At 52.3% G+C, this 567,501-nt stretch overlaps 6 protein-coding genes and 1 long non-coding RNA gene across 18 annotated transcripts; 3 read left to right on the top strand and 4 right to left on the bottom strand.

Moving 5' to 3' along the window:
• Positions 1-19,305: 19,305 nt before the first annotated feature.
• On the bottom strand, positions 19,306-65,350 carry LOC129479187 (uncharacterized). Its single transcript, XR_008656603.2, has 3 exons — positions 64,928-65,350; positions 20,120-20,331; positions 19,306-19,860 (listed from the first exon to the last, which is right to left on the bottom strand). It is a non-coding gene; the product is annotated as an uncharacterized lncRNA (long non-coding RNA).
• CD81 (CD81 molecule) lies at positions 64,655-84,704 on the top strand. Of its 4 annotated transcripts, none has more exons than XM_063645226.1 (8): positions 64,655-64,957; positions 77,847-77,961; positions 81,350-81,447; positions 82,234-82,308; positions 82,716-82,820; positions 83,170-83,271; positions 83,942-84,025; positions 84,114-84,704. In XM_063645226.1, the coding sequence occupies exons 1-8, from the start codon at positions 64,892-64,894 to the stop codon at positions 84,174-84,176; spliced, it is 708 nt and encodes a 235-aa protein (XP_063501296.1). In that variant the 5' UTR covers positions 64,655-64,891; the 3' UTR covers positions 84,177-84,704. The 4 variants fall into 4 exon arrangements, with proteins under 4 accessions (XP_063501296.1, XP_055127838.1, XP_063501274.1 ...); XM_055271863.2 differs by having other exon boundaries at positions 83,939-84,025; XM_063645204.1 differs by having other exon boundaries at positions 82,111-82,308; positions 83,939-84,025.
• A 2,982-nt stretch (positions 84,705-87,686) lies between these two features.
• Positions 87,687-91,129, top strand: TSSC4 (tumor suppressing subtransferable candidate 4). 4 transcript variants are annotated; one of them, XM_055271856.2, is made up of 4 exons: positions 87,749-88,082; positions 89,559-89,715; positions 89,876-89,917; positions 90,110-91,129. In XM_055271856.2, the coding sequence occupies exons 3-4, from the start codon at positions 89,899-89,901 to the stop codon at positions 90,883-90,885; spliced, it is 795 nt and encodes a 264-aa protein (XP_055127831.1). In that variant the 5' UTR covers positions 87,749-88,082; positions 89,559-89,715; positions 89,876-89,898; the 3' UTR covers positions 90,886-91,129. The 4 variants fall into 4 exon arrangements, with proteins under 4 accessions (XP_055127823.1, XP_055127831.1, XP_055127805.1 ...); XM_055271848.2 differs by having other exon boundaries at positions 87,687-88,082; positions 89,876-91,129; XM_055271840.2 differs by having other exon boundaries at positions 87,838-89,412; positions 89,876-91,129.
• A 678-nt stretch (positions 91,130-91,807) lies between these two features.
• TRPM5 (transient receptor potential cation channel subfamily M member 5) lies at positions 91,808-110,531 on the bottom strand. Its single transcript, XM_055271817.2, has 24 exons — positions 110,415-110,531; positions 109,540-109,720; positions 108,548-108,714; positions 107,743-107,926; positions 106,021-106,085; positions 105,671-105,862; positions 105,231-105,333; positions 103,401-103,519; positions 102,615-102,965; positions 102,402-102,542; positions 102,210-102,333; positions 101,541-101,686; positions 100,807-100,919; positions 100,461-100,553; positions 100,081-100,339; positions 99,402-99,520; positions 98,902-99,034; positions 98,624-98,798; positions 95,061-95,214; positions 94,420-94,601; positions 93,932-94,064; positions 93,288-93,360; positions 92,802-92,868; positions 91,808-92,301 (listed from the first exon to the last, which is right to left on the bottom strand). The coding sequence occupies exons 1-24, from the start codon at positions 110,529-110,531 to the stop codon at positions 92,195-92,197; spliced, it is 3,498 nt and encodes a 1,165-aa protein (XP_055127792.1). The 3' UTR covers positions 91,808-92,194.
• Positions 110,532-133,985: 23,454 nt separating this feature from the next.
• Positions 133,986-538,379, top strand: KCNQ1 (potassium voltage-gated channel subfamily Q member 1). Of its 4 annotated transcripts, XM_055271764.2 has the most exons (16): positions 133,986-134,487; positions 216,293-216,383; positions 258,649-258,775; positions 259,345-259,423; positions 260,035-260,131; positions 260,868-261,008; positions 271,410-271,520; positions 273,035-273,130; positions 275,352-275,474; positions 276,500-276,641; positions 348,942-349,062; positions 457,765-457,840; positions 465,179-465,273; positions 466,203-466,249; positions 467,206-467,267; positions 537,138-538,379. In XM_055271764.2, exons 1-16 carry the CDS (start codon positions 134,102-134,104, stop codon positions 537,372-537,374), a joined length of 2,031 nt encoding a protein of 676 aa, XP_055127739.2. In that variant the 5' UTR covers positions 133,986-134,101; the 3' UTR covers positions 537,375-538,379. The 4 variants fall into 4 exon arrangements, with proteins under 4 accessions (XP_055127739.2, XP_055127744.2, XP_055127754.2 ...); XM_055271769.2 differs by lacking the exon at positions 273,035-273,130; XM_055271779.2 differs by lacking the exon at positions 260,868-261,008 and having other exon boundaries at positions 133,987-134,487.
• On the bottom strand, positions 268,346-390,500 carry LOC129479150 (collagen alpha-2(IV) chain-like). 3 transcript variants are annotated; one of them, XR_010119964.1, is made up of 3 exons: positions 386,671-390,500; positions 280,107-280,215; positions 268,346-271,593 (listed from the first exon to the last, which is right to left on the bottom strand). XR_010119964.1 is itself a non-coding variant. In XM_063635955.1 (2 exons), exon 1 carries the CDS (start codon positions 387,858-387,860, stop codon positions 386,688-386,690), a length of 1,173 nt encoding a protein of 390 aa, XP_063492025.1. In that variant the 5' UTR covers positions 387,861-390,500; the 3' UTR covers positions 342,714-351,359; positions 386,671-386,687. The 3 variants fall into 3 exon arrangements, 2 of the variants coding, with proteins under 2 accessions (XP_063492025.1, XP_055127769.1); XM_063635955.1 differs by lacking the exons at positions 268,346-271,593; positions 280,107-280,215 and adding an exon at positions 342,714-351,359; XM_055271794.2 differs by lacking the exons at positions 268,346-271,593; positions 280,107-280,215 and adding an exon at positions 376,093-377,518.
• Positions 408,132-410,021, bottom strand: LOC129479151 (uncharacterized). The gene is made up of 5 exons (XM_063615307.1): positions 410,016-410,021; positions 409,580-409,746; positions 408,873-409,078; positions 408,523-408,622; positions 408,132-408,381 (listed from the first exon to the last, which is right to left on the bottom strand). The coding sequence occupies exons 1-5, from the start codon at positions 410,019-410,021 to the stop codon at positions 408,132-408,134; spliced, it is 729 nt and encodes a 242-aa protein (XP_063471377.1).
• Positions 538,380-567,501: the final 29,122 nt, after the last annotated feature.

Raw genomic sequence — 567,501 nt, 5'->3', positions numbered from 1 at the left:
ATTGTTAATTTCTTAATTTGTGTCTAATTTATAAATTAGACCTTATAGGTATGTATGAATAGGAAAAAAACACAGTATGCATAGGGTTCAGCACTATCTGAGTTCCAGGCATCCACTGGGGTCTTGGAACACAGCCCCCATGAGTAATGAGTCCTGCAGTGCTCACCAGCTGTGCCTGTGTGCTCTGGTATGTATCCTTGCTCACAAATCTAAACATTCTGCCAATCTGGTAGGTGTTAAATGGTATCGCATTATAGTTTTAATTTCTATTTCCCTATTTACTAGCCAGGTTTTCATATTTATTGGCCATTTCTGTTTCCCATTATGATGTGAAATGCCTGTTCACATCTTTTTCCCATTGTCTGATTGGATCTAGGCCTTTTCCTTGCTGGTTTATGGGGGTCTTTCTATGTATTACTGGGTGGAATTCATTTGTTGCTTATATGGAGGATGAATATTGTCTCCCAATTTGTGATTTGACTTTGACTTTCTTTATGGTGACCTCTGGTGAACAAATGTTCTTAATTTGTTTTTTACCTTTTAATGAAAATCTTAATACAGAAAAAATGCAGAAAGAATAATACGATGAACATGCAAATACCCACCATGATAGCTAATTTTATGAGTCAACTTGACTGGGCCACAGTGCCTGGCTGTTTGGTCAAACACCAGTCTGGGTATTGCTGTGAAGGTATTTTTAATATATGATTAACATTTAAATTAGTAAACTTTGAGTAAAGCAGGTTACCCTCCATGAGGTGAGTGGGCCTCATCTAATCAGGCCTTAAGGAAAAAGACCGAGGCTTCCTGGAGAAGAAACAATTTAGCCTTGCGACTGAAACATACAAACTTTACCTGAGTTTCCAGCCTATTGGCCCACCCTACAAAATTCAGACCAGCTAGCCCCACAATCACACGGTCTAGCGCCTTAAAATAAGTCTCTGTGTATGCGTATATATGGATATATATGTAATGCAGGTACTACGTTTGTATATTATATTAGTTGTGTTCCTCTGGAAAACCCTAATACAGCCAGCACCTAGATTAAAACAACGTAAGCATTTTGCCTTGTTTGCTTTGTCTCTCTCTCTGCATATATATATACATATATATACACACATATATATACGTATATGTATATACGTATATATACATATATACGTGTATATATACATACACACACACACACACACACATATGTAATTAATGGAAATTACAAACACATGGCCGTGGCGCCTCAAGCACAAATAAATAGTTCAGAAAATTCAGCATTCATTTCCAAAAATGGAGGATATTTTCCAATGAAAGTACAATCCCACTATCACATCTAGCTAAGTTAAACAATCATTTCCTAATAGCATTGAAAACATAATCCATATTCAATTTTTATCAAGTCCCCCAAAACACATTTGTTGCTGGTTTGTTCAAGCCAAGATGGAATCAATTCCCATGCTTTGGGAATGTCTCTGTAGTCCATTTTCTTCCCTATCCCCTGCCCATAATCTTTTCCCCAAGCCACTAACTTGCTTCAGGATCCTAGATCAGCGGCCAGAAGGTCCCAGGCTCTAGGTCCCATTTCCCAAAGATGTCATTCTACCTGCTCCACTCTCCCCTGCAAATTCCTGTAACTAAAGCTCAGAGCTGAGGGCTTGACCATATGGGAGAATCCTCAGGGGATGCTGTTAGACTGTGTGCTCCTTACAGCCCACATTAGAGATAAATGATGTCTGCTTGTCCCTCATCAGTGAGGCAAAGGCCACCAGGGGACAGCCAGTTATTTCCATTTGCTATAGTTTGAATGTTTGTGACCCCTCAAAATTCATGTTGAAACTTAATCCCCAATGCAACAGTATTAGAATGTGGGGCCTTTGGGAAGTCATGAGGGCTCCACCCTTGAGAATTGGATTAACACCTTATGAGAGAGGCTTCACACAGCATTCACCCTTTTCCCCTTTCATCTCTTCTGCCATGTGAGGACACAGTCTTTGTCCCCTCCAGAAGGTGTAGCAACAAGGTGCTATCTTGGAAACAGAGTGAGAAGCCCTCGCCAACACTGAGTCCTGGTGCCTTGAACTTGGACTTCCCAGCCTCCAGAGCTGTGAGAAAATAAACTTCTGTTGTTTGTAGATTACCCAGTCTGTGGTGTTTTGTTACAGCAGCACAAACAGATTAAGACACGGTTGTAAAGTGATATCTTGTCTTTGCAACTAGCAACCAATCTGTGAGTGTTATGATGTAATTCAGGTCCCCAGCAAACATCTTGTTTTCTAGCTGGAGCATCTATTGATAGTCCTTGCCTGAATCACCGATCCCACTAGATGTTGCAAAGTGACAAATTTCTGATCATGCAGCATCTAAAATAGTCCCAGGATCCCGTCCTGATAATGATACCCATGTGCCACTCCTCCTGTAGAGCATGGGCCGGATCTAGCCATTTGCTCCTAACAAATAGATTAAGGTCAAAGTCATGGGAAGTCACTTCCTCCCTTCTTTATTTAGGCTACAAAAGGACTCTGCTACAGTCGGGATATTTGACCCTCCAAATCTCATGTTGAAATTTGATCCCCAGTGTTGAAGGTGGGGGCTAATGGGAGGTGTTTGCGTCACAGGGGTGGATCCCTCATAAATGCTGTGGTGTTGTCCTCACAGTAATGAGTTCTTGCTCTATTAGTTCCCATGAGAGCTGGTTGTTTAAAAGAGCCTGGTGGTTGGGCACAGTGGCTCACACCTATAATCCCAAAGCTTTGAGAGGCTGAGACCAGAGAGTTGCTTGAGGCCAGGAATTCAAGACTAGTCTGGGCAACATAGCGAGACCTCATGTCTACAACAACAACAACAAAATTAGCCAGGCATGGTGGTGTATGCCTGTAGTCCAGCTATTTGGGAGGCTGAGGTGGGAGGACCACTTGATACCTGGAGTTTGAGGCTGCAGTGAGCTTTGATTGTGTCACTACACTCCAGCCTGGGTGATAGAGTGAGACTCTGTCCCTAAACAAATAACACTACATTCCAGCCTGGGTAATGGAGTGAGACTCTGTCCCTAAAAAAATAACACTACACTCCAGCATGGGTAATGGAGTGAGACTCTGTCCCTAAAAAAATAACAGTACACTCCAGCCTGGGTGATAGAGTGAGACTCTGCCCCTAAAAAATAAATAAATATTTTAAAAGACCCTGGTACCTCCCCACCACCTTGCCATGTGTTCTCTACACACACTGACTCACCTTCCACCATGAGTGGAAGCAGCCTGGGCCCTCACCAGCAGCAGATGCTGGGGCCATGCTTCTTGTATAGCCTGCAGAACTGTGAGTCAAGAAATCTCTTTTCTTTATGAATCGCCCAGCCTCAGGTATTCGTTTATGGCAACACAGATGAACACAGACAGACTCTAACTCCCATCTTCTCATCCTCTCTCTGTCTACTGGAAGCCAGCTGCCATTTTGAGAGCAGTCCTATGGAGAGGCCCATATGCCCAAGAGCCAGCAAGGAACCAAGGCGCTTCATATACCAGCCCGCAAAGAACTGAATCCTGCCCACAGCCACTAAGTGAGCTTGAAGCTGGGTCCTCTCCTAGTTGAGCCTTCAGATGAGGCCAAAGCTCCAATCACTAGGGCAACCTTGAGAGAGGACCCAAGCCAGAGGACTCTCTGAGCCATGCTCAGATTTCTGCCCTACAGAAACTGTGAAACAGTAAATGCTGCTTGGTTTGCTATTATTGTTGTTTGTGTGTTTCAAGGAAGTGCTGTTTATTTCCGGCACTATATACATCACATTTTAAGAAAATTCCCCAAGACAAACATACTTTTAAAAGCTACAGTTTTTATCAACATGACATATCAACTTAAAAAAAAAAAAAAGCAGTTTTGGGCTGGGCGTGGTGGCTCACCCCTGTAATCCCAGCACTTTGGGAGGCCAAGGTGGGAGGATCACGAGGTCAGGAGATCGAGACCATCTTAGCTAACACGGTGAAACCCCGTCTCTACTGAAAATACAAAAAATTAGCTGGGCGCAATGGCGGGCACCTATAGTCCCAGCTACTCGGGAGGCTGAGGCAGGAGAATGGTGTGAACCCAGGAGGCGGAGCTTGCAGTGAGCCGAGATTGGGCCACTGCACTCCAGTCTGGGCAACAGAGTGAGACTCCGTCTCGGAAAAAAAAAAAAAAAAATTTGGTACTAAATCTTAACGATGATGAGAATGCTATTTATAACATCTCCAAATATAATCATATGCCAAGACTAAAAAATGTTAAAAAAAAAAAAGAAATGTGTATTTATTTACAACTTGACCCTCAAAAATAGTTAAGTGATTAAGACACACCAACAGATAAATGGGCAGAGACGTATACCCAAGAATTCACTGAGGAAATACAAATGGCTACCAACCTGAAAATGTGTTTAACCTAACTACAACTAAGAAAAATGCAAAGGTAAAATGAACTTGCTGCTTTAACCTTCTAAATTTGAGGCTAATTTGGTGCACAGCCATGAATAACTAATACATCGATTTTTGCCGCTTCTTCCGTGTTCCTTAGCTGGTCCTTCCTTGGGAAGACAAGTTCTCTCCTTCGTCAACTGGGACTAATTAGGAACCACTGAGAAATTCTTAATTTTATTTCTTAAGTCAGTCTTCCCCACTTATATTTATGTAGCAATGTTTTCATCTCATTGAAGCTTTCAAATTTGATGACCTTACGTTTTTTAACACTCTATTTTGAGACAATTATGGACAAACAAGAAGTTGCAAAGAAGTGCACTGAAGGCACCACGTAGCCTCCACTCCAACATTGACAACGCACACAATTGTACAATGATATCAATGCCAGGAGCCAACACTGATCCAATCCACAGAGCTGACTCAGATTTCGCCATTTTACACATGAGCATGGCACGAAGGCATCACCCCACACATGATTTGCTAATTAAAAATGGGTAAATGTACGTTACAATGGGAGGATAGGGCAGTTAATACCTTAACACAGTTAGTATTACCATGTGTGGAACAACCTGTCATTAAGTGTCATATATGCCTCCTAATTTGATATAGGATGAATACACTATATCACCTATGAATTCTTCCTGCCAAAAATGTTTAATCTGAATCTAATCCCATCTCTAGACCCAACTGCCAGTTTACAGGAACTACAGGGAATGGAGGAACAAAATAAACACCACCACGGGAAACAGTCAGACAAAATTCAGGATGTGGGACAATGTACAGAACAAGTGGCCTGAATTAAAAGAGATGAAGGAGTCTATAACTAAACATGTGAACTTTGATTAGATGCTGTTTGAACAAAATTACAAAAAAAATTTTTAGGGATAAATATGGAAATTGGAATGTGGACTAAATATTAGATTTCACCAGCTATGTACACACTCCTGTGTGTGTGTTTCTATGTGATCACATCACGTGATTCGTGTAGCACATATATATCTTCATGTAATCACCACTACCATAAAAAATGAGAGCTTCGGCATCACCATGGGCTCCCTCCTGTGACCATTTAGAGCCACGCCCACCTGGCACCCCAGCAACCCACAACCCTGGCAACCCCTAGGCTGCTTGCTGTGCCTACACTTGGGTCATCTCAAGAATGCTGTATAATGACCATCATATAGCAAATGACCTTTTCAGCTTACTTACCTTTTGTCACTCAGCACAATTCCTTTGAGGTCTGCCCACACTGGAGCAGGTATCAATAGCTCATTCTTAGGGGCCAGTGCAGTGGCTCGTGCCTATAATCCTAGCACTTTGGGAGGCCAAGGCAGGAGGATCACTGGAGCCCAGGTGTTCAAGACCAGCCTGGGTAACAAAGCAAGACCCAGCCTTTCTTTAAAACAAAACAAAAAGGCCGGGAGAGGTGGTTCACACCTGTAATCCCAGCACTTTGGGAGGCCGAGGCAGGCGGATCATGAGGTCTAGAGATTGAGACCATCCTGGCCAACATGGTGAAAACCCATCTCTACTAAAAATACAAAAATTAGCTGGGTGTGGTGGTGCACTCCTGTAGTCCCAGCTACTCAGGAGGCTGAGGCAGAAGAATTGCTTGAACCCGGGATGCAGAGGTTGCAGTGAGTTGAAATCGCGCCACTGCGCTCCAGCCTGGCGACAGCAAGACTCCATCTCAGTAAGTAAGTAAGTAAGTAAATAAATAAATAAATAAATAAAGTTCATTATTTTTTAGAGCTGAGTAGTAGTCCATGGTTGGACCACAGTGTGTTTAACCGTTTGCTTTTTAAGGGACACTTATTACCATTTTGGGGCTATTATAAATAAAGCTGCTATGAATAGCCAAGCACAGTTTTTTTTCATGGACATAAATTTTTATTTCTTTTGGGCAAATGCCCAAGAGTGCAATTGCTGGGCCGTGTGGCAGTAGCATGTTGAGATTTATAACCAGCCACTGGCTTTATGTAATATTCTCTCACTGGCGTTTTAACCGCCCACTGGATCCACACTTAGGCCCCTTTCCCTTTCCTAACATTGTTTCTGTTTTGTCATGATCTGAGTTGCGAGGCTTTGCTAATTTCATTAATGTTTTCAAGGAAGCTTTTGGCTCTTGGACCTCTCTATAACACGCACCCCCCCCCCCCATTTGGTCAATTCCTGCTCTTATCTTTATTATTTCCTTCCTCCTGCATTATTGGGATGATTCCGTTGTATCTAATCTAACATTTTCACTAGGATGCTCAGCCCATTCACTTCCAGCCTCCATCTAATACAGGTACCGAGTCCACACGTTTCCTCCCAACTTCACTGCATCCCACAAGTTTTTAGTGCAGCTTTTTCAATATCATTCACCTCTAAGTATTTTTAAATTTTCATCACAGTTTCTTCTTTGGCCTATTAGTTGTTTATTCTATTTTTGAAACAGGGTCTCACTCTGTCGCCCAGGCTGGAGTGCAGTGGTGCGATCAAGGCTCACTGCATCCTTGACTTCCTGGGCTCAAGCGATCCTCCCACCTCAGCCTCCCAAGTACCTGGGACCACAGGTGCACATTACAACATCTGGCTAATCTTTCGTATTTTTTTGTAGAGACAGGGCTTTCTTGTGTTGCCCAGGCTGGTCTCAAACACCTGGGTTCAAACGATCCTCCTGCCTTGGCCTCCCAAAGTGCTGAGATTACAGGCATGAGCCACCACACCTGGCCCCTTAGTTGTTTAGAATAAATGTTCCAAACCACCTTGTTATCATGGGCCTCTGGCTTACTCAGGTGGGATGAGACACTGGCCTGAACGATTCTGAGCTGTGACGTTTGTTGAAACCCTGGAGGCCCAGTGTTGAGGAGAGGCCTTGAGGGGCGCCGGGTGGAGGGCTCCTGTGCCCAGGTTCCACTCTCACCAGGGAGCCTGGCCCAGCTCTCTGTCCTTGGCCTGAACTGACCACATGACAATGGCAGCCCCCTCCTCCTCACACACCCTGCTGCTGGGGTCAGCTTAGGGCACTCACCCTAGCAGGCCTGGGCCCAGCCCTGAGCACTGGAGCCAGGACCTGGTGCTATGTAAAGAGGCACACTCCTGCCCGCTGTCCTTATCTGGCCCTGACACTGCCCTTCCAGGCCTGGCTGGGGTGGCCACAGGCTTCCCAGGGCATCCTCACAGCTCCTCCCCCACGCTCCCCACAGGAGGGTCCAGCAAAGTCCCCAGAGGCCACAGCTAGCCCCAGCCTAGGGATTCGGCGCCCGTCCTCCTGTGGCCACGGGGTTGCGTGCGCTAGCCGCTCGAGGCGTCTGCTCTGAGCGAGCCCCGCCTGGATGGGCGTGCGGGCTCTGAGGAAGCCTGACACCCTCCTTCCTCTGCTGGGGTCACTTCGTCATTATTTCCTGAACTGCAGGTCAACATCGCACATTTCACAGTGTTTCAAATGTAAGAAGCACCTGTGCAGGCCCAGCCGTCCCTGCCACCAGCCTCATCTGCTCTGAGCTTCTGCATCCTGGTCTTGAGCTCCGGGAGGTCCCAGTCCCAGCAGATGTGGTGCAGCCACCGAGCTGAGTGCAAGCCCAGGCTTCTCCCAGGGTTGACTTGCTCTACCCAGTGCCCCAGTGAAGTCTGGTCTAGCCTCTCATATAGGAAAACTGAGGCACAGCCGTCAGGAGGAAAGAGGGCTGGCCGTATGGGCTTCTCACTGTGATGTAGGCAGCAGTGGGCGCCTGGCCAAAGGCAGACGCTCCCACGCAGGGCTCTTTGCACCATCCTGTGCCCACAGACCCCGGCTCTCCTCCCAACCTCCCACAGAGCATGTCTGGCTGTCTCTCCAGACCATGCGAGGGTGACCCATGAGGACAAGCCACCCGTTAGGTCTCAGACCTGTCCAGGGGGTTCCAGCTTCTCAGGCACAGAAGCACTGAGGTGGGCATGAGCCATTTCAGTCTCCCAGCCACAGGGAACAGGGGACAATCATAGCAAGTGGGCCTCCTGGGCCCTGCGTCCCTGCTGCGCCTCAGAAGGTAGAAGCCAGGCAGCACCCCCTGCACAGCAGGCCTGAGTGTCTGGAGACAAGGCCTCGGCACAGTGGGGACTCTCAGCCCCCTCTGCCCAGCATAGCTGGCTCATTAGAAAGAGAGCCCAGGAAGTGCCAGCCGCCACCCCACCTGCCTCAGCCCCAGAGCTAGAGGCTCCAGCAAGGCTCCTCAGTGTCCTGGCCTGGGGGGTCTCCTCAGAGCCCCCTGCATGGGTGGGTCTTACCAGCTTTCCCACTGAAGGACTGGGCCAGATCCCACACGTGCCACAGCCAGGAGTACCAGCTTGAGGGGCCATAGTCAGCCCCTCACCTGTCTGCTCAATCGTGTCCTCATCTGCCCAACAGACAAAAATCCACAAAGCCTGGCTGGGCACAGAGGGTAGGGAGAGCAGCTCTGAGCCAGCAACACAGGCTGGCCGGGGAGGAAGAGGAAGGCCGGGCAATATAGTGCCCAGAGGAGGGAAGGAAGGGCAGGAGTGGGAGCCATGGGGTGCTGGAGGGGCGCCCAGGTGCAATTCCAATCTGAGACCCAAAAAGCAAGGAGGAAGAGTATGTGTGGGCATGTGTGTGTGCCCGGGAGTGTGCATGCATATGTGTGTGTGTCCAGGAGTGTGTGTGCATGCCTGTGTTTGCCCAGGAGTATGTGTACATGCGGCTGTTTGCCTGGGAGTGTGTGTGCATGTGTGTGCCCGGGAGTGTGTGCATGCATGTGTGTGCATATATGTGTGTGCACACACGTGTGTTGGGCAAGAGGGAACCTTCTAAGCAGAGGAGACTGAATGCCCAGTATCCTACAGGTGCGGGTCACAGTGTGGGGAGCAACAAAGCCTGCAGGTGCAGGTTGCTGCTGTCACCCAGCTCAGGGATGCAGACCCCAGGACCAGAGGCCAGGGATCAGGCTGGGGCTTGCTGTGAGGGGATGGGGCCTGCTGTGAAGGGACAGGGCCTACTGTGAGGGAACAGGGCTGCTGTGAGGGGACGGGGCCTGCTGTGAGGGGACAGGGCTACTATGAGGGGACAGGGCCTGCAGTGAGGGGACAGGGCCTGCTGTGAGGGGACAGGGCTGCTGTGAGGGGACAGGGCCTGCTGTGAGGGGACAGGGCCACTATGAGGGGACAGAGCCTGCAGTGAGGGGACACGGCCTGATGTGAAGGGACAGGGCCGCTGTGAGGGGACAGGGCCTGCTGTGAGGGGACGGGGCCTGCTGTGAGGGGACGGGGCCTGCTGTGAGGGGACGGTCTGCAGTGAGGGGGTAGGGCCTGCAGTGAGGGGACAGGGCCACTGTGAGGGAACGGGGCCTGCAGCGAGGGGACAGGGCCACTGTGAGGGGACAGTGCCAGATGGTGCAAGGCAGTAGATGGCCCACCTCCTCTTCCCAGGTGTGCTCCTGTATGGCTGACCCAGGCAGGCAAGCGACACACAGCACATCTGGGCCCAGCCTGTCCCCAGCCCTCCTTTCCCTCACCACCGTGACCTCAGAGGCCACTTTTCCCCTCTAGCACAGCTCAAGGTGGAGGACAGCACCCAGCCCACACCAGACTGTGACACAAGGGGCCTAGCGTTGTGTGATGCTTCATCTATATGTCAACATGACAGAGCAACTGGGTGCCCTGACTAAACATTGTTTCTGGGTGGGCCAGTGAAGTGTTTCCCAATGAGACTATCACCTGAGACCGCAGGCCCCGTACAGAAGACCCCCTCCCAGTGTGGGGGCCTCATCCAGGGCACTCAGGACCTGAAGAGAACAAAAGGCAGGGAAGGGAGGAGTTCACTCCCCTTTCTGGCTTCACTATTGAGCTGGGACATGGGTCTTCTCCTGCCCTTGGCATGAAATTTACACAATCAGTGCTCCTGGTTTTCAGCCCTTCAAACTCAGGCTGAACGATACACCACTGGCTACCCTGGATCTCAGGCTGTAGAGGGCAGATTGTGGGACTCTTCGGCCTCCATGACACAGGAGACAAGTCTTCATTTTATACACACACACACACACACACATAAATACAGTGTGTAATACATATAAAAAATCTAAGTTAATTGGCTGTTTATGTTATCAGGAAGACTTCCAGTCAACAGTAGACTATTAGTAAAGTTTTGGGGGAGTCAAAAGTTATACGTATACTTTCAACTGTGCAGGGGGTCAGCACCCCTAATCTGGAGAACCCAGACTAGTACAGATTTTTGTGCCAAGGGTGGTTCTTGTCAAGTGCGTCTGTGTGAAGAAACCACCAAACAGGCTTTGTGTGAGTAATAAAGCTTTTAATTCATCTGGGTGCAGGTGGGCTGAGTCCAAAAAGAGAGTCAGTGAAGGGAGATGGGGAAGGGGTTGCTTTATAGAAATTGGGTAGGTAATGGAAAATTACAGTAAAAGGTGGTTATCTATTGTTAGCGGAGGAGGGGATCACAAGGTACATTGTGGGGCGATCATAAGATTTATTGTCCAGAAGAAGAATGCCACAAAGTTGATTGATCAGCTAAGGTAGGGCAGGGACAAGTCACAATGGTAAAATGTTGTAATTTTGGTTAATCAGTTAAGGCAGGAACTGGCTGTTTTACTGCTTTGTGGTTTTTTGGCTGCTCCAGACTTCTTGGCTCCTGCAGGCCACCTGGGTGTGTATGTGCAGATCACAGAGGTTATAATGGCTGAGCTTTGGCTCAGAGGCCTGACAGTTCTGGCAAAACAGAAAGTTAAGGATGAGTTTTCTGAGTTGGTTTCAGGGGTTCTCAAATTAGTGCTCCTAGTCTATTAGATTTTGAAAAGGCATGGATGACTCTATTTCAAGTAGTAAACAGTGCTGATAGACCATGACGTAAGCTGCATACATAAATACACAAAATATTTGCATTGGATACTTTCAATCAGCCACTTTTAAAAAGCAAGGAGCTAAGTAATCCTGTATATAATACTTTGAAATGATTTTTGAAAATTAAAGAATATAATGTTGTTAGTTCATTTCTCTTAATGTCACTGGACAGAAGTGGTTCAAGAAAAGAATGAGTTCAAGGGTTAAAATTCGCAACCCAAGCACCACACAGATGACCTAAGAGCTTCTGAGCATGTTCTGAGGGACAGCCTTATCTCCTGCAGCCAAGGCTGAGGTTGCTGAAAATCAAACACAGAACCTCATCCTATAACTGAGTGAATTACAACATAAGCTGAATTCACAGCCTCACAGTGTGCCTACAGTTAAAGTGAAGACATTGGCTGGGAAACAATGGGATCCTGTGTGTTGGGCTGGGGGTACGTGGAGAGACCCTAATGGAGCCGGAGACACTGAGCCCCTAAATTCTGATGAGTCTTCTTTGTCAATGAAAGTGGCCTCCCCACCTCCAGTGTACTGGCCTTTCCACCCGCATCTGAGGGTATTAACCTGCATTGCCTGAGAAAACAGTCACAGCCTTAATCACAGGGTGATTACCTCTAAGGTAATCACCAAGTGAGACAGTGCTAATTCCCTGCCCCTTCCCTTTGCTTCGAGACCTGTAACTAGACTCATGGCCCAGCAGACATCTGAAGGTGAGACACACAGTGTAACCTAGCAGGTGGTGAGCCATACTCCAGAGGAACTACTTGAGTTCTCTATACAGACAGACATCTGGGGACATGAATGGGAATGGATACTGAGGGTGTGGGACAATGGGATAAGAACATAAAGGTGGAGCAGGCTGAATGTATTGACATGGGCCACCAAGCAGAGAGTCTGAATTTAAGGCTGTGGCTGGGGGAGTTAGATAGAGCTCTTTCCAACAGCGTGTTTGGTTGGTTGGTTGAAACACAAACCAAAAGGTGGCCAACAGTGGGCGAACTGGACATGCCATGGTTGAACATACAGGAGGAGATTCAAAAGCTTAGGGAGATTGGAATGCTACAGTGGATTTGTCATATAAGACCTACACACTCACTCTGGGAGGGTCCAGAAGGCAGACCTTTCATCAAAACTGTGAGAAACAGATTTGTAAAGGGAGCCCTGGCATTCCTGAAGAGGGCTACAATTGCTCTTCTCTGAAGGTCAGATCTTACCGTGGAAATAGTAGCCATTTAATTAGAAAACTTAAATGCATGGGAAGAATTGATCCCGGAGTAGCAGGACCAAGTGATGGCATTCAGCCATCAAAGGCAAGGTGGGCGTAGTTTCTGTAATGGACAGCAGAGGCAAAGCAACAATCAGAAAGATCTGATCTGTGCAGACCTATGGCAGTGGCTACTTAATCATTGTATTCCTGAAAGCTGTAAATCAAAAATAAAATTTGAAGCCCCCAAACCAACTGAATGGAGCCCTGTCTCGGCCAAGGAGATTTCCAAAGTAAACCTGAAAAATCTAGTTCAGGCCGTGATGGGAAGGGTGGTCAGGCATGCCTTGTTATACCTCCTCCCTTTGGAATTCAGGCACAAACGAGCTGCATTAACATTAAAGCAGAGACCTTCAGTCTGACAAACAGACTTTGTAGCAATAAGATAGTGAATTCCAGCCTGACTCTAGTATAGCATCACGTGACAGATAAAGAAGGAAATCAAAATATCTTACTCCAAAATATGTTTTTTGCCATATTTTGAGATGGCCCTGCAACACTGTCTTTCATGGCAGTGGCGGGGCGTTGGGGGCGGGGGCGGGTATTTGCATTTTTAAGGAGTCTCTATTAACATAATTAGATCTTTCCCCTTCCAGGCTCTCCCAGTTCTGAAGAGGGTAACTGAGAGTCTAGCACCTTTTAAAGGTCAAATTGGAAACATTCACCATGTGTTGTCTCTAAGGGCAGCCACTATGAGACTTCATCTACATAATAAGAACCTTGGTCTCCACAACCCCTTGTCTTAACCCAAACACTCCTTTCTACTGATTCCAGGTCTTTAGATAATAACTTCTTTCAACCAATTGTCAATCAGAAAATCTTTGAATCTACCTATGACCTGGAAGCCCACACTCCCCACTTTGACTTGTCCAGACTTTCCAGAACGAACCAGTAGAAACCTCACTTGCACTGATTGATGTCTCCCTAAAATCTAAAATGTTTAAAACCAAGGTGCACCCCAATCACGATGGATACATGTTCTCAGGACTGCTTGAGACTGTGCCTTCTGGTTCAAAATCAACCTCTAAATATTTTACAGAGTTGGGCTTTTATTTTTTTTGTCAACAAAGTGAAATAGACAGGAAGCCTACTAAATTCTTATTGGATCTGTACAAGCAGAAAACTTCCAGGTTCAATGAACAAAAGTCTAGCCCTGAATCGTAAAATCACAGAGTCAACAGTCCTTTAATCAATTCACAGACTTGAGCCAGTTTACAGACCCAGACTCCTTAAATCAAGAGAAGGCTGGGTCTTCTCCAGGAAGGACCTTGGTCCACTACCAAAAATTTATACTGATACTCTTTCTCCCAACCTTCTCATAGTTTCCCAGGGTAACTACCCACTGGGGAAAATGAAATAATCAGATTGATTGAGGACTACTGGACACTGGCTCTGAACTGACACTGATTCTAGAAGATTGGAAATGTCACTGTGGCCCTGCAGTCAGAGAAGGGGCTTGTGGGGGATGAGGTGGTCGGTGGAGTTTTAGGTCAGGTTCATCTCACTGTTGGCTCAGTGGATTCCCAAACCCACTATTGGTTATTTTGCAGGTTACAGAATGCATAATTGGAATAGACATACTGTCATCTGTCAATGATGGGTACATTCTGAGAAATGCATCATTAGGAGATTTCGTCATTAGGTGATTTCATCATTGTGCGAACATCATAGGATGTACTTATACATGCCTAGATGACAGAGACTAATGCCCACCTAGGCTGTGGGGTATAGCCCATTGACTGTAGGCTAAAAACCTGCACAGTCTGTTACTGTACTGAATACCATAGGCCACTCTAACACATTGCTAAGTAATTACGTATCTAAACATAGAAAAGCTACAGTAAAAATACAGTAGAAAGGATAAAAAATGGCACATCTGCATAGGGCACTTACCATGAATGGAGCTTGCAGGGCTGAAAGTTGCTCTGGGTGAGTCAAGGAGTGAGTGGTGAGTGACTGTGAAGGCCTAGGATGCTACGGTGCACTACTGTGGACTTTATAAATACTGTATACTTAGGCTACACTAAATGTATTCAAGTAATTCTTTTTTCAATACTAAATTAACCTTAGCTTACTGTAACTTTTTCACTTTATAAAGTTTTAACTTTTTAAAATTTTTTACTCTTTTGTAATAACGTATAGCTTAAAACACAAACACATTGTACAGGTGTACAAAAATGTTTTCTTTCTTTATATTCATACTCTGTAATTTTTTTCTACTTAATAAATTTTTTTTTTTTTTTACTTTTTAAACTTTTTTGTTAAAAACTAAGACACAAACACACACATTAGCCTCAGCCTACAAGGGTCAGAATCATCAGTTTCACTGTCTTTCACTGTCACATCTTGACCAGTTTTGTGACTGGAAGGTCTTCATGGGCAGTGACATGCATGCAACTGTCGTCTCCTGTGATAGCAATGCCTTCTTCTGGATACCTCCTGAAGAAACTGCCTGAGGTTGTTTTACATTTAACTTGTTTTATATATAAGTAGAAGGAGTACACTCTAAATAAAAAGTATAGTAAATATATAAACGACTAACATAGTTGTTTGTTATCATTGTCAAGTACTGTGCGCTGTGCAGAAATGTATGTGTTAGATTTTTATATGACTGGTAGCACAGCAGGTTTACTTACACCAGCATCGCCACAAAACACAGGAGTAATTGATACAGTTTGGCTGTTCCCCCACCCACATCTCATCTTGAATTGCAGTTCCCATAATCCCCATGTGTTCTGAAAGGGACCCAGTGGGAGGCAATTGAATCATGGAGGTGGTTACCCCCATACCGTTCTCATGATAGTGAGTGAGTTCTCACAAGATCTGATGGTTTTATAAGGAGTTTTTCCTCCTTTCATTTGGCAGTTCTCCTTGCTGCTGCCATGTGAAGAAAGACCTGTTTGCTCCCCCTTCCACCATGATTGTTAAGTGTCCTGAGGCCTCCCCAGCCATGCTTAACTGTGAGTCAATTAAACCTCTTTCCTTTATAAATTACCCAAGCTCGAGTATGTCTTTATTAGCAATGTGAGAATGGACTAATACAAAATGCATTGTGCTACAACATCATTAGGTGATAGGAATTTTTCAGCTCCATTATAATCTTATGGGACCACTATCATACATGTACCCATTCTTGACCAAAGCATCCTCATGCTGTGCACAACTATACTCAGCCACCGGCTGAGTCCCCACATTGGTTTCCTGACGTATGAGGTGAGGGCTACTATTGTGGGCCAAGTGGAAGCCATTAGAGCTGCCTCTACCTAGAAAAATAGTCAAAAGCGATACAATAATAGTCAGTCAAAAGCTGCATTTCCAGAGGAATTTCAGAGGTTAGTGCCACCATCAAATACCTGAAAGATGCAGGGGCAGTGATCCCCACCACAGCCCCATTCCACTCACCTATTTGGCGAGTAGGGAAGACAGGTGGGTCCTGGAGAATGACAAGGGATTGTCCTAAGCTTGACTCCAATTGCAGCTGCTGGGCCAGACTTGGTTCCATTGCTTGAGCAAATTAGCCCACCTCCTGCTACCTGGTGTGCAGTTATTGATCTGGCAAATGTGTCCCTCTCCACCCCTGTCCACAAGGCCCAGCAGAAGCCAGGCCAGCAATGCACCCTCACTGTCCCACCTCAGGGGCCTCTCGCCTCTCTAGCCTGTGTCAGAGGTAATTCTCAGGGGTCTGGATCACCCTTCCCTTCCCCAGCATGTCACACTGGCCCATTACACTGATGACATTATGCTAATTGGACATAAGGCACAAGAAGTAGCAATTATGCTATGCTTATTGGTGTCAGAGGGTGGGAAATAAATCCAACTAAAATTCAGAACCTTCTACCTTGGCGAAATGTTTAGGAGTCTAGTGGTGTGGGGCCTGCTCTAAGGTAATACATAGATTGTTGCAACTGAACCCTCTCACAACCAAAAGAGAACACCACCAAGTGAACGTGTTTGATGTGAGGAAGACAGGTTCTTCCTCATTTAGGTGTCTGACTCTGGCCCATTTACTGAGTGATTTCAAAAGCTGCTAGTTTTGAATGTGGCCCAGCAGCAGGTCCAGGCTCTGTGCAAGCTGTTCTGTCACGTGGGCCAATGACCCAGCAGATCCAGTCTGAGGTGTCAGTGGTAGACAGGGACACTGTGTGCAGCCTTTGCCAAGCCCCAGTAGGTGACTCATAGCTCAGGCTCTTAGGATTTTGGAGCAAGGCCCTGTCATCATCCACAGATAACTACTCTCCTTTTGAGAAACAGGTTTTGGACTGCTTATTAGTCTGTTTCACACTGCTATAAAGATACTACCTGAGACTGGGTAATTTATAAAGAAAAGGGGGTTAGTTGACTCACTGTTCTGCACGGCTGGGGAGGCCTCAGGAAACTTACAGTCGTGGCGGAAGGGAAAGCAGACACGTTTTACATGGCGGCCAGTGGGAGAAGAATGAGCAAGACGGGAACTACCAAACACTTACAAAACCACCAGATCTCGTGAGAACTCACTCACTGTCATGAGAACAGCATGGAGGAAACAGCCCGCATGATCCAGTCACCTCCACCAGGTCTCTCCCTTAACACCTGGGGATTACAGTTCACGATGAGATTTGAGTGGGGACACAAAGCCTAACCATATCAGCCTGTGTCTGGGTCTTCATAGAAACTAAACACTTGACCAAGGGCCACCAAGTTACCACATGGCCTGAGCTGCCCATCATGATCTGGGAATTATCTGACCCATGTTGCTATAAAGTTGGGCGTGCACAGCAGCGCTCCATTTGAATGAAAGTGATCTATGTGTGATCGGGCTCAAGCAGGTCCTGAAGGCACAAGTAAGTTACGTGAAGAAGTGGCCCAAATGCCTGTGGCCCCCACTCCTGCTCCAGGTACCTTCTCTCTCCCCACCTACATTTTGCTGCATGGGGAGTTTCCTCTCATCAGTTGACACAGGAAGAGAAGACTCAGGCCGTACTTACAGGTGGTCTGCTTGATATGCAGGTGCTATCGGAAAATGGACAGCTGCAGCCGTACAGCCCCTGAGGCACAGGCGAAGGATGGAAAATTCCATTCCAAACACGAGAAATGGGAAGAAAAAGACTAACTGAGCACGACCAAATCCAAAACCCAACAGGACAAAATTAAATCTTAAAGCTTAAGATTAATTTCCTTTGACTCTTTGTCCTACCTTCTGGACACACCGGGGCAAGGCTCCTGGTGGCCACACTCCTACAGCTTTGTGTGCCTGTGGCTTTCCCAGGCTGGTGGTGCATGCTGGTGGCTCTATAGGTCTGGAGTGGCCTCTGCTCCCTTGGCACCACTAGGCATTGTCCTATGGGGACTCTCCATGGCCCAAACCTATAGCAGTTCTCTGCCTGGGCCCCAGGCTCTCCATGACACCCAGTGGAATCCAGGAGCAGGCACTTTTCCTCCACAGTGTGTGCATTCCGCGCATCTGCAGAGCTGGCACCATGCTGACACCATCGAGATTTACTGCCTGCGCCTTCTGGGCTGGCAGCCCAAGGAACACCTGGACCCACATGAGCCTCCATGGGGGTGGGCCAGGAGTGATGCGCTAGCTTGCAGGGAGGAACAGAGATTGAGGCAAGGCTGGGCAGCACACCTCAAGGTCTTATGGAGGCCCTGTGCTCTTCTTTTGAAGCCATTCTGCCCTCAAGGCCCCAGCACCCTGAGCCTGTGATGGGCATGACAGTCTGGAAGGTCTCAGAAATGCCTTAGGGGGTCATTCTCCCATTGTCTTGATGAGCAGCTTCTGGCCTCCTACCCATACTAATCTCCTTATCCAAATTTGCTTGGCCAAACCCTTGCTATTCACTCCTGAGCATGTTTTCTTATTCTTGACGTGGGCAGGCTAAGAGTTTTCCAAGTCTTTAAGTTCTGTTTCCTTTCTATTATCAATTCTTTAACTCATTTCTCTTTTCTCGCCTTTTGCTATAAGCAGTCAACAGAAGTCATGCAGCACCCGGAGTGCTTTGCTTAGAGAGTTCTTCCAAAAAATATTCTAGTTCATCGCTTTTAAATTCTGCTTCCCACAAAGCATGGACACAATTCAGCCAAGTTCTTTGCCACTTTGTAAAAGGGACAGCCCTCCCCCAGTTTCTAATAAGATAGTTCTCATGTCTGTCTAAGACCTCACGAGAATGGCTTTGATTGCGTGGATCTCCACCAGCATTCTGATCACGACCACTGAGATCATCGCTACCAGCCCAGAGGTTCTCTCTACAGCCCTGCCCTCCTCGGCCTGCACTGGAGTCACCTTAGCACCACCTCCGTTCACAGAAATGTGCGTTTTTCCAGCGTGCACTTCAAAACGTTTCCAGCCTCTCCCGTGACCCGCTTCCAGCTCGGCCACCACTTTCCCAGGTGTTTGTTACAGCAACAGCCCCACTTCCTGGTACCGATGTCGGTCTTAGCCTGTTTGTGTTGCTCTAACAAAACACCATAGAATAGGTCATTTATATGTCGTAGAAATCGATGGCTCACAGTTCCGGAGGCTGGGAATCCTGCGCTGCAGGTGGTGTCTCGAGAGGACCTTCTTGCCGCGTCCTCACATGGCAGAAAGTAAAAGCGCACACAGGCACCAAGCTCATTCCTCACCCTTTTATAAGGCACTGATCCCACCCATGAGGTCAGATCCCCCACAGCCTCATGGCTTTCAAAGGCCCCACCTCTTACTACCGTCGCATTGGGGACTTTTCAACATGAATTTTGGAGGGACACAAATATTCAGACCACAGTAAGCCATGACTAATGCACACAGAAAACTGAAGTTTCAGGATGCATTTGCTCTCATTCCTCTCCATCAACTCAATGGCAGCTGTCAGAAGGCTCTCAGGCTTGAATGGGTCTTAATCCCATCTTTGTCTTCTGTTGATCGGTCCAACTCAGGCATTTTATTGGGCCTTTGTCTCCCAAAGCTTGTTAAAATCCTAACGCTTGGAGCAGTTGGCTTTTCTGCCCTTGCAGTGCTCTGAATTTATGGCTCCATCTCTCTGTTCACTTTCATCTCTGCTTGTAAGCTGGGCCTTCTTTCTCAAGCTGGTCTCTGTCTCGTGTTACTGGACCTAACACAAAACTCACAATGTGGTGTTTTTCCACTTCGCCCCTTGGGCTCCTGGCTGAGCCTTCTTGTATTCAGCCTGCCAGGTCACCAGGAGTGATTTTAGCAAGTTTGCTGCTCCAACACCACCAGGTCCCCACCACTCGGGCCCCCAATGCCTGCTCTCTTGGCAGCAGCTGGGTTTGGGGGTTCTGATTGCTACCACAATACAGCCTGGCCTGTCCTGACTAATACAGAAGCAGGCTCTGTGAAGGAGGGCGCTGCCATAAGGAGAAATGCAACTTAACACGTATCTACACAGTCTCTGTGGGGCATAACAGTCAGATTTTCCCGCTCATGTGTCTGGGCTCTGCTTGACTGATCTTGGCTGGGCGCATTCCCGTGACAGCAAGTCGTGACTGGCCTTGGACACAGAAAAGGGTGAGAGACCAGGGTCACAGATACAATCTAATGTAGGGGGACAGATAACTCAATGTTTAAATTCATAGGGTGCTGGACCAAGAGAGGGCATATCCAAACATGATGTGCTCATCCGTCGGAGATGCTGGATCTGGAGACGGTGTAGTGACTGGGTGGGCTTTGGCAGGTCAACAGAGGGGTGGATGGCAGAAGAGACGATATCATGTGTTCACCACACCATTTCTTCCTTCTAGGCAAATGGAAAGACTGCATTTCCCAGTCACCCCTATGGTTAGTGTGGTTGCATGGGGGTCATGTAACCGAGTTCTGACCTATGGGATATGGGAAGAAGCAATGTAAGCTACTTCCCAATGGCCCTTCCCTTTCCAAGGTGACCTTACAGGACACATGTTCCCAAAGTCAACTCAAAGATGAAGAAGAGTCACCTGACCACCATATGCAAGTAAAAAATAAACCTGAGACCTCAGGGGGTATTTGTTAACTGCAGCATAGCCTACTTTCAAAGCATGGTTCCTGGACCAGCTGCATCACCCGGGAATGCAGTAGAAATGCAGATTCTCAGGCCTTGCCCAGGCCTCCCAAATCAAGGATGCTGGAGTGGAGCCTAGCAATCCACGTCTAAAAAGCTCTCCAGGGCAATCCGAAGGCTGTTCCTGGCCAGGTGCGGTGGCTCATGCCTATAATCCCAGCACTTTGGGATTACTCGAGAGGACCTTCTTGCCGTGTCCTCACATGGCAGAAAGTGAAAGGGCACACAGGGGGATCAAGGCAGGCGGATCACTTGAGGTCAGGAGTTCGAGACCAGCCTGGCCAACGTGATGAAACCCCATCTCTACTAAAAATACAAAAATTAGCCAGGTGTGGTGGTGTGTGCCTGTAGTCCCAGCTACTCAGGAGGCCGAGGCAGGAGAATCACTTGAACCCAGGAGGTGGAGGTTGCAGTGAGCCGAGATTGCACCAGTACACTCCCGCCTGGGCAACAGAGCAAGACTCCGTCTCAAAATAAATAAATAAATAAAGGCTGTTCCAACCATACAGGAGTTCAGGACACTGGCAAGGGTGTGATTAAAGTGAAGGACCAGGTGTTCCCAGCTGTGCAGGCAAAGAAGTGCAGCGAGGAAGGCATGCAGTACAGCTGCGTAGAGCACTCCCAGCAAAGCAGGTGGGCAAAGCAAACACAGAGGGCCTGGAGGTGTGGAAGGGGTGCAAGGTTTGGACTTTAAATCTCAGAGAGGAAGCAATCCAAAATTAAAGAGATCCCAGGGGTCGTGATGGGCACAGAGGGGCAGATGAAGTTCGCTGGACAGGGGAGGTCAGGGGCCTGGGGGCCGTGGTGTGGGGTTGCTTGTCCCAGCTGGGATGGACACAGGAATTGGGCTGGAGAAGATGTGCAAGAGGTGGTCTTGTCCAAACCCTGCACATCCAGCTCCAAGCATGTAGGTAAATTCCACTGGAATCAACTCCCAACATCAGACTCTGGAACAATTTCAAGGACGCTGAGTAATAGTCAGGGTTCTCCAGAGAAACCGAGCCAGTAAGATGTGTACATACACACAGACAGAGATTATTGTAAGGACTTGGCTCACACAGTTACAGAGGCTGAGCAGTCCCAAGATCTGTAGTTGGGAACCTGGAGACCCAGGAGGGCCAATGGTGTAAGCTGCAGTCTGAAAGGCGGCAGGCTCAAGACCCAAGAAGAGCCAATGTTTCAGTTTGAGTCTGAAGGCAGGAAAAAACCAATGTCCCAGCTCACCCGGGTAAGAGGACTTCCCTCCTACTTGTCAAGTGCGTCTGTGTGAACAGACCACCAAACAGGCTTTGTGTGAGCAATAAAGCTTTTTAATCACCTGGGTGCAGGCAGACTGGGTCCAAAAAAGGAGTCAGCAAAGGGAGATAGGGGTGGGGCAGTTTTATAGGATTTGGGTAGGTAGTGGAAAATTACAGTTAAAGGGGGTTTTTCTTTTGTGGGCAGGGGTGGGGGGGTTACAAGGTGCTTGGTGGGGAGCTTCTGATACTCATTGGCCAGGAGAAGGAATTTCACAAGGTCAATTGATTAGTTAGGGTAGGGCAGGAACAAATCACCATGGTGGAATGTCATCAGTTAAGGCAGCAACTGTCTATTTTCACTTCTTTTGTGGTTCTTCAGTTGCTTCAGGCCATCTGGATGTATACATGCAGGCTTGGGCTCAGAGGCCTGTCACCACTCAGCCTTTTTGTTCTATGCAGGCCTTCATTGGGTGGGATGAGGCCCTGTAGAAAGTAAAAAGTTTCTGCTTCAAAGTTCCCCTTCTTGTTAAAGAATAAATAATAAGTGTTAGAAATAACAGTTTCTTTTAAAGACTAACTTTCTTCAAGCCTCCTTGTTTTGTGCTAATAACTTTTTGTTAAGCTCTATTCTGTGTCACTGTTGGACATGCTCACCGACATGTTCCAGCTCACAGCCTATGCCCCTTCCTTAATTGGAAATGTGATTGCTTCCTGAAACCTTTTGTAAGCAACTACTTTGTTCTTCCTTGCACTTACCTACTTAGGAAAGTTGCAAATCGAGTTATCAGTTTAAGATTGTGAGGTCCCGCTCCAGCCAATGGATGCAGGACACGGCAGTAAGGACAACCCAAAGGCGTAAGGGATAAATGCATCTGCTTTTCCTTTGTTCAGGTGTGCTCTCACCATTGTTCCATCTGCAACTGAGCACCATTTCTGCAAAAAGTAAAGACGGCCTTGCTGAGAGATCTTTTGTCTCTGTGCTGACTTTTCTTCGTGGCACCGATTATCTATTTCTAACAATTTTGGTGGCAATTGTATGGGGATACATTTTCCTCCAGGGGCGTCTCTAGTCCTCTCTCATGAGGGGGTGCTCCGCCGCCTCTTGCAGTGGCCTCAGGGGTAAGGGACTGAGACCCACCTGGTGTGATGAATAAACCCGGACTCTCAGCAATGTAGAAAGAAACTGGCCAACAACCTGGGGTAAGGATCCTCATATATCGAGGTGACGCCTCTGTGCACCGACCAACAAAGGAGAAGCCGTGGGAGCCGGTAAAGTACTTCTTGGTGGTCAGATTCTGGAGGGCTGAATGTGTGTGTGCACGTGAATGATCACAGACAACCCTGCTTGCGGTGTTGTTTGTTTGGATGGTGACAAATCCTACTGCTGGACGGAGTGAATGGGTCCTCTCTGTGCTTCCATAGCAACCTCAGACGGCTTAGGACAGATCCTGCCATGGGATTTATACTGGCACGCCAACTCTAAGAGGGGCCTAGTTCTCCCTTGGGGGAGTGGCCAGAGAGGACAACACAAGTGGGAAGTATGCAAGGGATCTTCAGAGGGGGAAAGGGAGGAAACAGGTCAACTTTCCACAGCAGGCAAGGCAAGACACACCCTGGTTTGAGGGGGCCTTCTGAAAATTTCAGAGGGGTTGAACCTCACACAAACTTCCGGTAGTAAGAAAAATATTCAGAATTCTCCTTTCCCTTCTTCTCGGGGGAAGAAAGAGGCTAAGCTCCACTCCCGCTGGTCCCTCCCCTAGGGGAAGGGGAAGGAGAAGGGAGAACAGCAGCATAAGCGACTGGCAGAGGCAGGGAAAGACCGGCAGAGAGGAAAGAGAAACCGGGAGAGGAAGTCAGAGAGAGAGAGACAAAGAGGGAGTCAAAGAGAGAGAGAAAGAGAGAGACAGAGAGTCAGAGAGACAGAGACAAAGAGGGAGTCAGAGAGAGAAAGAGAGAGAGAGAGAGTCAGAGAGAGAGAAAGAGAAGTAGTAAAGAGAAAACAGTGTACCCTATTCCTTTAAAAGCCAGGGTAAATTTAAAACCTGTAATTGATCATTGAAGGTCTTCTCCGTGACCCTAGAACACTCCAATACTGCCTGTAAAGAAGCAAGTGTCACACCAGTGAGTGCAAGACCTTTATTAATCAGTGAGTCCAAACTACCCACCCTGTTGTTACAGTAATAGATGTAAAAGATGCCTTCTGGGCTTGTCCCTTTGCAAAGGACAGCCGGGACCTATTTGCCTTTGAGTGAGAAGACCCTCACTCCAGTGGAAAACACTCCGATAGGCAGTGTTACCTCAAGGGTTTACAGAGTCTCTGAATTTATTTAGTCAAATATTCAAACAAGTCATTTAATTAGCAAAGGTAAACGGAAAATTGAGCTTGAATGGATTGAAGGCATCACATTCTTCCCTCTGCTGGAGACTAAATAAGAGCTTAGAAAATTTTGGGATTAGTTGGATGGATACCGTCATCTATGGGTAGACTCATGCCCTAAAAACAAAACCGTTACACAAAAAGCTCACACGAGACGGAGACCCCCTCATGTGGCAATTACCAGAAATCCAACAGGTGGAAAGGTTAAAACATCTATTAGTAACTGCCCCTGTCTTAGCTTTACCCTCCTTAAGCAGCCATTCCACCTTGTTGTCGGTGTAAACAAGGGCGTAGCCCAAAAGCACTGAGGCTACTGACAACCTGTAGCCTTCCTAATCAAAAATCCTTAACCCAGTAACCAGCGGATGGCCCAAATGCATTCAATCTGTAGCAGCAACTTCTTTGCTGACAGAAGAAAGTAGAAAAATAACTTTGAGAAGAAACCTCATTGTGAGCCCACCTCACCAGGTCAGAACTATCCTAAGTCAAAAAAAAAAAAGAAAAGAAGAGCAAAAAGGTAGCTTACTAGCTCAAAAAATTTAAAATATGAAGCTATTCTGTTAGAAAAAGATGATTTAACATTAACCACTGATAATTCCCTTAACCCAGCAGGTTTTCTAACAGGGGATCTAAATCTTAATTAATTACCATACAAAGGTCTGACCAGGCCTAGAAGGAACTCCCTTCAGGACAGGACAATAAATGGTTCCTCCCGGGTGAATGAGGGAAAAAGCCACAATGGGTATTCATTAAGTAATAGGGAAATAGAAGTAGAGTTAGGAAAATTGCCTATTAGTTGGGGAGTTGTTTGCACTCAGCCAAGCCTTAAAATACTGACAGAATCAGGAAGGAGTCATTGTGAAAAGTAAAGTAGAGGTTCCTCCTCAAAGACTTTCTTCCCCATCTAACCAGGAATAAATAGTAACTTCTCTTAGAAGCAAAATGTCTTCAAAGACCAGTGCTAACATTCTTAAATATCTGCTAGACGTAATAAAGAAATCCATGTACTTTATGTCGTTAGCTCCCACAATTTAGCCTAAATATTTGCCCTGGCATGCTTATACTGGTCCAGGCAAGCATTAGGTCCTAGCCTCTTCCTCTTCCTTGTTTGTGTCTCACATGTCCATGTGAAAAGACCACCAAACAGGATTTATGTGAGTAACAAGGCTGTTTATTTCACCTGGGTGCAGGCGGGCTAAGTCGGAAAAGAGAGTCAGCAAAGGGTGGTGGATTATCATTAGTTCTTACAGGTTTTGGGATAGGCGGTGGAGTTAGGAGCAATGTTTTGCTAGCAGTGGGTGGATCTCACAGAGTACATTCTCAAGGGTGGGGAGAATTACAAAGAACCTTCTTAAGGGTTGGGGAGATTACAAAGTACATTGATCAGTTAGGGTGGGGCAGAAACATCACAATGGTGGAATGTCATCAGTTAAGGCTATTTGCACTTCTTTTGTGGATCTTCAGTTGCTTCAGGCCATCTGGATGTATACGTGCAGGTCACAGGGGATATGGTGGCTTAGCTTGGGCTCAGAGGCCTGATGATATGAAGGTGTTTTTACCTTTCTCAGCATTCCACGAGTTACATCTTCCTTTGTTCTCCTCTGCCTTTGCCTCTTTTAAAAAGGTCTAAGTTGCTAGCCAATCGGGACAAATACAGAATGTCAGGCCTCTGAGCCCAAGCCAAGCCATCGCATCCCCTGTGACTTGCCTGTATACGCCCAGATGGCCTGAAGCAACTGAAGAATCACAAAAGAAGTGAAAATGCCCTGCCCCACCTTAACTGATGACATTCCACCACAAAAGAAGTGTAAATGGCCAGTCCTTGCCTTAAGTGATGACATTACCTTGTGAAAGTCCTTCTCCTGGCTCATCCTGGCTCAGAAAGCTCCCCCACTGAGCACCTTGCGATCCCCACTCTGCTCGCCAGAGAACAACTCCCCTTTGACTGTAATTTTCCTTTATCTACCCAAATCCTATAAAACGGCCCCATCCTTATCTCCCTTCGCTGACTCTCTTTTCGGACTCAGCCCGCCTGCACCCAGGTGAAATAAACAGCCATGTTGCTCACACAAAGCCCGTTTGGTGGTCTCTTCACACGGACGCACATGAAACAGAATGTGAGGTCCCGTTCCAGCCAATGGAAACCAGACACAGCACTAGGGTGGACGCATCAGGATATAAATGACCCTGTCTCCTTTGTTCGGTGTACTCTCGTGGCAAAACCGCTGGTGAGTGTTCGAAACTATAAAAATGGGCTTGCTGAGGAAATTAAATTGATGTTCAAGTGCCATTTCTTTATGGCACTGGGGAACAAGCATTTCAAACATCATTTATACCAATTCTAAGTTAAATTTGGACTAAATGGGGTCTTATTAATACCAAAGGATAATTGAAATCCCAAACTTACAAGGTTTTCAACAAAAGTAAAGTTTGCTAAAAGTTAACAGTATAACATGTATTATCCTAACTTATAATGTTGTGGCCTTAGGCTGTCTAGTCCACAGATATAAGGAAGTTTGCTTTGGAAAACAATGGTTATCATCTTTGAGAGAAAAAAAAAATTTGTTTTGAAGGTTTAAGCAAGTTTTGAAATGTTAATTGTAAAGCAAACATATTGGCTAAAGTTAAAGGGGTATCTTCCAGTTTGTCTGTGAACTAGACATTAAAATAAAAGCACAATGGGTTTTTCTGAAAGCACTAACCTGCTCTTTAACAAAAATTATAAAAGGTTAAAGAGAGTCTGGAAATCTTATCTTGTGGTCAGACCTTAAAATTGGATGCATATGTCTACAAGGTTTTATTAAAACGAAGTTTAACATGAATAACACACTAATATAAAGGTGAAATTTAGCTGATCTGGTATAAAATTATACAGGAAGCATTGTCAAATATAAAATGGTGTTTCACTTTCTTTAGTCCAAAAACTAATAAACATAGGACATTTCTCAGCAAGAAGGCACTAAGGACTATAAAGTCCACTGCTGATGTCCCCACATTTAAAACAAAAGATCGATTTCTTAGAAATTATATACTTGGTTTATCCTCCACCCTTAAAACAAAAGGTCTTTTAGCACAGGCGCCACCCTGAGAGTTTCCAGTACGTCAGCACCAGACTGGGGATCATGTTCTCATCAAAGCATGGAAAGGAGGGAAATTTGAGCCAGCCTGGGAAGGACCCTACCTTGTGCTGCTGACCACCGAGACTGCTATTCGTACAAGGGAAAGGGATGGACACGTCCCACCAGAGTCAAGCGAGCACCATTATCATCAGGATCGTGGGCTGTTGTTCCTGGATCAAGCCCTACCAAATGAAAGCTAAGGAAAGCTTAGTCTATCTTTCCTTTCCTTTCCTAACCCAGTGCCTATATCCATGACTATTCCCACCAGGAGCAACTCCAACCCCACTTTAGAGCGTTTCTATGGTTTAGGAGCAGCAGTCACTGGAAAGGGTCCTACAGGCTTCAAGATGCGCTTTGTTCTCCCTCCTCCACCCCCTACCACTGCCCCTCTCCCAAACCTACAACATCAAACTATGCCTTGCCTTGTGCCAAATGACAAAAGCAAGGTCTCAGCCATAGAAATAGGAGAACTAAGGCAAACCCTAGCCATTGAAACAGGGTATAAAGACATAAATGCCTGGTTAAAATGGATTAAATATTCCGTTCGCGCTTGAAGCAAAAGCGACCGTTAAGCTTGTGGGCACAGTAGGCCAGAGGCCCAGGATGCCCCCTTTCCACTGGGACGGTCCTCAAATCAAGCAGACATGGAGTGCGTGATAGCTCTTTTTGAAGATTCCACCGCCTGGAATAACAAATTGTGCCAAGCTCTTTCTCCGCTATTTCCCGAAGTTCAACGCCCTGCGGGTCAGCCCCCGAGGGCCATCCAGCCTTCATCTTCCAAAACCAATTTTACCTCGCGTCTCCAACAACGAGGGGAAAAACTTGGCGTTCCTTGGAGGCTTAACAGGTTGCAGTGAAGTCAGGCACCTCCAAAAGCTGACCCATCCGTCTGCCCTTATTCGTCCCTGAGCGGATGTATGGTTGTATCATGGAGGACCTTTACGGGACACTCTGCCAAATAATTAGAGCAGTATTGATGCTGTAGTTCAATTGGCTATCCCTTTTACTCTGGCATTTCATCAACCAGAAAAAGAAAAAAAAAAAAGTAGCCTCAATTCTTACCTCTTTAACAACGCTAATAAGTATACTCCTTCTTCTTAGGTGTTATATTGTACCACACATCCAGGAGTTAACCAAAACAACTGAGCCAAGACATGTTAAGCAAGTTTGAAGAGGAAATACAGTAAAAGAGGAGGGACTTGTAGAAAGTAAAAAGTTTCTGCTTCAAAGTTCCCCTTCTTGTTAAAGAATAAATAATAAGTGTTAGAAATAATAGATTCTTTTAAAGACTAACTTTCTTCAAGCCTCCTTGCTTTGTGCTAATAGCTCTTTATTAAGCTCTATCCTGTGTAGCTGTTGGACATGCTCACAGACACATTCCAGCTCACAGCCTATGCCCCTTCCTTAATTGGAAATGTGATTGCTTCCTGAAACCTTTTGTAAGCAACTTCTTTGTTCTTCCTTGCACTTACCTATTTAGGAAAGTTTCAAATCGGGTATCAGTTTAAGATGGTGAGGTCCCGCTCCAGCCAATGGATGCAGGACACAGCAGTAAGGACAACCCAAATGTGTAAGGGATAAATACGTCTGCTTTTCCTTTGTTCAGGTGTGCTCTCACCATTGTTCCATCTGCGATTGAGCACCCTTTCTGCAGAAAGTAAAGATGGCCTTGCTGAGAGATCTTTTGTCACTGTGCTGACTCTGCTTTGCAGCACTGATTATCTATTTCTAACAATTTTGGTATTTCTAACAGGCCCACACACACTGTGTGGGCCAAGCTGCTTCACTCAGTCCATTGATCAAATGCTCATCTCATCCTCACAGACATACCCAGAATACTACTTGACCAAATATCTGGACACCCCATGGCCCAGTCAAGTTGACAGACCAAATGAACCATCACAGACAGCTTCTGTCCTTGGAACGGGGTGGGATTCCACAGACTCGTTCCCTTCACAGTGGAGATGCTCAGTCAGCAAGCTACCAGAAGTTCAGAGCTGGGGAAGATATAAAGAAGACTGGGCATAGAAGCTGCAGGAACTAGTCAGGAACTGGGAGTACCTAGGAGTCAGCTCCTGAGTGAACGATCATGGTGAAATAGAAAGTTAGAGAAGGAAGAGTGTGTCAATATCAGGGCACTGTCTTATATAGTACAGGACTTAACCCTCTCCTAAGGTTCCTGGGAGACAATGCCAAATCATCACTTGAGTGGTGCTTAGAAGCTTCGGGGTGAAAGAGCCAACCCTAAGTACATTTGTCTGCTGGGGCTGCCATCACAAAACACCGCAGACAGGGTGGCTTACACAACAGACTCATTGTCTCACAATCCTGGAGGCTGGAGTCCAAGATCAAGGTTTTGCAAGGCTAGCTCCTCCTGAGGCCTCTCTTCTTGGCTTGTAGATGACTGGGGCCTTCTCTCTGTGTCCTCACAAGGTCTTCCCTCAGTACACGTCCGTGTCCTCACCTCCTCTTATAAGACTCCAGTCCTATGAGATTAGGACCCACTGTCATGAACTCATTTACTGTTAATTACCTTTGTTTTATGTTTTTTGTTTTTTTGAGACAGGGTCAGTCTCTGTCACCCAGGCTGGAGTGCAGTGGTGCGATCATAGCTCACTGCAGCCTCAAACTCCTGGGCTCAAGGGATCCTCCCACCTCAGTCTCCCAAGTAGCTGGGACTACAGATGCATACCACTGTGCCTGGGTGTATTAGTCTGTTATTGCACGGCTATAAAGAAACACCTGAGACTGGGTAATTTATAAGGAAAGGAGGTTTAATTGGTTCACGGTTCATAGCTGCTTCTGGGGAGGCCTCAGGAAAGTTTCAGTCATGGTGGAAGGTGAAGGGGAAGCAGACACGTCTTACACGGCCAGAGAGTTCCTCCTACACTCCTGACACTCTCTCCTGCCACCTTGTGAAGAAGGTACCTGCTTCCTCTTCTGCCATGACTGTGAGTTTCCTGAGGCCTCCCCAGCCATGTGGGACTGTGAGTCAATTAAACCTCCTTTGTTTACAAATTGCCCAGTCTCCGGTAGTATCCTTATAACAGTGTGAGAATGAGCTAATACACACAGGAAGCAGCAATGCCATCAGAGAGCCAGGGGCCTTGACTGGCAGAGCTAGCGGGACCATCACCAAAACATGGCATTCCTTGGGCAAGGCAGGTGGGCAGCCAGCAATGTATTGCTTAATCTACATGATCAAAAGACATCAGGATGGTTGTTCAGGAGGCTGAGAACAGCCATCCTATTATGGCTGAGTTGTGTCCCCTCAAAATTTATATACTGAAGTCTTAACCCCCAGGACCTCAGTGTGTAACTGTATTTGGAGAAAGGGCCTTTAAAGAGGTAGTTAAATTAAAATGAAGACATTAGGGTGGGCCTTAATCCAATCTGACTGGTGTCCTTGTAAGAAGAGGAGATGAGGACACATGCAGAGGCATGACCACATGAGGACACAGGGAGAAGGTGGCCATCTGCAAATCAAGGAGTGAGGCCTCGGGAGGAACCAGCACTGCCAACACCTTGATCTCGGACTTCCAGTCTCCAGAATCATGAGATGATGAAAGTCTGTTGTTTAAGCTGCCCAGTCTGTGATATTGTTTTGCAACCCTAATAGATGAATACATACTCCAATGAAAAAGCATGATCTGTTGCCCAGTTTCTGCACCTGAGACAGTTTTCAAACCCAAACCCCACTGATTGACAGAGGGATTGGGTCCCAGGAGGATGGACCCTGCAGTACCATAGCAGGTGGATGTGGTGATGGCTCCCCCACTCCTTCCCCATCCCCCCACTAAAGGTGTATTTCAGTAACTGTGCACTAGGAAAAGGGCAATGCCCAGGGCTGGGGGACTCCGGGACCAAGTTGACACTGACAGCTGGAGTCAAGGTACCATCATGGGCCCACTAGAGGAGGGAGTATGGAGGCCAGCAAAGTGCAATCTTGGTCCACCTCTGACTCACACTGAGTCATCCCTCTGCATCCCCAGAATGCTGCATATTCCCCCAGGCCCTAAATGTACACTCAGACAATCTTGGTAGTTGGCAGAATCCTCACGTAGGCTCATTGTCCTGTAGGGTAAAAACTATCATAGTGTTACCAAGTAGAAACCTCTGAAACTGCCCATCACCTTAGCCAAGGCAATACACCAAAAAGAAAATCTCATTGGTGGGGAATGGCAGAGATGTGGGCCCCTTTGGAAGACTTGAAAGTTGCAGGTGAGGCGATTCCCATCATCTCCCCCATTTCCCGGAGGATGCTAACAGACTACTGTCAACTTGTGATGGGAAATTTTATGTGTCCACTTCACTGGGCCATGGTGCCCAGATGTTTGGTTAAACATTATTCTGGGTGTGTCTGCAAGGTGTTTCTGGATATGCTTAGCATTTGAATCTGTGGACTGAGAAAAGCAGGTCACTCTCTCTGGTGAAGGTGGGCCTCATCCAATCAGTTGAAGGTCTGACTAAAACAAAAAGATTAAGCAAGAGAAAATTCGCTCTCCCTGCCTGTCTTAGTCTGTTTATGTTGCTATAAAGGAATATTGGAGACTGGGTAATTGATAAAGAAAAAAGGTTTATTTGGCTCATGGTTCTGAAGGCTGTACAAGAAACATGATATCTGCATCTGCTGCTGGTGAGGGCCTCAGGCTGCTTCCACTCATGGCAGAAGATGAAGGGGAGACAGTGTGTGCAGAGATCACATGTTGAGAGGAAACAAGGGAACAGGGGACTGCCAGGCTGTTTTCAACAACCAGCTCTCAGGGTAACTCAGAGTGAGAACTCACTCACTACCATGAGGATGGCACCAAGCCTTCCATGAGGGATCTGCCATCACAACCCAAACACCCCCATTAGACACCACCTCCAGCACTGAGGACCAAATTTCAAAATGATTGATATCCCAGCTCAAAGAGCTGCTTGTCTTTGAGCTGGGATATCAGTCTTCTGCCTTCACACTCAGACTGGAACTTACACCATCAGCTCTCCTGGGTCTCCAGCTTGCAGATGGCAGATGGGGATAGTTTCCAACCTCCATAATCACAGGAGCCAATTCCCCCTAATAAGCCCCTGTGTATATGTACAGCTAATCCCAAACTCCACTGAGCAGTAGCCCAATGATTGTTGCTGTGCCAGCTGTGCTATATTTGCTGGAGCAGAGGGATATGGAATGGGGTACATGTTAAGCAGCCATTAGTGAGTGGATGAGTTCTATGCCATCCCTATTTAAAAAGAGCCCTGGACACCTTTTGGGGGACATCATCATTCTGTCCACCACTCCAGGAGAGGAGGCACATGAATGAACCCACAGGTGTGGCCATGAGAGGTGAAGAGCTTGGTATCATGTGTTCATTCCCAACAGAAAGCATCCACGAGGGAGCCACTAAGCAACCAGTTAGACAGAATGGCCGCAGCCCTTAACTTCAGCCAGCCTCTGTCCCCAGCCACCTGTCCCCGGCCACCTGAGTGCTGGCCCCCTGGGTGCATGCATGGAGTAGCTTTGGTGGTAGAAAGGGAGGCTGACCATGGAACCAGCAGCACAGCTCCACCTACCAAGGCTGATCTAGCCACTGATGCCACAAATGCCCAACCTGTCTGCAACATGGGCTGCTGAGGAGCCCCCACTAGGCACTATCTATACAGACAGCTGACAAGGCAACAGAAGCATCCATCCCACTGGGGGCAGCAATTCAACTCCACTAGAATTGACACATAACCCAGGCTGACCCCCAGGCCTTATTAAGTGTTGATCCACCAAACAGGGCCTGCATAGCAGTGCCTTGGACCAAGGGACCCACTTTACAACAAAGGGAGGAGGTGCAGCCATGGCACATGGCACGTGGCACATGGCACATGGCCACGGCATCTGCTGGTCCTATCACAGCCCACACCACTCAGACGCAGCCAGCACCACAGAGCAGGGGAGCAGCCTTTTCAGAGCTCCATGAAGGCCCCAGCAGGGGGTGATACTGTTCAAGGATGGGGTGTCACACTGTGGAACTCAGTAATCACTCCAACTCAACAGCCGCCATGGAGTGCTATGTCCCCAAAAGGCCTGGGAACCAAGGGGCAGAAGCAGCAGTGGCTCCCGTACCACCACTGCCAGCGACCTGTTGGGGGTTTGGTGTTTGTTGTTTCCTCCACTCTAGGCTGCCAGTCAGGGGTCGTGGCTTCCACAGGGGACGACTCCACCAGTGGACAGATAGGAGACCCACTGAACTTTAGGCTACAGCTGATGCCTTGTCACTTTGGATTATTTGTCCCTGGAGACCAAGTCATGACAAGGAGCCCCCAAACAGGTAGGGAGGTGGGCTGTGGCCATTAGGAGGGAGTAGAGCTGCTACTCCATGAGAGGGAGCATGGAAGGATAAATTTGGTGCCTGGTGATCCAAGTGGTGGGACTTGGGGGACTCGGTGTTCCCGCAACTGTTTTATTGATGAGTGGACAACTACAGCAGCCATGGCCTGAGCAGGGATGGTGACCAGGGCCTCAGACCCCTCACTGAGGAGGGTCCCAGTTGGTCCACTGGGTAGGCCACAGAGACCAGCAGAGGTGCCCACTGACAGGGAAGGAACCAAGCATGAGTCAAGGAAGAACGAGGGTCATGTCAGCTGTGGCCAAGACCGGCTGTGGGGCACGGGCTGTAGTTGGCTGTTTCTCTAAACTTCTAAACCCAGGTATTAGTCAGCATTCTCCAGAGAACCAGAACCACAGGACATATACATACAGACATATGAGAGGATTTATGAGGGGAATCAGCTCACATGATTATGCAGGCTGAGAAGTCTCACGACAGGCTGTCTGCAAGCTGGAGACCTAGAGAAGCTGGTGCGGGGCTCATTCCAAGTCCAAAGGCCTCAGAAGCAGGAGAGCAGATTGTGTAACTCTCAGTCCAAGGCCAAAGGCCTGAAAACTGGTGGTGGTGGAGTGGCTGCTGGTGTAAGTCCCAGAGTGCAATGGCTGGAGAACCCAGAGTTCCGATGTCCACAGTCAGGAGAAGATGGGTTTCCTAGCACTGGAGAGAAGGAGGATTCATCATTCCCTGCCTTTTTTCTCTCTCTAGGCCCTCAACCTATTGGATGGTACCCACCTACATCAGGTGAGTGTAGATCTTCCTTATTCAGTCCATGGATTCAAATAACAATCTCTTTCAAATCTACCCTCACAGATACCCAGAAATAATGCTTTGCAAGATGTGATGGTTAATTTTGGGTGTCAACTTGACTAGATTAAGTGATACCCAGGTATCTGGAAAAGCATTATTTCTGGGTGTGTCTGTAATATAGTTGGATGTCACCCACTACTCCCTACCCAAATCTCATGTTGAATTGTAATCCTTCATGCTGGAGGTGGGGCCTGGTGGGAGGTGACTGCATCACGAGGTGGATCCCTCATGGCTTGGTGCTGTCCTCATGGCAATCATAAGATCAGGTTGTTTGAAAGTGTGTGGCACCTCCCCCCACCTCTCTCTTGCTCATACTTCTGCTGTGTGATGTGCCTATTCCCCCTTTGCCTTCCAGCATGATTGGAAGTTTCCTGAGGCGTCCCCAGAAGCAGATGCCACTATGCTTCCTGTACAGCATGCAGAACTGTGAGCCAATTAAACCTCTTATAAATTATCCAGTCTCTGCTCAGGTCTTTCTTTTCTTTCTTTTCTTTTCTTTTCTTTTCTTTTCTTTTCTTTTCTTTCTTCTCTTCTCTTCTCTTTTCTTTCTTTTTTCTTTTCCCTTTCTTTCTCTGTCTTTCTTTCTTTCTTTCTTTCTTTCTTTCTTTCTTTCTTTCTTTCTCTCTCTCTCTTTCTTTCTTTCTTTCTCTTTCTTTCTGTCTTTCTTTCTACCTTTCTTTCTTTCAGACAGATTTCACTCAGTCTCCTAGAGTGCAGTGGTGCAATCTCAGCTCACTGCAACCTCCATCTCCCAGATTCAAGCCATTTTTGTGCTTCAGCCTCTCGAGTAGCTGGGATTACAGGCATGCACCACTGCACCCAGCTAATTTTGTATTTTTAGTAGACACAGGGTTTCTCCATGTTGGCCAGGCTGGTCTCAAACTCCTGACCTCAGGTGATCCACCTGCCTTGGCCCCTCAAAGTGCTGGGATTATAGGTGTGAGCCACCATGCCTGGCCTCAGGTATTTCTTTACAGGAGTGCAAGAATGGCCTAATACAGAAACTTGGTACCAGGGAGAAAGACATTTCTATCAAGATATCTGAAAATGTGGAAGCAACTTTGCAACTGGGTTACAGGCAGAAGTTGGAAGATCTTGAAAGGCTCACAAGAAGAGAGGAAGATAAAGGAAAGTTTGGAACCTCTTAGAGACTGGTTAAATGGCTGTGACCAAAATGCTAATAGTGATATGGACAGTGAAGGACAGGCTGATGAGGTCTCAGATGGAAATGAGAAACTTATTTGGGACTACAGCAAAAGTCACATGTGTTATGCCTTAGCAAAGAGCTTGGCTGCATTCTGTTCATGCCTTAGGGATCTGTGGAAGTTTGAGCTTGAGAGTGATGACTCAAGGTATCTGGTGGAAGATATTTCTAGGCAGGAAAGCATTCAAGATGTGGCCTGGCTCTTTCTAACAACCTACACACAGATGCGGGAGCAAAGAAATGAACTAAAGTTGGAATTTACATTTAAAAGGAAAGCAGAGTGTAAACATTTAAAAAAATTTGCAGCCTGGCCACGTGATAGAGAAAGAAACAGCTTTTTCAGGAAATAAATTCAAGCACACTCTGGAGCTACCACTTACTAGAGAAATTTGCACAACTGAAATAGAGCCAAGTGCTAATATCCAAAGACAATGGGGAAAAGGCCTCAAAGGCATTTCAGAGACTTCCAAAGAAGCCCCTCCCATCACAAGCTCAGAGGCCTAGGAGGAAAGAATGGTTTCATGGACCAAACCCAGGGCCCAGTGCCCTGCACAGCCTTGGGACACTGTTCCCCACATCTCAGCCACTCTGGGTTCAGCCTCAGCTAAAAGGGGTCCAGGTACAACTTGGGCTGCCATTACAGCTCCAGACAGTGCAAGCCATAAGCCTTGGCAGCTTCTGTGTAGTGTTAAACCTGCAGCCACACAGAATGTAAAAGTGAAGGAGGCTTGGGAGCCTCTACCTAGATTTCAGAGAATGTATGGAAAAGCCTGGGTGCCCAGGTGGAAGCCTGCTACAGGGGCAGTTACCTCATAGAGAACCTCTACTAAGGCAGTGCAGGGGGGAAATGCGGGGCTGAAGGCCCCACACAGAGTCTCCACTGGGGCACTTCCTAGTGGATCCATGGGAAGGGGGCCACTGTCCTCCAGGCCCCAGGATGGTAGATCCACTGGGAGCTTGCACTCTGCACATAGAAAAGCAGCAGGCACTCAACAACCTGTGAGAGCAGCCACAAGAGCTGCACCCTGCAGAGATACAGGGGCAGAGCTGCCCAAGGCCTGGGGGGGCACACCCCTTGCACCGGCATGCCCTGGAAATGGGGCACAGAGTCAAAGGAGCCTGCCTTAGAGCTTTAAGATTTAATGACTGCCCTGCTGGGTTTTGGACTTGCATGCAGCCTGCAGTCCCTTTCTTTTGGCCAATTTCTCCCTTTTGGAACATGAATGTTTACCCAATGCGCATACTCCCAATGTATCTTGGAAGTAAATAACTTTTTTTTATTTTACAGGCTTGTAGATGGAAGGGACTTGCCTTGACTCAGTTGAGACGTTGAACTTTTGAGTTAATGCTGAAATGAGTGAAGACTTTGGAGGACTATTAGGAAAGTATGTTTGTATTTGGCAACGTGAGAAGGATATGAGATTTGGGGGTCCAGGGCTAAATGATATAGTTTGGATGTCCTCTCCAAACTTCATGTTGAATTATAATCTCTAATATTGGAAGTGGAGCCTGGTAGGAGGTGATTGGATCACAGGGGCAGATCCCACATGGCTTGGTGATGTCCTTGAGATGGTAAGTCACAAGATCTGGTCATTTAAAAGTGTGTGGCACCTCCCCCTACCTCTCTCTTCCTCATGCTTTTGCCATGTGACATGCCTGCTCCCCCTTTGCCTTTTGCCATGATTGGAAGATTCCTGAGGCCTCCCCAGAAGCAGATGCTGCTATGCTTCCTATAAAGCCTGCAGAAACATAAGCCAATTACATCTCTTTTCTTATAAATTACCCAGTTGCAGATTTTTCCTAATAGCAGTGCAGTAACAGCCTAATACAGTCTGTGAAGGTGTTCTCAGAAGACATCGGCACTTGAATCAGTGGACTGAGTGTCTTAGTCCATTTGTGCTGCTATAAGAAAATACCTGAAACTGAGTACTTTATAAAGAAGAGAAACTTATTTTTCTCACAGTTCTGGAGGCTGAGAAGTTCAAGATCAAGGTGCCAGCAAGTATGTTGTCTGGTGAGGGACCCTATCTCTGCATCCAAGATGGTGTGTTGTGGCGGCCTCCTCCAGAGGGGATGAATGCTGGGGTCCTCACATGGAGGATAGTGGAAGAGCAATACAGGGTGAACTGTCCTTGAAGCCTTTTTGACAGGGTATTAATTCATTCATGAGGACAGAGCCTGCATAACTTAATCACTTCCCAAAAGCCCTACTTTTTTTTTTTTTTTTTTTTTTTGAGACGGAGTCTCGCTCTGTCGCCCAGGCTAGAGTGCAGTGGCGCGATCTCGGCTCACTGCAAGCTCCGCCTCCCGGGTTCACGCCATTCTCCTGCCTCAGCCTCTCCGAGTAGCTGGGACTACAGGCGCCCGCCACCGCGCCCGGCTAATTTTTTGTATTTTTAGTAGAGACGGGGTTTCACCGTGGTCTCGATCTCCTGACCTCGTGATCCGCCCGCCTCGGCCTCCCAAAGCAAAAGCCCTACTTTTAATACCACCACAATGGGATTATGTTTCAAATGAATTTCTAGGGGATATGTTCAAATCATAGCATTCTACTCCTAGTCCTCCCAAATTTATGACCTTATCACATTAAAAATACATACATTCCAGGCCGGGCGCGGTGGCTCACGCCTGTAATCCCAGCACTTTGGGAGGCCGAGATGGGCGGATCACAAGGTCAGGAGATCGAGACCATCCTGGCTAACACGGTGAAACCTCGTCTCTACCAAAAATACAAAAAAATTAGCCGGGCATGGTGGCGACTGCCTGTAGTCCCAGCTACTCGGGAGGCTGAGACAGGAGAATGGTGTGAACCCGGGAGGCAGAGCTTGCAGTGAGCCAAGGTCACGCCACTGCACTCCAGCCTGGGTGACAGAGCAAGACTCTGTCTCAAAAAAAAAAAAAAAAAAAAAAAAATACATACATTCCATCCCAGTAACTCCAGAAGTCTTAACTCATTCCAGCATCAGCTTTAAAATCAAAGTCCAAAGTCTTATCTAAACATCATCTACATCAGATATGAGTGAGACTCTAGGTAATATTCATCTTGAAGCAAATTGCTCTCCAGCCATAAACCTATGAAATCAAACAAGTTACATGCTTCCAAAATATCATGGTAGGACAGACAGGGGATAGATATTTCCATTCCAAAATGGAGCACTAGGAAAGAAAAAAGGGATAATAGATCCCACGTAAATCCAAGATCCAACAAGGCAAGCAAAATCAAATCTTGAAACCTGAGAACAATCTCCTTCGACTCCCTGTCACGCCTTCCAGACACCTTAGGGTGGGAGTTGGGCCCCCAAGTCTCCAGGTGGTCCTGCCCCCATGGCTTTGCTGGCTGTGGCTCCCAAGCATTGCAGTCCCATGCCTTTGGCTGTCCCAGGCTGGAGTTGCACAGCAGCGTTTGTACCGGCCTGTGGTTGAGGGGGCCCTGACCCCATGGCTCTACTAGGCCATGCCTCCACAGCACGTGCTCTGTGTGCCTGCAGAAGATGCTGCCAAGGCATATTGCCTGTGCCTCTGGAGGGGCAGCCTGAGCCACACCTGGGCCCATGTGAGCCATAGCTGAGGCAGCTGAGGAGTGCTACACTGGAATGCAGGGAGCAGAGACTTGAGGCAGTACTGGGCATGAAGGCCCAAGGTCCTATATGTACCCAGGGACCCTCCAGAGCCCTGGGTTCCTCCCTTGACTCCCTCCTGCCCTCAAAGCCCTAGAACTCTGAGGCTGTGACCGCCATGGCAGCCTGGAAGATCTTTAAGATGCCATCAGGGCCTTTCTTCCATTGTCTTTTTTCTTTTTTTTTTTTGAGACAGAGTCTTGCTCTGTCGCCCAGGCTGGAGTGCAGTGGCACCATCTCGGCTCACTGCAAGCTCCGCCTCCCGGGTTCACGCCATTCTCCTGCCTCAGCCTCTCCGAGTAGCTGGGACTACAGGCGCCCGCCACCACGCCCGGCTAATTTTTTTTTTTTTTGTATTTTTAGTAGAGACGGAGTTTCACCGTGGTCTCGATCTCCTGACCTCGTGATCCGCCCGCCTCAGCCTCCCAAAGTGCTGGGATTACAAGCGTGAGCCACCGCGCCCCGCCTCTTCCATTGTCTTAACGAATAGCACCTGACTTCCCTCTAGCCCCACGAATCTTATCACGTGGTCCCTGGGCCACACCCTTTGTTTTCTCTCCTAAACACGTGGCCAAGCTGAGCCTCTTCCAAACCTTTAAGTTCTGCTTCTCTTTTGATTATAGATTCTGTCTTGAACTCATTTCTGTCTTCTTGCCTTTTACTATACGCAGTTGAGAGAAGCCACGGAGCCCCCTTAGCGTTTTGCTTAGAGATTTCTTCCTCGGAATATTCTAGTTCATCACTGTTAAATTCTGCCTCCCACAAAGCCCTCAGGCACAGGCACAATTCAGCCCAGTTCCTTACCACTTTGTAACAGGAACCGTCTTTCCTCCAGATTCCAATAAGATATTCCTTACTGTTATCTAAAACTTCATCTTTACTATTCATATTTCTACCAGCATTGGGATCATGATTACTTAAACATTTCTTTCTTTTTCTTTTTTTTTAGATGGAGTCTCGTTCTGTCACCCAGGCTGGAGTGCAGCGGCAGGATCTCAGCTAACTGCAAGGCCCGCCTTCCAGGTTCATGCCATTCTCCTGCCTCAGCCTCTGCGAGTAGCTGGGACTACAGGCACCCGCCACCATGCCCAGCTAATTTTTTGTACTTTTAGTAGAGACGGGGTTTCACCGTGTTAGCCAGGATGGTCTCAATCTCCTGACCTTGTGATCCGCCCACCTCGGCCTTCCAAAGTGCTGGGATTACAGGCGTGAGCCACCACGCCCGGCCCACTTAAACATTCCTGAGAAGACTGAAGCTCTCTCTACAGACCTCTTCTTCTAAACCTGCACCAGAATTGCCTTTAATACTCTGTTCATAGCCATTTAGGTTTTTTCTACCATGCACTCTGAAACACTTCCAGCCTCTACCAGCAGTTTGAAATCTGCTTCCACATTTTCAGGTATTTATAACAGCAACACCCCACCTATGGGTAGCAAATTATGTCTCTGTCCCTTTGTGCAGCCATAACAAAATATCCGTAACTTAGTCATTTCTATAACAAATTTATTATGTCACAGTACGGGAGGCTGGAAAAAATGCAAGATCAGGACACTGGCTGTTTTGGTGTCTGGTGAGGGTCCCAGTCTCTTCTTCAAGATGAAGACGTGTTGCTGCCTCTCCTGAAGAGGACAAATGCTGTGTCATCACACGGTGGACGGTGGAAGAGCAATACAAGGTGAACTGTCTCTGAAGCCTTTTTTATAAGAGCATTGGTCCATTCATGAGGACTGAGCCCTCATGACTTAATCACTTCTCAAAAAATCCTACCACTTAATACCACCACAGTGCGGATTAAGTTTAAATATAATGTTTGGAGGCCAGGCACAGTGGCTCATGCCTGTAATCCCAGCACTTTGGGAGGGTGAGGCGGGCAGATCACTTGAGGTCATCAGTTCAAGACCAGCCTGGCCAACATGGAGAAACTCTGTCTCTACAAAATACAAAAATTAGCTAGGCGTGGTGGTGCGTGCACACCTATGGTCCCAGCTACTCAGGAGGCTGAGGCATGGCTTAAAGCCAGGAGGCGGAGCTTGCAGTGAGCCGAGATTGCATCACTGCACTCCAGCCTGGGGGACAGAGTGAGACTCTGTCCCAAAAAAAAAAAAAAAAAAACTTGGAGAAGGCAAATTCACACCATGACAGTAGAGAAGGTCCATCCTCACCCAACCTGAGTGGGCACTGTCCAATCAGCAGGGGGCCCAGATAAGGAAAAAAGGAAAAAAAACTCTCCCTCTCTCTCTGCCTCTCCCCACACTCCCTTCTGGAGCTTGGACCCCATCTTCTCTTGCCCTTGGATATCAGAACTCCAGATTCTTCAGCCTTCGCACTCTGAGACTTGTACCAGTGGCCTCCAGGTCCTCAGGCCTTCAGCTCCAGACTGAGAGTTACCCGACTGGCTTTCCGGATTCTGAGGCCTTCACACTTAGATTGCACCACATAAATGGCTTCCCTGATTCCCAGCTTGCAGATGGCCTACTGTGGGAATTTTCAGCCTCCGTAATCATGTGAACCAGTTCCCATAACAAATCCCTTCTCATGTATCTATGTATCTATATCTGTATCAATCCTATTACTTTTTTTTTTTTTTTTTTGAGACAGAGTCTTGCTCTGTCACCCAGGCTGGAGTGCAGTGGCGTGTTCTCAGCTCAATGCAACCTCCGCCTCCCAGGTTCAGGCGATTCTCCTGCCTCAGCCTCCCGAGTAGCTGGGACTACAGGCACCCGCCACCATACCCAGCTAATTTTTGTATTTTTAGTAGAGACGGGATTTCACCATGTTGGCCAGGATAGTCTCGATCTCTTGACCTCGTGATCCACCAGCCTCCCAAAGTGCTGGGATTACAGGCATGAGCCACCACACCTGGCCTCGATCCTATTTCTATCCTTTTGGTTCTGTTTACCTGAAGAACCCTAACATAGGTTTTGGTATCAGGAGTGATTCTAGAGAAACAGAATCATAAGAATGAGTTTTCTGAATGTGTGTTTTTGGAATTGGTTTTCTAATATGACTTGACTTAAAAGTGCAAAGAACTCTACTTCCAATAGTACACAGAACACTGATGGTCCATGGTGTGAACAGTTTATGAAAATATGCAAATTTCTGCATTGTATTCTCCTAGTAAACCACCTATAAGAGGCAAGGAGCTTAGTGACTCTGTATATGATATTTTCGAACGTTTGTGGAAAACCAAGGAATACAGTGACGTAGGCTGGTTACCAGTTGGTTGCTGGACAAAGTGACGAAATCACAGGATGTGCTCAGTGATTCAAATTCCCAGTTCCAGCTCTGTATAAATAACCTATGAGTGGCTGAGTGAACCCTGAAGGAGAATCTCCTTTCCTGTAGCCCTGGGGCCAAGACTGCTGAAAAGCAAACACAAGTCCTCATCATGAAACTGGATGAATTACAAAGCAAGTTGAACTCTCAGCCTTGCAGGGTATCCACTGTTACAGTGAGGGCATTGACTGGGAAACAGAGGATCCTGTAAATTGGGATGGAGACGTATGGAAGGACCCTGATGAAGCTGGGCACAGTGAGCCTCTAAGTTAGGATGAGTCGTTTTGTCAGCAGAAGCAGCCTCCCTGCACCCAGTGGCAGTGCTACACTCACCCCCAGTGCTACACCCCTCCCCCAGTGGTACTGGCCTTTCTACCTCCTCTGAGGCATTAATCTGTGTTGCCTCAGGAAAGGGTAAGGACTTCCCCTAAGGCAGTTGCTGATTCTCCTCAGGAGCCTCCCCAACCCCTCCCTTTGCTTTAAGACCTATAACAAGACTCACAGCCCAGCAGGCCCCTGAAGGTGAGGCCCACAGTGTGACACAGGAGGCGGCGAGCCACACCCCGGAAGAGCCACTTGACCTGTCTGATTTACATAGACAGACACCCGGGGGCAAGAGTGGGCATGGACACTGGGTGTGGGCACTGGGGGGGGAACATGGAGGTGGAGGGGCCGGGTGTGCAGACACATCCACCAAGCACAGGCTGCATTCCAGGCTGCAGCTAGGGGACTTGGAAAAGCTCTAACTGGCTAGTTGGTTGAAACATGGATCAAAGGATGCCTGCAGTGAGCAAGCTGGAGGTACCCAAGCTCCCTTGGCTTAACATAGAGGAAGGGGTTCAAAGGCTCAGGGAGATGGGAATGTGACAATGAAAACCTCCTCACCCACCCTGGGAGGGCCCAGAATGCAGACCTTTCACAACAGGGATCCCCAACTCCCTGGCCCATGGACTTGTACTGGTCCATGTCCTGTTAGGAACTGAGCCACACAGCAGGGGGTGAGTGGTGGGTGAGTGAGTGAAATCTGTATTTATAGCCACTCCCCATCACTCAGATTACCACCTGAGCTCCGCCTCCTGTCAGATCAGCAGCAGCATTAGATTCTCATAGGAGTGCAAACCCTACTGTGAACTGCACATAGGAGGGATCTAGGTTGCATGCTCCTTATGAGAATCTAATGCCTGATGATCTGTCACTGTCTCCCATCCTTCCCAGATGGAACTGTCTAGTTGCAGGAAATCAAGCTCAGGCCTCCCACTGATTCTATATGTTGGCGAGTTGTGTAATTATTTCCTTACATATTACCATGTAATAATAATACAGATAAAGTGCACAATAAATGTAATGTTTTTGAATCATCCCAAAACCACCCTCCAACTCTGGGTCTGTGGAAAAATATTCTGCCATGAAACTAGTCCCTCATGCCAAAAAGGTTGAGGGCTGCTGTTTCACAACACCGAGAAATAGATTCGTGAGGCAGCCCAGTCTCCTTGAAGAGCTCTGAGATTGTTCTTCTCTGTAGGCCATACTTACTGTGGGAACTGCAGTCAATCAACTGAGAAACTTACATGCAATGGGAATAATTGGATCCTGGGTTAGCAGGGGCCAAGTGGGGCACTCAAGCACCAAAGGCAAAGTGGGCATGGTTACCATGATGGACAGCAGAGGCAAAGTAGCAGTCAGACCTGAGTCACAGGTCCGAGCCATGTAGACCTATGGTGCTGGCTGGTTACCATGTTGTTCCTAGCAGTGAAACAGACAGGAAGCTTGCTCAGTTCCTACTGGATACAAGCAGAAAACTTACAGATCAAGTGGACAAAACTCTAAGTCTAATCGTAAAAACAGAGAATCATGGCCTCAGTCATTCACAGACTTGAGCTAGTCTATGAACCCAGAAAGAGTGAAAGAAAGGCTGAGTACCCCTGAGGAAGGACCCCAGGACTGCCAAAAATGTATATATACTGTTAATTCTTTCCCTGGTCTTCTCCAAAGGGATCTATGGCCTTCTATCTGGGTAACTGTGTATGGAAAAAAGAAAATAATGTGACATTTCGGGACAATTGGACACTGGCTCTGTCCTGACATTGATTCTAGGAGACGCTGGAAGGACACTGTGGCCCTCCAGTTAGGGAGGGGCTTAGGGAGCCAGGTGATCAATGGAGTTTTAGCTCAGGTCTGACTCTGTGGGTCCAATGGGTCCCCAGCCTATCCTGTGGTCATCTTCCCAGGACCAGATGCGTAAGTGGAACAGACACACTCAGCAGCCAGCAGAGTCCCCACATGCGTCCCCTGACCTGGGGGGTGGGGGCTGCTATGGTGGGAAAGGCCAAGTGGAAGCCATTAGAGAGGCCTCTACCTAGAACCGTCAGTCAAAAGCCATCCCACATCCCTGGAGGGACTGTAGACATCAGTGCGACCACCAAGGACTTGAGAGGTGCAGGGGCGGTGATCCCCACCACAGCCCATTCCACCTGCCAGTTCAGCCCACAGGGGAGACAGGTGGATCCTGGAGAATGACAGGGGACTGTCCTAAGTTTGACTGCAGCTGCAGCTGCTGGGCCAGACGTGGTTCCATCGCTTGAGCAAATTAGCACATCTCCTGCTCCCTGGTGCGCAGCTATTGATCCAGCAAATGCGTTCTCCTCCACCCCCGTCCACAAGGCCCAGCAGAAACCAGGTCAGCAATGCACACTTGCCACCCCACCTCAGGAGCCTCTCACCTCTCCAGCCTGTGTCAGAGGTAAGTCTCAGGAGTCTCGATCACCTGTCCCTTCCCCAGGATGTCACCCTGGCCCATTACACTGGTGACATCACGCTGACGGGACGTAAGGCACAAGAAGTAGCCTCCATCCTAGACTTGTTGGTGTCAGAGGGTAGGGAATAAACCCAGCTGAAATTCAGAGCCCTCTACCTCAGAGAACTTTCCAGTGGTGTGGGGCCTGTTCTAAGGTGAAGGACAGGTTGCTGCAGCTGAACCCTCCTACAACCAAAAGAGAAGAGCAGCACTAAGTGGGCCTGTTTGATGTGGGGTTGACACGTTTTTTCTCTTTTAGGTGTCCAACTCTGTCCACTTACTGAGTGATTTGAAAAGCTGCTAGTTTTAAGCATGGCCCAGAGCAAGAGAAGTCTGTGTAGTAGGTCCAGGCTCTGTGCATGGCGCTCTGTCACGTAGGCCACATGACCAGCAGATCCACTGGTGCCTGGGGTGTCAGTGGCAGACAGAGACCCTGTGTGGAGTCTTTGCCAGGCCCCTGTAGGTGAATCACGGCTCAGGCCTTTAGGATTTTGGAGCAAGGTCCTGTCATCATCCACAGATAACCCACTCTCCTTCTGAGAAACAGCTCTTGCCCTGCTTCTGGGCCTCTGTAGAAATTAAACTCTTGGCAGTGTGAATCTATAATCCCAGCACTTTGGGAGGCTGAGGCGGGTGGGTCACCTGAGGTCAGGAGTTCAAGACCAGCCTGGCCAACATCGTGAAACCCTGTCTCTACTAAAAATACAAAATTAGCCAGGCGTGGTGGCGAATGCCTGTAATCCCAGCTACTTGGGAGGCGGAGGCACGAGAATCGGTTGAACCCAGGAGGCAGAGGTTGCAGTGAGCCAAAATGGCGCCGCTGCACTCCAGCCTGGGCGACAGAGGGAGACTCTGTCTCATAAAAAAAAAAAGAAAGAAAGAAAGAAAGAAAGAAAAAAAGAAAAGGAAACTAGACAAGTGCCACCAAGTTACCACATGACTTGAACTGCTCATCATGATCTGGGGACTATCCGGCCCACGTAGCCATAAAGTCGTGAGCACAGCAGTGCTGCCCCAGCCAGTGGAAGCGGGGGATAGGTGATCAGGCCCAAGCAGGTCCTGAAGGCACAAGGAAGTTACATGAAGTAGGGGCCCAAAGCCTGTGGCCCCACTGCTGCTCCCCTGCCTTCTCCCTGCCCGTCTGCACCTGTGGCTGCATGGGAAGTTCCCTCTCATTGGTTGACAGAGGAAGAGAAGACTCAGGCCAGACTTACAAATGGTTCTGCTCAGCATGCAGACACTACCGGAAAGTGGACAGCTGCAGCCCTGTAGCCCCTGGGGGACATCCCTCAAACAGTGGTGAAGAGGAATCTTCCCCGTGGGTAGAACTTCCAGCATGCACCTGTGTGTGCTCCGCTTAGAAGGAGCAGATGTGTGATGATATTTGATTCATGGCTGTTGCCAGTGATTTAGGTGGATGGAGGTGCTTGAAAGGAACATGATTGGAAAATTGGCGACAAAGAAATGTGTGGAAGAGATGTATAGATAGCCCTCTCTGAACACGCAAATGACATCCAGATATTTGTGTCCATGTGAATCCTCACCAAAGGGTGACCTCAGCAGAGGACTTCAGTAATCAGGTGGACAGGATGACCTGCTCTATGGACACCAGTTAGCCTTTTCCCAGCCATCCCTCTCATCACCCATTGAGCTCCTGAGCAAAGTGGCTGTGGTGGCAGGGATGGAGGTTGTGCATGGGCTCAGCAACATGGACTTCCACTCACCAAGGCCAAGCCACACACCAGCACTGTGTGCCCAATGTGCCAGCAGCAGAGACCAACACTCAGCCTGATAGTCTCCATTCCCGAGTGATCAGCCCAGTGCCTGGGGGCAGGTGGGTGACATTGGAGGCTCCCATCATGGGAGGGGCGCTGAGGCTCCATTCCCCAGAGTGATCAGCCCGGTGCCTGGGGGCAGGTGGGTGACACTGAATGGCTGCCATCATGGGAGGGGCGCTGGTTTGTTCTTACTGGGATAGGCGCCTGCCATGGATATGGATTTGTCTTCCCTGCACACGATGCTTCTGTCGTCACTACCATCTGTTGGCTCAGAACTACTCATCCACTGCCGTGCTGTCCACACAGCATTGCTTTGACCAAGGAACTCACTTTGCAGCCAAAGAAGTGTGGCAGTGGGCTCATGCTCGTGGTAGTCACGGGTCTTACCGTGTTCTCCATCATCCTGAAGCAGCTGGCGTGATAGAACGGTGGAATGGGCTTTTGTAGACACAGCTCCAGCACCAGCTGGGTGGCGATGCCTTGCAGGGCTGGGGCAAGGTGCTGCTCCAGGAGGCTGTCTGTGCTCTGAATCAATGTCCAGTATGTGGAGCTGTCTCTCCCACAGTCAGGATTCACAGGTCCAGGAACCAAGGGGCAGAAGTGGGAGTGGCACCACCCACCATCACCCGCAGTGACCCACAAGCAGTGTTTTTGTTTCCTGTTCCCATGACTTTACGCTCTGCTGGCCTAGGGGCCTTGGTTCCAAGGTGAGGAATGCTGCCACCAGGAGACACAACAATGACTCTATTGAACTGGAAGTTAAGGTGCCACCTGGGCACTTGGGGCTCCTCAAGCCTCAGAGTCAACAGGCTGATGAGGGAGTTTGGATTCTGGCTGGGGATTAATCCAGAGGACCCAGGGGACATGGGACTGCACTCCATACTGGAGGTGCAGAAGACCATGCGGAATGCAGGAGGCCCCTTAGGACTTCTCTTAGTTTAACCACACCCTGTGGTTAAGATCCCTGGGGTCGGGCACGGTGGCTCACACCTGTAATTCCAGCACTTTGGGAGGCCGAGGCGGGCAGATCACGAGGTCAGGAGATCGAGACCATCCCGGCTAACATGGTGAAACCCTGTCTCTACTAAAAATACCAAAAAAATTAGCTGGGCATGGTGGCAGGTGCCTGTAGTCCCAGCTACTCAGGAGGCTGAGGCAGGAGAATGGCATGAACCTGGGAGGTGGAGGTTGCAGTGAGCCGAGATCGCGCCAGTGCACTCCAGCCTGGGCGACAGAGCAAGACTCCGTCTCAAAAAAAAAAAAAAAAAAAAAAAAAAATCCCTGGGAAACCACAGCAACGCAAGTTTCCCTAGGAAAATACAGCAAGGCCCAGACCCTTAAGCACTGAGGCCTTGGGTCACCTGGCCACGTACAGAACCCTACCAGCTGAGGTGCTTGCTGAGGGCAAAGGGACTACAGAATGGGCAGTGGTTATAAACACCAGGTACTCCTGTAGCTTGGCCAGTAGCAGAAATGAGGACTGTAACTGTCATGAGTGTTTCCTCTCTATTTTGTTAAGAAAGCATTTGTGCATATGTGTACATATATTAAGCAAATATCTGTTTTCTTTCCTCTCTTACTCCTTTATCATGTAACATAAGATCTACTGACTTTGTCTCCGTATCAAGATATCGTGAATTTTACGTGACAGTATTGAGGCCGTGGGATATTGGGAGAGTCAACATCACTCGAGGACTTCACCTCCTCTTCCAGGGAAGGAGTCAGTGCGTGTCTGGTTGTATGCAGGATAGTTGTCACGTGTTAGTTGGAACCATGACCTTGCTGCTGTCTATTTGGAGATGAAGTATGGTTTAAGGAGGTGTGTATGGGTTCCAAGCTGACAAGGAGTGAATTTGTGATGGTTTGTTTCAGCTGTCAACTTGACTGGATGAAGGGGTATCCAGAGAGCATGAAAGCATTATCTCTGGGTGTGCCTGTGACAGCATTTCCAGGAGAGACTAGGGATTGAATCCGTGGGCTGATGTGGGAGGGCACCATCCAATCCACTGAGGGCCCAGGCAGAATGGAAAGATGAATTCGTGCTCTCTTGCTCTCTCTTGCCCTGCCAGAGCTGGGACACCCACCTCCTACTGCCCTTAGACATCAGAACTCCTGGTTCTCTGACCTTTGGACCCTGGGACTTATACCAGTGGCCCCTCTGACTGCGAGTTACACTTTTGGCCTCCCTGGTTCTCAGATCTTCAGGCTTGAACTAAGTCACACTACCAGTCCCCTGGGTCTCCAGCTTGCACAGACAGGGCAAATCATGGGACATCTCAGTCTCCATACTCATGTGAGCCGATTCCCATAATAAACCCCCTTTCTCCCATCCATCCATCCCTCCCTCCATCCATCCATCCATCCATCCATCCATCCATCCATCCATCCCTCCATCCATCCATCCATCCATCCATCCAGCTATCTATCTAGCTACCCAGCTAGCTATCTATATCTCTACTTATCTCTATCTATGTCTACCTATATCTATATCTCTGTCTACATCTCTATATCTATCTGATCTATCTCTATCTCTATGGTAATCTCAATCTATCTGTCTGTCTGTCTGTCTCTATCTGTCTGCCTGCCTGTCTGTCTGCCTATCTGTCTGTCTGCCTGCCTGTCTATCTGTCTGTCTGCCTGTCTGCCTATCTGTCTGTCTGTCTGTCTGCCTGCCTGTCTGTCTGTCTTCGTCTCTATGGATCTGTACTTATTTATCTATCTCATTCCGTGTATCTGTCTCTACATCTATACATCTACATCATGGAGGACTATGGCAGATGCTCACCGCTGTGCACTGCACCATCCCTCTCAGTGGGACCATAGCACTGGTCCAGCCAGCTGCCCACAGCTCTCAGCTTGCTCCTCCCAAGGAAATGCCCTCAGCCAAAGGCAGTTGCCTCACCCATGGCTTCTCCCTGCCCTGGAAGCCACCTCTACCCAATGAATGGTCGATGGAGGAAGCAACAGGTCAGGTCCTTCACCTCAATTCACGGCCTCTCTAAAGGGCCCCTTCAGCTCCAAAAGCACCCAAGGCATCATCAGAAACCTTCTTTGCGAGTGGAGCACAGCTCAGCTGCCCCCACCTGCTCCTTCCCTCTCTCACAGCCTTTGTCCCCAAGAGCACTTGACACTTTACCCTTGACCTGCATGTCTCTATCTGGCAGTGTCTCTTGGGGAACTGAACCTCAGACAGTTTGCAAACAACAAATTCTAAAGGTCGTGCCTGGGCCTGGAGCTCTGCTGACATGGAAGCCATGCCCACCTGGGACCTGAGGGTGTTTCTTGTCTCGCAGGCCTGATATTGAGTGGTGTGCACCTGCACACCCACATGGTTGTTAAATCACAGAACGGCTTCCATGCTGGTTGAACAGCCCCTACCTTGAGCCTCCAGGTGTCCCCCAGAGGCCACCCCAGTCCCTTCCCCAAGGATCCAAGCAGGGCATGACAGAGAGCTTCTGGAACGTCACTCGATGCTGTGGCCAGCCCCATTCTGATGGATCTGCACCATTCCAGGCTGCTTGTTAAACATGACTAAAGTCACCTGCAGTCATCTGCTAGGACTGCCACAGCAAAGCGCCAGAGTCTGGCAGCTTTCACAGAGACATTTATCTCCCTAGCCCTGGGGGCCCCAAGTCCAGGCTCAAGTTGTTGTTGGGGCTGGTTTCTTCGGGGGCTGTGAGGGGACCTCTGCCCAGTCCCTCCAGCCTCTGCCCAGTCCCTTTGGCCTCTGGGACTCCCAGGCAGCCTCGTGTTTCTTGGCTCGTGAAGCATCACTCTAATCTCTGCCTTCACCTTCACACAGCATCCTTCCTGTGTGTGCGTCTGCATCCAACTTCCCCTGTTCCTAAGGTCACCGGTCAGATCTGAGAAGGATCCTAATGGCCATATCTTAGTTACATCTGCAGTGACCCTATTTCCAAGTAAGGTCACATATGAGGCACTGAAGGTCGGGACTGCAACATGCTTGTCCTCCTATTATGGAATCAGACCAGCAGGTGCGTCACATTCTGCCAGAGGGAGAGTGGGCAGACACCCGAGGGGCTGGATGTATACAGCTCTAGGAAGAACTGCAGTTGCAGCTCCTTGGACAGGCATGGGCACTCACAGCCTCCCATGACAGCCCTGGTTGGGGGCTCCATCCACAGCCCCTGGTGGGATGGGGCAAGGCCTTTCCTTCTGACCCACAGGACCTTGGACTCCTGGGCCACTGCAGAGGGACTCAGGGTCAGACCAGCAGCCTTTGACATGGCCAAGAGTGAAAGTGATGGGGACCCATGAACCATCAGAGTTCTGTCTCCAGAGCCTGCACAGGGAGTGTTGGGACAAGAAGCAAAGGAATTGGGAGCATATCAAGGCAGGCACCAGATTTGGAAGAACGCCCCGGGGGAAGTGCTCCCCGGCGAGTGGGGCAGAGGGCAGTCTCCTCCTGGGCTTCCCTGGGTCCCAGCCCGGCCCGGCTGGGCGTCCCACTGTCTTTGGTGTGGTGTGCTCCCTGCCTGGGGCCCTGTGATGGGAGTCCTGCTTCTCTAAACAGCGAGGCCCTCACAGAACCCCCCAGCACGTCCGAAGCACCTGGAGGAGAAAAGATTTATTTCCTCATTCGTCGCTAGGTTCATGGTTGAGGCTCTCACAACAAAAGACAGATTAACAAGAGAAAAGCTGACACATTTATTCAATGTAAGTTTCATCTCGTATAGGTGCCTTCAGAAACGAGGAGCCAGCACTTTGGGAGGCCAAGGCGGACAGACCATTTGAGGTCAGGAGTTCGAGACCAGCCTGGCCAACATGGTGAAACCCCATCTCTACTAAAAATACAAAATTAGCCAGGCGTGGTGGCACGTGCCTGCAGTCCCAGCTACTGGGGAGGCTGAGGCAGGAGACTCGCTTGAACCCGGGAGGTGGAGGTTGCAGTGAGCCGAGATCGCGCCATTACACTTCAGCCTGGGTGACAGTGAAACTCTGTGTCAAAAAGAGAAGAAAAAAGAAATGAGGACCCAAGGGAAGCGGGAAACCGTGTATTTTTATGTGGAGTTTGATGGAGAGCCATGCAGAAGTGTGACTGGATTGGAGAAAGTGGGTGTACTTGTCCGTTCTTGCACTGTATAAAGAATACTTGAGACTGGGTAATTCATAAAGGAGGTTTAATTGGCTTACAGTTCCCCAGGCTGTACAGAAAGCATGGTGCTGGCTGGCATCCACATGGCTTCTGGGGGCGGGCTCAGGAAACTTACAATCATGGCGGAAGGCAAAGGAGGAGCTGGCACTTCACGTGGCCGGAGCAGGAGGAAGCCCAGAGGAAGAGAGGGGAGGTGCCATATGCCTTTAAACAAGCAGGTCTCATGAGAACTCACTATCACGAGAACAGCACTGGAGGGAAATCCACCCCCATGATCCAATCACCTCCCAGCAGGCCCCACTTCCAGCATTGGGGATTACAATTCAACATGAGATTTGGGCAGGTACCCAGATCCAAACCATATCAGGGTGTGGCCTAATGGTGATACACTGGGGAGACTTGGCAAGGCCTGTGGTCTTAGTCCATCATGTGCTGTTAGAACAGAAAACCACAGACTGGGTAACTTATTGGCCCCTGGTCCTAGAGGCTGGGAGGTCCAAGATCGACAGGCCACCTCTGGCAAGGGCCTTTGTGCTGCCTCATCCCACGACAGAAGGGCAAAGAGAGGGAGAGACAGACAGCCAGAGAGAAGGGGACCAAACTCCTCCTGTCAGAGCCCGCTCCCACAACAATGATGTGAGTCCATCATGGGCACAGAGATGGGGGACACATTCAGACCACAGCAGCCCCCTCAACCCGCACACACTGCACATTGAGGGGAGGGCTGGGGGACTGGAAGGAAACATCAGAGTCTGGAGAAGAACACCAGCTCACCAGGGCTATGCTCTCACCCGGCACCCAGCACCGAGGAGCTCATGGGAAACAAGAAGGGTCTCTCGGTGCACGAGTGCTGGGCACACATAGTCCACAGTGCATCCTGCGCTGATGGTCTGGACCCTGGTCCTGTGCAGCCCTTGGGAGGGGCTCCAGGCTGAGATCAGCCACGTCTCGGGGAGGAGACAGTATTCCCAGTCTCACCTTGTCCCATGGACTCTGACAGGGGTTGAAGAAGCAAAGAGGCTCCCAGGACTGGGGAGGGGGAGTCTGGCCAGTGATCTAGGAGCATCAAGGCGCCTGCTCCCTCTCGGCATGGCCCGGTCCTGTAGGTGGTCAATTATGCAATGTCACTGCCTTCCTACCCCACAAGGAGGGCGGGTGGACTCAGAGGCCAGGCCCAGGCTTCCTTCTTGGCTTAGGCAAGGAACATAGGGGGCTTCGAGCTTTGCTTATTCATTTAACAAATGAACCCCTAGTCTGTGCCAGGCCTCCATTTAAATGGTCCCTGGGATACAGCAGGGTCCAGAATGGGCCCAGACTCTGCCCCCATGGCTGACCTTCTGGAGAGGCTGAGAAGCGAGGGGTGCCCTCCAGGCATGGCAGATGGGGCAGGCTCTGCATTCAGGGGCTCCAGCCGCTTTCCCACCACTCACCCACTCTACCCGAGCCCTTCTGGGTCAGCTGGGATCCTGGCTCTGCCCGCCTGGGGTGCAAGACGCCAAGTTCCTTCCTGGACAGTGAAAGAACCACGCCAAAAAGAAATGAAAGGAAGGCAGACGGCGAGATGAGGGAGAGGGTGGGCACCCAGCCAGGGACTGCAGAGACGAGGAGGAGGCACAGAGACCCACTGTCCCCAGCCACTGCCAGTGAGGCTGGCCCAGGGCCAGGGGCTCAGCGTCCCTGGCATGCATGTGGCCCCCAGTGCCCCCACGTCCAATAGGAGTGGGGTGGCCCCCTCTTCTGCCACAACCCCGTCCCACCTCCCATTCCATTCACTGGTCTCATTTTTAAGTTTTTCTCTCCCAGTTATTCAGGATTGATTTGGAGAGCAGAGCGATGGCTGCAGGTGGCTCTTCATTTTCCTTCACCTAAGAACCAAACCATTATCCACCCCAAGCTTCTCTCTCCAGCCTGCCCCCCACATGAGCGCGACCTCTCTCCTCTTCCACGGCGGTGCTGTTCCCACTGGAGGCCCGGGCTTGGCCATCCGTTCATTCTTGGAGTCCTCAAGAGATTGTCAGCTCTGCAGTGGGGAGCAGCTGCTGTCAAAGACCCTGGAACTTCCTCCCTGCTGTGTCCACCAACCCCCACTGCCCACTGGGCACTCCCAACCTGAAACAAGCTTGCTTGCTGCAAAAGCCTCACCTCTGACCCAACTTCCCACTCCCAGGACACCCAACCTAGCCTTCCCTCTGGATACCCCTGTGGCCTCCCCTCTGCTGATGGGGGTCCCCTCTCCAGCTGTGGGCTCCCCTCTGCTGATGAGGTCCCCTCTCCAGGTGGAGCTTCCCTCGGCATATGGGGTCCCTTCTCCAGCTGGGGCTCCCTTCACTGATGGGGTCCCCTCTCCAGCTGGGGCTCCCCTCTGCTGACAGGGTCCCCTCTCCAGGTGGGGCTCCCCTCTGCTGATAGGGTCCCCTCTCCGGGGGGGCTCCCCTCTGCTGACAGGGTCCCATCTCCAGTGGGACTCCCCTCTGCTGACAGGGTTCCCTCTCCAGGTGGGGCTCCCCTCTGCTGACAGGGTCCCCTCTCCGGGGGGCTCCTCTCTGATGACAGGGTCCCCTCTCCAGGTGGGGCTCCTCTCCGCTCATAGGGTCCCTCTCCAGGGGGGCTCCCCTCTGCTGACAGGATCCTCTGATGGGGTCCCTACTCCAGGGGGGCTGCCTTCCACAGATGAACTCCCCTCCCTGAGCTGGGTGACCCCTCCGCCCTATATGTGTCTGCAGGTTGGGGCCAGGCAGGGCTGGCCAGCATCTGACAACCTCCCCTTTCTGTTCTTGGGCACTGCCCACTTATTCAGGTCTCAGCCAGGCAGCCCCCAATGGGAATCTTCAGAGTCCCCTTCAGCAACACAGCTTCCTCTCTGTGGCCCAGCTCATGCTGAAATAAACAAGGCAATGTCATTAATGGCTGCTATCAGCTTGTATGGGGAACCAGTGGCCCCAGAAGCCTCTGGGGAGGCCCAGGCTGTGAGGATCAGGGGTCAGGAAAAGCCCCTAGAATGGGAGGAAAAGGCCTCAGGGGTCCCTCCTCACAGGGGGTGGTGACAACACGGTGGGGGACGGAGGGGTCAGGGCTGGGTTCAGGACCTGACCAGGTCCTGACCTGGTGACCCTGGCCAGAAAAGGCCAGGCCTGTTGGGCACCAGCACGAAGGGAACGGAGCCAGTGTGGAAAAGCAGGCCTGGGTCCTCTTCTGCGCTCCCAGCCCCTTTAAACCGCACGCAGCTTGTAGGAAGGGGATCAGAGGCCCCTGGGCTTCCCATGACTGTGCTGCACCTGGGGATATGAAGCCTAGGGTGGCTCAGCCAGCTCTGGTCACGGCTGACAGACACCCCAACAGCCTCACCCACCCCTCCTCAGGGAACAGGGTCTTAACAAGCTGCTTCCCCCATCCCAGTGTTAAACAAAAACTCATGGGTTTAGACAAGAATGAAGGTGACTCCCCCACCACCCATCCCACCTCCAGCAGGCAGCCACCCCCAAAATTACTGATTTATGAATAAATCAATGTCAGGTGCCAGCCAGCCCCACCTGTCTCCAACCTTCAGACACAGACAGGGGTCACTCGGTCCAGGGAGAGGAGCCCCTCAGTGGCAGGGAGCCACCCTGGAGAGGGGACCCCGTCAGCGGAGGGGAGCCCCAGCTGGAGACAGTAAATAGGCAGACTATTCACTGTCTTCCCCCTCAAGCCAGGCCCACAGAGTCATGGAATCCAGCCACCAGCCCTCCTGGGCCCACCCAGGAGGCCCCAACCCCACTCCAGCCAGCAGGACCATCTAGGCCATCTCCCCTGGGCACCTGGGCAGGGCCTCCCCCTGCTCAGCTTAGCCTGGATTTCCAGATTCCGCTGGCTGCCAGGGATCCTGAGGAGGAGATGGTGTCAGAGCCTCACCAGCCCTTCTCATACCCAGGAGTCCTCATGATGATAACAGTGTGTGCGCCAGGCTGTGCAGGTGCTGGCCGGGATCCTCTGAGGGGACGAGATCTCCATGGTAGGGCACCACTCTGATGTCCATCCTGGGCTTCCGTGGCCCTGCCTGGCCACTGCCCACTGCTCTTGGTCAAGATCATGGACCCTCAGAGGCCAACCAGGCCTCAGCCTGTGCCTACAGCATCCTCTCTACCTGCTGGGCTCCTGAATTGCTCCTTCCTCCTGTCTCCCACCCAGAGCAACAATGAAGGGGAGGCCCCCAGAGCCCTGCAGCTCCCGGAGAGACTCCCGTCCCCACCCCACATGCCATCACCACAAACTGCTGGAGAGTTTAGCGGATGCCACGACTTGGAGTCTCCAAAGAGACCCCCGGGACATCTCATCGAGCCCCCCGGCACTGCACACTCAGGCTTCCCATCCCTGGCCCACCCCACAGGGTGTTCCCAGTCCCGCATCTCACCCCAAATCCATGCATGCATGAGCCTGAAAGCACCCCACGCCCTCTGGTGCTCAGTCCTCCCCTCCTCCCTGGGGTCCCCTCCCCTCCCTGCCCCCCAAGCCTTGCATCCCCCTGCAAACCTCACGAGGGGGACTATTTACTGTCCTGAAAGCAGAGAGAGGGCCCTTTTCTTGGGACCTCTTGGCCATCTCTGCCTCCACTCCCAGCTGCTGTCAGCTCTGGCCTGGCCCCTGCAGGAAGCAATCACTGGTCTCCCTGCTTCCCATCTAGCCCCAAGGTCTGTTCTTGCCCTTCGACCAGAGAGGTTTAAAAGCACAACTTGGGCCCTGGGTGCCCTGCCCCCCAGGGCTCCACACCTCTGAGCACCCTCGCGGTAACACGGAGGCTCCCAGCCCTGCCTCACCCCAGGGTCCCCTCCAACACTCTCTGGCTTTGGGCCTTTGCTATTCCCGGGGCCTGGAAGGGCCCCCTCATCCCCCAAGTGTCAGGCAAAGGTCTCAGAGCAGTGTCCCTGCCCGGCGTGCTTGGTCCTGACTGCTAGGCCCCAAATCATTCCTTTTCCCATTACCTCTTGTTTCTCTGTAGCTGGGGTCACTACCCCAAATTCTTGAATTGACTGATGTGTCCACCTATGTAATGTTTTCCGCCTCTAGACTGGGAGCCCTATAAGGGCAGGGCCCTCTGGGCAAGAATAGTGCCAGCCAGGAGCCCCTGGAGAAGATAGCTACACATGTGCCCCAGGCCCCAGATGGCACTCAGCCCTGCCTGTCAATGCTGGACATAGGGCAGTTTTTATCCCTGCTTTCTACACAAGGAGGAAAGACTAACCATGCCAGCGGGCAGCGGCCGGATCACCTATGTCAGTAGAACTCTGACCCCTGAGAAGCCTGGAAGCCAAACCACACCTCTGTAGCAATCACCCCAGAGGTTCAGGCCATGGCTAACGGCTGCCAGGTTCCCTATTTTTGCCCGCAACTCAAGACCAACTGGAGGAAGGCAAATATGTCCCTGACGAAGGGTGGCCGCCTCCAGCCTCCCCAGACCACTGCCTCCAGCAACACACATCTGAAGCCTTCTCTGTTGGTTGGTTTTATTGGTATTTTGGAAGGTTGTTTGTTTTTTGTTTTGAGATGGAGTCTCACTCTGTGGCCCAGGCTGGAGTGCAGTGGTGTGATCTCGGCTTACTGCAAGCTCTGCCTCCCAGGTTCACGCCATTCTCCTGCCTCAGCCTCCCGAGTAGCTGGGACTGCAGGCACCCACCACCACGCCGGGCTAATTTTTTTATATTTTTAGTAGAGACGGGGTTTCATGGTGTTGGCCATGATGGTCTCGATCTCCTGACCTCATAATCTGCCCATCTCGGCCTCCCAAAGTGTTGGGATTACAGGCGTGAGCCACTGCACCTGGCCTTTGGAAGGTCTTTTATACCTTTATTGAGATAAAATTCATATAACATAAAACTTAGCATAAACTGTAGACTTAGTGTGGTGTGACTTTAGAGTAGTCACAGAATTGTGCAACCATCACCACTGCCTACTTTTAGAACATTTTCAACATCCCAAAGACAGAACCCCATAGGCACCTGTTAGCAGCCACTCCCCATTGAGTCCACAGAGCCCCAGGCAGCCACTCACCAATCTACTTTACATCTCTATTAATTTGCCCATTCTAAGCACTTGAAAAAAATGGAATCACAATGGTCTTTTGGGTTTGGCTTCTTTCCCTCAGCATCATACCCTCAAAGTTCATCCATGTTGTAGCTTGTATCGGTACTTCGTTCATTTTTATGGCTGAATAATATTCCACTGTATGGATAGACCAATATTTTGTTTATTTATTTATTCGTTGATGAACATTTGAATTGTTCCCACTTTTTAGCTATTAAAACTAGTGCTGGCTGCGTGCAGTGGCTCATGCCTGTAATCCTAGCACTTTGGGAGGATGAGGCAGGTGGATCACTTGAGGCCAAGGGTTTGAGACCAGCCTGGCCAACATGGTGAAACCCCCATCTCTACTAAAAATACAACAATTAGCCAGGCATAGTGGTACGTGCCTGTAATCTCAGCTACTCGGGAGGCTGAGGCAGGAGAATCTCTTGAATCCGGGGGGCAGAGGTTGCAGTGAGCCAAGATCACGGCACTGCACTCCAGCCTGGGCAACAGAGCAAGCCTCTGTCTCAAAAAACAAAACAAAACAAAACCAGTACTGCTATGAACATCATGTGCATATTGTTATACAGACATATACTTTCATTTCTCTTGGAGATATATATATATACACATACATATATACACGTATATCTAGGAGTGGAATTGCTGATTTTTATGGCGACTCTATGTTTAGCATTTTGAGAAACGGCCAGTCTGTTTTCCAAAGTGGCTGCACTATTTTGCATTCCCACCAGCAATGAAGGAGGGTTCCAATTGCTCCATACCTCTGCCAACACTTGTTATTGTCTATCTCTTTTATTTATAGCCATCTTGATGGGTGCATCATGGTATCTCGCTGTGTTTTGATTTGCATTTCCCCAATGACTAATGATGGGGACATCTTTTCATGGGCTTATCGGTCATATGTACATCTTCTTTGGAGCAAGGTCTATTCTAATCTTTTGCCCACCATTAAAGGTAGGTGGTTTGTCTTTTTGTTGATAAGTTAAGAGTTCTTTACATGTTTAGATACTAGTCCCTTATCAAATAGATGATTCACAAATGTTTTATCTCATTTCGTGGGTTGTCTTTCCCCTTCCTTGATGGTGTCCTTTGATGCACCAAAGTTTTTAGCTTTGGCCAAGTCCAGCTTATCTATTTTTTCTTTTGTTGCCTGTGCTTTTGGTAGTGTATATTAAAAACCATTGTTTAACACAAGGTCACCAAGATTTATTCCTATGTTCTTTCCTAAGGATTTTATTTTTTCTTTTCTTTTCTTTTCTTTTTTTTTTGAGACAAAATCTCTCTCTGTCGCCAAAGCTGGAGTGCAATGGCACAATCTCGGCTCACTGTAATCTCTGCCTCCTGGGTTCAAGCGATTCTTCTGCCTCAGCCTCCCGAGTAGCTGGGATTACAGGCACCCACCACCATGCCCGGCTAATTTTTCTGTTTTCAGTAGAGATGTGGTTTCACCATGTTGGCCAGGCTGGACTCAAACTCCTGATCCCAGGTGATCCACTCGCCTCAGCCTTCCAAAGTGCTGGGATTACAGGTGTGAGCCACTGCGCCTGGCCTTCCTAAGGATTTCATAATTTTAGTGCTTACATTTAGGTCTACAATCCATTTTGAGTTAATTTTTGTGCACAGCATGAGGTTAGGGGTCCAACTTCATTCTTTTGCACATGGATATCTAGTTGTCCCAGCACCATTTTCTGAAAAGACTATTCCTTCCCCCATTGAACTGTCTTGGTACCCTTGTCAAAAATCAACTGATGGCTGGTGTGAAGGTAGTGAGTTATCTCAATTGATTGTTCACAGTCAGTTACAGATGGAACACCTCGTTCTACTCTTTCCCCCCTTCTCACTGCTGCACTTAAAAAAATCAATTGACCATAAATGCAAGGATTTGTTTTTGGAGTCTCAACTGTACTGCATTGATCTGTATGTCTATCCTTATGCCAGTACCACACTGTCTTGATTACTGTAGCTTTGCAGTAAGTTTGAATCAGGAAATGTGAGCCCTCCAATTTTGCTCTTCTCTTTCTAGATTGTTTTGGCTATTCTGAAACCCTTGTATTTCCTTACGAATTTGAGGATCACCTTGTAAAAAGACAGATGGGATTTTGATAGACATTGTGAAGCTATAGATGAATTCGGGAGTTTTGCCATCTTAACAATATTATGTCTCCTGATCCATGACTGCAGGATATCTTTCCATTTAATTCGATATTCTTGGATTCCTTTCAAAAATATTTTGTATTTTTCAGTACACAAGTTTTACGCATCTTTTGCTATATTTATTTCTAGGTATGTTCTTTTTGCTGATATTATAAATGAGATTGTCTTCTTAATTTCATTTTTGTATTGTTCATTGCTAGTGTATAGAAATAAAATCGATTTTTGTATATTGATCTTGTATCCTGCCACATTGCTATGCATGTTTATTAGTTTTAAGGGTTTTAGTGGATTTTCTATATATAATGCCACATATCAGCAAATAGAAAGTTTAATGTTAGTCCTTTTGAGCTGCCACAACAGACTACCATAAACTGAGTGGCTTATAAACAACACAAATGTATTTCCCACAGTTCTAGAGACTGGGATGTCCAAGATCAAGGCACCAGTAGGTTTGGTGTCTGGTCAGGGCCTACTTCTGGGTTCATAGATGGCTGTCTTCTCACTGTGTCCCCCCCATAGTGAAAGGACGGGGCCCAGGGTGTTTCTAAGGCTTCTTTTATAAGGACACTAATCCAATTTAGGAAGGCTCTGCCCTTATAACCTAATCTCCCAAAGGCCTCACTTCCAAATTCCATCACCTGGGGAGTAAGAATTTCCACACTGGGGGGACACAGATATTCAGACATAGCATTTTACTTCTTCCTTTCTAATATGGGTGCCCTTGACATCTTTTTCTTACCTAATTGCCCTGCCAGAGCCTTCTGGAGAGTGTTGAATGGAAGTGGGGAGCGTTCACCCCAACTTACTCCTGATTGTAGGGGAAGAGCAATCCGGTTTTCACCACTGAGCACCACGTTATCTGGGGTATTTTTGTCAGCGCTCTTTATCAGGTGGAGGCAGGTCCCTTTTATTTCTAGTGAGTTCAGTGCTTTTTTATCAGGGAAGAGTGTGAGCTTTTGTTTGAGTGCCTTCCCTGCATCTGTTGAGATGATCTTATGGTTTCTGTCCCTTATTCTATTGATATGGCATATTTATTACCTTGGTTGCTTTTTGGATGTTGATAACATCCAAACTCTTCTGCCACCCCTTTTAATAGAAAGCTGTACAACTTGCCAACTTGCCTGTGCGTGTCTGCCCAACACGAGTGCCAGTGGCCGACTCCCTGCTAGAGTGAGCACTGCATAGACAGCCTCTGCTTGTCCTCATTTGAGTGGTCTTCATGTATTCCATGAGAAATCAAGGCACAGGGGTCTCATGAATGGCTCCGCCAACTGAAGGTGTGCTCCATCCGGGCTGTGAGTCACCCCACGCCAGGCAGAAAGGTCTGTCAAACATGGCTTCAAGGAGCCAGGGACCTGGTGCCTCCCACAGGCCAGGCCCTGCCCCCAAGTACAATGGGAATATCTGTGCATGCCACCGGTCCCAAAATGCTGGGAGATGACACTTCTGCAGATGGGGAAACTGAGGGACCAGCCCGAAGTCACGGGGAGGGGAAGACTCCTACGCAAACCCAGCCAGGCTGCAAACGCCTGCCCTTCCTCAATGTGCCTCCGGCTGTGCCCACATTGCTCCAGCAGCTCTGCCTTCCCCAGGCACAAGCCTTCTCAGGGCAGGGGAGGCCCAGGGAGCCGCGCTCCCATCCCAGGCCAGGCTGCTGAGCAAGCCCCTCCCCTTTCTCCCCCTCATCCTCTGACAGAGTCCACCTGGATATTTGTCCTGGAGCCAGGATGGAAGCTCCACCAGGCCCAGCCAACAACAGGAATCCTTTCAGACGCACTCCTGGGTGCCTACTGTGCCAGTATCACACAGACACTAGCTATGTCCTTGTCAACCATGGGATCCCCAAGGTCCCCATGAGGTCACACCAGTGGGCCACTGGGAAGGGCACTTCAGATGTGGAGCTCCCATGGGCCAGGCCCTGGGAAGTGGTCCTCCTACCCCCTCATAGCCAGTCTTCCCTGCGAGCCTGCAAGTACCTGTGAACGTGAGTTCCACTCTGGAGCTGAGATGGGCTGCTGCCCCCGCAATCAGAAGTCAGGCCCATGAAGCCCTCCGTCACCCCACTGCAGTCAGAATAAAATGCAGCCTCCCTCTGGCCTCCAGGTCCCAAGGCCGGCCCCCCTGCCTCCCAGGCTCGCACCTGCCCCTAACCTGTGTCCAGCCCCTTTCCCCTGGCTCTGTCCCCCGCTTCCCTTTTGTTCCTCCAACCTCATCCATCTGCCTGGAGTGCTCCTCCCCGGCTCTGTCTAGCTGGCTCCTTCTCAGGCATCAGGGCCTGGATCCATTGTGGCTCTTTCAAGCCTCTGCACTTGGAGTGCCTCAGCCCCGTGGTTGAGGAGTGCCCCAACCCCGTGACCCTCTAGCAAGCATCCTAGGAATTCCGTCCCTCCCCAGCACTGATATGACCATCGTGCTGTGACACCTGTCATCTCTGCCAGAGCCGCAGATCCTCAAGGGGAGGGGTCTGCTGCCTGGCTCCCACAGCCAGGGCCTGGAACAGTGCCTGGCACACAGAAGGCACCCACTAAATATTTGATGTCTGGCTGAAGAGAACAGGCAGGCTGGCTGCTGGTGGGGCATGGCCTGCTTCTGAGGCTGGTGGTCAAGGACACAGTGTGCACGGATCTGCCCCCTCCTCCCACTTCCTGAGAGTGGAGTCAGTGTCTCCCTCCACCCACCGCCCCCTGCTGAGGACACAGCCCACACCTTTAATGGGAAATGTCCCCATCACTGGGGACAGCAGGGAGCTGAGGGGAGAGCAGGTGTCCAGGACATCCAGAGAAATGTTGCCTCACACTGGAACCCTTTTCTATTCCTTCTAAACAAAAAGAATCCTCGAAGACTCTCAAGTGACCACATAGTGTCTTTTCTTATAATGTCACTTTGACAGGCACAAAACGTAAAACCAGGCATAAACTACTAGTGCTTGTAGTTCCTACACAGGCATGAAGCCAAAACCAGTTTACAAATTAACCACCAAGAAAACTGGTAGAGCACAGATGATGACAAGAGAGCTGTTCTGTCCAATGTGAGCGCTACTGGCCACCCAGTGCCACGTGAATTTAAATTACAATGAAACACAATGAAAAATTCGGTTCCTTGTGGCCACATTTCCAGTACCCAGTAGTCATCTGTGCCAGGGGTTATCCAGGTACAGAACATTCCCATCGTTGCAGAAGGTTCTATCAGCTAGCACTGGGTTGGACCACATTTGCTAAGAGGAGCTGGCTAGAGGATGGTTCTCCGGACCTGGTCCCACGTGGTTCCCAGGTAAGCCCCCGCCCATGATGCAGCCCCGTTGTCCATCAATTTTCTTGGAGAGGGCATGGGAAACCTTCATCAGTGTGTCATCTCCTGCAAAGGCCTTCGCTCCTTCCTCTAGGGAGAAAGCACCCTTCACTCTCTGAATCATTAGCCCAAAGCAGTAAGTGCAGCAGACCTGGCCCCACACCTTCAGGAAGAGCCACAGCGTGAGGCTGGCATCCCTGGGGCACGACACAACCAGGATGTAGACGAAATAGATGCAATATCCGGAGGTTCTCCTGTAGGTGTCTGGCCTCCTGGACACTTCACACTGGTCTGGGAGCTGCCCTCTCAGGCCCCAGTGACCTTTTCAGATGCAGACTCCTGCAGCATGGATCAGCAATTCTCCCCTTCCGTGGGACAGGGATTAGTTGCCTGTACTAGGACCTTGAGGCCAACACTGACTAGGGGGCCTCATGCCTGCCCAGGTTCCAGCCCCGGAGAGCAATGTGAGCAAAGCTTGCTGTCTTTGCAAAGCCAACCACTGTGGCATCACCTCCTTCAGGGAGCCCTCCCGGATTGTCCAAGGTGCTCACCTCCTTTGAGGAACCCTCCCAGATTGTTCAAGGTGCTTGAGGGAGGGAAGAATGGGTTGTTCTCCCGGCACCGGGGCTGCACTCCTGGGCAGACGCTGCATGCCTGTCCTCAGGCGCGGCCCTGCTGCCACCCCCTCGGGGGCTCGGAGCGCGACAGCAGCATGGGGACGCCTCCTGCGCCCAGCACGGTGCACCTGGGCCCTGAGGTCCTGGCCGAAACGCGCCAAGTTGCGGGTAGGTGCAGCGACCCCATACCCCTCGGCTGCGCGCCCTGGCGGCAGGAGGCGGGGCCGGGGGCGGGGCATGAGATGGCCGGGGCGGGGCCGAGGCGCCCTATAAGTAGTGCTGAGCGGGGCGCGCGCCCGGCTAGAGAGCGAGCGCGCAGCGGCGGCGGCAGCGGCGGCGACAGCGGCGACCCCACCGCGCATCCAGCCAGGCCTCCGGCGCCCCGCGCCCCACGCGCCCCCGCGCCCCATTCTTCGCGCCCCCGCCCCTCGGCCCGCCAGGCCCCCTTGCCGGCCGCCCGCCAGGCCCCGCGCCGGCCCGCCCGCCGCCCAGGACCGGCCCGCGCCCCGCAGGCCGCCCGCCGCCCGCGCCGCCATGGGAGTGGAGGGCTGCACCAAGTGCATCAAGTACCTGCTCTTCGTCTTCAATTTCGTCTTCTGGGTAAGGGCTGGGCTGGGCCGGGGGCCGGGGCGGGAGGGGGCGGGCACACACCCCACGTCGGGCAGGTCCCGCGGCAGCATGCTAGGCCCCGCGGGCGCAGCGCGGGCCGCGAAGTTGTGGGGCCACCTGTGGGCTCCAGGAGCGGGGTTGGGGGTCGCCCGGGGCCGCCGCGTCCCCCGACATTGGGGCTGAGGGCTGCGAGCCGAGTTTTGGGGCCTCTGTGCGCGGGGGCCCAGCTCTGCGGCCGGGCCAGGGCTTCTGGGGGCCGCCGGGCAGTTCCCGCTAAGTGGTGGTGATGGGTGCGGTGGGCGCGGGTCGGGACCCGAGTACCCGGCAGCCCCTCAGCTGAGGAGGGGCCTTCGCGGGTCCCTGGCCGCGGATTCCGGACTGCTGCTTCGCGGGGACGAAGGGGGGGCTCGCGGGCGGGACTCCTGGCGCCCCGCCCCCATGAGCTCATCAAGAGCCGCCGCCCCTGGATGGTGGGGCGGGGGCGCACACTTTGCCCGAGGTTGGGGGCGATCCGCCTCACTCTTTCCCCAGCCCAGCTCACTCTCCAATCTGCTGTCACCACCCGGGACCTTCTTGGGGGTCGCGCCTAAAAGGAGCGCAGACTCCCGCCGGGATGGCTCAAAAGCTGGGGTGCGCGCACCCTGGCCGTCCCTGCCTGGGGGCCGATCTCCCTCTCCTCACCCAGACACGTTCCAGCCGAGGCCTCCTCCCAGAAGGGCTCTGGAGGCCTTGCAGGAGTGGGGACCCCGCGGTTCTGAGTTGGCACAAGGAAGAGATTGGCACCAGGGGCCTGGAGTGGATGGCAGGGTCTGGGAGTGGGGCCGCTGCTTTGCAAGAGGGGCCCCCACGCTGGGCATCTTTGGGTGCCAACGTGGGTGAAGGAGGGTCTTTTGCTGAGAATGGCTTCCTCCTGACCGCAGTCTTTGCTGCTGGGAAGTGACTGATGGGCTTTCGCCTTTTGTTTCCATTTCCTGTCGGTGTTAGAATTGGGGAGGGGGTGGAAATCCCTTCTTGGCCTGGAAGGACTGGAGTGGGTGTCCATGGCCGCGGCCTCCCCGTGGCCACGCTCCTGGGCATAGACTGCAAGCCCCTCCCCGTGCCCCCCAGGCTGTCACCTCCTTCTCGTGGAAGACTCGGCTGATGTCCCAGTGGACCGAGTGTTTCTCAAGTTGAGGCAGGGAGGGCAAACTTTTAAAATGGGCCCCGGAGCCAGTGTGTGGGACCAGAGACATCTGTTTCCCATCTGGACGGCTGAGGATCCCAGTGCGGATCTGGGGCAGGGAGATTATTTGGAGGGGGAAGGACGGAGGCTGAACTGAACTCTCAGCTGGGAGAGGAGTGGGGCAGTCACATCCCACCTTCCCCAAGCCAGGCCGTTCTGCACAGCCTGCTTGGGACACTGGTGGGAGTCACTGTGGCCTTCGGCACTGCCCTGGCAGTGGGGGCAGCGAGGCCATCTGGGAGGGGCTTGCCTTCCCCAGGCACGGCCCTGGGACCTCAGCCGTTGCTTAGTGGTGGCCTGCTTCAGCCCAGGCATGTGGGAGAGGCACGAGACACAGGATGTCCCTCTGCCGGCCCCTGGAGCCTCATCCCTTGACGAGGCAAGTGTGGACCTGGGGGCAGGGGCTGAGGGATAGTGTAGACCTGGAGGCAGGGGCTGAGGGAGAGTGTGGGCCTGGAGGCAGGGGCTGAGGGAGAGTGTAGACCTGGGGCAGGGGCTGAGGGAGAGTGTGGGCCTGGGGGTAGGGGCTGAGGGAGAGTGTGGACCTGAGGTATAGGGGCTGAGGGAGAGTGTGGGCCTGGGGGAAGGGGCTGAGGGAGAGTGTAGACCTGGGGGCAGGGGCTGAGGGAGAGTGTGGACCTGAGGTGTAGGGGCTGAGGGAGAGTGTGGGCCTGGGGGCAGGGGCTGAAGGGGAGTCGGGGAAGGGGACTTCTCCGGAGGTGGATTTTTGCTCTCTAGACGGTGCATCAGCACTGGGTGAGTCCCTCCTGCCTGCCCAGGCTGAGAGGTCTCCCTGGCAGCCCCCCGGGAGTGTCGCCAGGGTGGGCCTGGAAGTTTCCCAGGCAGCTGGGGTGGAGACCTGACGCATCCCAGGGGTGCTTGTTATTAAGGCTCAAGGAAATGTCTCCGAGGCCTTGCCGCTTCTCTCCCCAGGGCCCACTTCCTGCAAAGCATTGAGAACTGAGTCCGTCCACAGTCACTGTGGACCCACCCATCCACTGGGGCTCAGTGGTAGCCAGGAATGCCAGGCTGGGTGAGGTGGGGTTGGTGGGCACCACCCTGGTGGACCCGCCTCCACCCTGGTGTCGCAGGGTGTGTGGCTGAGAGCACAGTGCCATGGGCTCGGGCCTCCCTTGGTGGAGTCCCCACCACACTGCTCTGGTCCTGGGCCTCGGCCTCCCCCGTCTGCAGTGGGGGCCCTCAGTGAGCCTACCTCCTGGTGGTGGTGGTGGATTCGCTGACATGCCTGAGTGTTGACAGGGGGCTTGGTGCAGGAAGGGCTCAGGGCGTGGGTGTTGGCCAGGGGTCCAAAGGGACCTCTGCCTCAGAGAGCCCAGCCCAGACAGGCAGGATGTGCAGTGGGGAAGGGGCTGCAGGAACCCTGCAGGGTCCAGAGGGACACAGTGCAGTCCTGTGGGCTCAGGGGAGGCTGGTGGGGAGGAGGTTGACAATGAGTGTCTGGATGGGGCACTTGTTAAAAGTCCCATTTTAGAGAGGAAAAAGGCCTTGCCTGTGGGAGAAGGCAGCTGGGGTAGCCTGACCTCTTTCCCAGGAAGGAGCCCACACACACACGCACAGGCACTCACACACACGAATGTGCACACACGCACACTCCCACCTGCACACACACACTCACACTCTTGCTGTCTCCCTTCCCAAGCCAAGGTGCGAGGGGGAAGGTCCGGGCAGCGTGCACCTGCGCCCTGACCGCTTTGGGGGCCAGTGAGAACTGGGCTCCCTGGGTGCGGGGCTGGCCCAAGCAGGGAGGACATTGCAGACGCCCTGGCCAAGCAGCATGGAAGTCCTGTCCCTTGGGTGGGTCTCGGAGCCTCCATCAGAGGCGGCTGGCACCTGAGACCCACCTGCTGCCAGGAGCAGGGCAGGAGAGCCTGTGTCCCGGGGCAGGTGACTGGCCTGTGGGAGCCTTGCCTTCCTCATCTGTGAAATGGATATAAGAGTCTTCTCGGGGGCTGGCCAGGGAGCCCAGGAGAGGTGTCACCAATCCCCGCAGGGAGAAGAGCGGTGTCCCCCACCTGGGACTGGCTGCTCCCCCAAGCTAATGCAGCTGGTAGCCACCTCCCAGTGGCAGGGCAGCCAAACCCGGCTGGGAAAGAGACTGATTAGAAGCCTCACTAACGGGTATTTCTCGCTTCCAGACAGCACATGACTGTTTGTCCCTTGGCAGGTCTGTTGCCATCCTTCCGGGAGAGGGGCTGCAACCCTGGCAGGCGCTGTGGGGGAGGGGGCTAGGACATCCTGTGCCTGGTTTCACCAAGTGGGTATGTGGACTTTCCCTGGCTCCCCCAGGCTGTCTGGTTGCACAGCTTTGGGGAAACGGCCACTGGGCCAAGCGGGCCGAGAAGAGGAAGCCTGTGGTTTGTCTCTGCTACAGACTGGCCCCAGTGAGGCTGTCCAGCAGTGCAGGGCACAGTGCAAAAGCGAGGAGGTGTGGGCCTACTTCCCTGGTTGCCCCTCTGGCTGGCTGTGGCTCTGCTGGGTGCTGACAAGTCACCCGCCCTCCCTGCGGTCACCAGGGTGCATGCCCGAAAGCCCTCCATTCATTCCTGGGTTTGAGGGTCCTTCTCCTGCACCCACCCCAGCGCCCAGTTCAGCTCAACTTTCAGAAATCTGGTTCACCCCCAATCCCTATCTCATAACTGCTTCCAAGCCCAGACAGGGAGACAGACCCCAAACGATCCCTACTCCTATTTCTGCACCTGAAATCGCACCATGGGAAGACCTTTGCTCATAGAGTCAATAAGGCTTAGAGTCCAGGCACCTGTGCGAGGGAGCAAGTTGTTACCCTTGTACCCACCGCGGTTTTAGACAGGACCCTGGGGTTGGGGTGGGGCTGGGGCTTGGGAGGAGCCAGGTGCCCTGCCCCTTGTTTGGGCCCCGTGTCCCTGTGATCCAGGCTGGGCGCGCTGTGGTTGCTGGGTGATCTTCCAGCCCTGCAGGTGTTTGCCTTGTTCCCAGCACCCCTCTGGGCAAGAAGAACCAGGCTCACCCAGAAATGGGCTTCGGTGATCTCCACTTCCAAGTTGTCCCCACCTGCCTGGTAGGACCCAGTGGTACCTGGTATGCTGGGCAGCCTTCCAGGAACCTCTGGACTTACTCAGTGTCCCCCAGCCCTACACACACATTCTTCGTGTTTCTGGGCCCAAACTAAGCCCCCCAACTTGGGCTGCAGAGCAGGTGCTGAATCATGAGAGACCCTTGAGGGTCTTCCAGGTAGGCCCCCCATGCTGGAGGAGTCCCCTCAGGCAGGGGGCCATGCCCAAGGGTGTGGAAGGTCAGCTGGCAGCCGGATCTCACTTTTGGGGCCGTAGGCATCCTGCACTGGCCACCAATGCCATGGCCGTGGGATGGCCAGGATAAGGCATCTGCCGCCACGCCCCCGACCCCCGCACGAGGTCTTTGAGGGCTGCAGGCTCAAGGAGTTGTGGTAGGGCTGGGGGACCCGGGGCACAGAGCTCGTAAGCGCCTCTCTCCGGGATGTGGGTGCGCCAGCAGGGGAGCTTTGAGAGTCCAGGTGTGAGATTCCAAATGCCAGGGGCCTGAGAGGAGGGAGCAGCCAGCTTGGCCAGAGCCTGGTGGCTCACACCCCCACCCCACCTTGCCCTTCTCTCTGGAGATGTGCTCTCCCACTACATTTGGAAAGTTACTGCTTCCCTCTTCCTCAGCCCCTCGGGCTCCCAGTTATGGAAGTGGCGTGATTCAGGGAAGGTAAAGGATAGGAGGGAGAGGGCTGGGTGATGGGGGACCCCGCAGGGCGCCCTGTGCTGTGTTACATGTTGGTGCAGGATCAGGGCAGGCGGGCAGCCTGGGGTCCTCACTTCTCTCCCCAGCCAGGCCAGGCCCCTCACAGCCCTGCCAGGAGCATGATATCCGCTGCAGTGCAGAACTAATCTCAAAGCTCAACCTCAGGTAACAGCGTAGGTAAAACAGATGATAGGGCATGAGACTCACCCCAGGACAGGCGAAGGACCCAGGCTGATGGGGGCCCAGAACAGTCCTGATCCTGGAGCTCCTTCCTGAATGGGACCCCAGGGGTTTCCGAGGGGCTTAGAGTAGGGCTAGGGACTTCCTGACTTCCCTGCCTCAGGAACAGCTGGCCCTGGAAGGGGCTTGGTCCTTGGGGCACCTGTGCCCACCACCCCTGATGCCTGGGAGACACCAGCATGCTCTGAGCATGTGCCCGTCCTCCTGGTCCCAAGGGAAGTGACTCCTCACATCCCCCAGCTGGCGGGGCCAGAGGGCCAGCATCCTCGCCTGACACCTATTTTTAGATGCTGAGACTGGCGGCTTCCTCGGGGCCAGGGGCCAGGGGCCCTGTGAGTGGAGCTTCCGCTTCCTGGCCTAGGAGAGAATTCCTGCTCCTCTTCCCTCCATGCTACCTTCCCGTCCCTGGAGGCCACAACGGGGTCAGAGGGGCAGCTGCTAATCACCTGGGAGGGCCTGAGAGGGCCCCACGTCACCCAGGGAGGAGTCTGGCCCTGTCCCCAACCTCCACACCCAGGTCTGGCACTGCCCCTTCTTGGTGGGCAGAGAGTGAGGGGTTGGCCTGCGGGGACCCAGGCTGGAGGGGCCGTTTGCCTCCGGCCCCCAGCGTCCCTTCCTGGAAGCACCTTGGTGAGCTTCTCCCCTCCTTCACCCAGTATCTCCAGGGGGACTTCCTCCTTTCCTTCCTGCCTCAGGGCCTCACTGTCCTCCTGGGGAGGGTGTCTCAGGCCCCAGCACCTCCCAGTGGCTGAGCTGAATGGGCACTTCCCGGTGTGTTTCCCACATGTGCAGTCCCCAGGTGTCGGTGAGCAGGCACAGAGCCCGCAGTGTGGCCCTGCCTGATGGCTCCTCTCCCCAAGAGCATCAAGGAGGGCCTGGGCTAGAGACGCACAGACGCCCGGCCTCTATGTAAAGGCGAGTGAGCTGATGTACCATTGTCCTCGTCCCCCACCGGGGCACCTGGGCAGGACTTGGGATGACCACTTGGCCTGTCTGGGTGGGGGTAAGGTATGAGTGGGGCGACCAGATCCCTGCCCCTTCCTGCAGCTGTGGGGGTGTGAGTGCTGGCCTGGAGAGCTCCCACCCGAAGCTCTGGCTCCCAGCTGTCCGGGGCCTGCGGGGGCAGTGGGCAGCTGGCATGGGTAGGGGAGCTGCCCTAGGCCTGCCCGGGCAGTGCCTGCTGCCTTTTGCTCCCTTTCAGCTGCTTCTTGGAAACAGTGGACAGGCTGGGCAGGAACCCAGTGTGCTTGGCAGCCCCCCTTTTAAAGTCGATTCTGTTATTAATTCCCAGGAAGGAGAAAGAAATAAACAAACAATCCTTCATAGAGTACAAACGCTGCTTTTAGTAGCCTTGCAAGGAGCCCTCCAGGAACCCCACAGGTTACCTGGGCTCCATCCTGAGAGCCACCCTCCATCCCCAATCCCCAGCAGAGCATCTTGTGGGGTGGGGCGTCTCGGGAGGCGGGGCGTCTTGTGGGGTGGGGTGTCTTGTGGGGTGGGGTGTCTTGGGAGGCGGAGCGTCTCGGGAGGCGGGGCGTCTCGGGAGGTGGGGCATCTCTGGGGCCAGGCCACTTGGGAGGCGGGGCATCCTGGGGGTGGGGCATCTCAGAGGGCACCTCAGAGGCTGGAGTATCTTAAGAGGTGGGAGCAGGTGGCAGAGAGGTTTCCCACAGGCGAGTTTTGAGCAGGGAGGTGCCTGTATGGATGGCTCTGTGGGGAAAGGGATGACAGGAGTTCCAGATTCCAGCACTTATGAAACCTAACAGTGATGGAGAGCCAGGTGCTGCCGTGCAGGCTAAGTTGTGTGGATGTCAGCTTCTGCACTTTTATTTCCTTGTTTGTAGACAAGGCAGAGAGAGGCTGAGATGGGCCTTGGTGAAGGCACTCAGCAGGCAGGGCCTTGGGCTGCCCTCCACCTCATCACCATGAAAGTGGGACTCTCTTTTAACTGACACCAGGCTCCATAGTTACTCCAGTCCTAACTTTGATTGATCCTAAAAGTGCACTTCTAAGGACGCGGCTTTGGTGTTTCCCATGCCACTGCTTGCCCCTGGGAAGCGTTGGCTCTGCCTCGAAAGAAGTTAGCACCAAGATGGCAGCCTCGGGTCTTTGGGGCCCAGAAGAAACACTGGTCCCCGGGAGTTCAGTCATCAGGGACTTAGGATGTGGGGGCTTTTCAAACAGCCTTATTTAGACGTGATTGACACACAGTAAATGCAGATGTTTAAAGGGTACAACTTGGTAAGTTTTGACAAATTTATACCCCCATGAAACCATCACCAACTTCCCAGGTGCCCCTGGGGCCCTTGGGATCTCTGCTTCCTGCCCCTCCTCCCCGTCCCAGGGCAACCATGGTCCGTCACTGTGGGTGCGCACAGCATACATTTCTTCAACAAGTGGACTCAGAAGGCACTTGCGCATCGTTGCTGTTCTGCCCCTTTGGTTCAGCATGATTACCCAGAGGCACACCTGCGCTGTGGCGTGCCTGTCATCTGTGCACCCGCGCTGTGGCGTGCCCGTTGTCTGTGCACTTGTGCTGTGGCATGCCCGTCTGTGTACCCATGCTGTGGTGTGCCCACTGTGTGGCATGCCTGTTGTCTGTGCACCCGTGCTGTGGCGTGCCCGTTGTCTGTGTGGCATGCCTGTCGTCTGTGCACCCATGCTGTGGCATGCCCGTCGTCTGTGCACCCGTGCTTTGGTGTGCCCTTCGTCTGTTCCTTTTATTGCCGGGCAGGGTTGAACCCACATGTGCACGCCAGCGACGGACCCCAGGTTCACCCGTTCACCGGTCAGCGGGTATATGGGTTGTTTCAGTTTGGGGCATTTACAAGAAACGTTGCGAGAACATTTGTGTACAAGTCTTGTGTGAACCTGAGTTCATTTCTCTTGGGTAAATACCTGGGCGTGGAGCAGCTGGGTCATGTGGTGAATGTGGGTTTCACTACTTAAGCAGCAGTTTTACATAACTGCCAACTGTTATTCAAGGTGACTGGACCGTTTTACAGCCCCCGTTGTGTGCGTCCCAGTCGCCTCCCCCAGCAGCACGTGGTGTGGTTGGTCTTTTTCGTGGCAGCCAATCCACTGGGTGCGCTCGGGATGTGGCTGCGGCTTGACCTGGGTTTCCTGGTCCCTGGCGAGGTGGAGCATCTCTTCGTGTGCTTATTTGCTGTGTGTGGATCTTCTGTGGGGAAGGGTCTGTTCCTGTCTTTTGCCCATCTTTTAAAGATTGGGTTGCCAATTTTCTTGCTGTTGAGTTTGGAAAGCTCTGCATACGTTTGGGGCTCTGCCCCATGTCTTTGGGAGAGCAGGTGTCTTTCACGTTCCTGACTCTGGGGAACCTCTAGCCCTGCCACATGGGGTTTGTTATGGCGCAGGGGCACCTCTGCCTTTCCCACCACGAGGCGTAGGCCTTTGGTGCTGCCATTGCCCTCCCTCGTAGGTGGCCCTAGGGGAGCCCCTCTGCTTCCGTTTCCTCATCCAGAAACGGGGGGGTGACCATCACCACCATTGTTGTCACCTAGCTCTAGCTCAAGGTCCCTGCTGAAGGTCGGAGAGCTCGGCATGGCCCCCTGTTTGTCCATGCTAGGGCTGGGAAGACCAAGGCCCAGGTGAGGCCTCTGCCCAGTGTCTGGCACTCCTTTCTGCCCTATTTTTCCACCCAGAGTGGCTCCTGTTTCTGGTAGCCTCGGGGACAGTTGAGGTGGAAGGGCTGGCGTCACCCCCATTTCCGGCCGTCCCTCCCACCCCCTCCTGGCCCAGCTGTTCTGCCCTATTAAAAGTCACATGGGCGCTCGGGTCTTTCCAGGTGTTGGCCCAGGCTCTTTCAGGCCCTGCAGGCCAGGACCAGCCTTCCCTGCAACCCTCAGCGGAGGCCTGGGGCCAGGGCTTGTCTGGGGGCAGCCTCCTCACATGCCCTGGAGTCTGAACAGAAGCCCTTCCCAGAGCACAGCAAGAAGCTGCAGGGTGGCCTGAAGTCCCACCATTAGCAGGTTTGGGGTTTAGGCTAAGCTTTGCCGTCACTACCTTTCTGTTAGGACGGTGTGCCCATCAGATATGATCATCCCCTCAGCGCCCAGGCTAGAGGAGGGGTGGTCCCTGCCCAGCCAGGGAGGGCTGGGGGCGGAGGGGCCTCTACAGAGCAGCTTCCAAGCCAGGCACAGTTCCACAATCAGCTGTTTTACAGAGGGGGACACTGAGGAACGGGGAGCCCGGGGACCTTCCAGCGGCCCCACAGCTCCTGTGGCTGAGTCAGAGTTTATCACCAGGTCTCTGTGGGGATGAGGCTCCCCCATCCACCTGCCCCACTCTGTCCTGGAACAGCTCTCAAAACGGTCTCTGGACCACAGTTTCAAAACAAAATAAGCAATGTTTTCAAAGGCCCTGGAGGAAGCCAGAGTTACCACGGCAACTCTCGGCCTCGCCACCTCCTCCCACCAGGCTGCAGTTGGAGCCAGCTCAGGAGGGCAGCAGGGTGAGGACAGCCAGGCTCTCTGGGGCCACCCCCAAGCCCCCACTCTTCCTGCCTCTCCTGCACTGTCCATGGCCCTCCCTGTGCTCCCACGGGTATAACAGGCACAGAAGAACCAGGAGCTCTCTGCTCCTGCAGGATTCTGGAAGCCAGGGGCCCCTGGCCTCCCTGGGGCCTTGTCATGTGAGGGGCACACGTGGGGTCCCAGCTGCCAGATGGCGTCCAGTGCTGCCCGCAGGTGTACATCAGGCCCTTGGTGATTCTAATGCACCTTCCACTCGGCACGGAAGAGCTTCAGTCTGGGGCCTGGGCAGGGGAAGTAGGCTGCCATCCTCTCTAAACCAGAGTGTGAAAATTGAGTTGAAACTCCCATAGGAGGGCAGGAGGCACAGCTCCTCCTCCTGAGAAATCACAGCCTAGGTTGTTGTGTCGGGTGCGTGGAGAAGGTGCTCTGGCAGTCCCGCTACAGGGGGACCATCAACAACTCCTTTGGGGTGAGAGCCCCATGGCTGCTGGCACCAGCAGTCCCTGTGAGGCTTATTTTATTTTTGAGACAGGGTCTTGCTCTGTCACAGAGGCTGAAGTGCAGTGGCACAATCATAACTCACTGCAGCCTTAACCACCTGAGCTCAAGCGATCCTCCCGCCTCAGCCTCCAAAGCTGCTGGGATTACAGGTGCTCGCCACCACGCCTAGCCCCCTCTGGCCTTATCGTTTGCCAGGCCCAGCCCAGGTCCCGGGGGAGGGGAGACAAGAGTGTGAGGGAAAGGGGGAAGAGGTATAGAGCCCCCAGCTCCTCCACCCACCCCAACCCTCTCTGAGGCCCTAGACCCTAGACTGGCCTGACTGGGGAGTCCTCAGGGCTTTTCTTGGGTGCGGGCCGTGGTGCTGGGGCCTGAAGCTCACACTCTGCTGAGCACAGCCCCCTGCCCACCCCCGACCCTGGGGCCCTGCTTCCCTGGCCAGGGCCATTGGAGCAAGAGTGGGGCTGTCCCGGTGGTGTTCTTGGGTCCAGCCCTCAGTTTCTTTTCTGCAATTGACCGGCAGCCCTGCATCTGTGGTGGGGTCGGCGCCTGGTGCTGGTGAAGCAAGGCCTCAGCTGCTGGGACACGACCTGCCTGGCACGCAGCTGGTGGCAGAGGCAAGCATTCCTCCGACTCAGCTCTGGGAGCAGCTGCCTTCTGGGCTGGCATTCTCCGCCTGGGAGGTTATGCCCCCGTCGCCCCGGGTGCCTCCTCACCTGGCTGATTTCATCTCCTGTCCCCCTGCCTCCTCCTCCAGGAAGCCCCCAGGGCCTGGCCCTCCGTGAGAGTGGCATGGAGGAGGAAGGCAGACTCGCCCAGGCCCATGGGAGCCGGATGGTGGCCGTACTTGTGGGGCCCTGACCTGCACGCCCTGGCCTGGGTGATCCCTGCCTGAGGGCTGCGCACGGCTCGTCCGCCAGACCAGGTTTTAGCGGATTCTCGTACTGTTCTCCTGGGGCAGCAAGGGGCAAAGCCTGACCCACCCAGACTGTCTAGCAACAAGGGCCTCCTGCTGTGGACCAGGGACCCTGAAACTGACCGATTGTGTCCTAGGGATGCAGTGTCCCCAGGCTGCTGGAGGGCTGTGGGGCCGTGTTTCATGCATGAGGCAGGAAGAAACCCCCCAGGAGGGTTCTGAAGGGGACTCAGTCCCCACCCCGTCTAGCAGGGAGAAGCATCTGCAAGAGGCGGAGGGGTCCTGGAGTGGAGGAGGGTAGGGGCAGCAGGACTCGGGGTCATTGGTCATTTATGGGGATCACATGGCTGCAGTGTGCCCTGCCTGGTGCTAGGCACCAGGGACAGCAGAGGACAAGCCTGCGTCCTCTCCCACCACCAGAGGGCTGGGCACTGCCCCTAGGGAGAGAGGGGGCCTTGGTGCGTGCAGAGGGGGGCCTGGGGCACGTGCCTGGCCTGGTCGGATGATCAGAGTGGGCTGGGCTGGGCCTGGTCTGGGGCCCAGTCTCAAGGGCAGACCCCACCTGGCTAGAGTTGGTTGTGTGCGCACAGGATGACCTGGCATTGAGGGCCTCTCCTCTCTGTGAGCCCCATCCCCGCCTGCCAGACTCCCAGCACAGCCCCCTTCCTGCCCCAGCTGCTGAGCGGCAGCGCTGGGCCGGCTTCTGCGTGCCCTTCCCCCAGCCCATCTTGGAAACCACACAGCGTCCTTCCTCCCGTTTCCCTTCCTAGGGCTGACATCCCACAGCAGGGATGTATCCCACAAACCCCACAGGCCCTGGTGCCTACAGCTTGGCCCGGTAACATCAAATCCTACCCCCTCCTCCTGGCAGCAAAGATGGGGTGCCCCCACCCCAGAGTTCTCAGCACCCCCAGACAGAGGCAGTCCCCCAGCGAGCTCAGAACTCTTGGGGCGCTGCCACACCCTTGCAGGAGGGGGCGGTGTTCCTGGGATGCTCAGGTCCTGGTATCGCCTCTGGCCAGATATGGAAGGTGAAACTACAGGGCATCCAATTCACCTTGAACTTCAGATAAACACCAGATTTTTTTTTTTTTTTTTTTGAGACGGAGTCTCGCTCTGTCACCCAGGCTGGAGTGCAGTGGCGCGATCTCGGCTCACTGCAAGCTCCGCCTCCCGGGTTCACGGCATTCTCCTGCCTCAGCCTCTCCGAGTAGCTGGGACTACAGGCGCCCGCCACCTCGCCCGGCTAATTTTTTGTATTTTTAGTAGAGACGGGGTTTCACCGTGGTCTCGATCTCCTGACCTCATGATCCGCCCGCCTCGGCCTCCCAAAGTGCTGGGATTACAAGCATGAGCCACCGCGCCCAGCCCCAGATTATTTTTTTGTATGTCCCATGCAATATCTGGGACACACTTATCTTAAAGTATTCCGTTTTCATCTGAGAGACAGATTTAACCGGCATCCCGTGTCTTCCTGGCAGTCCTGCCCTGGAGTGGCACTCCACAGGCGCAGGGCAGGGCCAGGCTCCAAGTAGATGGTGGCCAAAGCACCCGCCCCATGCTCCTGACTCCCGGGGCTCTTCAGGGCATTGCAAAAACCAGGGCAGCAGAGCTGACACCTGGTTCCTGCTCGCGAGCCAGCGGGTGGCTCAGCGAGGCAGGAGGCTGCTCAGGCCATGCGTGTGGGGCGGGCACACTCCCTGCTGCAGTGCTCTTGGAACATGTGACAGTGTTCCTGCTCTTTCCCAGCTGGCTGGAGGCGTGATCCTGGGTGTGGCCCTGTGGCTCCGCCATGACCCGCAGACCACCAACCTCCTGTATCTGGAGCTGGGAGACAAGCCCGCGCCCAACACCTTCTATGTAGGTGAGTGCACATGTGGCCGCAGACATATTCAGGGAGGGCTTCCAGGAGGGGGCAGGTCCTAGCCTTTTGGGTGGGGACATGGAGGTTGAAAGATAGTTGGGCATGGCATGTCTGAGCAGGGAGGTGGCCCTGGAAAGGGCTCTGGGCACGAGGGTTGAGATGGAGGTGGGCCTGTGGCCTGCTGGCTCCTCTGGTCTGAGCCAGGGCAGGGGGTGGCAGCTAGGCCTGGACAGGGACTGTGTGGAGACCTTGCTTATTTTAAGTGTGGGGTTATTTCGGGGGAGGCTCCCTGGGAAGGGTGGGGCTGGATGCCTGGGCCGCACTGAGCAGCTGAGGCAGCTGGGGCTGTGGAGCCTGGGAGGGAGGGATGGAGCTCAAGGGATGGAACCCAGTGAGGGGTGGAGATGGGGCAGGGGAGGGGTGGAGATGCCCCAGAGGCTGGTGTGACTCAGCTGCCCCTGCAGGCAGCTGCACCTTGCTGCCTTATTAGGCTGCATGTGGGGGACTGGGCTGCCCTCCCCGCCCCCAGGAGCAGGAGGGATGGAGGAGGAGGAGGGGAGGGGCAAGGCCAGGAGGAGGAGTGCTGTCTCACTGTGCAGAGCAGCGCCCTTCCTCCTGGTGCCCCTGGCAGGGCTGGTGCTGGTGGGGCTCTGGGAGCATTTGTTGAGATGCTTCTGTCCTTTAAAGGAGGCCCCTGGGATGGCCCTGTTGCCCTCACAGGCTGAGGGGTGGGTGAGGTGGGCAGCCTGTGTGTCCCCAGTCTTCAGGGCTTCCCTCAGCCGGCAGGTGCCCCCAGGCCTGGAGCTGCAGGGCCAGGCCCCCCACCAGTTACAGAGGCTGCTTGGCTTGGTTGCTGAACCAGGGCCCCAGGAGGCCCAAAATGGACCCACACCTTCACCGTCCTGCCTCTTTGTCCAGTCACCCCAGGGCCAGGTGAGGGCCCTGGCCACACGGCGTGCCCGTTCCTTCTTCCCCATGCCCCGCTCATGGGTCAGATGGCCAGTGCTGGGGTCCAGACTGTGTCAACAGGAATAGTCCCTGTCCTCCCCAGAGACAGGAGCCTGTGGCCCACAGAGGGTTTCTGGGCCCAGCCGATCCTGGAGAGGGTCCCATGGCCCTGCCCATAGGTTCCTGGCCTCTGTCGGGGCCCTGGTGCCCTCACAGGTGTGTGTCAGGAGGACGGGAAAGGCTGCTTGTCCCAGGGGCTCGTGTGGAGACCACCCCCTGCACGCAGCTGGGGCGCTCCTGCCTGTGTCCTCAGAAGCACTTGGTTTAGCTTTGCCCATGTGCCTGGGCTGTGGGCGGCAGAGCCCGGCCAGCATCCTCTTATCTATGAGGGTGCATCTCTACTGGAGGCCCCTCCCGGGCCTCTTGCTCCCCACTCCCCAGATCATTAGGATATTTGGGGTCCAGAAGGGTCTCCCAGCCATCCTGGGCCTTGTCCTCCAGGGCCACCAGTCCAGCCAGTGACAACCACAGCATCCCCGGCCTGGTACGAGGCTGCCCCAGCACGTTCCTCATACTCCTGTCCAGGGACAGGAGGGGCTGCCCCTGCCACCAAGTCCCCTTCTCCAGGACCTGGGGCCTGTGGGTGTGAGGCAGGTGTTCTTGGGAGGGGTCACTCTCCAGGCACCCGGCGGCCAAGCCTTGTGGCTGGAGCAGCTCCTGCTGCTGGGTCGGCGTCGGGCCCCGTGTGGCCGGAGAGGAGCTGAAGAGTCACTTGGCTTCGGACTGGGGCAAGGACAGGGGACACCTCAGAGAGGTATGCCAGGCCTCCTTCCTGCGCCCCACTCTCAGCAGAAGCAGAGGTCACAGGCTGTGCTGAGGCCCCATGGGGCAGTGGTGCTGCCCCCACGATGCCAGGGCGAAGCTGGCATTGGAAGCAGGTGTCTGACCTGCATGGTGTCACCGTGGTCACATCAGAGCTCCAGCCCCAGAGCCCATTCCAGAATCGGCCTTCTGGTGCCTCTTGCTGTCCCCGATGTGGGCCGGGCTTTGCCAAGGGCTTTTTTTTCCAGCGCTGGGAACAGGGTGGATTTGCTGGGCTCACTCCCCTCAGAGACGCTATGGGTGCGGTGGGTTAGGCCTGAGGGCGTTAGAGAGGACCCTGGGGTGGGGCTGGGGCCTGGCAGGGGGTCTGGCAGCCCTGGGCCTTCTACCTCCTGTCAGGACCAAAAAAGGCAATGCGTCCTTCCTGACCTGCACCCCTGAGTGAATCCAACCTTGCAACCCAGGAGTCTCAGGGCCTGAGGGGAGGGGGACCTGGCTCCTGGGCGCCGTGCCCGTAAGGAGGTGGCCACCTGTGGGGCATTCCTGGCAGAGGCTTCATCTGGCCAGGTAGGAGGCTGGGTGGCTGAGCCCCAGATCTGGGCATGTTCTCTGCCTGGCGGTGGGTCCTGCCCCAGGCACCTTCTCCCCTGGACTGGCTGGGCAGGGACAATGGGCCTGGCTGTGAGGAGGGGGCCTGGGCTGCCTTCCGCATTGCCGCAGTGACGGGAGATGGCCCCCGCCTGCTGAGGGATAGGGGAGTGGGCAGGCACTGAGAGACATGATAGCTGTCCCGAGGGTACAGGGCCCTGTCTGGGTGGCCGGGCCCATGTCTTGGGCCCACGGTGTGCCCTCCACCCTTGTATGGCGCCTTCTCCCTCCCCAGGTGCGTGCTGCCCAGCCAAGGGGTGTGGGGGAGTTCGGGAGGGCTGGCCTACACGTCCTGGTCCAGCTGTCCCAGGTGGGGTGCTGGGCTTCAGCCCTCAGCCCAGGGCCTAGGAAGCCAACTTGGTCCTCCCACACAGCAGCCAGGTTCAAATGCAGGTCCCGTAACGGAAGTGCTGTTGTGCAGCCAACACTGGGGACAGGAGCCAGCAGGGCCCCCCACCCTCTTCTCGCACCACACTGGGGAGGCAGCATTGGTTCCGGTTCCGGTTCTTGGGCTGCCCCCTAAACCCCGGCCTACAGGGGGCCCACCCTGTGCCTTCTGATGCCACTCCCACCCCACGCCAAGTCCCAGAGGCTTTGGGAGCGCGTGAAGGCGGTGGGTGGCGGGTGGCAGGTGCAGGCGGTGGGTGGTGGGTGTGGCAGGTGGCAGGCCACACCGCAGGTGTCATCCCTGCGAAGCACCTGTCGCCAACACTCAGAGCACTTATGAGGTGCGCAGTCCCCATGTGGCCTCCTTAGTCTCCGTCCTGTGTCATGGAAGAGGTAACTGAGGCACAGAAAACTCACCGGGCTAGGCTGGGATGTGAGGTCCCTTGCTGCTCATCCCTGGCAGTCAGCAACCCTACATCTTCCCAGCTGGGTGGCCCATGGTGGGGTCGGCACCCAGGACCCTCCTGGGTCTTGGGCTGTGACGAGTGTGCAGGCACCCACCTGGTGTCTCTCTCCCCCCAAGGCATCTACATCCTCATTGCTGTGGGCGCTGTGATGATGTTCGTTGGCTTCCTGGGCTGCTACGGGGCCATCCAGGAATCCCAATGCCTGCTGGGGACGGTAAGGCAGGGAGGCGGGCCTGCACCTGGGCCGAGGAGGGGCTGGGGGCTGCGTCTGGCCCTGAGGAGGGGGCAGAGCTGGTGCTCAGGACGGAACCTAGAGTTCTGGGGGAGGTGGCTCCTGTGCCCTGGTTTTCCCGTTTGGTTGTTTGGTTTTTAAATTAAATCCCACCGTGCTTGATCTCCATCGTGGCCAGTTCCTACATCACCGCTTTTCTTTGTCAAAAAATAGCCACAGATATAACAGGGAGCAAGCCTTAGCCCTGAGGCCAGCCTCGGCGTCCCGGGCACAGCACCCCCAGTGGGAAGCCCAGGCCTGGCTGTGCCATCCAGGGCCTGGCCAGTCCAGGAAGAGGGAGCCTGTGCCCGTGTCTCCAGTGGGGGAAACTGAGGCATAGCCCATGGCTCCCCCTACCCGTGGGGAGCAGGAACAAGGGGGTGGGGAAGATCAGTCGGGTCACACTGCTGCACATGCCTCCCTGGGAGCTGCAGACATCCTGGACTCACTAGCCTGTGATCCCAAACCTCGCGCCCCGCCCCATCCACCCCGTCCTGTGGAGCCTGGTGCTGCGTGGGGACATCGTGGGCTTTGACGGCTCCTTCCTGGGCTGAGTTTTAGGCTCTGTGCCCCAGGGTTTCACACAAGCCGCTCACTCCCGGTCAGGTCGTGGGCTGGTGGCTCCCACTAGCCCCTCACACACACACCTGCTGGGCGCCTGGGTGTGTGTCCTTGGGCCCCGCCTACAGCCTGCCCTCTTTCCTCCCTCTGGCCACTGCCCGGCTCCAGTTCTTCACCTGCCTGGTCATCCTGTTTGCCTGTGAGGTGGCCGCCGGCATCTGGGGCTTTGTCAACAAGGACCAGGTGAGCCTGGGTGCGCGGGGACAGGGTGGGGTGGGTGATGGGGGCACCCACCTCTCCTGTTTCGGGTGGGGCAGGTGAGGGGCACTCTCCTCTCCTGTCACGGGTGGGGGTGGGGCTGACCCATGGCTTGTGGGAGCTCTTTGGGCTCCTCCTGGGTCCCACTTGCTAGAAAGATCTCCAGGGGCTTTATGGAGGAGGCAGCATTGGGGCTGAGCACAAGGTCAGCCTCCCGTGTCCCAGCACTCCCGGGGCAGCTGAGAGTGCAGAGTCCTTGTCCTCTGGGGTCTGGCCTCGAAGCCACCCTGCCCAGGGAGAGCCTGGGAAAAGTGCATCCACCTGGGGTGGGACGGGGTGGGGGTAAGGAGGGGGAGGTTCCCCCTGTGCATGTGACCGCACCCCTCCCCCAGATCGCCAAGGATGTGAAGCAGTTCTATGACCAGGCCCTACAGCAGGCTGTGGTGGATGACGACGCTAACAACGCCAAGGCCGTGGTGAAGACCTTCCACGAGACGGTGCGGCCCCCAGGGGCGAGGGCGGGGAGCAGGGCCCTGGGAACCCGGCTGGGGTGTGTCTTGTCCTGGATGAATCCTGCCTCCGCCCAGACCTCAGGAGCAGGAGGCACCCTTGGGACCTCCAGGACCCCTGGGCTCAACTGGTCCTCGGGTGGGAACCTAGTGGGCCAGGCTGGCCCAAGGTGCGGAAAGCTCTGAGCAGTGCAGCTGAGGAGGAAGAAGGCTGGCTCCTGGATGCGTTCTGCAGTGGGGAGCGCCGCGTACCCCTGGCCACCTCCCCGTGGGTTCCCTAGAGCCACCGTCCCCCTGGGCATATCCAGGGCTGACCTTGCACCCCTGCCGTCTGCAGCTCGACTGCTGTGGCTCCAGCACGCTGACTGCTCTGACCACCTCAGTGCTCAAGAACAACTTGTGTCCCTCGGGCAGCAACATCATCAGCAACCTCTTCAAGGTGCACGAGGCCGGCGGGGCCGCGCCTGATCCTCCGCATGTCCCGCCCCTGGGTGGGGTCCTGGGGGTGGGCAGATCACACGGCAACCCCACAGGGAGCGACCACACTGGGTGGCATGGCCCCTGTCAGGGCTGCTCTGCTGGGAGGGTCAGGGTGGGACGGCATCTGGCCCACAAGGAAGGCAGGCACCCTGTACTGCGCATTCCGGGTGAAGAAGGTGGAGCCTCTCGGGGGTGGGAACTCACCTGCACCGCCAGCTCCACGTGTGCACTCATGGATGTGGACGCCCCTGACAGCCTGCAGCTGGCAGGGCCTGCAGGCCGTATAGCGCCCTGTGGAAGTCTCCTGCTGAGACCTCAGTGAAAGTCGTTGCTGGGTGCACATCAGTGATGCTTTAGGGGTCTAGTGACACCAATGACCGTGATCTCAGTGGAAAAGGGCACAGCGTGTCCCAGGCATTTCGCCTTTATGTTAAAATGGGTGGAAGATAGAAACCCGCAGAGGCCAGGCCACTGCACCCACCTGTTCCGAGGTGGGTGGGGGGTGGGGGGCTGTTCCCAGGATTCCCCCCTGCACTTTCTGTGGTGACCACGGATTACTGCGTGACAACGGGGAGCCGGGAGCCGAGGCCCGGTCCCTGACCACGCGCACCTGGCCACCCCTGCAGGAGGACTGCCACCGGAAGATCGACGACCTCTTCTCCGGGAAGCTGTACCTCATCGGCATTGCTGCCATCGTGGTCGCCGTGATCATGGTGAGCGGGCGGGGGCGGAGGGCCTGTGCTCTGGGCTGCCGCTTCCGCGGGGCCTCGTGCTGACTGCGCCCCCACCACCCTCCCGCAGATCTTCGAGATGATCCTCAGCATGGTGCTGTGCTGTGGCATCCGGAACAGCTCCGTGTACTGAGGCCCCGCAGCTCTGGCCGCAGGGACCTCTGCAGTGCCCCCCAAGTGACCCGGACACTTCCGAGGGGGCCGTCACCGCCTGTGTATATAACGTCTCCGGTATTACTCTGCTACAAGTAGCCTTTTTAGTTTTGAGGTTTTTTGTTCTGAACTTTCCTGTTACCTTTTCAGGGCTGACGTCACATGTAGGTGGCGTGTGTGAGTGGAGACGGGCCTGGGCCTTAGGGACTGGAGGGCAGGGGTCCTTCTGGCCCTGGGGTCCCAGGGTGCTCTGCCTGCTCAGCCAGGCCTCTCCTGGGAGCCACTCGCCCAGAGACTCAGCTTGGCCAACCTGGGGGGCTGTGTCCACCCAGCCCGCCCGTCCTGTGGGCTGTACAGCTCACCTTGTTCCCTCCTGCCCCGGTTCGAGAGCCGAGTCTATGGGCACTCTCTGCCTTCGTGCACCTGTCCTATCTAACACGTCACCTTCAACTGTAATCACAACATCCTGAATCCGTCATTTAATAAAGAAGGAACATCAGGCATGCTACCAGGCCTGTGCAGCCCCTCAGTGCCAGTGGCGTCTGAAACCTAGGGGTTGGCCAGAGGGCAGCGGAGTCCAGCACGGGTGGGGCTTGGCTCTGTGGACTCTGTGGGGTCCAGGGTGAGGGGGGGTGGGTTGGGATCCCTGGTGTTCACAAAAGGAGTCACTCTGTAAAATTGGGGAGTTATTTATTCTGAGCCAAATATGAGCACCGGTGGCCTGTGACACAGCCCCAGGAGTTCCTGAGAACTTGTGCCCAAGTGGTCCGGCTACTTGATTGTATACATTTTAGGGACATAAGACATCGATCAATACATCTAAGATGTACGTTGGTTTAGTCGGAAAGGTGGGACGATTTGAAGGGGAGGGACTTTCAGGTCATAGGCGGATTAAAAGATGTTCTGATTAACGGTTGGTTGAGTTTATCTAAAGACCCGAAATCAATAGAATGGACTGTCTGGTTAAGAGAAGGAGTTGTGGAAACCAAGATTATTATGCAGATGAAGCCGCCAGATTGTAAACCTTTCTTATCAGACTTAAAAAGGTACCAGAATCTTAGTTAATTCTCTCCTGCATCAGGAAATAGACCTGGAAAGGGAGGGGGATTCTCTATAGAATGTGGATTTTCCCAGGAGACAGCTTTGCAGAGCCATTTCAAAATACATCCGAGAAATATATTTTGGGGTAAAATACTTCAGTTTCTTTCAGGGCCTGCTGTCACATTGGTATCTTATTACTACAGAGTCTGTTTTGTGAGTCTTAAGGTCTCTTTATTTTTAGACAGTTTCGCTCTTGTCGCCCAGGCTGGAGTGCAATGGTGTGATCTCAGCTCACTGCAGCCTCCACCTCCCGGGTTCAAGCGATTCTCCTGCCTCAGCCTCCCGAGTAGCTAGGACCACAGGCATGCAACACAACACCACACCCAGCTAATTTTGTATTTTTAGTAGAGACAGGGTTTGGCCATGTTGGCCAGGCTAGTCTCGAACTCCTGACCTCACGTGATACACCAAGTTTTGGGATTACAGGCATGAGCCACCGCACCGCCCTAAGGTCTCTGTTTTAATGTGACTGCTGGTCAGCTGTGCCTATGAAGCACGTTCAGCCACCCACAGTCATCATGGCCTGAACTAGCTTTTCAGTACTTTAGAACGAGTTTGGCCAAGAGGTGTCCATTCAGTTGGTTGGGGTTGTTTAGAACTTTACTTTGGGTTTAAACCGGGGAGCAACTCCAGGTAGCAAGGTCCCTTTTTGGGAGCGTTCTCTGTGTTCTCTTTTGGGAGAGGCCCTGTGTGGCCTGCAGCCACTCCCACCCTGCCCCTCGGGCACACAAGGGGCACACAGTGTAAGCAGGTGGGCAGGAGGGGTCGGGCAGCCAGGGAGTGCAGTATGAGATGGACTTGGGGTAGGGGCTGGGTGCGCTGCAGGACTCCTCTTCCTCCTGAGGGATGGTAAAGGATGGACACACTGCCCCCTCCCGAGCATTTGAGGGTCCCTGCCCTGCCCATCTATTACCTGTAAATGTTCCTTTGAGGAGCTGGTGGCTCAAGTCTGAGCCACATCTCAAAGGGGCTGGAGGGGAAGAAAGACCTTATGCTACCAGGGAACCCGCCCAGCCCACCAGGGAGCGGTGGTTGGGGGCGGACAGTCTCGGGCTAAGCAGCCCCTGCACTCCCCCGTCCTTTTCCCTTTGTCTGAGCTCCTCCAGCCAATGGGCTTGGTCTAGACTCTCCTATCTTCCCCCACATCGTGGGGTGGGGCTTGCTCTGTGTCAGGCTGCTTTTCCCTAGTTGTGGGGAGGGGGGTGCTGGCACATTTCACCGTCCCCTGGAGGAAATGAGTGCCTGGGAATTCATGTCTAAGGCTCCCAGCAGCCTCTTTGCAGGCCAATTTGAAAACTGTCCCCAGCCCTGCATTTTAGGGGGTTACAGAGTCTCTCAGCAGCTCCCTTGCTGCTCCCAACTTCGAAGCCTGCACTGGTTGGGATAACGGGATGGTCCAAGGAGCCCCCTCTCCACTTTCCGCTGTGTTCCCTGTGGGGAAGGAAGAGCAATTTAAGGAATCCCAAAGGTGCACAGCAGACCGGGGGCCGAGGAGTGGGTCCTGCTTCCCCTCCTTTTCTCTAGGCTGAGCCACAGCAGGTCCTTGAATCCTATTTCCCAGCGGATGCCAGGACAGCAGGCCCCGGGGGAGTTCTCTCTCGAGCCTTTCAGAGGGACCAGAGGTCTAGCAGCCAGGGGGGACTCAGATTCCCTGAGTGTGTGGGGCATGAACTCTCCCAGCTGAGAAGGGGCACAAGGTGCCAACCACCTAGGGTCCAGTGGCCAAGGAAGACGCGGCTTGTCGAAGGGAGAGTGGGTCCTCGTTCTCCCTTTCAGGGCGGGCAGCTGACCTGCCCCCTGCCATGGACAGGCGAGGCCAGGCTGCTGGCTCCCAAGCATGGCGGAGCCCAAACCTTCCCTGCTGCCGCCCACCCAGCCGCGGCCGACTTGGAAGCTTGAGGAGCGTTCAGCGTCCTCCATCCTACCCGGGAGGACCGGGGACCTGGAAGGGCCTGGCCCTGGGGGGCCCTGCAGCGCCCTCGGGGGACGTCTCAGTGCCTCCTGGAGCCCGGACCAATGCACCAGAGCTGAGGGCCCAGGGGTGTGAGGGTGGCCAAGCAGTAGCCCCGAGGACGACGCCCCACAAGTTTGCGGCCAGGGCCCAGCAGACCCCTAGGGCTGGGAAAGCGTCGGCCCAGCCAGCGGGTCCAGCAGGGCCACCTCCTTCACCCGTGGCCCAGCGGTCACGACCCCGCGTCCTCATCTCGGGCTGGGATCGCCTCTGCGTCTGGCCTGAGCGGGACCGTGGGATGCTGGGGAGCCCCGCCTCGGTGCCCTGACGAAACCCAGGAGTAGCGACAGCTACCGCTTCCGGTCAGGACCGGAAGTGCCGGGAACGCCATTCGTCCTCCGTACGAGATGACGCACTTCCTGACTGAGGCGGCAGCTTCCGGCAGGTGGCGCTGAGACCACGGGAAGCCGGCCTGGCTGTCGGTTAGCCCTCGAGCATTCTGGGAATTGCAGGCCTGGCCCCTCCTCTTCCTGTTCTTCTTGGTCAATTCCGGTCTTGTTTCTCCAACAAATGCCGCCGTTTCCGGGGCTGCTTCCGAGCCGGACCCAAGGGCCGGGGAGTGGAGAGGAGTAGAGGGGCGAGCGCATGCGCACAGTCTACACGTCCCGACAGTCGTCGGGAGCTGCGGCCCAGTGCCTTGTAGGAGTTGTAGTTCTGCAGGCGCGGAGGCCGTGGTGCTCGGCCGGCAAAGCACTCGGTTTCCCAAAGGGCTGAGCGCGCCGCACGAAGGTGCGGCGCCGACGAAAATGGAGACTGCCGAGCAGCGTTGAGCCGGTAGGTTTGTGGTGAGGGAGAACGGGCCGCGCGGGCCGGCCAAGCCTCCGGGAGGTCACTGAGCGCAGCTTTAATACCTGAGCTCGGAGGCCCCGCTGTGCTCGCCGACCCCCGTACCTCGCGGCCGGGCCCTTGGGACCCACAGCATCCTTGTGAGGCCCGGACGCGGGCCTGTCCAGCCCGACTTCGCACCGAGAGCCAACTTGGCACCGAGAGTTCGTTTGTTCTCTGGCGGGGAGGTCTTGCTGGCACATATAGTGGAGAAAGGCCGGGCTCTGCGTTCATGTGGAGAAAGAGACGGCTTCCTTCAGCCTCCGGCCGTGAAGGAGTCAACTCTGCCTTCCACTCATTGCCGGATTTCGCCGAGAACCCCGAGAAACGGACTACTGGAGTCCCTATCTTGCAGCCCGATCGCCGCTCCCCCTCGGAGTGCCTCGCTGACCAGGCTGCTTCTGGCCGCGGCGGCGTTCCGCTGCAGAGGACGGGAGTGCGAATCTGGGAAGCAGGGTTCTGGTTGCAACTCCAGCTTCGTCTGCAACATACTGTGTGACTTGGGCAAATTATTTCCCCCGCCCCGTTCCTGCCAGCTTTAAAGCGGTCATCAGTGGGGGGTGCTGGGTATCCCCTTTCACTGGGGTGGCTTCTTCACTGAGGAGAGTCACGCCTCAGAGGAATTGAAGGCCTGCCTGTGTTTGACCTGGTGGGGGGGCACTAAGAGCCCCTAATAGTATCCCTGACCCCATCCTTGTTGGGTGCACAAGACACAGGTCACCCTGGGCGGGCAAGGAGTGTTGGTAGCAAGAGAGGAGTCAGTGGATGGATGGCCGAGGACAGTGCAGAAAGGTGTGGCTGGGCCGTCTTTTTTGCCCGGAAATGCAAGCTCTGAGGCACCCAGGCACTCCGCCACTAAATGGGTGCAGGAGGCAGCACTTGTCTGCTCAGCTGGAAAGGCAGGGTATGTGCTGAGTGTTACAGGAGGAAGGCTACTGGAGGTCGCTCCAGGAGCTGCGGGGATTTACCTCTGCCTAGCAGGGCTGCTCAAGGTGATGGTCGACACCCCCCTTTCCTGAGAGCTTGACCCTCAGATGCCATGGCCTTGGCTGCAGTTTCTTTGGGAGCTCCCGGGGATCTTCCAGCAAATAGGAGCAAACCTTTTCCCCGTGGGTCAGGAAGGTGCACGCTCTTTGTGGAATACCGACTGCTCACACCGCACAGCAAGTGGCCTCCGGCCTGATCTCAGCCCTGGGTTCAAGCCCTGGGTGGCTGCTTACTACCAGAATCGCTTAGTAGCTCCAAGCCTGTCTGCAGAGGGTTGGCACGATTAAATGAGGTAACGAGTCAAAAGTCCCTACCCTGGGTCCTAGCCTGTCAGGGGCTCCAAAAACCCAGGCTCAGGTCGGTCCTGCCCGGCACCTGTTTCACACATGTGCGCTCCGGTCTGAGGTTGGTCCTTTCCCCCATCCCACCCACCTGCAGTTGAGCAGCTGAACTGAGGCAATGCCCGGGCACTCCGAGGCCTGAGACGACCACGCCTGTGTCGCTGAGGACCTTCATCAGGGCTCCGTCCACTTGGCCCACTTGGCTGTCCAGTCACACTCCAGTGTCAACCACTGGCACCCAGCAGCCAAGAGAGGTGAGAGGAGGGCTTGGAGGGGGAGGCGGACCCCACTCTGTGGGGGACAGTTCTGTCAGTTGACCCTCCACTTGTCCAGGGGCAGTGGATCTGCAGGGGGGAACTCATTCTCAATACTGTTCCTCCCGAGAAACAAACTTCCTGGGCTGTTTTGGTTTAGGTGTGGCGTGGCCCTGGGGACGCATGGCTGAGGCAGGGACAGGTGAGCCGTCCCCCAGCGTGGAGGGCGAGCACCGGACGGAGTATGACACGCTGCCTTCCGACACAGTCTCCCTCAGTGACTCGGATTCTGACCTCAGCTTGCCCGGTGGTGCTGAAGTGGAAGCACTGTCCCCGATGGGGCTGCCTGAGGAGGAGGATTCAGGTCCTGATGAGCCGCCCTCACCCCCGTCAGGCCTCCTCCCAGCCACAGTGCAGCCATTCCATCTGAGAGGCATGAGCTCCACCTTCTCCCAGCGCAGCCGTGACATCTTTGACTGCCTGGAGGGGGCGGCCAGACGGGCTCCATCCTCTGTGGCCCACACCAGCATGAGTGACAATGGAGGCTTCAAGCGGCCCCTGGCGCCCTCGGGCCGGTCTCCAGTGGAAGGCCTGGGCAGGGCCCATCGAAGCCCTGCCTCCCCAAGGGTGCCTCCGGTCCCCGACTACGTGGCACACCCCGAGCGCTGGACCAAGTACAGCCTGGAAGATGTGACTGAGGTCAGCGAGCAGAGCAATCAGGCTGCCGCCCTGGCCTTCCTGGGCTCCCAGAGCCTGGCTGCCCCCACTGACTGCGTGTCCTTCAACCAGGACCCCTCCAGCTGTGGGGAGGGGAGGGTCATCTTCACCAAACCAGTCCGAGGGGTCGAAGCCAGACACGGGAGGAAGAGAGTCCTGGGGAAGGTGGGAGAGCCGGGTAGGGGTGGCCTTGGGAATCCTGCCACAGACAGGGACGAGAGCTCTGTGGAGCTGGCCCATCTGGCCGGGCCCGGGAGCCCAGAGGCTGAGGAGTGGGGCAGCCCCCATGGGGGCCTGCAGGAGGTGGAGGCACTGCCAGGTCCTGTCCACAGTGGGTCTGTGCCAGGTCTCCCGCCGGTGGAGACTGTTGGCTTCCATGGCAGCAGGAAGCGGAGTCGAGACCACTTCCGGAACAAGGGCAGCAGCCCCAAGGACCCAGGTGCTGAGGTGTGAGAGGGAGATGGCCCAGCCTGACCACTGCCATCCCAGTGGGGCTGGTTAAGGGACAGCCTGGCCACTGCCTAGCTGGAATGGGAGGAAGCCTGCAGGCTGCCTGTAGGTGGCACCGGCGGCCCTGGCTGCAGCTCTTGGCAGCGTCCTCCCCAGCAGAGACCTTGCTGAAGCTCCTGGGGTGTGGGGTGTGGGCTGGAAGCACTGTCTCCCTGGTAGGGACAATAAAGGTTTTGGGTCTTTCTGAGACTTTGTGTATATCTGGACCCTGCTTACCCAAAGGGCTCAGTCGGCAGCAAGAGCTCCCCACACCTGACCCTCGGTGCCAGACCACTCGAGGGTGGCTGACACCTGCATCCCTCACCAAGCACATCACCCAGGTGACAGCAAGAGTTGGAAACCCCAGGCCTCCTCTAGGGCTTGTGGCTCAGTGGCAGGTGTCCAGCGAGTGCCCTCAATGGGCCTGAGTGGGTACAGAATCTGCCCTCCCCCAACCCAAAAGCCCACATGATGCCATCAGCCCCAGGCCTAGTGCAGACCACGGCTTGGGAAGCAAAAGGGAGATGACAAAATGGGTGTGGACAGAGGAGGCTGGGGTGAGTGGGCAGTTGGGGGGCCTGGGAAGGTGTTTGACTGAGCCTGGGGTCCAGTTTTATCTGGGCCAGGTGGGGTACAGCGTTTTCCAGGCTCCACTGAAGATAAAGCAGCCACTGGCGTCAGCAGGGGCTGTGTCCTGGGGCCATAAACACCAGTGTGTGCTGTACTAGCCACTGGGTGTCAGGGGGACAGCTGACAAATGCGGTGGATGCCCGGCCCTGTCTTCCAGGAGCCAGTCACCTGAGCCCCAAAGGACCTTTTGGGTCTTAAGTGACAGAAATTCTAACCACCAGCGTTTCAAAAAAAGATGAGTTTCTTGTCAGGCAACACAAGTCAGGGCAGGGGTGGGTGCGGACCCCAGAGCAGCTGACCAGTCTGGATGGGGGTGCTCCCCCGTCACGCCACAGGGCCAGCTTTTCCACAGTGCAGGCTGGTCAGTTTCCAGGTAGGGACACGGCAGGGCGTGTTTTCTGCCCGGGGAGTTGTGCCTGTCAGGGGAGACAGCCCCATGACACTGCTGTGCCTCCGGGGAGGCCAGGAGGGACAAGGAACGGTTCCTTTGGGTGAGGGTCTGTGGTGAGGCACCAGGAGGGCCATTGTCCGCTGGGGGGGCTGCTGCCCCCTGGGGGTTCTGCTGGAGGTCGGCAAAGGTCAGTGCACAAGGCCCAGGGTGGCCAGCTGAGGAGAGGGCCCCACAGGTGGCAGGCCAAGCAGCTCAGGTGTCCGAGGGAGGCTGGCCAGCCCCGGGTTGTTCCCGGCCATCTAAACCCCCTCTGTGGTCAGCAGCCACCAGCTGGCTTCCCTCGCCACAGTGCTGAGAGCCTGCTGGGAAGGAAGGCCCCCCCTGAGCGGTGGGAGCCAGCAAGGCAGGCCCGGGAACGGGGGAGGTAGCTGGCTCAGAGGCAAGGGCCAGGACGCCGTGGCTCTCAGAGTGAGTCCCCACAGGCCAGCCTGGGGAAGATGGGGAGCCCAGAGACAACCAGGCCTCCTCCGCCTGCACTCCTGGGCCCAGGATAGCAGCCCCCACGAGGCTGAGGGGCCCTTTTGCCTGGTGAGCAGGACAGCCCAATAGGGCCGATGCCAGGCAGAGCCTCAGAGTCTGAGTGAACCACATTCGGCCCTGGCCAAGGCAGGGGGCACCATCAGAGAGCACCCACACCGCCCTGAAGAACCATGTCCAGCCAAGGCCTCCTGAGACTCCCAGGCCAAGCAGGGAAGGCAGAGCACACAGCACAGCCTACGGCCCCCCAGCTGCTCTCACCAGCCGCTGCAGAGTGGGTGCCCATGCCCACCCTCATCCCATGCTCCCCAAACAGGCTTACTCCAGGGGCCACCACCCTGGGCCAGCATGTCAGCCACGGAGGACACGAGCACCGAGCAATAGTTGATCTGGAGGAGGGAAACACGTCCGGGAAGCTCTAGGGCTCTCTCAGGACAGCAGGGGACAGGCAGCCTCCCCATCTCCCCTCCTGCCAGGGCCCCCACTGCCCTGTGACTCCTCCCTCTGGGAGCTGCTACTCAAAGGCAGGGGTGAGGCTCCCGTGAGGCGTGTAGAGTGAAAGGCGAGGGGTCTTCAATGTGAGACCCCTCATTTAAGGCTGTGGCCTCTCAAGTGGCAGGGTGGGAGCAGGCACAGGCGGGGACGGCCCCTCTTCCCCAGGACCCTCCTCTGCCCACTGGGGTGCTCCTGTCCTGGCTCTGGTCTGCCTCATCTCTGTGAATGACCAGGCAGGGCTGTGGACACGTCCCAGTAGCCCCACGCAGCCACCCGCCTCCCCTCAGGGAGAGGAGCTCCGGGGCTCTCTTGCCTGTGACTCCAGACACTTGATGCGCTTTTCTTGCTCTCTCAGCCCCCCGAGGTACTTGGCAACGAAGTCCACTCTGCGGCAGGAGAAGGCGGGCAGGCTGTGGATGGCCACCCAGCGCTCTGCGTGTGGGGAGCCTCCCCATCCCCCCAGGCCTCCCTGTGTGCCCGAGTCTGGGGTGCCCTGTCCCTTTCCCTTCCCCCCTCATACCCAGATTTGGTGGCACCAGGACCCCTCAAAGTGCACCTGGTGCAGGTACAGAGCACTCTATGCCTTCCCGGTGGGGCCGGGGTGCCATCCCTGCCTGGGCACACCCCCCAGCAAAAACGGTGCAGGGCAGGCAGTCGGGAACAGGCCCCTGGAGCCAGGGCTGGAGGGAAGCCAGGGGTGGGCAGTCCCACTCCTGAGACCACAGCAGGGAGGGCGCCACAGTCATTGTGCACGCTCCCTTTTTGCCTGGCCGGCTGTCCCAGCAGGGTCCTGCACAGGTCAGGCTGGAAAGCCAGGCCCCTGGGCTCGGCCAGAGCCCTGCCACTACCCCTTCAGTATCAGTTCCCCAGCTCAGATCCTCTGTCACTGGCGCCAAGGGCACATCCCCGCTTAAAGACAGCCCGACACCCACCAGTGATCAGGACAGGCCCCCGCACCTGTGGGCGGTTTTCCGCAGCACCTCCCCCTCGCTGTCCCTCCTCTGCTTCTCCATCTTGCTCAGGAAGTTCTCCTTCTGGACTGTCTCCCAGGTGACGACTTTCTGGTCCAGGGTGTCTGGCAGGTCTCTCTCTGGGAAAGCCGGGCGGCAGCCAGCATTACTAGAGCATGTGGGCCTCAGTGGCAGAGCCCAGGCCTGGTCCCGGGGCGAGGTAGGCCAGGCGGAAGGAGTGAGTGGGGCCCAGCCAGGGGATGGAGGGCAAGAACAGCCCTGTGCAGGGACGGCCAAGCTGCAGGGGGACGGGCTCAGCTGTGTCAGCCTCACAGAGCCCAGCTGAGGACCCATGGGGCCGAGGAGGGGCCCAGGTCTCTCCAGACCCGCCTCCGGCGCACAGCCCCACCCTGGGACCCGCCACCTAGGCCTCACCCAGGTGTTCCCGCTTGTGCTCCGCCTCACCCAGGTGCTCCCGCTTGTGCTCCGCCTCACCCAGGTGCTCCCGCTTGTGCTCGGCCTCCTTCTTGAAGACCCTGCGGAGCGCCAGGCTCAGGTGGCTGAGCAGGATGAAGGGCGGGGCCAGGGCGGGGCGCTCGTGGTACTCCACAATCAGGTTGTAGCGCTGGAACTTCCAGAACATGTCTGCGTTGCCCTGCACCACCTGGAACGTGTAGCTGCAGGGGCACAGCCGAGCCGTCACCTACCGGCTCCCCACGCCCACTTGGGGGACACATCCCCCCTGCACCCTGATTGCTGCTGGGGAGCCCTTTTTGAAACCGAGGCCCAGCACTGCTTCTGCGTTGCCTCTGGGGTGTGTCACGAGGGGTCCACTCTCCTTGGGTCTTCCCTTGTCCACTCTGCTCTCCTGGACAAGCCCAGAGTTCTCACCACAGCACAGGTCCCCCAAAGACCCAGGCCCTGCTTCCTGGGACTGGGAGGGCGGCCCACAGAGTTCCCGGTCTTGGGCAGGCAAAGCCCCGCAGTCCAGGCTGTGCCGCCTCCTATCTGCCCTGAGGCACCAAGCCCCACCCTCCACGGTGCACCAGGTGGGCTGCAAAGGAGGCGGTGTTAGGGAATGACCCTCTGCTCCCTCCGCTCCAGGGCTCTCTCCTCCAGGGGTTGGGTGGAGTCACCTGAACATGGCGATGAGCAGGTTCATGAGCAGCACGTTGGTGACCAACAGGAAGGTAACCAGCAGGAGGATGACCAGCCAGTTGGCATAGAGGCTGGGGCAGGACGGCGAGTCCTCCAGCAGCAGTGGGTGGGTGGAGCAGTTCACACGGGCTTCTGGAAGGCAAAGGTGCTGTGGGGACCAGACTGGGGGCGGCCTCAGGCAAATGCCCCAAGATAGTTTAGTCCTGGTGTTGAACCCAGGGGACAGGGGTGCTGGTTGGGTGACCCACTGTCCCAGTTCACCCAGGACGGCCTGGGTTTTAGCAGCAAAACCCCCATCACAGCAAACCAGAACCAGACGGGTGGTGAGCCCCACCCTGGGCCCCCTCTGCCATGTCTGCTGAGCTTCCACCAGGGTCTGGAGTCAGCCAAGGCCACAGGCCCTGTAGGTAGAGCCAAGACCCCTGGAGGGATGGAAGGTGGGGGACAGAGGGGTCACGGCACACAGGTTTCTGCTGGTTGTTGCATGTGTTAAAACCTCCACCCCTCCTCCAAAAAAAGCCTCTGCTGTTGAAGGTTTGGGGAGAGCTGCTGAGGAAAGGGATATGGGGTCCTTACAGCAGGACTTCTCAGAGCCTTTACAGCACTAACACCTGTGATTATATTCCAATCTGGGGAGTAATTCTGCCACCTTTCCAAAATGTATTGAGCCAGCAGACTCAGGACAGGGCTTCCTGCAAGCCCTCAGGCACCGATCCCGCACTGGGTCACTCAAGTCAAGAACATTCTTCAGGCAGTGCAGTCTGGGAGCTTGCAGGCTGAGCTCCCTCAGCCCTGGGCAGGGACACCCTGGAAGGGCGGCAGATCTCACTCCAGTCCCTTAAAACCAGACCCTCACACCTGCTTCTCCCTTGCAGGGCTCAACCCTGGACCCCCACCCCACCCCAGCCTGCAGGGCAGGAGGAGGGAGGAGGGAGCCGCAGTGGGCGTCAGGGTGATCAGGGTCCCAGCCAGAGGCCAGAGTGTGCCCCGGCCGTCCAGGACCACATATCCGCTCCATATCCTAATGGGAGCTCCTCTCTGTCCTCCCTCCCCAGCCTGCACGCTGGCGTGTGTCTGTGTGAGCCTGTACATGTGTTCGGATGTGCCTGGCACACATGCTCATGTGTGTCTGCGTGTGAGCACACTGGCACACACACGGGCACATTCAAGTGTATCTCAGTGCCTGCCAGCTCCAGGTTGCCCTGTGGTGGGTTCTGGGGGGTCTCCCTGTTCCCAGGTTCCTGCCTCTGTGACTGGGTCCTGAGCTGGAGGGTCCGTTCTCCCTCCCAGGGTGAATTCCTGCCTTGTTTTTCCTGAGTGAGTTATTGTGATGCATTGGCCCATGTGTGAGTTATTGAGTGTTTGTGTGTGCACTGGCAGTCAGTGAACACCAGCCCTCCCCACGCTCCCACCCCAGGCCTGCCCCTCCTCTGTCCGCCCTGGCCACCTCCAGCCCATGAATCTGTTCCTGGGCAGACTGATGACCCCTCTCCTCCCTGCACTCTGGAGGAGCGGGCCAGGGCCAGCCTGGAGAGCCTGTTTGTGAAGCCGTAAATCTGTCTGATAAAAGCAGCTCTGAGGAATGAGACCCCCACACCCTCCCCGACTCTGTGATTTGGGAAGGCGTCACCAGGCCGGGCTGGAAATTAAATTGTCCCTAGGGCCTGGAGCCCCGGAGAACAAGCTCATCACCACAGCTCAACCTCAGCTCCGGCTTGGCACGAGTGCAGAGTGAGGCAGGGGGCTGTTCTGGACTCTGAGGAGACCTGCAGGCTGTACAGGAACTGTCTGAGCCTCAGTCTCCCTCTCAGCCCAGCCTGTGTTAGTGAATAACTCTCTGCCCAGCAGCATAAGGGGCTCACAGTGAGTGGCTGGGGTTCAACCTGAAGGGCCCAGACACTTGCTTGGCAGCTGAACGAAGCCCAAGGAATTGCAGCTCAGAGAGGAGAAATGACAAATCTGAGACTGTCAGTGGGCGGCCGGGGCTGGCCCTGGTGCAGGCGTTCCAGCACGGGGCTCTGAGATCCCTGCAGCACCACAGACCTCCCTGAAGCAGCACTTGGAGCAGGGATCCCTTGGAGTCTGTTTCCCTGCCTTCTCCCATCGAGAAGGAGGCTACGGCCAGGCCTGTCTCCTCATACAAATGGCTGGGACTGGCCCACCAGAGATGCAGCCACTCAAGAAAGAGGGGACACCCAACCCTGCCCTGGCTGGAGGCACCCGTCTAGAGCTCCTCCTGCCCCAAGGGGCCCTGCGGATGGGGCAGTGTTGGAGGCCATATGGTGAGGGTGAGGTGGGGTCGCAGGCAGGCAGGGTCTGGTTAAACTAATGGCCTGGAAAATGAATGCCTGTGATGAGCAAACACCAAAATGTCAGGAGGGGCTGCGGGGGCTAAGAAAACAGCCCAAGGAAATGAGCTGCGCTGGGAGAGGCGATTTCCATCACGGCGTTGCCCCCGCCTGTCCCCAGAGGCCTGTGTTTGCTCTGGTCTGGCCGTCATCCCATCAACAAATATTTATCTCGGGTCCTGAGTGCCACTCCACAGAGGTCGGGGTCAGGGCTGGGCAGCACGTTGTGCCATGACTGCCCCGTGCCGGGCAGCCCCAGCCACCTGACACCACCTGAGCAATGTTTCCCTGCACCTTTTCTGCCGGATCTCCAAGCCTGTGGCACCCTTCGAGGGCCCCAGAGGCTGGCTGCTGGTCCACCTTCCCAGAGGGGTGTGTCCCCTCCCAGGTCGGGGCTCCTCACTGAGTCCCAGCCATCCCAGGGGCCTGCACAGGTCCCTGCCCCACCCCAGAGCTCCCCACCAACCCATCACTACAGAGGCCCCCATGGCCATGCGGCTCTGACCCCCGCCCCCTCCCCACTGCACTGGCTTATGAAAAAATTTCCAGAGCCTCCACCAGCCCCAGCCGGCTACAGGGGTCGGCCTGGGGACACCAACAGGCATGGATAGGCCACACACACACGTTGCGGTGGGTCCCCAGGAGCAGCCAGGGTGCCTTTAGGAGCGGCCTCATGGCGGAGGGGCCTTGCCAGCAGGATGGCGTAGGGGCTCTGGTGGGTGCCCTAGGCCAAGCAGGGCCCTGTGGGAGGGCAGAGGCCAGGGGCTGTGAGGAGAGTCGGAGGGCCCAGACCCCGGACAATGGCTGGGAAAGCCTTTGGGCCCACTCTGTGCCCTTCGTGCCTGCCTATCCCTTCCCCCCGCGATAGACCACCCCCAGAGCAAGACTTGCTGCTTGGCCTCCCCAAGCAGGAGGCAGCCCTGGCTGCCTTGGGGTCTCCTTGTGTCTCCTTCCCAGCCCAAGGCCCCAGGTCGGGGCTCCGTGACTGGAGCTGCCTCTGCCTCGGGAACCAGACCTGGCCCTTTGGGGTGTGGGGGGCCTGGGGACCAGGCCTCAGCCACTTTTCCCATCTCTGCTCCAGGCTGGGGTCTCCATGGCCCCAACAGACCCGTCTGGAGAGCCTCGTGCCCAGGGCTTGTGCACACAGGCCTCCACTTTCTCCCCGCCCCTGCCCCTGCTGGCTGTGTGCAAACCATCAATCTCATCCAGTGGGATCTGCCCAAAGATCTGCAGGTAAGGCCGGTAGAGCACCCGGCGGAAGATCCACTCCAGGCGGCCGTCATGGGGATGCAGCAGCGCCTGGGTGGTGACGCCGTAGGCCACGAGCCACACGCTCAGAAAGAAGAGGAAGAAGAAGACATCCTTCATCTCCACGGAGCAGGGGCAGAGAGAGGGGTGTCAGTGGCCAGCCGGGTGGGGCCCGGGCAGGGGGCTCGCTGTCCCTCCAGGGCCAGGGCCCCTGGGGGCTCACCATGCGCTCTACCACGATGATCTTGGGGCCCAGCTGCTTGTGTATGGCAAAGATGTGGATCAGCCGCAGCGTGAACACCATGAAGTCCATGGCAAGGACTGTGCGGCCAGCCTCAAACGCCGAGGGCAGCATCCTGGAGGACGGGAGGCTGATGGGGCTGCAGGGCCCAGAGAGGGGCAGAGGCTTCCCCAGGGGCACACAGCATGCCGGCTGCGGGCAGGGCCAGGGCCAGGCCAGGACTCCTGAGGCCCTGAGTGGCTTCATCTTTTGTTTATTTATTTTTAAGAGACAGGGTCTTGCTCTGTCACTCAGGCCGGAGTGCAGTGGCGTGATCACGGATCGCTGCTGCCTCAACTTCCCTGGCTCAAGTGACCCGCCCACCTCAGCCTTCTGAGTAGCTGGGACCACAGGTGCCACCGCCACACCCAACCTGAGTGGCTTCATCTGGAAGCCTGCCCACAAGCCGCCCTGAGGCCACACGGCCTCTGGGCCCCACAGACCTGCAAGTGACACCCACGATGAACAGGAAGATAGCCACCATGTCACACTTGTTCCAGTTGTCCCCCACATACAGTGTGAACTTCTTCACCAGGTGTGTGTCCTCGTCTGTGAAGAAGCCCTGGGAGGGAGGCAGGCAGTCCACTGATAGCTGTCCAGCCCCCCTCGCTGGGGACAGCCCTATCTGGACAAGCTCAGATCTGTAAGGATCAGGGTTCAGTGTGCCATGGGGATCAGGGTTCCATCTATGACCAGGGCCCAGGCTACCAGTGGGATTAGGGGTCCACTGAAGCTATCTGGGGACAGAAGCTGAGGTCAGTCTCCACTTGGGGCCAGGGCCTCTTTGTGCCCAGGGTCTAGGGATCAGTTTATGCAGTGTCTGGACTCAGTCTGTGATACAGGTCAGGGTTCGGACTCTGACGAGGGAGACCATGGTCATGCTCAGTCTGAAGCAGGGATCAAGGCTCAGTCTGAAGGAGGGATCAAGGCTCAGTCTAGAGCAGGGTTCAGGGCTTGGTCTTTGACCAGGATCATGGCCACTGGTGACTGGGAAGATGGGAGGCCCCTATGCTATTCTTGTTCTACAGTTGGGGAGCCCTATCCCGAGAGGGCAGGACCCAGCTTAGGTTGCCCAACCTGAAGCTGCAGAGTGGAGGGGACCCAGGCTGTGTGGCCACTGACCTGCCGGATTTCCTCCAGCACCAGCGTAAAGACCCAGAAATAGAGGGTGACCTCGGGCCCTGAGGGGCCTTGAGGGGGCGGCTTGAAGTCCACCAGCAGGACATAGGTGAACAGGAAGAGGAAGGCAAAGTACATGACCACGTTCCCCAGGAACACAGTCACAGGAGCGCCCCAGAACTTCCGCCAGCGTGTGAGCAGGAAGACAGCACGTGGGCCTCGGTCACCCTGAGCCCTCGGCACCTCCACCAGCTCCTCCACCCTGTGCCACAGAGAAGGCCGCAGTGCTGAGGCTGGCTCCCAGCCGGGTGCCCCACCAGAGTCCAGACTCCCAGCCACCACCCACCAGTCCCCTCCGCCCTGCCCAGCCCTCTGCCTCGCACCGGCTGTGCAGGCCATACAGCGGGCTCTTCTCCGTGTCCAGGCTGTCCAGCTCCTGCAGGTCCTCCAGGCCTGTCCTCAGGGGAGCTTCCTCACTGCGAGCACAGGAGAGCTCAGGGCCTGCAGGAAGGGCTCCCAGAGGCACCTGCCTGGGTCCAGGCACTTGACAATCAAAGCGCCCACTGGGATGCCGGGGCTGTGGGGAGTGGGACCCACAGGGAGGCTGGACTTGGGGGCTACAGAGTCAGGCTGCCACCAGCACCGGCGAGGCCCAGGCCCTCCCTGTGGCTCCGGCACATGCACTGCTGCCTGACCCGGTCAGGCAAGCAGCCCACAGGCCTGACCCACCTGAAGGTGATGAGGTTGGTATAGACAAGGGCGGGGCAGAGGAAGGCTCCTAGCAGCCGCAGGATGGGGGTCCCCGCGGCCATGTCCCCCCACCAGATCCTGGTCAGGAAAGCCTGAGGTGAAGGCAAAACTGTTGGCTCCAACTCTGCACCTTTGCCGAGGCTGCGCCCTGCCCCAGGAATGCCCTTCCCCCAGGTGCCTGGCCCACGTGAGCTGAAGGGGCACCCAGCCCAGCCCTCCCTCCTGGAGCCCCCGTCCTGGTGGGGGACATGCTCCTCGCGGCATTCATTGCAGGGGTGTGGGGTCCGACCCTCCCTCCTGGAGCCCCCGTCCTGGTGGCGGACGCACCGCTCGGGGCGTTCATCACAGCGGTGTAGGGTCTGACCCTCCCTCCTGGAGCCCCCATCCTGGTGGGGATGTGCTCCTTGGGCCACTCATCCCAGGGGTGTGGGTTGAGCTGTTGTGCCCTTCACTAGGGAAAAGCTTGGGTTTGGGGGTTGGGGAGGACTAAGAGGAAGAAGTGCCACTTCCACTGAGCCCAGAGGCAGGAGGAGCGTGCCTGGTGGAGGAAGCCAGGTGGGTGCCTTCCGGGAATAGAAGCCCCAACCCGCCCCCTCCGTGCTGAGGACGGGAGTGACAGGGCAGCTGCAGGCTGGGAAGTCAACTCAAGCTGGGCCCAGCTCGCCCGCCCGCCCCACCCCCGGCAGCTCTCCTCGAGGACAGCTGGCACTCACCTGAACGCCGTCGTGGGCAAAGAAGGCCTTGGCGTCAGCCTCGGTGGCCAGGTGCAGGCAGGTGGTCTTGCTCCAGCAGCGGTTCCGGCGCACCAGCAGGGCGAAGGCGCGGTCCTCACTGTTGCTGTAGCACTCAGAGAAGAGGTCTGCCCCCGGAGGCCCCAGCCGCTAGGACGAGACGCCGATGCCCGGCCTGGCCCGGCCCCCGACGCCCCTCCTCCATCCCCTGCCCAGACCTGGGCTCTGAGGCTGCACCCTGCGTTCACCACGCAGGGCCCAGCCAGGCCTTCTGCCCCCGCCTGGCCTGCTTCGGGCCCTTCCTGAACCTCCGTCCTTCTCCGGCTCTTTCCCTCCCCCAGCAGGATGAGGGGAGCCTCCGCCACACTAAACGTCCCTCATCCCGCGGCAGGGCCCAGTGTATGCCCGGGGTGTGAGGCTGTATCTTCCTCACCACGTGCACAGTGGTCCCACACTCAGGGTCTGGGGCCGCCTCCACCCCAGGCAGAGCAGAGGCAGAGCCGTCCGTCCTCTCCTACAGAGGAGGCCCCTGAGGGCACCTGGAGCCCCACGGCGGTAACAGGCAGCCCTGGCGAGGCCCAGGACCCTTCGTCTGACCCCTCTATCACATCCTCCCCTGCCTCGCGGGCCTGGCCCCAGCCGGTCACTCACCAAGGGCCAGCTGCTCGTATTTCGCCTCGCGCATGGCTCGGGCCGCCTCGGCCTCCGTCTCCAGGTGCGACATCTCTTTGAGGATTTTGCAGGCGGCCAGAGCGGCTGCCACACCTTCCTGGCCCTAGAAGACCTGGTCTCAGGAGGCCGCCCCTCCCCTGCCCCTGCAGTGGGCCCGCGGCCTCGGCTCACCATGGCCCAGAAGTAGGTGGCCATCTCGTGGTGGTTCTGCAGCACGGCCCACAGGAACAGGTCCCGCCAGGGGTTCTCGCTCTTCTGGTCCAGGTCCAGCAGCCACTTCTGGCCTGTGGGCCGCTTGGCCGGGCCCTTCTCCTGGAGGACACGGGGGTTGGCCTCCTGCTGCGGCCCCAGCCTCACCCTCCATCCCCACGGAGCCCCGCTCACCGCCTTCCTGCGACCCCCGGGCCGGCCGTCCTGGTAGAAGCCTCGGCAGGCGTCCTGCAGGAAGTCCTTGAGTACGCGGGAGACCTCGTGCAGGGAGAAGGCCGGTGGCCCTGCGGGTGGCTCACGGGCCTGCTGAGTGCCCAGGCCGGCCAGCGTCAGCCGGGCCTCCTCCTGCTTCCGCTGCAGCAGGTCGAAGAGCAGGCTCTTGGGCGACACAGAGCGGTAGAGCTGCTGCAGCCGCCCATACGTCAGGAAGTCGGCCACGTCTGCGCCGTTGTCCACAAAGAGGCGCACAAACTCGGGCTTGTTGCTGACCAGGGCATCCACCATCACCTCCTCCAGGTCACAGGACTTGGCGGCCACGGGCACCCGAGGGAAGCGGGACAAGAGAGTGGGCAAGAGACAGGAGGAGGGAGGCCCAAGGAAGGAGAGAGCAGGGAGCATGGAGATCCATCCCCAGGGCCAGGTCATGCAGACCCTCTCACTCTCCTGCACCCCAGCCTGCCCCCTGAATTGGGGCAGGCACAGAGGGGCAAGTCGTGAGCAAATGCTGAGGGTGTCACAACCCCCTTGGGCTTTGGGGACAGCTGGCACTCAGCCAGCTCTGCCTGGGCCAGTGAGCGAGGCAGAAGCCCAGGCGGAACCATGGCCTGGTCTTGCCCCGGACCTTGGGACAGCTGAGCAGAACGGGCTCAGCCAAGCAGCCCGCAGGGTGCAGGAGCAGGCAGCGTGGGCAGCTCGGGCAGTGCCGGGATGGGGAGGCAGGTAGGCAGGGCTGGGAGGCACCTTCCACTCCACGTCCCCATTGAAGATCTCACTCTTGGCGATGTCCACGCGGTCCCAGGCCACGGCCAGCTTGAGCTCATCCAGATAGTCCTGAGGCTCCTGGCTGTGGCTCTTGCAGGCTGTGGGCAGAGCAGGCAGGCACTGGTGAGCGTGGAGCTGAGGGCCTGACAGAGCCGGGGCACAGTGTCCCCGAAGGTGGGCTGCCTAGAGATGCAGAAACAGGAACTTCACGCTGGGACTTGAGGGGGCACATGCGCCACCTCCGAGCACCAGCAGGAGGCACGAGACTTTGTGCAAACCGCAGGAGAAGGCGTGCTGCCCTGGTCTGCATCGGGACGGTCCATCTGCTCCCATGTGAGGCAACTTTCTTGGCCGCAATGGGGGTACCCCAGCTAACACCTGGGCCTTGAGGCCACTTCCTGGCACTGAAAGTCCAGGACACCCTTCCTGGATGTTGTCGGGGGAGCACGCTGGGCCACATTTCCTCCACTGGCAAGGGCATTTGGCCATGACTTGGTGAGGTCGCTAGGGTCACTCGAGGGAGGCCTGCAGCCCTGGGCTGGGTGCGCCTGCTGGAAACCGCTGTCCTCACCAGACTAGCGCGTGAGGCTTGCCAGCCTCAGCCTCCACAACCGTGGACCCCGTAAGACTGTGGTGCCTCTCTCAGGCCACTGGGACCAAACTGAGACTCATGAGAAGGGGAGGGGGAGTTCCTAAACAGGGGGGTTTTTTGACCTTCTTGTCCTGGTGAGGTTTCTAAACCCAGAGCCACCCGCAGTCCAGACACCCTTCCCAGAGCGGCCCCTCACTCAAGGTGTCCCCAGCCCCTGCTCAGCAGCGCCCCTCTCTGCTGGGGCTGTGTCTGCCTGCCAGCATCCAGCCCTTCAGCACACGTTCGTCTCCAACAAAAAGCACATCAAATGCTAATCAAAATTTTCCATCAGTGGATGAAAAGATGCATCAACCATGGTCTGTCCACAGGCTGGAACCTGACTCCGCCTTACAAAAGGAATGAAGCATGGAATGGCATACACTGCAACACGAATAAACCGTCGAACCCTCCCGCTGCATGCAGGGAGCCATGGACACGAAATGCCCATCCGCAAATCTATAGAGACAGGAAGCAGATCGATGGTTCCCAGGGGCTAGGGGAAAATGGGGAGTGAGTGCCAAGGGGTATGGGCTCTTTCTGGGGCGATGAAGTCTTCTGGAATTAGATAAAAGTGATGGTCGCCCCACCTCATGAATATACTAAAAAACCACGGAATTGGCCAGTGCAGTGGCTCACGCCTGTAACCTCAGCACTTTGGGAGGCCGAGGCGGGCGGATCACGAGGTCAGAAGTTTGAGACCAGCCTGGCCAACATAGTGAAACCCCATCTCTACCAAAAATACGAAAACAAAATTAGCTGGGCATGGTGGCGGGCACCTGTAATCCCAGCTACTTGGAAGGCTGAGGCAGGAGAATTGCTTCAACTCGGGAGGTGGAGGTTGCGGTGAGCCAAGATCGCAGCATTGCACTCCAGCCCAGGTGACAGTTCGAGACTCCGTCTCAAAAAACCAAAAACCAAAACAAACAAAAAACAACCTCCCCCGCCAAAAAAAAATACCACTGAATTGAGAGCTTTAAGTATAGTTTTAAGTTGTGGTAACAAACACATGTCATAAAACTTGCCAAATACAGAGAGCTTCATGAATCACATGTCATCTTTCCTGGGAAGGGGTAGGCGGGTGAGCGTCACAAACGTTGGCCAGGCTGTCAAGCCCCAAAGCGGCTCAGAGCATGAAGCCGCTCGATGGCGCCTGCTGTACCCACCCTGCCCGCCCTCACCTTTCACCAGCGCCTTTAGGATGACCGTGTCCAGCTCCTCGGAGCCCTCCTGCTCGAAGTCATACACGGTGAGCAGGTGCTCGTGTGAGGTGATGTTCTGCAGCTGGGCACCAGAACAGAGCCCCCATGGGGCCGCCTCAGCCACGACGGGGGCAGGGGCAGGCCATGGTCGACACCAGTGGAGGCACAGGCAGTGTCCCCAGGTGAGCCTTGCAACTTGCATGCCCACCGCCCACCGGGCCTGGCCCAGGACCACCCGCAGACCAAGGGGCTGCCTGGGTCTCTCTGCTTCCTCTGGGCCTGAAGCGAGAGTGGGTGGGGGGCCAGGCAGCCTGAGGTGGGAGGAATGGGCTGGAGGCTGCATTGCAGGAGCTCTCCCAGAGGACCAGCCCCACCCCCGGAGGAGGAGTCGGGAGGACAGGAGAGGGGGCAGCACATACCAGCTTGGTCCAGCGCACGATGTCCTCCCAAGAGAAATGCTCGCTGGGGAACTTCTCCTTAAACTGCTTCTCAGCCACCTTGGGCACCAGGAGGTGGGGCTGGTTCACTAGGGCAGCGAGCACATCGGCGATGCCCCCCGAGCCTGCCAGGATCAGCCACGGGGCAGCCTGCTCCACGGCCCTGGAGATCCTCTGAGATGGGAAGGGAGGGGAGAGCGGACCCCAGATCAGCTGGATGCAGGTGTCAGGGGTGCCCCCATCCCTTCCAGCCCTGACCCAGGGGTGCCCGGAACCCACCACACCCCTCCACAAGGCTTCAGCCAGCCAGGGGGCCTCAGCCAGGCCCCTACCTCCAAGGTGCTGGGGTCACCATTGACCAGCAAGCAGAGGACAGGGATCTCGATGCTGCCAGTGCCTGTGGACAGGGCACCCATGAGGCCTGAGGACCCTCTGCCTGGGGTGACCACCCAGATCTCAGGCTCTCAGGCCACCACATTTTCTGGCCAAAAGCTGGCTCTTCCAAATAAAGTGTGGGCTTCGTCTGGGCCACGTGGCACAGGCTGCTTATTACAGCCCCTGCCATATGGGGGCCGAGGGCTCCAATTCTAACCCGCACTGCCCAGCACGCGCACTTTGTGGCAACAGCTGGCATATGGCTGTTAAAATACAAAGTGACATGGAGGAAACGGAGCGTCCAGCCCCGCAGGTGCACTGCCGCACTGCACGTGCTCACACTGAGCATGGCAGAGGCAGCATCTCGACCACCGAGGGAGCTCTGCTGGGCGGGCTGCTCCTGACCGCTCAGCAAACCGAAGAGGTACAGGAGGGAGTCTTCAGGCTTCTCCCCCAAACAGAAGCTGGAAATGAGACTTCTATATGTGAAGCCCCCAGAGAGGCCTGGACCTGCCTGCGTCTTCTGTGAGGCAGTGAACTGCCTGGAGGCGCCTTAGAATCACCCACAGGGAACTGGGCTCCCAGGCGGGCCCCTGACTTTGAAAGGTGCCTCCTGATTGAATCTGGAGGATAAATCAGGCCTGGCCAAACGGTGCCCGGGTCAGCGGGGCTTCCGCAGAGCAGAGCCGGACCCTCTGACTATGTCCCCAGACTTTGACAGGACTTTGTGTTCTCAATTCTAAAGAGTGCTCAGTTGACCGGGCACAGTGGCTCACTCCTGTAATCCCAGCACTTTGGGAGGCCAAAGCAGGTGGATCACCTGAGGTCAAGAGTTCAAGACCAGCCTGGCCAACACGGTGCAACCCTGTCTCTACTGAAAAAAAAAAAAAAAAGCCAGGCGTGGTGGCACATGCCTATAATCCCAGCTACCCGGGAGGCTGAGGCAGAATTGCTGGAACCCGGGGAGGTGGAGGCTGTAGTGAGCTAAGATTGCACCCCTGCACTCCAGCCTGGGGGACAGAGTGAGATTCTGCCTCAAAAAAAAAAAAAGGGGGCTCAGTTGGCCTTGCCAAGAAATTACATTTTTGTTTCTAAATATTGTATATTGTTCATAGATGTTATAAATAATTTTATGCTTGCTAAATATTGTATATTGTTCATAGATATTATAAATAATTATATGCTTGTTTACAAATATTATTTACACACTAGCATTTTTTTAGTAAGTCCAGCTTTTGAACGTGCGACTGGCCAGGGGTGCCCATTTCTTGGGTAACGCTGCCCTCTGGCGGCAGCATACCTCATGCCTGGCGGCGGGAAGTAGCCCTCTTTGAACTCACAGATCTCCTTTTGCCTCTTGGAGCCCCAGAGCCTCTGACCATGGCAAGGCCCAGTGAAAACAGAACTGCACCTGCTCTGGTGAGAATGTCACTGTCCAGTCAGAGCCACTCTGTCCAGCTGTGCCTCCTCCACGGCTCTGCCCAGACAGCTCCTCCTCCCAGGCCCCCACGGCCCAGGTCTCGGTGCTCAGGCATGCCAGGTGCGTTCTGCCTGGGAAGCCCTCCCCCTTCTCCCTGGTGGTCACCCCCACCCTCCCACAGGCGGGTCCCTGGATCCCCACTGGGTCCCAAGGCAGTTGCCCACCAACAGCTTCCCTGGGTGGCTGGGGCGGGCCTCACCCCCGTAGCCCGTCCTCTGCTGCGAGATGTGCTTCTCCAGCCTCAGCCGCAGCTCCGTCAGCCCATCGCCCTTCCCCGGGGGGCCTGGCTCCACGAGGATGAAGTGGGAGAGGTTGCTGTCCAGTGAACACAGGGGACCCTGGCTGCCGCCGTCATCCTCAGGGTAGTGGACAGGAAAACCCTCCTGTGCCCATTCAGGGAGACGAGGCTGAGCCCTCGGGAGGCAGCTTGGGCTGGGTCCCGCTGCGGGATCCTCCCTGCCAGGCCGTGCACACCACGCTATGGGTCTCTGCACAACGCTTCTGCCTGAGCCTTGGTTTCCCCACCCTTCAGACAAAAGGAGGGACGAACAGCTGGGGTCCGGGGACCCTCCTTCGACAGTCAGGGGCAGGGGCGGTGGGGAGCGGATTCTTTTAGACAGAACCATGGAGACAGCCGGGGCTACCGGAAGCACCTCCTTCCCGACTCTAGGGCTGGCGTCCAAACATCCACCAGGGGCTGCCTGGGCCTCCCTCGGCAGTGCCTTAGACAGACCCCAGCATGGGGGACGGAAGCTGCTTGCTCAGGCTTGGAAAGGGCTTGGGGCCTGGGCCTGTGTGGTACAGGAGGAGGTGAGGGCCCGCGCCACAGTCTACACTGGCCGTTCCCTATGCGGTACTGCCACCTGCCGGCCGTGTGCTGGCTCTGCCCGCTCCCTGCTCTTCCTCCAGCCCGAGTCCTGTCCTCCCAGAGCTCTGCCCGCTGCCCAAACCCTTCTGAGCTCCTGCCTCCAGGCCCCCAGCGGTCATGGGAGTTGGACGTGCACCTGGGCCTCCTCCAGAATGCGGCGGTGCAGGACGCGGCCCAACGAGGCCATGCCGACAGCAACCACACGGACCTTGGTGGACGTGCTGGCCAGCGAGTGGTCGCGCACAGCCTGCCCGACATGCCTGGCCAGGCCCACGCGGAGGGCACTGGTCAGGATCCAGGCTCCTGTGGGGACGGAGGAGGGGCTCATTGTGCCGCACGTCCCAGGTCTTCTCTAGCTGGCCCCACGCCCTAACCCCTAGGCCCAATCAGCAGCCAGTTACCTGGGAGCCAGGGGTGGGTGCTGGGAATGCCTCAAGGCGGGGTGGGGAAACTGAGGCCCAGAGACGGCAAGGCACCCACCCAAGGCTGCTCAGCCGCGGAACTGGCTGGGCCCAGAACCTGTGAAGTGGCACCCCCACCCCGCCTGGAGCGCACAAAGTGGGGCCCAGTCCCCCCACCGGGCTCCCTCCGAGACAAATCCGACACAACTCTGTCCAGCTGCCTCTGCTGGGCCAGAATCCCAGGATGTTTTCCCAAATGACAAAGCCCTCGGCCCGTGTCTGGCTGGAAGGTCTCTTTGGGTTTGCCACAATCATTTCTTTAGTGAGGGATCCTGAAACCTCAAGTCCTTTTCTCCTGGGCGTTGTATAGGCCAAGCTGCCTCAAAAAAGAGCCCAGCCGTTGGACTCTGGACCCTACAGCTGGCGGCCCCACTGCATCCCCAGGGGGTCCCACCTTGTATACACCCGGTGCTTTGGTCCCAGGTGAGTGGGAGCAGGGACATCTCATGGCAGCCCGTGGGCCCTGCCAGTGGAGGGGGCAGCTCTAAGGAAGGGCCAGACCCAGCTGGGGGAGGTCCTGGTCCAGTACCTAGGCACTGCTGCACCTGTGGGTACTGCAGAGGACCGGCTGAGAGTTTTGGGAAATGTCCTCGCGATGGCCTGGAGAGTCAGGGTGTCGGGCTGCCGTGTGGGGTGGGAGCGCTGCCCGTGCCGGGTGGGGGCTCACCTGTGCTCTGAGCCGCCTTCACCAGCCCCTTGCGCAGCACATCCCGCAGCCAGGACTTCATGGCGAAAGGCTGCTCCTCTCCCACCAGGGACACCACCAGGTTGGGGGCCGGCAGGTGCCACTCAGCAAGCAGCAGGTCAAAGAGCACAGACGGGGCCACTCCGCTCGGCACCCGTACAAACTGCAAGGTGGGTCTGCAGCTCAGGGCTTTCGGGGCACGGGGCATGGGAGCTGCTGGGCATTGGGGGGGCTGAACACAAGGGGGCACTGGGGAGGTGCTGAGCATGGGGGGACACTGGGCACTGGGAGGTGCTGAGCATGGGGGGCTGGACATGGGGGACACTGGGCACTGGGAGGTGCTGGGCATCAAGGGGGCTGGACATGTGGGGACACTGGGCACTGGGAGGTGCTGGGCATCAAGGGGGCTGGACACAGGGGGTACCAGGGAGGTGCTGAGCATTGGGGGCAGGTAGCAGGAGGAGAGTGGCCCCCAACACCCCTTTTGGGACAGGGCCAGTCCTCCATTGACCTGCTGTGTGACCTGGACAGTCCTGACCCCTTTCTGGGCTGGCATCCCCCTCAGTGAGCCGAGGGCGCTGGACAGAGGTGGGGCCCTGGATGCACTTGACCTTGCACCTCCAAATCTCTTGGGGGGACTTCAGGGGTCCCGGTTATTGCAGGGAGGTAGGAGGCCGGCCAGAGCCACTCCTTCCAGCTCTGGAACTCTGCCTGTCTGGGGGCTCTGAAAATGGCCCCAGGGGAGCAGATCCCAGCGGTGAGGAGGACCCTGGCACTCAGCTTCCAGGGAAGGAAATGGGGGCTCATGGGTTCCAGGTCAAGGCGGACATCACCCGAGGCCTGGGGGCTGCTCCTACCTTGCCTCGCTTCTTCCCAGACCCTCCAAAGTCGACCTCGCCCCTGTGCAAGCCCAGCTCCCGCCTGGCTTCAGCATCCCCGGGGCTTCCGGGACGGGGGCCTTGGACATCCTGCATGGTGGTCTCTAGAGCTGCAGGGATACCCTGGCCCTTGAGGGCTGAGAAGGCCCATCCCCACCTCCCACCCCTCAAGGGGCTGGCTCTGCCTACCCCTGGGAAGCCCCTCTCCAGCCAACATGCACGAGGAGACCTGGGGACTGCCCCCAGGCATCTCTGCCCCAGGGACCTTCTCTCCAGCCGGGCCCTGCCCAGCGACCCCCTGCAGCTCCAACTCTCGCTGTAGCACCGCCTCAACCAAGCTCCTTCCTAGGTGAGGATAGGATGTGTGCGGCTCTGCCACCGGCGCCTGGTTCCGCTACTCACCCCACTCTGGGCACCTCAGGTCGGCCACACCTGCAGACACTTCTCCAGAGGCCTTTTGTGGGGATGACCTGGAAACTCTGAAAGACTCAGCAGAGGCCGTGCAGCCCCCTGGCCACACAGCCCACCTGCTCCCAGGACAGGGATGCAGAGACCCTGGGTGCACCTGGGCAGAGGTGAAAAGGTGAGACAGGTGCCCTCAGCTCAGGTGCAGGAGGCGGTGTGGACGAGGGACCCCCGTCCTTGCCCAGGAGGCCCAGGACACACAGAGAGGGGAGGCCTTGCCCTGGCACACACAGCATCAGTGGCAGAGCTCTTCCCATGGCGCTCCCGCATCAGCAAGCGGGGGTAGAAGAGGCCGCGTGCGCCTCAGCCCTATTCCCTCAATCCTCATGGGGCTCAAGTCTCTCAGATGCCCGGTGAGGTCAGACATCTCAGGCCCTCTCTATGTGGCCGGGATCCAAGGATCGGCACTGGCCCCTCAGCGCCCTGGCTCCGCCCCTGCCCACAGCCTCATCTGTCAGCCGCCCAGCCCCAGCCTGGCTGACCTTGGCCTGGCTTGGCCCCACCTCCCTCCGATTGCTCCTCTGAAAACTCAATATTGGAAGCTGGTGCCTGAGGACAAGCCCTGGCAGGCCGAGGGCACCTGCTCCTCTGTCTGCCCTCCTGGAACCACGTGCCGGGTCACAGGCCACTGGGCAGAGGTCTCCCTGGGCCCCCAGCCACCCTACCCTGTCTGACCTGGGGCTACCTGGCAGCTCCTGATCCCACAGAGGTGTCCCTTGGTTCTCCTGTGCCCACCCTGTACCCAGGCACTCTGGGCCATGTCCACCACAGAAAGCCCTTTGTGAGAAGACAATGAAAACCTTCATTTCCTAGAGAGGGACCCACCTGTGACCCCAGGAGGGGATACAGGAGTTGGGGGAACCTTCAGCCATGAGAGGGAGTGTCTCCCGGGACCCCTGGGGCTGGCTTCAGGCAGAAGCTAAGGCCAAGGCCCTTCCCATTAGGCCTCTGGAGCCAGCACAGTTACTGCATCCCCAAACAGATATGTCCAAGTCCCAAACCCCAGGACCTGGTAATGTGACCTTTGGAAACAGGCCCTTTGCAGATGTATTAAGATGTAAGTAAAGATAAGGCCATGCTGGACAGGGGAAACCCTGATTCCCAGGTTCTGATAAAGGGGACATTTGGACGTAGAGACAGACGCACAGGGAAAAACACCCTTTAAGACACAGGGGAGAGGTGAAGGGAGTGGTTGGGTGATGTGGCCACAAGACAAGGGACACCTGGAGCCCCAAAGCTGGAAGAGGCAGGAAGGATCCCCCTCGAGGGCTTGGCCTTGCCTTTGACTTAGGACTCGGCACTGGTGGCCTCCAGAGCCGTGAGAGAATCAGTTGCCATTGTTTTAAGATGCTCAGCCCAGGCTGGTTGTCATGGTTGCCCAGGGCCCCCCTGCGAGGCCCAAGTCAACTCCAGCATGACTTCCGGTGACTGCCAGCCCCAGGCAGGACCCACCCATGGGCCTCAGCCCCCTCCTCTGCCCAGGCCTGTGGAGGCGCCCTGATGCTCTCAGCACCACGTGGGCCTCAGCCGTCCCTTTGGGGTGATGCAAATCCTCCCGAACTTCTGCCTCCAGAGCAGGAACCAGCCCGCGGACCGCAGAGAGGCAGGATTTGAATACGGCCTCCCGCGCTGGTGGAGACGCTTGGCGGTTTTCAGTGTTGGGAGCTGGTGTCTGTGGCCAGGCCCCAGGTGGGGGCTGGAGGCTGGGACAAGGCTTGGCATTGCTGTTGTGTCCCAGGGCTGCCGAAACAAAGGGCCACACTCTCGGGGGCTCAAAAAAACAAATGGATGATCTCATAGTTCTAGAGGCCAGACGTCCCAAATCCAGGCATCGGCAGGGCCGTGCTCCCTCTGAAAGCTCTTGGGATGGGGCCTTCCCACCCCTTCCAGGTTCCCGAGGCACCAGGTGTTCCTGGCTGTGGCCGCGTGGCTCCAGCCTCTGCCTTGGTTGGCGCGTCGTCTACCTCGCCTGTCTGTCTCCTCTGCAATCATTGATTGCCCAGGCCCACCCTGCCCCAGTGTGGCTTCATCTTCATGGCGTGTCATCTGCAAGGACCCCACTTCCAAACGAGGTCACATTCTAAGGTTCCCAGTGGACAGTATCCAACCATTAGTGGTGCCCCATCTGGGAGGACACCACTTAACGCAGAAGAGGCAGTGAGGTGGGATGCGTGCTTGCAGTCCTGGGTGGGAGTCCTCACCCTGGGCAGGGATCCTCAGGCCGGCCTTCACTCCCATCAGGCCCTGCCACACCTGGCCACCCGCTGGGGTCAATCCTGGCTACATGTGGACATGTGCCCTGCAGCTGGGGATGCATGGCCAGATGTGTCCCCAGCACAGGGTGTAGGGGGGTTGGGGTTTGGCCATGACCCTCAGCCTGGGGGACGGGACTGGGCTGGGCAACACTATTATCCTCACCTTCCCCATGACTCTTATGCCATAGATGGGGGACTCCTTCTTCTCCTCCCTTCATCCCTGGTGGGGAAGCTAATGGGGGCCTGGGCCTTGGGAGGGGTCCTACAGGGCTCCCTGGCCCTTGAATTCCTTTCCAGGGAGCTTCAGCTTTGCCTCTTGGAACTTCTGGGACAGGACACCCAGGAGCGCCCTTTAGCCTGGAGCTCGGCTGTGCCTCCCCGACTCTGTGCAAGCCCCTGGGACGACCAGCAGCCATTAGAGGCGGAAGCAGCCACAACCAAAGCTCTGGCCCTTCCCAGGGCCCACAGCACCTCCTTCCTCCCAAGGATGGGTCAGAGCTGGGCGCCCAGCAGCTGAGGTCAGGGAAGCTGAGCAGCAGTGTGGGGCAGCCTCACCCTCCCGGTGGCTACAACCACCCCTTGCCCCACGCCCAGGCTCGGCGCCCTCCGCCCCTGCTGGCCAGCCCAGGGACTAAGGAAGCATTTGGGCAGGTGCTGGGCACCAGGCAAATGGGCCCAGAAGGAGGCGACGCAAACAGCTGGGATTTGCATGAGCAGGTGCCCGGGTCTTCTGTGCCCCTCCCTGTGCGCCCCAGGGTGGGGCAGGGAGCTGGGGACAGCCAGGGGCCTTCGTGACCCCTGGCCAGAAGCCCACCCCAGAACTCCTAAGAGGCAAAACTGAGGCAGTGCCCCAGGCAGTGAAGGCGCTGGGGTTCTCAGGGCAGCGGGGCACCCGTAGCCGCAGCCATCCCAGAGACAGCCAGAACCAAATGTGGCTTCCCTGGCTTCCCAGGACCAGCGCAGGGCAGATCTGGATGACCAGGCCCTGGGGTCCCAGCCCCGCTAATCCTCAGCAGGCTGTGTGACTTTGGGCAGGTCCCTCAGCCTCCCTGGGCCTGCCTCATTTGTGAGATTTGGGGGAATGGCCGGTCACAATGGGAGGGTGCCAGAAAGGTCCCTGCGTGCAGCAGGCGTGAAGTCAGCTGTGTGTCCCTGTGTCCTCCCTATGCGGATGCCCCATCTCCCTGGGCTGCAGTGGAGGACATGACTCAGGGAAGTGGTGGCAAGAGGACACAGTAGTGCCCTGGTGACCCCAGACCCCTCCCACTGCCCCACTCCCTTCGCCCTCTGCTTCTGAGACGCATCTGCCTTTGCAGGCTGCTGGCCAGACACTGTCCCTGAAGTCTCAGATCCAGAGCCCGTGGGGCTGGCCCTCCTGCCCAGACCCTCTGCCAGCACTGGGCTGCCCCTTCCAGAATGCCCCACCTCACCCCAGTGGGGCCGGCCCTCCACAGCCCAGGGAAGTGGGGATCCTCCCTGCTAAAGATAAGGAAACTGAGGCAAGAGGCAAGGGTGTGGCCAAAGCCGCACTGTCCTGGTCCCCACTCCTCTCGTGCCCAATTGCCCTTCCTACCTGGGAGGAGGGGGTACAATCCTGCTCCTTCTCCCCACCTGGGCTGGCAGCGGTGTGAGGGTCCCTACCTGCCTGCCTTCTCCTCAGCACACTGACACACGGCTGCTGGCCAAGGCGCGGATGGAGCCGTCTGCCTACCTTGCAGGGTGTGCCCGTGGGCCCAGCTCTCAAGCCTCTCCGCCTCCTCTTCCCCGCCCACAACTCCTGGCACCTGGGCAGCCAATGCCGGCCCCAGGGAGCTGGCCGTGAACCAACACAGGGCACCACCTCACCTGCTCTGCACGGCCAAGCCCACAGGCCTGCTGTCGCCAAAGCCACCCAGACACCAAGGGCTGGCCTTACTCAGGTGTGATTGGCACCAAGGCCCTGGGGGCATGTCCAATTTGACTGGGAGAGGAGACCCTGTGTGGATGTGGCTTCTAGGCCACTTACATTGCTGTCATTGCCTCCCTTGGCACTGTCTGGCGGGGTGGCCCAGGACCGAATGCAGCTGAAATCCATCCTGAAATGTGATGGGACAGGGCTTTTCACCTCAGTTTCCACAGTAAGTAGGAACAGGAGCTGCCTCAAGAGCATACGTCTCATGCTAGGGTGCTGGGCCCAGCTGTCCCGTGGAGGACAGGGAGCCAGAGGGACTGTCTCCTCCCTGCTGTGGCCCTGCAAGGCCACGGGCCATCAGCCCCCATGGTGTCTCATCTGTGCTGGAGAGGCTGCACAGCCGTGGGCCAGCTGTGAGTGATGTCCATTCACTGGTCAGCACCGGGGATGCTCTGTGAGGACTGTCCCTGCATCCGGAGTCAGGACAGGGTGCCAGGGGGACAGAGAGTGCCTCTGGAGTCCTGCAGTCCTGGAATTGGCTCCTGCATTGCTGTTGAGCTACTTAGCCACTCTGGGCATCAGTACCTTGGAGTGTCAAACAGGGACTCTAATAGCCTGGCTTCTGGGAGGTTGCAGGTAACACATGAGGAGAACAGAGCCTGGGGTATACCTTTGTGTGCTCCTTCCCAAAAGAGACTCCAAGGACCCCCTGTTCGGGGCCCCTCAAACCATAAACTCCAGGAATGGTGGGACTTGCTCTCTGGGACCCTGGTGGCCTCTCTAGTCTGTCCTGTCAGCCACTAGAGGGCGCTAAAGGACCACGGGGAGAGTTTGAGGCAGTGGTGGTAACGGGTGAAGGTGATGGTGGTGGTGGTGATGACGGTGGCAGTAGTCATGGTGGTGGTGGTGATGATATTGATGGTCATGATGGTGGTGGTGACAATGATCATGGGGACAGTGCTGATGGCGGTGTTTGTGATGATGGTGGCGGTGGTTGTGATGGTGGGGGTGATTGTGGTTGTGGTGATGATGGTGGTGTTACTGATGAGTGTGCTGGTGATGGTGGTGGTGATGATGGTGGTGGTGGGCATGAGGGTAGTGGGGACGGTGATGGCATTACTGTTGATGAGGGTGGCGATGATAGTGATGGTGATGGTGGTGGGAATGATGACGAAGATGATGATGATAGTGGTGCAAATGGCGGTGGTGGTAGTGACTGTGGTGTTGTTGATGGTATTAGTGCTGATAAAGGTGGTGATGATGATGGTGGTGGTGGGTGACGAAGGTGGTGGTGATGGTGGTGGACATTTTGGCAGTGGTGATGGTGCTGGTGGTGGTTATAATAGTTGTGATGGTGGTGGTGGTGATGATAGTGATGGTCATGATGGTGGTGGTGATAATGATTGTGGTGGTGGTCCTGATGATGGTGTTTGTGATGCTCGTGGAGGTGGTGGTAAAGATGGTGCTGGTGATGATGGTCATGGAGGTGATTATGGTGATGGTGAAATGGTGGTGGTGGAGTTGGTGGTGGTGAACATGGTGGTGGTGGTGATAATTATCATGGTGGTGGTGATGGTGGTGTCTGGGATGATGGCGGAGGTGGTAGTGGTGGTGGTGATGATAGTGTGGGAGTGACAATGGCATTCATGTTGGTTGTGATGGTGGCAGTGATTGTGGTGATAATGACAAGGATTATGATGATGGTGGTGGTGATGGTGGACATAATAGTGATGGTGGTAGTTGTGATGGTGGTGGTAGTTGTGATGGTGGTGGTTTTGGTGATGGTGGTGGTGATGATAATGCTAGTGGTGGTGATGATGGTGATGGTGATGGTGGTGTTACTGATAAGTGTGGTGGTGATGATGGTGATGATTGTGGTGGTGGTGATGATGGTGATGACAATGATTATGGTGATGATAGTGATGGTGGTGGTGGAGGATATAGTGGTGGGGGTGATAATGATGGTGGTCGTGATGATGGTGCTCATGGTGGTGGTAATGCTGCTGGTGGTTGTGGTGATTATGATGGTGGTGATTGTATTGGTGGTGATTATGGTTGTGGTGATGATGGTGGTGGCAATGGTTGGAGTGATGGTGGTGTTTGACAGTGGTGATGGTTGTGATGGTTGTGTTCATGTTGGTAATGGTGATAATGGCAGTGGTTATGATTGTGATGTTCATGATAATGATGGCAGTGGTGATAATGGTGGTGGTGGTGACAATGGTGGTGATAGTGGTGATACTGGTGATGATGGTGGAGGTGGTGGTGATGATCATAGTGGCGATGATTCTGGTGATGGTGATGGTGGTGGTGATGGTGCTGGAGGTGGCAATTACAGTTGTGATGATGGTGGTGGTGGTGGTAATGATGATGGTGGTGATGATGGTGGTAGTGGAGGTGATGGCAGTGGTAGTTGTGGTGAAGGTGGTGTTGATGGTGATGATGGTGATAAAGATGGTGTTGATGATGATTGTGGTGGTGGTGATGATGGTGGTGGTGGTGATGGTGGTGATGCTAGTGATGGTGCTGATGATGGTGGTGATGATAATGGCACTGATGGTGATGATAGAAGTGGTAATTGTGGTGATGATAATCATGGTGGTAGTGGTGATGGTGGTGATGATTATGGTGGTGGTGATGATGATTGTAGGGATGGTGATGAGGGTGGTGGAGGGGGTGATGATGATGTTGGTAATGATGGTAGTGTTAGTGTTGTGATGATGGTGGTGATCATGCTGGTGGTGGTAATGGTGGTGGTAATGATGGCGGTGGTGGTTTTGGTGGTGGTGATAGTAGTGATTATCATGGTGGTGGTGGTGATGATGATGGTGATGATGATTCTGATGGTGGTAGTGATGGTGGTGCTAGTGGTGGCAATGATGGTGGTGGAGTTGATGACAATGGTGTTGATGATTATAGTGATGGTGCTTATGGTGATGGTGGTGATAATGATGATGGTGGTATAATGGCAGTGGTGATGGTAATGGTAATGATTATGGTGGCAATGATGTGGCGGTGGTGATAATCATAGTGGTGGTGGTGACAGTGATGTTTGTGATGAGAGTGGAAAGGGTGGTGATTGTGGTGGTGATAATGGTGATGTAGTGATGGTGGTTGTGATGGTGGTGTCGGCAGTGGTAGTGATGGTTATGGTTGTGATGATAGCAGTGGTGATAGTGATGATATTCTTGTTGGTGATGATAAAGGTGATGGGGTTTATGGTGGTAGTGGTGATAGTGGTGATGATAGTGGTGGTGGTGATGGTTGTGGTGGTGATGATGGTGCTGCTGGAGGTGATGACAGTGATGATGATTGTGGTGGGGATAATGGTGGTGATAGTGGTGGTTATTGTAGTGGTAGTGTTGATCATGGTGGTGGTAGTGATGGTGGTCATGATGTTGGTGGTGTTGGTATTGGTGCTGGTGATGGTGATGGTGGTGGTAATAATCATGGTGATGATGATAGTAGTCATGGTGGTAGTGATAATGGTGACAGTGGAGGTGATGGTGGTAGTGATAATGATTGTGGTGGTGATGATGGTGGTGGTGGTGATAGTGTTGGTACTGGTGGCGATGGTGATGTTAGTGGTGGTGATGATGGTTGTGGTGGTGGTGATGATAGTGGAGGTGGTACTAATGATGATAGTGGTGGTAGCTGGTAGTGGTGGTAGTGGTGGTGATGGTGATGATTATTGTGATGGTGATGGGGGTAGTGGTGGTTATGGTGGTGTTGGTTGCTATGGTGGTAGTGATGATCATGGTGGTGGTGACTATAGTCACTGGTGATGCTGGTGTTCATGGTGATGGTGATGATGATAGTGGTGGTGGTTGTGGCAGTGCTGCTGCTGATGGTGGTGGCGATGATGAGGGTGATGATGACAATGAGTATGATGATGGTGGTGGTGATGATTGTGGTTGTGGTGTGTTGATGGTGGCATTTATTGTGGTGGTGATGATGATATTGTTAATGATTGTGGTGGTGGTGATGATGTTGTTGGTGATGGTGATGGTGTTGATGCTGGTGATGGTGGTGATGGAGATAATGATGGTAATGATTGTACTGGTGGTGTTGGTGACGGTGTGGTATGATGGTGGTGCTGATGGTCATGATGGTGGTGGGGGTGATAATGATCCTGGTAGTGGCGATGGTGGTGTTTTTGATAATGTGATAATGTTGGAGATGGTGGTGATGGTGGTAGTGTCGATGGTGGTGATTGTGGTGGTGATAATGGTGGTCATGGTGATGGTGATATCAGTGTGAGTGATATAGTGGTGGGGATGATTAAGATGTTGGTGACGGTGGTGGTGGTGGCAGTGATAGTTAGGATGATGGTGATGATGATGATGGCATGGGTGCTTGATACGGTTTGGCTCTGTGTCCCCATCCAAATCTCACCTCGAATTGTAATCACCATAATCCCCATGTGTCAAAGGCGGGACCAGGTGGAGGTAATCGGATAATGGGGGTGGTTTCCTCCATGCTGTTCTCATGATAGTGAGTGAGTTCTCATGAGATCTGATGGTTTTATAAGCATCTGGCATTTCCCCTCACTCCATCCTGCTGCCCTGTGAAGAAGGTGCCTCTAAGTCTATGGGGTTGGGGGGCACAGTCCTTCCTCTATCCTGGTCCTTCCCTCCACCTCTGTCTCCTGGACACCCAAAAAAACTGCAGAAGTTCTTCCCCAGCCACCCCTGGTTCAGTACCAGGTCATCTTCCTCCCTGCCTACAACCTTCCATGGCTCCCTATTACCCTGACAATAAAACCCAAAGAAGACTTGGAGCCTTGGCTTCTGGTGCCCTGCCAGGAGCACTCTTCCTTGGAACTCCTGCTGGTTCCCTCTTGCCACTCAGACACTGGCAGAACCTGGAGTGGGTGCTGGCTTGCACTCACTCCATCCTGCTGCCCTGTGAAGAAGGTGACTTGCTTCTCCTTCATCTCCGTCATGATTGTAAGTTTGCTGAGGCCTCCCCAGCCATACTGAACTATGAGTCAATTAAACCTCTTCCCTCTGTAAATTACTCAGTCTCAGGCAGTTCTAATACAGTGATGATGATGGTGATGGTAGTGGTGGTGGTGGTGGTGGATGGTTGTGGTAATTACAGTGGTAGTGGTGATGGTGGTAGTAATGATGATGATAGTGGTGGTGGTGATGTTGGTGGCAGTGATGAGGGTGGTGGCAGTGATGGTGATGGTGTTGATGATGGTAGTGGTGGTGGAGGTGGTAGTGATAATAGTAGTCATGCTTATGGTAGTGATGACCATGATGATGCTGGTCGTGGTAATAGTGGTTGTGGTAGCAGGCCATGTTGTAACGCTAGCAGCTTTGCTCTGGGTAGGAAGGCTCCAGGTACTCCCAAAGTAGGCACCTATGGGCTGCTCTGTAAATGTCCCTTTGTCTCCTAGCATGGCTGAAACTCTCATCCTGAGAGGAGAAGCAGATATCAGGTTCCTCAGTAAATGCAGGTTGGTGTTGAGCTCAGAAACCCAGAACTTGGCTCTGGGCAAATGGTACTTAGACTAGGGATCCCACAAGCCCTCAGGCCTGAGACCCTAAAATCCTAGTTCTGAGTGCGAGGGGCCTATCTTGGGGGCCCTGGGCAAGGCAGAGGGTCCACTAGACCCTGAAAGTTCAGCCTGAGCTCACATCCACTCCTCTAGCCTCGGTCGCTGCCCTACAGCAGGTTCTGCTAGTGTCTGTGGTATGTGAAGAATGATGAGGCTCCCCCAGACCCTCTAAGCCTATGGGGTTGGGGGGCACAGTCCTTCCTCTATCCTGCTCCTGCCCTCCACCTCCATCTCCTGGACACCCAAAGGACTGCAGAAGTTCTTCCCCAGCCACCCCTGGTTCAGTACCAGGTCATGTTCCTCCCTGCCTACAACCTTCCATGGCTCCCTATTACCCTGACAATAAAACTCAAAGAAGCCTTGGAGCCTTGGCTTCTGGTGTCCTGCCAGGAGCACTCTTCCTTGGAACTCCTGCTGGCTCCCTCTTCCCACTCAGATCTCAGCTCTCATGTCCTTCCTCAGAGACCCCCTCACCCTAGACCACATCAGCGCAGGGTGCCTCCCTCGGTCTCTTCCCCTGTGATCTGGTGTTAGTTTTCAGTATGCCTCACCCTCTGAAAGGTCTTTCATTTACTTTTTTGCTTGTCCGTGTCCCCTGCATGAGACTATGGCCTGGGCATTCCCTGCCACCTCCCTGGGGCCCAGAACACACAGGTACAGACCACATGTTCTGAAGTCAATGAATGAATGAGTGAATCAATGGGTGAGTGTCCAGGTGTGTCTCTGTGTGAGCACTGCCATCATGGCAGAGACGGAGGTGTCTAGGGGAGGCTGCATTTTTGAAAGGAGCAACTTCCTGGCCCACACTCATGCCCTGGGTGGAGGGGCAAACACTGGGCCGGGGCTCCACTGTCTGCCTGCTCTAGCCATGGGCACTGCTGCCAGGGGAGGAGGTGCCCAGGTGCTCACCTGCGTCTATGCATGCTGTCATGAGGGCCATCCCAGCTGCCAACAGAGCAGGCTTTGCCCGCCCTCTGCAGCGGCTTTGCCTTCAGCGGCCTCTGTCTCCTTTGCTACAGTTGGCCCCGGGCAGGCTTTACGTTGGAACTTCCTTTGGAGGAGAGGCCCTCCAACAGGGCCCAGCCCCTGCCCCCCATGGGGCCTCTATCCCTGGGACAGCAGATCCCCTTTGGATCCCTAGCAACCCCCCCGGCTGACTGCAAAGGCTCAGCTCTCTCCTGCCAAGCCCTGCCATGCGAGGCTGGGCCCACGGGCTCAGAAGCTGACCCCAGTGTCCAGGAGAGCGTGAGCCGTCCCTGACTGGGGTCCTCGGGCCTCCACTGAGAGAGGAGGAGCTGCAGGCTGGCTCCCCACCTGCATCACAGGCAGCCTCCACCCCAGGCACATCCTTGGGTGCCATGTGGCATTTTATTTACAGAAAGATTTGCAACCCACTTCTTCTTTGTCTTAGAGGAGAGAAACCACCACCCAGAGTAGGGCCCGCTGGCCCACGGTCCCCATGCCAGTGTGGTGGGCCCCCCCGACCCAGCGTCTCCCTCTGAACCACACACAGTCTAGCCCCAGATGGGAGGGAAGCAGCCCAGAGCTCACAGTGTGTGAGTGTATATGTGTGTGTAGGTGCTCAGACAGGAAAGCTGATGGTTGGGGCATCAGGTCTGACCCCTTGGGGGGCAGCCCGAAGCCATGCCATGGGGCAGCAGGGCCATGGGCAAGCTCTGCCAGTGGTACCTGTGTCCAAGCCAGTGGTGCCTGTGTCCAAGGCCTCTGGGCAGATCCTGAGTGCCCAGCAGTGGACACCGGGAGTCCGGGGACCAGTGGAGCCGCACGTCCATCCCCGCTCCACTAAGTTCCCTGGCCCAGGCAGCGCCTGCAGCTTGCCACCGCTGTCTTGGCACCATCCTTGCAGCATCACCTTTTGCCTGTCCTTCTACTCTGGGAGGGCAACCTTGACCCCATCACAAGATGTGAACAGAGGTAGAGGCTGTAGGGGCCAGCGAGGCCGAATGACCTGCCCATAGCAATGCCGCCATGAGGCAAGGCCCACGCCCTCTCCCCTGCTGTCCTGTCCTGGAGCTTCCGCAGCTGCAGGAAGACGTCCCCCTACCCCGCTCCCCGCAGAGGGTGCTTGGTGGTCAGACGGCAGATCCGCAAAGGAAGGTGTACTCTTCTCAGTGTGCGCAAGGGCTGCCTGGCCAACTCCACCAGCGAGAGCAGACGCCACTGTGGAGAGGCCGAGAGCTGCCCGGGCCCAGTGGCTGGGGTAGGGGGCTCCATGCACTGTCCATGAGAGCATATCCATCTGGCGTGTGTGCACCTGTGTGAGTGTGCTGTGTGTGGAGTGGGCACTGGGCCAGTGGTCAAGGCTGCAGTAGGACTTTCAGTGATTCCAGATCCTGTCTGGAAATGGGGATCATGAGAATTCCCTCCACTGAAGGGTGCATGAGGCCTGAGCCAGTGAATGTCCTGAGGACCAGCAGGGCTGGGGCCTGGACAGGGCCTGGGTAAGTGCAAGAAGCAAGGACCAGCACGTGCCTGTGTGTGTCACTGTGTGTGAGTGCACATAGTGTGGACACCGTGGGCATTTCTGTGTGGATGTGTGTGTGTGTGTGTAGCTGCACTGTGTGTGTGGACACCAGGTGTGCCTGTGCGTGTGTCTGTGTGACACTGTATATGAGTGTATGTAGACACTGTGTGTGGCTGTGTGTGGATGCAGTGTGTGAGTGTATATGTGTGTGTAGGTGCACTGTGTCTGTATGGATCTGTGTGGATGCTGTGTGTGAGCGTATGTAGACACTGTGTGTGGCTGTGTGTGTGGAGGCTGTGTGTGTAGGTGTACCATGTGTCTGTGTGGACGGTGTGTGTGTGTAGGTGCACCATGTGTGTCTGTGTGGACACTGTGAGTGCATGTGTGTGCGTGGACACTGTGTGTTTGGCTGTGTGTGCGTCTGTGTGAACGCTGTGTGACTGCATGTGTGTGGCTGCACTGTGTGTGTGTGGACACTGTGTGTGTGTCTATGTGGACACTGTATGAGTGCAAGTGTGTGTAGGTGGACTGTGTGTGTGGACACTGCATGTGTGTCTGTGTGGAAACTGTGTGAGTGCATGTGTGTGTAGCTGCACGTGTGTGTGTCTGTGTGGACACTGTGTGTCTGTGTGGACACTGTGTGTGAGTGTCTGTGGTGTGCAGGTGCTGGGAGGCAGGCTCTGCAGGTGCAGCTGGAGCTTCAAAGTGTGAGCACTGGGCCAGGAGGACCACAGCCTGGCTGATCCAGGGGAGAGAAGTCGTTTCTGAGGTTCTGGAAATGACAGCCATCGGTAAGCACCACACAGCCACTCATCCATGAACTCAACCATCTGATCACCCATCAGTTCATGCAGTCATTGGATACAGATTTTTGCTTTTCATTTATCTACTTATTTTTGTAGAGATGAGGCTTCACTATGCTGCCCAGACTGGTCTCAAACACTTGGACTCGAGCAATCCTCCCACCTCGGCCTCCCAAAGCACTGGATTACAGGCATGAGCCACCACAGCCGGCCTGGGGAGAGATTTATCGAGCAACTTCTATGTGCCAGGCACTGTGTCAGGGGCAGATACAGACAACAAACAAGGGAATACATGAGAAAGAAGGAAAATCAATCAATGATTAAAATGGCTATGGAGCAAAATAAAGCAGGGGAGGCCCAGTGGCTGCAAGATTTTATTTTTAAATGGGCTGGTCGAGGAAGAATTCATGGAGAAGGTGCCATTTGTGCAAATAACTGGAGGAAGGGCGGCCCATCTGCTGGTCTATCCACCCACTCACTCACCCACCCACTCATGCACACATCCACCAGCACACATGCACCTCCTCACCCATCACCACCCACCCAGCCATCCAGCCTTCCACCGGCCTGTCCACCTGTCATTCACCCATGCACCCATGGCAATCCATCCCTCTGCCCATCTGTCCATTCGTCTGTCCATCCATCCACCCATCTGTCCGTCCATCCATCCATCTGTCCGTCCATCCATCCATCCATCCACCCACCCACCAATCTATCCATGCATCCATCTGTCTGTTCATCCATCTGTCCATGTGCATCTGTCCATCTGTCCATCTATCCATCCATCCATCCATTCACCCACCAATCTGTGTATCCATGTGTCAATCTGTCCATCTGTCCACCCACCCACCCATCCATCCATCTGTCAATCTCTCCATCTGTCTGTCCATCACTTCACCCACCTGTTTACTCCTCTCTCCAGTCACCCACTCACCACTTACTAACTTCTCCACAGTGCCAGGATGGCGAGTCAGTCTCTGGTCTCAGGATGCCCACACGCTGGGGAACAGGCAGCAGGTAGCCATGGGGGATTGGCCAGAGCACCCCAAGAGTGTGGGCAGTTCTCGTGGTTTCTCTCCAGCCAGCGTACCTCACAGAAGAGTTCACCATCCTTGAGGCCAGGAGCCTCACCTTCCGCTCCCCTGGCCTCCCCCACACCATAACCCAGCAAGGCTGGGAATTCAGTAGGTGCCCAATAAATCCTGGCAGGCTGGCTGAGTCATCCCACCTCCTCCTCCCCTACTCATCACCCATTCAGCTCCTGGCCCCACTGCCCAAACCCTGCCAGCCTTTGGGCGACCTGCTCAGCCGCCACCTCAAGTCCACTCTCAGCTCGGGGCTAGCTCTGGGCTCTGGCCCATGATGGGCCATGGTGGGCTTCAGAGGGTGAGCCCCCCCACACCATTGTACCAGTCTGGCAGCATCTACAAGACGGATGAGTGCCCTGGTCAGGAGTGGCCCACCATGGCCTGGAAGGATGTAGGGACAGGCTGCCCACCCCTGTTTGCCCTCCTTCTCTGAGTGGCTAGGACAGCCACCACCACTCTCCAGGGAGGGGAGGGGCTGGCCTCTCATGCATCTCGGACAGGACTGCCTGGGCCCAGGGAAGGGCTATGTGTGGAGGTGGCAGGCTGCTTCCCTGGGCAGGGGCCCCGCCAGGGCTGGAGAGGCCTCAGACCTTTGGATTGTGGGGCTGGTCCCCAGCACTCCCACTGGGGGTGGGAAGCTTGGCAGTCAGTGATGCGAGGGTCAGAGGAGGGGCCCGTACTGCTGGCTGAAGCCAACCTCCCACACAAGGTGATGCGGACAACTCCAAGAATCGATGCTGTGCCAGGAGCAATCTCTGGAAGTGATTTCCGCCAGATGGGCTGGGCCCAGGTGGGAATCTGGGAGCTTCCCCAGAACAGGGAGCATGAGACCAGCTCAGAGAGTCTGCAGTGACATCAGATGACCTAACCTCAGATCAAAGCAAACACAGCTGGAAGCACCCCGCTTGCCCACCTGGGCACTGGGCCGAGACCCTGGGTCCTGGGCTGGGAGGAGTGAGTGTGGGTGTGTGACCTGCAGGGAGGGCCCGGCCACCAGCCATGGGCCCACCGGGTGTAGCTCCCCACCTCTCTACTCTGCCCCACTGCTTGCTGTCCTGGGTGTACCTTTCCCAGCCTGCTGGATCCTGCTGCTTTAAGGCTGCCTTTCTTAGGAGAAGGGATGGGGGATCCCCAGGTCCTTCATGGTGACAAAAAGGCTCATTCATTCACACATGCACACCTACACATACTTGCACACGTGCGGGCAGACACACATACAGCCTCAGTCTTCCCTGGCTGGCTCCCAGCTTGGCATCTTGGAAGAGGAGGAGTGGGGTACACCCAAGCTGTGAATTGGGGGATAGGCCATGGCATACCATCTTCTACATTTCCTGATATCACAAGTGAGAAAATTGCCTTGGTGGGGAGCCCTGGCTTCAGTGTGCATGTGGACCTGCTCCTGGGTTGGGGGGGTGCCTTTCCCTATGAAGGTGTGTCTGTCTGTCCTGCACCATTGTGGGATTCACGAAGGCAAAGCCTCTTGTGCAGTGTGTGGGGCACAGTCAATGCCGGTATTCACTGTAGAGTGACCATCCGACATAGCCTGCAATCAGGAAGGACCAGGTCAAGGCAGAACTGTAGGACCCTGGGCTAGTTCTGGCTCTGTCCTACTGTGGTGCCCAAACTTGGGGACCCTCAGGGTCTCCTGCACAGGAGAGAGGGGAGTACACTAAGATGCAGATTCCTGGGGCCGACCCAGCCCCACTGCACTGGGTCTGCATTGGAGGCTGTTTACAGAGCCCCCAGGCAACTGCCCTGGGGTCCCCTCCCAGACCTGCTGGTAGGGGCAGGTCTGAGCTGACCAGTCTTTATGAGCATGCGGGGGCAGGTAGTTAGGGAATAGGTGAGGCAACGATGAACCAGGAACCGCCTGTGGGGCTAGGATCAAGAACAGGGGCTTGCTGATGAAAGTAAATATAAAAATCCTCAACAAGTACTAGCAAACCAAATCCAGAAACATCAAAAAATTAATTCACCACAATCAAGTAGACTTCATTCCTGGGATGCAAGGTTGGTTAAATGTATGCAAATCAGTAAATGTGGTTTGTTACATAAACAGAACAAAAAACCATATGGTCCTCTCAATAGATTCAGAAAAAGTCTTTGAAAAAATCTAAACATCCCTTCATGATAAAAACCTGCAACAAACTAGCCATCAAAGGAACATACCTCAAAATAATAAGAGCCATCTATGACAAACCCACAGTCAACATCATATTGAATGGGCAAAAGCTGGAAGCATTCCCCTTAAGAACAGGAATAAGACAAGTATGTCCACTCTCACCACACAAAAAATTACCTAGGAATACATCTAACCCAGGAGATGACGCATCTCCACAAGAAGAAACACTCCTGAAAGAAACTGGCTGGATGCAGTGGCTCACACCTGTAATCCTAGCATTTTGGGAGGCTGAGGCAAGCAGATCACTTGAATCCAGGAGTTCGAGACCAGCCTGGCCAACATGGCGAAAACCTCAACTCTGCAAAAAAATACAAAAATTAGCCAGGCATGGTGGCATATGACTGTAGTCCTAGCTACTGGGGCGGTTAAGGCAGGAGGATCACCTGAGCCTGGGAGGTTGAGGCTGCAGTGAACCATGATTGTGCCACTGCACTCCAGCCTGGGTGACAGAGTGAGACCCTGTCTTAAAAAAAAATTATAGATGACACAAATGGAAACACATTCCATGCTCATGGATAGGAAGAATCAGCATCATTAAGATGGTCACATTGTCCAAAGCAATCTACAGATTAAGCGCTATTCCTATTAAACTACCAACATCATTTTTCCCAGAATTAGAAAAACTACTCTAAAATTCATATGGAACCAAAAAAGAGCCAGAAGAGCCAAGGCAATCCTAAGCAAAAAGAACAAAGCCAGAGGCATCACGTTACCTGAATTCAAACTAATGTTCAAGGCTACTATAACCAAACCAGCATAGTACTGGCACAAAAATAGACACGTAGACCAATGGAAAAGAATAGAGAGCCCAGAAATGAAGCCACACACCTACAGTAATCTGATCTTCAACAAAGTCAACAAAAATAGGAAATGGGGAAAAGACTCCATATTCAATAAATGGTGCTGAGATAGCTGGCTTGCTGTATGCAGAAGAATGAAGCTGGACCCCTAATTTTCACCATATGCACAAGTGACACAAGATGGATTAAAGATTTAAATATCAAGACCTCAAACTATAAGACTACTAAGAGAAAACATCAGAAATACCATTCTGGACATCAGCACTGGGAAAGAATTTATGATTAATTTCTCAAAAGCCATTGCCACAAAAATATAAATGGACAAGTGGGATCTAATTAAGCTAAAGAGCTTCTGCACAGCAAAAGAAACTATCAACAGAGTAAACAGACAACCTACAGAATGGGAGAAAATATTTGCATCTATGCATCTGACAAAGGTCTAATATCCAGAATCTACAAGGAACTCAAACAATTCAACAAGAAAAAAATAACCCCATAAAAATTGCTCAAAGGAGACGAACAGATGCTTCTCAAAGGAAGACATCCATGTGGCCAACAAACATATAAAGAAAAGCTCAACATCACTAATCATTAGAGAAATGCAAATCAAAACCATAGTGAGATACCATCTCACACCAGTCAGAGTGGCCTTTGTTAAAATGTCAAAAAACAATACATGCTGGCAAGAGTGAGCAGAACAGGGAACGCTCATACACTGTGGGTGGGAATGTAAATTAGTCCAGCCACTGTGGAAAGCAGTTTGAAGATCTCCCAAAGAACTCAAAACAGAACTTCCATTTGACCCAGCAGTTCCATTAATTACTGGATACATATACAAAAGAAAAATCATTCTACCAAAAAGACACCTGCACTTCCATGTTAATCGCAGCACTATTCACAATAGCAAAGACCTAGAATTAACCCAAGGTGCCCATCAGTGGTAGACTGGGTAAAGCAAATGTGGTATATACACACCATGGAATGCTATGCAGCCATAAAAAAGAATAAAACCATGTCATTTGCAGCAACATGGGTCCAGCTGGACACCATTATCCTAAGCAAATTAACTCAGGAACAGAAAACCAAATACCACACGTTCTCACTTATAAGTGGGAAAGTGGGAACTAAACGATGGGTGCACATGGACATAGAGATGACAACAATAGACACTGGGGACTAGTAGATGGTGGGCGAGCAAGGGTTGAAAAACTATTGGCTACTATTGTCACTATCTGGGTGATGGGATCATCCATATCCCAAACCTCGGCATCATGCAATATACCTATGTAACAAACCTGCACACATACCCTCTGAATCCAAAAAAGAACAACAGGGCCTTAAATGGGGCGATGCCTTACAGATGTGGGGCATTATATCCATAGGAGATGTTCGCCAGGCAGAAGGATCCTCTGGAGAGACACATCAGCTTGAGGAATACAGGGTGGTGGCTCTGTCCAGCCACCCTGCCCCATCTCCTACCCTCCCATCCATTCTGCATTGAGTGCCTACTGCATGCAGAGTCCTCCAACAGCAAATACCTCCCAGATTTGCTGAAGGGCCTGCTCCAGGGTCTCTGTGGAGACGCCCCTGGGACCCTTGCTGACCACCCTCCACAGTCTGCACCCCCATCCTGTGCCTCCTTCGTTTTCTTTGTCTCACCACTAGCTGGTGGTCTTGCACACAGCGCTGTGACCTGCGCCTAGAACAGTGCCTGGCACTCAGCCTGTGCTCTGCGAGGATCTGGGGGAATGAACGAATGATTGAATGAATGAATAGGTAGGAAGATGACCTGAAGGAGGATGTTGGCCAGGAAGCATTTGGTGGCCTGGCTGTTCTAGCAGCCCAGCCATGGCCCACAGATGCTGATCTCACAGCAGCCACACACCCTTCCCTTGGTCAGCCTCAGCTTCCCCCTTCCTCCTGCATTCTTGGTGACCTCTGAGGCTCCTCCCACTGTGGGCCTCTGACCCTGCCGGAGGAACATGAGGTGAGCCTGGTGAGCTGGGGGATGTCGGCAAACAGCCCTGGAAGGTTGGTGTGAGGTAGATTGAGTGCCGTGTTTCCAGAAGGTTCTGAGGCTCTGGGACAGCCTCAGGGCCTGAGAGGCTGGGAGAGGGTTTCCTCCCTGTTCGTGCTGGCTGATAGGTCTGTCAGCCTTTGCATCCAGGACAACCAGGACTGGACATGTGCACCCACCGGAATGATAGAGGAGGGGCTTTCCTCAGTGGAGGGTGTGTCCTGGAGAGAGCAGGTGGCAGCTGGGAGGCTGGGACCCTGCGGTCCTTCTCCCTCAGCTGATGGGAGCCCTCCTCACCTCCTTGCTCACACAGAGAGTGGCCACTGGGCTCGGTTAGGCCCCACTTGTATTGCCTGTCCTACCAGGCCATCCACCCTTACTCCCCCACCCTCAGCCCTTGGCCTCACTTCAGCCCACACCCAGCCCCGCCCAGCCCCACCTTACCTCACCTGCACACCTGGCCTTACTCCCTCCTCTCAGTTCCCCACCCATCCCCCCTCAGGTCCTTGGAGCTTGCAGGGAGCTTGAAGACAATCCCTTGTCCAGCCTCTCTCCTGCCTCAGTGTCCCCAAGCCAATGGGACCCCATACCCCCAGAGCAGCAGGCTGTGGCACAGCTCAGGACCCAGGAGACAGCCCTGGGGGCCTCCAAGAAGCCTCCCTAGCGAGTTATTAGAATTTTTTTTTGTTTTAGATGGAGTTTCGCTCTTGTCACCCAGGCTGGAGTGCAGTGGTGCGATCTCAGCTCACTGCAGCCTCTGCCTCCCAGGTCCAAGTGATTCTCCTGCCTTAGCCTCCCGAGTAGCTGGTGTGCCACCACACCCGGCTAATTTTGTATTTTCAATAGAGACGGGGTTTCACCATGTTGACCAGGCTGGTCTCAAACTCCTGACCTCAAGCGATCAGCCTGCCTCGGCCTCCCAAAGTGCTGGGATTACAGGCATGAGCCACTGCATCCGGCCTAGAATTTTTAAAATATGGAGGCTTGACCTGCTTGACCACCCTGCCTTTTCACTCGTCTTCAGAATAATGAGCAAAGCAACCTGCAGAAGACCAAATAGGATTTTTCAGTATTATTATGAATGCATGGGCTTTTCAGCTACTTGATGTGTTTTAATCCATGACTCTTTTTGATGCTCAAATTGTCCCATTGTTGATCAGCCCCTTCTCAAACTTGACAATGAACAGTAGTAGGATATACCTTTTTCCTAAGATAAAATAGCTGAGGGGTCTATGCTAATATAGTCCATTCAATTTAAGGACTGGTTTGTGCTTCGATTTTTTAAATCTATATCTCTTTTATATTGAAAATCTTGATTCCAAAGGAATTTAGCATCATTCTTTGGTACACACACACATACACACACACACACACAGAGTTCTTTGGGATCCTTTGGTTCTTTGAGTATTAGTGATCATATTGATCATGGCACTCCATCGTGTGGCTGTACCATAGCACAGCTGAAGCAATTGAAGAACATTGTGATTGTCTCTAGACTTTTGCTAATATAAAAAATGCTGCGTTGACTATCATTATGTATATGTACTTTTCTATTTTTCCTACATATATTTGGGTTATTTCCTAGAAGTGGTGTTTCTGCGTCAAATGATACATTTAGTAATATCACTAGGTCTCTTTTCTACCAGTGATGAGGAGTGCACCTGTGCCTGCTGCCTCTCCCACAGAGTTGCCATCAAAGACCTAGATTTTTGCCAATCTGATAAGCAAGCAGTGGTATCAGAGTGTACTTTTAATTTGCATTTTTCTTGCTATAAATGACGAACATTTTTTCATAAGTGCAAAGGTCATGAACCCCATTTCCTATGAACTCATGTCTTCTGCTCCCTTTTCCATAGGACTGTCTGGCAGGTTCCTCATCTCAGTTTTGGATGTTCTTTATGTATCAGTGATATTAATCCTTTGTGATCGAAAATGCAAATACTTTTCCCATTTGGTTATTTGTCTCCTTTACTTTGCTAATGGTGCTTCTATTTTGATTTTTCTTATTTTATCTATTGCTTTTGGATTTCAAGTCATAGTTGGAAATGTTTTCCCGATTCACAGGTTCTTGAGGAATTGACCTGTACATTCTTGTAGAATTTGCATGGTTTCATCTCACCCTTTACACTTAAGCCTCTGATTCATTTGAGATTTATTCCTGTGTGTGGTGAGATGGACCCAAGGTATCCTTTTTCTTTATGACTGTCCAGTTGTCCAAACGCTGCTTATTCAAAGCTCACCTTCCTCCTGCTGAGGTGAGAGGGGAAGGCAGAGACTCCATGCAGGTGTGTGTACGTTCACCCGGAAAGTAACTGCTGAATGCGTGGTGTGTGCTCTGCAGAGCTGACTGACCGCCCCCATCTTCGGGCCCGCTGCCCTTTTGTACCTTGACTGATGTGCTTCCCAGGAAGGTACCCTCTCCTCAGCCTCCCTTGTGTTATCACAGTGCCCAGCACAAGCTGGGACCCACTCCATCCACTCTTGCTGCAAATACAGACTGTGCACTCCTGTGTGGGCACCACACTAGGGTGGGGAGTCAGGCGTCAAGGGCCTGGGCTGGACTCCGTCCACGATAAAAGGGCACACTTTTGGCAGGTGGGTGGTAGATACATCAAATTGGCCCAGGCTGCTCAGCGACGACCTGGAAGTGTCGCATGAGTTATGGGTCTCCTGGCGGGACGGAGAGTCACCGCTGAGCTCAACCTTCAGTCCCTGCCTCGGGGCTGTGTGCAATATCCTGAAAAAAGCCAGTCTTTTCTGTTGGCTGCCCTCCACCCTCCCCCAAGCCTGAGATGTGCTGAGACCCAAATGCCAGTAGCGGGCGGGAGGCAGTGCAGAGACCTGTGAAAATCTTCCGATGTGACCAACCCACTCCCACCCAGGGGAATCCACGGGGCGCAGCGGCAGCGCGTTTCCGACGGTGGGGAGGACAAGGCGCCCATTCTCCAAGTCCCTAGGGTGGCGCAAGCGCCTCTCCCTTTACCTGCCCAGGCAGCCCCGCCCACTATGCCCGGCAGTCAAACCAGGTCCAGACCCCGGCTGTGCCGCCCCCACCCCCCAGCAGCCCTGCTGGCTCCCCACCCGCACAGCTCCCAATGGGGGGTACCTGACAGTGGTGGTCCCATCTCACCTTCCCGGTCCAAGGGCCCTAGTGGAAAGCGACCCGAGCGTATTCCTCGCCCGTAGCTCGCGCGCCTGGGCACCCGGGGGCGCTCACAGTGATCGCGGGGCCAGCACACCCTCACCCAGGACATCCCTTTCCTCCCACCACCCCCAACTCTGGAGTGGCTCAGAGGAAGGGAAAGTAGATGCCCGCACCCTACCCTGCCCCTCCTGCCCGGGCTGTGCAGTTCTCTGTCGTGGTATCGGCCGGGCCTTACCCCTTCCTCCCCGGCGCAGCTGGGGTCCTCCTCCGGGCCAGGCAGAGCAGGCGGGCATCAGAAGTGGGGGCCAAGCAGGTGGGTGAGGGCAGGGCAGGGGCAAGCAGGGGAGACGCAGACGGGGCGGGGCTAAGCAGGTGGGTGCGGGCGGGGCCAAGCAGGTGGGCGGAGAGGGGGCGGGGCCAAGCGCGGGGTGGGGGTAGATGCAGACTGGGGCGGGGCCAAACAGGCGGGCGGGAAGGGTCCGAACTAAGCTGGGTAAATGCACACAGGGACGGGGCCAAACAGGTGGGCGAGGAGGGGGCGGGGCCAAGCGGGGTAGAAGACACAAGCGGGGCTAAGCAGGTGGGCTCGGGCGGGGGCGGGGGCGCGGGCGGAGGCGCAGGCGGGGGCGGGGGCGTGGACAGGCCAAGCCAGGGGGTGAGGCGGAGGCAGGGCCAAGCCGGTCCGTGAGGGAGAGGGCGGGCCAAGCCGGTGGGCGCGGGCAGGGACGCCCTTGCGCGCCGGACAGGCGGGGGCGGGGCGTGCAGGCAGGGGCGGGGCACGCCGTCCCATGGGACCGGCCCTCGTCCACTGCCCCCTCCGGCCCCGCCCCGAGCGCCCGGGCTGGGCCGGCAGCGGCCCCCCGCGGCGGGGCTGGCAGCAGTGGCTGCCCGCACTGTGCCCGGGCGCTCGCCTTCGCTGCAGCTCCCGGTGCCGCCGCCCGGGCCGGCGCCCCGCGGGCCCTCCTCGTTATGGCCGCGGCCTCCTCCCCGCCCAGGGCCGAGAGGAAGCGCTGGGGTTGGGGCCGCCTGCCAGGCGCCCGGCGGGGCAGCGCGGGCCTGGCCAAGAAGTGCCCCTTCTCGCTGGAGCTGGCGGAGGGCGGCCCCGCGGGCGGCGCGCTCTACGCGCCCATCGCGCCCGGCGCCCCAGGTCCCGCGCCCCCTGCGTCCCTGGCCGCGCCCGCCGCGCCCCCAGTTGCCTCCGACCTTGGCCCGCGGCCGCCGGTGAGCCTAGACCCGCGCGTCTCCATCTACAGCACGCGCCGCCCGCTGTTGGCGCGCACCCACGTCCAGGGCCGCGTCTACAACTTCCTCGAGCGTCCCACCGGCTGGAAATGCTTCGTCTACCACTTCGCCGTGTGAGTATCGCCACCGGCGACGGCCGGTACGAAGGTGCTTCCTGAGAGCTGGTGTGGGGGAGCTCTGTCCCAGCGCCACCTGCCCCGTCGGAGCTGCGACCCCGGAGCAGAGGAGGGAAGGAAGTGGGGAAACGCAGAAACACAAACTCTGCACTCTCCCTTGAAGTTCAGAGGCGCTGCTGTGTCTGGGGGTGCGCATCTTCTCGCAGGCCCGGCGTGGGGAGGGAGCCGGCTGGGAAGGGGACCACCTGGAGCCCAGAATTTGGCTCCACACCTCCGGGAGGGTAGTCCAGGTGTGAGTCCTTCTGGGAAGAGAAGCGTGCTGGGGAGCGCACCCTTGGGTGCAGTAAGATAACTCCTCAAGGTCGGCGAGACTCGAGGCTCAGGAGCCCCCAAGAGAGAAGGCCCCTGAAGTCTGGTGCCGCATCTCAGACCCCCTGAGGCCCAGGTGGACTCTGGGGCAGGGGGCTGTCCAGGATAGGAAGGTGACCGTGGCGGTGCTCCCTGAGGGCTCAGCATGCCACGGGGCGTCCCCACAGGCCCCACATTAACTGAACCAAGCTCATGAAAACCTGGCTTGATGCAGAGTGGAGAAGCACGTTTGCAGCTCTCACTAAGAGGCAGCTGTGCTCCCGGAGAAAGCAGCGCTGGTAGCAGAGGCACCTGGCCCCCCCCCCCCCGCCACCGGTTACCAGGTGGTTCCAATTCCCGGTACCGAGTGCCTGGGCAGGGCTGGGCACTGGATTTCTCAGGGACGGGCCTGGGAAGTCACCTCCGGGAAGGTCCAGGCTGCTCTCCTACATGCCTGCCTGGGGCCTTCCCCCGCTGCCCCAGTGGCCCTACTTCCTGGCTGCCCAGCCAGCGGCCTTTTGGTGTGGTGCCAGCCTCTGGCCTGGGAGCCTCTACCCAGCCATCCCATGGCTGATGGCCGTGGGGCTCACCTGAGGGCTGAAGGGTGGTCTCCCTGAGCGTCCTCAGGTGGAAGCATCTCCTCTGCCTCGGGCAGGCTCAGTAGAGAACTGGCTGGAGGGCATCCAGAGGCCTGTCCATGCCTGCTGGCAGCTGCCACCAGGGCCTCAGGGCGGGTGACAGCAGGAGCCAGGCCACAACTGGCTTCAAGCATCGTCTCAGGTGAGGGGGTAGGGTAGGGGTCGCAGGGCTACTGCCTTCCTTGCTGGAAGGTGGCCTTCCATGTCGGGAAGGGGAAGTCTCACCCACCTTTGTCCTCAAAGATGTGGTTGGGGTGTGGCCTTGGAGACTTTTCCCCACCCCAGCTCCCAAGCCCCTGTCTCCTGACATGTTGGCGGGTGCCTGAGCCACAGCCGTTGCTGGTCTGTGAGAGGAGCTGGCTCTGCTCGTGGCTGCAGCAACGGGGGCTTGGCTTGGGGTTTGGGAGATATTTGTGTGCAGTGACCCCAGGGGAACCCACCCAAGTCCAATGCCACTGTGCAAATGTCCAGCAGATGCCAGGTTCACAGGTGCTGTGTGCTGGTGGCCACGTGCCTCCCGGACCCCAGACTCTCTGAGATGTCCAGGGGTGGGAAGACCCCCTCAGCCAGAGGCCAAGGCAAAGTACCCGCAGACCCCCTCGATTCTCGCTTGTGTTCAGGTTTGTGGACACGTGCCTCCGGGCTCACTGCAGCCACCCATGTGGAGGAAGAAGAGGAAGAGGGCTCGCTGCGCCCCAGAGGAAGTCTCTGCTTGCACTTGTGTTTTCTTCCTGATTTGGATTGTTTAGGTCTCGGAAGTTTGCTCAGCAGAGTCTACCTTCGCCCAGCCTCCGCAGAGCTGGCAAGGCAGGGGTGGCTTCTGGGGACAGGGGCAGGATGGCTTCTGTGAGGGGGTGGCCAGGAAAGGGATGCTTCTGTGAAGTGGCCAGACCTGGGGCTGGTCCTTTCCAGCTCTGGGCCCTGTCCCTGTAAGATGTGTGCCTGGCCCTGGGAAGTTGTCATGAACAGCCCCCGACCCAGGTACCTCCACGTGGGGTGGGACTGGAGGTGGACCCTGACTGGGCAGGACATGTGCCTTGGTGGGGGCCTGGGAGATGCGCTCCCACCCTCAGTGCCCTAGGAGGTTGGCAGGACCAGTCTCTCGAGGGGAGACCTGGTCATAGAGCCAGGATGGCAGAGTAGCTGGAGGCCACCTGCAGCCTCACCAAATCAGGTCTACCCTGTGCCAGTCCAGCCCTTGTGTTGCTGTAAGAAGTCTTGGCAATGGTGGCAGAGACAGGGCCCTGTCCTTAGGTGGATTGTGAAATGAGAAATATTGTGGTTTCTGGCCTGAAGACAAGCCTGGCCTTGAAGAGCCAGGGCCCAGGCGTGTGTGCAGGGGGGTTGAGGCAGGAGCCAGTGTTCCGCTGACCCTACAGGGCTAGGGCGAACTCTCCTGTGTGTGGCTGGGGAAGCCAGCCAGGATATCCTGTCCCCTCCTCGGGGAACCCCCCCACCCCAGGAGAGCAGCTCTTCCTGTGTTCCTTCTTGCCTCCCTGGGCTGGCTGGGGTGGACACGGCACCTGGGCCACAACCCTTGCCCGCTTAGGCTTCCTGCCCCCAACACCCCCAGTTATCTGTGGTTGCTTGCGCCCCCAGTGGGGGCAGCTCCCATCTTCGCTGTATGGGGTCCATACAGCCCTGCTGCACCCAGAGGTCCTAGCTCCCTTGCTGTGAGCCTTGGCCAGGGGTGTGGACATCCAGCTGGCATCTACTCTGGTTGCTGAGATGCATGGAGATCCTGGTTGTGGCCAAGGAGAGGGATTTGAGGGGGGACCTGTAGTGCATGGAGACTGCCCCTGTAGGCTCTCAAACCTAGGTCTGGCTCAGCAGCCCCTGTTCCCTGCTCCTACAGCCTTGGCTTTCCCTGTTTCCCAAGAACTTTCCAGGGGTGTTGGCAGAACCGTCACAGATGCATGTTAACCAACAATGGAGCCAGAAGCAGGTCCCGGAGGTGGATTGGGCTGATCTGGTTGCCTCCCCAAAAGACAAGGCCACACAGAGCCAGCTCTCAGGGTGCAGCACCCAACTTTGTGAACTCCAGTGCCCTCCTATCTCCAGGCTTTGGCATTGGAGTCCAAAGCAGCTGCTGGGCAGTTGTTCTGCAGCTGGGCAGGGAGGCCAGAGGCCAAGGCAGGTGGTGGGGCTGGGCAGAGAGGAGGACGGGGCTCTCTGGGCCATCAGGTCTCTTTCTCTCCATCTTCTTTAAGATCCCTCCACCCACTCCTCAGCCCTAGATTCCCAGGAAAACTGGGAATTCCTTTTGGGGCTTTTCCCAGTGCCGCCTTCTGTGGGGCATGAGCCCTTGGTCTCATCCCCTGGCTGTCTGGGGTCCCCCCACCTCCATTGCAGACCCAGCCCAGTGTTTCTAGATCCACTCTTGCCAACATGTTGAGTGTCTAACTGTGGCTTCATACTAGTTGGGGGGAACACAGGCATCCCTTACCCCTGGCCGTCAGCTGGGGAGGGGGTAGTCTAGGTGGCAAAAGAGTCTGGAGCCTGGGAGAAAGGGCCTCCCCAGCCTGTGTGGGGACAGGGGGTCAGGAGGGTGGTAGGGACTTGGGTCCTTGCAGGTGGCCTGGGCAGTGCCTGGTGGGTATGGATCAGGTGGCAGGGCTTTGTGTCTGGGCGTGGCCCCGTGGCTGGGCTGCCTTGGCCAGGGTCTTGGGCCTTTTGAGTCTGCGTCTCGTTCTCTGCGGCAGGCTCCTGGTGCTGGCACCTTCCGCGCAGGGTGCCTTGGTTGGAGGGAACATTCACCTGTGCCTGGCACTGAAGCCACAGCTCCCTGTGGGCATGGTGCTTGCAGCTTGAGCCTACAACCCTGGGGTGCTGGAGGCAGGAGGGTCCCTTTTCGCTTGGCAGTTTCGAGGTACTGGAACCTTTGCACATAATGTGCGGGCTGTGTTGTGTCGCAGGGCTGGGTCTGAGGGAGGAGCTTTGCGGGGACACTCCTGGGTGCCGATGGGACGAACTTCCACTGGGCGTGAGGGCCTGGGATGCAGTTGGGCCGGCCAGTATGAGGTCAGGTGGTTGGAGCCAGGGAGCTGGCTTGTCAGCTGCTGCTATGAGTTCTGCCACGTGCTGTCCTGGCATGTGGCACGTCTTGCAGAGGACAGGAAGGGTGAACAGCTCCAAACCCACCCTATGTGTGCTCCAGAGCTGGAAACAGGCTGTGCGGAGCTGAGTGCCTTTGGGGGCAGCTGAGGTGGGCAGGAGCACCGTGCCCACCGAGGGTGTCAGAGTGACAGGGGTTGGCAGGCAACTCCACCCAGGTGGCTGATGCCCCCGTTTTTAAAGGCGTTGGGTGCTGAGAATTCCCCTCCTGCTGCCAGGCTGGTTTCAAGTCTGCTCCATCTGCGCTCGACGTCCTTGCCAGTGTGATCCAGAGCTGCCCAGACGAGCAAGTGTCCTTGAGTCCCAGGGATGCTGTTAACAGGGCAGTGGGTCCAGGGAGCTGGTCCTGACACAGGGGTCCTGATGCAGTGGGTCCAGGGAGCTCATGCCTTCCAGTGATGGGAATGCCGCCGGTCCCTGTAGCCAAGGTGCAGATGCACGCGTCCTGGTCCAGAGCCCCTGCTCGGCCCTGGGCAGGGCCACCAGTTCCCTGCATTTCACCCGCCTTGTCTCAGAGGTGGATGAGCCCTCCCTAGTCCTGACATTCCAAACTGGCTTTTGGCCCCTGCGATATCTCGCTGCGATTCAAGACTCTGTCCACAGGCAAGAACAACAAGGCTGGGACAATCTCATCTCAGGCACCTGTGGGAGGAGACAGCTCCCAAGGGCGGTGATGCCAGGAGAACATTCCAGGCCCAGGAGGAGCTGAGAGAGAGCAAATGCCCAAGGCAAGATGCCTGGGTGTGGCCAGTGCCGGGATAGCATGGTGTCGGCCTGGGGAGATGCTGCAGAGAAGCTTCCAAAAGCCCAACATCTGCTGCTGGAGGGGAGAATGATGCAATGAATATCACCATCCTGGGCCACTTTGACCCAGACCCCAAGGATTCGGTTACAGAGGGGAGGGCGGCAGGGTCTGGCTTCACTCTCGGGAGGTGCCTTGGGGCTGGCCAGTATAGGATTGCTGTCACCATGGGTCACTCCAGCCCCTGGACGCTCCTAAACCATGCTCTGCTTGCATCTGGGGTCCCTGTGGGCACGTCGGTGAGACCGTTCTGGCCTCCACACCCCTTCCTGGTGGGTAGCTGTCTCTCTCCAGCAGCTCCTCCGAGCACAATGAGAAACCCCAGACCTCATGGATGCAAAATTATCGTGGTTGACAAAGGGGGGCGGCTGGTGTCTCTGGTACGGGCTGGGTGACCACAGGGATGGCCGCGTGACCCTAGTCCAGGGGGCCGTTTTTACACGAGGCATCTGACCATGTGATGGGATGTGGCTGCCCGGCCCAGCCCTCTTCTGGGAGCCCCACGTGGGTGGGTGCTGGCTGGGGAGGGGCTTCTCTCTGGGGAGCAGGCCCCGGCTGGAGGTGGGGAAGATCCATGATGGGACCCAGGTGTCTTCCCACTTCTCGACCATCTCCTGGGAAGTTCTAATGTTTGGTTCAGGGTGTAGGGTCCATCTGAGCAGGCATGGTGCTTCCAGAAGGATCCAGGTTAAGGGTGGTGTGTCCAAGGAGGTGCCTGAGCCCTTCCGCAGAAACACCGTTCCCCATAGAGCAGCAGTCCCCAACCTTTTTAGTACCAGAGACCTGTTTTACGGAAGAAAGATTTTTCCACTGGGGCGGTGGTGATCTTGGGATGAAACTCTTCCATCTCAGATCATCAGGTATTAGACTCTCATAAGAAGCGTGCAACCTAGATCCCTTGTATGCGCAGTTCACAATAGGATTTGTGCTCCTGCGAGAATCTAATGCCACCGCTGATCCAACAGGAGGTAGAGCTCAGGTTGTCATTTGCATTCACCTGACGCTCACTCACTGCTGTGCGGCCTGTTCCCTAACAGGCCACGGACCCGGGGTTGGGGAACCCTGTCTTAGAGGATTGAGGCTCAGGGCCATGGGATCGGCACTGTCGTTGCCCTTGGGGGGCTCTGAGCACCGGAAGGACCCGGCCGTGGTCCCAGGCACTGTGTGGGATGGACCAGCAGAAAGGCTCCCAGGAGGGTCGTGGCTTCCTCGTTGGCACGGGACTCTCAGGATGAGCTGCCTGGAGTCTGTTGGCATCTGCCTGTCCGCCTCCGGCAGGATCTTCTCCTGATTGAAGAGCTGGGCTGGGGAGCTGACCCCAGGACAGGCCCCTGCCCACTCTGGGACCTGGGGCCTGGGCTCTGCTCCCCATTTCGCTCATCCACTCACAGATGGGGACATTTGGATCGCCTTACAGATGAGACAACTAGGCCTGGCCACTTTGCTCATGCCACACCCAGAAAGCCCTCAGGACGCCCAGAAGCCCTCAGGATGCTGTGGTCTCCAGTGAGGTGATACACTATTCCTGGCCTCAGGCCCAGTTTGTATCCACGGGCACCCCCACTCCCACCTAGCACTTGCCACCAGGAAGCACCTTGAGGACTGTCCCCTTTGAGAGATGGCTCTCAAAGCCTTGCTCTGTGCCTGCGTCCCGGCAGCGGGTGAGCTACGGCCACCCTCACCCAGAGGGTGCAGGTTCCCTGGGGGCGGGGCCTCTTGGCTTCCTCTCCATATCTGCTAAGGTGCACGCCTTTCTATGCTGCCTTCCCAAATCACACTCTGGGGTGCACTGAAAGAGTGCTCTGAGTAGCTTTCCCCAGCTCCTGGCTGAACTTGCTCCAGGCAGAGACTTGAAGAGATGCAGAAAGCAGGAACCACAGGCAGAGCAGCTGGACAGGGACCCCCACCCCTGCACTCCCTTCAGCCCTGGAACGCTCCTCTGCCTGGAGACAGCCCAGCTGTACTGGGACCCCTCACCCCACCCTGGGGCCAGGGGCTGTCTCCTCGACTTCCACACAGAGCAGCCCGGGCAGCTCAGAGGAGGGAGCAGAAGGAGCTCTGACTGAGAAGGGTAGACCCCTCCCAGAGGCATCCCCACCCTGCCCCAAAGAGGGGAGCAGCTGGAGATGGGGGGCGGGAACCTCCTCTGGCTATATCTGAGCAGCCCCAGGAACCATGCGCTTCAAGCATTTGATCTTGGCGGGCCCTGGGCTTGGCATTCTATTCCATGACGTCTCCAGCTGTTCTCTTGTGAAGAGTCACGTCTGTGCTCTTGGCTAGGATGGCTCCAATATTATAAAACATACAGCTTTGCTAATTAAAACAGCATGACACTGCCTTATAGGCAGGCAGATCACCAATGGAACAGCTTTTTAAAAACCGCATGTAACTCCATTGTATATGAAGTTTCATAAAAGAGGCAGCGTCTCCATCCAGTGGGGAACAGATGGGTGGCTTCATGCGTGCTGTGGGGTGGGTGGGTGGCCACGTGCAAAGTGATCAGACTGCACCCACTTGTCACGTCACACACCAGGATAGACTCCCAGTGGGTCAGAAAACCACTTGGGTACCAAAAGAAAGCACCTGGAATTCTTTAACTTGGGAGTAAAGAAACTTTTCTATGACTTGAAAGCTAGACACGTGGAGGAGGAGATTTATGTGTTTGACCACATAAGAAAGAAGCAACCTTGGCTGGGCACGGTGGCTCATGCCTGTAATCCCAGCACTTTGGGAGGCCAAGGTGGGTGGATCAACTTAGGTTGGGAGTTCGAGACCCACCTGACCAACGTGGTGAAACCCCATCTCTACTAAAAATACAGAATTAGCTGGGCGTGGTGGCGCATGCCTGTAATCCCAGCTACTTGGGAGGCTGAGGCAGGAGAATCGCTTGAACCTGGGAGGTGGAGGTTGCAGTGAGCTGAGATCGCGCCGTTGCACTCCAGACTGGGCAATAAGAGTGAAACTCCATCTCAGAAAAAAAAAAAAAAAAAGCAAACTTAACGGGAAACAGCCAATGCCAGGCTGGGGGAAGATGTGATGTTTCACGAAAGGTTAATCTTTTTACTATAGAAGGAGTTTCTGAAAACAGAAGAAAGCCCACAGCCAGCAGGAGATGTGAACACAACTCACAGGACAGTGACCCACAGGGGGCCCTTGAACATGTGGCAAGGTGCCACCTTCACTCCTGGCGAGAGGGGTGCCGAGGAAAATGTCACTGAGTTCCTGTCTGGCTGGCAGAAATCCTTTGGCATTTGCTGGTGGGCATGCAAGAGGGTAGACTGTGAGGAGGGGATTTGGCAACATCTAGCAAAACCATCTGCACTGACCTGTGACCCAGCAACCCCCTCCCCGGAACCTACCTGAAGGCACTGGCAAAGGCAGGAAAAGCTGCGTGTGCAGGGCTGCTTGTGAAAGTACCGCTTGGAAAACTGCAAATGCCCATTGTAGGAGACTGGTTGAATCAGAGATTTGTGGAATATTATGCAGCTGTAAAAAAGGAATGCATAGATCTCTTATTATGGAGTGATTATCAGGACTTATTTAATAATTTTTTTAGACAGGGTCTTGCTGTGTTGGCCAGGGTGGCCTTGAACTCTTGGCCTCAAGCAGTCCTTGCACCTCAACCTCCCAAAGTGCTGAGATTACAGGTATGAGCCACCACACCCGGTGTATCAGGATACTTTTTAAGTGAAAAAGCACAGTGAATAAAAATATAGCAGAAGATGAAAATTTATCTTCATCTGATAAAGGGGAGGATGCAAGTCTGGATGTATATTAAAAACAAAAGCAATGGAAGCCTCCAAATCTTAAAAGTTTACCTCAAAAGGGGTGGGGGAGGTGGCATATGGAATCAAGATGTCTCTGAATGTACCTTGTTTTATAGATTTCACTTTGGAGCCATGTAAATAAATAGCTTGCATAATTTTTAAAAAGCTGTTCGTAATTGCTTGGTGAAAAATCCCTAAATAAATCTTAACCAGAAAAAGCAGTCCCTCAAAATTGAAATGAAACAAATGAGCCTAAAAATGTGTGCTGAATTAGTGGCTTAATCACCCAGAAGGACTGATTTCAGGTGACGTATTTCTAGCGGGTTACTGCTGAAGACAAATAGAGCTGCATGCTGTGACCACATAATTGTTGTGATACTATTTGATATATTATTCTAAGAATGCTGCATGGGAATTGCAGGTTAAGGTAAGTAATTGTGTTGGTATCACCAAGAATGGAGGTTGTACAAAATATGATTCACATATAAACAGAATTAAAAACAAAAACCGTATAATCATCTCAATAGATGTAGAAAAACACTTTTGATAAAATTCATCATCCCTTCGTTTAAAAACACTCAACAAAAATAGGCATCAAAGGAACGTATCTCAAAATAAGAGCCATTTATGACAAACCCATGGTAAATGTGGTACTGAATGGGTAAAAGCGAGACACATTCCCCTTAAGAACAAGACGAGGATGCCCATTATCACCACTCCTATTCAAAATAATACTGGAGGTCCTAGCCAGAAAAATCAGGCAAGAGAAAGAAATAAAAGGGGATCCAAACAGGAAAAGAAGAACTCAAACCATCTCCCTTCACTGATGATGATAAGATTCTATACCTAGAAAACCCTAAAGAGTCTGCCAAAAGCCTCCTGGAACTGTAAGTGAAGTCTCAGGATACAAAATCCATGTACAAAAATCAGCAGCATTTTTTTTTTTTTTTTTTTTTGAGACGGAGTCTCGCTCTGTCACCCAGGCTGGAGTGCAGTGATGAGATCTTGGCTCACTGCAAGCTCTGCCTCCCGGGTTCACACCGTTCTCCTGCCTCAGCCTCCCGAGTAGCTGGGACAACAAGCGTCCGCCACCACACCCAGCTAATTTTTTGTATTTTTTAGTAGACACGGGGTTTCACCATGTTAGCCAGGATGGTCTATGATCTCCTGACCTCGTGATCTGCCCACCTTGGCCTCCCAAAGCACTGGGATTACAGGCGTGAGCCACCGTGCCCGGCCAATCAGCAGCATTCTTATACACCAATGATGTTCAAACTCAGAGCCAAATCAAGAATGCAATTCCATTTATAATAGACACAAAAAGAATAAAATACCCAGGAATACATCTAACCAAGGAGTTGAAAGATCTCTACACAAGAGTTACAAAACACTGCTGAAAGAAATCATAGATGACAGAAATGGAAAAAAACATTCCATGCTGATGGGTTGGAAGAATCAATATTGTTAAAATGGCCATATGGCCCAAAGCAATCTACAGATTCGATGCTATTCCTATCAAACTACCAATGTCACTTTTCATAGAATTAGAAAAAACTATTCTAACATTCATGTAGAACCAAAAAAGAGCCCAAATAGCAAAAAAGAAACTAAGCCAGAGGCATCACATTACCTGACTTCAAACTATACTTCAAGGCTACAGTAACCAAAACAGCATGTTATTGGTACAAAAACAGACACACAGACCAATGGAACAGAATAGAGAACTCAGAAATAAAGCCACACACCTGCAGCCATCTGATCTTCAATAAAATCAACGAAAATATGCCATGGGGAAAAGGCTTCATATTCAATAAATGCTGCAGGGATAATTGGCTCCCCATATGCAGAGGAATGAAGTTGGACTCCTATCTATCACCATATACAAAAATTAAAGACAGATTAGATGTGGCCAGGCACGGTGGCTCATGCCTGTAATCCTAGCACTTTGGGAGGCCAAGGTGGGTGGATCACGGGGTCAGGAGTTTGAGACCAGCTTGGCCAAGATGGTGAAACCCCGTCTCTACTAAAAATACAAAAATTAGCTGGGTGTGGTGGTATGCACCTGTAGTCCCAGCTACTCGGGAGGCTGAGGCAGGAGATCGCACCACTGCACTCCAGCCTGTGTGACAAGAGCGAAACTCTATCTCAAAAACAAAAAATTTTTTAAAAAAGATTAGATGTAAACATTAGACTACAAACTGAAAAAATCCTGGAAGAAAATACCCTTCTCAGTATTGGCCTTGGCAAATATATAGCTAAGTCCTCAAAAGCAATTGCAACAAAACTAAAAATTCACAAGTGGGACCTAATTAAAGAGCTTCTGCACAGCAAGAGAGACTGCCAAGGGAATAAACAGATAACCTACAGAATGGGAGAAAATACTAGCAAACTTTGAACTGACAAAGGCCTAATATCCAGAGTCTACAAAGTATTAACAAATCAACAAGCAAAAAAACAACCCCATTAAAAAGTCGGCAAAAGATATGGTAGTCACTTCTTAAAAAGAAGACATACAAGCAGTCAAACACATGAAAAAATGCTCATCACTGATCATCAGAGAAATGCAAATCAAAGTCACAATGAGATACCATCTCATGCCAGTCAGAATGGCTTTTGTTTAAAAAGTCTCAAAACAACAGATGCTGGAGAGGCAGCAGAGAAAGGGGAACACTTACACCCTGTTGATGCGAATGTAAATGAGTCCAGCCACCGTGGAAGGCAGTTTGGAGATTTCCCAAAGAACCAAGAGTTGAACTACCATTCGATCCAGCAGTCCCATGTGCTGAGTGTATACCCAAAGAAAAATTAGTCGTTCTACCAAAAAGACATATGCACTTATACAGTCATGGCAGAAAGACATAGAATCAACCCTGGTGCCTGTTAATGGTAGATCGAATAAAGAAAATGTGGTATATATACACCATGGAATACTATGCAGACATGAAAATCATGTCCTTTGCAGCAACATGGGTGCAGCTGGAGGTCGTTATCCTAAGTGAATTAATGCAGAAACTGAAAACCAAATATTGCGTGGTCTCACTGATTATAAGTGAGGGCTAAACATCAAATACATATGGACATAAAGATGAGAACAAGAGACACTGGGGAATACAAGAGTGGGGAGGGAGGAAGGGGAGCAAGGGCTGAAAAGTTACCTGTGGGTGCTGTGCTCACTACATGGGAGACCAGATCGTTTGTACTCCAAACCTCAGCATCATGCAATATACCTTTGTAACAAACCTGCGCTGTACCTCCTGAACCTATTTAAAAAGTTGAAAAAAATGGAAACTTTTGGCATGGGAGAAAAAAAAAAAACAGATGTAAGTTAGAAGAGGTTAAGCAAAAATCCTCCATCCCTGCATTTGAATGAGGACTATCAGTATGCATCCATAATGACATTTACTTAAATATTTCTGTTTACTGGAAATGCCCAGGATCAAGGACCACTCAGTAGCTAAGAGCATCTCTAGACCCCAGACTGTGGCCTCTAGGTACCATTTCCCCCTGAAAGAAACCAGGGCCCCTGGCGGATTCCAGGTCTGTGGCGGGAGATATGCAAGCTAAGCCTGGAGTATTCATCACAGCAGAAGGCAGGGAAGTTATCAAAGGCCCCCTAGGGCCATGTCAGTGGAACTTGAAGGTGTCCTTGCCTTCCCCCTTCTCCCCAAGCTGAAGATGCAGTGGGTAAGCCTCATTGAAAATAACAGAGGAAGTGGATGAGCTGCATTGATGGGGTTCAGATCCCAAGTTCATCCTGATACTGAGGGGCAAAACCAGTGGACTTTGATTTGCATTTCTCTGATGATCTGTGGAGGTCAATAGGGAGGCCACTCATGATGTTGAATCCTGGCAAGCAAACGGAGAGAATCTGACATATGTCCCTGCCGTGATTAACCTGTGAACTGTAACTCGGGGAAACCCAGTAGCTGATGGGGTTGCGTCCTTCTTCAGGACTCCCGCAGATGCTTGAGGCAGCAGTGCTGCTAAAGTCCTGCCAGGCTCCAGCTCCTGGTGAGGTCAGGGATTCCGCATGGAGCGTCACAGCTGCCAACCTCTCCAAAGCAGTAAAGCCCTTTGGACAGTGCACAGAAAGTGCTCCCATCCACAATGCTTCCTTGCCTGGATGGATGGGTGGATGGATGGATGGATGGATGGATGGATAGATCGATCTCACCAAGCCTTGTGCTGTAAGTACAAGTTTACTGGAAATACTCAGGCCAGAGGAACATGCTACAGGAGGCCAATTGCAAAATCCCAGTGATGGGGGACACTGTATAGGACACATGACCTGATTTCCTCAGTAAGTCAATGACCAAGAAATAACGGAGAGGAGGAGGAAAGAATCACCTAGCCACCAATTGTGACATATGGCCTTAGTTAGGTCCTCACTAAATAAATGATGACAAATATTGTATTAAATTACTTCTGGTTTGCAGCATGTTCCATGTGTGCCCATGCCCCACCTGCCACGGTGCATTTCTGATCCACGTGCCCAGCTGGGAGGCTTTGGGGCTGTTGAGATGCTTTTGTGAATGGCTTCCTCCCTTCCCGGGCACAGGGGCTTTATGGGGCTCTGGAGCAGACAGACCAGAGTTTGCACCCAGCTCCCAGCTGGCCATGTTACCTCAACTGCAAAACGAGAGGTAGACCTCCCTGGGACGCGGTGGTGGGGACACTGTGGTCTGTCTCCTCTGGGCGCCCCGTGGCGCCCAGTGGTGTGAGGTTAGGATGTGGGGCGTGGTGTCCAGGGACTGTGTGGCCTGCCTGGAGCTGGGCAGAGACAAAGCATGCATGTGACACTCCCTGACTTCAGGCCATAACAAGGGCAGGGGTGGGGGGCAATCAGGGTTCCTAGAGGAGACCCCCATATAGTTCCTCACTGCAGGGCTTGGAGGGAGCAGGTGAAGGCTTACCTGTCTCAGGTAATGAGGAGCTGTGGGAGTCTGAGACAGCTCTGGTTCCTTTAAGAGTATGTAGGGTTCACTGCCAGTCTGTAGCTCCCTCTGTGGGGGGCAGGCTGTGGCACTGTGGTGACTGGCAGTGCTGACTTCCTCTAAGCCAACCAGGCAGGGACAAGTCAGCTTGTTGTTCAGTCCACGGTGGAGGGCGGCCCTGGGGGTGAACGGCTGACTGTGAGGGCGTGGTCCCTCCCCCCAGACCACCCTGGAGGCCCCCTCAGCCCTCCTGCCTACAAAGCGTTCCCCCTTTGTGGCAAGAGGCCTGGGTCTCAGAGGTAGATGATTGGAGTCTGTGAAATCAGGGCAGGGGTTCCCTTCTGCTTAAAACCCACTCTCCTTCCCATGCAGCACAGGTGGCCAAAACCTGCGGCTGGCTCAGAGGACTGGTTTAGTAAGAATTTTTTTTTTTTTAATGTGATTACCTGCTAGCCAGAAAAGGTGTGTGGTTTCGCAGTCTTTCAGACAAACTGAATTTAATAGTAGCTGACGTGAACCACTGTTTCTCCTCTAGGCTCCAGAGCCCCACCCCAGTGCAGATGTGGAAGCTCAGTTCCTCCAAAACTCGGACAGGCCTTGGTGTCCTGACTTGCCACCCCCAGGGGGCCCCTCACTCCAGTCCTTGCTTGCAGTGCCCATGGGCAGCAGAGGTCTCCGGAGACACAACAGGGCCCAGACCCCTACCAGCCTGTGGCCCAGCTGGGGGCAGGACTCCAGGGCAGGGTGAGTCCCTGAGTGACCTGATTCTCTGTGGGCAGGCCGGGCAGGGTGGCTGCAGGGCAGTGGAGCCTTTGCTGCTGGCCTGCATTTCTCTGGCTGGACAGATACTGTGCCCATATCCCTGGTCTTTCAAGGGGCTCTGTGGCTGGTGGAGGGCAGCAATGCCCCAAGGGAGGAGCAGGTGCCCAAGCCCCCAGATGGCCCTACCGGTACAGGTACTTGTTTACCCTGTGGCATCAGTCCTGCTTCCCAGCTCAAGGCCCTGGTCTCCACAGGCCTCCTCCTTTCCTCCCTCCCTCCCTTCCTCCCTCCTTCCCTTTTTTCCTGTGGCTTCGAGGCCCACAGGAGAAAGGCTCCAGTCTGTGTCCATGTGTTTTGGAGGCCTCTTAGGTACAGGGACTGTCAGCCCACTTGTAAGTGGACCTTGGACCACAAGTTTGCATGGGCCCCTTTGCCAAAGCCCTGTGCCCACTGCTGGGGAACGCTGGGGACTCTGCTCTGGTGGGGTGGTGGGACTGGGTGGGAGCAACCCCCCATCCGGGTGGCTGTGGCCAAGGCCCTTATGAGAGGGTGGTAGGTGTGTCTCCACAGTGGGGGACCAGATCTCTCTCTGGCCCCAAAGACCGCTTCAAGCCTTTGGAGGAGCACTTTGCCCCAGGCCGGGGTGTGACTGCTTCTGGTTTAGGGTTGCTGCCTGTGCAGGTGGCCCTCTTGTCGGTCTTGTCTGCTGCATGGGGGTGTGGCCGCCTGTGGAGGGCCGCTGTCCTGGGTGGTGCTGCTGCAGGACCTGGGTTTCCGGGGGTCTCCGGGAGTTGGATGGGCCTCACTCTCCTGGCCTCCACTGGGTCCAGGAGTGGTGATCTGTGAGCCAGTGGCCGTGGCTAGGGGCAGCCTGGGATGGGTGAGAGGCCCTGGGCAGCCACCTTGGGTTTCTGAGTTCGTCCTCATATGTCTCTGGTCCTGGCGATGGAACTCGGTGTCCGACCTGGTGACGGGTCAGGTGTGATCAGGTGTGCGGGGCTCGGTCTGCATGTGCAGGGCTGTTTGAAGGCCTGCGGGGCCATCTGATGCCCCCCATTTCTTCAGCCTCAGAGAGGATGGCTTCTCAGGCCGCCTCACAGCAGATTTGCAGTCTGGTTGCTGTCGTTCCTGAAATAGCCTCCGAAGCTCTGTCTGGGAAGGGAACCTTGAGTGTGGAGGAGATAAGGCTGTTGACTGGGTGAGCCAGCCGGGGCGGGGGTGGCCCCTCTTCCCTTCCTCCCCTCCAGCTTCCATGGCCTGGGGCTGTGAGAGGCCCCGGAAGGCACTGTCTTTGCGCCTGCACATGTGTGTGTCTGGAGTGCAGGATGGCGCTGGTGTCGGGCCTGGATTTACTCAGCCCAGATCATGGCTGCTTTTGTTTACGTGGCCCCTGCTCTCACCCACAACTCCAGGCTTCTGGCTCTTGGGAATTTGAGGCCTGTGGCTGCTGTGGACCCTGGGAAAGAGCCTGTGCTGCCTGAGCCAGTGCGGGGCCTGGCATGGAGTAGGTACCCCAGGGGTGGACAGATAGGTAGAGGGAGGGATGGGCAGGTGGATGGGGGGATGAATTGTGGTCAGTTATGGGTGGCAGGTAGATGGGTGGACAGCTGGATAGATGAAGTAGTGGGTGGGTGGAGAGAGAAAGGGGTGGGTGGATGGAGGGATGGGCAGGGAGAGAAATGGATGCAGCATGCTGGTTCCAGCACCCACTGGGTGCAGCTGTCTGCCATCTGCTGTCCTGGGGGAAAGTCTGGAGAGGGCCTCTCGGTGAGTGTGGACTCAGCCAGTCTAGCCTCAATACAGCTGGGATGCATTGCTGCTCCTTCCGCCATCCCAGCAGCTGTCCAGCGATGAGACCCAGCCCCAGTGTGTCTTTCTGGGATTCACAAGAATCCTTCCCTGGGCTGAGGGGGCGTTGCTCTTGGTGTATCTCACGGAGAGCCCCAGGGAGCCTGGCTGGAGCCTTCTGGTGGTTTGGGTTCTAGATCAGTGGGTGCTGGGTGGGTCTTCATGGCTGTTCTTGGGGCTGGCAGGCCTGCAAGGTAGACAGGCCTCTGGACTTGAGTGTGGCTGTGGACGAGGGCAGCGTGGCCATCAGAGGCGATGTCTAGGGCTGCCCCCTCTGACTTGCCTCCTCCTCCTCCTGACTTGCCTCCTCTCTCTGACGGGCCTGCTCCTGAGCTTGACACCTGCCTGGGGGCTCCCAGCGAAGGCCACTGGTTTCTAGAAAGCACCATCTTTTCCTGGCATGACGGGAACCACCTGTGATGTTGCCACCACCTCGCTGTAGGGTGGCAGCTGTCATGATCCCACCATGTGCCCCCCCCGTAAGGCCCCCACCTGTTACTGAGTGGCAGGGACATGCTCCCACACCCCCATGCGCCATCCTGCAAGTGCTTTCTGCTGACCTCTGTGTGCCCTGGGGCCTGCTCTCCTGGTAGGGGGTGACCCTGCCTGTGACTTAGACAGCTTAGAGGGCCAGGACTGAGGGGAGGGGGCGGTGGGGTGAAGGGGAGGGTGGGCGCTGCTGGCAAGAACCACAGGCAAAGAGGGTGCTGGGGGCAGGGAAGGCCTGGAGGTTTGAGGAGCAGAAAGGAGACCCTCGATCCTCCCTGGGCTGGTGAGTCAGGGCCCAGCCCAGAGTGACAGGGACCGAACCTGAGTCCATGTGCCCTGCCCAGCCTGGAGTTCAGGTTTCTTCCCCATTAGCCAAGCAGACAGGGAGGGTCTTGGGGGAGGGCTGTGGGCCCTTGGGTGGAGGAGTCTTGGGTGAGGCCCCTGAGCTGGTAGGTGGGGCAGCGGTGGCAGGGGGCCCAGGGAAGTGGGGCTAGTCGGGGGTCCTCAGGGGTCCTTCAGGGATATACCTGCTGTCAGGGTGTGGGGAGTGGGAAGTGGGGGACGGGGTGGATTCCAGGATTCCGGGTTGTGCTTGGTCAGAGTGGGGAACCGGATGCTCCGTCCCTGGCTCAGCCTCTCCCGGCTGTGACCTTGGGGGACTATTGACTTTACTGTGTGCCTGGTGAGCCTAATCCCTACCTTCCAGTGGGTATAACAGAAGGCAGGAATGCAGAAGGCCTTTCAGAAGTTCTCGCTGGCCTGCAAGGTAGAGGCTGTTTTCTGCTAAGGATAAATTTGCTCCCTCTATCCCCCAGATCAGCGGCTGCTTAAGGAGCCTGGTGCAGCTCCACAGAGGTGCGGCACCCACAGGGCAAGTGGTGGAATGTTCTGGTTGTCCTTAGTGCAGGTGGCGGGCGGGGCTGGGGGGCTCTGTAGCCTTCCTGGCTTCGGTCTCCTGGGCAGGCTCCACCTCCCTCTTATCGTGGCCCCTTTGGCAGGCTGCCTGCCACCTCAAAGTCACGCCGCCCTGGGCATCCTGCCTCTTCCGGGGACTGGGGCTGGGGCTGGGGCAGCTGTGTTTATGGGTGTACTCCCCATGCTGGGCACTGCGCTGAGCTCAACACACAGGGACTCAGGGAGGTCTGTGGGTGCCTAGGCCAAGATGTGAACCCTGAGTTTGTGCAACTCGAGTTTCAGAGCGGTGGCCTCTGCTCCTCACAAGACATTGCCCTGGGAGGGGGTCAGCCCTGAAGCTGGATGGCCCGGCCCCTGGCTACCACGTGGCGGCTCCCTGTAGGTGCTCGTGTAGATGCCCCTGTGGGGGGACTTGCTTGGCTGATGGATCAGAGGGAAAGTTCTCCCCAGGGTGTGAGGCAGCACTGAGGGCTCCGTGCCCAGCAGGCTCACTGCTGGGAGTTGGGTCTGGTTTGATAACTGTGGACTGGGGTGACAGGCCCTGACTCTGCAAAGCAGGACTGTGGAAAATGGACACTGATGCTGCCAGGTGGATTCAGGCAGGGCCGGGAGGTTTGCAGGACCCATGGGACAATTAGAACGACTGGGCCTGACTGGCACAGGGATGTGGAATATGTTGCTTACCATCAGCAGATACAAGCTGTATGCAGTGGGCTGAAGGCACTCCCTGGGCCAGAACACATGGATGTCCAGGTGTGGAATGACCCGGACAGCAGATACCAAGCCTTCGTCGTGGTCACCCCTGGGTGTGGGCTGTGGGTTTTAATCTTTTCATTTTTGTTCATCTGAATTTTCTAATTAAAAATCTATTGCTTTTTTAAAATAATAAAAGATCATTTTGGCCGGGCGCGGTGGCTCACGCTTGTAATCCCAGCACTTTGGGAGGCCGAGGCAGGCGGATCACGAGGTCAGGAGATCGAGACCACGGTGCAACCCCGTCTCTACTAAAAAATACAAAAAATTAGCCGGGCGCGGTGACGGGCGCCTGTAGTCCCAGCTACTCGGAGGCTGAGGCAGGAGAATGGCGTGAACCCGGGAGGCGGAGCTTGCAGTGAGCCGAGATTGCGCCACTGCACTCCAGCCCGGGCGACAGAGCGAGACTCTGTCTCAAAAAAAAAAAAAAAAAAAAAAAAAAAAAAGATCATTTAAATTAAAATATATAAGTGAGGAGAGGCCAGTAAGAGGGTTCTGGAGTCCCTGGAGTGTCTTCTGGCATCGCATGGATGAGAACTCTGATTGAATTGAGTGTGATTTGACCTAGGAGGGTGCCGGGGTGGGGGCAGGTGCACTGTGGTCCTGGGTCCACATGGTGCTAGGGTCCCATGGGCTCCTGGCCCGTGGCTGCTGCCCCCATATTGGGCCCTGCAGCAGGCATGAGTCCCATGTCCTGTCCTTGGGGAGGCCTGGGGGACAGGAATTGGGGGGGTGGGCAGTGCCTCTGTGTGGCAGATTCCAGCTTCTCTCAGGGGCCAGGATTACACGGTCCGTGTTGGACTCTGGGATGCTGGTGGGAAGAACAGTCTGGGCGAGGAGGAAAGGGTGGCTCTGCTGACCTCTCCTAGGTGGGCTGGGGCTGAGGCAGATCCCACCCGTGGGGCGCTTCCCAGAGATTGAAGGAGCCGGAGTCCACAGGGCGCTTCTCTTCTCTTTTCCTGTATGTTAAGGTAGTTCAAAGGCCTCTTGCCCGAGGAAGTAAGACAGCAGTCTCTGGGGTCCTGGGCACCAACTCTGGGCACTGATGGGCTGGTCCAGTGCAGGGATCTGCCCCGGCCACCCCTGTGGGTGCAGGCCATGGGCTCTTGTTTCCTTTCCCCCATCTGTAAAATGGGTAACGGCAGCTCCTCCAGGGGCTGTAGCCACATGCTTAGACCACGCCTAGAAAAGGCAGACCCTCCACAGCTCCTAACCTCTCATGGGCCACAGGCCCCTTCCCAGAAGTGTTTTTATTTTTTATTTTTTGAAGCAGGGTCTCACTCTGTCGCCTAGGTTAGAGTGCAGTGGCGCAGTCATAACTCACTGCAGCACGACCTCCTGGGCTCAAGCTGGCACTGTGACCCCTTGTCCAAGGCCTCCCAGGCTGGCCTCCAGTCCAGGTGTGAGGTGTGAGGCCCTGAGGCCCTGGTTGCAGCTGGAAGCTCTTGGGCAGTGCACTGTCCCTACAGCGGACTGCCTCCATCCAGCCAGGTGGCCTCAGATGATCCTCCAAGGCCCAGCCAGCCGGGATCTGAGTCAGGAGGAACCATGGCCCCTACCAGGGCCGAGACTCCTCTGAGCTCATCACTTGTCTTGGTTGGGTGGAGGCCTGAGAGGGTGGACACTTGCCCAAGGTCACACAGCTTGTGCGTAGCAGAGCTCTCTGTCCGGCCCCTGCCCGGTGCCGGCCCCTCTCACACCTTGCTCACACTAGGTGCCTTGTACCAGTGCCTGCTTGGGGGTGGAATCGGAGAGGGGAGGGGTGGGCGCGGAGCTCTGCCTCCCACCAGCGTGCTTCCCGGAGCTTCCTGGGAGAAGGTTTACGGAGGAGTGGCCTTGTCTGGTGTCCCTCTGGGTAGAGCCTGTGTTCTGGGCAGGCTGGGAACAATGAATGGTACAGATCCACGGCTCCCCTTGGGCCTCAGTGGGTACCAGCCATGCCTCCTAGAAGGTCATTTGGAGCCTGGCTGGCAGGCAGGAGCTGAATGCTGCCAGGTGGGTCTGGATGTGGATGGTTCCTGGCTGCACCTGCTAGGCTCATGACCTGACCTGTTCTTTCCTGGGGGAGCTTGGTGACGGCTCAGGTCGACTCCCAGGGGCCCGCCCTTCAGGGCCTGCATGAGTGTTCTTGGGCTGGCTGTGGGGGCATTGCTTCTTCCTGTCCTAGCCGGGACCTGCCCATCCACCCAGGGGGCTCAGGGACGTTTTTGAGTTTTCCTGAGGCTCTGCCTAGGGAGTGTCGCTGGGGAAGCTGGAACAGCGACCTTCATTGTTGGGAGAGGAGATGCAGGCAGGCTGTGGCCTAGCTGCCCCATTTCGTAGCTGGGGAAACTGAGGCCCAGAGTGGAGAAGTGATCTCCAAAAGGGAGGTGACACTTGGCTGAGCCCCGCCTGATGGGTGCTTGCTTGGGGGAGAAGTCCTGGGGTTTGTCCCCTACTTTGCAGGAGGAGGAGGGCTCCCAGAAGAGAGTGAGTTTTGGGGGAACACAGTGCTGGGGGTCCCTTCCTGGGCCTGGGGCTGTGGTTCTTAGAGGGGCAAGGGGCTGGCCCCGTTGCTGGCCATGGCAGCCACAGCTTTCTGACCCTTGCTGGCCTGTCGTGGAGTGGGGTTCAAGATGCTATCACAGACATCTGCCCAGCCTCCGGGGGCTTCTGTGTGGTGCCAGCCTTGCCTGGGGCACAGCCCTCAGCAGGCCAGAAGTCCCCCAGAGAGCTTACTGCCAGGCTGCTGCCTGGGGCCAGGCTACAGATATGCTGGCCAGCCTTGTCCCGGGGGCCTCCTGCCAGGTGGGCAGAGGGAGAGGGCCTTCCTGTCCTCATGAGAACAGGGCTGAGCTCCATGTCTGGCAGTTCCTTAGCCTCCCTTGGCCTCAGTCATCCTATCTGGAAACAGGGATCATAATAGTTTTAGTTTATAGAGAGCCAGGGCCCAGCCTCTGCCCTCTTCCTCTGTGGTCTCCTTTGCCCGCTCCCAGAACACCTGGCTCCTGCTCTGAAGGCCAGCCCTGGGTTGCAGCAGTGAGCATGACCTGGCCACGGTCTAGGGGCTTTGGGGTGGGTTTGTGGGCAGCTGGGCTGCAGGGGTCTGTGGGAGCCCGAGGGCGTGCCTTCCAGGGGAAGCCCGACAGATGGGGGCACTCCAGGCAGGGGCAGGAAGTGACCTGGAGGTCGGAGGAGCAAGCTGTGGCTGGAGAGCCGGGCAGGGTTGGTCAGCAGGTCCGAGGGCCTGGGCTTCCCTGGGGCGACGGCCAGAGTGCCTCTGCAGGGGTGGAAGTGGGCTGTGAGGGGGTCTGGGTTTATCTCCCCATTGCACAGGGTTCCATGGGGTGGGCTCAGCCATGGGTGCCCTTCGTGGCACCTTGGTGTCCGGCAGGGAGGCAGGGGCCCAGGAGGAGGGCAGGACTGGCTTCGACGGTGTCAGCCTCTACCCTTTTGGTCCTCACGGAGGAGGCTGCTCCCTCTTCCCTGGAGCAGCCAGGGATGGTGTGGGGGCCTGGTCCCCTGGCTCGATATAGGCTTCCGCAGAGGATGTGGTGTGGCCGGGGACTCAGCTGAGAAGCCACCAGGAGACAGATACAGCCTCAGGAAGTGGTTTTGTATCTCTGCTGAGAACCACAATCCGAGTCACATGGGACCATTGAGATCACGTCAGGGTGCAGGCAGGGGAAGGCTGGGAGCTGGGGTTTGGCAAAGGTGTTGGGGTGCTCTTGTGCTGGAAAGGCTGCTGTCCATCGGGCCTAGCCCAGGTGAGGTGAGAGACACCTGCCCCCCACATCAATGCCTGGGCACATGGGCCCAGTGCACACAGCCAGCAGGCGTGCGTCTTGCAATGGGGGCTGCGGGGACCCCTTTGCTCCCCTGATCTCTCCCCTGCAGACCCAGGCCAGGTGGATTCAAGGTGTGGGGCAGGGTAGGGGCCAGGCACTGCCAGATGGCATGGGCCACCCGCACTGGGGCTGCTGTGACCTCTGAGTCCAGTCACTGCCTTCCACCTGGTTAGGGGCAGGGCAGGGAGGCTGCTGGGCTGGCCCAGCGTGGGGACCTGCCCAGTGGCCCTGTGGGTACAGGCCATGTGCCTCTGCGTTTCCTTTACCCCATCTGTAAAACAGGGATAACAGCAGCTCCTTAACGGGCTGTTAGCCACGTGCTTAGACTGCGCCTGGAAAATGCACTGTCTCTCCTGGGCTCCTAACCTTTCACAGGCCATAGGCCCATTCCCAGAAGTTTATTTTTTATTTTTCGAGACAGGGTCTCCCTCTGTCACTTAGGCTAGAGTGCAGTGGTGTGATCTTGGTTCGCTGCAGCCTCAACCTCCCTGGCTCAAGAGATCCACCCGCCTCAGCCTCCTGAGTAGCTGGGACTACAGGCGCCCACCACCACGCCCAGCTAATTTTTGTATTTTTTGTAGAGGCGGGGTCTCACTATATTGCCCAGGCTGGTCTCACGCTCCTGAGCTCAAGCTATCTGCCTGCCTCAGCCTCCCAAAGTGCTGGGATTACAGGCATGCACTTTTTTTTTCTAAGTAGCTTTACGGAGGCGTGCTTGGCATACAGTAAACTGCCCCAGTTTAAAGCAGACAGTTCCATGAGTCCTGACATTTGGAGACCCTGTGAAGGCAGCATCAGCAGGGTGGGCACACCCATCACCCTCACAGCATCCCCCCGTCCCCACGACCAGGCCACCGCTGCCCTACCATCAGGCACGATGGATGGGCTTGTGCCTTGTGGAATTTTATTTGGTTGGACTCTCGCAGCCAGTGCTGGTTTCGTCTGGCTTCTTTTATTCAGAGTCATGATTTTGAGCTGTGTGTCTGCTGTGTGTGTCAGCTTGTTGTTTGGGTAGAGCCTACTTTACCGATCCATGCACCTGTTGATGGACATGTGGGCTGTATCCCGTTTTGGGCTCTCACAAATGATGCTGCTGCCAGGAATAGTTGGAGTCTCTGTGCGAGCAAATGCTTTTGCTTCTCTTGTGCAAGCAAGTGGTTTAACTGCTCCACAGCCAGCTAGGAAGTGGAACGGCTGTGTCATGGGGTGGGTGTGGGCTTAACTTTCTAGGACACTGACAAACCGTTTTCTAAAGCAGCAATCCCCTTTTGCAGTCCAGCAGCCCCATGCGACAGCTCTGGTTCTTCTGTCTCCTTGTCAACACTTGGTGTGGTCGGTCTTTAATTTTAGCCAATCTAACGGGTGTGTCAGGGCCCTCCCTGGCATTCCTGGTGACTCACTGTGTGGGGTCATCTTTTCGGCTGCTTAGTTGTTGTCCACATATCTTCTTTGGTAAGTGTCTGTCAAATTGTCTGTTAAGAAAACTTGGGTGGTTTTTCATTGAATTCAAGAGTTTTTTTTTTTTTTTTTTTTTTTTTGAGAGGGAGTCTCGCTCTCGCTCCCTCACCCAGGCTGGAGTGCGGTGACGCAATCTTGGCTCACTGCAACCTCTACCTCCTGGGTTCAAGCGATTCTCCTGCCTCAGCCTCCCAAGTAGTTGGGAGTACAGATGCCCACCACCATGCCTGGCTAATATTTGTATTTTTAGTAGAGACAGGGTTTCACCATGTTGACCAGGCTGGTCTCTAACTCCTGACCTCGTGATCCACTCGCCTCGGCCTCCCAAAGTGCTGGGATTACAGGCGTGAGCCACCGCGCCTGGCCAAGATGTTACATGTTTCTATATTCTGGACCAAGTCCTCTATCAGATACCTGCTCTGTGAAGGCTTCCCTCGTCCCTTGCTAGTCCTTACGTTCTTTTAAAGTTTTTTTTTTTTTTTTTGAGATGGAGTCTTGCTCTGTCACCCGGGCTGGAGTGCAGTGGCGCGATCTCAGCTCACTGCAAGCTCCGCCTTCCGGGTTCACTCCATTCTCCTGCCTCAGCCTCCCGAGTAGCTGGGACTATAGGTGCCCGCCACCGCGTCCAGCTGATTCTTTGTATTTTTACTAGAGATGGGGTTTCACTGTGGTCTCCATCTCCTGACCTCGTGATCCGCCCACCTCAGCCTCCCAAAGTGCTGGGATTATAGGCATGAGCCACCGCGCCCGGCCCTTTTAAACAACTTTTTTTAGAGCCGCGGTCTCACTCTGTCGCCCAGGTTGAAGTGCATAGTGCTATGACAGCTCACTGCAGCTCCAACTCCTTGGCTCAAGCCATCCTCCCATCTCAGCCTCCTAAGTAGCTGGGACCACAGGCGCAGGCCACCATGCCCGGGTGATTTTTAAATTTTTTGTAGAGCTGGGGTCTCGCTATGTTGCTGACAATCAAAATGAGTACTTGAAGCATACTCCTCAAATCATTGAGGTTTATTGAGCCAGCTTGAGGGCACGCCCAGGAAAAACTCGAGTCACAGAAGCATCTGTGGCTGCTTTTTCCAAAGAGGTGCTTAGGAGGTTTCATTCGTATTTATCTGCTTTCTTGAAAAGGGGAGGGTCATCCAGTGAGACCAATGATTATATACTTGCGAGACGTTAGTTAGAGCCCAGTAAATCGACATTTTACAGAAGACGCACTTTGGAGGAAAGAGGGAGCGTGGAAGCGTACACCCCAGGGAGGCAGGACAACATTTCGTTATCTCATCTCATCTTTGTTCTGTGCCTGGGAAGGAAGACAAGCGGTCGTCTTATGAAAAGGCTGGTTCCTGTTCAGCCCTTTGGGAAGAAAACCCAATGACAGTTATCGAGGGAGGGGGTGTAATGATACGTATCCAACCGCACATCCATCATGGCCCTGAACTCAGCCTCCAGGGTTTCTCAGGGGTTCCCTCGGCCAAGTGGGGATCCATTCAGTTAGGTGTGGGGGTGCTTAGAATTTTAATTTCTCATTGCCCAGACTGGTCTCAAAACCCTGGTCTCGATCAATCCTCCCACCTTGGCCTCCCATTCTCTTAATAGTGCCCTTTTAGAGAGCAAACGTTCTGACTTTGATGAAGTCCAGTTTATCAATTTGTTCCCTTATGGATTGTGATTTTGGTGCTCTATCTCAGAAATCTTTGCCTAAACCAAGGGCACAGATTTTCTGTTTTCTTGTAGAAATTTTGTAGCGTCAGGTTTCACACTGAGGTGGATATTCCTTTTGAGTTAACGTCTGACCAGCTGGGAGGTGTCGGTGGAGGCTCCCTTTCTGCCCGTGGGTTCCAGCACATTTGCTGGGATGGCCCTCCTCCCTCCACAGCAGAGTTCTACCCGCCCTCACCACCCTGTATCAACTCATCTCATCGAAATCTCCCAACGGCTGGGGAACAAGGGCTGACTCGGCTGCAATCATCCTGCAGCCAGACTCAGGGACCTAGGACTCTGAACCTCCAACTGGTGTGGCTTCAGGGTCCCCAACCTTTCAGACCCCACCTCTGTGTTGCTCTGCAAGTGGGGATCAGCAGGGCTGTACCCCAAATGCTGCTTGCTTCTCCCGCCCTCCTCCCTCTCCCCATCTGCTCTTGGTTGCACCCCCAATCCTGACCCAGGTGTTGTCCGCACTGGTCAGCAACGCCACAGCCTCTGACACTCCAGGGCACTAAAGTGTCAAGAGACCCAGGGGACCTGCGAGATCCATCTCACCCCACACACCACCGGGTCCCCAGGACTTGGAGGACGCTGATGGCCCAGCTCTGGGTCCTCAGCATGGCAATATTACAGCCTCACAGGCACATGTGTATGAGTGTGTGTGCGTACATGTGTAAGGGTGCGTGTGCACCTGTGTGTTTGGATGTGTGCACATATGCATGGATGTGTGTATGGGTGTGTGCATGGGTGTGCACGTGTGTATGGGCGTGTGTGTACTTGTGTATGGGTGTGTGCATGTGATTGGGTGTGTGCATGTGTATATAGGTGTGTGTGCACGTGTATGGGTGCATGTGCACCTATGTGTAGGTGTGTGTGTTTATATATGGGTGCATGTGCACCTATGTGTGTATAGGTGTATGTATTTATGTATGGGTGTGTGTGCACCTGTGTGTGTATAGGCGTGTATGTGTGCACGTGTGTAGGTGTGTGTGTTCAGTATATATGGGTGTGTGCACCTATGTGTATAAGTGTGTGTGCACATGTGTATAGGTGTGTGTGTTTATGTATGGGTGTGTGTGCACCTTTGTGTATATACATGTGTACGTGCATGTCTGTATAGGTGTGTGTATGTGTTTATGGGTGTGTGTGTGCACCTATGTATATATAGGTGTGTGTGCACCTGTGTGTGTATAGGTGTGTGTGTTTATGGGTGTTTGTGCACCTATGTGTGTATAGGTGTGTGTGTGTATGTGCATGTCTGGGTGTGTGTGTTCATGTCTGTATGGGTGTGTGTGCACCTATGTCTGTATGGGTGTGTGTGTGTATGTGCATGTCTGTGTGTGTGTGTGTGTCTGTGTGTCTGTATGGGTGTGTGTGTGTATGCATGTGTGCATGTCCCTCACAGGGCAGAGCTGGAAAGAACTGGAGAGGCTAAGGCTGGTCCCCTCATCTCAGGGTGAAGCACCTCTACCCAGAGAAGGAGGGTTGTGGCCTGGGCTACTTTGTGGGCTGGAGTCCTGGTCTCTGTCACTGACAAAAGCAAGGCAGAGCGGCTGGGAGGGGTGTCATGCGGGGCTTTCTGAGTCACTGGCTGCGTGAGATGTGAGTGGGAGGTCTGTGGGATAGGGAGCTAGCCAGGGACTTGAGCTCCCTGCCTGCTATGACCTCAGTCAGCCCCTGCCCCTTGTCAGGCTCCTTCCCTGTCTGGGGGTATCCAGTAGAGCTGTCCAGCCCTGCCACCCCAGCTTGTCTGAGGAACAGGTGTAACCATGCTGTGGGTGGAGCCAGATGTGATTCTGTCCTCAGGGGCATGGGGGTGACTCCATGGCTCTGAGCCAAGTCGCAGCTCTGGGGCCCTTCCTGATACTCCAGGGCCCACCATCACCCCAGCACCGAGATGGGCATGAGCAGAGGGACTCATTGGTGATGGGGTGGGCGTGGCTGGGAGAAGCCTGCACATGAAGGCCTCTGTCTTTGGAGGAGACTGTCCCATGTCCCCCCAGATCATGCCCCTGAGTGGGGAGCACCTGGGCAGAGTGGAGCACAGGGTCCCACCCATCTCAAGTCCATGGGATTAACTCCCCTGTACTGGAAGCTGCAGGAGCTGCTGCCTGTGGCTGAGGAGAGGCCAGGACAGGCCAAGGAGAGCAGGCGAGAGACGGGGGGCTGGCAGGGAGGGGGCTCCATTAATTCTGATGTCATTTATTGCCGTTCCTATATTTGTATAATAAATGGAAGAAAATAGTGGTTGGGAGCTTGCTGGGGACTCAGGGAGGGTTGGGGACCTCCAGGGCTTGCATTCCACCTGGGGCCCATGGTGCAGTGAGTCCTGCCTGGAGTCCCGTCCAGCAGGAGGCAGGAGAGCTGGTTTTTGGAGATGTGAGGGGCGGGGCCCTCCCAGGGGAGCGCGGTAGGGAAGGAAAGGGTCTGTGCTGGGAAATTCGAGGGGCAAGGCTGTTTCCCATCCCGGTCTGTCGTTGAGTCCCCTGCCGTGGGACAGCGCTCAGCATGGCAAAGACGCTCAGCTGTGTCACGTGTCTTGTAGAGTGAGGGTGTGCGGCCGGCATCATTCCCAGGGAGCTCTGGAGGGATTGGGCCTCAGTTGGCCTGGCCTGGGGCTGCCAGCCGAGAGCCTTCCTCCATCCCACTGAGAGCCAGGGCAGGTCCTGGAGATGGCGGTCTGCAGGTTGAAGCCCCTGACAGCTGGGGGAGGCACTTCTCTGCACAGGTAGGGCCATGGGGCCTGCTGGCCAGGGTGGCCGTTGCTCAGTGGCACCAGCTGGGCAGATAGCTGCATGCACTCACCATTCACCCTCCACAGATGGGAGCCTGGGAGAGACTTGCCTCCCGGAACGGACGTCCTCCTTCACCAAACCCGTAAAATAGGCCTGATGCCAGGAACGGGGCACTGCAGGGCCCTTGGGAGAGAGGTAAGCGGACAGCCGGGCCAACCTGCTGCCTGGGGAAGGCCTGTGGCTGGCCCCAGCCTCCTACCGCTGGCCCAGTGGTCTCTCCACACATCACCCAGTGTGGAGTGGTTTTTTGTCCTTCCTTCGAAACAGGCTTTCCTCACTGAGGGCTCACCGTGGGGCTGTGCTGGGGACACCTGATGTGTCCAGGGTCCGTCAAGAAGGGATGGGGGTAGTCAGGGTCTCAGGGACCACTCTGCTGTCCTCGAGTCTCCTGGTGGTGACCAGTGGTGACTCTTGTGGCGCCCGGGCCACAGCTGCTTTGTTCACCTCCTAGGAGGGAAGAGGGCAAGGGTTAGCCTAGGGCAGACGCCAGGGCAGTGAGGCTCATGTGGGTCTCTTTGCCTGATGTGCCGGCGCCCAGGCTGCAGTGGGCACCCGAGCCCTGTGGGAAGCCTCCTGGGTCTGCAGCTGAGCAAAACAGCAGCCGCCAGATCATGGGCCCTAAGTGGCTGCAGATAGCAGGCACCATTAAATGCAGAGGCCATCTGAGGCTGCAGGCTCAGCACAGGTGGCTTTGGTGCCCTTAGGGAGGGGCAGCGGTGGAGCCCAGGTCTCTGAAACATTAATGACTTCATGCGTCAGCTGGAGGCTCTTTCACCGCCCAGACAAAAGGCCCTTGCGTCAGAGTGTTCCATGTGGGGCGGGAGCTTGGGCTGAGAGCTTGGGCCCCTGCTCCCAGAGAGGCCCAGAGCTGGGGTGGCCATACCTGCTGGAAATGCTGCTGGTGGGACTAGGTTAAGGAGAGAACGAGGGTGTCCATGGCCAGGCAGATTATTGCAGATTGTGACGGTGTGGTGGTCCTCACGGCGGGGGACTTGCCTATGGGAACCTTATCACAGCCCCACATCGGCCCCTTTTACAGATGGGAAAACTGAGGCATGGGGTGCACAGCTAGTGAGGATCAGAGCCAGGTGGGAACCCAGGCGTTGACTTCAGAGCTGACCTTTGTGCATTTGTGCATTGTTTGTGTTGTGATAAAATACACATAATGTAAAATTGACCTTTTTAACCCATGTTTCATGGTCTTTGGTTTACTCACAATGCTAGGCGTCCGCCACTTCTTTCTTCTAATTCCTGAACGTTTCCATCATCCCCAAAAGGAAATTAGCAGTCACCCCATTCCCCCTGCCCCAGCTCCTGACAACCACAAGCCCACTTTCTGCCCCTGGACTTACCTATTCTGGATGTTTCATGTGCCTGAAATGGCAAACGTGACCCTGTGTGTCTGGTTTCCTTCACCGAGCGTCCTGTCTTCACTGTCCTCTGTGTTATAACACACAAGGGAATTCCCTTCCTTTCTGAGCCGAGTAGTGGTCTGTGGTGTGGATGGACTATGTACGGCTGTTTCTGCCTTTGGCTGTTGTGGCTAGAGGCTCCTTCCTGAAAGCCTGATACTTAGAATGGATTTAAAAACAAATTCAAATATGTGTTGCTTATGAAAATCACAAAATTAAGTATGATGCCATCAAAATGAAAAAATGGCTAAAGATTTTCAAGCACACACACCTAAAGATAGCAGAAGTTTCATTCAGCCTTAATCTCAAAGAATTAGGGCAAGGAGGGTGATTCTAAATGGCTGGAGACATAGTCAGCTGTGAAGCTGTAATTTTCATGAAGACAGTGACATGGTTTGGCTGTGTCCCTGCCCGGATCTCATCTTGAATTCCCGTGTGTTGTGGGAGGTACCTGGTGGGGGGTAATGGAATCATGGGGATGAGTCTTTCCTGTGCTGTTCTCTTAATAGTGAATACGTCTCATAAGATCTGATGGTTTTAAAAAGAGGCATTCCCCTACGCAAGCCCCTTATGTTTTGCCTGCCACCATCCACGTAAGATGGGACTTGGTCTTCCTTGCCTTCCGCCATGATTGTGAGGCTTCCCCAGCCACATGGAACTGTAAGTCCAATTAAACCTCTTTCTTTTGTACATTTGCTCAGTCTCGGGTATGTCTTTATCAGCAGTGTGAAAACGGACTAATACAGACAATAAATGAAAAACTATTTAAAATGCAAAGGAAAATATAAACTTAAATCACCTCTTCGAGTCTCTGGTAGATCAAGAAAACAAAAATAATCTGAATCATTAATATAGTTAAATCAATAGATATATCTAACTTTGTAACTTAAAAGCAACAGATGTAACTTTTACAGTGTTCCTGGAACACCCACAAACATTGATCATATACTAGACTGCAAAAACTTCAAGACATTCTAAAATTAAGAACCTATGCTGGATATCTCTGATTTCAACATATGTTTAAAACTTATGTTATTAATTACAAGGTTAATTAATGAAAGTCTAAAGAAGAAAAATCTACTTAGAAGTAAAAACATCAGCAATATTACTGTGTAATAGATGTGAACATTAAAGGGGCATATACGCATATCTGTACACTGAGGCAAATTTATAGCTACAGGCATTTTCCTTTTTTGAAAAAAGTAAATATGTAAGTTAAAAAGTTCACAGTAAGAAAAGTGAATATAAATAAGAGATAAGAATAGAAAATAATAGGAAACAGGAAAACAGACTTGAGGGTTCTTTTTGGGCGGTGATTCTTGGTTCTTTGAGGAAAACGATATATATCTTATAATTTCAATCATGGAAAAACCCCAAGTATATAACTAAATTTAGACATGAGTAGGCTCTTCGGCAATTGATTTAGAAAATTTTGTTTGTGTTTTTGAGACAGAGTCTTACTCAATCACCCAGGCTGGAGTGCAGTGGCACCATCTTGGCTTACTGCAACGTCTACCTCCCGGGTTCAAGCGCTTCTCCCCCGTCAGCCTCCCAAGTAGCTAGGTTAACAGGCATGCACCTCCACCCCTGGCTAAATTTTTGTATTTTTAATAGAGACAAGGGTTTCATTATGTTGGCCAGGCTGGTCTGGAACTCCTGACCACAAGTGATCCACCCACCTCAGCCTCCCAAAGTGCTGGGATTATAGGTATGAGCCACTGCAGCCAGCCCAGTTTTTAATGTGACAGTACTTTGTAAAATTGTACTCCAATGAATTTGAAAAATGCTGTGAGATGGCTTATTCTTTGGGAAAAGATGTTAAGTCAAAATTAGGAAGAAGTGGAGACAATCTCAGTATGTGTGAGATGAATCTGAACCCTCATCAGAATGTCCACAGCTGACGGTGAACGCATTGGCAGGTGAGATATGTGGAGACATGGCACGTGGTGAAAATGCTTGGCAAAGTGTTCAAGGCAGGATGGAGATACTGTATGGGCATTCACTGGACAGTGTTTTCATCCTGTGTGTTTGAACAATTTTTAATGTGGGATCAAAGATGGGGAATGCTCTTTACAAAGTCATCAAAAAGTTTTTTTTCTGGAAAAGCCTCTAGCCCACGGTGACCTAGGTTCTTCCCACCATTGAAGTAGGATGCCGTCTGCTACTGAGAGATCCTGTCATGTTAGTGGCTCAATGGGCAGGGTGCCTAGGTTAGCTGTGAACAAAGTGATCTCTCTGCTGCCCCACTAGCAGAGAGGAAAGAAAACTACAGACCAGTGATATGTACACAGAGAGCAATGAAAATCCTCATTATGATGGCAGACTAAACCCATAATGTGTTAAAAATGACCACACATGTAGGCCAGGCACAGTAGCTCATACCTGTAATCCCAGCACTCTGGGAGGCTAAGGTGGGAGGATTGCCTGAGCTCAGGAGACCAGCCTGGGTGACATAGTGAGACACCATCTCTTTTTAATTAAAAAAAAAAAAAGACCACACATGCACACACAACAGTGGTAATGAATTATAATTCATGAAAAAAGAATCTATGCATCCACAGGGACACACCCATGTGTATAAACACGTAAATAAGTGGAAGAAAGGAAGCCATTTCTCACGTTAGAATCAATGGGGCTGGAAGGCCATCAAGGAAACCCCGTGGCAAGGGCAGGGGTTCAAAGAGCTTGTGGTTGTAGTCTCAGTGTCTCCCACCACCACTTACTAGTTACAAAGGAAAAAGAGTCACTTTCCAGGGGCAAAGCTGGTGACACCACCCAAGCCAAGTGATCCAAGTTAACATCACCAGGAATGGGACAGGCCAGCTTCACCACCCTCCGGATGGACAGCCTTGGTAGCAGAACTCCTGCCAAAGACACAGCTGTCCAGGGTCGAGTCATCTGGAGACATAGGGCAAACCCACATGGAGGGAGACACACACAGTGGCCTGAATACTTTGAAAATGCCAGGGCCAAAAAACGTAAAAGGCTAAATAAAGTACTGTTCAGGGTGAAGGGGAAGGAAGAAATGTGATCCCTAAGTGGGAGTCTGTGATTCCACTATGTTATGTATTAGTCCATTTTCACATTACTGATAAAGACATACCTGAGACTGGATAATTTATAAAGGGAAGAGGTTTAGTTGACTCACAGTTCCACATGGCTGGGGAGGCCTCACAATCATGGCAGAAGATGAAGAGCAAAGGGACATCTTACATGATGACAGGCAAAGAGATAATGAAAACTGAGCACAAAGGGTTTCCCCTGATAAAACCATCAGATCTCGTGAGGCTTATTCATTGCCATGAGAACAGTATGGGGGAAACCGCCCCCATGATTCAATTATCTCCCACCAGGTCCCTCCCATGACACATGGGAATTATGGGAGCTACAATTCAAGATGAGATTTGGGTGGGGACACAGCCAAACCATATCATTCTGCCCCTGGCCCATCCCTAATCTCATGTCCTCACATTTCAAAACCAATCATGCCTTCCCAACGGTGCCCCAAAGTCTTAACTCATTTCAGCATTAACTCAAAAACCTGCAGTCCAAAGTCTCATCTGAGACAAGGTAAGTCCCTTCCACCTATGAGCCTGTAAAATCAAAAGCAAGTTAGTTAATTCCTAGACACAATTAGGGTACAGGCCTTGGATAAATACACCTATTTGAAATGGGAGAAATTGGCCAAAACGAAGGGTCTAAAGGCCCCATGCGAGTTGGAAATCCAGTGGGGCAGTTAATCTTAATGCTCCAAAATGATCTCCATTGACTCCATGTCTCACATCCAGGTCATGCTGATGCAAGAGGTGGGTTCCCACAGTCTTGAGCAGCTCTGCCCTCTGGCTTTGCAGGGTACAGCCTCCCTCCTGGCTGCTTTCACAGGCTGGCATTGAGTGTCTGCAGCTTTTCCAGGCACATGGTGCAAGCTGTTGATGGATCTATCATTCTGGGATCTGGAAGACAGTGGCCGTCTTCTCACAGCTCCACTAGGCAGTGCCCCAGTGGGGACTTTGCATGGGGGCTCCAACCCCACTTTTCCCTTCCTCACTGCCCTAGCAGAGGTTCTCCATGAGGACCCCACCCCTGCAGCAAACTTCTGCCTGGACATCCAGGCATTTCCATACATCTCTGAAATCTAGGCAGAGCTTTCCAAACCTCAATTCTTGACTTCTATGCACCCACAGGCTCAACACCACATGGAAGCTACCAAGACTTGGGGCTTGCACCCTTTGAAGCCACAGCCCAAGCTGTACCTTGACACCTTTTAGCTATGGCTAGAGCGGCTGGGACACAGGGCACCAAGTCCCTAGGCTGCACACAGCAGGGAGGCCCTGGGCCCAATCCAGGAAACCATTTTCGCCTCCTAGGCCTCTGGGCCTGGGATGGGAGGGGCTGCTGCTAAGGTCTCTGACATGCCCTGGAGACATTTTCCCCATTGTCTTAGTGACTAACATTTGGCTTCTTGTTACTTATGCAAATTTCTGCAGGCTGCTTGACTTTCTCCTCAGAAAATGGGTTTTTATTTTCTATCACATTGTCAGACTGCAAATTTTCTGAACTTTTATCTCTGTTTCCCTTTTAAAACTGAATGCTTTTAACAACACCCAAGTCACCTCTTGAAAGCTTTGCAGCTTAGAAATTTCTTCCACCAAATACCCTAAATCATCTCCCTCAAGTTCAAGGTTCCGCAAATCTCTAGGGCAGCAGCAAAATGCTGCCAGTCTCTTTGCTGAAACATAGCAAGAGTCATCTTTAATCCAGTTCCCAAAAAGTTTCTCATCTCCATCTGAGACCACCTCAGCCTGGATGTCATTGTCCATATCATTATCAGCATTTTGGTCAAGCCATTCAACAACTTTCTAGGAAGTTCCAAACTCTCCCACATTTTCTTATCTTCTTCTGAGCCCTCCAAACTGTCCAACCTCTGCCTTTTACCCAGTTCCAAATTTGCTTCCACATTTTTGGGTATCTTTACAGCCGCACCCCACTCCCAGTACCAATTTACTGTATTAGTCCATTTTCATGCTGCTGATAAAGACATACCTGAGACTGAGTTATTTATAAAGGGAAGAGGTTTAATTGACTCACAGTTCCACATAGCTGGGGAGGTCTCACAATCATGGCAGAAGATGAAGAAAGAGCAAAGGCACATCTTACATGGCAGCTGGCAAAGAGAGAATGAAAACCGAGTGCAAGGGGTTCCCCCTTATAAAACCCTCAGATCTCATGAGACTTAATTCACTACCATGAGAACAGTATGGGAGAAACTGCCCCCATGGTTCAATTATCTCCCACTGGGTCCCTCCCACAACACATGGGAATTATGGGAGCTACAGTTCAAGATGAGATTTGGGTGGGGACACAGCCAAACCATATCAGAGTTGAATCCTGGCTGGGAAGAGATGGCTGCAATAGCCAGCGTCAGGGCAGCTGATGATGTGAGAGTGTGAGGTAGAGAACTGTAGTGTGCAATAGAGACCTGTAGTGTGCGTGTCAGTGTTCTTTCCTGATTTTGACAACAGTACAGCATGGTTACAAAAGAGAACACCCTTATTCCTAAGAAATCCATGAGGAGGCATTTAGCAGAAAACAGGCATGGTGTCTCCAAGGGCTCAGAAAGATTCAACTGAAAAAGGGAAGGCTGGAGAGGGACGGGATGGAGCAGGATGGGGGCAGTGTAGAAACCACAGGCAAGTCTAGGCAGAGTATGTTTGGGAGTTCCTTCTGCTATTCTTGCAACTTCTCTGTAAGTTTGAAATGAAATCATATAAATCGAAAGTTAGAAGAGAATTACCACATCACGTTGGATTTCACTCATAGCCACAAGAACGGGTGGTGGTCTCTTCTGCGGTGAACTGATGTGACGTGTGATGTCACTAGTTCTCATCCAAAGCAGGTGACAATTCCAGTTACTGCTTGGACGGTTAGGGTTATCTCCTCACCAGACATAAGAAAATGTTTTTAGTAGATCAGTTTTTCTGATTGTAAAGTTCAGAAATGTTAATCAGAGAACATGCAGAAATTTTAAAGAAGTAAAATGACTCATCGTACCAAAAGCCAGAGATGCCAGCTTTTAGTTTCCTGCTAGTCTTTTTTTCTCGGCATGTGTGTGTGTGTGCATGCGTGCATGCTCATGTTTCTTCTTGATCATTGTGTGTGTGTTAAAGGCGTGTACACACACAGTGCAGTCAGGTGAGTTGCGGGTCTACAGCTAGGCTGCTCCCCTGAGGCTGTGTGGCCATCAGCCAGGCGTCCCCAACCCCCAGGCCCTGAAGCACTACCAGTCCATGGCCTGTTAGGAACCAGGCTGCACAGCAGGAGGTGAGCAGCGGGTAAGCAAGTGAAGCTTCATCTGTATTTACAGTCACTCCCCATCACTCACATTACCGCGTGAGCTCTGCCTCCTGTCAGATCAGTGGCGGCATTAGATTCTCATAGGGGTGTGAGCCCTGTTGCAAACTATGCATGTGAGGGATCTAGGTTGCCTGCTTTTTATAAGAATCTAATGCCTGATGATCTGTCACTGTCTCCCATCACCCCCAGATGTGACTGTCTAGTTGCAGGAAAACAAGCTCAGGGCTCCCACTGATTCTACATTATGGTGAGTTGTATAATTATTTAATTCTATATTACAAGGTAATAATAGTAGAAATAAAGTGCCCAATACTAGTAATGTGCTTGAATCATCCCAGAACCACCCCCACCACTGGTCTGTGGAAAAACTGTTTTCCATGAAACCAGTCCCTGGTCCCAAAAAGGTTGGGGACCACGGCCATCAGCTGTTTGCTTTATGAATTTGTGCCTCAGTTTCTTCATCTCTGAAATGGGAATGATGGGAGCCCTCACTCGTATGGTGGTTTGAGGATTGAATGAACTCACTGTCCAGCACTCTTAGCTTCTTGCCAGCTCAGGAAGTGCTGAGCAGGGTAACCCCTATTACTGCGTGTGTGTGTGTGTGTGTGTGTGTGTGTGTGTGTGTACTTGCCTATGCGTGTCTGTGCAAATACTTGGTAAAATTGGGAGGGTACTAGACAACTCATTTGTATCTTCTTACCTTTTGACACATGGCAGACGTGTCTCACATCTGTTCTTCCTCCCAATTTGACCTTTCAATGGCTGCCTGGCATTTCCCCTGTGTTACTGAACGTAATCAACTCTCTATTGATGGCTGGGTTATTTCCTAATTGACTGCTGTAAATAACATTGTGATGCAAATCCTTGTACACTCATTTTTGCCTGGAACTCAAGATTATTTCCTTGGGTCACATTTGCAGGAGAAGACTGACAGGATCAAAGGGTTCCTGCATTTTTATGGCTCTGACACCTTTGGCCAAATCACCTTCCGGGAGTGTTTTCCTAATTTAGCTTCCTACTGTGCTGCTGGACATCACTGACTCCCCCCGCCACCCCCCACCCCACACCACACCACAAAGCTGGGTATTATCATAAAAACACTGCCATTTTGATGAAGCAAAAATAGAATATCCTTCCTCCTCTTAGTGAGGGGAGTATGTTTATGTTTGTTGGCCTCTTTGTATTTTAGCCACCCATTCACTGGCCCACCTGCCCCTGGTGTACTTGCAGCAGCAAGACTGTCATCTAAGTTGCTGGGGAAACTGGGAGTGAGTGGAGCAGGAGGGTCACCCTCCAGGAAGTGATATGCAAGAGAGTAGAGAGAGCCATGGACTAGCATGGCGTGGTAATGCATGGCGTGTGTCTTTCAGCAGTAAGACCCTGAGAAGGAGCCAGGCAGGGAGGAATGGGAGGGTGAAGGAGTGCCTTTTGTAGAGGGGAGTTGGACACAGATGGGATTTCAGCAGAGACCTGATGGAATTGAGGGAGTGGGCAGTGTGTGCTTCTGCAGGAAGAGCACCCAGACAGAGGGCATGGCACATGCAAAGGTCCTGCGGTGGGAATGTGCTTGGTGCATGTGAGGAACTGTGTGGGGAAGGTGCTGGAGATAGGACGGGAGAGCCATGAGGGTTAAGATCCCGAGAGCAATGTGGAGGGAGTGGGGGCGGAGGGCGGGGGTGTAAGTGATGAGGGACAACATCAGTCCTCTCTTGGCTTCTGTACTTTAAAAAGATCATTTTGTTTTGAAGTAATTTTAGACCTACAGAAAAGTTCCACGACAGTACTGAGAGTTCCTGTGGACTCCTAGTATTAACGTCTTAATAACGGGGTGTATTGACCAAAACCGACACCTGATACGTTACCGTGAACTCAACTGAAGACCTGATTCAAATCCCGCGTTTTTCTAACATCCGGTCTCTGTTCTGTGATCCCCATGTTGCTTTCAGCTGCCAGGTCTCCTTTCTGCAGCCTGTGCCAGCTCCTCAGTCTCTCTTTGTCTTTCATGACCTTGATGTTTTAGATAAGTACTGGGCGGCTGTTTTGTAGAACGTCCCTCAGTTTGGATTCTCTGATATGCTCTCATGATTAGATCAAGATTGTGCATTTTTGGCAAGAACACCGCGGGAGTGTTGTTGGGTCCTGAGGAGTCCCCGTGGCAGGGCTGTGTGAGGTCAGCATGTCTTAGGGCGGGTTCATTTGACCTTGACCACTCAGGTAGGAGTGTGTCAGCCAGGCTTCTCAGCTGTAAATTGACCATTTTCCGCTTCATAATTAGTAAACACCTTGAGGAAGCTACATCGAGACATTGCAACTGCCTTTTTTCTCCTGAGATTTTGCCCCACTGATTTTGGTACCCATCAGCGGGTCTTGCTTGTGACAGGCAAAGTCTGTGGTGCTTGCCAAATGGGGATTTGTTTATTTCCCACTTTCTTTCTATGTTTGTTAATTTGGATTCTTCTCCAGGAAGAGCTGTCCCCTTTGCTCTGGTTATGTATCCAGTGGCTTATGTATATCAGCATGGTTTCATAGATACTTCTTTTGTGTTATGGGCTATAAGCCAATGCCATCATCATTTATTTTCCTCCATTTATTTATTTATTTAGAGACAGAGTTTTACTCTTGCACAGGCTGGAGTGCAGTGGCGTGATCTTGGCTCACTGCAGCCTCTGCCTTCAGGGTTCAAGTGATTCTCCTGCCTCAGCCTCCTGAGTAGCTGGAATTACAGGCGCACACCACCACGCCCAGCTAGTATTTTGTATTTTTAGTGGAGATGGGGTTTCATCATGTTGGCCAGGCTGAGCTTGAACTCCTAACCTCAGGTGATCCACCCGCCTTGGCCTCCCAAAGTGCAGGGATTACAGGCACGAGCCACTGCACCCGGCCTCATTATTTATTTTCATTGCTCAAATTGTGCTGGCTCTTGCCCCAGGAACAGCCTTCCAGCCAGCTTCCAGGCCCCTTTGGTGGGCCCTGTCTTTTCTCGGGCACTGCCTTTCCGGCACCCCAAGACGCTCTGGGCTCAGCTTGTATTTCCTTGCCTCAGTCTTGAAATCACCCACTTCTCCAAGGAGCCGGGGTTCCTTCCATTGGAAAGTGGTCTTTAGAAACCCAGGCCTGGGTGCGTGGTGTGCTCATCGCCACTGTGGAGCTGCTGCTCTGGGCCCACTCAGCCGATGGAGCTGGGGAATATGTGTATGGCACACCCACGTCTATGCTTCTGTGTTCATCTGCAGATATATTCATACATACGTGGGCTCACACTGTCTTCAACTCCAGTTCTGCCCCAGTGGGACCAATTCTGTCTCTCTGCTGTAACATCTTTCTTCAATAGTGAGAAACCTGGCTCTCACACCTTCACCTGCTTGTCTGACCCCAGCTGCAAGGGTACGGGCTCCACACTTGCTGATGCGTGCCCCCAGGAGAAGTGGCCGACCACCCAGAGCCTGGCGTCTGTGCATGGCATCTGTGCATGGCGCATCTTGTCTTCAGCCTCACTGCGTCCCATCAGTGCTTTTCCCCGTGGTGACTTTGAGTATTTCTTTACTTCTCTACTCCCTTCAGGTGATTATGTCATTCATCTGTGATATGTTTAGATTCATCTGTTAGGTTGGTATTCCATTTTGGGCGTCCCCCAATTCTGATTGGTTTTAGTTACTTATGTGGGGGTCTGTGTGAAGGGAATGTAAAGCTGTTATGACTCCTGGAGTCAGAGCTGCACAAAGAGGTGTCCTCAGAGGAGAGCTAGGCGCCCGCCCTGCCAGCCCTTCCCTCCTCCCTCCATCCCCCAACCCCTACCCTGGACAAAACCAGCTTTTCAGCCTTTTATGTCTCTCTTGCAGGCCTCTCGCACAGATGAGAAAATACATGTGTGTTTTCCTGTATCCCCTCTTTCTTACAAAAAAGGGAAGCACACTATCAATACTCTTGTGAATCTTTAATTGTGGTAATATACAAGTAATGCAAAATTTACCATTTTAACTATTTTTAAGCACACAGTTCAGTGGCATTAAATACATTGATTTTGTTATGCAACCATCACCACTATCCATTTCTAGAATTTTCTCATCCTCTCAAACTGAAGCTCCGTCCCCATTAAACACCAACTCCCCCATTCTCTCTTTGCCAGACCCTGGCACCTACCATTTACCTTTTGTCCCTGTGGATCTGACTACTCCGAGAACCTCATATAAGTGGAATCACTGAGTACTCTCTTTGTCTTTTGTGACTGGCTTATTTCACTCGGCATAATGTCCTCAAAGTTCACTCATGCTGTAGCATGTGTCAGAATTTCTTTCCTTTTTCTTTTCAAGACTGAATGATATTCCATTGTATTGATAGACCACATTTTGCTTATCCATTCATCTTTTGATGAACATTTAGGTTGCCACCATGTTTTAGCTATTGCGAATAATGCTGCTATGAATATGGGTGTACAAATATCTTTTCAATGCCCTGCTTTCAATTCTTTTGGGTATATACCCAGAAATGGAATTTCTGGATTATATGGTAATTATATTTTTAATTTTTTGAGGAACCACTATGCTGTTTTCCACAGTAGCTACCACATCCTCACCAACACTTGTAATTTCTGGGGTTTTTTAATAGTAGCCATTCTAGTGGGTGTGAAGTGGTATCTCACTGTAGTTTTGATTTACATTTTCTTTTTTTTTTTGAGACGGAGTCTCGCTCTGTCGCCCAGGCTGGAGTGCAGTGGCGCAATCTCGGCTCACTGCAAGCTCCGCCTCCCGGGTTCACGCCATTCTCCTGCCTCAGCCTCTCCGAGTAGCTGGGACTACAGGCGCCCGCCACCACGCCCGGCTAATTTTTTTTGTATTTTTAGTAGAGACGGGGTTTCAGCGTGGTCTTGATCTCCTGACCTCGTGATCCGCCCGCCTTGGCCTCCCAAAGTGCTGGGATTACAAGCGTGAGCCACCGCGCCCGGCCTGACTTACATTTTCTTATGATTAGTGATGTTGAGTATCTTTTCATGTTCTTATTAGCCATTTGTATATCTTCTTTGGAGAATATCTCCTCAGCTCTTTTGCCCACTTCATTAAATTGAGTGATTTGTTTTTGTTGTTGAGTTTTAGAACTTCTCTATATATTCTGGATATTAATCCCTGATCAGATATAGGATTTGCAAATATTTTCTTTCATTCTGTGGGGTGCCTTTTTACTCTGTTGATAGTGTCTTTATATGTGCAAAAATTTTTAATGTTAACGAAGTCCAAGTTGTCTACTTTTTGTTTTGTTGCCTGTGCCTTTGGTGTTTGTGTTAGTCCATTTAGCATTGCTATAAAGGAATACCTGAGGCTGGTAATTTATAAAGAAAAGAGGTTTAATTGGCTCATGGTTCTGCAGGCTGTACAAGAAACATGGTGCCAGCATCTGCTTCTGGTGAGAGCCTCAGGAAGCTTCCAATCATGGCAGAAGGTGAAGCGGGAGTTGGTGTCTCATATGATGAGACAGAGAACGAGAGGAGGTTCCACTCTCCTTTTAACAACCAGATTTGCATGAACTCGTTACCTAATCATGGGGAATCTGCCCCCATAACCCAAACGGCACCCACCAGGCCCCACCTCCAACACTGGGGATCACATTTCAACATGAGAGTTGGAGAGGACAAATATCTAAACTCTATCAATGTCATATCCAAGAAATCATAGCTAAATCCAATGTCATGAAGCTTTTGCCCTAGGTTTTCTTCTAAGATTTTTATAGTTTTATGTTGCACATTTAGATATTTGATCCATTTTGAGTTAATTTTTGTATATGGTGTGAAGTAAGGGTTCAGCTTTCCTCTTGCATGTGGATTTCCAGTTTTCCCAGCACCATTTGTTGAAAAGACAGTCCTCTTCTCATTGACTAGTCTTGGAACCCTAGTCAAAAATCATTTAACCATTTATGCCGGGGTTTATTTCTGGGATCTCTCATGTTCCATTGGTTTATATGTCTGTCTTCTTGCCTGTGTCACACTGTCTTGATTACTGTAAGTTTATAGTAAAGTTTTGAAATCAGAAAGTGTTAGGCTTCCAGCTTTGCTGGAAAACAATATTGTTTTTGGCTATTTTAAGTTCCTTGAGATGCCATATGAATTTTAAGATGGGTTTTTCTATTTTTGCAAAAAATGTCATTGGGATTTTGAGAGGGATTGCACTGAATCTATAAATCACTTTGGGTAGTGTTGATATATCAACATTGTCTTCTGATCCATGAATATGGGATATGTTTCCATTTATTTGAATCTTTTTAAGTTTCTTTCAGTAATGTTTTGTGGGTTTTGCTGCAGAAGTCTTTTACCTCCTTGGTTAAGTTAATTCCTAAGTATTCTATTTGATGCTATTATAAATTGAATTGTTTTCTTAATTTCATTTTTAGATTGTTCATTGTTAGCATATAGAAATGCAACTGATTTTGAATGTTGAGTTTAGATTCTGTAACTTTGCTGAATTCATTTATTAGCTCTAATAAGTTTTTGTGGAATCTTTAGGGGTTTCTACATATAAAATTATGTTATCTGTGAATAGAAATAGTTTTATGTCTTTTTTTTTCCATTCTGGATGCCTTTTATTTCTTTTAATTTTTTTCTTGCCAAATTGCTCTGGCTAGAATTTTCAGTACAATGTTGAGTAGAAGTTGTGAAAGTGGTCACGCTGGCCTTATTCCTGACCTTAGAGGGAAAAATTTCAGTCTCATCATTATGAGGTTAGCTGTGGATTTTCACATATGGTTTTTATTATGTTAAGGTAGTTTCCTTCTATTCCTAGTTTGTTGAGAGTTTTTAATAAGGATGTTGAATTTTGTCAAATGCTTTTTGTATCAATTGAGATCATGTGATCATGTGAATGTTATTTCTTCATTCTGTTAATATGCTCTTTTACACGGATTTATTTTTGTATGTTGAACCATCCTTGCATTCCAGGAATAAATCTCACATGGTCGTGAAGTGTAATACTTTAAATATATTTCTGAACTCAATTTGCTGTTTTGTTGAGAATTTTGCATCAGTTTTCATAAGGGATATTGGTCTGTAATTTTCTTGTAGTCTTTGTCTGGCTTTAGTATCAGAGTAATGCTCTCCTCATAGAATGAGTTAGAAATGTTTCCCCCCTCTTTAATTTTTTGGGAAAGTTTGAGAAGGATTGGAGATTATTCTTTAAATATTTGGTAGGATTGATTGGGGAAGCCATCAGGTCCAAGCTTTTCTTTGTTTGGAGGTTTTTGATTACTGATTCAATCTCCTCACTAGTTATAGGTCCATGCAGATTTTCTATTTCTTTGTGATTTCGTCTTGGTAGGTTTTGTGTTTCTCAGAATTTGCCCATTTCATCTAGGTTATCCAATTTGTTGATACACAATTGTTCACAATACTCTCTTATAATCCTTTTTATTTCTGTAGAATTGATAGTAATGTCCCTATTTTCACTTCTGATTTCAGTAGTCTTCTCTCTTTTTTACTTAGTCCATCTAGCTAGAGGTTTGTCAATTCTTAAAATCTTTTCAGAGAAGCAACTTTGATTTAATTGATTTTTCTCTATTGTTTTTCTATTCTCTATTTTGTTGATCTCTGCTATGGTATTTCTTATCTTCTTTCTTCTGCTAGCTTTGGGTTTAGTTCTTTTGCTAGTTCCTTAAGTGGTAAAGTTAGGTTATTTACTGGAGATCTTTCTTGTTTATTAATGTAACAATTTATAGGGAGGGGGTGGAGCAAGATGGCCAAATAGAAGCCTCCAATTGCCCTCCCCAACAGGAACACCAAAATTGATAACTATCTACACAAAAAAGCACCTTCATAAGAACCAAAATTCAGATAAGCAATCACAGTACCTACTTTTAACTTTATATTGCTGGAAGAGACACTGAAGAGGGCAAGAGAGACAGTACTGAATCACCGACAGCACTACTCTCCCATCCCCCAGCTATGTGGCATGGAGAGAGAATCTGAGAGCTTGAGGGAGGGAATGTGCAGTGCTTTGAGACTGTCCATTGAGCTCAGTGATTCCCTGTTGCCGCAGAAAGCAGAACCAGGCTAAATTCAGCCCACACCCAGCACAGAGGGAGCATTTAAACCAGCCCTAGCCAGAGGGGAATCACATATCTCGGGGGTCAGAAACTGAGTTCCAGAAAGCCTTGCCACCATGGGCTAAAGTGGTCTGGGGTTCTAAATAAACTTGTAAGGCAGTCTAGGCCACAATAACTGCAATTCCTAGGCAAGTCCTATTGCTGAGATGGGCTCAGAGCCAGTGGATGTGGGGGGCACACAACCTAGTGAGACACCAGCCAGGGTGGCTAACCCCAGGCAGCACAGCTCACAGAAACAAAACTGACTCTTTTCCTCTGCTTAAAGAGAGGAGACGGAGGAGTAAAGAGAACATCGTCTTGCATCTTGGATACCAGCTCAACCACAGTAGGAGAGGACACTGGGCAGAGTCAGTGGGCACCCATTTCAGGCCCTGGCTGTTGGACATTTCCAGACACACCCTGGGCCAGAAGGGAATCCACTGCCTTGGAAGGAAGGACCTAGTCCTGTCAGGATTCATCATCAGCTGACTAAAGAGCCCTTGGACCCTGAACAACCAGCAGTGCCAGTTGGTATCCTGTGGGCCTTGGATGAGATTCTGAAATATACTGGCTTCAGGTACCAGCTTGACCACAGTGGGGTAGAGCACCAAATGGGCTCTTGGGGTCCCTGATTCCAGGCCTTGGCTCTTGGACAGCATTTCTGGACCTGCTCTAGGCCAGAAGGGAGCCCACTGACCTGAAAGGTGAGTCCACAGCCTAGAAGCCTTCACCACAAGCTGACTGAAGAGCCCTCAGGCCTTCAGTGAACAACAATGGTAGCCTGACAGTACTGCCTATGGGCCTGTAGTGGTGGTGGCCACAGGGAGAGGCTCCTTTACCTATGGAAAGGAGAAAGAATTCTGTGAATGACTTTGTCTTGTGCTACTACTGAGTGCCAGCTTAGCCTCTGTAGTATACCACACCAGGTAGGTTTCTGTGGTCTTTGACTATAGTCCCTGGCTCCTGGATGGCATCTCTGGACCCACCTTGGACTTGGGGGAACTCACCACCCTAAAGTGAAGGACAAAAGCCTGGCTGGCTTTACCATTTGCTAACTGTAGAGCCCTGGGGCTTTGAGTGAACATAGGTGGTAGCCAGGTAGTGCTTACAGCGGGCCTTGGGTGAAACCCAGTGCTGTGTTGGCTTCAGATCTGACCAGCACAGTCCCAGTGGTGGTGGCCACAGGTAAGCTTGCGTCACTCCACCCCAAGCTTCAGGTGGCTCAGCACAGAGAGAGACTCCATTTCCTTGGGAGAAAGTAAGAGAAGAAAATAAGAATCTCTGCCTAGTAATGCAGAGAATTCTTCTGGATCTTATCCAAGACCATGAAGGCAGTATTTTAAAAAAATATTTATTTTTAAATAGAGTTTCACTCTTGTTGCCCAGGCTAGAGCACAATGGTGTGATCTCAGCTCACTGCAACCTCTGTCTCCCAGGTTCAAGTGATTCTCCTGCCTGTCTCCCGAGTAGCTAGGATTACAGGCATGTGCCATCATGCCTGGCTAATTTTTTTTTTTTTTTTTTTTTAGTAGAGACAGGGTTTCTCCATGTTGGTCAGGCTGGTCTTGAACTCCCGACCTCAGGTGATCTGCCCGCCTCGGCCTCCCAAAGTGCTGGGATTACAGGCATGAGCCACCGCGCCTGGCCCCAAGGCAGTATTTTTATGAGTCTGCAAGAACCACAGTGTTACTGGGCTTGGGATGCTGCCTAATGCAGATACGGCTTAGATCACAACACCCAAGTCCCTTTGAATACCTGGAAAGCTTCACCAAGAAATATGGGTACAAACAAGCCCAGACTGCAAAGGCTACAATAATACCTAACTCTTTAATGCCTAGACACCAATGAACAAGACCATCTAGGAAAATATGACCTAACCAAACAAACTAAATAAAGCATCAGGGACCAATCCTGAAGAAAAGAGATACGTGACCTTTCAGAGAGAGAATTTAAAATAGCTGTTATGAGAAAACTCAAATTCAAGATAACACAGCGAAGGAATTCAGAATTCTATCAGATAAATTTAATAGAGATTAAAATAAGAATCAAGCAGAAATTCTGGAGTTGAAAAATGCAGCTGACATATTGAAGAATGCATCAGAATCTCTTGATAACAGCATTGATCAAGAAGAAAAAAGAATTAATAAGCTTGAAGACAGGATGTTTGTAAATACACAGAGGAGACAGAATAAGAACGAAGGAAGCATGATCTAGAAAATAGCCTCAAAAGGGCAAATCTAAGATTTATTGGCCTTAAAAAGGAGGTAGAGAAAGAGATGGGGTAGAAAGTTTATTCAAAGGGATACTAATATAGAACTTCCCAAACCTAGAGAAAGATATCAATATTCAAATACACGAAGGTTCTAGAATACCAAGCAGATTTAACCCAAAGAAGACTACTTCAAGATATTTAATAGTCAAAGTCCCAAAGGTCAAGGATAAAGAAAGGATCCTAAAAGCAGCAAGAAAAAAAAAAGACATAATCGAGCTCCATTATATCTGACAGCAGAGTTTTCAATGGAAACTTTATGGGCCAGAAGAGAGTGGCATGATATATTTAAAGTGCTGAAGGAAAAAAAGAAAAAAAGTTTTGCTCTAGAATAGTATATCTGGTGAAAATATCCTTCAAACATGAAGGAGAAATACAGACCTTCCCAGATAAACAAAAGCTGAGGATGTCATCAACACCAGAGCTGTCTTACAAGAAATGCTAAAGGGAATTCTTCAATCTGAAAGAAAAGGGTGTTAATAAGCAATAAGAAATCATGTGAAGGTGCAAAACTCACTGGTAATAAGTACGCAGAAATACAAATAATATTATAACACTGTAATTATGGTGTGTAAACTATTCATATCTTAAGTAGAAGGATGAAAAGAAGAACTGATAAATAATGACTACAGCAACTTTTGCGGTACAAGAGGCAGTACAATAAGATATAGAGACAAAAAAGACTTAAAAAGCAGAGAGACAAAAGTTGAAGTGTAGAGATTTTTTGTTTTACTTCAAGTTCTGGAATACGTGTGCAGAACATGCAGGTTTGTTACATATGTATACAGTGCCATGGTGGTTTGCTGCACCTATCAACCTATCATCTAGGTTTTAAGCCCCACATGCATTAGGTATTTGTCCTAATGCTCTCCCTCCCCTTGGCCCCCATCTCGCCACAGATCCCAGTGTGCCATGTTCCCCTCCCTGTGTCCATGTACTCTCATTGTTCAACTTCCACTTATGAGTGAGAACATATGGTGTTTGGTTTTCTGTTCCTGTGTTAGTTTGCTGAGAATGATGGTTTCCAGCTTCATCCCCACGAAAGACATGAACTCATTCTTTTTTTATGGCTGCATAGTATTCCATGGTGTATATGTGCCACATTTTCTTTATCCAGCCTATCATTTATGGGCATTTGGGTTGGTTCCAAGTCTTTGCTATTGTAAATAGTGGTGCAATAAACATATGTGTGCATGTGTCTTTATAGTAGAATGATTTATAATCCTTTGGGTATATATCCAGTAATGGGATTGCTGGGACAAATGGTATTTCTAGTTCTAGAATCTAGTTCTAGAATCGCCACACTGTCTTCCACAATTGTTGAACGAATTTACACTCCCAGCGACAGTGTAAAAGCATTCCTATTTCTCCATATCCTCTCTAGCATCTGTTGCTTCCTGATTTTTTAATGATCACCATTCTAACTGGCGTAAGATGGTATCTCATTGTGGTTTTGATTTGCATTTCTCTAATGACCAGTAATGATTAGCTTTTTTTTTCATATGTTTCTTGGCCACATAAATGTCTTCTTTTGAGAAGTATCTGTTCATATCCTTCACCCACTTTTTGATGGTTTTTTTTTCTTGTAAATTTAAGTTCCTTGTAGATTTTGGATATTAGACCTTGTCAGATGGATAGATTGCAAATATTTTCTCCCATTCTGTAGGTTGCCTGTTCGCTCTGATGCTAGCTTCTTTTACTGTGCAGAAGCTCTTTAGTTTAATTAGATCCCATTTGTCAATTTTGGCTTTTGTTGCAGTTGCTCTTGGTGTTTTAGTCATGAAGCCTTTGCCCATGCCTATGTCCTGAATGGTACTGCCTAGGTTTTCTTCTAGGGTTTTCATGGTTTGAGGTTTTACATTTAAGTCTTTAATCATCTTGAGTTAATTTTTATATAAGTTGTAAGGAAGGGGTCCAGTTTCTGTTTTCTGCATATGACTAGCCAGTTTTCCCAGCACCATTTATTAAATAGAGAATCCTTTCTGCATTGCTTTTTTGTCAGGTTTGTCAAAGATCAGATGATTGTAGGTGAGTGGTGTTATTTCTGAGGTCTTCGTTCTGTTCCATTGGTTTATATATCTGTCTTGGTACCAGTACCATGCTGTTTTGGTTACTATAGCCTTGTTGTATAGTTTGAAGTCAGGTAGTGTGATGCCTACAGCTTTGTTCTTTTTACTTAGGATTGTCTTGGCTATACAGGCTGTTTTTTTATTCCATATGAAATGTAAAGTAGTTTTTTCTAATTCTGTGAAGAAAGTCAATGATAGCTTGATGGGAATAGCATTGAATCTATAAATTACTTTGGGCAGTATGGCCATTTTCACGACACTGATTATTCCTATCCATGAGCATGGAATTTTTTTCCATTTGTTTGTGTCCTTTCATTTCTTTCAGCAGTGGTTTGTAGTTCTCCTTGAAGAGGTCCTTCACGTCCCTTGTAAGTTGTATTCCTAGGTATTTTCTTCTCTTCGTAGCAATTATGAATGGGGATTCACTCATGATTTGGCTCTCTGCTTGTCTGTTTTTGGTGTATAGGAATGCTTGTGAATTTTGCACATTGATTTTGTATCCCAAGACTTTGCTGAAGTTGGCTATCAGCTTAAGGAGTTTCTGGGCTGAGACAATGGGGTTTTCTAAATATACAATCATGTCATCTGCGAACAGAGACAATTTGACTTCCTCTCTTCCTATTTGAAAACTCTTTATTTTTTCTTTTGCCTTATTGCCCTGGCCAGAACTTCCAATACTATGTTGAATAGGAATGGTGAGAGAGGGCATCCTTGTCTTGTGCTGGTTTTCAAAGTGAATGCTTCCAGCTTTTGCCCATTCAGTATGATATTGGCTGTGGGTTTGTCATAAATAGCTCTTATTATTTTGAGATACGTCCCATCAATACCTACTTTATTGAGAGTTTTTAGCATGAAGGCTGTTGAATTTTATTGAAGGCTTTTTCTGCATCTATTGAGATAATCGTGGTTTTTGTCATTGGTTCTGTTTATGTGACATTTATTGATTTTCATATGTTGAATCAGCCTTGCATCCCAGGGATGAAGCCCACTTGATCATCACGGATAAGCTTTTTGATGTGCTGCTGGATTCGGTTTGCTAGTATTTTATTGAAGATTTTCGCATCAATGTTCATCAGGGATATTGGCCTGAAGTTTTCTTTTTTTGTGTGTCTCTGCCAAATTTTGGTATCAGGATGATGCTGGCCTCATAAAATGAGTTATGGAGGGGTCCCTCTTTTTCTACTGTTTGGAATAGTTTCAGAAGGAATGGTACCAGCTCCTGTTTGTGCCTCTGGTAGAATTTGGGTGTGAATCCATCTGGTCCTGGGCTTTTTTTGGTTGGCAGGTTATTAATTACTGCTTCAATTTCAGAACTTGTTATTGGTCTATTCAGGGATTTGACTTTTTCCTGGTTTAGTCTTGGAGGGTGTGTGTGTCCAGGAATTTATCCATTTTTTCTAGATTTTCTAGTTTATTTGCAGGGAGGTGTTTTTAGTATTCTCTGATGGTAGTTTGTATTTCTGTAGGATCAGTGGTGATATCCCCTTTATCATTTTTTATTGCATCTATTTGATTCTTCTCTCTTTTCTTCTTTATTAGTCTGGCTGGCAGTCTATTTTGTTAATCTTTTCAAAAAACCAGCTCCTGGATTCATTGATTTTTTTTTGAAGGGTTTTTCATGTCTCTATCTCCTTCAGTTCTACTGTGATCTTAGTTATTTCTTGTCTTCTGCTAGCTTTTGAATTTGTTTGCTCTTGCTTCTCTAGTTCTTTTAATTGTGATGTTTGGGTGTCAATTTCAGATCTCTCTAGCTTTCTGATATGGGCATTTAGTGCTATAAATTTCCCTCTAAACACTGCTTTAGCTGTGTCCCAGGAATTCTGGTACGTTGTCTCTTTGTTCTCATTTGTTTCAAAGAATTTCTTTATTTCTGCCTTAATTTTGTTATTTACTCAGTAGTCATTCAGGAGCAGGTTGTTCAATTTCCATGTAGTTGTGCGGTTTTTAGTGAGTTTCTTCATCCTGAGTTCTAATTTGATTGTACTGTGGTCTGAGAGACTGTTTGTTATGATTTCCGTTCTTTGGCATTTGCTGAGGAGAGTTTTACTTCCAATTATGTGGTCAATTTTAGAATAAGTGCTATGTGGTGCTGAGAACAATGTACATTCTCTTGATCTGGGGTGGAAAGTTCTGTAGATGTCTATTAGGTCCACTTGGTCCAGGGCTGAGTTCAAGTCCTGAATATCCTTGTTGATTTTCTGTCTCATTGATCTGTCTAATATTGACAGTGGGGTGTTAAAGTTTCCCACTATTATTGAGTGGGAATGTAAGTCTCTTTGTGGGTCTCTAAGAACTTGTTTTATGAATCTAGGTGCTCCTGTATTGGGTGCATATATTTAGGATAGTTAGCTCTTCTTGTTGCATTGATCCCTTTACCATTATGTAATGCTCTTCTTTGTCTTTTTGATCTTTCTTAGTTTAAAGTCTGTTTTATCAAAGACTAGGATCGCAACCCCTGCTTTTTTTTTTTTTTTTTTGCTTTCCATTGCTTGGTAAATATTCCTCCATCCCTTTATTTTGAGCCTATGTGTGTCTTTGCACAAGAGATGGATCTCCTGAATACAGCACACTGATGGGCCTTAACTCTTTATCCAGTTTGCCAGTCTGTGGCTTTTAACTGGGGCATTTAGCCCATTTACATTTAAGGTTAATATTGTTATGTGTGAATTTGATCCTGTTGTCATGATGCTAGCTGGTTATTTTGCACATTAGTTGATGCAGTTTCTTCATAGTGTCATTGGTCTTTATATTTTGGTGTGTTTTTGCAGTGGCTGATACTGGGTTTTCCTTTCCATATTTAGTGCTTCCTTCAGGAGCTCTTGTAAGGCAGGCCTGGTGGTGTCAAAATCCCTCAGCATTTACTTGTCTGGAAAGGATTTTATTTATCCTTTACTTATGAAGCTTAGTTTGGCTGGATATGAAATTCTGGGTTGAAAATTCTTTAAGTGTGTTGAATATTGGCCCCCACTCTCTTCTGACTTGTAGGGTTTCTGCAGAGAGATCTGCTGTTAGTCTGATGCACTTCCCATTGTAGATAACTTGACCTCTCTCTCTGGCTGCCCTTAACATTTTGTCCTTCATTTCAACCTTGGAGAATCTGACAATTACGTGTCTTGGGGTTGCTCTTCTTTAGGAGTATCTTAGTGTTCTCTGTATTTCCTGAATGTGAATGCTGGCCTGTCTTGCTAGGTTGGGGAAGTTCTCCTGGATAATATACTGAAGTGTGTTTTCCAACTTGGTTCCATTCTCCCTGTCACTTTCAGGTACAGCAATCAATTGTAGGTTTGGTCTTTTCACATAGTCCCATATTTCTTGGAGGTTTTGTTCATTCTTTTTCATCATTTTTTCTCTAATCTTGTCTGCATGCCTTATTTCATTCAGTTGATCTTCAATCTCTGATATCCTTTCTTCCGCTTGATTGATTTGGTTATTGATACTTGTGTACGCATCACGAAGTTCTCATGCTGTGTTTTTCAGCTCCATCAGGTCATTTATGTTCCTCTCTAAACTGGTTATTCTAGTTAGCAGTTCCTGTAACCTTTTATCAAGTTTCTTAGCTTCCTTGCATTGGGTTAGAACATGCTTCTCTAGCTCAGAGGAATTTGTTATTACCCACTTTCTGAAGCCTACTTCTGTCAATTCCTCAATCTCATTCTCCGTCCAGTTTTGTGCCCTTGCTGGAGAGGAGATGCGATCATTTGGAGGAGAAGAGGCATTCTGGTTTTTAGAATCTTCAGTATTTTTGTGCTGGTTTTTCCTCATCTTTGTGGATTTATCTACCTTTGCTCTTTGAGGCTGATGACCTTTGGATGGGGTTTTTGTGGGGGTGTCTTTTTTGTTGATGTTGATGTCATTGCTTTCTGTTTGCTAGCTTTTCTTCTAACAGTCAAGCCCCTCTCCTGCAGGTCTGCTGCAGTTTGCTGGAGGTCCACTCCAGACCCTGTTTGCCTGGGTTATCACCAGTAGAGGCTGCAGAACAGCAAAGATTGCTGCCTACTCTTTCCTCTGGAAGCTTTGTTCCAGAAGGGCATCAGCCTGATGCCAACCAGAGCTCTCCTGTATGAGGGGTCTGTTGACCCCTGTTGGGAGGTCTTGCCTGCTCAGGAGGCACGGGGGTCAGGGACCCACTTGAGGAGGCAGTCTGTCCCTTAGTAGAGCTCATGCGCTATGCTGGGAGAATACCACTTGTCAGGATCAGCTGCTCTTTTCAGAGCCAGCAGGCAGGAAAGTTCAAGTCTGCTGAAGCTGTGCCCACAGCCACCCCTTCTCCCAGGTGCTCTGTCCCAGGGACATGGGAGTTTTATCTATAATCCCCTGACTGAGGCTGCTGCCTTTCTTTCAGAGATGCCCTGCCCAGTGAGGAGGAATCTAGAGAAGCAGTCTGGCCTCAGCTGCTTTGCTGTGCTTTGGTGAATTCTGCCCAGTCCAAGCCTCCCAGCCTCCTTAGCACTATCAGGGGAAAACCGCCTACTAAAGCCTCAGTAATACCAAACGCCCCTCCCACCACCAAACTCGAGCATCCCAGGTCAACTTCAGACTGCTGTGCTGGCAGTGAGAATTTGAAGCCAGTGGTTCTTAGCTTGCTGGGCTCCATGGGAGTGGGACCCACTGAGTGAGACCACTTGGCTCCCTGGCTTCAGCCTCCTTTCCAGGGGAGTAAATGATTCTGTCTTGCTGGGGTTCCAGGCACCACTGGGGTACAGAAAAAACTCCTGCAGCTAGTTCAATGTCTGTCCAAACAGGAACTCAGTTTTGTGCTTGAAACCCAGGGCCCTGGTGGTATAGGCACATGAGGGAATCTCCTGATCTGCAGATTGCCAAAACCATGGCAAAGCATAGTATCCAGGCTGGGTATCACAGTCCCTCACAGCTTCCCTTGGCTGGGGGAGGGAGGTCTCCCGGCTCCTTGCACTTCCCAGGTGAGGCGATGCCCCACCCTGCTTCTGTGTGCCCTCCATGGGCTGCACCCACTGCCTAATCAGTCCCAATGAGATGAACTTGGTACCTCAGTTGGAAACACAGAAATCACCCACCTTCTGCGTTGATCTCACTGGGAGCTGCAGACTGGAGCTGTTCCTATTCTGCCATCTTGCCAGATGTAAAGTGTAGAGTTTTTTATTTTGTTTTTTTGCTTGTTTATGCAATTAGTGTTAAGTCATCATCAGTTTAAAATAATGAGTTATAAGATATTTTCAAGCCTCATGGTAACCTCAAATCTAAAACATATGACAGACACACAAATGAAAAGCAAGAAATTAAAGCATACCACTAGAGAAAATCACCTTCACTAAAAGGAAGACAGGAGGGAAGTAACAAAGGAAGAGAATATCTTAACCAGAAAACAAATAACAAAATGGCAAGAGTGAGTCCTTACTTATTAATAATAACATTAAATGTAAATGGGCTAACCTTGCCAATCAAAAGACAGAGTGGCTGAATAGACCCCTGCCAAAAAAAAAGACCCAATTATCTGTTGCTTACAAGAAACCCATTTCAACCTATAAAAATACACATAGACTGAAAATTAAGGGCTTTAAAAAAGATATTCCATGCTGATAGAAACCAAAAAAGATCAGGAGTAGCTATACTTGTACTAGGCAAAATAGATTTCAAGATAAAAACTATAAGAAGAGATAAATGAGGTCATTACATCATGATAAAGGGATCAATTCAGCAAGATGATATAACAATTTCAAAGAAACATCTTAATCTGCACTGTAGACCAAATAGACCTAATAGATACTTACAGAACATTTCATCCAACAATTCCAAGAGAAGAATACACATTCTCCTCAGCACATAGCTCATTCTCAAGGATAGACCATATGTTAGATCACAAAACAAGTCTTGAAACATTCTAAAAAATTAAAGTACTATCAAGCATCTTCTCTGACCACTATAGAATAAAACTAGAAGTTAATGAGAAATTTTGGAAACCACACACACACACACACACACACACACACACACACACACACACACAGAAATTAAACAATATGCTCCTGAATGACCAGGGGGTCAAGGAAGAAATTAAGAAGGAAATCGAAAATTTTCTTGAAATAAATTACAATGGAAACACAACATACCAAACCTGTGGGATTTGTGTTCTCTTATTTCTTTGAGCAGTGGTTTGTAGTTCTCCTTGAAGATATGAATAGACACTTCTAAAAAAAAATAGACATTTGTGCAGTCAAAAAACATATGAAAAAATGCTCATCATCACTGGTCATTAAAGAAATGCAAATCAAAACCACAATGAGATACCATCTCATGCCAGTTAGAATGGCGATCATTAAAAAGTCAGGAAACAACAGATGCTGGAGAGGATGTAGAGAAATAGGAAGGCTTTTACACTGTTGGTGGGAGTGTAAATTAGTTCAACCATTGTGGAAGACAGTGTGGCGATTCCTCAAGGATCTAGAACTAGAAATAACATTTGACCCAGCGATCCCATTACTGGGTATATACCCAAAGGATTATAAATCATTCTACTATAAAGACACATGCACATGTATGTTTATTGCAGCACTATTCACAATAGCAAAGACTTGGAACCAACCCAAATGCCCATCAGTGATAGGCTGGATAAAGAGAACGTGGCACATATATACCGTGAAGTACTATGCAGCCATAAAAAAAGATGAATTTATGTTCCTTGCAGGGACACGCAGGGACACGGATGAAGCTGGAAACCATCATTCTTGGCAAACTATGACAAGAACAGAAAACCAAACACCACATGTTCTCATTAAGTGGGAGTTGAACAAGGAGAACACATAGACACAGGGAGGGGAACATCACACACTGGGGCCTGTCAGGGGGTAGGGGGCTAGGGGAGGGAGGGCATTAGGAGAAATACCTAATGTAGATGATGGGTTGATGGGTGCAGCAAACCACCATGGCACGTGTATACCTATGTAACAAAACTGCATGTTCTGCACATGTACCCCAGAACTTAAAATAACAAAAATCCTGTGGGATACAGCAAAAGCAGTATTAAGAGGGAAGTTTCTAGTTAAAAGCACCTGTATCAATAAAGAGAAAAACTTCAAGTAAACAACCTAATGATCTTAAAGAACAAGAAAAGCAAGAGTAAGTCAACCTAAAATTAGTAGAAGAAATAAAGCTTAGAGCAGAAATACATGAAATTGAAGTGAAGAAAACAAGACAAAAGATCAACAAAATAAAAAGTTGGTTTTTTTTTTTTGAAAAGATAAAATTGACAAACCTTTAGCCAGACTAAGAAAAGAAGAGGGAAGATCCAAATAGCTAAAGTCAGAGACAAAAAAGGAGACATTACAACTGATACCACATAAATTCAAAGGATAATTAGTGGCTGCTGTGAGCAACTCTATGCCAATAAATTGGAAAATCTAGAAGAAATGGATAAATTCCTAGACATGTACAACCTACTGATATTGAACCAGGAAGAAATGCAAACCTGAACAGACCACTAAGCAGTAATGAGATTGAACCTGTAATTTAAAAATCCTCCAACAAAGAAAACCCTGAGACTTGATGGCTTCACTGCTAAATTCTGCCAAACATTTCGAGAACTAATACCAATCCTTCTGAAACTACTATGAAAAATAGAGGAGGAGGGAATACCTCCAAACTCATCTACAAGGCCAGCATTACCCTGTTACCAAAACCAGACAAAGATACATAAAAAAAAGGAACCACAGGCCAATATCCCTGATAAATATTGAGGCAAAAATCCTCAACAAAATACTAGCAAAGCAAATTCAGCAACACCTTAGAAAAGATCACTCATCATGACCAAGTGGGAGTTATCCCAGGGATGCAAGGATAGTTCAACATATGCAAATCAATTTATGTGATACATCGTATCAACAGAATGAAGGACAAACCCACATGAGCATTTCAATTGATGCTGAAAAAGCACTTGATAAAATTCAACATCCCTTCAACATAAAAACCGTCAAAAACCTAGGTATAGAAGGAACATACCTCAACATAATAAAAGCCATATATGATAGATGCACAGCTAGTAACATACTGAATGGGGAAAAATTGAAGGCCTTTCCTCTAAGACCTGGAACATGACAAAGATGCCCACTTTAATCACTGTTGTTTAACACAGTAGTGGGAGTCCTAGCTAGAGCAATCAGACAAGAGAAAAAAATAAAGGGCATCCAAATTGGAAAGAAAGAAGTCAAATTATCCTTGTTTGCAGATGATATGATCTTATATTTGGAAAAACCTAAAGACCCCACCAAAAAAACTGTTAGAACTGATAAATTCAGGAAAGTTGCAGGATACAAAGTCAACATAACAAAAATCAGTAGCATTTCTATATGCCAACAATGAACAATCTGAAAAATCAAGAAAGTAATCCCGTTTAAAATAGCTACAAATAAAATACCTAGGAATAAACTTAACCAAAGAAGTGAGAGCTCTCTACAATGAAAATTATAATACACTGATGCAAGAAATTGAAGAGGACCCAAAAATGGTAAGAGATTTCATGCTCATGGACTGGAAGAATCAATATTGTTAAAATATCTATATTGTCCAAAGCAATCTACAGATTCAGTGCAACCCCTATCACAATACCAATGACAGTCTTCACAGAAATATCAAAAACAATCCTAAAACTTACATGGAATCACTGAAGTCCCAGAATAGTCAAAGCTATACTGAGCAAAAGAACAAAACTGGAGGGAGCACATTACCTGAGTTCAAATTATACTACAGAGTCATAGTAACCAGAACAGCATATACTGGCATAAAAACAGAAACATAGACCAATGGAACAGAATAGAAAACCCAGCAAACAAATCCATATGTCTACAACGAACTCATTTTTGACAAAGGTGCCAAGAACATGCATTGGGAAATGGACAGTCTCTTCAATAAACAATGCTGGAAAAACTGGATATCCATATGCAGAAGAATGAAACTAGACCTCTGTCTCTTGCCATATAAAAAAACCAAATCAAAGTGGATTCAAGAATTAAATCTAAGACTTCAAATTATGAAACTACTAAAAAGACATGGGATAAACTCTCCAGGACATTGGAGTGGGCAAAGGTTGCTTGAGTAATCCCTACAAGCACAGGCAACCGAAGCAAAAATGGACAAATGGGATCATATCAAGTTAAAAAGCTTCTGCACAGTGAAGGAAACAATGAGACAGCCTGCAGAATGGGAGAAAATATTTGCAAAGTGCCCATCTGACAAGGGACTAATAACCAGAATATATAAGGAGCTCAAACAACCATACAAGAAAAACATCTAATAATCCAATTAAAAGATGGGCAAAAGATCTGACTGGACATTTCTCAAAAGAAAACAAATGACAATAGGTAAATGAAAAGGCACTCAACATCACTGATCATCAGAGCAATGCAAATGAGAACTATAATGAGATATGACCCCACCCTGGTTAATATAGCTTTTATCCAAAAGATAGGCAATAATGGATGCTAGTGAGGATGTGGAGAAAAGGGAACCCTTGTACACTGCTGGTGGGAATGTAAGGTACTACAACCACCGTGGAGGACAGTTTCGAGGCTCCTCAAAACTAAAAATAGAGCTACCTATGATCCAGCAGTCCCACTGCTAGTTATATACCCAGAAAAAAGAAAATCAGTCCGGCAGAGAAGGATCCGCACTCCTGTGTTTATTGCAGCACTATTCACAATAGCCAAGATTTGGGAGCAACCTGAGTGTCTATCTAAACAGATGAATGGATAAAGAAAATGCTGTGTATACACACAATGGTATACTAGTTAGCCATGAAAAAGAATGAGAACATGTCATTTGCAACAACATGGATGGAACTGGAGGTCACTATATTAAGTGAAATAAGCCAGGCATAGAAAGACAAACTTTGCATGTTCTCACTTATTTGTGGGAGATAAAGATTAAAACAATTGAACTCAAGATAGAGTAAAAGGATGGTTACCAGAGGCTGGGAAGGGTAGTGGGGGTTGTGAGGGAAGTAGAAATGGTTAGTGGAAACAAAAAAATAGAAAAACGAATAAAACCTGGTATTTGATAGCACAACAGGGTGACTATAGTCATACATTTAAAAATAGCTAAAAGAGGGCCGAGCACAGTGGCTCACACCTGTAATTTCAGCACTTTGGGAGGTCCAGTCATGTGGATCACTTAAGGCCAGGAGTTTGAGGCCAGCCTGGCCAACATGGTGAAACCCCTTCTCTACAAAAAATAGAAAAATTAGCTGGATATGGCGGCATACACCTGTAATCCCAGCTACTTGGGTGGCTGAGGCATGAGAATCACTTGAACCCAGGAGGCGGAGGTTGCAGTGAGCTGAGATCGCGCCACTGCACTCCAGCCTGGGTAACAGAGTGAGACTCTGTCTCTAAATGAATAAACAAATAAGATGAAAAGAGTATAATGAGGTTGTTTGTAACACAAGGAATAAATGTTTGAGGTAGTGGATACCCCACAAAAATCAAAAAGAAAAAGAGCTTATAGGTATAAATTTTTCTGTTAGCACCGCTTTTGTTGTGTCCCAGCAAGTTTTGGTACATTGCGTTCTCATCTTTATTTGCATTTAAGTATTTTCTAATTTCCCTTCTGATTTTTTTTTTTTTAATTTAAGTTTCAGGATACATGTGCAGGACACGCAGGTTTGTTATGTAGGTAGATGTGTGCCATGGTGGTTTGCTGCACCTGTCAACCCATCACCTAGGTATTAAGCCCTACATGCATTAACTATTTATTCTGATGCTCTCCCTCCCTCTGCCCCCCTTTTTCTTTGATTCATTGGTTAAGAGTATGTTGCTTCATTTCCATACATTTGTTAATTTTTCCATTTTACTTCTATTATTGATTTCTAACCTTATCCCATTATCGTTGGCGAAGATCCTTTGTATGACTGGCATATTTTTGAGTATTTTGAGACTTAATTCGTGGCCTGATCTCTCCTGGGAACATTTCCACGTGCACTTGGGATGAACATGCATGCTGTGGTCATGGGTCCAGTGTTCTCTGTATGTTGGTTAGATCTAGGTGGCTTATTGTGTTAAGTCCTCTATTCTGTAACTTATCTTCTGCCTGGTTGTTCTATTCATTATTGAGAATGTGGTATTGAAGTCTCTCACCATCATTGTAGAACTATTTCTCCCTTCGGTTCTGTAAATTTTTCCTTTGTATCTTTTGATCGTCAGTCATTAGATGCATAAATGTTTATAATGGTTATCTGTAACATCTTCTTGCAGTGTCGAACCTTTAATTGGTATGCAGCATCCTCTTTTGTCTCTTGTAAGCTTTTTAGATTTATTATAAAACCATTTTTGGCTGATGTTAGTGTAGCCACTCTGCTCTTGTGGTTGCTATTTGCACGGAACCTCTTTCTCCACCCTTTCCACCCTTTCACTTTCAATCTTTTTGTGTCTTTGGCTCTAACATGAGTCTCTAGTAGACAGCATGTAGCTGGATCATGTTTATTCTGCCAATGCCAATATTACCTTTTGATATACAGACTTTACATTTTCATAAAATATAATTTGTCCATGTGCTTAGCCCCTAGATCCAGCAATCCCACTGCTAGTTATTTACCCAAAAAGAAAGAAAATCATTCCAGCAGAGACAGATCCACACTCCTATGTTTATTGCAGCACTGTTCACTGGCGCCTGTGCCTTCGATGTCATATTCAAGAAATCATCCTCAAATCCAAAGTCCTTCTATTTGCTCCTACGTCTTTCTATTGTTTTAGGCCTTACATTTAGACCTTTGATTCATTTTGAGTTAATTTTTTATATCCAGCTTTATTCTTTTGCATGTAGATACTCAGTCATCCCACCATCATTTGTCGAAAAGATTATACATGAACTTTTGGAATTTGCTTTTCTCACGTAATAGTATTTCCTAGAGACCACTACATATCAGTTTGTGGGTTCCTTCCATATTCTTTTTTATAGCCACCCCGTATTTTATGGTTGGATGTGCCATGCTTATTCAAACCCTCCCTATTTATGGGCATTTAGGTTGTTCTGATATTGTGCAATGATAAATAATGTTGCAAAGTATAGCCTTATACATATATCTGTTGTATTCTTGAAACAGTGTTGCAAAGAATAACTTTGTAGGTATGGATGGTCCTATTGTTGGAGGTGTTATCTTCAGGGTAGATTCCTAGAAATGGGAGTGTTAGGCTGAAAGGGAAGCCCGTAGTTTTGTTGGATGTGATCAAATTTCCCTGCAGAACAGTTGCACGTTTGCACTCCCCCAGCAATGCATGAGCATACCGTTTTTTTCTACAGTTGCACCAGCAGTGTGCTGTCACACTACTTTTTGCCAGGTGCATAGCTTTGTTTTAATCTGTATTTCTGTAATTACATTGAATTTGAATGTTTTCCTTGTGTCTAAAAGTCATGTGTGCGTGTATTTGTAAATCATCTGTCTTCTCATTTCCAACTTCTTCTATTGGGTTTTTGGTTCTTGGTCTCTCAATTTTTAAGTCATTTATATTGTGGGAACATTTGTCTGGACTAATGTGAATTGTTTTCCCAGTTGGTCACTTGTCTTTGACTTTGCTTATGGTGCTTTTTGCTATGAGAAATTTTGCATGTTCATATCATCAAATTTATCATGCTTCTTTCTACTGCCTCTGGATTAAGGGCCACAGTTGAGAGCCTTTTCCTCCACCGAGGTTAAGGGGAATCCACTGTGTTTTCTTCTAGAAGTTTGGGGTCTTGTCTTCAGCATTTAGCTCCTTGTCCGTTTGGAGTTTGCTCTTGTGCATGATCTAAGGTAATCTTTTCTCAGAGAGTGGCATGAGACCTCTTCCTTAGAAGTTCACCCCACTGGCTGGAGACTTCACGAGGCCCCTCTGGCCTCTAAGTGGAGCATGGAGTGTTGGGTCACCGGGCAGGACACGAGATGGGCAGGAGGCTGTGACTGAGAGGTGGCTGTGGGATGGGACAGCGTGGTTTGCTCTAGAGGGTTTGAAGGAAGGGTGAGAGGTCAGGACCACTGTTGTAGAAAACAGCGTTTGCAGGTAGATAGGGTGGTGGGGGGGAGGAAGAGGCAAGGATGCCTGTAGGACCCCTCACAGCTGGGAGGATGCACTTTCTGTTTCCGACATGGGTCAGGGTTGGGGCGAAGGAGTGCAGCTAGGGTCATGTTGTCCTGGAGGTGTTTATGAGGCAGCCAGGTGAGGCGGGTTGAAGGCAGTAAGACCCGCAGGTGGGAGCTCTGGGGAGAGAGTGAGGGCTGGGCTTACAGGTTAGAGGAGGTGTCAGTGTGTAAATGACATGAGAGCGGGGTCTAGACAGGGCCTCCCGTAGCCTGGGGGGGTGGAAGGGCAGAGGGCGAGGGCCATGTGATGGCAGCTGTGGAGGCTGAGGGCAAGGAAGGCAAGTCCAGGAGCATGGGTGTCCTGCAGCCTCCGTAGGGGTGATGGGAGAAGAACAAAGGACGCTGTGTTGAGTGCTTCTGAGAGGTTTCGGAACTGGTCTTGACTTGGTGACGTGGGGTTGTGAGTTTTATTCCACACACGTATGTGGGAGTCTGGGTCCTGGTGGGTCCCAGCCCCGTACATGGAGGCTGATACCCTGCCCTGAAACCTCTCAGGCACAAACACCCAGCTCGGCCCCACAGAGTTGGCCTGGGCCCCGGCAGGGGTCTGTGCTGCCTTGGACCCACGGCAGTGGAGCTGGGGGTTCCCAGGGATGCTGCTGCTGAAGGTGAGGTTTGCAAACACTAGGCATGCATGTTTGAGGTACCACAACCTCCACCAACTCATGGTGGTCACCAAGGGCCTTTGGGTTCCTGTGGGGACCATACTGGCTTGTCTGACTTGCCGTTACCTGGCAGAGATATGTCTTGGAAAGACTTTAGGCCAGGAGCCCATCATTGTCCTGGAACCTGGGCTTGGCAGGGCAAGCTTTGGGGAGCACTGTCCAGACAGTGCCCTGGACACTGTACCACAGGTCAGGACACAGCTCCCAGGGCCTGGCTGCTCTGCACGGGGAGGTGTGTGGGTCCTGAGTGGAGTGTCCCATCTGTCATGCAGAGAGGGTGATGATATAACCAGCTGGGTGTTCGTGCCTGAGAGGTTTCAGGGCAGGGTCCCAGCCTCCATGTACAGGGCTGGGACCCACCAGGACCCAGACTCCCAGACTAGCAGGTGGGCTTCTCAGAGCACAGAGGGTATGGGTGACCCAGATCTCCTGTTGTTGCTCAGAGACCCCCAGGGAATCCTTGAAGATGGCAGTGACCACCTGGCTTCCTCTATAGAAACTCCCCGAATGGGAGGGATGGGCAAGACTGTTGAACTAAGCTTTTTAGGAAGAATGCCATCAATTCCCCTGCTCTCACACAGGCTTGAGGAGGGCTAAGGAAAGTCACAGTTGAATGGGTGCTTCCTCCACACGCCTGTGTCTAATGCACACAGCCTGGCCCTTGTGGGCACTGGAGGGCACCCTACAGTCACAGAGGCAAACAAAGAATGTAGAGCTCCAGCTGGATGAGGGCCGTGGGGAAGGGGCACAGCCCTGGGCAAGTGTGTGCAGAGTCTGCATGGGATTTGACTGAGCAATCTGGAAGGCTTCCTGGAGGAGGAGGTATTGCTCAGGGTGAAATAGAGGTCTTGAAATTAGTATAAGACATGCCCCATACTGGGGAACTTGGGGCTGTCTGGGGGAAGGACTCTGCTACCAAAAGCACAGAGCACAGGTTGGGAGACAGAGCAACTATCTCAAGGCTTTTATTTGCTGTTTCAAGAAACTGAAAATTTAAGTTTTTAATATCACATAATATTTCATGAAGAGTGGCTTTGGACTTTGGGGTGGGGGCTGGTAGGATCCCAGGGCCCCTTCCCTCAGCATCATCATTGCTTCTCCTCCATGTTCAAGTTCAGCATTTCTGCACCCCTTGCGTGGCAAACCCCATCTTCCTGTCCAAAGCCAGACTTGGCTCCTTTTGCTCCAGTGAGTGGCTGTTGGCTGGGAGGCTGGGTCTGTGCTGTGTGGGGGGTGTTTGGTGTCCTAGGAGGAGTCTCTGTCCTGAGCAGAGGCAGGGGAAGGCAGGGCAGCCTGCTCAGAGGATGTGCCCAGCTATTCTGGGAAGCAGGCAGGAAGTGGCAGCTCCAGGTCCGGGTGTGAGGGCAGTAGTGCAGGCCATGGTCCCAGATGGCCATGGAGGTGTCAGTGTTTCACTCCCAGCACGTCACACCACGTCCCTTTCCTCTGCTTTGTTCCTCCTCAGCTGTGAGCTGTCTGGGTCTGGGCCAGGAGACAGTCCTGGGATAGAGAAAGAAAAGAGGGGCTTCCGGGGGTGGGGAGCGGGGCTGAGCTGCTGCTGGCTGAGCCAAGTGGACTGGGAGGTGTGGACAGGGAACCCTGGCGGGGCCGGCCAATGGTGGCATGATGCAGCCTGGCTTGGGAAATGCCCACGGAGGTGACAAGTGACAGCCAGGAACAGACCCACTGCCAGGGCTGCCTCTCTCTTTAGATATGTCCTGGCATCTGACTTTGGTTTCCTGGTGTTTAAAGGCTAATTGGGATCGGTCGTGGTGCCTCAGGCCTGTCATTCCAGTGCATTGGGAGGCCAAGGTGGGAGGATTGCTTGAGCCCAGGAGTTCGAGACCAGCCTGGGCAACATAGCAAGACCCCATCTCTAAAAAAAAAAATAAAATTAAAATATTAATACTAGCTGGGTGTGCTGGCACATACCCGTGGTCCCAACTACTCGGGAGGCTGAGGTAGGAGCATCACTTGAGCCCAGGAGTTCAAGGTTGCAGCAAGCTATGATCTTGCCACTGCACTCCAGCCTGGGCGACAGAATGAGACCCTGTGTCTTAAAAAAAAAAAAAAAAAAAAAAAAAATTAAATAAATAAATAAAGGTTTATTGGGCATGTTAGTTCACACCTGCAGTCTCAGCATTTGGGGAGGCTGAGGCAAGTAGATTGCTTGAGGCCAGGAGTTTGAGACCAGCCTGACCTGCCTGGGCAACATGGTGAAACCCCATCTCTACTAAAAATACAAAAATTAGCTGGGTGTGGTGGCTCACATCTGTAGTCCCAGCTACTCTGGAGGCTGAGGTGGGAGGATCACTGGAGCCCAGGGGCAGAGGTTGCAGTGAGCTCAGATTGTGCCACTGCACTCCAGTCTGGGTGTCACAGCCAGGGCCTGTCTCAAACGAACAAACAAGGCTAACATGTTGGGCTTTCTCTGCTTCTGGGCAACGTCCGTGAAATTGAAGCCACGCTGGTGGTGTTCCATCTGGTCTCTGAGGCCCAGGCCAGATGCTTCTCTGGTTAGCAGCAGATTCTAGGCCAGAGCCTGCCTCCAGGTCCTGGGAAGGCTGGCATGCTCAGATGTCACTCCCGGGCACGGAGGCACTCCTGGGCATGGCTTTCCTCCAATCGCGGTGTGAGCGAATCTCCCTGCCCGTCACTTTGCTCCGCCCACCCAGACCGGGCCATGCCTCGGGGTTTCTGCACGTGCAGTTTTCTCTGCCTGCAGGGTCTGCCCCTAGCTCTCTACCCGATTCAGATCCCACTCCAACTCCTGGGCCAGCCCTCTTGCCCTGCCTCTCCCCAAGACGTCACCCTTTCTCTTTTCCCCATTGGTGGTGGTTTTATGTGTTCATTTACTGGTTTATTTTCTCTCTCCCTGTGTCTGTCATCTGTCGCTGCACCCCTGGAGCCCAGCATGGTGCCAAGCACACACTATGTGCCTTCTGGGTTGGGGGCAGCAGGGACAAAAGCCAGGCATGGGATGTGGCTCTTGTGGGATGTGGCTTGGGTGTGGCTGTCACTGAAAAGGAGGAGACGTGGGGTGGGGAAGGGGACAGCCCCTACTGTTCCTGGCAGCAGGGCCAGAATTGAGAGCCAGAGGTTGCCACTGGAGGGCTTCCTGGGGAGGCAACTGGCAGCGCCTGATTCCTGTTCTGAATGCCCTCTCCCTCTCCCTCTCCCCCACCGCCATGGAGCCAGAACCACCTCGTCAGGCCCAGGAGCCCTTCAGCGTCAGTCTCTGTGTGGGTGGTAATATGGCTTAACTGAGTCCTGGTCAGTCTGTGACCTGGGAGTCCACCCTCCATGAATGGTGGTTTGTGGCAGGTGACGGGTGAGTGGTCTGCATGCTCCCGGCTGCTGCGCAGAGGTGCCAACCTGCCCCTCCTGCCAGAGCTGGGCTCCTGTTGGGCAGGACTGAGGATACCGAGACAGAAATAAAACTGCTAAATGCATGTGTTGTTGAATAATTCAATGCCCCATGCCAGGCCTGTTGCAAAATTAGCCACTTCCTCCCTCCAGGCCCATGAGGGACTCCTGGATTTGGTGAAAGCCAGGCCTGGTGGAATTGTGGCCCGGAAGGTCCTCTGTGAGCTGGAAACCTCCATGCAGGAGCCCAGGGGAGGGGGTGCTTGGCCACATGTGGGCCTCAATCTGCCCTGTGGAGCCCGGCCTGGCCTGCAGCCCCCTGTGCAGGGAAAAACCCGCGGTTTTCCCTGGTGGAGGGCACAGGTCAGAGCGGGCGTGGACAGGGCATGAGGAAACAGTGCAGAGGAAGCGTGAGCATTTGTCTCAGGCCAGCTGGAGAAAGGAAATGGGGCTGCTTCCTGCAGGGCAGAGACGTCAGGGGCTATGCTGTTGGGCTCGGTGTGGGAGATTTGTGTCTCATCCCAGGGTTAGGTGCCTCCCAAATGCCAGGGCTTCCCATGGGCCGTACACACTCAGTCGAACAAGATTTGCACAAAACCTGGGCCATAAGCTCGCTGAGCACTAGGCCTGCCCAGCTGGTGACAATGAGAACTGCACATGCTCAGCATTCCCTGGACTCAGGGCCCTACAGGTGCTGGAGCCGGGGTGGGAGAGGGCCGCAGGGTGCCCCTGCCTCTGCATCCTCCCCGTCGATGCCTGGGGCCACTGGGATTGGCAGAAAAGTGATGCCCCCGAGATGGGCAGCCAGGAGAACTGTCTGTCCCCCATCCCAATATGCCCACCTACCCCTCTGAATCCATTTCCCCCTCATCCTTGCCCCCACACACCCGGATTTCCAGTGGGACACACGGCCACCTGGAATGACAACCTCTCCCAGTCTTCCCTCAAGACAAGTGTGGCCACGACTGCATGGGGCCAGCGGGGTGTGACCTGAAGTGTCCTGCAGTGGCTTCCGGGGATGCGCAGGCCTGCCCTGAGGCCCTCTGGCCGCCTCTTGCTCTCTGAGCAGGGATGTCCATGCCTTGGGCCTGAGGCTGAGCTGGGCTGGGTCCCTGGGTGCCTGGGGCCACACTCTCTGATCCAGCCTGCTGTTACAGGGGATGCCTCAGGGCCACCACTGGTCATGGAGGCTGGGGGCACCTGCCCACCTGGAGTTCAGGTAAACAACCCCAAAGAGGAGGCACCCCCAGCCATGGGGGTTGGCGTGTCCCGCTCCCCAAGGCGGTCTGTCCCCTTGGCGAGATCCTTGCTGTGTCAGCAGAGGGTTTTCTTGGCCCAGGGTCTTGGAGAGCAGATGATGGGGCTTTAGGAACTCTGGCTCTGGGAAGGCAGTGGGCCCTGGAGCAGGCCCTGGGAGGACGGAGAGTTGGCGGCTCAGGAAGGAGGCTGCTCAAGCCCTGGTCTGTTCACTGGGAAGAGCGGTCCTCCAAGGAGAGAGCTCCCGAGGAGAAAGCCGTGATGCTGTGCTGCACTCTGGGCCACCAGGTCTTGTCTTGGGTGGGGGAATCCTGACCCTGTGTGATGTGGGTGCAGGGACCCCCCCCACCAGGACCTTTGTACTCTCCTGGCCATGTCATTGCACAACTCCAGGGGGCGTCACTCACCTGAGCCCCATTTGCTCTTCTTGGCCGTCCCCTGGTATGGCCATGCAGAGACTATCTCTAAGTGTCAGTTCTGGACTCAGCTGGAAAGGTTCATGACCTCAAGGGACCCATGGGACATGAGGGTGGGGCAGCTGTTTGTCCTGCAGATCAAAGGGGAGTGTCTGGGATGGGATCCACCTGCCCTCCCCTCAGTGCTGGGCAGTCCCTCTGAGCCACAGAGCCTAGGGGGTTTTGGGCCCTCTTCCCCAGGGCATGGCCCAGGCACCTGCTGGCTTGAGGTCCCTGCTGGGCCCAAGGCATCCCTGCCGTGTTCAGGGTTCCACAGACACCAGTCCACCATGCTGGGGCCTCCTGGGAGAGACAGCCACTCGCCTGCTGTCGGGAGCCTCCATCACCAGAGCCTGGGGTTGTCCCAGCCACCCCAGCTGCTGCTTCTCTGCTTCCGCACCGGCCTCTCTCCTGAGTTCCGTCCATTCCTGCAGGTTGGGTTCTCTCTCCTCTGGGATCTGCACATGCTGCCATTCTCTCTGCCTGGACTGGGCCTCCACCTCTGAGAAGCCCTCCCTTATTGCCCCTTCCAATGGGCTGGGAGAGGGAGGAAGGCCAGGTGCAGAAAGAGAATTCACCTGCCTGGCTAAAGCCCCATCTGCCTATTTCAAGGCCTCTGATGCCCCCCGGCCTGCAAGGTGTATGCATGGGGCCTGTCTCATGCTGGCTCACCCAGCTGCTCAGAGAGGCAGGTGGCTCCCGGGCCCCACAGTGACAAGGGGGGACTCTTTGTCTCCGTTCGGGGGGTGTGCAGGTCACTCCTGGTGCCCTGGTCAGCTTCCCCAACCTGAGCTGCCCTCAGCTCCTGGCTTGGCCCTCCACGGAGTGGGTGATGCCCCCCTCCCCTGCCATCATTGTACTTACCTTGCTGGCGGCCATGGAGGCAGTGAGAAGAGCTGAGGCTGCTGGCTGGGGCACATTGCTGTGCAGGACACTGGCCGCCTCCCAGCTTGCTCTTAGCCTGGTCATAAAGCCCGGCAGCATCTTGCCAGGTGCCTGTGGTCCCGGAGCCTGGGGCTGCCCCATCTCTGGAATATTGAAGTGTGGCTGGGGCTGATCTGAGGATGAACGTGGCTCAGGTTGCCGGGTGCCCTTGACGCATTCCCATGTCCCAGTGGGGAAACCAAGGCTCAAGGAGGCCACACAGCAGCTCCGTTTCCAGGGACACCCTGTGTTCTCTGTAGTGGGTAGGAGGTTTCCCTATGCAGGAGACCAAGCTACAGCAAGAAAGACTTGGCCGGGCACGGTGGCTCATGCCTGTAATCCCAGCACTTTGGGAGGGAGGGGAGGCCGAGGGGATCACGAGGTCAGGAGATCAAGACCATCCTGGCTAACACGGTGAAACCCCGTCTCTACTAAAAATACAAAAAATTAGCCGGGCATAGTGGCGGGTGCCTGTAGTCCCAGCTACTTGGGAGGCTGAGGCAGGAGAATGGTGTGAACCCGGGAAGCGGAGCTTGCAGTGAGCCGAGATTGCGCCACTGCACTCCAGCCTGGGCGACAGAGCCAGACTCTGTCTCGAAAAAAAAAAAAAGAAAGACTTGGGCTAGATGTGAGGAGGGACTTTCCCAAGTAGGGATGGACCTCAAGGACCCACGCCCTGAGCCACCAACGGGTCATGTTGACCTGGCAGCTGCAGGGCACCTGAGGCCTTCGCTGTCTTTCTGCACCTTGCCCCCTTCCCAAGTGGAGGTGCTCTGGGAGCTCTGCCGGCTTCCTCAAGTCTTTCTTGTTTTGTTTTATGTTATTTTATTTTAGATTTGAGGAGTACACATACTTGTTTGTTACGTGTGTCATGGGGTTTGTGCTTCTCGTGCGCCCATCAGCCGGATGTTGGACATTATACTCAATAGGTAATTTTTCAACCCTCCCCCTCCCACCCTCTCCACCTCCCCTTTGGAGTCCCAGAGTGACCTTTCTCTGTCTTTCTGTCCAAGCATCCCATCTGTCTAGCTTCCACTCATGAGTGAGAATGTGCCGTGTTTGGTTTTCTGTTTCTGATAGTTCACTTAGGAGCATGGTCTCCAGATCCATCTGTGTTGCTGCAGAGAACGTGATTTCATTCACTTCTCGGAGGCTTTAAAGCCCGCCATGTATGAGGGCGGGCGGGGACCCTGGCCCAGGGGTGGGGAGGCCTGTCCACCCCTCCCACCCGTCCCCGAGGCCCCTGCTGCCCAGCAAGACCACCACCCTCTGCTCCAGGACAGCGCCGCCGCCATTAGTGGGGTGAGGGGACAAGGCTGGTGGGACCAGGCCATGCCCAGGCAGAGCCTTGCCATTTCTGGGGTAGGGGGTGCACAGGTGCATCTGGTCTGCCCAGCCGCCCCCCACCCTGGGCAGGCCTGTCACAGAGACAAGACAAGTGTCCTAGGGCAGATAGGGCCACATCCATGGGGTCACTTCAGTTTGTCCTCCCGGCGCCTTCTAAACATACTTTCTGTGGGCGTCTTATCACAGCCCAGGGAGCCAGGCTTGGTGTGGCCAGCCCTGGGAGCACAGAGCCCCGTCCCCAGCAGCCCTCGGCCCTGGCGGGCTTGTGCCTCTGCCGGGCCACCTGCATCCTCCAGGCCCCAGGAGAAGCTCATGCCTTTCCTGCTTGCGCCCCAGAGCCTGGCCACCCCCATCCTCTGCTGAGGCTCTGGCCACCTCTGTGTGTGCCATGGCTGCAGTGACAGCCCAGACCCCAGGGGCCGGGCATCCCACAGCTCTCCTCTCCCCTGGGCCTATCTGCCCACCCCCAGGCCAGGGCTCCTGCTGGAATCTCCCTCTGGAAGGCCAGGCTGCCCTGATGCCCACCACTCCGGGGTTACTTCTGGGTTGTAGTTTTTGGGGTGCTTCAAGGTGCAGTGGGGGATCTGTGATGCTGTCAGGCAGACCTGGAGTCCAGTTCTCACCAACCACTCGGTGCTGTGTGACTCGAGGCAGGTCCCTTAACCTCTCTGAGCTTCCTCCTCTCCTGTGAACAAAGGATGGGTCAACTTCTCAGGCTTCTCATGAAGTTCAGAGTCGACAGGAGGAAGTGGGCTTTACATGGCTCAATCCCAGCCTCCCCTCATGCCTGGGACCCCTGACCCACTGGGGTTCTTGGGGGCCACTATAGAGCCTGTTTGTAAAGGGGATGTGGCTGCCAGCTCTGGGGGCACACGTTCCTGTTTGAATTCTCAATCTCTGGGCTCAAAATTGGCCCCCAGAAAGCCTTTGAGATGGACAGGGAGCTGAACATTCCCACTTTGGTTGCCCTTGCGTGATGTTTACATGCCACTGTTGGGTACTCCTGATTGTGTAGCGGGTCCCCTGAAACCAACACGCAGGTGCAGACACCCACACGCCATCCTGTCAGAGCCTTGGCTTCTCAGCAGGACTCTGTGCCGGGGTCCTCATGCTACGGCCACCACCTGATTTTGTCAATAAAGTTTTTTTAGGACACAGCCATGCCCGGCCGAATATTGCCACAGAAGCCACCTCCCCCATCACGTCTAGGACATTTCCTCTCTGGCCCAGAGGTATGCCAGGCCTGCATTGGGCTCTTCTGGTGGGAAGGGGCATTGTTCTGACCCCCTCCTGATCTCTCCCCCACCTTGCCCTGATCCCCTAGAGTTTGCCTGGTGTCACCGGGAAGCTTCCCAGCAGCCTGAGGGTCCCCCAGCCCCTGTCCCTCTAGGGCCTCTGAAGGGCTTTGATGTGACACTCAGGATGGCATGGCAGGGCCCTTGAGCACAGCTGTGTTCACCCCCCAGGCTGCTCCTGGAAAGGAGGGATCAGGGCCCAGGCTCCAGGCTCTGCACTGAGGTGTGGTCAAGGGCCCTGGGCATCCGGGTGAGATGGGAATGAGCCCTTGGTAGGTGCCAGGCAGGGCCAGCCCTCACCCCCACTGCAGGACCTGAGCGTCCAGGAGCCCCATGAGCAGCTGGACCCATCAGTCCCCACCCTGCAGGGCTGTTGGAATGCACACCTGTCACCTCTTGGTGCGGAGGCATCCAGGTTCCTGGCGATGGGGATGGGGTGAGATGCACCTGATGGATCTCCAGGTGGGAAGCTCCTGGGACACCCTGGAGGGCTCTGGTGGGAGACGTGGCATTCTCTCTGCACCGAAGGGGGCTCAGGGCTGAGAAGCCCTGGGACAGGTTGGATTTGGGGTGCGTTCCCCAGGGCCCCACGCGTCTTGAGTCCCCGCTGCGTCACTGTCTGGCCTGTGGCGCCTCACCTCTCTGTCTGGCAGGACTCAGGCAGAATGGAAGTAAAGGCAGGACCTTGTCCCAGGACGTCCAGGCATGTGGCGTGGCAGCCAGGTGGGATGGCAGGGTTTCCCCTGGCAGGATCCCCACCTCCTGCACCTGTCCTGACTTGGTCTTCTAGGGGCAGCCCCTAAGACGCTGCTTCTTCAGGGAAAAGGGACCGGTTTGGCCAGTGGGACCATGGCCCTGGGAGCATATGCCTGCCCATCCTGCCCGCTCACACCTGCCTGCTGGGGTGGCCATGCCTGCGCCCGCAGCTCACATCAGAGCCCACCCCAGGAGGCTCCCAGTGACCTGTCAACCTGTGCTGTTGGCATGCAGCCTGGGGGTGAGGGGGTGGCAGAACCCTGCTTCAGTACCATGTCCTGCTCAAAGGCCATTCGGGGGCTAGGCTGAGCCTGTGTTGTGGGGTGGGATAGGAAGGAAAGAACAGAGTCTAAGGAGCCTAACTCACTTCCAGATTCACCCGGAGGCCTGCATGGAGGAGGCAGCACTGAGACTTCATTCACCGAGCTTCAGGGTTTACCCTAAACATTCATTCATACCATCAGTCACTCAGCAAACACTTTACAAATGTGCATCCCAAGCCTGGCACTGGGCCTTTGGACGGAGGGAATGCAGCTGGTGGGCTCCTGCCTGGGGAGCCCCTGCTGTAGTCGGGGAGGCAGTGGTGGCAGTGGCTGCCTGGCGGTCCATGAACTGGTGCAAGCCAGAGCCGGAGGCCTCCTGAGCGCCTGGCAGGGCAGCTCAGGCCAGGGCCAGGGCCTCCCCAGAAGGAGGGTTTGGGGCCCAGGCTTCATGTGGGGGGTCTTGTAACATGGGAGAGGCCTGATAGGACTTGCACTTTCCCAATGGCTCTGGCTGCCGGTAGACGCTGCCTTGGGACAGGAGAGACAGAGGTGGGGAGACCAGGGGAGTGGGCTGCAGTTGGGGTGTAGGCCCGGTGGTCCCGGCAGGGGGAGAAGCCTCTGGGGAGGTGCTGCAGGCACAGGACCTCTGGGGGGGCCCAGCTGAAAGCTGGCAGGGAGGGACATGTTTCTTGGGGTTCCCAGTCCATATCCGTTTTAGAAAAAGTGTCAGCTGAAGCCCCGAGGCTGGGGACAGCCTTGGTCCTGCTGTGGGACACAAGTTTAATCTCCGGATGGCTCCTTGATAGGCGGGCTGGCGGATGTGTCGAACGGGGACAGCACACTTGGGGCTTCAGGAGACAGTGAGGGCAGAAATCTTACCCCCCGGCCACACCAAGTCACCCATTGTTGTGTCCTTTGGGCTGGGATCACATTGCCTTCAAAAACTTTTTAAAGAAATGAGACTCAGCTGCTGCGGAACAAGCCACAGGTAAAGAGTTTAAGACAGTCTGAGGCATGGGGTGGCCACAGGAGCCCTGGGCCAAGGAGGCCCAGTCTGGTGGGGAGGCGTCCATGCATCCGGAGCTGGACCGGGAGGCACAAGCCGTGGGTGTGTGAAGCAGGTGTGGGATCACATCCACGCTCCTTCTGTGGTTTGTGCCCTGTTGTGGCTGCCAGGGGAGAGGCTTCCAAGGCCCTGCCAACCAGCTGGGCAGTGTGGACAATGGCAGACAGGGTGCTGTGTGGAGGCCTGAGGGGCAATGGTTGGGGGGCAGCTGTTGCCGTTCTGGTGAGAAGTGGTGGTCCCTGAGGGGCTGGGGTGCTAGGGAGCCTCATGGACCTACTCCTGATGTGGCAGCTGCCTGCTGCAGATGGGCCAGCCATGTCCCGCCTGTGCCGGGAGTCACCACCCCCAGCTCCCCTCTCTCCAACATGACAGGTTTTGGGTGATGCCCTGTGGGCTGAGGGGTGAGAGAGACGTCCCTGTGCTGACACCAGTGTGCATGGACGTGACCCTCTTTTTAAAAGAATTTTTGCAGGTGCAATTCCATTAAGGATCTGGAGGTGAGAGGATGGAAAGGGAACTCTGAGCTTTGAGTACATTTTGAATTATGTTTTAAAAAGTAAGACATCAGGCCGGGCATGCTGGCTCATGCCTGTAATCCCAGCACTTTGGGAGGCCAAGGTGGGAGGATCGCTTGAGCCCAGGAAATTGAGGCTGCAGGGAGCCAGGATCATACCACTGTCCTCCAGCCTGGGCGACAGAACAAGACCCTGTCTCAAAAACAAAACAAAAACAACAACAACAACAACTAATATAACTAATATTTGTTTTTGACCAATACCTAATTCTGCTGTTTAAGAATTCAAAATCTACCAATAATGATCATAAGTAATGTATTAAATACTTATCATAAGTCATAGAACAGCAGGTGGTGGCCCCTAGACATTGGTTTTCATCCCTGGAAGCTGCAAATGTGACCTGACATAGAAAACACCCCTTTGCAGCTGAGGCTGAGGGTCCGGAGAGGCATGATTGCATTACCCAGGGAGCCCAGGTCCAGTGACACGTGTCCTCCTAAAAGACAGGACAGATTCAACAAAGGAGGATCCGGCCACGTGCTGCATGGGAGTGATGCCGCCACACACCCAGGATGTGGAAGCCCGCAGAGGCTGGAAGGCTGAAAAGGGCCCTGTCGCCCCCACCCCTACCCAGGATGACGCATGGCCTGATGTGGCATTCCTGCCCCAGGACCATGGCACTGAGTGGTGGCGCTGGGGCCCCTGGAGTTGGCCAGTCTGGGCGCATCCCATGCTGTGTCCGAGCCTCGGTGTCCCCAGCGGTTGGTAGTGCCTCCTGGACCCCAATCCAGGGGTCTTCCGGGGGGCAGCCTGGGACCAGATGTGCCTCACCAGGGCTTCTGTCTCCTCACCAGGACTTCCATGATGTGGCACCTTGCACGTGGGGTTCAGAGGGGGAACCTGTGCCCAGTGTCCAGCCCAGCATGGGGGGCTCAGTGTGGGCTAGGGCTCACCCCTTTGGGGAGGGGTCAGGAGATGCCTGGCCCAGGCTCCACCCATGCAGAATCAGGAAGCAGGTGAACCTGTGGGGACCTTGGTGACCTCCCAACCCTGCTGAGGCTGCCCGCTGACAGCCACTGGTGAGGGGGGTGACCAGCTGGTAGCTTTTTCTGAGGTGCAGATTCAGCCCTGGGGAACAGCCCTGCCAGGCCGTGAGACCTCTGCCCCGGGCGTCCACATCTCAAGGCTCTGAGCTCAGCAGCCCTGGAGCCGGCAGCCACATCAGGGATGGAGGGAGACCTGCTGGTGGCCAGTGAGCGAGCAGGGGAAGCCTGTCCTCTCCAGCCCCCAGTGTTTCCTTCCTGGGGGGTGTGGGTTTTGGAGGCATTTGGAGTCTCCCAGGATGACTTTTTTTTTTAAGCCCCTAGATGTGGTTTGGGGTTTAAGCATCAATATTTAATCTCTTGAAGTTACACATTCAAGGCCCTATCCTGCCTTCGGCTTTAGGTATGCTTAACAAACCCATTGTCTGCTTATCAGCCTGGTGAGGTCCCGTCCCCAGTAGGGGTCTTTGAACATTGCTCGATCTCATTCACTAGCCACGGGAAACATTTTGAATCCTCTGATGCTTGCTCTGTGAATGTTGTTTACTGTTTCCTTTAAAAAATGTTTTTTTTATTGTGATAAAATACACATAACATAAAATTTACCGTCTTAACTCTTTGTAAGGTCACAGCTCAGTGGCAATAGGTACATTTACATGGTTTGCAACCATCACCACCATCTACCCCAAAACTTCTCTCCCAAACTGAAACTCTGCACCCACGAAACTCCACTCCCTCTCCCCGGCCCCGCCGTCCTGCTCTCCGCGACCATGGATCCGTCCTCCCCGTGTCCACAGATCCCCTCTCCCCCGGCCCCGCTGTCCGCCTCCCTGCGATGGTGGATTTGGCTGCTCCGGGTGCCTCCCGAGTGGAGCCCTGTGGCCTTTGCGCTTCTGTGACTGGCACTCTGTGTGGTCCAGTGTCCTCAAGGCGCCTCTGTGCTCATGTCCTTCCATGCGTGATGCTTTCAGACTGACAAAACTCTTCAAGTATTAACGTAATTTTTAATGTTTACAGATTCAAGAAATTAAGCATACGGTCACGAGAGTGCAAAGTTCCGTGAAACGCTCCAGTGGTTACACGCCCCGGGGTTTCAGCTTCGACCCTGGGTGAGCTCCATGGTGTAGTGGCTTCGAGCTGGAGTTCTAAGGGCACCCCTTGAGCGCCCACGTGTCTTTGCACGTGAAGTAGGTGGCTCTCTTTAAGGTTTCTCAACTTTATTGGGAAACATCTCAGGGTTATAAAACGTCCGCCATGGGCTAAAGAGGCTGTTACTCACTGTATGTGGGGCCTGTCCTTGAGTGGGCACGGAAGGCCAGAGTCCCGACACAGGCCCCGCCTGGACTGGATTTGCTTGGTGGGTCACCTGGATCAACCAGGCCCATTTAGGAGCACTGCTCGGGGCGCTAGTGTGCGCGGCAGGGCAGGTCATGGAGTCTCCAGCCTTCAACTCGCTTTAGCCCCAGGCCATCTGAGCCATGGAGTCCACCCAGGCCCGCTGCCTGCACCCCGGGGGAGCCCTCCTGCAGCATCTCGGGCTATGACCCTGGCAGGGCTCCCGCATTCTCCCGTGTTCCTGGGCACTCGGGGCTGAGATGTTGAAATGATGTCGGATAATTCACCGGGTGCCTTCAGGGCTGGTGCTCGCCATCACTGCTTCTGAGGCAGATTTGCTTCAAGGGGAACAAGTAGGGGCTTGTTTCCTGGGCTTGGTGGGCTCCCTGCTCGTGCAGCACCCCCCGCATGACCACCCCCTCCTGGGAGCTCAGGTGGGACAGCATTCAGGAGACCACATGACCTGGGGGAGTCGGTGCCTTCTCTCACCCACCCCTTCGCTAGCCTGCCCTGCATCTCACTCCGTGTCCAGAACACGCATGGGATTCGTCCTCTCCCAGGGCCTCAGTTTCCCGGCTCTGCAGAGTGGGGGGCTGTGACTGCCTGGCCTTGGAGCTGAGGCAGAGGGGGTGGCAAGTGGCCCTGCAGAGGCAGGAGCGGACACAGGCACCCCAGGCCCTGAGTGCCTCAAGGGCAGGGACCCCAGCTCGGCACCTGTGAGGTTCCCAGCTCCTCCCGAGACAAGAATAGATAAAGTGGTAAATCAGATAAAACTCTCTTTATCTGGAGTGGATAAAAGTAAGCTTTGTCATATAATTCCTTCTGAGGCTAGCATGGTATATCAAAATATCGGAATAATCATTTAGCCTTCAGAAAATGGTAAGGCTGACAGCCAGCCTGGCCCATGGGCACCTGTCCCCACCATCTGCCTGGCCTGCGGGGGAACGTTCCCCAGCCCCTGCTGGCTCCCAACCCCTGGGCCTGGAGCCCTGTCTTCTGCCTCAGCCATGATTCCACTGCACAGGACTTTCCCAGGCACCTCTGCCCAGGCGGTTGGGGTGGACGCCCACTTGGGTGCACACTCTGTGGGGGCTGGTCCAGGACCACCCACACACAGTCTTCCCTGGTCGGATCCTGTATTCTCCTGCAAGGCCCAGTCAAGAATCTTCCCGCTGCAGTAACTCAATACATCTGAGCCCACTGTGTCTCCTGAGCACAGGGCATGGGCAGGAGAGGCCCCTGCAGCTGGAATCCGTGCCGTGAAGCCCAGGCGCGTGGCGTTTGCAGCCATTCACCAAGTTTCCAAGCCCTCACTCGCGGCCTGTGAGTACCCACCCTGCACATGGTGCTAACCAGCATCCATCACTGCTTTCTTTTTAAATTAAATTAAATTTTTTTTTTTTTTGAGACGGAGTCTTGCTCTGTCACCCAGGCTGGAGTGCAGTGGTGCGATCTCAGCTCACTGCAACCTCCACCTCCCTGGTTCAAGCAATCTGCCTGCCTCAGTCTCCTGAATAGCTGGGATTACAGGTGCACACCACCACCCACGCCCAGCTAATTTTTTCGTATTTTTAGTAGAGACGGGGTTTCACCACGTTGGCCAGACTGGTCTCGAGCTCCTGTCCTCAGGCAATCCTCCCTCCTCGGCCTCCCAAAGTGCTGGGATTGCAGGCGTGAGCCGCCGCGCCCGGCCCCACCACTGCTTTCTATGCTGTGGCCGAGGTCACCAACTGCCACTGTGATGGACGGCTGTCACCCAAACAGCACAAGAATCAAAAAGCCGTGATGGCAGATGCAGAAGGCAGCGTCACCTGTGGTCTTTTAGAAGAGCGGCCGTGAAGTGGGGTTATCTCAGCTTCCACGTCGCAGGTACCCATCACGGTGCCCCTGTGAAGGGCAGAAAAGCTGCAGGCAATTCTGTTCGGTCGCCTCTGCCTTGGAGGAAGTTTACAGTTTGTTTGTTTTTTTCTTGAAAGTTTAAAGCTTTCAACCTGGGCCTGGCGGCTGCAGGGTCAGCAGATCTGGTCCTGCCTATGGCCCCCTTCCCTCCTCAGGCCTCCATTTGCACATCTGAGAGTGGGGGGAGTGCAGCACCTTCCGTGCAGGTCACTGAGAGGCTGGGGCAGTGGCATGGATTCAGGTGCATGACTTGTAGACATGGCTGTCGCTTGGCTGAACGGTGGCCCATGAGGTGTCTGTGTCCTTGTCCTGTGAACAAGTTAGGTTGTGTGGCCAAAGGGGCTTTGCAGGGTGACTGAGGGATGGCTCATAGGAGGGGAGGTTGTCCTGGGTTACCCAGGTGAGCCCTTACTGTGATTGTGAAGGTTCTAAGAGAAGCAGGAGGATCTGAGTTGGAGAAGGAGACGGGAGGATGGAAGCCAAGCTCGGCGACGGGAAAGCTGCTGTGCCGCCCTCACTGCAGCCCTATCCCTGCTCACATGCACCGAGACCAGAGCCTGGCAAGTTGTCTCATACCGAGGGTCAAAGGGGGTCTAGGACCCAGCCTCCAGGGACCCCAGCTGTGCTGGGTCGGGGAACCAGGCTGCAGTTCTGTGTCTCCTCCTCAGTTTACCCCAATTGTGACTTCAGAAGCCCTTGGAGCCTCAGTTTCCCTACCTGTAGCACGTGTTTGATGATAGTGTGGCAGTGATGTCGCAGCCTGGCAGGGTCTCGTGGGGGTCTGTGTTACTGTCTGCAAAGCACTGGCTGGGCCGGTGGTCAGTGAGCAGGGGCGTGGGTACCGGGCAGTGGCCTGCAGCCCCAGGGGCACTTCCTGTTGCTGGGCAGACAGCAACTTAGTGGATCCTCCCCAGGGCCCCTGGTGGGTGGTGGGTTTTGCCACATCTTTGCAGGAGATGGCACTGGGAGCTTCTGGCTTATCCAAGGCCTCAGGGTGAAGTTGACGCTCGCTCCTGACTCCCTGCTGGACGTCAGGTGACACTTCCCTCCACAGCCTGGGAAGAAGCACCTGTGGGCCACTTCTTTGTGTTGATGAGGAAACTGAGGCAGGGGAGCTGCCTGGGTCACCAGTGGGCACTGCATCTCCATGTGCAGATGGTGCCCTGGCCCTCTCTGCACCCTGTGGGCCTGGGGAGCAGGCAGGTGGCATCTTCTGCTCCAGGCAACCCTGCTCTGCTTCCTCATGGCTGAGGCAGGCTGTGTCTAATCTCACTTCCCTGCTCACTGCAAATCAAAACAAACAGACATCCAGGAGGATTAAGTGTAGCAGTCATGGCAGAGGGAGCCCTGGTGGGGTGGAGAGAGCCAACAGTTGCACCAGCAAGGGGCAGAGACCCAGCCCAGCCTTGGGGGCTGCAGGGTGTGGGGCCAGGGCCTGTGGCTTGGCACAAAGGTTCTTCTAAGAACCTGGAGGGAACCCTGCTCCGGCAGTGGGCAGCATGCTCTGTGCAAGGTGGGCCAGTGTGAGCCCATTCCCAGTGCCCAGAATGGTGCCCAGTGCAGATGGGCACTCACCCTTCCAACCAACCTTTGCTTGTGTCCCCGTGAGATCCACAGATTCACCCTGTGGAGGGCTCCCCACAGGGTTGGCCCGGAGGCTCCAGTTGTGTCTGTTGAACAAATTATGCTGCATCCACCCCGTGTTAGCACTGTGCGGATTATGGTCCCAGAGACAGATGAGAGCAGGGGTGGTCAGTGTAGGAGCACCCGGAGGGAGCTTGGCAGGGCCTGGACATCCTGTCCAAGCTGGCCAGGAAGAGTCCTCAGAGCCAAAGCAGTGTGGAGGGTGGCGGTGCAGAGAGGGTCCCTGGCTGGAAGCACTGCATTTGCAAATGCCAGGCAGCTTATGCAGCCAGAGCTTCGGGCAGGTGGGAATCAGGGGTACTGAGGCCCAAGGAAGGGCAGGGCTGCATGCCAGCCTTCCAGGTGCTCCTGGGAACCACATGGCTGATCAGACTTGTGCTTTGGGTCGAACGTCCCAGTGGGGGAGTAACCTCAGGGAGCAGAGGAAGGGATATGGTGGTGGGGATGAAGCAGCAGCATTGGGGCTTAGAGATTAAATGAAGGAAGTCCCATGAGGCTGATCAGCTACTGTGCACCAGGCTACGTCCTGGGCGTGAACTGCAGCCCACAGCCCCACTCTTGGGGTGCTCATGGTCTAGGGGGTGGACAACAGACTCTGGTCCCAGCGGTGATACTTGAGTATAAAGGACACAGTTGGGGTGTTGTGGGGGCCAGGGTCAGACATCAGAGCTGGCCTCTGCCTATGAGACAGGGCCCGCCAGCAGGACCCTGAAGCTGGGCTTTTAGGCTGGGCAGCAGCAGGTACACGGGCCCTGAGGTGGGCCGGGCCAGGCACAGTCAGGACTGGCAACAAGGGCCAGGAGGAGCTGGGGTGGTCTGGGGCCATCGTGGTATAATACTGGGGCACAACATGGAGGGTTCACTGACTGGCTGGGTGTGTGGGCTGGGGGTGCCAAGGGTGGAGGTGGGCACCGTGGTCAGGGGGAGATGAGGATGGATGGGCAGGGTGCAGACAGGGGCTGGCTGGGGTCGGCTCTGCAGGTAGAGCTGACCAGTGTGGCAGGGATGGGGTGTCGGTGAGGCAGGTGGCTGAGGAAATGGTAGCTGCAGGTTTTGGCCCCAGTCCCAGCAGTGGGACTACGGCTGTGGGGAGGGAGGAACCCAGGGAGGGGGCCTGAGCAGGGTCGTTAGCTGAGTGAGTCCTCAAGGGCCTTTGGGTAGGGCTGCCAGAGGCCAGGAAAGGATTACCCTGTCCACAGGAGCTTGGGGAAGGGGGTGGGGGGCCAGAGCCCCACCTTCCCCAGAAACCTCCATGCAGCGGGAGGTTGAGCCGAGGCAGGCCGTGCTGGGAGGTAGCCTGTGTGTTGGGGGCTCCGGGGGCCTGGGGAGGGTGGGCTGGGCTGTACACATCTGGACAGGTGGAAGAGGATGGGTCCTGGGTGGGGCTGACTTCAGGAGGCTGGGTGAGAGGCAATGCAGGGGGCCTTCTGGCTGTCCTGGGGTGGGTTAGAAGCCACTCAGGATGGCAGGATCTCAGGGAGTGGAGGGGGCCTGGGGCATCCTGTTGCCGGGCAGAGGATCTATGCTGGGGCCCCCAGGGTCTGTGTGTGGCTTTCTCTGTTTGTGTCTCCCCCTGGGGGCCATGTGGCCACTTCCTGGCTCTCCGGTCGCTGAGGATCCATGGGGGTCCTTGGAGTCTCCGGAGCCTGAGGGAATCTCCCCAGAGGCGGGAGGAAGGCCGGGCGGGCCCTGGAGGGTACATTTGCAGTGGCAGCAGCTCCTTATCTTTATGGTTCCGGGGATCAGAGAAGGCGGCCCGTCTTTTCCCTGCGTGCCCACAGGCACAGAATGTTGGCCCCAGGGTGGGGCTCTGTGCACCTTCTCTTTCATGAGTTCTGTGGCTCGGCCTCCGGGCCTTGGGGAGGAGGAAGTGAAACTGGAGGAGAGCGGCCCACAGCCTGCAGCCTGGAGGCTCCTCTGGGAAGCAGACGCTTGGTGCAGGTGTCAGGACCCCCACCTGGCGGGCTGGCTTCCATGCTGTGACCACCAACACCCCTGCCCTGGGCCCTGAACTCCTGGACAGGGGGCCGCTGACTGCTCTCTGGAAGTGATTGGTAAAATCAGCTTTGCAGAGACACAATTACACGCCGCAGTTCACTTATGGAAAGTGGGCCCCTTGTGGCTCTAGGACATTCAGAGTTGTGTAGCCATCACCACTATCCGCAGCCAGAATGTGTAATTACCCCAAAAGAAAACCCCATGGCCATAGCAGTCCCGCCCTGGAGCAGCCACCAGCCTGCTTTCTGTTTCTGGGGCTCTGGCTGTCCAGGGCGTAGCCACACTGCAGGTGGTCAGCAGGTGGTCACCTGTCTGTGTCTGGCCTTGGTGCCATGTTTCTAGGACCCATCCACATGGCGGCATGTGTTGGTGCTTCGTCCCTTCCCGCGGCGGGACGGCATCCCTTGTGCGGACCTACCTCGAGTGTGTGCTCACCAGCTAATGGACGACTGGGTTTTCGAAGCACTGTCTGTTCCTACCTGGGGCGGGGCTGAGGCCAGGGGCCCCTCCACTCCCCGGGTGCATCTGTGGGATGCGCGGAGGCCGTGATGCTGACTGCCGTGTCCCTGTCTTGCAGCTTCCTCATCGTCCTGGTCTGCCTCATCTTCAGTGTGCTGTCCACCATTGAGCAGTATGCCGCCCTGGCCACGGGGACTCTCTTCTGGATGGTACGTAGCGTCTGAGGGCGTGGCTGGATGTCATGGCTGCCCTGGAAGCTGGCATCTCCCTGGCGCTGGGCCCCATAAGGTGGGGTAGAGCCGCTCCCGGCCCCTTGCCCACACATTGGCCCTGCCCTGATACAGGGGGCACCTCCCCAGCCCCCACACTTGCCAAGTGACTCAGGATGTATGTGCCACAGGCGAGGGGGACCAAGGACTGAGAGGAGCCTGGAGCTGGTGGTCTGAAAGGGCTTCCTGGAGGAGGGGCTTCCAAGCTGGGCTGGAAGGAAGGAAGGAGGAGGTAGGGTAGAACTGGCATTGTGGCCAGCAAAGGCCTGCCTGAGCCTTCGTGCACAGTGTCCCTGGGGTCTGGGTGACTCTGCTCCTGGGTTATGGCTGGCACATGGGCCCTGCTGGTGTCCCAGCAGCAACCCCCACCCCAGGCACCTGGATGGTCCCTTCCATCGGCCTGAGTGGTGTCTGTGCCATTTCTGCCGGGCAGGTGCTGAGAGCAGGGCAGGGCAGGCTCATAGCCTGGTGGGAAACCCCAAAGTTCATCTGGCTGTGAGGCTGCCCGGAAGGCGGGGTGCAGGGGGCCAGCTGTGTCTGGGGCCCACGGGGTCCCCACGGAAGCCGCCTGAATGTGGGCCATGGGCAGCAGGACTCCGGCAGGACTGGGTCCAGCACCTCTCCGTGGCTGGGCTTTTGTGTTTTCCTGTCTTGTCGTGGAATATTTCCAGTATCTGCAAAGGAAGAGAGAGTCACGACTCAACTCCCGGCATGCACGGGCAGATCTGGGCTGGTTTCATGCTGCTTTTTGGCGCCGTGTCTTCCTGGCCAGGGGAGCCTGTCCCTCCGGGCTCCAGAGTCCTCTCACGATGGCCTCAGCAGTGGTGTCAGTCTCATTTCTAGGGAGTCCGTTTTACCTTTCCTTTGTTGCTTCTGGACCTTGAGCCATAGCTGAAAGAATTCACCTGTGGTTTCCTCCAGCCCTGACCAGGTTAACTGTGTGTGCTCCATGGTGGCTGGGAGTTTCCTGGTTAAGTGGTGTGAGGCACAGGCCTGCTGTCACTCTTCCTTCGTCTTCCCAGTTCTCCCAGCGCCATGTTTTCCATAGTCCATCTGTCCTGCCTGACTGAAGGGGCCGTCTTCTCTGTAAACCAGACGTCCAGAGGCAGTAGGAAGGGTCTGCTTTGGGGTTTTTCTATTCTGTCCCACTGGTCTGCTGGACTTTTCCTTTACCAGGGCCCTACCGACTTGGTGGTCCCGGTACTAAAGTCAATTTCATGATGCCACTTTGTGCCTCGGCAGGGCTTTCTTTTTCAGGGGTTTGCTGGTGGTGCTTGCAGCCTTGCTTTTCCCAGTGAACGTTGCCATCACCTTATCCAGCCCCGGGAAGAAACTCGAAGGCAGTGGGTGAATGAACTGGGGGAGACTGACACCTCGGTGGCCTCCAGGAGCGTGGTGTGTGTGTGTTTATGGGCAGCATTTTATGGTTTCGTTATGCAGATTTCAGGCAGTTTTTAAGTCTATTCCTGATAATAATAATATTGATGAGAATAAGGTGTTATTGTTGCCATCACATAGGGAGTTTCGTCTGTCATGTTTTCCAGGCACTTTTCTGGCACCTGCGAAAGCTGTTAATTTCTGCTACAGCCTGTGGCCCCGCTACTTCTCATGATGTGGTCGTAGAAGTTTTTCCCTCTGTCCTTTGCATCTTTTGCCTTTCCAGATAAGGGATGCCTGCCAGGAGGGCAGATTGCTGCTTGGGTCTGTCCAGAGCTGGGGGTGGTGCCTGCGGCCAGCTGGACCCTCCTGGCTTCCGTGGGCAGGCTGGCTGCTGGGCGGGGGGTGTGCACCTCCCGTGCTCAGGAAGGGCCCTTCAGGTCCGATGCCTGGCGTGGTTTTACGGTGACCGTGTGGATTCTGGTCAGGGGTCTTTCCTGCTTCTGTGAGGTGCTCCTGTCAGTGAAGGGCCCGCCTTGCCTTCCTGGAACAAACCCCCTTGGTCCTGGCATGTGAGTTTCATGTCCTATCACATTGTACTCTCATACTTTGTTCAGACTTTTGCACTGCCCCTGTGAAGTGGGGTGTGTGTGTCGTCTTGTGGTGCCATCTTGGTTGGGGCAAGGCCGTCCTTCCCCCACACGGCGATGTCCAATAGCCTTGGCAGCATGGGCCTTATGTTTTATGGGGTCCCCAAGGTACCTGTCCAGGATCCCCAAGTCCTCCTCACCCACCACAGACCTGGCTCTCAGGTGAGCACCCAGCCAAGTCTCTGGCCATGTCTAGCAGGAGGATGTTCTGCCCTGGCCAACTGACAGGGTTGGCTCAACTGCAGGAGTGGGCACGGCATGTCCTTTGCTGGTTCTGCCATGGGGGCTGGGTCTGTGGGGGATCCCTGACCTGGTAGTTGTCCCTGGAGGGCCTGGGGCCAAGGATGCCAGTGCTTCCCAGGCTGTGAGAGCCGCGCTGCCAAACATTCCCCTGGAGGGTCTCCGTGTGAAGCCCTTTGTACCTCTGCAGGTGTGTGTACATGTGTGTATGTGAGTGCCCATATGCACAGGAATGTGTACACGTGTGGCTGTGTGTACACACGTGTGTGTTTATGGGTGAGCTGTGTTCTTAAGTGTGCATCTGTATCTGAGTATTATGTAAGTGTGCATGCACATGAGCACGTGAGGACTTTCATGCATGTTTGGCTCTGTTTCAATGTGTGTACATGTGCGCATGTGTATCTGAGCATGTACATGTGTGAATGTGGCCACATATAGGCACATTGTACTGTGTGCCTGTGAGCATGTATTGTATGTTTATGCATGGCTGTGTTGTGTGTATTTATGTATAGATATGTGTGGCTGTGTGTGTACCTATGTGTATGTATGTGTGTTCATGCCTGTGTTGTGTGTGAGACGTGAGATCCTGCCTGTCCTGTCCCTCACGTACTAACTTGGATCTGGGTGGTTAGCCCCTTGCCCCCCAGGTGGCCTGGGACTTGCTTGATTTTAAATGGAGCCCCGGTGCTAACGTGAGCCCACCCAGGTGCCCCTGCCCAGCCAGGACTGTCTGTCAGCACCACAGCGTCCAAGTTCAGGTCCTGACTTCCTAGGTGGTTATCTCCCAGGCAGCTGGGAGGGCGAAGCCTAGAGAAGCCTGCACCCAGGCCCGACCTGTAGGGACCTTCAGACGTGCCTTGGGCTCCACATGCCCGTCTGCAGTTCAAGAATTAGACGTGCCCTGGGTTCCACCTGTCCATCTACAGCTCAAGAATTAGACGTGCCCTGGGCTCAACATGTCCGTCTGCAGCTCTAGAATCACCAGAGCAACCCAGGGCCCCCGTGCAGCATCTAAACCAGGCAGGGGACAGGGGCATGGAGCAGACCAGGTAGGGTTGCTCCCTAGGATGCAGCCCTGCCCAGGCAGGAGGGCAGACCCTAGATTTCAAGGCACAGTGCTGAGCTGTGCCCCCAGGGAAGCCTCCAAGATGGTCCTCATCCCGGCAGCCCTGCCCACTGTCCGCGCATCCCTGGGGTCTGTGCGCCACCTGGTGGCTATTTGCTGAACTGTGGCCACAAACCCCAGGTCAGCAGGAACCAGGCCTTTCACTGCCCTGCAGCTCCCTCTCCTCTGGGATGGCATGGCAGAGAAGCAGCCCACAGCCCCAAGCAGAGAGCCCCCTTTCTGCTGTAGTCCCCCTTGCAGTCCCCTCTGCCTTTTCCACTGCTTGGAAGGCAGAGACCCTGGCCGCCTCCCTTGTCCCTTCTTCTGTCATGCCAGCTGCCTTCCTGCCACACCTGCGTCTCACCAGGCAACCCTGCAAACAGCAGCTGGGGAGGACTTTCTAAGACAAAAACCGGATCATCCCAGAAGTTCCCTGTGACGTTTAGGCTACATTCCCCAAGGTGCCACGTTCAGGCCCGTCACCCATAACACTCCCCACTCTACCTCCCCCAGCCTGGGCTCACTCACTCCAGGCCAAGCCTTGGACATTCCTGGCTGCCCCAGGGCCTTTGCATGCCCTCTGCCCTGGACCTGGCTGTCGTTGGGAGTGTCAGCACTCAGCCTTTTGTCAGGTTTCAGGCCTCTGCTTGGCACTATCTTGCACACCATCCCCGCCGACCTGCCCTGTTCTGGGGTTGGTGCGGCTCTGGGAGGCTCACAAGCATCTGTCTGCCTCAGGCCATTCCACACTCCCTGAGGGTGGGACCCCATGGCTGCGCTAACCCCACAGGCTCCGCATGGTGCTTCCTGGCCGTGCATGTCCCTCCCTGCATGTCCCTCCCTGCATCAAGTCCATAGGCCAGAGTTGCCCGACGAGGACGCCCCAGCTTGGTATGTGCTCCCGGCTTCAGCTGCCCCTGCATGATGGAGACACCTTCCCACTCGCCTTGCCACACTTCCCAGCAGTCTCTCGAAGCACTGGCCACGTGGAGACAAATCCTTCAAGGGGATTTGAGGGTCCAGCTGTCAGTCATGGCCATGGTGAGGGCACGTTGGGGACACAGCAGAGACTGAGGCAGCCGTGGGCCCGGCCTTGAGAGGCGGATGTACAGACACATCAAAGGCAGGGCCGAGACTGAGGCGTGGGCTCTGGGTGGGGAGACAGTGACCACTTGCTTGGAGGAGGGGGTGCTCAGGTGGGAGGGGCACAGTGAGAAGGAGGTAAGCTGGTGCTGGCAGGGCAGGCAGGGACCCCTCCCAGGGCTCACAGCTTCCAGAGGACAGCAGGCGCAGGGCTGTGGGGATCAGAGCACAGGCAGAAGTCGGGGACTTCCTGGGGAAGGGCCTGACAGCAGGTTCCCGAGGCTTCAGGCCTTGGAGGAGTGAGGAGGGCTGTTGGGTTGACTCCAGCAGAGGAAGGCTGTGCAGGGTTGCAGGAAGGACGGTTGGGGGCGCTGGGGGGAGGTACGAGAAGCAAAGGTGTTTGCAGCCCTTGGGGCCAGGCGGCGGGAACGCCTGCAGACGCCAGAGGGCGCTCGTATTACATGCAACTCAGGAGCTGCTGGCACCCACCAAGGAGTGCTGAGCGCGGGGAGCCCAAACCACAGCCTTGGGGAACCCAGGAGGGGCCGGACGAGTGCAGGACCCGCATGAAGGATTCCGAGAGCACGATGTTTAAATGTTGGGGAAAAAGTTGATCAAAGCGGTGTGTTCCCAGGGAGCCCCTGTTTTCTCGTTTCTTTTCGTACGCCCAGCTTTGCAGTGCCAGAAAGCTGTTATCTCAGCACTGCTAAGGAAACCCCAGCGCGGCCTCGGAGGGATTAGGCATTCTGCTGAACCAGGGATATGCGGTGGGCCTGAAAAAGCCATTTCGGGAGGAATCTGGTCTCGGCTGGGGTCCGGCCGGCACCGTGAACAGCACGTGAACACCACGTCGGAAATCTGCTGGGGCAGGGAGATTTCCTCAAGGCCTCCCAGGGAGGAAAGCCACTTCCTGGGCTGCAAAGAGGGCCCCAACCTGGTTTCTGAATTCAGAGGGGGCTGTGTGTGCACGTGTGTACGTACATGCATGTGCACGTCTGTGTGCCCATGTCTGTGGAAGTGGCACACGTGTGCATGTGTGCACTCAGTGTACGTGTGTGTGCCTGTAGGTAGCTCCCTGCGCACATGCGTACACATATGCCTGGTGTGTGTGTGCACTCGTGTGTCTGACGTGTGTGTGCTTTGTGTGTTCTTGCCTGGGAAGGAGTTCCCGGTTTGGGTGGCTCTCCTGTTTCTTGCCGAGGCCGGCTGCTGCCAGAAACTGGCCCCCTGCTCTCTGCAATGAGACCCTGCCCTGGCCCAGGTGAGGGCCTGGCTTTTGTCTCCAGGATCATAGCTTTTGTCAAACCCCACACAAAGAGAGAGGCACTCAAAAGCACAACACAAACACGGCTAGTCCGCGCCTTTGGTGGTGAACATACCAGGGAATTGTCCTGCAATGCCTGTGGTTAAAAAACCCCGTGAGCTGCGGCCCCGGAGGCCTAGGGGATGAGGTCATCGCTGCGGCTTCCTCCCCTCTGCTGAGGCTCCCTCCGCCCCGCCCGGTGGCCCACCCCTCCCGCCAGCTGAAGCCTCCACTGCCTGGGTTTCTGCTGCCCCTTCAGCACAGAGCGAGGCCTCAGTTTCCCTCCCAGCTCAGAGCAAGGCCTCAGTTTCCCTCCCAGCAGCAAAGTGAGACCCTGTAGAGTCTCTGGGCCTCCGTGACGGCCCTGGGCGGCGCCCTCTCTGTGGAACAAGGTCGGGTCCTGTCCTCAGCGCCCTGGCCTCCGCTTGCTCAGGGCGCCCGCAGCCCGCAGGTCCTCACCTGGTGTTTTCCACCTGGGACCCGCAGCTGCTCTGATGAGGAGCCTGCTCTGCGCGCGGCCTCGGGCGGTTTCCCGCAGCACCGTTTCTGCCGCTGCCGGGAAAAGACGCAGAGGCAAAGGCACCTTTGCCCGGGTTGGGGAACCAGTGGGTGACTCAGGATTTTCCTCAACCCACCCCGAGGTCTGATTCCCTCTGCAGCTGCCGCCCGCTAAGGGTTCTCTTCCTCCCTGCCTGCCTCGCCCTGCCTGGTGAGCTCCTATGGGTCTGACGAAGCCCCATCCTGCACACTTGCTTCAGGGGCGACTCCCCACTAGACTGGCTGCCGGAGGACGGCGGTCCCCACTCCCTCCTCAGGGCTGCAGGGTGTTCTGAGAAGAGTCGTGTCCCTCTGTGGGGCTGTGGGCTCACTTGTCTTTTTGTCCCTGTCACTCGGGAGCTACCCAGCCAAGACCGATCCCCACCACCCAGGGCACTCTGAGGCTTCAGAACGCAGTCATCGTCTCCCTGGCAGGGTTGTTTCCACCTGCATTTGTTCAGCCAGCAAATCTTTATTAAGCACCTACTGTGTGCCAGGAGCTATGTGCAAGCAGACCATGGGCTCATGAAAGGCAGAGCTGGACTGAGATTCTGCACCGCTGAGATCCTCACTGTAGGGCCCTGTGTATGTGCGGGCCGGAGCCCTGGTTCTTGTCTGCACTGAGCCCCTGGAGCTAGGCCCAGAGGACTTGACAGATGTGGGCCCTCCGTCTGCACAGCCCCCCAGGGCACGGGGCGGCCTGCAGCTCTGCCCAGCCAGACTTGAGGTCACTGCCCTGTGAGCCTGTAGGAGAAACTTCTCACTCATCTGTCCTGAGACCCTGCCTGGAGCCCACCCCAGGGAGGCAGAGGCTCTCGGGGCCTGTTCAGGGTGAAAGGACGCTAGACAGTGGCCTGCAGGCTTTGGGCGGATAAGGGTAGCGAAGGTGAAAGTGGACCAGGGGCAGGTGGAGCAGGGTAGGCCCAAGTGTCTGTCTGGGGCAGTTGGGGACACCCAGGTGGGCTGAGCTTCAGCTGCCACCCAGCTTCAGCTGCAAGGCTCCTCCCGGGTCAGGGTCGACCCCTGATGTCCCGGCAAGAGTTCCAAGAACAAAGGCTCAGAATCCACCAAGCGGAACTTGAAGCCACGGCCCTGTGGGGACAGGAGAAGTGACGTGGCCGGCTCCCAGAGTCCAGTGTTGATCACTGAGGACCACCGGATACAAGTCCCTCCTGCCTTCCCCTTTAGTGACACTGAAGCTGTTGAAATCCCCATCCACCAGGAGCTCCTGGTCCTGGGGAGCCCTGTGCAACCCACTCACTGCCTTTCAGAGCCCTGTGGCGTCTCTCTCATGTGCTGGCTGTAGAGCTTCCTAAAAGCATCTCTGTCACCGACTCTGCACCTGAGAGAGGGCGGTCAGGTGACTGGTACCTCCTGAAGACCCGGGACCAGCCCCCCTGCCTCTGGGAATCCATCAAAATGCTCCTTTCTGAGGCCGCTTTGCTGGGCATAGGATCAGCCTTGTTCTGGGAGCTGTTTAGGAGAGGAACCCTGGCGTTGCTTCTCCCCAGAGGTAGCCTGTGCTTGTGATGGGCGCCCTGCCTCGAGTGTTCTGCTTTGGGGTGTGGGATGCACAGCTGGGGGGCAGGGGCGCTGATGAAGCCACGGTCTCAGAGCCTGAGGCCCACGGGGCATGGCATGAAGACCCGGTGGTTCTGCTTCCCCGGGACAGCCTTGGTCCAGCCTCACTGGCCACATGCTCTGCCTAGCACACCCGCTGCTGTCCCCAGCCACCCAGCCCCATGCACAGGCCAGGGGCTGCTGAAGGAAGGCTGGCCCGCTCCCTGCCTGTGACAGGAGCTCAGGCTGAGGGCAGGGCAGCAGGGGTGCTCAGCTGGGCCGTGTTAAGGGATTCTAGAAATTTCCTGCTGTGCCAGGCTGCAGCAGACTCCGGCCCCACCAGGCTTCCTGTACGTGGTGATAAACATACCATCCACACTGCCTGCGGCTCTTACAGGAGTCTCTCATGCACCATTGCTCAACCCCCGAGAGTTATGGAAGGAAGGGAGGCTGGGGTGGGTGCCCCGAGTGCCTTGTTAGAGTGGGGGCTGGTGCTGCCTTGCCCCATGGGGTGGCTAGCAGGGCTCAGCAGTTGCCTGGCCTGCGGAGGCAGAGGACCTGGGGAGACATGCTGCGGCCTCCCAGCGAGACGCTGAGGGTTGGGAGGGTAAAATGTGATTCTGAGGCCACCCGCTACAGCCTCTTGGGACCTCCCTCTCAGGCGGGTCTGGAAACCAACAGAGCTGGTTTGGGCCACAGCAGTGGCTTCCCAGGCTGTGCTTCAAAACCGGACACAGGGCGTGGCTCTCCCTCCCAGCCTCCAGCCTGCCAGAGGGACCGCTGGGCCTATCTCCAGCCACATGGGTCGCGAGAGTCGACCCGGGCTGCGTGATGGGGGACCCAGGCTGGGCGGCTTAAACCGTGGAGGTCGCCCTCTCACAGCTCTGGACGATGGAGGGCTGAGACCCAGGTGTGGGCAGGGCTGGTTCTTCTGAGGCCTCTCCCAGCTTCTGAGGGTGGCTAGCAACTGTCTTCTAGATGTAGTACCCCAATCCCCCCCAGTCCTTCCCTTTACCTCACAGGGCATCCTCCCTGCGTGTGAGTCTGGAGCCAAAGTTCTCCTCTATGTAAGGACACCAGTTTTACTGGATTGGAGGCTACCCTATTCCACTATGACCCCCTCCTAACTAATCATATCTGCAGGGACCCCATTTCCAAACAAGGTCTTACTCTGAGTACTGGGGATTAGGGCTTCATCATATGAATTTGAGGGCAACCCAGGAGTCCAAACCATGGCCCACAGGGTGGCTCCCTGTGTGTGTAAATAAAGCTTTATTAGCACACAGTGCCACATACTTGAGGGCCTAATGCCTCTGGCTGCTTTGTGCCATGGCAGATTTGAGTCCTGCCATGGAGACCATGCAGCCCACAGGACCTAAGATCCCTACTATCTGACCTTCCAGGAAAGGTTTGCCACGCTATTTATTTGGCAGGATACTTTTGGAAAGAGCAGTTGCTAGGGGCATTTAAACTTGCATTCGAATTAGTAACAATTTTATTTTCTGGGAAAATAGAAGTGGGAGAGCGTGTGCCCGGTGCCAGCCCACCGTGCCCCATGTTTGTACAGTGCCCAGGTTGGCGCAGGGCCTTTTGGTTCCACAGTCTGGGTCTTTCTTCCTGGGTGTCTGAATTTTGATTTAATCTCAGGCTTGTCAGGACGAGCAGCTCCCAGGCACCCTCTGCCAGGTCAGCAGTGGCTTTCATCTTCTGCCATTTGCTCTGCACGTTTCTCTCTATATGCAAAAACCTATATGGGTTTTGTGGGGTTTTTTGTTGTTGGTTTTTTATTTTTATTTTTATTTTTTTGAGAGAGAGGGTCTTGCTGCGTTGCCCAGGTTGGAGAGTAGCGGCATACTCACAGCTCACTGCAGCCTCAGCCTCCCGCGCTCAAGTGTTCCCACTTCAGCCTCCTGAGCAGCTGGGACTGTGGGTGCGTGCCACCATGCCCAGCTAATTTTTGTATTTTTTGTAGAGATGAGGTTTTGCCATGTTACCTAGGCTCGTCTTGAACTCCTGATCTCAAACAATCCTCCCGCCTCAGCCAACCCAAAGTGCTGAGATTATAGGCGTGAGCCACTGCACCCAGCCTGCTTTGTTTTTATCCTGAGTCATTTGAGAGTAAGTTGGAGGCAGTGTGACCCTTTCTCCCTATAAAGCCCGTGTATATCCTCTGGAATGAGGACCTTCAACTTAGCCAGGGTGTCCGACTCTCAGGACACCGCTGTTCATTTCACAGCCTGTGTTCAAGTCTTGTCACTGGTCCCAGTGAGTGTGGCTGTTTTTTTCTCACTGCACATGGCTGTCACGTGGTTTCGGCTTCTTTGACCTAGAGCAGCCCTGCCTGGCCTTCCCTTCATGGTATCTCTTGGGCAGGGAAGGGTGGTGGACATGGAGGCTTGGGGACAGTCCCCTGGCCCCAGGGATGTTGTGTGGACGAGTTGGAGGGCTCACAGGCCCCTCTGTGGGGCCCAGGGCAGAGGCAGCAGGCAGGCCGTCTCCACCACGATGGACATCATTTATGCCCCAGCCAGGTCCCCAGTCCCAGGACCGCGGTTGACAGGGTTTGGATTGGCTGCGTTCCTGTCTGAAGGCAGCTGCTTGGGAGGAGGACAGCTGACATTCCTTCATGCAAAATCTGCTTGCGGGAGAGTCGTGAAAGTGGGAATCCTGGGCTGGAACTGGAACGTTCCCCGAGTACACAGGAATTCTGGGCTGGAACTGGAACCTTCCCTGAGTATACGGGGCCTTGTGTGTGGAGGGGCCCTATGGTGAATCGTTTTCTGTAACAAAGGCTTCCTCTGTGCAGCCCACACACGGGCCTCACGTTATCTTTTGCAGGCCAGAATTGTCATATATATCAAGTTTGTTCAGAACAAGATGGGGTGGGGTGGGGGGTGGTGAGGGGCCTGGGGCAGGAGGTAGAGGAAACTGCAAGATTTTTTAAACCTTCTCAAAAAACACGTAAGCCGATTCGGTCCAAGTGATTTGTGAGAATGGGGTTGACACTCCTGGGCCGGAACCTGGGAACCGCTAGTCAGCGTCTTTCCTCCAGGGAGGCTGTGCAGAGGGAAGGCAGGGAGCCCCACCCTGGGTTTGAGGAACCTGGGGCTTCAAGGGAGGCACTCTCAGCCCATGGTGCTCCGGCCAGGGTGGGGCAGCCGAGGCATGAGTGGACGATGTCCCGTTGGCAGCCCATGGTGTCTCTGGGGGGCAAGGTGCCTGTTCCCCATCGCTCCTCCATCAGAACACCTCCTCCAGATCTCCGCCAGGTGCGCCCCCTGGAGGAAAAGAGGATGGGGGCCTGACTTGTGCCTGGTGGCAAGTCCTCTTGGGCCCCAGAAAGACCCCATAATGGCCAGGTAGAAGCTCCTACCGGCCGCTGCCTGGAGAGTCTGGGGCCCTGTCAGCCCATTCCATTGTCTTCCCCGTTTTCCAGCCACAGGAGTGCAATCTTCCCAGAGCATCGAGTGGCTAGAGGAACGGGCTTATGCTAGGCAGGTGCTGGCATCTTAGACAATACCTGACATCTTTGCGGGAGCTCTGGTGAGAGGCCCCACAAGCGTGTGACCCTGTGCGGACTCCACCGCGGCAGCCTGGGAGCCAAGCCGATGGCTGTGCCGGACGTAGGGAGCATCCCTCGTACCGCCTTCCTGGAAGCCCCTGGGAAAGGCTGGCAGGAAGGAAAGCGGGGCTAGGATGGGCCCATCTCCCTCTGGGGCAAGAGGAACCAGGAAGCCAAACCCAGCCAGATGCCTGCCCAGCAGCCAGCACTCCCTACCACCCCCCCAGTGCCTGGCCTGTGTGGCGCGCGTGGTCTCCAGGTCTCTCTCCCCAGTGCCAGGTGTCTCGGTGGTCTCTCTAACTCCCCCTACCACACTCGCTTCTCTTTCTTCTCTTTTTAGAAATTGTGATGATTCAGCTCCAGGTTGGTAATGAGAGAGCCCGCGGCCTGGGTTCAGGTACAGGCAGAATTGGGGCTGAGCAGGGCACCTGCGGGCTCTGCCAGGGCTGGGGCTCAGCCCGGGCAGGGGCTCTGTGTCGGAAGGAAGGGCCTTACTGGAGTGGGAGCCCCCAGCCCCTGGAAAGGGTAGGGGGACCCTCAAGCACCCAGGCTGTTGGAGGCCTCCCCCCAACGCCCCAACGCCGCCATGGTGCTCTACTCTCTGCAGCCCTGGGTCTGGTTGGAAGTTGCATCCCTGGTGAAGGGCGGCCGTGGCTTTCCAGCTCTCCCAGGCCAGTTCCCGTGTTTTCTCTCCCGCCTTCCCCATAGTCCAGGACAAAAGTCAGACCTTGGTGGGGGGCGCGCCTGCTGCAGGAGCCCCCAGGCTTCTCCATTCGGGTTTAGTGGGATTAGAGTGTGCGGCCGTGGGGACAGGTGTTTCCTTTATGTTCTGCCTGAGGGCTGGAAAGAGCCTCATCAGTGAGTGCCACGTTCGGTGGGGGTCTCTGGTGTAGGGGAGCTGGCGGGCTGGGTTGGGTTAGGGCCTTGTTTTCACATCTGACCCTGGCCAGCTGGAGAGCCTCGCTTGAAGCGCAGTGCAGCAGCTGACACAACACAACAGGACGGGCTGAGCAGGCTGGGTGCAGGCAGGCGTGGGGGAGCTGGCACTGGCACTGCATGTGGGGCTCCTAGGGGGCTGCCAGGGAAGTCATTGGAGGATAATAGGATCCACCCTGTGGGGCCCACTGGCCGTGGGGTACTGCACAGTGGGGTCCACCCGCTGTGCCCCTGGACGAGGAGGTAGCCGGAGGTCTCCTCTGATGCTGGGCAGCAGCCTGGGGAGGGGGCTGGGCAGGTGCCAGGGGAACCCCCTAGGGCATTACATTCAGATGAGTTCTAATTATGTTCTTGGCTTCCCAGGTCACACAGAGTGAAAACCAGAGGCCCTGGCCGTGCACCATTGAAATGTGTCATCATGTGACTTTGCAGGTGGGGGGACAGGGCTCGGTGTGGCCTCACGGGGTCAGGAGCTGCAGCTCGAGCACCTCAGATCCCAGCCCCTTGTTCAGGGCCAGGCCTAGACAGCTCTTCCCACGAGATTTTCTTTCTCCCGGGTATAAAACTGTAGCCGACGGGATGCCTGGTGGGATGACTGGGGTACCTGGGGCCAGGGGCTGCCAGCAGCCTCCTCAGTAGCTTGTGGGAGATACTCTCAGCCCCAAGGTCAGCTCCAGCTGGCCTCAGGAGGAGTGGATGTTCCCTTCAGGTGTCTTTAGGACCCTGGCAATTGGGGACAATAGTCTCCTCCCCAAATATGCAGTCTTGACTCCTGGTCACTTGGGAAGGTGCCTTCTGGACCTCTGGGCCTCACAGCTTTGTGCCTTCTAGGGTGGCAACGGGAGGCAGAGAGCACAGCCTGGGGACTTGCTGTGAGGGGACTGCATTTAGATTTTTAGGTGAAGCCAATCCCTGTTGGGCTGAGAAAAGTCCTGGGCGGCTGTGAGCTGGTGGTGAGTTTTCCAGACTTGGTCATGGTCAAGGTAGTTGAAGTCGGGGGTTGGAAAACACACTCGTGTCCAGCCTAGATGCCTTATGGAGAAGAGGATGCACGGGCACACATGCACAGACATATGTGCACGGATGGGCGTGTGGACACATGCACACATAGGTACCCATGTGGACACACTCACGTGCGTGTGCACGTTCAGGCTCAGATACGTGCCTGCATGCACACATGCACACGTGCACACCCAGCCCTGGACCTCGGGCGGGCAGGGAAAGAGACCCCCTTGGGGCCACGTTCCATTTGCACATTTAGTCCAGAAACTGTCAGCATGGGAAGCCTGGATGAGAACAAAATGTCAAGTGTGTGCCGAGAGGCGCAGGCCAGCTCCTTTTCCTGGCGGGGCGATGATCTGGTCAGTTTCTGAGCACCATGTGCTGAGAATAATTTGTGCATTCAGAGCAGCATTTGGTGGGGAACCTGGGGGAAGGGCGAGCGTCTTTATTTCATTTTAGCTTTCTTTAGCGGGGCCTGTGTCTCTTCTCATTGACCATTTTTTGAAACTGGCTGGGGAGGGTCGGGGATGGCTGCTGTCCTCGGGGGAGGGACTGAGCTGGGCCCTGTTCGTTGGTCAGTTCTCAGTGTTGCCTACCCAGCCAGGTCCCTGGACCTGGTGGTGGCTGTGAAAGCCTGGGATTGAGGACAAAGCCATGGGGACGCCGTTTTCGGGATGCTTGTGAGCAGGGCTTTGTCCCCACCGTTAGGATACTCTGAACCTTCCCAGAAAGCCCCCTTCTGCTCAAGTTCGCTTCATCTCAGGCTCAGGTGTTTTGGGTTTTTTTTTTTTTAAATGAGGACATCTGTTAGACCACTGAGGAGTTCTAGAACCCTGGGAAAACCCCCTCTCATCCCAGGAGTTTGTAAGAATTTGTAGTTTCTCCCCAGAGTTCATGGAGCCCCTGTTAGAGGTGCTGAGGCCTGGGTCCTGTGGCCGGTCCTTGCATAGACATCAGTTAAGGGGGTTTGGGGGCCAGTCGGCAGCCTCTGGAGGCCTCTGCACCCCTCCTGTGAAAGGCTGGCGCAGAGCTGCAGCGTGGGGTCCCCTGGCTTGGGGTGGGCCTCAGAGGCTGTCGCCGTGCCTGCTGTGGCCCTCCATGGTCCTGGAGCCTGGGATTGCAGAAAGACTCCCAGACCTTGCTGGAGAAACTCCAGGATATGAGGGGATCCAGACTCCTGAGACTTCCCAATGGGTCTACACACATCACCAATCCTCTCTGCACCTCAGTTTCCTCATGTGTGAAATTCAGGTCATACCAGGACCGCAGTTCCCGGGGCTGTGCCGAGGGTGTGGGGACATCCGGCATGAAGGTTCTCAGTCCAGAGCCAATGGCTAAGAGGGCAAAAGGGTGTTGGTGGACGATGCCTCCTCCCCTGGCGGGGGCAGGGAAAGAGGTGCTGGGGAAGCAGGTGTAAAGGGCCCCGTGCCCACCAAAGTCACGCGAATTGCGAAGGAGGCGCCTCAGCCAGGAACCGCCATAATCTCAGTTTTGTTTATTCTGCTCACTCAAACAAAAAAATCAGCCTTGTTGAGGTCTAATTGGCGTAGAGTAGACGGCCTTGTTTAAAATGTACGATCTGACAAATCTGGACATGGGTGTGCGCCACGGGACCATCACCACAATTGAGACAGCAGGCACATCCGTCACCCCCAGAAGGCTTCTCGCTCCCGTCGCTGGGCCCTTCTCCGCTGCTCCTGGCTCCGGAGGGGACCCCTGGTCTGTCTTGTCAGTGTAGACGCTTGACGTTTTCTGGGGCTTGCTGTCAGTGGAATTATACGGTGTGTGGTTTTTATTGTCTGGCTCCACATTTGAGAGTTGTCCAGGCTGTGGCACATAATAATTCATCCCTTTTTCATTGCTGAGCCGTATCCCATTGTATGGACGCATTGTAGTCTGTTTATCCACTCGTGTGCTGGTGGACTCTGTATAAAAGTGTTTGTAGGGACTTATATTTCCTTTCTTCATGGATAAATACCTAGGTATAGAATGGCTGGATAATGTGGTGGGTGTATATTTTTAACTAAGAAACCGACTAACTCACCAACATTTGACATGGTCCGTCATTTTCATGTTATCCAGTCTAAGAGGTGTGCGTGGCATCCTGCTGTGGTTTTAACTTTCATTTCCTAAGGACCAGTGATGTTGAATATCTTTTCACGTGTTTCATTGGCATCCAGGGAACATCTTTGGTGACATATCTTTTTAAATGTTTCACCCACTGTAAAATTGGGCTGTTTGTCATCTGAGTTGTAAAAGTTCTTTGTATATTCTGGTTACATAGATATTTGTTTTACACATGTATTCTCTAGGTGGTGGCTTTCCTTTTCATTTATTTAATAGTATCTTTTTTTTTTTTTTTGAGACTGGGTCATGCACTGTGCTCAGGCTGGAGTGCAGTGGCATAAACGTAGCTCACTGCAACCTCAAATTCCTGGGCTCCAAGGATCCTCCCACCTCAGCCTCCCAAGTAGCTGGGACTGTAGGCATGTGCCATCACAGATGCTAACTTTTTAAAGTTCTTGTACAGACAGGGTCTCACTTTGTTGCCTAGGCTGGTCTCAAACTCCTGGCCTCAAGTGATCCCCCTGCCTTGGCCTCCCAAAGTGCTGGAATTACAGGTGTGAGCCACTGCTCCAGGCCCAATGGTATCTTTTAAAGGCCAAACATTTTCAATTTTATGAAGTCAAATGTAGCTTTTTCCTTTTAAATATTTTTCATGCTTTTCACATTATATTTAGGAAATGCTTACCAAACACACAGTTACTAAGATTTTCTGCTAGTAGTTTTATAATTTTTGTGCTTATATTTAGGTCTAGGATGCATTTTGAGTTAATTTTTCTCTACCATGTAACACATAGGTGGAGATTCATGTGTTTTTTCTTACGGATGACTGACTGGTCCAGTGTCATTTGTTGAAAAGAGTATCCTTTACCCAGTGAATCATCTTGACGCCTTTTAAGAGGTTCAGTTTATCATAAAAGTGTCTCTTTCTGGACACTCTACTGTGATCCGTTGATCTGTCCTTTTGCCAGTCACACACTGGGATTGTTACAGCCCTATAATATGGCTTAAAATAAGTTAGGGTAATTTAGCCAGCTTTGTTTTGCTATTTCAAGTTGCGTTGGTTGTTCTGGGTCCTTTGCATTTACATATAAATTTTGGAAGCTGCTTACCAATTTTTACAAAGAAGCCTGGTAGAATTTTGTTTGGGATTGCATTCAACCTAAAGATCAACATGGGGAGATTGACGTCTTACCAATATTGAATCCTCTGATCAATAAGTTTATCTATCTCATATATATATATGGTTATATATCTAATATGTATATGGTTATATATCTCTTATACATATAAGGGTTATATATCTCATATATATACATATGAGGTTATATACCACTTATTTAGATTTTTAACTTCTGTCAGAGATGTTTCATAGTTTTTAGTGTATAGGTCTTGTACATCTTTTGTGAGATACCTAAGTATTTCATATTTTTTATGCTATTGTCAATGATATTTCTTCTAATCTAGAACTGAAATTCATTTTGGCAAATTTATCTTGAATCTTGCAACCTTTCTAAACTCACTTATTTGTTCTAGTGGCTTTTGAAAAAATGAATTCCATTGATTTCCTTTTATTAATGATGTTTTCTGAAAATAAAGACTGTTTTACCTCTTTTTTTTCAAATGTGGATGCCTATTTGTTTCTTTTTCTTGCCTGATTGCACTGGGTAGCTCATCCACTGCAATGTCCAATACAAGTGAACATTGCTGTGTCCCCAGCCTTAGAAGAAACACATTGTTGTTCACCGTCAAGTGTGATGTTGGCTCTGGGTTTCCATAGATGTCTTTACCAGGTTAAGGAAACATCCCCTCTAATACTATTGCTGAGAGCTTTTAATATGAATGGGTGTTAAATTTTGTCAAATGCTGTTTGATACATCTTTTGATATGATCATGTGGTTTTTCTACTTCAGTCTCTTAATATGATAATTATACTGATTCATTTTCTTTTTTTTTTTTTTAAGACGGAGTCTCGCTCTGTCGCGCAGGCTGGAGTGCAGTGGCGCAATCTCGGCTCACTGCAAGCTCCGCCTCCCAGGTTCACACCATTCTCCTGCCTCAGCCTCTCCGAGTAGCTGGGACTACAGGTGCCCGCCACCACGCCCGGCTAATTTTTTTTTTTTTTTGTATTTTTAGTAGAGACGGGGTTTCACCGTGGTCTCAATCTCCTGACCTCGTGATCCGCCCGCCTCGGCCTCCCAAAGTGCTGGGATTACAAGCGTGAGCCACCGCGCCCGGCCTATACTGATTCATTTTCACAGGTTCTGTATTCCTGGATAAACCACACTTGGTCATGTTCTAGTATTCTTTTTGTGTATCATTGGACTTGACTTGTTAAAATTTTGCCAACAACATTTACATCTAAGTTCACGAGGGATATTGTCTATATATTTTCTTGTAACATCTTTGGCTTTGGTATTAGAGTAATGCTGGCATGAGGAGTGAGTTGGAAGTGTTCTCTCTCCCTTTTAGAGGTGGAGTTTGTGTAGAATTGGTCTTATTTCTTCCCTCTGTGTTTGGTGGACTCTGTCAGGAAAGTTGTTTAGGTAGGCCTGGACTTTGCTTGATGAGCAGATTGTTAACTAGATTTTAAATTGACTTAATAGTTTTATTCAGGTGATTGATAATAGTTATTGTCAGGTGATTGATAATTATATTCAGGTGATTGGTAATAGTTATATTCAGGTGATTGATAATAATTATATTGAGGTGATAGTTATATTCAGGTGATTGATAATTATATTCAGGTGATGGTAATAGCTATGTCAGGTGATTGATAATTATATTCAGATGATTGATAATAGTTATTCAGGTGATTGATAATTATATTGAGGTGATTGATAGGTGATTGATAATTATATTCAGGTGATTGGTAATTATATTCAGGTGATTGATAATAGTTATATTCAGGTGATTGATAACTATATTGAGGTGATAGGCGGTTGATAATTATAGTCAGGTGATTGGTAATTATATTCAGGTGATTGATAATTATATTCAGGTGATTGATAATAGTTATATTCAGGTGATTGCTCCTTGAGTGGGCTTTGGTATTTTGTGTGTTTGAAAGTATATGTTCATTTCACCTAGGTGTTAATTGTATTGGCATAAAGTTTTTCAGAATATCCTGTTATTATCCTTTAAACAGCTATAGAATTTGTAGCAATGTCTCCTCTCTCATTCCTGATACTAGTAATTTGTGCGGCTTTCTTTGTTAGTGTAATCAGTCAGCTAAAATTTTAGCAAATTTATGGATCTCAAAGAATCAGCTTTTAGTTTCATTAATTTTTTTCTTTTTGGTTATTTTATTCTGCTTACTTAGTTTTAATTTGTTCTTTTTTTTCTAGTTTAAGGTGGAACCTGAGGTCATTGAATAAAAATTTTTTTTTCCTTTCTAATACAGGCACTTGGTGGTATAAACATCCACAAATTTTGTGGGGTTTTTTTTTATCCCATTTAAAATATTTTCTAATTTCCTCTTTAATTTCTTCTTTGGTGTATGCATTATTTAAAAGTGTATTCAAAACATTTAGGGATTTTCAAGATACCTTTCTGTTACTGACATCTACTTTAATTCATTTATGGCTATAGAAATACTTAATATAATTTGGTCTCTTAAAATATATTAAGACTTGATTTATGGCCCAGAATATGATTTATCTTGGTAAATACTCCATTGTGTGCTTGGAAAGAGTGTGTACTGCTGTTATTGGGAGGACTGTTCTGTAAATGTGAATGAGACTAATGTGGTTGATGATGGCATTGTCCAAGTCTACATCAGTAATGATACATCCTTACTGATTTTGTATCTACTTGTTCTATTAATTAATTCTTGGGAGAAGGATGTTAGAACCTCCAGCTATATTTGTGGATTTCTCTCTTTATTCTTCAGTTCTTTATTCTTTAGTTTATTAGTTTTTTTGTTTAATGTATTTTTTTGCTTTTGTCATTTAAAAAATATTTACATTATTTTTCATTTTTGTGGATACACAGTAGTTGTACATATTTATGGAGTACATATGATATTTCAGTACAAGTATACCACGTGTTCAATGTGTTTTGAAGCTTTGTTCTTGGGTGCATTAGCATTTAGGATTGTTATGTCCTCTTGAGTAATCAACACATTTGTCATTATGAGACTGCCTCTTTATCCCTGGTCACTTTCTTTGCTCTGAAATCTGCTTTGTCTGAGATTAATATGGCTATTCTGGCTTTTTCTTTTTATCATTGTTAGCATGGTATATATTTTATTCATTTACTTTTAAATCATTTGTGTCTTTAGACTCAAAACATGTTTTTCATATGAAGCATATAGTTGAGTCTTATTTTGTGAGTCAAACTATTTTTCTCCTGATAAGTAAAGCTAATTTGCATTTATTCACATGACCGGCATTCTTGGTCTCAACTCTGTCATTGTCTTTTATAATTGCATGTATTTTGTTACGGTTGCTGTAGTAGTTTTCTTTACAATATGTATATTATTTTCTTTTAAAAACATTTGGGTAATTAGGAGGTTGTATTATTTATTTATTTATTTTTGAGAAACAGTTTCACTCTGTCGCCCAGGCTAGAGTGCAGTGGCACGATCTCAGCTCACGGAAATCCCCATCTCCCAGGGTTTAAGCGATTTTCGTGCCTCAGACTCCCAAGTAGCTGGGATTATAGGTGGGCGCCACCACACCTGGCTAATTTTTTTGTATTATTAGTAGAGATGGTGTTTCACCATTTTGGCCAGGCTGGTCTTGAACTCCTGACCTCAAGTCATCTGCCCGCCTCAGCCTCTCAAAGTGCTGGGATCACAGGCGTGAGCCACCGTGCCCGGCCTGTATTTTTGTCCTAATAGTTACCTTTATACTTATGCCTTTTAAAATTTATTTAGTCCCTGGTTTCTCATTTAACCCTTTACTGTCTGCCTTACTGTTTTCATCAATCTGCCTTAACTTCCACTTAGTACCTATACCACAAACAATAAGCTGACTCCATTTCCATCTTTTATAAGTTCAGACTCCCAAAACCTTGGGTGGACTACTGACTACTTCGAGGGCAAGAAATGGTAAGTGACGTGGAAGGGGAGGAGCGGCAGTTCTCAGTGGAGTGGCTGGGCTGTGAGTCTCTGTATGGAGGTGAAGGTCTAGATGTTGGGGTTTCAGGGGCAAGTATTCCTGGCAGAGAGCATGGCACACACCAAGACCCGGACGGGGCGTGTGCCTGGAGCAGGTGGAGGGAGCCGTGAGGAGCCTGTAGCATTCAGAGACGGGGAGCAGGGAGCGGTGGGGGATGAGGTCAGGGAGGTGGCAGGACCTGGCGTGTGAGGGCTTGGGGTGACTCTGGGGACTTAGGGTTTCGCTCTGCACAACAGGAGCCTGGGGCCTGGCATGGTGTGACTCAGACTTAATGCTGCCCCTCTGACTGGCAGAGGCCAGGCCCAGGATAAGGTGGCGGCAGGCAGGCCATTAAACAGTGGCAGCTCAGACCTGAGGTCCCAGGGTCACGCGTGTTTGTCCTGATTGCACGTGTCGTGTGAGCACAGAAACGTAGGTGGAAAGATGGTGGCTTCATCCAGGGAGGTAGATTGGGAATGTCTTTTGCTGCTTCCCTCGGATTTTGTTTCTCAAAGTCTGAATCAAGCGTGGCAGAAGAAAATACAGCAGAACATGGGGTGGGAATATCCACACGTATAATCAGTCAGGTTAGTTGCTGTATTCTGACATATTGAAAGACTTAATAGCGAACAAAGAAAAATTCCGGTATACCTATAATTTTTCCATAGCAGTTTATATTCCCTTTCTCAGCCTTATAAGTGTAGGTGGAGCGTCCTGAGCTCTGGGAGTCGGGGGACACGTTTACATGTCTGCAAACCGCTAAATTCTGCTAAGACATCTCAGGAGTTCGCCAAGCCCTTAGTGAAAAGTTTCTTAAGGCGGTTTTGTGGGTGCGTGTGGGGCTGTTGGATACAATGACCCACTTCAAGGTGACATCTTCTTCTTGCATCTCAGATAGCACCATGTTTGTGTGTTTGCGCATGTGCACACATGGTGTTGGGCTCTGGTGGTGGCCAGGGAGTGCTTAGGCTGTGCACAAATGCCCATGCACGTACACACACAGACACACAGCCTGACTTGGCCCAGGTGGGTGGGTGTCTGAGGAGAAGTTCGCCATTGTCGACCTTGGGGTAAAGTGAGGACCTGTCTGGCGGGAATAAAGGGGTCTTACTGTCCCCCAACTACCACCACCCCAGCCCTTCTGAGCCCTGTGACTGAAAAATCCTCACTTTGGAGGATGTTTGGTGACAGGTGCTAGGACCCGGACAGGACCTGGTTTCTTCATCCCAGGGGCTGTCTCCAGGGTGGGTTCTAGAGTACGTCCAGCTTCCACACAAGGGAGAGTGGCTGGGTGGAGAGGGGGCAGGCTGAGGTCTGAGAAGCCAGGCTAGGGGGTTGTGGAGCAAATGACGGTGACTCAGCCCTGTGGCTTTAGGTCCCCAGCATGTGCTAGTGGCCATCAGCAGGCTACAGCATCCAGCCAGTGCCACCAGGAGCCCACTGGTGCCACGATGCTGGGATGGGGCTATGGAGAAGGAAGACATGGGGGCCAGGCTGCGGGAGAAACCTGGGACGACCCTCCCTGGCCATCCTCGCCATCCTCTCTCTCCACACCTCTGACCTTTGCCTGCTTTGGGGGCAGTTTGGGGCCTCAGATTTTCTACCTCAAAGAGATGGAACCCAGAAGACATGGGGCCCTCGAGGAGGGTCCCCCGGGGGCTGCGAAAGCTGAGGGAGTGGAGTGTCACCGGGTGTCCCGGCCTGGACAGGTCCTGTTGTGGAGCTTTGTGACCTGCTCATAGCACAGCTGGGACACTTCCAGTGACTGCTCCACATGGCCCCGGGGTAGGGGGGTGGGGGGGCTTCCTTCTCCCAAGCACCTGGGGTGGGAACAAGAAGCGTTTTGGGTTCCTTCCCCATGGCTGGCCCTGGGTGGCAGAGAGACCCCTGGGCAGGACACCCCTCCCTGGCTTTTCCTTCTGCACCACTCAATCTGGGGGCTCCGGCTCCTTGCCCACCGCCCCCGCCACCCAGCGTGAGCCATGTAGAGGAGCAGGAAGGGGAACCAGCTCCACCTCCAGTAGACCCAGAGACGGGGAGGCCAGGGTGCAGGGGACTGTTTGGGCCTCGAGAGAGACGGACCCCAGAACTGGACCCCAATGTGCAGGTCTGGGTGTGGATGTACCTGTATGTCTTTGGGGAGCTCAGATGAGGGGTGCTCAGAGTTGTCTGTAGAGAACAAGAGCCTCCAAGCCCCGGCCTGGATGGACATCCCGCAGGCAGTGCACGTCCCTCCCCCGCCTCTCTTTGCTGTTGCTGGGACTGGGCTGTGTGCCTGGAGTTTGAACCTTTCTGATCACGGGGTGAGGGGGTCTTTGCAGATGCAGAGCTGTGGCACAGCGCCTGGATTTCCAACACACTGCAGCATCTGCATCCTCGCCATCACCCCTCACACCCCCTCCCAGGGTCCCTCTGGGGGTTGAATGAAAAGGCATAGGTAGAAGGTGGGAGAAGCCCACGTTCTGGGAGCATCGTGGCGGCCCAGACACCTATGTTCCTCCCTGGGCAGATCCACGCCCAGGCCCCGGAGCTGGAAAGCAGTCAAGGGCACTGCCCGCCCTGGGAGCTGATGCCTGACATGCATCCTCACCGAGGCCAGAGTGCCAGGCAGGGTAGGAGAACAAATGCCAACATGTGAGCCGAGTGACCGGAAGAGGGGGCGCTTCCCTAAGCAGGTGAATGAAGGGTGCTGGAGTGGCGAGTTGAGGGCCAACAGAGATGGTGTCCTGGGTGATGTAGGGTCAGGGGCTTCTGGAAGGAGCCTCACAGGGAGGGCAGGGCAGCACCAGGCTCAGCCCAGGACAAGAGCGCAAATAGGGCTGGAGTCCCAAGTACATGGCATGGACAGGAGCCAGGCTTCACCTAGCATGTGGCTCCCCGGGGCCCCAGATGGCAGGCGAGGGGTTCCTGGGGAGGCTGCCAAGTGAGGGGGGCACAGACAGAGACAGGGTCCCCGTGTTCCATCCACGGGGTACAGCAGCTCCCAGGGCAGACTCTGGTGGTAGCAGGAGGCAGGGGAGGCTGTGCTGAGCTCAGTGGGCTTGGTGGGGTCATAGCTGCCTCTTCCCTCTAAATAGATTAACTAAAAAATATTGTTGATTGACTCATGCATTTCTTAGGTTTTCTTATTTTCTAATTTCTTCTTCTTTTAAATTTTGGTTTGTCAAGGTTTAAATTACATACAGGAAAACTCTCCTCCTCTGTAGATGTCCAGTTTGATGAGTTCTGGCAAACATTTATGGTTCTGTAACCACCCCCAGTGTCAAGATCCAAGATGTTCCCATCACCCGAAAGCTCCCTGGTACCCCTTGGCGGCCAGCCCCTCCCCGCACCTGGGAACTGTGGACGTGTTTCCTGTCCCCATGGTTTTGCCTTTTCCAGAACGTCATGTGAATGGAATCTTGCAGCGTGTAGCCTCTGCGCCTGGCTTCTGTCACTTAGCATAATTCATTTGAGGTCCATCCGTGTCATGGTCTCTGCATTCAGCAGTTTGTCTCCTTTTATTTGGAAAGGATAAAATGTACCACAGTTTGTTTATCCATTCACAGGCTGATGGACATTTGAGCTGTCTCCAGTTTTCAGCTGTTATGATTAAAGCTGCCATGAATATTGCGTGCAGGTTTTTGAGTAATCATGTGTCTTCATTTCTCTGGGGTAAATCCCTGGAAGTGGGATTGTGGGATCATGTGTTAGATGCATGTTTTCCTTTCGAAGAAACTGCCAAACCATTTTGCAAAATGGTAGGCCCGTTTTTCACTCTTACCATCAATGTATGAGCATTCTGGCTCCTACGGATTCTCACCAGCACTTAGTATTGTCTGCTTTTTAAGCTTTGCCCATCCTAAAGGTTGGAGCCATATTCCATCGTGGTCTTCATTTGCATCTTCATTTGCATTTCCCTAGTGACGAATGGTGTTGGGCGTATTTGCCATTCATCTGTCTCCTTGGATGGAGTGTCTGTTCAGTTTGTTGCTGATTTTAACAATTAGATTGTCTTCTTAGAATAATGTGAGTTGTAAGAGTTGTGTCTATGTTCTGGATATGAGTCCATCACCAGATCTGTTTTACAAATATTTTCTCCCAGTCGTGGCTTTGTCTTTGCATTTTCTTAACAGGATCTTTCAAAGGAGCAGCAGTTTTTAATTTTGATGAAGTTCAATTCATCTGGGTTCTTTTTTTTTTCTTTACGGTTCATGTTCTTTGTGTTCTGTCTAAGAAATATTCGCCTAATCCAAGGTTACAAAGTTTTTTCTCCTGTTTTCTGTAGAAATTTTATAGTTTCACATTTCTTGTTTAGATCTGTGATTCATTTCGAGTTTAATTTTATATGTGGTGACAGGTACGGATGGAGGTTAAATCTTTTTGCATATGGTTATCCAGGTGTCCCCGAGACTTTTTTCCCGTTGAATTACTTTGGCACCTTTGATGAAAATCAGTTGGCCGTGTGTGTGGGTTCGATTTCTGGACTTTGTCATCTGTTCTGCCAGGAAAGCACTGTCTTGATTACTGTGACTTTTACACTAAGCCTTGAAATCAGGTCCTGTTAATCCTCCAATTTTGTTCATTTTCAAGAGTGTGCTGCTCTGCCAGCTCCTTCACATTCTCGTGAATATCTTAGAATCAGCTCGTCAATTTCTACCAAAAAAAAAATTGGCTAGAATTTTGATTGGCATTGCACTGGATATGTAAATAAATTTGGGTCTCATATACATCTTAATAATACCGAGTTTTCTGATCCACGGACGCAGTCTCGCTCCCCAGTGCCTCATGCACGTCTTAATAATACCGAGTTTTCTGATCCACAGACGCGGTCTCGCTCCTCAGTGCCTCATGCACGTCTTAGTAATACCGAGTTTTCTGATCCACGAACGCGGTCTCGCTCCCCAGTGCCTCGTGCACGTCTTAATAATACCGAGTTTTCTGATCCACGAACACGGTCTCACTCCCCATTGCTTCATATACATCTTAGTAATACCGAGTTTTCTGATCCACGAACACGGTCTCACTCCCCAGTGTCTTAGATATTTTTCAACACCACTCATCAGGATTGTGTAATTTTTAGTGGTGTGAAACTTGCTAGATTTGTTCCTAAGTATTTTATGTTTTTGAAGCTACTGAAATGATATTGTTTTCTCAGTTTCACTTTTGGATTATTTGTTGCTAGGATATAGAAATACAATTGATCTGTTCGTATGTTAACCTTGCATCCTATGACTTTGCTCATGTTACTTGTTAGTTTGAGAAGATTTCTTGTTCATTTGTTTTTGGATTTTTTTTTTTGTAGATTCTTTAGGATTTTCTATGGAGATGATTGTGTTGTCCAAAATTAAGTCAGTCTTATCTTTGCCTTTTCAATCCATATACTGTTTATTTCTTGTTTTTACTTGAATGCACCTGACAGTGTCTGCCAGTGGGAGAGGGCTGCTATCCTTGTCTTACTCCTAAGGTGAAGTGAGGTAATCTTTTACCATTAGGTGTGGTGGGAGCTGTAGGGTTTTAGTAGAAGCCACCTATCAGGCCAAGAAGTTCCTCCTCTTCCTGGTTTGCTGGGAATGGAGAGTGCGTCAAGAATGGCTGTTGGATTTTTGTCAAGTGCTCCTTCTGCCTCTGTTGAGATAATCATATCATTTGCAACGATCTCAATCACAAATTCTTTCTTAATTTGCTAGTGTGGGGAATTGCATTGATTGATTTTCAAATAGCAAAGCAACCTTGCTTCCCTTACACAAAGCCCACTTGGTCATGATGAATTTTTATTTATTTATTTTATATGTATTTGTACTTTTTAAAATTTTTTATTTTTTTGAGATGGAGTCTTGGTCTTTTTGCCCAAGCTGGAGTGCAATGGCGCGATCTCGGCTCACTGCAACCTCTGCCTCCCGGGCTCAAGTGATTCTCATGCCTCAGCCTCCTGAGTAGCTGGGATTACAGGTGTTTGCCACCACACCCAGCTAATTTTTGTATTTTTAAGTAGAGATAGGGTTTCACCATGTTGGCCAGGGTGATCTTGAACTCCTGACCTCAGGTGATCTGCCTGCCTTGACCTTCCAAAGTGCTGGGATTACAAGCATGAGCCACCATGCCCAGCTGTCATGATGCATTTTAAAACACCTTTTTGGATGTGACTGACTTCGATTGTGTGTAGAACTTCCATGCCCACGCTCACGAGGGCGTCGCCTGCTGTGTGTTGGCTGTTGTGTCTGGTTTGGGCATCAGATGCCACTGGCATCAGAGAATGAGTTGGGAAATATTTCCTGCTCTTCAATTTTTAGGAAGAGTTTGTGTAGAATTGCAATTATTTCTCCCTTGAACGTTTGATAGCTAGAACATGTGGAGGTATGTGGGCCTGGAGTTTCCTTTGTGGGGAAGTTTGCCATTGGAAAGCCAGCAGATACAGGGCTAGGCAGGTTGTCTATTTCTTCTTGATGAGGTTTTTATAGTTCATGCCTTTGAAAGTATTTGTTCCCAAGGAGCAGAAGACCCAGCCCAAATCTGGAAACAAGACCATGCTGTGCTGATACGTCATTCCTGAGCAGCTTAGGGGCTGTGGGGTTTGCAGACCTCCGAATGCAGCCATCTGCAGGGGGACCCTCCTCAGTGCCCTGAGAGGGGGCCTGGGCTGGGTGGTCTCTGCCAATGGCCATCCCACTGGGCACTGCCTCCCCAGGGATTCTGCAACAGGAAACAGTGAGGGGCACGGGGGACAAAGATCAGACTTTCGCTCTTTCCTTCCAGCTTTGCTCCCCAGGAAGGCAGTCCCTTCTCAGAGGAATGAAATTTAAGAAGACAGGCCCTACAAATTCACGACCAGTCTGCTTTTGACTCTCCCGTTTACTGTGTAAACTTCAGCCCTAAAACAACATACATCCTTCTGAAGTTGTTCACATATTAGCTCTTAAAACAGCAAAATCCGTGCACAATTTCCTCTCAATCCCTTAAAACATTCCTGAAAGGGGGAAAAAAAAACTGTTTAAATTCACCGCCTGTTATTAAAATCTCTAGATTTGCAGAATCAGAGTGAGGTACCCAGCAGTCAGAAAACAGACTAGACAGGCCCGCGTGCACACACGCGCCGACACACATGCACACACACACGTACACAGGGCAGCCTTTAATAACCGCAGGCCTTCCTGTCCCAACACCGTGCAGGCCCCTGAAGGGCTGGTGTGGGTTGCAGCTCCTCAACCTCTGCTAAAGTAAACAGGGTTCAACCCTGCGGCCTTCTCAGCACTCTCCCCAAGTCAAAAGAAGGATGCTCAGCCCCTAGTCTCTTTGGTTTGCCGAACTTCTACTGCTGGTGACATTCTTAAATAAGACATTTTTAGACGCTTTGGTTCCCGGCAGATAAAAATAATGTCCCCCGCTCCACTCCCTTTTCCCCCCATCCCAGTTCCAGCTAAGACAGTGATCAGAGGGATGTACCGTCTTTGGGGTTAACAGCCATCAGCAGTGGGGTTCCCAGGCTGAAAGTAAATCCTCGTTTAACTGGCCTGGAGACGGAAATAGCCCTGCCTGGGGAAGATGGGGGATTTGCTTTAAATACGTGTAAAGCTGCCTGCCGGGCGGCTAATGGTGTCTGCAGCCAGGCGTGGGCGTCTCCGGACCATGGGCTCCCCCACCACAAATTGCAGGGCAGCCGGCTTGGGCCACTCCTGTGTGTGCGGGGCCCTGGGTATGATTCCTGGGAGGCAGCTCCCAAACCGTGGGGCTCAGCAGAGGGTTCAGGGCCTGATTTGTGGGCAGCCCCACCTGGCTTTTTGACTGAGCAGAGCCCTGTGTGCCTCCCACACGCGCACATTTTCCTGCCTCTGGGCCTTTTCTTCTGGTGGTCAGCCTGGAGTGCCTCCACTGGCACATTGAGTTCTGCCTTCAGAGCCCGGGTTTTCTGGGGGAATGGGGCAGGGGTGGGCTGATAGACCTCTTGGAGAGACAGGGCACTCTTTCTTGTGGGCCCACCGGGACCCCGCCTGGTGGGGGGGAAGCTTCAGGCCCTGAGGCCTATGGCCTGGACCTCTCCAGAGACCTTAGAACAGACCTCTGGCCTGGCCTTGCTGATGACCTGGAGCCCATGGGTGCCAGCTGCAGCCCCCTGCCTGTCCAGGAGTCTGAGATCCAGGTATCAGCTAGGTGGGTTCATTCTGAGGCTGTGAGAGAGAGTGTTCCAGGCCTCCCCCCAGCTACTGTGGAAGGGTTCCTGGTCGATGTATCGCACCAGGCTCTGCCTCCGCCTCCACACAGTGCTCCCCTAGCCTACAAGTCCATGTCCAGGTTTCCCGTTTGATAAGAACACCAGTTGTATGGGAATAGGGGCCCACCCTAACCACCTCATCTTAACTAATAGCATCTGCAGCAACCCTGTTTCCAAACAAGGTCACACTCTGAGGTGCGCTGGAGGGTGTAGGACTTCAACATATGAATTTGGGGGGCAGGGGACACAGTTTAGCCGGTAGGAATACCTACCTGTCAGAGGATTCTTTAATCCAAGGGTCTGCAAACCATAACCTACAAACCTGGCTGCTGATTTGTATAAATAAGATTTGATTAGCACAGCCACGTGTGCTTGTGAACATCTCATCTCTGGCTGTTTTTGTGCTATAACAGCACAAAATTGTCTGCTGGAGTTGTTGCAACAGAAATCGCGTGGCCTGCAAAGCCTAAAATATTTACTATCTGGCTTTTGAGAAAAAGCTTGTCAAGCCCTGTTCTAAACTATGAAAACAATGTTGGAGGTTGCTTTATTTACCCACAGAGCCGTTGATGGGGTGAAGGGAGAGGGGTGAAATGCAGTCACACGCAAATTCTTATCTTCCTGAGGAGAAAGCCTTAGGGAGCACACTATAGTGGAAACTGTCTTTAGAGAGTAGCAGATTTGGTTGTGAGTTTAAGGAACTAGTGAAATGAGAGTTCAGTGAAATTCTCAAATTCATGAGATCAGAAAATGGATAATATGTGAGTCAACTAAATAACCGAAAGCAAAAGGGGGAAGTCAACAGAGTCAAATAGCAAATATAAAGATAGAAAGAGTCAAATCAAATGCATCCAACTTCACACCAAATGTAAATGGCCTGAATTCCTCTTTGAAAGACAGAGAAGGCCCTGCCATAGCTCTGGGCTTTTATCTTTTAACAAATACATTGCTCAGTAGCATTAAGTAAGGCAAAGCAATAATGGGTGGTTGAAAAATAAAGGAATGGCCAAAGAGATGCCAAGAAACTGCAAGCTAAAAGAAGAAAAGAGAGAAAAAAACAGGTAGATCAGGATTAATATCAACACTGAAGCCCAAATAAGACAAGTGTGAATGAGATCAGGCACTATTGGAAGACCTGACTGTAATCTTTAAGGCATCAGACAACATAAAATACATAAAGGAAAAACTATTGAAAATCTGCAAGGACAGGAAGGTTAAATATGATAATGGGAGGAGATTTTAATGTACCTCTTTTGGAATAGGACAGTTCTAGTGGGCACAAAATAAGTGAGGACATGGACAGGTAAATGTTGTAATCATGAGCAATTTCAGATTCTAACAGTAATTTGAAATAACTCCTATTCTTGTTATCTATAGCCGTGTAACAAACCATCCACAAATCTAGCACTTTCAAAATAGGCATCACGCCTGAGCTCGCTAGCCTGCAGTCTGGCAGGGCTCAGTGGGACGGCTCATCTCCCTCTGCGTAGTATCAGCTGGGGCTGGAGGCTCCACAGCATTGCATCTACATGGCTGGTAAGGCTCCTGCTCATGAGGGCTTCTCCAAGGCTGCATGGATTTCTCACATCTCAGAAACGAACAGTCCAGGAGACAGGCAGTGCCAGGGACTGCAGAGCCACCTGGCCGTATTCTCTTGGTGCAGGTGTCACAGAGCCCAGGTTCAGTTGGGGAGGACTGGCAAAGAACTTCAGGACTGTGCTTTAAAACCAGCACTATGACTTCGAACCCTAGTAATGGAGCTGTTTTGTTCCCTTGTGTCTGCAGAACACTTACAAAACCAATCATTCATGTGGCTATAAACAAATCTAACCTACCTCAAAAAATTGAGATTTAACTGGCCATGTTCTCTGATCAAAACCCAATATCATGAGAAATAAATGATTAAAAGATTGGAGAAGAAAAATCCCTTACCTATTTGGGAATTAAGCAATACTCTCCTAAATAGCCAGAAAGAAGAGATTGATATGGGAAGTGTGGGCCCTGCAGGGCGTTATGAGACGTAGGCCCCGCTGCCTGCCCCAGCCCCTACATCACTCCAGCTGCCCCCCAGCACCAACTGTAGATGCTTTTCTTTTGTAAATTCCATGCCAGTGCCCACATCAGTTGCTGGTGGCTTCACTGTGTTTGCAAATGTTGTCCCCGACGTGGATTGAAATTCATCTATTGCCTGAAAGCAATGAAGTATGTGCCTTGCACATTGTGTAAGCATACGTGTTTATTCAGTGCGTCCTGGGTTCTCACCCCTTGCCAGGTGATGGGTTGATTCAGTGTGCTGGGGGTCTCCAGGCGGGGGGGTCCACATAGTTTTTGCTTCATCAGAATCTGCTGATAAGGCCAGTTCGGGGCAGAGATTAGATGGGCCAGCCTGTGGGCACTCTGCCTAGCGCCATCTGCCTCTCCCACCCCAGGCAGGTGTCAGGTGGCTGCTGCGCCCTGTGTCCGCCTCCTGACCTTGAGAACACCCAGGTGGGGGAGGAAGTGGGCCGCGCTCGGGAACCCCCACCCCGCCGGCTCATGCAGCGAGCTGGGTCCCAGGGCTGGAGGCACCTCATTAAACCGCCTGAAACGTGTGTAACTCTAGTCGGCCCCCGTAAGGCACCGGCAATACATGTGAAATTAAAATTACCGAGAGGCCCCGCTCTCCTCCCCACTGTGGGTGGGCAGCCTTCATGCGGAGGCCAAGGCCCGGAAGCCAGCAGTCCTGGGAAAGATTTGGCCCCAATGATAATGGGCCCAAGAATGTGCTAGGCCCAGGGTGTGGTCCAAGTTCCTTTCTTAGCTAACCCCTCCACCCTGAGAAGCCTCCCCCACTATACCCACACATGGGGCCAGCTGCCTTGAGCGCCTCCTGCTCAGACCCAGGTGAGGTACCTGAATGACAAATGTTGAGAGTTTGCAGTTACTCCCAGAGCTACGGACAAGGGGCAAGGCGGGGCTGGAGGCACCGGCTCAGCAAGAGGGGTCCCTTGAGCCTTGGCCTGCAGGGAGGTTTTGCTCAAGGAGTGTCCCTTGAGCAAAATATTGCACTTTCGTTGCTCTCTGAAAGCCTACCAGGCAGTCTTCCCAGAGGTGCTTCCCGGGAAGCCCGTGGAGAAGATGCATTCGACACCCAAGGCCTTATGGAATCAGTCCCAGGGCCTGGAGGGTCGTAGGGAAATGTGTGAACATGGCTCCCCTTAGGCCAGGGGTAGACGCAGGCGCAGGGAGGATCAGGAAAGCCCTGGATCTTGTTGACACCCCGGGATATGCCCCTGTGTCTACTTAGATGTAGAGCACGGGGCAGGGGGAGGGCCAGCTCTTGTGGTTTTAGCCTCCTGAGAGTCTCCCTAGACAGCCCACAGGGGACACTGGGCCTCATGCCGCCTGTCGGGATGGTGTCCGGGATGTGGGGACCAGACGACAGCTGTCACCCACTTGCAGGGCCCGGCTGCCCGGTGGATGGGAACGGCTGTCCCCATGACAACCCAGCACGTCCCTTGCCTCTCTTGCTCACCGGGAAGAAGAGACGTCCGGGCAGCTGGCAGGTGGGGCCAGTTCTGGAGGGAAAGAGGCCCTGTGCCTCCCAGAGTCACCCCGAAATCATTAACGGGGAGACAAGCACACAGAGCAGCTGGCCGATTGCGGCTCTGAAGGTCAGAGATGGCCACCGGCTGTGGGAAGGCCTGTGGCTGGGGCTCTGACGCCTGCTTCCTGGGCAGGGGCTCCTTCCTCCCTCTCTGTCTCTGGGGTCCCATAGGAAGTCAGGGTGGGGCCTGGTGTATGGCTTCCGCTGGCTTCCTGGGTGTGTCTTCCTGCAGGGCCAGGACCCCCAAAGTGTTCCAGTGACTTCAGGGAGGGGGAGCCAGACCAGGAGCTCCAGAGGTGCCCTGTGGGGAGACGGCAGCATCCCAAACACAGGGGAGGGGGGTACGACCAGCCTGGGGACAGATAGCAGCATCTCAGCCATGGGGGGCCGTGACATCAGTCAGGAGGGGGTTAGCAGCATCTCAGACATGGCGGGGTGATGTCCAGCCCAGGGGAATGAGGGGGGGTGACGTCCATCCTGGGGGAACGGGGGTGACATCCATCTTGGGGGGATGAGGGGTGACGTTCATCCTGAAGGAGACAGTAACATCCCAAACATGGGGGATGATGTCCAGAGTGGGGGTCTGCAGGTCTTTACGGGCCCCTCAGCCTCCCCTTCCACACCCCAAGTACAGCACCCACAAGGCAGGTGCCTGGGAGGGAGACACACCTGTCCCCTGCCTGAAGTTTCTCAGCAGGATTTTGGGCACAAGGTGAGTAGTGAGCTGGTCTCAGCACTGAGCCTGCAGGTGGAGAAGGCGGGCCTCTGACTTTAGGGCGCTCTGGGCGGGATGAGGACAGACGTGGCGGAAAGGAGGGATCCCAGCAGAGGCAGCAGTGGATGGGGGAGGGCTTCACCGCAGGGAGAGTGAGGCTGAGCGGTGCCCTGCAGGACAGATAGGGACTCCCAGGCTTGAGCTGTGGACAGATAGGAACTTCCACGTCCAGGAAGGCCAGGTGACGTGGAGGGCCCCAGGCAGCTGGGCCAGCGCGGGACGGGGCGTCAGGTCAGCGGGGCTCTTCTGTGCTGTGTGCAGCATGAGAGTCTGTACCCCACCTGTACTCAGGACCCTGCCCTCCGATGACGAGGTCGCTTCCCTCTTGAGCACACGGAACACCACCTTCCTGCTACACTGTTCCCAAGGCGTTTCCACAGGCCCAGGCCACTGTTGTCATTTCGCCCTCCCCACAGCCCTAGGAGGTGGGCACTGCTGGTGCCCCGTTTTACAGATGTGGATGCTGAGCACAGAGTGGCTGAGCTGCTCGTCTGGGTCCCCTGCCTGGGATGCCACCAGTGTCCTCACACCAGCCTGCTCCTGCCCTGTGCCCATCCTCCTCCTGCTTAGCGATCCTTTCTCTTGCTAATGTGTGGGACAGGGGGCTCCCAGGGGCCTGGCCAAGGTAGCAGGTCCCCCCTACCATACTCCCAGTGCCACCCCTGGATGCCTGGAGCTAGCTGTGTAGGGGCCCAGAAGCCCTCCCCTCCAAGGAGGTGGGCCTGTTCCAGGCTACCTTGGGCGGGCAGGGCCTTGGGCGGCCAGGGCCTCAGGAGGGACACAGAGGGCCCCACTCAAGGTCGCAGGCTGCACATTCCATGGGGCCTGGGGAAGCAGCCGAGCAGAAGGATGCAGCCCCAGACTAAGGCTGGCTCAGCATGGCACCCCAGCGGTGCCCACACCAAGGGGACACTTGGCAGGGGAGGGGCTGTGGCAGGGCAGGGTCATGTCCCCAGCAGTAAGGCCAGTACAGGGCAGCCGGACCCTGACTGTGCCACCCTCAGCCCAGTGGATGGTGCATCTCACCTGGGCCTGGCCGGCTGCACTGTGGCGCCTGCCCCAGGCCAGGCTACCTTGGGCAGGGTGGGGACTGGTGCTCCCCCGGGGGTGGGGGTGAGGGCGGGGGTGAGTGTGGATGAGGGCCCCAGCTGTGCCCAGCACGTCACTGGGGGCCCACAAGCTCTCAGCACAAGCTGGCGGCTGGGAGCAGCTGGCCACAGGCAGGCCCTGGGACAAAGGGCGCTTTGAGCCGCCTGAGTGCCTGCATCGCCCTCCGGCCAGCTGACCCTCCCCGGAGCCGAGGCTGGCTCTCTCTGTGGCTTATCAGGGCCGAGCCGGTGTGGAGTTGGAACAGCTGGCCCCAAAGCCCGCCAGCCGGGCTCTATGCTGTGGGGACCACTGCCCCCACAGGGAAGCGCCTGGCTCAGCACAGGCCCAGCCCTCTGGCTTCCTCACTATGGGAGGGGGTGAGACCCTAATCCCGGGTTCCCACAGCACCCTCAGCCTAACCCCTGTGTCCACCCCTCTTCAGAGTCTCTAGGCCCCATCTTGGCCTGATGAGGCCTCATTATCTCCTAAAAAGTGTGGGCACAGATCTCAGGCTTTTCAGGGGTGGGTGGATTCCTGGCTCCAGTGGAAGGTCCCCAGGCCTAAGTCTATGGGGGCGCCTGGGAGGCCGGCTGTGTTTCTGCATCCTTGACCCTGGCCCCTTCCACAAAGCTCAGCTCTGATCCTTGGTATTTAATCTTCATCTTCCGCCGTCTTTAAAATTAATTTTCCTTTAAAGATATTGTAGAGCAGTAACATCAGAGACACCAAAATAGACAAAAGAGATAATAGAAGAGTAATATCAGAGACACTAAAGTCCTCGCGATAAGGGTCTGCGAAGCTTCCTTTATGTTGTGCAAAAAAATCTATATATTTCATCCAGAAAGACAGGATGTGAGCGCAGCTGGTCAGAACCAGTTATTTCAGGCTGCCCTGTGATCTTTCCCACGTGATTGATTGACACAGGGACCTTCTCTAGGGTCCTAAATTATGTGGTTCCAGCAGCATGGAACTTCAAAACACATTGAACCCCAGAAAATCTTCGCTATGTTGCAGATTCGCCGGCTGATAAAAGCAAAACAATAGATAAGATGGCCAGGTCGACCTTCAGCCTTCTCGGAGAACACCGGTTCCACGGCCGGTTGCAACACGTTTGAGCCAAAGTGTGACCTTTCCCTCCTCTGTTCACTTGGAGACTAAAAATCCCAGATAAGCACCTGCTTTGCTAAACCCTTGCTGGCCCTCCGGCTTTGGGCAGATCTCCTGTTTATGCCGTTGTAACCCCACAATACCAGATACCAGCATGGGGCCGGTCTGCGGGGCCGTGTGTCTCCTCCTGTGTGACCTTGAGCTACCTTGAGCTTCCATTTTCCTTCCGCACCATGCACTGATTTCCTCTGGGTTGAGGTTGAGGGTCCCAGGGTCTGTCTGCCTAATGACAAGATTTCAGTACCAATAGTGAAGCCGTCAGTGGCAGTGACTGTGCCTTAGGGTGTCCCGTTGGCATCCAGGGCCCCCTGTGAAGGATGGCACCGAGCTCTATTCAACATAAGTCTTGTCAACGTTCCGATGAAACAAGATTAGGGGAATTTTACAGCTTGCCTGTGTTTTTCCACCCAGGGCCCTTTGCACTGCCTGCTATTTGTTTTCTGTCTTCATCCTGAGAGGGCTCAAGGTCTGCGTGCCATTTTGCAATTGACAAATGGCTTGTGCTTAGCTATTTCGTTTAATGCTGAACTAACAATAGTCAGTGAAGATTAAGAACTAAAGGCTCAAGGACAGCTACAGATGACCACAGCTGGAGTGTGGCAGATACTCCGGGCCGCTGGGTGGCCCTGAAGGCCCATAGAATCCTTTTGGAGACCTGACCCGCGGGAGCGCAGGTGAGCAACCGCCACGGGCCAGGGCCCCTCAAGGCACTCATTTCAGCATCAGAGAACGCACATAACATAAAATTCACCATTTCAGCCATTTCACAGTGTGCAATTTAGTGGCATTTAGTACATTCACAAGGCGGTGCAGCCAACACCTGTCTCCGGTCCCAGAGCTTTTTATCACCTCAAAAGGAAAACCATCCCCATTGCCCTTCTCCTAGTTCCTGACAAACATGTTCTTTTTAAAAGTTATGGTGAAATATAAGGCCAGGCGCGGTGACTCATGCCTGCAATCCCAGCACTTTGGAAGGCTGAGGCGGGCGGATCACCTGAGGTCAGGAGTTTGAGACCAGCCTCGCCAACATGGTGAAACCTCATCTCTACTAATAATACAAAAAGATTAGCCAGGTGTGGGGGCGGGTGCCTCTAATCCCAGCTACTCAGGAGGCTGAGGCAGGAGAATTACTTGAACCCGGGAGGCAGAGGTTGCAGTGAGCTGAGATGGTGCCACTGCACTCCTGCCTGGGCAACAGAGCGAGACTCCCTCTCAAAATAAAATAAAATGGAAATATGTTTTACCATCTTAACCCTTTTTAAGATCGCAGTTCATTGCGACCATGGCCACCATCCAGCTCCAGAGCCTTTTTCATCTTGCAAAACTGATGAAAGTCTGTCCCCATTAAACACTCACTCCCTACTCCCCCTTCCCCAGCCCCTGGCACCCACATCTACTTTCTACCTCTGTGAATCTGACTACTGTAGCGACCTCACGTGAGTGGAAGCAGATAGTATTTGTCCTTGTATAACTGGCTCATTTCACTGGGAGTAATGTCTTCAAGGTTCCTCCATGTTGCAGCCTGTGTGAGAATTCTCTTCCTTTTTAAGGCCGAATCCTATTCCATGGTATGGAGGGACCACATCTTCTGTCTCCGTTGGCGCACTGAGGGACACTGGGCTGGTTCCGCTTTTTGGCTGTTGTGAATGGTGCTGCTGTGGACATGGGTGTGTGTGGATCTCCTTTAAAGAGACCGGGGACAGACTCCAGAGTGGAATTGCTGGGTCATACAGTAATTCTATTTTTTTTCTGGCATGTTATTTAAATAGACTATTTGTTAGAGCAGTTTTAGGTTCACAGCAAAATCGAGTGGCTGGTCATTTCATGTTTTAAAGCAGCTGCAGCATTCTACATCCCCCAGCAGTACACAAGGTCCCAGCTTCTCTGGATCCTTGGGAGCACTGGTCACTCTGTTTGGGGTGGCAGCCACCCTAATGGATGAGAGGTGGCATCTTGTTGTGGTCTTGATTTGCATTTCCCTGATGATTAGTGACACTGGGCACCTCTCCGTGTGCCTGTTGGCTATCTGTGTTTCTTCTTCATGGAAATGACTGTCCAAGCCCTTTGCCTATTTTTTAAAAGTTGAATTGTTAGGAACTTTGATTTTTTAAATAATTTTAAAGCACACAAATAATACCCCTGAGAGCCAACTTATAACACGTCCCAGGATGGACATGGATTCACACTCATGGTAGAACAGAGCTGGGGGTGCAGCGTGGGATGGCTGGCTTGTGGCCAGGGGAAAGACCCCAGAGGGGCAGAACCCACGGGGTTTGGCTTCCTGACCCTGAACATCCTTGTCCCGGGCCCCTCACTGGGTCTGGAGGAAGGAGGGTGCTGTGGTCCGGTGGCTCTTGTGCCTGCACCTGGCTTGGGGCGATCTGACACCCACACCCTCCCTCCAGGCCAGACCCAGCTCTCCAACTGCCTGGCTGCCCACTAGATGACCACCAAGGCAGGGCGGCTGGTGGTGCTGACAGCTCTGTGAGACCCAGGCCTGTCTTCCCCACCTCACCCCACAGGGCCGAGACACCTCCCTGTCCCCTGGCAGGGCTGGAGGCTCTGGAGTCTCTCTTGGTTATCCTCTCTCTCCCAGGGCCGCTTTTGCAGCCTGGTGTCCTTATCTCATGTCTGGGTCCCCTTTGCCAAGGGTCCTCCAGCCTTTGGCCTGCACCCACTCTTCCGGCAGTAACAGGGCTACTTCCAGGACCACCACCATGCCCAGGTCATGTCTGTGCATGAGAGTGGTGAGCCCTCCATGGCAGGTCTGGCCTCACCTGCCAGTGTCCTCTGCCACACCTGAGGACGCCTGTACCTTGTCCCAGGGCGGGGCTCTCTGCCATGGATGCCAGCCTTCCCTCCCCTAAGCTGCGGGTGACTTGACCTAGTCGAGCCTGGCTTTCCTCCTCTGTAAAATGTGAACAGAGGCCACCACCCCCATTATGTGGGTCTGTGTTTGTTCTGTGCACGTCTCGGTGCCCAGCTCTGAGGCCCTTTTGTCCGTGAAGCCATCCGCAGCCAGGAGGTGGCCTTGCTTTAGTCTGAAGGAGAGTGACCAGGGTAGGAGGGGCCTCTTTGTCCCTTTGGTCTGTTTGTGGTCTCAGTGGAGACCAAGGACGGCTCTTCTTCTCGTATCTATGGGGCAGAGCTCAGGGCCGCACTCCATCAGCGTCCCGGGCTATTGCATCCTTGACCCCGGGGGGCTTGCAGGCGCCACATAGATCTTGTGAGAGGCGCTTTGTGGGGCTGGACGATCCTGGGTGCCCCTCAGAGAAGGCCCTGGGGCTGGCCTTGCTATCAGTGGGGGAGTCAGGAAGTACCCCTGGTTCTGCACGTGTAGTAGATGGGGCTCTCAGAGGGGCTGGGGGTGGTGGGGGTGCTGAGCTGGCCTGAGAAGGGTGGTGTAACCTAGGGGGTGGAATGGGGGAGGGAGAGAGCACTCCAGGCACAGGGTCCTGAGGAGGCAGGGGCGCCCCAGGGAATGGGGGCACCTGGGGCCCATGGGAGGCTCTGGGGGAGACTGGGCAGTGAGCTCCCGGGAAGGAGGCCTCAGGGACAGCCCTAGACTCTGACCCTCATTGTCGACAGCAGGAGCTACGGCAGTTGCTTGAGCAAGGCGGGCAAGGGAGAAGTACCAAATGCGTGCAGGTTCTGGGGAGGAGCTTGAGGCCCCTTTAGTTCACCTTTGGAACTTAGGACCAAGTCTGCAAATACAGATGAACCCAGAGTTAGGAGGGTGGCTAGGGCATCACCCACCTGGGGTCTGGACTGCTGGAGCCAGGGGCAGGCAGGCCTGCCATTCTGTGAGCCTGCTTTAGACTGGGGATGTGGTCCCGTGAATCAGGGGTGGGCCATGGCATGGCGTGGGGGACCAGCCCTCCTCCCTGTCCCCAGCTGAATGTGAGCTCCCTGGGGTCTTGCTGTGGCCTTGGCCCTGGGTGTTGTCCCGCACAGCCCGAGAGAGCATTTGAGGCTGATGGTGGTGGAGATAGTTTTATCTCTGAGCAAACATTCCATCTTGCTGTTTCCAGCCTAGAGATGGTGAAGGGACTTTTCCTTGGCTCTTTCCTGGCCTGCCAGCAGCACCAGCCTAATTAACCTGACAAGCGGGGCCTCCCCAGCCATGGAGCCTTGCACTGCCTTCCCACATCCAGCTGGATTTGGGGATCAGAGTTGTTTTCAATTATTCCTACCACCTTGTCCCACGGGCAGGAGTCCTGCCATCTTAGAAGGCCAGCCCCTAAACAGGTTCGCTGAGTGATAGGTCAAGACAACTTTAGAAAGACATGCAGCTATCCACAGCAATCCCTAATAGTTACTTATCTATTTCAAGGTATAACATAAGACACACCTATCATTTCAGACCTGCCTAGGACATGCCTGGAGAAGGTATTTAAGTAATTTTTAAAGTGCATCAAAACAAGGTCAGGCACGGTGGCTCACGCTTATAATCCCAGCACTTTGGGAGGCCGAGGCAGGCAGATCACCTGAGGTCAGGAGTTCGTGACCAGCCTTGCCAACATGGCCAAAACCCATCTCTACTAAAAAAAAATACAAAAAATTAGCCAGGCGTGGTGGCATGTGCCTGTAGTCCCAGCTACTCAGGAGGCTGAGGCAGGAGAATTGCTTGAACCTGGGAGGCAGAGGTTGCAGTAAGCTGAGATCATGCCGCTGCACTCCAGCCTGTGTGACAGAGCGAGACTCTGTCTCATAAATAAATAAATAAAGTGCATCAAAACAAGAAAAACCCTGCTAAGGGCCAGTCTGCTGGGTGGTGGATGGGTCAGCAGAGCTGGGCTGGGAGCCGCTATGCCTCCCCACCAAGGCCACCGGCAGTTGGGTGAGCCAGCCTCTGTGCTGTCATGAGCACCCTGTCTCAGCTCCGGGGACTTGGAGCTCCGTGTTGCCATGGCCTTTTTCACGATGACCAAACAAAGGCAGGCGTTATGGTGTCCAGGCCCGGTCTCCATAACGGGCAGGTTCTCAGAAGCAAAGACCGACGAGACGGAGCTTCTGCTACCAGAGAGCTCTAGGCCGGCTCGTTGGAAGAGTCGTTTATTTGTTCCTTCATTCGTTCATCCAGCATGTTCATGTTGGGCACTGGCTGGAGCAGGTCCTGTTCTGGGGCCTGGGAAATGGGGGTGGACAAGACCAAGGTAGCCTCTTCTCTAAGGAGCTCAGCCGAACCTCAGCCTAGAGCCCTGGTCCCCAGGAGCTGAGGACAGAGGTGGGACCCACACCCCCCCATGAGGCCACAGAGCCTGCAGGTGTCCACACCTTTTGTTTTTTTTTGTTTGTTTGTTTTTTGTTTTTTGAGATGGAGTCTCGCTCTGTCACCCAGGCTGGAGGACAATGGTGTGATCTCTGCCTCTTGAGTTCAAGCGATTCTCCTGCCTCAGCCTCCTGAGTAGCTGGGATTACAGGGCGTGCGCCACCACACCAGGCTAATTTTTGTATTTTTAGTGGAGATGGGGTTTCACCATGTTGATCAGGCTGGTCTTGAACTCCTGACCTCGTGATCTGCCCGCCTCGGCCTCCCAGAGTGCTGGGATTACAGGCGTGAGCCCCCGTGCCTGGCCCACACTCTTTCTTTACCTTACACCCCCGCCATCTCCCGTATGCACCCGACCACATGCACCCCCACACCCCTGAAGGATTAGACGTCATGAGCCAAAAACATTTTTGCAAAAGGAGAGCAACTAAGCTCCCAGCATGTCTCCCCTTATCCATTGGGCCTGCCCCAAACACATGCTGGATGGTGTAAGTATCATTCCATCCTAATTAATAACATTTGGGAGCCAGCGATGGCAGTGTCCAGCTGACCGCTCATAGTGGACTCCCTGGTGGGGGCATGGCATGGGAGCAAGGCCAGCCACTGTCACCCAGTGGGAGCAGAAGTCCCCTCCAGGGCCTGGCTTCTGAGGGAGGACAGGCAGGAGTCCGCCGGAAGTGGCCCTGAGATGCCGTATGCCTGTGGCTTTGTGGCTTTGTGTGGCTAGTGCCTCTCACACGTGGGGGCTGGTTTCATCTTCCAGCCCCACACACCTTCCCCAAGGGCCTCCCATATACCCCAGCTGCCTGGGTGCTGGGCTCCAGCCTGCAGGTGGCCGCTGCGCTTTAAGTGTCACAATGGGCTGCACTTTACATGAAAGGTGCATTTTGGCAGTAAGTCCCCACCAAGCCCACTGAGCCTGGCCCTGCTGCATCCACACTTTACAGCGGAGGAAACTGAGGCCCAGCTTCCTACTTCTGTGCCTAGGGGGTGGGATCCAGCTCTGAGGGTCTTATTCCCACTCCTCTAGGAACCTCTGCCCTCTGGTGTCAGTGGAGTTGAGGAGGTGTTGGGGTGCAGAGGGGCCAGGTGACTCCCTGTAAGGGCAAAGTGGTCCAGAGGCTGCCTCCACCCCAGGTACACCAGGCTCAAAGGCCAGCTGTGAGGCTTTCCGGGGCTGGATCTGGTGGGAAAGTGCTTGTCACAGAGGGCACCCAGGGTTCCTGGCATGGGACCCCCTCTGACCCAGGCTGGGGTTCCTGGTGTGGGACCCCCTCTGACCCAGGCTAGGGTTCCCAGCATGGGACGCCCTCTGTCCCAGGCTGGGGTTCCTGGTGTGGGGCCTCCTCTGGCCTGGGTGGGCCTGGCCTGAGAGCTGCAACCTCACCTGGGCTCCACTGCCTGTGGACATGAGCTGAAGCTGCTTGGCCCTCCAGGGCCTCTGTGCGCAGGCACCACCATCCTCGGCAGGCCAGGACCTGGGCCTGCTGTTCTCAGGGTGTCCTTCAGTGGAGGCCCCAGCATTGCTGGGTCCGAACAGGTTGCAGGGTCTGAAGCCGCTCAAGGCCGAGCCTGCCTGCAGTGAGCACCCCACTCTGTCCCCGCAGGAGATCGTGCTGGTGGTGTTCTTCGGGACAGAGTACGTGGTCCGCCTCTGGTCCGCCGGCTGCCGCAGCAAGTACGTGGGCCTCTGGGGGCGGCTGCGCTTTGCCCGGAAGCCCATTTCCATCATCGGTGAGTCATGCCTGCCCTGTAGAGGTCACGCCCAGGTTTCCAGACCAGGAAGGACCCCCACCTCATGACCCCTACCAGATGGAGTCCCCGAAGGACTGGGGAACCCCAAGGCCAGCAGGGGGTGACTGCCCAGGACCCAGCACAGGAGCATTGGCAGCCCTCAGCAGCCTCTGCACTAAGACGCTGATCATGGTGTTGGGGGAGGGGGTTGGTCCCTCACAGATTCCCATGAGCCTCACAGCCCAGCATAGCTTCATGGTGGGCCAGTCACCCTCGGCGGCCTGAGAACCATGGTCCAGGCCTAAGGCCCTGCCCTTTCTGGCCACTTGCAGGGCTCAGCACAGGGCCCAGCCTGGGCTGGGGGCTCCACATGGCCAGGACAGAGGTTGGGTCTCTCTGTTTAGACGCTGCCTGCCTCCCCATCCGAGGTGTCTCCATGTCTCCAGTCATCAGGGCTTGACCCGCCTGACCAGCAAGCCCCTTCCCCAGATGAGGGCAGGGTGTGTGCTCTTCCCCGGGGCCCTGGCTGTGGCGATCACGACAAGCTCCCCCTCTCCTGCACTCCACAGACCTCATCGTGGTCGTGGCCTCCATGGTGGTCCTCTGCGTGGGCTCCAAGGGGCAGGTGTTTGCCACGTCAGCCATCAGGTGCGTCTATGCCACAAGCTCTCCCTGCCATGCCGCCCTGCCCCAAGCACCCCTCCTGAGCCGTGGGTGGTCTCACGCCCCATCCACCTTGCTCTGATGCAAGGTGCCCTGGTGCCCACTGCCCCTGGGGGCACTGAGCCATGTGCTGGGATGGGTGGAACAGGGTGGGTGCAGGCAAGTGTGGAGGGCACGGCTCAGACCCAAGATGCCTCAGGCAGCCCTAGGCTCTGGCCCAGTGCCAGCGCCTCTGAGCTTCCAGGACTTGGGTGGTAACCTGACCATCTGGGCACACAGCCTGCCCATCTGCAAACTGGGCTGACCCGAGGGGCTCCCCCAGAAGGCAGTCTGGGGACTGAGGGAATCTGGAGGTGCCTGGCCGACCCCCAGCTCAGCCCTGTGTGAGCAGATTCAGAGCAGGCTCAGGGGGGCTGTGCCTGGGAAGGAAATTCCAAGGCCCCTGTCGGGACGGACGTATACCCAGCCTCCCCATCCAGAGTGGACGCCCGGCAGGGACAGGGTCAGGGACATCCATGCCATCGGCCAGCCCTAGGCCCGGAGTGAACATCTGAGCCCAGCCTGGCTCCCTCAGCCCCACACCATCTCCTTCCCAGGGGCATCCGCTTCCTGCAGATCCTGAGGATGCTACACGTCGACCGCCAGGGAGGCACCTGGAGGCTCCTGGGCTCTGTGGTCTTCATCCACCGCCAGGTGGGTGGCCCGGGTTAGGGGTGTGGGGCCCAGGTTGGGGGCAGGACGGACGGAGCAGAGCAGCCCACACTAGGACAGCTTGAGATGCGCTGAGGCCCTGGGGGCAGGTGGGTGCCCGGGCGCAAGGGTACCTGAACGGGGCCCAGGATCTCAGAGCAAGCCCAAGCCTGGGCGCAGTCTGGATGCTCCACCTCAGCCTGGTGCCGGTGACCCTGGCCTGCCAGGCTGATGATGTGCTCACCTTCCTCTGAGCTGGAGGCAAATGAAGACAGAAAGTCAGAAATGAAAAACCCAGGCAAATCAAGAACCCGGTCAAGGCGGGGCCACCAGACCCCTTCCCGAGGGCTGCACCCAGACGGGCTCAGGCTGCACTGGCCCCTGGCTCTGTGGGGTGAGGGGACCCTTCCTCTCTCTGAGGATCTCCTGGGTCCTGGTCCATTCTTGGTTCTGTCACGTGGCGGGAAAGACAGCTGGGCAATCAGTGGAGCCTGCGCCGGCCCAGACGGTGGGCCTAGGGCGACCCCAGGGCTGAGCCTCATTCTAGGGGTAACCCCCACCCACCACTTACCGGAGTTGTGAGGAGTGGGTTTTATTGAAGCCGACCCTGTGCGTGTGAACCGTGCTGGAGTGGCGTAGGATGCCCAGTGATCGCTGGGACTCGCTGCCTTAGGCGTCTGCACAGGAGGCTCCCAGCCTGCGGTTCCTGGAGCCCGACACCGTCTGTTTTCTGGCCTAGGAGCTGATAACCACCCTGTACATCGGCTTCCTGGGCCTCATCTTCTCCTCATACTTTGTGTACCTGGCTGAGAAGGACGCGGTGAACGAGTCAGGCCGCGTGGAGTTCGGCAGCTATGCAGATGCGCTGTGGTGGGGGGTGGTAAGTTGGAAACTTCCAGGCATGGGGACAGGGGCAGCTCGGGCTGAGGAGTGGGCAGGACATCAGGGCACTGGTGTCTCGAGACTTCAGGCCTTGGCAGAGGCTTCTCACCTGCACGCTCACAGGCCTCTGTCCACAAACTTGCACTTGGAGCCGCTGGCACGGGTCCCCACGCTCAGTGTCAAGTCCTTTGGCATCACCATCTTGAAGTTCTGAACGTCTCATCTTTGAACTCGAGATTTGAGGGGGAAGTCGGAGGGGTCACTGGAGCGTGTGTTGGGGGCTTAGTGGTTTTGGCTCCCCCATGGCTCTGCCTCCCGCCATCGTCCTAGGCTGCCCATTCCCTGCCTCCACCCTGGCCCTCACTCTGGCAGGGCCCCAGGAGAGCGGCTTCAGATGCATACCTCGCGTGTCTCTGAGGGTCCGCACAGGCCCTGTAAGTGCCCTTGTCCCCAAGGAGCCAGACATGAGACAGCAAATGGGAAAGACCACGATGGCTCAAGAGACCCCAGCAGAGATCAGAGAGCCCCTGTGTTTCCAGTGGATGCTGGGCCTGCAAGTTCTGGAGCCGGGCCTGGGCAGTGGCGACATAGGTGCAGCTGGGCCTAGGGTGGGCAGGGACCCAGCCTGTGGGCCCAGAGGCTGCCCCTGGCTGTGAAGGTGGGTTTCAGCCACCTAGATTAGCCCAGGAGCTGTGGGGAAGTGGGTGTGCAGCAGGCGGATCCCACACTGGAACACCAAGCCACCCAAAGCTCGGAGAGACTGTGCAGGAGGGGTGGGGCAGGGTGTCTTGGGCCATGTCAGTGGGGGCTTCCTTCAGGGAGTCAGGCTTGCACGTGGGAGAGGGAGATGTTCCGATGAGGATGCAGCTGCAGGAATCAGGGTGCGCCCTCCTAGCTGCAGGCTCCCCAAGTCCCGCGTCACTGGCATGTGGGCCCAGCAGCAGTTTCTCATGGCTCAGAGGACGCTGGCTGAGGCATTTTTAGGGGCAGGCCTAGCTTGCCAGTGTCCCTCTGGGAGCTGGGGGCTGCCTTCAAATCCTCCAGTGAAAGCCGGCGTTTATATACACGTGGAGCTTCGGGGTTGCTTCTGGGGGGAACACGTGGGTACCCTGAGGGGAGCAGCTGGCTGGAGGCCAGAGTGCAGGGAGGGAGTGACTCCATCCCATCTCCCCCCATAGCTGCAGGGCCGGGTGGGCCATCCAGAGGCCACTAAGGCCCAGAGTGGCACCATCACACCTTGGGGAGCGGCCCTGGGTGGGGGCTGGGAAGCCCAAGTGCCGAGGTGACGGGGTGCCCCACTCTGCCTCCACAAGCCTGCCCCCATGTCTGCCCTTGTCTACTGACCTCCCGGCTCCCTCAGTCCAATAACAGGTCAGATGGGATCGTGGTAGCAACAGGGGCTGGGGGCTGGGGAGGAGGCCGTCGCAACCCACACAGGGTGGGAGCCAAGGCCTGGGGGCCGCACAGAGGCTGGAGGTGGGGGTGGGCAGGGCAGCCATGGGAAACACATGGTGGTGGTGCCAGGACCCAGTCCATCTGCCCCAAGTCCTCCTTCCAGAAAGGACCGGTCTTCCTGGCTCTTGGGACCCCCCACCACCATCAGAGCATATCTGGGCAGGGCAAGAAGCCTCCGGGCGGCTCCCCAGGCAGGCACGTGTCCCTGTGATTGCTGCGCCTCCTCCCTCTCCCCCTCCGCTTCCCCCGTAAGGCCAGACACTCAGCAGTGGCTCCTGACGTAGGCCGAGTCAGCAGGTTTTCTGGAAGCTTCCAAAGTGCTGCACCACTCAGGGACGGCAGGGGCATGCTGACACAGCTCCTGGGTTGGGGCAGGCCCCACTTTCGGCCTCTTCCCACCTTCCTGGGGGACTGTGTCCCCGAAGGCCCCAGTGTGGCAGGCCTGAGCAGGTTTGGGCAGAAGGGCCCAGCCCCCCGGCGGGAGCCTGCCGGCAGTGAGTGTGAATGGGTAGGGCCTGCTCGGGGGATGGACTGCCCAGAGCCAGGAGAGTTCCTGGGAGGCTGGAGACAAGGTGGGCAGTGAGGAGCTGGCGGTGCGGCAGAAGCCAGTGGGTACTGGCCCCGGCACAGCTGATAAGCAGTGCCCAGCCTTCGCTGCTGCCCTGCCTGCCTTCCCAGCCGCCCACTGGAGCTGTGGGCAGCGGACGCTACTCCCCAGCCCCCCAGCCCGCGGCAGAGCGGCACTCCCACTCCCACACCTGTGCAAACATCCGCCCGCTGGCCGGGAACACGGCCCCTTTGTGCCCGGCTTGGCATCAGCGCCCCGGCCCGCACCGTCAGCTGCAGCCCAAGCCTCGGCCATCGCGCGCCCTGGCCTGGCCATTGTTCCCGCCGGGCCCTGCGCCCCTGGCTGCCCTGGGCCCCCCGCCGCCTGGGGCTGTGGGGCAAACAGCTCCCATTCAGCTGCCCTGCAGCTGTCTGGGGGGAGCGGCCCCTGAGGCCTGAGTTATGGGCTGTGTTCCTGGCGTTTGTGGGACAAACAGAACTTGAGAAACGCAAGAAGGGGCAGCAGCCCAGACGGGGGCTTTTAAGCCAGTTTTGCCAATTTGCAACTGCGCCCTGAGCAGTTGTTTTCTTTCAGCTCCTTTGTCCTGCATCCTTCACCCCACCGGGGAGTGAAGCACGCCCTCGCCGGCCAGGCAGCCAGGCCTGCTCCATGTCCGTCCGTCCGTCGGGGCTGCCACAGGCCCTTACTGGGTGGGAGGTGGCTTCCTGGAGGCCAGGCCATTCTGATCATCATGCCGCATCTGCCCCAGGCCTTGTCTGGACTCTTGTGGACACCTCACCCCTCAGACACATCCTGAGAGGGTGCTGGAGCGGCCACAACAAAGTCCGCGAACTGCTGGGCCCAGAGCAGCAGAAACTCACGAGCTCTAGAGGCCAGAGCCCGAAGCGAAGTGTGCACAGGGCTGGCCCCTCCGAAGGCTCAGGGAGAACTTTCATCTCCTCTCCCCGTGGCTGGAGACTCCAGGAGTGCCCGGTGTGTGGCCACCTCATTCCTCTGCATCAGGCCGTGTCTCATGAGGACGCTTGCCGTTGGCTTTAGGGTGATCCAGGAGGAGCTCATCTTGATTGAATCTTCAAAGAGCCTATTTCTAAATGTCACATTCTGTGGGGCCAGGTGAATATGAATTAGGGAGGATGCAGTCCAGCCTAGGACAGTGGGTGGCCCAGGTGGACTTCCTGGGAAGGTCCCTCCCCTTGCCGGCCACCAGTTTTCACAGCTGTCCAGTGAAGGTGCCGGCTCAGTGGTTGAGTGTCCCCTCCTATCCCCTTCGCCGGGGTGGGGATACGCAACTTGGATGTGAGAACTCTCGGATCCCCTGAGTGTGGCGCCTGCCCTGGCTGCTGAGGCGTTTGGGGAGAATTTAAGACTTTTCTTTGCCCTTGGAACAAAATGCGTTTGTTTGTGTTAAAGTTTGAGAGGAGGGAGAAGCAGTTTTTGCAAACACGGGCTCCTCTGTTCAGCGCCTGGGGGTCTCTGAAAACAGGAGGCTGCCGGGCTCTGTTTGCCCCTCTGCATCTAAATTTAGAATTGAAAGTAAAAAAGCTGGAACCCCATTCCTACATTTCAGCCGCCTTTTGAAGTCGAGTCTGACTGCCTGCCGTTTACTCTCTCCTCACCTGGAGGCTCCAGAAATTCCCGCCTCCCTGGCAACGCTGCACCCTGGCGGGACAAGGGCAGAAGGGGCTGAGGGCTGGTGCAGGGGTGTGGGTGAGGGCCGGGCCTCCCAGGCAGTCACAGGCAAGCCCTGTTGGCACTGCCCAGCGGGAGGGGTGGTGTCAGGAAGAGCTGGGGAAGCCAAGGTGCCATGGGCCGAGGGGCAGCAGGACCTGGCCACCCACTGAGCACCTGGGTCGGGGTTCTTCCTCCTCCTGGAGTTCCATGCAAAGGGGAACGAGTTCAGCTGCCCCACTGAGTGGGCCTGGGGACAGAGGCAGAGTGCGCACCTGTTGCGTGCCTCAGTTTCTCCATCTGCACATGGGAGACAGCAGTCCGTCTCCCAGGGCCAATGCGGGGCCCGCTGCAAGGGCTGCTGAGGACTGTAATCCCAGAGGCTGCAACCGATCCCTCTGCTCAGAGACTTTCCCTGGACCGAAAGGGCCTTCTGGTGAGGCTGGGTCTCTGTTTGTGGATTCACTGTTGAGGCGTGTGGTTTGTGGTCCTGCTCTGTGCCAGGCACCGGCAGGGGTCCGGGCAGCCCTGTCTTGCTCTCTCTGTCACAGTCAGGAGCGAGAAGCATGGTCTGAGCTGGGGCTGGCCTGTGGTTCACAGGTGGCCATGGGAAGCACTGCCGGGGTGTCCCTGCAGGACTGTCTTGGCCCGGGAGCAGGGAGGCCTCCCTGAGAAGGTGATGTCTGAGCTGAGACCTCAAGACACAGTCACCTGAGCCACCTTCCGGCAAGGCCCTGAGCGTGGCTGTACCTCGGGGAAGATGCGGCCTGGGGCCTGGGTGCCTCGGGGGTGTTGACAGTTTCACCACCAGCCCGTGTGTGGGGCTCCCGGCTTCGTGCGTGAGGAGAGGACTCCATGTGATGGGGAAGCCTGGCCCTAGTGAATTTGTGTTCGTTTATTTACTTTCTCCTGCTGAAAGGAAGTGGGTTTATTTTGGGGTGTGTGTCTGCTTTTGCTTTTACCCTGAGAGTTTGCCAGCCTGCTGGCTTGTTCCCCCACCCCCACCTGGCGGCGTCAGCCCCTTTATGGCTCTTCCTGAGAGCCAGGCCGGAGTCTCCAGGGCGGCCCCACGGGGGCTGGGCATCCCCTCGGAATGTGAGTGCCTGGCCTGTTAGAGCCCCAGGACCGCTGGCCCCACCCTTCTCTGCCCCAGAGACAGTCCTGCCCCCTACCCAGGGGCCTCCCTCTGTCCACCGCTCCCCCTTCCCCAGGCCACCCCCCTAGGCCCCTCTCCTCCACCTTCATTGGCCCTGCCCTCCGTAGTGTCACCCAGGTCAGTGGAGTGCACGTCTCTCAGCCCTGCATGGGGGGAGCCCACCAGCTAGCAGAGGCCCAGAAGGCTCTAGACAGGCTCCAGACTGGGTCTCTAAGTCTGCAAGGGGCACCAAAGCACTTTAGAAATTCTAGGAGTGAGTGACAGACTGGCCACATGCCAAGCCCTCACCCAGCAGGCAGCCCGTGAGAAGTGTGTTGTGATCATGCACCTTCCTGAGAGGGGGAAACTGAGGCACAGAACAGGCTGGGGCTTTGCCTGAGGCCAGACGGACAGGGTGAGAACTGACCCCCCACACTCAGAGCCATGGTGCCAGCCCGGCCTTGCCAGCAGGGCAGCCGCAGGACTACCAGGCAAGGCAAGGCTGCCAGGTGGGGCCCGAGGCCCTCACTCACAGGGCATTGTCCCGCATCCCCTGGAACCACTGAGACAGGCATCGTGCTACGAGAGGGGACACCTGCCTGGACCTCTGTGCGCTCAGCCTACTGGGGGCACTGAGGCCGAGGGTGCAGCTCTGGGAGATCCTGCATGGGCTTCCTTCCAGGCCCTGGAGAGGGGAGCAGGCCTGGGAGGGCGCCCTTGGCCCAGAGCCTCCATGAAGAGCCAGAGGCCTCCTCATGGCTGGGGCCCCAGCACAGCGACCTGGGAATGGCTGTGGCCACATGGGATGTCCCAGAGCCCCTGCCGCCCTCCCTGGAGCTGTGGGGCTGAGTGTGGGTGCTGCGCTCTGCTGACTCCATCCTTGGGTGCCTCCTCACGGGCAGGCTGGGCTCTCAAGGCTGGGCAAGGTCTGGGCCTGCAATGGCTGAAGCAGCCTCTTAGCCCATCTCTGCCTTTGGGGGGCCACAGTGGGGAGCGTGGGTCCTGCAGGCCTTGGTCCAGCTGTCTGCCTGGCCACTTTCTAATGGGGAGCCCTCAGCACAGTGACTGCCCAGCCTCAGTTTCCTCCTCCATAGATGATCTTGACCTGAGAGTGCCAGCTGGAGTGTGACACCTCTGGGCTACCCCCTGCTCCCGCTCTTGACCACCCCTTACTCTGGACAGACGACCACCACATCTCCAGCCAGGATCACCCCTTCCTTCTGGGCAAATGACTACCACGTTTCCAGCCTGGGCCAGTGAGCTCTGGGAGCCAAGGCTTGGCATGCGGCTGGAGCTCAGGTTTCTGGGCTGGCCTCTGTCCTCCCCTTGAGGCCAGCCTTGAGGAGGCTACTTCTGAAAGGAGGGAATAGAATCCCAGTGTTTCTCAGCGTGGAATGTGGGGGGACTAGAAGGCTCCCCAATGCCTCCCGTCTCTTCACACAAGAGTGAAGGCACAGGCCAGCAGGAGGGCGGGGGAAATGCACTGACCAGTGGGATGTGCGTTCCTCGCTTGCCCCCACAGTTCCTGCCATGGGCGTGACTTTGTGTGCCTCGTGTGGCTGGCGCCCTGGCAAGGAGCTGCAGCCCAGGAGACAGACATGTGGATCTGCGTTCCAGGTGGTGGGCCATCAGGGACTAATCCCCAGCACGGTGACCATAAAACAGCCCGTTCCTGAGCTGCTTGTGTCTGAATGCAGGAAAAGCAAACAGGTCTGCAGGGAGGGCCGTTTCCTCGTTAACTTGAGGATGAGGGTCTGGGGCCGGGTCTGGGCAGACGGGCAGACCAGGCAAAGGTGGGGTCCTGGAGCTGGGTCCTGCTGTATGTGTGCTCTCCACAGTGGGCAGACACCCAGGGGCACTTCTGGGGCTGGCCTTTCTCTCCCACTCAGGGCACCCCTGACCACCCAGCCAGCCAGCCAGCAGGTGCCCATGTGCACCCAGCTCCGCCCCAGGAGGTGACGCCCCCACCCTCAGCGGCTCTCATCTGTTTGGGGGCAGGTTTGGGAGGCGGTCTCGGGTGTCCTTACCCGAGCAGGTGGCCACCTCACCTGCTCACCTGACCCCAACTCCACTCTGACTTCCAGGCCAGCCCTACTCCATTCCACCTTCATCATGGAGTTTCTGTATTAGATTTTTAAATAAATCAAAATATGGTATTTTCATTTAAAAAGTAATGATTTTAACATATATTAAAATAATTTAATGTTGTTATTAAAACGACGTTTAATACGCCAGCCCATGCCATTTGTCTTGATGCCTGGGTTTGCCGGTGCCCCTTACACTTGGCACCCAAGGCACGAGCTCCCCGCTGGCCTCCTCCAACTGCTTGCCACCCAGCCCCCCTCAGGCCAATTCCTGCCTCTCAGCCTATCTTGGGTTTGTCCCCGGACTCCTCAGGAGGCAGCCATGCCCAGGCCTCTTGGTCTCAGGGCCCCTTGGCACCCCTGACGGAGAAGCCTGGTTTGTGGGCATTGTGCCATCAATATTTAATACAGTGGAGACATATAAAAACAATTCCATATTAATTTATTAAAATAATAGACCCATTACATTTTCATAAATAATGTTATGAAAAATTTCTATATTTTCCAAAACAAATATTATCGAAAGAAAAATATGCATTTTTGCAAATCTCCAGAAAGTCTGGCTCCCCAGAGGACGGGGATCCCCACGCCTGACCCGGGCCTGTCTGTCAAGAGCAACGTCCCACTGCTTATGCTTGGGTGGGAGCAGGAGTGCCTGTTAGTGTCCCCCAACCATAGTGAGTGCTGCTGTCCCTAAGCCCAGCCCCAGCAGATCATCAGTGCACATCTGCCTGGGGAACACAGACTCAGCCCTGTTCTGGACGCAGCCCTTCAACCCTGCTTCTTGTACCTGACCCCCACCTTGGGCACTGGTCTGCCACACCCCACCACCCCGGCTTTCTTCAGCCTAACCTTGTCCTTCCGGACCCAGTGCTAGGAGGATGTCCAGGCAGGGTGGGACTTGGGCCTGCACTGGGCTGCTCCTCAAGTCTCGGGCTACACACGCCAGGCAGATGGTGCTGAGAGGGGCCCTTCTGCAGAGCGGAGGCAGAGCCAGGGGTGGAGGGGTGAGCATTGCCTCAGGGCATCAGCAGGGGCTGCGCGAGCCCAGGCACAGGTCTGAGGGATGAATAGGAGGTTGCTGGATGAACAAGTAGGAATCAGCATGTTCATACTGAAGGGGTGAGTGTCCCCCCAAGAAATCTGGATTAGACAGACTCTGGAGCCCTCTTGCTTACTTGTCCAAGCTGCAGGGGCCCTCCGAGCTTAAGGCCAGGATAGGCCAGCATCCCTGCCCTGCCCAGGCCCTTCTAGGCCCATTTCTGGGCCACCTGTGTGTGCTTTCTTGGACTTGCTGTAGACTTGGTAAATAGTGAATGTGCTGGGACCCTGGGCTGAGGCCCTTTGGGCTGAGGGCTCGCCAGGTGGGAGTCACTCCCCAGGGCAGGACTAGCACAGGGTCTCCGATGCCCCACCTACTTTGCAGCCCTGTGTCTGCCTCTGCAACTCCCCACCCCAGTGCACCTGGGCCCTCTGGGGAAGGTAGCGGCAGCCCAGCCTGTGCATGTGGGTGCAGGCCCTCTGGGGAGGACACCCTGCAGACGACGGGCTCCGGCTCCCCCAGGGTCCCCCTCTCTGCCAGCCACTGTCAGCCTCACCCATGGCCTGGCTTCACCCCACAGGGACCCGCTGCGCTCTGTGTGCCTGCGCTGCGCGTTCAAGGTGTCTGCACCTGAATGTGCCCTGAGAGTGTCAGGCTCGGACATGGGGACCAGCTCCCTTTTTACATGACCTTGTCATGTGTGTGACACACGTGCGTGTGCTAACCGGGTCATTGTGTGTTTCAGTGTGTATGTGTGCACACGCACAGACACGTGTATGTGTGGAGCATCCCATCTCTGCATGAGGAATGTTTGTGAGTGTGCGCCCACGTACACAGAGCCGGGTGGTCTGGCAGTAAACAGCTTCCTGTGCACATTGTGTGTGTGGCGGGGGCATGGAGGCACGTGTGTGTCTCTTAAGGACAGCGGCACTGCAGGGAGAGCTCCGTGTGCAGTTGTGGGAGGTAGCCTGCGAGCAGCCTCTGCGGAAGCATCCTGACCATAAGCGAACGTGCGGTCAGGGCACTAGGGGGGCAGGGGCCTGGGTGGCGGCCAGCACTCAGCAGAGGCCTGTCCTGCCCTGTGGCCTGGCGGCGGTGGCTGGCGTTCGTCAGTGTTCGTTAACGTGCTCATCGGTGCAGCCTGGTTTCCCGCAATGCGACCGCTTCTGCTACCTGAGCCTCCGAGCCTCCTGCTCTGGCAGTTCGAGGCAGTTGCGTGAGCCATGTGCACCTGCCTCTCTGTCCACGTGTGCGCCTGTGCACCCCTGCCCGGGGGTGGCCATGGGGCTTCTCCCCACCCTCCCTCCTCCTCAGTGGCTGGTGGAAACCACGGGGTGGCCCAGGGACCCTGGTCTTGTGGCGGCTCAGGTGGGCCGGGGTTTGTTCTTGCCTTCCATCAGAGTGTGTTAAACAGGCCTCAGGCCTTCCTGCCATCAGCACTGGGCCCATAGGGCTGGGAATCCGATGGGCGTCTCCATGTGATTCCCAGCTGGGACATTCCTGGGCCTGTAAGCGGTGGCTGTCACTTGGCCTTGACCAGAAGCCCCAAGTGGGTAAATGCTGGGCTATCCTGAGTGTGGTGCCCAGAGCAGGGCTGCAAAGACCTCCCGCAGCCACAGCCATGGTCTGGGCCACCATGCCTGCTGTCCAGGTGAGCCCGGGCATGAGCCTGTGTGTCCACAGGGTGAGCTGTGCCTCAGGGCCACTCTGGGTCTCCTTGTTGGGCTCAGTGCCAGCTCCTGAAGAACCCAGCAGGCAGCCTGCACAGACCAGGCCCAGCCAGGGTAGGCTCCTAAGTCCTGCAGGATGACATTTCCAGGCTCAGACTGGAAGCCCCAGGAAGCAAACCTCAGATGCCAGTGGGAGGCAAGGGTAGGGGGAGCCTCCTATTGTCCCACCACACGTCCTGGACGGATGGCTCTCCCACCAAGAAGAAGGCTTGAGCTGCATCTTGTACTCTCAGAAAAGAGGAAAATAAAACATCTGGTGCCCTGGAGTGGCGTCAGGAAGCAGCGCGTCATCCCAGCCCCGCTCTTTGTTGACGACCAGCCTCAGTGGGAGCTCCCGGTCTCCTGGGGGCCGGCACACAGCAACGTCGGTGGCCCAGGGGCCCAGCCTCCTGGGAACAGGCAGGCAGATGAGGCAGCAGGTGGGGGGTGAGCTCCCAGGCCCACGTTCCCAGCCAGCAGGCCTGGTCCTTCATGGGTGCTGGGCTCCTTGCATGTGCTGGTGGGACATGCCTTGTGTGTGACGCCGAGAGCCTGGGAGACACGTGCCATCCTGCGGCTCTGTTCCTGGTGCTTTCGCCGAGTCACACGGGGTCGTCCTGGTGGTCAGGGTCTCTTGTCGGCCTCTCTGCTCGTCAGAGTGGTGGGTTTGGGTTAGGCAGGTGGCCCTCCCAAGGCTCCAGTCCCATCCGTGGCTGACCACTGTCCCACTTCCTACAGGTCACAGTCACCACCATCGGCTACGGAGACAAGGTGCCCCAGACGTGGGTCGGGAAGACCATCGCCTCCTGCTTCTCTGTCTTTGCCATCTCCTTCTTTGCGCTCCCAGCGGTAGGTGCTCCACGGGTGTGTTTTTCCCGGCTCCTCGGACAGCTGGGGCCCTGGGGTGGCTGCACGCCCCTCCCTGTGAGCAGACCCACTTACGTTCAGAACGAAGAGGGTGCTTCCCTTCTAGAAGGTGCTATACTCCAGAGCCCCACCTGCCCTCCCTGGGGCCCTAGATGCAGACTTCCTATTTGCAGTCCCCACTGGGGTCCTTGCAGGTAGTGTGGGAGGCAGCCTGGAGTGGCTGTGCATGGACGCAGTGTGGGGCAGGCCTGCTCACTCGGCCCTAGGGGGGTGGGCAATGCTGCTGACACGCCCCATGGAGGCAGAATCTTGTGCCTGGAGGGGGCACTTCCACGCTGTGGCTGGGGGGGTTTTGTTCCGTGTCCTTTCCAGAAACCATAGATTGTAAGATGATGTGTCTAGTTCGCAGTGCCCATATGTGGATGTATGTGTGTTATGTGTGTATGTGCATAATATGTGTTTGTGTTATGTGTATAATTTTATGTTACCTGTATACTATGGGTATGTGTATATGTATCACATGGGTGTGTATGTACTGTATATGTGCGTGCATACAGTGTATACATATTGTATGTGCATATGTTGCATTTAGTATGTGCTGTGTTGTATGCACATGTATGCATTATACATGTATATCAGTATGTTTGCATATGTGTATTTATGTATCTGTGTGTCACAGGTATGTATACTATACATCTATGTGCTATATGTGTGCACATGACATGTAGACATGTGTTAGTGTGTTAGTGTGTTTGTTAGTATGTGTTTGTGTTTGTGTGTTAGTGTGTTAGTATGTGTTAGTGTGTATTTGTGTGTGTTAGTGTGTTAGTGTGTTTGTGTTAGTGTGGGTTAGTGTTTATGTGTGTTTGTGTGTGTTAGTATGTTTGTGTGTGTTAGTGTGTGGGTTAGTGTAGGTCAGTGTTTGTGTTAGTGTGTGTGTGTTAGTGTGTTTGTGTGTGTTTGTGCATATCTATTGTGTGTGCCTGTGCGTCACATATGCATGTGCACCATGTGATCCCCTCTGTAGACAGGGAGTTCCCTAGCTTCTGTGTGGGTCCTTTGCATCCCATCAGCCGTTCTGGGTGGGTCCTTTGCATCCCATCAGCCGTCCTTGGGTGAGGCGGCAGCAGTGGTCCTCCTCAGCTGAGGACTGCCTTCTCACTTGCGACCCCCATCCCAGTGGTATGACCCCTTCCTGCGCACATACAGATGGACCAGCCCACCTGGTCCCCAGAATGCTCCCTGGGAATGGGTTAGAGAGGCTCCAGCCCTGCCCCATGGGACTGGGCCCCTTGCTGGATGAGCCCTGGGGTATAAGTTCTGCCCCCCATGCTGGCCCAGGACAGGCAGGCTGGGCCCGAGGTGGGACTTGGGGGGACTTCCAGCACTGACCATGCCTGGCCTTCCCACAACGGTGACCGGCAACCACGTCCTGAGGCTGCACCCAGCTGGCAGTGGCCTGTGTGGACGGGAACCTCTTGCCCATTCCTTCCCAGGGGATTCTTGGCTCGGGGTTTGCCCTGAAGGTGCAGCAGAAGCAGAGGCAGAAGCACTTCAACCGGCAGATCCCGGCGGCAGCCTCACTCATTCAGGTGCGGTGCCTGCAAGGCCCTGGTCACTGTCATTTTGGTCACTGTTATTGTTGCATCCAGTCCTCACGGCCACCTGTCGGAACCACCACTGGCCTCTGCATCAGCCTGGCTGGCCTATGGGGCGTAGTCTGCTTGTGGAAGCCTTGGCTTCTGTGGTGATAGGGTGAGCATGGGGCATTGGAGCCTGTCTTCCTCCAAAGCCACTCCCATCAAGGGCCATGCCGTGTGGGCTGGAGAGGAGGCATGGCCGTGGCCATGCCAGGAGTGGATGTGGTTGGCTCTGAGGCTCCCTTGCGCTCCCGTTCTCCCTCCCACTGCACAACAACCTGAGGACTGAGTCTGGGAGTGGGGTGGCCAGGTGATTGTCCCCAAGGGAGGTAGGACCCAGCGGTGCAGTTGGTGCCTTCTGGAGGGCCTGGCATCCCTCAGGGCTCGGGAGGCCCTGGTGCCTGGAGGTGAGGACTGGCGATGCCTGGCATGGGCCTCCCTCTGGGCTCACAAGGCCAGTGGGCTGGGAAAGGCAGAGCCCTGGAGCAACAGGGGCAGGAAGGTTCTGGAGGCGGGTGGGGAGGCAGGCAGTACCAAGCTCTGGGATGCTGGGCTCTGGCTGTGTCACTCTAGGCTCTCCAGGACCCACCAGAGAATGGGACTGCTCTGTTAACATAAGCAATGACTTAGCACAGGAGCCACTTGAGAATTGCGTCCCTGTGGGTCTCGTTGGCCACTGCAGGGCCAGGGCTGCCCTGAGGAACAGCTGCTGAGGTGCCCAGAGGGTAGGCATTGCCAGGTTGAATGACAAGTGCCTGCTGGGTATAGGGCCTCCGCCTAGTGCAGTGGCTGGGAGCACAGTGTCAGTTCCTCTGAGCACACTGGGCCTGATGTCCCCCAGGAAGACCCAGGGCCTGGGCAGCCCCTGCTGGCTGGGGTCCCCCCTGCAGTCCTCCTGAGCTCGCTGCCCCAGGCAAGGCCCAGGCTGTCAGGGGCCAGTCGCAGTCCTGCTGGGCTCCTGGCTCAGCCATCGGGGGGCTGTGCGCTCCCACCCTCAGCTGGTTTTATAGCTTCACAGTTTCTCCTTCCTGGGAGACTGTAAATCAGGCCCGTAAACCTGCCTTGGTCTCAGCATGAGCATGCTGGCCGCCCACGCCTGGCAGGGGACCACATTGGATTCCTGGTCCCACTCCCTGGGAACCACAGGTCCTGTGAAAGGGGGCTCCCTGGGAAGCTGCACACACTGTGGTAGGACTGGAGTGGGGGCCCCAGGTGGCAGGCGTGCACAGGAGCAGGGCAGGGGTCGTGGGGTTTGCCAGGGTTGGGGGACCACGTGGAGTGCTCAGCCTGTGTGTGTAATGCTCGGGCCTTGGAAGGCTGGGCTTGTGCCCTTGCCTGCCTGTCCCTGGGTACTGGATGGCAGTGAGGGCTGCAGGTGCCCCTCGCCAGCTGCTGTGTCTATCTGGGGCTGTCACCTAGGAGCCCACCAGTGTGGGGGGACATTCTCCACTTGGCCCTCTCTTAGGCTCATGTGGCCAGTGATGACAAGGCCACCAGGACATGTCCTCATACAAGGCCCTGGGAGCCCCGCCTGCCCACCTGGACGCTGCACAACTGTCCCCCGCCGAGTCCCCTGCGATAGCGTCCCCTCCTCCCACCCTTCCCACATGGTGCTGCCATGGGGTCTCTCTGAAATGCTGGCTTCAGAGCTGCACCCATGTGCCATCAGAGGCTCCCCCAACTGCAAGGTGGCACTCACAGGCCTCTAGGAGAGACCTCACCTCCTGCCAGCCCTAGGGACCCTCCCTCTCCCTGCCCCCTGCTCAGCACCTGCAGGTCCCAGGCGACCCCTCTTTCTCAGCCCTTCCTCACTGTGTGGCCGCTGGTTGCCCATTTCCACATTGGTCTCCTATGCGACACACCTTTGTGAGTCTCGCCTTTGGCTCAAAGCTGGCTTGGGGCCAGTAAAGACCTTTGTGGCGTCCTAGCTATGGGTAACAGTTGGCCCATGAGGTGGTGAGCTGCCTGGCACAGCAAGGGACCAAGCCAGGCTGCCTGGGCAGAGGGTCTGGGAGCTGGGACCATGTCAAGCCTGTAACTCTGAGGTCCCAGACCCTGCCACCCAGAGGGGAGGGGCCGGGCCTGGCGAACAGGGAGGGGGAGCTGTAGCTTCCATAAGGGCCCCCACTGGGTGGCTCAGCAGGTGACAGCCTCTCCCCCTGCCCGACCTCAGACCGCCTGGAGGTGCTATGCTGCCGAGAACCCTGACTCCTCCACCTGGAAGATCTACATCCGGAAGCCTCCCCGGAGCCACACTCTGCTGTCACCCAGCCCCAAACCCAAGAAGTCTGTGGTGGTGAGTAGCCCACCTGCCACCAGGGCAAGGCCTTCTTGCTAGCAGGTGGGGAGGCCGTGGGGGCCACAGCACAAGGCTGGGATCTCACCATGCATTTGGTCTGGTGCAGCCTGTGTCAGGGAGTCAGCATCCTTCGGGACACTGGGCTATACACCTGATACTAGGTTCCTGCCATCCCAATGTCCCCCGACTTGGGGGTATGTAGGACCGGTCATTCCAGGGCCAGGGCATGAGAGCTCCAGAGATAGAGCTCTGGGAGCAGGACGGGCTGGAAAGAAGGCTCTTCAGAGGGCCTCAGGGTTGGGCTTTCCATGCGGGGTGCAGCGGGTGGTGAGCAGTGGGCAGGGGGCCGCGCACAGTGGGTGGTGGCAGGGGAACAGCAGGGGAGGGAGGCGATGCAGGGGTGCAGCGAAGGGGGTCTGGAGGTCACAGGGCAGTGGAGTTTGGCAGGCGCCGGGCAGAAGTCTTGTGACATGGCTGGGGTCATAAGAGGGGTTGGGGCTGACGCTGGCATGGTTCCCCTTCCTGCCCCGTGCCCACACCCTCTGTGGAGAGACCTGGCCTTCCCAGTTTCCAGCTGCCAGTGGAGCCTCCTTGCCGACTGTTACCGGTGCTGGAATGTTCCCCCAGATTTCCACACAGCCTGCTCCTTCACTTCAGGCGCCCTCTTCATGCCCTGCTGGCCCCCCGCCTGTTCCCCCGATATGCATTCACCCCTACTGGTCACAGCCTCCATTACCACCTCCACTGGCACCATCTTGTACGTTTGTCTGCTTCCTGCTGTCCTGTTAGCGAGGCCATGAGCTCACAGGGCAGCACCTGGGCCAAGCCCCCCATGTCACCCCCAGCAGCCCTGCCCTGTCTTCTCTGTGTGAGGACACTGGAGCTGGCCCCAGGCCTCAGGTCCCTGTCCGGGTGTATGTGGCGGGGGCTGGGCTCAGGGTGGCTGCACAGGTACTCTGGGGCCAGCGTAGGGCCTGGCAGGTGATGTCCAGGAACCACTAATCTGTTGTCTGTTTTTTTAGGTAAAGAAAAAAAAGTTCAAGCTGGACAAAGACAATGGGGTGAGTCCTGGAGAGAAGATGCTCACGGTCCCCCATATCACGTGCGACCCCCCGGAAGAGCGGAGGCTGGACCACTTCCCTGTCGACGGCTATGACAGTTCTGGTGAGAACCCCTCAAGCAGGTGTGGGCTGCAGGGCTGGGAAGGTCACTGCCTTTTTTGGGAGCCCGAGCAAGCCAATGAGTTTCTCCCTTGGGTTGTGGTCTCTGATAACGAGGTATGAACAGACAGAGGGTGGAGCTTCTAGAAACTTCTGTAAACCTTCCAGCTGCCTTCCCCTCAGAGTCTTCCCAAGGAGGGGCTGGCCACGCCTTCTGTTGCGAGAGGAAGCCTGGGCAGGTGATGGGATGGGTCAGCTCCATCCGGCTGTACTGAGGGAAGGCTGCGTTCCTGATGCCAGCTGCCTGGCTTCCTCCCAGCTGAGCCCATGGGCTGTGGTTGGAAAGTGGCTAGGGTGACCTCTGGGCCCACTGGCAGGGAGGCCAGAGGTAAGGGGTCTGGGGATGAGGCCCTGGAGGAGCAGCACTGGGCCTGGGTAAAACGTGGGGGGCCTGACGGGACAGACCCTTCTCATGCAGCCCAGGGGCCCTGAGTCTGTGCATGATGGTGTGGCTCGGATCTGCGTCCCTCCTCTCACCCCTGCAGTGGGGGCTGGGATGAAGCTACCTTCTGTGGGACCTGACAATTGGATGGTAGACCTGTCTAGGGTTTACATGTCTTCCATCCTTGGTGAGGGGTTTTACCCACGTGAACTCGTAAGCGTGGCTCTTTGACAGACGTGGAGAGTGAGGCCCTGGAGACTGGGCTTGTGTGCTCCAGCCACATGGCAGGAACACAGCAGTGCCTGGTTGTGGCCCCCCCACGCCTCCTGCCAACTTCTGCTGTTCCCAGAAGTGCAGCTGGCTGAGCGCATACACAGCAGGTGACCTGTGGTGATGCCAGGGCATCAGTGCTTGGCCTCCCCACACTGCTCCAGGGCAGACCTGGCCTCCTGGCTGCATCAGGAGGCACACATGATGCATCCGTCATCTTGGGACCAGTTTTGAGACAAACATCCTGTAGGGCAGGACCATGAACTGGGCAGCTCTACAGAGTGTGAGGGGCTGGAGACCTCATGCTCACTGGCCACGGATGCCACGGATGCCCTTGAGAGTTAGAGGTGGAAGGGACCCCACTTCTCCCTGGGAGCTCCAACTTCTCTCACATGTGACTTCAATGCCCACTTCTGGGGACTGATCCCAAACTGCCAACTTCTCTAGCAGCTCTCTTAAAACCAAATGTGAAGGATTCTGGCTTTTTCTGTCTCTGAGCCCAGTGTGGGGTATTTGAGATAGCTGTGCTGCCACCAGGACAGGGGCGTGCCCCTTGTCTTCCCAGGAGAAAACACAGCGAAGCCTGTTTGCTCCCTAGTACCTCGTGCAAAGCTGCCATCTGTGGCCGTGCTCGCTGTTTCATCTGAGGCAGACATAGTGGTGACTGTGTTCTGATACAAAGATGGCACTTGCTGGATGCTGCACTGCAGCACCAATGCAGAGGCCCTGGCAAATGTTCGCAGAAGCCCCTGTCCCAGGGCATGGTCCCCCTTGGAGGAAAGGGGCACCTGTTTTGAAAATACTTGGTTATTATGGTGCCAGAAAGAAGCACTAGGTTAGGCCCCACGTGAAACAGTGGCCTTGCCCTCCCAGCATGGGAGAGCCCTCATCTTCCAGGTGGTGGGGGGAGCACAGCATTTGAAGCCCACTCCCCTTTGACCACTTGCTGTTGTCCAGACAGACATCACGCACGTGGGCCTTGCATTGGTTCCTGCTCACCTTGTTGCTGCTGGCCCGGTTTCTGCTCCTTGAAGTCTCAGCCCCCTTCTTCCATGACTCCAAGGCATGTCCCTCTAAGGAGGCTTGACCCCACCCTGGAGGGACTGCTCCCCACTCTCCCTGCCTTCCATGCCCCATGGGAGGGCTCCACGTGGCCCAGTCCCTTGGAGGCTGGACCCCACGTTCCGGACTCTGGGCTGTTGGAAGCCAGGCCCTGCCTCAGTTGTGCCAAGTGGCCAGGGTTCTATGCCTGGCAGAGGAGGTGGGTCATACACCTTGCCCTCCCATCCAGGTAATATGATCCATTCCCTCCTCAGCAGCCAACCCTTTACCCTTTGGTCATTTCTGCATCCATCCCTCCCCCCTCAGACCTCTTCCCAGTGCCTGGGACCAACCCGAATGTCCCAGCTTACCAGCAGTTGTAAGGGTGCTGTCACGTCTTATGCATGGCAGAGAGGGGACAAACCCACACTTTTCGCAACCCTTTGTGCTCGCAGGCACCAGCCCAGCCCGCCAAGCTCCAGTTCATTCAGGATGGCTCACCTGCATCCCCATCTCCTTGGCAGGAGGTTGGGTGGTGTTCCCTGCCCCTTGGGGCTTTCCTGGGCATCCCATGTGGAAGTCACCAGGCAAGACCAAGTCCAGGTACCCGCTCCACTGGGCACCAGGCTCCCCGGGACTTAGATGCCATCAGGATTTGGCTGGGACCCGACCACATCTCAGTGAGCCCCTGGGACGTGCTCCCGCCTGCCTGCTGGAGCCGGCACAAAGGGCGATTGTGCCAACCAATGCCCAGTGCCCCCACAGCTCCAGATTCAGGGCTGAGACCATTGTCGCCATGCAAATGGAGGCTTTCTGCGCATGCTAACGGGCAAGTGGGCGTGGCCGGGGGCTGGGGACCCAGCCTGTGTGCGGCCTGGAGAAGCATCGCTTGCTGCTTACTGAATGCGGGGCAGCCCAAGTCGATGCTGTCCATTCAGCCTGGTTAGTGTTATGAAGTCATTAGTGCTGTCTGCGGAATGTTAATGGGGGCAAGTGTGGAGAAAGTCAGGCGCCTTTTGTGGAATGCTCCTCCACGGAGAAGATTTTTCTTTGCTGTTGGAGTTTTTTCTTTCCTAACTTGATAAGTCAGCCCAGGCTGGAGCCACCAGATTTCTGGACCCTGAGCTGTTGGCCTGGCCCCCAGGGGCCCAGAGCGATCCCTGATACTCCTGAGTCCCCTTTGCCCAGGAGGCTCTTGGAGAGCCCTGGCGTGGGGAGAAGGGGATGCTGATCCCAGGGCAGATGCCGCCCCTGGGGAAGCCCCACAGCCTCATTCCTGCAAGGCGGGTACGAACAGCCACACTGAGTCCCCTGCAAAGTCAAACCCGGGCCTCGACCTTGTGTGGCTGTGCTTTCTGTTGTGGGAACCTGCAGATTAGGCAGAAGTCCCCTTGACCCTGCCTCAGGGCTCCTACCTGTCTGCGCCATCTACCTGCACACAGGCCCCTTCAGCTTGTGCTCTTGCTGGTGCTATGCAGTGTTGGCCCCATTTATAGATGGAGAAACGGAAGGCCAGGGCCATGTGGGGAACTCCTGAGGACACCTGTGTGTCCTGACACCTCACTGAGCCTGCCAAGAGGCACAGGCAGGTATGGCAGTGGCAGACCTCAGGGGAGGTCTGGGAAGGTAGAAGGTCCCCCACGGTAGGGAGGAAGGCTGGGAGGGAGGCTGGGAAGGTAGAAGGTCCCCCACGGTAGCATCAGAACACAGACTAACCTGCAGCAAAAATGGGCTGTGTGGTCCCTGCAGAGCAGCCTCACTGAGGGAAGGAACCAGCCTTCATCCCACGCGGCAGGGCCCGCTGCCGCTCTGCCAACCTTCTGACCTGGGTGGGGGGGGAGAGGAATGTCAGCAGCCGCCCAGCCCGAGAGCCAGAGCACAGCAGGGGCTGTCCAGCCTAGCCCTAGAGTCTTTGCAGTGAAGTGTCACAGACTGCTCATGAAGGATGCATGGGGACCCAACCGCATGCCACTTGGCTTGCCAGTGTCAAAGGGACTGGGGACCTGCGAGGATGTGGTGGCCATTGTCCGTGCCCAGCCTAGGGATCCTGACACTCACAGCCTGGCTGCTGCTGCCTTGGGGGTCCTGAAGATCCTCTGTATACTTGTGGGGTGGGGGCAGACACACAGGCAGCCTCCTGCCCAGAGGGTCCAAGCGGGCATGGGCCATCCACATCTGCAGGTCAGAAGAGGCCTGGGCTGGAGCCGCATCCTGGCCATCCTGCCTCGCTGTCCCTGCCTCAGAGCCGCTGTGTTCACGCTGCCTGGAACTGTCTTTCCTGGATCCCAGAAGTCCTTAAGGAGCCACCTCCAGCGTTCACTGCCTACCCCACCCCCCTCCACTCCAGTTGTCTCCACAACCAGGTCACCACTGACCAGGTTGTCCAGTCCCCTCCTCACAGGGGAGTGGCCCTTTGTCTTTCACCACTGATCCTTCCCGAGCCGGTACCATGCCTAACCCATGGTGGGTACACAATAAAAATGCAGGACTGTGCCACCGGGGTTTTGTCTTGACAAAGGGGCTGGAGGCAGGTTGTCAAGCAGGGCTGGCCGGAGGTGGCCTCCTGAACACCCCTAGGAAGCCAGAGGAGACTTCCCCAAATTCACTGGTCCTGGAGGCCGCCTCAGAGGCCTTTTGCTGCTCAGAGAACACTGGGCTGGAAGGTCGTGGTCTGTGACGTAGGATCTGGCAGCACGCACCTTTCCACCTGGCCTGGAAGTGATTCTGAAGGGCTTCCGGGGAGGCATCTTCAAAACTGTGCCTGTGTGTGTCACCACGTGTTTGCCAGGTGACCTGGGACTATTGTGTGGTTTCCCGTTTGCAAAGTGGGGCAGCGTGCTGGAGGAGCATGCCTCACGTACCCAGAGGTCCCCAGCGTGGCCTGGAGGCTCATCGTTCACACTCGTGTGTGTGCTTTTTGGAGGCATGCGTCATGGAACAGCCTCACCTCTCACTTCTGCACTTGTGAGCCTGGTTCTCACAGGGTCAGGCTGTAGCCTCCTCCTGCTGCCGGCTCGGCGTCCTCAGCCCAACACACCAAGCCTGGCCTTTCACCCACTCCTCCATTCAAAGCTATGTGTTCTGATTGTGTATTTCTGGTGGCTGCTGCAGGATTAAATCCTGAATGCTTTGCCAGTTGAGATCAAAAGTCACCCCAACTCCTCCGGAACCTCACTGGAACCTCGCGGTGCTCCAGATCATACTGTCTCCTGCCGTTTCCTGGGTCTTTGTTGCCTAGTGCTTTGGTTTTGTCTTTTAAACAATCCTCTTTTTGTTGATGCTGCGTACATCTAGATATTTACTCACAGACTTGCATTTTTCTGTCTCACCGTTTGGATTTAATTTCCTTTTTCCTGAAGTCTGTGTTTCCTTCAGTGAAGGTAAACTCTCAGTTTCTGTTTGTCTGAAATATTTTTATTTTGGCTTTCTTCTTGGATGATGGTTTCATTGGGGGGAAAGTTACAGGTTAATGTGTACATTTTGTCTGAAGACTCTGGAGCTATAACACCGCAGTCTCCTGGCTTCTGTGGGTCATCAGGCTAATTGATTTTCCTTTGTAAGTGACCCTCCCTACCTCTAGTGACTTCAGAAACCTTCCTTTTGACTTTAGTGTTCAGAAGTTTCAATGTACTGTACCAAGGTGGTGGATTATTTTTATTTATCATGCCTACAATTTGTTGTGATTCCTGAATCTGAGGGTTTATGTCTTTCATCAACTGTGGAAAGTCAGTACCATTATATTGTAGAATATTGCCTCCCCTAATGCTTCTGATCTTTTCCAGAAACTTCTATTTGACCATCTCATTCTCTTCCTCAGCTGTCTCATAGATTTTCTATCTCTGTCTCCCTCTGCTTCATTCACAGAATTTTCTATGCAATTTCTAACTCTTGAGAAGTTTCTGTTCCACTGCTTTATCCACCCACTGAGACTTTCAGTTATATATTTTTTCCATCCCTATAAATCCTTGTATGTGGGTTTAATTTGCTTGATTTTAGCATCCTGTACCTTTCTCATATTTTAAACTACAACTTTAAATATTTAGGTCATTTGAACATGCGTATTTTGTACCCTCTATCCTGTCATTTCATCATCTGCAGTTCTTGGAGAGTCTAATTCTGTTCACTGTAGTTTTTCCTAACTCTTGCTCATGATGGCTCATTTCATTGTGGGTTTGCAATTTAGATCATGAGTTTGTGTGGTGGATGTTTTTGTTTGTGGGGTTCGTATGTATCCTGTATAAGGTACATGCCTTTGGAGAAGCTGCACTTTTGCTTTTACAGGGTGACCCCCAGGACCTTCATGATCCATGTTTTAGATACGGGATCTTCTAGACAACCTATGCAGTGTAAACAGAAACCCCAATCTCCTGTGAGAGCAAGTCTAAGTAACATATATTGAGAAGAGAGTTTTATTTTATAAGGTAAAACTGTTTTTATTTGCAGAAGACATGGTTATCTATGTAGAAAATCTGATGAATATACAAGATGACCACTGTGACTAATATATGAGTTTAGTAAGGTGGCAGATACAAGATTAGTATGCAAAAATCAATTCCATTAATATATTCTTGCAGCAAATAACCAGAAATTGAGAATTTTAAAATACAGGCGTGTCTCATTCTTATTGACTGCACTTTGGTTTGTTGCACTTTGCTGATAATGCATTTTTTACAAATTGAAGGTTTGTGGCAGTCCTGCTCAAGTTGATGCCAGTACTCATTTACCATTTCAACAATCCTAGGGCCGTTAAAGAATTATGCTAAATCTCTACTCTGCTTGTGCTCTATAATGGAACAACAAAGCCTGATGACAGTACATCTGTTGACAACATGGTTTACTGAATATGTTCAGCCCATTTTTGAGACCTATTGCTCAGACAAAAAGATCCCTCTCAAAATGTTACTGCTCATTGACAGTGCACCTGGTCACCCAAGACCTCTGATGGAGATGTACAAGAAGATTAATGTTGTTCTTACGCCTGCTAACACAACATCCATTCTGCAGCCCATAATCAAGGAGTAATGCCAACTTTGAAGTCTTATTATTTAAGAAATACATTTTATAAGGCTACAGCGGCCATAGATAGTGATTGCTTTGATGAATCTGGGCAAAGTAAATTGAAAACATTTTAGAAAAGAATCACCATTCTAGATGAAATTAAGAACATTAGTGATTCATGGAAGAAGGTCAAAATATCAACATTAACAGGAATTGGGAAAAAGTTGATTCCAACCCTCATGGATGACTGAGGGGTTGAAGATTTCAGTGGAGGAAGTAACTGCTGATGTTGTGAAAACTGCAAGAGAACTAGAATTAGAAGTGGAGCCTGAAGATGTGGCTGAAATATCATTAGTTATTAGAAAAATGCAAATAAAAAACAAAATGAAATACCACTGCCCAATTACTATATTGTATAAAATTAGGGAGATGGATGATACCAAGTGTTGGTAAAGATGTGTGGGAGGTGGAACTCTCATATGCTCCCAGTGAGAATGCAAAGTCCAAAGCGATGCAACCATTTGGGAGACAGTTCAGCAGTTTCTTAATGTGTTAAATACATACCTACCATTTTCTACAGCGATTCTATTCCTAGGTATTTATCCCGGAGAAATAAGATCATATGCATGCTACCATTTGTACATGGAATATTCATAGCAGCTTTATAAAAACTGGAAACCCACAACTGGAAGCAACCCAAATGCCCATCAACATTTGAATAGATTTTTTTCAAAGTTGTGGTATATTCCTACAATGGAATACTACTCAGAAATACCAAGGAATGAACCATTGATATGCCTACAATATGGATAAATTGCAACATAATTATGGTGAGTGAAAGAAGCTAGACAAAAAAAAAAAAAAAGAGTACGTGGTATCTTATTGATGTAAAAATCTAGAAAATGACCACTAATATAGAGTGACAAACATGTCAGTGGTTATCAGTGGTTACCTGGGGATCAGGGGTAGTGGTAGGAGGGAAAAGGACAAAAGGGCACAAAAAAACTTTTAGGGCAGCGGTTATGTTCATTATCATAATCATGGCGATGGTTTCATCATGTGTCAAAAGTTACCAAATTGCACACTTAAAACATATGCAAGTTATGTCAATTATACCTCAATAAAACTTTTTATAATAAATATACAATATAAATATATAATATATATTTTGCATAGCAAAAAAAATACTGAAAATAATTTTTTATTGATAACCTAAAGAAACCAGTTGCCACTCACCTATAGGCGTGGGGCTAATTGAATTGCTCTATAAAAACGCTCTTGTAAATCAAGATAGAAGTTAAAGGATATTAAAACAGTTCACAGAAAAGGAAATGCCAATGACTCTTAAGAATGAAAATATGCTGGATGACTTCAATTATGACAGGAGAAATGCAAACTAAAGCAATAGGGTTTTTGAAACTTATCTGATTATTAAAATATCAAAGAGTTTGATAACACTCTATGGGTATGTGTACAGGGGAACTCTCAGTCTCAGTCATTGATGTTGGAAAAGTAAGTTGATACAAACCTCTGTGGAGATACATAAGGCAATTTCAATCAAAATTAAAGATGCATATGCCTTTGAATCATTCTAGAAATTTATTCTACACATATCTTACACATTTGCAAAATAATCCATCATCAGGATGTTGGTTTCTGCAATTGTTAAATAGCAAAAAATTGCAAACCATCAACATACCCATCAGCAGAGGTCTGCTTCAAGTATTGTATCTCCATTAAACAGGCATCAAAACTGTGAAGCTGCACTCTCATCACTGGTGCAGGACATCCCTGATATCTGATCCTAGAAATAACAGTGCATCTTTCAGAAGAGTATGAAATCTGCCATCATGTGGGGGCAAATACAGTGGTTTACAAAACAAAGTTTTATCTACCTTGTTCTGTGTCTTGGAACTATTTGAAGAACATTGGGATTATCTTTTCTGTAGAGGTTAAATAGAATTGAGTTGTAAAACCATCTGGGCCTGATACGTGTTTTATAGGACATCTTTAGTAATTTCTTTTTAGTCTGTTTTATGATATGTTGTTCTAAATTAGTTTATTGCATCTTTTGGAGTAATTTATTCATTGCTATTTAATTTCCTCAAGCATTTCAATTGTGATGCCACTTGGTAGCAACCGATATTTTCCTTTAGTGACTTCATGGTCTTCTCTATCATCTCTTCGTTTTTCTTTTCCTTCATGCCTGAACTTTTGTAGTTTTTCTCCTTTTTTCTTAAGCACATGAGAAATTTATCTGTTTTATTTATATTTTATTATCAGAAAACTATCTTTGTACTCTGTTATCTCATTAATCTAAGCTTTTATAGCTATTAATTCCCTTTTCTTGGCTAACTCTATTTTTGTTTTCTTTTACTTAAGAGTCATAATTCATTTATTTGAAGTTCTTCTACTAAAGGCATCTTTAAAGGCTATAAATTTTCCTCTGATTGCAGCTTTAGCTGTGACACATAGATCTGATTATGAAATATGTTCCTTTTCATTGCTTTCTTGATAGTTTTAATTTTGTGTTTTGATTTTTCTCTTTAGAGTTCTTTTAATGTCTTCTTAATTTTTAAGCAGTAAATTTTTATCACTGTTATTTATTTCTAATTTAGTAGGCTTACAGTGAAAGGATGTAGCCTATGAAGTCTCCACTTTTTTTAAAATGAAGATTTTCTTTGTGTCCAAGTATGAAAATAAGATCATTATTTTTGTAAATGCTCCACAGACCTCAGAAAATATCTTCTGTATTTGTAGGACACAAAGTTTTATTTGTATACATGGACAGATAAAATGTACATTGAGATGGATTGTACATATATATATATACTTATTCATTGCCTCATTTAGGTCTGCTCTGCCTTTAGTTAAAAAAAAAAAAACCTAATACATCTGCCAAATTCTGAGACAGGAAAATTAAATCTTCCTGTACCATTAAGTTTCTAAAAATTGAGTGGCAGGTTTCATAGAGTGGTTTGGAGCACAGCCTATATGGCCAACCTTCTTAGGGCCATAGCCCAGCTCTGCCATTTTCTTACGTGGCCCTAAGCAAGCTACTGCATTCTCTGTGCCTCAGTTTCCACATCTGTGAAATCAGGATCCTAACTGTGCCTGCTCCCAGGACTTCTGTGTTGACTGAGTGAGTTAGAACATGTAAGTGCTCACCCAGGGCCCATATGCAGCAAACAGTCTTGTGTCTCTGTCTGCTGCCAAATTGGCCCCAGGCTTTATCAATACCAGATCTGCTCTCCTCCCCTTCCAAACACTCGTACCACAAATCTAGGGGCTATTCTTTCTTTTAGTGTCCTTAATATTGTATTACTTTCTAATATTCACACTTTAACTTTACAGATGAGTAGAATGGAATAGATGTGTTTCAGTACAGAACTTTTTTCTTATGTTTGCTTGGGCTCCCCTCTTCTCTGTTACCTATGTTGATAATCTAGGATATGTTGTCTCACATTTTTCCCGATGTTCATATAATATTCAATGAAATAAAATACATGTGACATAATGAAGGCATTATCATTGTTTTCCAAACTCATGGGATCATATCATACCTGCTTTCTGCATCTTGTTTTTCTCAATCAGTAAAATAGTAAAAATGCCTCTAAGACCGCTGAAGCAATTTTATTTTGATTTAATTCTATCTCTAATTGAATTTTATTTCTATTTCAATTCTATTCTAAAATTTATAATCTCTGCTTAATTTCCTTTGGTGTACATATTCTGTGATGTTCTCTATCGCTTAAAATTCATTTTGTTCAAGAACATAGGTTCTTGAACCTGTTTCTATGTACAGAACTTTTATTTCTGTGTTAACTTTCCAGAATGTATTAGTTTGCTAGGACTGCCATAACAAAATACCACAGGCTGGGTGGCTTAGACAGCATTTATTTCTCACAGTTCTGGAGGATAGAAGTCTGAGATCAAGGTTTAAGCAAGGCTGCTTTCCCTGAGGCCCCTCTCCTTGCCTTGCAGATGGCCGCCTTCTTCCTGTGTCATCACATGGCCATTGCTCTGTGCACTTGCACCCTGGTGTTTCTCTGTGTGTCCAAATATCCTTTTCTTTAAGGGCACCAGTCACACTGGATTAGGGCCCACCCTAACAGCTTCATTGTAGCTTCATCACCTCTTTAAAGATCCTGTCTCCAAACATGCTGCATGAGTCACATGCTGAGGTATTAAAGACTAGGGTTTCAATTGTAAACCTTGTGGGACACAATTCAGCCCCGTGACACAGGAATAGGCTTGTTAATTTCAGTGATGTGGCCAGGTTGTTTTTCTCGGGTTGTCTGACCTTGAATTCCAGAGGCAGGGTTCCTCTTTCCCGGCCGGCATTCCTGCCCACCAGTCCTGGCAGAGTGACTTATTGTCAGCCAAGTGGGGCAGAGTTTCTCCACTGTACCTCTATTGAAATCTAGCGCCGGATAATTCTTTGTTGAGGGAGGAAGTCCTGTCTATTGCAGGATGTTTAGCAGCATCTCCGGCCTCAGTTATGACCACCAAAAACATCTCCACATGTTGCTACATGTCCCCTGGAGGGCAAAATTGCCCCCAGTTGTGACCTGCTGGGCTAAAGTGGTCCCTCAGGATTGTTTCTTAAAACAAAACAAACTGTTTACTTGGCAATAATTTTGAACTACAGAAAAATTACAAGTATGAGATATAGAACACCTACATACCCTTCACTAAGATTTACCAGTTTACTAATTGTTACATTTTGCCACATTTGCTTTATCATTTGAACCCCTTTCTCTACATTATATTCACATAACATGGTTTTCTGAAACATCTGTGAGTTGCATACTCCACAGCCCTTTGCCCCTAAGCATTTTGCTGTGTATTTCTAAAAAATAAAGATATTATCTTTGAAAGCAGTAATACAGTTATTGACTTCTGCAATTAAACATCGATATAATACTTTGACCTAATTTAATGCCTATGTTCCCGTTTTGTCAGTTGCCATGACAATGTCCTTTATAGCATTTTTTCCTCCACTGCAAGATCCAGTTCAGGGTCAGTACTGCCTTTAGATGTGTCTCTTCAGTCTTCTTTAATCTGGAACATTTCTAGTCTTTCTCTGTTATGACACTGATGTTTTTTAAAGATACAGTCCTGTCATTTCTTGGGGGAGTCTGATGTTTCCCCAGGTTAGATCCACGTTGTGTACTCTGTAAATGACCTGATGTCCTTCTCAGTGTACCACATCCTGACGCACACAGTGTATCTGCCCCTTATTGATGATGTTATTTTGATCACCAAATTGAGGCATTATCCACTTTTCTACCCTACAGTTACTATATTTTGCCTTGCAACCAATAAACAATCTGGGGGAGATTCTTTAAGGCCATACATATACCCTGCTACTTATTAAAAAAAAGTCTCTCTAGATTTAAATGCTTTTGGAAACCAGGCTTTATTGTGGTAGTTGCAAAAATGATAATTTTCTAACTCTAGCACCCCTTCCACGAAAGTACAGAAAGAAAAAAAAATACTGTCCAGTTGGAATGGTTACCTCATTGTGGTTTTGATTTGCATTTTCCTAATGACGCTGAGCGTTTTTCCATGTGCCTAGTGCCCAATTGTGTATCTTCTTTAGTGAAATATTTATTCAGATCTTTTGCCCATTTAAAAAAATGACACTTTCAAGCTTTTTATTTTTAGACATTCATATGCAATGGTAAGAAATAATAGGGATCCCATGCACCCTTTAGTTAGTTTCCCTCAGTGGTAGCATCTTCAGTGAGAACACATGGACACAGGAAGGGGAACATCACACTCCGGGGACTGTTGTGGGTTGGGGGGAGGGGGGAGGGATAGCATTAGGAGATACACCTAATGCTAAATGACAAGTTAACGGGTGCAGCACACCAACATGGCACATGGATACATATGTAACAAACCTGCACATTGTGCACATGTACCCGAAAACTTAAAGTACAATAAAAAAAAACCATAGCACAATATGATAACCAGGATGTCAACAGCAAGAGCCAAGATACAGAGTGTTTCCATCACCACACGGATTCCCATTATTTGTCCTTTTACACCAACTTTCTCCCACCCCATCCCTCTAATCCCTGGTGACCACTAATCTGTTCTTTGATTCTGTAGTTTTGTCTTTCCAAAAATGCTATATAAATGGAATGACACAGTACACAATATCTTAGAAACTGGGTCTTTTGGCTCAGCATCATTCTCTGGATTCATTCAAGTTGTTTTGTATAGCGACAGTTCATTAAATCGTAGTGCTGAGTGGAATTTCATGGTATGGACATATACCTCAGTTTATTTAACCATTCCCTCATCCAAGGACATGTGGGTCATTCCCAGTTTGGGCTATTACAGATCACTATAGGCTGAACAATGGCCCCCAAAGTAGCCAGGTCCTAACACCTAGAACCTGTGACTATTGCCTTCTATGGCAAAGGGCACTCTGAAGATGTGTCAAATTAAGGACCTTGAGATGGAGAGATCATCCTGGATTATCTGAATGGGCCCACTGTAATCAAGAGGGTCCTTATAAGAGGGAAGCAGAAGAATATTTGACTATAGAAGAGAAAGAGGGTTACGTGGCCACGGAAGCAGGGGCAGGAAATGGCAATGTGATTTGAGGAAGGGGTCACAAAGCAAAGAATGCAGGCAGCTTCCAGAAGAAAAGGCAAGGGAAGGGAAGGGATGCTCCCCTGGAGCCTCCAGAAGGAAACAGCCCTGCTGACACCTTGATTTTTCGTCCCCTAAGACTCTTTTCAGACTTCTGGCCTCTAGAACTGTAAAAAAAAAAAAAAAAAAAAAAAAAAGCGTGTGTTGTTTTAAGCCACTAAGTTTGTGGAAATGTATTACAGCAGCCATGGGAACCTTATACATTGATAAGGATGACATGAATATTCTTGTAAGGTTCTTGCATGAACATAAGTTTTTATTTCTTTGGGATAAAAGCCCAAGCTTGTAATTGCTGAGTTGTATGGCAGTTGCATGTTTAGTTTTATAAGAAACTACCAAACTGATTTTCCAGAGTGACTGTACCATTTCACATTTCCCATTCCTGCCAGCAATGTCTAAGTGATCTAGTTTCTCTGCATTCTTGCTGACATTTGATGTTCACACTGTTTTTCATTTTATCCATTCAGATAGGTGTGTAGGGAGATCTCATTGTGGTTTACATTTACATTTCCTCATTAGGATGATACTGAACATGTTTTCATGTGCCTGTTTGCCATTTTTATATTCTATTCAGTGAAATTCTTGTTGATATCATTTTTCCATTTCCCAATTAGACTTTTTGTTAACTGTCGAGTTTTGGGAGATCTTTATATATTCTAGATATTTATTATAAGTCAGAAACAGGGTGCAAATATTTATTCATTGTAGCTTTCATCGTAATCATCTCAACAGGGTACTTTACAGAGCAAACATTTTAAATTTTGTTGAGATTCGACGTATCCTTTTTATGGACTGCACTTCTGATGTCAGGTCTAAGAAGTCTTTGGCCCTGGACCCCAAATATTTTCTGCTATAGCTTTTTTCTAACTGCCTTGTGGAGATACAGTTTACATATCATACAATTCACCCATTTAAAGAATATGATTGAATGGTTTTTAGTATAGGCATACCTCAGAGATATTGTGGTTCGGTTCCAGTACACTGCAATAAAGCAAATATTGCAATAAAGCAAGTCACACAAATTTTTTGGGTTACCACTGCATATAAAAGTTATGTTTATATTGTAGTCTATTAAGTGTGCAATAGACCCATGTCTAAGAAAACAATGTGCCTACCTTAATTGAAAGACACTTTATTGCTAAAAAATGCTGACCCAGAATGAAGTGAGCACATGTTGTTGGAAAAATGGCACTGATAGACTTGCTCAATGCAGGCTTACCACACACATTTAATTTTTTAAAAACACAATATCCACAAAGTGCAATAAAGTGAAGGGTGCCTGTGTATCCCCAGAGCTATGCAACTGCCACTCCAGTTTGAGAACATTTTTATCATTACAAAAAGAAACCCAGTGCCTTTTAAATATCACCCCCAAACCCACTATTCCATCCCCCTCAGCCCTAGGCAATAACTAATCTTTCTCTCTATAGGTTTGCCTATTCTGGACATTTTATATAAATGGAATCATACAATGTATGGCCCTTTGTGACTGGTTACTTTCACTTAGCATCATGTTTTCAAGGTTTGTGCTTCAGTGCTTCTTTTTTTTTTTTTTTCCGAGACAGAGTCTCACTGTGTCGCCCAGGCTGGAGTCCAGTGGCGCGATATTGGCTCACTGCAACCTCCACCTCCCGCGTTCAAGCAATTCACCCGCCTCAGCCTCCCAAGTAGGTGGGATTACAGGCATGCACCACCAAGCCCGGCTAATTTTTGTATTTTTAGTAGTGATTGGGTTTTGCCATGTTAGCCAGGCTGATCTCGAACTCCTGACCTCAGGTGATCTGCCCGCCTCGGCCTCCTAACCTGCTGGGACCACAGGCATGAGCCATTGCACCCGGTCCTTGTGCTTCATTCTTTTATGAATGAATAATCTTCCATCGTATGATATACAATGAATAAACATTTTGTTTATCCATTCATTTGTTGATAAGCATTTTAGATTGTTTGCATGTTTTGACTACTATGAATAATGCTTCTAGAACATGTGGGTTTTTGTGTGGACATGTGTTTTCCTATCTCCTGGGCAGGAAAGAGATATGAAAGGCTGGGTGTGGTGGTGGCTCACGCCTGTAATCCCAACACTTTGGAAGGCCAAGGTGGGTGGATCACCTGAGGTCAGGAGTTTGAGACCAGCCTGACCAACATGGTGAAACCCCATCTCTACTAAAAATACAAAAATTAGCTGGGCATGGTGGCAGGTGCCTGTAATTCCAGCTACTCGGGAGGCTGAGGCAGGAGAATTGCTTGAACCCGGGAGGAAGAGGTTGCAGTGAGCTGAGACTGTGCCACTGCACTCCAGCCTGGGCAACAGAGCAAGACTCTGTTTCAAAAAAAAAGAAAAGTAAAGAAAGAGATACGCAAACACATGGGAGTGGAAAGCTGAGTCAAATGATAACTATCTCTTTTTTGAGATGGAGTCTTGCTCTGTCGCCAGGCTGGAGTGCAGTGGTGCAATCTCAGCTCACTGCAACCTCTGCCTCCCGCGTTCAAGCGATTCCCCTGCCTCAGCCTCCCAAGTAGCTGGGATTACAGGCACGTGCCACCATGCCCAGCTAATCTTTTGTATTTTAGTAGAGACGGGGTTTCACCATGTTGGCCAAGATGGTCTCGATCTCCTGACCTCGTGATCCACCTGCCTTGGCCTCCCAAAGTGCTAGGATTACAGGCATAAGCCACAGCACCCAGACGATAACTATCTTTTTGAAGAACTGACCAATTATTTCCAAAGTGGGTGCATCATTTTATATTCTCACCACCAGCATATGAGCACTGTGCAATTTCTCCACATCCTCACCAACACTTGCTATTATCTTTTTTCAATTATAGCCATCTTAGTGGTTATTAAGTGGTATCTCCTTTTGGGTTTGATTTACATTTTCCTATGACTAATCATGTTGAGCCTCTTTTCATGTGTTTATTGACTATATATATGTCATCACTGAAGAAATGTCTATTCTGATTTTTCATCCATTCTTTAAGTTGGGATATCTGTCTTTTTGTTTTTGACTTGTAGGAGTTATTTATATATCCAGTAACAAGTCCCCTATCGGATAAATTGTTTGCAAATATTTTCTCCCATCTGCAGGTTGTCTTTTCACTTTCTTTAAGGTGTCTTTTGAAGCACAAAAGCTTTTAATTTTTATGAAGTCCGATATATCTACTTTTTTTCTTTTGTTCCTTGTTCTTTGGTGTTATATCTAAGAAACTTCTGACAAATCCAAGGTCATAAAGATTTACCCTTATGTTTACCCTAAGAATTTTATAGCTTTATCTGTTATGTATTTATGTCTTTGATCTACTTTGAGTTAATTTTTATATATGATGTGGAGTGGTCCAATTGATTTTTCTCATGCGGATATCAGTTGTTTCAACACTATTTGTTCAAAAGACTATTCTTTCCGTATTGAACGTTCTTGGCATCCTTGTCAAAAATCAATTGACCATAGATGTATGGCTCCATTTTTACACTCTGATTCTATTCCCTTGATCTATATATCTATCTCATGCCAGTATCACATTTTCTTGAATACTGTTACTTTGCAGTCAATTTGGCGATCAGGAAGTGTGAAGCCTCCAACTTTTCCTTTTCAAAATTGTTGCTATTCTGGGTCCTTTGCATTTTCATATGAAGTTGAACATCAGCTTATTATTCTACAAAGAAACCAGCTGAGATTCTGGTAAGGATTGTGTTGAGTTTGTAGATCAACACAATTCCGGGAGTGTTGCCATCTTAACAATATTAAGTCTTCCAGTCTATGAACATGTAATATCTTTCCGTTTATTTGTATCTTCTTTTCTTTCAACAATGTTTTGTAATTTTCAGAGGATAAGTTTTGTACTTGTTAAATTTATTCCCAAGGTATTTTATTTTTCTTTATTATAGTAAAAATAAACATAAAATCTACTATTTTACTCATTTTAAGTATATAGTTATGTGGCATTAGGTAAATTTGCACTGTTGTGCTTTATTCTTTTTTGATGTTGTACATGGAATTGTTTTCTTAATTATATTTTCAGATTGTTTTTTGACAGTATGTAGAAATACAATTGATTTTTGTACACTGATTTTGTCTCCTGCAGCCTTACTGAACTCATTAGTTACAATTGTTTCACAATGGATTCCTTGGGGTTTTCTGTATACAACATTGATACGGTTTGGATGTTTGGTCCCTCCAAATCTCATTAAAATGATTCCCAATGTTGGAGGTGGGGTCTGGTGGGAGGTGTCTGGATCATGGACGGAGCCCTCATGAATGCCTTAGTACCATCCCCATGGTAATGAGCGAATTCTTACTCTGGTAGTTTATGCTAAGAGCTGGTTGTTTAAAGAACCTGCTACCTCCCTCCACCTTGCTCCTGCTCTTGCCATGTGATATGCCTGCCCCTCTAACTTTCACCATGATTGTAAGCTTCTTGAGGCCCTCACCAGGAGCAGGTGCTGGTGCCATATTTCCTGTATAGCCTGAAGGACTGTGAGCCAATTAAAATCTTCTTTATAAATTACCCAGCCTTGGGTGTTCCTTTATAGTAATGCAAAACTGGACCAGCACAAAGATTATGTCATCTCCAAATGGTTTTACTTCTTTCTTCCAGTCTGGATTCTTTTTCTTCCCAAATTGTCCTGGATAGAACACTCAATAAATGTTGAATAGAAGTGGAAAGAGCAGATCTCTTTGTCTCCTTCCTGATCTTAATGGGGAAACATTCAGTTGTTCACTGTTAAGTATGATATTATCTGTGATTTTTTTTTTTTTTTGAGACGCAGTCTCGCTCTGTTGCCCAGGCTGGAATGCAGTGGCGCGATCCCGGCTCACTGCAAACTCCACCTCCCAGGTTCACGCCATTCTCCTGCCTTAGCCTCCCAAGTAACTGGGACTACAGGCGCATGCTGCCACGCCTGGCTAATTTTTTTGTATTTTTAGTAGAGATGGGGTTTCACCGTGTTAACCAGGATGGTCTCGATCTCCTGACCTCATGATCCGCCCGCCTCGGCCTCCCAAAGTGTTGGGATTACAGGCGTGAGCCACTGCACCTGGCCAACTGTGATTTTTAATAGATGCCCTTTATCAGGTTGAGGATGATCCTTTCTATTCCTAGTATATTGAATAGGGCTTTTTCTCCCATCATGGAAGGGTGTTGAATTTTATCACCCAAATGCTTTTCTGTGTCTTTTATTCTATCATTAATTGCTATAGACTGAATGTGTGTGTTTCCTCAAAATGTATATGTTGAAATCCTAACCCCTAATGTTGGTATTAGGAGGTGAGGCCTTTGGGAAGTGGTTAGGTCATGAGGGTGGAGACCTCATGGAAGGGATTAGTGCCCTTGTAAAAGAGACCTCAGTGAGCTCCTTTTTTTCTTCCATCATATGAGAACACAAGAAGACAACTGTTCATGAACCAGAAAGTGGGTCCTCACCAGACGCTGAATCTGCGAGTGCCTTGACCTTGGACTTCCAAGCCTGTAAAATTGCAAAAAATAAATTTCTGTGTTTATAAGCCACCACTTTGTGGTATTTTATTATAACAGTCTGAACAGACTGACAGAAATCGTGGTGTTTTGTCTTTTATTCTATTGATAATGGTGCATTACATTAATTGATTTTCAGATGTTAATTCAACCTTGCATTCCTGAAATAAGTCCCATTTGGTTATAATGTATAATCCTTTTTAAACATTGTTTGATTTTACTTGCTAGTATTTTGTTGAGGGTTTTGAGGGTTTTACATCATTTTCATCACAGTTATTGTAATGAAATACAAAAATCAATAGTATTTCTATACACTGTCAAAAACAATCTGAAAATATAATTAAGAAAACAATTCCATTTACAACATCGAGAAAGAATAAAGCACAATAGCTTGGATTTACCTAATGCCACAGAACTATATACCTAAAATGGATAAAATAAATTTTATAAGTTCTCTTTTCATGTTTTTGTCTGGTTTTGGTGTCAGGGTGATACTGGACTGAAAGAATGTATTGGAGAAATTTTCCTCCTCTTCTATTTTTTTGTTGTTGGAAAAGTTCAAAAAAATTGATATTCTTTAGATATTTGTTAGATTCACCCATCTGGCCCTCTTGGGCTTTTCTTTTCAACTAGTGTTCTGATAACTAATTCAATCTTTTTAACTTGTTACGGATCCATTCACGTTTTCTACTTATTTCTTAGTCAGTTTTCATAGTTTTCATCTTTCTAGGAATTTGTCAATTTCATCTAAGTTGTATAATTTATTGGCACAAAATTGTTCATAGTGTTCCTTCATAATCCTTTTTATTTCTGTCAGGTTGGTAGTCTACTTACCTCATTCATTCCTTTTTCCTTTTCTTTTTCAGAAACAGAGTCTCTCTCTGTTGCTGAGGCTGGAATAGAGTGGTGTAGTCATAGCTCACTGTAACCTCGATCTCCTAGTCTCAAATGATCCTTGCCCCTTAGCCTATGACAGGTGTGCACCACAACACCAGCTGTTTTTCAAAAAATATTTTATAGAGATAGGGTCTTGCTTTGTTGCGCATGCTATTCTTGAACTCCTGGCCACAAGCAATTCTCCTGCCTTGGCCTCCCAAAGTGCTGGGATTACAGGTATGAGCCACTGCAGCTAGCCTCTTTTTTTTCCTTTAATCTGTAAAACTGTCATTCATTTCGGATTTTAGTAATTTGAGTTTTCTCTCTCCCCCTTTGCCTCATGCACTTCCCTCTCTGTCTTTCCTCCTCCCCCTCTTTCTTCCTCCCCTTCTTTTCTTCTCCCTCTCCCTCTCTCTTACCAATCTATCAAAGGTTTGTTAATTTCAAAGAACCAAATTTTGGATTTGTTGACTTTACTATTTTTATATTCTATATTTTATTTCTACTCTAATATTTATTATTTTGTTTCTTTCTACTTGCTTTCGGTTTAGTTTGCTCTTCTTTTTCTAGTTTCCTGAGGTGGAGAGTTGGCTTATTGATTTGAAGCCTTATTTTTTGATATAGGCATTCATAGCTATAAAATTCCATCTTTGCACTGCTTTAAATGTATCCCATAAGTTCTGTTATGTTGTATCTTCATTTTCATTAATCTCAAAGTACGTCCCATTTCCCTTGTGAATTCTTTCTCCCATTGATTATTTAAGAATGTAGTGTTGTTTAATTTCCACATGTGTATGTTTCCCTAATTTCTTTGCTACTGAGTTCTACTTTTATTCCATTATATTCAGAAAAAAATACCTTGTATTATTTCAATCCTTTTAAATTTATGCAGGTTTGTTTTGTGACTTAGCATATGGTCCTTCTTGGAGAATGTTTCATGTGCACTTGAAAATACTGTATAGTCAATGTTGGTTGTTGGGTGAAGTGCTCTATAATTACCTTTTGAGTCTAGTTGGTTTATGGTGTTGCTCATATCTTCTGTTTCCTTATTGATCTTCTTTCTTGTACTACACATTATTGAAAGTGGAGTGTTGAAGTCTCCAACTACTATTGTTGAATTGGCTATTTCTCTGTTCAGTTCTGTCAGTTTTTGCTTCATATGTTTTAGTTCTCTATTGTTAGGTGAATATATGTTTATAATCCTTGTATCTTCTCATGAATTGACATTTTATCATTATGAGATATTCATGTTTAACTTCAGTAACATTCTTAATTTAAAGTCTCCTTTGACTTTATTATAGCACTTCAGGTTACTTATGGTTGCTGCTTACATGATATATCTTTTTCCATCCTTTTACTTGCAGTTGGCATTTATCATCTAAAGTGTGCCTCCTATAGATGGAATACAGATGGATCCTGTTTTTCAAATCTGGTCTGACAATTCCTGCCTTTGATTAGATTGTTTAATACATTCACATTTAATATTATTATTGATATAATTAGATTTATATCCACAGTTTTACTTTTGGTCTTTTCTATGTACTATTTCTGGTTCCTCTATTTCTCCTTTGCTGCTTTCTTTTCCATCTAGTGACTATTTTCTAATATAAATTTTCATTTCTTTTATGATTCTTCAATATTCTATTTGTTATTAGTGTTTGCTCTAGGGCTTACCTTATATATAGTCTCAAAATTTACTTCATATTTATATTAATCCTGGTGAGATACAGAAGTTATTCCTGTATGAGTTTATTCAGTTTTACCACTTTTTGTGGTATTATTGTTACATACATTACATCTTTATTATGCACTATTATAAGGATCATATTATATAACAATATATCTTTAAAGAAGCTGAAAGGAGAGCAAGTATCTATTTCTAGTTTCTATTTTATTAGCCTTCTTATATCACATATTTGATCCACTTTTTTGGTTTTTATGGATTTGAGTTACCAACTGGTGGCATTTCCTTACTCTAGAACAGCTTTGCTCCTATTTACCTCCTTGCTCTTTGCTTTTGGATATATGTGAACTTACTGGGAGCACCTGCTTTTTGCCTGAAGAACTTCCTCTAGTAGTTCTTACAAAACTGGTCTGCTGACAAGGAATTCTGTTTTTGTTTTCTGGGAATGCTTTTATTTTGCCTTCTTTTTGAAAGAAACTTTTCTGGACACAGTATTCTTGGTTGACTTTTTTTTTTTTTTTTTTTTTTTTTACTTTGAGCACTTTGGATCTGTTACCCCACTGCTTTCTGGGTACCACTGCTTCTGACGAAAAGTCAGCTCCACATTTGTGTCCCTGACACCAGAACAGGGGAGGGTATTAAGCAGAGTGCCACATAGCCTCACCTCCAACCATTTCATCCAACAATAGTAGTTGGGTAATAGTTCAGTACCCCACTGTAAATAATTGATAGAACAACAAGACAGAAAATCAACAAGAGTTAGTACTATTATTGTTGAGTTGTCTATTATTGTTCAATTGTCTATTTCTCTGTTCAGTTCTGACAGTTTTATTTCATATACTTTAGGGCTGTGTTTTCAGCTGTTACAAATTTTTATTTCTTTATGATTTCTGTTTATGATTTCTATTTCTTCCTGTTAAATTTTCCCTTTCGTCATTGTAAAATGCTTTGCAGTATCTCTAGTAACATGGTTTGTTTTTAAAGTCTATTTTGTCTGATTTTATTTATTTATTTATTTATTTATTTATTTATTTATTTTTTTTTTGAGACGGAGTCTCGCTCTGTCACCCAGGCTGGAGTGCAGTGGCGCAATCTCGGCTCACTGCAAGCTCCGCCTCCCGGGTTCACACCATTCTCCCGCCTCAGCCTCTCCGAGTAGCTGGGACTACAGGCGCCAGCCACCGCGCCCGGCTAATTTTTTGTATTTTTAGTAGAGACGGGGTTTCACCGTGGTCTCGATCTCCTGACCTCGTGATCCGCCCGCCTCGGCCTCCCAAAGTGCTGGGATTACAAGCGTGAGCCACCGCGCCCGGCCTGATTTTATTTATTTTTATTTTATTTTTGGGATGGAGTCTCACTCTGTTGCCCAGGCTGGAGTGCAGTGGCGTGACCTTGGCTCACTGCAACCTCCGCCTCCCGGATTCAAGCGGTTCTCTTGCCTCAGCATCCCAAGTAGCTGGGACTACAGGCATCTGCCACCATACCCAGCTAATTTTTAGTAGAGACAGAGTTTCACCATGTTGACCAGGCTGGTCTTGAACTCCTGACCTCGAGTGATCTGTCTGCCTCAGCCTCCCAAAATGCTGGGATTACAGGTGTGAGCCACTGCATCCAGCCAATTTTGTCTGATTTTAGTACAGTCACTCTAGCTTTCTTATTACTGTTTGCATGTCATCTTTTTCCATCATTTTACTTTCAACTACGTCTTTGAATCTAGAGTGTGACTCTTGTAGACCATATATATTTGGATCCTGCTTTTAAGGCAGTCTGGCAATCTCTGCCCTTTATTGAGTTTTTAATTCACTTATATGTAATATAATTATTGATACGGAAGGATTTATATCTACCATGTTGTTATTTATTTTCTGTATGTCTCATATCACTTTTGTGCCTCTCTTCCTCCTTTACTGCCTTCTGCATGTTGAATAGATATGTTCTAGAGTACCATTCTAATTCCTTTGTTAGTTTATTTCCCCCATTTTTAAAGTGTAATCTAGAGGTTACAATAAGCAGCTTAAGCAAAAACAATCTGCTTCAGGTTAATAATCTACTCAAATATTTTTGTCTGCCCTATTCTCTCCTTCTGAGTATTCTTATTAACACATATGTTGTTACTCCTTAATTCCACATGTTTTCTACTCTTAATTACATATATGTTACAACTTAATTACACATACATTGTTACACATCCTGTTAGGACAGGAGTCCCCAGCCCCAGGGCCATGGACTGGTACAACTCTGTGGCCTATTAGAAACTGGGCTACACAGCAGGAGGTGAGCAGCAGGCAAGCAAGCATTACTGCCTGAGCTCTGCCTCCTGTCCGATCAGTGATGGCATTAGATTCTCATAGGAGAGCAAATCCTATTGTGAACTGAGCATGTGAGGGATCTAGGTTGTGCACTCCGTAGGAGAATCTAACTAAAGCCTCCCCCAACTGGCTGTGGAAAAATTGTCTTCCACAAAACTGGTCCCTCGTGCCAAAAAGGTTGGAGACCACTATATTATGGTATCCAATGGGTATCTCTTCATTTTTCTTCATTATTTTTCTGTTCTTCAGTCTGAATCATCTTTATGGAGCTGCATTCAAGTTCATTGATTCTTCTGCCAGGTCAAATTTGCTTAGCCCCACTAGTGAGTTTTTCATCTAAGTTATTATAGTTCACAACTACAGAATTTCTATTTGGTTTATAATTTCTATCTCTATATTGATATTATCTATTTGATGAGTCTTTGTCATCACACTTGCATTCTTCAATGTGGTTTTTTTGGTTCTTTGAACAGTTGTAATACTTATTTTGAAATTGCGCCCTAACATTTGGGGCCCTTCAGAGATAATTCCTATTTATTGCTCATTATTCTTGTTTAGGGGTCACAATTTTCTGTTTCTTTGCATATCTCATTTTTTTTGTTAAAAACTTACTTTAGATAATATATCGTAGAAACTCTGGATTCTAATTCTTCTCCCTAACCAGGGATGATTTCTGTTGCTCGTTTATTTGTTTGCTCGCTTGTGTATGCCTTCTCTGCATGGATTCTGCAGAGTCTGTGTTCTCCTGCAGTGTGCAGCCACTGGTGTCTCTGCTCAGTTTTGTTTGTTTTAATTCTTATGTTTGTTTTGTAAGCCTGGCTTCATTGGTGTCACCCCTGGATCAGCATAACCTAGTGGTCAAGCCATGATTAGTCAGACATTTGTTTAAACATCTTGAGGCAGTGAATCTTCCACCCTCTGCTGAGGGGATCTATGTGTGGGTTGGGACATTCAAAGTTCAGGCACTTTATAACTCTGTCCTATATTTTACTGTCTGCTTGCAAAAGGTCTCACAGTCAGCCAAGGATAAGTAGATAGCAGGAAACCTCTCTGATCTCTCCTGCGAGCATGTACAACTTCCATATCTCCAGAATTCCTTTTAAAATTTTTCTTAATCTGTCGCTTGCCCAACCAGTATTGGAACATTAGGTTGCTGTGATGTGGGCTGCCTCCAATTATTTGCCACTGAAATCACTGTTGCTTAACATAGTGCATAGGGTTTTCTATGGAATTCAAAATCAGATGAGCCTTCTTTGTTGCTGGTCCTCAAGCCTACTGTGCCCCTGAGCTTGGGTGGGGAGATGGCAGCCCCACGTTAAATCATAACCCTGCTATCCTTAGGAAGGCTTAATATTTTTTCTTTAATTAGCACTTTTCAATTTTTATATTTCTTTGGTTAATTTCCAGACTTCTTAAATGGTTGTTTTTGACAGTTTTGTCCAGTTTTATCATTGCTTTTCAGAGAGTGGTTATACCAAGGTGCTCATTCCACCATCTCAGAAGTGGTCCCTATCTTGTTAATTTTATTTTTTGAATACATATAACATTAACATACTTCCAAAAGTCAATACTAAACAAAAGGAGCTACTGAGAGAAATTTCCTCTCACCCATATCTCTTCCATCCTAATTCCCCCTACCCATTATAGGTAACCAGTTTCAGTGTTTTCTAGTTTATAGTTTGTGTGTGTTTGTTCTTTATAAGACATGATTATTTTCTCATTTCCCAAAAAAGTACTATTCTATATATGCCCTTTTGAACTTTGCTTTTCTCTCCTAACAACGTCTCCTAGAAGTCACTCAATATCCATTCACAGAGATCTTTCTCATTGTATTGCTAAAGTTGCATAGTATTCCTTAGTGTGACTGTACTATAACCTTTCAACCAATCTGTTATGCTTGCATGTGTAGGTAGTTTCTAGATGGCAGCTATGCTCACCATTCTTTGGCTTTCCTACTATGTCTCTGAGATACATCTATTCTATAAATCGAATCTACCCCCAAGAAGTGATTCTCTGAGGCTGCCACCTCAAATCTTAGTCATTCGTAAGAGCCTCCACTATAGCTGCTGCTCTGGACTACCTATTTCTGACATGTGTTTTCCATGTTGACATTTAATGTTGAGCCTTCTTTTTCTGGTGATAATTCTGTCTGTGCTGCTTTTTAGTCTTCTGTGCAACCTTTAAATTTTTTAAATAACAGAAACCATTTCAAAATGTACAATTCAGTGTCACTTCTTAGTACATTTACAATATGGTGTTCTTTGTGTCATTTCTAAGAATTTATTTCCAATCTCAAGTCATAAAGATTTACTCCTGTTTTCTACTAAGAAATTTATGCCTTTAACTCTTATTTTTTGGTCTCTGATCCATTTTGAGATAATTTTTATATGCTATGAAGTATGGGTCCAGCTTCATTCTTTGATATATGAGGATCCAGTTGCCCCAGCACCATTTGTTAAAAGACTATTCTTGCCACTGAATTCTTGATACATTTGTTGAAAATGAATTGACCAATATGTGAGTGTTTATTTCTACATTCTCTATTATATTCCATTGGTCTATATGTCCATCCTTGTGTCCTAGAGACCACATCGTGTCAGTACCACATTATTTTGATTACTGCAGCTTTGTAAAAGTTTTGAAAATGGCAGGCCTGAGTCTTCCAACTTTGTTCTTTTTCAATATGATTTTAGATTATTTGGGGCCCTGGGAAAATTCCATTTACATTTTAAAATCAGTTTTTACATTTCTGCAAATAAAAAGGCCCTTGGGATTTTGATAAGGGTTGCATTTAATCTGTAGATCACTGGGTAATATTGTCAACTTAACAGTATTAAATCTTCCAGTCTGTGAACACAGGATGTATAGTTCTATTTATTTAAGTCTTCTTCAATTTTTGTCAACAGTGTTTTGTAGTCTTTAGTGCAGAAGTCTTTCACCTTCTCGTTTTAATTTATTCCTAGCTATTTACTCTTTTTGATGCTATTATAAGTGGACTTTTAAAAATTGACTTCCTTCTTGGGCTGTTCATTCCTGGTATATAGAGGCACAAATGATTTTTTTTAAATAAATGTTGAACATATACCCTGCAATTTTGTTGGACTTGTTTATTAGCTGTACTAGCTTGTGGATTCTCTGATTTTCTAGATAGAAGATGTCATTATTGAATAAAGAGTTTTACTGCTTCCTTTCCAATTTGGATGCTATTCATTTACCTGCTTGTTTATTTATCTGCCTAATTGTCATGGCTAAAACTTTCAGTACATTGTTCAGTAGCACTGGGCAAAGCATACAGCCATATCTTATTCTTGGCTATAGGAGAAATTTTTCAGTTTTTTTCTCATTAAGTATATTAGCTGTGGATTTTTCACAAATCCTCTTTAACACATTTTGAAAGTTCCATGTTTTTATCCTGAAAGGTTGTAGAATTTTGTCAAATGCTTGTTTTGAGTCAATTGAAATGATTGCATGGATTTTTTTATCCTTCATTTTATTAATGTGGTGTATTACATTGATTGATACTCTTGTACTGAACCACCCTTGCATTCTTGAGATAAATTCCATGTGGTCATGGTATATAATCCTTTTTAATATGCTGCTGAATTTGGCTTACTAGTACTTTGTTAAATAAAAGATTTTGGTATCTAGTTTGTCTTTTCTTGTGGTATATTTGTCTGGCTTTGGAATCCATGTAATACTGGCCTCATAGAATGTATTGCAAAGTGTTTTCTCCTCTTCTGTTTTTTGGAAGAGTTTGAGAGGGATTGGTGTTAATTCTTCAAGTGTTTGGTATAATTCAACAGTGACGCCATCTGTGTAGCATTTTCTTCATTGGAAGGTTTTTGGTTACTGATTCAAACTTTCTACTTGTTATGGGTCTGCTCATAATTTCAATTTCTGTTTTAGTCTGTATTAGTATTTTGTGAATTTGTCCATTTTATCTAGGTTATATAATTTGTTGGTATACAGTTATTCATAGTATTCTTTTATCACACTTTTTATTTCTGTAAGTTCAGTTATATCATTCCCACTTTTGTTTTTTTTTCTTATTTTTGTTTTTTTCTGTTGTGTTCCTACTTTTGTTTATGATTTTAGATATGTGCAACTTCTCTAATTTTTTCTTACTCATTCTAGTTAAAGGTTTTCAACTTTGGTCTTTTCAAAAACAAGCAACTTTTGGTTTTGTCAAATTATCTCTGTTGTTTATTTAAGCTTGAATTCAGTTTTATCTCCACTCATACATATTATTTCATTCTTTCTTTTAACTTTAGGTTTAGTTCGTTCTTCTTTCTCTAGTTACATAAGGTATAATATTAGGTTATGGATCCTTCTTCTTTTTCAGTGTGGGCATTCACAGCTATAATTTTTCCTCTGAGCACTTCTTTCACTACATCCCGTAAGTCTGAGTATGTTGTGTCATCATTTTCACTTTTTGAAAGTATTTTATAATTTCCCTTCTGATATCTTCTTTGACACAATAACTTTTAAAGAGTGTGTAGTTTTATTTCCATGAATTTGTTAATTTTTAGGTTTTTCTTCTCTTACAGATTTCTGGCCTCACTATATTGTAGTTAGAGAAGATATTTTGTATGATTTCTATATTTTTAAATTTATTGAGACTCTTTTGTGGCCTAACATATCATCCCTCCTAGGGAACGTTCCATGTGCACTTGAGAAGAATGTGTAGTTGGGTGGAGTGTCCATATATGTTTGTAGGTCTAGTTGGTTTATGGTATCGTTCAAGTCCTCTCTTTTCTTATTGGGCTTCTGTCTGGCTGTACATTATCTTGTTGTGTTTTTTTTAATTTTAAAAATATGCATATTTAATGTATAAAACATACAGTTAAATCATTAACATAGTGATGCAAATTAATATATCCATCATCTCACAGTTATTCTTTTGTGTGTATGAGTGAGAAAAGCTATAATCTACTCAATTGGCAAAAATTCCAAATGCAATATACTAACTATTCTCATGTTATACATTAGATCTCTAGACTTGTTCATCCTATATACCTGCTACTTGGTATCCTTTGACCTACATCTTTCCATTTTCTTCCCCCACACCTTGCCCATGGTAACCACTATTTTATTCTATCTCTGTATATTTGACTTTTTTCTTTTTAAGATTCTACATATAAGTGAGATTATTTAAAACTTTTCATTTGTATCTGGCTGATTTAACTTAGCATAATGTCTTCCAGTTTCATCCATGTGGCAAGTGGCAGGTTCTCCTTCTTTTTTAATGCGGAATAATATTCCATTGTAGACATATACACCACAGTTTAGTCATCCATCAATGGACACGTAAGTTTTCATATCGTGACGACTCATGCATATAATGCCACAATGAATATAAGAGTGCAGATATCTTTATGAGGTGGAGATTTCATTTTCTTTGGGAATATACCCAGAAGAGGGATTACTGGGTCAGATGATAGTATATTTTCAATTTCTTTAGGAGCCACCATTCTGTTTTTCATTATGACCGCACCAATCTACAGTCCCACCAACACTGTACAAGAGTTCCCTAACCCTAGCCAACACTTAATAGCTATCCTAATGAGTGTGAGGTGATATCGCATAGTAATTTTGATTTGCATTTCCCTGACAATTAGTGATGTTAAATGTCTTCATATATGTGTATTGCCATTTTTATAACTTCTTTGTAAAAATATCTACTCAGGTCCATTGCCCATTTTTTAATTGGGTTATCTGTTTTCTTGCTATTGAGTTGTATGCATTCCTTATAAATTTCAGATATTATCCTCTTATAAGATATATGGTTTGCAAATATTTTCTTCTAATCTATAGGTTGTCTTTGCATTTTGTTGATTGTTTCTGTTCCTGTGCAGAAGTTTTTTAGTTTGATGGTATACCAATTATTTGTTTTTGTAGCCTGAGCTTTTGGTGTGATCTCCAAAAAATCACTGCCAAAGCCATGTCGAGCTTTTCCCCTATGTTTTCTTCTGGTTATGGGTTTTGGTCTTATGTTTAGGTCTTTTATCCATTTTGAGTTTATTTTTATGTATGGTGTAAGGCAACGATATAAAATCTTTTGGCTTCCTGGGGCCACATTGTAAGAACAATTGTCTTGGGCCACACATAAAATACACTAACAATAACAACAGCTGATGGACTAAAAAAATGCAGAGAAACCTCAATGTTTTAAGAAAGTTTACAAATTTGTGTTGGGCCTCATTAAAGCCATCCTGGGCTACATGTGGTCTGTGGGCCATGGGTTGGACAAGCCACAAAACTGGGTTTCCTAACGTCATTTATGAGCGAGACTATCCTTTCTGCGTTGTTTTCTTCGTGTTCTTGTGGAAAATTGGTTGATCGTATATCTTTGAATTTCTTTCTGGGCTCTCTATTCTGTTCCACTGGTCTACATGTTTGTTTTTTATGCCAGGACCATACTGTTTGATCAATAGTTTTGTAAAATAAACCAGAAAGTATGAAGTCTCCAACTTTGTTGTTCAGAACAGAATTTTCAGAATTTCGTTGGCTACTTAAGGTTCTTGCTATTCCAAATGAACTTTAGAATTTGAAAAAATTTTCCATGGGATTTTGATAGGGATTTTATTAAATCTGTATATTGATTTGGATATTATTGACATTTTAACAATATTATTCAGATTCATGAGCATGGGATATCTTTCCATTTATTTGTATCTTGTTTAATTTCTTTCATCAATGATTCATAGTTTTCAGTGTACAGGTCTTTCATCTTTTTGGCTAAATTTATTCCTAAGCAATTTTTTTGATGCTATCATAAATGGGATTGTTTTCTTGATTTTTGGCCAGGTCATTATTCATGTATAGAAATACAACTACTGTTTTATATTGATTTTATATCCTACAACTTTACTGAACTCATTTATTAGTTCTAACAGGTTGCTTTGTCAGAGTCTTTGGGGTTTTCTATATGTAGGATCATGTCGTCTTCAAATAAAGATAATATTACTTCTTACTTTCTGATTTGAATGTCTTTCATTTCTTTTTCTTGTCTGTTTGGTCTTACTAGTACTTCCAGTACTATGTTGAGTAGTAGTAGCTAGAGCGGGCATCCTTGCCTTGTACTGGTTCATAGTGGAAGAGCTTTTGTTTTCCCTCATTGATTATAACGTTAGCTGTGGGCTTTTCATAAATGGCATTCATTATATTGAGGAGCGTTCCTTCTATACCTGAACTGTTAGAATTTATCAATAAAGGATGTTCAATTTCACCAAATACTTTTTGTGTGTCAGTTGAGATGATCATGTGGTTTTCATCTTTCAGTCTGTTAGTGTGTATCACAATGATTGCTACATGTATATTAAATGAGATTTGCATGCCAGGGATTAATTCCACATAGACATGATATGTAATCTTTTTGATGTGTTGTTAAATTTAGTCTGCTAATATTTTATCAAGGATTTTTGCATGAGTATTCTTGGGTTATATTGGCCTGTAGTTTCCTTTTCTTGTGATGCCTTTGTCTTACCTGGGTATCAAGGTGATGCTGGCGCCATAAAATGTGTTAGGAAGTATTCCCTTTAGCTGCATGTTTTTTGGAAGTATTTCCTTTAGCTGCATTTTTTTTTAGAAGAGTTTAAGAAGTATTGGTATTCTTTGAATATTGGGTAGTATTCAGTCATGAAGCTCTCTGGTCCTGGGCTTTTCTTTGTTTGAGGTTTTGGGTTTTTCTTAACTTTTATTTTGGATTTAGAGGGTATATGTACAGGTCTGTATGTTGCATGATGGGTATATTGAGTATATTGCATGATGATGAGGTTTGGAGTGTGGATAAGCCTATCACCCAGGTAGTGAGCATAGTACCCAATAGGTAGTTTTTCAGCCCACCTCTCTGTTCCTCCCCCAAATAGTCCCTAGTGTCTATTGATCATCTTTATGTCCATGTTTACTCAGTGTTTAGGTCCCACTTGCAAGTGGGAACATGCAGTATTTGGTTTTCTGTTCCTGCATTAATTTGCTTAAGATAGTGGCCTCTAGCTGCAATCCATGTTGCTGCAAAGGACGTAAGTTCATTCATATATATATATATATAAATTTTTTTTTTTTTTTTTGACAGAGTTTTGCTCTTGTTGCCCAGGCTGGAGTGCAATGGCACGATCTCGGCTCACTGCAGCCTCCACCTCCCGGGTTAAGTGATTCTCCTGCCTCAGCCTCCTAAGTAGCTGGGATTAGAGGCATGAGCCACCATGTCCAGCTAATTTTGTAGTTTTAGTAGATACGGGGTTTTTCCATGTTGGTCAGGCTGGTCTCGAACTCCTGACCTCAGGTGATCCACCCGCCTTGGCCTCCCAAAGTGTGGGGATTACAGGTGAGAGCCACCGTGCCCGGCCGAGTTCATTCATTTTTATGGCTGCGTAGTATTCCATGGTGTACATGTACATTTTCTTTATCCAGTCCACCATCAATGGGCATCTAAGTGGATTCCATGTCTTTGCTATTGTGAATAGTGCTGTGATGAACATACAAGTGCATGTGTCTTTTTGATAGAACAATTTATTTTCCTTTGAATATATATCCAGTAATGGGATTGCTGGGTCAAATGGTAGTTCTGTTTTCAGTTATTTGAGAAACTCCAAACTGCTTTCCACAGTGGCTGAACTAATTTGTATTCCTGCCAACAGTGTATAAGCGTTCCCTTTTCTCTGCAGCCTTCCCAGCAACTTTTATTTTTTTGACTTTTTAATAATTGCCATTCTGACTGGTGTGAGATGGTATCTCATTATGGTTTGGTGTTTTTTTGTTGTTGTTTTTTGTTGTTGTTGTTGTTTGGCTTTTTGTTTGTTTGTTTTTTGAGACAGAGTCTTGCTCTGTCTCCCAGGCTGGAGTGCAGTGGCGCAATCTCGGCTTGCTGCAACCTCCACCTCCCAGGTTCAAGCAATTCTCCTGCCTCAGCCTCCCGAGTAGCTGGGATTACAGGTGACCGCCACCATGCCTGGCTAATTTTTGTGTTTTTAGTAGAGACTGGGTTTCACCATGTTGGCCAGGATGGTCTTGAATGCCTGACCCCAGATGATCCACGCACCTCAGCCTCCCAAAGTGCTAGGACTACAGGCATGAGCCACCGCGCCCGGCCTCATTGTGGTTTTGATTTGCATTTCTGATTATTAGTGATCATGAGAATGTTTTTTTGTTTGGCTACTTGTGTATTTTCTTTTAAGAAATGTATGTTCCTGTCCTTTGCCGATTCAATTGGATTATTTATTTTTTGCTTGTTGATTGGTTTAAGTTCCTTATGGATTCTGGATATAGGACCTTTGTCGGATGAATAGTTTGCAAATATTTTTTCTCCCATTCTATATGTTGTCTGTTTACTCTGTTGATAATTTCTTTTGCTATGCAGAAGCTCTTTAGTTTACCACTGTGATCTCTTTGCTATTGGTCTGTTCAGGCTTTCTATTCCTGATTTAATCTTAGCAGGTTTTTTTTTTTCTAGGAATTTGTCCATTTCCTCTAGGTTATCCAATTTGTTGGGATACAATTGTTCATAAAAGTCCCTTATGATCCTTTTTATTTCTGAAGTACCTGTTGTAATATATTCTCCATTTTCATTTCTGATTTTGTCCTCTTTCTTAGTCCAAGAGTTCATTGATTTTATTTTTCAAAAATCAATTCTTTGTTTCAAAAATTGAAGTCCTAGTTTTACTGACTTTTTTCCCCTATGGTTTTTCTATTCTAACTTGTCTCTGTTCTCATCTTTATTATTTCCTTCTGCGAACTTTGGCTTTAGTTTGTTCTTCTTTTTCTAATTCCTTGAGGTACAATTTTGGGCTATTTGAGATATCTCTTCTTTTTTAACATAGGCAAGGCATTTATTGCTGTAAACTTCCCTCTTAGAACTGCTTTTGCTGCATGTTTTGCTTTTGGTATATTGTGTTCCCACTGTCATTTGTCTGAAGATATTTTTAAGTTTCTGTTTTCATTTCTTCTTTGACTCTACCCATTACTGAAAGTAAGTTATTGAAGTCCCTAAGTATTATTGTAGAACTGTCTTTCTCACTCCAATTCTGTCAATATATTTTCTTATATTCTGGGGCTCTATATTTTGGTGTGTATACATTTCCAATTGCAAAGTCTTGAGTAATTTGCCATTTTCTCGGTATGTAATGCCCTCTTTTGTCTCCTATAACAATTTTTAAATTCAAGTTTATTTCTTTTATTAGTATAATTACCTCTAGCTTTCTTTAGGTTACTATTTGTATGAAATATCATTTTTCATTCTTTCACTTTCAATCTACTTGTGTCTTTAGATCAAAAGTGAGTTTGTTATAAACAGCATAGGTTGATGGTTTTCTTTTAAATCCATTCTGCCAACCTCTGCTTTTTGGAGAATTTAATCGACTTACATTTAAAGTACTTACTTATAAAAAAGAAATTCTGACATTTTATGCCTTTTTTTGCCTTACATTTTTAAAATACAACATTTCCTCCCTTACTGCCTTTTTTTGTGTTTGTTGATTTTCTGATAGTGTATCATGATTCTCTATTCGATTGTCTGTAGGTGTGTCTGTGTATTTTAAAGACTTTATATTTTTAGAGCAGTTTTAGGGTTCCAGCAAAATTGAGAGGTAAGTACAGAGATTTCCCATATACCCACTGCACCCATACATACAGAGTTTTTCCCATTACCAACTCTCCCACCAGAGTGGCATGTTTGTTACAACTTATGAATCTGCATTTACACATTATTATCAAAGTCCCTAGTTAACATTAGGGCTCACTGTTGGGGTGTACATTCTGTGGGTTTCTACAAATGTGTAACATGTTGATATGGTTTGGCTCTGTGTTCCCACCCAAATCTCATCTCGAACTGTAATCTCCATGTGTCAGGGGAGGGGCCTGGTGGGAGGTGATTGAATCATGGGGGCAAACCTCCCCCTTGCTGTTCTCATGATAGTAAGTGAGTTCTCATGAGATCTGGTTGTTCAAACGTGTGTGGGACTTCCCATCTCACTTTCTTTCCCTCTCCTATTCTGCCATGGTAAAGATTTGCCTGCTTCTCTTTTGCCTTCCGCCATGATTTTAAGTTTCTGAGGCCTGTCAGCCATGCTTACTGTACAGCCTACAAAACTGTGAGTCAGTTAAACCTCTTTTCTCACAAATTACCCAGTCTCAGGTAGTTCTTTATAGCAGTGTGAGAACGGACTAATATACATGTATCTACCATTATAGCATCATACAGATACTGTATATTTACATATATTTGTACATTTTCACTGCCCTAAAAGTACTCTGTGCACTGCCTATTCATCCCTTCTTCCCCAACAACCCTTGGCAACCACTGAACTTTTTGCTGTCTCCATAGCATTGCTTTTTCTAAAATGCAATATGATTGGAATCATACAGTATGTAGTTTCTTCAGATTGCCTTATTTCACATAGTAATATGTTTTTTAATTACCTCCATATCTTTTCATGGCTTGATAGCTCATTTCTATTTAGTGATGAATAATATTTCATTGCCTGTATGTACTACAGTTTATCTGTCTACTCACCTACGGAAGGACATCTCGGTTGCTTCCAATTTCAACAATGACAAATAAAGCTTCTGTAAACATCTCTGTGCAGATTTCTATGTGAATATAAGTCTTCACCTCCTTTGAGTAAATACCAAGGATGTGATTGCTGAATTGCATGGTAAGAATATGTTTAATTTTATAAGAAGCCACCGATTTCGATGTACTCTGGATTCTTCGGGGGATATATATACACATTCAGAAATGGAACTGATGGATCCTATGATAATTCCATTTTTAATTCTTTGAAGAACCACCAAACTCTTTTCCACCAGGGCTGCACCACTTTACATTCCCATTAATGGTATATGTCAAAGTGGCTGTACCATTTTGCATTCCCACCAGCAATGGATGAGTGTTCCTGTTGCCCCACATATTGGCAAGCATTTGGTATTGTCAGTGTTTTGAATTTTGGCCATTCTTATAAGCGTGTAGATATATCACATTTCTTGTTTTAATTTCCATTTCCCTAATGACATAAGATGTGGGGCATCTTTTCATATACTTAGTTGCCATCTGTATCTCTTCATTGGTGAGATGTCTGTTAAGGTCTTCAGTCCATTTTGTAATCAGATTATTTGTTTTCTACTTGTTAAGTTTTTAAGGTTCTTTATATATTTTGGATAACAGTCTTTTATCAGATATATCCTTTACAAGTATTGTCTCCCTTCTGTGGCCTGTCCTTTCATCCTCTTGATAGTATGTTTTACAGAGCAGAAACTTATCAATTATTTCTTTCATGAATCATACCTTTGGTGTCATATCTAAAAAGTCATCACCAAACTAAAGATCATCTAGATTTCTTCCTATGTTATCTTCTAGGAGTTCTGTTTGTTGTTGATTTGCATGTTCTCACTCATAAGTGGGAATTGAACAATGAGAACTCATGGACATAGGAAGGGGAACATCACGCTCCGGGGACTGTTGTGGGGTGGGGGGAGGGGGGAGGGACAGCATTAGGAGATACACCTAATGCTAAATGACGAGTTAATGGGTGCAGGAAATCAACATGGCACATGGATACATATGTAACAAACTTGCACATTGTGCACATGTACCCTAAAACCCTAAAGTATAATAAACCAGTATGTATTAATGTAAAAAAAAAAAAAAAAAAAAAAAAAAAAAAAAGATTTCTAAATCTTTTATTGTGGTAAAATACACTTAACATAAAAATTACCATCCTAACCAATTTTAGTGTACAATTCAGTGAATGTATTAGATACATTCACAATGTTGTGCAATCATCACTATCATCCATCTCCGTAACACTTGTCATTTGTAATTATGAAACTCTGTATCCATTAAACAATAATTCCCCAATCCCCCCACCACTGCCATCTCTTGGAAACCACCTTGTACTTTCTATGTCTCTGATTTGACTATTCTACATACCTCATATAAGTGGAAACATACAGTACTTCTCTTTTTGTGACTGCTGTATTTCATTTAACATAATGGCCTCGAGGTTCATCCATGTTGTGGCATGTGTCAGAATTTTTTTTTTAAAAGCTGAACAATATTACATTGTATGTATATACCACGTTTTGGTTATCCATTCATCCATGGACATTTGGGTTGCATTGATGTTTTAACTGGTGTAAATAATGCCACTATAATCATGGGTATTCAAATATATCTTTGAGACTGCTTTTAATCCTTCTGACTATATACACAGAAGTGGAGTTGATGGATCAGATAATTCTGTTTTTAATTTTTGAAGGAACACCAAACTGTTTAACACAGAGGCTGCACCATTTTGCATTCCCACTAACAGTGCACAAGGATTCCAATTTCTCCATGTCCCTACCAGCACTGGTTATTTTCTGTTTATGTGGGATTTTTTTGAGACAAGGTCTGGCTCTGTCACTTAGGCTGGAATGCAGTGGCGTGATCATGGCACACTGCAGCCTCAACCTAGACCTCTGGGCTTAAGCGATCCTCCCACTTTAACCTCCCACGTAGCTGGTACTAGAGATGGGTCTCACCATGTTGCCTAGGCTGTGTTTGTTTTTTCAATAGTAGTCATCAGAGTGTATGTAGGATTGTAGTTTTGACTTGTATTTCCTAATGACTAGTGATGTTAAACAACTTTTCATGTACTATTATCCATTTGTATATCTTCTTTGGAGATATGTCTGTCCAAGTCCTTTGCCCATTTTTTTTTTTTTTTTTTTTTTTTGAGACGGAGTCTCACTCTGTCGCCCAAGCTGAGTGCAGTGGCACCATCTCGGCTCACTGCAAGCTCCGCCTGCCAGGTTCACGCCATTCTCCTGCCTCCCAGGTAGCTGGGACTACAGGCGCCCACCACCACGCCTGGCTAATTTTTTGTGTTTTTAGTAGAGACGGGGTTTCACCATGTTAGCCAGGATGGTCTCAATCTCCTGACCTCGTGATCCTCCCACCTCGGCCTCCCAAAGTATTGGGATTACAGGCATGAGCTACCATGCCTGGCCCCTTTGCCCATTTTTCAGTTGCACTGTTTTTTGGTGATGACTTTTAGAAGTTCTCTATATAATCTGGACATTAATCCCTTATCAGGTATGTGATTTGCAAATATTTTCTCCCATTCTGTAGGTTGTCTTATTGCTTAGTTGATATTCTTTTAATGTACACAATGTAAATTTTTAAAATTTATCTATTTTTACTTTTATTGCCTGTGCAAGTACAATTTATCTATTTTTACTTTTATTGCCTGTGCCTTTGGTGTTGTATACAAGAAGCACTGCCAAATCCAATGATGTAAAGTTTTTCCCCTATGTTTCCTTATAAGACTTTATAGTTTTAGGACTTTGACCCATTTTGAGTGAGTTTTTGTACACAGTGTTAGGTAAGGGTCTCTTTTATACATGGTGTTAGGTAAGGATCTCAACTTCACTCTCTTGAGTTAATTTTTGTGCATGGTATTAGGTAAGGGTCTCAACTTCAGTTTTCCTGGCACCATCTGTTGAAAATACAGCACTTTCCCTATTGAATGGTCTTGACACTCTTCTCAGGAATCATTTGATCATGTATCCAAGGGTTTATTTCTGGGCTCTCTATTCAATTCCATTGGTCTCTACATCTTTCTTTATGTCAATACCACATAGTTTTGATTACTGTAGCTTTGTAGTAAGTTGGGGTTTTTGTTTGTTTTTCAGGCGTTCTCACTCTGTTGCCCACACTGGAGTACAGTGGCATTATCACTGCTTACTGCCACCTCAATCTCTCAGGCTCAAGCAATCCTCCCACCTCAGCTTCTTGAGTAGCTGGGAACAGAAGTGTGTACCATTACACCTGGCTAATTATTTTATTTTCTGTAGAGATGAGGTCTCCCTGTGTTCCCCAGGCTGGTCTCAAACTCCTGGGCTCAGCAGTCTTCCCACCTCAGCCTTCAAAAGTGCTGCGATTATAGGTGTAAGCCATTGTTCCTGGCCTGTAGTAAGTTTTGAAATCAGAAAGTGTGAGTCCTCCAATGTTGTTCATCATTTTCAAGAATGTTTTAGCTATTCAAGGTCCCTTGAGATTCCATATGAATTTTAGAATGGGGTTTCTTCTTTCTGCAAATAACATCGTTAGGATTTTTATTGGGATTACCTTGGATTTGTAGATTGTTTTGTGTGGTACTGACACCTTAACAATATTGGCCTTCCAATCCATGAACATAGGATGTGTTTTCCCTTTATGTCTACTTTAATTTCTTTCAGCATTGTTTTGTAATTTTCATTGTACAAGACTTTCACCTCCTTGGTAAAGTTGATTCCTAAGTTTGTTATTCTTGATGCTTGTTTCAGCTTTTATTGAGGTATAATTGACAAATTAAAAGTGCATATATTTAAGAACATATTTGACCTACTGCGAAATGATTACTACAATCAAGCCAATTAACATATACCTCACATAGTTGCCATGTGTGTGCATGTGTGTGGTCAGAATACCTAAGCTATACTCTCTTAGCAAATTCCAAGTATAGAATATATTAACTATAGTCACCAATCTGGACATTATGTCAAGAACTTATTCATCTGATAACTCTATGTTTGTACCCTTCAACCAACATTTCCTATTTCCCCCACTCCCTGACCCCTAGTAACCACCCTCTACTCTCTGTTTCTCTGGGTTCAAGCTTTTTAGAATTCCATATGTAACTGGGATAGTGCAGTATTTGTCTTTCTGTGTCTGGCTATTTCACTTAGCATAATATCCTCCAGGTTCATCTATGTTGTCACAAATTGCATGATTTCCTACTTTTTAAAGGATGAATATGTCATTGCGTGTGTGTATATGTGTGTATGTATGTGTATGTGATGTGTTTATTTGGGAATTTGGTGATACACACACACAGTTTTCTTCCTTTCTTTCTTTTTGAGACAGGGTCTCCATCTGTCATCCAGGCAGGAGTACAGTGGCACAATCACAGTTCACTGTAGCCTCAACCTCCTGGGCTCAAGTGATCCTCCTGCCTCAGCCTCCCAAGTAGCTGGAACCACAGTCATGCATCCCCATGCCCAACTAATTTTTAAAATTTTATGTAGAGATAGGGTATCACTATGTTTCCCAGGCTGGTCTCAAACTCCTGTGTTCAAGCTATCCTCCACCTTGACCAGCCCCAAGTACTGGGATTACAGGTACAAGCCACCATGCCTATGAACACTGTATTGTTCATTTCTTGACTACGATAACACTGCAATGAACATGGGAGTGCAGATACCTCTTCAAGATACTGACTTTGTTTTCCTTAGATATACCGAGAACTGAGACTGCTGGATCATATAGCAGTTCCATTTTTAATTTCGTAAAGATCTATCGTGTTTTCCATAATGACTGTATCAATTTACATTCCTAACAAAAATGTATAAGGGACACCTTTTCTCCACATCCTCACCAACACTTGCTATCTTTTGACTTTTTGATAATAGCTATTCTAATAGTTGTGAGGTGATATCTCAGTGTGGTTTTGATTTGCATTTCCCTGATAAGTGATGTTAAGCACCTTTTCATATACCTGTTGACCATCTGTATGTCTTCTTTAAATAAATGTCTATTCAGTCCCTTGTCCATCCTAACAGGTTATTTATTGGGTTATTAAGTTTTTTTGCTATTTAGTTATATGAGTTCCTTATATATATTGGATATTAATAGCTTATCAGATATATGGTTGGAAATATTTTCTCCCGCTACATGTGCTGCCTTTTCATTTTGTTGTTTCCTTTGTTGTGCAGACACTTTTTTGTTTGATGTAGTTGTAATTTATTTTCGCTTTTTATTCCTTGTGCTTTTGATGTCACATCTAAAAAATCATCACAAAACCCAATGGCAAGGAGATTTTCCCTGTTTTCTTTTGTAGGTTTTATGGTTTCAGGTCATATGTTTAAATCTTATTCACTTTTCTGTACAGTGTAGGGTAAGGTTCCAATTTCATTTTTTTGCATGTGGATATCCTGGTTTCACAGTGCTATTTATTCAAGAGAGTACCCTTTCCCCATTGTGTACTCTTGGTGTCTTTGTCAAAGATTAGTTGACCATAAATGTGTGGGTTTATTTCTGTGCTTTCTATTCTGTTCCATTGGTTTATTTCTTGTAAGGCAAGAGTAGTTGGTGATAAACTCCTTCAACTTTTGTTTACCTGAGGAAGTCTTGTATCTGTTTCATATCTGAAGGACAGCTTTGCTGTGTAAAGTATTCTTAGATGGCAGTTTTTTTATCTTTCAGAACTTTGAATATATAATCCTATTGTTTCCTGGCCTGGAAAGTTTTTGCTTAGAAATCCACTGATAGCCTTATGGAGGTTCCTGTGGATGTAAGAACTTTATTTATCTTGCTGCTTTCAAAATTATCTTGTCTTCCATTTTTTACAGTTTGATGGCAATATATCTAGGTGAAATCTCTTTTAGATGGAACCTAATTGTAATTCTTTGAGCTTCATGTACCTAGATGTCCATCAATCTGGGAAGAGCCCCAGATATGGGAAGTTTTCAGCCATTATTTCTTTGAATTAACTTTCTACCCTTTACCTCTCTCCTTTCCTTCTATAAATCCTATGTGAACATTAACTCTCCTGATGGTGTCCCATAAATCCTGTAAACTTCACTTGTTACCTTTTCATTATTTTTTTCCTCTACTGGTTATTTTCAAATAATTTATCCTCCAGTTGACGAATTCCTCCTTCGATTTGATCAAGTCTGCTGCTGATGCTTTCTATTTCACTTTTCATTTCATGCATTATATTCTTCACCTCCAAAATGTTTTGTTTTTTTTTTAGGATTTCTATTTCTTTATTGAATGTCTCCTTTTGTGTATTAATGATTTCATTAGGTTGTCTCCCTGTTCTCTGATAGCACACTGAACTTCCTTAAATCAGTCGTTTTTAATTTTCTGTAAGGCAATTAATGTATCCCAATTTCTTTGGAGTCAGTCCCTGAAAATTATTGTATTTCTCTGGTGGGTGCTATGTTTCCTTAGTTTTTCTGTTTCTTGTTACAATGAATTGAAATCTGCTCACTTGATGGAGTGTTAAGTAGGGAGGGTGCAGCAGCTATAGACAAGGTGAGGATATAACGGAATACTCTTCTGGCAGCTCCATCAGCTGAGGTCAGCAGTGGCAAACATTAAAAGGGTCCTTGGTGGCCAAGGCTGAGTGTCCTGATGCTGTTGTGTAAATAGAGTTGTGTTAATAATATCCCTTTCAGATTGTTTGTGATTAATGTATAGAAATGCAACTGAAGGCTGGGCGCGGTGGCTCACGCCTGTAATCCCAGCACTTTGGGAGGCCAAGGCAGGTGGATCACAAGGTCAGGAGATTGAGACCATCCTGGCTAACATGGTGAAACCCCATCTCTACTAAAAATACAAAAAAAAAATTAGCCAGGCGTGGCAGCATATGCCTGCAGTCCCAGCTACTTGGGAGGCTGAGGCAGGAGAATGGTGTGAACCCAGGAGGCAGAGCTTGCAGTGAGCCGAGATCACACCACTGCACTCCAGCCTGGGCGACAGAGCAAGACTCTGCCTCAAAAAAAAAAAAAAAAAAAAAGAAATGCAATTGTATTTTGTGTACTGACTTACTATCCTGCTACTTTGCTGAATTAATTTATTCAGTTTTTGTGGTGAGTTTTCAGGGATTTCTACAAATATGATCATATCTATGAACAAACTATTTTAATTCTTCCTTTCCAAATGATGCCTTTATTTCTTTTCCACACTCTTTGGCTAGAAAGTCTACTACTATGTTTAATATAATGGCTAAAGTGGGCATCTTGCTTTATTCCTGATCTTAGAGGAAAAGTTCTCAGTCTTTTCACCATTATGATGCTCCTTGTGGGTTTTTCTTCTAGGAGTCTTTTTCTTTGTGTCCTTTTATTTTTAGTCAACATGTAATAATTGTAGATATTTATGGGATACACAGTGATATTGTGATATGTATATATAATGTGTCATAATCAAATAAGGGTAATTAGCATATTCATCAACTCAAATATCATTTATCTGTTTTGTGAGCAGTCAAAATCCTCCATCTTTCTGTGCCTGATTTCATTTAACATATTCTCCAAGTTCATCCATGTTGCTGTGAATGACAGGACTTAATGCTTTATTATGACTGAATAATATTCCATTGTATATACATACCACATTCTTTCTCCATTCATCTGCTGATGGAGATTTAAGTTGATTCCATATCTTAACTGTTGTGAACAGTACTGCAATAAACGTGAGAATGCAAATGTCTTTTTTATATACTGATTTCCTTTCCTTTGAGTCAATACCCGGTAGTGGATTGTCAAACTGTGTGATAGTCTACTTTTAGTTTTTTTGACAAAACACCGTAGTATTTTCCATAATGACTCACTAATTTGTAGTCCCATAAATAGTGTATTATTTCCCTTTTCTCTGCATCCTTGCCAGCATTTGTTATTTTTTGTCTTTTTGAAAACAGCCATTCTAACTGAGGTGAAATAATATCTCATTGTGGCTTTGACTTGCATTTCTGTGATGAGAGATGTTGAGCATTTTTTCACATACCTGTTAGCCAGTTGTTCTATTTTGCACATTTCTAAACCAGATAATCTGGTGTTTTTTGCTGTTGAATTGTTTGAATTCCTTGTATATTCTGGATATTAATCCCTTGTCAGATGAATGTTTTCTCCCATTCTACAGGACATCTCTTAATAGTTTATTATTTCCTTTTATGTGTAGGTTTTTAGTCTGATATAGTCCCATTTGTCTATTTTTGTTTTTTTTGCCTGTGCTTATAAAGTACTACCCATAAAATCTTCACCTAGACCCATATCCTGAAGGGTTTCCCTTCTGTTTTCTTCTAGTACTGTTTGCTTCAGGTCTCATGTTTAAGTCTCTAATCAATTTTGAGTTGATTTTTTTATATACTGAGAGATAGTCTAGTTTCATTCTTCTGCATATGGATACCCTGTTTTCCCAACATGATGTGTTCAACATGGTGTCCTTTCCCCGAAGTGTGTTCTTGGCACCTTTGTCAAAAACCAGTTGTCTGTAAATAAATGTATTTACTTCTGGGTTCTCTATTCTGTTCCATTGGTCTGTATGTCTGTTTTATGCCCATTGCATGCTAATTTGGTTACCATTGTTTTGTATACAAGGGGGATTGCTTCAGAGACCCCCTGTATATACCAAAAGCCATGTATATTCAAGTCCCAGAGTCAGCCCTATGTAATGCGCATATACAAAATGTCAGTCATCTGTATACATGGTTTTCACTTTTGTGAATACTGCATTCTATCCTTGTTAGATTATGGGAAAAATCCACATATAAGTGAACCTATACAGTTCAAATCTATGTTGTTGAAGAGCCAACTATATTTTGATGTCAGGCAGTGTAGTGCCTCCAGCTTCATTCTGCCTGCTCAGTATTGTTTGTCCTATTTGTGATCTTTTGTGGTTCCATGCAAGTTTAAGGATTGTGTTTTTTCTATTTCTGTGAAGAATGCCATTGGTATTTTTTTTTTTAGATTTCTCTTTTCTCTCTCTTTTTTTTTTTTTTTTTTTTGAGACGGAGTCTCGCTCTGTCGCCCAGGCTGGAGTGCAGTGGCGCAATCTCGGCTCACTGCAAGCTCCGCCTCCCGGGTTCACGCCATTCTCCTGCCTCAGCCTCTCCTAGTAGCTGGGACTACAGGCGCCCGCCACCACGCCCGGCTAATTTTTTGTATTTTTTAGTAGAGACGGGGTTTCACCGTGGTCTCGATCTCCTGACCTCATGATCCGCCCGCCTCGGCCTCCCAAAGTGCTGGGATTACAAGCGTGAGCCACCACGCCCAGCCTCTCTCTCTTTTTTATTACACTTTAAGTTCTAGGGTACATGTGCACAATGTGCAGGCTTGTTACATATGTATGCATGTGCCTTGTTGGTGTGCTGCACCCATTACCTTGTCATTTACCTTAGGTGTATCTCCTAATGCTTTCCCTCCCCCCTGCCCCCACCCCACAACAGGCCCCAGTGTGTGATGTTCCCCTTCCTATGTCCAAGTGTTCTCATTGTTTAATTCCCATCTACGAGTGAGAACATGCGGTGTTTGGATTTTTATTCTTGCGATAGTTTGCTGAGAATGATGGTTTCCAGCTTCATCCATGTCCCTACAAAGGACATGAAGTCATCCTTTTTTATGGCTGCATAGTATTCCATGGTGTATATGTGCCACATTTTCTTTATCCAGTCTATCATTGATGGACATTTGGGTTGGTTCCAAGTCTTTGCTATTGTGAATAGTGCTGCAATAAACATATGTGTGCATGTGCCTTTATAGCAGCATGATTTATAATCCTTTGGGTATATACCCAGTAATGGGATGGCTGGATCAAATGGTATTTCTAGTTCTAGATCCTTGAGGAATCACCACGCTGTATTCTACAATGGTTGAACTAGTTTACAGTCCCACCAACAGTGTAAAAGTGTTCCTATTTCTCCACATCCTCTCCAGCACCTGTTGTTTCCTGACTTTAATGATCGCCATTCTAACTGGTGTGAGATGGTATCTCATTGTGGTTTTGATTTGCATTTCTCCAATGGCCAGTGATGATGAGCATTTTTACATGTGTCTTTTGGCTGCATAAATGTCTTCTTTTGAGAAGTGTCTGTTCATATCCTTCACCCACTTTTGATGGGGTTGTTTTTTTCTTGGAAATTTGTTTGAGTTCTTTGTAGATTCTGGATATTAGCCCTTTGTCAGATGAGTAGATTGCAAAATTTTTCTCCCATTCTGTAGGTTGCCTATTCAGTCTGTCAGTAGTTTCTTCTGCTGTGCAGAAGCTCTTTAGTTTAATTAGATCCCATTTGTCAATTTTGGCTTTTGTTGCCATTGCTTTTGGTGTTTTAGACATGAAGTCCTTGCCCATGCCTATGTCCTGAATGATATTGCCTAGGTTTTCTTCTAGGGTTTTTATGGTTTTAGGTCTAACATTTAAGTCTTCAATCCATCTTGAATTAATTTTTGTATAAGGTGTAAGGAAGGGATCCAGTTTCAGCTTTCTACATGTGGCTAGCCAGTTTTCCCAGCACCATTTATTAAATAGGGAATCCTTTCCTCATTTCTTGTTTCTGTCAGGTTTGTCAAAGATCAGATGATTGTAGATGTGTGGTATTATTTCTGAGGGCTCTGTTCTGTTCCATTGGTCTATATCTCTGTTTTGGTACAAGTACCATGCTGTTTTGGTTACTGTAGCCTTGTAGTATACTTTGAAGTCAGGTAGTGTGATGCCTCCAGCTTTGTTCCTTTGGCTTAGGATTGTCTTGGCAATGCGGGCTCTTTTTTGGTTCCATATGAACTTTAAAGTAGTTTTTTTCCAATTCTGTGAAGAAAGTCATTGGTAGCTTGATGGGGATGGCATTGAATTTATAAATTACCTTGGGCAGTATGGCCATTTTCACGATACTGATTCTTCCTATCCATGAGCATGGAATGTTCTTCCATTTGTTTGTATCCTCTTATTTTGTTGAGCAGTGGTTTGTAGTTCTCCTTGAAGAGGTCCTTCACATCCCTTGTAAGTTGGATTCCTAGGTATTTTATTCTCTTTGAAGCAATTGTGAATGGGAGTTCACTCATGATTTGGCTCTCTGTTTGTCTGTTATTGGTGTATAAGAATGCTTCTGATGTTTGCACATTGATTTTGTATCCTGAGACTTTGCTGAAGTTGCTTATCAGCTTAAGGAGATTTTGGGCTGAGATGATGGGGTTTTCTAAATATACAATCATGTCATCTGCAAACAAGGACAATTTGACTTCCTCTTTTCCTAATTGAATATCCTTTATTTCCTTCTCCTGCCTGACTGCCCTGGCCAGAACTTCCAACACTATATTGAATAGGAGTGGTGAGAGAGGGCATCCCTGTCTTGTGCCAGTTTTCAAAGGGAATGCTTCCAGTTTTTGCCCATTCAGTATGATATTGGCTGTGGGTTTGTCATAAACAGCTCTTATTATTTTTGAGATACGTCCCATCAATACCTAATTTATTGAGAGTTTTTAGCATGAAGGGCTGTTGAATTTTGTCAAAGGCCTTTTCTGCATCTATTGAGATAATCATGTGGTTTTTGTCTTTGGTTCTGTTTATATGCTGGATTACGTTTATTGATTTGCATATGTTGAACCAGCCTTGCATCCCAGGGATGAAGACCACTTGATCATGGTGGATAAGCTTTTTGATGTGCTGCTGGATTCGGTTTGCCAGTATTTTATTGAGGATTTTTGCAATGATGTTTATCAGGGATATTGGTCTAAAATTCTTTTTGTTGTTGTGTCTCTGCAAGGCTTTGGTATCAGGATGATGCTGGCCTCATAAAATGAGTTAGAGAGGATTCCCTCTTTTTCTATCGTTTAGAATAGTTAAAGAAGGAATAGTACCAGCTCCTCCTTGTACCTCTGGTAGAATTCGGCTGTGAATCCATCTGGTCCTGGACTTTTTTTGGTTGGTAGACTATTAATTATTGCCTACATTTCAGAGTCTGTTATTGGTCTACTCAGGGATTCAACTTCTTCCTGGTTTAGTCTTGGGAGGGTGTATGTGTTCAGGAATTTATCCATTTCTTCTAGATTTTCTAGTTTATTTGCGTAGAGGTGTTTATAGTATTCTCTGATGGTAGTTTGTATTTCTGTGGGATCGGTGGTGATATCCCCTTTATCATTTTTTATTGCACCTATTTGATTCTTCTCTCTTTTCTTCTTTATTAGTCTTGCTAGAGGCCTATCAATTTTGTTGGTCTTTTCAAAAAACTAGCTCCTGGATTCATTGATTTTTTGAAGAGTTTTTTGTCTCTCTATCTCCTTCAGTTCTTCTCTGATCTTAGTTATTTCTTGCCTTCTGCTAGCTTTTGAATGTGTTTGCTCTTGCTTCTCTAGTTCTTTTAATTGTGATGTTAGGGCATCAATTTTAGATTTTTCCTGCTTTCTCTTGTGGGCATTTAGTGCTATAAATTTCCCTCTACACACTGCTTTAAATGTGTCCCAGAAATTCTGGTATGTTGTGTCTTTGTTCTCACTGGGTTCAAAGAACATCTTTATTTCTGCCTTCATTTTGTTATGTACCCAGTAGTCATTCAGGAGCAGGTTGTTCAGTTTCCACGTAGTTGAGCGGTTTTGAGTGAGTTTCTTAATCCTGAGTTCTAGTTTGATTGCACTGTGGTCTGAGAGACAGTTTGTTCTTTTCTTTTACATTTGCTGAGTGCTTTATTTCCAACTATGTGGTCAATTTTGGAATAAGTGCAATGTGATGCTGAGAAGAATATATATTCTGTTGATTTGGGGTGGAGCATTCTGTAGATGTCTATTAGGTCCACTTGGTGCAGAGCTGAGTTCAATTCCTGGATATCCTTGTTAACTTTCTGTCTTGTTGATTTGTCTAATGTTGACAGTGGGGTGTTAAAGTCTCCCATTATTATTGTGTGGGAGTCTAAGTCTCTTTGTAGATCTCTAAGGACTTGCTTTATGAATCTGGGTGCTCCTGTATTGAGTGCATATATATTTAAGATAGTTAGCTCTTCTTGTTGAATTGATCCCTTTACCATTATGTAATGGCCTTCTTTGTCTCTTTTGATCTTTATTGGTTTAAAGTCTGTTTTATCAGAGACTAAGATTGCAACCCCTGCCTTTTTTTGTTTTCCATTTGCTTAGTAGATCTTCCTCCATCCCTTTATTTTGAGCCTATGTGTGTCTCTGCACGTGAGATAGGTCTCCTGAATACAGCACACTGATGGGTCTTGACTCTTTATCCAATTTGCCAGTCTGTGTCTTTTAATTGGAGCATTTAGCCCATTTACATTTAAGGTTAATATTGTTATGTGTGAATTTGATCCTGTCATTATGATGTTAGGTGGTTATTTTGCTTGTTAGTTGATGCAGTTTCTTCCTAGCATCTATGGTCTTTACAATTTGGCATGTTTTTGCAGTGGCTGGTACCAGTCATTCCTTTCCATGTTTAGTGCTTCCTTCAGGAGCTCTTGTAGGGCAGGCCTGGTGGTTACAAAATCTCTCAGCATTTGCTTGTCTATAAAGGATTTTATTTCTTCTTCACTCATGAAGCTTAGTTTGGCTGGATATGAAATTCTGGGTTGAAAATTCTTTTCTTTAAGAATGTTGAATATTGGCCCCCACTCCCTTCTGGTTTGTAGAGTTTCTGCCAAGAGATCAGCTGTTAGCCTGATGGGTTTCCCTTTGTGGGTAACCCGACCTTTCTCTCTGGCTGCCCTTAACATTTTTTCCTTCATTTCAACTTTGGTGAATCTGACAATTATGTGTCTTGGAGTTGCACTTCTCGAGGAATATCTTTGTGGTGTTCTCTGTATTTCCTGAATTTGAATGTTGGCCTGCCTTGCTAGATTGGGGAAGTTCTCCTGGATAATATCCTGAAGAGTGTTTTCCAACTTGGTTCCACTCTCCCTGTCACTTTCAGGTACACCAATCAGATGTAGATTTGGTCTTTTCACATAGTCCCATATTTCTTGGAGGCTTTGTTCATTTGTTTTTACTCTTTTTTCTCTACACTTCTCTTCTCACTTCATTTCATTCATTTGATCTTCAATCACTGATACCCTTTCTTCCAGTTGATCAAATCAGCTACTGAAGCTTGTGCATTTGTCACGTAGTTCTCGTGCCATGGTTTTCAGCTCCATCAGGTCATTTAAGGACTTCTCTACACTGGTTATTCTAGTTAGCCATTCATCTAATTTTTTTTCAAGGTTTTTAGCTTCTTTGCATTGGGTTTGAACTTCCTCCTTTAGCTGGGAGAAGTTTGATCGTCTGAAGCCTTCTTCTCTCAACTTGTCAAAGTCATTCTCCATCCAGCTTTGTTCCATTGCTGGTGAACAGCTGCGTTCCTTTGGAGGGGGAGAGGTGCTCTGATTTTTAGAATTTTCAGCTTTTCTGCTGTTTTATCCCCATCTTTGTGGTTTTATCTACCTTTAGTCTTTGATGATGGTGACGTATAGATGGAGTTTTGGTGTGGATGTCCTTTCTGTTTGTTAGCTTTCCCTCTAACAGTCAGGACCCTCAGCTGCAGGTCTGTTGGAGTTTGCTGGAGGTCCACTCCAGACCCTGTTTGCCTGGGTATCAGCAGCAGAGGCTTTAGAACAGTGAATACTGCTGAACAGCAAATGTTGCTGCCTGATTGTTCCTCTGGAAGCTTTGTCTCAGAGGGGTACCCGGCCGTGTGCGGTGTCAGTCTGCCCCTACTGGGGGGTACCTCCCAGTTAGGCTACTTGGGGATCAGGTACCCACTTGAGGAGGCAGTCTGTCCATTCTCAGATCTCAAACTCCATGCTGGGAGAACCACTACTCTCTTCAAAGCTGTCAGACAGGGACATTTAAGTCTGCAGAGGTTTCTGCTGCCTTTTGTTTGGCTATGCCCTGTCCCCAGAGGTGGAGTCTACAGAGGCAGGCAGGCCTCCTTGAGCTGCGGTGGACTCCACCCAGTTCGAGCTTCCTGGCCGCTTTACCTACTCAAGCCTCAGCAATGGCAGGCTCCCCCAGGCTTGCTGCCGCCTTGCAGTTCGATCTCAGACTGCTGTGCTAGCAATGAGTGAGGCTCCATGGGCGTGGGACCCTCCGAGCCAGGCACAGGATATAATCTCCTGGTGTGCCGTTTGCTAAGACCATTGGAGAAGCACAGTGTTAGGGTGGGAGTGATCCGATTTTCCAGGTGCCGTCTGTCACCCCTTCCGTTGGCTAGGAAAGGGAATTCCCTGACCCCTTGCACTTCCCAGGTGAGGCGATGCCTTATCCTGCTTCAGCTCACACTCAGTGGGCTGCACCCACTGTCCTGTCCCCACTGTCCGACGAGCCCCAGTGAGCTGAACCTGGTACTTCAGTTGGAAATGCAGAAATCACCTGTCTTCTGCATCACTCATGCTGGGAGCTGCAGACTGGAGCTGTTCCTATTCAGCCATCTTGGAACCACCCCACTTACTGCAGTCTTTAACTCCCAGGCTCAAGTCATCCTCCATCCTTGACCCCTCAAGTAGCTGGGTCTACAGGCATGCACCACCATGCCTGGATAACTTTTTAATTTTTTGTAGAGACAGGGTCGTGTATTGTTGCCCAGTCTGGTCTTGAATTCCTGGGCTCAAGCGATCCTTCTGCCTTGGCCTCCCAAAGCACTGGGATTTCCTTTTTTTTTTGACTGATGCATAATACTTATGGGGTACATGTGCTATTGTTACATGCATCGAATGTGTAATGATCAAGTCAGAGGATCCATCACCCTCAATTTATCATCTCTATATGTTAGGAACATTTCAAATCCTCTTTTTCATTTTGAAATATACATTACATTGTTAAATCTATTCAACTGACTCTTATCAAACATTATAAATTATTTATTCTAACCAGCTGTGTATTTTTACCCACTAACCAACCTCTCTTCACCCCCCAAACATACCTTTCACAGCCTTTGGTATCTATCCTTTTACTCTCTACCTCCATGAGATCAACTTTTATAGCTCCCACATATGATAATATAATTATCTTTCTGTGCCTGGCTTAACATAATGACCTCCAGCTCCATTCATGTTGCTGCAAACGACATGATTTCATTCTTCTTTGGTCAATTAGTATTCCATTGTATATATTTACCTCATTTTCTTTTTCCATTTATCCACTGATGTACACTTAAGTTCCTGAGTCCATATCTTTGCTGTTGTGAATAGTGCTGCAATAAACACGGGGATGCGGGTATATTTTTAGTATACTGATATCTTTTCCTTTAGATAAATATCCAGTAGTGAGATTGCTGGATTATGTCATATTTCTCTTTTTAGGTTTTTCAGAAATCAAACTGTTTTCTATAGTATTAATTTACATTCCCACCAACAGTGTATAAGAGTTCCCTTCACATCCTCTCCAGCATTGGTTGTTTTCTGTCTTTTTAAAATAGCCATTCTCACTGGTTTTGACTCACATTTCCCTGATAATTACTGATGTTGGGCATTTTTTTTTTCATATGCCTGTTGGCTACTTGTCTGTTTTCTTTTGAGAATATCCATGTCTTTTGCTCACTTTTTATTGGAATTAATTGGTTGTTTACTATTGAGTTATTGGAGTTCCTAGTATATTCTGGGTGTTAGTACCTTGTCAGATGAGTAGTTTGCAAATATTTTCTCCCATTCAACAGGCGGTCTCTTCACTCTGGTGATTGTTTCCCTTGTTGTGTACAAGCTTTATCATTTAATATAGTCCCATTTGTCTATTTTTGTTTTTGTCTGTGTTTTTGAGGTCTTATCCATAAAATCTTTCCCTAGACCAATGTCCTAAAGTGTTTCCCCAATGTCTCCTTCTATTAATAGTGGTGTTGTAGTTTCATGCCTCATGTTTAAGTCTTTAACCCATCTTGAGTTGATTTTAGTATAGCAAGAGATAGAAACAGTTTCATGTTTCACATGGATATCTAATTTTCCCAGCTCCATTAAGTGAAGAGGGTGCTCTTTCCCCAGTGTATGTTCTTGGCACCTTTGTCAAAAATCAGTTGGCTGTAAATACATGGATTTATTTCCACGTTCTACTCTGTTCCATTGGTCTATCAGTTTTTATTCCAATACTGTGCTGCTTTTGATGCTATAGGCTTATATTTTTAAATCAGGCAGTGTGATGCATCCAACTTTTTTATTTTTGCTCAGAATTGCTGTGGCTATTCCAGCTCTTTTTTGGTTCCATCTGAATTTTAGTATTTTTTCTATTTCCATGAAAAATGGCATTGGTATTTTGAGAGAGACTGCATTGAATCTGTAGATTGCTTTGGGTAGTATGGTCATTTTGTTAATTCTCCCAATCCATGAGCATGGGACGTTTTTTGTGTGTTCTCTTCAATTTCTTTCATCAGACTTTTGTAGTATTCCTTGTTAGAGGTTTCTCACCTCTTTGGTTAAACTCATTCCTAGATTTTTTGTAGTGGTTGTAAAAGATAATGACTTCTTGATTTCTTTCTCAGCTGGTTCTTTATTGGTATATAGAAATGAGACTGATTTTTAAATCCTATAACTATAATCAATTTATTGATCAGACTGAAAAGTTTTGATCTTTTGTATTTCATGGTATCAGTTGTAATATCCCCTTTTTCATTTTTGATTTTATTCATGTAGGTCTTCTCTCTTTTCTTCTTGGATAGTTTAGCCACTGGTTATTTTGTTTATTTTCAAAAACCGATTTTGCATTTCATTGATCCTTTATATTTATTTAGTTTCTTATTTAGTTCTGCTCTGATCTTTGTTATTTCTTTCCTTCTACTAATTTTATGTTTAGTATGGTTTATTCTTGCTTTTCTGGTTCCTTCAGGTGCATCATTAAATTATTTAAGATCTTTTCTACCTTTTTTGATGGAGGCATTTATTACAATAAACTTTCCTCTTAGCATTGCTTTTGCAGTATCCCTTAAGTTTCAGAATGTTGTGCTTCTATTTTCACTTGTTTCAGTAAATTTTTTATTTCTGCCTTAATTTCTTCTTTGACCCAATGGTCATTCAGGAACATGTTAATTTCCATTTATTTATACAGTTTTGAATGCTCCTCCTATTTATTTATAGTTTTATGCTATTGTGGTCTGAGAAGATATGTGATACAAATCCGATTTAAAAAATATATTTAAAATCATACTTAGTGGCCTAACATATAATGTATCCTGGAGAATGTTCCATGTACTGATGAGAAGAGTATATATTCTGCAGCTGTTTTATGAACTGGTCTGTAAATGTCTGTTAGGTCCATTTGGCATAAAGTGCAGTTTAAATCCAGTGTTTCTTTGTTAATTTTTTGTCTAGATGATCTAATACTGGACAACTTCACTTGGGAATTGAAGTTCCCAAGATTATTGTGTTGAAGTCTACCTTTCCCTTCAGATTTGATGTTTGCGTTATATATCTGGGTGCTTTGGTGTTGGATGCATATATGTTTAGAATTGTTATATCCTCTTGGTCAATTGATCCCTTTGTCACTATATAATGACTTCGTCTCTTTTTAGTGTTTTTATCTTAACCTTTGTTTTATCTGACATAAGTGTAGCTACTCCTATTTGGTTTTTGTTTCCTTTTGCATGTAATATCTTTTCCCATTCCTTTCAACTATATGTGTCTTTACAGGTGAGATGAGTTTCTTATAGACAGCATTTAGCTGGGTCATGTTTTTAAGTCCATTCAGCCAGTCTGTCTTTTAAGTAGAAAGTTTAATCCATTTATATGCAGGGTTATTGTTGATATATGAGGGCTTATTCCTGTCATTAATTGATTTCTGATTTTTGTGTGCTTTCATGAAGTTGTCCTTTCACTTCTTCCTGTAAGACTCCCTTAAGCATTTCTTGTAGTGCCAGTGTCGTGGCTATTAATTCCCTCAGCTTTTACTTTTGAGGGAAATACTTTATTTCTCCTTCATTTCTGACGAATATAACTTTGCTAAGTACAGTATTCCTGGCTGGCAGGTTTTGGGTTTTGTTTTTTCTTTCAGCACTCTGCATATATAATCCCATCCACCTGGCCTGTAAAGTTTCTGCTGAAAACTCTGTTAGTCTGCAGATTGTTCCCTTGTAAGTGTCTACAACCTCTTTTTTTGCTGGTTTTATGATTCTCTCTTTGTCTTGGGATGGGCAATTTGCTATAATGTGCTGTGGAAAAGACCTTTCTGAATTGTATCTATTTGGGGTTCTGAGATTCCTATATTTGGATCTAAATCTCTTGGGAGATTGGGAAGTGTTCAAGTATTATTTCATTAAATAGGTTTTATAATCTTTTAGTTTGCTCTTCACCTTCTGGGACACTGAAGGTGTCACCTTATGGCATCCTATAGTCACATAGCCTTTGTTCATTCTTTTCTATTTTTTCTTTACTTTTGTCTGAGTCATTTCAAAAGACTTATCTTCAAGGTGTGAAATTCTTTCTTCTGCTTCGTGTGGTCTGTTATTGAAGCTTTCAAATGTGTTTTTTACTTCATTCAATTTATTATTCAATTCCAGAATATCTGTTTGGTTCTTTTTATATCTATCTCTTGGACAAATTTCTCATTCATACCCTGAATTGTTTTTTCTGATTTCTTTGTATAGTCTATCAGAACTTCTTTAATATTATATTGAATTTTTCAAGGTTTCATCAATTTCTTTTTCACTGGAATCTGTTGGAGAATTATTGCATTCCTTAGGAGGTGTCATGTTTTCTTGCCTTTTCATGTTTCTTGTGTGCTTACATTGGTATCTGCACATCTGGTGTAACAGTAGCTTCTTCCAATTTTTTGATCTGTCTTTCCTGAGAGAGTCTTGTTCCTGAAGATATATCTATGGTGTTCTTTGGGCAGGGCACTTTGGTTTTGATTCTGGGTGCCTGCAGTAGTGTGATCTCCATGGATTTTTTTTTTCAGCTGTAAACAGCACCAGTAGTGTCTGGGAGTTCCTCTGTAGTTTAGGATGCAGTTGTTGGTGGAGGCTGTGGTAAAGTCTGGCTGGGGATAGGGACACCAGGTGGGCCAGTCCTCAGGCCCCAGTGGCAGCAGTGGCTGGCCCCGAATGCTTATCCTTGGGCCCAGTGGTAGTGTATGCTGGCACCAGTGTTAGCAGGTCCAGGGAGACCAACTTTGGGCCTCCAGGCAACTTGCTCAGGTGCCAATGATGGCAGAGCTGGGCCACAGGGTGGGTAGGTCCTTGAGCTCTGAGCAGCAGGTATGGCTTGGGTAATGGCAGTAGCAGTGGCAGAACAATCTTCTGCCTCCCAAGGTGTCCATGCTGGTATTGGGATGGCTGGGATAAGCTGGATGAGCTTGTCCCAAGGCCCACAGGTGGCAAATTCAAGTGAATGCCAGTTGTGGTGGTAATGGTCAGTTGGGTAGGGCAGTCCTCAAGCCCCCAGGAGTGCTCAGGTGCCAACAATACTGGATAGGGCAGGGCAATCCCTAGGCCCAGAGATGGTATGCGCTGGCACTGGGAGAAAAGAGGGTGGGACCAGGCCAGGTGGACCTGTCCTGAGCCCCTTCAGTAATGCAAGAATGTACTGACTGTGGTAGGCAGGCACAGGATGATCCCTGTATACCCTGCTGAATGCTCATGTGGGGGCAGCAGCAACTCTATTGCAGCCGTACTCCTGGGGAAGTTGGGTGGGATTGCTTTCAGTGGCAGCAGCTATAAACAGGCAGTTGGGCAATGCATGCTTCGGCCCCAGGTGGTGACTATGGGCAGGGTCACCTTTCCTCATGGCAGCCTTGCTTCAGAGGTAGCAGAGTATTGCCAATAGCTCATGCTTTGGCCTGGAGGCAGCAGTCAGGAGTGGCACCCAGCTTTGTGTAAGGGATGTCCATGGGGCTCCAGGGATGAGATACAGGGATGTGGGGCCCATAGCAGATGCAGCCTGGTGGGGGTTGGTCTATCAAAATGGGACTTTCCTGAAGTTGCCTGAGGATTCAGGGGATGTGTGAATTGCCTGAGGATTCAGGGTGATCTCCCTCTCTGGGAGTTGTTCATTGCCATTTCACAGTCTGTAGGTAGCCTCAAGGCATCTATGGGTCACCGGGTCCTCTGACTAGGATTTCAGGAGTCTGCTGTGGGAGTGTGGACCACTGGGGGCTCACCTTACTTACCTTTCTGCACATCGAGGAGTCTCTTCATGCTCCCAGCCAGTCCCATAGAAGCAGACTGCCTGACTCCCCTCTTATCCCTTGCATTGGGTTTTTCTTATTACTTCTCAGTTGAATTCCAGCATTCTCTCAGAGGCAATCTATATAAACTGTGGTTACCCACTTGCTATTTTTGTTCTTTGTGGAGGAGGTGAGTGCCAGATGCCTCTAGTCAGCCATCTTGAAGCCCCTGCTGATATCTGGATAGGGATTTCATAGCATCTGTATATTGCTATGGGTAAATATGATCATTTTAACATTATTCTTTCAATCCATGAGCATGGGATGTCTCAAAAAATTTTGTAGCCTCTTCAATTACTGTCATCAGTATTTTATAGTTTTCATTGTGGAAATCTTTCACTTCCTTGGTTAAGCTTTGCTTTTTTTTTTTCTTGTAGCTATTGCAAATGGGATTGCTTTCTTGATTTCTCTTTTGGCTAATTATGCTACTGATTTTTTAGGGGGGTGGGGGAGTGGAGACAGGGTCTCACTCTGTTGCCCAGGCTGGGTGCAATGGTGGAATTTCTGCTCACTGCAACCTTCACCTCTGAAGTTCAAGCGATCCTCCCATCTCAGCCTCCCGAGTAGCTGAACTTCAGGTGCAGGCCACCACGCCCAGCTCATTTTTGTACAGATGAGGTTTTGCCATGTTGCCCAGGACAGTCTCAAACTCCTGCACTCAAGCAATCCACCTGCCTCATCCTTTCAAAGTGCTCAAATTACAAGCATGAGCCATCACGTCCACGCCTGCTGATTTTTGTTTGTTGATTTTTTTATCCTGCAACTTTACTGAATTCCTTTACCAGTTCTAAAAGATTTTGGTGGAATCTTTAGATTTTTCTATGTATAAGATTGCCATCTGCAAAGGACAATAAGACATTCTCTTTTGCAACTTAGCTACCCTTTTTCTTTTACTTGCCTAATTGTTCTGGTGAGGACTTTTCTTACTCTGCTGAATAAGAATGGTGAAAGTGGGCATCCTTGTCTTGTTCTAGTTCTAAGAGAGAAGGTGTTTAGCTTTTCCCCAGGTAGCTGTGGGTTTGTCATATATGACCTTCATTGAGTTATGTTCCTTCTAGACATTATGTATTGAGCTTTTTTTTAATCATGAAGAGATTTTGAATTTTATCATATGCTTTTTCTGCATCTATTGAGATGATCATGTATTTTTTTGTCCTTCCTTCTGTTAATGTGATGTATCACATTTATTGATTTGTATATGTTGAACCATCCTTGAATCCCTGGGATAAATCCCACTTGATTATGGTGTATTATCTTTTTGATGAGCGATTGGATTCAGATTGCTAGTTTGTGTGTCTGTGTGTGTGTTTTGTTTCTGAGGATTCTGCATCTATGTTCATCAGGGAGATTGGCCTGTAGTTTTCTTTTTTGCTGTTGTTGTGTCCTTATCTGGTTTTGGTATCAGGATACTGCTTGCCTCACAGAATGAGTTAGGGAGAATTCCTTTCTCTTCAGTCTTTTGGAATTGTCTGAGAAGAATTCATGCTAGTTCTTTAAAAGTTTGGTAGAATTCAGTAGTAAACCCATGCAATACTGAGGTTTTCTTTACTGGGAGACTTTATTACTGATTTAATCTCATTCCTTGTTATTGCTCTGTTCAGATTTTTTTTTCTTCCTGGTTCAATCTTGGGAGGTTATATATGTCCAGGAATTTATCTGTTTCCTCTAGGTTTTCTAATTGTTGACATACAGTTGTTCATAATAGTCTCTAATAATCTTTTGTATTTCTATGGTGTCCATTGTAAGTCTCCTTTTTCATTTCCAATTTTATTTATTGGGTCTTCTTGGTTAGTCTAGCTAATGGTTTATTGATTTTCTCTTTTCAAAAAATCAACTTTTTGGCTGGGTTTGTTGGCTCACACCTGTAAACCCAGCACTTTGGAAGGCCAAGGCAGGCCGATCGCTTGAGTCCAGGAGTTTGAGACCAGCCTGAGCAACATGGCAAACCCCCATCTCTACCAAAAAAAAAAAAAAAAAAAAAAAAAATTAGCCAGGTGTGGTGCTGCACATCTACTCAGAAGCTGAGGCAGGAGGATTGTCTGAGCCCAGGAAGCGGAGGCTACAGTGAGCCAAGATCACACCACTGCGCTCTAGCCTGGGTGATAGAGTGAGACCGTGTCTCAGGGGGTCGGGGCGGGGAGGCCTCATTTCATTGATCTTTTGTCTTTTTTATCTTTTATCTCTATTTCATTTAGATCTGCTCTGATCTTTACTATTTATTTCCTTCTAATTTTAGGTTTGATTTGTTCTTGCTTTTCTAGTTCCTTGAGATGCATTTATTGGGTTATTTGTTTAAAAACTTTCTACCTTATTGATGTGGGTGTTTATTGAAATAAATGTTCCTCATAGCACTTCTTTTGTTGTACCCTATACATTTTTGTATGCTGTGTTTCTATTTTCATTTGTTTCAAAGAGTTTTTAAATTTTTTAAATCAATTTCTTCATTGACACAGTGGTCATTCAGGAACATGTAGTTTGATTTCCATGTATCTGTTCAACTTCAGAAGTTCATCTTGTTATTGATTTCTAGTTTTATTTCATTGTGATCTGAGAAGATACTTGATAAGACTTTGATTTTTAAAAATTATTGAGACCTGTTTTGTGTCCTAATATATGGTATATCCTGGAGAATGTGCTGTGTGCTAACAAAGAATGTGTATTCTGCATCTGTGGATGAAATGTGTAAATTTGTTAGGTCCATTTGATCTATGCAGTTTAAATCCAATATTTCCTTGTTGATATTTTTCCATCCAAATGAATTGTCCAATGCTGAATATGGAATGTTGCCATCCCTAACTATTATTGTATTGGGGTCTATCTCTTTAGCACTAATAATATTTGTTTAATATACCTGGGTACTCCAGTGTTGTTGGTTGCATATATAATTGTTATATCTTCTTGCTGAATTGATCCATTTATAATTACATAATGACCTTCTTTGTCTCTTTTTTCTTTTTCTTTTCTTTTTTTTTTTTTTTTTTTGACTCAGTATTTTTTGTCTATCTACTCCTGCATGCTTTTGGTGTCTGTTTGTGTGGAATATCTTTTTCTATCCATTCCCTTACAGTGTATGGGTGTCTTTACAGGTGAAGTCAGTTTCTTATAGGCAGCATGTAATTGGGTTTTATTTTTTTAATTCATTTAGCCAGTATCTATCTTTCATTTGGGAAATTTAAATTACCTACATTCAAGATTGTTATCAATAGGTGAGGACTTACTCCTGTCATTTTATTGTTTTCTGATTGATTTGTATACTTTTGTTTCATTGTTTTTCTTTGCAATTTTTTGGTTTTCTGTAGTGATTATCTTTTATTCCTTTTCCTTTCTCATTTGTGTATCTGCTCTACTAGTGAGTTTTATGCTTTTGTATTTTCATTATGGTAGATACCATCCTCCTACTTCCAGATGTAGTACTCCCTTAAGCATTTCTTGTGGGGCTGATTTAGTAGTAATGAATTCCCTCAGTTTTTGCTTGTCTGAGGGAAGCAAAATTTCTTCCTTCATTCTTCTTCATTTCTGAAGGATAGCTTTGCTGGGTATAGTATTTGTGGCCAGCAATTTTGTGAGCTTTTCCCCACCTTGCAGCACTTTGAATATGGCATTCAGTTCCTTCCTGGACTAGGTTTCTGCTGAAAAATCTGTTAATCTGCTGTTGATTCCCTTATATGTGACTTCATGCTTCTCTCTTGGTGTTTTTTAAATTCTTTGATTTTTGACAGTTTGATGAAAATGTGCCTCAGAGAGGCCCTTTTAGGGTTGAATCTATTTAGGGATTTGTGAGCTTCCTTTATCTGTTAGTCTCTTTCTCTCCCAAACTTTGGCAGTTTTCAGGTATTATCTTCTTAAATAGATTTTCTGGTCCTTATCCCAGCACTTCTTCTGGAACTCCCAAAATGTGAAATATTGTTAGCTTAATAGTGTCTCATATGTCACACAGGCATTCTTCATTCTTTTTTATTGTTATTTTTTAAATCTGCCTGGTTTATTGCAAAACACCTGTCTTCAAATTTAGAAATTATTTCTTCTGCTTGACTTAGCCTGCTTTTGAAGCTTTCAATTGTATTTTTTATTTCATTCATTTAATTTATCACCTCCAGGATTTTTGTTTGGTTCTTTTTTATATCTAACTCTGCTGGATTTCCCATTTAGATAATGAATTGTTTTCCTGATATCTTTGTATTGTCTATTTGTGTTCTCTTTTACCTCATTGGGTTTCCTTAAGATTTCCTTTACTTTGGAGTCTATTATTGGAGAATTATTGTGTTCTTTTGGCAAGTCATGTTTTCTTGTTTTTTTTCCCCCCAAGTTTTTTGTGTCCCCAAGTTGATGTCTGCATATCTGGAATAACAGAGACTTCCAATTTTATGGAGTAGCCTTAGTAAGGACTTTTCCTGTACATGCGTCTGTAGTATCATTTGGGTAGGGTGCTTTGGCTTTGGTTCTGGTTCGGTGCAGAAGTGTGGTGTCTCTACAATTAATTAGACTATAATCAACATCAGTGGTATCTGCAAGTTCATCAGTGGCTTAGGTTGCTTAGTGCTTAGGATGTCTGTGAAGGCAAGAAGGCTCCTCAGAGGTACTTACTCTATTTTTGCTGATGTTGCTAACTACCTTCAAACTTTTTGACAAAGCATTTTAAGCCTCTTCTCTGATTCTGTATGCAGTTTTGCAGTGCTGGGCAGGGGACTAGAATGCTATTGGAATTTGGTTCACTTTGCTACCCACAGGCAATTTGAAGGTATTCTTTCTCCTAATACTGCTAACAGCATGGGTCATGTGGTTTTATTTGCACTTACTGATTTTATGCTTTTAGGGGAGGATAAGTGAGATGATTTAAAGTCAGAGGGGATGAGGAGCAGCATACTATTTTTCTCCAAGCCTGGCTGAAAGTCTAATTTTTTAAATTATCCTTTTTTCTTAGTGCCCCTATCTAATCTATCAGTATGTCTTATCAACTCTCTGGATTTGCCCACACCCCGTCTCTCCAGCTATCTCCCTGGTTAAAACCACCACCATTCCTCTGCTTACATTATTGTCCTTACCTCATTACTGGTCTCTTGCTTTCCACTCTTACTTCCTCTACTCCATTCTTCACGTAACAGCTCAAGGGAGTTCTTTAATTGTACAGTGGATCCTGCTGCTTCCATACTCGAATGTTCCAGCAGCTTCCTGTCACCCTGTCTTGTGTCAGTCTCACAGCACACACAGCTTAATTCAGGAATTAAGCTGTGCTGGTCACTTATTGAGAAAGAGCTTCATGGTGGGCAGCTGGGAAGCTGCACAGAACACTCCTCAGAGTTCTACAAGCGGCTGAGAGAGCTGGGGTATTTATCTGTCACTAGTGAGTGCTGCCCCGGTGGTGGCTCACTTTCCATTCCTTTTGGCCTGCCCTGTGTGCAGCTAAGCAAGTCCCTGAAGTCAGAGGTAGTGCTTATGAAAGTATCTGGTGGGCTTGCATTAAGAAGCTGTCAGTGTGAAGAATGTGAATGCTAAGGGCATGTGAGTGTGTCCCTGAGAACATGGATATTGTGTTCTTTACCTCCATGTCTCCAGTGCCTGCCATATAGCAGGTCCTCCAAGATTTGCTGATCTGCCTGCCCCACCTGGGGTCTCTGTCTCTCCCACAGCTCGCTGACATTAGCCATGTGGCCCTCTGTTCCCTGTAATAGGCCATTTCCTAAGTAAGCATCATCCTCGTTTCTATACGTTTTCTCTGATTACTGGAAATTCCTCAAGTGTTGACCATTTTGATTCCTGGGCCCCTTAAGAGTCCATTAGCATTGGAATGGAGCCCACAGGACCATACCAGACAGATGCCACCACATCTTTTCTTGAAGTAGTGTTCAGGCTGAGGGGGTCATAGCTGAGGGTCCCCCTGGGGCCGCTTGCTCTCCTCCTACTCACAGCCCTCCTGCAGCCAGCAGCAGTGGGGGAGCCAAGCTGAGTTGATTACTTTTGACATCAGTTGTTAACATAATTTTGATGTTGAGCCTCCCCCTAGTTCTGGGGTGGCTCTGTGTCCAGGCTCCAATTTGAGAAGCTATGGGGAGCCTCTCGGCCCCAGTTCTGGCCTGGCTGGGAGGTGGCCTGGGAAGGGACCTGTGTTTCTCAAGCCCGCGCCCTCGGGGCCTGGGGGTGGGGCCCCAGCAGATGTCTGGATTTGGTAGCCAGGGCCTGGAGCCGGATGCTGAGAATGAGGCCTGCAACTCATTTCCCCATTAAACATTCTGAGAACATCTGCACCGGTTTCCAAGGCTTCTCCCTCACTAATTGCTTTGATTATTGTGTGAAGTTAAGAACTGGCACATTTCCGCGATGTTGTGATGAAGGTGAAAAGATCGCTCTTAATTAGATTAAAAACATTTTTTTCTTCCTGTGTAATTTTGCCTTGAAAATCAAGGCCACTTTTTTGTTTTCTTCATCCAAAGACCTCCAGAAACTTTCCTCCCCACCTCTCCAGAGGTTTCTGGGGAATGTCCTGTGAGCTCAACTCTTGGAGAAGATAGTGCTTAACCCAGATTCCATTGTATATTAAAGTTTCCTAGGGCTGCTCTTGCTGCCTGGAACCTTCCCCTGAAAATGTGTCTTGGGAGACCTAGACAGTGACTTCCTGCAGCATGGAGACCCGGGTGGGTCGATTTTAGTTGTGTGGGTGGCTGTGTTGCTCTCTTTCCGTTTCCTGGGCTCACTCACGCTCAGGGTTGACCCTGTCCTGGCTCTGTGACTGCCTGTCTTCCTCAGCGCCCCCGCTACTCAGACCCCACCCTTGGGCCTGCAGAGCCATTTCCGTTCACTCTGAGATTTGTGTATGCTGAGGCTTGCTATATTCATTCTAAGGAGAAGTGTTTGGGGTGTGGGGTGTGGTCCTCAGTATTCTAAACTTGGATTTTGGAAAGCCCAGCATCCTCCCTGGGATTTCTCAGGATTCCGGAAGTCATCTTTGACTGTGTCACATCACTGTCATGCTTGAGGCAAATCTATTCTGCACGCCTTTGATCCAATGTGAGATCCAATATATTCCATAATTTGCATCAAACATCCGCATACAGCAGGGTGTGGAGAGAGGCTCACTGAAGGTTTGGGGAGATGAGCACTTGCATTACAGCAGTAGAAAGCCAATGTCCCACCTTAGGAAGTCCCTTTCCAAGAGTTCCCTGTGCTGTTGCAGGGTTAGGGCCAGGGCCTTGGCCTCAGGCCAGCTTCTTTCCCACAAGCCTTCTCCCTGCCCTCTGCCCTGAAAACTAGTGGGGGCACTGCAGACCAGTTTAGATATTTTGTAACCTTGACTGCCCCCAGGCCCATGTCCTTAGGCTCATACCTCACCCCCAAGTTTGTCAGGCACATTCCTGAAGACTCTCTTGGTAACAAATGATGGAACCCCAACTCAAACAAGCTTAAGCACAAAAGGGACATTTTTTGGCTCACACAGCTGGACCCAGCTGTTTCAGACACAGCTGGACCCCAGAGCTGAGATGATCTTGCTCACTTGCTCTCACTCTCCCCCCCCCTTGCACTCCCCTTCTCCCTTCCCGTTCCCTCTTTTGTTCTCCCTTTCCCTTGCTCTCTATCCATTGGCCCCATGGGATGGCTGTATCCTTAGGCAGCTACTTTCTAAAAGGGGCAAAATGGCCACCAGCTTGCATTCACCAGCTCAGGAAGCCCAGCAGAACGAGGTCATCTCTTCCAGGATTCCTGCCAGAATCTAAGGCCAGGTTCTTATTGGCCTCAGCTGGGGTACAAGCCATCCTTAGACCTGCAGCTGTACCTCCGATGGCTGAGGCAAGGTCCACAAGGACCCCTTTGGGGATGGCCAGAGGGTACCTGAACACTGCACACTAGGAGTGGGAAAAGAAGAGCCCCCTAAGGAAGATTTGAGAAGCTGTTCCCAGAAGCCAGGCCTGGCTGCTGGGCAGGCAAAAACAACAGGTGTCCACTCAAGCAAGGTATTTTCCTAAGCGGAACTGGGTGCCAGCTGTGAATATACATTTTCACTCCATTCCTCGCCTTGTTCCTGGCAGCTGTTGTGGGAATGGCTTTTACACTTTCCATCCATGTCCCTTACTTCTCGCCTCTGAGTGGAGACACAGGTGGTGGCGGGGCCACTCTGGCTCAGGGTCTTTGAGCCGGGCATGGGCAGCTGGCACAGGCTGTGGGGCTGCGGCTCAGCAATGTCACGCAGGGCCTGGCTGCAGCTGTCCGGATGCCCCTGGGGAGGGCTTCTCCTTCACAGTGCAGGATCCGCAGGGCTTTGGTGAATCCACTGAGAGGGGGAGATTTCTTGAGGGGGCCAGGGAGGGGGCTTCTACTTGCAAAGGATAGGGAGAGCTTCTGTTCATCCCTGTGAAGTAGGCTGGCTCAGGGAACTCGCCTGTGCCAAACCCTGGAGAGACATGGGTGAGGCAGAAGGCAAGGTTCCCGTGCTGAGCGCCAGGCACACATAAGCCCTGCAGCCGTACAGGGGTGGGGGAAATCTGCGGAGCCCTGGAAAGCTTGTGGAAGAGGGCTTGGGTTACACCTGGGAGATTAGGCCGGATTTTAATCAATCAGGAGGAGAAGAGCAGGGGGTGAGTGGCTGGGTGAAGTTACTAGGAAGGGCCCAGACACTGGCGGGAGTCTCTTGAGGGCAGAGGGCAGCAGAGATGGGCTGGAGCTTTGGGCTTTGTCATAGGCTGGACTTGGGGCTTGAATGCTGACCTAATCTGGGCAGGGAGGGGTCTGGGGCTCGATGAGAAGGCAGAGGAAGTCAGACCAGAATTTCTTGGGAACAGAAAGCCTCAAAGACCTTCATGATAGGAGAGCTCTATGTAGCCTCATGGGCAGCTCCAGGCCAAGTGGAGGGACATATTCTGGCAACTCTAGGATAAGATGTGCAGGGTCGTGGGCCAGAGAACAAGGCACAGATACAGGAGACTTCCACAAATTATTGTTTCTCGACTTGGAAAAGTATCATCCAAAATAGAAAACACAGACACAATAAGGAAGGAAATGAAAATCACCCAAAGTCCCTTCACCCAAAGACAAAGTTAACATTTGGATCTGTTTCCTTCTAGTCTTTTTTCTGTGCCTGTATTTTTTAAAAAATAAAATTCAAATCCCCCTATTGAGCAGGACCAGTGACTAGAAAGGAGGATGCTGTGCTGAGTTTGATTCCTGTTCTCTTGAGAGGGTAAGACTTGGCAGCCAGCATCCCCAGCTGGGGTAGTCGCCACGCCTGAGGCTGCCTTTGCCATCCCAGACCTCCCATTTTCCTAGAAAACAAAATTGTTTTGTTCTGCCCTGAAAATTTAGGCCCAGATCCTGGCCTTGACAAAGCAAAGGCAGCCAAAGAATTAAAGCATCAAAAACCAGGACTGTCTTAGGAAAGTGTGACTTCATTGTCACCAGGATGCTGTGCTCTTTGTCCCCAGGGACAGCCACTCCAGGCAGTTCAGCAAAGGGCACCTGGCATTGCTCCGGTACCTCCTGCAGAGGCTGGATATCCAGATGAACTGCCCTTCCAAGTACACCATGGGCTCAACCTTCTCTGCAGCTGTGAGTTCAGGCTGTGAAATACCCACTTCAGAGGTGGGGGTGACAAGCAAGACCTGTTAGGGCACAGCACTTGCCCTCAAGCCCTGGCCTGAAAGAGGCAGGACCAGTGTGTCTGGAAAGAGCTGAATCCCCACCCACCCACCCCCAGCTCCCCTCTATGCTCCCCTCTATGCTCTCCTAGATGCCTGACCTGGCTACGACCACAGGTGAAAACAGGGAAGAGGTGGCAGCTCTGGTCACTGCCTCCCTGTGGCGGAGAAAGCACGCCCCACAGTCTCCGACACACAAGCCAGCAGACAATAACCTCTCCTCTTGAATTGGAAAAACAAACCTGTGGAGCCCTTCTCTGCCCCTTGTTATAGGGGGCCCCATATGCCGTTCCCAGGATTAAACCAAAAAGCACACATTCCTCTCTGGCAGGTGCAGGTCCCACCTACTCTGGGCAGCCAACTGATGTGCACATTTTAATTTCCTAAAACACAAGGGCAGAACCTTCCTCAGGGGTCAGGTGGCTCACCCTTGGCCCTCAGGCTTTGGAGATGGGCACTTGTCATGGCTGTTTGGAAAGCAACTCCACATTCTAGCCTGTGCTCCATCGTTTCTTCTACATACAAGTGATGCAAACATCAAAATGTTTTTTCTTTCTTCCTTTTAAAAAAAATTGAATCCTGGATGAAGTTTTAGCTCTGTCACTTGACAACTGCATTATATAACCCAGGGTACTTGAATCTCAGCCCCAAATCTCTAAAATGGGGGCAGTAACATGCTTCTGCCAGGTCCCAGACCTGTGGGTCTCCGAATCTACACACATTCTTCAAGCCTTACAGGTCCTTCCCTGGTCTCTCTAAGGATGTCATGGGCACAGAGCCCTTTCACTCTGAGCCCTTCTCCTGGCTGTGACTAAGTAATGTCTGTGTGGTTTCCTGCTGGAAGTCTGCCATTCGCCCCCACGGGCCATGAGCTCCTGAGTTTATTTACATTTCCCTGATTGCTAGTCAGGCGCAACACCTTTCCACATGCTCATCAGCCGTTTGGATTCCTCTTTTGTGATGTGCTACTTTGTCTATTGCCCAATTTCTATTAAGTCATTTATATTTTTCCTATTGATTTGTAGGAGTCCTTTGCATTTTGTGGGCACTGTCTTTTCACTCTTTAAGGTGTATTTTGATGATTGGGTCTTAACTCTAATGTCAAATTAATCAGTCTTCTCTCTTATGGTTATTGCTTCTTTTTAAAAAAGAAAACCATCCTAATGCTGATGTCATTAAGATATTCTTCTATATTCAGTCATGTGACCTTTATAGTTTTGCTTTTCATAATTAGGTCTTCAATCCCCTAGAATGACAAGAATGAATTTTTGGTATAAGATGTGAGGTAATTAAGGGTCCAACTTAATGTTTTTCCAGTGTGGGTATCCAACTGCTCTTGAACATTTGATTGAAAAGTCCATGCTCTTCCCAGGATGTGCAGGCCACCTCTGATACACAGCAAGCTTCCATATTTGTGTGGGCTATTTCCCAATGCTCAATCCTGTCCCAATGGCCTATTTGTCTCTCCCTGTGTCAATACCACATTGCCCTAATGACCACTGCCTTGGAAGAAGTACTGATGTTTGGTACAGCAAGTTCTCCCACCTTGTTCTTCAAGAATATTGCCAATTCTTGGCTTTTTGCACTTCCAAGTCGCTGTTAGAATCAGCTTGCCAAAGTTCTCACACAGAAGCCTTGAGATTTTTATTAAGATTTGGAGAGATTTATTAAGATTTAGAGATAATCTTTTCAGTATTGAGTCTTCTAGTCATTGGAATGAAGGCATATTTCTCCATTTATATCTTCTTCATTGTCTCTTATTAAAGTTTTACAATTTTCTCCAGAGTTCTTGCATATCCTTAGTTAGATAATTAATATTCTTTTGTGCAATTGTATACAGGTTCTGTTTTCACTTGTTATCTCACATTTTTTATTTACAGAAGAGAAACAAAAATAGTACCAAGTCCCCACATCCCTTTCACCAGCTTCCCCTAATGCTAGCATCTTACATAACCATGGTACACTGACCAAAACTAAAAAATTAACATTGGTACACTATTAAGCTAGAGTTGTAAATTTATTTGGATTTCCCCAGTTTAACTACTGATGTCCTTTTTCTGTTCCGCGAACCCATCTAGGATCTATCATTACATTTATTGAGCATGTCTCTTTAGTCATCTCTGATCGGTGACGGGCTTCTCAGTCTTGTTCTTCATTAACTTGACACTTCTGAAGAATATCAGTCAGGTGTCAGTGTCCCTCAGTTTGGGTTTGTCTGGTGTTTTCTCAGGACTAGAGCAGGGTTATAGGTTTAGGGGAAAAATGCCAATGAGGTGAGATGCTTTCCTCGTTGTGGAACATGACATCAACATGGTTTATCACGGGTAATATTAACCTTGAGCCACTTGTTTAAAGTGGTGTCGGCCAGGCTCCTCCATTGTAAGTGAACTGCTGTCTTTCCCTTTCCATAGTTTAGTCTTTAGAAGTGAGTCACTAAGTATAGCCCACACTCAAGGTGGGGAATGGAGGAGTTCAACTCTACCTCCTGCAGGAGAGTATCAAAAAAAAAAAATCTGCAAATATATGGTAAAACTACCACAGCAATTAAAATATATTTCAAGGAAGAAACTGAAGTTTCTGAGTTTCACCAACTAATTTCAGCATTCATTCACGGATCATTTTCCTGCAGCAAATATTACCGTGATGTACTTCTATTTTCCTCAGTCCTTCTACATTTTTTATTTGGAATTCCTTTGTAAGGAAGATTTGTCCCTCTCCTCCAACTGTTTATTTAATTTTATCACTGTGGATTTGGGAGTATTTTTTGAGTTATAGTCCAATATTATTTATTTTGTCACTCAAATTGTTCTAGCTGTGGCCATTGGTGGGTTCATGTGTCCTTTTGATGTGGCCCCCATCCTTTTCATTTATTTTTAAGCATTTACTTCTTTTCTAGCACTTGACAATACTTCAGGCTCATCTTTTATTTTCCCTACCCTAGCCCTAGAATCATCCAGAGAGCCCTGGCTCCTTTTATTGGAGAATGAATAAAAAACCTGGATCTAGGCACGGGGTATGCTCGTGGCTACTGGGGTATCACTGCTTCTATCTCCTCTCAGTGGACAGAGCTAGGAAATATATGTATGTATGTAACCTGAGTACACATACATCTTTACATATCTGTATCTATATAAAGCTAACCATGAGTTCATACTGACATTTCTGACCAGAGTTCATCCTTGCCCCCTCCCCCACAACTTATTTATAGCTTTTTCTCTGACAGCGAGAAACCTGGCTCCCATTACCTACAGTTCAATTTACTTATTTGTGTAACCCTATTGTACACGTAGTACCGTATGTGAAGCAAATTTACCTACTAGATTAGAGTGTTTATGACAGACTTTTGCTTTAACCATAGTGTCCAGTCAAAACAGTGTTTTTGAAAGCAACATATGCCAGCTCCTCCTCCTTCTTTCCTTTCACTATGTCATTTGTTTGTAACACATAGAATTCGCTCATCATAGTCTGCTTTCCATCATAGGGTCCTCCAACATCCAGGTTAATTTTTAAAATTTGCATACGGTAAAATCCACTCTTTGAGATTCAGTTCTGTGGGCTTTGACAGATGCCTGGAGTCATGTATCCACAATACAGTATCATTCAGAGAAGTTCCATACCCCTAAAAATACCCTGGGGTGAGTCTTTTGAAGTCAAGTACTTCTCCCCTAACCACTGGCAGCTATTGATCTGTTTTATGTCCCTGTAGTTTTGTTTTTTCTAGAATGTCCTATAAATGGGATCCTATAATATGTATTCTTTTGCATCTGGCTTCTTTCACTGCTTAGCAAAATGCATTTGAGATTCATCCATGTTGTTACATAAATCATTAGTTCATTTCTTTTTATTGCTGGATGGTATTCCATTGCATGAATATATACCACATTTTGTTTATGCATTCACCTGTTGAAGGACATCTTCATTGTTGCCAGTATTTGGTTATTATGAGCAGAGTTACTATACACATTTATGTACAGGTTTTTGTGAACATAAAAATTCAATTCACTTGAGTGGGAAAGGAACTGATAGGTCATGTGGTATGTGTATGTTTAACTTAATAAGAAATTGCTAAACTATTTCCTAAAGTCACTGTGCCATTTTGCGTTCCCACTAGTAACATATGAGAGTTCTACATGTTCCACATCCTCGAGAGTGGTTGATATTGTCAGGTTTTGAATTTTTTTTTAATTTATGGAATTTCATTGTGATTCTAATTTGCATTTCCATATTTATGTTAATTGTGTATCTTTTCATTTGCTTATTTATAATCCATTTTTAAAATTGGATTGTTCACTTTATTGTCAAGTGGTAAGCATTCTTTATATGTTCTGAGTGCAAGTCCTTGACCTGATAGGTGATATGCAAATATTCTTTCCAAGTCTGTGCTTTGTATTTTCATTCCATTAGCAGTGTCTGTTGCACAGCAAAAGCTTTTAATTTTGATAAAGTCCAATTTGTTGATTCTTTTACGAGTTAAACCTTCGGTTTCGTATTTCACAATTCACTGCCAAATCCAAGGTCCTGGAGATTTTCTCTTATGTTTTCTTCAAGACATTTTATGGTTTTATGTTTTATTTTAGATTTTTTTCAGTAAGTTTGTATGTAGCACCCTTTAAATTTTCATTTTCTAATTGTTGATCATCTGTCCTATCAGGCATAAATACTAAATGCATTAAAACTTTTACACACATACATATGTATACATACAACACATTCAAATAGTGAAATTAGGAATAAATTTAAGAGAGAGTTGTATTACACTGATGTGGGAAAACCTTCCTTTTTTATAAAGCAAAAGATGTTATCACTTTAAAAACAAAACATTTTCTAGGATAAAAGCAACATAATTCAGGTGAAAAAAACAGACTGGGGAAGATATCTATGCCTCATATAACAAGGAGTTAATGTCTGTAATCTATAGAAAATTCCTACAAAGTGATAAGCAAAAGTGAGCAAAGGATATGAACAGGCAATTCTGCAAGAGGAAACCCAAATAGATGCCAAGCCCATAAAAGGTATTCAACACAGATGGAAATAACAGCAATGTCTCAGTTTTCATCCCTGCTTGGTAGTCCCTGCAAAAGGTGCTGACAACTTTCATTCAGGCTTCATTCAACACTTCATTCAGGCATGGATGTGGGAAAGCAATCTAGCAACATTTATTAAAATTACTAAGGACACACCCTCTCACCCTGCTCCAGTATGTCAGCTTTTAAGAATAAAGATGGATATGGCATCATAGTCTGAATAATTAAGCAGCTTAAAACTATAAGAGCCTGAATGTCCATGATATAGAATGGTTAGCTGTGGCCAATCTAAACTGTGGACTATTATGCAATGACTAAAATAATAATTAAATCCATGCCTATATACCTAGAGAAAAATGAAATGAGCTTATGTTACAGAGTGACAGGAACAGAGTCACAGTGACATCCCATGTGTATAAAAGCAACTCCCACCTGGCATCTGCTGCTCAGATGAGCAGAGAGGGTGGGCTAGGGATCTAGTTGGCAGTTAACACTGATGACTTTGGGGGAGGAAAGCCATTGTGAATCTTCAAATTATTCCACTTCTCACAGATGAGTACTTAATCCTTTTGCAATAAAATATTTAAATGAAGACAAATATAAGCCAAGAGCAAATATTGATAGTGTCAACAGAGAGTGGGGAGTGATAAGGATCAGTATCCTGAGCTCCTGTGTCAAAGTTGCAGAGGTGGGCCCAGGAATCAGAATGTGAAGCCAGCTGTTGGAGGGACTCCTGTGCCTCACTGGGGGTACAACTGGTTGATGTGGCATCGTGTTTTGAGAAAGGAGTTCTGTGGCTGCCCCCACCTTCCAGGCTTGCCATTCTCGTGGGTCAGAGGTCCTATCACCCCATCTTTCCTGACCCACTGCTCTGTCAATGTATGAGTGTGACAATGTATGGTGGTGGGAGCTGTTGTCCCTTACCAGGCCTGTGCCTGTCACCTCTGTTTTATTCTTGACCCAAGTGTCAGTTGTGAACATGGGAAGAGGCCCAGAACCTGAGGTGGGGAGAGTCTTGGACACCTGAGCACAGCCCCAGGCACAGTTACCACTCTGAAGAGGATTCACTGGCCTTTACTCTCCTGACACTGAGGTGTCAGGCACTTTGGGGCCATCTTAGACACCCACCCACCCCAACACCCCACTATAAAACTGATTGTCAGGGCTGGAGCTTCCAGGCACAAGCTCCACTCCTCACCTGGCCCTGGGAGCTCACAGGCCTGGCTCCACAGCACTGGCAGGTTGGGTGGGAGGCCTAACATGCTGTCCCCACACTTTCTCCTCAGTGAGGAAGAGCCCAACACTGCTGGAAGTGAGCATGCCCCACTTCATGAGAACCAACAGCTTCGCTGAGGACCTGGACCTGGAAGGGGAGACTCTGCTGACACCCATCACCCACATCTCACAGTGAGTGCCTACATGTGCGTGAAGGGCTGGGCTGGAAGGGACTGGGGCTCAAGGTGCTGGGGAAGGCTTGCTCTCTGGCCAGAGTGCTATCTACTCGCCTAGTGCCCACCACTTGCCATCTGCCTGGCCCCAGCACCGAAGCACCAGGCAAGAGAGGAGAGCAAGGACACTTCCCACTGAGCCTGGGAACATGATCCTCTTGTTTTGACTTATGGAAAACCAGACTGATCATTTTCCACTTGTTTTCATGCTTTGAGAGTCTGAGATTGTTTTTCTCTCCCCCAGCCCCCTCCCCTGCCCCCCAAAAAAGAGACGACTTTGTTTTTTAGCATTTCCCCATGGAACCCTGGCCAAAGCCATGGGGCAGATGCCGAGTGCAGTCTGCCAGTTGCTGCTGCTGTCCTCAGGGGCTCCTTCAGGTGGAGGAAATGGCTGATTTTCCACGCCTTCCAGTTGGCCTTCCCCTGAGGCACAGCTGGCCTGGGATGCATGCCCGTCCTCCCCTACCGTCACGGCATGGCCAGGCCAATCCCCGGTGCCCGGCCATGGTGTGATTCCCCTGTGACATGTGACTCCCTGCTGGGGTGCCCAGCAGTGACAGCCGTGCAGTGGGGTCATTGGGGCACCCAGGTCCATTCTGGCCACAGTCCCATTCTGGCTGCTAACCCACTGGGGATTCCCCTTGATAAATGTCTTTGTGTCAAGATCTGTGAGTGATACTCGCGGCCCTTCTGAGGGTCACTTGTGGGAACTCTCCTTCTCTCTACTGACGTTTTTCTAAAGGGTGTTTTGTTCTTTGGACTCTCTGGGGGTCAGGAGGTTGTCCTGAGCCATGTGTGTCTTTGTCGTAGTGAGGCCCTAGGCCTCCTGCCTTTGCAGCCAGCCAGGTGCAGGCCTGGCCTTGCAAATCACTGAGGAAATCGGGACCCATGGTGCTGGGGGCTGCAGGTGTAACCAGAGAACTGGCAGGGTTGGGTAGCCAGAATGAGGCCACCTCCAGGGAAGGAGTGGCTGTCTTAAGGGGTAATTATTATCAGACAGGACCTGCTCACTGTCTTTCCAGGCCCCCCCAATTCACAGAGGTTGGCAGTACCTCATGGTTGGTAGGGTGTGAAGAGGCTCCAAGGGAGCCAGCAGGTCACTGGAAAGCAGGGGTGACTAGTCATGGACACCCTGAGAATAGGGCTCTGAGCTTCTGGGCCCCTCCTGGCTGGGTAAAAAGGCAGGAGCAGAGGTGTGAGCAGGCTGGTAGCCAGATGGGCTGCCCAGGTACGGGTCAGCACCAGAAGGCAGAATGATGGCTTACACTGTGGCTAAGGCTTGTACCAAGTCCTGGATATGACGGACCTCCAAAGTGATCAGTGTTAGAGTTTAGTGGCTCATGTTGTGTGTAATACAGGTGTCAGTGCCTGTATTGCCTCTTGGCTGTCCCCTCAGAGAGGGGACTGTCCCTTCTCATCCTTCTGGCTGCTTGTTTCTCCTGTTGGAGCTCTCGCTCACCTTGGTTCTCTTGGTCACAGACTGGCATCCAGACATGCAAAAAGTCCTACTGGGAGGAGAGGGCCATCACCCACAGTCCATCTAGCTGGGCAGCCAGGCCTTACCAACTCTTGGGTCTTGCAAGGCCCCTGCAGGTGAAGGTGGTGAGAGACCAGGCACTTATGTGGATCACAGCCAAACTTGCAGCTGCCCAGTAAATCACCACTATGGGGGTGAGGGCTGCCAGTGCTGGTATCAGCACATGCCAAGCTCCCTGGAGCCAGAGGTTACCCACCTGGCCAGGGGTGACCCCAAGCCAGTGTGGCTGTGTCATCTAGGACACTGGGCTGTTTCTTGTTCCACTCCAGGATGACAGGGCCTGAGAGACCTGAACATCCACCCCCAAGCTCTCCGCCCACTTTGGGTCTGGCACATTACCATTCTGCAAGATCCTGCAGCCTTTTCAGGTTGGCACTCCCAAGGCCTCCAGTGATAAGTGGGCCCAGGCAGGTCAGAGACTCCAGTCATCACCCAACCAGGTCCCTGTCCTGGAACTTACCAAGGCCTCCCTCAGAGCAGGCTGTTCCAAAAGTGGCTGCTGGATATGAGCCAGCCTGGGAAGGCAGGAAGGAGCCCAGGCATGGGGCTTTGGGTGAGGGATCTGAAGAGGGGACTGGGAGAGGGAAGAACAAGGAGGTTGCTGCAAAGGGGCCACCTTGAGGCATTGTGTTCTGGTCAGGGAAGACTCAGGGCTGAGGCTTCAGGGGAGCTGGGTTCCTGCATCCTCAGGAGTCAGGGTACGGTCCCTCCAGAGAAGCCTAAAGGGGAGAGTTGGCATGTACAGTGTCAGGGCCTAGGAACCCAGGCTCCTCCAGGGATACAGGCTGGGTAGAGGCCCCACTCCACCTGGGGGAGAAGGCTGGCAGCAGTGGGCACCCTGTTTCCTCAGGGCCCAAACCGCCTGGTGGCAGGGGTGTGGGGGCCGTGCAGGTCTTCTGCCCTCATTGGGGCTGCATTCCTTCACCTCCCGCACAGCCCACCCAGTGATGCCCATAATTAAACTCGGTTCCAGCTGCTCAGGGATGCAGCGAAGCTCCTGTGGGCAGCCTGGCCCCATGGACCCTGAACTAGGAAGAGAGGCACACGCCCTGGTGTGTGCGAGGGACAGGGATGTGTGCTGAGGTCTCACAGGGGCCAGAGTGGGTGGGAGGCAGTTACCAAAAAACATTTCCATTTTTCTTCAGCATTCTACTGATGTTAAATGTATTACCATGCTGGGCCAGTTCCAGAATTCAAATTAAAAACATAAATAAAGACACATTTTGTTTCCATCTCGAGCTTTCCCCGCCCGCAGGGCCCCAGAGAGGTGAGGTCACTATAGCCTTGATTACGGGAAGGTCCCTGGGGCTGGGCGAAGCTCCTCTTTCCGGGGCCTGTTAGCCAGAGGTGGGGTGGGGGGTGAGCAGGCCTGATGCAAGCTAGGGAGTCATGATAAGCTGAGGCGCGGGGTACCCAGGAGATAGGGTGGCGTCGCTGCACCCCAGCCTATAGGTGGGCCCTACTGCTCAGCCTCAGGACCCTCAACCAGCTCTGGGCAGCCAGGACTCAGCCTCAAACACACCTTTCAGGCAGAAGCTGTCTTCCTAGGTTCAATGGGGCACAAGAGAGTCCCTGCCAGCCTCAAACTCCCTGAGCCTGTGTCTCCCACCCAGAACCATGACAGGGCTTCTGAGGGAAAGGTGTGAAGTAGAGACTGTAGGCCTGCACGGGCAGTTGGGGAGAACCCCCATGACAAGAGGAGCCCTGTACCCCAAGAGCCAGGATGAGTTCCTGGGATTCTGACCCACTCACTATCCTCTGCTCACCAAGGGTCACTGGCACGACAGTGGGCGGGGATGGTGCCATGCCTGTGTGCATCCCTGTGCCTTGCATGTGGTGACCTGCCATCTAGAATGCCCTTGTCACCCATCTGCAGCTACCAGATTTCCATTCATCTTTCCAATGTCTGCTCAGCAAACCCCTCAGGACACACTCAGGCTGCACGGCTGTGTCCTCCTTTGGCTCTCAAAGCCCTCAGTACCAGTTCCCCAAGCCTTTCGAATGGTGCCAGGAGGGAGCAGCACATGTATAGCCCTCTTGGTCTCTTCCTCCCCAGAACCCCCAAAGCCCCAGGCATGGAGAAGCCCTAGGATTGCTGCTCACTCAGCCCTGCCTAAGATGAAGCAAGGACTGCAGACACATTGTGCCAGTGCTGAGGCACAGGGCTAGGGGCCTGAGGATCTGCGGCTGTGAACTTGGGAGCTGTGTGCAGGTGTGGCCTGGGTGAGCTTCTTCCAGCAACCCTGGGAGGCTGAAACCACTTTTGTGAAATCTTCCCTCACACTGCATCCCCAACTGCCAAGCCAGCCAGGACTGGCCTGGAATTCACACATCTGCCCCATTGGTTGCACATGGATACCTGAGACAGACAGCCCAAGAGGACAGGCCCATAAGCCCTGTAGCCTATGGCTCTGCCCAGCCCAGTCGTGTGTTTTCTCTGAAGGGCCCCCATCTCTTCTGTTTTGGCATCTTAGACGGGCAAGCCCCAGCTCGAGGTTAACAGATACCACCCTCAGTCCCACTCTCCAGGGAGACACTCAGGGAGCACCCGGCCCATTGAGATGGGCATGGGGGAGGACCAGGAACCCTGAGGCTGGGCAGAGGGGGTCGAAAGAAGGCAGAGGGAAAGCTGCAGAGACCCCCACCAGGTGACTGTGAGCACCTCCCTGGCAAGCATGTGCTTGCCTGGCCTCTTGCGACATGACAGCTTTGCAAATCCTTGAGCAAAAACAGCCCCATGTGCGTTAATTAGAATTTCCATGTCTTCAACTTTCTCCTGGACCCTGCAGAATCTCACGCCAAGATGTTCAAGTTGCTCTTTTCCAGCAAGGCCGCTGTGGCCTGGCTTTCATCCACATCACTACTAATGTCTCCTGAATTCTGCATTTGTCAGCAAGGACAGGGCCAGTCTGTGCCGTCTGGAAATAAGGGCAAACGTCACAAGGGTGGCCCCAAATTTGGCTCCATGGAACAAGGGGCTAGCTCTTTTGATGGGACCAGCTTGGCCTGGGACATTTTGGAGACATCCAGGCCCACTGTGGCCCACTCCCACAGACCCCAGGGTACCAGGCACTGCAGCTCTGTGAGTGTCTAAGCTCCTCACCATATTTCTCTCCCTGTAAACTTTGGTGGGAAAGGACAGAAAGGCCGTTCTGGGAACCAGTGTCCAGAAGGATGAGTGAGGGGCTTGTCAAGAACAGATGAGACAATTTTGTCTTTCTAGACCAGTGTCCTGTCTTCTGCAAAGCTCCAGACCACCTCTGTCTGCATGAGGTGCCAAGGAAGCCCTCTGGGGGCCCGCCCGGGAGGGCTGTGCAGGGCTGCATGAGTCATAGGATCCCTGTCAGAGCCCCACATAGCCCCAGCCAGGCTCAAACCCGTCTCTGAAATGCACGGGGGGATTAAATGTTCTTCTAATTAAATTAAAACTGAGGCGTAATGGCTCAGTGGGAAAGAGATGGGATTGGGAGTCAGATGCCCTCAATCTGGCTCCCAGCCTGCATCAGCCCAGCTGTGGCAGTCCCCCGTGGCCCCCTAACCTTTCCAAACTTCACTTCCCCCATCTGAGCATGTGAGGAAGAAGCGGCTGGCCTTCTAGGGCTGCTGTTATGGGGAGAGGGCCACACTGTCTAGGTGGATGGCCCAGAGGAAACCAGTGAGGCTTCTCATTTCCTCTGCAAGGGAAGGGCCATCCAAATCACCCTGCCCCAGTGCACTCTGGCAAGGCTCAGCCCTCTCCACTTGTGAACTCCCAGCCATGATGCTGCTCAGGTCCTCAGCCAAGCAGGTGGTGTTGGAGGATGTGACAGAGAGAACATTCACACCACAGAGGTGGCTGGAGGGCAAAGGACTTCACAACTGCACTGATATTGTCATGGAGACACTTCTGGCAGTTGGGACAGGGGGTCGGGGCGGGTTTGGGCAGGGGGCACATCCCATATAGATCTCTTGTGTGCTCTGCCTATACCTGAAAGCGGAGATTGAACTGCAGAGCATCTGGAGGCTGAAGCACGGAGGCGACCTAGTCAGGAAGTCTGGAAGCCGTGTCCCCTTAAGTGAGGGAGTGGGATGGGGCTAGTGGCCCTGAAGGCCAGGGCTATCCACCTAATTAGTAGGCTCACCTGGGCTACCCTGGTATAGGGTGGTGGTGTTAAACTTTTAGTTAAAGGGTGACGTGCATGCACACAGATTAGTACACAGGTCTCAAGTGTGCAGCTTGAGGCATCTTCAGTCCCTGGGACCCATGTGTGGAGCACCCAGAGGAAGCAACAGAACCCCCAGAAAGCCTCTCAGGCTCCCATTTCCTGTCACTGACCTTGAGATTAACCACAAGCCTAACTTCTAGCAGCAAGGACCAGCTTTGCCCACATTTGAACTTTATGCGGTGGGAATGATGCAACTCATACACCTTTGTGTCCAGTGTCCCTCACTCAATTTGATGTCTGGCAGCCTCTCTATGGGGCTGAAGGGAGCAGTGCTCCCTCATGCTCCTTGCTGTCTGGTGCTCCATTGTGTGCATGGCCTACATCATTCATCCATTCTACCACCTGTGGCCAGCAGGCAGTTTCTGGTGTAGGTTGCTGTTTAAGAATATTCTGTACATGCTTTTGGTGAGCATCAGGTTGCATTTCTGGGGAATATATGCCTATGTGTGGAGCTGCAGGGTCCTGGGTAGGCATATGTTTACTCTTACTGAATACTACCCAACAGTCTACCAAAGGAGTCATTCTAATTTTCATTCCCACAGGCAGCATTGTGGCTGCTCCACATCCTAACACTTGGCATTTTCCGTTGTTTCCTTTTCAGCCATGATGGTGAATGTCTAGCAACATCAAATGGTGATTTTAATTTGCAGTAACCTGTTGACTAATGAAGTTGAGTCCCTTTCTATGTTATCATTTAGTCAGATACATCATTCTGTATAAATTGCCTATATCTTCTGCCTGTTTTATGTTGATTTATGGTCCTATATGGATATTCTGGAGTCATTTGTCAGAGAGAGAGATACACACACTCTCTCTCTCACACACACACACATTGCAAATATCGCCTCCCCCTCTGCAGGCTGCCTTCTTCCTCTCTTGATGGTGTCTTTTGATGAACAGAAGGTCTTAATTTTCATGTGGTCCAGTTAATCAAACATTTCCTCTCTGGATAGGGCTGTTTGTGTCCTATTTAAGAAACTTTGACTACTCCAAGGTCATAAAGATATTCTGGTTTATTCTAAAGCTTTATTAGCTCACCTTTCCCATGTAGATCTGCACTCCGTCTGGGATTGATTTTTGTGTCCAATGTGAGGCCGAGGTCAAGGTCCACTCTTCCCCTACTTGGATATCTAGTCTGGCTCAGCACCTGGCATGGGAAGGCCCGTCCTCTCCCCACTACCCTGCCGTATCAGTGTCTTTACAATCAGCTCACTGGCTACATGTGGCTCTGTTTCTGGACCCTATTTGGTGCCACTGGTCAGATTCAAGTTGTTCTTTGTGGCCAGGACCTTGCTTCATTCTCACTGTAGTCTGCTAACAGGTTTCGACAGCTGGTCCTGCTGGCTCTGGCTGCTTCTCCTTCCCCATCGCTGGCTTTGCTGTCTTTGTAGGGTTTCTGCCTCACCATACATATGCCAATTGCCATGGAGAGCCTCTTCTAGGTGCAGCAGACTCTAGATGGGCATGGGAGAATGGGTATCCTTATAGTATTGGGGCTCCTGACACATGGCATCATGTGTCCCTTGTTTATTTAGGTTGACTTTCATATCTTTTACCCTGCCCTGTAGTTTTCAGTGTGGTGGTACAACAGCTTGTCAAATTCATTCCTTGTCAGCTAATGGTCTGGTGTATGTTCACTGAATCCAGGGACAAGGTCTGTCAGGGAGCCCTGGCCAGCTTGGGTCATTTCATCCTGCCCACAGGACACTGGGGCAGTCACCTAATCTCTATGAGCCTCGGTTTCCTCTTGTATACATTGGGAGTATATCTCACAGTATTAGTGTAAGGCCTTGAAGAGATGGTGTTAGGCATCTAGCCACATACCTGACTCGGGGAAATGCCTGAAAATATTAGCCAGCATAGAATGTCTCTTTATGATGGGAGATCCCGTTGGGACATTCCTTATTTGGCCTGAGAGCTTTTGAAACTGCCAGGTCATGAGTTACCATGGGATACAAATGGGATCACAACATATGGCTGTCAGCTGCTGTCCTTAATAAGATGTGCCTAGAGGCCTGAGAGTCCCAAGCTCCAGGACAGTCTGGAGTCAGGTGGAGGGAAGGGAAGTCTAGAGGTCCCCAAGTCACAACCTGAAGTCTCAGAATGGGGTTCAGGAGCTGTTGGGGCTCCCATGGAGGTACAGGCAGAAACCTAGCACTCACTATTCTGCTCTGGGGAGGGGGTTGGAGGCAGAATCAGTGGACTATGCCTCATGGCAGTCACAGGTGCCCCAGTATGCATCTGTCATTTGTTCTCATCACTGTCGGGCCCATCTGCCAAGGCCAGCACCCACATTCAAGCAGAGTGAAGAGCAGGGCGAGCTGTGCAGCTCACCTGCCTTTGACCCTGCACATGACGGGCGAGGAAAGAGGACCATGGTAGCTTGTCTCTAGGCAACCCGTAGGTGCCCAATGGAGAGATAATCTCAAATATGGTAGCAGAGTTCAGACTCAGTGGCTTTCAGATGCTTAGTATAGGCTGAAATTCCAAGAGCATTAACCAGACACCTACTATGTGTATTTCTTGTGTTGGGGTTAGAAGGAGATGCTGCTGTTGGCTGAGACACACAGCCCACATCCTGTGTGGTAGGTCCCTCAGAGAGCATCTAGTGGGCCTGTCCTCCCAGCTCACAGACGGGGAAATTGAAGCCTCAAGAAGGATAGGGACTTGCCAGTATCACTGGGAGATAGTAGCAGAAGCCAGGGCTCATTCCCAGACACACAATCTCTGGGGGAGCCTGGAGATGCAGGGCAGAGGCCGGGATGAACCCTGAAGATTGGTAGGAAGGCAGTGTAGCAGTAACAAGACAAAGGGATTCTGTGGCCCATGGAGCAGGAGGCAACAGTCTGCAGAGATTATCTGGGCACCGGCCAGTGGCTCTTGTGGCTGCCCTCTGCAATAAGAATTCTTCAAGTTCAGCCTCTATGTGCATCATAAACCTGGTGCCACCAGGCAAGGAGGTCAAAGGTCTTCACTGGCCAGTGGGCCACTGGGAAGCCTCCTGGATTGCCTGGACAAGGCTGACCTGCCCTCCCAGGACGCAAATTGGCAGGCCCAGCTTCATGCCTTCTCATGGTGCCCCAGAGCCCCCGGCTAGGCATTCATGCTTTAGATATATGGGCCCTGTAGGGACAATGTAGGTGTCCTGGGCAGGGGCTGCATCTGAGGCACACGTCCTTGGTAGTGATTGGCTAGCAGGAGGAAGTCTGGCAGTTAGTCTGTCAGGCCTGGTTGGTCCCATGGGAGGCCTGAGGTGCCATCTTAGAAAGAGGGCCTTGTTGGGAGAGAAGGAAAGAAAAATAAAAGGTAGAGAGATAGAGGTAGACAGGAGTCCAGGTCTGACCTCAAAATCAGATGTCCCCACCATCCCCAGCCCCTTAGCCTCTGATCTTCTCCATAAGTAATCTTTTCCCATGTGTGGCTGCAGCCTCAGAGGCTCCCTCTGAAGATGACACTGGGAATATCCTGAAAAAGGTACAGGAACACCTGGCATGCCTCTCCCAGGGTACTCTGGATGTCTACCCAGAGATTCTCCCACTTCAGCAGGCAGAAGAGCAACCCAGCAGGGGATATACACAAAGATCTGGGAAAGGGATTATTTTTAGGGCCAATTCAAGGGATTTTTCAAAGGTTAATTTTGACTCTGCCTGACTTATCTCCTAAGTCTTTGGCACTGAGCATTCATACAAGATCAGACTGCACTGCACCTTAAGTATAAACCTCACCACAGCAGTGTCCTGTGGTGCCCTGCTGGGGAAACTGAGGCAGACAGCAGGGGGTGACTTTGCAAGGCAATAGAGGCTACTTGGGAAGTAGGGTGGTAGGCAAGGCTTTTCAGAGAACAAGGAGCTACACACACATACATGCATGCACATAATCATTCTGACCCAGTCAGGGTTCTTCCCCCAAATAAATCCCTGCAACCCCACTGTGGTTATAGGTCTGAGCCTTCTGCCCCCAGGGAGCCAAGCCCTGGAGAGGAGGTGGGCAGCACCAGGCAGCCAGCCTGTGGGCCCCGCTATGCTTCCTCAGGCAGCTAGTCTCTGTATCTGGGGTAGAAAGAGTGGGCTAAAAAGTCAGATAGCACCCCTGACTTCAAGTCCTCGAGCGTGTGTTGAGCTTGTCTCCCTACTCTGGCCCGGTCTGCACTCAAGCCCAGTATCCTCCCCCGGTCCCTGGTCTGGACTGAGCAGCTGTCTTCTGCCCCAGGGGGACTTTTCTTCTCCCACCTAATCCTCCCTCTTTGGGCCTTTCAAAGGTGGGCTTGTTTTTCAGTGTTTTCTTTAGGTTCATGTCCTGATTTGTTAAGTTAAATTGAATTCCTTCCAGTCCGAAATACTCAAATGCTTTTTTCTGCTTTTCTTTTTGAACTGCCCCATGAACCCCACCAGCTGGGTGTGTGGGCTCCAGGTGGGAGCTCAAGGGGGCCTGATGTGGTGGGTGCAGAAGCAGTGTGGTGGGGCAGCCTTCACAGGCTGGTATGATTGAGCTCAGGCTGGTATGGGTTAGCAGATGAGAGTACAGAACTGTCCACCCCAGGGGCTCTGAAGAGCTTCAATTGAGATATCCTTCCCCTAAGGTCCCCACATTCCATGGCAGTGCCTAGGAGCTCTGTGCTCCCAGGCCTCTCCATTACCAGCCTGTCTTCCACATTGGAAGGTGGCCTTATCAAACCACATGGCCTGAATTTTGATTGGGAAAGCATCCCTGTAGGTGTCAGGTGATGGAAGGACTCTGGGTAAATGGAAGCCCTAAGACCAGATATGATAGGACCTTGCCCAGTGGACACAACCAGCTGATGGCAGAGCCAAGGCCAGATGTCAGGTTCCAGACTCCGAGTTCTATGCTTTTTTGCTGGTCCAGCATGGCCTGTCTCCTCCCTGCACCAAATCCAACCAGTCCCCTTCAGAAGGGCTAGATCAAGTGACCCCAACTCTGGGTTCTGCCTGGGCATTTTCTTGAGTGTCATACCCTAGCCACCTGACTGTCAGGGGAGCAGTATGTGGCACTTGAGGCCTTGGGCCTGGCCATGCAGGCCCACCACCGGTGGCAAGGAATCATGAACCCCAGCTGAGTCCCCTGCAGGCCTTGCCTAAAGGAGAAGCCAGTGAATCAATGTATACTTGAACAAATATAGGGTCTAGGGCAGGCCAAAAGGGACAGTGAAGTTAGCTTCTCAGGCCACAGTAGGCCTTCATGGTACTCAGCAGGAGACCCCAGCAGGCAGCATCAGGGCAGGGCTGCTGACCATCCCTGACCCAAGCACGGGGATAAGAATGGGCCCTGGAGCCAAGGCCAAAAGCTGAACTGTGACTAGGCAAGCTGAGTCCCCTGTAGATTCTGGGGACTGGGTGATGCAGACTGCAAAACCTCGGCCACCTTCTCCCCTAGAAGAAATCTTGAAAGAAACAATCCCACAGGCTACCAGGCCAGCTTTTGGAAACAGTCTCATTAGCAAACAAAGGGAAGTGACAGAGCAGAGCTCCCCTTGGCCTTTGTTTAGCCCACCTTCTGCCTAGGCACCAGGCCTGGAAGTTCCAACTTGGTGTTGGGTCTCCTTGAGCCGGAACACCTGAAAAGCCATACAGACTCCTGCTCATCACAACCACTTGTTGATGCTGACAGCCTGTAGAAAGATCGCTCTCAGCCTATCCCCTCCCTGGCCACACAGGTGGAAGACCCTATTACTTGGGCTAAAGAGAAGCTAAACGTGACCAGCCTACCCACCTTGCTACTGCTGATGACCACCCTGACTCATGTCCCTGGTCTGCATAGATGTTTTCCTATAAATGTTTAATTCCTGAGGTTGCTGAATCTCCGGGCTTGGAAGGCCCAGACTGGACAGGGGAAGGGGTACAGTCCCTTCTTGCTGGTATGTTGGGAAGCTCTGGTGCAAAGGACAGTGATGGCCCTTCAATCCCAGGCCCACAAACACCATAGCCAGGAGAGTCAAGGTTGGATATGAAGAGGGACTTCCTGAAAGCAGGCAAAGGAAGGGATGGGAGCTCAGCCCACTGGGTGCTAGACAAGGGAGTGTGTCTCTTTCCCCATGAGTGACAGCAGCCACAAGGGGATGCTCAGCATTGGGGGTGGGGTGGAGGGAGGGTCCTCCGTGCTTTCTGGCTCTTTGGGCCGGGGGTGCAGCCCCTCATTTGTACTTGCTGGCTGCCCTATGGGGGCTTGGGCTAGATCTCCCTGCCGGTGGGGAGGGAGGTGTGGAAGCTGGTTTGCCGGGGCCACCCAGTGTGGGCTCAGGAAGGGAAGGAATGTGACCAAGGCTGGGTGTGGCTGGGGAGAGCACAGCCAGTTGTGGGTTTTTCTTGGGGCCCAGATAAATGTGAGCAGAGCTGGAGGCCCCTCTCTCCCAGCCCCCAGCACACACACTAGGACCTTTCTTCATCATGCAGCCGTGGAGCTGGAGGCCAAGGACACCCTCTGGAAATCTGAATTCCATTCGCTCTTGGCAAAGAGCAGCTTCCTGCTTAGGGAAGGTGCATGCGTGTGCGCGCGCGCGCGTGTGTTTGTGTGTGTGGGCGTGCACGCACGACCATGGAGGCTGGGGGCAGGCACATGGGGAGGAGGGCTGCCTGTCGAAATGTGTAAGATGGCCCCAGTGTTACTAGGCACTAGATGGCACTTGCAAAGCCCATTCGGAGGATTTAGACAAATACCTCAAGTGAGTGAATCTGAAGCGTGCTAGTTGCATTGCCTTTTAAATAGGCTCTGGCTTAAAACAGTCACAGCGAAACATGCCTTTGAATTGGAAAGCCAGAACTTTTTGCAAAATAATTTGAAAAGTTTGTTGAACCTTAAACCTTTCCTGATGACTCCTTCCTTCTGAACTTAACTTGTTAAAGTTGCTCCAATCCCAGCCCATTGCCAGACCAGCTTCCTGGAAACTCTCGCCAACTGCTGGCCTTTGGAAAGGCTTGTCACCCTAATAGCTGTTTTTAAAAAAAAAAAAAAAAAAAAAAAAAAAAAGCTCACTGGGCACCTTGGCTGCAGGGTCTGAAAAGTCCTTTGTGTTAGCTCCAGCTGCAGAGTTTTTCCAGGCCTCGCTTCTGGGGCTGACTGGAGCTGTTTCTCTTCGTTTCCTCTTACAGTGGCGGGCACTCGGCCGGCTTCTTCCCGCCCGACTTCTCTGCCAGAGCCCAGGTGGGGGACGGGGATGCCAAGGGCAGAGCCCCTGGAGAGGCTAGTGTGGGCATGTCCTGAGTGGACAGGCCTGAAGGTGGGTTCACTACCCTCTTTCTCCCATCCTTCCCCCTATTAGAGGTAGTGCTCTAGTGGGGAAAGATTAGGGCCCCTCCTAGGTCAATATTGTGTCATTTCCCCAGAATAGCCAGGGCCAAACCAGCTCCCAAGCAGTACTGTTTCAGAAGTGAAGATAACCCACCTCTCCAAAAAGCAGAGTTTTGGCAATATAAAACATGAAAGTGGGATGGGATCTAAGTCATTTTTTTTAATGAGTTTAAAACACGTGTGTGCATTAGAAAACATTTAAACACAGACATGGGGCAAATCAATTGAAAAATATATTGTCATTTTGCATTAAAATAAAAGATGATCTGAAAATGGAAAAAAGTTACATAAAAACGTAAATATATCATGAGACATAGCAGTCACAACATGCCATACACATTTGTTTCTTTCAGAATCACTCCACTGGAAATTCTGTAATAAGACATATGTAACAGTTTCACTTCCTAGGAGATCCCAATTGCTCCTCAGATAGGGTGGAGAGCACCCCTTATTAGAGGGTGGTTGGGCTCTCTGGGAGCCTGCCCAGGGCCTGCCCTGACTCTGGCTCTGCCTTTCCCTGTCAAAAACCTCTTTGTGCTAGAGCAACCCCTGCTCCACAGAATGACATGAACCAGAGACTCACAGCACTGTGTGCGGGGAGCTGCTGCCCGCAGGGCATACCAGCCACGTGCATGCAGGGCTGCACACTGCCCTACCGTGCATCCACTGCCTGGCCAACACCTGCCTTCTGGGGAGCCAATCATGCTTTATGTATTCAAGTGTTGTGCTACAAAAATCATAAAACAGTCTTTACACACGTGGTAAAACAAATACAGAGTACAAAAGGGGTGAAAAATAACACTCTCCCCACCCAACCCTAATTCCCAAGTTTCCTTCCCTAAAGGTTACCACTCAACACTTTCCTATTGCATCTTTCCAGACATATTTTATATAAACAAATATATGTGTGTCTGTGTGTGCATGTACTTAGTAGATACGGCTCCTTTTTATACAAATGATAACGTACTGTATGAATTTTTCTACACTTTGCCTTTGACTTCTTTTATAGGTATGCCATACTTCTTTTTGAGCTGTACATACAATGCTGTTTTATTATGATGCAGTACATCTGAGAAGCATTTTTATTTCAAAATGTGTGTGTACATGTATACAGACACACGTGTGAACAGGTGATGGCTCTGAACAGTGTAGTTGAAGTGTTGTTTTCTCATGGTCGGGCTTCCAGTATAATTGGAAGGAGCATAGTCTCTGTGTTCAGCTAGAGATTTAGCCCACTGGGCTGGACTTTTCCCAGATAGGACATGCTCACTGTTCTGCTCAGATTGTTAGCTTTAGTCTTTCTGGCATCAATTCCATTTCTGGTGAACACTTGGACTTGGCAAAAGGCATAGAGGTAGTGGTACAGGAAAGATCTAAGAAGGCTAAGGACCATCATACTGGGTATTCAACAGCCAGCTCTCCAAAGAGGCCTCTAAGAAATTGGTAGCTTCACAGATTCACAGATGGATAGTTCATTAGGGTCTTGAGTATTTCCAAGGGAGCACTAACTGAACTAAAGCCTGGCAGGAGATAACCAAGTTATATGCATAGTGGCTTTGGGTGTGATGGTCTGCTGTATGAAACAACCCCAGGACATTTAAAGAGAGTGGAGTGATGGCCAGTGTATTGTGCTGGGATCTACCACAGGGGTCATGCTGTAATGACACTTGTCAGCTTTGACTGGGGAGCCCTTTTATTTCTTAGTAAGTATTCAGCCCCAATGTGCACCACTTAAAAGGAAGACACTGGTATGTTCTGGAGATGGATCTGTATTAAGACATCTAGCAAATCTCCTTTTCATTAACAGCTGCAGAGTTTCATTGTGCCATATTTATGGAACAGATCCTCTATTGATGGATATGTAGGGCAGCTAAAAAACAGCAGCCATTAACCATTCAAATATATTCACTACTGAAATGACCACTTATGAAATTAGTTTCCCTGAAACATCCCTCCCTATTGAACACTGTTGTTTCTCCCTATCCATCTTATCCCTACTTGTATCTCTGCTGACTGATCTCTTTGGCTGTCTCTTGTCAACCAAAGACAATATAAAGCACACACAAAGTAAAGAGGAACTTATGAAAAGGAACTATAAATCTTGCCAAAATAGGAGATTTCATCAAGTTAAAGAAAATGGTATCAAAGAATTTCTCAAACAGAGACTGGGCAGAGTAGACCAGTTAATCAGTTGAAGAGGAAACCAAGATTGATGCCTAGATAAGCATTTCAGAGGATGGCAGGGGAGATGATAATTGATGCAGGTGGCCTCTTGGTCAAGCAGTGAAACCATGCCATACTTCTACAAAAAAATGATCCTCTCTGTGGAAGTGCTGCCAACATCCTCTGCCAAGTATAAAAGATGCCCTCAGATGTTACCATATAATGTTTTACAAAAGACAAACCAAAATCCCCTCTGGATTTGCTTTTTTCTAAAATGAGTACATAATTGTAACTCTAACAACTGTTATTACATATGAGATAAAATATTTTAACTACTGTTATTTTTCAAAATAACTTCCCAATCAAATATCTCTATTGTAAAATTTTGGTCTCCGTTTTCAGTGGATTTACTTTAAGAGATCTTCCCTTTACCCCCATTTCCAGCAGGACTGGATAGATACTGTGATAGATACTGCCAGATAAGGGCTGTACCATTTACATCACTTTGACTGCACAAATGCACTTGCTTCCCCCACCCTTACCAAGTGTATACTCAGGTTTTTATCTTCATTAATTTCGTAGATGAGAAATGGTACACTGGAGCTTTAATTTACATTTCTTTTGTTGGAAATGAGGTTTTTATCTTTACAAATGCTTAATATCATTTGTTTTTTTCTTTTTTGTGAACTATTTCTTCATACCCTTTGGACTTTGTAAAATACCTTGTCTTATTGATTTGTAGAAACTTGCTTTGTCATATTCATTGAAAATATTTTATCCTAATTTTCCTTAGGTGTTTTGGCTTTTTCTATAATATTTTTCTGGTGGCAGAATTTTTTTAATTTCATATAGTCAACTGTGTCAGTCTTTTATGGTTTGAGGTCCTTAAATTTTGAAATAACCTCCTCATCCTGAAATTGTTTTAATAAATTCTTCCATGTTTTCTTCTATCATTTTTTATTTCATTTTTTACATTTAAATCCTTGCTTTATCAGGATTTTGACATAGTAATTAAATCCAATTTGGTTTCCCATATGTTTGTCCAGTTGTCCCAACACTATTTATTTGAGTACATCATCATCTCTCTACTAATTTCAACTGCTACCTTTATCATATTTCAAACTCTCATTTAATTTGTGTCCATTTCTAGACTCTATTCTGGACTTGCTGATGGGTCTGTTGATAGGCCAGAGCTCAGTTATTTTAATTATGTAACTTTATGATGCACTTATCTGTGTAGCAGGACTCCCCCTCATCTCCATTACTTAAGAGCCAATAATAGGAAGCTCATTTTCACAATGCAGTCAACGAGGGGAATTCATGGCATGGCCTAAGATCTAAACACTCTTAAGATTTAAACACAGGATTAGCTCTTGAGTTAGACAGGGAGCTGGGGTGTTTGGGACTGAGGCTTCATCTTGGCAGCTAATAATGTCAGGGAGCATGAGCACTTGTTTCTTCCAAGGCTCACTTCAAGGAAGGCAGAATCCAGGTCGGGGGTGCACAGGAGTTGCCAGCTGGACCCAAGGACCATTTCGTATACATGTATGATCATACTTTCAGGGCATCTTGGAAAAACTGAATTTGCTAACTCAATAGAGAACAAAAGAGCAAATAGGCCTAATTCAAAAATTTTAAAAAACCCACAATAAGAAACATAATCTAAAACTTGTAGCCCAGCCCCTCCTCCATACCAACCACCAAAAAAACCCACTAACACCATAAAGTGTCATAGCTAGAGCTAGAGTGCTATTATAAGCTGTACAGGCCAAAATGGCTTCATGGCATGAGTTGGGCAGCAGCAACTCAGTTTCCATGTCTGAGTTAGGCCACCTGTAGCAATGCAGCCCTATCCATGTGAAGCTGGTCCAGAGGACTACAGCTGCCTGTCCCACCCTTGGCTGTGCTCTCCTTTACTAATCCGTAGCCAAAGACAGGGGCTAAGAGCAGGGTCTGGAGTCTGAACTCATATCCTAATTCCACTACTTTCTACCTGCTACACCTTAAGTGAGTCACTTAGTCTCAGTTTCTTTATCTGTACAATGGGAATCATAAGAGTACCTTCCTCAGAGGGTTGTTAGGAGGATTACACAAATTAATAACGTAAAGTATGCAGAAAGGTGCCTGTCCTATAGTGGTGACACAGTGTTACTTAAATGTATTGCTGCTATACCTCATGATGGCCATTCCATCCATTGTGATCATGTGTACCATGCAATTCACAATGCCTGACAAAGCTGATGGGGAGGCGAGTTGGAATGAATAGTATCAGCATCAGAAAAAATACAAGTGCATCCTCATAAGATTATTTAGGACGCATAGGATCCCAGATTAGATTTTTTGAAATCTGCCGTTCTCTGCATTCTTGTCCAGATGCTGTGGACAGTGATGGGAAAACGGTCCCTGCTACACACTAGGGCCTGTTAGGCCAGTTGGGGGCTAGAGGATCACAAGGGGCCAGACTGCTGCTACTTCTGAATTTTACAGGACATGCGTTTTTTTCCATATAAACTTAGAACTAGCGCGCCTAATTTATTTTTTTATTTTATTTATTTTATTTTTTTTTTGAGGCAGAGTCTCACTCTGTCACCTAGGCGGGAGTGCAGTGGTGCAATCTCGGCTTACCGCAACCTCTGCCTCCCGGGTTCAAGCAATTCTCCTGCCTTAGCCTCCCTAGGAGCTGGGACTACAGACATCTGCCACCATGATGGGCTAATTTTTTTTTATTAGAGACAGGGTTTCACCATGTTGGCCAGGCTGGTCTCAAACTCCTGACCTCAAGTGATCTGCCTGCCTCAGCCTCCCAAAGTGCTGGGACTACGGGCATGAGCCACCGTACCTGGCCTCAGCTTGCCTAATTAAAAAAAAAAAAAAAGGCCGGGCGCGGTGGCTCACGCTTGTAATCCCAGCACTTTGGGAGGCCAAGGCGGGCAGATCACGAGGTCAGGAGATCGAGACCACAGTGAAACCCCGTCTCTACTAAAAAAATACAAAAAATTAGCCAGGCGTGGTGGCGGACGCCTGTAGTCCCAGCTACTCGGAGAGGCTGAGGCAGGAGAATGGCGTGAACCCGGGAGGCAGAGCTTGCAGTGAGCCGAGATTGCGCCACTGCACTCCAGCCTGGGCGACAGAGCAAGACTCCGTCTCAAAAAAAAAAAAAAAAAAAAAAAAAAGTTATCTGTGTGTATATCCATATCCCATTGGCATTTGTTATTGAAACTTCGTTCAATTTAGATTAACTTATGAAGAATTGCCTTCCCCCCCTCAAAAAAAAGTCTTTCCAGCCACAAATAGAAGCAGTTTACCCACATGTTCAAATCCATTGCAACATCCTTCCATATTTTTTTGATCTTTGTATGGATTTTGGACATTCTAAAATTCATTTCTGGGTATTTTTAGGAGGACTACTGATTTTTTTAAATTTGGGGATTTTTTAAATAAATTTTTATTTTGAGATAATTGTAGATTTCTCATGCAGTTCTAAGAAACAACACAGAGAAATTTTACGTACTCCTTTACCTAGTCTCCCCCGATAGTAACATCTTGCAAAACTGTAGTACAATATTCTGACCAGGATATCGCATTGATAGTCTCACTACAGGACATTTCTAACTCTTCAAGAATCCCTCATGTCCCCCTTTTATAGCCACCCCCAATTCCCTCCCACCCTACCCTGTCCTTAGCCCCTTACAACTACTAACCTATTCTTCATTTCTTTACCATTCCAAGAATATTATATAAATGGAACCACATAGCAAATCACCTTTTTGGGATCGGCTCTTTTCACTGAAGATTCACCCAGGTTATTGTGTGTATCCTTGCATTTTGGTATGACCCAATTTGGGTTTGTATTTTTAAAGCTGATGGACCCCATTTACTAGTGTTTTCAAGATTGCACTGACCATCATAGGTGAAATAGGTATGTGTTCTTTTATTATGAAAGCCTCCTCATATGTGGACATTAGTGAAATTTGGGCTCCAAAAAGAGACTTTGGAAGATTTCACTAATGATGTGGTTATTTTTTAAATAGATGCCCCCGCAAAAAAGCACCTATGAAAAAATTCTTACATAGCAATTCTACTTCTGAATGCTAAGAGGGTTTGGAAAAAGTCATCTTTATAGTGTTTGTGTTCTATGAAGAGTGGGTAGAAGGAGGCCGGGTAGAAGGAAGCAGGAGAGTATTCCTGCCTCCCCAGGAGAGAGCTTCACTTTCTCCCTGTATCTTCCTGTCCTACCAGCCCACCTGGTTCTCTCTGTCTCTCTCCAACTGTGACCATCTTTTCCTTGTAGCTCCCTGCTCACTCCATGTGGAGGATGGCTCTTGGGGCTGGGGTGACTAAAGGCAAAGAATGGGGATCCCTGTGACAGCTCCAGGGGATTTTGGGACCAGATAATCTTAATGGCCTCAGGCTCCCTAGATGAGAAATGGGACTTAGTAAAGTCAAACTGGTCCAGGTTAAGCCAGCCCATGATGCCTGGAAGGAACTTACCCTTTTCTAGAGTAACTTCCCTTTTCAGGAAGTTTCTAGCTTGCTCGCTCTCCCCACCCCCACCCAACCTCCCCCAACCTATCTCTCCCTCTCTCAGGAGAAGGTGCTCCCTCACCCTTAAAGACCAGGCAACTGCCGTTGCTTCCCATGTGTCTGCTCCTCTATTCAGTATTGTGGGCACTGATCACACACCAGGGCCCTGTGGGGGCCATGGGACCTGGGAGGACCAGAATGGGTACAGTCCCTGCTTTCTCAGGTTATGGTCATATCATCCATGCTCCTCAAGCATCAAGGTACTCCAAAGGAGGCCCAGCACTACCATCTAGGTGGGGAGAAAACACGCCGGCCATAATGAACACACGTTTAGGCTGAAGAATAATCTTCAAATGATACTACTACTTACACTTCCTGTTTGCCAGGCAAATATAGACATCATTTCACTAATCCTCACAGCAGCTTTTAACACAAGAATATTATCATTCCTATTTTATAGATAATCTCCTCAGGGTTGAGGGATTAAGTCTAGGGCCCAGGGTCACAAAGCTAGGGAGCCGTGGATCTGCAGGAGATGTCCCAGCTCATCAAATATTCTTTCAGTATTAAACATATCAAGCTCTCTCCTGACCTTCTCTCCCCTTCCCCAGGCTAGGACTGTCTTATCCTGTGGTTCTTAGCTGAAATGTCCCTTCCTCAGAGGAGCCGATTTCTAACGCTTAAGACTGGGCTGTAAAAAATCACATACCTCCCCTCCCATTCTTAATGTGTAACTGTGTGTTTATTTGTGGTAAAGGGTTTACTGGCTGGCTCCTTCGATCACATTCAAGGATCATGAGGGTATAGGCTGGCTGTTTCTGTTCAGTGTTTTATCTTCAGTGCTTAATCCATATGGAGCCTGTCACGGACCCTCAGTGAATGTTTGATGAGTGAGTGAGTGAGTACTTGTGCCCAGGTCAAACCATGTGCTAGGACCCAGGCAGGGGTTCCATAAGGCTATGCTGGGGTTCAGGCAACCCAAAGCTGGTCTGGAGAGTGTAAGGCTTGAGAGCTCTTCTTCAGGCTCAGTCATCCCTGCTTTCCCAGGGCTCATGTTCACATGCTATTGTCCATAGAAGCTGGCGTCCAAAGTCGACCTGAATTATCTCTAGTCATAAGGAATCTCTTTCCTTTGAGCCCACTCATCTCTGTTGACATTCTAGAAATGCAGGGAAATCTGGGCACCGTGAAATGCAGTGACTTGCAGTGATCCTTCTGGGGCCTTGTATAGAAGAGACCATCTCAGTTTTGTAGACCAGGAAACTGAGGATTGGGGATAGCAGATGTTCCCAGACAGAAAACGGTGGCACCTGGAGAGGTGCTCAGGTCTGTGTGGAAGAAAGGACAGGAGTCCTTCTGCCACCCAGACTGTGCATTCAGACATCTCCCTTGTGCTGTGCAGCCTTAGTTCTGCCTCCTGAGAGAGATGACCTTCTCCCACTTCTTACAGACAAGGCTCTTGCTAGCCTGAGGACCAGGAGCCTTCAGATTTTCTTGTTCCCAGGATATATTGCACCAACTCAGGAGGTGTGGGAATGGGCTAGCATTAGGAATGGGTATTAGCATCTGCATTAAAAGGCTCCTACTGACAGCTCATGCATTGTGATGGAACTAGAGGTGAGATACAGAGCAGGAGTCCATGGCACCTCCAGAACCTGTCAGCCTGAGTATGGGCAATGGCGTTTTAGTTTGCAAAACCAGACACATAGAGGCCAGGTTTCCCCCGCCCAACACTAGGCCACTGTGCCTGCCACTGCTGTCTGCAAATGCAGGTTCCTGGGATTCTGGGTGGTTTGTCCAATGGCTAAGCTTTCCCTAGGAATGGATAACTGGAAAAATGTAGGAATTACATATGATTCCATCAATGACAGTTTTCCTTTTAAAACATAACTTGTTAAAGCATAGAGCTTAGTTCAGAGTAAACATTTCAAACTTCTGAGAAGAAGTAGAGATTGTAACATAGAGCAAAGCTTAAAAAAGAGGTAGAAGCCCCTACCTACTGACTGGCATCACAAACACTGCCCTGAAATGCCAACTCATTTCAAATACTACTCTAGCCAACTGGGCCCTGCATCTGCTACAAGGAACATCCCTTATTTCCTATCTCAATACAACTGTGAAAAGCCTAGCCTGGGACTCAGGCCTTTCCTTACTCCCTCTGGTTACCTAGCTTTAGCTCTGAGGCAGCCCAGATGACATGGGCCTCTAAGGCTAGCTGCTCTTACTCTATACCCCAAAATCCCAGCCGCTAGCTCGCAGAACAGCTTTGCTGGATTCCCCTCCCTGGCCCCACACTCACTGCTACATCTCTCTTCCAAATCATAAATGCAAAAGATGGCCAAAGGTGCCTGCTCTATGACACGTTTCATAGTCAGACAAAACTGGCTGACTGCTTTTACTTTTTTTTTTCATTTAGAAGAATTTCCTTGGCAACTCTGTCTCTCCTTAGTCAACATCAGCTAACTTCATCCTCCCCCTTTATCAAGACATTGTTTAGAGTAAATAATTCATTAACTGGTACAGCAATTTCAGAACCCTTTCACATGGATTCTTAAGGGGACTGTTTCCCTTGAAGAATGGGGTACACCAGAGGACTTAGGAAGAGAAGCGCCCACTGGGGCTTGGTCAGACTCTGCCAGGAGACAGGCAGCTGTCTGTTAACTGACCCTACCCAGTACCTTCTGGGATTGGATTAACAAAAGGGGAGTTGGTTAGGCTGGAACACTGCAACTCATTTCTTCCCTGCAGTCTCTCTCCTGAGGTGGCCCAGGTATGTGTTTGAGGCCTGGGACTTGCTGCCAGCATGAGACGAGCTCCAGTGGGGTCCATCACCCTGATTCCTCAGTGCCCCAGCACCACCTCTTTCATTTGAAAACATGTTCTTTTGGCAAAAAGACTATGCTCCAGAACTTTCTGGCTGAGTTCCCCTTCTATTCCTCCTATTCCACTGTTAGGTGTTGGAAAAGCAATATATTTGATGCTTTCTCCATGTCCCATAAATGACTTTGTGGCAGAGGAGAGTGACTGTCCTTTGTCTGTGGCCCTGGAGTTGAGGCTAAGCCTTCCTTGAAGAAGGAACAGGAAAGGAAGGCTTGTTGGACTTGCAGGGAGCTAGTAGCCAACTGAGCACTTGCTTGGGCAGAGGGGCCTGGAGAGAACCCAGGGCAGGTCTGCCTGGGAGAAAAGGGGTAAGGGAGGACTGCCTCCCAGCATTCCCTCCCCACTGGTCTGGGCACATGCCAAGGCTTGAGGTCTCCTAGTCAAGGCCTCCTGTGATTGGCTTCCTCCAGGGAGTATGCTGAGACAAAAGTTTTACAGATTCTTTCACTACATCATGAGGTAGGTAAGTTTGTGTCCCTGATCCATGCAGCATGTTATCTTTGTACCTGGTAAGGAGTGAAATGGCTTCCAATTTTACGGACTGGCTGCTTTTCATTCATATCTTCTTGCCATCCCTGTCTCATGGGTGAGCACATTTCCTGGATTTAAAATGTATGGGACAGCCTGTGAGAATTACAGATTCCAGGGAAGGGCCCCTTTTGGCACAGGGGGTCTGATGGCCAGAGCTAATCAGGTGTGGAAGAAGCTGCCTGGAGAGGATCCCCATCTGCATGGAATGCCCCCTTCATGGGGATGGCTGGCACAGCTCACACAGAGGCACTACTTCAGTCCTCCCATCACCAAACTCCATGGCACACATGCCACTGTGTCTTGCCCACAAACATGCACACAGAGTATCGATCTGTCTGATGTTTCAGGGACCCAGCCATGTCATGGAGGGTACATGGGCAGGTACCATCTCTGCCTGGTACATGGGCAGGGGATAGATGTGTGTCCATGGGTCTCCTTCACATAGAATTGTCACCTGAACAAGAAGCCCTTATCCAGAAGCCCAGTGCAACTCCCATCTCACAGGCCACCAGCAAGTTGCTCACATCCAGACAGAAGACGCTAGTCCTACAGGTGCAGTGGGAGGATCTGCAGATGATTACAGCTCTTGGCCCTTCCATACAGCACGTGACAGGAAGCTAGGAGGGTTGCAGCTGGCTGCTGCCATTCCACTCAGGGTTGAGGGGACAAGCCCACACAGGTACCAGAAGTTCAGGGGCCCCATGTGGACTTCAGGCCTTTGGTCTGGGACCCCAGGGAGGGTGCTCTGACAGTCCACCCAAATGAACAGCAGGCAGGCATCCTCCCAGGTGGCAGTGAGAAAGGGCCCCGCACAGTCAGCATTCCTGAGAATGCGATTCCTACTAGAACAAGCCTATTTCCCAGGCTGCCTCCGGCTTCACCCAGGACTCAGACCACAACTAGACTAGGGAAGAACTTGTTCTCCATGGATGAGCCTGACCAAGTTCTGGGCCCACTCTCCCATCCTCCTGCTGGGTCACATGGGTGAGGCCTGTATACTCTGGGCCTCAGTCTCCACACCAAGGAGAGTCAGGGGGGCTCACTCTAAGCCCCACCAGCTTGCACCATGTGATAGGGCAGGGGCAGGGGAGGGACAGGGCCAGCATTGAGTAGGCCTGAGTTGATGGCAAAGTGTAGGCCTTTGCCCTGTCTCGCCCCCTTGCTTCTGGGGTTTGCTTCACCTTTCTGAGAGCACAGCAATGCCTACTCATCCTGCCCAAAACCCTGCTCCAACCTAGCTGTGTGACCTTCAGGCCTTGGGATAGCACACAGCAAATGTCTGCCACCCCAGTAATGCCACTGGCTTGGGAGGCCAGACCACAGACCACATTGAGTGTCACCTGGCCCGTCCCACTTGTTCCAAGCCGGGGGAGGAGTATGCTCACTTGGGCTTATCAGCAGAGCCAGGGTACCCCAACCCCTGACTAGGATATTGTGGATACCTACGCCCAGAGCCCCTCCACTGCCAAGTTTCCACAATTGTTTTGAAATAATTCCCAACAGATACCCCCACCCTCACCCAGTGTTGAGTCTCACTCCTGTCACGGAAATGACAGCTCCCAGCCCTAGGCAATGTGCTCCTGCAAAGACAGCTGTGGTGACTAGAATGGCAGCTTGGCTACTAGCACTTTTCACATGAGCATGGCTGCCCTCAGGCCCAGGCTGCACAGAGCATGGTTGCTGGATCAAATGTGGGTCCCAGTTGGATGACAAACCCATGTTCAAGGCTGGGAAGTCCTACTCGGCCCCACTTCTACCCAGGATCAGTAGCTTTCAACTGTAAATGTGCATCCCCTGTGATGCACTATGATGCACAAGCAGCCCCTGCTCACCCCTAAAGAGCAGCAAAAGTAACTCAGAGCCATTGTCCCCTCTGGCGAGAGGCCCTGGTTTGTGTCTGCCCAGTGACCAGCCTGAAGATAGAGGCAACCCAATCCAGGTCCATGCAGGTCTGTGATGCACAGCATGCCCAGCTTACCATCCTGATGCAAAGGCAAGGGCAATACTGGGCCCTGACTTGCTAAGACGGGAGCAAGAGCTTAGGGCTAAAACTCAGCAGTCCCAGCTCTGGGGGACAGGGACCCACAAAGTGATGCAAGATATCCTGAGTTGGGTGTGACAAGTACACCTTGACACACAAACTGCACAGGGAGGGGAGGAATCTGAGCCAGCTTCCTCCACAAAGCACAGAAGTCTGCCAAAAGCCCAGGCTGGATAGGGAGCATCACAGTGTTGGGACATGTGCAATTTTCACTCAGCCAGCATCACTACCAGCTCCGGGCTTCTCTCCTCTGGCCTCCCACCTTGCAGCTTTGAGATCCCAGGCCTCTCAGGGCTCTGGCTGAGGGCTGTGAGCCAGAGGCTGAGGTAGCCAGGTCTGCCTTGGGCTGTCACTCAGGGCTGAGCTCTGCTGAAGGATCTGGGAGGTCAGTAGGCACCTGTGTCCAGCCAGCTGTCCATACAGATCCCTGCCTGCACAGGAGCTGCTGCAGCATTTCAATAGGGCCTTCCCAGGCACCCTAGGATTTGCGACCAGCCTCCTCTGTATGGTCGCTTCTCTGGTGCACCTACCACAGCCCACTCTGATGACCCCCTGTCAAGGAGGTGTGACTGAGAAGGGAAGGGGCAGAGATCCCTTCTCTATTCCTCTCAGGCCCCTGTAAAAATTGGGACCTGTCCTTGCCAGCCAGGTCTCAGGGAGCTCAGGGTTCAGTGTTGGAATGGGTCTGGGCCCAGATTTCAAGCCAGTAACCAGCAAATCATGGGGAGACTGAGAAGAGGAGCCCCCTAGCAGGCCTAACCATACCCCTAAGCCACCCAGCCTGGCCCCCCTCCTCTACCCCAAATGGCTCCAGGCCAAACTCTGGTTCCTGAGGAGCCTCAAAGGCTGGACTTGGGGTGTCCCGCGGAAATCCTGGTGGGATGGAAAATCCCCAGCAGTTGTGAGGCTGCACTTCTCCCACCCGCTGTGGGTCAGCCAGGCCGCTGCTTCCTGCTTCCCTTTGATGTCTCCTTGTGCGAGGGAGGGGTCAGCACCCCTCTAGGCTTGGGCAGGCACACACTCCACTCAGCTGCAGCCGTGGAGTTGGTGCTTCTAGGGCCTGGGTATGCTGGAGTCAGGCAGGGGACCTGGTGGGGGTGGGGAGACAGGTGAGGTAGAAAGACCCCACGCAGCTCCCCAGGCCTCTGCAGACAGCTCCCAAGCAAGGGGGCAGGAGGGGCTGCCCTGAGCCCACCAAACGTTGTAGCCACTCATACAGGGCTGTTTGATCTGAGAGGGAGGCGCCATGACCTCTGTTTAGACAAGGAAAATGAAGACTCCGGAAAATCTAAGCACGTCACACACGCAGCTTCCATGGGGGTCTTCCTCTCGTGTCGGGGGAACTTCCCCGTAGAGATTTCAATAACTGCCATCTTTTGCTGATCCTCCGTGTAGGCACTGGGCCCCAGTCCCTGCCTGTGCCATCACTATTTCACAGGAGAACACCATGCTGAGGCTCTGCCTCTGGTTGCCCTGCTCTGGGTGATGAGGTAGAGGTCACACAGCCAGGCCAGTGGCCCTGGTGTCAAGGTTCCACACCACAGCCGCATAGCAGCCAGTGCTCACTCACTGAGGCCAGGCACTCATCTTGTGCTGCACCTGGGTGAGCTCTGGACCTGCCTCCTAACCCTAGAGCTGCCTGCTTTGTTCATTTCCACACACCACGTGCCTAGGCCCAGCTGGGGCTGGCATACAAATTGAGTGGCCTGGCTCTGAGCTGCTGCTGGGTACTGCAGCAGTTTCCACCTATACCACACCTATATACTTGCCCTCCCCCACACGCAGCCCACCTGGCCCACCCAGCCCACCCCACAAAGAGAGATGGCACTTCAGGTGGAGAGGGCTGGGCCAGAGGTCATGCAGCAAGGTCAGGTTGGAAGCTAAGGTGGGGCTAGGGCCCAGGCCTCTCTCACAGGCTGTCCCCCACTGGGCCTATGGCTCTGAGAGTAGGGGTCTGATCTGGAGAGCAGGGGAGACTGCAGGTCCCTGGGTTGGAATCCTGGAGTCCTGGGTTCAGGGTTTTGAGGGGCAGTTACCTCCTCCTCCCCGGTGGCACATCCGGCCTGGAAGTTGGGTAGTCTGGCCCAAGGCCTGCCCTGGTGTGAAAGCCTGAGACCCTAAGGAGAGCTACAGGTGGCTCAAGGGCCTGCCCCTCCTCCTTTTCTGTGCAAACAGCTCAGACTTTGAGGCAGTGGTTTAGGCCAAGCTTTGAAGCCAGCCCTTGGAGGACGTTCCTATCAGCCTTTGCACAGATATCTCCCACTCCAACCCTAAGACTCAATGCCACCTCAGGACTGCCCCTATCTGCAGAGCTTGAGGCCTTCAGGTCAGCCTTGGGAAGAGGTGCCTGAGTGGGGTGGAAGAAGCCCACTCTTGGGAAATGGGGAGCATAGGGGAGGAGGAAGACACTGCCTTGGAATGACACTCCCAGAGACCTCTGCTCTACCTACCTGCATTCTGCTGAAAGTTTTGGGTCACCTTGTTTTATGGTCCCTGTCCCAGCATGAAGCTTGCACAGGAAGAACAGAATGAACGATGTGGAAATCTGTTAGCAGTGGTGTCTTCTAGATTCTCAAGCATCCAGGTATTTTAGGAACAAAACAAGCCAGCAGGTGCAGAGGTCACATAGCCTCCTGAAAGGGCCAGGGCAGAGTGAGTAGCTGTAGGGGCTTGGTCTCATTTGTTTACAGGAAGCTGATGGGTTCCTGAGCAGCCTAGGAGGGGAAGGGAAGCACTGCGTTCTCAACGTGGTGCTTGGCCCTCCCAGGTGCCTGGTTGTGGCCTGCCACTGAGCACCCACCCCTGCCTGTCCAGCCCCTTCCCTGGGGAAGGTTCCCAACTGCTCCAAATTCTGGTACTCCCAGGCTGCCTCACCCAACGGTGACAGTGACTAGCCTCAGAGCCTGGCTGCTTGGAAGACCTTTGCCCAAGCAGAGAACTGGTGAGGAAGGTGAGCCTTCCAAGGGCCAGCCCTGCCTCTCCTCCCCTCTTCTAGCCTGCTTCTGTCTGGGCTGAAGGCACAGCAGGGACAATCACTCTTCCGGGGTTAGAACTGGGGGAGCAGGGACAAAAGCTGGCAGCCCTCCCCAGCATGACAGGATGTGGAAGGCTGGTCTCTCCAGAGACTGGGCTAAACTCTGTTGTGTCAAGTGTCCGGTGACCTCAAGCAAGTCATTCCATGTGGCTGAGCTGCTCTTTGCTGCATCTGCACATATGTGTAGTGTCTTCCTCCCTGTAGGATTGTCACAAGGATTAAATGATGTCAAGTCTGAGGCTGCCCTGCAGCTGCTGTTTCAACTACTTGGCATGGAACATGTGCCAGGCCAAAAGAACTATCTCTCTCCCTGCGAAAAGCTGGGGTCCTGGGAGCTAGAGTTGGGTAAGATAAGAGCAGAGGCTGGGTCCTGGGAACAGCAACTGGGCCCAGTCGGGGGGGTCTCAGCACCTATCACAAAGAAAGTGCCACTGGGCTTAGGGAAGGACAAGAAGTAACATGTCAAAGATGGGACAGAACCCACCTCCTGGCAGGGAGTGGGGCGCATGTATGTACATGTTCATACATGTGTCAGAATGCGTATTTGTCAGTGTATGTGTGTCAGCGCACATAGGTATAGGGGCTGTCTCTCAGAATTCCTGAGGGTTTTCCATTTGATCCCAGTGGTTGAAGATGGAGTATGATCCCAAATCCCTTAGGTGGATGTGGCCTGGCAGGGGGTCAGCAGGAGGGAGCTCCCTGTCTCCTTGACTTCCAGCTTCCAGGCTTTGGCATTCCCACTGTTAGGAGCAGGTATCTTTAGGGACACAGGAGTGTAAGCCACTGTTTCCATCTGGGTTTTGTCATGTGTAGGTAGGTCCCAGCTGCTTTAAGCCAACCTTAAAGTTTCATTTGGGAGTCACGGGTATGTGTCAACAAAAGCCCACCAGACCATCAATGAAGTGGGCAAAAGCTCTGGGTGAAGTCTTGGCTCAGGTATCAGGATATGCTGGGTGAGGGAAATAATGGAGGCACCTTTGTTCTAGATGCCTGCAGATTCCTGACAACAGTAGGGGTGGAGGCTGTGCAGACCTGGTGCAGAGTCTGTGCTGGCCTCTGGCCTCTCACAGCCTTGGGAGGGGTGCTCAGAGCTCAGCTGTGTTTAAAAATTAGCAAGTGGAGGAGTTAGAGGATCTGCAGTTAACCCCTTGAGTCCCGGAAGGCTGTTTGAGCCACTAATCAGGAAGGAGAGATGACAAGAAAAAGATGATCTCTCGCCTCAGAGCTGCAATCCACTGCCCTTACAGTGACCACCCATCCTGACATCTTTGGCTCAGGCCTCTGGGTCTGGGCATAGAAGCCCAGGAACTGCTGTCTGTGGGGAGTCCACTGAAGCTCCCTGCCCCCACTGAGTCTCTGATGTTGACAGCCTCTTTGTTTTTTCATCTCAGCCTATTCAAGGCCATTTTTCAGCTTGCTTGGCTGTGCATTAAAGTTGGGGGGATTTCTCTATCCTTCTGAGGTTATGAAATACCTCAGCAAGGACGAGGCCTCCCTGAGGGAGTCAACCCAGCTTGTTCCCTGCACATACTGTGGGGAGGTCCTCTTTACCGCCACAGTTCCAAGGGTGAAACAGACAACCAGGTGGGGAAGGGGTCTCTCCCCATCTGTCCAGGGAAAGGCAGCCCACAAGGAGCCACACAGGCAGGGGACATTCCACTAGGGCCATTTGCAGGCCAGTGGCCATCCATTGCCAGCAATCAGAGAATCACAAGCACTGGATCTAATGTGACCTCTGCCAGGACCATGACCCCTAGGTCCTCTTTTCCATCCCTCCAGTTCTCCTGGCTTTCTTGCCATCTCTCTGGCTCTATCCTCAGTCTCTTTGGCGGGTTTTCCCTTCTGGCGTGGCCACTAAATGCCAGTGCCTTTCTCTATGCAAACCATTTACCTAAGCTGTTCCCTCAGCACCAAGGGCTTCCAGACCACCTGTGAGGCCTTGACCCCCCAAATGTCTCTCCAACCCAGCCAGACCCACATTCCAGTCACCTGCCCCCACCTCCTCTCCATAGCATCCATCATTTTATAGCCCACTCTACTGAAGGCCCCTGTCTGTCAGCCATCCTTTCAGTGGCACAAGCCAGAAGTTCTGGGGTCATTTCCGATACACCCGCTTCCTCACCACCTGCATCAAGCCCATCACCAAGCCAGGCTTACTTCACCCATCCATAGTTCTAGAGATTCCCTGCTTCCCTCCATCCCTATTGCCACTGCCCTAATAGGCTACCATTTCTCTGTACTGCAGGCACCTCCTAATTGGCATTCTCACATCCCCTGCCCCATTCCAATCAATTATCTACTCAGTGGAAAGAAATCCTTTCAAAGTTTAGAGACCTGTGGGTCTTGCTTAATCCTGCAGCTGCCTTTCTGGTAGTTCAGATGCTTGGCTTCTTTCCATCCCAGGTGCTCACGGGCTCCCTACCACCAGAGGGCCCTTGGCCTGCCCCTGCCACTTTCCCCAAGGGAGTTTCTCAGACCCCAGGCTAGTTCCAGTGGGTTCCTGCTATACACCTTCTGTGCTCCCAGGCCTCAGCACTCCCCTCAGGGTGCAAACGGTCCCTCAACATTAGTTAGTCTTTCTCCCCTTTGTCCACAAAGCCTCAGAGGGTAGGCAGGTCCCTGCTCCTATCAAATCCCTCCCTCTGGGCCAGGGTCTAGTACCTGGTGAGTGTTTGACAAATATTTCTTGAATGACTGCATCCCTAAAATGAGGCAATGATCATTCCCCTGCCTGTTAGACATAATTCACTGCCTGGGAAGGCACTGTGCTGTGTAGATGCAGCAAGTTGGCTAAAATCAACTGTAGCATGGCCTATGTCTCAAGCAGGTTGTGGTGCCCATACGCTCAATAATGAGGCCCACTGAACTCTCCTGGTTTCCAGAAGCCTCACAAGCAAGCACACTCAGTGAAGGAACAGGAAGTCCTTTCTGGAGTAGGGGGAGAGAAAGGCTTCCAGTTAGCCATACAGGGGAATGGCTCCTTACTCTCTAAGAGTCATTTGCTCCAAGACTACTTTCTGTCACATCACCAGATAGCCCTCAGTCTACACTCTATGATCCGCTCATGAATATCTGGTCTGGCTCTGCGTTCCAGTCAGGCCCTTTTCTGAGAGGACCACAAGTCATAGCCCAGGGCTACCTGTACAGCTACCAGTCTTAACATCTCAGATGCACGCCCTCCACAACTGCTCTTAGCACCCGCAGGCCTGGGCCCTCTCTCCCTGCCCTGAAGCCAGCCAGACCCTGGGTGGGGGCCGAGTATGGCCCAGCAGCAGTGTGTGGAGCTGGGCCTGGGCCTAAGCTGGGAATAAGCTTGTTTTGCCAGGCGCTGGCCCCCCATCGAGTCCCCATTCTCTAATGCTAATTGCTACAATTAGCAGGAGAAAGGCCTTTTAGATCCATTTCTTCTCCTGGCTGAGGCCCGGGCTGCTAGGGAGGTTGAGCCCAAGGCTTTTCGGAGGAGCAGGGATTCTTCCATAAATGAGGCCACATTTAAATTGCAAACAAGAGCCTCGCCTAGCCCTAGGAAAGGCTCTGGGAGAAAGGCTTCTAGTTCCGCAGACAGAGCAGCCAGAGACTGGGTACGCTCCAGCCTCATGGGCCTTCCTGGCTGGTGTGACTGGAACCCTGGGTTATCCAGGCTCCTGCCAGTAACCTGGACATGCTGGGGCTGACCAGTTCAGAGGAGCATAGCACAGGCTGATAAAGGCACCGGAAGGAGAGGCAGTATTAGAGGCCACCCCTTGCCCTCCCATCCAGGTCTGCTCTGAGGGAAACCCTTCTCGTCCTCCTCCTGGAGTGTACTGCAAACCTGGATCCGGTATCCGCCGAGAACCACTCATTCATCAGTCTGCACTAACTGGAGAAGGTGAGCAGGCCCAGCCTGGCCTCTCTAGGCCACCTCCAACTTGGTCAAGCCACAGGTGCCCATGCCATAGATGGCTGAAGGACTGCAGCTGAAACATAGTTCCCACTAAACCTCTGGGTGGCAGCCCATAGGTTGTGGGACTGGAAGTGCTTGCCAAACTCAAATTATACTGCTGATCAGGGAAGAGGGTACTCTGATTGGCCAAGCCTGGGCCGGGGTCTTTCTCACAAAGGTGGTGATGCTATAGGTGTTAGATGTGGCAGGATGCAAGCCAGGGCCTGCTGCCTTTAAAGAGCCAGAGCAGAGACACCATCCCAGTCCCAAGAGCTGGTCTAAGGAAGTAGTTGTCATCTGCGGTGCCCCCCAGGGGACATATGGCAATGTCTGGAGACATTTTTGGCTATCACAACTAGGGGAGAATTACTAATATCTACTAGATAGAGACCAGGCAGGGTGCTAAACATCTTACAATATAAATGACGGCCCCTCACAACAAAGATACATCCTGTCCCAAGCATTACCAGTGTGGTTGGCTAAGAAACCCTGGTTGCAAGGGGTCAGATTTTGACATGCTATTTGCTTTCTCACTGAGTTGTGAAAATGGATGCACACTTTCCTGGCCTGGCCTCTTCCTTCATTCAATAAATGAATGAAACCATTCAACAGAAATCTGTGACACACCCACCATGTGCGGACCCTATACAGAAGACAGATATGCTCTCTTGGGGCCTCCCTTCCGGTGGAAGAGATAGGCAGCCAACAAATAAGTAGATGCCTAAGGAAGTAGAAAAGCGTAGCCTGTGCTTTGCAGAGACTTGAAATATAGTCCTCAGCTAGTGAGTGACTGAAGGAGATGACAGATATGGCAGGTCAGAGCAAAATTTCCTGTGAGATTTAAATAATAAGAAGGAATTGTCAAGAGAAGATCACCAGAAAAGACAAGCCAGGCAGAGGTGGTGAAGGCCTTGGGGCAGGAGGGATACTTGGCAGATTTAACAAAGAAGGCTGGCAGAGCCAAAGCTCAGTGAGGGAGGACAGTGGTCAGAGAGGTAAGCAGGGCAGATCTTGTAAAAACCTGATGGAATTTGAATTTTATTTCCTAGAAATAGAAGCCACTAGAGGGTATCTGGCAGGAGAGTCATGGAGGCACATTCATTCGTTCGTTCTTGGCTTTTGGGAATCTGCACAGAGTTGATCACAGCCCTCAGCCTATGAAACACTGTCACCCTGTAAGGGTCTGCATAAAGTCGCTGCTCTCTTCCTCTCCATGCTTTTCCACTTCATCTCTATCCTCGCTCTCCTCCCTACACAAACAGCTGCTCCAGGGTAATTTATTTATATCATTGTGTGTGTGTGCATTCACGAGCACTCCCTAGTACTGCGTGTCTGGGTGGTGTGTAATTTTAATTTAAATACACAGTCATGTACTGAGGCCCTCGTTCTGTTTGGCATTTGTGTCACTCAGCACTGTGTTTCCACACGTCTCTATCTTGTGAAGTGTACATCTAGTCCCCTGCTCCTAACCACAGTGACCGGCTCCAACTGCCCACCCCTATGGGCCACGCTGCCCTGAGCGTGCACACACACAGCCTCTCGTTCTGGGTGAGAACTGCTCCAGCATGTTTACTTAAGAGGGAAACTGCTGGGCCACAGGTATAAAATATTTTATTTGAGGAAGAAGTGTTGGCCGGCTCTTCAGAACGTCTGTGCCTGTCTCCGTCCCCACCTGCAGCACACAGGGAGGCTTGTTCCCTGCCTTCTGCCAACACTTGGCCTTATCCTACTTTCTAATGCTTCTCCTATGAAGAATAGCTGTTGCTTTCATTTACATTTCTCTGATAACTGATTAGCTTGGGCAAATTTTCATCTGTTTGTTAACCCTCCTGCAAACTGGCAATCTTCCTACCTTTTTCTTAATGATTTGTGGTGCTTTCTGGTATATTTTAGCTGTTGTTCCCTCCTCGGCTTTAATTGTTTCAAATATCTTGTAACTAGTCATGGCAAAGTTACATTCATGAGTGTAAAAGTGAAAAAGGCAAATCGTTTCCTTAGTGTTATTATGAAAACAGTCCTGACCCTTGCCATGATGGATTTATTTAACAGAAATCCTTAATCCATAATCATTAATGCATTCAAGTTCATACATTTTAATCTTGAGGTCTGTGCTTTCTGGATCCTGTTTAAGAACCCCACGGCCACCCTGGCTCTGGAGATTATTCATTTTTTCTCCTATTAAACAAATGGCAACTACCTTTTGCTTTCAAATCTTTAGTCCATTTGGAGCCTACTTTTCCTAGGGGCTCAGTTAGGAATCCATATTCCTATTCCTCCATTTTAGTCTGGCTTTCCAACGTCATCTTCTGAACAGTCCCCATTGATATGTGGTGCCACCTTCATCACATGTCCCCTTCCTCTAGACTTGGAGTTACCTCTGAGCTCTCTTCTGGGTCTCTGTCACCACACCGCCCTGATTGCTGAAGCTTGGTGTGTGCCCTGGTATCTGCCAGCAGAAGTCCTCTGCTCTCCTTTTTAAAAGTTCAGTTGGCATTTACAAATATTTTTCTTCCACATACATTTTAGAATATGTTTGTTAAATTACTCAAGCCCTCCAACTGGAAGTTTGAGTGGAGTCCTACTGAACTTACAGATTTGGAAAATCCTGACGTCATTCTAATGCCAAGTTGCCCCATTCAAGAAAATAAAATGTCTCTGCATATGGAAAGATCTCCCTCTATATCCTCCAATAGAGTTTTAAAATTTTTTCCATAAAAGTCATCGTCATTGTTAATTCTGAGACTGGTATAAACTTTGCTGCTATTCTGATTGCTGTCCTAATCTCTATTATGTTTTTTTTTAGTCAGTTGCTATTGGCATAAAGAAATGTGGTTTGTTTTTGTTTTTTGTTTTGAGTACACTGATCTTATATCCAAAACCTCTCTAAAATCTGAAATCTCTCTTTAGTTGTAAGTTTCTTAATTTTTTTTCCATGTAGCCCAGTAATTTTCAAAGTGTAGTCTGGGGATTCCAGAGAGCCCCCCAGACCCTTTCAGGAAAGGTCAAAAACATTTTCATAATAATACTCAGACATTATTTGCCTTTTCTTTCATTCTCACAAAGATAAAGAGTTTTCCAGAGGCAGCACACCATGACCCCACTGGAATATGTGCTTGTATAGTTCTGCTTTAAACATTTCTTAGTTTTAACTTCTAAGATGGTAACTATCAATAGATAGAATCTCTATCAAGAAAAGCCCTTTAGGGGTTTCAATAACTTTTAAGAATACAACAAGTCGTAAAACCAAAATGTTTGAGACCATCAATCCTATGAGCTACACTAAGTTTTATCACTTCCTACCCGATCCTCACATCTCCATTTCTTTTTCTTGTATTAGGGTATGGCCAGGATGACATCCTTGGCCTACTCCTTATCTTAAAGAGAATGATACACTTTTAATTTCTCTATCAACTTTACTGAAAAGTTAAGTTTTGGTTTATAACTTGTATCAAGTTGAAGAAGTTCCTCTCTAGTCCTGGCTTGCTAAGTGGTGTCCTCCACTACCCCAAAATCACACAGAGGTGTTAAACTTTATCACATCATTTTTTCTGCCTCTATTGAGAGAACCATATGGTTTTTCTCCTGTAGCCTCTTAATGTGAATTACATGGATAAAGTTTCTGATATTGGATCATCTTTGCATTCCTAAGAGAAATCCCACTTGTTTAAGAATTGTTGTTTAATATATATTATTGGATTCAGTTAGCTAGCATTGTACACGGAACTTCTGCATCTACATTCATAAGGGAAATTCTTTATAGTTTTCTTGTGCTCTCTATCTGAATTTGGACATGCTCTGATTCGCAATTTAAAAAAATGCCTCTAGCTGGAGCATAAATCCTGAAACAGACCCACTTTTCTCCTCAGCATGTTAGGAAACACATTAAAATACAACCATAATCAAGCAACTCAATCCTTAAATTTTTCTCCTAGTGAGTATCTGGAAAACAGGTGCAGAAATGGATCATTTGAGACACCATAGAAATCTGGTTAATCCTGCCTGCCTGCTTTCCTTCAAGTACTGACTGAGTAAGGCTGTGTATCAGGCTCTTGGCTGGGTACAGAGCAGGCAGCAGAAAACAAAACAGAGCTCCTCCCTGGGAGCTTTTGGTCTAGCGAGAGGGGCACCACAGTAAAGAAAGAACTGGTAAATGCACATCAAATGTGGATAATATCAGGAAAGTTTTTATACTTTGTGATAATCTAAGACAGAACTATCCTACCTGGATGAATTATTCTCTTTCATACCCAGAACAGTTCTGTGCCCCGGGGAGAACCACGCCGAGGAGCCCCTGGGGAGAACCCTGCCGAAAAGCCCCGGGTGCCCCGGGGAGAACCGCGCCGAAAAGCCCCGGGTGCCCCCGGGAGAACGGCGCCGAGGAGCCCCCAGGGAGAACCGCGCTGAAAAGTCCCGGGTCCCCCGGGGAGAACCGCGCCGAGGAGTCCCCAATCTTATAGAAAAGGCTATTTGACCTGCTCAAGGACCACAGTGGGGCACTGGGATCTGAACATAGTGGTGGCCCTTCAAGCCTACTACCCAGACTGAGACCGCCATCCAATCAACTCTCATCTCCAATATGACCAAGACTTCTACCACTACCTCTCACCTGGCAGGTGATCACGACCCCCAACTCAGACTGCAACCTTTACTTCACCCCCTAATTCCTGACTCAGAATCCCCACCTAGATGCAGAACTTCGACTTCAATTCCTGACTCCCATACCCCACTCACACCTCTAACTCCAATCCCAATCTCTTAACGCAGAGCCCCCCATTCAGAACCTCTACCCAAAGACAGACTCCAGACCCTGACTCCAGTCGCCAACTCGGACCTCCCTTGGATCCCAACTCAGAGCCATGATGCAGACTCCAGACCGGGATTCAGGTCCCCAACTCAGACTCCCGATCCTCTGTCCCTAATGAGGCCCAACCTAAAACCACCATGCGGACTCCAGACCTGGACTGACTGGGACCCCAACTACTCAGATCCCAACTCAGGCAAACTCCCAGCCAGGATGTGGACCCTAGACCCGAATTCTGATCCCAACTAGGATACCTAACTCAGAACCACAACGGAGATTCCCAACTCCGATCCTAATTCGGGCCCTGACTCAGAACCACTAAGTGGATTTCCGACTCCGGTCCCAATTCGGGCTTTGACTCAAAATCACAACGTGGATTCCCAACTTCCATACCAATAGCGCGGACTCAGAACCAAGATGCGGATTCCAGACTCCAATCCCAATTCAGCCCACTCTGAACCACCACGAGAACTATAGACCCGGAATCCCATCCTTGGGACGCGGCCAGGAACTCGGACCTCGACCCTGGCCACGCTGTCCATAAGGTGCAGATGGGAGCGCCCTGCCCAGGCCAGGCTGCACTGCTGACGCCTGTGATCTGGGACGGCCACGGGGCACACAGCTCACCTCAGCAACGCCAGTGATCACCCGTCCCGCGCCGTCCGCCCAGTTCCGTGATGACCGTGTTCAAACCCTCCCAGAGAGATGGGGAGGGCTGCGCTGACGAGTCTGGGAGAACCGCGCTGAGGATCCCCCGGGAGAGCACCGTGCTGAGGAGCCGCCGGGGAGAACCCCGCTGAGGAGCCCCAGAGACAGAGTCGCGCTGAGGAGCTCCTGGGGAAAACCGAGCTGAGGAACCCTAGGGAGAACCGCGCGGAGGAGAACCGTGCTGAGAAGCCCCCGGGGAGAACCGCGCCAAAAAGCCCCGGGTGCCCCGGGGAGAACCGCGCCAAAAAGCCCCGGGTGCCCCGGGGAGAACCGCGTCGAGGAGATCCCGGGGAGAACCGCGCCGAAAAGCCCCGGGTACCCCGGGGAGAACCGCGCCGAGGAGCCCCCGGGGAGAACCACGCCGAAAAGCCCCGGGTGCCCCGGAGAGAACCGCGCCGAAAAGCCCTGGGTGCCCCGGAGAGAACCGCGCCGAGGAGCCCCCAGGGAGAACCGCGCCGAAAAGCCCCGGGTGCCCCGGGGAGAACCGCGCCGAAAAGCCCCGGGTGCCCCGGGGAGAACCGCGCCGAGGAGCCCCCGGGGAGAACCGCGCCGAAAAGTCCCGGGTGCCCCGGGGAGAACCGCGCCGAGGAGCCCCCAGGGAGAACCGCGCCGAAAAGCCCCGGGTGCCCCGGGGAGAACCACGCCGAGGAGCCCCTGGAGAGAACCGTGCTGAAAAGCCCCGGGTGCCCGAGGGAGAACCGCGCCGAGGAGCCCCCAGGGAGAACCGCGCTGAGGAGCCCCCAGGAGAGCACCGCACCAAGGAGCCCCCGGGGAGAACAGCGCTGAGGAGCTGAGGAGCCCCCGGGGAGAACCGCGCCGAGGAGCCCCCAGGAGAGCACTGCGCTGAGAAGCCCCCGGAGAACCGCGCTGAGGAGCCCCTGGAAGAGCGCCGCGCTGAGGAGACCCCGGAGAACCGCTCTGAGGAGCCTCCAGGAGAGCGCCGCGCTGAGGAGCCCCAGGGAGAACCGCGCCGAGGAGCCCCGAGGAGAACCGCACCGAGGGACCCCGGGGAGAACCACGATGACGGACGCACCAGGGAGGACCGCGCTGAGGGGCGCACCCGGAGAATCGCGCTGAGGAGCCCCGGGGAGAGCCACGCTGAGGGGCATGCAGGGGAGGACCACGCTGAGGGGAACCCCGGCAGAATCGCGCTGAGGGGCGCCCTGGCAGGATCTTGCTGAGGAGCTCCCTGGAAGTCCGTGCTGAGGCGACGCGGCGACCGTTCTGCCTGGAGACTGCTGCAGCACTCCGACTGCCCCCGCTGAAGCTGACGTGGCGACCGCCCCCCACCTGCTGATTGGGCGGCAGCGGGGGAAGGCCTTCGGCGGGCTGCTGCACGGATTGGCTGGGCGCGGAAAGTGATGTGTTGTGTCCTGTCATTGGCCGAAAGGGTCTGGTTTTGATGCCACCCGGGCTCAGATTGGCCCAGCGGGTCTAGTGCCGCGTGAGGCACTGGTTGGGTGTGAGGTGGCGCGAGCCGCCGCCCTCCCTGCCCCCACCCGTCGTCCCTGAACACCACCGGGGGCCGGGGCCGGGGCTGGGGCCAGCGCCAGCCTCAGCGTTGGCATCGCCGGGGTGAGCCAGAGACATGGGCCAGTTCTTTGCGTGATGTGTTCACCACCCCGGGGCGACCGCGTGAGGACAGCGGCCGCACTCCGACACTGCTATGGGCCCTCAGTGTGGAGGCCTGTGGGCGTCCAGGCCACGCCCGAGACCAGCCCCTCCACCGGCACTGCTGCAGCGACCCTCGAACCGGGGCAAGGTCTCCACCGCCGTGGCACCGGGTGCGGGAGGCGTTTCCCCCCCCTCACAGCCGGTCCATGCAGAGGATCGGGATGTTCTGAAGCCCCTACTGCTGTGCCTGGAGCACCCGTGTCTGCCGCTCACCCCGAGAACTTGGGACCTCAGGGGGTGAGTGGCAGGGGTGGCCGGGACATGCCGGGCCACCCACTTCGCAAAGGGCAGCGCCCGGCCGGGCCGCCCTGCCCACCTCCCATCCCCCACCCGGGCCTGACACTTGACCGCGTCTGCCAGCCCCTCCCCTTGTCTGTTCCCTCTGCGCCGCTGGCGCGCGCCTTCTGAATGCCAAGCATTGCCATAAACCCTGGGGACAAAAGCCTGGGTCACAAAAGCCCCTTCTGGAAGCTCACACCCTGAGGCTTCCCTGGCAAGGCTGGGGGCAGTTTGGCCCTTCCATGTGGACTGCAAAAACAGTGTTGGAATGCAGGACTCTGGGTATGTTCTCGAAAGTTGTTACAACCCCAACACAGGGTTGACCTCAAACACAGGAGGAAGGGGGAGGCTGGAGCCAGCCAAGCGAGCCAGCCGTCCCCCCACCAAGGCACGCAAGGAGGCCATTCATCTTCACTGCCTCTGCCGAAAATATATGTCTACGGGAAAGCCAGGAATCTCTCTCCAAGGGTGACTGGGTTGGGGGTTTTGTTTTTCTTCAGCCCAGAAGAGAAAGAGAAAATGGTGTCATTTTTTCAGGCAGCAAGAGATTCCTTTCTGGCCTTCAGCAACGACGCCCAGATGAGTCCACTCCCTGCCTCCTGCTCAGCCCACAGGCAGTCTGGGCACAAGTGACACGTCCCCTGGGCGCCTGTCCCTTCGCACTGGCCCAAGGAGTTCATGTTTCTGATTACAGGGTGCAACCCACCCTCACCACCTAGCTGGGAGGTTTTTGTCATCTGCCTGTCCCAGAGGCAGCTGTGCAACCAGTGCCATCACTCAGAGCCAGTGCTCAGGTGCACCCCAGACTCAAGGTTTCATGCTGTAATGTCACTGTCTTGAAATTCTTGATAGTTATTATCTTTGAACTTGTGTTTTAGAAGTGAAGTCTGAGGGGAAAATGGAGCTTGAAACTTCAGCTCCCAAGTGGCTTTCCCACCTTCCTGCCTCCTCAGGACAGATTATCAGCTGCCTGTCTGCCTGCTTCCTCTGTGCCCAGCCTCTCTCTTGACATCCAAAGGATCACAACTCCCACTTGGTGACCACTATTATTCTCTGCCCCTGACCAAAAAGAGCAGGGAAGGGCTGGATTCCTGACCCTGGCCTGGACTGTGCAGTGCAGAGATACCGACAAGTCTCATTTCCCCACCTGTAGGATGGAGGTGATGCTGACAGCCTCTTGGAGCCGTTGAGGTAGGAAATGAGAGAGATTATGTCAGAAGACAGGGTCAGGAATGTTGAGTTGAGCATGGCGTCAGGCCCCTGTCCTGCTCCTTCTTGCTGCTTGGGGTGCAGCTCAATTCCAGCCTCACCGTGGCCCCCAGGCCTCCTCTGGCCTTCCTCAGCCTTCGTCAGGAGGCCAGAATCCTCCCCTGGTCACCCTCCCTGCATGTCCGTTTCTACCTCCCCAGGAGGTCAGGGGAGCAGGAGCCCAGGTCTTCAGAGTCATTTCACAGATTTCACCAGAATAAAAGTCCTACTTATGTGGGGTTTACATTCTGGTGGGAAAGACAGATTTTCGAAATGTGGCCATTTTTCTTTGGGCCTTTGTTAGCTGCACCAGATGGAGGTACCCTGGTGGACTCCTTCAGTCCTCGCTCTTGGACACAGAGCTGTCTCCCAACCTTTGTTGTTTTATCCAAGGATGTTGAACACAGGCTGAAAAGCTCCCTAAATCAATTTCACTTAAAATGGTGTCCATCCTCCTACTAAAGAATGACAAAAGAGTGTTGGTTAGGATTTTATCTTGAAAACTGATTTGTAAAATCATGAAAATTGAGCTTATTTGATCTTACACTTCACAGAACTGTGGGTTCTAATTGTGGGCCTGGATGGGGACACATCTTACAAGTAGTTGATTCGTTCATACAGATTTTCATGTTCTGGGCTTGCCTCCGCCCTCTACCTAACCCTGGAACCTCAGACCCCAAGCTCCTGGGCACTTGGATTTTTCCCTGACAAATTCCCCCACTGTGATATTCCATGGGCACCTCACCTTGAATGCTTGCGTGAGGTCTCCTTGAGTTTACTCTTAGCAGTGGGGTTGCCAGGCCAAGGAGCCTGTCACTATTGTTTGTGACCGTCTCACCAGACGTGGTCAGGAAGGACAGTTCTGAGTCCTGTGTCCTCTGCTCCTCACCCCCTCACCACACACGGGGCGCCGTCAATCAGCCAGCGCCGCCTGCCAGCCCAGCGCACCTGTTGTGTGCCCCCACTCCCGCCTCCTCTAGTCCTTTGGGGGAAGAGTGGAGAGGAAAACAGGCCGAGACTGAGAGGGGTTTGTTGTCTCGTCGGGCGACAAGAGACACGTGGGAATTGGCTAGAGAAGCATGTGAGGCTGGGCGGTCTCCAGGCCAGCCCCAGAGGCAGATGGGGGCTGCCAGGCAGGCTGGGAGGTGAGCCCAGGGCTGGCCTTGGGCACCATGGCAGAATTCTGGGAGGGGGCTGCAGTCACGGCCAGCTCCCTTTCTGAATTGTTCTGTGGGTTGTGGAAGGCTTTGAGATTTGGCGCCTGCACCTTGTCACCTTCTTGGGACTCAAGGCTGCAGGGGTGGGTGTGAGACAGCCTGGGCACCTGGTGGCCACTCCCTGAGCTCCCTATGTGACAGAGGGCAGGTCCCATTCTCCTTTTGCGTCTGGTTTGCCTCATCTGTACATGGTAGGGGCTGAGCTAGCGTTCCTTGCACTCTCTCCAGCTTTACTCTTTGGGGTTCAAAAGGTTCCCTTGCAAGCCTGTGCACCCGAGAGCACGCACGCACACACGCACTCACAGCTGAAGAGAATTAGGCTCAAAACGTCCACTCGGCTTTTCTCTTGATTCCAAGGTATTTAGAGTGGGGGTGGGGGATTAGGGGAGGAAGTTGCTGAGCTAATTCTTTTGCATTTGCCAGCACAGAAGTGCAGATGGGGCCCAGAGCCCCGGCGGTGTCCCAGGGGAAACACCAGTCCTCTTCTGCAGTGCAAGGCAGGAGAAAGAACTGCTGTGGGAGCCCCTCACCCAAGCAGCAGGATGTGTGGCAGGCCCTGGCCAAGGGGTTCTGTGGGCCTCAATTCTTTCCCTACCCTGCCCCCACCCTCGGAGTCTAAGGGTGGAACCATCTTCAGACCCAGCCAGGTTCCCAAGTTGCTGCTTCCCTTGGAAGCTGAGAGGCCCAGGGCCACGTGGCTGCCTCCTCAGTCCCTCTGAAGAAAGGCCCCACCCCACGCTGCTCTCAGGAGTGGACAGGAACATGGGGGAGTGGGGGTGGTTAGGACCTCAGGGTTATCCCTGAGTGGCTGATGCATTGCCTGCTGTTAAGGTCAGCCCTTGCAGTTGGCACTCTGTGGCCCCTTCTCGGTCCCCTTCAGTGAGGCTTTTTGCATGCATTGGTGCACAACCCACCACTGCAGCTGTCCTGGGTAAGGGCTCTGTGATCCTGCAACCCCCACCTTCTTCCTTCACTGGTCATAGGCTTCTGCTGACCCTGCAGCCCATGTCTTTATTCCAGAATCTTCCTCCTCCTGTGGCCTGTGTGTCACCTGCACCTGCATTCCATTGGGGCTTCCCTTCCAACTTGATGGCTTCAGGTACATGGGCCTGTTGACAACTCTGTTCCCACTGAGCCCATGAGACGGGTGTTCCTTTGAGACATGTTTACTTGACTTCCTGCCCCAGGTCTCTGCTGTACCCACAGGTGGCATGCACTCATGTCCCCACCCAAATCACATCCCCACCAGGATGGGCAGGCTCTGGGTCGTTTTGGGCCCTGTAGGCTGTCGTCAGAGGTGAGGCACAGTGGGGAGTCCCTAGGAGGATTTGGGCAAGGCAGTGCCAAGGATCAGATCTCCCTTCTAGAAAGGTCACTCTGGCTGCTGAACGGAGAGAGAACTGAAGAGAGGCAGCAGGGTGAGGGGGAAGGCTATGGGGGACTTGCCGTCACCCAGTGAGAGAGATGGGAGGCTTGGAGAAAGCGAGCATCTGTGGAGGTGCGAGAAGTGCCAGGCTGGGCTCCCTCAGGCGGCAACTTTGTCTAGACTTCTGGCTGAGGACAGGGAGGAGCTTAAGGTAGCCCTCAGCATCCAACAGGGGTAGCAGCCTAGTGCATGTATGACCACGAGCGAGCCCAAGGGAAGGATGGGTTTGGAGGGTTTCTGAAGATCTGGCTTGGATATAGTGGGGTCAGCCCCCATCCCTCTACCCAGCTGCAGTGACAACTCTGTGGCTCTGGGGCACTGTCACCCTGTGGCATGGCCTGTTTGTGGTGTCCATCACTGTCTTAGCTACCCAGGGCCCAGGGAGAGGCACGCGGCTCACCCTGACAGAGTGTGACAGATGCAGGTCCTGCTCCCTCAGGGAAGCCCCCATTCCAGGACAATCTCAGCCCCCCTGCAAGAGCAGCCTCAGCATTTGCTGCTCGGGGAATGCCCTCAGACAACAGTGCTGTGTTAGGGTCACTCCCAGCCTGTCCCTCACGGGCAGATTTGCGTTCCTGCGTTTGGGGTCAGTGATAACATGAGGCCAGACGGGTGGGGGGTCTGGAGTTCAGGCGGTCTCCATGAGTGGCAGCACGGGGTGTGGGCCAGTTCCCATTGGGAGGGCAGCTGTGCTGTGTGTGTATATGTTTGGGCATTGCTCAGCCAAGCCTTGATTAGCCGAACCCAACTCTCCCAGAGCCCCCACTTCGACGCGGGTTAACTCAGCAGCTGTCTCCTGAGCACCTGCTTGGGGCCTGGTTGGGTGCCAGGCACGGGGGGTGGGAAAATGAAGTGAACTGGGCCTGCCAGACCCATTGCCTGCAGGGCCTTTTCTACCACCACCTTCCAGAGGCAGCTTCCTCCCACAAAGCATCCCAAGCTCGGAGTGTGTGCCCCTCTTCCTGTGCAGGCCTGCCACTTCCACAGCTGCCCCCCAGCCAAGAACAATCCCCTCAGCCTGCCAGGGTAAAGTGGGCCCAGGCCTTTGAGGACATTGCCACAGCCAGGGCCAACCTGGGAAGTTGTTTCTGATTATCTCTTGAGTCCTGGGAGAGGTGTTAACAAAAAGCCCCATCCCCGTCGCTCTGGTGGTTATAGTTTGTTTTATGCATTAAAGGGCCCTGGATCGGTATTTGTAGTGAGAACAGATATTTGCAGAGAGCCCAGAGAGCCTATTCCATTCCCAGCTCTGTACTTGTAGAGGATGAGGCTGCTGAAATGAAACCCACCAGGCCTCTGGTGAGCAGTGGGTGCAGAGTCATTGGCAGTAAAGGTACTTAGAGAACCTGATGAGAATATTCTAATCAAGCTAGGCAGGCTCAGAAGATGGATGTAATTTAGAGGAAAAAGACAAGAATGGGAAAGAAAGGGAAACCTACCTGGGGTACCGTGTGGCTGTGGTGGTTTTAGTATGTGTCTACAAGGCCTTTGACAATCCATTCTTCAGGAAGTGGCACTTAATTCCCATCTAATTAAGTTTGGGCTGGACTGTGATTTGCTTCTATCAAATAAAATATGGAAGAAGTGACAGAGCATGACTTCCAAGACTAGGCCTTGCAGCCTCCTTGCCCTCTCACTAGAATCACTGATTCTGGGGGAAGCCAGCCACCATGGTGTGAGGACACTAGCAGCCCTCTGGAGAGGTCCTGTGGTGAGGAATTGAGGCCTCCAATAAATGGCCTCCTGTATGAGCTTGGGAGTGGATCCTCCAGCCCCAGTCAAGCCTCTGATGAGATAGCAGCCCTGGTCCACACCTTGACTGCAGCCTTACAGGAGACCCTGAGCCAGAACCACCCAGCCAAGCCACCTCCAGATCCCTGACCCACAGAAACCATGTGGGATGATAAATGTGGGCTGCTTTAGGGATGAAGCTGTAGAGTGACTTGTCACACAGCAAAGGGCAGCTGACACAGCCACCCACTCTCACCAGGCTTAGTCTGACCCTTGTCAGGGGCAGCAAAGTGGGCTCGGCCTACCTGTTAGCTTTTACTAACAGGTAGTGGCTGGGGGATCCCAGGAGAAAGAATACTGTGCCCAGGTAGCATGCCCGCCCCAGGCATACATATCATGTCTTTGCTCTTGCAGAGTTTGAACTCTGCCCTCCAGACCAGTGGCTCTTAACCTAGGCTCCTCGTGAGAACCACTCCCCGGTGCAGGTCCTACTCCCAGAAAAGAGAGCAGTTTTGACTCCTGCAGTCTCTAAGGCAGCAGAGAGCTGTGGCATTTTGGGTGGAGTGGGTGGAGAGGGTGCGTGATGGGTGGGAGAAACTGACAGCTGGAATGTGATTTAGGAAATGTAACGGGTGACCAAATCCATTTCCTTGGGACATGGATAAGGCTAAGGGCAACACCCACAAGGACCAGGAGGGGGCTTCTCAACAGCCAGTTCTGTCCCAAATTTGTTTTCTATGCCCAGGAATGTCAAAGGGCCCTCTTGGGGTCAGCCACAGAGAAGGGGGAGCAGGCGTGATGGGGTGGTGGTGGGATGCTGCAGGTGGATGAGAAGTAGCACGAAAGCTCACTCCTGTTTTTCTCTGATCCCTGGGTCTTGGGGACAGGCCTGTGCCAGAAGCAGGGATTGCTTCTGCTCTAACGTCCACTGAAATAAAAAGCAGACTTTGCAGTGTTGAGAAATTCCTTTAGCCCTCAGGAGGCAAGTTACAGAACAGGACAGAACTGCCCTAGTCAGACCCTGCCTGGGCACAGAGCTGCCACTACTCTCCCAAGACCCCTCCCTTTTGGGGACTGTGCCCCCACACCCCCAGGCAGCCCCTGCCTCCAACCTTACTCCTAGCTGGTGTTCTGGGCCGTTAGTTCATAGGTTCAGCTCTGAGAGCCTGGCAGGCTCTCAGAGCAGCCTGGACCCAGGAGAGCGATAAATGGATGTACACTGGCCCACTCCAAGCAGGGAGGCTTTGTTTATCTCACAATTAGTCCTGTAGCACTTAGTGTGTCAGGCATGGTTCTGAGGGCTTCATCCACACTACCACCCACTGTAAAGATGGGAAAACTGAGGCATAGCAAGGTCAAGAGATTGGGCAGGCCTTAGGATGTAGAAGCTACTAGAGCTGGGCTGCACCTGGGTATCCTGGAGCCAGGGTCTATCCCTCCCTCTCTGCCACACGGCCTTGGTGTGAGGGACACAGCCCCTGTTTGCAGAGGCAGCTGATGGGGGGCAGGGCAGGTGTGCCTTTGCCCACATTTGGCTTCTTGAGCCCCGAACCTGCATGTGCCACCCCCCAGAGTTCCTGTGTGTGGCCGGGTGAACGTGCACAGGTCGAGGAGGTAGTGTGGGCAGCCAACCTCCCAAAGCACCAGGCCCCTCAGGGCTGTTCCCCTGTTTCCCAAGATTTCCCAAACAGATGGCCAAGATTGGGGGCCCCCAGGAGACCATGCTCATGAATTGTTCCACTTGAACACAACATTGTTTTTTACGGAATTGGGCTGGGGAGTCCTCTGTGACTTTCCTCAGTAGGGAGAGAGCTCCTGAACCCACCGTGCACCCTTCCGCCGCAGCCGCTTTGGAGACTTGACTTTGACACTCTTCTCAACAGGATCCCTTTCCTCACTGGTGTCTGCGGCCTGGGCCGCTGGCATGGCTGAGCGGAACTTGGCAAAGCAGTGAATTGGGAGCTCACTTAGGCACGTGGTCCTGAGGCTCCTTGCTGGCGTTTCTGTTTTGCTCCCTGCTCCTTTCTTTTCTTTGTAACTTCTCTTCAGGGCACCCACAGCCCCCGAGGAGGGTGGGGCTGAGGAGGCTGGAGGTGGAGCCCAGGCTTATCCCCCTGGTGGGCCAGGCAGGCAGCAAAGGGACCAACCCCAAGAGGGTCGGTGCGGAGAACCCTGGGGTGCACAGGGCGGGCAGTGACCAGAAGACTCACCCCAGGGCCTCTAATTTTGACCCTTGATCTGGATCTAAGCACTTCTGAGCGAAAGGTGAGGATTTCAGGCAGCCTCAGCTCCTAGGAGGCAGAAGATACAGTTTATATGGGGGTGGGGGGAGGGAGCGGTCCATTTCCATCTCCCTGTTCTCTCCCCAGGCCAATGGCCAGGGCTAAAGCCCTCCTTGGGACATGTCAATAGCAGCAAACATTTTAGAGATGTGACATGTTCGAAGCCTGGCAACAGGGGCAGCTCCAGCTGTGCGAGAACATGGCTGGATTTACGTCTGCGGCAAAGCACCCGGTCACCTTTCTCTGCTTGGAGTGCAATCTTTTTTTGGAAGCCCTGCTGGAAAATCTGAATCTTGTGAGCCATCAGCTGTTTATAATCAGAGAAGCATATGTTTAAAAGAGCTGAGGGGCCTTATAAACTCCGTGTGCAAATTACCTTTGGGGCTGCCTGCTCCACCGCCCCTCCTTGAGGCTGCCATCACTGGCGAGCGGCTGAGTGTGCTGCACAGAATTCGCTGTAACCCCGTTGTGGCACGGGGTCTGTTTAGCTTTAGTCACGTCAGCTTGGCCCTGGAGCGTGGGAGCCTCCATCTCTCCTGCACGGCTTCCAGGTCCCCCCCAACCCCCCAGCCCCAGCTGCAGAGGACTTCTGGCTCCCTGTTCCTGGGCTTTCACCATGAGAAATATTAAACCTGGGAACCGTGCAGCAAGAAGCGGGCAGAGGCTCAGACACCAGGACCTGTGGGGGCTTCCTGGAATTGGGAGCCACTCTCGGTGTCTGCTCTGGTGCTACGGTCCTGCAGAGCTGTTTTTTTATTTTGTATTTTTTGGTGTTCATTTTTGTTTTTGTAACAGCTTTATTAAGATAAAATTCACATACCGTACAATTCACCCATTTAAAGTGTACGATTCAACGGTTTTCAGTATGTTCAGAGTTGCGCAACCATCACACTATCTAGTTCCAGAACATTTTCAGTGCCCCTAAAAGCAACCCTGCATTCTTTAGCTGTCACTCCCCACTTCCCTTCTCTCATTCCCCAGCCCCAGTCAGCTACGGCTCTGCTTTCTATCTCCACGGGTTTGCCTGTTCTGAACATTTCACATAGCTGGAATCACACACTAAGCAGACTTTTGTGGCTGACTTCTTTCACTTAGCCTGAGGTTTTCAAGGTTCATTCATGCTTTAGCATGTATCAGTGTTTCATTCCTTTTTAGGGCCAAATAATATGCCATTTTATGGATACTATCACATTTTATTTATCCATTCATTCATTGAACACTTGGGCCATTTTTACTTTTTAGCTATTAATGAATAATACTGCCAGGAACATTTGGGTGCAAGTTTTTATTGTGGACATAGATTTTCATTTTTCTTGAGTATTCACAGAGGAGTAGAAATGCTGGGTCACATGGTGACTCCATATTTAACCTTTTGAGGATCTGCCAGACTTTTCCAATGTGGCAGCACCATTTTGCATTCCCACCTGTGGTGTATGTGAGTTCCTATCTCTCCACATTCTCACCAACACTTGCTACTGTCTGCCATTTTCATTTTAGCCATCTTAGTGGGTGTGAAGTGATATCTCCTAGTGGTTTTGATTTGCGTTTCCCTGATGACTAATGATGTTGAGCATCGTATTAGCCATTTGTATCTCTTCTTTGAAGAAGTATGCATTCAAATTCTTTGCCCAAATTTTAATTGGGTCGTGTTTTTATTATTTAGTAGAGTTCTTTATATTCTAGATATAAGTGTTTTATATTCTAGATTCAAGTTCCTTATCAGATATATTTTCTTCCTTTTTGTGGGTTGTCTTTTCACTTTCTTTATCATGTCCTTTGACTCACAAAGGTTTTAAATTTTGATGAAGTTCAGTTTATCTATTTCTTTCTTTGGATGCTTGTGTTTTTGGTGTCATAACTAAATAACAACATATAATCCAAGGTCAAAAAGATTTACCCCTATATTTTCTTCCAAGAATTTTATAGTTTTGGCTCTTACATTTAGGTCGTTCATCCACTTTAAGTTAGTTTCACGTATGGTATGAGGTAGGGGTCTAACTTTATTCTTTGTCATGTGGATAGCCAGTTATCCCAATACCATTTGTTGAAAAGACTCTTCTTTCCCCAGCGAAGGATCTTGATACCCTTGTCAAAAATTAATTGACAGTAAATATGAAGGTTTATTTCTGGATTCTCAATTTTATTCTATTGATTTGTTTATCTATCCTTATGCCAGTACTATAGTGTCTTGATTATTATAGCTTCGTAGTGAGTTTTAAAATCAGAAAGTGAGTTTTCCAACTTTGTTTTTCTTTTTCAAGATTGTTTTGGCTATTCTGGGTCCCTTGAATTTCCATAGGAATTTTATGATCAGTTTGTCAATTTCTGCAAAGAAACCATCTGGGATACCAATAGGGATTGCATTGAATCTGTAGGTCAACTTGGGGAGTATTGCCATCTTAACAATGTGTTAAGTCTTCCAATCCAAGAGCATGTATTTCATTGTATTTGGATTTTTAAAAATTCAAGATTTTTAAATCTTGGTTCAAGAATATCTCATAGTTTTAAATCTTGGTTTTTTAAATCTTGGATTTTTAAATCTTGGTTCAAGAATATCTCATAGTTTTCAGTATAGTTTTTGCACTACTTTGTAAATCCTACAGGGTTTTGTGTGACAGTGACTGGCAGCCACCCTTCCTCCCCATGTACTGGGTTCTGCCCATCCTCCAGCCCATCTCCCTTGGAGTCTCCCCCTGACTCCAGGGCTCTTGGCCCCTTTCAGGCCCCTGGCTTCTGGTAATGCTTCTTTGTGGTCTCCTGTCTTGTGCATGAATTGTTGCCCAAGTCTGCACATCCTGCATCCTGCCTGGAGTGCTCTCTCTCCTCCCTTTTCTGTGAGCCGTCACAAAACACCTCCTGTGGGCTTACTGGACCACCATCCTATCCAAGTGCTCTGTGGCAGCTTGTGGAATCTTCTCAACCTTGGGTGTCGCCTGCCCAGAACGGGGCTCTCCGAGGCCAGGGTGACTCCACTATCCCACCAACCTCTGTACTCCACGGCCATGCACAAGGCACAGGGTCCCAGAGAGGGTCTGTGGGCACAATGGAGCTATTTCCCAGTCAGACCCCACAATCGATAAACTGTGCTTAAACTAAGTGAGGTATCTTAAGGCTTTACCACCAGGGAAATAGAACTTTGGCAGCTTACAAAGGAATTTTATTTTTCAAATTTCCTTTCAACTCGAGGGTCTCAAATCCACTCAGCAGACTTAGGAGGGAGGGTCCTGGCACTGCTTCTGAGGAGGGTGCCTTTGAGGGGAGGCAGAGTTGGCTCACGGCAAAGGCTCGCCCTGAGGCATGGCAGGTGGCAGGTGGCTGGGGCTGCTCACCTGCTTACCTGTGTCCATTCCCTTGGGCAGCACACAGCCAAGTCCTTTTGGACCAAATTGGATCACTGCCAAGTGGTATGCCCAGCCTTGCTGAATCTCTACCCATCTGTAAAAAGGAGAAATCGTTTCTGTGTTCCCTGCCTCCCAGAGAGCCAGGGAGAGGCCAGGATCCGAGGAGGTAACGGCTTTCTAGCCCTTTAGAAACCTGAGTGGGGTTTTGTGCTTGTGTCTCATTTAAGCCATGAACACTTGCTGACTCTCTATTCATCCATACACCCTGCATTTATTGAGTGCTTTCTGGGTGCCCGGCCCTCTACTAGCTGTGGGAGTTACGGTGTGGGATGGACTGACACTGGTGACCCCTGCCTGGGGGAAGCAGACTCTAGCTGGGCAGCCTGGCCTCAGGAGACCATCACAACCCTCGCTGGGGCTGGGGCTGGGGCGCAAATGGGGCAGGAACAGGAGTCCGGCCTGGGGGATGTTAGACTCACCAGCCATCCCCTGGAAAGCTGTGGGGAGACTCGGAGCAGAGCCCCCAGTAATCACAGTGAGGTATTTAGGGATAGAGTGGAGATCTCTCCCACGTGTTCGCCAAGCCACCAGGCCAGACACCGCCCCAGCTGAAGGCATGCTGGTGGCCCAAATGTTAGACACTCTTCTCTCTTAGGTGGTTTGAGGAGACTTAGGGGCTTCCATTCCCCTTGGAACATGAAGAAGGGGCTGGCTAAGGCCCCCATCCCTGCTCAGGCCTGCAGGAGAGCCCTGTGGACACTCCAGCCTCAGCCTTCCTTGCCATCCACAACCACACCAGTGGCTGGGAAGCCAGAGTCCCCTGGATCCTGCGCTTTTTCTGCACGGGATTCCCTCACAGCCTCTGGGTGGGAGCACACATGGCATCTCCTAGAGAGTTTGGGGGCTGGACACAGGGAGGAGGCAGCATGGGAAATGGAAGGACTGAAGCCCCCGCCTCCCTCCAAGGCAGTTGTCAGAGCAAGATCAGCTCCCTGGAAGACACCCGGGTTGTAAACAGGGTGGGGCAGGGGTCCTGATAAGTATGAGGAACCAGAGGCCTAAGCCACCCACCCCTTGGCATGGGGCACCCAGAAGGCAGCAGGCTAACGACTCCCCATGAAATTAACAACTTTGTGAAGCATTTGGTATTTGGGGGATTTTACATTAGGGTCAATGAGCCTCTGAAATGAGATCCCGGAGAGGGGCCGGGACCATGCCTGGGATGTGGCTTCCATGGACTGAGCAGCCTGGAGCCCCTACTTGCTTGGTGTCCCGAGCCAGCCAGACCTGCGTCCCGCTCCTCCTCCGCTCGCTGGAAACGTTCCCTGAATCACATTGTTCACCGCGCTTCTCAGGCCTTCTGGGCTCTTCCTCTGCTGCTCGCCATAAAAACTCTCCAGTCATCTTTTCCGCTGTGGTTTTTATTGTTTTATTTTATTATTCCAGCTATATTACGTTGGGAAGAGCTACAGAAATGGTTTCTTCTCCCCCAGATTCCAGAACAAGTCACGGCCATTGTAGATTTTGATTAATTGCCATCCCCCTTATTTCTTCACTTTCTCCAGCTTAATTTTTCCCACTGTGGGAAGGGGGTCTGGAGGACAGGCACCCTTGTTGGCCGTGGATAGGTTTCTGTTCCCCCTCAACCCACCCAACAAGAGAAAAAAGTGAGCTCACATCGTGGGTCAGCCCCTGTTCTGGAGGCCACAGCCACGGGCTCTGCGGGCCTCTGGCCGAGCTGGGTTGCAGGAGAAGCCAAGTGCCGGGTGAAGGCCTGGGGAGGAATCTGGGTTCTCTTGGCTGCTGGTAAGATTATCCATTAAATCCATATTCCTCACTGTAGAGTTCATGGATTCAGAGGCTATACCGTATTCTGGCCGTCTTACATTACTGCAATATTGCTTCCAGATGGGCAAACGCGCGCTCGGAGCCTGGCCCTGCAGACACGATGGCCCAGCACGCCGCTCACTGCCGCGCCTTTGTTCTCTGCTTCCTGCTTGGTTCCTGCTAACTCAGGGAGCTCCAGGTGGCTGCCACTCAGGGGTGTGTGGGGGTGCCTTGGGGCACCCAGGCCTGCAGCCCTCCCCCACACAGGCAGTCTCCACAGAGATAGAGCGCCAAGGGTGTGGGCCAGGACTCTTTCCGAGCCTCTCCTGTTGCCGGGGCCTGCTCCCTGAAGGGCACAGTCCTGGGCAGGCGCAGTGCCCAGGCTGGAGAGGTCCTGCTTCTCCATCTCATCCACACGATAAGTCAAATGGGAGCATTCCAGCATTCCACATCTCATGGTGGGGGGTTGGGCCTCACCTCCCTGGCAGCCCACTCACCTCACATGGCCTGAGCTGCAAGGTCAGCCCCCTCCCAGGCCCATGAGAGGCAACGGGCACTATGGGCAAGCTGCCTGCTGGGCCACGGGCTCTGGTACTCTCCTGGGTTAGGGCTAAGTGTGGTGGCAGTGGAGTCAGGGCAGCTGGACGCCCTTCTGCCATCAGTGAGAACTGTCTTCTCTCTGCTTCCCCTGTGCACTTCTGAATCCCCAGGGCTGGGCGCAGGGCTGTGACGCCATAGGTGCTCTAGATAGATGGAGGAGCTCACAGCTGCAGGGAGTGTTGGGTAGACATATGGGGTGTGGAGGGCCAGGCCAGGCTTCACAGAAGTGGAATCTCAGTCTTCGCCAGGTGGCAGACATAGCACCTGCAAAGGCCTGGGAGGTGAAGGCACCAGCTGTAGCCAGCATCCCAGAAAGGGACACGAAGCCTTTGGGGCTGGGGTGGTAGGGGTAGGAGAGCATCTTGAGGGTGGCTGCAGCATCGTCATCATCTTTCAAATGGTGGCATCCCTTCCCCAAGCAAGGGAATGATGCAGACAGAGGTGCCTTTCAGAAAGAATGGAGGTCCTGGGGACCTGACTTCCGGGTCCCTCAGGACACATGCTCTCCAGCTTGTCAGTGTTACCTGGAACTCTAATGGGGGCACAAAGCGGGGGGGAGCCTGCAGAAGGGGCCTAGCCAGGGCGGGGTGTCACACAAGCAGAGCCCCAGGGTGCAGCCGGGCAGATTGCCGGTGGTTGGTGCTGGCGAGGAGTAGCAGGGTGGGGTCCGGCGGTAATGCTGATGATGATACTTGGCAAGGATGACCGCAAGTGTCTCTACCCAAACATGAGACACCCCTCACCCATCCTCCCATGAGCCTCAGCATGGGCACCCCATGCCACCAGCTCCATTTACAGCCAAGGAGCCTCAGTAGAGACACAGCTAGAAAGTGGCCAGCTGGGGTTTGGTGCTGAGCCTTTGTCTGACTCTCTGCTCTCTGGAGAGCTCAAGGGAACCTGTAAAGACTTGCAGGCTGTGTCATGGAGGGCCCTCACCCCGGAGGAGCCAGGAAGGTGGACAGAGCAGGCAGGAGTGGGGCAGGAGGGGCTTTGTAGGTTACCCAGACCCTTTGTTGGCCAGTGTGGAAATGGGGGGAGGCCAGGGAGGACCCCCCTGCAGCCTGGCTCAGGCAGGGGCATGTGTGAGGGCCCAGGGGGAAGAGAGCAGCCAGGTAGACTTGGTTTCCAGCTGAAGTATACCTGGGGATGCCTGCACCGAAGGCTTCCTCTTCCACCACCCCTGCTGGGGTCCCCTGGGACCCATCCTTCCAAGTCCCTGCTGGTCTTGGAGCCTGTGACTCCCCAGGTGGTCAAACACAGAAGGACCTCTTGGGGGAAGAGGAACCAGCTCAGGGGGTATGAGGAGCCCTCTGGGGCACCCTCATATCACACCCTGTCCCTCTGGCCACATTCCAGCTGGCCCTGACTATGAGGGTTGACCAGCTGGAGCAGCGCCGCATCCCACATCCTCGGAGCCTTGCACTGGTCTAAATGCCTCCCAGCCTCCTGGGGTTGAGGGTGGCCACACCAGCCAAAGCTTGGGTGATTGACTGGGTAGAGGGGGTGGCCAGAGTGGGAACCATGGTGATGCAAACCATAAAACTGTCCCCCACGTCACCTCCAAACCCTTTGGGCTGGCCTCTTGGTGAGGAATGGCCCCGGGAGAGGCTGCCCTGCCTTTGACCTCTCATGCACTGAGAGTGATGGGCAAGCGCTGTCCTCCGAGCACTGACCCCACCACCAGGGTCACAGCCCCTATTCCTAGCCTCCCTTGAGCGTCTTGGTTGCTGGACCCTCATTAATTGCTGTTTGTATCACTTAACAATTTTTCACTTTCGGAGGGGTCATAAATAACTCCAAAGCAGCATGTACCCTCTCCGGGCCAGGCTCAAGTGGTCCTCTCACTAGGGAAAGAAGTCAGAAAAAAGCTCCAAGCTGAAGCGCCCACAACTACCCGCTGCCTCAGATGTGCTGCAGCTCTCAAGGAACCCTCTAGGGGCACAGCTTTGGGGAGTGGAGCTGCGTGGCCAGCTGGCCAAGCCACAGTGGGAAAAGGTGGCCCGTTGGCCAGAACACAGTCCCCAAGCCTCCTCAGCTAGGCTCTCGAGGAATGGCTAGGTGTCCTTTCTCAGCAGAAAAGCCTTGTCCCTAGCCTCCAGGGCCAGGCTCCAGCTTCCCAGGCGTGTGGTTCCCACCCAGGCTCTTGTGGGTTGGCTTGCCAAGTGGTGTTAGGACACGCAGCTTCAGTTCTGCAGGGCCTGGTGGAATTCCATTCCATGTCTCCCAGAACATCTTATCTTGAGGGCCTCTCAGCTACAGTAGGCCCCAAGCCCCAGAGACTCCAGATTCCCCACTACGGAAGGGAGCCGTGAAAGGCACGGGCAGCGCGGTGCTTCTCCTTCAGGAGGTGGAACTGGATGGCCCGCACTGAACAGGCCGGGAGCACTGGTGTTCTGGATCCAAAGCAACCATCTCTTTCCACATTCGGAGGGAGCTGAGAGCAGGCAGGAGCCAGGACCCAGTGCATGCTGAATACTGGGTGACTGGCAGACATCACCCTGGCCCAAGGCCAGGCCTGCAGTAGGAGCTCAGTGAATATCCCCTCCGTGAGTACAGGAATCTCAGTGGTACGTGTGGAGCTGTTCAGTGGGCCCTGTATTCGCCAGGACAGCCATGGTCCTGCTGAGTGACAAACAGCCCCCCACATGTCCTGCCCTCTGGTGCTGCTTGTCCACCATGAAGTGGCCGGGGCTCTGCTCTGGGACCCAGGTGCTCTTGCAGACAACCCAAGTCTTCCTTCCTACTCCTGGCAGGGCAGGCAATTACACTGATGGCTGCAGTGCGACACAGACTGGGCCTGGCACAGTGTCCCTCAGACCCCACGGCTTGGTCGGGTCACCTCAGCCATTTCAAAGGCTGTTGGGGAGCAGGAATCGCAAGCTGGACATCAGCTTGAGGGTTACCCCAGAGTGAGAGCCTTGACAGCCAGGCCCCCTCAGGCTCCTGTGGTTGCAGCCCACACCTCTGCGCACAGTATGCCAATGTTCCCCAAAATCTACGTACTGAGAAGGTAGACAGCAAAGCCACAAGGAGACTTCTGGGTAGCCAAGATGGAATTCTTCCCTCCCTGTTTCCCAGTTTTCCACCCTTTTCCCTGGCTTTCTTCCAGAACCTTTTAATGAAAGGGCCTCTGCCCCACCAGGGCCTGGCTTAGGACAGGTGAGGGAGAGGAGCTGCGGGAGGTCACGGCCCAATCCAGGAACGTTCCTGTCCCAATCCTCCCACCCCCATATTCAGGAAAGTTCCCCAGGCCCGTATGAACTGGCTTCTTAATTTTGTTTTAAACACAAGCTTTCAGAAGAGCAGAAACGGAAAGACAGATGGCAGGAGGTGCTGCAGGGCAGCACTGGGGAGCCTGAGGTAGAGAGCGGGTAGACAGGAAAGCAGCTCACAGCGGCTGGAGAGCAGGGAGCACACGCCTGTCCGAGACCTTGGGCCAGAGGAACCCCGTCCCCCACGATGGCCCACTCGCCCCAGGGCCTCCAGGTTTGAGCCCCCCAGGGTATTAGCCCAGCATTTTAGGGGCTGCCGTGGTCATGGAGTAAGGACTACACCTGGCATGGCTTCCTTGGTTTCTGAAGGCTGGGAAAGCTGCGTCTGTCGCAGAAGTGAACCTTGTTTTGTTTTGTTGATGGGTGTAGTCTCAGGGCCTGTTCAATGTCTGTGGAGCTGCCTCTTCTAGAAGAGCCAGGTTGACAGCCCGCGTGCCCCATCCTGGCTTAAACCCTTTGAGGCCCTCCCTGCCCTCGGGGGAGCTGAGAGCCCCACTGCAGCCCAGAGGCCCTCCCCTGACAGCTGCCTTCCTCTGCTCCTTCCTTCCCCACATCCCCATCACACACCTTGTGCTTGCTCTGGGCTTCAGGGGCCTGAGCCCCAGGTAGACACCCACACTTAGGGTGCCTCACCACACTCCATCCCTAGACCCAGACTGGCTTCCCTGCACCTGGCTGACCCCCTCCTCACCTGCCTGTTTCCACCTCAGGGCTCCTCCTGAAGCCGGAACTTGATCCCCGCAGCACCAGCCCGTCCCTGTAGCCTCATGGGGCACAGCTCCCAGGATGTGGATGAGCAGAGGGGAGGACAGGGATGATGGACCCCAGGAATTGGCTTCCAGTAGATGCAAGGCTGACTCGTACATGTCATAGAGGATAGTTCAGGCATCTGAGCTAGCTCAGGCTCCTTGGAGTACATGCATGGCCTGGACTGTCCAGAAGTCCTCTGCGTGTTTTGTGTAGATGCATGACTCCCCAGCTGGCTCCGTACTAGATGACCTGGGCTAGGGCCACTTACATCTGTCAGGGGAAGGGCAGTTGCAGTTAGGACCACACTAAAAGGTTAATGTCCACCCTGGTGTTGACCAAGCCCTGGACCTTGCTGTGCCAGGCACTCCAATCAGCATCCAGGTACCCATTTTACTACAGGTATCTGAGAGCTGGCTAGGCAGGCATCCCTGGTCATTACTGGGCCTGTAGGAGCCTTCATGTCTGCACCCTCCCTGCCATGCACCTTAAGGTCAGGAAGTCCATTCAAATGCAGAATCCTGGGCTATTCCAAGAGTTACTGAATCCCCACCCCAGAGAGAAGGCTTGGCATCTGCCAGGGACCATAGACCATAGATACTCATCTACACTTGTGACCCCCCTCCCGCCCCCTGAGTGTGTGCTGGGGCAGGAGGCCCTGTGGCGAGTGGAGCTCCAACCACAGAGGACCATCTCCAGCCATGTGCTCTGGGGTGCAGAGCTGACCTCCCAAGTCTCAGGCTTCTCGTCTCTCAAGTTGGGGGTGACAATGGCTATGTACATAAGATTAGGAGAACACACAGAAGGTGGTGCTGGTTAAAGCCATTATCACAGGCTGGTGCCTATAGTCCCAGCACTTTGGGAGGCCAGGCGTTAGAGACCAGCCTGGGCAGTATAACGAGACTCTGTCTCTACCAGAAAAAAAAGAGCCATACAAGGTGGTGTGTGCCTGTGGTCCCAGCTGTTTGGGGGCTGAGATGGGAGGATCACCTGAGCCTGGGAGGTTAAGAGCGCAGTGAACCATGGTGATTGTGATTGTGATTGACGTGTTGACCAGGCACTCAAAAAAAAAAAAAAAACCAAAACAAAAAAGAAAAAACCATTATCACACCCTGCACACAAATCCCAGAGTTCAGAGAACAAAGATCCAAATAAGAAGTCAGAGAATCCTCTCGAGCTGAAAACCCTCATTTTGTTGTCACCCAAATGCTGCCTGCTGGCTGGCGAGCCTTGCTGGTGGAAGGCCCAGCAGTAGCAAAGGGCAGGACAGTGTAGGAAGTCGTGCCCTCAGATCATTTGGGGAAATTGGCACCTGTGTTTCTCATCACACAGTGTTGGGTTGGAGAATGGGCCTGGGTGCAGAGCTTCAGAGCCAAACACTGTGCTGGTTTCAGAGAAACAAACAGCCCTGATGTAGCTGTGGCCCTTGGAGGTGTCCTAATAGTCCATCATCTTCAGTGACAGACGGAAATGGACACAGATCAAACCCGCATCACAGATGTATAGCTAGGTCAGCGAACCACTCAAAAGACCCCAGGGCCTGACCCCTTGCACACCTGGACGGAGATGGAGCCGCTTCACCATGCGTGCAAATGTGGTAAACTGCAAAATGTCCCAAAACAAGTCCCTTACTATCCCTGTCCCTCCATGCCAGCTTGCTGGAGGGGCTGTTGCCGAAAGAGGTGGGGTTCAGTTCCCAAACCCACTGGAGGGTTGCAAGGGATGCTTCTAGTGTGTTAGACAGTACAGTCTTCCAAATGGACTGTGGGCATGACGTGTAAAGAATCAAGAAGCCAACTGCCCTTGTCATTTATTATCTTTAAAAAGTATCGGTGGGCTCCTGGGGGCTTGAGTGTCCTGGCAGCTCTCCTCATCCAGCCTATGTGCACGCTCAGGCACTTAGTCCCCGGCTCGGCCGCCTTCTGGAGCCCGGCTACAGTCAGGCCTCCTTCGTGCTGAGCATATGCCGGCCCTGCCTGGGGACAGCTGAAGGCCAGGAGGAAGCTGCTGGCCTCAAGAAGGCCTCTCAAAGCAGAGGCAGCCCCCTCGAAGCTCAAGTGGCCTCTCTCTGTAAGGGGAGAGGGACCCAGGGCTGACCAGAGCAAGCAGTATGCCATTAACCCCTACCTGTCCAGAACTCTGAGCTCCTGTGGGTCCTTCTCTGAGTGTCCTATGTTGGGGGTGTCAGCCTGGGTGTCAAGGCTGAAGAGGGGGGCCTCCTTGGCCACTGAAACGGAAACAGAGCATTAGCCACCACCAGCCCCTTCCCCTTTTGCAGGGTGGCTCCCAGAACCTAGGACTCCATGCTCTCTGTGGGGTTCATAGTGTGTCCCTCTCAGCCAATGGGAAGTCATGCCCTTGGATCATTTGGGGCAAATGGTCCTCGTTTTCTTCATTACGTGGTGTTGAGTTGGGGAATGGCCGTGCTGGGAGTTGGGGCCTGGCCTGGACCTCGAGGCCACTGGGGACTTGGCTACCTGAGGGAGATGAGGTTGTTCCCAGGGTTTCCTCATCCCAGGAGCTCTCAGCTTTCCAGGGCCTCGGGCAGGTACAGCTTTCCGGGCCAGAGCCATGGATGGTCCCTGGACACCTGCAGCAGCCAGGGTCCAGATGCAAGAAAGGGTATTTGTTTCTTAAAGCTTGTAAAGAGTTTCTAAAAGGTGGGGAGGGGATTGGTGGGGGCCTGTCTCATGTTTTCCATTCTGGACGCTGGGGGGACATGTTGCTGGGGCCAGACCAACTCCAGGGAGACAACTTGACAAGTTACGAAACATCCAGTAGCATCCACGACTAATTTCTTCCCCCTGTTTGTCCTACCGTGGAGGTCGAGTTAAAAGGTAGCTCTTCGGGGGTTGAAAAGCTACCCGCAGGGGTCTGCTCATGAGGGACCCCCGAGCCTCTGTAGCCTTTGTTCAGAGGCAGCTAATAAGCTGACTCCCGCTGGGCGCTTTGCAGCGAGGCTGCTGTTCCCAGTCCCAGCCCAGCCTCCCTGCCTCAGAGGGCTGGCAGATCAGCAAATTGCTGTCTCCAGCCCACAAGAGGGGCAGGTCCAGGGATGTGTTTCACCCCCAAGGTGTGAGCGGAATCAGCAAATTGTATCAAGAAATATTTCTAGGGATTTACATTCCAGCGGTCAGCGGCCTTTGGGAGGCTTTACTCCGTCTGCAGGGGTGGGAGGCCTCACGTAGAGTTGGCAGGGGCAGCAGAGCCTGGGTGTTTCAGGAGGACCCATTCACTCTGGGCCACTTCTGATGCTGCAGATAATGCCAGGCAGCCCTCCAGCTGTTTGCCTCTTCCGACAGCAGTGGTGGTGATGGTCCCCTCGGCCCACCTGGCCTGCAGCAGCCCTGGCTAGAGGCTGACCGAGCCTCCGAGGAGGTTCACCTGGAGCTGTCTGTCTATCCGTCCATCTGTCCCTTGGCCCCTTTAAGAGGTCTTGTCCCCTTTGCCAGTGCAGGGAGACCCCACCGTGGACTTCTCTTGGCATGACCAATGAGACCCAACTCCACTGCCTGGGGATACCCTCACCCCAAGCCCGAGGAGCCTATCTCTATGCACACCCCCTGCCCCTGGGAGGCACGTGCCGAGCTTTCCTGTCCTCCATTTGGTGGCCGCCTCACCTCCATGGGGTCGCAGGGCCCACACAGACAGCCTACTAGGGTCCTGACAGGCACAGGGTATGTGCTCCTGGGATCAAACTTGGATCCTGAGGTCCTGACCTTGGTGAGTCAGGGCTGGGGAGCCACAAAGGCAGCATGCTCCTGCCTCTTGGGGGTCCCAGGTGATGTGTCGTCTTACCAGGTGTTGACAGGTGGAGAGAGGTGGGCTGGGTGAAGATAGGAAAGGAATATGGGAGGCCAGGGCGGGCCTCGGGTGGACACCTCTCTGTGGCAGTGACATGTGTATAGAACCAGGCAAGGCTGGTCCATCCTGGGAGCTGAGTGCTAGACCATGGGGGCCTGCAGCCTGGAACTGAGCCCACAGCATTCAGAGGTCAGGGATCAAGGAGGACCTCACAAAGGAGATCAGGAAGGTGGAGGCTTGGTCATCCCCAGGAGAAGCTTTTTCTAAGGAAGTAGAGGCCAGTAGGTCAGCCACGGCTGGTGTGTCCCACTGAAGCTGAGAACAGAACTGGCAGTGGGGTTTGGCCATGCAGAGGTCCTAGGGGAGCTGATGAGAGCAGTGCCATGGGCCAGGGTCGGCAATGTTGAACCGAGAGTGCTTCCCTTCTCATGTGGTTGGGAGTCATGACCTGTTTAGTAAATAGGCTATGGCAGCCTCTTGAAACTTAGTGAGGTGGCTAAGCTGCCCCTAGATAGCTGTGCCCTGTGACCAAGACCCTTCCTCCCTCCTTCTCTCTACCCCGCTGGACTCAGCCAACTGACACCAGGGCCCTGTGAGGCAGTATCTGAGCCATCCTTCTGAATGGGAGCTATGGCAACTGCTGCCTTAGCAGAGTGGGGGTGGTGGCATTTGTCACTCCCAGGACCAACTGGCAGATGAAGCTCTTTGGGCACTGCAGCTGCCACCTGGGGTGCCTTGGGGCAGGCTCACCTCACACCCTTGTGGGCCAGCTGTGGCCCAAAGGCCTCCTGGCCTCCATTCCTGTGCCAGAGTGGTCTGAGTGGAGAGGACAGGGGGGATCACAGACGGATCCTGAAAACAGGCTCTGCCTTCCTCTGTGGCTCCGCCTTCCTCTGTGGCTCCGCCTTCCTCTTGGCTCCACCTTCCTCTGTGGCTCCGCCTTGGCTCCGCCTTCCTCCATGGTGGCCTGAGAGGGGTGTGGTGCTGCTTATCTGTTGCTCCACGTGCCTGCCGCAGCTGCTCACCCCACTCCCTGCCGCCCTGTACAAGGTGCCCACAGCCCTGTCCCATTTAGTGCTGGGGCAAGTGAGGGACATGGAGGCTCCACTGCCTCCCCCGGGACACTGCAACCCTCAAGACTCCCAGCAAGCCCCTCTGTCTCAGAGCCTTGGTGTCCCCATCTGTAAAGTGGGATGTGACAATACCCTTCTTGCAGAATGGGCAGGGAGAGAGGAGCTGTTAGGTGAGACCAGGTGGTACTTGGCAGCTGTGGCACGTGGAGGCCCCATGCAGGCAGCCCCACACCTGGTCTGTGGTTCTGTCCTTACTGTAGCAGTGGGCCTAGAGGCAGTGGCATTTAGAGAGGACCCTGAAGCCCAAAGAGGGGATGCCAGCCTCAAACTCAGCAGCTCGAAGTAGCAACAGCCTCGAATCCCTCACACCTAGCGGCTGGCTGGGCAGGTGGCCTGGTCCGGGCTGAGTGACCTAGGATGGCCTTGCTCCCAGGGAAGACCCTTGGCAGACAGCCTCTCCTCTACCAGCTGGCGGGGCCTCACTAACTGCTGGTGGCTGCAGGGTTCCCAGCCACTCAGTGCACGTGTACTCCAGCTTCTCTGTGTCCCGTTTGCTCATGACATGGTGGTCAAAGCAAGTCACAGATTCCAGGGGGACCTCGGGACGAGGAAGTCACACGTTGGGGGATGTGCCGCAGGGATGGGGCATCTCAGCCTTTGTATCTGCCGTAGGCATGGAGGCATTTAGTCTTTTCACCAGGGGGAACAGAAATCAGGACATGGCTCTCTGTGTCTGACACAGAGCCCTGTACTCCATCTATGCAGCCCCCACCACCTCCGCACACAGCCCCTGGGGTGGTGCCTGGGGGCCCAGGCTTTTGATAGAGAATCACATCTGGACCAGGATGTTCTGGTGAGATCACCAGGGGGCCGCGACAAGGAAACCAGGAAGGAAAGACAGAAAGAAAAACACGCACAGATCCAGGCTCAGATGATATGCAGTCCTCCTCCCGGCTCAGGACCCCTTTGCGGTGTCACCTTTCGGCATGTAACCACTTATTCTGTCAGGGAGGAGAGCCCTCCCGCTCCACCAGGTGATGGCCCTAAATCCTCAGGAGCGACAGCGTCCTCCCGCCCAGATTGGGTTTCTGCACAGTGGAATGGAGCTGGCAGCCAGGGTCCCTGTCCCGCCAGCCCTAGGCCTGGAACCCTCCCTGGCAAGCTGACACTGCCCTTGGAGGAAGGAGGGTTGGAGGGCAAAGAGAGAGAAGTGGTGGGGGGCAACGGGCAGGCTGTCCTGCAAGTCCGCGGCTGCACTCAGGGCAGAAGGGGCCTTGTCACCTAGGAGGGGCCCCACCAGGAACCCTTTCCCATGCAAACACAGCTTCTCCCCTTAGGTGCCATTGCAGTTGCACCCAAGCCTTGCCCTTCCCTCTCACTTTGCCCCCCAGGAGGCGATACTGTGATTGTCCTGGGCTCACAGAGGAGGACGTGGGGACATGCACAAAGACACAGGCAATAGAGCCAGGGCTCAGAGTTGGGAGAAGGGGCCAGTTCACCCACAGAGGGAGGAGTCACTGGGCTCAAGCTTCTGGCCGTTGTGTGGAGCTGGAACAAGGCACTGGAAGGTGTCAGGCCTCAGCATTCTCAACTATGAAATGGGAACACAGTGGTCTCTGTCACAGGGTAGAGACGACTGATCCAGTAACCTGGACTGGGTGCCAAGGGCAGGGTCTGGTGTGGCTATCAGGAGCCATTGGATTGGAACTTGGTGTGCCACCAGAGTCCCTGTCCGTTTAAGGAAAGCCTTGCCACTAGGGTCCCTGTCCGTTTAAGAAAAGCCTGTGGGCCCAATAGACAAGCACAGGGTCTGAGAAGCGTCAGACACGACTCCTAAATAAGCTCACGTCTTGAAGCAACGCTGGACCCATTTCAGCTCCAGGGGAGAGCCAGGGCAGGGTGGGGCAGGCACGGATTCCTGACGTGGAGACAGGAGGAAGCTGAGGGCCATCTGTGCTCAGACCCAGTGGTGAGCCTAGGACAAGCTCCCAGAATCCATCTGGGGCAGACGGCTGGACTTGTGAAACACTCCAGGGTCGGGGGCTCAGCCGCGGGGCCAGCGCTTGCCAGAAATATTCCCAGCTTTTTTGAGTTCATGAGTGGCTGGTGGATACTTAGTGGTTTGGCTTTCGGGTTCCTGCCTTCCAAAACAGGAGAGGCAACTTGGCCTGCTTTTTCCTCAGAAGAGCCCACTTTTTACATGGAGGTGACCTGCCATTTGTCTGGTTGGGGGTCCCCAATCTTCTCTGAGCTACTGATATAGAACCCCTGCGTTTAGCTGTGGTTTAGGAAGTGCGTTCGTATGAAGTCGCCAAGTTCAAGGGGCTGACCCTGGGACCCAAGTCAAACGTGCCCTCGCCCCCCTCCCGACTGTGCCTTTTCCATGAGGCTGGGCGCCCTGCCTTGCCTTCAGTGCCAAAGCCCCAGGCCCACAGGCTGCGCACTCCAGCCGAGGGCAGCCTGGGGAAGGTACGAGAGATCACTGGGCTTTGTGAAACCTGTCAGCTTGTGTGAAAGCTATCTCCCCCAGGCCCCACCCCTGCCCCCACCCAAAGCACAGGTCACCTGCCTGGTTAATCATCCTGGGCTCTGAGAGCTCCCTGGGGCCCCACAGGCCAAGCATTTTCTGACTTGGAGAGGCAGGAGGCCAACTCCCCGCTCCTCAGATTCTGCTGAACTAACTGAAACCCTAACCTTCGGGCTTCCCCACTAATTTGTGATAAGGCCTCGCCAAGAAAAACAGCAGGCTAAAGACCCCTGATTTCTTCATGAATTCCAGAGCACTTGGTTCACTCCAGCAGAGAAGGGGCCCCAGGCAGCCATGCATACAGAGCCACCTCTGCGTGGGTGAAGGGCTGGGGACGGCCTCTTGGGAGCCCACTAAGGAGGACCACCTGCCTGCTTCAGGCAAATTGCTTCCAGCTGGCCAGGGCAGAGGAGCAGGCCAAGGGTGGGTCCAGGGCAGTGGCCCAGAGAAGCTGAGCTCGCTCACGAGATGTGTGCTGACGTGGCAAGATGGGCGGGAGTCTTCATGAAGGAGTGGCTGCCTGGCCCCCTGACCTGAGGATCCTAGGGCCCCTGGATGGGTTTGGGGGACCTACAGATCACAGGCGGCGTGTTGAGTGAGGGTGGTGCTCTTCCTGGGCCAGCAGTAGGTTTCCAAAAGGGTACAGACACAGCTCAGGAGATGGAAGCTGCCCTGTCAGAGTGGGGAAACTGAGGCCCCAGGCAGAGACACCACCCACTGCAGGTTCCAGCAGTCCCCCACCCCACCCCTGCCCCACCATGGCTGATGTGAGGGAGGTGGCCAGAAGTCCAGAGGGATGCTGAGTGGGACCATGGCTGATGTGAGGGAGGTGGCCAGAAGTCCAGAGGGACGCTGGGTGGGACCCTGGTGAAGATCTGGTGGACTGAGGCCAGAGAAAAGGGGATGACCCATTCCTAGAAGGGAAGAATAGTAGTTTATATTTTCCCCCCAAATTTTATTTTTCTGCATTGGCCTGAATAGGAGCTGACTTTAATATGGGGGAAATAGTGATTTTAAAGGGCCAGCTTTCCCTTGGAATGTGCTTCTCCTGTGACTGTGCCCATCTCCTCACTGCTTGGCAGAGAGGTATCCCCCGTGCCCCACTGGCATGGGCACCAGGTCTGCCCTTCCAGAGGCCCCTCCCAAGTAGCTCCCAGCAGAACACTTGAAGCCCAAAAGCAGTGAGAAAGGGAACACATTCGCCCCTGATCCTGACTCTCCAAGCCCTGTCCCTTCCCCCGGGTGGAGGGTTGGCCCTGGGCATGGAGGTCGGCAGTGGGGAGGGGACACTTAAGCCACTTGGTTGGGGGCTTGTGCTATGCCCTTTCCTCTGCCCTGTTAGGTTTGCTTCAACCTCTTAAGTCCTGTGATATATCTGCCCCTGTAGGAGTGAGACGGACATAAGCCAGACTTCAGGAAGGAGCAGCCACAGGGCGGTGGGGCTTTGGAGCAACAGAGGCCTCAAAAGCTCAGCGTCTACAGATGTTAGGGACAAGGAGGCAGCTTGAGGGATGTGCTCCGGCCTGGAGGCAGACACATCAGGGTCTGAATCCCAGCTCAGGGACCCAGGGCAGCTCAAGCCTTCTCTGAGGTTCTGTTTCTTCATCTGTAAAATAGGGACAATCACGGTAGCTACGTGTGGGGCACAGGATGGCACCCAAGGATCGTTCCTGTGTGGTCAGGTGTCAGGGACCACCAGGCCTTGTGCATGAACATGGGGTAGTGTCCCTGGGGGGAATCCTACCCCAGACTCGAGGAATAAAGAGGAGGAGGAGGTTGCCTGAGTTTAACAGAATGATGGCTGTTTGACATGAGGCTCACAACTGGCCCTAGCAGCTCCACGGCAGGGAGTAGGAGCAGACACCCCGGACTCGCTCTCCTCCCTCCTTGCCTCCTGCCAGGGGTCCAGTTGGCTAGACCCAATCTGAAGCCCTGGGCCAGGAGCTTGTGGACATAACCTGCAGAGATCAGCCTCCTAGGGCAGAGTGAGCCGAGTGGAGAAGGGCTGTATGCAGAAGGGCGAGCAGACAGCGCCCAGGATTCCACAACAGTGTCAATGTACAACACCAAGCACCTGGCCTGGTGTGGGCTCGTCTTGCACTATGAAGGGGCAGGGACGTGGCCAGGCATTCCTTCCTCTGTGGGCACTGTGGGGCATTGCTGTGGAGGCAGAGGGAGCATCTGATGGCCCCTGGGGCCACGCTGGTCAAAGCGCTTCATTTCCATCATATGTGGTGCAAAATCTAACCCTCTTACCCTGCGTGAGCCTCGTGTGGCTGCTCCAGCTCACCTCCCAGCCTCATTGCCTCCCTGTTCCCCTCCTCCCTCCCCAGCCACTCTGGCCTTCTCCTTCTCCTTCAGCTCCTTCCAGAGTGTTCTTGCGCAGAGCCTTTGCACACATCCCTTCCAGGACTTCTGATGGCTCTGTCCTCCCCTCACACAGGCCTCACCTCTTTTGTCCCCTCCACCTCTGGAGCGGCCACTCGCCCACCCTTCTGCCCTGACTTCTCTATGGCTCCCCAAGGCTCTTCCTGGCACCTCGTAGGGTAAGTCCCACCCCAGGTGGATGTGCTCTGAAGCCAGGGCCAGGACTCTTGTTCACAGTGCCATCCCTGACCCAGCGCCAGCCCTCAGGGGACCACAGCCAGCTGAATGCCAACTGGTTAGCTGCTTTTTCTATAGGACCTACCCAGCGTTTGACTCTAGAACCGGGGGTTAGTGCTTGGTGACAAGAGTTGGGCTGGCTTCCTGCTAATTCTGCGGCCTCTGGCTTGCTAGCCTCCCACCCACTAGGGTCCAGGTCACTTCCTCTAGGAGATTCTAAACACTGGCACAGCCCACCAGCAGAGCCGGGCCTTGGGAGCGCGAGGGCACGGGGCCTGAGCCCACTGCATCCTCCCAGAAGCTGGCCTACAGGATGGAGGCTAAGGGTGGCCAGTTGGGCATGGGGTTCTGCTGGCCCAGAGTGCCAGGGGGCCAGGAAGTTCCTGAGGGCTCCAGCTGCAGGAGGAGCATCCCAGGAGGAGCCGAGGCTGGAGCAGAGCGTCCTCCTGGTCCTGGCAGCCCTTGGCCCCTCAGCACCTGAGGGGGCCGGCCGCAGTGGATGCTGCTGAACCACCAGAAACTTAATCTATTATTACACAGAAACTTCTGTGCAGTCAGGGGTTTGAAGTCCCCAGAAGTGTTTGCCTGATTTGGGGCAGATAGCGGGGTGATTAATGCTCGTGATAAGGTGTTGATTGGTTCTGGGAGCCACTGCAGACACAGGGGCTGTTGTGCATGCAGGGCTGGCAACTGTAGTCACAGAACAATAGCCCATTTATGTAGCACACCCCCACCCCCCGCCTGCCCCAGGCGGGCACAAAGGGCGCTCGGGCCAGGAACCCATGAGCTGGGCTCTCCCAGGGCTGAGGGTCCAGACCTGTTGCTGAGAAGCTGCTCAGCAAGGCCTAGGAGCAAGGGCTGGTCTGGCCTAGCTCTTTCTCCCTTGAGCCCCCTGCCACAGAGCTAGGGCCGTGCTGTAGGCTGACTGCCCTGGATGTGACAAATATCTGTGCCTCGGTGCCCACACCTATAAAATGGGGTAATAAAGTCCCCACATTGTAGCACTGCCAGGTAGATTAAATGAGAGAAGATAGGAAAGTCCTTAAAGTGAGATGTGTTGGCGTTTACTCTACAAATACTGAGTGGCTGCTCCAGGTGCCATGGACAGCAGTGACAATACAAAACTGATACGAAATTCCAAAGGGATATCCACTGATGGGAGATGTATAAGGGCTCTGCATCCATGGATTCAACCAACTATGGACAGAAAATATTTGGAAAGAAAGTTGCATCTGTGCTGAACATCCGAACTTGCACAGGCTTTTTTTCTTGTCATTATTCCCTAAACAATAGAGTGTAACAGTGGGTCACGCAGCATTTGTGTTGTGTTATGTATCATAAGTGGTCTGCAGATGGGAGGATGTGTGTGGGCTCCAAGTCAGTATCACACCATTTCGTATCGGGGACTTGAGCACCTGTGGATTTGGGTACCTGCGGGAGGTCCGCATGGGTGCTGAGGGACAGTTGCACTTTATTATTTATCTACAGAGTGTTTGGAAGGGAAAAAAAGACAGGCAGGGCTGGTTTGGGGAAGGGGCCTGTTATGGATGGGGTCATGGAGCACCTTACAGTGTCCCCAAAGCGAGGTGAATCTCATGGTGTCAGGGCTAAGGGCATCATGGAGAGAGGGTACAGCCACAGCAAAGGCCCTGAAGTGGGGATGGGCCCACAGGCTGGCAGGACAGCAAGGAGGCCCATGTGCTGGGACCCTGAGGGCTAAGGCACGTGAAGCCCTGGCTGGCCGTGAGTGCAGCGTGATTGGCGCAGATGGCAACAGGGTCACTCTGGCTGCAGAGCCAAGAATGGACCATTGAGGGTCTGGGACAGACCTGGCAGACCAGGAGGGAGGCTACTGCACTAGTCCAGGCAGAGGATAGCAGCTGGACTAGGAGGGCAAGGAGGAAGTAGTAGATTCAGGACTGTTTTGAGAGGGACCATTTTAGCTTCTTATGGCTGCTGTAATGAATTCCCACAAACTTAGTGGCTTTAAGCGACACATTTATTATCTAACAGCTCTGGAAGTCAGACGTCCAATATGGGCTACATTCAAGGAGCCAGCAGAGCTGGTTCCCACTGGAAGCTCAAAGGGAGGCCCCGCCTCCCTTAGCTTGTGGCTGTTCCCCATGGCCCCCTTGTCTCTGCTTCTGTCCTGCGCTCTTCACCACCTCCCTGCCTCCCTCTTTCTCTTATGGGGAGCACAGGGGTGACCTGGAGGAGCCGGTCAATAGCAGCGTGGTGGGGAGGTCTGGCAGAGACAGACTGCAGGGGGCCTGGGAGGCCCCAGGAGGCGGGTGGACTTTGTCCCTAGGCATCCAGTGCAGAGGTGAGACCTGTATGGCCACAGAGTCTCCCTATCCAGGCCTCATTTCCCTGGGGGAGGTGAATTATGGTATGAACTGCCGCAGGTGGCCCAAGAGGGGCTGCCCTTGGGAGACGCAGGGTTCTTCAGCGATGGTGGTTTTGAAGGGCAGAGGAGGGAAGAATGGAGGGGTGGGGGACAGACCCTGGAGCCATTTTGGTGGCAGGCCTCTGTGGCTGTGGCCAGGAGCAGAGCTGGGCACCAGGCCAGATGGACCAGAGGCTGCCCCCAGCTGAACCAACTACAGGAATGAGAGCCCCGGCCCAGCCTCCTCCCAGCTGCCGCTCTCTGGGAGCCCAGCTTTGCTCATAGAAAAAGAAGGCCCTTGTTGCCCTGCATTGGGAGCAAACACTTCCTTTAGCCTCACAGCTCAACCTTGGACCCAAAGGTCCTCAGGGACCTGGGGGAAGAGAGGGCAGCCAGGCACCTCTGTTCACGGCAGGGGCTGCGTTGCCCAGCCTGGCAGAGGGAGGCGGCCCCTAGGTGCAGTCCCCTGTGCCCACTCGAGGGGGTGCTGAATTCCCCAAGGCCTGAGTCAGACCTGGTGCAGCTTCATAAAGCCAAGAGTGGCAGGCGGAATCCAAGGGGCCTCACCGCCCATGCACCCCACTGTTGCACGGAGAGAACAATGCCCAAATGCCCTCGTCCCACAGTCGGCATGCCAGACCCCTTGGGAATTCAGGCCTTGGTGAGTCTGGCACATTCCGGCTGTGTGTCAGCGGGAGAGGCCTGGGAAAGGGAGCCAGCACTGTAGGCCGCCCACCACATGCCCACTCAGGCACCAGACACAGGGAAGGCGGACACCCAGGGAGGCCATCTCTCGGGGCAGGAGGTGGGGCTCCAGGTTCTCACCCAGGAGAAGGATTTCCTCCCATGTCAGTGTCGCCTTCACTGCTTAAGGCAAGCCCTCCGGAACAGACCCATCTTTTGGGGGACCCTGTGGTCATGGAGATCAGGTTGCTAGAATCACCCCCAGCAGTGCACACAGGAGGGCCTAAGGCCCAAAGAAAGGCGCCTGGAGCAAGGGAGGGGAGGGCTGGTCCAGAGCCCCTGTCCCCTCTGCCAGCCACCCATGAGGCTCCTATGGCCCCTTCTCCCAGCTCTTCTGGGTGGAAGACAGTGGTGGGAAACTCACTCAGCTAGAGTGTCTCATCACACCGCTGCAGCGGCTGCTCACAGCCTTCACCATCAGGGCCACAATTCAGAGTGCCCTTTGGATGAAGCCATCTCACAGAGCAGTCTCCCGCAGAGAGGAGAGGAGAGGGAGGCTGCCTTGCCAGCAGGGGACCAGCGAGGTGTGGCCTGCAAGCCATGGGCTCCTGTGTTCCTTCCTCCCCCTTCAGAGGAATGGGAGGAAACCAGGCTTTTGAGTTCCTGCTTTTTGCCCTTTAGGGTTTTTAAATTGTGGGAGAGCCAAGAGGGCCTGCGTGGTGGCCTCTGTCGACTCCATTTGCTCTGAAGCGGGGCTGCGGCCAGGCAGTGCCTCTCAGCTTTCTGTTTGGTGGGTGAGGACGATGCTTGGTCTTGCCTCAGGAGCATTGCTGGCGACTTTCATGTGCTCCTCGGCCTCTCCCCAACCCTCACCTTGGCATCCCCCAATATCCAAACCATAGTCCACAAAACAAGCTGCCCCATGGGCACCGCAAAGACCCTCGGGGCCGGAGCCACTCCCTCAGGGTGCTGAGGCCACCGGCTGGGGCCTTCTCTTTCCACACTATTCCTGACGCCTGGGCTGGGCAGGGGACTCCTGGCTTCGTTTCTTCCCTCGCCTTTGCTGGGCCATCTTTCAGACCTTGCCTGGTACCTTCTCTCCCCGTGCCAAGGCCTGGAGGTGATGTGGATGTAGCCGGGCAGTGAAGAGCGCGGGCGAACGTTACAGCAGGCGCGAGCGAAGGGGCCCGAGGCACCGGTGCTTCCGACGGGGCCCGAGGGCCGTCTGACCTTTCCGGCCACGGGGCAGCAGTTGCGTGAGCAGGAACAATCGCCCCAGTGTGCAAGGCACAAGCGGCCTTTTCTTCCTCACCGGGCCGGCGCACACAGCTCCCAGCCTGGCTTCCCTTGAACAAACATATTTATTGTGGCCGCCACCGAGGCCTCGCCTTGCAGCCGGAGCCTGGGGGCCTCTGTCCCACCCACTGGGGCCCAGGGAGGGGACCCCTGCCCTGGCGGTCTCCCCTGCCCCATGGGCCCCAGCCCCATCTTGCCTGAGGCAGGGGTGGCTCTGGTCCCACCCACCCTCTGGGGGCCCAGAAACTCGAGGCTCCCGCTGGGGGCTGGTGACCACCCACAGGCAGCAAGCCAGCCAGGGTCCTGGGAAGAGGGGATTTGGGACACAGCCACACCTGAGCCCATCCTCCACCTGGAGCCAGCCCCTTACCTTCTGGAGCCTCAGTTTCCCCCTCTGTAAAATAGGAGGCATCACCCAGCCTTGCATGTCTCCAGCGTCCCTCAGAACAGCTCTGGCCCAGCAGCTGGGGTCTGAAGAGCAGAGCCCTGAGCTCTGAGATCCACTCCCACCCCCACCCCCAGGCCTCTGCCTTCCCTAGTGCTCCTTTGTGTGTCCAGAGGGAAGGGGTGTCCTCCCTCAGCACTGACCCCACTCAGGCCTCTCAGCTGCACTCAATGCAGGGGCTCCCCACACTCGCCCTCCTTCGCTGCTACCCCGACCCTCATTTTCCCACAAACCCTCAGTCTCCTTTGCTCAGCTTCCTTCCAGACAGGCTGGCCCGGGCCCTCCCCACGGCTTGGCTTCCCTGGGCGGTGTCAGGCAGGGACAGCAGCCATAGGTGGTACCCCTAGTGAGGGGGACTCATTCTAGTTGCAAAGATACAGGTAGAGCATAGGGACCCCAAAGAGTAGCAGGGGACCCCTGGGGTTGCTGCTGGCAGGTCCTAGGGAGACAGTCGGGCACGGCGGGCACCTTGAGAGGAAGAACAGCCAGGCCTGGGCAGCCCTGGGGGAGGAGCCGGGGACAAGTGTGCTGCCCTCTTGGCCTCAGATCTGAAGCTATAGAGCCTCCTGGAGGGCAGAGGCAGTAGAGAGGGGTCTAGCGGGCAGGAGGGGGACTTCAGGCCGCGTGCGCGCGCTCTCTCTCTCTCTCTCTCTCTCACTCTTTCTCTCTCCCCCCTACTTCAGGGCCTTCGCGCCTGCTGTTCCCCTGCCCTGCCTGGCGCACCACCCCCAAGACATGCACACGCTCTCCTCTTCCCTGCTTAATCCTCTTGAGTCTTCAGGCCTCAACCCACGCTTCCCCTGAACATCCTCCTCAGAGCAGTTGCGCGCTCTAAATCAGGACCACCTCGCGGTTCTCCCAGCCCCAGCCTTGCCTTTCCAGTGGTTCTGGCCTCTGATCACAGGCACAGTTTCAGGCTTGTCTAGCGCTGGCAGGGGTGATCCTGCTCTGGCCCCAGGGCCCGCAGGTGTGTGTGAGAGGTGCATGGTGGACGTCCAAAGAATAAACGAATGAACCATCCAAAGCACAGGCCAGAGGCAGATTGGGAGGGTCAGGTCCTAAGAGGCCTCAGGCTGGAGCCCAGCTGCAGAGCAGGGCAGGGGTGGCCGAAAGGGGCCTGGAAGGCTGGACTTTCTCGGAGGTGGCGGGGAGCACCAAGGGTGGAGGCAGGGGAGCAATAGATCAGTTGGATGAGGAAGCTTCACAGCCCCCCGGCCACCGCAGGTCGAGGGAGCATTGTCCCCGGGGCCCTGCAGCCAGCTGTGCTGGACAAGGCAGGACAGGCCCCTTGGTGATGGGCAGAATGTGGGGAGCAGGGTAGGACGGGCCCCTTGGCTGAGAGCCGGATATGGAGAGTGGGGCTGTGGAGGCTGATCTCAGGATGCTTGCTGCGGCTGCTGGGTGGGGGATAACAGGAGCCTTCCAAGGCCCTGAAGGACTGGAGAGAAGGAGCAGGCCTCGAGGGTAGCTTGCTGAAGAGATGAGTCAGGTCCCAGGCACGTTCAGTGCCAGCCAGGGAGGTGAGAGGTGATCCTGGAAGCTGCTGTGTAGGCAGAAGCAAGGACAAGACCACCGCTCCTCCACCATAAACTATGTTGGATGGGCCTCCTGCCTCCTCTAGCCTCAGTTTCCCCCACTGTGAAATAGGGATGACCTCCTGTGCTTGGGCCTGGCTGTGGCTTCCCAGGCCCCAGCTGGGACCACCACAGAGGTGATGTCTCCAGGAGGCTTCTGGGCCAGCAGCATGTTCCAGTGCGACACATGTGCCCCGGAGTGGCCGCGTGCCCAGTCGGCTGTGCACGCTGCCCCGGGCTGGTGGGGTAAGCGCCTCGGAGGGCACACTAACGAGAGGCACATGTGCCAGGGAAGTCCTGCCTTGTCATCACCTGTGCTGTGGCTGTCAGCACGCATCTGGCTTACATTGAACTCCCCCATAAAACATGTTAAACCTGACAGCAGCGCCACAGCAGGACAAGGAGGGACTGTGTGTGAGAGCCAGGGAAGGGCTGCTCAGGGGGCTCTCCTTGATGGTGACCCCCCAGAGAAGCCACTTGCCCTGAGGCCCCAGGAGACAGCCTGGCCCCTGGATGGCCAGAGATGCCTGGGGCCCTGGGGTGGGAGGTGGGGACAGGCTAACGGCAATTGAGGCCCTACCCGGTGGAGAGTGGGCCATGGCTGCCCCCACCTCCCCTTCCACAAGCTTCTCCCCTTCCTTCAGAGCCCAACCACTGCTTGCTCCTTCCCACCCCTTCTAGGCCAGGGATGCCCGAAGCCACACTCCACTGCATTCAGCCACCATCCTGAAATGCCGCTCACCCACCCATCCACACCCCACAGGTATCCTAGGGCCTGGCCCACCACCCTCTCCCTCCTCACCATTTTCTGGTGAGCACACTTGAGGAGCACTTGGAGGAGCTGGGGGATGATATGAGTCCGCTCCGCTGTCACCACCAAGACCACAGTGGAGCAGTTTAAACAGCAGGCATTCATCCTCTCACAGCCCTGGAGGCTAGAGTCCAAGGTCAGGGTGCTGCAGGGCTGGGTCCTCCTGCAGCCTCTCTCCGTGGCTTGTAGACATCACCTTTCCCCATGTTCTCATGGGGCCATCCCTCTGTGTGTGCCAGAGTCACCTTCTCCTCTCATAAGGACCCCAGTCAGGTGGGATTAGGGCTCACCCTTATACCCGCATTCTGCTTTAATTATCTCTTATAAGACCCCACCTCCAGATACAGTCACAGTCAGAGGCAGGAGGAGGTGGGTAAGAGGACCCCACGCCCTTCCTCCAGTGTGTCTGGAGCCCCTTCCCTGTGTACAAAGGGACAGAGAAGTGAGGGGGCTCCTTGGCCCTCCAGGATGTGGGTGCAGAAGGCCCATGAGCTGCCTGGGGTTGGGGGGTGGTCCTTACACATACCTTAGATGCCAGAGGGGGCTCATTGGGCAGACTCTACCTGGGAAGGGGCCCAGGCTTCCTGCCTGCGCTTCAGTTTACCCTGTGCTCCCAAATCTGAAGGAAGCCTTTCCTAACCAGCAGTCCAGGGTAGTAGAGGACTGGGACCAGTTGAAACTCCATTCTAAGGCTTGGGGACCTAATGGGATTGAAGGCGACCGAGCTTGGGCTGTATCTGGGATCTGGGGCCCACCGGGGGCTGTGAATAGTTGGAGCCCTGGAGTGCCGAGGGCCCAGGTCCCAGGCCTCTGGGGAATCTGGATTTTTTGGAGTCTTCCTGAGACTTGTGACCAGTGGGCTTGGGAGAGCCTGAGGAGCCTCTGGGGTTAGACGGTGGCCCCCACGCCTGGAGAGAAGGTGCACTTTGGGGATGGGAGGTGCTAGGTGCCAATGGCCCTAGGAGGGGGCTCTGGAGCTGGCCCCTTGAGGGAGTCAATGCCAGCTCATTGCCATTGTGGCTTACTTAGGGCCGTCCCTCCCACCTCCCAGTTACACAGCCTGCAAACCCCAACTAGCCCCTTCCAGGTGTCCCTTGTAATCTTCCGCCACTGACATAGGTGTGGCCCAGAGCAAAGGGCGGCTTCCCATTTTGCCTGTGCATCTGCCGCCGGTATGCGGCCGCCCTGGTGAGTTCCTGGCTGGCTGGCATGTGCCGTGCACCTTTGCTAGGCCTGGTGGGGCCTAAGGGTGAAAACTCGGTCAAGATAAGATGCCCACGGCTCAGGGACCCCACAGTCACAGGCAGGGAGTGGTGCGGAGCCTGGGCCTGCCTCAGGCTACCCTGAAGTGCCAGCCAAGGGTGGCTGAGGAAGCCCAGTCCCAACCCCCACCTCCTGCCTTCCCAGGACATCCTGAGTGCCCTTAGCCAGGACTCCACACTCAGGGATCCCATTATTCCAGGAGGAGGAGCCGGGGGTACCACATTCCATTAGTGGGTCCAGAAGAGATCCCACCGGGAAGGGACAGCCTTCAGGGTAGGGCAGCAGATTAGGGAGGACTCCCCCAGGAGAGGAGGAGGTAGGCAGGGAAATTGTGGGGGGAGTGTATTCCACAGGGTAAGCAGAGGCTAGATCCCGAGAGCATCTGGACTGTTCCCAGGGCACCCAGCACGGAAGTGAAGGGGTACTGGTGGAGAGGGAGAGCCCCAGGCAGCTGCCGTGTGGGTGGATGTCTGGCCACTGCCCAGCCACCTCTCTGTCCCAGGAACCTGCTCTCCTGGGGCACGTGCACCTCAAGTGGGTGCAGCAGGCCCAGACCCACGGGGGCCCCTGGAGGCCTGCTGGATGCCCACGAGCTGCAAGGAGTTAATTCCTGGCCTTGTGGGCTGGCAAACTCTGACTCACAGAGCAATAAAATTCTTGTGTTTTAAAAATCAGTATATTAGCTTAATTTTATAGATTTCAGAAGTGCTACTTGAAAATAAAAGTCTCCTAATTATATTTATGATCCCAACGTGAGTGAACTTGACTCCGTTCACGGCGAAGAAGCTTTGTGTAAAATGCCGGGAAGCCCTCGTGCTGACTCGGCCCTCGCAGACCATAAAACACGACCGGTGGGTCCGAGCCCAGCAGGGATATGGGGTCACAGCAAAGTCCCTATTAACGCCACATCCACTTCGCCGCCAGGGAGAGTGGGGCTGCGTCAGGGCGCGACTGTCACAGCCCTAACTCTGTGATGCCTGCTGTCGTGATCATGGACCTGAGGATGTGAGACAGTCATAACACAGGAGTGGGCTGGAGGCGGGGAAAGGGGTTGGTGCCGCCTGCCCAGGGGCAGCACACTTGGGGGCACAGAATGACATTGGGTCCTCTCAGCTTCATCCATTTCCTGCTCCAGGCAGGGCCCTGGGCCTGAGCTGCAGGGATTCAAGGGAGAACCACACCCTCCTCCACTGCTGGGAGGGGCCCAGCCTGGCCTGGACTGCTGGCCCCAGGAGCCTGGGCCTGTGGTCAGGGCAGGAAATGGAGAAGATGAATGAGGAAAGGAGAAACTGCTCCAAATAGTGGGGAGGGAGGAGAGACGAGGGCAGAAGTGAGCCCCTGGCCCAGTGGGGGTGGAATCTGGAGTGTGGGGGCACAGCGGGTTCCTTGGCCATGGGGGTGGGCAGACATGTTGTCATGAAGCCGGGAAATCAAGGAAGGCTCTCTGAGGGAGGTGACATTTGTATCAAGCAAGGAAAGAGGCAGAAGATCCTTCTTCCAGGCTAAGCGCCATGTGAGAATGCAGTGGGTCGGGGCCACTGGCACCAGCGTGTGTGACAAGGGAATCTCAGGCTTCTGCTCACCTCTGCTGGGGGCAGAGACCCTGGCCAGAGCCATGGCCAACCTCCCCCCACTCCCAGCCAGGCCTAGAGCAGAGTGCCCTTGGAGGCTGAAGGAGGCCAAGTCAGCCTGTCCCATCCCTCCTGGGCTCCAGAGTCGCCAGGAGATGCAGGGCTCAGCCTGGAGAGGGGCCTGTGCGGTCTCTGGGTGTTCAGGGGTGGGGGGTATGTCTGCTTTTCCTGGAGGCCCCACAGCTGGGCCAGGCTGTCCTCCCAGCAGAACGTGGGCTGCAGCACTGGCTGCACAGACAGACCCTGGGGGGATTGTCCTCCTGCCTCCTGGGCATTGGCACACCGGCCTTCCGCAGACACTCAGCGGGCCAAAGAGTGGGCTATCATCAGACGCTGGCCCCAGGCCTGCCCTGTTCTTGCGGGTGCAGTGGGGTGCCTGCGGCCAGGTGGGTGAGTGAGGTGCAGGCTGTCACTCACCAGCAGGGTTGGGGCTTGGGGGGACCCTGGTACAGGTGGAGTCCAGGGGTCTGCAGGGGATGGCTCGAGCCCTGCTACCACCATGCTGCTTTGAAAGAGGACTGACTTCTCTGCTGCCTCCGCCTCCCAGTGAAGTGGGACTGACATCTCCTGTCCTGGGGTGGCCTTGAGGGTGTGCAGTGTGTCTGGCACAGGCAGGTACCCCACATGTGTGCCCAGCATGTGTGGGAGGGCCAGGGTCACAGCAGGGCCCCCACCCACCCAGGCTGGCTCATACTTGGCCACTGGCCACAGGTGACACCAACCCAGCCCCTGTGTGAGATACTGAGAGCCCATCACACAGATGGACCAACCAAGGCCACAGATGACAGAGATGACAGGTGGCAGGCCCGAGATTGCCCGAGGTCACATGGTAACACATTTGCACCCGGCAGTTGTTTCTGCCCTATCTGTGGTTCCCAGCCATTTGGATGTCACAGCCCCATCAAAGGCCCACTACATATTCCCTCACTCCCAAAGGTGGCTGGACATAGGTGGCCAACATTTTTATTATGCAAAAATGACATTTCATAGAACAACATTACTCTAATGAAATACCACCATTTCATTCTAGAAAGGCTGAGGACTCCATCTCAGACCAGCGGCTGGTGGTGTCCTGGTTTTTTAACAAGAACTTGTTCTCACTCTGCCCCAGCCTTCGTCAGCCCAGCCATGGCTCCTATCCATGGCAATGGGCCCGCAGAGCTCCAGGAGCTGATACGCTCCGTCTTAAGGCAGGTTGGCTGCTCCGAGGACTGCTGGCCCTGTCAGTATGGTGTCCTTGCCCAGCTGGTATTGGCCAAGTTGACCGTGTCCAGGGGACAGAGAGAGGGGAGGGGCAGGTTGTTAGAAGCCTTTCTGCAGATGTAGCTTGGAGCAGTGTCCTGAGGGAGGCCAGCCCCTGTGGGTCGGGACAGAGGCCTCTCCAGTGGGATACAGTCACTGGGACTGAGGCCTGGGTGTGCAGGTGGGGTGGTGAGCCATGCGACAGTAGCCCCTGGTGACTAGAGCAGGCTCCTTGTGGAGCTGTGTGGAGCTGGCTGGCCTGGTCCCCGTGGCTTCACCCTGAGCGCGCTGCCGCCTCGGCCCTGAACAGACAGAGGCAAGCCCTGCGTGGCGCCCAGGGTGCCAGTGACTCTGGTTGCTCTAAAACCATGAGAAACATTAGGATTTCTTTACCCCTCTGTGAGATGGGCTGGGCCTGGCCTCTGAGGAGCCTCCAGGAATGGCAGGAGGGAGGGCGGGGGATGGGGAGTGGGTGCTGCTGCCCATCGACACTGCTGGGCAACTCTAACAAACTCAGCAAATTCTTCTTTTTATTGTGTATGTTCGACAACTACCTTCACTTAAAGTCACTTTTTTCTGGCTCTCCAAATATACTTAGATAAGGAAACAGAGTCTATTTAAGGAACAATGTTAAGCAAACAATAGTACAGGTGTTCAAAGATATGGAATGAGTGACAGATGGGGCCAGGGACCCCGATGCAGCCCCACCCAGAGGACAGCACACGCGGGCTTTGAAGTCCTTCCCAGCAGGCCTCGAATGTGAGCGGGTGGACCCGGGCCTCCTGGGGGCCTAAGCGCAGCTAGAACCAGAGTCTCTGTAGGGGCCTGGGTTAGTTTCCTGTGGCTGCTGTAACAAGTCACCAAAATTTTGGTGGCCTAAAATCAAGGTGTCCTCAGGGCTGGTCCCTTCTGGAGGCTCTAGGGAGAGTCCATGTCCTGCAGTTTCCTGCTTCTAGGGGCACCCACATCCCTTGGATCATGGCCCCTCCTTCACCCTCAAAGGCAGCTGCGGCCCATGGCATCCTCACATCACAGGCTCTGTGCATCCCCTGCGGCCATGTATCCTCCTCTGACTCTGATCCCCTGCCCCTTTCCCGTATCAGGACCCTTGTCATCACGTTGGGCCACCCAGAGAACCCAGGATCTTCTCCCCATTGCATGATCAGCTGCTTGGCTGCCAGAATTCCATGCAGCCTTGATTCCCCTTCAAAGGAAATCAAGTGGCAAAGGGGAATTGAGTGACGCATGCATGAGTTCCAAGGATTAGGGCATAGACTCCTCTGGGGGCGCCCTGGGGTGGGGGGTGTTCCTGTGTCTCCCTGCAGCCCCTGCTTGGACACATGACCAGCTTAGGCAGCGCTGCCTCCAGGAGAAGTTAAGAGTCTCTGGTGAGTCTCAGATAGGCCTCAGAGTGTCTCAGCGTGGCCTCAGAGACAGGGGAGGCCCCTATGAGCTGGAGGGAGTGTGAGGACAGGGCCTCCTGTGAGAGGGCAGGTTTGACTTTTGCTCTGCCACTGAGTGACTGCGTGGCCCAGGCAGTCACCCCAGAGAGGTCTGACTGGCCCTTGCTGGGGTGGCTGTGTGCAACAGGCACTGGGGCCCTGGAGATATTTGCTCTATCTTTTTATTGTCCAGACTTGCAAGGCCCTGTGTGCCCCCACAGCGCTGCACACATGTGTGCACAAATGCATGCCCAGTGTGACCCCTGTCCACACCTGGTGCATGTCCCCTGTGCCCCTGGTTATCCCTTCCACCTACAGCCTATCCCCTACCCAGGCCCAGCCCTCCCAGCTCACCCTCTTCCAATCCAGGCCTGAGCTCTGTTTGGGTCTCTATCCTCCTGCCCTTTAGCCTCCTCTCTTACTGATAGAACATTCCAGAGCATTCCACCACCACTGGCCTGCAATTATCACCCCATCGCTGTGAGTGGGGGCAGGCTGAGGAAGCTGTGATCGGGCCGGAGAACAGCCGGCCTCCTTGCAGGGGCAGCTGCGGGCGTGCAGACAGCTGGGGCTGGGGGCCTCTTCCAAGGATCCTCCGCCTGTGGTTTTCCTCCTTGACCTTCTTAGGAGGGTCCAGTTCCTTCTCCTGGCCAAGGCCCCACTCTCTGCCACCCCAGGCAGGGCCAGGGTGGGTCACCATCTGCAGAAGCCCTCAGGGGCCCCCAGCAGTGCCCCTCCTATCCCCCTGCCCCAGGGCGGGCTGCCGCCTTGTAACCCCCAGAACTCTTGGCTCTCATGTATATGAGTCAGCATTGACTGTTTAACCTGTTGCAAGACACTCTGCTGGGTGCTGCGACATGGTTAGGTTTTCTCCACATTAGAAGGTAGAAGGAAGAAAAATAAGTTCTGAAAGAAACAGACTTGCCCTGCCTCTGCCCTGCCAGAGGTTTTGCACAGAACGACCATCCCTGCAGCGGGTGGCTTGGAGGGTATCACCATGATTTGACACCCTGGGTGGTGCTGGCCAGAATCAGCCTCTATGAGATGGGCAGGGCAGTCCAGGGCAGGGGAAGCCCTGTGCCCCAAGATCAGATACATCAGCTACAATGAGAGGCATCAGGCGGCCTCAGGCCCTCAAGCCAGTCCCCATGTGCCCATTTGCAGCCTGTCTCATACTCACGGCCACCTGGCCACTGCACCCTGATACAGCAGTGGGGCCTTCATGCCTGCGGGGTGTCTGCCTGCCCAGCTGTGCCCACTCATGTGGTGGATTCATCCAAATGCTGGTCCTGGGGGCCCTGGGCTCCCCCCGGCCCTTTCTTGGGGCAGTTTACGCTTTGCAGCTGAATCAATCAGGGGCAGAAATGCCTGGCAGGGGAATGTTTACTGATTTGGTTTTCTGGGGCTGAGGATGCTCGGTGTTTGTCCAGGCTCTGTCCTGCTGGCTCCTCTGAAGCTTTGCAAACAAGAGCCTCAGAGAGAAGGAGGCCTTCCCCTCCCCATGTGCTGAATTCGGGGCGGTCCTGACAGCCATGCGCAGGGGCCCGCTGTGGCCTCCTCTGCACGGCTGCTGAGGGAATGCAGGTCAAACAAAGTAGGCCAGTGGCTTAGGGACCCCCGAGTAAGCAGGCGGACCCACAGGAAACCCAGTGCTCCCAGCCCCCACACCTGGGGTGTGGCAGCCACCCAGCAAGACTGGACCGAGAGGCCACGTGGGCAGCCACCCTTGCCAGGTGGGCACAGGGAGTGCAGGTGGTTTGTTCTTGCCTCAGATCCAGGATAGCAGCTGTTTTGCCTGAACCCACTTGTGAATTTTTCATATTTTTGGAGAGCTCCTTGTGAGGACAGTGGCCTGAGCAGGCTTTGATGAACATTAGAGCAGGTGGCCACAACTGGGCAGATCTGGGCCTGGAGACCTAGTTGTCACATTTGAGAGGGAAGGGGCATTCCCAGAAATCACAGGGATGACAGGTGTGAACCCACCACCCACCTAGACTCCCGTACCATGCAGGGCCCCTCATTGTCTCCCAGGGTCTTCAGGGCCCTGTGCTCCTCCAGAAGGTGGGGTCTGAGGTGCTGCTGCGTGTCTCTCTTCACCTCTTCAGAAGCATTCGTGAGTCAAGCCCCCACCCCTTCAGGCCCTGGCACAGGCCTCAGAGCAGGCCCACCACCCAACTCACTGGTTCACTTAGGGGTAGAAATTATCCCAGCTTTTACCCAGAGCTCAGGGCCCAAGATGTCAGGTTGCCCGCCGGCTGTTGCTCTGACTGTGGCCTCCCTCCCAGCTCCCCGGCATGCAGCTCCCAGAGGGAGAATTTGAGCAGGGAAGGGAAGGGGCTCGAATCCCTGTGCCAGCCCCTGCATGGCCCCATGGGGACTTGCATCTTCCTGGAGGAGAGCAGCCCTGCACAGCCCTCTCTTACTGATTCCTGGAGTCTGCACAGCCGGGCCACAGGGCTCTGCATCTGCCAACGGTGCCCGCATGAGTAGAGTTGATGCTGTCCTATACCACATCCTATAGCCCCCACATGTCCTCTCTAAAGCCCTCTCTTTGGTGCCCACAGACCACTCAGTATCCTCCAGGAAGTGGCCGGCACACTGTGACCACAACCTCACTGTGGGATTCATCTTCCCTGTGGTCCAGATGTACCCAAGAATACACATGCATGCACACAAACGCTTCCCATTCTAACTTTGCCTATTGTTGAGGTAATTTTTATTACTTTAATAAATATAATAAAGTATGTAACCTAGTAATAATTTGATAGAATAGTTATTGTTTTAACCACATTTTAAAATTTTCATGGCCTGCACGTGGTTTGCCTTTCCGCAGACTACCCTCCCTCGCCCCAATCACTGCACCTGTGCCCCAGGACCCAGCTAGGCTCAGCCAGGTGACTGCCTGGTTGTAAGTAGGTGGGTTCATTAAATTTTGTGTACCCAGGTGAGTGTGCCCAGAAATGGATTTCAGATTTCTGTGAAACTTTGTCAGCTGAGGGGAGACACAGTCTATAGGTGAGTTGGAATCAAACAGCTGAAAAGACAAGGAAGACTATTGCAAGAGATTCTAGAAGAATTTTGTTCGCAGGGGATACCTGAAGGTCATGGCGTGCAGACAGACCTGGGCCTGAGCAGCAGGGTCTCCCCTTAGTGCCTGTGAGGATGTCCCACGTGAGGGTGCACGTCTAAGCTACATAGGGTCAGATTCACGACCTCCTAGCTTTAACCAGCCTTCTTGATTAGCCGCCATCTAAGGCCCAAGTGTGCTTCGTGACAGGCCTTTGAGCCTAAAAGGAGTTGCCCCCAGCAATGACATCGGATGCCTGTTTAGTCAGCGGACTGCCTCAGAAAGGAATCTCACAGGCAGCGGGTTCTTCTGGTAGGGTGGGATATTTCAGCGGGAGGTAAACAGGTGTTGTCACAGAACGGCAGATTGGGGCCTCCCCTGGTGGGCCTTGAGGGTGCTGGCCTGCGGACCTGCTCCTGCCTGTTCTGGCCTGATCTGGGGCCTCTTGACTGCAGGTCTCTCCTGGGCTGTCAGCCCCAGCTGCCTGGCCTCACCCACGTAGCTTGGGACATCATCAGCCCATTTTCGGTACCCATGGCACCTTCACCACCCTCTTGGCCGCATTCTGAAAATCAATGTTTAGTCCCTCCTTGAACACACTCCTGCTCCCCCAGGGAGCTGGGGACTCAGACTTACACCCTGCCTGTTTGGATAAAAGGCCACCGTGTGTCCACTCCAGTGTCTCTGCTCAAACAGGAGACGATGTGGCATCGGGAACACCAATGCAGCCCTCAGAGAAGGCTCTTAGCCAGCTGGCTCCTGATGGGCTCACTGGCCGCACCAGCTCTTGTAGCAGCTGAGCTCCTGCAGAGCCTTCTGGGAGGGAAGGATGTGTTTCTTGCTCCAGTACTGCAGAGCATGTGATACCTGCATGGGTGCAAGAGGTGCCTGAGAGCAGGCGTAGCCAAGACTTGTTTGCGGTTGCTCCTGACGCAGAGCCGGCACATGAGCTGGCGTTCCCTCACTCACTCATTCGTTCATTTATTCGCCAGTGTTTCCTGGGCCCCATGCCATGCCAAGTACCTTACTAGGCCCTGGGGATAAAAAAAGAGGACAAAACCATCCTGGCTAACATGGTGAAACCCCGTCTCTACTAAAAATACAAAAAAAATTAGCCGGGCGTGGTGGCGGGCGCCTGTAGTCCCAGCTACTCGGAGAGGCTGAGGCAGGAGAATGGCGTGAACCCGGGAGGCGGAGCTTGCAGTGAGCCGAGATCGGGCCACTGCACTCCAGCCTGGGCGACAGAGCGAGACTCTGTCTCAAAAAAAAAAAAAAAGAGGACAAAAGAGATGAGACCTTCATCCTAGAGCTTAGGATGTGAACTGCGTCCTTCTTTAAATGGAAATTCTAAATTACGGTGTACCGAATGCATCCACCCTCGGCCGCGTCACATGTGCTGTTGGGCAGTATTTTCCTACATTTTCTTCTGTGAAATTTATAATTCAGCCTTTGTCATTCAGGCCTTTCATCGTGTCCAGGTGCACCTTTGTATTCGGAAAAATCCAGCTTCCTTTTCCTCCCTGGAGTGACTCCCCTTCCCCACCTGCCCTGCAGCCACTCCGTCCTGTCTATGGTGGTTGATGGTGTCATCTTTGTGGTCTAGTGTGTTCCCAAGTATACAAGCGTATGTGATGGGGGCTCCCTCTTTGCACTGATAGTCTGCTGGTCGGAAGGACAATGGCGGCACCCCAAGACCTGCTGCTGTGGTTTAGAAACGGGTTCTAATGACCGGAAGAGCTCCTAACCCCCTATTTATAATAATCTCTTTTTAAGTTTGACTTATCTGTCTGGGACCTTTATTCCTCCATGCCAACTTTAAAGTTAAGTTTATTGCATTTCTTAAAAATTTCAACTGGAAGTTTGCTTGGGATTGCCTCGAATTTGCAGGTTAAATTTGAAAAAAACTGGAATCTCTCTCATGTTACATTTTCTCCTCCAAGAGCAAGGAGTCTCTCTGCATTGAGTCAGGTCCTCTTGGACCTCTCTTGCCATCTGGAAGTGTTTTCCTGAAAGGGCTGGTGGGGTCTTGCTTCCATTATTCCTAGATGAGACCTTCTTTCCCCTGCTATTTTGGAATTTATTTCTCCCAGGAGTTTATTGCTGGTATAAAGAAAGCCATTGATTTGGGTGGGTTGATCTCACACCTGACAACTGTGTCATACTTTTTATCAGCTCTATTGATTGATCTTTTGATCCTGCTGATTGTCCAAGTGGATCGGTCCTATCAGGAGGAGTCAGTGTGACCACAGGCCCCCATCCCCCAGCCCCTAAAGTTCTTGCCTCATGTCTTCAGGTGTGGGGCTGGCAGAGGCTGGGGTTACCTGACATTTGCCATCCTTCTGCTGGGCCTCAGCACCCGGCGGAGGCAGGGGCTTCCTCTGACATGATACAGGGATTTGCTGACGGTTCCTTGTCTGCTCACTAAGGGTGCCTTGGAGAAGGCCGCTCAGCGAGGGCCGCCTTCGGGCCTGAGCCCAGGGCCAGGACCAGGAGCAGGGGGCAGCAGCAAGGCAGGTCATCCTCGGCTGCCGCTTCTCCCTCGCTACTATTTGGTTTTTGTTTTGTTTTGTTTTGTTTTTTGAGATGGAGTCTTGTTCTGTCGCCCAGGCTGGAGTGCAGTGGTATTGATCTCGGCTCACTGCAAACTCCACCGCCCAGGTTCAAGCGATTCCCTCACCTCAGCCTCCTGAGTAGCTGGGACTACAGGTGTGCACCACCACACCTAGCTAATTTTTGTATTTTTGGTAGAGATGGGGTTTCACCATGTTGGCCAGGCTGATCTCGAACTCCTGGCCTCAAGTGATCCGTCTGCCTCGGCCTCCCAAAGTGCTGGGATTATAGGCATGAGGCACCGTGCCCAGCCTCTCGCCACCATTTTTTTATTTTAAATAAACTTTGATTTTAGAATAGTTTTGGAATTACAGAATTCTTACACAGGTGGCATTGAGAGTTCTCAGGTGCCCTTCCCCCAGCAGCCCTATTATCAGCATCTCACATTAGTATGCATTTGTCACAAGGAAACAACAGTGCTACATGACTGTTAACTGAGTCCATGCTTGATGCAGATTTCCTCAGTTTCCCTACTGTCTTTTTTCTCTCCCAGGGCCCCACCCAGGGTCCCATGTGACATTTCCTTGTCCATCTCCCTGGGCTCCTCTGGGCGGTGACTGTTTCCCAGGCTCTCCTTGTTGGTGGTGACCAGGACGGTTCAGATGAGGACTGGTCAGGTGTTTGTAGGGTGTCCCTTATTAGGATCCGTCTGCTGCTCTCCTCACAATTAGACTGGGCTGTGGGTGTGAGGAGGGAGAGCACAGAGGGAAATGCCCTTCTCATCGCCTGGTTCCGAGGGCCCATCCTGTCGGCGTGGCTCGTCGTGGGCGATGCTGTCTCTGTCTCCTGGCTCTGAGGCCATGGCCGTCAATCTCTTCAACTGTGATTTGCTCTTTTCCCCCTTTGCAGACTGTCCTTGGACCCACCAGCATTTGGCTCTGGGGCCCTAGAGAGACCCTGGGATGTGGATCACGCTGGTGACCCCTGTGAGCCCCAGTGGGGACAGATCCAGGAAGGGACCTCCTGGGAATGAGATCTGGCCTCTGCCTGGATCAAAGCCATGGCCCCCATTCCCCGGGGATAGGGAAGCTGTGCAGGCAGCCTGGGTAATGGGCCACCGCCCCAGGCGGGCGTGGGAATCCACACATGGCCCTTCTCAAAGACGGGTGCTGTCCCTGGGGCTCCGGCGGGGTCCTGGAGCCTCTCTCATTGGGCACATCCGAGCCCAGCCTGGCCCATGGTGGAAATGCAAATCTAATTAGTCTGGCATTGAGCCCGTCTTAAAAGTATTAACAGAGCCTTAAACTGTGCTGTTGGACGGGGATGAAGAAACGCCTTAGAAAGAAATTACCGGATGGTGACAAAGCCCCAATTTATTAGTCTTCTCCAATGGGGACTGTGCAAAGGACATTAATTACTTTAATGGGACTTATTTTGCTTCGTTGCCCAAAGTAATTGGTTTATTAACCTCTCCTTCCCTTTAGGGAGGGAGGGAAAGACAGGGGCCTGGGGGTGGCCCCGGGAGGGGCTTGTCCAGCCTTCTGCTCCTCTGCCCAGCAGTGCAGCCTTGCACCCTGGGGCAGCCGGTGCTTGGTCCCTGCTGGCCTGGGCTGGGGCTGCCCCAGGGCCCACTGATCTATTCTTGTTCACTAGGCATCCACCGTGTGCCAGACACTGGAATACGGCCATGAGAAAGACAGGACCCTCAAGAAACAAGCTGTTCCCTGAAGGCCATAAGTTCACTGCTGTCACAGGTGCCCAGAGGAAAGGAAGATGGCTTTGGGGGTGGACACGTCTGGGCAAGCTTCTTGCAGAAAGCCCACAGGCTAGGATGGTGGGAAGGCAGGAGAATGCCGGGAAAGGGAGGACTGGATGCCCACAGGGAGTGGGGGTCATGGGGGCAGGTTCCAGAGATCAGAAGGAGGTAGTGGGAAGAGGCACGCAGGGTGAGGCTGGCTGGAGGCAGGTGAGGCAGCCCAGCGTCAGGAGCCAGGAACCAGCTTCCCCGGGCTTTAGCAGATGAGGAGTGATAAGGTCTGTGTTTCAAAACAATCCCTCTGGCGTGAAGCAAGCCGTCTTGAAAACAGACCAGAACCGGCTGCTTCCACCACCAGCAGAATACTTCAAGAAGACCACTCAGGCCTAGGGCTCTGCAAACAATATCTGATTTTCAGAAAACCATGGCTCACCCACACTCTACCCTAGGAAAGGGCAGGTTCCCAGGGCTGGTCTTGTGGCCAGTGCAGCACTGTCCTCAGTGGCCTGGGACACCCAGAACCAGCCAGGAAAGACCCCTACACAGACCCCCAACTCTGCAGTCAGCCCTGTCTCCTTGTGTCCCCAGACCTCGGGTGAGGGAGAAGCAAGTTCCCCTCAGGAATGCTGGTCAAGCTGGCATGCCCCCACCCCCTAGCTCACCCTGGGTCCACGCAGGGCCTGCTCCCAAAGTGAATCCCAGAGGTGTGCCTGCCCCGCCTGTCCCAGTAAGGGTGGCTGTGTGTGTTGGGTAGATGTGGTAAGGTGTGCTGGCAGGGAGGGGCCCCATCAGATGCCCCTGTGTACATCCCCAGGCAGAGCCCTCAGCATCTGATGCCAAACCAGGCTCCACTCTTCCTCCAGGTGAGCCCAAGGGCCCAGCTGGGCGTCCACATGGAGGTGTGGGGCCCGGATGGGACAAGCCTGGCAACTAGGGCCCAGCATGAAACTGCAGGTGCAGGAGCCCCAGCCTCTCTGGAATGTGGGGGCTCAGAGGCCACCCAGAGCCCATAGCAGGGACTCCCCACACCAGGCCTGGCTAGGTCACAGAGCTTAGGGGTCCAGCCAGCTGCTGCTGCCCCTCCCTCTGGGCCTCAATACCATCTGTCACGTGACAGGGGCAGGCTAGGCCTTTCTTGAACTCACTGTGAGCTGCAGAGACTGTGTTCTGGCCAGGTGAATGGTGCCCCTGGGGGCCAAGATCCCCACCTCTGGTCTGGCAGCTGGGTGTGCAGGGGCAGCCCCAGACCTCCAGAGTGACCTCTTCCCCTCTTTGCACTTGTCACCCTGTCCTTGAGTCTAACTGGGGCTGTGCTGCCTTTGACATGAGCTATTCAAAATGGTGGGAGGGGCGAGGCCTCTGGAGCAAGGAAAGAGAGTGGTGGCTGTGCCCAGCAAGTCCCTGTTGCCACTGATAGCATAAAAAGTAACTGAAACCTGGTGGCCCTACAGTTGACACACATGGGGCCACAGGAGGAAGGAGGCTCAGGCCAGGCCAAACATCAGAGACCTCAGGTCTGTCTCCTTTACCAAATGGGGGGCTGTTCCACCAGCACCCCAGCAGGGAGGATGGGAGGATGCCATGATTTCCAGGGTAGTGCCAGAACCTGTCTGCCAGGGCTCTGCAGGGAGGTGTTTGGGGTTGAGATTGGGAAACCTAGAAATTGAGGGGTGTCGGGGGCCTCGGCTGGGGGGCAAGCACCGATGAGGATGGAAGCAGCTCAGTGTCACTCAGTCACTTGGGATGGGGGATCCCAAGGCCAGGGCTCTTCCCGGTGCCAACTGTGTGACCCTGGGCACACTGCTGAGCCTCTCTGGGCCCCAGTTCCCTTATTCATACAACGGGAATGATAGAGGAGTTAATACGTGTTTAAAAGCACAGAGGCTCAGCTGAGCGTGGTGGCTCACGCCTGTAATCTCAGCACTTTGGGAGGCCAACATGGGCAGATCACCTGAGGTCAGGAGTTTAAGACCAGCCTGGCCAACATGGTGAAACCCTGTCTCTACTAAAAATACAAAAATTAGGCTGGGCACGGTAGCTCATGCCTGTAATCCCAGCACTTTGGGAGGCCGAGGTGGGTGGATCACGAGGTCAGGAGATCGAGACCACAGCAAAACCCCGTCTCTACTAAAAATACAAAAAAAAAAAAAAAAAAAAAAAAAAAAGAATTGGCCGGGCGTGGCGGCGGGCACCTGTGGTCCCAGCTACTTGGGAGGCTGAGGCAGGAGAATGGCGTGAACCCAGGAGGCAGAGCTTGCAGTGAGCCAAGATTGCACCACTACACTCCAGCCTGGGCAAGAGAGCGAGACTCCAGCTCACACACACAAAAAAAATATTAGCTAGATGTAGTGGTGGATACCTGTAATCCCAGCTACTCAGGAGGCTAAGGCGGGGAATCACTTGAACCCGTGAGTTGAGATCATGCCACTGCACTCCAGCCTGAGTAACAGAGTGAGACTCTGTCTCCAAAAAAAATAAAAATAAAAAGTACAGGGGCTCTACACGGTGCCCTGAGAATTGTGTGTAAATGAATGAAAATGGGGTGAGAGGGACGGAGTGGGAACAGCCAAGAGGCCCGGAAGCAGAACCTGGGCCCAGGGGCATCTTGCTGGTGAAGCTGGGGACAGACCTGCGCAACCCCACCTGAGTGAGGCACTGTGGGCCCAGGGTCCAGGTCAGCACCAGGGGCAGCAGGGGCTGGATCTCTGGGGAAGTTGAGGAATGACATGTATTCCAGGGAAGAATGGGGCCGGAGGCTGAAACAGGACGACAGAACCCTCAGCCCAGGGCGGAGGACATGGGAGATGGGGGTATAGCTGTTGGGCTTGTGGCTGGCCTGGCCTAACCAGTTGGGGAAATCCATGGGAGGCTTTAGCCCCGCTCTGTGAACTGCTGGGCCTTCCTTAGGGGCCCTGGGGAGACTTCCCAGAAGAATGTCCAGGCTCCTGCTGGCCCAAGCTCCAAGTTCTCTGGCTCCCAGTATCTGCGTGAAATCCACCGGTTTCACCCCACGTCTTTTCCTCTCCTGCCTGGTAACCCTCTTTGCAGAGGCCCTGGCTGGACCAGTTGCTTTGCAATTCACAAGGCTTTGGAAGGCAGTGCTCACAAATCACTTTTCTAGACGAAGACCAGTAAGAAGCCCATGTCATTCTTCTGGGACATTAGGGGTTTTCTCTCCCTTGTTTTAATCAACCAGTTCCCAATAAGTCATTTCAGTCAGGCCATTACCAATGGCTCATAATCTCCTGGGCTGCTGGGCGAAATGGGATCCCCTGGCTCTTTCACTGAAAACACTTTTCTTGTTTTCTTTCTCCGGCATGCTGGAAGCTGGCCAACTCGCCAGTTCCATTAACTTAATGAGGGCTGACAGCCTGCGACAAACGTCCTCATAATCTCCCCAGGATTTAAACGGGGTCCTCCCCAGCTGCCTGCCTACACCCCAACCTCGAGGCTCTTTACCTCTGTCTGTGCACCCACCCAGCCCCTCCTGGGAAAAAGCCAGGACAAAGATGTATTTCTTCGCTAGCTCCTTCCTGACGGCTCTGTGCAGGCAGCCTCAGACCTGCAGGCCCTCTGCCCAATTTGGGTCACCCGCAGCCCCCGCACCCCACAGTAATTTCCTGGGAGCTGATCATCCCCCAAAGCTTGGAACTGCAAGGCAGTGACTGGTTTTGCCAGGCTCCGCTCATCCCTCTGAGCAGAGGGTCACCCTGGTCACCATGAAAACTTGATCCTCATCCACACCTTTCTTTCTGCAACCCTCTGAGGCCTAGCATGGGAATCAGTTTAGGGTCCTCTCACACCCTCATCTCCCATCCCCCACTTGCAGAGAAAGCCCCATGCTCCCAGCAGGAAACGGACGCCAGCGTTTAGGAGCGGGTGGGGTCCCAGAAGGGAGTTCTATGGGAAAGGGGAGGCAAGACTGAGCAGCTGCCCAAAGTGAGCATCTGTCCCATGTTCCACCCCCAGGAAACCCTCTCTCCTGACACGGGGACTTGTGTCTCAGTGCAGAGGGCAGTGGAGGGACAGCGCAGCTCCGAACTGAGCGTCTGAGTTCACTGCTGGCGGGCACCATCCCGGCAAACAGGCCACTAGTGTGTTCTCCCTCTTTCAAACGGGCCGGCAACCCTCGTCTGACAGGCGGCTGTTCTGAGAGCAGTGGCTGTCCCAGGGAAGCCCTCAGTGAGCGTAACCATGGTTTTTAAATAAAAGCAGCTGCAGATGTGCTGTGCCCCTGCAAGGGCAGGCAGATGGGGACCTCAGGGACTGGTCCCCATAGCCAAGGTGTTCAGCCACCCTGTCCCCTACACAGAGTGCCTCTCCCACCGGCTCAGGGTGAGGGCAAAATGGCACTTGCAGAACATGAGGCCCGGCCAGCTTTGCCCTATTCCCCCCATAGCATGGCTGACCTTACTCTGGGCCCCTCATGGATGCCCACACACGGCAAGACGTTTCCTCAAAGATGCTCTTCTGCAAAGCTGCACTTTCTCGGTTGGCGCTGCCACCTTGGCACCTCACTGGGGTACCTTGTACTGCCCTGTCCTCCTCACGCCCTGAGGGACCATCCTAGGCAGCACTCACCCTGGTCATTCCTGTTTCCACCACAAGACTGTCTGTAGCCAGAGCTTGGGAGTTGTGTAGTGTTGACTTGAGTTGCATCGTGTTGTGTTGACTTGAGCTGAACTGTGCTGAGTGTTACTGAGTTGAGGTGACTGGGTTGATTTTAGCTTCACAGGTGGTCTGAACCCAGTTGAATGGCTTCCATGGAGCTGATCTGTACTAAGCTAAACTGAGTTTCATTGAGCAGCTTGTTTAGCTGATCTGTACCAGGTGGTATCTTGGGGGGTCCGATAGGATACCTCGTGTCTTAATCTGTTCAGGCTGCTATAACCAAACACCTTAGACCTGGTGATTCATACTTAGGAATTCATTGTTCTGGAGACTGGGAAGCACAGGGACAGGGCGCCAGCAGATCTGGTGTCTGGTAAGGGGTCTGTCTGGTTCGTGGAAGTCACCGCCTGTGTCCTCACATGGCAGAAGAGGCAAAAATAAAGTGCAAACAAGCTCCCTCAGGCCTCCTTTCCAAGGGCATGAATCCTCTTCCTGAAGGCTCGCCCTCATGGCCGAATCACCTCTCAAATGCCCCATCTCCTAACACCATCAGGGCTGCGGGTTAGCTTTCGACATAGGGACTTTGGGAAGACACACACATTCAGACTACAGCAACTTGCTCCTGGGGAAACAGAGGAAACTGGTTCCTTTCTTTCCATTCTGGGTTATGTCGAAATGAGTTCCCTCTGCTGAATCTGTTTCAGCCACCTCTCCCTAGGATCCTCGTAGAATTTCACTGCCAACCAGGAAGATCTGCCCTGGCTGGTCTGGGCTTGAGGACCAGCACAGGATTGTTCTCCTCTGTGGGTTGCTGATATGAAAACAATTCTCACAAAGACATAAGAACCACACATGCTTAGTGTCACGTGTGATTCATCAACCTAGGTGGAAGAGAGAACATGCATTCACGCAGAACTCTCTCAGCCACAAGCTCTGTTTCTATTGCATTTGGGCCAGGTTGCGGGGAGCTTGGCAGGCCACCCTGCCAGTGTGGATGTCATTACATGAGCAGTAGGAAGCCATACAGTATCTGAGGCAGGGGAGTCACGAGATCTTCGGTCTGTCCCTCGGAAAGCCCCTCCTGCCGCCACTCAGGGGGATGGGTTGGAAGGGGTGAGGCTGGAGCCAGAATAGGGAGTTCAGAGGCCTCCTTGTCTACCCAGGGAAGGAGGGAGGCCAGCCTCAGCTGCTCTCTTGAGGGTTCTTGCCTGGGTCCCTGAGCGCCCTGAGAAAGGGCTCCCTCCCAGAAAAGGCATGTGCCCTGGGCAGAGCGAGGAAAGCTGGGGATGTCTCAAAGCCTCCCTACCTGCTCTGTGTCCCCTCCCCCTGGAGCCTGCCCGTCTCCCAAGCAAAGTACCTGCCACCTGGGGAGTGATCTGGGACAGTCAGATGCACCTTTTGAAGTATACACCTCAGTGGCTTTTGGTATATTCAGAGTCATGCAACATCACTACTCTCTAACTTTAGAGCGTTTTCATCACCCTCAAAATGTCCCTTGCAACCCAGGTACAAAGCCATACCAGGCCCCATGGGGATGGCTTGTGACTGCTACAAATCCTGCCCCTGGGCCTTACTCTAGTTCTTCTTTCATCCACTGGTGTATTCCTTTGGCCCGGGACACACACATTTGAGAAACTTCCCCAGCTTCCCTCTATCTGAGGCTCACTCCATTACAACACAAGGAACTGAGACATCTGTGGCTGTTTTTTTTTTTTTTTCAAATTGTATATCTGATAAGGGATGTGTATCCAGAATATACAAAGAGGTCTTATAACTCAATAATGTATTGACCCAATTAAAAAATGGGCAAAGGACTTGAACAGACATTTCTCCAAAGAACAGATACAAATGGCAAATGAGCACAGGAACACACATACATGAACACATGCTCAGCCTCAACAGTCATTAACGAGATGCAGATCAAAACCACAGTGAGGTTTATACCCAGTAGGATGACTAAAATGAAAAAGACAATAACAAGTGTTGACAAGGATGTGGACTGCCAGAGCCAGGCTGGCCATGCCGTATATCTGGAGGAGGGCCCTTGAGGGGTGTGCCCATTCCATGTCTGTGTGTTCACATGCAGTGGGCACAGGCAGTGGTGCCAGAAGGAGCCTCTGCTGGGCTTTCTCACCACCCCAGCCTCTCACCTGCAACCCAGGTATCCTCCAGTGGGTTTTTCAGGGAACTTAACATGATGAGTCTAAAATTGCTATGGCTGAATAAAGAACTGAATAAAAATAACCAAGACCTTGCCGAGAAGATCAAGGAAGGGCCCTGCCTTCCAGATACCAGGATGGTGGAAGAGGCTATAGTAACTAAGATGTTGCAGTGTAGGCACAAGGGTAGACAATTAGCCCAGTGGACAAGACAGAGAGCCCTGAAGAGATCCATACACGTGTAGGACGTTGACATGTGACCAAGGAGGTGTTGCAGGTTGCTGGAATCAATCATCATCCAGAAGGAAAAAGATAGAGTTGGGCCCCCACCTCATGCAATCTATAAAAACTGACTCCAGGTGGATCTAGGAATTAAATGTTAAAAGCAAACCTTAAAACTGTTACTGGATAATATACGTTTATTAGTATCTTTTATAACTTGGCATAGGGAAATATTTATTTTACAAGACACAAAAGCATTAGCTATGAAAGAAAAATATTGGTCAATTTCATTTTACAAAATAAGAATCCCTCATCATCCAAAGATACCTTAAAGAAAGTGACAAATTGCAGACTGGGGTTTGCACTAGTTTCCTGGCACTGTTTTAACAGGTGACCACCAACACACATCAGAAAAACAGACGTTTATTATCTTTCACTTCTGTCGGTCAGAGATCCAACGCCAGGTCTGATGGGGCTGGAAGGTGTCATTAGCGCTGGAGGTTCTAGGGGAGGATCTATGTCCTTGCCTTTTTCAGCTTCTAGAGGTTGTCTGCATTCCTTGGCCTTTAGCCCCTTCCTCTATCTTCAGAGCCATCGTGTTGCTCCTCTCTGACATTTTTTTCGTAATCACAGCTCTCTCTGACCACAGCCAGGAAAGAGTCTCCACTGTTGTTGTTGTTGTTGTTGTTGTTGTTGTTGTTGTTATAGGGTTTTGCTCTGTGACCCAGGTTGGAGTGCAGCGGCACAATCATAGTTTACTGTAAACTTGAACTTCCTGGATCAAACGATTCTTCCACCTCAACTTCCTGAGTAGCTGGGACTACACGCACATGCCACTGTGCCTGGCTAATTTTGTTTAATTTTTTGTAGAGGTGGAGTCTCTCTATGTTGCCTAAATGGGTCTTGAACTCCTGGCTTTAAGTGAGCCTCCCACCTCACCCTTGGCCTCCCAAAGCACTGGGATTATAGGCATGAGCCACTGTGCCTGGCCAGGGCCTTTACTTTTAAAGACTTGTAGTTAATTGGGCCCACCTAGACAATTCAATATAATTTCCCCATCTCAGTGTTCATGACCTTAATTACAGATACAAAGTCCCTTTTGCCATATAAGGTAACATATTCATAGGTTCTAGGACATCTTTGGGAGAGCCCTTATTCTGCCTACCAAAGAAATGGATATTCACAATACAATGAATTGACAAAGAATTGTTGTACATATAACTAATACATAACATATATAATGTATTTATATATGTGTGTGTATAACCAGTAAAATCAATAATAGAAACTAAAATAACGAATCAATAAAGATACAAATTATCGGACAGAAAAATGGGCCAAAGACAAAGACTTGCTCCGCCTTTCATGGTCAAGGAACACATGTGGCCAGTGAGTATGTGAAGGCACCATTTACAGAAACCATTTACATCACTCCATTGGCATAAACCACAAAGTCTGACCATTGGAAGTGGTGGCAGGGATGTAGGGCCCTGGGTCTCTCCTCCACTGCTGATGGGAGTATACAGTGAGACTACCACTTTAAAAGGGTGGCATCACCTCCAAGGTGGTGAATTCACATACCTGTTGACCCAGCAGTCCCATGTCTGGGCACACACCAAAAGGGAACTCTGGTGTGTGGACGAGTGAGAATGAACAGGAGTGTGTGTTGCAACGCTGTTCACAGGCTCCACGAGCAACCAGCCACTTGCCCCCTAGCAGGAGAGTGAGTAAACGTGGAATGCCCATACAAAAGAGAATTTTAAACCAATTAAAACAAACAAGCCAGAGTGACAGACAACCATGTGCGAAGCCTTGGCAATATAATACCAAGGAAAAGCCCACTGCATTCTTATCAAGTTTAAATTACTAAAATTTAAAAAAAAAACATGACTTTTGGGACACATATAGATTCAATAATATTATATTAAAAAAGAAAGCAAGGGAGAGAGGAACACAGGATTCAGGTTGATGGTTACCCAGGATGGGGGAGACAAGGATACAGTTGGGGTGGGGCTATCAGGGTCCAGCATTTATTTTGTGTTTTGTTTGTTTGTTTTTGTAGAGATGTGGTTTGGCTATGTTGCCCAGGCTGGTCTTGAACTCCTGAGCTCAAAGCAATCCGCCCACCTTGGCCTCCCAAAGTGCTGGAATTACAGGTGTGAGCCACCACACCTGGCCGTCTAGCATTTATTTTGAATAACGAGTCCTTGGGAGCTTTCTGCATTGTTTTTAAAAACTACTTATATGACATTGTATAAGAAAATTATGTAACAACCAGGAGAGATTTATTCTAGGTAATGCAAGGCTAGTTAACATTCAAAACTTAATTAATGTGATCTATTATGGAACTTTCCCAACTTGATCAAGAGCATCTTAAAAAAAAAAAACCCCACAGCTAACATCACATCACACTTAATGGTGAAAAACAGAATACTTTCCCCCTAAAATAAAAAAGAAGGCAACGTTGTCTGTTCTCACCACTTCTATTCAACATAGTACTGGAAGTACTGCAATAAGACAAGACAAAGAAATGGGACATGTAGATTAGAAAGGAGGATCTAAAACTGTTTCTATTTGCGAAGATAGAATTGTCTATATAGAAAATCCCAAGGAATCTACAGGAAAAATATCTGCAACTTAGGAGTTCAGCACACAAAAATCACCTGCATTTCTATACACTAACAATGAACCTGTGAAAACCAAAATTAGAAACATAATACCATTTACAATTGTGCTAGAGAAATTAAAATACTTAGGTATAAATTTAACAAAACATGTAAAGATGTATATACTAAAAATTGCAATATGCCAATGAATGAAATCAAGACCTAAATCAATGGAGAGACATTCCATGTTCATGAATTGGAAAACTCAAGATAGTAAACATTTCAATTCTCCTTAGAATTACCTATAAATATAGCATAATTCCTAACAAGAATCCTAGCAACGTTTCTTATGGACATGGACAAACTTGTTCTAAAATCTATATGGAAAGGCACATGCTGTAGATTAAAACAATTTTGAAAAAGAATTAAGTGGGAGAAATCACTCTACCAATTTTAAGCCCTACTATACAGTAAGGAATCAATATGATTTGATATTGGTGGAGGAATAAACATGTAGCTCAACAGAACAGAACAAGGAATCCAGAAATAGACACACACAAATATGCCTGACTAATTTTAAGACAAAGATGCAAAATTCAGTGGAGGAAGACTCCTCTTTCAACACATGGCACAGGAGCAGTTGGTCATTCATAGGCCAAATAAATAAAACCCTGACCTAAGTCTCACACTTTATATAAAAATTAACTCAGTAGCCACCTGGGACTTAAATATGAAGTGTACAACTCTGAAACCTTTAGAAAAACATGGAGGAGAAAGTATTTAGGATTTAGGATGGGCACTCACACTGGATGCTAAAAGCATGATCTATTTAAGGAAAATTGATGAAATGGACCCCATTAAAACTTAAAACACTTGTTTTATGAAATCCCCAGTGAAGGGGATAAAAATGCAAACTATAAACTTGGAGAAAATATGTGCAAGCCACATATTTGACAACTGGCATCTAGAACATGAAGCACTCTCAAAACTCAACAGTAAAAAACTCAGCCAGTCCAACTAGAAAATGGACAAAAGACATGAAGAGACATTTCACCAAAGAAAATAGATGATAGGGAAGAAGCACACCAAAAGATGATCAACTTCGTTAGCGAAGATGGAAATGCAGATTAAAACCACAGTGAGCAGTCACTACACACCTATCAGAATGGCTAAAATGAAAAGTAATGATGACACCAAGTGTTGGCGAGGATGTGGAGAAATGGGATTGCCCATCTGTTGCTGCTGGGAATGTAAAATGATGCAGCCACTCGGGGAAAATAATGTGGTCGTTTCTTATAAAAGTCAGCATGCAACTACCACACATCCCGGCAACTGAACTCCTCCTGGGCATTTATCCCAAAGAAATGAAGACTCATATTCATACACAAAACTGTAAATGAAAATCTACAGAAGCTTTATTCCTAATTAGCTGTAAGCTGAGAACAATCTAAGTATCATTCAACAGGGGAACCGGCAAACAGTGGTGCATCCATACCTTGAAACACTACCCAGCAGTAGAAAGGAACCCACTATTGGTACAACCTGAGCGGATCTTACAGGAATTGTGCTGAGGAGAAGAAGCCTCCCCCGAAAGGTCACATGCTGTGTGATTCTGTGTAGATAACATTCTCAAAGTCCAGGCTGTAGGGATGGAGATCAGATGGTGGCTCCTGGGGTTAGGAATGGTGAGGGTGGGAGTGACCATACAGGAGCAGCAGAGGGGATCTTTCTGGTGGGAAGGACTTCCATTCCTTGTTGCTGTGGTGATCACGCGAATCTGCATGTGCGAACACAAGGCAGAGCCATGCACACTGTACCAATGTCAACCTCCTGGCATTGATCTGGTACTCCAGCCATGCAAGGTGTGACCATCGCCAACTCAGGTAGAGGGCATACAGGACCTCTTGGTACTTTTTTTTTCCCAACTTCCTAGGAATCTGTAATTGTTTCAAAATAAAAAGAAGCAAAACAACACACTGGGAGGTGCAGGAAACCACACATATGATGTGCTTGTGTCTGCTGACATAAGTGCTCAAGGAAGAGTCTGGAAGGCCTGCAAGGCCCCCATGTCTACGAGGTGGCTGCTAGGGGGATGTGACGTAGAGTGACTTCAGTTTCCGTCTTCATGTCTCCTGCGTCCTCCAGCACCCTGGGTTTCCTCTGCTAAGACCCCCACCCATCTGCCTCTCTTCGTCTCACAAGCCTGTGTGTGTGCAGAGGGCAGGGGTCCCCAGGGTATGTTCCTTCCCCAAGGTACTGTGGCAACTTAGAGGACCCCCCAAGCTCAGGCCTTTGAAGACAGCCCTGTGTCTCCTAGGACACACAGGTGTGGGACCTCACCACGCAGGAGGGAGCTGCAAAGAGTGACACCCCAGCATGTGGGAAGGAAGGGAGAGAGCTCTTATTTCCTTATTTTCTTTTCATCTCCACTCCCAGGCAAAGCTGATAAATTCTTCCTTATTCCAGAGTTAGAGGATGCTCCAGAAGGGGCCAAGAGCTTGTCTAGGCAGGGTGGGTACAAGGGGCTTACATCTGACTTAACTCTCTGGCTGGGGGAGAGGGGGACAGAGGTCCTGGGAGGGGCCAAAGGCTCAGGGACACAGGTGAGGCCAGCCTCTCCTCCACGCTGGGCATCTCCAGGCCCAGCCCTACCCTGAGCTGTACTGGACCCAAGCCCCAGGACCCCTTGGAGTCACCTCCAGCCGTCCCACATGCCAGCCCCTACCCTGGGCCTCAGGATCTGCCTGGATGGAGGCCAGGCTCCTGAGCTGCTGGGAATCTGTTCCACAGGTGGGAAGGTCGGCCCTCCATGGGCAGCCCAGTCCGGGAAACTTCCTGCCTCTGCTTTCCCACAGTGTCCTTCGGTGGCCCCCAGTGACGTGTGTTGAATGTGGCGCTGGCCCCTTGGGCAGCCCAGCAGCCCCCACCCCAGCCAGCCCAGCCTGGGCAGCATGGGGGCTCCTGGCTTTGAATTTGACCTATCCAGAAACAACGGGTCCTTCAGTGGGCTCAGCCCCTGAGACCACTCAGCCTGGGCTGTGTGCCCAGCGGCACTTCATGTACGTGGACGGGGCAGGCAGGCGTGGAGGAGCTAATGGGTAATTTAGGCAGCACATTAACAAATGAACCAGCGGATGGGGGGTGGGGAGCTCATCTCATTAATCTACAAATTATTAACAATAACTTGTTCATTAAGGAATGAACAGGTGAGATACAGGTCAGTGGGTGCATGAACGAGTGAGGAGATGAATGAAGTGGGTCTTTTCTCAGCAGCTGACCCACGGCCAAGCCCCCACTGGGCAGCATGTCCCTTCCTCCTCTCCCAAGCTGGGTGGTGCTTGCAGGGAGAGGGTCCGTCCTCCCTTCAGTAGGTGAGGAAGCCACAGGCCTGGAGGGTGGCCCAGCCCAGGCAGGAGGGCGCCAGCCCCGGGCCCTCGGTCCCTTCCTGCAACCAGGGTCCAGGGGTCACTTCCTTCAGGGCCCAGGGCAGCCTCCATCCTGCCCCCTGTCTCTTACCAGCTCGCTCCTGCATCAGAGCTACTGAAACGGGAAAGGTTTCCTTGTCCCTCTTGCAGGACATGTGACAGGGGTGTTGCTTGCTTCTTCAGTGCCCTGCTACTCAAAGCTCTAGGGGAGCATACAGTCGGACAGGTTGTGGGGCTCCGACCCCATAGCAGCATCTAGGGGTGAATGTTTACAGCTGAAGCCCCATGGGTGTGTGTTACAGGGTGCTCTTTAGTTTAGCCGTCCATAGGCAGCTTGCGTTAGTCAGCTCAGTTAGACCCCCTGCCTTACGGCAAGGACAGAGGTCTTTCTGTATCCCGGGGTTCTTGCCTTGGTGTACTAGAAGAATCAGATCACACATGGGCTTGGAGAATGAGTGCAAGGTTTTATTGAGTGGAGGTAGCTCTCAGCCGATGGGGGAGCCAGAAGGGAGATGGAGTGGGAGGGTGGTTTTCCGCTGGCGTCAGGCCACTCAGCAGCCTGGGCTCTCCTGTGTCCACCCCAGCCAAACCCTGCATCGTTCCTCCGGTCAATGGCCTGCCGGCCTGTCGGTGCCTGTCGGTGTCTGTCGGTGTCTGTCGGTGTGGTCTCACGCTGGTGTGTTCCTCTCAACCTACCCTCAACATCCAGCTGCTTGTGTCTTCTTCTGCTGATGTGTTCCTCTTGATGTCCAGCCGCTTGTGTGTCTGCCTGCTAAGGTCTCGAGATTTTTGTAGGCACAGGATGGGAGCATGGCAGGCCAGGGTGTTCTTGGGAAATGCAACATTTGGGCAGAAAAACCAAAATGTCTGTCCTCACCTGGGTCCGTGCACATAGGCCCGAGGGTGGAACCCCAGCCAGGGACCCGCCCTTCTCCTCCCAGCACTTCCCTTCCCCCTTCTGTATCACTACCAGGAAAGGCCACTTGGCCCCATCCCAGGCCTCACCCAATACAGAGAGAGAGAGACCACCCCCTGCAAAGGAGCAAGCCGGGCCCTTCTCTCTGAGACCACAGGGTCGACTGTGTTCAGCAGGAAAGCCAGGTAGCCAGCGCTGTCACCAGAGCAGTGGCTGACCCACACCGTGGCCTGAGCAGATCTAGAGGCCTGGCCTGGCACCCTCAGCCCTGACCTGCTTGCAGTCCCAGCCGGGCTGTTTGCCTGTGAAGGCTCCGGCTGTGTTCTAGGTAGTTGACAGGAGGGGAGGCCCGCAGCAGCTTCTAGCAGCCTATGAAGCAGCCATGGGACATGGCCCTCTGTGCAGAACAGGATCTGAGAAGCCCCGAGTATTCTCACTGGATGTGGGGCCACATGCAGACCTTGGCGGTCATGGCCACAGCTCCCAAGGCCCTAAGTCACAGCCAGTGGGGGACCCTTCACAGTCAGGCGCCTATGACTCCCCGTTCCCTGCCTGCTCCCAGGCTGTTTGGGGTGATGGAAAGAGGCCAGGATGTGAGGCCAGGGTAATAGTTCCTCTCGCGTGTCAGGCTGGGAGGGGGGCCTTCATGAGACCATCACGGAGATCTTGGGGCCTCCAATTTGTCAAATAGTTTTCTGTTACAGTTCATACTGTTTGCGTTCCATTAAAGACGTCTTTGCCCATCCCAGGTCGTGAAAATATCCCACTTTCTTCGACAGGCCCGATTGCCTCATACTTAGGCCTGTGACTCTACCTGGGTTAACTTTGTGACTGGTATGTGGTAAGGATCATGGTTTATATATTTTCACGTGTGTATCCAAATTGTTCCAGCACCGTTTATTGAAAAGCATATCCTTCCACTAGCTCAACAGCAAAGGCGTCTTTTCTATGAACCAGTGGCCACAGGAGTGTTTGTGTGTCTAATGTCCTATTCCAGGGGTCCCCCAGGCCACAGACCAGTACCCGTCCATAGACTGTTAGGAACAGGGCAGTACAGCAGGAGGTGAGCGGTTGGCAAGCAAACATGATCCCCTGAGCTCCGCCTCCTGTCAGATCAGTGGCAGCATTAGATTCTCACAGGAGCGCGAACCCTATTGTGAACTGCACATGTGAGGGATCTAGGCCATGTGCTCCTTATGAGAATCTAATGCCTGCTGATCTGAACTGGAACAGTTTCATCCTGAAACCATCTCTCCCCACCCCCACCCTGTCCATGGAAAAATTGTCTTCCACGGAACTGGTCCCTGGTGCCAAAAAGGTTGAGGAACCACTGCCCTATTCTGTCAGACCCCCACTGTTCATCTGTCTGCCCACACGCTCTTAATCAAGCCCTGTGGCCTCATGAAACCCTGGGAGTGTCAGACCTCTGACTTTGTTGTTCTTCAAGATCGTTTTGGCTATTCTTGGCCCTTCACATTGTAAGGAATATTTTAGAATCACCTTGTCAATTTCCAATAAATAAATAAACAAAAAGCACTGTGATATTGATTGGAATCATATTTAATCCACACCTCAATTTGCAGAAAATTAACATCTTATAAATATTGAGTCTTCTTATACATGAACATACTATATCCCCAAGTCGAGTTAGGTCTTCTTTATCTGTCTCTCCAATGCTCAGTGCTTTTCTGTGTAGTAGTCTTACACATCTTTAAACAGATTTATTTTAGAGCTGGGTACGATGACTCACACCTGTAATAGCAACTACTTGGGCTGAGGTGAGAGGATCACTTGAGCCCAGGAGTTTGAAACCAGCCTGGGCAAAATGACAAGACCCCATCTTAGAAGAAAAAAAAAAAAAGAAAGAAAAAATTGTGAAAGGAAGACAGTAAAGAAGAAACAAAAACTTTTTTGAAAGATCTATTCTTAAGTTTATGGTCAAGTTTATGCTTATTGATGCTATTGTAATTGATATATTTTATTTTCTAATTGTTACTAGCATATAGAAATATACATATACATATTTTAGAGACAGGGTCTCTGCTTTCCAGGCTCATAGCTTACAGCAGCCTTGAGCTCCTGGGCTCAAGCAGTCCGCCCATCGCAGCCTCCTGAGTAGCTAGAACCACAGGTACACACCACCAAGCCTGGCTATTTTTTAAATTTATTTTTTCTACAGATGGGGTCTCACTATGTTGCCCAGGCTGATCTCAAAGTCCTGCGCTCAAGTGATCCTCCCACCCCACCCTCCCAAAGCACCGGGATTGCAGATGTGAGCCACTCTGCCAGGCCTAGAAATATAATTATTATATATCATCCTTAAAACCAGCGTTCTTACTAAATTTATGTATTAATTCCAATAGTTTCTCTGAGGATTCTTAGGGATTTTTTTTACATATACGGTTATGTCATTTGCAAATAACAAATGTTTTATTTTTTTCTGTCCAATCCTTATACCTTTTATCTCCCTTTTCCTACCTTTTTAACATACCAGCTGGGACTTTCTGGACAATGTGAAATAGAAACGATAACATCCTTGCCTTGCTTCCTGTCTCAGGAGGAAATTGTATCTCATTTCCCTATTAAGTATGATGCCTGCTTAGGGTTTGGGGTTTTTTGTTTTCGTTTTTGTTCTTTTTTTAGGTAATGGAGTTTCTATTCGTAGTTTGCTAAGTGTTGTGTTTTTAATCATGAACAGGTCTCGGGTTTTATCAAATGCTTTTCTACAATCTGTTGTGTTGATTCTATTTTTTCTTACTTATTCTGTTGATGTGAAGAGTTACGTTGCTTGGTCCTTAGAGGGTAAACTGAGCATGCACAAGTGGATTAAACCACATTCGAGCATGTGTTTGGGCACAGCGGTACATGCAGCTTGCTGGTGGTGGTTAGGATATTTGCACGTATGTTCACAAGAGAGATTAACCTGTGATTTTTTTTTTCTTTCTTGAAATATCCTTGTCAGATTTGGATATCAAGGTTATGCTGCCTTATGAAAATACTTGTATAAAATTGACATTATTTTTTCCTTAAATATTTGGAAGAATTTACTGGTGATGTCATCTAGATATAGAGTTTTGTTTGCCAGAAGATCATGAAAATTCCAAATTTAACTTATTTAATTAATATTGGGCAATTTGTATTATTTTTGTTTTTGTGTCTACTGTTACATATTGTGTTTTTAAAGAATTTGTATATTTTATCTAAATCATCAAAAGTATTTTTGTTTGCAATGTCCTCTGAATAAATGTTTCAGCACCTCTAAGTCTATAGTGATGTTCCATTTTTAACTCCTGACGGTGGTCATTTGTGTCCCCTCCCCCACCTGATCAATCTTCCCAAAAGTGTGTCTGCTTTATTAGTCTCTTCTGAGAACCAAATTTTGGCTTTGTTGATTTTCCTTAAATAATGTTCATTTTTTATCTCATTGACTGTGCTCTTTATCTCTTTCCTCCTACTATCTTTGGGTGTAATTTGCCATTTTTTTAACTGCTTGAGATGGATTTCAGCCTTTCCTTTGTTCTGAGATATGCATTTAAAGCCACAAGTTTCACTCTCTGTGCTTATTTCACTGTAAAGTACCTATTTAGCTATGAATATTAATACATTACATTTTTATTACTATTTAATTTAAACTGTTGTTTGATTCTCATTATATATTTTTCTTTGACCCCTGGGTTATTTAGATTGTTTAATATCCAAAATATATGGAGATTCCCTAGTTATCTCTTTTTATGGATTTCTAATTTAATTGTACTGTAGTCAGAGAGCGTAATAAACATGATTTGCTTTCTTTGAAATTTGTTGGAACTTACTTCTGAAGTCTTGCATATGGTCTCTTTTGGTACATGTTCTGTGTGCACTAGGGAAGCTTATGTAGTCTCCAGTTGTAGGGAGCAGTGTTCTGTATATGGCAGGTTGCTAATCAGGCTGTTCAAATTTGTCTCTGACTTGACAAAGCTTTGACTGCTTTTCTATCAGTTACTGACGAGGTGTGTTCAAATCTCCCACCATTTTCTCTTTTACCTTTTAGTTCGGCCAGTTTGCTTTATATATTTTAAGGTTATGTTTTTAGGTGCATACAAATTTAGAATTGATCTCATCCTGCTGAATTGACACTTTTGTAATTATGACATATTCTTCTTTAGTAATACTTAAAGTCTGCTATTGGTTTTCCTTTACCAGTTTTCATTTGGCTACACCATGACCTATCTTTTTCTGTCCTTTCCCAACATGTTTTTGTATCTTTATATTTTAAAGTGGATTTATATAGTTGTTTTTAATCATGACAATCTTGATCTTTTAATTGGACTATTAATCCACTTATAATGCATGCAATCTACCATCTTATGTTTCTTTTTCATTTGTTTCATCTCCTCCTTTAAGTCTGTTTTCTTTTCATGCTCCAAGCTGGCTATTTTCTTTGGGTTCACAGCTATTCTTTTCTACTCTGTTGTCCCTGCTATCCAGCTCACCTATTGCATTCTTCATTTCGATTATGGTCCTTACTTTTCTGGAACTTCCTTTTTATATATCTATAAATTTTATTTCTCTGGTAAAATTTTCTATCTTTTCATCTATTTTCTTGAACCTATTCATCATGGTTATTTTAAAGTCTTCATCTAAATATTCTGAAGCAAAGCACAATCATCTGTTAGCTCACAAATCTATGGGTCAACAATCTGGGCTGCCCAGTTGGGTGGTCTCACTTGGACTCGACGACATGGCAGTACTTGCATGGTGATATGGTGGTGGCCGAGTGGTCTCCGTTGTTTTCACATATCTGGAGCCACTGGGCTGTCAGCCAGGGTCTCTCAGCTCTCCTTCACATGGCTGTTCCAGCAGGCTAGCTCAGACTTGTCCATGAGCCAACAGAATTCTAAGAGGGTAAGAGTAGATACCACAAGGTCCTTGAGGCTGAGCTTCAGAAGACATGATCATTTCCACCATGGTGGAGATAGACTCTATCCTGCAATGGGAGGAACTACAGTGGATTGTGCCCATCTTTAATCACAGTCTGCCCTCTGGCCATAACCTTTCACATTCTCCCCTATGCAAAATTCACTCACCCCCCTCCCCATGATACCTAAAAGTCTCACCCAATTACATATGGCATCATGCTCAAAGTCCGACATCTTGTGATCTGCCCCTTCTTCCAGCCTCTGTCCAACTCCTTGTCCCAAAATTAATGCCGTATGTTTTAGGATATTGATATGACATTACCTATTTCTTAGTCCTTATTTCTGTATCAGTTACCTATTGTTGCATAGCAAACTAGACCAAAATTTAGTGGCTTCAAATATTTTCTTTGGGCCGAGCACGGTGGCTCATGCCTGTAATCCCAGTACTTTGGGAGGCCAAGGCAGACAGATCATGAGGTCAAGAGATGAAGACCATCCTAGCCAACATGATGAAACCCTGTCTCTACTAAAAATACAAAAACTAGCTGGGCATGGTGGTGTGCACCTGCTACTCAGGAGGCTGAGGCAGAAAAATCACTTGAACCTGGGAGGCGGAGGCTGCAGTGAGCTGAGGTTGCACCACTGCACCCCAGCCTGGCAATAGAGCGAGACTCCATCTATGTGTGTGTGTGTGTGTGTGTGTGTGTGCATGCGTGTGTGTGTGTGCGTGTGTGTGTGTGTATTTTTTTTCTTTGCTTAGCTAGGAGGTTGGACTTGGCTCAGCTAGGAGGTTGTTCTGTTGGTACTGGCTGTTAGCTGGGGCATCTCTGTTCTCCATGTGGCCTCTCTAATCAGCAAGCTTGTTTGCAGGGCCACATTCCAAAAGGACATGAATTATATACCGTGTAAGTTCCCCAGCACTCTTTCATCAATGAAGTCACAAGGTGATCCCAAATTCAAGTAATAGGAAAACAGACTCCATCTCTTAATGGAAGGAGCTACAAGTATTTAAGGCTGTTGAAAGTACCACACCTTTAGATCTGTATGATCTCTCTTTCCCTTGCCTTTTAGTCTTTCGTGTATAAAATTGTAGACACTCAAGGATATTATCTCCCTACAGATAATTTTATTTTCTTCTGCCATGCACAAAGCATCTTACTCCAGTAAGGGATTGAGAGAGGTGGGGTTAATGTGATGCTAAGTTGGCATTGCTTAGTTTCTAGGGCTGCCTTCTAGATAGCTTCTAAACCCCAAAACTTCTCTCCACAGTGCCATGAGTCTACTGAGTACTCTGCTTAGCTTTTACCCCTTTAGCAACTGCTTTTTGCTCAGTTTCTATGAATCTCACCTACCCATGTGGCTTAGGAATTCACAAGTGTTTCCAGAGGAAGTTGTGTGAAAGGTGGCTAGAGGACCAGAACCTTGTTCCCTCATGTCCTGGGTGTTCTTTGGCCCTGGACTCCACATTTTTGTCAGCATCCCACTGGGTCCCCGCCCTGTTGGGTGTCAATGCTCCCCAAACTGACAAGAGCCCTGAGGAGGAAACGCTTGGATGCAGGCTCAGCTCAGTTCATTTCCTTTCTATGTGGGATCCTTACCCTCTACGTCTTTCTTGGTCTCCAAAGCCTCACACAGCAGTTCCTTGCTGTTGGCATCACTTAGTCTCCCAGTCCCTGGTGTTCCATCAGGAAAGTCAGGCAGGCGTTAGCTTCACTGCCAGGAGGGAATCTTCTGCGGCCTCCATGGCGCTGTGTTTTCTTCCAGTCTTTTTTCTATGCACAGACACATCATCCCCTTTGTTTCCTTTTGTGATGCTGTTTGTAAAAGGATCTTTATTTCTAGAAGAAACTTTAGGGGGCAAAACAATGCAGCCCCCTTAACAGAGTGGCTCTGGTGGCAACTTTCTCTTGTTAGTTTTTCCTGTAGCCCCTACTTTCCCAAGCGCTTGCTGTTTGTGGGGCTACAGGACACAGCAGCTGAAAGGGGCTGTGGTCATCGCCAGCATGTACCCTCTTATCCCATTTGCTGAAGGCCCAAGCATAGAAAGAAGTTACTATGGCTGCCATGTGTTAGCAGCACAGCCATTGCCAACTCAGGGCCCTGACTCCTACTTGACCCCCTTCTGAATGACACTCAAGGTAAGGGTCCCCTTCCCACTCACAGGTGAGGTGAAACATTTCACCTTGAAAAGCCTCTTGCCCCCACCCCTCAAGCCCACACTAGGACATGGCCTAAATATCTCCATCCCATGGAGTTGAACACTCTCCTTGTTTCTGGAAGGATCCAGTCTGTGTGCTCCTCAGGCAGTGCAGGGGCAGTGAGGGGATGACCAGCACAGGGCGGCCACTCACAACCTCCTCTCCTCTCTCCACTGCAGGCTGCGGGAACACCATCGGGCCACCATTAAGGTCATTCGACGCATGCAGTACTTTGTGGCCAAGAAGAAATTCCAGGTAAGCCCCGTGCTGAGCCTTCCTGCCCTCAGCCTGCCCCTCGCAGCCTGATGCAGCTGCCCACACCTCTCCTGGGTTCTCTCCTGCCCATAGTGGAGGCTGTCAAGGCCTCCACCCCCAAGCCACACAGGCAGGCCTATCTGAGACCTGACAGTGCCTACCCCACTGAACCCCAGACAGCAGGCCCCTCAGAGGACGTATCCTTGGAGGCCCGGCCTGGAACCAGGGACACATGCAGTGTCTTCTTCACCAAGTAGAAGGCAGCAGCCGTGTGGCTCACTCAGTCCTCCCGTGGGGTGGGTTGTGCAAGGCAGCATTAGTGAGAGATGTGAGGGTGACATCAGAATGACTCAGAGATGGTGCAGAGCCTGCCCTGAGTCACCAAGCTGGGAAGGCAGGTTCCCCAGACCCCCCAGCCCTGTCCTCCACTGGCTCAGTGTTCTCATTCCCTGCTCCCCCACCCTCTGTGAGTTGGGAGGATGGAGGGAGGCTGGGTCCTGCTCTGTGAGAAGTGGGGTCCCCTTGGCCAGGTGTGGCTGGAGCTCTGGGGCTTGCATAAGCTCCATGGGCATGCCCCACCTACAGAAGCCCCTTAGAGCCCCCAGAGTCCATGCCCCGCAGAGAATGCCATTCATGGCAGGCATGTCTCCCCTCCTCCTGCCTTGGGGACATTCCTCGGATGGAGGCGGTGGTGGAGGGTACTGAGTCCTGGCTTGGAAATACATGTGTAGGTGTGGGAACCCCGTATCCTCTGTGGTGGGTGATCCAGAAGGCATAGATCACAAAGCAGGGAAGGCTGGGGGGTGACTTGCCTGAGTCCCTTGGAGCGGAGGGCGTGTGACGTGCTTGAGTGAGTGCGTGTCTGCAGGAGCAGAGCGGGGTGGGGCTTCTGAGCTGGGGGCTCCTGGCACCTCAACCACAGCCTCACCAGTCATAAGGCACAGCCCAGAAAGGCTCAGCAATGTCCGCCGACCACCAGGACCCACAGCCGGTGGCATCCCAGCCCACCAAGACTTATCCTGGAGCCACTGAGCTCCCTGCTAGGGTCTGGTCAGGGCTCATGGGGGCCTTTGTCAGGTGGTTGTCGGGTCGGGCTGGAAAGATCATCTTGACTTCAGGAGCCTGAGATGAGCCAAGATCACGCAGGACCCATCCAGACGGACTGACAGTGACATTCAAGTCTGGTCCCCCCTGCAGCCATGCCTTTCACACCAGGCCACACCTTCCATTCCAGGCCCCAGGATCGACACAGGCCCGCCCACCGTCTCCTTGGTGGAGCCCCTACCCATCTGGGCCCTGGAGCCACCTCAGCCTCCAGACTTCACCGGGCGGTCTGGGTGCAGACCCCGGCCCAGGCAGCCCTGGGCAAGTTCTTCCCCAGCTGTGAGGGGAACGAGAGCCTAAGGGTTTGGCATAAGATCATATGCAAGTGCCTTACCCAGGCCTTGCCCCCAGCAACCCCAGGCCACCACCCGCCAGGCTCGTCGTCACTCTGAGCCCCAAGAGCAGCCCTCGGCCAGGCCCTTGCCGAGAGCAGTATGTGGGCCCTCGTTCTGGCCACCGGGCCGCCATCTCCAGGGGGGTTTTGCATGCACAGCCCTCCCACAGTGGTGTTTCTCAGCTGGCCCTCCTGCCTGCATCCCCCCAGGGAAGGGGGTGGTTCATGACTCAACTGAACCAAGTTGTGTCTAAGCTCCCAGCAGGGCCTGGTACCTCTTGCAGTCAAAATAAAAGTCATGGTAAATGCCGCTGCTGGCCAGTGTCCGGAGATCTGCCTGTCATGTTCTAGGGGAGATCTGACAGCCCCAGTGGACCAGGGTGTCTCCATTCTGGGACCGTCTCCTCTCTCTGGTGCTGGCATGGAGGGCCTTGCCGGAGCAGGGAGCTCGCTCGGCAGCAATGGAAGAGAGAGGCCGGCCTCCTGGCAGCACCAACACTCTCCCAGACAGGGAAGGGGCTGCGGGAACCCCCTTGGGACTCAGGTCTGGGCAGGACAGTCCCCCGAGGGCAGAGGAGACCATGGGAAGGGCCAGGGTGTGTCAGTTTGCTGGAGAACAGCATGGTCATGACAGCCGAAGCAGCTGACGTCACCCCAGCAGTAGAGCAGAGGGTCACGGGGAGCCTCCCAGGGTGGGGCCGGTGTCTGGCCTGAGTGCAGAGCAGGTCCCAGCAGGGCAGAGCCAGAGCCCACCAAGGCTTGCGGAACTGCGCCACTTGGGCATCCTGGGGGCTGCTTCCAAGGTCTGGGGGAACCCAGCAAAGCACGCAGACCCCTGATGGCTCCTGCGCAGGCCTAGCTCCAGGGGTGGTGTGGGCAGCCTCCAGCTCAGGTCAAGAAATCATCCAGCCATCCATTTCTCCATCAGCCAGGAAGGACACTGGCATTGAGGTTGATATCAAGGATATCCCATTGTGATAATAACTACCATGGCTTCCAGTCTTGTGATGAAACCTCAGATGCGTAGCCTCCTGGCCAAGCGTCTGCAATTTCATGTTGTTGGAGCATTCGTTGAATACCTGGGAGTTGCAGCTCTCTGTAAGTTTGATGTGTCTGGACCAAGAAAAAAGGCACATGATTTCTACAGATATTATGATGCTCTAAAAGATTTTGAGGTGATGAGGAGGGCTGGTATCTTTCGGAGTGCAAAGTGATTTTGGAATATAAAGAATTTCTTCGGGTTGAATTACCTAGGAGCTTGTCAGTGACCTGTGTTCCTGAACTGTGAAACATGAATATGTGGGCCAAGAAATGGCTTCTCTTGGTAAATAAGCAATTAACAAATACAAAAAGAGAGAGAGGGAGAGGGACAGAGAGAGAGAGATCATCTGCGCCAGCCCCAGCAGGCCCTGTCTCTGAGCCACAGGTGAAAAAGCTCGTCCCTGGGAAGGAACACAGTGAGCCCTGCACTCCCTTCCAGGCGGGGGAGGGAGTGGGTCCCCTTTCCTGTCTTAGGACACAGGCCAGGACCCTGAGAATGGCCCAAGAGGCTTCCTGAAGCAGACTGGGAAACCCCCACCCCACTGTCTGCTCCTCCCCTGCTCCCTGGCCCTGGAAGCCTTGCAGAAACCTGGCAGCAACAGGATCCTCGCAGGGCACAGAGGCTCCTACACAAAGCCGCTGGGACTCCCTCCGACCTCACCAGCTGGCTCTCATTGCTGGGGGCAGCATGGAGGGGTGGGGCCAGGGTGAGGGGAGTGGTAGCCCATGGGAGTGAGGAGTTGTGTGTGGCTCCAGGGGCTCCCCTAGCCCACCTCTCAGGATGCTTCCCTTCCTCCACGCCAGCCTGTCTGCTTGCTTGCACCCCACCCCACCCCCGCTGGCCTCAGGGGCTGCTGATGTGGCAGGTGACCCCTCTGCCTACCTTGCTGGCTGATAAGTCCCTGGCCAGCCACCCCTGTGTCTGGCCCAAGGAGCCAGAGCCTCTCCGCCCTTCAAGTTTGCCTTGAACTCCCTGTCCACCATCAGTCAGTCTGGACAGGCCTGCATTATCTCAGCTCATCTCAGGCTCCTGAAGTCAGGATGATCTTTCCAGCCCAACCCCAGATGACCACTAGACAAAGGCCCCCGTGAGCCCTAACCATATCCTAGCAGGGATCTCAGTGGCTCCAGGATAAGTCTCTGTGGGCTGGAATGCCACTGGGCCGTGGGTCCTCATGGTCTGCGGGCATTGCTGAGCCTTCTTGGGCTATGCCCTACACCAGGTAAGGCTGTGGCTGAAGGTACAGGGAGCTCTCTGCTCATAGGCTCACCCAGCCCTGCTCCTGCAGACATGCACACACTCAGGCACATAATACTTCCTTGCCCACAACAGGCCTGTTTGAAAGCACTTGCATCTGCAGAGGCTGCTAACACACACACCTACACCCACCTGGTCACAGTGGCCCAGGGACTCCCAGGCCTTGGTTTTCCCCTGCCCTGCCTCCCTTCACCTGCCCACACCTCACCCAGGATGCCTGGAGGTGCCCCATGCTTCAGCTTCTGTGGTCTGCAGGAGGCTCACCACCATGACTCATGCCATGTTCAATGTGTTCTCAAGAGAGGCTCGGCCACAGCCGGCTGTGACTCTGGCTCTGGCATGGTGCTGGCTTAGGATTCCCTGACCTTTCTCAACTCCCATCCTATGTCATCCTCACTCCCTCCCTTAAGGCAGAGCAAGGCAGGGCTCAGCATCCCATCTTAGAGAAGAGAGCTTAGAATCTCCATCATACAGAAGGGAGAAACAGAGCTCAACAACCCATCTTACACAAAGGAGGATCAAGGCTCAGTATCCCATCTGATAGAAGAGAGAGACAGAGCTCAGCATCCCATCTTGCAGAAAGGAGCTTAGAATCTCCATTATACAGAAAGGAAAAACAGAGCCCAGCAACCCATCTTAAAGGAGAATCAAGGCTCAGCATCCCATCTTATAGAAGAGATAGACAGGGCTCAGCGTCCAATCTTACAGAAAGGAGGATCAAGGCTCAGCCTCCCATCTTATAGAAGATACCAACAGGGCTCAGCCTCCCATCTTACAGAAAGGAGGATCAGGGCTCAGCATCCCATCTTACCGAAAGGATCAGGGCTCAGCATCCCATCTTACAGAAGGGAGCTCAGCATTTTCATCTTACGGGAAGGAGAAACATCCCATCTTCCAAAAGGGGGTATCAGAGCTCAGCATCCCATCTTACAGAAAGGAAGATCAAGGCTCAGCATTCCATCTTACCGAAAGAGCTCAGCATCTTCATCTTACAGGAGGGAGAAACAGGGCCCAGCGTCCCATCTTCCAAAAGAGAGGATCAGGGCTCAGCATCCCATCTTACAGAAAGGAGAATCAAAGCTCAGCATTCCGTCTTACAGAAGGGAGCTTAGCATCTCCATCTTACAGGAGATGCTACCAGGTACAAGAGATGCTACCAGATGCTAATAGTAGCATCTGGTAGCCACAGGTGAAAAAGCTGGTCCCTGGGGAGGAACACAGTGAGCCCTGTACTCCCTTCCAGGTGAGGGGGGAGTGGGTCCCCTTTCCTGTCTTAGGACACAGGCCAGGACCCTGAGAATGGCCCAGGTCTGCAGGCCTGTGCCAGCAAGCCCTCCAGGCCCAGCCAGGCCCTTTCCCGGGGTCTGTCCCTGAGGGGTGTACCAGTCAGTGGCAGGGCAAGGACCAGGTAGGCTACCACCTACCCGCCTAGGTCAGCACAGCTCTGTCAGCTCCTTGATGGGCAGCCAGGTTCCAGGTAGACCCCTCAGAGGGTCTTCACCTTATAGAAGGGGAGGATTGAGGCTTAGCATCCCATCTTAAAGAAGAGAGAGACAGGGTTCAGCATCCCATATTACAGAAGGGGGAATCAAGGCTCAGCATCCCATCTTATAGAAGATAGAGACAGGGCTCAGCATCCCATCTTACAGCAAAGAGAATCAAGACTCAACATCCCATTTCATAGAAGAGAACTCAGCATCTCCATCTTATAGGAAGGAGAAACAGGGCTCAGCATCCCCTTTTACAGAAGAGAGAGACAGGGCTCAGCATTTTATCTTACAGAAGAGAGAAGGACTTAGCATTCCCATATGACAGGAGAAACTGCGGCCTAAGGATGTTATTACTAGCCCGTACATAAGTATGGTTTTTATGACTGTTATCAAACTGAGTACATGGCGGGCCAGAGGGTCTGCCTAGAGTCCGACCCCATGCCTGACCCTATCACGGGCCTTGGTGTGTCATTTCTGAGCAATGCCGGCGATCCTGGTGCCCAATGTGGCCCCAGGAACAGCAGGCCCTTCCTTCCATGGGGCACAGCTGTGTTGTGAGGACACGGGCCCCATCCTAGCCCTCCTGATCTCAGGATCTCCCATTCAGGGCCCAGAGAGTGGCTAGTGTTGCCAGTGAGGGCCCTACCTGCTGGTGTCAGGTGGAAGAGGAACCCCCTGAACTTCTGAGGCCCAGCCTTTGGTAGGGAGGAGGTTTCTGCCCTGTCTTGGGATCCCTGGGGTCCAAAATAATGTTGGGTGGGCTGTAATAACTCCACCAAGCCTCCGGCATTGGTGGCAGAACCCCTGGGCATGTCAAAAGTGTGTCTAGAGCTGAAAGTGGGTACGTGGAGACCTGACCTCAGGGTCTCCCCGTCTGGGAACTTGCAGCTTCCCAGGGCGGAAGTGGCTGCATCCTCAGATTAAGGTCACCCTGGTCTCAGGAGTAGGACCCCAAAGAGAGGTAGCAGGTGGGCAGGGAGGGCATGTTCCCAGACCCAGCCCGGGCCGTCAACGGTACCTGAGCTTCCTCCTTTCTCATCCTTGGCCTCAATTGCCTCCCTCTGACTTGGGCTGGCCCTGCCCCACCCCTCCCCACCAAGCTGCTTGGCTTGTCTCTTGGGTCTTGCAAATTCCCCAGCAAAAGGCAGGAAAGCCACTAGCTCAGTGCTAAGGTGGCTATTTGAGCACTCATGATGACTACCCTGGGCCTCACCCGGTCACCCAGTGGCCTCTTGGGATAGAAGCAGTCTGTTGTCCTACGTGCTGGCTTGCCTGCAGGGCCAAGGCCTTCCTAGGCCATCAAACCCCCACTCAGCCTGGCTGCTCCACCTGAGTGAGGCCCTTGGGAGCAAGGCCACAAGTGTGGCTTGGGGTTTGCTGATATCATGAGATGCTTTGTTTTCTCTGTTGTGGTTTCAAGATGTCACCTGAGTCCCACTTATAGGCTCAGAGCTGGCAACAAGCCTGGGAACCCTGAGGTCCCCTGCCCTGCCTCACATGGCCCCAGCCCCACTGTGGGAGCCCAAGCAGATGCTTGTCACTCACAGTAAGTGCTGCAGGCTGAGGCTGTCATCTGGGGCCACCCCTGCTGCCTGGCACAAACTGCCAGGAAGGATGCAGAGTAGACCCGCTCCCTACCCTGAGGACAGTGGGGGCTGCAGCCAGTGAGCATGTCAAGAGTCAGTCTGGGGCCCAGGTAGGTAGTGGGCATGCAGAGCTGTGCCTCCTGGTCAGTGCCTGGCACTGTGCTGCTCCTTGGCCCCTTGAGGGGGCCAGCTCTTCCTGAAGCTATTGAGAACCAGGACTGGTAGCCTGGGGCGGTGGGGGGTGGAAGATAGGAGGGGGCAGGCCCCTGCTGGTGAGTAGACAGGAAGCTGGGACCCAGAGAGGCCGAGCCGATGGCCCAGGACTACCCAGAGCCCCGTGGCCAAGCTGATGGGGACAAGCTTCGCTACTGTGCACACTTGGAACCAGGCCTATGCCATCACCACATAGGCAAGCTCCCAGGTCTTCACAAGCCTCCCGAGGGCAGACACTGTCACTGCCTGCACTTTGAGCCACATGGCCAGGGCACAGGGAGGAGAAGTGATGCGTGTCTTTTTGTCCCGCAGCAAGCGCGGAAGCCTTACGATGTGCGGGACGTCATTGAGCAGTACTCGCAGGGCCACCTCAACCTCATGGTGCGCATCAAAGAGCTGCAGAGGAGGTGGGCACGGCCAAAGGGCAGCGGGGAGGGTGCACGGGTCCTGCCCAGCCCAGCCCCAGCTGCACGATGAGCGGTGCAGGAGGAGGGAGGGGCTGAGACCCTGAGTTCTTGCCTCTCAACCACCCCCTTCTCCTTACCACCCCCACCCCTGCAGAGGGAGGGCAGCTGGCCACGGCCACGGTTCACAACCAGCCCACCAGGCAGCTCTGCCTTGGTCCCCACCCGGATCTGAGACGATGGAGGAGTTGGGGTAGGGGAGGCACGTAAGGGAGGCAAACACCCGCTTCCGTCCCTGCTCAGGCAGCGACACCAGCTTCACATTCCCCACAACTTCAGGACACTCGGCAGCCAGCCCACCTGCCTTCCCTGTCACCTCTGAGAAAGGTGCCGGGCCCAGCCCTGGGAAGACACTGCCTGGTGCCAGGCCCCACCCCACGGGTCTCCGCCAACTGACTTGGAGCTGGAGACCCTGACTGTGGGGAGCCAATGTGTTCCCATGGGGTTGCACCATCCTCCCGGGCCTGCACAGGCTCAGAGCAGCTGTGCCTCCGAGATGGGCTCGCCTGGGAGCTAGCTCCATGTGTTACAGGGTATGGCTGGGAGCCCGTGTCCATTCTGGCCACAGGCAAGGGGTCAGGCTGCCTTGCCCATGGCTGACCCACTGCCTCCTACTCCTACCCCCATGGAGGAAGTCTGAGAGGCAGCCCACCCACTCCTCCTCTCCGAGCTCCCTGCTCAGCCCCCTAGGAGCATGGCCCTCTGGGGGGTTGGGAGTGACTTGGCAGGTCTTAGGGTCGGGGGTGTCCCCAGAGTGGGAGGGCAGTACACTGTCTTGCTGGGCACATCAACCTGTCCGTCCCACAGATGGCAGTGCATCTGTACAGTGCCAGGGCCAGGTGTGAACTGGTGTCTGTCTCCTTCTCTCCCAGGCTGGACCAGTCCATTGGGAAGCCCTCACTGTTCATCTCCGTCTCAGGTGGGTTTCTGTGTCAGTTGCTCTGGGCCCAGCAGCCTGCAATGGACTCTCCCACGCCTCTGCCTTCCTGGCTCTCACCATGATGTCAGAACAGGCCATTTGGCCTCCAAAGTGCATGACATGAAATGAAAGCCAGGGAGTAAGGGGAGGTAGACCCCACTCTTAGCAAAGTGGCTCCAAAGTACGTTTCACAAAGGAATATTCAGGTTTCATAAGAACCTACCTGGGTCCCTTTAAATTCCAGGGCGTTGAGGTTAGGCTCTGGGTGTGGAAACATGAACCCAGGGCAACTTTGCAGAAGGGGGTGATCCTGGGGATGGGCCTGGGGTGGGGTTTGGGTGGGGTGAGCTGCCAGCCCAGAATTCAAGAGACTATGGGTGGAGGCCTTGCAGGGCTCAAGTTGAGAGGGACAGAAGCACCTGGCCACAGCCTTGGGGCTGGTTTTCTGGCTCCTTCACCAAATTCCTTGGGTCCCCTGGACACGGGGCTGTGAGTCATTCCGGGGAATGACAGGGAAAAGGCACATTCCCTGGGGTTTCCCTAGCCCAAATGCAAACTGCAGCCATGGCTCACAGTGTGGACTGGTGTGACAGGGGCAGCTGAGCAGCTGTGTCCCCCAGCCTGGAGTCAGGCTTATGCCGCCCGGAAGTGGAATGGCATGGGCTTGCACACCTGGCAGTGTGGCCAGCTTAGGCAGCCCCCTAGGGCTCTCGGAGGTCAGAGGTGGAGAGGGTGGAGCAGGATGGAGCCCAGGTCCCCAGCTGCAGCCATGCCCGGCCACCGTACCACCCCTGGTATTTTTGTCATAGGACACTTTTTAAAAATGTCCTAGTAGGTTTAGGCATTTTGACTCTTAGCTACCTCCCCCAGCCCTACCACCCCACTCCCCAAGCCCAGTTGAAGTCCCCGGCCCACCCCAGCACTCGGCCCTGATTTGGGTGTTTTATCCCCCATAGAAAAGAGCAAGGATCGCGGCAGCAACACGATTGGCGCCCGCCTGAACCGAGTAGAAGACAAGGTAGGCTCACGCGCCGGCCCTCAGTGGCTCTGGTTAGCGTCCTGGGGCCAGCAGGCACCTCCCTGTGGTCTGCGTGTGAATGTGAAGCTCCTGCAGGCCTCCCCACCTTCCCTCCAGTGCCTACTGCAGCCTGCCCAGCAACTCCCAAGAGGGGCCCGGGCCCACTGCCCACCTGGCTGGGCATTGGTCCCCCATAGAAGGAGCCAGGCCAGGCTGGTTTCTCATCCTCTGACAAGTGGCGTCTTTACTGGCAGGTGGCACCAAGTGCCCCCTCCCCCAGCTCTTTCCCGCTGCCTCTCATAGTCTGCTTTGTGCTTTGCAAGCCTCCTGGCTGTGTCCTGTGTGGAGGGTGGCAGGAGCTGGCCTCATATCCCAGCCTTCTCTTGGGCCCAGCTGTCTGGGGCCTCCACTTGGGGCCGGCTGAGGGCTCAGGGAGATGCAGGGCCCAGCTGGGATGGGTTCATGGGAAGAGAGGCATCTTCTGTTCACCCCGAACCCACCAGGCCCCCACTCCCCACCAGGCTCTGTGCCCATCACTCTGTCCCTCAGGCCGGAGCCTCTCCCCCAGGCACCCTGGGAGCTGCCGGAGGATCTGTGCGGTGGGAGGGCCTTTCTCGGGCCCATGGCTGAGCCCACCACTGCCCTTTGAAGTCTCTGTGGTTTGAAGCGGGCTGTTATCTTGCCGAACAGCAAGTCCGTCTACATGGACTTTATCTGAAAGTAGCTGAGAGGCTAAAAATAGAGGAATTTCAGTTGGGCAGGGAGTGCGTCTGCCGCCCGGTTTCCCCGGCAACGCCTGGCTCTGGCCTGCTTCCATCTCGGCTGCAGCCGGGCAGGCGGGGCAGGCACAGCCCAGCCCAGGCTCCTGCTCCTGCCCCACCCGTCCTGGCCCCCAGGACCTGCAGCGTCACCCTCTCCCCACCTGGCACCATCTGCCCATGGCCTGGGGCGGCCGTGGGGCCCTGAGCCCAGCAAACTGGGTCAGGCAGAAAGAGCGAAGGCTGGTGTTCAGGTGCCTGGCCCCGTGGGGCTATGTGACCACAGTACCCTGAGTCCCATGGGCCTGGCCACCCTCTGTCAGCACAGGCCTGAGCAGGGCTGGTGCAGGCCTTTGCCAGGCAGATGGCCCAGTGGGAGATGGCGCCCATCTGGCAGGACAGGAAGCAAGACCCGGGAGAGGTCAGTTCACAGGATTGGCAAGCTCAGAGACCCAGAAGCCTTGCCCTCTCTGCTGCCTGGGGAACACGGTGTTTCCTTGGCTTTCTCTTTGCACAAGGGCTGGGTGACTCCTGGCTGGCACACCCAGTACAGCAGGGCCGGGTACCGTGTGTTGTTGGCATGGCCAGGAGTTTCTAGACATCAAGGAAAGCTGTGGTAGAGACAGGGAGTGGCACCCCGTTCCCCCACTTCCACTCCTGCTTCCATCTCGGCTGCAGCCAGGCAGGTGGGGTGTGAACATCCCTGACGTGCAGGAGTGTCGGTGGCCCTTTCTGGACAGCACACGCTGGGGACAGCCCCCGCCTTTCCCCGCCACTCCCTGCCCAGCTCTGGTTCCATGGCCTATGCTACTGTCCCAGGCCTTTCTTATGGCTCTGCCCCTGTTCCATGGGACAGGCCACCCTTTAAGCCCAGACCTGGAGCCTGGCATCCTGCGGGGGTGATGGTGGGTGGCAGACAGGGCCTCCTGAAGTGCAGCGGCCCCTTCCTGACGTGCACAGCGGCCGTCCAGCAGCCTGCTGGGGCCTGGGAACAAGGACACAGTCCTCAGTCAGCCAAGGTCGGTGTGGGGGCCTGCAGTGGGGCCAGCGCTGGCCTTGAAGGCACAAAATTATGCACCCAATTTCTTCACATCTGAGCAACAAAGGGAAGCATTTTCCGGAGTCCCTGATCCCTAGGGCAAGGTTTAAGAACAAGGCTGGGGCCACATCCTGGTGCCCTGTCAGGCTCTGAGCCGGGGCCACGAGGATTCTGGTAGATTCTGCACGCACAGCCCTGGTGGGCCCTGGCTCCCTGCCATTACATTCGAGTCCTCTGCCTGGGGTCTCTGAGGTGGTGAGTGGCACCCACAGTCGACACTAAATCTCAGCCCCTCTGAGGGGTCTACCTGGAACCTGGCTGCCCATCAAAGAGTTGACAGAGCTGTGCTGAGCTAGGCGGGTAGGTGGTAGCCTACCTGGTCCTTGCCCTGCCACTGACTGGTACACCCCTCAGGGACAGACCCTGAGAAAGGGCCTGGCTGGGCCTGGAGGGCTTGGTGGCATAGCCTGGCTCAAGTTATCTCCATTATCAGTGCAGCCATCGGGACCGTAAATACCCCAAGTGCAATCCTGCTGACTTCGGGAAGTAGGGGCAGGAAATCCAGCAGCCGCCCGGCCCTCGGAGGCCCAGCAGGCGTGCAGCGATGCCAATGCCCGCCGGCCCCGCCAACCCCAGCCAGAGCTCCTGGCCTTCCCCACTGGCACCCTCCCCCACCCCATCCCGCCAGTCTGGCTGCCTGCCGGAAGGGAGTCAAGGCCCCAGCCTCCAACTGCTTTCTCAGCTTAGCTCAGCCCCTCAGCTGGGCTGTGCAGTGAGTCCCATCCCAGGCCAGCTTGCCTAGCCATGGGATGAGAGGTCTCTGGGATGCACAGCTGGCTGGCACTCCTCTTGGAAGGGGTCATGCTAAGAATCAGGGAGGCCTGGAGTGTCCCCTTGCAGGGAGTTCACCAGTGCAGGCCAACTGAGCTTGTTCAGGGCTGCCTCAGTTTCCCTGGCAGGGAGCCCTCTTCTTCTTTGGTGTCCTGGCCAAGGACCCACATTGGAGAGAGGGGTCTGGGGGTCTCCCTTCTTGCCACAGTCCTGCGGCCTCTTCAAAACTCTTGCTTGACAGTGCAGTGTCTGCTCCAACACAGACCTCCCAACTACTTTGCAGGACGTCCCCATTCCAGGGATCCCTTCCACCCCTGTGCCTGTCCTGGTGGCTCAGGGATCCCTTCCACCCCTGTGCCTGTCCTGGTGGCTCAGGTTCTGCCTCTCTCCAGGGTGTGGAGAGCAGAAACCCACCCACACCCGCAGACCCAGGGGCCTCCTCACAGCGAGTCTACTTCCTGCGGGCCTCCCTCCCTTGTCAAATGAGAGGGTTTGACTCCTGCTTATGTCCTTAGGGTCAAAAGTCACAAAAGCTGCCTCATGCCCTTTCTGTTTTCATCTTAGATTATTGTCTTCTTTATTCTGGAGAGGACTCTTATTTGCTCAAATGCCCACATAAATCCTCTTTTATGGATGGGGAAACAGGCTCAGAGAGGCTGAGTGGTCGCCTGAGGTCACACAGCTAGTTAGATGAAGAGCTGGTCCCAAGGACGACACAGACAGGGGTGGGAGATGAGGTGGAGAGAGCAAGGAGGGGTTTCATATCACCCAAAGTCCGTATGGAGAGGCTGAGGAGGGTTGAGGCCAGGGGCAGGCTGGGGGTGCCAGCAGCAGGGCCCAGGGCCTTCAGTGTGGGCCAGGGATCAGTGCAGGCAGTAGGGAGAGGTCCAGAGAGAGCTGGCCCTGCCCACTCCCCCTCTGGCCCCACTGGGCTTCCTGAAGTCCCACACAGGGCTGGCAGTCTGTGTGGGGGCTGCATACCCCAGACATTCTGAGGAATCGATGGCAGAGGCCGCTGTAGCCCTCCTCCCCCAGCAAGTATTCTTAGCTTGGTCTCCAGGTCCTGCCACACTGTTTACGTTGGGCCCTGTTTATTTTGCAAGCTAAGCTCATACTGCTTTTGCTGATATGAGGAGCACAGTGGGCTGGGAGAGTTTCTTTCTTCTCTGTTTTTGCCGGAAATGTTCATGGCTGAGAGCCGGACACAGGGGAGTCCTGGGTTTCCATGTTCCAGTTCAAAAAGCACTGGGCGGGAAGGGGCCCCCTCCACCTGACACTCCTTTCACTGCCTCCGGTCCCAGAATCCAGGCCTCCAGGATGAGAATGCCCCCCAACCTGGGACTCCCAAAACCACACCCTGCCCATGCCTTTACCAAGCTGTGTGCATGACCCCAACCTCAAGGATGCAGGCAGCCTAGCCTCCCAGAATTGGGTGTTTGCCCCCAGACACTGCTACCCTTTCCCTCATTCCAGTGTGACTCCTCCATCGACCAGGCCGCAAGCTGGACCCCAAGGCTTTTTTGTCTTGGGCAGTTCCCCGAGCTGCACCCCCAGAGCCGCCTTGCTGCTGTTCATCCTCTCCCTTCAGCCCAACCCCTGCTGAGTTCAGGCCTTTATCATCTGTTACTTGGATTATTTTTCCAGCCATATATGCAGTCTCCGGCCTCTCCTCACACCCACCAATCCTTCACATTGTATATTATTTCTTAAACACTGCTGAAATCTCACTTACTAATATTTAATATATCACAATTTTTGTGCCAGTATTTATGTGTGAGATACATACATGACATAATTTTCCTTTCTTGTATGGTCTTCATCAGGTTTTGGTGTCAAATGTATGTGAGCCTCACAGACTAAGTTAAGAAGTGTTCCCTCTTTTCCTATATTGGGATATTTTGTATAAGATTAGAATTATATTTTCCTCAAATGTTTGGTGGAATTTAAAGGTAAGGAGATCTAGGCCTGGTGTTTTCTTTGTGGGAAGATTCATCATTCCTGATTCAATGGCTAATAATTATGGACTGTTCAGGTTTTCTATTTCTTCTTGTATCAGTTTTGATAAGTTATATATTCTAGGAATTTATACATTTCATTTTAGTTTCCATGTTCATTGGCATTTATTATTATTTTAATGTCCATCCATTAGCATTTAGTCCCATTTTTTATTCTCAATATTATTTATTTGTGCCTTCACTGTTTTCCCCCTTAGTGATCAAACCTGACACTATTCTCCTGTCTTATTAAATGTTTAGTGGACTTCTGGCTTTGTTGATCCTCTCTATTGTGATTTTGTTTTGTTTCATTTACTTCTGTTTATTTTATTCCTTCTATTTACTTGGCCTTAATATACTGTTCTTTCTCTAACCTCTCTAAATGAAGAATAGGATAATTCTTAATTTTCAGGCTTCCTAAATTTCCTTTTTGATTTAATTTTTCTAACCACTGTTAATCTCATGGCTTTCTAAATTTTTAAGGTATGCATTTAAGGTTATACATTTTTCCTTTAAATATCATTCAAACTACATCTCCCACATTTTGATATATGGCATTTAATTTTAATCTTCATTCACTTTAGTATTTTTCTAATCTCCATTATGATCTCTTGTTTATCCTAGGAGTTCTGTAGCAATGTGGTTTTTGTCATTGTTATAACTGTAGCACAGCTTTCTCATAATGTTGCCCTCTTGTCAGAGAAAGCAATCCATATGATATTAATCCTTTAGAATGTTTTGAAATATGATTTACGGCAAAAATGTGGTCAATTTTTGTAAATGTGCCTTCTGTACTTGAAAACAAGGTATATTCTGACATTGTTGGGTGCAGTGTTATGTTCATATCCACTGGAACAAGCTTGTTAATTGGTCTGTTCAAATCTTCTATACTCTCATTGGAATGTTTTTATCTGCTTGATCTATTATTACTGAGAAGGCATAGGGCAAATTTCTGTTTAACTTTCTAAGAAACTTCTAAACTGTTTCCAAAGGATTTATACCATTTTGCTTTCTCACCAGTAAAGTATAAAGGTTCCACTTTCTCCACAGCCTTGCAAATACATGGTCTTTTCTATTTTAGCCCTTTTAGTGAGTATGTAATGGTATCTCATTGTGGTTTTGATTTGCATTTCCCTAATGACTAATGATGTTGAGCCACTTTTCATGTGCTTATTAGCCATTCATAGTCTTCTTTGGTGAAATGTTTATTCAACTCTCTTGCCCATTTTCTAATTAAGTAGTCTGTTCTATTATTGAGTTGCAAGGGTTTTTTATATGTTCTGGATACAAGTCCTTTATCAGATCTATGACTTGCAAATATTTTCTCCCATTCTGTGGCTGTCTTTTCATTTCCTTAATCACATCTTTTAAATCACAAAAGTTTTTAATTTTAATGAAGTCCAATTTGTCTTTTCTTATATGGCTCAGGCTTTTGATGTTTTATCTAAGAACTCTGCCTAATCCAAAGCCATAAACATTTTCTCCTGTTTTGTTTTGTTTTGTTTTTTTTCCTTCTAGAAGTTGTATAGAATTAGCTCTTACATTTAGGTCTATATTTACTTTGAGGTAATTTGGGGGTATGATATGAAGTAAAGTCTAGATTTGTTTTGTTTTATTCTTACTTATGGATATCCAATTGCCCCAGAACATTTGTTGAAAATACTCCATTTCCTCCTTTGAATTATCATGGCTTCTTTGTCAAAAATCAATTGACCATAAATTTATAGGTTTATTTCTGGATTTTCAATTCTATTATGTTGGTCTATATGCCTTTCTGTAAGTCTATATGCCTTTCTGTAAACCCATACTATACTGTCTTGATTATTGTAGGTTTACAGTAAGTTTTAAAATTAAATTATGTAAGTTTTCTAATTTTGTTCATCTTTTTACAAATTGTTTCTATTCTAATTCCTATGAATTTTCATATAAATTTTAGCTTCAACCTGTGAATTAAAAAAGAAATCCCTGCTGGGATTTTGATAGGCATTGTGTTGAATCTATAGATCCATTTGGGGAAAATTGACAAATTAACAAAATTGAGTATTGTAATCAATGAACATGGTATATCTCTCCATTTATTTGATCTACTTTAATTTCTTTCAGTGATATTTTGCAGTTTGGGGCATATAAATTTGATACTTCTTTTGTTACATTTACTCATAAATATTTTATTTGTCATGCTAGTGTTAATGGAATTGTTTTCTTAATTTCATTTTGAATTAATTGTTCATTACTAGTATATAGAAATAACATTAAATTTTTATGTCAATCTCGTAAACTATGACTTTTGTGTTCTTGGCTTTAGCCATTTTTGTTGTTGCTATTGATTTCTTAAGATTTTCTACATATAAGATCATGTCTTGTGTCAATAAAGACAATTTTTACTTCCTTCCAATCAGATGCCTTTAATTTCTTTGTTTTGCCTAATTGCACTGGCTTGAACTTCAAAAAAAAATATTGAATAGAAGTGCTAGAGCAGATCTTGTGGGGAAAATCATTCAATCAATTTCCATTAGCTCTGAGTTTTCCATAGATGCCTTTTATCATGTTGAGAATATTTCCTTCTATTTTTAGTGTGTTGAGAGCTCTTATTATGAATGGATATTGGATTTTGTCAAATGCTCTTTCTGTGTCTAGTGAGATGATCCTGTGGTTTTTATTCCTTATTCTACTGATTTGGTATAATACATTAATTTTCAGGTGTTAAACCAATCTCACATTTCTGGAATATATCCTACGTGGGCATGATATATAACCCTTTTTATATGATGCTGGATTTGGTTTGCTAATATTTTGTTAAGAATGTTTGTATCTTCAACCTAGGAAAGCTGATTGAAAGAAAAAAAAAGAATGTACTTTATATTCATAAAGGATACTGGTGTGGTTTTCTTTTCTGACTTTGATGTCAGATTTTTAAATCCTTTTCTTTCTAATCCTACAACGATAGGATTTCAGGTTTGTCTTTTGTAAACACTATATTACTGAGTTTTTTAAAAATCATTTAGTACATTTACATTTAATATAATTTCTAATAGATTTGGGTTGAATTCTAGCAGTGTATTTTGTGCTTTCCATTTGTACTAAATCTGTAATATTTATTTTTCTCCTCTTTCTTGCCTCTCATTAGATTATTACTTCTCATTCTACTTTTCTCTCTACTGGTTTTGAAGTTATGTATTCTACTACCATTCTTGTAAAGGTAAACCTAGAACATTTTAAATGAATATATATCAGAAGTAATTGCTATATCTACCCATATCTGAAATAAATTAGGGATTCTAGAACACTTTAATTATTCTCCTCCTGACTTAGTACTTTGCTATTGTATATTTTAGTTGAACTGTGTTTAATTTTTAACTCACTAATTGGTAGTGTTTTATACAATCAATGTTTGTTTAAATTTACTCACCCATTTGCCTCTTTGTCATTTGTTATTTCTTTTTTGTCTCAGATCTTACGTCTGGGATTACCTTTTTACGTGACTGAGGGATTCATTTAAATTTTCTTCAGTGAAAAACTCTCAGATTTTGTCTGCAAATGACCATTTTACTGTCATCTTAAAAAATATTTCCACCAATTATAAAATTATAGGCCTTAGGTTATCAAAATTCTTTTTTCTTAGCGCATTAAAAATGTTATTGAGCTATCCTTTGGCTTCCACTGTTACCATTGAGAATGAACATGATGAATTGTTGCTCCTTTGAAGACAATCTATCTTTTTTCTCTGGCTGCCTTTAAGATCTTTCCTTTGACTTGCTGGGCGCGGTGGCTCACACTTGTAATCCCAGCACTTTGGAGGCTGAGGCGGGCGGATCACGAGGTCAGGAGATCAAGACCATGGTGAAACCCCGTCTCTACTAAAAATACAAAAAATTAGCCGGGCGTGGTGGCGGGCGCCTGTAGTCCCAGCTACTCGGAGAGGCTGAGGCAGGAGAATGGCGTGAACCCGGGAGGCGGAGCTTGCAGTGAGCCGAGATTGTGCCACTGCACTCCAGCCTGGGCGACAGAGCGAGACTCCATCTCAAAAAAAAAAAAAAAAAAAGATCTTTCCTTTGACTCTAGTCTGCATTTTCACTAGGATGTGTTAATAGGTTTCTTTTGTTCTGCCTGAGCTACCTTACTCAGTGCTTTGGTGTCTTTCATCAGTTCTAGATTATTCTCAGTTAATACTTCCAAGATTTCACTTCAGTCTCATTATCTCCTTCTGAAATTTTTATTGGCCAGTAGTAGACCATCTCACTTCCCTTCATGTCTCTTAACCTTTTTTTTAAAAATCACTTTGTCTCTCTGTACTGTATTCTAGAATCCGTCTTCCAGTTCACTAGTTGTTTCTTCGACTGTGTTTAATCTGCTGTTAAAACTGTTCAGTGAATTTTAAACTTCAATTATTATTATTTTATTTATAAAAGTTCTGTTGGGTTCTTATGCATATCTGATAAGTCATTTTAATTGTATCTTCCTCTTTACTTGCATGTTCAAACTTTAAAATTTTTCTTGAAGTGTATTAAATATGGCTATTTATATTAAGCTTCTCTTAATTCCAGTATCTAAAGTATTTCTGAGTTCACCTCCCTGTTTGATTTTTTCTTCTGCTGACTCTCATTCATGGTGTTTCATTTCTTTTCTGGTTTTTTTTTTTTTTTATTGTAAACTTACATATCTGAAAATTTATCTGTGGGACTTTCTGAAGTCTGGTGTGAAGTTGGGGTCCTCAGGGAGGAATCATGTTTACCCCTTCCATTGCCACAAATGTGGGTGTACTGCCAGCCTGGACTTTCAATTCTAGGCTCAAAGTTTTCTAGGCCACTTAGGTAGTATGAATTCAAGCCTCCAAGCTGAGCATGGACTAGCTTGTGAATATGACTTTCCAGGACAGAACTTGTTCTCCTTCTCTTAGCAGTAATGCAGTTTTCCTTACAGTCTTCTCAGGGAGTAGGAGATTTTTCATTGGCCCTCACAATGAAAGTAGAGCCCTTTGAGGGTCCCAGTTTTATGTAAGTCTCTGCTATGAGACTTCCTGGGGCAGGTCTGGGCTTTGACACATAACCATCTATTCCTGGTGAAACCAAAGCTCAAGTTCATCTCACTCATCAAATACCTTCAGGGCCCCTATTACCTCTGGGGTTCCACTCTCACTGAGTTTTCAGCCTCTAACCTCCCTTACTTCCTGGTCAGCTCATCCATGCTAGCCACAGATATAATTTTAAATTTTCTAATAGCCACTTTTTTAATTTAAAAGAAATAGGTAAAATTGATTACAATAATATATTTTATTTAACCCAATAGATCCAAAATATCATTTCAATATATAATTAACATTTTTAAAACTCTTAAAATTATTGACATTCTTCTTTTTCATACTGGGTCTTCAAAAGCCACTGCATATTTTACACATTTCAATTTAGACACTGAGTTTTCATGAGAACGACTTGGTCTGTATTTAGATTTCATAAAATTTACCATTGAAAAAGGAGATTCCCATGCCTAAGTCATTTCAAACATACTGAAGGGTTTTCTAATAACTGAATGAAGGATCTATCTTTAAATTTTAATTTTAATTTATTAAAATGAAATGAAAATTCCATTCCTGGGTCTCAGTCACCACCTTTTAAGTGCTGTGCCACACAGATTCAGCTATGGGACAGCGCTGCTTTGGACAGGCATGGCCGTGCACGCCTGTGGGGAGGTGAGTGTGGCTCCCCCAACGTTTACCCAGGCCAGGCCCAGGGAAATGCTCAGTGAGTGCCCATAGAATGTGGTGAATGTGGATGGCAGGGACCGTACAGGAGAACACACTCTAGTAGTTGCCATCTCATGGCCCCAGTGCCCCTCTCCACCCCATGCCCCCAACAGAGATGCATCCCTGCAGACCCCTCCTGGGCTCCTTCTCCACAGCATCTTCCCCAAGTTCCCCTGCCTCGAGTCCCCAGAGCTCATGACCCACACCTCCCCGAGGTCCCTAAGGAACGTCCGCTTGGAATTCTGGTCCTTTTCCGGTTCCCTGCAGCCAGGTCTGTTCCCTGGCGTAGCTTCACAACTGGAAGGTGCTGCGCAGGAGACTGTGAGAAGTGTGCATCGGTGCATGCAGGACACACTTCCAGGCTGTCTCAGAGGCCAGGGAGCACCTTGCCACTGAGGGGCTGGTTGCATCAGAAAGTTAGGCAGCCTGAACTGCCCTGGCAGCCCCAGACCTGCCTCTCCTCGGCAGCTCCCCCTCCCCTCTGCGCCACCCCACCCCCCCATCCCCAACCCAACACTCCTCTCTCTGCTGCTGGGCTGCTTTTGAGTGACAGGGCCGTAAATAGGCAAAGGCGGGGGCTCTGACTGATCAAAGGGCTCCCTTTAGAAGCCGTCATTAGTTTGCTATTCTGGGAACTGGTTATTTTAAGGTTAGTGTATTTTTTCTTTCCTGAGGAGCCGTCTTAGTGGATGGCGGAGTCCTGAGGGGCTGCCCTTCAGTCAAACCACACAAGCCCTGTTTTGTCTGGGGTTCCAAAGATAAACCTATAATGAAAGCAGCGTTTGATGCTGAGCACTGCCACCCCGTTCCTGCGCAGGGGTGGGTGTGTCTGCCAGGGAGTCCCTGTGCCCAGCAAGCTCCAGGGAGGCTTGCAGGAGGCCCCTGGGGCCAGGTTGAGTCTGCTCCCAGGGAGCCTGAGGTGGGAGCCCTTCAGACCTGGCATTCTCATAGCCATCATGGCTTGCCTGGCCAGGAACTGAGGCCCCGTACCCGCCCCCAACTTCAGGCTACCCCCAAAGGCCACACCTAGAACCAGGCTCAGCAGACACCTCTGAACCGCAGCCCAGCTCTGCCCACAACCTTCTTTGGAAAGACAGTGGCCCCACCAGTGGCCAGGCGAATGCACACCCCGAAAGTCAAAATGTAAGGAAATGATGATACCCTGTGCTGGCATGGGTGCAGAAGAGCAGACACTCTTCTGTCTTACTAGGAAGTGGGAATTACTAAAGTAACAACTCCTGGAAGGGACTCTAGCACTGCCTGTGAAAACTAGAAAACTGTCGTCACTCCTAGGAAAGAAAAGCACCAGGGTCAGGCTTTGCATGCAAGCTTTGTCATGCAACAAGCTCAAAGCCATCTGTTTGTCCATAGAGAAGCGTGATATATGCTGAGACACCTCGACGCCACAGCCCCAGTGCCAACCACGGATGAGCTTTTGCTGGCAGTCATTGCTCGGGAGGGATATTGTTGATGTGCCGCTAAGTAAGAAACCAAAGTTGCCAAGGAACGTGATCGCATCTCTGTGGAGCCACACCACCCAGGACGCAGCTGGGAAGGGAGGCCAGGGGACAGCTGCACTCCGGGATGCTGGGGCTGTTGGCCTCCCCCTTCCCAGGCCCAGCTCCTGGGCACTGGGACCACCGTGGGCTTGGCTCTGAGATCCACCATGATTTCTCGCTTTGTCCAAGATTGAGATGCGTCAGGTAGTTGGTGTGCTCATTTCGAGGTGTTTCTTTTTCCCCCAGTAAAGTGATTTCACGTGGAGGTGAGTGTGATGGGAAAAGGAGCCTCAGAAACAAGGTCCCACCTTGGTCCTCTGATCTCCCCTGGGAGGACCACCCCCAATCCTAACATCCCGTGAGTTCCTCCCCACTCAGAGGCTCCTCTCTGTGCCTCCCACCCTCGGATAGGTTGCCATGAGGTTGCCAGAGGCTGGCAAAGGGCACTTGTCAGCTGCAGATTCCAGCCCTGTCCAGGGACTTGGAGGGGATCATATCCCTTTGACCCCTAGGTCATGACCCCCAGATCATATCCCAATCACCCTCTGCCATACCATGAGCCCAAATGACCCTCAACCCGCCACAGAGACAGCCCCCCACTAAGTGCCGCTGGGTGATGGGACTGTGGAGAGCGCCAGCTCAGAAGAGAAGCCTGTCTGATGTGGCTCCGGTCCTCCTCTGCTGGGGTTGTCTACACTCGGTGACACCACTCGGTGACACCAGGACTTGGCATTGCCTCTGGTTCTACTGCTCTGGACAGCCCTGGCAGCGGTGCCCTAGCCTGGCCCAGCACCTACTGAGACAGCCAGGCCAAGCCCCATCCTGCGGGTGCAGTCTCACTTTGTCACCCTTGGTTACCCATGGGACCCTGAACCCCATAGGAGGGGCTCATCACTCAGGGTCCTCATCCAGGTGTGGCCCATCCACACCCAGCATCCAGCTGTGCACACAGGACCACACACAAACCCTCTTCCCATCCCACACAGGGCAAAAGCCTGACCTCCTGTTGCGCCTTTGGAGCCAGTGGCTGGGGTGCAAGCTCTGTCCCCTACACACAATGGCTGTGAGACTTGGCAAGTCACGTGGGCTCTCAGTGCCTCAGCCTCCTGGCCCCCAGTGGAGGGGACAGGCACCACTATGCCGATCGCTCACATGCAAAGGCCCTGTGGCGTGGGCAGTGTCACAAGCTCCTGGCCCAGGAGGCCTGCTTGGCTGATGGCAGAGCTCAGAGGGTGTGAACATGAGGATGGCATCAGGGGCCTCTCTGCAAGTTCAAGTTCCACCTCAACCCTACTACGTGGCCCTGGCCAGGCCTCCTGAATCCAGGTCTTGGTTCCCCCCACACCCAGCTATCCAGCGTCTTACTGCTTCTCTTACCCTCAGCAATCTCCCAAGAACTGTTCTTTTCCCCACACTAGTGTCTCTCTTTCTTGGGGTGTTTCTCTCTTAGCCTGCCTGTGGGGGACAATTGCCACCCTCAAGCCTCTCCTGAATGACTCTATTTATAGGCCTCCAATATTGGCCAGAGAGGAAATTTAAGTCTTTTTAAAAATTCAGCTCAAGTGTGTGTCAACTTCTGTGAGTGCAACTGCTTCAGAGAGAGGCTGGGATAGGACAGCAGGCGGCAGGGGCGTGTCAGGTGCCCGAGCAGGACGGTGGCCGGAGCCCGCAGTGGCCGAGCCCTCACTGGGCACCGTGTGCGGATCTATAATCGACAGCATCAATTGCGGGAGTCCGGCTGGGCTGGCCGTCTGCAGGGGCCAGGGCGTAAGGGCGGTGCAGAGCCTTGTCTGTGCGGCAAACCCTGCCTGGCTGCCCTGGCCAACCTCAGAAAAACATGTATTTTGGTCAAAATGGGCCCCTTTTTAAACTTGTCACCCCGTGGGTCAGGGCACAGCCTGCCCCCAGCCGGTTCTGCATATTAAGCAGTGGCTTGGTCACCACCAAAAATAGATGTCCCGACCCGAGCCTCCCCTCCCTCTCGGGGAGGGGACCTGGCCGTGCCGACTGGGCTGGGAAACCGCGGGCGGTGAAGGAAGGACGGGGCGAACCGGCGGCACAGGTCCAGCACGTCCCGGGCCCTCCCTGTCAGGTGTGGACCCCGAGGTTGTGCAGGGGCTTGGCGGTAGCTGCCGGTGGGGGTGGGGGGCCTGGGCCTCCCGGGCTGGAGTTCTGGCACCAGGTCAGATGTGGCGCTGGCGGCAGGTGGATGCCCAGGTCCTCGCCGCGCCGCTCCGGGCAGTGGGACCGGCTTCCTGCCCTGGCTCCGAGCCCGCAGGTGGGGGCTTCCGCCTCACTTTGGACGGTGGCGTCCACAAAATGGCTGACGTTGCCGTTTAAAACTGGGAGGCAGCGCACGGCAGTCCCTGCACGGAGCCGGTGTTTACTTTGCCGCGCGAACAGCCTTTCGTTGCCCGGGTTCCGAGTGCTCCAGAGGCAGATGGAAATTTTTGTGGATTAAACACAGGGCCGAGGCGCGCTGGGCTGTTTGGGTTGGCAACCTGAGCCCTCCCCACCCCGTTCCGCGTCCGCTGCTTCCCGCCCTGGTCCGGCGCTTCCATTCATGCCTTCCCGGGTCCCTCCTCCACCCCTGCAGGCCCGGCGTCCCCTCCCGCACTCCCGCGGCCTCCAGGGGGTGGCCCTGCGGCCCAGAGCAGCGTAGGCCTGAACCTCTCTCCAAGTGTGGAAGACGCTGCAGGAATAGGACGGGGATGCTTCTCTGAGGGCCCTTCTCAAACCTGGAGCCCCTCTGACCACCAGATCTTTGTGAAACAGCAGCCAGTGTGTGGACCAGGCAGTAGTGGATGGGGCGTGCCCACAAGTCCAGCACCCAGAAAACCCCCAGCACAGGGTCCCTTTTACAGTGGCCTCTGCTCTCAGAAAGGTAGAAAGCGCCAGGTGGATACGGGGGGCGGGGCCGTGACCCTTCTTCCCTTTGCCCAAGAGAAACTCTCCATCAGGTCGGACCCAGGCCTTTCAAGAAGAGGTTGCAGGGTGTGTGGGCTGCCAGGAAAAGGTCTGTGCGGGTGAGGGAGCGCGTCCTATGGATATCTAGAGGAAGAGCGTTCTGGGCGGAGGGCACAGCTGTTGTGGGGTACGGGCTGAGGCAGTGCCTGGACCACCTTGGCAACAGCAGGAGGCACTGGCCAGAGCCACGGACAAGGGGGAGCCTGGGGGCGCAGACCACCCTGTGAGGCCTCAATTAGAGGAGATGGGGGCTTGAGGCCCTGGAGGGCTGAGATCCAGCTCATGGCTTTAGCAGCGTTGTTCTTGCACGTTCAGGATTAGCCGAGTAAGGCGAGCCTGACAGCGGGGCCAGCACGCAGCCCCCTGCCCCTCGCCCCCTCCCTGCCCCCAGTCCCCCACATAGGTGTCGTAGTGCACAGCGCCCCCTCTCTTCCCCACCCCCTGGGAGCCGCAGGTCAGGCACATAAGAGCCATCTGTGTGGGCGGCAAGGTGGCTGCCTGTCTGCTGCCCGCACAGGGACGCTTGTCCAACAGGGTGAACACCCCGTCAGGGCAGGAGCTGCTGAGGAGATGCTGATGCCTGGGTGACTCGTGCTACGTGGCCACCCATCCTCGCTGGGCTACAAATGGGTTCAGCCTCATGGGCATCAGGCAGGGCCAGCCTGGGTGCACCCGACAAACACAAGGGATCTTGTTCTAAGGCTCTGTGATATCCCCTCTTACTGAGAGGGACCATATACAATAATGGTTGGAAATTGCACTAGCAGGGTCATGTGAGGGCTCCGAGCTTTCTCCAGAACCCAGGAATATCCTCAAAACTGAGGCTGGGCATGGTGGCTCACACGTGTAATCCCAGCTCTTTAGAAGGCCAAGACAGAGGGGATGGCTTGAGGCCAGGAGTTCACGACCACCCTGGGCAACATAGCGAGACCCCGTCTCTATGAAAATAAAAATAAAAAATTAGCCAAGCGTGATGGTGTGTGCCTGTAGTCCCGGCTACTCAGCAGGCTGAGTTAGAAGAATCGCTTGAGCTCAGGAGTTCCAGGCTGCAGTGAGCCATGATCACACCACTGCACTCTAGCCTGGGCAACACAGTGAGATCCTGTCTCTAAAAATAAAAGCAAAAAGTTTTTTTTTTTTTAATGAGGCCCTTCTGGAGGGATGGAGGGACCAGAAGTCACAGGAGCAGAGAGGAAAAAAGCAAAGGAATCCTTCTGAAGCACTGTGTGCATTTATTCATTCACCTTGTGCCACTGCCTGGGGCTGCAGTGTGAGCAGGATGGGCTGGCCCCTGCTCCTTAGAATGCACAGCCCCATGGCTGGGCAGGGGAACGCACATAGTGACCCGTAATTACATATCTGTCTGTGTGAAGGAGAAAGTACTCGGTTTTCCCAGTCAGTGGAGTCAGGAGCCCAGAGCCAACCAGGAGTGAGTGAGGAGGAGGGTGACACAGGGTGGAACAGTGTCCAGTGTGTGCAGCCTTGCAAAGGCCCTAGGGCATGAGGGCACATCCTCCTGAGGCCATGAGAGCAGGTGAGGCAGAGCTGGTGAGCGAGGGATGGCCCAGCCGGGCAAAGGATCCAGGGGTGGCTCCGGCTTCATGGGATGAGGGTTACATAGAGGTGAGGGTGCAGTTCCAGGAGTGGTGAGAGGCTGCTGTGGGATGAGGGATGGCGTCAGCACCTTGGACTAGGGTGGAGACCTTGGGGAGCCAGCCCCCAGTCTGCTGGCCCCACCGATGAGAACAAGCAGACTAAGGGGAGAGAGGTTGGAGAAGGACCCCAAGCTTCTGCTGTGAGCCCCCACGTGGGGATGCTTTGCTTAGAGGGGTGCTGAGGTAGGAGGGTCAGGAGGGTCCAGAGCTGTATTTGGACTTGGCAGGCAACCGAAACCCCAGTGCTTAGAGATCAGGTGGAAAAGAAAAAGATGGGAGAGTGAAAGAGATGGGAAGGCAGCGAGGGAAGCCTCAGGGAGGCCATGGTCAGGGGCGGCACAGGGGAGAAGCAGGCTCATGTGACTCAGCCCTGAGCCCAGCCGGGCCCCCAAAGACGCTGGATGGGGTCCAAGGGGCCTTCCCATCTAACTCGCCACCTCTTCCCACGTCCCACTCAATTCCACCCCACAGCAGCCAAGAAGCCAGGGCATCACTTGACCTTCCGCTGCATCAGTCTCCGCATCTCGCCACCCCTACCCCCCACCTCTCGGGTGCTGTAGGGATGAGGTAGGACTGGTGGCTATGAACTGGAGGCCTTCACCTCGGGCTGGAGCTCAGAGCAGTCCTTGCTACTGCCAGACCTACAGTTGGGGCACTGCACCAATGTCTGGGGAGGCCATGGACAGGGCCCCAGGGTCTCAGGTGTCTTGTGTATCCCACTTCGTTTCTCTCTTTCCCTAAAATTGAAGTTATGGAGCAAAAAGAGCCTGAGCTGTGAGCCGAGGGGATCCTCCTCCTCCAACCTGACACCCAGTCACACAGTAATTGCTAAAGAAACAGTCATGCTTGGGCCCAGAGTGGGCCCCACTGAGCTTCCCCCAACCCAACCTGGCTTGAGCAGGCCCCTGATCTAAACCACCCTACCCCACACCCACTGGGGCTCACCTGGGGCTTGGCCAGCATCCCTAGAAATCAGAAGCCTGCCCCTAATTCTGCCGGCTTCTGGCTTTCCGTTGCCATGGTGACACCCAGCCCCCAGCTGCAGATCCCGCCAAATCTTCCCTGCCGTTTTGCAAGAAACAATATTTTTCTGCTCCACAAACTTGGCAGGACTCTGCCTTTCCCCGGGTCCATGAGGAACCCCACGGGTTCCTTGCCCTGGAGTCTCTCCAGCTCTCATCCCCTGAGTGCCTCCACAAGCAGGGCTCCCACGGGGCGGGGGCCGGGGGAGCAGGGGGTAAGTGTGGCCAATCCCATGCACAGGGCTTGGAGATGGAGGCCCCTCCCCAGGTGAGACTGGCCTTTGGCCCCCTGCCCTGCTCACACAGGGACACCCTTTGTGTTTTTCCACATCTGAGAGCCACCGAAGTTTCTCAGATGACGTTTTCTTGAACCCACCGTGCTTGGTGCGTGTAAGTACTTCTACTGCAGCAGCCTAGAACTGACACCTGTGAAACCATTGGTTTATGGCGCAATGCACTTCGTCCCGGCATGCGTGAAAACGTAAACGTAAATACCAAAATACACAGTGACTATTCGGACACCACCTGAAATCATTCCATGTCCCGCCAGAAGACAGAACAGCCCCTGGCCCCCTGCCAGGTGACGCTGCCCCATGGCAGCCACAGTGCTGATGAAGCTCTGTTTGAGATCACCGCCTGGCTAAGGCCAAGGCGGCCACATCAGTTCTCACAGCTCCTCCCAAACTGGGGAGCATGGAGGACCCTGGGCATTGATGGTGGGGTGGCAGGAAGCACCCATCGCTTTCCTCTCCTGGATCTTCCCAGCTCCATTCCACCTTCAGCCTTTATACCCGGAGGCCAGGCGAGGCTTCCCACTGCCGACCCAGGCCTATCATGGAGCCTGAGAAGTAGTCCTCATTTCCTCGCTCTCACAAACACCCCAACACACCCTCTCCATGGGGAAGGAAAATGTGCACCGAAGGGGCCTGTGTCCGGGTTCCTGCCCACTCAGCCCCTCAGGGCCGTGTCTCCCTGCGTCAGAGCTGGGCCTGAAGATAATGGGCCCACTGAGGTGCAGGCGGTGGACAGGCCCGGGAAGACCTCGTGGGTTTCCCAGGAAGACAGAGACTGGGAGCCATTCTTCCCGGCTGCAGTGGCTCTCGGCCTGTCCTTGTCCCCACACAGGCCCCCACTGCTGCGCCGTCCCTCCCGCACCACCTGACAGATGTGACGGTGACAAAACGATGGGGCAAGGAAATGTTCGCCATTCGGTGCCAATAAAGGCGGCCTTTATCCCGACTGTAAATGGTTTCTGTGTGGAGTGAGACTGTGCCTGTCCCGGGCCTAACCCCCCAAGGGCCAGAAAGGCGAAATTAGATCCGTGGGGAGAGATTTTACAACGTATGGGCTGGTGGCAAGTGGTGGCAAACCGTCCCCACGGGGCCACAATGGGGCATTGTTCACGGCCTCACCTGGGCTGTCTCCAGCACCCCAGGATTTACGAGGACTCGGCCCAGAGCCTCGATGCCGGCCGCTCCAGGCAGACTCAGGGGGGGCGCGGGGGGGAGGCCCTGTGAAGAGGAGGACAGTGCTGGGGGCTGGGCCACGGAGAGGCCGGGTGGCGCTGGCCCCAGGCCCCAGCTCCCCAGTGACAGCCAGCCAGGAACGGGCCCCAACATGCCTGCAGACCAAGCGGGTCACATCGTGAATGAGCCCTCATGCTCTGCGTCCCCCACTGGGTAGCTAGAGCTGTGCCCAGCAGGGCCAGGAGGCTGAAGACAATCTTTCCTTGGGCTTTCGGTGATGCCAGCTCCAGCTGCTGTGTCATCAAGGTCGGGCTTGGCTGGCCTCTTCCTCGCAGACCTTCTGAAACCCCCCAGACTCCTGTGGCTGTACCAGCCCTGCACCTCCTGGCCACCTGTCCCTGTGTACCCACCACCATTGCCCAGGAGCTCCAGGGCCCTTTCCGCACGAGCATCTGACCGCCTTCTTGTATGTCTTGAAGGTTCTTTGCCTTCTCTGTGCAGCAGGGCCCTTTACAGTGTAGCCTGGCCTCCTCCCCCGGTGCCCCATACTTCCTCCATTCTGCCCCTTCTCAGGCGTGCGGGGCCTTTTTACAGCCCCCTGCCTGTGCCTGCACTCCCTCCCCTGGGAGCCTGCCTCACCCTGACCACATGGCCTTCGGCACCCAGCTCGAGTGTCCCATCCTGTGAAGCCAGCCGGTTCCCCCAGACACAGGGGATACCTCTTCCCTTTGGGCACCTGCCCTGCGTACTGCGCCAGCCTCCAGGTTGGCCCAGGCAGCCCAGGCTGCTCAGGGTCATGGCCAACCTAGGGCACCGCAGTGGGCAGATGCAGCCCCTTTCCAGGCCAAGTTCAGCCCTCTCACCCTCACAGGGGACCCAATTGCACAGCCATCCACAGCGGCCATGGGACAATGCTGAGTCTTGAGTTAGGGGTGTCTCTCCTCAACCCTGAGAGCAGCCTCTTTTCCCACCCTCAGTGCCCCCACTTGTGGCCCAGGCCCATGCAAGCCTGCATGGTGCAAACCCACATGGCAGCCCAGGGCCCGGGAATGGTTGTCTAAGAGGAAGGGGCTGGACCGTCCATGCCCTGGGTTCCCTACCACCCTTACCCTCCTGGTCACCTCCTTTCAGCTTGGCATCAGGAGGGCTTGAAGAAGACTCCTCAGCCCCACCTACAGACCCAGCTAGTTGCCAACCACCTGGGGTTGTGCCCAGTCCTCAGAACTCACCTGCCCATGGTCATCTGAGCTGTTCCCACAAAAGCCTTCCTTGGGATCCTCAGCTGTCTGTGGGGCCTCCTCACTGGGGTCACCTTAAAAATAGCTGTAGAGGGGTTTGCAACAGCAGCAGCAGACGTTTTTAAACTAATTCATTGGTAATGGCAAAATTATGCCGAGTTCCCTGAAAAAAAAAAAATACCCACTCTATTTCCTCATTAACATAATTGCAAACAGAACGAATTTTCTTGATTTTGTGTAAACAACAGCTTGAAATAGTTTATAATCCTTGCAGGTATCAAATTAAGTTCTTACTTTTGGTCTGGAAATTAATTACCCTTGCAGCGAGACAAATGTGAAAACTGTGTATTTTTGACAAGAAAATGAAGCAGCTATTGGGGAAAATGTAACTTAATCGTAGCAGAGAAAATTGTTTATAAATTGGTCGCGTTGTTTGAACTCTCGCCTCTGTGGCTCAGGGCTGGGTTGATCTATGCATGTGCATTTGCCTAATTTGGGACAAGGGAAGGGGCTGGAGGAGCAGGAACAGGACAGGGGGAAGGAGAGGAAGAAAAGGAAGGAGAGCAGAGGGTACCCATGTGAAGGAGCCCACGAGGAAGGGGACATTAGACAAGAATGCAGGTGGTCAGGTGGCACTTACCTGGCAGGTGAAATCTAAACAGGCACCTTCAAAGGAGGACAAAGCAGCTCCCTTGGGTAACTAGGAAGAGGATACCAGCTGGCAAGGGGCAGAGCAAAGGACCTGGGACAGGCACGTGCCTGGAACAGAAAGGGAGCCAGTGTGTCTGCATCAAAGTGAGTGAGACAGCAGCACAGGAGAGAAACTCTCAGAGGCAGGCGGGTGCCGGACCATGGGAGCAGTGGTGCTCAGATGCCACGTGGCTGTCCATCCATGGTGGGCCAGGAGGTCACTGTTGTGGTGACAACCAACGTTCTTTGGAATGGACTGAAGTGGAATGTGATGTTTAACTTCTGTAGCTATAAGGTTGAGTGTGTGTGTGTGTGTGTGTGTGTGTGCGTGGTGTGTAGCATGCTTGCATGCCTGGACACAGTATGTGTTTGCATGTGTGGTGTGGTGTGTTTGTGAGGGCAGTGTGTATGTTTTGTTGTATGTGGTGTGTTTTCTACGTGTGAGTGTGGTGTGTGTTGTGTCTGCATGTATCGTGTGTGTGGTGTTTGTGTGTGTGAGTGTGGTACATATATGTTGTATCCAAGACAGCCAAAGGGAAGTTCCAAGGGGCTCGTGCACTCGGTGTCCAGGGAGCAGCATCTGTGCTGTATGCAGGTGGTCACCGTTCTCCATCCTGTTATGGCAAATACCCTCCTCTGCATTTTTCCCTTGTGTTTAATTTGCCAGGAGTAGAATTTCTGGGTCAGAATCGGGAACATTTAGAGGAGCTTCTCAGTAGAGTTGTACAGAGTGGAAATGAGTTGGCAGACTACATGGGGGGTTCCAGTCGCAGCACAGAGAGGTGTGTGTTTTCTGTGCCTGCCCTCCTGAGCTCCAAGGGTCCCACACCTGCCCATCAGCCCCCATATCTACCTGGGCGACCCCATTTTGAAGATGCAGAACTGAGGTCCAGAGAGGCCTGGGTAGCTGCCTAAGGGTGGGGTAGAAGCATAGTGCCAGCTCAGCCATCCTTAGGTCTCCAGGCTCCCAGCCAAGGTCTCTGATAAGGCTGCTGGGACCTGGAGGCTGTGAGCAGATGCAGACGTCCACAGTTCCCAGGGCTCTGACCCTGCCCTGTCTCCAGAGCCCACAGCCCCACCCAAAAGGCCGGGAGGTCACAGATCTGGGATCCTTTCCCGCCACCTTCAAGAAGGGAATAAAGCCACTTCCTGCTCCATCCCAGTGGCCTGAGGGTGTGGGAGGGACAGAGGCCTCCCCTAGCAGGGTAACCCTGCAAAGAGGGGGCCGACAGCAGTTCCTGCTTCCTACCAGGCAGAGGCTATAGAGGAGGTTTCCAGCGCCTCAGTGCAGGCAGCTGAGGCCAGACCCCTGGGCTGTCCTTGGAACCACTTCCAGCCCCTGCCAGCTTTGTAGCCTCTTTCTTCCCCACCCCACTCGCCTCACCTCGGCCCAAACCTGGGTACTCCCAGTTGCAGCCCTCCCCACTTTGCCTGCTCTGAGGCTGTGTAGGGCCCAGGGAGCAGGGGAAGGGGCCTGGGTCCCGCACAGGATTGAGGTGGCATTTACAGAACAGGGGGCCACAGTAGCTGTGGCTATGAAGGTTCTAAGCTTGAAGTGGAAAGGGTTTTGATGCCAAGGTCCAAAGCCCAGCTTATCATTGTGTAAATCCGAGCACCACACATAGCCTCTCTGTGACTCAGTTTCTTCAACCCTAAAATGGGAACCTGCTTGCAGGGGTTCAGGAGATCCCCGTTGAGCACGGAGAAGAGCACGTGCTGTCCACTCAGTGACCATCTGCCAACACCATTCCCCAAGTTATGGGAGAATTCAGCTATGGTAAGAGCAGAGAACAGGATGGTGCTGGGGCAGGAGGAGAAGGTGTGGCTGGCAGGCACTCATGAGGACAGGGTCTCAGAGCCCACTCTAGAGAATGTTCCAGAAGGCATGGGGAGGCAGGACACCAGGTGTGCCCAGGGGGGGACACTGGTAATGGGAGGTACCAGAGCTGGTGATGGAAGCAATGGAGGTGGGTGCAGGGCTGGGGCAGGGCCAGGCAGTGGCTCCTGGGGTGCTGGTGGCCCAGACAGACTGGAGGTGGTGGAAGAGTAGAGTGCAGTCAGGTTTGGAGCGGGTCCACTCTGCATAGACCAGCCCCCTAGAGGCTCCCCAATTCCAACAGGACACTGGGCTCCATGGCTGTCACGTGGAGCTATCTGTAGGTAGACTGGCTTCTGACCCACTCGGGGTGCCGGACTCTGCCCTGTGCCTGTGGGGGCGGGCACTCACCTGCCCTTGCAGTCCCCTCTAGCTCCCCAGCTTCCTGCTGGCCAGTCATATCGGCTGGCTCAGCAGCAAAGGCTGCAGACCAGGGGACTGAGGTGAGAGAAATTTATTCCTCACAGTTCTGGAGGCTGGAAGTCCAAGAGCAAGGTTGTGGTAGGGTTGGTTCCTGGTGAGGGCCCTCTTCCTGGCTCACAGGCTGGGCCCTTCCTCTGTGCTTACACATCCCTGGTGCTGCTGCCTTTTCTTGTAAAGACATGAGTCCTATGGGACCAAGGCCCCGCCTTCACAGTCTCCTTTAATATTTATCACCTCCTAAAGGTCTCATCTTGAAACACAGTCACATGGGGGATTAGGGCTTCAACATGTCAATTTAGGAGGGCACAGTTCAGTTCGTAACACAAGTCCTCCATCGGGCCACTGGAGCCTGGGGAGATGTCCCCATTGCATGCTGAAAGGCAGGAGGTGAGGGAGGGGAGAGCTTGTTGGGGGGTGTCCTTGCATCTCAGGGCCACGCCCACTGCCTGTGCCAGGGAAGACCAGCAGTGACAGGGATGCTGTCCCCGCAGCCCCTGGGGCAACACTGCCTCCTCCCTTGCCCTTCTTGGCAGCACACAGACCTCAGAAGGCTGGAGCCCTGGGCAGACCCAAGCACAGAAAAAGCCAGAGCAGGGTCTGGGGTCTTTGCCTCCAGTAGGGTGTTGGGGGAGCTTCGTGTTCTCCGTGGCTGGAGGCGATTTCGCCAGCTGCAGAGCGGGGCACAGTGGGCACATTCACCCAGACTCACACCGGCCCAGGACGTGCTGAGAGTGTTGGGGCCATCCACCATCCACTCCGCTTTTCCAGGGGTCAGGCAGGGGGAAGCCAGGGGGTGCCCAGCTTCAGCCACACCCGCCTTCTGACAATGCTAAGCCCATCTGGTCTGTGAGCTGTCGCCTCTGTCTTCACAGTGACAGAGCTGGCTTTGAGGGCAGCAGGACAGGGGTTTAGCCCTGGCTCCGGGCCTGTCCCCAGCCGGCAGCACTGGGGCCACCAGCACAGCCTCCCAGCCCTCACCAGTATTAACTGTCATCCCAAGGGGGCCATTGAGGCAGCGGGGAGCCTGCCCTGGAATGTGCCATCCTCGGGCGCAGGCAGCCCTTCATGGGCCTGCCCAATGTCTATTAATTAACCCCCCTGGAGACTCCAGGAGCCGGGAGCCTCGGCTCGGTGCCCTCTCATAAAGTTCTGCTGTCTGGGGACCATGGCTCTGGCAGCCACCCTGCCTCTCAGGCGCCAGCCCAGTGCCTCCTGGTTCCCCGGGGTATAGGGCCAGACCCCAAGGCTTAGTGGCGAGAGGCCCAGCAGATGCTCATTCTCCCGGTCAACCCCTAGATGACACTCACTGGGGAACAGAGCGGCTGGGTCCAGAAAGGTGGCATTTGCAGGGTGGGGTTGTCTCCTGAGGACTGCGAGCTAGAGGGGAGAAGCCACTGCATGCTCCTAGTCCTTCACCTCACAGTCCCGGAATGGGGAAGCTGAGTGGCCACCCACCCTCACGTTCCCTGAGCATTTCCTCACTCAGAGTCCAGAAGCCCCCAGCCCCAGCAGACCCTACAGCGCTACCTGCAAAGGCCAGACCGGCCAGCCAGGGAGGTGGGCTAGACAGTGCCCTGGCCACCACAGGGCAACCCCTTGGCTCCACCTTGCCACCCGGAGGAGCTGGCCCTGGCCACTCTCTCAGAGCAGGAGGTGACATGAAGGAAAGGTGGCAGGGTGGCAGCGCCCATCAGCCGGAAGGCCACTGGAGTCAATGGTGAGGGGCAGAGCGAGCAAGGGGCTCAGGGTAGCCCAGCTCGGCCCCCCACGGGCACCGAGGACTTTGCTGGAGGACCTGCCATGGCTTTGCCGGAAGACCCTGGGACTGTCCGGAGCATCCTCCCAATGACCGGCCCCTAGTCAGGAAAAAATAGGGCCCCGGAGTCAGCAAGGGCTTCCTGGGGGCCCAGGTCAGCCTGGACGATGGCAGGACTCGGCGAGGTGTGGATGGGACTTGGAGGATGTGGCAGAGTTCCCATGGTGTGTGTAAAATGATATTCCCTCCAGACCACGATGCCCCCTGGGCTCTGGAGAATGCACCTGTGTTCCCAGGAGCTTTGGGGGTACCCAGGTGGTGTGGTGGGGAGCAGGAGCCAGTTGTTCCCGAACCTCGCCCCTTGCCCCTGCAGGCACTGACAGAGCTGGGGGTGATGGGGCTTCAGCGGAGCCCGCCAGGACTGGGGACACAAGCCTAGGCCTGTACCGTCTGCAGCCCCATCTCCAGGTCCTGGCCTGCCCCAGCCTGCCCACCCCCAGCCTGTCCCCCAAATGCCCAGGGCTGTGGCCTGCCCAGACTTGCCAGGGAGCTCCTGGGCCTTTCTTTCTCCTGGCCTCTCAGAAGCACTCCCTGATCCTCTCCCCACTTCCCTCTTCCCCTGTCATCCCCACCTCGGGCCCACCAACTCCCACCCTGCTATGCCCATGGACCCCAGGGTCAGCTTTTATGCATACTCAGATACTCAGGACACCCCACACCAGCCATTGGATGGGGCCGCCTCTGTCACCTGCTCCAGCCACCCAGCAGATCCCACTCGGCTCACACAGAGCCTTTCCCAGCATGTGGCTGCAGCCCCAACTGCAGCGGAAGGTTCTGGGGAGTCGAAGGCAGAGGGGAAAGGATGGGATGGCGGGTGAACCACACGGGGAGGAGCCTGGAGCTCCTTCTGCATTTTCTTAGGAAGCGCTGCAGGGATCCACTGGATTCTCTACAGCGCCCGGTAGCCCATTAGAAGATACGGAGGCAGCAATGTTTGCAGGGCCAAGAACAACTGCAGTTCACCCATGCTGTGCACCAGCTCCCACACCTACCCATGCCGCGTGCCTGCTCTCCACCGAGCCCTGCAAATGCCTGGGCATGTCAGCAAGCACAGGCCTCCTGCAACGTCATTTTACAGAAGGGAAACTGAGGCACAAAGTACTCCACTGCCACGAAGTCACCCAGCTCAGTGGTGAAGCTGAGATCTGAATGCAGGCCGCCTGGTCAAGCCCATCTGTGAACTAGAACCCCGCTGCCCTGGGCAGAAACAAGGCTGTATCGACCGTGCTGGGAGAGATGAGGGGAGGGAGGGATGGAGGCCGGAACAGAGCCGGCTGCTCCCCTCAGAGGGCTGGGTGTCACCCTAGCTTTGTCTGTGGGTTTGTGGAGAGCATCACTGAAATTTCTAACTTGACAGGGTGGTTCGAGGGCTCATATAGAAGCATAAAGAGGTGAAAATAGCTGATATTTCTAAAGGCAAAAGCTAAAGAGTGGGGTTGCACTGCCCAGCGTGAAGTTGCAGCCACCATTCTCCACACTCTCCTGGCCCTTGGCACAGGATGAGCCTTGCAGACGGAGGCGACACCAAGGCCTTCCCCTGCGCCTGCACCCAGCGTCTGGAGCCGCTGGAAATGTGTGTCCCCACCATGAAATCGATGCTGCCGTTCATCCCATTTTGTGTATGAGGAGACTGAGGCACAGGCCCACAGTTGCGCAGCTGGGATTTGTCCCAAGCCACCTGGCTCAGGCCACCGGAACATGTGACGACACATTTGGTCAGGGAGAGGCAGCACCACAGTCAGATACAATGCTGACAGGGACGGCAGAGTTCCACAGGCGATGAGGCCCCCGGGGTAAAAATGAAGCAGTTTGAAAACAAAACCAGGAAGAGCGTCTGGCCATCCCGGGCCTGAGTTTCTGCCCATGGGCAGCTGCCGGACAAGCCCTCTGGTGTCAGCGGGTCAGGCTGAGCCAGACGTGGAGATGAGGCTGAGAGCCGGAAGCAAGGGCTTTGTCTCTGGAAGACACATGGGTGGTTCACAGGCCCCTGGGGACCCAGGTCACAGAGCCTTTCCCCCAGCTCCAGCCTGGCTGGGGAGAGCAAAGGCTGCAGCTGCACAGGGCCCCTCCCTGCCTGCCCAAAGCTGCTACCAGACAGCAAGCTAGGGAGAAAACTGCAGCCGATGACGGAGAGGGACGACATTTTGCGTGTGAAAACTCAAATCCATGAGAAAAGCACTCGCTCCACAGTAGGGAAGCAGGCAAAGAACTAGAGAGACACTTTACAAAAGGATCTGAAGGCCCCCACTGCACTCACCCTGTAAGATGGGCTTGGTGAGCCACAGCTGGAGGGCCTCATCTGGCCCCGCTGCCTGTTTTTGTAAATAAAGTTTTAATAACACATAGCCATGCCCACCAGTGGATGCATCGTCCCTGGCTAACCTTACACCACCTTGGCAGAGTTGAGTCGTTGTAACAGAGGTCGTGTGACTGACGAAGCCAGAACGATGTACTCTCTGGCCCTTTAGAGAAAAGTGTGCTAGCCCTTGCTCTAAGAGTTTCAGTGAAGAGACGCAAGATGCAGAAATGAACCTAATTGTGTGGTCTTCCGTGCTGGGGAAGCTGAGGAGAAATGGAAGTATGAGCCGGTTCCCTGCTCCAGAAATCGCTCTGATGACACGTATCACGGGGATTAAAAAACATTCCTCCCCCCTTGACCTCATAATCCTCCTTCCAGGATTCTCTCCCTAAAGAACAAATCAGAGTTATGCACAAACAAGCTAATCACAGCCTTATTTATAAGAGTGAGAAATTGGAAGCAGACTGCGTGTGCAACATTTGCGGGATGTTGGTTCTTGTTATGCACATTAGGGACAATTATGCAGCTTTCAGCCATCCCTCCGTGACCCAGGAAAACACCCCGTGTACAAGGTTACTGGAGACAAACATGGTCCCAGTTTATGGGGTGGGGGGTGGTGCACAAAACATCACCTTACAGAAAATGCCCGGAAACGTGTCTCTGGAGGGTGGACTTAGAAATGTGTTTTTGAAACAGATTTTTTCATATTTTTCAAAATTTCTCCCGTAAGTGGTTCTTACCTTTGTAATAGAAAAAGAGTAAACAATCAATGTGGAGTGAGGAAGAAGAGAGGGGAGGGAGAGAGGAAGGGAGGGAGGTACGCAGGGAGGCAGCAAGGGGACTTCCTGCTGAGGACGCCAGCCCCTCCGTAATTTGTCTGTCCTTCCCAGTCTGCCTGGGGCCACATGGGCCACTGTGCCCAGTGAAGCCTGGCTTCCTCGTCTGTGGTGCCAGCCATGTGGGAGGGTAGGCGACCCACCTTGGGCTGTATAACGCAGGCTTGCCTCTTCCTTACCCCGGTTGTGCCAGTGGCTAGGCACCAGGTAACCTGTCTGTGCTCCCCACCCAGCAGCTGGGCCGTGTCTGCTTTCCGAGGAGCTGCAGCTAACCCTTCTCTAACCTGCTCAGCCCCCAGCTCGCATCTTCCACCTGCCCTGGGGGATCCCCATTCGTTCTCTCCGTGGGCATCATCAGAGGCTCAGCTGTACCAGACCACTGCCCGGGAGTACGTTCGGGCTCAGGTTTCCCTTGAGGGTGGCCCCCACCTGACCCCTCCCTGCCCCTCTCCTGTGCCCTGAAAGAACAGCGTGCTCCCAGAAACAGTAAAAGCCTGGCTTGTGTGCTGGCTCCGGTGACACACGAAGGCCTTCCGCTTCTCCACTCTCAGGCCAGCCCAAGAGGGACGGCACCAGGATGGCACTGGCGGGGGCGTGGGGAGGGGTGACAGGTTGGGCGGGGTCCCTGGGGCTGGGGTGCAGCCCCTCTCTGCAGGCCCCACAGTCTGTGACCGTGCAGGGAGGGTGCTGGGAGTCTCGGCTCTTTCGGAAGGCGCCAGCGTTTCCTTGTCACAGAATGAAGTAAATGGGACGATGAAGGGGCAGTGTTTAAATGGCTGCTTTAGCCCGTTTGGAAGTCTGCTAATTATTCTCTTGAGGAAAGAAATGCAGGTTCATTATTATAATGAGCTTTGGGCAAAATATTTCATCGAGTCTGACAAGCCGCAGCGACGCCTCGAACGTGGCCAGCCCTGAAAGGCCTCTTATTCTGCTGGAAGCTAATTGGCCCAGGGTCTTCCCGGCCCTGTGCTGTTTGTGTGCTATTTTAATTCACTTATGAAAAGCCCCCACTTTGATGTCCGGGACCAGATAAGGCCGGGAGGGGACCCTCCATGGAGAGCGGGACTGTGCTGCCCACGGTCGCTGCACTGGGCCTCCTCGCCCCCCCACTCCGGGCCCGGGGCCAGCGCAATGTCATGAGGTAACTGAACAAACAGTCCTGCTGAAAAATATGCTTTTGTTTCACTAATAAATCCCTCCTCGGAACACTCCCGGGCCGGGCTCTCCTCGGGCTCAGCCTACCAGGCCTTCCCGCCCAGCGCCTCTGCAACCCGTGCCAGGACAGCCGGCGGTGGGCACAGGCGGGCAAAGGGCACCCCCCACCCCCTCCAGGGCCCCCCTTCCCTCAGCCTCCTCTCCACCCACCCGAGCTGCCTGCCTTTCCCGCACTCTTCTCCCTGGCTTCCTCCCACCTACCGGCCTCTTCCGACCTCTCTCTGCCTCTTTCCCCCGTCACAATGCTCCAGTGGCCACCTTCCCCGCCCACCATGCCTCCTGGCCCCTAATCCGGTCACCAACTTGAGGCTGCCCCCGACAAGCCCTGGCTGCAGCATGAGGGAAGCTGTGATAGAGAAGGCCAAGTTTGGGCGCCTTGCACAGCCCCCTGGAGCCTCGGTTTCCACATCTGTAAGGATGAGACAGGAACGGTCTCTCTAGGGGCAGGGTCAGTGGTACCTGGAGCCCTCCCCGCTGAGCACCAGGCCCAGTGCCTGGCACGTGGCAAGTGAAGGCGCCTGCTTCCCGCCCGTCTCGTGGGCACCGCTGTGGGCACCACTTGAGCACCCTGTGAGCTTATTTTCCCTGCCCACTGCCAAGCACCAGACCAAGATCTGATGCCATCTGCCCAGGGCATTGAGGGTGAACCCATCCAGGCTGGCCTGCCTGCCATCCCTCCCCCAGCACTCACCCAAGCCCCTGCGATATCCCAGTGGAAGATAATGGAGGTGTTACGGGGATGGGCTAGAACTCGGTCCTGGCATCACAGAGCTACCCCGGTCAAAAATATACCATGTAATTACAGACCAGGAAAATTACTGTGCAGGAACAGAGCAGGGCACTGTGCCGGAGAGGAACAGGGGTGGTCAGGGAAGACCTCCGAAGGAGGGGCATCTGAAAATAGCATTCAGAGTTGCTATTAATAGGCTTTGATGCAGAACTGAGCAGAGTAGAAAACAAAAGAGGACCATAATATCTCCATAGAGAACTATCATTAATTTTTTAAATGGGAGTCCTTAGGTAGGTTGGTTGATTGAGTGATTGACTGATTGATTGATTTATAATCTTGGTTCTATTTGAATTTCTAGAAAATTCCAACAGTACATAAAGGTCTGAAATGAAAGGTAAATACCTTCATGACCACGCCCCCTTTCCCTAGGATACCCCTTGTTATCCTAGAAATACTCATCCTCAGTGTGAGGAGAGCAGCATTCCAGACACTTCTCTGTATGTTGCATAGAAAAAGGATGGTTAGATAGACGGGCAGATTAATGGATGGACAGATTGTTGTATGGAGGATTAGGGGAGGGATAAATGGATGGTTGGATGAACAGATGGACAATGGGTGGGTAGATGGATGAATAGACGGGTGGACAGATGGAAGGATGGATGGATATATGGATGCATGGAGAGACAGAGAAATAGATGCGGAGATGGAGGGAGGGAGGGAAGGAGGGATGGATAAATGGAGGAATGGAGGAATGGATGGATGGAGGGGTGGGTGGGTGGCCAGACAATGGATGTGTGAGTGAGTAGATGAATGAGTGGGCAGACAGACAGACACACCATCAGAAACAAATATAAGTATGGAATCAAGGGATGCCTGCAGCTTTTGAATTGATTTTTTTTTTTTTTAAGAAAAGAAACCAAAGTAAAACAGAAGTAATTGCTGAATTCAGATAAATGTTCCTTCACCAAAAGAGAAATTCATTTCTAAATGTCACTTTCAGGTTAAGGAAAAGAAAATGTGGGAAGCTGGACTCATTGTGGGTTTTTGCGGTCTTCTCTCAGCTTTGTGTGGTAGCCAGCAACGTTGCAACCCCGCCCCCGCAACCTTCTGGTGCAGCACGTGTTCATTATGGGTTGTTGTTACCGTGGCGTTGGTCCAGGTTTTCAGTGCTTGCACGCAGCTTAGGGGCTCTGCTTCCCTCTGTTTGTTTGTCTTGGTGCTGTGTATGAAGGTGGCAACAGACTCCCCATAGCCCTCTCACCACAGACACCTCTTCTCAGTTCTTCGTTTCCAGTCGGACTCATCTCCTGACTGGTTGGGTTTCTGCCTCGGTCGCTGACTCCAGAGGGCCCCATGGCTCGTGCCTGCTTCCCTGCTATCCTCCTGTGCACTGTTGGCCTTTATCATCTCCACCACGTGCTCAACACTCCAGGCCAGTGCCCTTCTCTCAAATCCCCTTTGGTTCTAGCCATGTTTCCCTGAGCCCTTCCCTCTCTCTCTCTAATTGATGTGTTTTCCTCCCAAACCCTCTTGCCTTGCATAATTCTGCAACTGGCCTTTTTTAGGGCCATCCTAGGTTGGGTTTACTATTCCCTGCTACTCAGACCTTCTTAATGCTCATTTCTTCAGTTTTCTGGGGAAGCCTCAGGGGCCTTACTGATAAGGACTGTGTGGAAGGTAAGCATTCAAAGTTCTTACGTGGTAAAAATATCTTCATTCAACCATGGTGCCCTGTTGATAGTTTAACTGGGTATAGAATTTGAAGCTGAATGTAATTTTCCTTCAGAATTTTGAAGACCTTGTCCTATGGTTTTCTAGCATCCAGACTTACTATTCAGAAGTCTTATACTTGCTTTAGTCTCATACTTTTGTAAGTGGCCTTTCTTTTCTTCCTGGAAATGTTTAGTATCTACCATCTGGACTCAGGGGTCTGAATTTCTGGGAGAAGTTCCCTGTGGATGGCTTTGTTTATTGACTGTTCTGGGCACTTGGTGGGCCTTTTGGAAACTTTGGTCCTTGAGCTCTGGAAAGGTCTCTGTATGATTTCTCATCATGTAGGCCACCATCTCTGTTCTCTCTTTCTGAAATTCCTTTTAAGTCAGATTGAAGACATTTTTAATGAAACTTTGATGTCTCAACTTTCTTCCCTTTTTTTATGGCATTATATTCTTAACTTTATCTCTTCAGAGTTCTAGGAAATGTTTTTAGCAGTTCTGTTTTTAATATCCCAGAGCACGCGCTTGCTCTCTGACCGTGGTCATGGCATTCCGCCCTTATTTGATGGGCACAACAGCTCCTAGGATCTTTCTGGAGACTCCAGATACATCTTATGTCTTAAGTTCTGCTTAATTCCTTGATCTTCTGTTTATGTTTGGCCAGCCAGGCCCCTCTCTCTCATGTTCTGAATGTTTTTCAATGTTTGCTTGGGATCTGTGCATGGATGGGCCTGCTGGCATTTAGGATGTGTTGACAATGACTGGGGGAGGTGCCTGTCGTTACACTGAGGAACCCCATATGTCAGAGCTCTGAGGCCACTGCATCTGAGAGCTTCGGCTCAAGGTACAGGGCTGGCAGCCAGGAGTCCCACCTGGTAGGACGCTCTGGTGTGGCAGAGGGACAGGGCATGGACCTCATGCTCAGCCCCTTCCCATCCTCTTGGTGCTGTGGGCCTGCTGTGTGCCTCCACAAGGACTCCCGCCTTCCCAGCATGGCATTCAGAGCAGCAGGTGGCTTGGACTCACCCCCGTCCAGTCTTGGCACCCTTACAGCCCCAGTGAGACCAGGGTGGGCGTGGACCCTAGTGTCTCTTCACCCTCAGGCTATGCACCTCAGCAGTGCCGTGTCCTGTCTGGAGCCTGTCACACCCCTGTACAGCTACCCTAATCCAAATGGATCCTCCCTCAGGAAGCCCCTGGTGGGAATCAGTCCCCACGACCCCTCTCTGGCTTCCCTGGTTCATTGTCCCTGTTACAACCCAGATTTCCCTTATCGCAACTGGTCCTAGCCTGTGACCTCCTGGGGTGGGGAATCATCTCTGCAAACACAGCTCCTCCGCCCTTATCAGTGCTTTCTGAAGGCAGCAGAACGTTCTCTTGAGCCAGTGTCTGGGTCAGTTGAGCAATGGCTGCCAAGTCCACGGGCCTGCACGCATGAGGCTGTGCCTGTGTCTGTGCTGCTGGAGACCTTCTTGAGGTTCACTGCCCTAAAGGCCTCATGGGGGGACAGAAGGTGAACACAGGGCCCTGCTTGGTCTGACAAGCCCAGGCGGGGCCCTTGCCGAGTATCTTGGTGGGTGGCAGCCACCTTCTGTGATCGTCCTCCTTCTGGGCTGCGGTCTAGGGCTGCACATTCAGGATGGGGATGTCCCAGTGGGCGTGCTACACGAGGGTCAGCAGGCCCCTGGCTGGAGGAGGTCAGTGTGGGGGGCTGCATGGGAGACGGTGCAGCAGTGGGCCTGGGAGCTGAGCAACGGTGGCTGGGATGGGTGGAGACCACCAAAGAGGAGGGGCCGGTGAAAGCCCAGCTTCCTGCAGGCTCAGGCCTGGAAAATGGCGCTCAGTGAGCAACACGTTCCCATTCTACAGTTTCCTGAGCTCCCGAGTGCCTGCCGCTGGGTGAGTGGGACAGTCCTCACAGGGGCATGCTCAGGCCCCATCCCAGGCAGACCCCACGCCCTGGCACGCAGCCCTACCGGCTGTGCCGCCTCTCGTTCCTGTCCTCCTGGCACCGCCGGCCACCCTTCAGCCCAGCCCTCATGGTTCTCTAAGCCGCCTCCTCCTCAGGAAGCCTCCCAGGCACCCATGCCCCCTGCACTGACCCCCAGCCCCCAGCTTTGACCATGCACTCCCGGACAGCTGATCCCCACACAAACTTTCGTTTCAAGGAACAGAAACACCCCTGGAACTTGTCTAAGAAGGAAATGTGTCAACTCACTTACGTGAAAAGCCTGAGTCCCTCCTGGAAGTCCTCCCCTCCCTCCTCCTCTCTCCTTCCTTCTTTCCCCATTCCCTCCTTCCCTCCCTCTCTGCTTCCCTCTCTCCTTCCTCCCTGAGACCTGGGACGCAGAGGAGGGTTCCATTCCCTCCCCCACCCTGGCGGTGCTCGGAGGCTCCAGTTGAAAATGATGGGGGACGCATTTGCATCACAGCCTGCCCGGCTGGCTCTGTGGCCCCTGATCTTCCTACTGCAGCCTCTGCCGGGGCCGGAAGGGCATTTCCGGGAGGCGGGAACAGCATGTATGAAGGCAGAGCTCCTTCCCGGAGAGGAGGGCCAGCCCCGTCCCCAGGGGCTCCCAGCTTTCTCTCTCCCCCTACATTCCTGTCTCCATGCAGCAGCCAGAGGGACTTTAAAACATAAACCAGACCACAGCATTGCCTGCTCAAGCCCCCCATGGCCTCCCTCTTCCCTAGGAAGCAATCCAGGCACCCTTCCATGGCCGTGGGCCCCACGCCCCCGAGGCCCCATGCCCCCGGGGCCCCATGCCTGCCCTTGCAACATCCCCTTCCTGACTCCACCCAGCCTCCTGGGGGCTTCCGCCTCAAGGCCTCTGTGCCTGTGTGAGTGGCACCCTGGGGTTGTGCCATGGCCAGCCCTCAAACCATCTGAAGTCTGCTGTTGGCACCTGCCCTCTCCTGGCTGCAAAGCTGCCCCCTCACGGCCTCAGGTCTCTGCCCCAGCCTCTAATCCCTCATTACTACCCCAGCCTGTGCCTGTGCCTGTGCCTGGAGGCTGTGGCCTGGCTCTCCAGCTGGAACAGAAGCTCTGAGAAGAGAGGGCTGGCCGGCACCATATCTCCTGTGAGAACCCTGTGCCTAGAACAGAGCCTGGTACAGAGGAAGAACCCGACAGACTGTGAGCCCTGTCTTCCTCTTGGCACCATGAGTCACCTGTCAAACTGAGGGGCTGGCAGAGCTGGAGGGAGTTCCATCCCAGCCCCAAGGTGCCTGGAGCCGCTTATGGAGGTCACTGATGGCCTCAGGATGCCAGCAGGCCCTCTGATGCCCAGGGCTCATTCAAGGGCATCTGCCCTGTGTCCTCATGCACCTCCATTCAGGGAACCTGGGCTCACCACTCTCACAGGGGTGGAGACCTGCACCTCTTTTTCACCCCCAAACCCGCCTGCCATCAGTGCTTGCAGCAAATGCCCCTCCCCCACCATATTTTCATGACTCACTCCCTTCCTCAACCCTGCGCCTGGTCACCAAGCCCTGACAACACCTCCAGCCCCTGTCTCTATGATCCCCTCTTTGATCTGGAGCCATTCAGCCACATGGATTATGTCCTCTGTCGAAGGGGCAGGGACTCAAAGGATGAGAGAAGGAACAGAGGGAGGACCAACATCTCGGCTGATCCTGGTCTATTTTTAGTTGGTGGTGGGCTGTCACTCCAGAGGCCAGTGACTGCGTCATCAGTGCCTTTTGATCTCGTTGCCGCAAGATACACAGGAGGCAGCTGCTCACTGCTTGTGGAAAGAATGAGGGCGGGCACATAGGCCTGGGGTGTGGGGAGCATTAATGAGTGCGAGTGAGTGGTGGATGAATAGGTAGATGGATGGGGAGCTGAAGGGAGGGAGGGTTGCAGAAAGGGATGCATGGAAGGATGGTTGAGGGATGGATGGTTAGATGGATGAAGAGATAGATGAATGGATAAAGAGGTGAAAGGATGAATAGAGAGATGGAGGGAAGGAGGGCTGAATAAAGAAATGGATGGATGGATGGATGATGGATGGAGGGGTGTGTGGGTATGTGGATGGAGAGATGGATGAATGGTTAAAGAGGTGGATGGATGAATGGAGAGATGGAGGGAAGGAGGGATGAATAAAGGGATGGGTGGATAATGGATGGATGAATGGGTAGGTGGGTGAATGGATGGATAGATGGTTGAGTGGGTGGGTAGATGGAGAGATGCGTGAAATGGATAGAGGTGGATGGATAAATGCAGAGATAGAGGGAAGGAGGGCTGAATAAAGGATGGATGGATGGATCGATGGATGTGTGGGTGGGTGGAGAGATGGATGAATGGATAAAGAGGTGGATAGATGAATGGAAGGAAGGAGAGCTGAATAAAAGGATGGTGGGTGGGTGGATGGATGGATGGGGAAATGAAGAGATAAGTGGGTGGATGGACGGATGAGTGGTGAATGAATGGATGGATGGGGAGATGGAAGGGAAGGCTGGATAAAGAGATGGCTGAGTGGGTGGGCTGTTGGAGAAATGATGGATAGGTGGATGGGTAGATGGAGAAATGATGGATAGGTGGATGGGTAGATGGATGGAAGGAGACAAGGAAGGAAGGAAGGAAGGAAGGGTGTGGAGGGAAGGGAGGGAGGGAGAGGGAGCAAGCAGGCTTGGATGAGTAGCTAAAGCACCTCAAGCAAGGGTGTCTCCCTTAGAAATACATGTGCCTCCAAGTCCTCGAGGCTGGCATCCCCTCCTGCTCTGTCTGCCTCTGCCTGCTGGGCAGGCCAATCTGCTGTCCTACCAAGGCCTAGGTCTTGACTCTGGACTCTTCCATGCTCATCAGAGGGTACTGTTGGAGCTTCCTGGTCAGCCTGACCCAGCTGCCTCTGGAGCCTGGCCTGGGACCTGGAGAGAAAGCGCCTGTGCCGAGGGCCCCAGTGCTGTGCCCATCTGAGGCCTGCTCTGCACACACAGCTTTCCTCATCCTGGCCTCATGCACCGTGGGCAGGAGTTGTCCTAGCAACCATCATCCAGGCACCTGCTGCGTGCTGAGCACCATGCTAGGTGCTTCCTGTGCTCTCAACAGCCTTATGTGGTCAGTACCAATCCCTCCCCAAATTACCATGCTCAGGGTGTCACTGAGGGTCCCAAGTCTGGGGTGGCCAGGTCACAGCTTGAACCTGGGCAGCCTTTATTCTCTAGGGGCCTTAGGGGTGTCTAGGCTGCCAACACAGCATCCACACTCCCCACTAGAGCCCACATAGGTCTTATGGGTGCCACAGCAGGGACCCCACTGGACCTCTGTGCTTTTTGGTGGGGGGCTTGTCAGGGAGCTCATGGGCACCTCTGGGTTCTGAGAAGCTGTGCTGAGGCCCCACAGGATGGTTCTGAGTTCAGGGGACCCTCTCCTGGCCCTGTGGGGTCAGAGGAGGTCCTGGGAGCCCACCTCCTGCAGATCCAAATGCCTGATCTCAGCTCAGGATCCCCACCCCAGTGCCCCATCCCAGAGCATTTGAGAGTGGGGACAGGGTGTCCTGTTGTAGTTGCTGAGCCCAAGAAAGATGAGGCACCCAGGATGCCTGACAGTAGAGTTGCAGGGGGCAGGCACCATCGCCCCCAGCCCCAGGCTGGCCCCAGTCCCTCCCTGGGTTGTCCCCTCCCTATGCAGGCAGAGGGGCAATTGGAAGAGGCTGGAGACTGTTCAGGAGAAGGTGGGAGCAGACGCAGGAGTAGGGTGGGGGCCCTGGAGGCACTGGGTGGAGCTGCCCCCAGCCCTTCCTGCTGGTCTCCCCGGAGCTCCAGGCTCTGAGGCGGCACCCTCACCCAAGGCAAGCTGTCCAGGGGGTCTCCAGGCTGTATCTAACAGCTGCCTGTGCCGAAAAATTAAGCGCCGCTGAGTCACCGCACACCTGTCGGGGTGGAGGGGACTTGGGGGACCAGCCAGCTGGATATGTTCCCTTGCAGGCGGGCAGGGCACTGGGGAGCCCAAGTGTGCACAGAGCCCTGGGTGAGGGCTCCGTTAGATGAATGTGGATGGCTGGCGGCCTGGGCTTGGGAGATCAAGAAGTCCGAGGAAGAGGACAGTAGCCAGGGGCAAGACCTCGCACACCTCTACCCATCCTGGGAAACTCACTGTGGCATTGTGGTTGAAGGGTCAGTGGCCACCAGAGAGTTCCTGCTGCAGTGTGGAAAAGACAAACAGGCGAGTGAAGTGGATAAAGATTCAGGTTGTGGGAGGGAGACTTGAAGGGCAAGTTGGCCAAGACTAAAAAGTGGAGTCAAGCTCAGTGCTGGTGACGATGTTGGGGAGAGGGGCCTCCAGCGCTGTGGGGGAGAATTTCAAGAGCCTTTTGTGAAAATGGTCAGGCTGCTGAAAGTGAGACCACACTCACCCTGTGGTCCAGCGATCTCCTTCTGAGAATCTACCCTGGAGCAGTAACACCCCTGGGACTGAGAATGGCTTCTGGGTTGTGCGTCATCGCCATCCAGGAGTGGTGAAAAGCTGGACTCTGCCCGTCATCCAGAGGGAGCAGATAGCCCCCCTGTGGTGAAGCCACACCACATATGATGAGGGGCTGGAGGCAGCAGAAAGGGGGCTATAGGACCCTTTGACTCAAGGGCTAACCATGATGTTTCATTAAGCAAGAAAAGCACTTGCTGCTCCTGGAACATTCTGGCTCACTCCCGCCTCAGGCCCACTGCCCTGGCTGGACTCCCTGCACTGAACGCTCCTCCCAGCTTATGCTTTCCAAAGTCCCCTGCTCAGGAGGCCTTCCCTGAGCCCCTGCCCCCTCCATTTCAGACATCTCCATCTGATGTCCGAGCCCCGAACCACACAGGTGTCTGTTCAGGGCTCCTCAAATGCACAAATACATGTCTGTGACTGCAGCCCGACCCCTGGGCAGTGGCTGCCCCTCTGCCTCTGGAGGTCCCCTCCAAAACCTTGGTCCCTGTCTGCAAAGGATGTCAGGGCTTGAGGTCAACAGGCAGGTCTCAGGGCAACAGAGCCCAGTGGCACTCCTGGCCCCAGGAGACAGAGGGAACCCACCCTCACCCTAGTCCACATGCCCAACCCATGACCCAGGCCTGTGGCACCAGCCTGCAGCCGGCTGTGCTCCACAGGCCAACTCTGCTCACGCTCCTTTCAAGGGTTAACGGTGCAAGCTCCTCACGGCACCAGTGCGCTTGCCTTTGACATGAAAATGTTTTTGCAGCAGGCCCGGATGCCAGCATTTTTGTGGTTGCAGTCAGATGTTTTTAACTACGTTGGACAGAACCCACGGCGGCCCTTTCCGTGGCTTCAGCCAGTTTCTGAGCGCTACCTTGAACCCCTGTTGCACCCCAGGATGAGAATCACACCAGTGCCCCTTGACCCCCAGCCTTGTGCAGATACTGATACCCTTAGGATAAAGCTGACCCCAGTCGTGGCAGCCACCCCAGCAGCCAGGGAAGGACCTGCTGGGGCGTTTCAGATCCTGAGCAGCATGTACCCTGTGAAAGAACAGGTTCCCCAATTTTGGTTCATGGTGCCTGAGATGATGGCTTCGGATAATATCCCTGGCCAGGGAGGTGGAAGCTGCTAGGCAGAGCCCTGGGCATTAACTCAGGGCCATCACAGAGGTGGTGAGAGCTACCCCAGGCCTGGGGACTGTTAGCACAGACCTGAGCAGAGGCCCCCTTCCCACAGGGGCCTACCCAATCATGACCCACCTCCTCTCCTCCATGGCAAAGGTGAAACTAATTAGACTCAAAGAGACATGATATCCCCTTGGGCTGCAACTTAAACTCCAAGGAGAGATCCTGAATCCAGAGTCACATGTATGTTAGAAACCTCTGGCACTCTCCCCTCCCAGGCCAGCACCTACCAGCTTTGTGCAAATGCTCCACATTTGCATTTTAAAAGCCCTGAGAAGGCCTGCAGTGTAAAAAACTAACTTTGTGTAACCCAACTATTCCCAAACTCTCTATCTACAAAATATTTTTCTCTTTTATCATTAAAGAATATGCATTAATGCCTAAAACCCACTATCCTGGCAAAGAAGTGCAGGATTGTCTGAAAAACACATGGCCAGCCACCCTGCACCCTGAGTTCCACAACATCAAAACCCAGTGTCTGCTGGCCCTCAGAGTGGGAGCACATGCTCCAACTTCCGAGCCCTAGGAAAGGGTCTTGTCTGCTCTTCCCCTCAGTGTCAGGTGACCCAAGAGTGTGGGGTCAGGAATGGCATCCTTGTGCCCTTGTCACCCACACCTGTGGGTACACAGCTTCCCTTTCTGCAAAGTCACACCCCAAGCCCTGGCTTGAGCATGTACACAGGCTGCAGCCCACGTTCCTGGCGCCACCGTCCCAGGTGTGGCTAAGGCCCCCACAGAGTGTGCGTCCTAAGGTGGCTCAGAGGTCCTCAGAAAGCGCCAAGAGGAATTCCTCAGAGGAAGAGCAAGGGTAGGTGCCTCTGGCATGAGCCAGATGATGGGAGCTGTCATGGGACTTTGCCACCTGGAGTGAGGGGCCTAGAAACCCTCCTCCACCAGATGCCTTACACCCCCCCATCCCCACACGCACACAGCTTGGAGGCTGGAAGCCCCAGAATGCGGCCCACCCTGTCTCCAGTTGTTCCCTACCAGCCCAGCTGCTGGTCCCTAACCCCGCCCACCTGTTGGGTCCTCAGCACCAGCTGCCCAGAGCCCCCAGCCCCTACCCTAGTCTGATGACCCAGGCCTTTCCCCCTGCCCAGGCTAGCCTTGTGCTCAGCTGCCAGCACAGCCCCCACCACACACTCCCCAACAGGTGTCTCCACAACTGCCAGGAGACAGCTCAGCTTAGCTGCTCTTCCCCCAACCCCCAGGCCCAGCAGAATCACGTCTAGGAGAGTGGGCCACATGCCTCTTGGAAGGCAGGTGGCACAAGAGGTTCATCCCACCCTCCAGCATTACCCAGCCCCACAGGACCCACCTCCTGCTCCCAGCTCCAGCCTGAAAGGAGCTAGTCCTCTCCAGCCTCTTTGAAAAGACCAGCTGGACATTCTCCAGGGAGATTCTGCCCTGCAGGATTAGGGAGTACCCTCACCTGGCCTTTGTTCATTGGTTCATTCATTCATTCATTCAGCAAGTATTCGCCAAGCATCCCTATGCTCCAGGCATCAGTGGTAGGCCAGACAGCCAAAGTCCCTCCTCCCAAGGGCTGTGGCCCACTAGGAGGACAGACAATGGCAGAGCATTGTGTGCTCTATGCCTGACCATGTGCTGTGGGAGGAGCAGGAGGAAGGCAAACCAGAGTTTAAGTGAGGAGCGGGCAAGGCTTGTATGAGGCCCAGCCCACCCTCCCCTGGGCAAGCTGGGGATTTGGGAATGGGAGACACCTAACACATGTCAGCCTATACATGAAAGTAGAAGTCCAGTTGAAAACACACCTGAAACAGCACAGTCCAAACACCAGATGCCGGGAGCCTTCCTGACATTGAACCTTCCTTGAATTCCTGAGGTAAACCTTATGTGATCTTGACTCAAGTCCAGCTGCTGATGCATTTTTAGGTTTTGGCATCTGTATTCATACCTGATTTGGTCCTAAAATTTTCTTGCATTTCCTTGAGCAGTTATAGTGCCTGGTTTTACCTTGTCAGATAAGTTGAGCAGCCTCCCCTTTTGGCTAGTGCTCTGGGATGTATGGGATGGATGTCATCTCCTTTTTTAGGAAATTATAGAAATCACCCCCAAAAACTAGACTGGAAACCTTTTAGAGGAGGTAGGTAACTGGCATTTCTGTCTCCCCAATGGGTTTATGTTTCTTAGGATTTTCTACCACATAAGCCATTTTTGGTATTTTTTTGCCTTGAAACTTATCATGTTGTGTTTTCAATTTTATTGATATGAAAGTATATATCATAATCACTTACAATTAATCAATTCCCTCTGTAGCAGTAGTATTCATTCCTAATTCTTATTTGTTACTTTACTTGCTTAAGGTTTATCTATTTTACTGGCTCTTCAAACAACTTGCATTTGGTTTTATTGGTCAATTCTTTTTCATAAAATATTTTTCTATTTTGCTAGTATCTTCCTTTGACTTTGTTCATTCTTTGTATTTGTTTTGGTGTTCTTTTTCTGGCTTCTTGAGTTGAAAGCTTAGCACATTTATTTTCAATCTTTTTTATTTTCTAAAATTGCCATCAATACTTCTCCAAATACCCTACAGGAAGCATCCCACACTCTTGGTGTGTAATCAGCTCATTGTGAATCCATCCTAAGATTTTCTCTCTGCCTTATTTTCTCTTTAATCAAAGAGTTATTTAGAAGGGTACTTTTTAAACTTCAAGATGTATCCATCTGTTGCTATTTTTATTAATAATTTTCTATTTTACTTCAAGGTACAGACTTTTTGAAATGTATGGAGCTTTCCTTTGGTGCCTAATAGGATCATTTCTGTGACCTTTTTGTATATGTGTGGAGGCAGTGGAGTCTTTTCTGCTCATTGTGTTAAACTTGTTAGTGGAGTTCTGCGACTCCTCCACCTCCTGACTTACCTTGTTGTTTGTTTGTTTGTTTGTTTTTCCCACTGTGGTTTGTCAGTTTCTGAGAGACAGGCACTAGGATGGCCAATAATATTGTGGATTTCTTGATGTGTTGGTTTTGTTCATTTGTTTTTCCTGCCCTGTCCTCTGGGCCCTTAAAGCCTGGGCACATGTGTCCTTTCCATACGTCTGGGGAAATGGTCTCCATTGCGGGTTTGAGTCTGCATGGCTTCTGCCTCCCTTCCCTCCTGGTAGAGCACCTCTGGAAGCTTCTGGAAGCCGTGTCCTCCACATCCCCTGGCTCTTCCTTCATCCAATACTTTCTTCTCCCTGACAGAGCTGTCAAGGGGAGTGCCTACACCCCACCTCTATTGCTGCTCACCCTCCCCTGGCCCGTGCTGGGCCTTGGCCATCTCTGGGGCTGCTTCTAGGCCCATCTAAGCGAGGGGTTCCTTAACCTGCCTTGCTTTTGCAGCTGCCTGAATCTCCCTCTAAGGACATCAGCACTCTTCGGAGGCCAGGTCCGGCCTGCTCTGCTCCCTTGGTGGGAAGCTTTCATCCCTGCAGGGTGGGGTGGGTCTCTCAAGTGTTCGGTGGCCCCTGGCTGGTGCTGTAGTTCCATGGGTGTCAGAGGGCGGACACCGAAGCCTGGTGCTCTGTGCGAGTCCCACTTCCTAGCCTCTCAGCTGTGTGACTCCAGGTGCAGAGGCCCCGTGTGGGGCAGGAGCACTGCAAGCAAGAGGATGGGAAGGTGGCTGTGGGCCTGGCAAGGGTTGGGGAGCGTGGTGAGAATGGTGCCCATGGGGTCACACCAGCCACACATACTTTCTTGAGAAGTTTCAAGTGGAGCTGCAGGGCCATTGTGTATCCTGAATCATTGCTCTGGCTGAGGGAGTCTGGGGACCCATGAGGCCCAGATGGATGGGCTCAGATGGAGTGGGAGGCCATTGGGAAGTGACTGGTAAAAAGCCTTATGATGGCAGAGCCCCACTGACCCCACACAGTCACCCACAGTGTCCCCTTCCCCACGTGGTAATTCTGGACTGTTCACAGTGGCTTCCAAGGCCTTTGGGATGGGCCTTGCATGCTGCCCTTCTGCTAGAAGCCCTTCCAGCCATTTGAGGTCCTGCCCTCTGCTCACCTTGTTCCCTGTGCCCATGACATCTGCCCACCTTTTCCTGGCTGCTATGTGCTGGTCCTATAGGGGTTCCTTAAAGGGTGCATCTTCCAAGCCACCTCTGTTGCCCTCCTCTGCAGCCACATCTCTGCTCTGCATGCCCGCACCCCAGCAAGCATGTGTGAGCTCTGCAGTCATGTTATGGCCCCAGTGATGTCCCCATTCTATCCCTGTCCCTTCATGGCAGAGTGGAATTTGCAGGGTGACTAAGTGAAGGATCCAGAGATGGGGAGATGATCCTGGGTTATCCAGGGGCCCCAAATGTGATCACAAGGGTCCTTCTAAGAGGGAGGCAGGAGGGTCAGTGAGCAGAGAAGACAGGGGGATGAAAGCAGAGCTCAGAGAAAGTGAAGGTGCTGTGCTGCTGGCTTTGAAGATGGAGGAGGGGCCACAGCCCAGGAACCCAGGCAGCTTCTAGAAAACTGGAGAAGGTGAGGAATGAATCAGCCCTAGAGCCTCCAGCTGGTATCAGCCCTGCCAACACCTTGTTAGCCCGGTGAGACTCCTGACCTCCAGAGCTGCAAGATGTCACACACATGTTGCACTATGCTTGTGGTAACATGGCACCACAGTGCAGCATGCTGACACAAGCACCAGCACAGCACCAGGCCCTGGGGTATAGTGCAGATAAGATGGACTGGACCCTACCCTCCTAGGGATGTCCCTCTAGGAGGTGGAGGTGGGGAAATGGGGACAGGTATTACGCCACTATGGCAGAATGCAAGTATTTAGTTAGAATTGTGCTAAGTGCATAAAGAGAGCTAAAGGCTATATAATACATTGTGAGCCTACCTAGGGTATTAGCAGAGGTGTCCCAAGGAAGCTCCCTGTGAGCCGAACCCCAAAGGATGGGTGGAAATTAGCTCAACTAAGTGGAGAGGTGGGATAGTCATGGGCCAAGGCCCCAAGGCAGGAAGGAATAGGTCTGGCCTGTGGGTCTGAGAGGATGGAGAGGGCTGAACACGGGCCAAAGGAGAAAGTTAGGGAGGGAAGGTGGAGTCCTCGGCAGGGGCTCAGCTCAGAACGGGGGGAGCCCCAAAGGATGTGAGGCAAGGGAGCAATGAACAAATCTCACCATTGTAAGATCTGAAATTCAGAAAGGTGGCATAGGCCAGAGTAGGACATTATGAAAAAGAAACAATTAGGACATTATGAAAAAAGAAAACACTCTTTCCAAGCAGAAAGAGTGCTTGGAAATGTCAATTATGCTGCTGAATTAAAAAAAAAAAGTCAGTAAAAGATGGAAGTAAATCTCCCTGAAAGTGGAATGAAGACTGAAAGATAGAAAATCAGAACACCCAAGAAACATGGAGACTCAATCCAAGGACATCTGATATCCTGCTACTGGAAGTTCCAGAAAGGGAGATGAGAGGAAATAGAGATTAAAGAAAGGGCCCACTAAGAACCTTTAGCAGAAAAGAGCAGCCACTGTGTCATCATGCCCTTCAGGAACAACAGAGATGAAGACAACACTCTAGAATCTTCTCAAAGAAGTAACAGGTGATTTTCCAGACATGGGCCTCTGAACAGATCAGTCTTTAGTAGAGAAAATTTATGAAGAGAGATGCCTTCAAAATTGTGAAGGAAAATAAAATTCTATACCCAGCCAAAGTATCTATCAAGGGTGAGGATACAATAAAGGCATTTTCAGATACTCAAGAACTTATAAAATTTTTCCAAGTCACTGCAGGAAAAAAAGTATAAAATTTGCTTTCTATCCCTTTTCTTAGAAGGTTCTGGAGAATGTACTCCAGCAAAACGTGGGAGGAAACCAGGGAAAAGGAAGGCACCGATGACAAGGAGGCAGAAGACCCTACACAGAGAGAACAGGGAGGTCCAAGCCCAGCAGCTGGCTCAGGGCTAGAGGCCTCCAGCCCAGGCAGCCCAGGCAGGAGCAGAGGACAGGATACTCCTGAAGAGGCCACCCAGGAAGAGAAAATACATGGGACTGGGAAGAAAATCTGCAACGGAGCTTCCAAAACAGCAGAGGATCTCCCTGAGGGAGGTGTTGTTAGAGAAGAAAGCAGAGAAGCAGGAGAACCCAGAAAGGAAATGTGAGCACAGTATACCCCCTGGCTCTGCAGGGGACCCAGGCACTGGGCATAGATTTCATCAAAAGAATGGGGAAGCTGTACTGGACAGTTAGAGGGTGGACAAAGCTGAGGGTGGGGTGAGAGCTTGAGTCTCACCTTCATAGAAGGAAGATTCTAATAGCTAAGACTGACAAGTTGAGAAACCATGTGGCCAGCATGTCACCAAAGGCTGATAAGAGGACCAGTGATGGGCTTCCTGGGAGTGGAGCTGGGCATGCACACTAAGGCCTAGAGGTTTGTGATTATCCATCGTACAGCAGGCCTGCCCTTTCCACGGCACAAACACCTTGACACACACCGTCACACACATCCACATTTGACACACACATTCACACAAACACACCCAGACACATGCATGCACGTGGATAACTAACTCTTCCAGCAAGAGCCACCCCCTGGCTGAAGTGTGAGGCTGTCCGTGGAAGGGCCAGAGTAGAGGGGAGGTGGGTGAGGAGGATATGCAGAGGCCCTGGGAGGAGGGAGGCAAGGCCCAGGGGTGGAAAGAAGACAGATACAAGAGGGGATTTGGAGACACAATCCCCAGACTTGGGGACGAGCTGGATATGGTGGTGAAAGAGGGGAGTCTTCAGGAAAGCCCCCCAGGTTCTGGCTTGGCCATATGTTGGAGGCTGAAACGATTCATCCAGACAGGAGCAGGGAGGAGGACATGCAGGGCCTGAAAGGTTCTGAGGTGTCTATGTGGAGGTGTTTGCCTGGCAGTTTAGGCTGCAAGGCTCAGCAGGGAGATTGGAGCTGAAAACAGAGGCTGCAACATGGAGGTGGTACCTGAAGAAGGGGTGTGGACGAGGTTGCCTGGCAAGAGATTGCAGGGAGAGGAGAGTGAGAATGGGGCCACTCAAGGGGTGAACAGGGCCTTGCAGTACAGGAAGCAGCAGCTGGGGGTGGCGGGAAGAAGACAGTCAGGATCTTGGGCGTCCTAGAGGCCCCCAGGACAGCTTTGAGGAAGGAACGTCCCCTGGGTTCCACACCACAGAGCCATAGAATTCTGTACTTGGCCTGTCTCAGTGCCATGCCGCATCCACCCTGCCCCTGGCACTGGAGGGTACACTGATCAGGGACACGAGTTCCCCTGCCGGGCACAGAGCAGGTTCCCAGTGAGTTCTGGGGCCTCAGTGACTGGGGAAGGACAGGGGCGTTTGGACAGGGGAGGCCGGGTGTGGATGGAAGCTGTACAATGGGGCCTGGGCCAGGGATTGTGGGCCAGCTCCGAGCTCAGACATTGGTCTGCACATGGGGACGGTGCAGGAGGCGCAGTGTGCTGGGCCTCAGCCTGGACACGGCTGTCCCATGCGCAGAGACAGGGTCATTGTGGAAAGAGAGTCCAGAGAACATGGGAGGTGCCGTTTCCCTGCGGTGGGACTGGGGCTGGGGCCCGGTTCCCCCACCCTGCTGTCGGGCGTGTGCCTTCATAGCCCAGGAAGCCAGTTCCTGGCAGGGTGGGCTCTGCAGCCAGGGTGCCAGGGTGCAGACCCAGACCAATGGGAGGCCAAGGGAGGCCCACAGCCCAGACCTTCCAAACCCTCAGCCTGCTCAGCTCAGCGTCCTTCCAGGGAAATGGGCGTTTCCTGTGGGAAGGTGCCAGGGGCCCCGGGTGCTGGAAGAGCAAGCACCACGCGGGGGGGCAGGGGCGCCCCAGCCCTCTACTTGCCAGTGTCCCTCCAGTCCTCCAGCCCTTGCTGCCAGGGGCCCCGCCCATGTGCCTGGAATCACACCCTGGACGCTTCCTTCTTTGGGTTAGATGTCGTCGTCTTCAACAAATATTTTCTGAATGTCTGCTATGTACTAGACTCTGGGAACACAGGGGAAAGTATGTGGACCTGCCCATGAGGAAGTCAGTACAGTGGGGCCATGAACAATAAACAGACAATTAATTATCCTCTGCAGAGCTGCGTGGGGGCAGCTCTCCCAAAGCAGTCAGTCATTCACACTTCAGTATGAATGAGTCTCCGGGTACTTTGCTCAGTAACGGACTGGACCAGCGCGGCCTCCGCGCCAGGGACTGGGGCAAGGGTGGAGTTTGGAGTAGAGAGAGAGGCAGGGCAACCCCTTTCCATAGACACTTTACCATCTCCCCACATTTACAAGTTGCCTCCCCAGGGCCACCGGGAGCCCCTTCCTCAGATCCTGTCCCCATCGGCATGGTCTCAGCCCCTCCTGCCCCAGTACCCTCTCCCGGAGGCCTCGTCCTCCCCGCCATCCTGGAAACGATTTTGTTGTCTGCAGAGATTATGTGTAACTGCCTGTGAGTTATAAGCCTCCACAGCAAGCAGCCTGTTACCTAACCAGGCCTGGCTCATGCCAATGTCTTGAGTAATTATTGGGGGGCGGGGGCTGTCCAGCCCGCAGCAGAACCTCTCCGAGGGAGTGCTATTGTTTTTCATGTCAGCTGCATTTTAAGGCTACATTTCACGTCAGCTGTGACTTGGAAGGAAAGAGGGCCCGGCCTTTGAAAAATGAAGAAATTGAGCCGGGGTTGGGGGCGGGGAGGGCAGGTTAACCCTTCGGGCTCCAGTATTCCCCGGCTTCCCAGGGTCTCCTGGCAGTAACCAGGCCAGCTGGGGGTCAGAACCCACGGCCAGGCTCAGCAGCCGCCACTTGGCAGCGCTGATGGAAACCACCGTGCGGTTCCGCGCAGACAGTCACGGAAACTCAGGCAGACCCGGCGCTGGGTGCGCCAGGCCGGTGTGGGAGCACTTTTCCCCGCCCCCTCCTGCTGCTGCTTCCCCGAAGGCCTCCCCAGCAGACCTGCAGCTGGGCACCCACAGGGTAGAAATGCCCTGGATTGGCTGTGTCACAAGTGGGCTGGCCTAGCACACCCAGCCCACCACTGTGCTCCTAGAGGGAGAACAGAGAGGGGTGCAGAGGGCCAGGGAGGCATGGGGCTCCCCTGGGCACCCCTCATCTTGGGGTCCCTGCCCTGCCTCCACTCAGAATCCCACTATGTGCTTGGAGCCATGCTGGGTGCTGGGGAGACACACTAACCACTTCCCCATATGCTCACAGCCAGAGAGACACACAGGCCAGCAGCCCGTAAACCACTGGGTGTGGGGTGTCTGGTCCTGGAGTGACAAGGACAGAGAGGAAGAAAGCCAAGCAGGTGGCCCGTGAGCCATGGAGTAGGTGGGGAATGGGACATCTCCAAGGAGGTGACATTGGAGCAGTCCTCTAAGGAGTTTGGAGTCATTTTCAGTCACTCACAAGCCACAGGAGGGTTTCAGCTTGAAGCTCAGAGGTGATGTGCTTAGATGTCACAGAGCCAGGTGGGGAACAGGCTGGGCTGCAGAGAGGAGGCCAGGCACAGTCACCTCGTGTTGCTGTCCCCCAGGTTGGAGATAAGGGACTAGAGTCAGGGCAGGTGGGAGGAGGGGAGGTTCTTGGTTCAGCTGCTGCTGAGACAGTGACTCGGGACAGCCCAAATAAGAGAGAACTTTGCCACCTGCAGGGTCCCAGAGTAGCAGAAGCTTCAGGGCTGATGTGTGCCTAGTGAAACAGCCTGGCCCCAGACCTCCTTTCTCTGTTTGCTTTGCTGTCCACAACTCAGTGCTTCTGTCCTGTGGTCCCCAGTGGCTGCTCCTGCGTTCACCATCACATCTGCATTCCAGCAGCAGGAGGGAGGTAAAAGACATGAAGGACAGACCCCATTCCTGTAAAACCCTACACAGAAGCGGCCCACGTCATGCCCCTTTCTGTCCACCCACCGGAATGTGACGCACGCCTGAGTCGCTGCAAGGGACCCTGGGAATGGAGTCTCTATTACAGGCAGGCAAACACTCAGCTTAATTCAGGGTTCTGTTGATTAAAAAAAAAAGTTGGGGTGGGGGGCACGGGAGAGCGGCTATGGGGACAAGTGGCTGTTTTGCCAGAGGGAAAATTCCACATGTGGCTTGGAGGCCAGACCAGAAGGACTCAGATAGGAGTTGGGCGCTTGAGGGAGGAAATGGGGGTACACTTCAGTGGCTCAGGCCAGGGCGTAAGTAGCAGGTATGTGGTGGTACTGTTTTCCGGAATGAAGAGGAAGGGGCGGGCAGAAGGCAGCGAGAGCTTTGTTTGGGATGTGTCGAATTCAAGATGCCTCTGAGATGTGGAAGTGGTGAGGTCAGGGGCCAGGAACCCTATGGTGGTGTTGGCCCTGAGTCCAAGCCAGGCACCACCAGGCACATAGAGGTCTTGAAAGCTCGAATGTGGGGAGGCCAGCAACAGAGGGGACACTACCTGCAAAGGGGCGAGGGCAGGACAAAGGCTGGCAGCACCACACAGGAGCCAGCGGGGAAGGGGCCATAGCCGGGACTCGGAGGAGGCAGCCACGTGCAGAAAGGCACCCACGGGAACATGGCTCCTGGGAGCTGGAGGACCTCAGCAGGCAGGGACTAGCACCTAAGAAGAAAACTCTGAGAAGTCAGCACAGGAGATGGTATCGTCAGGGGGCTGCTGGAAGGTTTGGTGACCCGAGCAGTAGGTACCAGAGCTGAAAGCACTGGTTAAACGTGATGGGTAAACACATGTCTATTTCAGCTTCTTTGAATCCCACTAAGGCGACAGTAAAGGCATGAAAAACATGGAAACATGTAAATCAACTAGGGTAAAGTGGTCAGGAGAAAAGAGGAGACCAAAAATATGTTGACAAAGGTTTGGAAGCTGGGAAGCAGGAGGACAGATGGAGACTGGCCTAGGAGACTGGAGAAGGTAGACACCAAGCCCTGCAGGAAGAAGAGCCACCAAGAATGAGGCAGTTCCCAGCCTAGGACCCTGACAGGCAGGTCTCACCCCAGCCCACGAAGCCAGATGCTACTGACTCTCGAGCTCAGCAAGAGACAGGTTGAGTCTCCAGAAAAGCTGAGCCTGAGAGGTTCTGAACTTCGAGCCACCAGGAGTAGCTGTGGGTGGGGCAGGAGCTCTCGTGATGAAAACAACAGGGATTCAGTAAATGCATTCAAGCTAAAAAGGAAGACCTCCTCCCCCACTTCCCTCATCAACTCCCAGAATGCCCGGTGGGGCACACCATTGTTTTCAGAACACCAGCAATAAAGCAGACACTCCACATTTCCAGAGAGAAAAAGTAAGTCACACACAAGAGAACAGAAAATCAAAATGGTATCCAATTTCTTAACAGCAATTCAGAAAGCTAGCACGTAGTAGAGAAATGCCTTCAAATATCTGAGGGAAAAAATGATTTCCCATCTAGAATTCTATACCTAGTCAAACTCTCAGGTATGAGAGTAGAATAAAGACATTTCCAAACATGCACAGTCAAAAATTTTATCTACCACATGCCTTTTCTCAGAAAGTTACTTGAGGACGTGCTCTAGCAAAATGAGAGGAAAAACAAAGAGAAACAAAATTAAAGAACCAGGGAGACTCCAACACCAAAAACAAAAGGCCAAGAGAATTTTCAATATGATCAATGAAAGAAGTTCTAGCATTACAGCTGCTCAGCCTGCCTACAGTGCAAACAGTCCTGCTAGGACTCCAGGAAGAAATCCCAGAAGAAAAATAAATAATGAAGGTAATAGACTGCCAGTATTCTCAATAGGATGAAAGAAGTTTTACAATTCTTACAGAAAGTTCAAGAATGCATTAGTGACAGATGCAGTAAAAAACAAAACCTAAGGCCATTTGTAACCCAAGGGAAAACAAAAAGATGTAATCATAACAGACCACAGGACACGGCTAAAAACAGTGATTACATAGTGACATAAAGAGTTATATACTGTTTGTGTAAAACACAAAGAGTAAGTACTTATTTAGCCTAGAATTCTAATTTAACTGTATTGGAAAGATAAGAGAGTGGGGAGGGCAGGGGCATGAGAACAAAATCTTGATCACTTCTCTTCCATATTAGGCAGTCACTAGATAATGTCTAAAGTGACAAAATTGCAAGGAACAGCAATGTAAATGTGTAGTTTGGAAATGCCAAGGTAAAGCCAAGAGATAGTTGATAGGGTTGAAGGGCTGCCTCTGAGAACAGAAATTAGAGATAGAATATCTAGCGCCCAGGGAAGACTGTTCAGAGATTGGAGGGCTTCACGGGTTTTCTCACTGAGGGTAAGAAAATTTAAGAAGGCAGTGATGGTGCCAGAGAATAGGGAATTCTGCAGATACCCTGGTGCGGAGGGGGAGGGGCAGGGGGAAGAGGATGAGGAGGAGGGAGGAGGAAGGAGGAGGGAGGAGGAAGGAGGGAGGAAGAGAGAGAAGGAAGAGATTGGCCAAGGAGCTCTGAGAGGGGAAGGTGAGCACATGCCACCCTGGCTGGGAACGGCAGGTGTGTGGTGAAGGGGAAAGACCAGCAGGCTCTTTACACCATGGGCACAGGCTCAGGACTGGCTGGGTGCTACCCAGGAGCCCTCTGACTAGCTGGGGCTGGGGCTGTGCAGGATAAGGCCAGTGAGAGAAGAGGACTCACTGGTGGGTGCCCCCTCCCCACCTTTAGCAAGGGTTGACAGAGGGATCTGGGCTCTTCCCTGGGCAGGCCTCCCAGAGCTGTGACCTGGATGATACCTTAGACGGTCTCTAAGGCCCCAGGATCTAAGTCCCTGTTAAAGGACCTAGGTCCTCCCGATGGCCTGCAAACCACACCCAGTCTAGTCAGCATGTGTCCCCACACCCCAGCCCCAGTGTCCCAAGAACCTCTTCCTCCAGCCCTGGGAGCAGGAAGGGCGGGCTGGGAGCTGCAGGATGGGGCCTGAATCTCTCATCAACTCACAGGGTCAGCCTGGGCCAGGCAGGCTGGGGGCCAGCCCAGGGCCTCCTTCCTGGGTGGAGACCTTCCCACCCTTCCACTCACCTTCCGAGCATTGTGGGCCTTCCCAGGAACCCCCACATCTCCGTGGCCCTCAGACCTCTGACCTCCCAAGGGCACCCCACGTGTGTGCCCTCCAGCACCCTGGCCACAGAGCCACACACCTGGGCCTTCCCCTCTCCCCATCATCAGGTAGCCCAGCACAGGCTGGCCCAGCCCTCACTAGGCCTCAGCTTTCCTGTCAGGAAAATGCAGGGTTAGGAGCTGACCAGGGATTCTTTGAAACTGCAAGGGTACCCTTGGGAGACCCCGTGCAGGTCTTGTCAAGGCAGGACAGGGAAGTGGTGACGATGAGAGGCAGCTGGTCTGGGTGCTCAGCCCCACCCCGGCACCCACCCAATGCGCCCCCTGAGGGAAGCTGCGCATGCTCTCTGCGCCCCATTTTCTGGCCTCTGGCATGCAGAGGGCAGCCCTGCCTGCTTCCCAGTATGGCTGTGAAGCCAAAGGCGGCAATCAATGGGATGTTCTCAGAATGACAGGTGCTCTGTGATCATCAGCAGCTGCTACAGGGACGACCATCGGGTGCAGGGCAGGATGTGCCTGAGGAGGCACCTCAGCAGGCGTGATGGGTGCCCGTGCCCACAGTTGGGCCATGAGAACAAGTATGTGGCCCGGCCCGCCCTACACCATCATGGGGTGCTTGGACCAGTGGCGGCTGGAAATAACCCATGAACAGGGGAAAGAAGGGGTGAATGCCTTGTAGGCCTGGAACACTGTGGGGCTGTCCAAGGTGCTTCTCCCTCCAGGAAGCCCTCCCTGACTGTGGAGACACAAGAGGCTCTCCGGGTCTCTGAGTCCCTCTGGTACTGTCTGCCTTGAACCACCACGCTTAGGCCCAGATCTATTCCTGATCCTTCTCTAGACTTCAGTCAGTTTCCTCTTGATGTCCTGGATGGCCACGACCACAGTGTCCCCTCCGCTCCTCTCTCCCTCCTTCCTTCCACATTGCCCCTCCTCCCCTTTCCCCTTCCCCACTGCTGCTCCCCTCCTTCCTCCAGCACCCTTCTCCCCACTGCCCTCCCCTCCCCTCCCCACTGCCCTCCTCTGCCTCTGTCCGTTGCCCCCTCCTCCCTCCCCCACCAGAGCACTGGAAGGCTAGATACAGCGAGGAAGTGGCCACTCCATGACCCCCAGTGATTTCACTTCTCTGAGCCTCAAGAGTCTCACCTGTCCAGGGTCCATGGGATATGCCTGACTCATCCCCTGGCACATGGTCTTGCAGTGGCCTGAGCTGGAGATGCCCCTGGTAGGAAGCTGGAAAGGAGGCCCTGCCCGTGTACCAGGAGCCTCTGCTCCAGGGGGGTGGCCTGAGGCCCAGGCAGACCTCCACCTCCAGGCAGCCCTGCAGGTGGACAGCTGGGCCTCAGGCTTAGGACCTGGGACAACTGCCTAGACCACCCCCAGCCTTCCTGACAGGTGATAGCTTAATTGTCCCCAGGACACACACCAGCCCGGTCCCCACCCTGACCTCTCCCAGCACCCCTGAGGGAAGGCCTGGCCCCTCGGGCACAGTGGGAGTTGCCCAGCATCTTGGCAGATGGGCAGCATTAGAGAAGCCTTGGACCCGGACCTGCAAATGGAGGTACCAGAGGGCTGAACTAGATGAGGGACTTGAAGGCCCAGATGCCTGTGCAGGGCCTGGCAGGGTGGGGGCTTCTGGGCTGGGAGACTAGGACAGGGTGCCTGTGTCCCCTCCTGGGAGTGGGGCCATCAGACTGCACAGGGTCATGGGGAGTGAGAGGAACCAGGATGCCCACAAGCTGCTCACTCAGATGGGCTCTGCAACTCCACAACTCACCTTCCCCTGCTGCAAGATCAGGGAGATGGGACGCAGTCCCCGCCCATGCCCAGGGCCTTGGCAGGGTCAGGAGAGCCAGTGCAGGCAAAGCACCAAGCACCCCGCTGCCTGGGGCACCACAGTTGCAGCAGGAAGCCCTCCTCGGCTCTGCCTGCCTTCCCAGAGCACGTTCCCTCTGTAGCTCCCGGTAGGGCCTGTGTGGAGAAGGTCGCTGATGGCATCACTGAGCGGCCCAGCCGTGGGGTGAAAGGCAAGGCTGGGGCTGATGCTCCCCAAGGCAGGAGGAGACCGTGGTCTGGCTGGGGCTGCCCCAGGTCACAGCTGTAGTGTGCGGGGAAGGTGGCTGCCACTGCCGCGGTCCACAGGGCCTGGCCAGGGCTCCATGGGGCAGGAGCCATGCTCAGCTCACGGGGCTTCACTCCACTCTCCCACTTTGACCTGATCCCTCCCCTCTCCCCCAGAGTCACCTGGACACTAGCCTCCTCCCAGTGGGAGACAGATATGGGCAATGCAGCTGCTGTTCCCGCTAGGGGCAGGCTGGTGCCCAGGGACTGCCCACCAGACCAGGGGATAAGAGGTTGGCAGCATCGTCCATGGTTATCCCACAGCTAGGAGGCTGTGGGTGTGGGAGGCAGGCAGAGCCGAGGAGGGCTTCCTGCTGCAACTGTGGTGCCCCAGGCAGCGGGGTGCTTGGTGCTTTGCCTGCACTGGCTCTCCTGACCCTGCCAAGGCCCTGGGCATGGGCGGGGACTGCGTCCCATCTCCCTGAGGGCAATTAGAGGCCCTGTGGAAGCCCCTGCACGCAAGGGGCCCATGCATCCGGGCAGAGGACATAACCCCTTCTTGCTTCCCTGAGGGACAGGAGGCCCATGGACTTCTGGAGACAATGGCAGAGCAGAGGGGCAAGGGCAGCCAAGCCGGGCCAGTGCCCTGGGGCCGAGTCCTCCCCCTACCTGCCCACATGCCCCACCCCTCTCCAAGCTTCTCCCCACATAGGATCCCAGAGCCCCTTGGGACCTCTGTGAAGACTGCATAGATGTGGGGGAGTCTCAGCCTTAGGGTGGGCACCTGGGCGCAGCTGTCAGGCCCCAAGTCGGCCCCAGGCACGTGGACCTGGGAGCCAGCCTCAAGGGCAGGGGTCCTCGAGCATCCCCACTGCTGCCCCGCTAGCAACTGTGTCACTGGGAGGCAAGAGGCTGGGTTCCTGGGGTGGGCAGGCTTCCCCACTTCACTCCATTTGCAGTCCCTGTCTTGCAGAGGCAAAATGGAGGTTCAGAGAGGTGAGCAAACACCAGGTCCCATGTTTGCACCTGGCTGTGACCCTGCAGTCCACTGGGCCCAGCAGCAGGAACTGGGGCACGTGCCCCGAGATGGGACTGAGACAACAGTGGGGAAGGTGGGCCAGGCAGCTGGGGGAAGGCCAGAGTGTCCAGCACCAGCCCCAGGGGCCGTTCCTACAGGCTGAGGAGCGGAGGGGAGCGGGGCTTGCCAAATATGTCCAGATGGGGCTGGAGTGCTCAGGGCCTGGCCAGGAGCCCCAGCAACTTCCTGCCCTCCCACCCTGCTTCCCCACCTCCTCACCCCCTTCCCAGACTGTCAGCAGGGGCTGGGGGGCAGCAGCACCCCACTTAGCCACAAGGAGCACAGCCAGGGGCTGGCTCCCGGGAGAACATGGGCAGAGGCTTGGGTCCCCCTACACACACACTGCTGTGTTCGTGCAGGATGGGCTTAGCAGCCTTCTGTGCCTGGCGTGGCAGTGTGAGTGGCATGGTGGTGGCATGGTGGGAGTGGTGTGGCACATGGTGTGGCACATGGCATGGCTGGGGCTGGGTTGTGTAGCATGTGGAGTGGCAAGGTGCATGACATGGTATATGGCATGGTAGTGTGCCCCTCGGGCCATGTGTCCAGGTGGGGCAGATCATGGAGGGCACCCAGGTGCAGTGCTGAGGCTGAGCATGCACTGGGTGGGGAAGGTGGGCAGATCCCGGGCAGAGCAGGAGGAAATCCCTTGTTCTCCGGAGCTGGAGAGCCAGAAAGAGCCCTGCAGCCTGGGCCTCATCATCACACCTCGCCCTCAAGGCCTCCAGGCACAGCATCCACTGCTAGCCTCTGGTCCTACCTCTGAGGGCCTGTCTCCAAGGTCTTTTGGGGGCTGCCCCAGCTCCCCCAACACAGACAGCACCAGAGCTGGGCCCATCTGTGAGGTACTGAGTTCCCCATCTCAGAGACTGTGCGAGTGGAGGCAGGGAGGCGCTTGATGTCGGATGGAGAAAGGACAGAGGAGGGGTGTGGGGGTCAGGGCCCCACCAGGAGAAGGAACAAGCTTGGAAGGGTGTCCTTATGTCTGTGAGTTGGCGAGACACCCCCAAGCCCCAGCTGGGCCTCGAATGCCAGGCAGGGCCAGGCTGGGCCCAGAAGTGGGAAGGATCCCTTGGCTGCCCCAGGAATGCAGGTTCCGGGGCAAGAATCCAGCCCTGGCTGGTTGAAGTCCATCCCAAGTCTCCCTCCCCATGAGGCTCCTGCAGATGCCAGGAATGGGGCTGGATTCCAGATTCCAAGCCTGGCCGCCCAGCCCCTATCTGGGACCCCAGCCCAGAGCCCCCAAGCCTGGCCTCCAACCTGGCCCCAGCCTCAGGGGAGCTGAATTCAGAGAATCCTGTTCTAGGAGCGCGAGCCAGAAGTGGGGGAGGGAGGGAGGGCAGCCCTGTCCTGGGTGCAGGCCCGGGGACTGGGGGCTGCCCGTCCATCTGGGTCAGCCGCAGCTGCAAACCGGCCCTGGCTGAGTCATGGGGCCTCTGTCTCCAAGCCTGGCCTGAGGTGGGAATAGCAGTGAGGATGGACATCCAGGCACCTGGAGGGTGGGCAGGGCTCCCTGGGGCTGGGGTGGCCAGTGGCACCTGACTGTTGCCCCCCTGTACCCCAGCCCTTAGGCCCCCAAGTCTCTGCCACCTCCCTGGGGTTCTGCTCCCATATTCTTCACACCCAGCACAGAACCCAGCATGTCTCCTGTAGACACCTGCATATAAACCCTGACTCACACATGTGTGTGTGCGCGCACACACACACACACACATGCACACATGCAGGCCAAGCCCCTCGGCCAGTCACCCTACCAGCAGAGCTCTAGACATTTCTGGCCTCTGGTGACTATTCTTCAGGCAGCTCATCCTGCAAATCTTTATTGAGCACCTACTGTGTGCCAGGCAGTGGTACAGCAAGGGCAGAAGCCCCACCTCCAAGGAGCTGACCCCCTGCCATGGCAGAGATGGAAAACAAAGGCAGCACCACAGCGACAAGGGCCTGAGAGGAAAGCGAAGCCGGAGCCTGCAGCATGCTGGGGCAGGGGTGTCTTTAGAAACGGTGCTGGGAGGGCCCTGGAAAGGGACATACGTAATTACTTAAAGGAGGGAAGGGGTGGCCTGGGGCTCACAGAGGAACAGCCTTCCTCACGGAGGCAGCGGGGCAGAGGGCTCAGCCTGCAGTGTCCAGGAGTGACGGGAAGCCTCGTGGGGCTGTTGGGAGACAGCAAGACCTGGGTCAGCAGAGCACCGCATGGGGTAAGCAGGTGACAGAGCAGTGACAGGGTGATCGGGCCCGGTCAGTGGTCCCAGGGGTCGGGGACAGGTGGGAGTCGAAGTCGTAGGAGGCGGGGCAAAGGCCACAGGGAAAGGGACAGAGCTGCTCCCAAGGAGGCACCACCATGGGGTGCCCCATGGCGTGGCGGGGGTGGGGGTCAGGACCTTTAGCAGAAGGTAAAGATGAGACCAAGAGGCAGAGGGGTGGAAGAGTTGAATGCAGCCAAGTGTCACAAAGGCATTTCTGAGGGAAAGGGATAGGACCAGTGGCTCAAATCTTTAGAAATGAGGGGATGGGTCGGGTAGAGCACCCCAGATTCAAGGCGGGTGGCTTGGGGAAAGCAGGGAGAAGGGTCTGGAAACTGCTGCTGAGCAGGAGGCCCCACACCCACAGAGCAGGTGCAGGGAGGCCCATCTGTCCATCCGTCTGTCTGTGGGGAGGCATGGTGACATTTCAGCCGGGAGGTAGAAGCTTTCACCCAGGAGGTGGAGGGTGAGGCCGGACTGCACTCCAAGGGAAGGAGGTGGAAGAGCACAGCCTGGCTGCCGCCACCAAGCTCCCCAGAAGAGGGGACCCCTCCCCCCGAACACCAGCACATGTAGGCACAAAGACTTGGCCTGTGCCTAGTGGAGGCCCAGCCTCCACGCCCACCAGCAGGGACTGGGTGGTGATGTCAGCAATCCCCACAGAAAGGAGGGCTGCACAGCCATTCCAGGAGCGAGCACTGTCCGCCTGATTCTACGTGCAGCCTCCACAAGTGTGTCGCATGGAAACAAGCAGTGGAGAGCCACATGTGTGTCACATCACGCCTCACCTCACTTGTGCTAAGCCTCGCTGACCAGGCAGAACCAGACACAAGCTGCATATCAAAGTTGCTGGAAGGAGAAACATCAGATCCCTAAGCTGGTTACCTGGCAGGCAGGGGCCCTAGAGGGAAATGGGGCAGGTGAGACGGAGATGTGTCTGAAATGTCTTTATTTGGCGGGAGAATGTCTTCATAGAGTACTTATACCATGAAAAACCCTGTACACAGACTAATTTTGAAGCAAATGTGTGAGCCGTTAACAGAAAGGGTTCAGGAAGACAAGCACCCCAGCCACAGAGAGCCCGTGGGCTGGGGGCACGGGGCACGGCAGCCCTCTCCTGGGGATGGGCAGGGTGGGGCACGTGGGGCTGAGGAAGAGGCTCACGTGGTGTGCGTGTTTGGGAGCACCCTGGGCAGCCTCTCGAGTGTCCAGAGAGAGGACACCGTCTTGAGCCAGCAGGGACAGCCAAGAGCACCCGGGGAGAGGCCTGGGTGGAGACAGAACACAGCAGGCTGTGGGCGTGGCCAATGTTGAGGGACGGAGGTGGCCAGAGGCCTCTTGATGGTGCCCAGGGAGCTGGGGACGAGGGGCCTCATCCTTCCCCTGAGCCCCTCCCTTCAGGCCCAGGGAGTGGCCTGGGGCCCAGGAGAGCCTGCCCCGCACTCACAGCCTCCGTTCCCAGACACGCCCCGGCCTGAGCCCCCAGGCTGCACTGTGCCACAGAACAGACTCACCGGCCCCTCCCTGCTCGAGAGGTGACCAATGCCCAGGGTCTCCCAGCGAGCAAGAGGCCATTGAACTGTTGTTGGCTGTGCAGTGCCCTGCCCTCGGGGAGGCGGCTTCTAAGAAGCAAACACCACCAGTAGGAACCAGGCAGACAGAGGTGGGGGATGGAAAGCAGGGGAAGTGGCCACAGCCAAACCAGGAGGGGAAAGGGAGGGGGCCTCACCAAGAAGACCCTCACCTGGGGCCTGGAGAATGAGACGGGCCTGGAGGCTAAGGAGAGGGGTGGGTGCTCCAGGAGGCAGGGCCAGCCCATGTGAGGGTCCTGAGGTAGGAACCAGAGGAAACCGGCTCTGGGGCGAGAAGGGCAGTGCCCAGGGGGCCACAGGGGCCCGAGGCGAGGGACCCTCAGCCGAAGCTGTTATCTCAAGAACAGCGGGGACGCCTCAAGGGTCCTCACCCAGCAAGTGGACGTTGTGGTGTGGGAGATCAGCAGGTGCCAGTGCTTTCTCTGTCTGCAGGAGGGAGAGGGGGTCATGGGCCCCAGAGGCCTCCGTCTTAGAGAAAAATGGTGGCAACTTGGGACAGACTGAGGGAGCCAGCCCAGAAATGTTCCTGCCTGCGTTCAGGAATATTTGGGGTATACCTGTACATACCAAGGGCAGTTTCAGGAAGGGGACCTACACCACCAGTAGGGACCGGGCAGACAGAGGTGGGGGACGGATGGAAGCCAGACTGACCTCACATTGCTCACATCCACTGGCAGGGTCGGGGGACAGGTGCAGAACTATCCACATGCCCATCAGGCACCTGGAGGAGTGTGAAACAGCATGCAGAAAGAAGGAAGCAGGCTTGGGGCTGGGGGCCAGGGACCGGCATGCTGGGAAGCAGGCTGCAGAGTGAGGCCAGGGATGGGGGCTGGGCCAGACCACAGGGTTGGGAGCGGACTCTGGCATTTATCCAGAGCCACTGAGGGTTAGAGCCTATGACAGGGGTCTGACTTCCAGTGGAATGGGGCCACACTGCTGGGCTGGGGAAGGGAGGCGAGATGAAGTATCTAAGGTCTGCTTGTGGTTTTCCGGGGACAGCGAGGGGTATTGCTGGGGTCCTAGGGGCTGGTGCACTCAGGGGTTCCAGATGGCCCAGGAAGTGGCTGAGGGCCCAGGGTAGGGGAGGATGTGGGGGCAGCAGGGCCGATGTGGGCAGACCTGGAGCAACGACGTGAGAATGGCCAGGCAGCCCTGGCTTCGCCTGCCCACCTGCCCCCGTGGCCGGGCTGGGGTTTGGCTGAGGCAGCAGAGCGCTCGCTGGCTCCCTGAACAAAGTGTTCTGCCTGGTGTCCCCTGGCCTCCGGACCTCTGCGGGCTCGCCAGAGGGGGCAGCTCAGGAGGCAGCGGCAGAGAATCAAATGCAGGTAGGGCCTGTGCCTGCCGCCAGCACAAACACGGCTCCTGGGCCTCCAGCCTGCCCTACATTCCCGCCCGCCTGGCCCCCAAACAGAAGCCGGTGGGACCAGCCCTGCCTGGGGTTGCACTAGGTGGGCAGGTGGGCAGCTGCCCCGGGCTCTTGGATAGAGCCGCCCCTGCCTGGCGTCTGCCAGCAGGACACTCCTGAGGCCGGGCTAGGGATAGGCCAGCCCTTGGGGAGGCTCGAGACCCCATCCCAGCCTGGGGCTTCCCCACCCCCTCCCACCTGCCTGGCAGTGAGGCAGCTCCCTGGCCTCTGGGTGCACCTGGGCCCCTTGCCCAGGCCCCTTCCAAGGGAAGAGGGCAAAGGGGCTCCAGTGCCACCCAGGGAGTGGTGTGCCACGTGGGCCTCCCTGGCTCTGCCACTGACTCCCTCCATGACCTCTGTCCCCACCCTGAAGTTGACATGAATGTCCGCACGGAGCAGCCTCTGCAGGTCTGTGAGGCTGTGGATGTGACAGCTCCGGCTCTGGCACAAACGTCAGCCCCAACCCAGATGCAGGGAGGGAGGGAGGGAGGGAGGGAGGGAGATGGCTGCGTGTCCAGGAGCATGGGGCCATGTGGCACCGGCTCATGTCAGCAGACACGGCACACATAGACCCCTGGGGGCTATGACGAGGTGAGGGCTGAGCCAAGGGAGAATCCAGGAAGGTGTGCGGGCCGAGAGGAAGAGAGGGGAGGCTCTGGTGGCTGGAGCCAGCTGGGGGAGGGGAGGCATCAGGGGCTAGGATCCCTCAGTCCCCACAGCCACGGTGCGGACTTTGTTGTTTGCTCAGAGTACAAAGGAGAAGCCTTCTCCGGGTTCTTAGCAGAGGAGCGAGACCTCTCCGACCAGGGAGACAAGAGGGGAGGTTATGAGGTCACCTGGGAGAGGGTGGGTTCCAGCTCCCCTCGCCACTCCCCGACTGGGTGCCAGAACCAGCCTGTCGTCTTTCACCTCCAGACAGCAGGGCCCTGGCTCCCAGTGTCAAAGCATGTATAAGAGCGGTCGCTAGGGCAGTTCTGCGGAGACGCCAAAGTACATGAAGACGTGCAGGAACTTTGTGCCGTCGACCCTTGAACAATGCAGGGTTGGGGCACCGACCCCCGAACTGCCCAGTCAAAAACCCATGTATAACTTTTGACTCCCCAGAAACTTCACTAATAGCCTCCTGTTGACTGGAGGCCCTACCAATAACATAAACAATCAATTAACACATATTTTGTATGCTTCATGTATTCCAATAAAGTACGCTAGAGGAAAATGTCATTAAGACAACCATAAGGAAGAGAAAAGATATTCATTCAGCGTAAGCAGATCATTGTAAAGGTCTTCATCCTCGTCATCTTCACGTTGAGTCAGCTGGGGAGGAGGAGGGCTGGCTCTTACTGTCTCGGGTGACAGAGGAGGAAGAAAATCCATGTAGACGTGGACCCGCATGGTTCAAACTTGTGTTGTTCAGGGTCGATGATACACAAAAAGGACATTCTAATCCAGTGGGGAAAAGGTCGATCATTCCATAAGTGGTGGGGTATCAACAGGATAACCTGCAAAAGTAAGTCTGTAGGTCAGAATCATTCCCATGCGATTCAAAGATTTAAGGGTAAAACACAAATCAAAAAAGTATTAGGAAAACAGATTTTGGCGTTGGAATGGAGGAGGCGCTTCCAAGCACGCACAGGATGAGAAGGCATAAAGGAAAAGATGGATGGCTTTGACCACGTGAAAAAGTGAAAACATAAGTAAGACCTCTGTGTGGCAAAAGAAAAAAATAATAAATGCCATAACCCATACACGAGACAAATAGCACACTAGGGAAAAACATGTGTGATGTGTACTTGACATCTTTCTTAACATAGAGTCCTGACAAATCAATGAACATGAAAAGGCCCAGTCCCAGCCTCAGCTTCTCTGCTCAGCACCCACCCTGGGAGGGCGTGGGCTTGGGGGGCTTCTACCCCCTCACTCCAGCCTTGGGGCCCCAGGAAATTGGCCGAGGCCTCACTTACTAATTCAACAAACATTTGTGCAGCACCAACTCTACCCTCCATGTATTTACTGGGCACCTTCTAGGCTCCAGGCTCTGGGAGACTGTCTGGGGTTAAGAAGGTGACTGCCTGACCTAGAGCTGGGCCTCCAGCTGGTGGCAAAACACCAAGCAAGGAGATCAATAAACCAGGACATTTCAGGGAGTGGTGAAGGCTTAGAGGAACACGGGGAGAGACGAGACAAGGAGGCCGCCCAGGATTTTGGTTATACAAAGCAGCAGAGGACAGCGTTCCAGGCAGAGGGAACAGCGGGTGCAAAGGCCCCAGGGCGACACAGCGTGCTCAGTGCTGATCGACATGGGCGCTCAGATCGACATGGGCGTGCTCAGTGCTGGAGAGGGGCCAACGGAGAAGACACCTCTGGGGGCACTGCAAAAGGAGACTGGATTTTACTCCCAGTCCAGTGGGAATTCTGCAGAAGGATTTGGCCCAGGGTGGGAGGGAAGTCTCAGCCTGGCTGTTGCCTGGAACAAGCAGGGAACAGGTTGGGGGCATAGCTACACAGTGAGGTGGTTGTGACAGTCCAGGCAGAAGATGCTGCCAGTCTGGGCAAGGGGCATGGGGGGCAGGCTCAGAGCACATGCTGCAGACCAGAGAGCCACAGACACCAGGTGCACACCAGGGACCCTGGGTAGTTGGTCATGCCCTGTGGATACAGGATTCGAACCGGCTTGGGAGGAATCTGAGCTCCTGCTGGGACATGCTGAGCTGCGGGGCTGTTGGCCTGCGTGCCTTGGAGCCCCTGGAGAGAGCAAATAGCTGACGGAGACATCCTAGCTGAGGTCCCAGGAAGGGAACCAGGGTCGTGTGGTGATGATCTTGAGATATCCCCCACAGTGGTCAGCCAGGGACATGGCGCCCCTGAGGCCCTTGGGGTGCCAAGCATCCGTCGGTGGGCAGAGGCTGGCAAAAGTGGATGTCAGCAGCAGGGGGAAGGGTCTTTCATCCTGGCCCTCTCTCAGAGGGAGGCAACCCTGCTCCTGGGGGGTGGTCAGTGAGGGCCAGCCAGGCAGCGGCAGCCCCAGGAAGTGTATTGGGATGGTGCTGACCAGGCCTCTGCCGCATGGTTGTGCTGTGCCGAGGACCCGCTGAGGACATAACTGACCATGAGCGGTGTGGGTCCCCAGCCGCAGCAGAGCTTCCTCTGGCTGCTCAGCAGACAACAGTGAGACACCAGGGACAGAGACAAGGATGAGGCTTTGGTCTGCAGCCTCTGAGCGGACACACTCACCTCAGTGCCTGCCAATTCAGCCCCACCACAGGCACCAGTCCTGAGCCTGAGCACAGGGGCTGCCATGACGCTCGACTCACTGGGCCAAGACTCACACCCAGCCTGGACACTGCCCAGGTGAAGGGCTCTGGGGGACAGGTGGAGCAGCTGGTATGTGTGTGACCATGGGTCCCAGACTCGGTGCCATCTGTCTCCCCATTGGGAGGGACACCTGGTACCTGCCCAAGCACCCATGCCATGGGACTTGCTGCTTGCTCTCCACGCAGCTTTGTCCCAGCAGCACCCCCAGCTCCTGTGATGGGATGCAGGGGGTGCTCACCTCTGCAGCACACACAAAGGCCCAGGGGCCTGGGGGTGCAGGCAGGTGCACTCCAACCTTTGGGCAGCCCAGAGAACAACCTAATGGAAAGTGAAGTGAATTGTGCAAGATCATGATGTGCAGGGTGGTTCCTGCATTCTTTTTTTTTTTTTTTTTGAGACAGAGTCTCGCTCTGTCACCCAGGCTGGAGTGCAGTGGCGCAATCTCGGCTCACTGCAAGCTCCGCCTCCCGGGTTCACGCCATTCTCCTGCCTCAGCCTCTCTGAGTAGCTGGGACTACAGGCGCCTGCCACCACGCCCGGCTAATTTTTTTTTTGTATTTTTTAGTAGAGACGGAGTTTCACCGTGGTCTCGATCTCCTGACCTAGTGATCCGCCCGCCTCGGCCTCCCAAAGTGCTGGGATTACAAGCATGAGCCACCACACCCGGCCGGTTCCTGCATTCTTGCACACACAGTCTCCCACACTCTTATACAGCCACAGGTACGTATGAGGTACACATGTGCAGGCTCACCTAGCATGCCTCCCGTGTGCACAGCAATGCTCCTTTGGCCTCAGGCCACAGGCACACATGTGCGACTGTACGTGCACTCGAGGAATCCCTAATGGTTATGGCCATCGGGTGGCTCACCGTGCACTGAGCACCATGCTCTGTCCCTGGTGTCTTCATGCCTCAGTCCACTTGATCCCCTCAGCATCCTCCTGGGGAAGGTGCTATAGCTGCCCCATTTTATAGGCAGGGAAACTGAGGTTCAGAGAAGCAAAGTGACTTGCCCAAGATCACCCGGCCAGGAAGCAGCAGAGGCAGAATCTGACCCCAGACCCGCTGCAGCACACACACGCCTGCCTGCACACTCTTGTGAGGAGATGCTGTGCACCCAAGGCCCTGCAGCGGTGTGGCGGGTTCTGAGGCCATCTCCCACTGGCCACAGCACAGCAAGCTCCAGCAGGGCAGCTGCCCAAGGGCCTGGCAGTAAAACCTCAGCAGCAAGAAACACGGTCAACTTTTGTCCAAGAACTGAAGCACTAAAGCAAAGTCAAACACAATCGCTCCGTGCCCTGCCATGAACTGCGACCTTACCACGTGCTGTGACCTATTGCCGCTTGTGCCCGGCTCCGCACAGGAGCCGGGTCTGACATCCGATTGCTCAGAGCCTGGTATGAAACATTCTAGGTATCGCCCTGAGAGTGGCTTAGTAACTGCTGGTTCCTCAGGGCAGACAGGAGGAAGGCCAAGGTGACCTTTGCCCTGCGACCCTACAGAGGGCCCCGGGGAGGCCCTGCCTGGTCTTTAGACATTGCCCAACAAGGATGCTAGAGGGAGCAGTGAGTTTGCTGCCTCCTGGGGAACTGCAGCCCAGGCAGAGAACAGGACCCCCACCCTGGGAGCAGCCTGTCCCTGGCCAGTCTGGCATCCACGAGGCCAGAGCCTTTGGCGGTCCTAGGCGGGGATCAAGGCCGGGCAGGTTCTGCAAAAATTTCCCTTGAAAGACTCTTTTTCAAGATTTTCTTTTGAAAACAAATTCATAACCACATCAAACAGGAATCCCCGTTGCCTTGGGTTTGATCGCCGGCCGCCCGGGGCTCTCTAACTAGCTGTTATTCTAATTGCTTTTTTCTCTTCCGAGGGCTGCATAGGTCTCTTATGGTTATTAATTTGGTGAGTGCAGGCCAGGCACAAAGCAGCTTTTGTCTGCCTTGCCTTTTAATCACTATCAAATTGCAAATAATGGCGGAGGCTGAGATCCCCAAAATTGATCTGTCCCAGCAGTTCTTGGGGAACCGGCCCCAGTGCCTAGAGCATGCACTGCCTTCCCCGAGGGCAGCTCCCCGATGGCACCTGCCCGGATGCACCTCCCTGTGGGTGGGGTCTGGCCTCAGCCATGCGAGGTGCTTCTCAGGCTCCTCTATCGCCAAAAAAACCAAATGTGCCAGCGAGATGAAGGCACCCTGTCTGCAGAGTGGTGGGGTGGGAGCCTTCAGGGACGCGTGCTATGACAAGTGCTTGAGTCAGAGCTAAGACTCTGGGGCTGCAGAGGAACCACCTGTAGCCCAGGCCTGGGCCCTTCCCACAAGGGGGGCAGCATCATGATGCATCAGACTGTGGACCCGCCCTGGGCATCCAGCCCACACCCTGGCCCACCCCCGGGGCCTCTGTCAACAGCAGCTGGGATGATGAGAGCATGTCTCTGGGGCCAGAGACCCCCGCCAGTCCCTCAAAGCCCTAGTTGGCACAGGCAGCAGTTGAGGTGAGCTCGGGACCAGCCAGAGCCAGGCATGGGCTGACGCTGGCCCAGGCAGCTTCAGGGAGCCCTTCAGTGTCAGTCGGAGGCAAGCTCAGCCCTGTGGCTGCCTCCCTACCCCAAAGGTGGCTGAGTGCCTCTCTACATGGTGCTGGGACTCCCTGCCGGGAGGAGCTGTCACCAAAGTGGCTCAGGACCAAGCGCCAGCTCCAGCCACACCCTCAGCCTGCACACCCTGCCTGCGGCCCTGACACCCACTGTTTCCTTCTGTCCCAAGAATCCCCGATGAAGGCCTCCACACCCATTAGCACATGTGGGACTTGGACAGATGTTCAAGTGCCATAAAGTGAAAATTTATGAAACCACAAATGTTCATCTGTGATGTATTTGGTGCTTTAATTTATGCCAAACCAATTGATACCCAAGCTGGGGCCTGCACAGTTAGTGATAGTAAGCCATGCAGGACAAACCTCGTTCAACGCTACCAGCATGCAGGGCCCAGGGAGCTGAGGTGGGCCCTAGGACACAAACCCGGGCTTTGCCCTCAAAGACCCAGGCTGGCTGCACCTTTGATCTGCTATGCTTTCGTAGGTCTCTGGGCCTCAGTTTCCTCATGTGCACCCTGAAGGCTGAGCGACTTCCCATGCCCCCTGCTAGGCACGAGTAGGTCGTGGGACTGAGAGGGCTGGTCCTGCCGGCAGCAGGAGACACGGGGGTCAGGGTGTGGGTGAACAAGAACAAGACCTCAGGCCGGTCCCCCTCCCAGAGGCCCTGCCCCACCCTGCCCTCTGCTCTCACCGGCTCCCCACCTGACACACTGCCTCCTCCCCCATGGCAGCTCCGTGGTCTCAAGATGGAGCCTTGGGGTGGGAGCTGTGGGGACAGGATGGGAGACATGGCACTCTCAGCCAGTGGCCCTGACCCTCTTTTCCTGGACCTCAGTGTCTGCATCTGTGGGATGGAGTGTGGGCCTCTGTGGCTCGTCCTCAAGTGGCTTTGCAGAGCACTGAAGTGCTGGCAGGTCCTTGGGTGTGAGGGACCCCGGTGGATAGCCCTGGGCCCCTGCCCCTGCCAAACCATAGAAGTCTTACACCCCTTTCCTCCATAGTCTGGGCTTCACATCAGGTTTATCTGGGAAAAATAAAACGTGGGGCTCCCTCTGGCCTGGACCATCAGATCTCGGACATATACCTGCCCTTGTGCTCGGGACAGTTGGGTTTCAGACTCACCCCATAACTGCAAGGCAGAACCACAGGGGAGCCAGGGAGCCTCCACACTGCAGCCCCCACCATCCAGGGCTGGGAGTGGGTCCCCTGGGCTCCTGCTCTGGGCAGGGCACAGTCCTACCTCCCAGGTGGAGGCTGCCCACCTAGCCCTCTAGACAGACGCTCAGCCCCACTCAGGCAGGCACCCCCCTCTCATCTCAGCCTCTCACAGCACCCTGTTGGCCGCCTCTTCCTTACCCTGCTCAGCCTCCGTGGTAGGTGCTGTGGGTGACGACCACAGCACCCAGCCTTTGAAGCTGGCCCGGGTCCACCCGGACCCTGGCAAACTGGTTGCTCCCTCTCTGGCCATCCCGGGGCTTGTGCCCACGTCACCCAGCAGCATCTTCCCTGGGGTGGTCTCACCCGCACAGAACCCAGCCCTGGCCCACACCTCGCCCCAAGCCTGTCCAGCTGGATCAGCAGTGGCGCCGGGCGCATGAGGGACCAGGCCCACCCAGAGCAGCCTAGGGTGCAGACCCCTGGAGTGCACAGCCAGGTGGACCGGGCCAGCTCCCGCCTGCTGCCTGTCCTTAGGGCCAGTGGTTGACGTTGTTGTGGCTGAGTCATCTTCGTGCCTTTCTCTGGAGCCATAGGTTTCCCTGAAGCAGCTCTGCTGTTCAGCCCTTATCGCGTGCTGATCTGTTTTCCCCTCCCCCGCCACTTCTAAGTCTTTCCAGGCCTCCAGGTACCCACGGTGGGGGAGGGTCTACTTCATTCTCCACAGAGCATGCTGAGGGGCTCTCCTGCAAGAACACCACAGGCTGAAGGACCAGCCCTGTCTCCTGTGGCCACCAACAGAGCTGTGCGCCCTCCCCGAACCCTCCCTCATCCTGGGGCCCCCAGGTCCAACCTCCTAGGGAGAGGGGTCCCCAGCCTGGACTCCCTCACCTGCCCTAGTCTGCCCCTGGGGTTGGCTCTGCTCCACTCAGCACCTGCTCTGAGGGTGCCGGCCAGGGCCTTCTAGTCTCCCCATCAAGGCTGGATGGCTACTTCCCACCCAGGGCCGGGCTTCAGCCTCATTCCCCAGCGGTTCTGTCCTTCCAAGGAGCTCTCAGACCACCTGGCTCTCCACTCGTTTGGGGCTTCTCTGCTGCCTCCGCAGCCCTGCGAGGCCTCTGAGCACCTACTCTCTGCACTGGGTGCATCTCGGGTTCTGTCCTGCCTTGACCTCCCTGCCAGCTTTGCAGGGCAGCCACCCTGGCACATAGCTCACTGCAGAACCAGCTCCTGAGAAGGTGGAGGCCACATGGCTAGCCAGAGGGCACGCTCTAGGGCACTGGTCTGACCACAGAATGTGGGTGCAGATGATGTCTGGGAAAATAGTGGTGTCCCTGCCAGGTTAAAGACATGGTATAGTGGTTCCTGGGGGATGACAAAAAACCCCACCCCTACCCCCTTGCAGAAAGCATCGCAGAGGCACAAGCCCTGTGCCCTGCAAGCCCCTCTTGGAAGTGGCCCGGCAGGAGCATCCCCTGCACACCCAGGCAAAGCCCAAGGCCTCTGCCTCCTCAACCACCCCAGGCCCTGCCCATGAGCCAGCCCTGCTGAACTCTGCCCTCTGTCCAGTTCTCCTCCGGACACAGTAGACATAGCCCCCAGCCTTTCTTGACCCTTAACCCAAAGGTCCCCAAGCCTGGCCTCAAGAAGCCAAAGGCTGCCGCAAACCCAAATATTTCAGGTCCGGGTCCCTGGTGCAGACCCTGCCACGCGGGGATGTGGCACAGAAGGCCAGGCAGCCTGGGGAGCAGAGGAGGAGGAGAGGAGGGCTCCTGACCCTGAGCCTACATGCCTGTGGACACATATGGGGACTCCCAGCATGCACGGAAGGGACTCCAATGGGCACACATGCACATTCCTTGCACTCACACAGGCGTAACCAAGGGCCTTGCAGACATCGGGTGCACACGTGCGTGCCGCCTGCATACAGCACACACTTGCAGAGACGGTTGGCACCTTCCCTTCCCCGGCCCCAAGCCTGGTCCCTGAGGCTGTCTGCACACCTGGCTGCTTCCCACCACTGACTCTCTCGTCTGCCTTTGTCCCTGCAGGTGACGCAGCTGGACCAGAGGCTGGCACTCATCACCGACATGCTTCACCAGCTGCTCTCCTTGCACGGTGGCAGCACCCCCAGCAGCGGCGGCCCCCTCAGAGAGGGCGGGGCCCACATCACCCAGCCCTGTGGCAGTGGCGGCTCTGTCGACCCTGGGCTCTTCCTGCCCAGCAACACCCTTCCCACCTATGAGCAGCTGACCGTGCCCAGGAGGGGCCCCGATGAGGGGTCCTGATGGGGGGGTTGGGGCGGGGGGTGGGCCTGAGAAGGGAGGCCAAGAGTGGCCCCACCTGGCCCTCTCTGAAGGTGGCCACCTCCTGAAAGGCCCAGAGAGAAGAGCCCCGCTCTCGGAGGCCCCAGTACCCCGTGGACCATGCTGTCCGGCACAGCCTGAGCTTGGGGCCTCAGCAAGACCACCTCTTCCTGGCCGGTGGGTACTAGAAGTTGGCTGGGTGTGGGGGCCCCGTCTCAGGTCTGAGTTGTTACCCCTAGCGCCCTGGCCCCCACATGGTGATGTTGACATCACTGGCATGGTGGTTGGGATCCAGTGGCAGGGCACCGGGCCTGGCCCATGTATGGCCAGGAAGTAGCACAGGCTGAGTGCAGGCCCACCCTGCTTGGCCCAGGGGGCTTCCTGAGGGGAGACAGAGCAACCCCTGGACCCCAGCCTCAAATCCAGGACCCTGCCAGGCACAGGCAGGGCAGGACCAGCCCACGCTGACTACAGGGCCGCCGGCAGTAAAAGCCCAGGAGCCCATTTGGAGGGCCTGGGGCTGGTTCCCTCACTCTCAGGAAATGCTGACCCCATGGGCAGGAGACTGGAGACTGCTCCTCAGCCCCCAGCTTCCAGCAGGAGGGACAGTCTCACCATTTCCCCAGGGCACGTGGTTGAGTGGGGGGGACGCCCACTTCCCTGGGTTAGACTGCCAGCTCTTCCTAGCTGGAGAGGAGTCCCACCTCCCCGCCCCTGAGCCCGCTCTGCGTGGGGATCCCGCCTCCAACCCCTCGCCCAGTCCCAGCAGCCAGCCACATACACAGAAGGGGACTGCCACCTCCCCTTGCCAGCTGCTGAGCCGCAGAGAAGTGACAGTTCCTACACAGGACAGGGGTTCCTTCTGGGCATTACGTTGCATAGAAATCAATAATTTGTGGTGATTTGGATCTGTGTTTTAATGAGTTTCACGGTGTGATTTTGATTATTAATTGTGCAGGCTTTTCCTAATAAATGTGGAGAATCACAGGCTGGGCTGGGCACTGCTCTCACCTTGGTTCCTGGGGCATCCATGGGGTCTCTGGGACAACCTGGGACTCAGCCTCCACATCCCCGGCCAGCTCCCGCCGATGCCTGCAGGCCTCTGGGTTGCTTCCTTCCCAGGAGACCTCCACCCACGGACAGGACCCCTGCAGTTCCCCTGGAAGCAGTGCCCAGGTGGCCGTGGAATAGGAACGCTATGTCCATGTACCGAGGAGTGGGTCAGGGTTCAAAGGGTTCAGAGGGGCTGTAAGATGCCATCGAAGGCTCCAGCTCAGCGATGTCGCTCCTGTTCTGGGCCCTGGGCTGGCCCTGGCCATGAAGTGCAGTTACAGTGTGGTCACTGCCTGTCTTCCAGCAGACTCTATGCCCTTGGGGCAGATGGGCTCTGTCTGGGCCTCTCTGTCTGCCCCTCCCAGGCCAGGGTGGCCCTTGACCAAGGACCCACATGCTCCACTCTGGGAGCAGGCCCCATCCAGGCCCACTCCCCAGGATGCCAAGGGCTAGACTCTGGAGAGGGTGTGGTGCAAGGAAGGCCTGGGGCCCCTGAGGCTCCCATATGCTCACCCCTGTCCTCCTCCGGGCCTCTATTTCCCTATCGGTAACACGATGCTCCCTTAGCCTGTCCAGTTCTCTGAGTGGAACAGAGGGGCCACCACCCTGCTCGCCCTGACCCTGTGCCCGCAGCTTTCTGTGAGGCCCTCCTCTCCTAGGGTGGAAAGAGTGCCTCACTCTCGGCACAGACACACTCACCCGGGGCAGGTGCATCTGCTGTGCCCGCACCTCAGCTATTGGACTGTTTCTCAGTCCTTCAAGACTGCAGCCCCCTTCTGTCCTCTTTCAAGAGCCCATCCCGAAGTCTCAGGATATCAGGGCTTGGGGCATCTGAGATCTCAAGGATGGGGCTGTCCTGGGTCCACTGGGGGCAGCAGGCGGCCAGCAGCAGGTGGCAGGGACAGCTCCCCAGTTTTCTGTGTGGTGTAGGGGTGGAAGCCCTTGTCAGAGGGAAAGGCCCTAGGTCCCACCTGCTGCCAAGCCCACTGGGCCCGTGCCCCCAACCCATGGGTCTTGGCATCTGGCCTGGCCAGCACTGACTGGGATGGACGAGGTGGAGGGGCAGCACGGGGCTTCCTAGGCTTCCCTGGCCTGCACCTACCCGGGAGGAGCGGGAGCAGCAGTTACTGAAAGGCAGGAACTGTTGTTTCCTTGTTGGGTAAATATTTGTGGAAACCCGGCGATGCCGGCCGGAAAGCAGGGCCCTCCACAGAGCCCAGGCCCCCCAGGCCCGGCCGCCCACCCTGGGACCCTGGCCCACAGGGAGCTCCGTGGGGCCGCCCATCTGGGCCGGGTGCGGCCCCGGCACCCAACCTGCCTTGTTGTCCGTATTATGGACTGCGCACAAAGTGCCCGGACTCCACTCCTGGACGGGCCATTGCAGCCCTCTCGGGTGTGAAATGCAATTTACCTGAAATAAAGCCCAATTATGGAATTAGCTAATTAAAGCCATGGCGGAGGCTGGGCCTGGCCGGCCGAGTGCTCAATGCCCGCCAGTGCCCGTGGACTGAGGGAACAGATGGCGCCTCGGCCCGCCGTGCCGGCCGCATTCCTTCACTCTGTCCCCCGATAAGTGACCTAGACAGCACACGACCATCTGGTGTGTGGCACGTCCTGCGGGCCCCGGACAATGGCCCGGCAGACCTCTCCGCGAGAGGGCCGTCGCCCGGGCAACGGTGGCATGTGCAGCCCCGGCCCATTCACGGCCCCTCCCGCAGCCCCTTTCTTCGGGCCCTTTGTGGCCTCACCGCGGCTGCCTGGCTGCTCTGGCTGAGGATAGCCATGAGTGTTTGTCCGCAGAGCCGGCCTTTGTCTCCAAATTGGGCTCCCTTATTGAGGTCCTCGGGGTCCAATGGGTGCCAGGAGCATCTGCTGGGGGTGACTGGGGGAGAGGTGCACCCACCTCCCCTGCCAGGCTCCCCTCCCCCATCACCAGCCCTCAGATGTCCCCTCGTGGGTGCTGGGCGTGGCCGTGGGGAAGCCCGTCTCTAGGGCTGGCATTGGCCAAGCCCGAGGTTCTCCCGTCTTCGGGCCAGGGGGCCAGGAGGAGGAGGAGGCAAGGGCGGGGCCGACCTGCAGCCCCTCAGCTCCTACCCCAGTCCTGTCTGCAAAATGGGGAACAGTAAAAGTGCCCCCTGGAAGGGGCGTACGGGGCAAGGGCTTGATGGAGGTGAGACATGTGAGCTCTGGGCCTAGGCCAGGCACACAGTAGGTGCTTAATAAAGGAAGCCAAACAAACCACTGGGTGGGTGATACTGGGCTCTGCTTCCTTGCTGCATTCCTGCCTGTCCCCTCGGAGCTCCTTTCCGAGGCCCCTCCTGCATCTAGCCTTACCCCACCAAGCTCCCTGCTCCTTGGTGCCAGGGAGAGCTGTCCAAACCCAAGCTGGAAGCTCCCCATCTTGCTTTCAAGCCGACCGTGACTCCCCACTGCCGAGTGGGCCTGTGAGGCCCCACAGGCTGCAACCCTGCCACTCACCCTGGGCATTCCCCGCCATGAGCCCAGCTTCTCCATCCTCACCCTGTACTTGACGTCCAGCCCACCTCCCTACTCAGGACCTCCTTTGAGCACCATCTTGGCAGGCAGTCCCCCACCAGCGTGGTGGTCAGGAGTCAGGCCCACCACTGGGAGAGGGGCTGTGCTGGGCCTTTGGGGCCCCAAAAAGGAGCCGGGGCTGGCAGTGCCTAGTACAAGCCTGGCCCCAGCTGGGTGCTCAGGAAGTGCCAGTTAAATTAAGGAATAAAATGAAAATTTGGAAGGAGGCTGTCCAGCACTGCACATGCAGCAGAGGTACCAGGACCCAAGCAGGGCATCACCAGGCATCCCTCCAATGGACAGGAGAGGGGTCCACACCCTGTGCCCTGAAGGAGGGATCAGGCCAGGTGTTTTGATCTGGGGCAGCTGGACAGCTAGGGGAAGGAGCAGGAAGGCAGACAAGAGCCAGGGCTCCTGGGGCCACCACACGCAGCACCCCCATCTCCAGGGGATCTGCTGAGTCACCTGCAAGGATGGGGACCACTCTTTCTCAACTGTATCAGGTTCCTTATTTGGAGTGCCCATCTGAGCTATGCCAAAGCCTGCTCCCCCCAGCACCCCTGCCTCCTCCCAGCACAGCCCTCTGGGCTCTAGGACCCAGGACCCAGGGGCTCCTTGGGGTTCTTTTTTTTTTTTTTTTGAGACAGAGTCTTGCTCTGTCTCCCAGGCTGGAGTGCAGTGGCGCAATCTCAGCTCACTGCAAGCCCTGCCTCCTGCCATTCTGACTGCCTCCCGAGTAGCTGGGACTACAGGTGCTCGCCACCACGCCCAGCTAATTTTTTTTTGTATTTTTCGTAGAGATGGGCTTTCACCATGTTAGCCAGGATGGTCTCGATCTCCTGACCTCGTGATCCACCCGCCTCGGCCTCCCAAAGTGCTGGGATTACAGGCGTGAGCCACCACACCTGGCCTCCTTAGGGATCTTAAGCGTGTCTCAGCCTCACCATTCTCAGCCCCCAAGGGCACCAACCCCGCTTTTGCCTCTGGCCCTATTCTTGTGGCCCTGGAGGGCCAGCTAGTTGGGAGATCAGGCCTGTGGCCTGTGTCTCAGCACCCTTCACCTTTCCTGTCCCCACTCAGGTCAGCCAGGGTCCCAGGCAGCCAGGCCTGGAGGATGCTTGGGGCAGCCAGAGCCAAACAGAGCTTCAGTTTCCATTGGCCTCTGAGTGCAGACAGCCGGGGCCAGGGCCCCCTGGAAGCTGACAGGTCCCACCCCGGCCCTTCCCAACTCCATTGTGGAGCCTTGGTGAGGAAGCCTAAAGGGCCTTCGGTTGGGCAGTGCAGGAGGGCTTGGGGCTGCCACCCCAGCCCAAGGCCTTAGAGGCCAGGGCACCAGCCTGTCCCACCCAGAGTGGAGGTGGGGCATCCACTCTGACCTCAAGATCCTTCTCCCTCAGTAGGTCCTGCTATGACCTCCTGGCCCTCCTCTTCAGCACCCCTGCGAGGTACCAGGCCTCCTACAACTCCCCTCCCCTGCAGTTCCCACAACTCAAGGCACCTGAGTGAGGCAGAGGGTAGAGGAGATGGACAGCCTGGCCCAGGGCAGCCCTGCTGGATTCCAGGGGATGCTTGGGCCCCCTCCCCACTCTTCCTTCTAGACCCTCACCCGTGGCTCCCAGAGGGGACGAGGCTGCCCTTAATTCCCAGAGCCAAGCCCAACCCCACCCCCCACCTATCCCCAGGCTTGGGTTTCACACATGTCCAGGCAGCGAGCCCTAGGCCCAAGAAGACACAAGCCGGGCCCAGAGGTGGCCGTGGGTGGCTCAGTGGACAGAATCCATCCTGGTGCCTTCTGGGGCCTCAAACACACAGCTCCTTCCACTTCCTGGGAGTGGCCCCAAGGTGCGGGGGTGGGGGTGTCGAGATGGAGTCCAGGGCTTGTCACTTGGGCACAGTGATCCCCACCTGCATGACCCATGACCCTGGAAACCCCCCACCTTCTCCTCTCTCCACTGCCGGCCCCTCTACAACATTCCCCGTGACACGCTCCTTTCCAGCCTGCAGGACGCATGTGGTCTTTCTGTGGCATCGCAGCTGAGCAGCATCAGGGCAGGAGGTGCAGGCTGTGGGAACCAGGCTCACAGCTTCATCTCCCTCCTGGGCCTGCGCCCTGGGAAGCCGGTGGCAGCGGCAAACCCACGGCGAGGAGTTAACAGGTGCCCGAGGACAGAGGAGACTCATGCTGAGCGGAGAGACCCCAGAGCAAAAAGGCCTCAGAGCTCGTGAAGCCCCCCACCCAGTACAGACGGGGAGACCAAGGCCGGGGGAAGGCCGGGCCTGTACTGCACCTGTGCTGTGTTTGTGTGACTTTGCATTGGAAAAGCCTCAGAGAAGAAATGGGACTTCCACAGCAGAGAAGTCGGTAGCTCAGCCAGGAAGCCAGAGGGTAGGAATGAACTGACTGGCTGAAAGCAAGAGCTGGCCTTGCCAGACCTTGAGCTGGAGAGGCCAGATCTGAGGAAAAGTTGCTCAAAATTCCAGGGTGGTCTGAGCACAGCTCCTCTGCTGGCCCATACAGGCCAAGAAGCCACAAAGCACTATGCCTGCCTGATATAGCCAAGGGTCAGATGGGCTTTCGGAACACACCAACTGGCTCCAAGAAGGCTGCTGTTGCACCTGCCACACAGAAAATCCCAGACTTCTCAGTTGGATCCTCAAGAAACTCTGTCACAGCCTGACCACAAATGTGATTCACCAAACCCCACTGAATGACTTTTGGTTGTTTCTTAGCCACACCCCTCCCCTGGCCAACCCTGACACACACCTACACACACCTCCACACACACACCTACACACACACCTACACACATACCTACACACACACCTACAAACATACCTACACACACAGCTACAAACTTGCACATACAATACACACATACTTACACACCTACACCCCTACACACACCTACACATACACCTACATACCTACACCCCTACGCACACCTACACACACCCATACACCTACATACCTACACCCCTACACACACCTACACACACCCACACACCTGCACACCTACACCCCTACACACACCTACACATACACCTACATACCTATACCCCTACACACACCTACACACACCCACACACCTGCACACCTGCACCCCTACACACACCTACACACACCTACACACACATCTACAAACCTGCACATGCAATACACACACATTCACGCACTCGCACACACACATCTACACACCTACACCCCTACACACCGACACCCCTACACACAGACACCGCTACATACACCTACACCCCTACACACTTACACACCTACACATCCACCTACATACCTACACCCCTACGCACACACACATACCTACAACACAAGAACTGCCTCCACTGTGTGTGTGGCGCGAGGCAGTAGGGATGAAGGAAGAGCCGAAGCCAGAAGCCAGGGATCCCCTCATTCACAGTCTGGCTCAGCCCCTCTCTCAGGTGCCCTGGGGCAGGCTCACCCCCTCTCTCGGGTCCCCTGGGGCAGGAGCCAGGCTTCTCTGAGTTTCAGTCGCTCACTGCAACCACAGCTCCACAGAGCTGACCCCAGGACACTCAGTGGAAGAGAAGATATTGCAAAAGCTGGTGCAAACGCAAGACCAAGCAACAATGACAGAGCTCACTGCCTCAGGGAGAACCATGTACCGACATCCTCTTCAGCCCAGCAACCTGGAGCTTTAACACACAAACAGCTCCTGAGACAGAGGTCTCCGCAGCAAATCCACCCACAGGACACTTCTGCCAGGCAGAGCCTGAGTCAGCACAGGTGACCAGAGACGGAAGGGCCCCAAATGCCATCCAGTTCTCCCAGAAGAGCCGAGGGATGTCACAAGTGGCCCAGGTGCCACGGGGAAGAGTGGCCCCATAGCAAGGCCAGGATGCCACTGGTGTCAGAAGCCCCCCGAGCACCCAGAGGGGCCAGAGGATCTGTAGGAGGAGCCTTCAGGTGGGCACACAGGGAGCACTCACCCCAGCTATGCCCCCAGCCACCCCAAGAAGGCCTGGCTGGAAGCATCTCTGCCAGGGACAATGGGAGCAATGGGCTAGAGGTGGACTGGCCAAGCTCTGGAAGAGGAGGCTCCAGCTGGGAGAGGCCACAGCCCTGGGGTGGGGCCCCCCAAGTCACTTGGGGGTGGAAATGTGCAGGCCCTAAGTGTTGATGGGCCTGGCCTGGGCCGACCCCAGAGACCCCAGCAGAGGCCCAGGGAGCTGGACCGTAGCATCGCCCAGGAAAAGGGCCCGTCCTGGGGGTGGGCAGGAGACTGCTTGAGAAAGGCTTCTAAAGAGGGGTTGTCAGGATGGTGGTGAATGCCATTAAGTAATTTCAAAGGGTCTTAATCAAATCCCCTCTCGGTCCACAAGATCATGTCAAAGGACTCTGGAGAGGAAAAGAGGGGCAGACACTTCCCGTGCGTCTTCCACCTGACTGGCTGGCCCTGCGGCGTGGTGGCCTGTGGGCTCTCGCTCCGCCTATAACTCCGTTTTTGACCCCAGCCAAGCCTGTCTCCTCTCTGGGCCTCCACCTCATCCTTGGGGTGAACCCACACTGCCCAGTTCAGGGAGCAGGCACCACCTCAGAGGGGGTCTGCAAGGGAAACGTCTCATCTCACCGCTTTAGGAGGAGGCCTCGGCGACATCTCCAAACCATCAACGCAGCTGCTGAGAACCACCACTTACAGAAGGGGAAACTGAGGCATAGAAGAGCCACAGGATGGGGAGGGGCTTTCACAGCTTCCAGAGCCTGAATTTCCTGGGAGCTTGGGCCTGGTGCCTGACCGTGCATTGCCTTGGTTTCTCATCTATCAGACAGGCTGAGACCACATCCTACCTCACATGCTTGGGGTGGGCTGTAAGCCAGGCAACGCAGCACATATGGTAGGTGCTTCCAGAATGTTCTATGGTGACATCTCAAGCCCACAGTCCTCGATGGTCCTGTTGGGCTCCTTCAGAATCCCCCCAGATGCCCCACATCATCTGCCTTAGACTTTTTTTTTTTTAGAGACAGGGTCTTACTCTGTCGCCCAGGCTGGAGTGCAGTGGCCTGATCACAGCTCACTGCAGCTTCAATCTCCTAGGCTCAAGTGATCCTCCCACCTCAGCCTCCCAAGAAGTGGGGACTACAGGTGCACACCACCACGCCTGGCTAATTTTGTTTTTTTTTTTTTTTGTAGTGACAGAGTCTTGCTGTGTTGCCCAGGCTGGTCTCAAACTCTTGGGCTCAAGTGATCCTCCCACCTTGGCCTTCCAAAGCACTGCCGGTGTAAGCCACTGCTCCCAGCCACCTTGGGCATTTTTTCAAGGTACAGACACAAAACCTTCGTATTGTGTGTTCCCAAATGTCCCACAGTCGTAGGCTGGACAAAGCAGGGCCATTCACCCCCGCCACAGCCACACAACTCTCCCACCTGGGTGGTTAACCTGCAAGTGCTAAGGGCTCTGAAACCACACAGCAGTGGCCTGCGATCCAAATTGTTCTGCAGCTGGTGGTCCTCACCCATCGGATGCTATGGAGCCCATCTGTGGAGACCTTCCTGTTCTCCTGACCTTCTGCAAAGAGTTTCTCAGACAGCTGTGACCTGTGTCCAGCCTCCCTATGCAAACGGAAATTCACCCATTCTGGGTTGAGCTGAGATTCAAACTCACACCCAGCCACCCCACATTCACCCTAAGAGCCAAAATCACTCTCCCAGAGCTGTTCCCAGCCTCATAGAGCAGGTGCATGGGCAACAGTCCGAGCTCAGAAGCTGCCTCCTCTTGAACTCCCAGGCCCGGCCGCTCCTCTGACTCCGCTGGCTATGACCACTGTTCTGGGGCAAAGACAGCCAGGTGGGCACACCCAGGTTGGGGGCTGTGGGTGGAACAAATGAACCAGTGAAAGCTGGGAACACTCCCAGGAAGAGGGCTTTGTGTGCCCCCAGCCCTGGCCTCACCCCTTCCCTGGCCCTAGGATGAGGAGAGTCACCCGACAGAGGCCTTCAAGTGCAAGTGCCAGCCGGGGCCCCTCACTCGAGAAACGCCACCCCAGACTATGCTGCTTTGGTATGCAGACCACCCAGAGCTGCGGGCAGGAGAGGAGGCCGCCAGGGGCATCTGCCCAGAAGACCCCTCACCTCCTCCGCTGAGGGCTGCCCAGAGGCAACGTGGGTCCCGGGGGACTTTTCATCTGCATCTCGAGACCCCCGTCACTCATGCTCCCTCCCTGGCCCTCCCACGACTGGTGCCGCCCCCACCCCAGAAGCCACAGCCCCTATTCTGCTCTGTGGCTGGGAGGACATATAAGCTTAAATCATCTTGCCCTTCTCTGGGTGTCACATTTTCTGGCCTTCCCTTGTACGTACATAATGAAAATTATTTTTTTCCTCCTGTTAATCTTCTCAATTTAATTCATGGCCCAAAGAACAAGGGTGGGGGGGGGGACATTTTCACTCCCTACACCACCAGGTGCACCTGTGCCTCCAGAGGAGCCAGCAGAGAGGGCCAGCCCCTGCCCTCATCTCAGCAGAACCCAGGCTGCGCTAGGGAGCAGAGAGGCCAGTGGGGGTCAGTCCCCAGCACCCTGGTGCCACGAACACATTCCTCCCTCCCTCCCCCACGGCCTCCCTGCCACCATCCTTGAGGTGAAGCAGGCAGAACTGTGTCCTGAAAACGCTCCACAATCCCCGCGTGTGTCCAGGTGGCTTCAGTTACCCGGCGCCTGGCTGGCTCAGCCTCCAGAGAGCCCTGCCAAGGCCTGGCACTGCTGTCCCGAGCGGCCCCTCTTGCCGCCAGTGAGCCCAAGAGGCCTCAGGGCACAGGCAGATTGCTTTCCCCTATTCGGGCTGGCCTCTGCTCCCCGGGAAAAGGCTTCATTGTCTCCCACCCACCGGCCACCACCTGGCTCAGGAGACAGGGGGGCTCCAAGCTGTGAGGTCACTTGGCCTTGCAGAATCCACCTGCAGCCGCACCAGTCCAGGAAACCAAATCCCAGCGGCAGATGACAGCCGAGGGTGGCAGGACAGAGTGCCCATTCAGCCTCCGCTGGAGCCGGCCTGGCCTGACCTGGTGGCTGCCTCCCCAACCTGGGCCCTCTGGCGCCTGAGCCCAGGCCTCACTTAGCCTCTGCTGCCCAGAGAGAGGGCTGGGATGTGCCCCACCCTGGGGCACCCACAAGTGCGAGGATGGCTGGTGAAGGTGGCAGAGACCCTGCCCCACCACCAGGGCCTCCTGCAGCCCAGAGTGGGCTCAAGGGAGCCTCCAAGCCAAGCATTAACAGGGATGTCCTCTGAACTTGCCAAGCATTGCTTCCCCATCTTACAGATGAGGAGCCTGAGGCTGGGAACCAACTCACCTGCCAGCTGGGTGCAGCCAAGCTGGAGCCTCACTGCCTCAGGGGTCCCTCCTCAGTAAGCAGATGGAGAAGGTGGCCTGGAAGGGGCCCCAGGCTGCACAGCAGCCTGTAGGGAAGAGGAGACGGGCCAAGGCATGGGGACACATGGACCCATTTCACAGACAGGCAGCTGAGGTGGCAGCCTCCACAGCAAGTTGACAAGAAGGCACCAGGACAGCCCTTGTGTGAGTTGCATCAAAGACAGGAGACCCGCCCACCCTCCCCTCCTTAACATCCTGCAGGACCTGAGACCACCAGCCATAGCTGGTCCCTCATCGCCTCCCCCTACCCCCAGCCCTCACCTCTGCATTTGGGCAAAGGCTGTGGAGGAAGAGGCTTTGGCTTTTTGGACCTGACTTCAACCAAATCCCCCAAGCACCTCATGGAGGAGAATGGCTGAACCTGGGAGCCTCGTGGGCTCCATGGAAGCCCTAAAGAGACCAGGCCTCAGCCCCAGGGGAGGCTTAATACCCCCTCTCCAGGCAGAAAGTAACTATTTCTCTTCCAGTGGTTCTCCAGCTTGGGGTCTCCAGCCAGACCAGCTGCTTATGGGCCAGGTGTAAAGAGAGGGACAGAGAGGGCAGGGAAGTGCAAGTGTTCTCAGGCCACTGGGGCCCGTCCCCACCCACACCCAGTCATCAGCCCCAGGGACAGCCAGGCCCTCCGCAGTGCAGGGCACACCCCGATTCTGCAGCTGGGCCCCAGGGCCCAGTGCTTCCTCCAGGCTGCCCCAGGCTCCCTCCTGAGTGGCAGGCCCAGGCCCGGACTCTGGCCCCAACCCGCAGGCTCAGAGGCAGCCCTGCCTTCCACAGACCAGGCCACGAGTTGCCTGTCACTCAGCTCTTCTGCCTGGTTGGTCACACTGAAAAGAGCATCCCGTGGCTGGGAGGCATGGATTTCGGCTCCAACTCAGCTCAGGAAGCAAGAGCTGGAAACTCAGGTGCAGGAGGCATCTCCAGGCCCAACGCACCCTGCGGCAGCTGCCCCAGGTCCTCCCAAACGCCACCTGCCAAACTGGCCCTCCTCCCCATCTGGGTTTAGCAAACTCCTACTCATCCTCCAAAGCCCAGAGCCAAAGGGCCCCTCTTCCATGATGCTCCTCTTCCAAAAGCAGCCCAGGGTCTCCCCCACGGCACTCAGCACCCACCACAGGCAAACACTGTGTCCTTGAAGCTGATCTCCCTGCCAGACGGGCAGTGGCCCTCGAGGGCATTGCAAATGGGATGCCTGACAAGGAGAACCCTTGGGGATTAGGAAATGGGGATGTGCTGGAAGCCAATGCAGTCTGAATCTGAGACCTCCTGAGGACAAAGCACAGGGAGCTGCGCTCATGCTCACACTGGGCATGGGGTTCACACTGTCTGCTGAGGGCTGCTTCCCTGCCCTGGAGGATGGGAAGGACAGAGGGGAAAGAGGGGCTCACCCACGTCCTGCTCTCTGCACAGTGCCCCCTCCAGCACCTGTGTGCACAGACCAGCCGTGCTGCAGTCCCTCAGAAGCCCTAGGGTTCCACCCCATCTATGCACCCTCTCCCTGGGTTCATGCCTGCTCCCCTGGGCCCACCCCACCCATGTGCCTACTCCCCTGACAGTCCACCCATCCCCAGAACCCTCCTTGCCCACATGCCACACCAGTATACTTTTGAAGGCAGCATTGAAGGCGGGGGGGGAGGTTCTGAAATCCTCTGTGCTTCCATCTCCTCCATGGGCACACCCCAAGATGTTGAGAGATTGAGGTGCTGGTGCCCAGCCCAGCACAGATAGATGAGGCCACCGTCCAGTCTACTTCATTTTTCCAGATACCTCACACCCATAACTGGCCTGAGGAACCTCATTCCAGCTTCCAAAGAACAAGGAGTGCCATGCGCCACCGCACCCCAGGCTCCACACCTCCCAGAACCCTTGTGGTAGGGGAAGGAGGGGGTTGCTCTGCTCCATCTACCTAAGGGAAAATGTAAGGCCTGGATGGAGAAGTGCACCCCCTCCAGCTCACATGGCTACCAGGCCAGAGACCTTTGCCCCACCACACATGTGTGGCCCACAGATGAGGCCGTGAGTCATTCAGCCACATCACAGACGGGAGAACCCCTGCCCCTTGGGAGGAGCTGTAGTCCCCACACCTGGGATCCAGTGCCAGGCTTTAGCACGGACCCCTGTGTGCCCACACCCATGCTGTCTGAACCGCTCATTAAGGGACTCGTGTTTACACACTGGTCCCTGAGTCCCTGATTTCTGAGAAAATTAATCGGCAGAGTGATTCTCACTAGAGTGTTGTTGACTTCTCCATTTGTAGCTTGCTCTTTCTGACAGTATCTGCACTGCAGAAGGAGAACCTGAAGAAGACATCACCTGAGCTCCGAGGTATGGATTTCTGGGCAGATTTGAGACTTTGTGGCCCCTGCTAAGGGGATATAATTGAGGGTCCCCATAAATCATGACTCAGTCTATGAGGAACCAGCACTTAGCTGCATCCCTAGCCTCTTCCTTCATCACATCCAAGCAAAACCCCAGGTTCCAGAGAGCCCCACCTAGCAGACTGCAGACAAGCCATGGTCCCCCCTGCTCCATTCGAGACTCCACTCTGGCTTTTCTCCTTCAGGAAACCTCCTCATAACCTCCTCATAACCCTGGGTCTGGGGCCCAGGCCCTACAGATGTGCTGGGTGCTGGTGCTGAGAGACAGGACGGCAACCGTAGCTGGACCTCACCCTGGACAGCATTGCCACAACCCCCACTGGTCCACCTGGGAGAACAGAGACCCAGAGACAGCCACACACTGTCCTCTGTGCCCCTCACTGCCCCCTGGCCTTTGGGGGTTCTGGGAGTGGCTACTGCAGTTTAATTTGGGCCACAACCCCTAATGAGCAGCCCAACGGCATGGGGGGCAGTTTGTAAGCACCCAGAGCCTGAACAATGTGGCAGAAAGTCCAGGGGGCCTCCAGGGGCCTCCAAGTGACCCAGGTATCTGGCAGAGCACAGCTGGCCCCAGGGCTCCCAGTCCCGGCCTCCTGCCCCCCCACCCCAGCCCATTGGCCCTGCCTGCAGCCTTAGTTGTACCAGCTGGGGAGTCCCAGATTTCCTGTACCACCACCCCACACACTTGGTCCCCTAAAGACCTGATCCTGAGCTCTTGCTAATCATCTGGCTGTCACTAAGCTGCACCAGAACCATTTTCAAAGAGTCCCTGATTTTTAAGGCCCATAAAACACTGTGAAATGGCCTTTTTCAAACATTTAGGGCATTAATGACCATGGAAAAAACAAAAACTTGTCCAGGTGGCCAGTTTTTAGTAGCTCCCAATACAAAATTGCCCCCACCACGCAGCCCCCACCTGTCCACGCCCCCTCCACTTACCCACCCTGAGGGATTCTAGCCAGGACCCCTGCGTCCTGAGAAATCCTTTCCAGGAGCAGGCTGGGGAATACCGGCCCAGAGGGGCGAGGACCGGGTGGGGGCAGGGGTAGGGTTCAAGGGGCCAGGGACCCAGGGGCTCTCCTGGAGGCTGCAGAAGGACCCAGCCTGGGTGGGGGGCTCCGACGCTCCCCAGCCTGTCCTGTCCTGGCCTGGCCAGGCCAGGCCCGGCCCCCTCCCCAGTCTCAGCACTGCCTGGCCCGACCCCCAGACCTTCGGGGTGCCCAGTCCAAGCCTGGGCCGCTAGGGTCCGCGGGCCTGGCGGGCGGGGCGGGGGCAGGGGTCGGGGGTCCGGCGAGCTTTAATGCGCGCACAAAGCCTCATTTGCAGGTCAATGCCGCGGCACACTCGCCTCTCCCCTCGCCCGGCGCCCTTTGTCCGGCCGCGCCCGCTCCTCGCGCCAGATGGCCGCGGAAATGCTAATTTCGGGCGCCCCTGCCCCCCCACCCCCGCGTTTAATTGCGCCTTTGCAGATGGGCCGCGAGTGTGCGCTTCATGCAGATGAGCGCGGCCTCGCCGCCTTCGGGCCCGCCGGGCCGGCCGCCTCGGACCTCCGGGAGCCGCGGCCGGGCGCGCTGTGGCCGAGGGCAGGGAGGGGGCCGCTGTCCCTCCACTCGACGCGCCGCCGGGCACGGGCGGGCACCCAGCGGCCCGGGCGCGGGAAGCGCGCTTCTCTCTTTTCATTTCTCCAAAATGGGATCTTAAGTGATTCTGAATGAAAACAAATTGGCCCGCTTTCTTCTCCAAACAGACGCGCGGCGCGGTGGGGGCGGCGGGCACGGGCCTGGGGCGGCCCAGGCGGTGGGGTTGGCTCCGGGACCCCCTGCCCGGCCCGGCCCTCGCGCCCTCTCCCTGCGGCCCGCCTTCCTCAGCCCTGGGCCGGCGGCACTTGGAGGCGGCCGGGCAAGACGGCAGACCTGGGGGGCCCTTTAACCGGAGCCAAGGATCCCCGGACTTTCTGACCAACCAGGAGCAGAAGGCCGCCAGGTCACCGTCGCCTTTTATGACAGAAACAGATTCCCAGCCTGGTCGGAGCGCAGAAATGAGGCAGGCCAGGGCCGGACTCCCCCACCCCTCCCGTCTCCAGCCCCAGCAGGAGCCTGGCCCAGGCCTCTGGCCCCACAGCGCCAGGGAGCATCCTCCATCCTCTGGGAGCCCAGGCCTGCGCCTGGAAGCCTAGGGCTGGGGCAGGCTGAGCAGAGGGAGGGAGGGAGGGAGGGAGTTTCTTTGTGATGTGTCCACTTTACTAGCAAAATTTCAACCACAAACTTAGAAAGCCTATACATTGGTGGGTGATTCACTTGCTCCACCACCAGCTAGGAAACAGAGACAGAGCCATATTCTGGGTGAGTAAGAATACTCCCAATACAAAACTCAGCCACAGACCTTTAAAAAGAAAAGGGTGCCGGGCGCAGTGGCTCACGCCCGTAATGCCAACACTTTGGGAGGCCGAGGCGGGAGGACTGCTTGAGCGCAGGAGTTCCAGTCCAGCCTGCACAACCTGGCGAGGTCGCATCTCTACAAAAAAATCTGATTTTTTTAGCCAGGCGTAGCGGCGCGCCTGTAGTCCCAGGAAGGATCACTTGAGCCTGGGAGGTGGAGGCTACATAGAGCCCTGACTGTGCCACTGTACTCCAGCCCGGGTGACAGAGTAAGACGCTATGTCAAAAAAGAAAGAAAAAAAGAGAAAGAGAAAGGAAGAAGAGAAGAAGAAGAGAAGAAGAAGAGAGAAGAAGAAGAAGAAGAAGAAGAAGAAGAAGAAGAAGAAGAAGAAGAAGAAGAAGAAGAAGAAGAAGAAGAAAGGAAGAAGAAGAAAAGAAGGAGAAGAAGAAGAAGAAGAAGAAGAAGAAGAAGAAGAAGAAGAAGAAGAAGAAGAAGAAAGAAGAGAGGAGGGGGAGAGGAGGGAGGAGGTGGAAAGAAAGAAGAAAAAGAAAGAAAAAGAAGAGAGAAAGAAAGAAAAAAGAGAAAGAAGGAAAGAAAGAAGACAGAAAGAGAGAAAGAAAAAGAAAAAGAAAGAAAATCATCTGTTCCTGAAACATTCTGTGATACTTTCGTAATTTGCTCAGCCAGAGGACTGAAAGTCAGTGCAGGTGGATCCCTCAGCCTTGGGCTCAGCTGGGACTGAAGTCAGCTGACAGAGTGAATCTGGCCCAACTGCCACCAGCCTGACTCTGGCATCCTGGCCCTGGCGTGGCCTTCACAGCCACACCCCCCACCCCCCACCTCCGCCTCAGTGCCCACCCTCCAGCTCCACATCACTGAGCCTGCCCTGCTGCACCCTTGCAGGGGCACCCTGGCTGCTAGCTCTCCTCCCCCCATTCCTCCTCTGAGTTCCCTCAGGCCCCTCAGGGGCTGCTCTTCCCTGGACACCCAGGAGCCTCAAGCTTTGCCCTGTGCCACACCTCCCTCACCTGGCTCTTGAAAGGAGTCCCATCCACCTTCCCCTCAGGGGGAAGTTCAGGGCCTGGCCCACACCCCTGCTGGTACTCAAGGCCCATCTAGGGGACCTAACGGGGGTTCCAGTAGACACCCAGGCCGAGGCCGGAGGGCTCAGCCATCCTTGTCACCCATCCTGCAGGGCACTGCTTCATGGGTGCCAGCACAGTGACATGCCGTGGGCTGGGGGCAGCTGGCTCATAGAATATGCATGGCCAGGATGCACCGTGGAAATTTCCATGGTCACGGGATGGAAACCATTTCCTATCAATAAAATAACAGGTGCCCTGTCAGAATCCCCCTTTCATTTCTTTCCAGGAAACAGTTCAAATGGGATGGTTACACCCATTTGAGACAAACATCTCTTGGTCCTAACCCCTTGTGGTCACTTCATTAACCAGAGGCCTCCATCTTCCTCTGGGGAAGACAGTGCAGCCCAGCTGCCCTCCGCCTCCAAACCCTCCCTGGGCCCTGAGGTGCCGTGTGGACCCAGTGCTGCAGTCGCCACATTCACCCCACACTCGAGGGTAGACCCAGAGCATTTGAACTGTCCTCGTACTCCCTCAGCCACTTCTCAACAACAGCGCCTTCCCAATCCTGTAACCTGGGGCCTTTCCCTAACACATTTAAAAGACGCCAGCCGCCTTCTCCTGCCTTAGCACTGTCACCAGCTGCTTGTACTCAACTCTCTGCCAAACTGTTACTTTGTTTATCACACTCAGATTACGGGTCTCTTAAACAGTTTGTTATGGTTAAATACTTTCAATTAAAACAGTATATGTATGTGTGTGTGTATACAAATAGATAGGCATTCTAATACTTTAAAATAGGTACTTTGAGCTGGGCACAATGGTGCACACCTGTAGTCCCAGCTACTCCAGGGGCAGAGGTAAGAGAATCTCTTGAGCCCAGGAGTTCGAGTCCAGATTGGACAACATAGCAAGACCGTGTCTCTATTAAAAATATATTTTTATGCTGGATGCCTATAATCTCAGCACTTTGAGAGGCCAAGGCAGGAGGATCACTTGAGCCCAAGAATTGGAGACCAGCCTGGACAACAGAGGGAGACCCTGTCTCTACAAAAAAAATTTTTTTTAAAGATTAGCTGGGCGTGGTGGCACACACTTATGGTCTCAGCCGCTCGGGAGGCTGAGATGGGTGGAAGGCTTGAGCCCAGGAGTTTGAAGCTGCAGTGAGCCATGATGGTGCCACTGCACTCCAACCTGGGTAACAGAATGAGATCCTATCTCAAAAAATACTTTTAATTAAAATAAAATATGTACTTTGGACTTAAAAAGTAAATGTGAGTCCCATAGATGTAAAATGGTATAGAGCCCCAAAGTGCCATCTGGGCTTATCTCAGGATAGCAGCATCTATCTGGGGGAATTTTTACTGTCTTTTTTTACACATCCCCGTATTGTTTGCCTTTTTTTTTTTACAATGAGCATACACTGCTATTTCTACAACCAAGGGAAATATATGGCTATTGTTTGCATTTTGTTTTACAATGAGCATATGCTGCTATTTCTACAACCAAGGGAAATATATGGCTATTTTCATTGTGGGAATCAAAAGAAATAAAAAGCCCCATTGGCTTGCCAGCCTTGTGACCTGGGGGCTGTAGCAATAATGCCTGGAACTGGCCCCAGCCAGTGAGGGACCCCAGCCACAGCCCACGCCAGAGTCCACTGTCAGGACCATCTTACAAGAGGGGCTGCCTCAGATTGGAGTCCTGGGGGCACCTCAGTAACTAAACCCCCTTGGATGGAAGCCAGGCCAGACCCACTCAGTGCCAAATTCCACTTGGGCCTGCTCTCAGTTCCAGCAAAATTCCGAAGTATATTGTTGTTATCGTTATTATTTTGCAATTACGTGACATTTTTTAAATGCCTAGGCTGTTTTTTCAGCCATTTTCATTAGCTCCTTCTCACTCTGCCCAAGAGACACTTCAGCATTGTGTCTGCCACTGGGCAGGCTGGCCAAGGCTCAGAGAGGTCAACCAACCTGCCTAGGTCGCACAGCAACAGAGCAGCAGGAGCAAGAGCAGACGTCAGGGCTGGGCCCAGGTCATCCTGCAGAGCTGGGGGGCGGGTCTCACTGTCGGGCCCTGTTGGGTTTTATTCGGATTTAGGAATTTCTTGTGGGGGGCAGGGGCAGATTTGGGAAAGAGAAGAAAAAGTAGGAATGAGAAAAGAGAGAAAAAAAGGCAAGGAAAGCCCAAGGCCGAAGCAAGAGAGCAAAATAAGCAGAAGACACCATGGGTGTGGGGCTGGCAGCACCGCACTGAGAGCCCCTGGCAGGGAACCAACCCCTGGAGGTGCCCCTGCCTTCTCCCCACACCCTGGCACAGTGCCGGCTTCCAGAGGAGCCTCGTTTCTCAGTGAGGGGGGCGGGGGGGGGGGTGAGACAGCATCCATGTCTAGACGCTTATCCTTTGAGGAGAATACCAGGGTCCCCAAATGCCACTTGAGATTTCTCTGAAATGCAGGAGGCCCTGGAGCCTGCATTTGTCATGAGCCTCAGTCACCACGCCTACCCCCAGCTCAGAAGCAGGTGCCACAGCTCAACCTGGCTTCCATGCTGAACCAGGTCCCCAGAGGTCTGGACAGTGCCACTCACCAGCAGGCATCCCGGGCCACAGGGCAGGACGCCCAATCTGGAAGCCCAGTGTTATGGGAGGAATCATGTCCCCTAAAAGTCATGTGTTGAAGCCCTCACCCCCAGCACCTCAGCACATGACTATATGTGGATACAGGGTTTTACAGAAAACAGTTAAAATGAGGCCATTGGTGTGGGCCCTAATCCAACAGGACTGGGGTCTTTATAAGGAGAGGAGGACACAGGCACGCTCAGAGGCATGACCCTCCTGGGACACAGGGAGAAGGTGACGTCTGCAAGCCAAAGAGAGAGGCGTCAGGAGGAACCAGCCCTGCCGACTCCTTGATGGTGGACTCCAGCCTCCAGGACTGGTAGAGGATAAACGTCTGCTGTCTCAGCAGCCCTGTCTGTGACGCTTTGTGATGGCAGCTCCAAGACAGGAATACACCCAGCATCCACAGAGGGATTACATCTGTCCAGGCCCGCACAGCCAGGGCAGACAGACCACACCCCAGACCTCCAGATCGGCGGAAACCCCCACGTACCCCTGGCTCAGAGACCTTCTCTGACTGAGCGCATGAAACTGGCTCCTCCTGGCTAGTTTCCCTCAGATACATCATCCCAACACCTAGGGACACATCGTGCAAGTAGAGAGTCCCCCAAAATACCATTTTCCAAGGCGGAGACAAAAAAAAAACATGTGCAGAGTTGACGTCTGTACGCCCCTAATGCTAATTGGGGACAGTGGCATTTAGATCTGAGTGGCTGAGGGGTTTGGTGACCTGGACAATCAGGGTCTGCCCGAAGAACCGGGGGCTGCCGGAGGCACTGGGCCTCCCTCCCACTCACCGGGGCCTTCATTAACAGCCGCGTCCGGACCAGCTGGAGTCAGCTGATTAGCCCATTCTAAGTGGCATTGGGAGTCCCCCCACCCCCTGTATCTATTTTTTCACCCGCACATGTTCAATTCAATTTTGCTTTTGTGCCAGAGAGGCCTCTGATGTGAATGTTTCTGGGGAGTTTTTCCATGTTTCTTTATGTCCTCGAAACCAAAGTCAGTCACCGAGTTTCAGAAAACACCCTCCTGGATTGAAGCGGGTAAGAGGAAAGAAAAACACACAACACAAAACAAAAGCAAAAGAAAACAAAAGAGAAAGCACTGGCTGCCTTTCTACAGAATCCTCCTGCGAGGAGACAATTCATTTCGATTGAAACGTTTCCATTGTGCGGCAATCGGAACGCGCTCCTCGCGTTGGGCAGAAATGCAAATCCCCCTTTTTCCTTTGATTCAAATATTTAAATTTTCAAATATATATGCTGCGACAATTGAATGGCAGCTGACCTCACTTATTTTCATAGAAGCAATGCGGAAGCCACGGACTGCAGTTAATTTCGCCAGCAGCGCCCCGCCTGCTGACAGCGGTACGGTCAGTCCTGGGGGGGCGAGGGGAATAATCCTTTTATTCAGACATTTGGCTTAAAAGAATAACAAGGAGGAAAAGCTGGAACATAATTGCATTGCATGGAAAACAGAGAAAGATTTTTTTCTCTCTCTCTAACAAGCTTTCTCCTTTTCCTTCCTCAAAGAATCGGAGGCTCATAGCCAGAGGCTGTTTTCTTGGTAAAGAAATCAAGAGTGTTTTCCTTCCACTATTGTCCCCACTCCCGCCCACCCCCCCGAGGGATTTTCATAGTTGGGTTGGCTGCCACACTGGCTCATCCATTCATTCATTCATTCACTCACTCACTCACTCACTCACTCACTCATTCTGCAAACTCAGAAGGAAGACCTACTGTCTGTCCAGTTCAGCTGGGCTGGGGGGGGGCGGAGCCAGACACTCCCCAGGCAGCCTTCCTCTCCTGCGCTGGACGCCCCCACAGAGCCATGCCGTGACCCTCGGAGGCACCCTGAAGCATAACTGGGCCATCCGTGCCTGCAGGAACCCCCTTTGTTCCTCCTTGGGGCTCCAGAGCACCTGAGTGAAAGAGTCTGAGACCGGAGGGGCAGCGAGAGGGGGCCCTGGAGGGAGGCGGAGGGACCCCCTCCCTGGGCCAGCCAGGCCAGCGTCTGCCAGAGTCGCTGTTGCTAAGTCCTCTTCTTGCAGCCTGGGGATCCCAGAGGACCCCGGCCCAGTCCATCAGCGGGGCTGGGTCTTTAATATTCAAAGAGCTCTCCCGGACATTTCAAGAACTCCCCGACACGATTTTCTGTGATGCGTGGGCTGTCGGGACATCTGTCTTCTATACCTAATAAAGTCGCCCGACGCAGAATGAACTCCTCGGCATCGCTTTGAATCCGGGCTCACATATGGTTGCTAATTAGCTGGCTATCTCTTGGAGTTAAATGATTTTTTTTCTCGCCCCGTTCGCATCCATAATAGACGCGAACAGAGTCGTGATTGTTCCCTGTTGCGGGACATTCTGCGCCTGAATGAGCGGGGGCTGCTGTGTCGACGCGGATTTGCCATATGGTTGCGCGGAGCCAGGAAGAATGGGCCCCTGTGTGTGCGACCGGGACGCAGCGGCGCGGGCCGTGCCAGCCGGGCGGAGCCGGGTGCCCGACGGCGCAGGACTAGCGGGCGCAGGACGAGCGGGCGCAGCGGCGCGGGCGCACCGTCGAGGCGCGGGGACCCCGAGGGCCAGCGGAGCCGTGCTGCGCGCAGGGATGGACGTTGGGCACCCAAGGCCCGCTTCCCGTGGACAGGCGCGCGGAGGGCAGCAGGACCGATGCAGCGACGGACGCGCGGACGGATGCGCCGACCGCAGGCTCTCCCGCCGCCCCGGGGCCGTCGTGCCCGTGCAGGCCGCGAGCAGCGGCGGGGGCCGGCTCTGTGGCTGCAACAGCCCCATTGTGAGGCCGGCGAGACAATGGGCGGCCCGAGGAGGCACCTGCTCGCCTGAAAGGCCCATAAATCGCCGCCGCGTCCAGCTGCCTTCCAGCCCCTCCCCGCGGACCCGCTAGCGGGAAGCGCGGCCGCGGCCGGGAGGGGGAGGCTCGGTCCGACAGTCGGGCAGGGCCGCTTGGGCCACCGCCGCGCGCTCCCTCCCGCCTGGGCGCAGCTGCCCGTGCCCCGACGGGAGCTGCGCCCAGCCTCCCCTCTGGAGTCGGCGCTCCAGGCTGCTGCCCGGCTGGTGGCCAAGGCCCCAGCACCACCGTCCCTCCTGCAGGGCATCCAGCACCTACCCTCCCTCTGGGCAGCTCCTGGTCCTGGCCCGGGCTTGCTCACTCAGGCTGCCTTTGGACCAGATTCTTGAACTTTTCAACCGAGGACGTTGCTGCTGTTTGTAGCATAAGATCCTGGAAGAGCGCTGTGTTGGGGAGCAGCAGGCTCTCCCTTGCTCCCCCTGGGCCTGGGAAAATCAACCCACCTCCGCCCCGCGACCCCAGGGCTGTAACCCGGTGTCTGGTAGCCCCACTGTGACAAACCGAAGCCCAGCACAGTTTGGGACTCACCCTGAGTTGACTTATGCAGCCCCCCCAGAACAGAGGCTGAAACCCGGCGCATCCTGGTGAAGCCACACCCAGCCGGCCTGGTCCCAGGCCCCAGGCACAGGGTCCCCTCCACTCCCATCTGCTTCCCTTTCAGAGCCTGGGCTGAGTCGGCAGGGACACATGCTCAGGGCCCTGGATTCCCACTTTCTGGACGCTTGCATGCATGCCCAGCACCAGCTCTCCCTTCTGAGAAAGCAATCCCTCCTCAGAGGGGAGAAGCCGTGGCTGAGATGGTCAGGAAGTGGTCAGGACCCACTGCCGAGCACCAAGTCCCCATGCTACCACCAGGGGTGCACCTGGACTCCTGGAAAGGGGTCGCGTCAGGGTGCAGCCCATCAAAGGCTTCCCAAGAGGCAAGAGGCAAGGAGAAGGGTCCTACTTTAAACAGCCAGCCTCAGGTGAGCACCAGAGATCAGGCCCAGACCTGTGTAGAGAAAAGGAGGCAATGGCCCCTGGCTACAGACAAGGACCCTGAGGCTGCCCTCTTCCCTCTGCACCTTTGGTTAGGCACTGCCTGTCTGTGTGGAAGGAGCAGGACTCAGTCCCAAGACGATTTGGCCACGCTGTGCCCTCGGGACCAGCACGTGCTGGCACCCCAATCCCACTGGGATTCTATTCCAGGAAAAGGCTTGTGTTCAGTTCCCAGGGCTCTGCCAACACCAACCCTGTGCTGGCTGCCTGCAGCAGGCACCCCGTGGGGACCACATCCCTGGGCCCGGAGGAGCTGGCTGAGACAGAGGCGGGCCCAGGGCCAGGCCTTTGCCCGCCACTGCTGCTCCAGGCACTCCTGGAGGGCTCTGAGCATGCTCCTTAGGTCTCCTGGCTGAGGGGAGGACACTCACTCCCACCCCCAGGTGTCTGGTGCTTTGATTTTAATTATTTCTAGCCTTCCAGTGCCATCTCTTATCGCCCCCTCCCCAGTCCCCTAATAAAGGGCCAGCGCCCCCCGCCTTCCTTTAGCCTCCCTGACATATTAGAAGAATGTTTTTCCATTTCCTTTGATGTCTGTTACAAGTTGCATCTCATTTCCTGCTTGGGCATTTCTGACCTCGAGTGACTCCGGCCGCCGTGGCTGCGTGGCTGGTCTGCTCCTCATGCCCCGCCCAGACGCCAGCTTGAGAGGATTTGGTCCTCTGTGTGCTGCCACTGCCAACTCAGTTTCCCCCTACCCTCCCCACTTTGTTTTCTGGGGTTCCAAGGGGCAGGTCAGGCCCTCAACCCTGTTTCCATGGGGAGGGCTCCTCACGGGGGGTTGGGGGGCATCCCTCTATGAGGCAAGGAGAACTCCTCACGGTCGCGGGGGGGGCGCCCATCCTTCTGTGGGGCTTCCTAAAGACCTGCATTCTTCCCTTCATTTTTCTGGGATTACTCCCCTTTCAGTGGTCGGCCCTGTTCACTCTGCCACCTCAGAGAGGGTGAACCCCGCAGAGGTGTGACGGGAGGCTGGGGAGAGACCCCAGCACCTTGAGCACATAGGAGCCAGGAGGAGCCCAACAGAGCAGCAGGGGCTGGGGTCTTCTCCCAAAGCCTGACTCCATGGGACCCCAAAGAAGCAGATGGAAAACTGAAAAAGAAAACCCCTCAAGTGAGCCACTGGAAAGAAAGCAAAACAAGAGAAAATAAATGAGTTGTTTGTTTGACATAATTTAACTTGTCTGTTTTTCCATCTTCCTTCCTGCTCACCCCACCATCACCGCGGCCCCATCTAGTTGAGGCACACAGCTCTGGGCTTAAAGGAACCAAGGGGCGTGTCTCAGAGCAGTCTCCAAATTGGGTGCTAGGACCCAAGAAATGCAGAGGGGGCAGTGGCTGTGAGAGAGGTTTGCATAAGAAAACAGACAAGACAGAACTTGGTTTTATCTTTTTTTTTTTTTTTTTTTTGAGACAGAGTTTTGCTCTTGTTGCCCAGGCTAGAGTGCAATGGTATGTATGGTCTGGGCTCACTGCAACCTCTGCCCCCTGGGTTCAAGCGATTCTCCTGCCTCAGCCTTCCTCTCGAGTAGCTGGGATTACGGGCGCCCACCACCACACTCAGCTAATTTTTTTTTTTTTTTTTTTTTTGTAATTTTAGTAGAGACAGGGTTTCGCCATGTTGGCCAGGCTGGTCTCGAACTCCTGACCTCAGGTGATCTGCCTGCCTGAACCACCCAAAGTACTGGGATTACAGGCACGAGCCACTGCGCGTGGCCAGTTTTGCCTTAAAACCACAGCTAGACTCCTCCACAGGGACCAGGACCCATGCCATGTCTGTCCCGGCTGCAGAGGTGGGTCAGCCCCATGCAGTGCTCTCTGGAAGAGAATCAGGGAGCAGTGTGGCTCCTGCACAGAGGCACCTGGCTGGCCTTTGGCCTACTGGTAGCCTCCAAGGGTGGATGCCAGGTATCTCAGTCCATTTGTGCCACTGTAACAAAATACCTGAGACTGGGTGATTTATTTTTTATTATTTATTTATTTATTTATTTATTTATTTATTTTTTGAGATGGAGTTTTGCTCTTGCTGCCCAGACTGGAGTGCAATGGCACGATCTCGGCTTACTGCAACCTCTGCCTCCCAGGTTCAAGCAATTCTCCTGCCTCAGCCTCCTGAGTAGCTGGGATTACAGGCATGTGCCACCGCACCCAGCTAATTTTGTATTTTTAGTAGAGATGAGGTTTCTCCATGTTCGTCAGGCTGGTCTTGAACTCCTGACCTCAGGTAATCCACCCACCTTGGCTTCCCAAAGTGCTGGGATTACAGGTGTGAGCCACTGTGCCTGGCTAATTTTCTAGTTTTAGTAGAGACAGGGTTTCTCCATGTTGGTCAGGCTGGTCTCGAACTCCTGACCACAGGTGATCCACAAGACTGGGTGATTTATAAATAACAGAAATGTATTTCTCACAGTTCTGGAGGCTGGGAAGTCCAAGATCAAGTGCCAGTGCAATCAGCGTCTGGTGAGGGCTCTCTGCTTCCAAGATGGCACTGTGTTGTAAGTGAAGCGAACGCTTCAGGAAGCCTCTTTTATAAAAGCCTTAATCTCACTCAGACGGAGGAACCCTCCATCTTAATTACCTCCTAAAGGCCCTATTCCTTTTTTTTCTTTTTTTTTTTGTGAGACACAGTCTTGCTCTGTTGCCCAGGCTGGAATACAGTGGTACCATCTCAGCTCACTGCAACCTCCACCTCCTGGGTTCAAGCAGTTCTCCCTGCCTCAGCCTTCCAAGTACCTAGGATAACAGGCGTCCACCACCATGCCCAGTTAATTTTTGTATTTTTAGTAGAGATGGGGTTTCACCATGTTGGCCAGGCTGGTCTCAAACTCCTGACCTCAGGCGATCTGCCCACTTCGACCTCCCAAAGTGCTAGGATTACAGGCGTGAGCCACTGTGCCCGGCCCTTTTTATTTTTATTTTTTTGACAGGATCTGGCTCTCTGGCTTTGTCAACCAGGCTGTAGTACAGTGGCATGGTCATGGCTCACTGCAACCTCTACCTCCCAGGTTTGAGTGATCCTCCCATCTCAGCCTCCTGACTAGCATGCACCACCACACCTGGCTAATATTTCTTTTTTTGTAGAGAAAAGTTCTCCCTATGTTGCCCAGGCTGGTCTCAAAATACTGGGCTCAAGCAATCCACTCACCTCAGCCTCCCAAACTGCTGAGATGACAGGCTTGAGCTACTGTGCCCAGCTTCCCACTTACATTAATACTATCACATTGGCCAGTAAGCTTCAGACATGAATTCCGGAGGGGACATAGTCAAACCCAGCACCAGGTCTCAGGTGTCCTTACTTCTCCCTCTGCAATTCTGGCTTCACCACATCCCTCAGGTGTAAGGCCCTGTTGTCCGGACCACGTGCTTTTTCCCAGGACTGAGAGTGAAGTGCTGCAGTTGCATGATAAAAACCCATGTGACTATGTGACCATTAAAATGAATAGCCCCCAGAGCACTGGGGGGTGGGGACCGGGGCTCCCCGCTACCCAGACAGACCAATTACGGTCTTCCAGGCCTGCATGTAGGCCAGGCTACAGGGATGGAATCAGCACCCAGCTAGAGCAGAAGGGTCTACAGGAACCAAAAGGGGTTCTGGGGCAAATCTCAAACCATGGGCAAGCTTCGTTCAAGCACTCAAGCAACATTTGAGCTAGACGGGCCCTCAGAGACTCTGATCCTATGTTCTCCTTTCAGCGAGGGAAATTTGAGGCCCAGGGAGGCTTCTGCACCCGAGACAGGCCCCACCCCTTAGAGGGACCAGTGAAGGGAAGTCAGACCCCAGCAAGACGGAGGAAGTCCCAAATTGGAGACAATCAGAAAGACAGCACTAGTGTAGACCCTAAACAAACTCCTCACCTGCTCCAAGCTGGGCTCCAGTCCCCTAAGGATGAGCTGGGCCCATGCAAACTCCCTGTGTGTTTCCTGCATGTGGGCCACCAGGCAACTACCCTCTGACTCGAACCCCTGCCCACAGACCCCAGTACCACGCAGTGATTGGCCAGGAGCACCCTCAAAGGATTGGACCATGCCAAAAGTAGCCACAGGCATATGACAGTGTCAAAGGGAAGGGGGAGAAGTGGTTTTTGTTCACGCAGACCATAGGAGTGAAGGCTGTAGTGCTCCCAAAGGCAAGTCCGCGTGGCTAAGACTGCGGGCAGGGCTCCCCAGCTGGCCTGGCTCCCAGTGTCCGTGCATTATTGTGTGCGTGTGTGGCATTTCCACTTGGATTACTATTTCAGCTCCCAAAAATGGACCAGTGGCTCACAGGAGAATCCACGAAGCAGCAACATATTGACCCGTCAGGATTTCAGGGTGAACATGGGATGTCCCCTACATGCAGGAACCGTCCACCAAGTGTGACACTGGACACAGGATGTCCTGGACTTGTCCCAGGTACATGGTCTATTAAGACATTTGGCTAGATGGTGGCATGAGGCCAGCAGTGGTTTTGTGTCATTTTCAAGCAAAGCCCAGGGCCTTCCCTGGAAGCTAGCAGTGTTGTTCTAGAATGAGTGGAAAGGGACACTTTCCAGGACAAAGCTGATGTGCACCACACTGAAGATGAGAAAGAGCTCACACTGTATCTTCCTGTCCATGTTGCATTTGTAAGAATGAAACTTGCGTGAGTTGCACGGAGGAAGAATTTGCAGTTGGGGGAATGCGGTGTCTGGGATCTGCTTTTTTTGTTGTTGGTTTTTTTCAGTAGAGACAGGGTCTCGCTATGTTGCCCAGGCTGGTCTCCAGCTCCTGGGTTCAAGCAGTCCTTCTACCTCAGCCTCCCAAAGTGCTGGGATTACAGGCATCAGCCACTGTGCTCAGCCAGGGATCTGCTTTATGGAACTGCAGAAAGGAAAAAAAAGTAAAAGTGGAGGTGGGAAACATTGACAAGATTGGAAAAATGTTAATGATGGTTGAAACTGGCTGGCGATGTACTATTCCATTGCTTTTGTGTATGTTTGCAAATTTCCATAAGAATGCTTTGTAAGGAAGTAGAAGTGATACTGTTACATATTGCTGAGAAAATGTAAAACCAAATACAAAGTTAACAAAAAGAGATAAATTATCTTTATGTACATATAGACAATATATACACACATACATACGTGTGTTGTGTGTATACATACACATTATGTGTACACGTGTATGTCTATAACATATAGACAAGTACATGTTATATACACGCACATACAATAAAAGAAGGCAGAAAGGCTGTGGGCAGATACCCTAATCAAGAGTTTTTGTGGCATCATCACAGTGGCCTTGCGATACCCTGATCAAGATTTTTGTGACATCATCACAGTGGCCTTGCAGCCCTTACTCAGGGGTCCTTGCTGACATGAACTCACAGTAGTGTGCCTCTCAACTAGGCCTGCATCTTTCTAATTCGCTAGACAGGAAGCCACTCCTGGCACTTGGTCAGTTCAAACACAACAAGTGTTTGATGATTTTTTAAATTCTGTTAATTACTAAAAATCCATGCTAGAGGAAAAAAATTGTTTTTGTTTTGAATTTACTTATTTATTGAGACAGAGTCTTGCTCTGCTGCCCAGGCTGGAATGCAGTGGAGTGATCACGACTCACTGCAGACTTGACCTCCCAGGCTCAAGCAATCCTCCCATCTCAGCCCCCAAGTAGCTGGGACCACAGGTACACACCACCACGCCCAGATAATTTTTATATTTTTTGTAGTGACAGGGTCTCACTATATTGCCTAGGCTGGTCTCAAACTTCTGAGCTCAAGTGATCCTCACACTTTGGCCTCCCAAAGTGCTGGGATTACAGGCTGTTTTGAATTCAGGTAACAATTGCTTGTGGGTCCTGAAGTAAACCCCCCAAAACATGCTGGCTATCAATCGATCACCGGGGTTGGGTTCTGTAAGGAAGGGTGTTGGGGCAAAGATGGCTGTAAACCCTTTGCCACTCAAGCAGAACGGATCCCCCTGCCATGAATCTTGGATGGTCTCAGTAGCTTGCTTGATCAATCAAATGAGGCAGACATGATGCTGCATAGCTTCTGAGGCCAGGTCTCTAGAGCCGCTCCTAGGCCTCCTGGAACACCTGCTCTTGAAACCCAGCTGCCATGCCATGAGGAAGCCCAAGCAGGCCTGTGAAGGGAGCCACAGGCAGCAGCTCCCAGGGCTTTGCCAGGCATGGGAGTGGGCCATCTTGGAAGTTGATTCCTCAACCCCAAACTACTCTAGCTGACACCCCACAACACAGAGCCAAGCTATCCTGCCAACTGTTCCCAAATTTATGATATAATCATAGGTATAAATAAAACCACTGTTTTGTTGTTGTTGTTTTGAGGCAGAGTCTTGCTCTGTCGCCCAGGCTGGAGTGCAGTGGTGCAATCTCGGCTCACTGCAAGCTCCGCCTCCTGGGTTCAGGCCATTCTCAGCCTCAGCCTCCCGAGTAGCTGGGACTACAGGCACCCACCACCACACCCGGCTAATTTTTTGTATTTTTTTGGTAGAGACGGGGTTTCACCTCGTTAGTCAGGATGGTTTCAATTTCTTGACTTCGTAATCTGCCCGCCTCAGCCTCCCAAAGTGCTAGGATTACAGGCGTGAGCCACCACACCCGGCTAAAACCACTGTTTTAAACCACAAAGTGTTGGGATAGTTGTTTACTTGGCAGGAGATCATTAGAACAGGTGTAATCATGCTAACAGAAGAGGAGGTACCGGCTGCCTGTCCACACCCGACTTTATGCCTCAGTGTTGAACAGTAGAGTAGTGGCTGTGATGTGGGGCAG

This window comes from Symphalangus syndactylus, chromosome 1 (assembly GCF_028878055.3).
Source record: "Symphalangus syndactylus isolate Jambi chromosome 1, NHGRI_mSymSyn1-v2.1_pri, whole genome shotgun sequence".
Taxonomy (NCBI): domain Eukaryota; kingdom Metazoa; phylum Chordata; class Mammalia; order Primates; family Hylobatidae; genus Symphalangus; species Symphalangus syndactylus.
The sequence above is the reverse complement of the archived record's forward strand: the minus strand, read 5'-3'. Positions and strand labels throughout refer to the sequence as shown.

What these genes read in the sequence shown, in the direction of transcription:
- LOC129479151 (XM_063615307.1), bottom strand. An exon ending in AACAACCTCATCTCCCTCAG is followed by an intron (nt 408,623 to 408,872) that starts GTAGCCAAGTCC and finishes TTTCCGTTTCAG; the next exon opens with TGGCCAAGGAGGCCCCCCTC. An exon ending in GAGCTCAGAGTTCTGGACAG is followed by an intron (nt 408,382 to 408,522) that starts GTAGGGGTTAAT and finishes CCTGGCCTTCAG; the next exon opens with CTGTCCCCAGGCAGGGCCGG.
- CD81 (XM_063645204.1), top strand. Translation starts at nt 64,892, where the DNA reads ATGGGAGTGGAGGGCTGCACCAAGTGCATCAAGTACCTGCTCTTCGTC. An exon ending in GCCCAACACCTTCTATGTAG is followed by an intron (nt 77,962 to 81,349) that starts GTGAGTGCACAT and finishes TCTCCCCCCAAG; the next exon opens with GCATCTACATCCTCATTGCT. An exon ending in CCCAATGCCTGCTGGGGACG is followed by an intron (nt 81,448 to 82,110) that starts GTAAGGCAGGGA and finishes ACTCCCGGTCAG; the next exon opens with GTCGTGGGCTGGTGGCTCCC.
- KCNQ1 (XM_055271764.2), top strand. Translation starts at nt 134,102, where the DNA reads ATGGCCGCGGCCTCCTCCCCGCCCAGGGCCGAGAGGAAGCGCTGGGGT. An exon ending in TGGTCTTCATCCACCGCCAG is followed by an intron (nt 260,132 to 260,867) that starts GTGGGTGGCCCG and finishes TTTCTGGCCTAG; the next exon opens with GAGCTGATAACCACCCTGTA. An exon ending in TGAACCGAGTAGAAGACAAG is followed by an intron (nt 467,268 to 537,137) that starts GTAGGCTCACGC and finishes TTGTCCCTGCAG; the next exon opens with GTGACGCAGCTGGACCAGAG.
- TRPM5 (XM_055271817.2), bottom strand. Translation starts at nt 110,531, where the DNA reads ATGCAGGATGTCCAAGGCCCCCGTCCCGGAAGCCCCGGGGATGCTGAA. An exon ending in CTGTATGGCCTGCACAGCCG is followed by an intron (nt 100,340 to 100,460) that starts GTGCGAGGCAGA and finishes TCTGTGGCACAG; the next exon opens with GGTGGAGGAGCTGGTGGAGG. An exon ending in TCAAGTGTCTGGAGTCACAG is followed by an intron (nt 92,869 to 93,287) that starts GCAAGAGAGCCC and finishes TCCCTCCTCCAG; the next exon opens with ATCAACTATTGCTCGGTGCT.
- TSSC4 (XM_055271848.2), top strand. Translation starts at nt 89,899, where the DNA reads ATGGCTGAGGCAGGGACAGGTGAGCCGTCCCCCAGCGTGGAGGGCGAG.
- LOC129479150 (XM_063635955.1), bottom strand. Translation starts at nt 387,860, where the DNA reads ATGCCCCTCAGCGTGGCTCTCCCCGGGGCTCCTCAGCGCGATTCTCCG.